Genomic DNA, 491880 nt, shown 5'->3' on the forward strand with positions numbered 1-491880 from the left:
CAGTAATTATTTAGTAGGTAAAATATAAAATATTGTATTTTTTGAGATATATCTTCTTAATAGTGTCTTTTACTTTTAATCTATAACTATTATTTGTTGGAAAAATGTCGAAATAAAAATGAAAAAAAAAAAAAAGATTTATGTCATACTTAGTATGTATATGAATGAATAAATAATAATTCTGAAAGATGTGTAATATAGTGAGTAAAAGTTTTGATGATAATTAACTCGATGATGATTGCGATGAAATAATTGGTAGGGAGTGGGGAGTGGGGACATGAACTTTAGTGACCCTTTTTCCGGTCCTCATTATATATATATATTTATGTATTGCCGAATAAATACTAATAATATATTATGTGTAGTGATGATGATGATGATATTTTGTACTATAAAACTAATTTCAATAAAACTCAAATTAAAAATGTTGATTATTCTCGCATTTCCGATGACATTGTCACGTTGATCTTTGACACAATCAGTTTAATGTTAAAGATTTAAATAACCAATTGTCGAGCACGAGACTGATATACACTGTTATATATATATATATGTGTGTGTATTAATTATTGCGTGTGAGTTTCCCTTGACGTATACTATATACATGTACACAATAATATGTACAGACTGACTGTTTGGTTGTTCTAATACCTACAAATATACATATATACATATTATATTAGAGTATTAGTTGTTCCGACGGCGGAAACTACCCGTCAAGACTGCTGCTTTGTATGCAGAAACATAATTGACTCTGACCTTGCTTCAAAAATTCCCAATAATTTATTACCCACAATTCACAATGTATACATTATTATAGCCTTAATTATTATTAAATATATTTATTCACTCTTTTTATTATCTTTATGATTGTGATAAAAAAGATTGATTTTTTATTATTTAGCATATAAAAATAAAATATCGCAAACTCTAATTGATCAATTACGCGATCATTAACGTCTCTGATGTAGAAATAATATTGAAGCGAGCAGTGATTAGATCATTTTATAACTTTTATTTTTTTAATTATTTTTTTTCTCGTTAAATAGATACTAGTAATAATATATGATTAACTGTTGGTATATATACACCATGACGAGCATAATGGACAATTTATATCTCAAAGCAACACAATAATTGTATCGGTGGGGAGATACATATTAGGATTGAAATAACCAAGTGTCGAAGTTGTCGAGGATCTGAAGAGCTCATGTAAAGACTCCACTAAGACTGCTGTATTAGATTAGCCATTTCTCTTTATTATTTAAAATACGTCTGACTCTTATTGATATTACTACTAGTGTAAATTTTATATCTATATTTTCTAGATTATATATTATATTACTACTACTACTATTACTACTAGCTGGGTCTCTAACAGATATTGCTATTACTACTCATGATTATGATAATGATGATGGTAAAGTTGTACATTTCTGTCTTACTTATTCTAAAATAATATATCTATAGGTATGTGTGTATGTATATATATATATATATAAAGAGTTGGTAGTTGGTAGTTGAATGTTGAATGTATAAAGTTAATGTGATGATGAAAGGGGCGTATACGAGATGAAAACACACCCCTAGAATCTGTTGGAACGCCTTATGGACGCAAATAATATATATCTTGTATTCTCTTTCCTTTACTGAGAGTTGAGAGCCGAGAGCCGAGAGCTGAGAGTCCCCTACTACGACTACTTGTCTGTATCCCAGTTCTATACGGTCAGATAGTGTGCTCTAGAGCTCGTGGTGGATCGAAGCATTAAAACCGACGGTGGTAGGAAAAAACCTTTTTTGTTTGGAGCCTGGTGCCTGGTGCCTGCTGCCTACTGCCTACTACCTACTGCCTACTGCCTACTGCCTACTGCCTACTGCCTACTGCCTACTACCTACTGTCTGCATCATCAGGATACTCGGTAGCTCGGTCAGTCTACTCTCAGAGCTTGTATCGTAAACATCTATCCCGCATTCCACATTATTTATTTTTAATTATCATAATCTTCAATAATGTTCTATCTATTCAACTGTGACTATTTTATTATTACTAATAATAGTGATGGATTATAATAAGTGATTACTATAATAAGTGATAGTGTCATTATAATAATTATTTTAAATATTAAATGTGTTAAATCTAAAAGAAATGATTAATTAAATAATAATATTTTTAAATGATATAAAGTGATTGTTGGAGTAAAAGTTATAAATAATAAAAAATAAAAAACATTGTTATAAATATAAGATAATGACAGTTTTAAGAATGACAAGCTCACCAATGACGTCTCCGTCAACGAGTCCGAGCTCACCTGAGCATGCTCAGGCACTTGAACAGGCATCATCTAGGTCATCCTCATCGTCGACACGACAACCATTGAGTTTTTCGGTAGCAGCCCTTCTCGCAGATACTAAAAAAACAAACAACAGACAACTACAATTAGTATTTGATGAAAAGGAAAAAGATAAAAAAGAAGGTACTTGTTCTTCCTCATCATTATCATATCCTCTAGTTGTGTCATCTAAAAAATTATCTGTTGTCTATCATCCGTCACCAAGTTCATCACCAATATCATCATCATCATCATCCATGGTGTCATACTCCAGTCCCACCAGTCAATTTCATCGACAGCCATTGTTTCCCCGAATATCATTATTATCCTCAAATAATCATAAATCATTCACTTCGACAGTTAATTCATATTACAATAATAATAATAATAATAATCGTATTACACATTCACCAACAGACGAAATAGACGGACAAGACGGAGTTATTAGTGACAGTAGCTGTAGTGATTCTATAATAAGAGTAAGAGTAACAGATAATTTATCGCCAGTTAATGAAAAACAATTGTGTTCAACGTCTCAAGTGTTAAACGTATCAACCGACGGTCGATTCCCTGCCTATCATCACAATTATCACAATCATCATCATCATCATCATAATAATATTTTTACCATCAATAGAATAAATAAAACTACCTCATCTCTATCACTATCGCTAAATATTAATAATAATAATAATAATAATAATAATGAATGCTCTTTAGGGGTAGTGGAAATGAACCAATCAACCCCTCAACAGCAATTGTCGGTGTCAGATATGTTTATGGTTGGTTCTCAGTCACCGATAAGCTCATCTCACGAGGAACGACAATCGAGATGTTCTGAATTGGATATGGAGGAGGATGATGATGATGAAGGGTGTTTGGTAGACGTTGAAGATTTGGAGCAGCAAAAATCTAAAAGCCCAACGCCGGTAAGACCGATGCCGGCTTACGTTACCGGGTTTTCGACACTCGGATCAATACTCGGATTACCAGCTAGTCTTCATCCATCTGTTTGGGGTACTACCGGACAAACTAGTCATCACAGATCTGTTGCTGCGACAGTTGCTGCTGCTGCTGCTGCTGCCAGCTATTTTCCATCACATTTTTCTCATCATGCACCTCTCAATGGTTTGTTTAAAAAAATTTTTTTTTTTTTTTTTTTTCTATATGTACTTTCAATTTAAATAATATATAACAAAGTAGAGTAAAGTTGAGAGAATAAGAGGAACCCTCTCTAAACTGAAAAGTCACTTAAAACTTTTATCGCCATTTATTTAACCGTTAAAGTCTTGCGATCTTGAGAAGATAAATAATGAGAATCATGTTCTTTCGTTCTTTCGTTCTTTGGAGTTTTCGCTAGCGTCTTTGGGTATATATTAGGTAGTTAGTTATATTCTACCAAAAAACTGGGGTCGCTGAATTTTATTCACGCGCAATATCTCAAGTATAAACTCTGTAACTTTTATTGGTGAGAAAGAATTTATAAAAGTTGTTCATTACATATTAAATAAGTTATTATCATATACGTGACTAGTGTATATAAATAAATAAATAAATAAATAAATAAATAAATAAATAAATATAAATAAAGTGAGGAGAATGAAAGAATATACGTTAAGACGGGTAGCCAAGGAGTTGGTTCGTGGAACTTGTACTATCTCCAAGAAATCAGCTAATTATTTCGAATGGGTTCGTCTGATCCTCTTTGTATATATGCTCTACACAGTATGTTGGTTGTTTGTTTGTTTGTTTATACATATATATATATATATATTTTGTTGGTCGTAGTAGTAGAAACGTTTTAGAGTAGACAGAGAGAGAAAGTAGTAGATATATAGAGGATGAATAAGGTTGATACTGAATGTTGTATATAGTTTGGTTTTGGGTTTGCCTTTGCTACGCGCGATTGCCAAGTTATATCTTAAATAATCGGATGAGCTGAAGCGGGGTCTCTGTGATGCCGGGACTCGGGACTCGGGACGTTTTTGGCTGGTGGCCCGCAGGAGGCTTCGAATGCCAGAGACTGCTGGAGACTAATTGGGCCCTTAGCGAGGCCGCCGTGGGTGCAACAGTCCCCATTCTATACTCTATATACACACAAATACACAAATACACAAACACACATACAATTAAAATTATTACCTGCCTTTACTTGTCTTTTCTATACTCTTATTATGATGATTCTCTTTTAAAGTTTAACGATCCAATGATATGGATCCAATCTTACCGTTTATCTTTTACCGGTTACTGGTTACTAGTTACTGGTTACAATCTTGGTTGACTGATGATCAATTGATCCTGCTGAATCAATCTTTATTGTCAATCGTGTATAACCACTCAAATAAATCAATAACACTATAATATTTACACACATGACAATATTTATATGCCTCCGATATTATATTTTTAAATAATTAACTACAGTATTAATGATTTTGATAAAAAGAATAAATACATACATTATGATTATGTTTTAAGTTATTATAAAAATTTTTAAAAAATTAAAAAGATGCAGTAGTTTCTCGCAGGACGTAGGAGTTTCACGGCCGGAATTTGTGGTCGTGGTTCGTGTGGAACAAAAAAGCTAATGGCTACGAGACGATCTCTGATGAGTAAACGTTTGCTGGGCCGTTGCTCCGGAAAATTATGAATTGCTTCTCAACTCTCGGCTATATTATATCGTTATATTAACCAGCAGCACAAGTATATAATAACTACAATATAGAATAAGTGTAAGCGGCTGACCAACCAACCAAACGATCAATAAATAAAAAAATTTTAAAATATTAAATATTAAAAAATCAACATTCCAGTTTAATATACAGATAACAACAACAACAATAATAATTTTTATACACCTTTCTTGTCACGTTCATTTTGGATCGTCTGATAAAAAATTATTATACTACTCATTTCCTCTTTAATTTTCTTTTATAATAATATTATAAAAATTTTTTATTGTTTTTATGTTGTTGCAGAGCATGGAGAACCAGCCAAAATAAAGTGTAATCTTAGAAAGCACAAACCTAACCGTAAACCACGGACACCGTTTACGACCCAACAATTGCTTGCTTTGGAAAAAAAATTTCGGGAAAGGCAGTATCTCAGTGTTGCTGAAAGGGCTGAATTTTCATCCTCTCTCCACCTAACTGAAACTCAGGTATTTATTGTTATTGTAACTATTTTTAGTTATTAATACTTTAGATATACTAATTATAATTTTTTTATTTAGGTAAAAATTTGGTTTCAAAATCGACGGGCCAAGGCAAAGCGATTACAAGAGGCTGAAATAGAAAAATTGCGTATGTCAGCAGTAAGACAACATCATAATTCTCTGTACGGTGGACATCACGGACTTCTTGGCCCAGCAGCAGCACTATATCCCGTCGGCATGTTGTCTCATCCTGCTGTTGGTATTTCACCTCACCATACTGTTTCGCCCCATTCGGCCAGAGAATAAACTATTTCATTATTTTAAATTATTATTATTATTATTATAAAAATAATAATAACAATAACAATAATAATAATAACCATAATAATAATAATAACACAAGACACATTCGTTCACACGATGCACTCTGTTTATCATTCAGACAATAAAATTCTATCCACTTTCAACTATATACCAATAACAACAACAACGTTAAATTTATATCACTAATTAGTTTTTTCAATAGTCGATCCAACTATTTTGAATCATTATTATTACCACAGATAAAATATTTATTAACATAACCATGTAAATAATAATTGTAAATAGTTAAAAAATTACTTAATTTTTCTGTATAAAATATTTAAATAATAATTGTGTAAATATATATAAATATTAAAATAAGTTATCATGTATAACATTGGCTCAGCTAATACAAAGTTTATAATTACATACACACTATATACATATATTATATATCATTAGTTATCATCATCATCATCATCATTATCCATTTTTATTTTTTTTTCTTTTATTGTATATACATTAATTACAACTGTACATCTTGATGATTATAATAATAATAGTAATAATTATAAAATAGATATGTGTAAGATAAAAATTATATAGTAATGATAATGAATATATATATATATATATAATAAATAAAAATTTTTTGTCAAAATAATGATAAAATTGAATGATATTTATAATTTAAGTATAATATGTGATATGCGGATACATAATTCATATATTTAATTAGTTGTTAACACTATGGTACTAACGTATGATATTTAAATATAGTATTAATTGGTGAGTAGTAAATGAACTGAAAGAGTCAACTAGAAGATAAATAGTTGAGATGTATTAATAATAAGTTAAAAGCGAGAACATCAGAGTTAAGGGTAAACGGGGAAATTTATAATATATATGTATATATGAGAGGCAGTAAAGATTATTTCTGTGATTCAAAGAGATTTTAAAAACTGATAAGGATTGATTGAGAGAGAGAAGGATAAAGATAAGAAGCAAGAAATACAAAAAAGAGAAGACGAAGATGAAGAAGAAGAAGAAGAAGAATGTTGGTGATGTATACATATATATTTATATATGTGTGTGTATTTGTGTTGGAGCATAAATTAGCCAAGGCAATTAGTTTAGGAATCGACCGCCCCAGGCGGTTTGGCGCCACCATCTTGATTATACAGGAGAAACGGAGAGACAGTAGCGAGCACTGTTTGCCGAAAGCCCGAAAGTCAACCGGGCAAGCGCTCGCGAGCTAATTAGCGATGCCCACTAAGATATCACCGACGCACGCTAATAATACCAAACATAAATATTCCGAATTTTTTATGTCTGCCGCCGCCTTACTGTTTCGCTCTTTCGTTTCGTTTCGTTTCGTTTCTTTCTTTCCGTACCGTTCATCTTACCCGTGTATCCTCAATTTAATACCATATACCATATACTATATAATAAACCAAACGCCAAAATCCTACACGAGTAGAACGCTACTCCTTTTTGCCTCATGTTATCTGTTTTCGGGTTTTTGTCTTTTACCAACCAATAACCCCACACACTCATGTTTACCTATATTATCCATTTTTATTTAAATCGCTAATCGGTCACCTTTATTATGAGACAACATAAATATGTCTCTTTCACTCGGGATAATCATTACATTATATACAATATCATCTTCCGTCTTTTCTAAACCATCATCATCATCATTATCATCATTAAATCTGTGTGGTGGATATCTGATTATTATGTTTGAAACTCATAGCTATCGTATTATTTATAATAAGCCAAGTAGTAGCAAAATAATAATAATAACAATAACAACTAATCCGCAGAATTTAATTGATACAAAAAAATATTAAAAAGAATAATCTTGTCTCTCGTGTGATGTTGGCTCATTAGTACAATCACTGGACTAACACCTCCATAAATTTTAAAAACAAAAATATATAATTTATCAATATATTAGTAAATATAATTATTTATTATTTTATGTATTTTATGTATTAATATTTATTTTAAATGTTAATTGAGGATAAGTGTTAATTGATAATTCTCGAGTTTATATTTATAGCTTATTGTAATTGGAAATAATAAAAATAATAAATGTTTAATATATTACTGATAAGTGATAAATCATCATAATATATAATAATATCGCATCTTATATTTTTTACACTTGACATATTCAAGGCGTCTTCTTAATTAATTAATCAAACGCAGTAATTAAATAAGATTAAACTCGATATTTTTTTAAACCCTCGGGGTCATACACGTCAGCGTCAATAATGAGTTTCATATATACATAATTATTATTATTATTATTATTATTATAAAAGTCTCGGTTATTACTCCTAATATATAACACATATTAAATAAATAAATAATAAAAGAACATGATGATGATGATAATGAATATAAGATGTAGAAAACATCAAATTTTATCATTACTTATTACTTGTAAATGTGTTGCATATGTTGGATATATTTATTCACTTGTGGTATAAGTAAAAAGTAAAAAGTAAAAAAAAAATAAAAATAAATAAAAAGAAAAAGAATAAGAATGAGTAAGAACCAAAAGAGAATTTAGTCTGGGTGCAAATAACTTGGGAATGAGTTGGAGCGTTGAAAGCAGACTCGGGAAGCTAATTACGCATTGATTATCATCTCCTCTCAAGACTTAAAATCACTCACTATATAACAATATAACTATATAATGTATATTACTTAAGAGTTTGTCAAAAATTGTTTTTATCATTATTATTTTATTTTTATTGTATCTACATAATAAAAAAAAAAAAAAAAAAAAACAGTTAATCCAAAAATTAGTTTAAATAAGATAGTATTATAATGTAATATTTTAAAAAATTAATTATTTAGGTGATTGGTCATACTACTTATTTGTATTCTGAATAATAATGCATCGTTGGTTTTGTCTGGTCTTATACACATACAATATTATCATCATCTTGGTCAGTATAATTTCAACATTCATTATCATATGCGGCTCATTAGCGATCTGAATTCAATTAACGTTTCATTTAAATAAACTACCATATATTCTATATTATATATCATACATATATTTCCTATACTGTAAACTGTATGATACACATACACTTGAAACATAATGATAAACTTGGCTGATGATACTAAATCGTAACAAACATACTTACATATATAATATATTATATAGTTTAAATACTGACCAAACACCGATACCATTTATATCCGTCAAGATATTTATTTATACATTTATTCATTCATTTATTTTTTTCCAAATGATCAATTATTGTTAACTAATTATTTTACTTAGAGTAATATTTCTTTTTGAAAATAACGACTCGGAAAAATGATGTACATTTCATCTTTTTTTTTTTTTTAATACATTGAAAAAAAAAAAAAAAATACAATGGTTTATAAATGTGAACTAAATTGAGTGAACAATGTTATATTCAGAGTGTGTATTAAAAAATGTTCACTATATGAATAAACCACCCGCATATATCTCAATATAAAATGTGGTTTAAAGTAATTAAGTTATATTATTATCGACAAACAAGTAAACAGTTGATTTGATGATTCAAGTAAACTTTTGCTAAAACTGAATTTTATTCTTCGAAAGACTCTATTTAAAGTAGTAACTCTTGAGAATATTATATACACGTGTCATATCGTGTATAGAATTTTCAAGAGCGATAAATCTTTTATTTTATTTTTCTTTTTTTATTGGAGTAATAGAATTAGAGTAATAGTAAAGTTGTCTGTATTTTGTAAGTATACCTAGATTTATGTAAAGTCAAAAATTGTCGCAGTCTCACGCATGGCACTCATTGAGGAGTTTATTGGATCTATATGTACAATGTATATAATATAAATCACTGTGTGAGGGCTGATATGCTCTTTAAAGGTTTTGTCATTTTATAAAAGACGACACAATACGATATAAGTGTATTATACGATATATAGTGTATAGTCTTTATGACCGAGAAACCCATTGAAAATACCTCACCAATTGATTTGAATCCTCTTGACCTGGTGAGTTATACATTTCTAAGGAAAAGAAAAAAATTAATAATAATAATAATAATAATAATAATAAAATAGTCAAGGAGCAACAGACAACATATGAAATAAAAAATATATATATATATATATATATATATATATAAATGACAGGAGCCTTTATATAATACGCCAGGATGATGATTGAGGATACAATAATAATAATAGTAATGATTATGATGTGATGTTACACCTACAAGAGATTTTTTACATGGAAATAATTATACTCAATTCAATTCATTTTCCATTACTAATTTTGATGAGTTTTATATTTAAAATTTATATTCGTTGAATGTATTAAATAATTTTAGGAATTTATATAATTCATCTATTTATTTATTAATTTAAAAAATATTAGCCTTGTATATGCTTGTTCCGGTCGCGGAAATATTTTTCAAGTGTTTCAAGTTCATCCAATCCTCGGCAAGAACAAAATAATATGTATATAATTAAAATGAAATGATGATGATGATGATGATGATGATGATGTGAAATATAATGTATAATTTCAGTAGCAAAAAGTTTTTGAGAGACAGCAGCCAACAGTACAGTAGTTGTATGATAATTAACACCATTATACCGTTTAATTGCTTTTCCCCCGAGTATCTCCGGTCTCTCATCTCTCATCTCTCATCTTTCATCGCTCGCTGAACGCTATTTCGTTACTAATATAATATCACGTTTTATAAATTATGGTCCATCTTATTTTTTTTTATTTTTTTTTATTCTCTCGTTTTCTGCTTAAACAAACAAAATCTACCAGCATTTTGCTTAGCAGTTCCTAATGGGGTGAATGGTATCGGGTGAGGTGAATTTAGTAAAAAAAAAGTGAGATAATAAAAATGGTGATTGGTCCCCCGCGGTTACTAAAATTATTTCTCAAGGTTGCTGCGTCGTGATGCATCGTTTGTTGAAACGTAACACTTTAACGATTATTGAAGCTGAAAAGGATACAAAATTGCATTAATAAGATTTATACTATGAGGATGAAAACATTAATAAATTGTCAGTTTAAAATATATACAGGCAATCACTTTTAGTTCTTATTTAAATATTATTATCAGTTGTCAATTGAACAAGTATTGAAGTATAATGAGTCAATATAGTCGAAATGGAGTTATAAGTTTTTATATAGTTATTGGATAGTGCATAAATGTTATATATGTTATAGATGGAAAAAAAGAGGAGGAGAGAGGAAAAAAGAGAGCAGATATATCGAACACGAATTCGTGCACGTTACCCCGCTGTGCGTCTGTTGGGTGGGCTGAACGCTTAACACTGAATGCGCCAAAGTAACCACCAGAGTATCAAAGAATATCAAAAAGAATCAAAGAGTACCCACGAGTACGAGATTGGTGTTCCAACTTTAGTCGCACTCGCTCTATTTCCACCAAACTCTCTTTCTATATATATATATATATATATATGTACTTGTTCCTTGCATAGTATGTCTTTGTCACTAAGATAATACAACAGGATATACATATTATAGATATATATTGTAATTTTTCCTGATACTGTTGGCTGGGCTGTTCCTGATCGGTTTTGCCTGATGCTGCTGATATACATATATATATATATATAAACAACAGTTTACTAGTAAAAGTTGCCGCCGTGGAAAGGCGTACCACTATATAAACACATCATACGTATATATATATATATATATATATATATATATATATATATATATATATTTGAATACATGGACATTTATCACGGTGTAGCCGCGCTTCATAACTCCCATGCAGCATTGAGCATTGAGCATGGAGCATGGAGCATATATTGTAACATATATACATATAATAATGGTATCCCATGCAGTACAGCAAGTATAACCACCAAGTATAAGAGCAGAGTGGGTCTGAGCACGAATGAAGTTGTCGTTGTCTCACTGGCAGGGAACCCAAGAGTAGAAAACGCCACGCCGTGAGACAATGTGCCGCATAAATATATCGTAAGAGGACCTCTCATATTATTATATGTATAGCTGCACAAACCGACAGCAACCACCATCACTACCACCATATAACTGAGTATATATCTGGCCGGTAGGGCTTAAACTCTCTTTTTCTATCCTCCTATTATATTTAACCAACAGAAACTAAAATATAATAATATATAACCTAATACTTGTAGTATAAGCTCAGATAAACTCCAGAATTATTGTGGTTCGATCAAACGAAATACGATACTGACAAGAGTTGTACTATAGACTTGCTTGCAGATATAGAACCATTCAAACGTCAATTTTTTTTTTTCTCATTCTAGTATAAACGCAAGAAAAAGAGCAAGATTGATATCATGCGGATAAATTCGTACTACATATTATTCATCATATAATATCGTTGGATTAACATTATTATTTATAATAATAAAGAATAAAGTAAGCTCAGCTGAGTGGAATGTATTAAAAGTGTAAATTACACAAAAGAATCGATCACACATACTGTCATTTGTCATCGAGATATTCGAGATATTGTTGGTTTATCGCTGATTGGAATCAATAGTTAACGATAAAGACGCACGTGTGATCGCAGTCGTTATAGCTCACACTTGATGGACTTTTATTTTTTTTTTTATTTATTGCACATCATTCTTGTTGATTACTTTTGGCTGATATGCGTACGGGCCGATATATGTATAAATTGTATAAGCATCTCCAGCAGTCTCCAGAACGGAAGGAAGTGTATGCCTACGCAAAGATGGGGATTCGGGAATTGAGATTGGGGATGAATGAGAACTAATATTACATATATTATAAATTGTATATCAGGGTGTGATTTTAATCGAGTGACACTTGTAGTTAGTTAAGAGAAAATAATTATCAAAGGATTTATATGTATATATAGGTGTAATATAAAAGTAATATCTATATGTATATAATGATTGTCAAAAAGAGAAAGATAAATATAGTATATAATCAGAGGAGTATCAGAGAAGGAGGATCTAAAATCATCCAACAATGAACGCTAACTGGATAACCGGGCTCGTTATCGTTCAAATAGATAAGGGCACCCTCTGACTACGACGACTACGACGACTACGACGACTACGACGGTTATTCTCGCTTACCCTCCTTCTACATTACATTAGTCCCCATAGAATAATGTATCGGCTTACAAGCAACCGCCCACCCCCATCTTTCCCCCGTCAGTCTGATGCGCGACCCTCTATATACGAGTATATTCACATGGTAATGCGTGTTACGATATCTTTAATATATATATATATACTCTCACTCAAAGTAGGGTCCAAGTGTTATTAACAATTTTGGGGACAACCTCTCTTTCACACCCTACAGGGTATCGTTTAATATCCTTTTATTACTATTATCATTTTATCATTTTATCATTTTATCACTTAATAACGATTTACAATTTTTTATTAAACCACGAAAAATTTATACATACTTCAATTAGATTAATTTAATGATAAATAAAAAAGAGTTAATAGTGTTAATAATGTGTTATTTATATGTGGGAATAGGATGAGTATAGTTGTACGGATTCTCTGGTTCTCTCGCTTGAGGTGTTAAACGGTAGCTGAGAGCTCGTTAGGATTTTTCCGCGGGTGCTAACTGCCCGGGGACAATGCTGGGGCTTGTTGGTTCGCGATCCGCGCTAACGAGACGACCGAACACCAAACACCAAACACCAAACAGCAACCGGCCCCGCCGTCAATTGTTTTTGCAAACACCGAGACAATGGACAGTAGCCGGGCAATACTAATGGTCGGTTTATTCGCTCCTTAACTCTTTCGTCTCTTTTGTCTCTTTTGTCTCTTTCTCTCTTTTTCTCTCTTTACTTCCTCTGTCTGCTGTTAAATTTTTTATTTATTTACTCGTTATTTTATTATTTTTAACCCGATTCCTCCTTATTACTCCCAACTACATATTAAAACTCATCTGCAGCAAATCCATCGATATAATACTAGTACTATAAATAAAATAAATTTAATAGCTAGTGTAGTAAGATTTGTGAAAGCTGATGGCATTTATATAGTAATGAAGATAATAAGAGAAGATTGTCATAGCCAGAGTATAAAAGTATATATATATACATATATATATGTGATAATGTTGAATTGAAGAGTGATGGAAAGACGGAAAGAGAATTATATTTAACAGTAGGGGTGCAATATAATAGTAATAATAATAATAATAATAATAATAATATTAAGTGAGTGAGTGAGTGTAGCGCATTGCGCGAGTAGGTTAGAAATAGGAGCTAACCGAGCGTGAGAGATTAACCCCTCTAACAGCGACCGCCCAGTATATCAAGGGACTGTGATAAAACGCCTGGTTCTGCCTGTGTTGCCACCCCTAACTGCCTCTATTGACTACCAGAATCCAATATATTCTACTCCGTCACTGGGGAAAACCAACTGGGAGGCACCGGAATTTCATACATCTTTCTCTCGTCGCGCATCGCATACACACATACACACATACACACAAAAATATAATATATGTCTACACCAAACGTAAATCCATTAAACGCCAATGATAATAATAAAGTTATTATATTACACTTTGATGATATATTATTTATAAACTAGATTAGATAACCAAATACAAGATGAATCAAGGCTAATGCTCATCATCATCATCATCATCATTTTCATCATTTTCATAATCTTATCTCATAGTCGTAACTGGAAGACTGACTGACAGAAAAGAGAATTTAAGTATTTAAATACGCATATGTATATGTGTGCTTATAAAATAAATAAAGAAAAAAAAAGAAAAAAAAGATGAGATAAATTTGTGAAATGGATGAGGTGAAAGCTGTTGGCGTTTCAAGAGAGCAGAGGCTCACACTGAAATCCGAAAACACCCTAATAGCTACGTAAACAACAACTCTTCAAACAGAAGAGTATATTCTATATGTTTTATATATTATTATATAGTACCGGTTAGGGGAAACTGTGCTGCTGCCGCTTCTTTGAAGTCGATGCGGATTTTTCAACGTTGGTTGTCTGAATTGGAAAATCCGAACGGAAACGCCGACGCGTTTGACTTGTAAGCGGATAACGTTGAGTCAACGGCTTATTGTTTCTAAAGGGGAAAACTCTCTACTATATATATAACCCCAAATAATACAGACAGACAAACAAACCGCTCTATATAAATATAAATATAACCATAGCCGTATGTTTATACATTTTCTCAGATTTAAATACAAATATCATCATCATCATCATCATATATACTAAATATATCACATCAATACAATAATCACTTTAAACTTGTTCAATATTTATTTCAATATATTAGTGTTTGTCCAGTTGAACTAATATAACCACTAAATATCTATACCTATATATATATATATAAATCCCTAGATAGCGGTATGTTTAAAGCCTCGACATTTAGTCTATTTTATTTGATATAATTGACCTGAAAAAAAAAAAAAAAAAAAAAAAAAAAAAAGTATATATATATCGCAGTTTATTGGTGATAAAACAAAGGATCGAAGAGTAAATTGGATAGAGTAGCTGGTATACAGATAGAGAACATTTTATCTTTATTTTCTTTTAGCGCTGACAACACCCGAAACCGAAAACCCGGCACCCGACCCGGACGACCGGATTGTCGTCGAAAGGTGCAGAGTTGCGGAGTTACGGAGAAAAAATGAGGGAGTATGCGCAATTTCTTTTTTTTTTTTAATTTTTTTACACACAAGCTAACGCCAGTTATCTTGCATCAAATCTTTCAATAAAAAATTTTGTAGCCCCTGAGCGGATTCAGCGCCATTTTGTGAGTTTAAATGGAAATCCGCACATGATAGGATAGGATAGGATAGAAAAGGGGGTTTGTTCATTGGTATAGGTCCACGCGCACCAATATGCGAATCCAGTGACTGGTACTGTTGCTGGTACTGCTGCCTAGCACTGTTGGTACAGATGGGGAGTGAGTGGGTGAGGTACTCTTAGCATGCAAATGAAAGTACCGCCATTTGAATGCGAATAAAATGTCCCGCGAGAGTCGACGAGTCGAGTACCCTACGACTGGAAAAACGACCAGTTAAAGAGAGAGAAAAAGATGGAGCTAAATATATATATACATATAGATCTATAGATATTTAAAGAAGGGGCGGTGAATAGCTCTACTACTGCTGGCAGTCACTTGACAGATCCCACACCACCATTTATTCTGTCTATTTTATTATTTATTCTCAAATCATTTTCTCTGTTATATATTCATTTACATACAAAACACTTTTAATTAATTCATATATTTCTCTGTATATATATATATACGTAGGTAAACTGTCTATGATAATTTTAAAAGAAAAAAAGATCTCAAGTACCCGGCATCAAATAAGTCTTGGTTATCATTTTTATTACCATTATTATTCAGTGCACATTGCAAAAAATTAAACCCCGAGGGTGCGAAATGAGAATCATCTTACCACCGGTTAGATTTATTCCGGCTGGTGGTTTTATAACATGATTCGTATTCTTATTCTTATTCTTCTTATTCCTCTTATTCTATGGGGTTTATTTTTTTCTTTCTCTTATAAAATATATTTATATCTATAATCTTATGTCATGAAAATTTTTTAATTGCAGTTGAATTGAAAAATTATACAGAATGAGGCGTAATTAAAAATTTCATTAAGTTAAATAGAGGAACCCTAATACTTACGCAAAATTACCCATTATATTTTTAAGAAAAAAATTAATATACAGTTTAACAATATATTTTCAAATAAAATTAAATTTAGCATATAAATTTACGTATGGTATGTTTGGATAAATTCAAAATACTGTTGATCGGCGGATATCAATGTGTATGTTTAAAAGTAAATTCTCTAGAGATTCGTTGGCGCAAAAATATTCCGTTAGAAAATGGATGCTAGGGTGGCTGCTAAAAGAAGAATCGTTTTATAAATTCTATTCAATTTGAATTTAGCATTTTCCTTTTGTACACACATGCTTATTTTCCACCAAACTCATTCTCTCATTTTCATTCACAGATTCAATGATTCTCACTATATATCCATGTTATTTTCTGATATGTCGTTGATTAAGTTCTTTTATGGAATATGCTAAATTCTGATCACACAACTACCTTATATCGTTCTTTATTGTTATTTAAATTTAATCTGTTTTTCGATACATGGATATCTTATTTACCCTAAACTGTAATAGTTTCCAATTTAATCGAATTTAAGTAGAGATATAATAAATTTTTATTTTTAAGAATCAAAGATTCAAAAACAATAATCACCATTTAAAGTTACTCTTTTTAATTTAATTTAATATTATATTATGTTAATTCATCATCATCAAGATTAAAAAATAAATATTATCGTTTAAAAGATATTGTAATGGAGTGATGTTTATTTTTGCACACCTCATAGCGCGAAGCGCGTGAGGTTGTGCTTTATACTCGACTCGTCAAGGTCAAGCAATTTTGTCATTTTTAAATGTCTCTATCACAACCATATTACACTTATACAATAATATAAGTAGATGTACACCGAGAAAACACTTAAATTAAACCATCTTTTACTTTCTAAAATCATTTCATGTAGCTATTTTGAAAAAAAAAAAAAAAAAAAAACGTTTTGAAAAAAATTTTACGTGGACGTCCGGATGTCACCCCATTTTGGATGTACCAACGATTACTCCCGAACAAATTGATAATTCAAGACCGGACTTTTTTTATTAGTTTAAGAATGCGATGAACTGGGTCCGTAATTCATATCAGTAGCCTAGTTTACGTATTTTTTTTTTAAATTGAATTTTTATTAAAATTCATTACGATACAATCGTACAATGACAAACAAATTTTTCTTATTTGTCACGTGAAAACTATGGCGCCACTTGATCAAGCTAGATTTTTTTAGATTGCGTGCGCATATGACAAAAAAAAAGGCGCTGATATTTAAAAAAAAAAAAAAAAATACTCTGTAAGAAATTACTTAATTATAATTTTTTTTTTTTTAATCAATTACACAATTTTTTTTTTTCTTAAAAAATGGATGAGCGTTATGAGGCGTGCACTTTTGGATTTTCCAAACTTTATTTTTTTTTTTTTTTTCATAGTGAATATAACATTTATAAGCTAACAATATAATAATAAAGTTTAGTAAAATAGGGGCGTGTGTATGAGGATATTTTATTTATATTTATTGAATAACATACAAGAAATAATGAATTATTGTAAAAAAAGATACGACTCGTCCATCATACGTTAAAAAGATCACTTGTATACGTCAATAACACCAATAGTTTATATATAGTGGATAAGTATATATATTTTGGCATTTGAAAATCAACCACTTGTTTTTTTTTTTTATGTGTACACGACAATGAGTGTTTTGTTCCTTAACATTTCTGCTGTAAAAAATAGATCAATCTTGTGTTAAATATGTACACATACACATTGTGAAAAAGTATTATAAATATAAAATTGGATGGAAAAGGGGGTGATGTGATGTATATGTATACAAAAAGTATTTTAGCGTAATTTTCGAATTTCTGTGCAATATCGAGAATCTGACATATTCGAATAATAAAGTCCTAGGATTTAGGTTTATATTCTCGGTCCAGTGGTGGATGTAGATGACCATTCAGGATTCAGAATTCAGAATTCAGAATTGACGTGAATTTTATTTAAACTTGAGAACTAAAATTTCAGATATCCAGATATTCGATATACATCATGTATATGTACGTCACTTGAATTTTATATCTGAAAGAAATAGTCATAAATCGTAAATATCGTTTTCGATAGCTGATGCTGCTACTGGAACTTGTTCAATCGCTCCATCCTACCACTATTATTCTCACCCGCTACTCGCTTTTAACGTTTAACTTTTTTATTTCATACCTTTTACCTTTTCATATATATTTATAGATGTCACGAACAAAAAAAGATAAACAAAAATATTGACTAGATAACCTGTCAACAATTCTGATAAATTTACATCCATATATATTTCACTGTACATATACAGTTAAATAATCTTATATATGTGTAAAAAAATAATAAATTTATGTTTAAAATAACGTTATTATGAAGAGCAATAGGGCGTTAATAAAATTATAAAGCATATTGTAATGTTGTGATTTTGTGATTTTGTGATTTTGTGATGGCGATATATATATATTTTATTTATATATGTGTATAAAGCTAAGAGTATCATAGTATCTTATGAATAAAAGATGACGAGAAAGACGTGGGAGAGTGTTCGCACGCTTATTCGTATAATGTATATTAGTTGTGTATATATAGATGGCAGGCGGGACGTTGATAATAATATTAAGCAAACCAAAAACCCAAGAAATCTAGTCTTGCATTCGTTATATTCATTATTATTCGTTTACCAGGGGTTCTAAATATTATTATACATATATCTATATATAAGTATAGTGGTTAAAGTCTGATGATTGATAGGGCTAATATTCTTCAGGGTAGTTATAATATCCACCCCTATATACAGTTTATACAGTTTATACGGTGGCTCCTGCAGTTATTTTATACTTAATATTATGTCTCATTTCTTTAGTGATTTTCATTATAAATAATGCCACTGCTACACTATACCCCGCAGAAGTCGTTCAATCACGAGTCGATAAACACAACCAAACGTTTAAGATGTAATAATAATAATAATAATAATAGATTTAAAAAGGCATAGATTTAATAGCTCTGTAAACAGCCGCAATGATTTCATTAATATTCATGACTAGTGTGAAATGCATCCCCCGTTCTTGTTTTCGTTTATTCTCATTCTCATTCTCATTGGCATGTAGTAGCTGTCGTATAGTCATATCAGGATTATATTGTCAAACTGCCTGTATTCTAAATTATCTGCACGTGTCGTGATTATTATATATCCCAACGATAAATAGTACCTTATAATAATAATAATACATATAAAAAATGATGTATAATAATTTTTATTAAAAATATAATCTATTGTATAAATATATATGTAATTAAATTAATATGGAGAAGCAGGAGCTAATGAAAATTGATTGGAGCCGGGTAAACGGGTGGGTGCATCATCGGGATCGGGATCGGGATCGGGATCGGGTGGGAGCCTGGATGCGTGATAACAATGTAACTGACGGCGATGGTGACGAAGATCGGAAATTCAAATATCGTCGAGTATTAAACAGAATAACGTGCTAGCAACAGAATAACGTTAACGGTTGATTCAAAATATGAACCCTGTCATGATTTGTGACCTCGTAAACCCGTTCATAACGAATAATAATGTCACCAACGGAGCCAGCTCCCAGTTCCCAGTTCTTCCCAGTTCCCTCGTTGGTAAATCGCAAAATGTCCTAGCTTCTACAACTACTACATTGAAATTTTCATTTTAGCTTTGGCATTTTCTTACCCGCCCACCAAGAAATGAAAATCCACCTACAATATCGTTCAACACTTTTTTTCATGTCTCATAATAACGCGACTTTTCTTATTTCTTCTTTAGTTATTTTTCCTTTTACCCGTACCGGTCTACCGGTCTACCGGTCTACCGGTCTACCAGTCTACCGGTTAAATTAAATAATAAAATATAAAACGCGATATTCAACACGACTCTCTTTTATTATTATTTCTATTATATACATACATATATACACGTTAACGCCTTTTTTATTTTCTTTATGAATTCATAAATACGGATTTTACATATTTTTCACCAATTTTTATTAATCAATAAATAAAATATTTTTCAGTGATATGATGATTATAATCTTAACCGCGGTATATACAGACGAATTTAATATTGTTGTATATATAAGCGCTACTGTCTTTTATATATCCCTCTTTGTTTGTATATACCGATGCACCATCAGCTTTTATATATATATATATATGTATATATGTATACGTTACACACCTCATAATGAAGATGTCGTTTTAATTGCTGGTTCGCGTGAGCATTTTACTAATTAACGCATTCGCCACCAACAGATACAGTCAACTCATCTCAACTACTTTTCATTTTATTTACTAATTATTTATTTATCTTCTACCTCTTGTTATTTCTTTTCATCCAATTACATATAGGTATCTTAAGTATGACAATAATATATGCATTATTTTTCAATTATTTTTAATTTATTTATTTAGCAGTTAACGCAATGATTGACATAGATGAAAATTTTTTAATTTATTTAGAGAAATATTTTTACACATTATGAGTAAATAATTTCAAAGTAAATTATACACAATAGATATATAAAAAAAAGTATATACATATATAAATGTATCTGGATGTTATATCTTAATTATAAGAAGATGAATTTATAATTAATAATTAGTGATTAAATTGTATATGTGCGAAAGTTATAGAGGCTACTCGTGTGCCGTCTCGTTTGGCGTTTATTAATTTTTCAATGAAATTAGGGAGCGGTCCAATTAAAGAGCTCGAGCGGAGGCGACCGTGGATGAGCATTAGCATCCCGCGGGTCTGTAATTTGTGCCTCTCTTAATTAAATCATCCGTTAACCGGCGAGCTCCAGTCCCCACTCCCCAGACCCGAGACCCCAACCAAACCCAAGTCCCATCGAAACTTGCTTTATTTTTTTTTCTTTTTTCTTTTTTCTTCTCAGTCTTCTTCCTTCTTTTATTTATACTATACATATATATATATATATATTCACTCTGCTCGCGGTAATTTTTTCAGTACCTTATCCTTTACTTAGGTGCCGCTGGTTAGTTTTCGACACAGAGCCAATAATAACTTAAACCCAAAAGTAACGCTCGTCCTAATTAAAATTTTATATATATATATATATTAAAGTTTATTTATTATTTTTACAGTAATTATGATTTTAGTTTTTATAGAAAGAGAGATAATTTTTGCCCTGCATATTATATTTAAGTGTCTCGTCGGTATGTCTTGATCCAATTGTGTTTGGTAACTTATAAAATATAAAATATATAACAGAGAATGAGATGAAGAAGAATTGTTGGATTATATATACATATATACTTAATCTTTTTATTTTTTTAATATTTTTTTTCGATTCGTTGACGAAGAAACAAAAGTTAAAAAGATGGCATTGGTTAAAAAAATAAAAATAATAATGATAATAATGATGATAATAAAAAATAAGAATAAAAATAAATAAATAAATAAATAAAGCGGCAACAATGCCACGGCCCCCCGTACTTCGAACTCTAATATATTGCCATTGGGCGCAGTGATGCAAAAGTATTGGACCTTGTTAGGCCTACCTGTATAAGGTATAAGGTATAAGGTATAAGGTATAAGGTATAAAGCTAAGGCGTCTCTCGCGGATAGCGTGGCTGAGAACGCTCCAGCATCCGTAACTACGTGCCTCTTTCTTTTTCTCTTCTTTTATCCGTTTCTTCGTTTCTTCGTTTCTCCGTTCTTACGTTTCTTTGTCTCTTCCTCTTTCTTTCTTACTCTCTTATATTATTATTATTATTATTATTATTATTATTTTGATACTGATATTCTACAACCCAAAGTATTTTTACTTGAGACACTTTTCTGACTGGGAGAATTTTAATGGGAAAAATTGCCAGCAGCTTCCACCAATCCTTTTTAATTCAATTTACATTGTATACCTCAATCAATTCAAATATGTAACTTTATTATCCGATAAATAATATTATGATAATAATAATAATACTGTCTTTTAAAATAAAAAATTTATTTGAGAGAGTAAATGAAATTTAATAAATTATTAAAAGCAATAATTATTTTAGGAGATTAGTGTGTGCTTAACTATTTATCTTTATGAGACTCACGTCCCTCAATTTCGGGGCTTATAACTTGCGATGGCAATAAAAATCTGACGCGGGTAATCTCCACGTAATTTAAGTCAGTGGTGGTTAAATAATGGTCTGATGGTCTGATGGTAAACTTCCGCCGGTTTTACTAACATCATTTTTTATTTTATTTATTGTATTTTTATTAAACAATTATACTTTGAGTCTGACTAGCTGATAGTTCAACACTACTTAAAAATTTTATCAATAAATGTATACAATAAAATAATAACAAGGGTACACGGAGATGAACGAGGGTTAACGTGGTCGCTGTTAAGTAGTACATGGATCAAAAACCGCCTATATAAATATACATATATATACAATAAATGGATCAGGCAGTTAGGCAGTAAGTCAAGCAGTCACACAAGACCCTACTTCCCGAGTTTTTTAATAATAAAAACTCTTGACATGTACTCTCACCCTAATTTTATCAACACTATTACTTTGATACGTTGGTTACTTGGGGATTCGGGGGTTACTTTGCTTATAGTTTACTTATTTCTGGTGGGAAACTAACAACCCCCGTCCAGTGTAATCACGTGTAATCTCACAGCTATTGTTACCCCGATATTAACTTATTTGCATATGGATTCTACTTGATAATACTCATTAACATATTCGCTATAACCATCAATATTTTATTAAATAAATTTATAATAAATTATTTTTCCAACCAAGTATTATTTTTTGTTTAAATAGAAGTTTAATTGCGATATTGATAATAAATATATAAGTTATTTGAGGTATTGATCAGGTATACATAATGTCAAATCAATGTCCAATAATTTGGTTTGTTATTATGTTTTTGAGAGAGAAAAATATCTGACTGGAAAAATAAACACCCTAGGAGCCTATAGACTCGGCAACAATAGAAGTCAATTGGCTTCAGGAATAAAGTTGAGCAGTCGCTTTTGCGATTCAGAAAGGGGACGAAAAACTTTGACCCTTGTATCTTCTATGTATACATATATATATATATATATGAGAATTGAGAAGATATGTAGGGAAGAATACAGGGATGCAGGGACACACGACGCCACTCGTTAAACCATATGTTATTTTTTATCTCTTTTTTACTTATAAGCGTTTTTTATAGCAATACGTAGAGAGATAGAGGCTTACAACATCTAATATCTAATATCTACTTAATTTTATCTGGTGCACGCGTATTCAATGAGATTTTCTCGGTAGAGTCTCATCTATATAATACTTTCTCACTCAATGAAAAATAGTCTGCTTATAAGCAATAGCTCCTGTATATGTACATTGGATTTAACTTTTCCATTTATCTGTTTACACTTTTCTCCAGTACACCGTTAAAAGTTAATCCGACACACGCTAACGCTATCAGTAAATATAATTATTATCATTGTATACACATAGCTTAACATCATGCTAAACTGAATAATTTTTTTTTTTTTTTTTTTTTTTTTTTTTTTTTTTTTTTTTTTAACGATTTTGTTGTTTGACTTTCACACACTAAAAATAATATTATGAGTAATGATGTTCAAGAGAAAGAAAAGAAAATAACTGGGGTCGTAAAAAATGAATAAATAAAACATTATCATTTAATTATAATTACCATCGGTCAACAAAAGTTTAAATAAGATATAGATGATGAGACGAAATAATAAAAAACAAAGAAAGTATAAAAAAAATCAAGATAATATATGAATTGGCATGCGCCCACAAAGCTTTTGTACTAATTACAAAGACGGCCGGTATATAGCTGTTGTTACTGTTGTTACTGTTGTTAGTGTATAGTTGTTGGGCCCTTAAAGAAAATTAAATAGCTTTAATTAAGTCGACCCAAAGATATACATACGTGTATATTTAAATTGGGTAAAAAACAATGCTCAAACTACTTCCCCTCACTGTTTCTTGCATCACAAGTATTCCCATGTGCACTTAGTGTGTATACATAATTACTTGTACGTCTTATTTATTTTTTTGTTAATAGTATTATTTATCTGTATCAATTAGTCGGCAAATGTGAGTAAAATATTTTATTACTAATTAATAAATTTTTATCATTTAAGTATTTAATTATTGTTTTAAAGATTTAATGATCAACTTTTACGTATATTAAACAAAAGGAGAAATAAAATATATGCTTATAGTCAGATAGTCTGTACAGCTTAATAGAGTCGTAGTCTGGAATAGCCGGGTGAGTGGTGCCCGGAGTAGGAGCACCAGATATACTCTCAGGTATAGTAGTATAGTAGTAGTAGTAGTTGTATTATATATGTTATAGGTATAGAGTAAAGAGGATAGGCCATAAGTAAATCGGTTCTCCGACGCCACAAATCATAAGATTAGAATTTTAAATTTTGGTTGGTGGTATAGACATTGGTATAACGTATAACCGTATAACCGATAGCCCTGTGTAGACAACACGCGTCGAGTACCACTGAAATTCACCGGAAATCTCGATTCGAGATCTCTCCCGTCGTGTCTTTTCGTGTTCAACTCTTTTGCGTTAGCATTCGCGTTAGAGTTTGCGTTTACGTTTGCGGTCTCTTGCTTTCTCAGCCACCAACCACCATCTACCGCTGTCCAGTTTCTTTTCTATATATTTATATGTATGTATATCATTTGCAAGTGGATACCAAAGACTGTCGTTGGATTGTCTACTCCCGTCACAATATCATCATTATTATTAAAATTATTTTAAATTGACACTATTGATTTAAATTCAGGTGCATTCAATTTAAATTTAGAAGCCCAAAGCAACCTACATACATATCTGTCAACGTAATTAACAATTATTACTTAATGATTTTTAAAGTTTTTAATAAACTGAATAGAAAAAAAAAAAAAAAAAAAATAATAAAATAATGAATGAGAATCAGTAGCAATGAATATACCCATCATTGAGAGTAAATATAATGATGAGAGAGCTAGAAATACGAATAAAGTGATCGGTGATGGTTGATAGTTGATGGTTGATGCTGGTTAAAACTGCACACGTGTCCAATTATCATGTTTGTTTGGCTGGGGCCACCACGAGGAAATCTAACCAGTAGAAAGCCAGAAGCCAATGCTAAAGCAAAACATCAACATTAATAGTAGGATAGGATATATAGGATAACTGTTAGGGTTGAATTGAGGATCGGGGATAGAAAGAATAGAGAGAATAGAGAGGATTGAGAGGATTGAACTGCTGAAGATGTTGATTGTGATCAGGCACAAACTGAGAGATCTCCCAGTGAGTATTGAAGAAAATAACCCTAATCAGCATGCATCCTGTCCAGCCAATTAGAAATACTTGGCTGTTTTACCAACTGTCACTGAGGATCGCGTATTGAGTTGTATCGCTCGAGTTATATGTTTGGTTCGTTAACTGGATTTAACTTTTATATCTGGATATATCGAAACATCGAGACATCAGGACACAGGACAACGAGAGACCGAGACATCGAGACTTGGATACACGGGGACATCGAGCCATCGGGAGGAGCTAACCAAGTAGTGGTGTCATCCTCCAAGTTCCAGCAACCAACCAACAGTACCCAAAGAGTAACCAGGCCTCTCTATACTCTCGATAAACTTATTTCACTGCTATACAGCATCCATGTATCCACTCGAGAGCATCTACATCCCAGTTAACTCTTTTATTATATTCTATTCTACTGTTAGTTGATACAACAGTATGGTGGAACCATCAATTGCTGCCTTGATTTATCATTCCCCAGAAGCATAATCTAAAGCTTAAAATCAAAAAGCTTAAATGAAGCTCTCAACAAACAATTATCCATATAATCTTCAATAATAAATAATAAAAGTAAATTAAAAAAAAATTTTATCGGAACTTTATTTTTAAAGTTAAAAATATGATGTTTTATTTATATTTATTTGGGTAGAGGGTTTCGCTCGTTTGCTATCTCAGTTGAGCACTAACGAGCCTGTTAGCAGCAATTATTCTAATTAATATATCTCTGCTCCTTTCTCTGTTAGCTCTCACTCTCTTTGTCTCGTTTTATTGACCATCAGCAGTAGCAGTAGCAGCAACTTGACTATCCACCATCTCTCATGGTTAATTTAATCTTATTCATGCTACCTACTACATACAACATACTAATGTGTAATATATACATATAGGTATATTAGTATAGTTTTAGTTGTTATTCTGTTTCTTAACAATAATAAATACTATTGGTGGTTTACGAGGATAGTAAACTCGTTAGTCTTTTAGTCCCTTAACTCTTAAGCTTTTTAAGTGTTCTCGGTTCAGTCAGCCCAATGACCGGTGTGTTTTTGTGTTCACCGCGTGATTGGCTATTACGTCTCTGTTGAATGTTAGTTACCATCCTGCTGCTGTCTCATTCAATTGAGTTCTCATTTAGCAGTAACAGTCAATCTTCTTTCGCTTCTTCATTTTCTTATACAATTTTTTTATCATTATCATAATTTTATTTAAATTTTTTTTTCGATAGCATAAGCAAAGACAATGAGCTTTTTCAGTATAATTATCAATATCATTTAAATAAGCATGTTACTTATTTTCAATTTTTTTTTCATTTTTTTTTTTTTTTTTTCAACTTTAGAATATCAATAAATTTTTATTTACCTTTGACAATTAAATAAATATCAAACAATGAAGAGACACATGAACTTGAAGGTTGTAAATATATTATTTTTAAGAAGAATGATATACAAAGGTGTATGAAAGGAGGTGGAGGTGGACAATATACAGGAACAGTAGATATAAAGTTCTTTAAATGAGAGAGAAAGAGAGGCTAGCTGGTTGGAGAGCTGGAGGAAGTAAACGAGTGGGTAGAGTATAGTTATATAGTTATATAGTTATATATGTATAAAAGTCGGGACGAACAGACTGAATTATCGTGATATTTAAATTAACAAATGACATCCACCTTTAGCATACAGCAGTCGGCGAGTTATATACGTTGCGGTACTTTTTAAAAGCAATCTTATTCCTCTTTCTTACTTATTTTTTTTATTATAAAAATAAGACAAGTATAAAGAGAAAAAGGACTAAAGAGGGCTGAAGGAACGCGATGTTTTTTTTATACACAAGTCCTTTATATATTTATATTTATACTATTTATTATATGTTATATGCTAGTTGAGTCAACAACGCACAAGGTGAATCTTTGTTAGTATTTTTAGTAATAATAGTAAATTCTATTTTGAATTTTAGTCGATGGTTGTGTCAGAATCGCCAGCATCAAAACACTTGTCTCGCAAAAAAATAAAAAACACGTATAGTCGTTAGCGAAAACAAATCTATTGAGTCTGTGAATTTAAATAAATAAAAAGGAAAAAAAAAAAAAGAATATAGATGTCGTCGATTCAATCGATTCACTCGATTCCAGGGATTGCGAACAAAGGGTGTTTAAAGAATATCCATGAATTTTCCGAACAGCGATCAAGAGAAAAAAAAAATAAGACGAGAACCAAGGACCAAGGACCAAGAACCAAGAACTAAAGACCAGAGCAGACTCGAAAAATAAAAAATAAAAAATAAAAAATTTAAAATATAAAATAAGAATATGGTTATGTATGTAGATATACTGCAAAATAAGTGTCCAGTGTCTTCTTTTGATACTGGAGCAGAGTGCTGCTGTTGTTTAAATAATAATAAGACCAGAGAGAGAGAGAGAGAGAGAAAAAGAGTAGGGCTATATTATGTTTTGAAAGAAGAGAGCAATGATATTATTCTTTCTTTCTGTTGTTTCTCTTGAGTCCAGGATAGTATAGAGAAGCAGAAAAGATCAGAGAGGAGCAGTGAGGAAAAGATCTGGGTGCTGAGATAGCCAAGTGATCTGTGAGGCCCGGTGTGTGGTACCCCTTTCGCGAGTAGTCTGCACGCTTTCGCTTAGCACCGATCGGTTCCCGGGAAGATCCAAGTCCCTAAGAATAATCCAAGGGCCCAACTATACAACAAAGGGTGCACGGTAGAAAGAACAAGAAGAAGAAGAAGAAGAAGACGGCTCAAGCCTCGCTCAACCACTAAGGAGTTCAACGATAGTCCCCTCACATTCACATTTACTTATATATTGTGTATTGTATATTGTATATTGTATATATAACCCAATAGACCCTCCAAGGCGAGTCTTGTCCCATCCAGGCAGTCCAACCAACGAACCAACGAACCAACCAACGAACCAACCAACCAACCAACCAACCAACGAATAACCGAGCGAGCAGCCAGGATTGAGACGTTGTGGCCTCTTTGTACACCATCAGCACCAGCACCACCAGCACCACCACCACCATCACTATTGCCACCATTACTACACAGCGACAAGAATAACCATGCACCTGAGATAAAGACAAAGACACTGAGAGAGGATTATTCCAAGAGAAAAGATCCAAGTTCCGCGTGATCCTTTCGAACCGCCGAGCGCCGTACGTGTATTTACGAGTAACGCTCTCAGGCGACGGCTTCAGAACAGCTTGGGGACCCAACCAACGAACCAACGAACCAACTAACCAACTAACCAACAAGTATTTGAATTTCAAGATAAAATGAAGAGACACGGTGGCCAAGAGACTACGGGGTAAAAAGACGATAAACAAAGCAACCAACGACTTCATGGAGCACTCTCCAACTATAATACATACTACATACAACTACATAACTGCAAGAACTTATCCAACATAACTAATATAACGAATAGAGAACAACGCGACTTCCTTATAAACTTCCCCACCTAACATATATACATATATTCATACTTTTAAATAATATTAATATCTTTACCACCAACATAAAAAAAATTCAAGTATAATAATAAAATTTATTTCAACATGATTGGACAAAAAATATACCTAATTTTGTTAGTCATGTTTACCTAAAATCAAAATATTTATTTGGAGTGATTTTTTGTATAGAATTTAAGTAAGAAAAATTTTCACAGTAATATATCTCTCCTAGTGTTGGCTGTTGTTGTAAATTTTACAACCTAACATTAGATAGAGATATACATTTATAATATATGTTAACTTGACATTATAATTGATAGTAATAACCTAGGTGGTGAGCGGTTTATAACAGCCAGATAACAATCAATCGTGTGTAATATATAATTCTTGTTGAGCTTAGCTGATAAACTAAAAGGGAAGAACCTCTATGATATAGAGACGGCAGCCTTTGACTCATAGATTCAGTGAGTGGACTTGTATTATATTACATTGATCCTTCTCAAATATATATAATATATAATATAATTGAATGATATAATATCAGAGCTAGATAAACAAATGACAATGAAGATCAGTATCACGCACGGGATAACGGAGAGAACCCTAACCGATTAGCTGTTTATTTCTCAGCACCCTCACTCTCTTTTATCTATCGTTGATAGCTGATAGTTGATCGTTTTTACTTTGGCTTTTGATTTTATTAAATCAATCTTTTTTATTTTCTTGTGCGCAATGCGCTATCATAATCCCACAGGTGGCTTTAATGATGTTGGTCTTTAGTATAAGTGAAATACACAAAATGTTAATTGGCAGTAAGCTGTAAGCCGCTTAAGCCTTCATATATACCGTCATAGAATATTGTCATTTGTCAACTAGCTATATATATATGTATATATATTTATTTATATATACCTAGTATTTATAATTAATCCCATAAAAATGATAAAAATATCATTGAGAAGAAAAAAAAAAAGAAGGTTATAATTAATATAATTGCCTCATCGCATAATCTCTTATTTTTATGTATTATAATAAAAAAAAAAATTGTCCGATGAGAGAGCAGACACAAATAATAAAGGTGATGGTTGTCCTTTTTTAGTCTTTTTGATTTTTTCCCGATTTTTTATCCCATCATTTAGTTAGGTGAAGCAGCTCCATATTATACATATATGTATAGATGTGTGCTGTTAAGATGAGATGATGATGATGATTCGAGTTAAAAAACGATTTTTCTTGGGGATTTTTTCTTTCTATCTCTCTCATTTCTTTGGTTAAGGGATCCGCCTTCTGGTCTATTATGTATCTGAATATATATACCTGTTTCTTTTACAACCAACATTTTTTTTTCCTTTCTTCCTTTTTGACTTTTATATTTTTTAAGTACATAACACGTATAAATATCCGTGTTATTAACTTTCATCGGGCTTTTAATTCCACTTAACCGATTTTAAAAAAAAAAAAAAAAACCTCTACAATAGTATCCCAAAGATTATTCTACTTTTTGCTCGCGAGTCGAGAATAGTAGGACCTATTTGTTAAACTCCCACTGCGTATATATTTCAAATTCAATGATAAATATTATTAATGGTAATATAATTTCAAATTTCATTGAGTTGTTTGGTGTGTATTTTGCAGCTGGATGAAATTCCCATGTGCTCACGCATGCATGTGTATTAGACATGTTTTTATCTGTTGTGAAATAATTTGTGTAAAAAATTTTTCGTTTAAATAATATAATTATTGAATTTTTCAACATTTAAAAATTGTTTAAGATTCTTTTTAATCCAGGCAATCAATAATCGGTTGTTAGTTGTTAGTATATATAAAATGTTGTCGAGTTAACCGCGTGGTCCCTCATACTTGTGAGGAACTCTCTGAAACTAGTCAGGTATATACACCTATAATAATATGCCAGGAATATTTACAGCTCGTATCTCTGTTACCTCGTATCTTGTACCTCGTACCTCGTAGAATAGTAATAGTAATATAAAATGGTGAAGCCGACAAAGGATCGAGTGTTGTATTCGGCATTTGTTCTCTATGCTTGTTGTATTGGATTGTAATCTTTCACTTTTTTTTTTTTTTTTTTTTTTTTTTTTTCTCTTTTCTTCCTTGTTTTCTCAACCATCCTCATATTTATAATATACACGGCAGCAATATTATCTTAACTAAACACTGGCCAGCACACATATCATCAGATCACCGGTCTTATTATCATTAGGTCAACTAACAAAAAGGAGAAAAGAATAAAATAATTATTTAAATCAGAGAATCATTGATTATTTCGATATGTAATTTTTATATTTTATACTTTTTTTTGTTGTATAATTAATTATAGGATAATAAAACTACAATACAATATTTAGTGTATTATTATTGAGTAAGGTAAAACAGCATTGTGTTGGTTCCAAATGAGTAGGTAATGTTGGCGCACGGCCCAAAAAGACATTCGTATCAATTATGTATATTCAAAACGATTTCAATGACTGAGAACTGAGAAGTTGACGGTGGAGACAGGATCGAACCTTTCAAAGCATTTGGCCCACTATATTTTACACAGCAGGGAGTTGACTCTTGGATTCTTTTTCTCTAGCTCATATTTGCTCTCTTGTTCTCATTCCTCTTATTTTTTTTTTTTTTTTACTTTTTCTTTACACAATTCCTTAACAACATCGCTTTTAAATTTGAACCTCTGATGCCTGTAAGACCATACGACTCATCTTATGTTAACTAATTTTTTATCAACTCTTAAATAATATAATTGTGCTTCTAAAAAATCAACAGCTAATTAATTGATTTATTATCACAAAAAAAAAAAAGGATATAAGTGGTTTGTTTGTAATTATTAATGTCACGATCAAGAGTATATAATAATGAAAATGAGGTTAAATAAATAAATTTTTAAATGCGTGCAGGTATGTCTAAATAATTTGCTGTAATCATTATAGTATGTTATATATGATTATCAATTAATTATCCTGTCAAATTAAAAGATCGAGTCATCATCATAATTATCCGCTGGCATATCGGGATGACTTATTATTTTTTTTTATTTTTTCTGTCATTTTTTATATTTTTTTATCTGCTGTGTGTACGATTATTCTTCTAGTCTGAGTAATTTTTACTTCATTATTGTTATTATTATTATTATTATTATAACGAATGACTTGTTGCAAGCCGTTAATAATGAGAGTTGTTAAGTAGCTCACACTGACGCACATACGCATGTACACACATATAACAGGTTGTTATTTTTTGGTAAAGTGATATACATTGATGAATCGCTGAATCACATTACACGTATTTTCACAAACAGCTCTTCAATAAAAGAATGAAAAAAAAAAAAAAAAAAAAAGCCAATAAGTAATTGGGTTAATTTGACATTCTGACAACATTCTTTTTCGGCTCCACTCGGGTAATAAATATGTATTTATAATAACAGTAGTAATTAATTCAATTATTATAATGAAATTGTGTATTTATTATTGTAATGATGTATTTAAAAATTAGCCTGTAACATACTATAAGAGTATATATTTAATGGAATTTAATCTCAATATGTAATAATTATGAGAAACATTTCCGTTTAATTAACATAAAAGATAAATAACTTTTTTACTATTTAAACGAATGGTAGTAGTAAATTTGCGTAATTAATCGACTGCGAGAAGACCCGTGATTGTACATATAATATATAAGAGATACAATTATAAATCACAGCTGCTGAAATCTGAGATTTAATAAGTGAAAGCCCAATTTAAAGTATAAAATAACTTTAAACTAACTACCATATGATACTATTTAATATTAAACTTTACCAATTAAATCATCATTATAATATTTCAATTCGTACGTCTCAATAAAATTAATTATTATTATTATAACTAAATAAATTGATGATGATAAAAATTTATTAAATTGGTTGTCTTGATGACTTTGCTGTTTTTTAAATTATATAATGGATGAGTTATTCCGGGGCAAGACTATTAAATTATTAAGAATGACCTCGTAATAATATATATCAACAAACACAGACAAATTGAACCACCCAAGATTTAACTTACCCCCCGCTGTACACGTTCAATCCTCATATCTTTTAAATATATATATATTTAATATAAATTCATATTATAAAGCTTTAGATTTTGATGTATAAATTTCATTTAAATAATACAGATATATGCTACTGTTTTTCTATTAAATACAATCAATTGATATATGTAATTTATTTTTGTACTTAATAATAATAGTTAAAACGATAAATGTGTAACAAGGCGAAATAGACGTCGCGCATCAATCCGTCGGCCCGTGAAGATATCATTGATACCTTTGATAAGTTTATAAAATTATCAGTACTATTGATATCATTAATTTTAAAAGATACTTATATTAACTAGCTCTTAAAATCAATTTATCAAAAGTGATAACCCTTAGTCTTAGTTGACTGAATATAGCTTTTTTATGAATTTGAGCATAATATTTGATTTGTAAATACAAAACTCAGAGGGAATGCCACTTAGATTTATAATTAATCACCGTTTTTTTACTTTCATTTTATCTTTCGGAGATTACACGTAAAGATATACATGTTATATGTTGTATGTTGACTCTAATAACGATAACCCTTGTTAAAAAATTATTTCCGTGACAGGCTGATAGAATTAGTAAAGATTTAATATAAGTTAGCATGTAAAGTTCGTAGATTCAGCCATCTACTGTGTAAAAAATTAACTAAGCTTCGATATTGAACATGTATTCTGGATGTGCTGAGCCCGCACATGTGCCTTTGCTTGTGATTTCTTCTGTATCTTCAGTAGCTCATTCTACAGACTGACAACTTTTGGGATTACCAAATTTTTAAATTCTGTTGAAATAAACTTCAATAATAATTATTTTTAATTTCTTCAATGAAAAAACAATTATTTTTAACAGACAAATAGAAAAAGGTATATTCAGGCATCTGCTTGGGGTGTCTTCAAGTGTACATACAGTGACATCTATACACGAAAAGTTACACGAAAATATCTAAAGTAAGATCCTTCAGATCCTTCAGATGATATTAATATTGTGTTTTTGTATCTATCGATTGAGGAACATATAGACTAACTAATGTTCTGAAGGACGATTAAAACATTTTATCCAAAAATTGAAAAAGTTGATGACCATGCTCAGAAAACATTTTTATTGGTGGTCAAACAAGACGACAAATATTATAATATATAGTTTTATATTTTTCCCTTCTTCTTGACGATTATTATTATTACTTGTAGAGGATAAGTATAAATTTATCATTTTTTTTTCTCAATAGGTTTTTAATAGGTATTGCAAATAAATAATTAGTTTAATATTTTAAGTGAAATATTTTGTTTATATTTTCATCAAAATACATCAAGATATAATTAAAATAAGAGAAAGAATTTAAAATAATGTTTAAACGAAAAAAAAAATACATATATCAATGTTCTTCCGTTAAATTATAACTAAAACGAAAAAAAAAATAGGAAAAGGAAAACAGTTCATGTACATAAATATATTGGTACAAAAAACGGAAACAAGCAATATATTGTCTTTTTTTATGTATCGTTTCAAATTACAATTTTCCGAAAGTCGACCGGACGTTTCTGGGAAATGTAACAAATTTTTGAGTTCTCTACAGGATAGCCGACGTCTAGACACCCAGATAAGTACTACATAGTAATTGTCTGGTACGAACTCGGCTCATGAGAACAACACCGGCGACATCGGCATCTATTAAGTCTGGCAATTTTTACTAGTTTTTTATTTATTTTTTTTTTTCCGTCCCTTACATATTTCAATATTTATAAATTTAGAAAAAAAATATTGTAAATTGGAGTACTTCGATTCAGATTAGGATGAAATTATAAGCTCACATCACTCCTCACATCCACTAACGTCGAATAAATGTAAAAGAAAATTTTCGTTGAAAATTATAAACATACAACACCACGTGTAGATTATGGTTGTATACTATATAAACCAAACGTCTGATTTAATACAAAAGACTCTTTTGTGCTCTACTGTTTATTCTAAATAATACAATAATATGATAGAGGCATCCTTACAACTTGATATACTTATATTTTTATATTTTTCTGTTATTTTACAAATAAATTTAGTTACTTTATATCTTTTTACTTTTTTACAAACATCGTTAAATATTTTATTTTACAATTTATTTTTCTATGAAAAGCAAAAATTATTGTTTATACAATTGAAAAATCTATTCGATTTAAAAAACAAAATTTTATATAAATGTCATTTGTCGAATTGATTTATTTATATAGGTATAAAATTTGAGATGACGATATGTTTCCCACAGTTGGAGAGCTGGAGAGACGCCTGGTATCTCTTGGCGCCTGCTATAACGTCCAGCATATGACACACCGATGAAACCTGCATCTCTATATGCACTCATCTTCTTTTCTTTTAGTAACTTAAACAAAAATTAAATATTTTAAACAATTATAGACACAGAATTTGGAGCCAGTGTGTGTAGAATGATTTTTTTTTTTTTTTTTTTTTTTTTTCATTACTCAAAAATATTCATAATAAACTAATAATCTAGACTTAAAAAAAATCAAATTCTGATAAATTGTAGCAGACTCGAAATAAATATAAGTTTTACATGTACAATATGAACAGATTTTGAAAAATAGAAAAAAAAAAAAAAAAAAAACGTTTGAACGGGTACGAAGTATATATTTCAAGGGTTCCTCGGATGTCTGATGAGCAACATTGGTGTCTGGATAATGTTATTAAAGAATAAAAGGGACTCTCGCGCGCGTGTTACTATATAATAATAATACATATATTATATAGATATGCCTCGTGTGACCTAACAACAAAAATTATATCATACATGATATTAAAAATAAAAAATTATTTATTAATTAAAATATTAATAAATTTACAATTAAATATTGAGCTAAACATGCTAATAAAAATAGTAAATATATTTTTGAATGATTTAAATTAATAACCTTGAAAGAAAATGGTTGTCGGTCAGTACTAAATTTATTTGATTATGTGATATTATTATATATTATTTTTTATTGGTTCAAGCCACAAAGATTGAAGATAGAGGCGGGCTTTTGCGCTTGACTCCTCCGCCCCAAGTTTATTAAAAACATTAGATGGCTGTCATAAAGTATATAAACATTACATTCCCTTAACTAATAATTATTAACTGTATTATTGTTTAAATAAATAGTTTGGTAGTTTGTAAAACGAAAATTGTTTTTATTTTTTTTTTTATAAGTATAGATGTATCGATAAATATTATTAGAAAAGTAGTGGGAGTTAATTCTATAGATGTATACATATCTAAAGATCGTTTAAGACATGAACAGAGGATGGCGCACGCACACTACACCCACGTATGAGTTTGAGTATGCTTACAGCTTACAGCTTACACATTCTTCTGTCTTGTATTTTTATATCCACCACTTGACTTTTAGTTGCCCCTGTCCCGATACGAGTAGTCACATTTGACGTTTGCTCTTGGACCTGATCACTCAACCACATAAACAGCATAACTACCCTATTAAATATTTTCCTACTCATTTATTGAAAATTAATTCGATTTATTAAAAGTTATCCTTATTAGTATCAGTGTCAGTGTCATTATTCGATTAAAAGTTTATAAAAGTATCCGTGTGTTAAAAATAAATAAATAAAAAAAAAGTGTTTTTAGCAATAACTATATTAATTGAAATAATAAACGCGATGCAATAAAATGATGCCATCTCTCATACCGTTCAGTGTTCGTGATATCTTGAATGAAAATCATATCGATACGATGGATTCGTACAATTCCCATGGCCAGACATCCCACAATTATAATTTGTCACAGGATTATTATGGATACAATTCAACACCGGACAATCATTGGGATATGATTGATAAGTACAAAGAGCAATTGCCCTCCTCCAATCACCAAATAAATAATCAAAACTATTCCGACTTGAGCGGGATGCAGCAGCAACAACCCTTGGGACATATTCAAACTTCTTATCAAGAAAATACTCACGTTGAAGATGGTAAATAATTATAATAATAATCTTTCATTGAATCATTAAATACATGTTGAAAATTTCATTAAATAATATTAAATATTTTATTAAATAGGAAATATCGTGACGTCTAGTAAAACAGAGTTGAGGAAAAATCAGTCTGGAAAAAGAACCAAAAGAAAACCCCGGGTTTTATTTTCTCAAGTAAGTTTAATAATAATATTGTTGAATTTATTTTTGTAAAAGTGATGAGACAATAATATTAACAATTGAATCTATTTTTCTACCAGGCTCAAGTTTATGAATTAGAGCAGCGTTTTAAACAGCAACGTTATCTGAGTGCCCCAGAACGCGAAGTTTTGGCGTCAACATTGAAGCTCACGAGTACTCAAGTCAAAATTTGGTTCCAAAATCGCCGGTACAAGAACAAACGAGCCCGGATCGAAGACGCCGAAAAACACGTACAATCTCATAACATAAAAAATCAAGCATCGGTTAAAAAAATAAACGTTCCTGTGTTGATAAAGGATGGAAAATTGAACACTCGTGATTCTGGAGGGGTAAATTACTGGAGCAGTGGATTCAGGCCTGATCACATAAGTTCCCAAGATATTCAACCCGATTTTGGTCACGTTAGATTGAGCCCTGACTATAGGCTAAATGACGTACGACAAGACTCGACGAGTATCTCCACTGAATTTAGAAATAATTTTAGCCCCAATCAAGATATTAATCGGCACAGTTTTTCCTCATCAATCGATTATAGAGCCAATAATTTTGGCTCTTCGGGAATGAAAAGCATTAAGACTGAATACAAAGACTTTAACGATATTTCTTCTAATTTTACAGAGTTTAAGCCTGTTTCATCTGATAATAATAAATCAGGCTCGATATTTAATAATGAAAATCGTTCTATTATGGATATATCGGGGAATGACTTTGGATTTTCAAACTATACTAATCCCTCTAATTATCAAATGAGTTACGTTAATTATATGGAACAATTACCTATGGATCAAAGTATTCAGCGGCTTTGGTAATTAATAAATTTATAGTTATATAAGAGTATATACCAAAACTTTAAATGTAAACCTTATTATTTAGTATGTAATTTATAATTATAATTATAACTTTTTTTTTTTTTTTAAGGAAAAAATAATGACTTTTTTTTTTATTTTTTAATCTAAAGCAGCCTGATGCTTTTACCAATGAGACCATAAAAAACGTACTAAAGATATGTATATATATATATATAATGATAAAGTAATAATTAAAAAATAAGAAGAAGAGAAAAAGGAAGAATAAGAAGAAGGGGTTGATGTTTAAAATAAAATTATAAGAATTATAATAAGTTACAATTTATAAATAGGTATGGATTCTGACAGGTTGAGTTAAACCATTGGTGCTTTTAGGGTTATCGCGAGAGTATGACGGGTCATCTGGCAGTCAAGTGGACGCGCATATAATAAACTCATATTGCCGTCGCTCTTCTCTTTTCTTTCTTTATTTCTTTATTTCTTTATTTTTATTCACTCTCACCAGCTCTGATTAATAACCCTATGGTGCTACTGATGCTATTATGGGCTAACGGGCTATGGGAACATTACTGATAACAAATAACAACTATATTTACAACATACAATAATGCCGGATTAATATACTCTTGTACTACTACTATTTTACAAATTAGCATTTAAATACACGTGATGATATAAAAAACAATATTATTTTTATTATACTCACTGTAATATCGATGTTTATTAAAGTATACCGTCGTATTATATAATGTTCTTACTACTCTTGAGAGTTGTTAAATACAAGGGATGATACTCTGGTCTTAATCGTAAGATCGTGGGAACAGCTTGATACAGTATATCTACATTATTGCCAGACATTTATTTTAAACTTTTAACTACATTAAAAAGATACGCGTGATAAAAATTTATACTATTAATAAAAATAATCATAATAATGTACTTAATTTTGTAATTATAACTAGTTGTTATATTTTATTTGTATTATAATAAATATAAAATACTACTTGATAATAATAATAATAATAATAATAATAATAATAATAATGTTGAATATATTTTATGATTATTCCATTAGACGATCATTTATTCATCCGATCAATCACTAAATGTTAAATATTGAAATATGATACTATTTGACTATAAAAAGAGAACAAACGTTTAATAAAAATAACAATAACTCAAGATTATACTCACTGCAAGGTATCGTATTATTTTCAGTAGCATAGATCCATTATTTATTAACTAAAAATTATATATCACGCAATTTGTACTTGCTAAATTTTTTTTATATTAAATAAATAAGTATACAGATATTATTTTCTTTAATTACTGTTTCACTTGAAATTGATACTGACAATTTAACTTTAATATAATAAATTGTTATACTGTAAAATTACATATTTTTTAAACTATTATTGGATGGTATATCCTTTAAGATTGTCAGTAGATAAGTTGCAGATCTCAATTCAAGGGTAAGAAGAAGATAAATTAGAAAATAGGGCGATTGGAAGAAAGAAGAAAGCACAGCTACCGACTGGAGCAAGATGATGACAACATATGTAACATATGTCTGTCTCGAGGAGAACCTAGCAACTGCGGTAAGCTACAACGGGTCCAAGCTTATCGATTCTAACCAGATGGTACGTTAAAGCTCTACTTTCTATTTTCAAAAGTTTCTTTTTCATTGTAAAATATTAATAAATAATATCTATGGTCTTTTCTTTTTTATCAACGTATCAATCAATCAATTATTCAAAAATTATAGAAACAAAGTGTAATATTGAAATGTTTAAAAGTATTTAAATGGATGATGTATGTATTATCCGTACAGTGAGTACTATAAATAAGTGAATCGTCTTTAAAGATAATAATAATTGTCATGTTAATGTATAGATGTTTATAAAAAAAGGTAGAAAAGTATATACAAAGTCAACGTCCAACAAGTAAGTTCGAAGAAGATGTACGAATAGGAATAAAGGACAGATGAAATAAAAGTGAATGAGCGTCATTACATGTAGAATGATAAAGTCAGTAGAGTAGAGAGTGTTGTATGTAGAGTTTAGCTGATGGTGATGCTCGCGTTGGCGGTTGCTGGTTCCATACACTGAGCACTAATATTACATCTCTGAACTGACAGACGTGCGGACTTTAAAACCTAAGACTAACAAACAGTTACCAGTCATCCGGTCTCCTTGTTTTTTATTACTCTCCTTTTTTTCTTTTTTTGTTATTTATTTATTTAAACAACATCATCATCAAATGTGTAATGGAATAATGAAATATATAATATATTGCTAAAAAATTTTTTTTTGATTTATATTAATTAATTAATTAATAATGAAAATAGACGGATAGAAAAAAGTTGTTCTCGAGTTATGTTTCTGTAACTGATAAACTGATAAACTGCTAAACTGCTAAACTGCTAAACCATTAAGTTATTTAAGTTGGGGTAGTAGAAATAAGGTATAATTTTACGCGCCAATTAAGGTCTTTAAGAATTGGGACCAATTGAACGGGATGAGGGTCAAAGACTTGGCTTAGGGGAGACTAGTACTGGTACACCACCCATTCCCACCCTCTTTCTTCTCTATCATTCTCCTTTTACTCTTATTCTTCACCCTGTAATTTGGTATCGATTGAATGAATCGGAAAAAATATCAGACCAATGATGGTCTGCTTATAAGTTACTTTATCAAGCCAGTTAAATTTTTTTTATTTTTATGTCGAGTCAAATAAAAGTATTGAAGAAAATTATAAAAAATGATAATAAATGTAAATATTAAGTAGTATTATTGATATAATGGGCATCATCCTATCAAGTGAGGCGTGATAATATTATCGCGCTTCTGTGGTTCACACTTAATTAACTCAGCATAGGAACTCGACAACTCAACGACTCAACAACTCGCACGTGACGGACAATGCAATCCTGGGAGTCTTTAGCGACAATTGTTATGTAAAGTACACCCTGTGTCGACATCACCCCCCTCCTCTTTCCCTTCGTACCATCTCGATACTATTTTATACTAGATCCAAGTAGTTACGAGCTAGCGCCCACAACTATCAAATATAAATTTGATTTCTATATCCTTTACAATGCTGAGAGATATATCAGCGATAAAGTACTTTTTTATTAAATTAACTGGCAATTCATCGAGGCGAAACGTGACTTTTCTTCAAACAAACTTGCTTTCATCTAAAATTTAACTCACCAATTTTAAAAATTTTATTAATCAACTATTTAATTACAATTAGATCCAATAGTGAAAGATTTATCATTGTTAGAAAAGTTAAAAAAGAATATTGGCTGGTGAATAACAAATTAATTTGTCTTGGTGGTAAAAAGCTCTTGGCGAATTTATTGAAAAAAAAAATAAAAGTGACAGCGGTGTTGGTGGTGGTGGTGGTGGTGGTGGTGGTAGCGATAGTCGGCCGGGTGTGTAGGTGGTACGATGAGTGGGATTACGGTAACTGGTGAGAGTGGCGCCTGATCGCCTGATCGACATCAACCCTACTACTACTAAAACTGGATTGGTTGTGGGGTAAAAACCGGCGTGTAGGAAAATCCGTTGATTGGTCGCTGGGCGAGGCAGCGGATTAAACAAGTGCAAGAGAGTATTCTACAGCTGGTTCGCAAGGTGTCTGACAAAAACGGATAACCGAGATAACCAATGAGACTCCACCTACACGATAACTTTCACTATAATACACAAGAAAATATATTATCATTACAATTACTACTTGGATCCTTTAAACGTGTGTGTTAAGGCTTTAGTACACTGTGTGTGACTGAAAAAAAAAAAAAAAAAAAAAAAAAAAAAAAATAAATTTATCCACTCCTAACATCTATTTCAAATGGTTCATTATTTAAAGTCATAGAGGGAGAAGTAGCATCATCCTCATTACTTTTTTACTCTTTTCACCAGTTCAAGAGCCAGCTCTCTGGTGGGAGTAAGCCGAGTGCACAGTTGAGTGTCACACTAATTCCAAAAACTAAGTTATCCCGACGAGCCACGCAAAAACGCGCAAACCACGTAAACCACACTTTACCTAAATATCTTTACAAACATTTAACAAGTTTTTTAAATAGTGCTGGGCACCAGTGACAGACGGTGTTTCAATAATTATTGTTTAAAAAATGTCTAAAAGTGATTATTTTTGCTCGGTGTTTAGGATAAATTATATCAAATAAATGTGATAATTGTTTTGGTTTAGTTTTGTTGTTGAGTGTCATCGAATGTATTTAATTACTGGGCAATGGCTACCGAGAAAAATGGAATAGACTCTCCTAAAAGTGCATTATCTATTCAACCAACACCCTTCAGTATTGAGCATATTCTCAGCAATAGCAATTCAACTCACCACGTGGGACAGCTAGAAATTCGTCCTGTTATTGTTGAAGAATCTTATGGAGAACGTGATTCTTTGGAACATCATTCAAAAAATAATAATAATAATAATAATACTGGAGGTGGTGGTGAATCAGTAATTGAACTAGATTCTCAATTGTCCAGCAGCAGTGGAGCGTCTTTTTTGGGAAAAACAATATCTCCGGATAGCAGGGTAAACGTCACTCGTGAGTTGAATATTTTAAGAAGAAATCTAGTCAATCAGGCAAGCTTGTCTAATTACAATAATCTTCCCCTGTCTGGGATAACGAGAGCGAGCTTTCAAAGTCTTGACGAGCTTGGTAACATTGGCAATTATCGTAAATTTAAAGATTCACGGGAGTCTAATCATCGTCAGCAGGACGAAGCTTTGGATATGAGTAAAACTAAATATCTCGGTTAGTATATATTATTTTAAAAGGATCAGACGATTTTTTTTTTTTGTTTTTTGTTGTTATTATTATAAACTGATGCACTCTTACATTATCCTCGATAGTTTTTTAAGTTAACCCGAGCTACGTAGATAACGTAATTGAATGTAATTTTAGTAGCATAAGTGCCACTCGACCAAGCAGACGTCACAAGTGGCTTGAACTACTCTAAATCTCTTACACTTGTTCATTTGCCGTCAGATCCTCAATATCTCTTTTTTTTTTTTTCTATTTCCTTTTCGGCACAACTACTTAATTCTCTCTTAAATATATATTATACATGTTTAGTCATCCCTTTTATTATGTCAAGCTAAAAAATTTTCCTCCCAAAATAAATATTAGTAAAGAATAATAGAATTAATATTGATGATAATCCTCTTTAGTATATAAAATATATAAGATGAAATAGATAGTATCAAGTTACAGAATAAACGTATCAAGCACTTTTATGTAGTAAATAACTACTTATATATCCATCATTTAACCCTCAATACAAGTCTTCTAACTATATAATTAAATGTAAGTAACAGCGGTTTAACTTTTATCCAACATTAAAATCAATCATTCGTCTAATAGTAGTGTAAATATAGACTAGACTATGATATATAGAGTATTATAATTTATTAATAGAGTAAATGATGATATGATGTGTTGTAATTATTGAAAAGTTGTTTAAGCTATTAAAAAGTTATTAAAAAAGCCATGTATCATAAGGTGTATGGCATTTGAGACTAAACAATTTGGGTGAGTTGGATGAGTTTGATGAGGTACCTGACTCTGGTTAAGCAAAGTTAAAGAGGAATTGCCGCGTACACCCAACCAGTCATATGAATAAGTAAACACAGCGGCATAGTATACTGGCACGTGTGTTGCTTGTACATTTAGCTTAACATCATTTAAAATATGATTTAAAAGGAGACTTCAAACACATCTCTTTAAACCCATCTGATCATCCCTGTTTATAATAATTATCTATTTATTCTTTCTACATATTTTTTTTTTTTTTTTTTTTTTTTTATTTTATTACAGATGAAATGGAGGATGATATTTATGATAATCAATCTCATGGGCAATTACTTCAGAACAGAAAAAAGCGAAGCAGAGCAGCATTTTCGCATGCTCAAGTGTACGAGCTTGAGAGAAGATTTGCTGCGCAAAAATATCTCTCCGGGCCAGAGAGAGCTGATCTTGCACGTGGGCTCAAATTAACAGAGACTCAAGTTAAAATTTGGTTTCAAAACCGAAGGTATACTATAAAACTGTAATGCTTCTATTGTCATTATTATCTATATTAAATTAATATTAATAAAAAAAATAAAAAAAAAAAAAAAAAGGTATAAAACCAAAAGACGACAGCAACAAGAATTGGGCGCGATTGTCAATTCAAATGCTGCAAGACGAGTAGCGGTCAGAGTGCTGGTGCATCCAGATGACCAATTGAGAGGATTACCTTCTCTACGTACTTCTAATTTACAACTACCGGGTCAAATTTCATGCCCACCACAAATTCACCCATCAAATAAACCGTTCAACACCTTCCCTTACTACTGTTTACCCTATCATCCTCTTCTCTGTCCTTCGCTCCACAGCACTCCTCCCCATTTACAGGTGCAACCCAATCTACCACCCGAGATTCAACATCAACTGCCACGTGAAACTCAATTATCAAAAATTATTCACAATAATGATAAATAAATAAAAATATTTAAATTGTCACTAAAAATAATAAATAAACTTAAACATTTATCTTAAATTGTCAAATTGTATTCTGTATTTATATTAGGACATTATAACTATAATTAATAGCTATAAATATTATAATATATTAGATTAAAAGTTGTGTATATTAGAGTATATGTAAATAAATGTATAAATAATAACAATAAAAAGTATTATATGTTGTGAAATGTATAAATAATATTATTTATTTTATTATAATATTGTAGTAAATTTAATATTAAATTCAACAGCTATTCACGTGTACTGTATAATTTTATTGGAGTTTGATTGTACGAGAAATTCATACACCATATACCATATACCATAAAGAGGATGGGTCCGGATGGATGTACTCAAGCGTAATCATATCATTGTAAATTATCATATGGTTGCATCAACCCCTTGAAACAGAATAACAGAGCTTATACTATACATACATACACACAATAAACACATATATAGATGAGCTTGAGAATCTAAAGCCTCATAATTTTTATACCATTAATGGGGTAAAGAAAAAAAAAAAGTAAAATAAATAAATTTAATTGAATGATTGACGCAGAATATATACAAGAATAAAAAATAGTGTAGCGCTTTAAAAAGTAAATGCCGCTTTATATAGAGATAAAAGTAAAAAATAATAATAAAATAAAATTTAACAACTCTCATGACCTTTCTTTTTATTAAACTCATCCCGAAAAAAGGGTGTACAACTGAGCTGCGACACAACTTTAATTTTTTCCCTATAAGTGTTTTAATAGTCGAACTGGGTGGCCTGGTTAGACATTGGATATGTTTATTCAGACGTGAAGATGGGACTACTGGATGAGACTTACTTGTCGAGCATCGAGCATCAAGCCTCGGTTCTGCACTCATGGAAATAACATCAGAATAAAAACCACTACGATCTGACACTCATCCGGTGTTAAATATATATCATATCGTTAATATAATCTTAAAGAGTTATTATATCAATCCAATTCATATTCTCTCTATCTGTATGATAGTTATAAGTTATAAGTTAGAAAATATTAGAATAGAATAGAAATAGGAAGTAAAGATGATAGTATATAATAGACTATTGCAATTCATTATCGCAGTATGTTTACACCTTAATATATAAACAATTCACAGCAAGTAGATCTGTTAAATATTACTGGATTGAATAATGCTGGCCATCAGTTGTGTTATTATTACTGTTATAGTTTATCACAACATAAAACATAATTATTATTATTATTATTATTATTATAGAGTTGACAAATAGTGCGTTGTCAGTAAACTTAGAGTGAATTGTAAAATTAAAAGAGGGATTTTGTGTAGGGTGAGATTGATATAGCTTTGGACTTGTACTCATTTCAACTGATTCCGACTTTCGAAACAAGAAAGGAACGATTTGACGCTCAATCAAGCGACTAAAGCTAATTTTCATTAACAGGGCGTCCGTCGGGAACTCTAAAGCTCACCCTCTGTGAGATCCTCATCACCTCATCAACTCATCACCTATCCAGACTCTTCTCACTCTTGCTTCTCTACTCTTTTTGAAAAGCTAAAAGCTCTCTTACTATTACAGCTGAGAACAGCATACTGCAGCATATTATCCAACCTACAACCCTTTCAGGAAACCGTTTAGCGAAAGATAAATCGAGCGAACTCGTCTCAATACACTTATTCCGTTAATTTACTTTTAAAATTAAAAACATCCCGGCAAATAATAATATTAAATAAATTAATGCCTATAAAAAATAAAAAAGTGAAAATATATTTATGAAATTTGACGGTTGAGTGATTATCGGATTTTTGACGAGTAATTTAAAGGTGGGAGGAATATAAAAAAAGCTTTTGATATATCTCTGTTCATCTCTGTTCGTCCATTTCTCTTACAATCATCGCAATTCGTGGGTTCTGTGTGCTGTATATTTGAAAGTATAATCGACGTCAATTTTACGCTTGTCTATATACCAGTACCAGGATAGTTACTTTTCAAAAGTTAAATGCTAATAAAAGTCCAATATATCATTCCGGAAATCGTAATAATATATTTAAGATATAATGTTAATGTCTATTTAAATCGACTATTTAGTCCATGTGTTTTGTTTATATATATAATTATTATTTTTCTGTGAATTAACCAATTTATAAGACGTTATTATTATCCATTGATTTTTTTCATTTTTAAAATATAAATTATATTATATTACATATATAGTTTCAAGCGAAGAAAAAAAATTTGAGCAAAATCTTTCGTCACCCTCACAACAATTTATCTATACATATATATATATACAATACATAAGGATGCGTAGTTTGGTCACGATACGAGACGAGGATAACTTTGAAGAAAATCTGAAACTTATGTAACCAGCAATTGAATTGGCACGAAGAGGAGGAGAAGGTGGAGAAGAAGAAAGAGGGTTCAAAAGGAGTATATAAGTTATATTTTCTTGGGTGGTAGTTTAAAGTAGAAAAGCGACAAGACGGCAAAAGCGGGTAAAGCGGGTAAAGCGGCGCAGTTTACCATAGTGGATGCCTAAAAGGACTTGTGAATAAATTCACAAGTAGTTTCGTAATGCAATTTACATCTGTATTCTATTGAAAGTAGCTAAAATAAAAAATACACAAGTTACATTTCTTAATTTACTTAATTTTTAGTATTATTATTACTTTTATAGAGGTATATAATATAATAATACAATATAACAGAACAAAGAAATAAAAAATAAATATAAATTGGAAATAAAAGAGAAAAGACAGGAATTGATAAAATTATCGGTGGTCGATTGGTTGAAGGATAAACGTTTTCTTATTGCTTCGTATTGCTTCTTACTGGTTCGTGTGAGCGAGTCTCAAAGAGGCAATTGAGCAATTTTTGTCGCGGCAAATTCAGCGCCAAAGAAAATTGTTAAACGACCAACCCAATCAACAGTGCTTCACGTTTGTTACGCTATATAATATACTGAAGCCAAGGAAGCTATTGAACGTTCGATGGGTGGAGAAACTAAAATAAATTACACATTTTTATTATTATTATTTGGATTTTTTTTTTTTTTTTTTTTTTTTTTTTTTTTTTAACCAATAGCATTTATTTTAATTGTATATTTAATCGATGAAAGTCATTGACAGTCGTTATTACATTATAATACTTGTGTAAATGTTTTATCAATAAAATGCAATGTATTACATTGAACTTTATATACTTTATAAACGATATTTATAATTAAAATAAAATCTGAAGAACAAGAGATGTGTTATTTATGGTAATGTTTAGAGTGGCGCTTATTTCTTCCCAGTGTATAACTGTATAACGGAGTATTTAACCAATAAGTTATACACAATGAGCAATGCGAACGATGGAAACCACTTGGATTATGGCCAATGCTTTCTGTCTTTCTGTTGTTAAGTTAATCCTTAAATATCTTTCCAAACAAACTTTAATGATAGTATTTCCCTCATTCAAAAAAAGATAAAAACTTTTGAGCATCAAATTTTTTATTTATAAAACCAAATTTAATTTACCAGAAATGTATATAATATTAGTAATAAGAGAGTTGTATAAGTTTGATAAAGTTCTTTTGAATGAATTATTAACTTGCCACAACACTCAATTATTATTTCTCTTAAAACATTAAAACGTTGTTTTTATCTATAAATAGTATATTTAAATTACTAGTGCAGGATATATGAGAGGGCCTGTAGCAACGCCTTGCCTTGTTTTAGCGGACATTTTAGAAAAATAAACTATCGCGTAGAAACAGATGACTGACTGTTAAACCAGTACACTAATTCACTAACTCAAGGTAGAGTGACAGCTGCTGTATTAATAATTGCTATTCAATTTACATTTCCTACCACTTTTCACTTTGTTTCTTTATTTTCAATGTTTCACAATCAAATGTCGTTGATATGTTCATTATATTATTATTATTTATTGATCTATTCTCTTTATCAAATCGTATACTTTTTAAATATATGATCAATAATTATAAAATGAATTAATAAAGATTAGATCCAGTTAATAAAAGACAAAAATGTAAATGATTTTTAATATTATGTGGGTTGAAAAACACCAAGTTGTTTCGAATAATTTTCTTTCTGCAATAGTAACAATCGATATATTAAATTTCAAATATATTCTTCTCTCGCGTGTTTTTTCTTTGTCTATTGTTGATACATACTAAACATATTGTAATATAATACATTATCTTAATACTATTTCGCTTGTGTCGACGATCTAGAATGATGAAACGCTTGACACGCTACTACCAGTGGATAATTTACCCACCAAGAGCTCTGACGATACAGCAGAAAACTAGAGCGTTCTGTACTGCCTTAAATATATCACCATATCATCTCATATAATACTGTGGTTAGTAACTTATCCATCGGAACAGGAACAAAATTTCTATACTTGTTTGTCGTAATAAATACTAGCATTTTGAAAAAAGAAAATGATAAATAATTTAAATCGTAGAAAATAATTTATAAAATTATTTTTATTATCTAATTATCCATAAGTAATCATGTAAGTGGTTGTTGTAGAAGTAATTTTTTCCTCTTTTTCAACCTTTTCTGCACGCAATAATAACAGACATGTTCCGGGAGTAATAAGTATGTATCATTACCAAGTAGCGACTGTCGACTGTCATACATGAAGGTTTAACGAGTTGTACATCATTTGCAACATTTATACTAAAAATTAGTGGCTGTAATGTACACTTAAATAAATATGACAATGATACAGAAAAAAAAGGGTATTATTGTTGAAACACAATAAAAAATATCTAATATAATGATGACAAGAAAAAGGATGTAATAATAATATATTAATATATGTGAATTGAGAAATATATATAAGATGCAGAGTGCAAAAATGTCAAAAATCTACCACTAAGATTAATATATAAGATATAATTATCCTGGTGAGAAAATGATAGCCCAAAATTCTCACCAAAGTAATTATTTAATTGGCTTGAACAGGTAGAGATCTTTGAAAGTGATTTGACTTTTTTTTTCAGCCGTTCGGTGTCAAAAGAAAAGAAAAGAAAATAAAAAAAATCAGTCAGCACTCTGGTATTATATGGACGTGACAGTGAGATAGTAGATAATCGGATAGCTTAAATGATCCTTAAAAAGTAGTAACTTGTCTGGTATGCTCTGACTCTGACTTGGGAGGAGAAACTTTGCACCTTTTAAAGATAAAGAGAAAAGTAAAAAGAGCAAAGAATAGAAAAGAAAAAAAAAATAAAAAAAACAATATAGTAATAAGTATCAAGACGTTAATTTTCCTAATAGGTTAAATAGCCTGAACTTTGTCATTGAGGAGTAAAGCTGCGTGCGTTAAGTAAAGACTTGGTACAACATATACACTTATACACAAACGCTCGCCATTGTTTCACAAACAAAAGACGACAGAGCGGCGAGTCATGGCGGCTCTCTTTGAACGCGCCCCTCGACCAATCATTGCTCGCGTTTAGAACCAGCTAATACAAAAGAAACCGGCCGTCGATGATTGAGATTTTCTACGTGTATACATCCCAGGTACACACCAAACTAGTCTCAGTCCGTCAGTCCGTCAGTTCGTCAGTTCGTCAGTTCGTCATCAGAGAACCAGAGAATCTCGTCCATCAACAACTTCTTATTCTGCAGATATCAACTCAGACTATTCTTGCTAATCTACCGCTTTCAATAATAATCAAACTTACTCAAATTTATCTACTCTCTATAATAGGTAATAAATGATAGATATTATACTGCAATTATAATTGACTTATTATATTTTTTCTTCTCTTTATTGAATATATAATAAAGCTGTATATATTTCACATCAAACGGGAAGAATATAAAATATAAAGGGCTTTAATTTATTTGCGTATATATATATAATAGTCGACAATAATCAATAATATACACATCAACTGAACGAGAAACCTTGATAGTGGATAGCGGATAATATTGTGTAGACAAAAGAGCTTTACATAAGTGCTACTCACCTAGGCGAACAGAAACATTGTCCGTACAAATTATATTATGTATTATATGTATTTATAGACATAGTCGTTGGATAACACAGAGGCCAAAACATATATCAAATATAATTTTAGTGTATCAGATATCCAAGTGTTTGGGCGCCATCTAACCCTGCACTTGACTTGTTAAATTTTAAAAATATACATATGTATACAAGAATAATTTTCCAAAAGTTTATATTCCAAAAAACGAAACTCAGCAACATTCACGAATCAATGAATTCCTAAGTAAATTAAAAATTTAGGAATTGAGGTATATTACACATATGTGATGAAGAAGAAATAAAGATAAAAGGCAGCCGACATGGTGCGTCAATAAGTTCCTCATAAAAGACTGTTTTAAGGAATTAAATAATGATGATAAAAATGACGAAAAAAAAAAAAAAAATTGCAACTCACATCTGTTAGTTGTCACTTCCTCGATTTTGTGTATAATTAATAGCGGTTGATCGTACAATGGAGACGTGAATTTGGTCTATAGATAACTACTCCCCGGGATTTCGCATCAGGGTCGTTATTCCATTATAAGCTCAACCTCATCAACAGATTTAAGTAATGGTCTGCAGGCTCCTCTCATCGCCGCTCTATACTCGCGGTACACGGCGGGCCTTTTTTTCTAAAACTCTCTGTTATATATATATATATCTATGTGTAGATATGAGTGTTAACATACATACCTTTTGATAGTATGTTCAAGGTATATTTACGTGTCTTAAAATTTTACGATCACGACAATCTTTCGGAATTCCCTTGGTTCAACAAGTTTGCTTAAACAGAAGAACAAGTAGTCACATAATACCGCAATTATTTGTCATCACCCATTAATATTATTTTGTTCAATTAGTTTATAAATTATTTAGTTCATTTTACCAGAAAGTCATTTTTCAGACCAACCAACGAGAATTGTCTGCGTTGATTCAATTTTCTTTTCTACTGATCAATTATTTTTTTCTTTTTCTTAGAAAAACGCTTACAATAGAGGAGGATGATGATGTTGGCTGCCGGTGTGAAATCATCCGCTTCCGAATTTCCGCTTTGGCTAAATACACCGACCAGAGGCTATAGCCTATACTTTTGAGCCACCTTGAGTGACGCAGCTCTTAGGCCCACTCAACCGTAATATGAATAGGAAGAAAGAAAAAAAATAATGTGCTCACGCACACATACACTCATCTTAATCATTGATGAGTAGTGATAAAATGAAGTTTTTTAGGATCTTTGCTGTCGTCTGATCATCGGATCATCATTACCACAGTATCGGTGTGGTATGATATTAGGAAAGAGTTGTCTTGGGTGATATCTGTGTGTGTCTATATCTATATAAAAAATATAAGAGCAACAAAACCAGAAAAATGGATAATGAATAAGCTAAAAGATGCCGACGTTGGTCGAACTACCGCGAGAGTAAAAACATGTTGTGATGATGAGTATAGTGATGTCTTAAATGAGGGTGCGTATATTACACGATGATATAGTAATAAAATAAAAAGCTTTCCCTTATAGTATTTTAAGAGATAAAACACAGTAACCTGTTTTATCCTCATTTAGTGCACACAATATAATAATATAATAATCAAAACGCATTAGAAAGTATATTTACCGAGTAAACCTTTATTTTTTTTATTCCAAACTGGTAAAATCCTACACATAATTACATTAAGTTAAAATTTTTATACATTTATCATGTATAGCTTATTTTGGTTTTTTTTTTTTATTATTCATTCTTTAGTATTTAACATACCTCTCAACGCTTTTATATATTTATAATAAGTATTTTAAATTTGTCTCATTATTTAAATAAAATATTATATGTTGATACTGAAAATACCTTGGTATTAAAATCACAAGATGATTATCATCGTATTATACCACATAATGTATATAAATACATCACTTATTTATTACAAGTAAACTATGCTGCTGTATTATACCAGTGATAGATGCTTAATATATTGCAGTATATATATTTTTAAAAATTCGTAATAAAAGGTATTTTTTTTTTTTTTTTTTTAATCCTATCCATTAAACAGGTAACATTCTTAATGCCTTAAGCTTTAATACCGTTCTACTCCCATTTTTTTTTTTTTTTTTATTATGTATACTATTTCTCGAGAGGTTCTGTTCTTTTTGCTGATGGAACGATGTGAACAAGACGAAGAGAAGATAAAACAGAAATGAGACAGTCTCACAATATTAGACAAGTGGAAGAAGAAAAAAAAAGAAACGTGAAGAATTTAAGAAAAAAAGTGACCGGATACATCTTTGACGAGCTGCTGAGGTGCTACCTTGATCTATCGAACCGTTTTTTCACATTCTAAACTAATTGAGACAGATCTATTTGAAATTCTACCGCGTGGTGTTACATAGCAATAAGTCAATCTGTATACATCCAAATTTTTATCTGTCACCATATATTTATTACAATAATAACAACTCTAATTATAATTCTCAACATTAACTTTTTTATAATTAAACAAATAATTATTAGAGTAAAAAAAAAAAAAAAAAAGAAAAGGAGATATCATGGAGTTGTACAGTTATTATAAGTTTGTCTGAACGATGGCGGCCTGTGAACTGCAGAACCGAGCAGTTTTGCGACGCTTTGTCGAGCGTATCGAGACCGACAGACGACAACAAGAACAGAATGACGAATGTATAATATGAAAGGGAGTTAGTTAGTAGTCTGATGGCGACGACACAATATTAACATTTCGTAAAAATTTTATAATACGTTATTATTATTCAATATGTTTAATTTTTTATGTAATATTATTATAATTTATCATTAATAAAAAAGAAATAAAGAATCAGATAAAAGTTTTGTGATGTTTGATAGTCTGATGATCATAGACAAGACTGTCAAAACGATTAAATACCTTATAGAAGCAATTCATACGCTAAATGAGACAGGGAACACGTATAATACGTTATCCGAACATCGGTTGGAACATCGGTAACCAAACTTGTCTGTCTTGTTCACACCAAGCCTGTCATGTCTCTAAGTGTGTGTGTGTGAGTATATAATAATAATAATAATAATGTATCCTTTTTTGTCTTTGGTCTTTTTTTATCGTTTCCTCTCGCTTTGCCGTCGTCAGTAGATGTAATCGCTGGCACACAGTGGTTCCTTTTCTTGATAACGACCTTAAGGCAGGTTGTATCTCTGTTTATTGGAGAAGAATCATCCAGGGTGTCTGGTGTGTCTGGTGTCTGATGCTTTCCTTGTCACACTAAAAGTGACACTGTCTTTGTTGTTCTCATTATATGCGCACGCGCGAGTACTGTTCTTGTATCTCTTTTGCAATAATAATATTGTATAGTCTTGTGGTTCTATTCCCCGTGTCAGTGCGCCTAGTATAATATATAGTATAGTGTAGTACCAGTATATGATATAGCATGAAGAAAAGGAGAGATAGCAACCAGTACAGATATATAAGAGGTAGAGGGCATTATTTTTCTTTAGTCTTGAGTCTTGAGTCTATAACGTTAAATCGAGGATATTTTCATCCTGTTTGCTCTTGGGGTTGAGATACTCCTCAGTGCTCTGTTGGCTCTCTTCATCTCTGCTCGTTTCAGGCAACTCTTTCAAGTTATTATAGACATGTTTCTTTCTCTTTTTGTTATTCCCACCATCAAGACCGCGCATGGCGCGTACAATTTTCAGAAGAGCAACCGTATCCTTGTCTTACCCATGTAGATTCCTCTTTAAGTTGGTTCTTTTATCTCACTCTTTGGTGTATGGCGGCTTGGATGAAGGCAAGCGGCGCCCTTTGAAGTCCAGTTGGGAGCCAATTACACGAGTCACACAGGGCCGCAGCTTGAAGTTGTGCACCGAAAATATAGCCACTCGTGTATCGATTAAAACCGAGAAATATGATGGTCAAAAGAGAAGGGATTCAGCTCCACTCTCTTCACTCTTATTCTTATTCTTATTCATTCTCACTCTTTGACTCTCTGACTTTGGGCCTGAGCTCTCAGCTATAAGCACAGATAACGGGCTCTTATACATATTAAAAATATACCTGATGGATACAATAGAGAGAGAAGGGATAAAAACGCACGAATTAATTAACTATACACTATTATAATATCGCGCAAGAGGCAGTACTCTGTCCCGCTTTAAGCGGAATTTGATTAACGAGTCGTCGACGTCTCCCTTATTTTCATTCTCACACACACACACACACACACACACACACACTCATCAGTTCCATAATAAACATATACATTCTATCTATTAACACCCATTACTGTGCTATACTGTATAGTAAACTCCAAAAAGTTTAAGTTTAACGTATAAAAGAATGATACGTATTTGTGCCACTAGATGGCCAACATACAAGTCTATTCCTTCTTTTTCTCGCAAGTATGTGTGACAATTTAAAAACTTTGACAGTCTAGAGCAGAATTCCTGTCAAGTATTTATAAAAATTTCTAAGTAGTTAAAACAATACCACTGTACAAACTTTAAAACTGTATATTAGAAAAGAAAATTTGAAATGATGGCTGTGTTGAATAGAAAACATATGCTCGGTACTGAATATTTATAATATATTGTAGTTGGTGGAGTAAGCCTCGCCCCCGTCTACCTTTTTCTTAGTTTACTACTCGCGTACTCGCGGGAGCGGTGGGCCCCTCATCGTCTTGTCGTCGTCATCGCGGTTGAGTTGGCCAACCCCCGGCGCCGGTATCGTGTCACGAACAATCGTGTCGCACACACCAGAGCACTGTTTCGTTTCTCGATCTAAATATATATACGCACACCCCCCCGATACAAGTGTGCTTACAAGCTACATGCATGTATATATTTTTTAAAAATGTAATATAAGAGGATAATAAATAAAGTTACTATGAAAAATTTATCAGATTATCTATCTGTAGAGTAATTGTATATCATAGTTTTTCAATAGTGATTAAGTATATAATATTATCTTTATTTGATATTATGTGTGTCGCGATTAAAAAGAGTGGATTTTATTTTTTTATTCATGTATATATGTATATATACTGTTAATCTTCTCAAGACTCAAGACTCTTCGAGCAAGAGCAAGACCACCCACCCAACCTATACTTAGCAAGGTGTCGGCAAATTGAGCTGTAGATGCCGAGAGTAATGTCCTGGTCCACCAGAAAATAGATATATATATATATATAAAATAACATAATCATGCTCTGAAGATGAAAAAAGTAGACACCAACAAACATCATCTAATCCAAAATCAATCTATATAATATAATGTTTGTATCACTGACATTGCGGTGGAGGATGATAATTTTATTTTAATTTCGAGTATGAAAAACTGATCGACCGATATCAGGATCATCTAAAGATGTATAGATGAAATATAATAAAGACGAAGATATCAAAATAAAAATCAAGAAATAAGAGAGAGAAATAACTCGACAGGGAAAGAGGGAGTTGAGATGGAGTTGAAGGTATAGTGGGATATAAAATAAGTTGAGAGAGATGGTAAAAGGACGGCCCGAGGGCGAAGGACGCGACGCGCTGCGTCGTTTCGAGCGGTTTCTTTTGAGGCCTTTGTCGGGTCTTGCGGCGCTTCGCGATTTGCAACTAAAATCATCCCCCGTGACCTCGCATGATTTGCTGCGAATTTATTAAAATCACGTCGTCACCCCACGTTCACCACACATTGCCGACACTCTAAATCCGCTATCCGCTATCTAATATTCACCATAAACTCTCAATATTATATTTATATAAATACATGATTATTTTAATATTGCGCAAACTAATAATGTCAACCGATTAAATATATAATATAATAATACTATTGAAAATAATCAGTAACTTTGTTGTTCCTGATAATGATGATGACGACGATGATGATGATGATGATGATGATGGTGCGTGTATATTATAAATTTATTTTGAAAAATGTGCATGTATATAAAGATATGCACATTACGCGCGCAGATGAACTGGGAGTGTGTTGAGGAGCATCAGAGGTCTAGAGTGCTCGCTGGCTCGCTGGCCGATGAGTGTATACCGCGGGTAGGTACAGCAGCTTGGCAATAACCACGCCAAGAAGAAGAAAGAGATGAAGAAAGATGAAGAAGGAACGCGAGTAGAAAGACCACCCCGTGGGTTGTCGGCTCGTTTGATCTTCTCCCACCTATCCCACTGTTTCTTACCCTCTCCTACTAACCATATAAATGCTTTTTATCTCGGTCTCGCTTCATCTTGGTTAGCTTGAGTTATTTGTCGTTTACGCGGTCTCGCTTTTTGGTGTGCGGCTAAAGAGCGACCAGTCCAACACGTAGAATCACACCTTCCGCGAGTAAACTCTCTCACTCTCTTACTTTACTCTGCTCTTTGCTTGCCATCCCATAGCGTTATAATTCTCCTTACTCTTTCATTCTTTCTAAGTATCCTGCGCTTTTCCAGAAACGCACACCATCATAAAATTATATATACATACAGTCACTTTTAATATCGGTATATACTGTTTTTGTTATTTTTAATTTTATATCACACATATATACACACTCACAGTACAATAATATAAAATATAAAATTCAAGACATATATATCTACTAATAGTGTGAGCGTTATTATTCGAGTAGTATAGGGTGCTACTTAATTATCTCGTGGTCTCTAATCTGGTGAGCGCGCCGACTTGCTATACTTGCTATACGGGTTACATGCTACTGCACACACAACCCTACTATAATATCTATATATTAGGTATAGAGCCGCGTGCTGCAACATCATCTAAACATCACAAATTTGCTCAATGTCTTTCTCAACTTATTTTTTTTTTATTTTAAAAGCCTGCTAGATCAAAAGAAGCTACATAATTGACATATAAAACACGAACATTAACCAATAAGTAAGTATATTACAACGAAATAAGATATGCACTGAATTCCTCAGCATCCTTGAATATAAAATATAATACACATATAAGAGACAAGTTGGTGTATTGTTGTATTGTTATTTTGACGATGATGATGATGATGATGATGATGATGATGGTACACACAATTGTTGTTGTTGTTGTTGTTATTATTATTGTATATTGGGTATATAAGGTGTATAAGGTGAGGAGTCAATTTGGGCTAATGGCGGTAAGCAATTATGGGTATTTTAGGTAGTATAGTGTTGAAGAAAGGAACCGACAAAGTCGATAGAAATAAAATAAAAAAATTTTCGACTCTGTTCAATCGGGTGCTGCTACCACGCCTGCAATTGACGCGGCAGACCACCGTAGATGAGATTTTCTCGTTCAGAAAAATAATAAATAATAAATAAAATAAAAATATTTATTATTACACTTTTTACACATACTTAATCATTTATTCATTCGAGCAACAAATTTTTTATAATTATTATAACATAAAAACAACAGATGTATCAAATGTATATGATGTATATTAAGGATATAGAGATATAGAGTATAAATGTTGTCGAGGAGGCATTACCAACCAAACCAGGATAAAACTTGATATACATATATACAACGAAAGGATATATAGAATCGTGAGGTGAGAGCGATTGAGAACAAGAGTATATAGTATATAGTATAGAGAGGATATATCTCTGATGGTCGAGGTCTGTAATCAGGAGCCGAGCCGCTGGCCCGTCTTGGACCGATACGAGTTGGAGCTCATCGCCATTAACCTATGCGCGGCTTTGCTTGTTGTATCACATATCTTAAGCCCTCTCTTTCTCTCTTTTTCTCTTTCTTTCGTTATACATGCACTTATTTACACTACTACAACTTATTTGCATTAAAACTGTATAGAGGTATTCCTTATTGCAGTGTGTGTGTGTGTGTGTTGGGATCAGTTAGTGTTGTAGAGTGTGACGTCATTTGATGTGATCGCGCTAGGTATACACGACAGGCAGACGTGGCACGCATACCAATTTGAAAATGCGAAATGAGCGGGTCCCGCCTTCCACGATTCATTATTGCCGCGACGACGACTCTCATTCTCATCCACATATTCAAACACATACCAACAAATCTCATTTATATATGTGTATATATTTTCGCGCGCGCGAGCTATCACTTAAATAATAAGACGCGCCTTATAAAATAACAACTGAGGACTATTTATTGACGTGGTATATATAAGTATTTAATTTCTAAAGAATGTCGATTATATTAAAAAAAAAAAAAAAGATATGGATGAACAAAAATAAAGATAGTAGCAGTAGGTAAATTACAAATTACACGATAAAAAGATAAAGAGATGATCAAGATATAATGATGTAAGGATATAAGGATAAAAGATTATAAGAGGGTATTTTGCAAAGATAAAATGTATCGCCTGTGGAGATTTTAGATCGCGAGTTCGTTAGCGACCTGGTTGTCGAATATCATGGGTTTTTAGCCTGTAGGTGTCATTAGGCCACGGATGGATGACTGTTGGGCAAACTGATGAACGGATGAATAAAGCAGTTGGGCGGCTGGGCGGCCGCAAATGTTGATTGGTCTACATGAACAGGATACTTGAGGACGATCGCCCGGAGGGACACAGACCCATCACCCATCAGCCCATCAGCCCATCAGCCCATCAGCTGTCCCATTTGCGCTAACGCCAAAAAGAAACAACAACCAAGAATCAAGAGAATAAGAACGCCGACGATTTAAGATAAAAAGACCCTGTTTCCCTGTTTAGCTTACTTATTTTAACTTTAACGTGTAAAAACTTATACCGCGTGTCTACCGGCTTGCATATATCGTGCGTCAACTGTTTAAGTGTAATTTTGTACAATAATCCTCATTTTCATTCCCATTCTCTTTCTTTATTCTTCATTCAGTATCTTATTACTCTTATTTTATCCATAAATACAACTCATTAATCTAATTATTTAAAAAAAGGGATACAACATTACTTAAATCAGACGTTAATTTGCGGATTGCGGATAGTTTGCTTAGAGTACTATTACAAGCTACAGCTATTACAGTAGTAGTGTTTTAACCTGTTGACCTCTTTTATCTCTCTTACATCTCCAACCTCGAGGTTATTTTTCAAATTATACCAGCGGTAAACTAATTAATAAAATATCTATATATTATTATTATTCTAATAGAAATAATTATTAAAATTAATTTTGCATGCGTACACTTAATGTATTTACAATTATTATGTAGAAAGTTATAATAATATTAATGATAAATATCGATAATATCGTTGGCTTATTACTTAACTGATGATACGCGTTCGACACCAGCATCGGAAATTGCAAACCATCAAACGATAAAAGCATTAAAGTATATAAGCAAGTAGATGTATAAGTGAAATACACACACCTTTTATCTTTTATATTATCCATCAACGTATCCAACAAGTCAACAGGTAAATTACTCTAAATTACTTAGGCATGCGTATTATACATTATATATTTCAACAGAAAAATGATAATATTGATTATTAGATATAATGTAATGTTGATATACATTGTGTTAATAAGAAATGTAATCCATTAAATATTCATTTTTATGCAACTTACCTTGTGCGTTATAAAATGTAAGTATATAGAATTTTATTGTGCATACACAAGTATAATTATGTAATGCGCATCCGAAGAATTTCCACACCCTCAAATTTAAATTATCCATCATCATCATCATCATCATCCTTATGACCGAATACTTTCTTCGATGTGTTTGCAAGTATACAGACTTGTTTTTTTTTTTTAAGTATTTATTCCATGAAGAGATAAAATTAATAATTACTTTACGTGTGACTAATATCGTAATATTAAAAATTAAATAAAATAAATTGAAATAAATGTGTAATGGTGGTATTGATTGGGAAATATTTACAGCATAAAGTATTAAGTATAATATATATAAGATTGGTTATTGATGTATAAGGATAAAATTGCCGGTGATGATGATCGCCATTAGGAATCCTTATCCTTTATTTGGATGAAGCGGCGTTTGAATTACAGGGCGGTGGAAGCTACCTTAGTTACTGGTTCATATATGGTATCATCTTCGGTTTTAGTGATGCTGCTTACAAACTACCATATCACCAACAAATATTTAATATACTAAAATAAATTATTTTTTATAAATATGAATTTATAATTTATAATTTATAACAACGAGTTATTTATAAAAACATAAATATTACTTACGAATATATTTACACGATGTAATAATGATTTTGCGTATTCGCGTTACGACCTTCCGGTGCATATGTTATGTCAGCGGCGTCGACATTTCGTTATGACATTATCCAGATCTCATAACTCTGTTTGAATGAGTAACGAGTTGAAAAGCATTTCGAATTGCTGTTTTAATTATTCAAAGAAAATTATCAGCACACGCGCTAAAATATCTTTCAAGAAAACTAATAATAGTAATATTAAATATAAATAAATAAATAAATATATAAACGTTTAATATCTTTTTAATAATATCACCATTTATTTTAAATCACTATACACTTCTAGATAAGTCTCTAGTCCTCAGCCTATATTTTATTTATAAGTATACAATAATCTTTTATTTATCTGAAAGCGTCTTTAGCGGATAATCCTCTAAACGCTTACTCTATAAATTATTATGAATATTATTTTTATTTTGAGTTTTTTAATTAATAATTCCTCCTAAATACTTGATTATAAAAAAATTCGTAAATCCTCCCTAATTATAATTATAAATACAATTATTATTATTATTATTATTATTAATAGAATATATTGCAGTGTCCCATAATTCAAATGTTTTTATTAAACTCATTTACAATCACTTGTCATTTTAATTATTTATATTTATATATTACACGACACATATATTATCTATTTAGTATTTATATATGTATATAGAGGAATCTTAACTCTGGATTTTACTAATCAATAAAATTATACAATAAATTTTTTTTAATTTTCATATTTAAATATTTTTAATAAGTAAATATGATATACTTTTTGTGACTTATTATATTTACAAAATATATACATATATCGCACGCATGAGACAAAACTACTCAACGTACAATAATAATGTTATTCTTAATATATATTTAAAAAGTATACATTATTATCATTTATGCTTGTTATATTATTATTAATATATATGAAAGCTAATAATTTATTATTATTATTATTATTATTATCATTATCTAAATTGTTGTTAAAATACCATAAATTTAAAAACAAAATTTCAGCAATAAATACATTATAATACAATAGATTGAATAAAAAAAAAAAAAAATTAATAGAATATAAGAGAGTCACTAATACTTATGTAGAGAGAGAGAGAATTAGCGTGACTGGTTTTAAATAATAATAACTAATGTATGTATATAGACTTTGTTCTCGTTAAAGGGAATATTATTATTTTATTGGTTATCATGAACACCACCAATTGAATATACAACGATATAATATGATTAATCGAAGGAATAAAATAAAAAAAATCACCGTGTATCGTATCTGTCACGCGGCTTATTGTGTATGTGTTGTGTGTTTGTGTGTCTATTCTATGACTTATCGTCGATGGAACTGGGTAATGGCCTTTTTTTAAGTATTCCAAGGTCCTGGGCATTCTCCAAAAATGTTTTATGTTGAGCGACAAGAAGAGGATTAACAGTTTGTACGTCTTTCTTCAATTCCTCGAGATCTCTTTTGAGTTTTGCTCGCCTGTTTTGGAACCACGTTATCACCTGAGCGTTGCTTAGACCCAATTGAGCGGCTATTTCATCCCGATCTGCCGGACTCAAGTACTTTTGATAGAGAAAACGTTTCTCCAGTTCAAAAATCTGCTGATTTGTAAAGGCCGTTCGACTTTTGCGCTTCTTCTTGGGCTGCTGTCTATTGTTGAACAGATTCAGGTGATTCGCTTGCTCTGAAATCATTAAAATAAATCAAATAAATATTTTACCGACAGCAGTTAATACTATAAATAATATTATTAACATCAGTAATAGTTGTTGTGCAATAAAAGTCACAAAATATATATTTATATTTATATATAATGCCCTTTCGTTCCACACCAAACGTATATATACAATAAAAATTTCAAAGACACATGCCGCGGCATCGGCATCATCAACCACCGACCATCAACTTTAACCAACTCTTTTCTACTCTCCTCTCATATAAATTGTACCGTTTAATTTTTAAAATATTTGCAAAACGCCAGTTACAACTATGTAATGTAATATACAACACTTTTGCAGTCATAATAATGACGATAATGATGATGAGGATGATGATGATGATGATGATGATTGGTATGCAACAACTTAACTTAACGTAACTCTGTTGGAGTTTTAAGTACGGAAGGTCAAAGCCATGAGCTTGGAGCTGCGAGTTTTACCAATTACTAGTTACCATGCAGTTGCGAGAAACAGTCTAGAAAAGTGTCTATTTCACCCGCGATTCAGCTATATGAACTGTGAGACGGATGAAAGGCCACCGCCGTCGGTCACACCTGCGCAACCCAAGTACAATCCTCTCCAAAAATTCAATCTAACATTAAGCTAATGTCCCACGAAATCAACCTTTCTCTCATCATCATCATCATCATCATCAGCCTCTTCACCATCTTTATCATAATGATAATAAATACAAATCCCGATGACGCAGCCTCATCTTAAACTAGTTTATTTCCCTTTTTTTGTTTTTTTTTTTTTTTTGTACTATCCCTCCTATACTGTTTTATCACATGATTTAATTCGACATAGAGCGGTAGTCATGGAAATTTTTTTAATAAAAAAAAAACAAATTTTTTGCAGTATTCGATAAAATTTTCATTGAATAAAATACAACTATAACTATCGAGAGATATATATGCATAAATAATTGGATGGTTTTTTTTTTATAATGCAGTATCATATTATTATACTAGTTAATAACGATGACCGGATAATGAGGTTATAATGAGTAAGCAGAAAAATGTCACCAGCAGCGTATACGCACCCTAGTAAAGGGATCGACAAAGTAAATGCATTGACAAATTAAGGACAGTGATACCGAACAAGGAAAAACTTAATCTCCATCACTGATTATAATCTATAATATCCAACATTAAATTTTTTTTTCTTAAGTTTTATTGAACTGTTGTTATAGATGAAAGCGCAATAGGATTAAATAACTATCAGCATCAGTTACAAGTTACAAAAGAAAATATAGTTAAAGTGTTATATTATTATTCTTTAATAAAAGTGGCAGGTATGTAGAGGAAAAAGAGGAGCTGAGGAGCGACTTATTGGCTACTACGGCTTACGGTGACGATTAATGTAAGAAATAATATGCAGCAAGTACAGCGCAGGACATCATTAAACACTATATTCTGTATTTTGAGCTCTATTCTGTATTTAAGAAAAGAGTAACCAGAATAAAGAGGTGAATAACAGATAGGAGATGAGAATATGAGGAGATGAGACAGAGAGGCGCTGAGATATTAGTTTCTGCGGTCGACTCTCTGTCGAGATTTAATTCGTTTGATGTTCACGAATTTACCGCTCTCTGCGCATCATTCCATAACTCCGTAGCACTACTCTTTTATTTCCTCTTTTTCTCATCCACACTTGTTAATCTTCTGTTCATCACGTTAAATACTAATTCCATTAAAATACTCTATACATTTTTTTCTCTAATGCTTTTCAACTTATTTTGATTAAAAAAAAAAAAAAAAACACTATAAAATAAAATTATTTACTAACTCAATTATTATTTTTGAAATACATACGATACCGTAGATGTAGTTTGTCCTCTAGCATATATCAATAATTATTATTTTTTTATTTCAATTGGTTAGTTGCATTATCACAATAATTTACTAACGGATTTCTCGTTAGTTTTCTTCGGTCTTTTGAGCTCGTGTAATCGCTCAATAGTGCGCGACCACAAGAAAATATAATCGGCCATAACTTATATTATCCATATATACGTTAAAGTAACGGACTAAACGTATTTAAGCCTCTCATCACCGATGCATAACTTTTACCACTGTAATATATATTTTTTTTTTTAGTGTACCGTGACAACCCAAAAAATGACTAACTAAATCTGTATTATTATACAAAGTTTAAATTAGATATAATGATTATCGTGGTATTTGTCAGTATGTCAGTCAGACAGCACATATGTTGATAAAAAATCCATGTAAGTGAGTTACTCTTGTGCTCGGAGGAAATAAAAGAGGAAAGGAAGAAGATCCATTTGTCTGTTTAAAACGACATGGACAGAAATTGTGATTATCCACTATAAAAGTATAATAACTATCTGGATCAGAGTCAAAATAATCCCAGCAAGAGACAAGAGATATTATGTCCCCTCTACTAATTTAAAGTTCGGAATCAACAAACGGGGTTTAGCCACATGTCAACGATATATTTTCTGCCGGGCCACAAATCGTTTAGCGGGTAATTTTGAAATTGGAACACTTATTTAGTCGTTTAGCCTTGCGGGCATACCAAGGCAGAGATTTATTGTCATGATTTGCGCCAGACGACGATTCTACTATAACGTCTTTATAATAACTTTATAACTTTATTATTCTATTATTCTATTATAATAATACAAATAAAAATAACGACAACAATTATTTAATCATCAACAAGTCTTGTTTAAACTTTATTTTATTATTATAGGTATATATCTTGGGTTATTTTAGTTTTTAAACAACTGACTAGAGTTGTTCTGACAATCAATACGTAGTAATAAACTAGACTATAATGTTATGGATACCTTTTTGCGTGTATAATAGAAAAGAACTTAACCCCTTGTATATTATCTCGGTCGATATATGTATATATATTTGTAATACTGTCGTCTACAGTGTAAATACCTTTACAGTATAAAGCAATAGGTTACTTCTATTTAAAACAAATTTATGTAAAACAACTCGCTGTTTGATTTTAAAAAGGATGAAAATAAAAATGGGCTTACAAGACCCACCACGTGTACGATTATGAAATAAATTGAAATAAATATGTTAATTGCATTAAATCATTGGAGAGTGTTAAAAAAAGTTAACAGAATGTCAGAGATAAATACAAGTTATTCTTATCGGTACGGTGAATTGAATTAAACTGGGGCGAGAGGCAGGAAGCGGATTTGGCGGCCATTTCGAACAAGATTCGTCTTCATTAAGAGTTGCCGTGACGCGCCAGAAAGAAGTTTGAGTGTACCACCTGGCTCATCGTATTATATTATATTATATTACATTATATGTGTATATAACTCTCAACACATACGAACAACTAACTGCTGGGTGCTGGGTGCTGGGTACTGGGTATAGAGTATAGATTATAAAGGTGCCGAGGCAACTGATGAAAAATATACCAAGACGATTACTACGAGCAGGTACTACCACTCAAATGGGTGGTCTTTGACGCTTACTTAGCACCAAAGAAATCTCTAAGTCTCTCACTCAACTCCTGAATATACACATATATTTCAAATGAATTTTCCCAAATACCTGGACCACAAAGATACATTGATTTAAAACCCAAAGAGGATAATATAATATAACACGACGTTTATCATACAAAACACACATATATACATATATATAATAACCCGCCTGACAGAAACATTCATTCACACCTCAGATTAACAACTTATATCCATAATATATAATAATAACGTTACTTTTTTTTACATTACTTATATTTCCGGGCTTTTTTTTTTTTTTTTTTCTTTTTTTGTTTATCTAGTTTAATTATCAATAAAATTTAAATTCAAGAATATAAGAATATTGTTATAATTTTTTATAGCTTTAATTTTAATTTAGTAGACAGATTTTTCTCATCGCCTCACATTTGTTGTGTCACACGTTTAGAGTAATACGAGATATTATATTTATAAGCCACCCGGAATCACATCAACGACAATATATATTTTTCTGCTCCATCTCAAGAGAGACCAAAAAATAAAGTGAAAAAATGACACAAAGATGGATTGTTTAGGACAAAGAAAAAGCGAGTCAACAAGTGAGTTGGCAAAACATAAATAAAATAACGAAACCCAAAATTTGGAAACTCCACTGCTACGGTAGTGTAAGCAGCGGGGGCTCTTCTCTAATAATAAGGCTACTACTGCTCTAATACCCGATGGAAACAAAAGGCGTCATAATAACTATCGATATTGGTAGAGAGATAAAAAGATAGTAAAAAATAATGGTTAAGATAATTCTTAAATTACACGGGATAACTTTAAGAACATTGAAAGGTGAAATATAAATGCACCTGTACAGGTATTCTTAATTTCTGATGCTCCACCGCCCATAGATAATAATAATTCCAGACCCTTACTTAACTAAATCTCTAAACAAAAGATACTCCTGGTAAAACCTTAAATTTTAAGATTAGTAATTGGAATTAGTGTGACGATATACGAATTAACGCAAGCTGTTACTTTTGTCTGCAGCCATACTATTTCTTTTTTTTTTTTTTTTTTTTTTTTTTTTTATTTCTTTAAACTGGGTGGAAGTTGGAAGCATCCAACATAGATAGACTTATTTAAATAGCAACTGACACAAGTGTGGATCTCTGAGCTGAGCGAGGTACACGTGCGTGTACCAATTTGTGCTTTAAATGAGGGACGTTTTGCATCCACCAACTAATTCTCGTACGCTTATTTCCTTTTACTCATTACAGCAGTTACAGAAGTAACAGCAGTAACAGCAGTAACAGACGCTCAATTGCTCTTTGAGGATCGTGTTATTTTTCAGTTAAAAAGACCAATAAATCCACTGTGCAGCTAACTGTTCTCTGCTGCTCTCTCTCCATATGAATGTCTGACTTATTCTTTCTAATTCTTCATCTTTATTTTATTATCATCATCATCAACGATGTGGATGACATTTTTAACTAATCACACCGATAAATTAATTATAATAAAAATAATATTTATTCACGCGTGATTTTAGGGTGCAGCTGCATAAACAATATCAGGTTTTAATGAAAATAGCCTGTACTAACAAAGTGACATGATTTTACGTTTGATTGAACGTCTATACGTCTATACTACCTTACTATATTTTCACACCTATTGTGTTTTGTTCAGCATAGGTATTTATGTTAGAATTTAACTTTGATGTGTGGATCGAGTGCATGCGGATATATACTGCTTTAATATAATATTTATTATTCGCATGCAGTTAGCTTGCCAAGGTGTATATATATATATCTATTAACAACGTTATAATAATAATAATAATAATACAATAAAGCTGTGGATCATTATTATATACCTAAAGCTATATATACAAAGTCCAATATCAATAAAATGTTTAAGTTTTATAAAACGATGATAACACCTGGTGTCGCTCATTTTACTCATCTATTATTTCTATTGGGTCTATTAATGCAATAGTAACCCTGCTGCCTGACTGACTGGCCAATCAGAGATACTCCGGCACCCGGTACCTCAACATTAATATTTTGATACAAGGAAAATTCAATGGCCGTGGAGGAATAATTAACAGAGAATTACCTTCGCCTTATTTATTATAGACAAACTATTCTCCAATGTATGATTTAGTTAAATATTATATTATAATAACGTACGGATAAAGTGTTTAACTATTGGCGGATGTCACTTGGTCGATGGTGGTAGCTGTCTATTATTTATTATTTTTATTTTTTAGGCACTTTTTATTGACTAATAAAATACACCTTGGTGTGAGTTAAGCTAGGTAAAGTGTAAAGAGAATTAATGAAAATAAATAAATCATCGAGGTGAGAGAGGATAGGCGAAGAAAAAAATATTTAAAAAATAATAATAGTAGAACAAATGATTGAGCTGGTAATAGGTATTGTTGCCACCTGTGATTCAAGCATGACGAAATAATTCCCGGTCTTCCGCAAGATTAATCTGTAGTCGCGCATATAATTGAAATTAGTGTATATATAGATAGATATCGGGTAGCGCAGATGCAGAGGAGAGAAAATCCATGACAAATAGAAAAATAAGGGAACGATATAAATCCCGGTGAAACAACTTATCACTTGATTGAACATCTCATTTTATTACACAATTACTAATAATGTATTTACTATTGTTAATTAGATTTGCTCACAAAAAACAACAACAATAAAAAACTATAATCTGTGATAATCAAGTATAAAATAGTGTAAACATCTCAATCGTTTTATATAATTAATTAATGTTGTTGTTTTTATTATTATTTTATTATTATGCCGTACACAGGATAGTTTTTTTAAGAGGGTGACTTTTAAACGTACATGTATTATTTTCGTCTGGAACAAATCGAGTAATCTTCCAAGGGAGATGCGCTCATCATCGATTAAGATACAATAATATCTATCAGGTGTCAATTTACAAATGACTGACCACCCTATACTCACACCCGCGTCTAATTCTTTACTTTTTTATTTTTTTTTTTATTTATTTTTTTTTTTTTTTTTTTTTTCGAATAATCACAAATTTGTTGATTCATACAATTTTTTATTTATTTATATTTGATTTAATACGACGAAAGAATAATTAATATAAATAACATAGTTTTATTTAAAGTTTACGAGGGGGCGACAGAATTTGAGATTACAAATCTTTCGTCAGACTGGAGAATGTGGCAAACAGTTTAATTTCAACGGGCTCGCAAGGAATTTTAGTTGAAATAGTCGCGAAAGGTCGTACGCGTATCACGCGTGTATAGTATTTACGCGTGCTCCCGTATTACAACGTGTATATTATTTACTATCATTATCATGAGAATAGCTCCTGTCAAACTTGTCCAATTTATGTTCTCTCGGTCATTAATTATATGTATATATATATACATATATGTTACTCACCGATAATTAACTGAAATACTATGCAAGTTATATATTTAATGACTTTATTACAAATAACAATAGTTGAATATGTTTTATTATTATTGGGACGATACACTAATATGTCATGTGGTATTTATATCTTTTTACACCGCGTTTAACAAAAAAAAAAAGTTAATTATAATTATGGTACTTGAAAATACTAACCAGATGGCGTACAAAAGATAAGTATAGTTCAAAAGTACCGCTCAAAGGACTGTCGCTTATGATTCAATGCAGAACACTTTCTTATTTACTTTTATTTTTTTCATCATACTATATACACTAAATATTGTTATTTTGATACAATGTACCGTAAATTTTATTAATTTATTTATCTCAATTGAGGAAATAATTAGTTATGCCGACAGTAATAAAAATAAATAAAAAAATACGTCGCGGGGGATGCAGGTGTCTGCTTTTTAAAATATTTTTTAGTTTTTATGTAATAAAAATAGGGCGGGTTATTGTATTCAAGCTGTTTAAAATTAAAAAGTAAATCGATTGTAAAGCAGAACCAACCAACGAATCATTCTGAATTATACAGACAGATAGATAGATAGATAGATCCTTAAACCCATATAATACATACATCCTCTATCCACTGAATTTACGAAGCTCGGTTAGTGTATGCTTTACACCCTTGGATAATATCTATTATCCCCTTCCTCTACCCTTACTTCGTATACAATACATATATAACACTGTGTATGTAACTCTTGACAATGGGGCGTGATTTTAGGGTGACAAAAACAATTTGTTCTGTTCTCTATAGACTCTAATGATATCAATCATTGACTAAAACTACAATTCATAGTAGTTAAAAGTTATTTCTACTGGGAATAAATAAATAAATAAATTAAAGACATAAAAAATTTTATTATTCAAAGTGTATTAAAAGTTTAAACGGGAAAAACTTAATAAAAACAATTATGATGATGATGATAATAACCGTAGACAAGAGCAAGAGAGTCTGTTTAATTATTTCTTGAGAATTTAGCAATTTTCCGTTTTATTGCATTTATATAGCGAACATAGACATGTTATAGCGGGAGTTTCGCGGTCGATAAACGGATAAGTCTCCTCAAGTATCAACGGAGCAACGCGCAAGGAGAAGAGATTGTTCGTTCTGGTGAAAATGTGCATCAGCGGTGGGTGAAATTCGTCTCTATATGCTGTGGGGGTTCAGATTTAACAATAAACTGCTATTACACTCTACACCCTTAACTGGTGAACCCTCTATTAGTCTTGCGCTGAATAAAAGCTCGACTGGTGAGAAAAGAGAAAACACAAACATGATGACAACAATGTGCCTTGGACACGGGATAGCCCGTTAAATAAATGGAGCAATTTATGAAGCCTAGGAAGAGCTAGCTTGGTTGGTAGATGTTAAAGTTTGGAGTAGTTGGGTTCCTTATTTTTCTCCGATCCTCCCTTTCAGCTTGGAATATTGCTTTTGCTACTCCTATTACGGATTTTATTCGCGGTAAATAAACTCCTAGGTATGTCGACACGTTTATACATTATTATATTTACCAAAGATATAACAGCTAACAGCAGCAGAGATTAGGGTGAGGGCAACATACTATCAAAAAGAACAAGGGTGTTGAACAGCGGAATTTAAATTTTGTTTTTATCCTCGATTAACTGATGCGATTACGTCAATTGACGCGAAAAAATAATTATCATAGTTTCAGTGTTAAATTTATTGTCACTCAAAAAGATTGCCACGGTTAGTAATGATTAAGGTTAATAAGACATACTGAGTAGAATTATTGTAGCATCAGATGATAAGGATGAAAAGTTGTTAAAATTTTAATTCTCTGTCTCATCTATCCAATTTAAAGTTTTACTGTTTAAAAGTTATTCCTCATTCCTCTTGGCTGTTACAGTGTTTTAGTCTATAGATTATACCCCTGCCTATTATATAACCTTAATACTGATGGTATAGTATAGTTATACAAGTACCAAGTACCAAGTGTATATGTGTTGTTATTTTTTCTTAGCATCACACACCCCCAGTTAAAAGCATCAGCAGGGATAGAGAAAGAGATGGTTGATCTTTGTCGTGGAGATCGTAAAGTCTCGGTGGGTCTTTTGGCGTTTATCATTTGTCACCTTGTAGCTCGCTCACCGCGTTTTCCCATTTTCCGACCGATTTGCCCTTCGGCATTCCCGAGTTAACTTTTCACCAGAAGCCAAGAGACCATGATGTGTCGTGTCGTGTATCAACGACTCATGCAAGGCTATGGGGTAGTATCACCTATATATAGAGCAAAGTAGCATGATGCTCATTTTCCACGCGCAGGTCTTTCACCCACGACCCAACAAACAACAAACAACCACCACCACTAGGTATATAGGATATACATATAATACTATTTAGTAGAGTAACCATTACTGAATATATATATGTAGATGTAAAATATATATACACACACACACACACACACGATAAATGGATCGATATACATTTGTATAGGTGGTATAGTGATAGGTTGTCAAGTTAGTAACAGAGTATATGGCCTGTTCTCTGTTGCTTGCTCGAGTAGTTGGCTTGCGTTGTCACGTTAACGAATAAGCCGGAAGTCTTTGGTCGTTTTCGACGTCAGGATTAATGGCAGTATACGGTGCATAGTGTCCCACCATAACCATTACAATCATTAAAATCATTACACCTATTTCAAAAACGTAAATCTTTTAACTAATATATGTCATATGTCGCATTACACTAATAAATATATTAACTATCATTGTCATTTGGCACTACCAGTGATAGTAATTGTTATTGAAGACCAAAATTATACTGAGTTCGATTGATTATCATACAAGTTGTATAATATAATATTAATGATAATAATAATGATGATAGAAATGCACCGCCAGAAAGAGCATAGTCTATGTATAATAATAAATATAATTTGAAAATGAATATCGAAAGAACACGCCAAGGGTAACTAACGATCGGATTTATAGATGGAGTGTGTATAATATACGTATATACTTGTTAGTATTGGTTTCTCTACGCTGTAGAGACTGCACGATGCTTTTGATATAATGAGGATCGTGTGTGCGGCGTATATAGTTGTATGCCAAACTAAGCTTTACTACTAAGCTCTCTTACTCTCTTATCGTGGTCTTCCTCTTCCTCACTCGTTCAGTTACGATAATCGAGGTATAATACTCAATAGCACATCCACCAGCAAGCTGTTTGTGTTTTTGGTCTTATTCCAATTCGAGAGATGGATAATATAGGGTGAAATATGATCCATACCCGTTACTGCTGATTACGGATTGCTCCATATCTCTCTATATCTCATCGTTAGATATTCATATAGACCTAAAATATCTACAAAGATTTTTATCGTTAACATGATACCACAATACCATGACGATGCTGACCTAATCTCGTTAACCCTCTCATTTTCTCATTAGTTTAATTATACATATAATATATTATCTATGGTTGACATTTAAAAATAAATAAATTAATTAATTAAATCTTTAAACGTAGATAGTTTGGGTAAATTATAGAATAACTGGTCGCCAGTCGCCAGTCGCCGGTCGTTTGCCAGTAGAATTATTATAAAATAATAATATAACCAGATAAACTAAGGAGAAGGGAAACTTGAGAGGTTGAGCAGTTAACGACGCGGGTTAACCAGCCTGCTCTCATCTGTTCAGCACAACATCAACAGCAATGGCAATAGCAAACCATCAGCATCATCATCATCATCATCATCATCGTCATCATCATCGTCATCATCATCATCGTCATCAGCCAAGCTAAGCCGGACTTGGCACGGGCCTCTTTCACTCACAATCACTCCTGTTCAACTCAAGCTCTACTCTCTCTCTATACTTTTTTTGTTTCATCATTATCGTTACGTTGTTATTGTCTCTTTACTGGCATTTCACATTTTGTTATTTGTTATTTATTGTTTGACACCTTTTCATTCGTTAATTTCAAGTATTTACACACAAAAACTATCTAAAAGTTTATATATATATTAATTCAGAGTATGATGATCCAATTAATTTTGATAAAATCAAATACTCATTGCCTTTTTATCGCTTCACCTAACACATATTATTTGACTAATTATATAATCATGAAATATCAAATGACGTTGGTACAAAAATAAAATTATTGTCGACAATAAAAATTATATTATACTTTCAAGAATCAAGAAATTGTTGAAAAATATTTAAATAACCGTAAAAAATGTTTACCCAAAGAAAATAATTAACAATAATTATAATGTAGTGTTTTACGGCTCTTTTAATATAATTATACCTACATTTACATTTAAATACTCCTAAAAATATTAATTAGCATATTTTTATTATAGTGATGATTAGAATTTGTGTGTTGATATGCCTGTTGTACTTGTAATTCAACTGTTTCATTACAATGTATATTTATATTAATATATAAAATATAATACACAACATTGACGAGAGATATAGAGAATATAAAAATGTGTGAATATATCCTGACGGTAATAACAAACAAAAAAAGAATAAAAAAATTAAAATTAAAATTAAAAAAAAAAAAAAAAAAAAAAGTGTTACAAGTGTCTTCATTTTTGTGAACACGCACACGTCGTGGTATTACTCACCAACCTAACACATATACATATATATATATATATGAATATATTGTGATGGGTATATTATATGCTTTAAGAGTTTTTCTTTTACTGTCAGCAATTAGCACCATCATAAAGCTCAGCCGGTGCTTATGTTGTTAGTTGTTACTGGCGATGGTGCCGGTGTGTGATGTCTGATGTCTGACGTGTATACATAGACACTCGTGGTGTGGCCTACTACTTAATTCTCAACATATACATCCATATATTATTATTGTTGATTTGCATGTAACAAGTCAGTGTCGGTGTGGTAAAAGAATAATCGGCATTATCCCTATACATACTATCCCTGATTCTCATCTGAATGCTTAATGCTTAATGCTTAATGTTCATTGAAATTTATGCGTTATGTTTAATTGTTATTTTATTTATTATTTCATTACTCTGGAAATTATTTTTAAAAAAATAATAAATAAGTATTATTTGAGATAAAAGTAAAGGCGACAAAGACGACCACCAAGAGAGCTATTACCAAATAATCCTTATCAAATTTATTTCTATTTGTCGTCAAGTCTTGGAAGGGCAAGAAAATGGAAACCCCTCCCGGAATTATTGCTCTTCGTCTGTTGATAACTTATTGCCGTCAAATAAAAGATCTAACATCGTTCCCTTTTATTTGGTTATGCACTACACGGGAGTTATTTCGAAACTGCCTGTGGTCGTCTTTTCAGCTACCACCACTGCCGATGATACTTTTCATCGTATCGTGTCGTCTCGTGTCGTGATCGAGAGAGGTATTAATGCCCAGTTAAACGGGAGAAGGAACAAGGACCGAGTTGTGCTGGAGCAAGAAAAATAACCATCCTGTATCCCGATTGGAGAGACACACAGACTACCATCGAGAAGCAGATCATGGACAAAGTGAGACCGATTGCTCCTATAAATCTTCCTTCACCATCCAATATAAATCCGACGGTCCGTGTTACTCAACATAAATACGACTTAGTGAGCTCTCCTAAGATTTACAACTAATTGAGAATTATTTTCCGCAATCGGTACACTTCTACCACCACCACCACCACCACCACCACTATCATCATCATCATTATCAGCCAATGCATTTCCATCACTCGCTTTTGGAATAAAACTCTTGGATTTATTACCTTTTGACAAATTATATCAATAAACTTTTTTTTTTTAAATTCGATTAAAGTAAGCTTGTTTAAAAGTTAAAGTTTTGCAATAAAACTGATCGCCGTCATCATTATTATTATTTAAAACTTGAAAAATGATTGCAAAAAGTTTTGATATATATATTTTTATGTATTGATGGGAGTTTATAACGATGATGAGTTGACGTAGCAATTATTGTTTTTACTTTAAAGGACATTAGGGATAATTTTTGGTGAAACGTATATAATAAATATAACAAGGGTCTTATTGACATGTGTCTACGGTTTATGTGTGTCTGTGTGTGAGTGGTATACGAATAAAAGTTTGAAACGGGTCACTTTTAAACAGCGGGAGCCCAAGTAGTATATATCGAGTAAAAACTCTGTTTTTTTTTTTTTCTCCTTTTTTTCCAGGTTTTTTTAAGGCCACTGGTACGTTATTTTACGAGTGGTGTTTTGTTTATATGGTAAAGTGTCACAACATCTCGAGCGAAGTGTGCCCAACTTAACTAGACCCGCCTTATATACTTATTTCCTCCTATCTCGGTATTAGTTGTAATATTTTGTTAAGTTTTTTTCTGCTGTCCCATTTCACAGAGTAGAATGTTTTTTTCAGATAAATACCGATACGAGTATCAGTTTAATACTGGTAATACTTGAAATATATATATATATATAAAAGGATACAAACCCGGAAAGTAAACTCGAGTTAAGTAGTTGTTTTTTGGTGAATGTTATGGAGCGAGAAGTGTGTCCGCTTTCATAAATTCCATCGGCAATTAGTCTTTTAAATATTTTTTGTTTTATTAAATTAAAAAATAATAAAATAAATGTTAAATGGTATTGTAATTTATCGATTGATTTTAATAGAATTTGTATCTATATGAAGGATAGGGATAATATTTTCTCAAATGAATATTATCATTATCAAAGAATAAAAGAAGATGCCGACAGTAGAGCTGCGGTATTAGGATATAGGGAGCACAGTAATCAAAAGTAAATTGCAAGTACGTGAAGCTACTGTGTGCCATAAGCTCAGCTACCTAATCTAATTTGAATCTCAATTCCCCTTCTACTTACAGATCAGATACCTAGCAGTCTCCACCGATAATCGAACACGTATTGAATAATATTTTGCGCATTATTCCATTCAATATTATTGACGGTAATTCGATTGCAATTCGATGGCATAATCGAAAATAAAAATATACATACAACAAATCAGTTGTATATTATCTTTTCTCATCGAGTAGCTTATACATATCCGTACCGTAATACATATACATTTATATATTTTTATACATCTCATTACCGCGTACATTATTTTATTTAAGTTAAGCAATAAATCTCAATGTTATAACTTTGACAATTACTTTTTTACAATAATGTTACATATAGTTTGAATTATTATTAAGAAAAAATTTATTATTTTTATAAATAAGAGACCTTTTAAAATCACGGTACAATAAACACGCGATTTTATTATTTTTTTATGTTTATGTGTGCAATTATATTATTTTGTCACGCAATTGATTAATTAATCCGAGGTTCATTATCACTCATTTATCTATGTACATCCTAAATTTATAAATAAATTGTACGACTGACTGACAATGTTGCGTTTTTGACGTTGTCAATTTCTTATATGTGAAGGACTTATTGTTGCACGCTTAACAACTGAATTTTTTTTTTTTCTGCATTTAATATTTTTGTTCGTTCATAAGACAGTATGTTTGATATGCCGTTTTACATACGGTACGTCTTGTGCAATCTTGATGCAAGCGTGGAGAACCGGATCCTCATGGTGGAGTGCAGCAGACGCCGTCGCCTCTCATTCACGCAATGTCGAACCAATACGTGTACGGAAGCCCTCGAATTTTCTTTTGTCGATATATATTCCTCGGAAGTTTTTAAAAAAATATTTAAAATACGCGTTTCTGTCGAATTTATATCACGCTATATGTTAAAATATCGAACATATGCAAAACGTACTGTTATATATGGGTAATAAATTATTCCAATAAATGTGTTATGTATATTGATGTTCTTTATGATTTTACCGTGGCTATTATCTACTTTTTCTCGAGTTTGAATTAATTTTTTCTTTTTTTCTAATTATTAATGTGAGTTGCTTTTCTCATATATAAGCTCATAAATGATGTACGTATTATAATTTTTTATTAGTTTAATAAATGGGTACAATGCACTGATATTAGTAGACTCTGCTTATATACCGGTATAAAATCGTTATAATTAACTCATCATACATAAACACATGTATATATATATACATATATATTTGTATAAAGCAAGAGATATTCTCGGTAAGTTTTATATTACCCGGTATCTCTTTCAGTGAATATTAATATATGTTGATTTAATATATATGTATTTATAAATATATAAAGTGTTGATATAGCAAATAATTAATTATATAAATAATAATAGTACATCAATCACACGTGGATGATTCGCTAACTTTTTATACTTAATTTTCTATTGAGTTATTTATTATTTAATTATTAATGTTCACATATATATGAATAATTACTTATCGATCTTGTTGTTTTTAAATAATTGATATCTTTAAGTATATATAATTTTGCCTAGACATACATGCATATTATACAACCATATATATCGCAAAAGATAAATATTTAATTAAGTTTAGTTATGAAAGTATATATATATATATGTATAAAAAGAATTATTGTTGTACATTACAATTGTGAAAGTTGACAAACTACGACCACGATTACTTTTGAAACAGAAAAGAATAACAAGTAAATAAAAAACAAGCAAATAAATGTATCACTCTGCTCTGAATAAAGTACAACAATAAAATCAATTACAATTGTACAGTGTCTAGCATATAGTGTAAATTATTAACTAAAATTTAAAGAATGTTTTTTTTCTTTTCTCAAGTAAAATTTTAGAGCGTTTATACCCCTTGTAAATACTGTTAAGTAATATCTATTGTCAATAACACAACTACAAAGTAGTTTGGGATGAGAATTATAATACTTGTAGGGCATATACCTAACGTAATACGGAAAAAATTTTTGTTTACCACCAAAAAGATAAAAATAAAGTGGAAACTAATGCTGAAGATATACTGTATAGTATACCAGAGAGGTATCTTAGGTTAAAAGGATAACCGAAAATATGAAATTTTACGAGCATCATTATCCCATTCCTTAAGCCCTTAGGTAATTTTTAGACGGATCAGTTAAATCCCGGGTAACACGATTGTGTATTTAACGCAATTATTTTAAAATGTTTGTCAAAAAAAAATCCATTTTTACGAGCAAGATAAACGTTGTTATCTTTTAGTTTAAATATTATTTATTCTCTCTTTAATGCTTTTAATATTTTTTTTCTTCTCAATATTCTCTAATATGTATATATATTTTATAATTTACAATCGTTAATGTTAACGAGGTAATAAATAAAGTATATTATTTATAAATAATAAAAATGCAGGCATATCTCATGCACTTTTGATGCATTATATATATATATATATATATATCTGTAATGTACAATCTCTAAAGGCCTTATTATTATTTTCCATTATTATCATATATTATAGAGATAGAAGGATTACTCTTTGGCGTCTAACTCTCTCACAATAATTTTCCACTATATCACACTTAATTAGCATTTTCATAAATTGTAAAACAGTGAATGATGTTTTAAACTGACAGGCTCTCTTTATCGCTTACGACATGCACCAACAACCAAGACTCATGTATACTTTATTCAGTAACAAGAGTTGTATTTGCATCAACTACTATCAACCAATACAACATTTCATATTTCTGCTAATATCAGTCGAAAGTATTGCTCCATTATTATTCAAATATTATTCCAACTATTTACAAACATAAGTGCATCATTATTCACACCTATGTTTATGTAGAATGATAATTTGTACAGTTGTTGATGTTGATAATATCAGGCAAAACAGCATGTAAAAATTATTTATAAAAAATAATAGAGTATTGTTCTTACCTTGACTGTGTTCTCCAGCATCAAAAGTTTTGCTGGTCATTTGAAAGAGAGCATCCAGGGGGCTACCCTGCCCAGTATTTCTCTTCCCGTGATGACTGCTCTGACTGGCCTGCTGCTGGTGCTGGTGCTGGTGCTGGTGCTGCTGCTGCTGCTGTTGGTGTTGATGGCTGGACTTCCTCTTGAGCTGATGCTGGATTCCAGGATGGTGAATCCCCGGATGATGTAACCCGTGGTGTATCGACGAGTGATGCTGGTGATGGTGATGGTGCAGATGATGGTGAGCATGTGGATCAGGACTCCCTGAATCCGAAACAGAACTTCTCCCCGAAGATGATGAACTGCTGAGAGGTGGTTCGCTCATCGAACTCGACATGGAAGCCAGGGACATGGTCATCAGCGATAAGTCTCGCGGGGAAGAATGGGCCAACGCGTGGTGATGAGGATGGTGATGAAGATGTTGAAGCGATTGTTGTTGTTGTTGTTGTTGTTGTTGCTGCTGTTGGTGCTGTTCTTGAAGCTGTTGGTGTCTGTGATGATTATTTGAGGATTCAGTAGAGTCCCAAGGCCTCACAATTTTAGCTTTTGGCCGATGAGAGAGTATGTCAATAATACTGAAGGATTTGACACCGTGTTCATTGGTGTCCCGATCATCCTCGTCATCGGAGGGTTGAACAGGCTGAACCATTTTGAGTTTTTTTAACGGCTTAAAATAGTCATCGGTCGGAGCACTTTCCGGTCTCTCGCCGTTATTATCACCGTCCTCTTCTTCTTTAAAACTGGTCCGTCTGGATGAGGACGAAATCCTTCTGGTGAGTGACGTGGTAACACTCGTATTATTATAATCGTCTTCCTTCTTCAAGTACCTTTCATCGTCGTCGGTGTAACTCCTGGGTGATGACAATCTTTCACAATATTTTGGTTCCTCGGAGGAGATAGGTGTCAACCGTTCATTCTGCTCATCCTTTATTGGAGTCCCCGCAGAGATAACCAGAGGCATGGGGCTTGGACAACCAACCGATATTTCATCATCATCATCATCAAGATCATCGCGGGGCTCTCGCGCTCTTCCTGGTGAATTTCTCAAGGGTGTTATTCTGCTTAATGGTGATCCAATACACCCAGGATTAGTGCCACTTGAGGAAGCCGTTGATGGCGACATGCTGTAGCCTTCGGTCATTTCGGTTGTGCACATGCTCACTCCGAATAATCCCGCCGGCTGATGATATATGTCTACGTTTACAAGAGTCATATAGGTGCATTCAGGTTACGTTTACCGTCGCTTACCAAATTACGTTTTACCGCGTTATCATACAATATTTTATTGTAATAACTAAAACAATCTCACACTGATTTATATATTATTGATAAAACTTTTCAGCAACGTCACCAACAAACTTTATCATTCATTTTCTTCAATTTTTTATTAGTATATTCATTGTAACACAATTTAAATTAATAACAACAGTAACAATAAACCATTTTATAGATAGATTTCAAAGAAAAATAAGAAAAACCAATAAATAAATAGTCGAAATATTGTTTTATTCAAATTTAAATACAATACTATCAGGAAAAATGATAAATCAATAAACACAAATACACACACGTTACGTAATCAATAATGAATGTATCATATATCCACATATCACTTATAAAAAACAATAGAATAGAATAAATACTGTGTTGATATTGTAAGAGTGAATCACTTATCAGAGTATGAATAGATAGAGATTATTGAATGTGAATCCGAAAAAATAGTTTCAAGCCGGTTGTTGAAGCACACACGCCAGCTCAAGCCAGTGACTCAAAACGGTTTGAACCGGTACCGCTTCCAGTGGAGTGCTTACGCCTACCCCAGCTCAAAGTATCACCGCGAGATAGAGGGGCTAGCCGGCATACATCAAACGTTTTCGCAAAGGTAAGTTCTGCCTCCTCGAGGGCGTTACTACTTTAGTAACCTCCCCTTGGTAAATCCAAGACCCAACACTAACACAACTCCGACGGGAAAATGACGCTCTTTCAACCTGATACTCTTTTTGATATTCCTCCCTTAACTGCATCGTTCAATAGCATTTTTACGAGACACAGTTACTGTCTTAAAGACTACTAATCAAAATTCGACATATTGTAAATCCTTACCCAACAAATCGATCGGAATCGTTATAATGATGCGATTTAGCTATTCCATTATACATTTTAATTTACTTTTTATTTTCACTATTATCGTATTTATAAAATCATGTAGAACTATGAAAAACATATTTTTGAGTAATTTATTTCAAAAAAGGCATAATCAAATTATTGTGCAAATAAATCTATCGACGTTCTAATTAGCAAATTGCCTGACATCATTTCAGATAAAACAGTCAGTTAAAATTCGATTCAATACCTATTATACTAATTATTGCAATCTAAAAATGTCAAAAAGCCGCACTTTTAAAAAATATCAAGTTAGTTTTGCTATAAAATAAAAAAAAAGCAATATATAATTTAATGTTTTGAACAATGAAAGAAGGTGTCTGTTCAAACGATGAAAGAGTATTATATTATATACAGATACATAGATAAAGAGAGGGGAAAAATATAAAAAATATGTGTGTATTATATTTATATACAGATATAAGAGATCAGTAAAACGTTTTTAGAGTCCTTTTAGCTTCAATTTAGCGTCAGTGGCTGAGAAGACGAGTGATGGTCTTTTTAAGGCCGGCGGCTCCACTATCCTAATACAAAGAGGCGCGAGTCTCGGCAAATTATTATGATACCTTGGCCACCGGATTCCGTCGGTGTGCTTTGATGCTTTGATCTTGCCGGCATTTAGCATGTATCATCCACCGATATTATTTAACCAGGTCCTACAGCTTACAGCCTCAAAACTATAGGATAACCTCAGTGTTCAGATTTTTAAATCTACTTATTGTACCATAAATAAATCTTTTTACAATATATTTTAATGAAAAAGAAAAAATATTTATTGTCATACTCATCACTTAATGTCAAAATTTGAAACATCCATTTATTGTGTCAATTGTAAAAATTTGGCTAACTGTCTAAAGAGCTGTCACAAACACAAAAATAAAATTATCTTTCTAATTGTTCTTGGTAAATAATCTCATGTTTTTTTCCACGTCAAAAGTTATTTATATTTAAGAATTGTTATAAATAATAATATTTTTAATTTAAATACAATAATTCTGCAACAACATAATATAGAAAAGTATATTATTGAATTGAATATGAATGAAAAATATAATTTAAGGTTTAAATATTATAATAGTAATAATAGAAACTACTGCATAGTATATTTGTTACATATTGAGTGTATTACATTGAAAAAACTTTGTTTTGAGTTTTGATGAAAAACAACAAAGTATATTGTATAAGTTGGACATAATGATGAATGAATGAATGAATGAATGAATGAAGAGTATTTTTTAGTGCAGCTGCCCTACTGTACCACTGATTATCCTTTCTGGGGCGGGATTTCAAAAAATTTATAAGTATATAATATCGGCCACAAATTAAAACTTGAGCTATGTACTCTTATCCGTCATCGTCCATTGAAGAGGAAAAAAAAATTAACAATTTACAGGCAAAGCATGTGAGCTGGCGGATATGCATGGGGCAATGCTGAAAGGAGAGGATGTGCGGTGAAGTGTGTGTGTGTGTGTGTGTGTGCAACCGCACTTATTCCACCAATTCTGAGATTTCATCCCTTTTGTTGCCAATTGAAGTTAACGTATCGAGTGATTATATATATATATATTCACCAAAGTTTTTTATTTTATTCGAGTACTTATTGACATGGAACTCATGAGATTTAAATTATAAACCAAGAAAATATTTGTTCAAGAAAAACAAATTTCGTTTTTCCAACGTAAAGTTTTATTGAATCAAAAAAATTTTCTTCTTATTATTTTAAAAGTTTTAAATGTTTTATAAGAAAGGCTGAAGGATGAATTTCCCAGAGAAAAAATTAACAGGAATGAAAAATGACAGAGTGAAATGACCGGCGGTTTAATCGCTCTGCCACCGTCTTGTGAGTCATAATAATCTCAGGAACATAAATCGGATTTCTTAAACTCATTATAACGATAGGACGTAGGGTCTGAATTGTATTGTGTACAAGATAACGAGTATTCTCTGTTGACTCTCTAGTTATATAGGTATAGTTATATCGTTATATAGGACTGAGACCCTAATAATATAACTTTTCTCGAGGTAGACCACGCCTCTGAATGATTCCTATTGGCCAGACGGTTTCCCGCCTCCAGCCTAAACGTGGAACTGGTACTCGCGATTTATGCCTTGACTTTTATATTTTTCGTATATTTTCCGTGAGAAATCTCTCGTGAAAATTTTATCACCAGTCATGGGACTATTCTGTCGCAAATGGCCGATTAGCAAAATTTCAGAATTTAATATTGTACTTTATTTATTTTTTATACGATAAACAATATAGAAAAATAACATTATTACCATACATGATATATAACAAAGACAAATGGATCTTGTAAAATTAGCTTGTCATTTAATACCTGGATCCATGGGTAGATCTAAAACGATGCTGGAGGTCCCATTTATTCAAAATCAATTTGTTTTAATTTTAGGGTGTTAGAGCAGTGTTTAATAATGTGTTAATAATGAACCATCAGATGTAATTATTTCATCCTTGAAAGGTGCTAGCATTATTGATGGATAAATTTTCCAAAAGAGAAAAGCCGTTGAAAAATTAGTCGTAGTTTTTAATTTGTAGTTAGGTATATATATATATATACCTAATATATTATATTTTGTGGTCTATTGTTGAAAAAACGGTGTGCGCCTAGGCAGCATAATCTTTTATAAAGCTGTACGTCTACCTGGTCCTACAATTTTCCGCTCCCTCCTTCCGTATTAAAGTCTCGTTAACCTGCTATGTACCTACGGATTGTTGAAACATCTTTATATATTATAGAAACCTAAAAAAATTGATCAAGACGCTTGGAGGTTTGAGTGCATGGAAATAAGAGTCAAATGCGGCTTTCTTTGTGTTGGGAAAATATAATAAGCATCTGCCCGTAAACTCGCAAAAGTTTATGTGTCAGACAATATACTCTGATCATTTTGGGTATCTATTAGATTTTATAAAAACTCAAGTGATATACACATATATTCACTCTGACGGGCGCGACTAATTCAACAAACGACTCTTGATTGTTAGTTAATAGAGAATAAGTATATATATGCTTTTCTCAAAATGTATCAGTTCATTTAGAATTATATTACTAAAGTTTGCTAAGCTTCATGCACTGATTTTCAAAGCACCTTTTTTCAAGTATACCTTTTATGTATGTTATTATAACACAATTCAAACATCAATATTCTTTTTTTTAAATTAATTGACATGTAAAATTTATCATCAGACTGATTCATTTCGAAAAATTGGAATTTCATTTTATTTTTAAAAAAATATCTTATAGATAGCGAGAGAAAAGATGTATAGAATAGTATTAAAAATTAATAAAATTATAAATATCAATGTAGATGTCAAAGTATTAACCGATACGCTGTACGTAATTTTCTATAAACCCACTGACATTTGTTTCGTCTAAGCCAATGAGAAAATATATGTTACCGTACTACCAATAGCATTATTGATCGAGGTATCTTGATGAATTCCAAAAAAAAAAAACTTTTCTCTGATGGATTTGCAGCAAATCAATTGTTTAAAATATATAAAATTTTGAAAATAAAGTTAATGATGTTTGAATGGCGTGAAAAAAAGAAAAAAAGGATCGAAGGATGATATTTAGGGATAAATTTAGTGTACCGTTACGTGTGAAAAAATGCAGTGAATTGTAAATTGTGAATTGATCAAGTCTACCCAGCATAGCCGACGAAAAATGGATAATAAGTGTGATATAGCTCTATTGCCTTGATGTATTATATATATTTAATATAGTATATTATTGACACCTACCAGCCGTAGGATATATGTATATATTCTATAGACTGAACTACTTTGTGAGAATTAGGCACGCCCATTTCATTGTAATCTTGGATTATATATAAAGTTGTGCGAGGCAAGTTATACAGCTGCGATGAGTCGAAAACCCGATGGTGGTCCCGAAGATATGACCACCAACTACGTTACAGCCCCGCTTTTATATATCTAATAACTTTAAATAAGTCAGTGCCGATACTTTTATTTTTATTGCATCTAATCATACCTTCAGAGTTTCCGTTGCTCTATTATTTTGTCAAATACATATATTTTTCTTCAACTCCACTTTTTTCCACTAAAACTCTTCAATTGTTATGTAAAAAGTATTTATATACATGAAGGTTATTAAATTTACATTAAAAATGTGGATTTTAGCAACAAAGTGAAAACCTAATTGAGTTATTAGTTTTGTCTTTGAAGGGGGGTAATATTAATTCTTTGTTGACCCTTTACACTAAACCCTCTGCGTGTTTAATTCTCTTTACATATGTAGTTTATTTTATTATTTATGGAATACAAAATATGTAAACGCATATCAAAGATATAATATCTTATGTGCATATTATAATAAAAAGTAAACTAAAAAAATATTTGAGGATTATTAATTAATAAAAGTAAAATTCACCAAATAGTAAGCTTATGTAAATGCATATAGCAAAGAAGCTCTTATCTTATTCGCCTTTTTATTGTCATAAACTATTAAAAAGGTCTCTCTATATATGATAGCTTCTAATATAGTCATTATATGAGAGAGTACTTGGGTATACAGCAGCGTAATGATTGCATAAATGGATGTACATGTAAAAAAGTTTGTAACACAACGATCGCAATTGACCTCTGATCAACGACCGTATGCTGACAGGACAAACGTCCAATAACACAATTAAAAAACCTATTGAATATTCTTAAAAAAATTAACCAACAACTGGAGGGAAACAACCATATAAACTTCATTGAGTTTTGGTTATTTATTATTCACAACTGTAATTATAGCATCAGTGCTCAGTTTGAAATTTCCAAAAGTAAGGGTGTAGTTTTTCGTTTTTTAACATAATTGCAAACCTCTTAAACTTTGGTACAATTTAAATTTAATTACGAGTATGGAATTTTCCCCTTATTCAATCGAATATTATAATGATATGGTAAGAATCGAATACGGCTTATATCGCATCCTATCATTCCTGTCTATATATATACCATATTGCACTTTGATGGGTGTTCGCCCTGCACCCTTACACTTGCAATTTTTATTATACGTGGTGTGCTCCTGAAACATAAATAAAAACCAGTGTGGTACACACAATATAATCTTTATTGATATGAAAACATTTAAATAAAAAATTACAAGACATATTGATTAAAATATTTTTATTTCAATGTATAATATTTAAATGAAACTAACGAAAGAATTAATAAAAAATATTAAGTATTTCTGATTGATATAGTCTGCTGTCGCATGATGCGCAAAAAATAAGGGAGAGTTTTTATTGACTATTTTTCCATTGCATGTCTATGTATAATTCGATGAGTGAAACGAAAATTCATATCTTTTTTCCCGTTTACTTTTACCAAACAATGAATACATGTTATTTATCGAACAGCATGCATAGAAAATATTAGAACACTATATTCTTTGTCTCGTTGCTCATTGCACGTTATTATTACGCATAATATATTTCTTATAGGACTATTATTAACATTTATAATATGTATAATGTGCTTACAGTTTTTCATGATATCCTTCAATAATAATTGATTATCAAATTATTTATTTTATTCGTTATTATATTAAATTTTTAAATATAAAAAATAATAACGTTTGTCTAAATTACTCCAAGTCAAAAAAAAAAAAAAAAATTAAAATTTGTTGTTTGAATAAATTTTCATAAGCAATAATATATCGTCGGTCACGCAGGGATTATTTTCGTTGCATGCTTATGAGTGACACGACGAATTTATTAAATTCAATTTGTGTGTATCACATGTGATTCTTTAACTTTATATCGTTATAAATAATGAAACATGTCAACTTTTAAAATTCTTTTAGTCAAGCCAACAATAAATCAATGTATTTTTCAATTATTATTAATAGAAATTGAAATATAAAAATAAAAAAAAAATTAATTAAAGTTGTTATTTATATGAGAATGAGAATAAGTCTCCTATCCCAATCAGTTAAAGTTAAATTGATCCATATTTTGGGTTATAAATTACTTACACACAGACATTACAATATTTGCCATTATATCTCAGTAACTCTGTATATTTATTAGGGCCCAACATTTCACTTTGACAGCTATATAATAAAACTCCTGTTCATATTACAGTATATATACTCGTCATCATCATTCAGCCCTTGCAGTATCATGTTAATTTATATAAATACTATATCATGCCCTTTATACTCTTTCAATGGAGCATCATTACTCTACCGGACTTTGGATTTATAATTTTTTTTTTTTATTTATTCATTAACTCAACAATAAACAATTTATTTATTAATTTACAATACATAATATTATAATATATGACTAAACTTTTAACGATAAAAAAGAAGATTTTCCCGAGTCATCATTATTGCATCCTGTCGATATATTAAAAAAGTATAAAAACAGAATGACACACAAGCGTTAAAAATGTCCATCTCATCATATTAATATCTATTTATTCGAAAAGTCTCGCGCCTGCTCCGATTAGCCACACGCTGATGGAAATCTTGTATATAAAACGAGCCTCCACGTATTGTCAATGGGTAAGGATGCTTTGATGACACTCTATATGGTGAGAATAATATACAATGATTATTGTATTGGTGATAAACTGTACGGGTAAATTCATTTTTATTTGATGTGTATCATCTAAGATCGTAGATGGTAGATCGGGGCGGGGTGTGAAACATATATAATTTTTGAATAGTTATAAGTTGTTATAATAATATATAGACTGCTGGAAGGCCTTTCGACTTTCGACGGGTGTGCTGTACAACATTTTGTAAAATTCGTCACAGAATAAGTGAACACACAGATCCAATAGACTATCTCAAGGGCTCTCTGAATGGACTCTTGATGACTTGATATTGTTGTCAGATTCAACAAAGCAACAGGGCTTTGATGACAAAATCATCCTAGCTCATTCTTTATGTTATATAATAACAATAATAAAAATAATAATGTAAGCTAGTTCATATTTCAGAATCTAATTTATCGTTTATTAACGCACCATTATTATTTTTTTTTTTTTTTACACAACATTATCTTTGTACAAAAAATATATCTATATTACCAAATACAAGATATGTTTGATTAAATAATTAAATAATTATTTTGTTACGACACACGACGAAATACAAAATTTCACAATTCGGAAAACTTATAATAAAGTATACATATATTAATAATGGGTGTGAAAAAAAGGAGGGGTAGAATTTTGGCACATTAATAAATATAAAAAATGAAAAGTGGATGTATGTAGATAAAAATATGAGAGTGTGTGTGAATAAAAAGTGATTCGTGTGTGGTCTATAAGATGGTGGGTTCTTCACCTTGCGAACAAGCAGTCGGTTCCTTTGATGTTCTACCTAGAGGCATTGGTGGGAGTAACTTATTCCTTTCTTTATCGGTTTATCCTCCTCAGACTCACCTCGATCCATATATACTCATCCTACTTGGATTATTTTCTAATAATTTTTTCATTCTTTTCTTCTATTATTTCTACATACATTTGTATAAATACACCTGCTAATTTATGTTTTTTCATTTTTTCCTCAACAACTCCTTGACAAGTATGTATACAACAACAACAACAGCAAATAATTATAAATAAACTGACAGACTGTCTTAATCCATTAATAAAGAATAATCACAAATAAATGATAGACGTTAAAGTTAAATGTTGTATGTAATTATATTATATTCTATATGTTTTTGGTTTAAGTTTAAGTTTAAGTTTAGATACGAGGAGGATATGTCTATCGATTGTATATAGTATGTAGCTCAACCAAACAAAGTCGTCGTCGGCAAAGCGAGCGGATAATTGGAAGATGATACACCACGTGGCGTGAGGCAGACGCGCCACGCGGTAATTGCTTGTGTAATTCTTAATTTCACGTCACACCAGGGATTCCCTCAGGCAGATTTGCTTGTTTCGAAATATACCAAGTATCTGCTTAACTGATATCCTCAATCTCGTCATATACATGATACTTACGCCCTAAATATCGATAAAAAAAAATATACCGAGGCTCTCTTGATTGCAATTCTCGATTAAATTCTTAAAGAGTATTAAATCATTTTTAAAAATGAAATTATCTTTTAAAAAATTTATCTAAATAAATTCCAAGCTTATAAAAATAATTTGTCCTGCTCTTACGTATTAAATTTAGTAGAATATGCGGTTGATGAGACTTTAACGGTATAATAAAAAACAGTTGACTATGATGGTGATAATGCCGCCGACGCGAATATAAGTTTTGCCGGCATAGCAGTAGCCGCTCACTCTTTAATGACATTTTCTAATCTCGCGACACGTTCTTGGATTATTTTTCTTTTATTACCATTAGTTTGTTGTCATGGTGTATAGATATATATATATATATATATATATATATATACACAAATACAATAATAGCTAAAACTGAAGCTATTGTTGCCAGAGTTAGAGTAAGAATCTAAGAGTCTAAGAGTCGTTACAGAGTCAGAGTGAAAGATTGCGGTGAGAAAATTTGCATGTAATAGTAGACGAGATACTGAGCCTTAATTTTTTCGAGGGATTAATTGCCGAGTGCCGAGTGCCGAGCGCTGTTAAAGTGCCGCGGAATCAGCATCAACATAATAAACAGAAACACGGACGCGGACGAACTTTTTCATCATTATAGAACGATATTATGCGCCATCAGGTTTGATGTTGATGCTTTAGCTGTTGCACTTGGTACTCGCGGAAACCTCCGACAATTTACGTGCTGTGATGGTGAATAAAGTTCAGAAGGGGTGAGGGAGATATAATAGAGGGTATACTGAGTTAAAGCAGGTCGTCAAATAACAGAATAAACTTATAAGTCTCTCTGAATTACGGGATTTCGTTGATTGCTTACTTGAATAATCTCCATTGCTCCTTCATCCTGCTTCCATCTCTAAATAACTATACATGTACATTTATTATTATAAATGATAATATCACATGATGATTGTCCTCGTGTCTTTCATGGCCATGTCTTGCTTTGATCTTTTACCTAGCTTACATCAAAAAATAATAAACCATTATCTCTGTCCTAGTGTATAAAAATCCACGAACGATATTAAGAATAATACAATATTTAGTATTTAATTTATATTCTTGGTTATTTATATTTTTAAATAATCTTTCTCTTCAATCATTTTAATTATATTTCATATTCAAAATGTCTTCCTTAAACTTTCTTATTCATTATTATATAATATACGGAGTAGATTGTTTAGTAATTTCTGGTTGAGATATTTTCAAATAAATATAATTATTTATCGTTATTATAGTTATAATTGTTATAAAATAAAAATAATATTAAATGTTAAATGATTTCGTGTCAATGAACCATTACCAAAATTTTAAAATTCATCATGATTGTCGGTAATAATCGTAAATATATTTATATCACACATCGCGGATACCAGCGCAGTTAAGGTATACACTAAAACCACCAATTTGCCACGAGAATCACACCATTTTAGAATTCTATTTGCACTTAAAATTTTACTGTTTTACATCACGATATTCCAGAACAGACAAAAGACAAAAATGTTATTATTCAAAATCAAAATTAAACTCTCAACACGAACCAACTTTAAACTTGTAATAAATATATATATAAAAGAAAGCTTATTTTATATTTTATGATTTAATTTAATTCCAATAACATATATATTATATGAAATATTAAACATTAAATCAGAATTTAAATTCATTTTATTACAATTAAATTAATCTCATCAGACAAATTTTTATGAGAATAATTTTTAATCAAGTAGAAAAAGAATTAATGGTCAGACGTCAGTGGAATTCTTCAATCTCAGATATAGATTTATATCTATTGGGTGATTAAATTTTCACTGATGGTTTGTAATAATTTAATTAAAAAGACTTTTAATGTCAACATGTCTATCTACTATTTATCGATCCAAGTCAAAGATATCTATAATATAAAAAATATGGCTCCCCGTCTTTATTAATCCGCAAAAATTACCCACGTTAAAATTTCTTAAAACAATATCTCAAGTACAATAATTTCTCAAAACAAAATTTATCACAACATAAATTAATCTGACGAAAATTAATCATTTACGCGAAAATGCTTATATATCTTCAACATTAACATGGCCCTTTTATCATGGTTTTTGTGTGTATTTATCTAAAAATAGACCAACACATGATCAATAAATATTTAAATAAATTTTTGTATAAGAAAATTTTTGTATAATAGCTAATAAATTTTGATAATGAGAAATAAAAACAGTAAAAAATTTTGCGTCGATGCGTCAAAAAATTTTTATGTTAAATATTTAATACTTTTTTGTGTTAATTTAACACAATAAATATTAAATTTACATATAAAAAAAAGTGTTAAATATTTAACACAAAAATTTTTAACATAAAACTTTTTGATGGAATGACGCAAAATTTTTTACTGTGAAGCCTTTAAGAAAATATTGTACAAGAAATTATTGGTGAGAATTTTTGTCGCGAGAAATTTTTACATGAAAAAAAAGATACTGTCAGCAAAAAAAAACACAAGTGAAGAAGGGGATGGTGGATGATGATCTCTGGCTGTGGTTGGTGTTGGGTCCGGATGAGACACGAGAGATATCGTCTCCGGAGATCCCGCGCGAAATCGGGAGTGTATGTGTTAGAAGATAATGATGGGCGCGCGAGTGGTCCTTGTATACCGTGTACATCAGACACAGACATATATGTTTTATTACACACATAGAGTACAGCATGCATACTTTCGCGCGAGGTGCTCTCAGTTCTTGTCTCGCGTTTCGCGTCTCGCGTAGTAAACTCGATGTCGGATCTCTCTTTCTTACCAAGGGGTATCCAGGGACCGCGGCTCTCTTTGATCTCATCACCACGCCCCCTTTTTTCATTTTTTTCACTCCTTAAAAGGCAGATGGACAAAGTGTATTGTAAAGTGGGCAGCGAGACTACGCTGTAGGTGAAGCTGCCGAGCCGTGTCCAATTACAATTATTAAGGACTCCACGGGAAGGAAGAAAGCTTGAAGAAAGGAAGGAACAAGGAAGGAAGAAAGGAAGAAAGGAAGATCTACACACTGATGATCATCATCCTAAAGAAGAAAGGAGAAAGGCTCTTTGATATACATTCCAGATTATCTAATAATATATCTAATCAAAGTCATCGACTTATTAGATTTTTCGATGGAATAAATTTAATCGAGTGGTCTTATCGGTAATTATCCAATCGCTCGTTATCTTTAGTTATTCTCGGAGATTATTACTAATTGAGAAGTGGAATAACTTCCAACATTATTTGTCATGCACGACTGCCAGATTTAAACACTTTATTACCGCACGTCATCTTATATACATGTATATATATATATATGTTTTTGTAATTTTTTCTCAAGCCCTGACATCACTCTGATGGCCTGTCTTGGTGGTTAAAACGTTTTTTTTTTTTTTTTTTTTTTTTTTTTTTTTCCCCAACTATATACAGTAATATTATATAAATATCAGGCTGCTTTGTGTGACAAATTTTAAATTAATTAAATAATGATAAAGTAATGAGACTGGTGAGTGACGGTTTTTAAAATCAAATAAACGCCGTGTCTGTGTCTGTATTTCCATCAACTATCAACTCATTATTTTAATTTGTCTCGATACGCCTTTTTTATTTCTATTTAATATTAACAAAACATTTCAACATTTAAACATAAATAGTATTTTTAAATCCCAGTGACAATTATTCTCACATTTGTTTTCATTGTTTCAACTCACCTATATGTATACTATAATAATAATAATAATAATAATATGTCTAAAGGTGACGTAAAGAGAGGTGGAGATGAGAAATATAAATAAATAAATAAAAAATGAGTACAAAATGCTGATGGAAAGGATGATGATTCGGTTTTGAGATTGCAAAAGCCTATACGGTGATGCATCTTGGGCTGTTGCATTCATGGACTCATCTCTTGTAGTTTAAAGTTTGCAGTTTGCAGTTTGCAGACTTTAACGAACAGCAGTACAGCCATTGTGTGTAAGACTATCGTTTACGCTCGAAACTGTCTCCAACCTGTATTCGACTTTTATGACATATTGTGATTTACGATTTGTTTATGCCATCGACGATTCCCTTTGTCAAAAAATAACAACAATGGTACCTATAATACTGAGAAAACAATAACAACTTGTGAATATAAATAAGGGTGCAAAACCTAATGCTTTATTCCTGTATTATTTTTTTCAACATACATCGATGTATTATTACTCTCTATACACAAATGTTTTATCTTCTTTACTTTTATTACTTTATGTCAGCTCATGCACAAGTCCCCTATAAACTTTTACCAATTTAATATTTAGTAGTGAATACGTGTATAAATATTTACTGTAATATGTACTTTTTATAACCGAACAAAGTCCAAGTAACTCATAACTAATATGCTGGTACTAATAAAAAAAAAATTGAAAAAAAAAAGTATTGAAGATATTATAATAATATTTAAAAGTAGAGACAAAGTATTTATACTTATACATACAATATAGATAAATGTGTATGTATATATATATAGATATATCTATATATGGTTCAGTTAAAAAGCTGAGGACGATAAAATGAGCTACCTTTTTTACGATTATTACGTTGGCGAGCTGTCACTACCGTTTTAAGCTTCCCACAATATAATATGTTGTGGCCATCTTTCTACTAAATTCATAATATATCGTATATATTTTATTTTACACACCGTAATATTTTGCGGTAGTATACACCGCCATATTCATTATTTTAATTATCCTCTTAAAAATAATTTATTTATTTATTATTATTGATATTAACATTGAAAGTTAGAGCTGAATATAATAGATATATCTTTACATTTATATTAATTACTTATTTCATAATCAGCGATAAATCTTTTAACGATACTACGGTATTTAAAAACTAATTAATTAGGCATATATTTAAAAAAGAAAAAAAATATAATTCATATGTAATTAGTAATTACATGTATGATTGGCATCAGAGAGTAGAAAGAGGGTATGATTTACGACATAAAGTGAAGCATATCATTTATAATATCCAATCGGACAAGCTCCGTGATTGCTAAGTAAAAAATTAAACGTTTGACAATAATACACAAGGAGTATAAGTAGTATAAATATATAATATATAAGAAAGTTACATTGTTGAGAAAATTAGTGGAGTGAACCATTGATGCCATTTAACGGACTGTCTAGTCGTATATATATATATATATATATGTTACATATATGTTGCCTAGAATTAAGTATAACCATTATAAATTATGACTTTGTGTCGTCGTCGTGGTCATCAAGGAGCCGAATAAGATTTTACATTGCATTTATACGAATAAGGAGCTACGCTCTGCTGCCCCAACTAAGCGGTTGCTAAGTACCTACTTGCAGACGCTCATTTTTCCCTTTATACTTCTGATACGCGATATACGACAACCTTCCCCCTTTTACCGTAGTTCATACACACATATCACCGCCATTTTTACAATTAAACCTCAAAAATACTCTATACCGTGTACGTAGATTTATCTACCTCTATATACAATACTTATAGCTTGGAGTAAATTTACATATATTACCAATGGAAAATATTAATAACCGTATAATTATGTTATTGTAACTTTTTTCCCACTTTAAACAATAATTTATTTTTAGCTGAACAATAACAAGTACAAAGTGTCAAAAGACAACTTTAATGTAAGTGATGTAGAATAAAAACGGGGAATTTGAGTGTGTAGATGTATATCAAAGAAGACGATGATATGTGAATTAAAAAAAAAAGTTTAAATAATCGCAAAAGAGAGGCACCTGTCGTCTCTAAATCTGACTACTTAACTTAAGCCCGCACACACGTTCTGCTTTTGGGCAGGATATAAATGTGTGTTATGTGTAATATGATATGAAATAAGATATGGCAAGATGGCCGCAACTGAGTGAATGTGCGTAAAAGTGTGTCCCCAGTCTTTACCGCTCTATTATTTAACTAGTGAATCATTAATTAAATAAGATGTTTGTAATTGAGTATAAAAATATTTAGAACGTAGTGTGATATAAAATGGTGTTATAAATATTTTCTTTTCATACTAAATTTTCTTTTTTGTATGACTCTTGGAGATAACCCTCAATATTGAGGAGTAATATTATTATTATTATCAGTAACAAGATACTACTGGACAAATTTTTAGTGGTATGTGCTGACCCCTAGCGGCATAAATATATATTACAATGGATGAGTGTAATGCATCATTTACTGACTGTCAAGTGGATGTGTCGTGCAGGGCTTGTAATGTACCCATATTACACAAATCTGTCAACTGCCCTAAATGCCTGAGTTGTTTTCACACGGCGTGTGTCAACACTGAAGCACTAACCAAAAATGGCGGATTCACCCGATGCTGTGGCCCGGGACGCGGTAAATCAACGAATACCGGTGGAACGCATCAGTTCACGCTTGAAGATATCCAGCAGGCATTTAGAGATGAATCAACTCCACTAGCAAGACGGCTAGATAATGTAGAAATCAGACTGGATAATTTGGATACATATTTGAAAGATTTCTCCACCAGAGGAATTAGTGAGCACCGTGAAATTGTCAAGCTTAAAGAGAAGGTTAACAGTATTGTATCATCGGCTTCTGGGGCCCAGTCAGTAGCAGGGGCGTCTCATGATGTATTCAAGGAATTTGAGGATAGACTACGCAGGCGGTCGAATCTCATGGTTTATGAACTCCCGGAGGATGATTCTTCGGAATCAGAAAATGGTAATCTCCATGCGAGAATCACAGACTGTTTCTGTAAATTATTGAACAAAACAATAGCTACTCTAAAAATAAAATTTAAATGCATGCGTGTTGGTAAATTATTATTGAATAGTACATCTCCACGTCCGGTAAAAATTATTTTCAATAATTCTGAATCAGCTGATATCATCCTGCAGGCATATGTCAAATCCAAGACCCAGAAGAGACTACCAGTATCGCTCCAGCAGTTGATAATTGCTCGAGATCAAACACCGGCGCAGAGACGGGAGTACTTGGCCTTGAAAGAGGAGATGGAGCGGCGTACTTCAGCGGGGAGAAGAACTTGAAGATAGTGACCAGGGGAACGCGTCAACTTATAGTTCAGCATGCTCGAACTTCGGTTCTGAACAAGATGAACAAAGATCAATAACTCTTTATGAAAGTATCCTGCTAACGAACTATTCGGTGTACTATCAAAATGTGCGTGGTCTCAATACGAAGCTCAATCAGGTCTTCATTGAATCTTCTGTGGTTTTCTTCAGCATGGTTTTATGCCCAAACGCTCAACAGTAACTAATTTAATATATTTCACTCAGCTTGCTAATGAGACTCTTGCTGCTAGAGAACAACTTGATGTATTTTGTGCAGATTTTGCTAAAGCATTTGATAAAGTAGACAAAGGAATATTACTTGATAGACTGCGTGCGCTAGGACTAACTACTCACCTTATGTGCTTATTAACTTCATACCTAGTCAGCAGGAAAAATATTGTATACTATATGGGACATCGATCTAAGCCCTATATTTCTACCTCAGGAGTACCTCAAGGATCAAACCTTGGTCCTCTCTTGTTTCTTGTCTTTATCAATGATCTAGCACAACATACTTCTTGTTTCTTTGATTTATTTGCGGATGATTCAAAGCTTTATATGAGAATACGCAATGTATATGATTGCGCATTTCTACAGCGTAACATTGAATACTTGGTTCAGTGGTGTGGAGACAATAAGCTGAAACTCAATGCTGATAAATGCATCATTTTAACAATCACTCGAAATCAAAATCCTATTACTTTTAACTATAACATGTCTGGTAAAATTTTAAATAAAAGTACATCAGTCAAAATACTTGGAGTAACGTTTGACAGTAAACTTACTTTTGCTATGCACATCAACAACATTATATCAGAAGCATGGAAAACCCTAGGGTTCATTACTCGAATTTCAAAAAATTTTAATAATCTTTATGCCATTAGAATATTGTATAATACCTTTGTTAGACCGAAACTCGAGTATGCTTCATTGGTATGGTCTCCCACTCAGTCAGGACAGTCCACTAAAATTGAGAGAGTTCAAAGAAGATTTTAAAATTTTTAATTTGGAAAAAACTGGACATTATCCAGCTCGGGGAATCGCAAATCTAACGCTCTGTAATGAGTGCGAATATCTTACTCTTGAAGAAAGACGAGTATGTACAGAATTCTCCTTTGCAACTAAACTGTTCAATAACTTGGTAGACTGTCCTCAACTACTATCATTGTTTAAATTTAGGATACCAGTCTTAGGTATAAGAAGTCAAGTACCAATGTATATACCTATTGCTAAATCTAACTTATCTCAGGCAGCGCCGATCTATCGCATCTCTGGTGCAGTGAATCGTTTTGTCAATTAGAAGCTTCACTCGATCCGTTTGATTGTCCTCATGGATATATAACAGCATTACTTGGCAAATTAGTAATTAAGTGGAGTTGATGATGTGCAATTGTGTATTGGTAATAAGGAGTATTGTTATTTTATAAGGAGTATTGCTATTCTGTTTTATACTTTGTTTGTTTTTTTTTTTTGTTTTGTTTTTTCTTTCTTTCTTTTTGATTATTATTGTGAATGAATTGCAATAGCTAACTTATCGCTAGAGCATTCACTTAGTATTTTAGTATTTCAAAGTTTATATGTGAAATCACTATGCTAGTTATAAGTCATCTTGTCATACATCAAAAACTATCTTTGTATACTAACTACTGTACTATTAACCCTGTTAATGGCCTAGGCTGTTGGGTTTTGTTTTTTAAAAAATAAAAAAAAAAAAAAAAAAAAAAAAAAAAATATGTCCCCACGTATATATCCCATTTAATTGGCTAGCGTGCTACTGCTAAACTGCATAAGTACGTTATTTACTGTCTATTTATAGTTTTAAAATCATTAGTTCATTACTTTCCACTGGTTATTAATATTATTAATCACCCAAACTAATTTTATTCAATAATAATATAAATATGACTAATGATTGGTTTTTTTTATTTTTTAAATACAATGTCGCACAACTAAACTGGTGAAATACTTTGACAGCCCGTGTAATATTGCTCAATAATTATTTATCTTTTAAATAATTATTTCAAAAATAAACAAAATTGCAAAATGAAAAATACTAACAATAATAATAAATAATTGGACAGATTGAGAAATATTTAACGTGTGATGAATGATGAGAAGCTTATAAATAAAATAATGAAAATTGTATTTTAATATAATAATAAGTAAAGTAAAGTAAAGTAAAATAATGAATAATTCGTGTATTTAATCTTTATCGCAAGCTTCCGTTTCTTGTTTCCACGAGTAGACCACACTGGCTAATGTTGTTTTAATTAAGTAGGCGGTTAAAGGAAAGAGTAACAGTGTCTCTGTCTTTATCTGGATGTTTGAGTATCTCTTTCCTCTATTTAGAGCTTAAAAGAGAGAGAGAGAGAAAGAGAGAGAGAATGGTACATATGACGACATGTGTCTCTCGTATGTTCAGACGTGATGGACGATTTCGCGTGACTAATCGCTGTCCTCTCGGAGAATCTATTGAGATGATGAGAATGTGTTATTCCTGTTGTATAGCACTTGTAACTACTTCTTATCCTCTCCTCTCTTCTCTTTCTTCTTTCTTATTCTTATTCATCTGCTTGACGGCGCTAACTGCCGAGCTTTTCAGAATTAGATATACTTGTATACGTCTATACTTACTCCTTTTATACTTTTATTCTCTTTTTTTTACTTTGTTTGGCTTTCTTTGAATCGTGAATTGCTTAAAATCACTACTAATTATACTCCAACATTTTTTTATTCTCATTAAATACTTTGAAATAAATAAAACAACAAATCTGGAACTAATTATCCAATTATTATTTAATTTTTTAAATCCTCATTGGCAAATAATTAGCATAAATACTTAAAACTCATTTAAAAAATCTTAAAGATCAAATTTATCTGATAGTAAACGACTAATAAATTAATTTAATTTTTAATTTTTAATTTCCTTACCGTGGCTCGATAAAATCAATTTGTCGCTAAAAAAAATTTCTATAGAAAACATTTATATCCAAGAAATTGCTTTAATAAAAGTAGATGGCACCATTTCTTGCATTAATTGAGAAAGCTTTTAACAATTAGAGATTATGTCAACTCTGGTCCAGACGTCACGTACTGTAGATTTTTTTCTTAATAAATAAATAAATTTTACATCGTATATATTTTTTTGCAATTAAAAAATCAATCTTTTTATACCTCTATTGTTTTTAAATATAATTTATAAACCACAAAACTTTTTCTCTAATTTATCAGCTTGATACACTTCTTATCTTCTAATATATATTTAGATCGAAAAAAAAATGCTCCGATTAAGAAAAATCCGAACAAAAACAGTTTCACTGTGAAAAAAATCGCGCCAAGTCCCCACGTTCATAAGACTATTAAGAAAAAAAATTTTTATTTCTTTACAAAAAGATATAAAATAAAAAATTAAAAAATCCAACACTGATAGAAGGATTTATTTGTATTAAAAAATCTTTGTTAATAGTTAACAAATCATTTATTAGAGACCACTTTTTAGTATTAAACAAATATTTCTTAGTATTTAAAATGATTTGTTTGTATTTAATAAATCTGATATTCATTTATTAAATATTAATAAATCTTTTTAAATACTAAAAAATATTTGTTAAAGACTACAAAGCGGTCTCTAATAAATGATTTGTTAAATATTAACAAATATTTTTAACTATAAACAAATCCTTCTATCAGTGAAGTAACCGATATGGTTGTATATGATTTTTGGACATTAAAAAAAATTTTGTTGTAAATTTAAAAATTAAAAGAAACAATTTTGGAACGTATTTAGTGTGCGTGGTTACGAAATATTTCACTTTTTATGAAATTCCTTAAATCTATCTACTAGGACTTTAAAAAAAAATTGAAATACACAATGACGCACACCAACCCGGCCCTCAGATAGCAAAATGACGTATTAAGTTATTCCGAATGAGCTCAGATTTCTGATTTGGACGTCAGAGTCTACGTCTAAAAGACGTCTTTAAGACCTTCTGAAGAGGTCGAATGCGCCGCTTATTGTAGACTTTAAGAACTCATCAAAATGAGCTCTTAAAGAGCTCTTTTTTCTGAACTCGCACAAATGAATGATTTTTTATCTCTATACGCTATTATAATGATAACAATAATAAGAACACAACAAAAATAATATTAATAATAATAATAATAAAAGTAAATTATGAAAAACATTTCAGACTTTCATGAAGCACCGATGTTGATTTCGAATGTTTATTATTTTAGTTAGACCTAATATTGTCGGTTTAAAGAAAGAAAGTGAAAATCGCAATTGCCGTAACTAAGATTCGAACCCGAGTCGCGCGCGTGCTAGATCGATACCTAACCCGCTACGCTGTTCAAACAATATGTCGTTACACATCTCATTATTCTTATAAGCTAAGTTTATATAGTGATGAAATGTTGCGATCATTGTCTATATTATTTATTCTATTTGATACTGTGTATCGATAGAGAAAAAGTAACTTTTACGAATATTTATACACTAAAAAATATTCAAAAGTCTACCTGTAATATTTTTTTAAATAGTCTATATAAATTTTTTTTACTTTTCACAATATAAAATCTAATAAATAAATTAATGAATATTAAAAATTCAACAATAATTAATAAGTATATAGTGTTATAAGATATCGTTAAATTCGAATAAAATGTTTAAAATTGATACATGCAAAGTACTCCTTAAATGTAAAAAGTTCACATAATTTTTTCAGATTAGAATCCAATTTTATTATTTTATCTAAATTAGTTTGATTGTGAACCAGATTTTAACATTATTGCCTATTACTTCATAATATAATTTAAAATTTTTGAAAAATTTAATTAACCTGGATTAAGAGAAATGAGTTAACCTATGCCAAGTGTATATCTATATATTAATCTATTCAAATTGTTTTAAATCATTTAATTCAAATTATTTTTAATCATTTTCAATTTAATTTCTCAATCAGGAAAGTAATAAATGAAAAATGAATAAGATTTTGACAGCTTTATATTAAAAAGAAATTTTTATTTTTGTTTATAATGTCTATAAGCTCATTGTACGCAACTCAAAAAGAAGTCCAAAAAAGGGACTCAGTTAGATGTCAGAAAATTGACTCCAAACTTATGATTTCATTAAGAGCTCTTAGTTCTGACCTCGTAAAAAAGAGCTCCTTAAGACGTCACATTAGGACTTCTATAAGAAGTTTTTTAAAAGACTTTATACTGAAATCTTTCTGACTTGGATGCTGACTGGGATATAAGTACGTTCCAAAATTGTTTCTTTTAATTTTTAAATTTACAACAAAATTTTTTTTAATGTCCAAAAATCATATACAACCATATCGGTTACTTATGGATTTTTTAATTTTTTATTTTATATCTTTTTGTAAAGAAATAAAAATTTTTTTTCTTAATAGTCTTATGAACGTGGACTTGGCGCGATTTTTTTACAGTGAAACTGTTTTTGTTCGGATTTCACTATTTTTTGTAATTATAATAACAATTGACAATTTTAATTTAATACATTTCCGGTGGAAAACTATCCCCTTTAAGCTATAGTTCATGTAAAAGTTATTCTTGCGCCGCCTGGCGTGTGTAATTGCAAGCTGTCAAATATCTTTTTTTCACTGTAGTTTCTCATCTATTATAAGATTAGCATCCATCCTTATATTATTTAGTCTCTGGCCGTCCGCTTTTTACATAAGAAAAAAGTTAAAATCTAAAAATCTGGGTCGCTATAGTTTGTGCTGATTATTTTTAATAATTTTAAATAGAAATTATAAAGATAATTGATAATAATCAAGTAATACGCGTAATAAAAAGCATGAACTACTATTATAAAATATCATGTAAAAAAAAAAAATCAAAATAAATATGAAAAAAAATTTGTAACCTCAAAAAACCGTTCTGCTTACGGTATATACACACTCGGTAGTCTTATATGAGAACGGAACTTGGCGCCAGACTCTATCGAGTCTGTTGATAAGAATATAATTCTTATTAAAAAGATTACTTGGCGGCGGAATTGTTTTAAAACTACGTCAATAGAGTTATAATAATCATGATATATAAAAGGAATCCCTCGAGCTACCATTAAATTAGAGAATAACGTCATTAATAATGATAAATCGTGGGTAAAAGACCATTGGTGTAGATACTTATAAAAAATAATGACCCTCAGTCTGTTATCATTAAGCGCAACTGACGTACAACTGACTTATTAATTTATCGTGTCTAATATTCTTTATCGAAATTTGGTTCTATTTAGTATAAATTTTAGTCTGTAATATACATTGGACGGTGTAAGTGGTGAAAAAATGTTAAAGTTAAAAATTTTACTTGTTTCTGCCGTGTTAGCAGCAGTCGCAATTGCATCAAACAACAATGAATGTGTATCAAACATTTATTTCAATGGCAGAGCTTATAATTACGACGTAGTAAAAAATATCGATGGCAACAAAAGATTCAACGAGTTATCTTTTGTAGGAACTCATCATTCTGCTTCCTACGTAATTGATGATCCACTTCAAAAAACTCAAGATTGGACAATCCCGGAGCAATTGGAAGCTGGTGTTCGTGTTTTCCACTTTAAAGTTCAATCAGATTACAACGACTTGTCAATTTATTTACAAGATAGAAAACTATCGCTAAAATTCAACGCTAATATTCTGCCGATGATAAACGAATTTTTGGACGCTCATCCCGAGGAATCTGTTATTGTTTATTTTAATGAAGAGGGTGGCAACAGTGCCGTCAATGGTTCCAACTGCGATGCTATGGATAAAATAAAAAATTCAACGTCTGGTCACCGCGTCAATACTAAATGGACTCTTGACGACTTAGTCAGAGATTATCGAGGTGAAATTTTGATTGCGGCCGACAAATCATTCAAAAGTTGCTCTAATATGCTGGAAAATCAATGTATGAAAGATGGATACACTCCCGCTAACAATGTTGATGATGTTATTTACAAATGGAAAGCTATACTGGAACTTCAAGAGTTAATATATTTGAGAAAACATGATTGTTACATCTACGAGCTTTATCTTCCCAATGATCTTCAATCTAACTTGAGATTAATATCTGCAGACGGGGGATACAAAACTTCTGATGGCATGTGCGCTGAGCCACTTAATACGCTAATGATCCTTGAATCGATTCAAGGTTCCGAAGATTCACCATTCGGTCTGATCATTGTCATGACTGATTTTGTTAATCAAAAATTGATTAACGTGGTTCAGAACAATAATTAATAGACAGCAATCATATCAATTATTTTGAGCAAACAGCTGACTTTAAATTTCAATTTATCTTCAATTAATTACTAAGTCGTGCTTTTCAACAGAATTTATGTAATGAAAATTAAATAAAAATACATTCTAAATATATTTTAAATCTTAAAATAATTTTTTATCATCAATTCGACTTATTTTTAATTACCATAATAGTCCATTAAAGCAATGTACGTCATACTGATAACAGCATTTACAAAATGTGTCAAGTAATCGTCATTAATGTTAAAAGGTTATTAGATTTTTAATTGTTATCTTTTTACTATCGATGATTCATACTCTTAATAAATACTTTTAGTATTTTGTATTAATTAACTACTTGAAGAAATTTTTTTTTAAATTAATTAGCTAGCTCTTTTTTTATGTTTTTATTATTATTTGATTATTTTTTAAGTTCTCAGTAAAAAATATTCAGCAAACTTAAAACTTACCATTAAAAATTTAATGAAATTTAAATTAATCTAATATAAAAGTAAAGTTAGCCGACGTTTTTAATTGTTTAATTTTTTTTTTTTTTTTTTTTTTTTTAATAATTAAATTAGAACAAAAAAATATTTTTTAAAAATTGCACTTTCAGTTTTTAAAGTTTTTTACAAATGAAAATTTTTTTTTTATTTTTTTGTAATCATTTATTTAATAAAAAAAAAAAAATTTCTAAAAATTTTTAGATGTCGGCTAACTTAATTTTTATTAATCTAATTTATTTTAAATATTAATATTATTTAATTCAAATAATTAATTTAATTTTTTAGACTTTTTTACCGTAAATCGATAAAATTGATTTACTTGAATGTTGTTTAAAATTTTACTCTCAAGAGGGCAGTCAAGCTTTCACCGGCGTCCAAATAAACAGTTGGAGTTTTTAAATAAAATCAACGACTATGTTACTATTATTTTTATAGTAATAAATAATTGATTACTTTTAAAATTAATTACTCTTTAAAAATATTAAGTAATTAATTAAATAAATTTAAAAAATTGTAAGTGAATTTTGGATAGTAAAGTGCATAAGTTTGTGTAAATAAATACAATAATAATACTGTTAACCTTAAAATGGAGGAAACCAGCCTAGAGAGTGTTTTACGGAGTAAATTAATAAAAATATATAATTTAACAACAGCAACAAATTTTATTAAACGTAAGAAAGATTAAATTTATTTTTTATAATTTTTTTCAATTATATTTACAATAATTAAAAATGTTTTTAGATAAATCTGAACTGGATGTCGTTCGGAGCGAATTAAAACCTACAGTGGACTCAATAAAAATCCAAATCAGCTGTTTAAAACAAAAGTTTGAATACATGAAGGAACAGAATCGAGGAATTGAGGTAATAATTCAGTATTAATAATTACTTTTCTAACTTATTGTTTAACAGAAAAATTAATTATACATTTAATTCACAGAATCTCATTCAACTTTTGGACACTTATAATGAAAAAGTGTCACACATGCTAGGAAATTTTCCTCCAAGCTTAAACATCACAGCCAAAGATGATAAAAAAGTTGAACAAAAGAACAATGCAAACTCGGTTCTTGTGGAGCAAAAATTTACACCAGCTAAACCTAACACCGTCATTGATCCTACAGAGTTTCTTCCGTTTCAAAAGGACTGCAAAAAGACGCTTTTTAAAGACAATGAGGATTCTTATCAAATTGAGCTTCTTAATACAATAGAATTTTCAAAAATACCAAAGTACATGATTGGAAGGCACACTCTCACTCATATAAACGATTTTATTACGGCTATTAATCAAATTCTCAAGTCTAAATATTCTTTATTGAACTTGGGAAAAGTCGGAGCACGGAAAAAAGGTGAACTGGATTTGTATTTGCATTTTAAAAAAGAAGAGACCGACGTTTATCCAAACAAAGGTATAATATTTCTCTTTATTTTTTTAAAATATATAAAAATAATTTTATTTTAATTAATTATTGGTTTTTCAGAGCGAAAATATTTTTTTACCGGCGAAGATTACTACCGAGAAACAAAAACTAAGCTTGATAAAATGAAATTGAACAATCTAACTATTCTGAGGCATTGCAAGCGAATCAAAGAAGTTAGAATTGGAAAAGTTGTAATTTATGAAGTAATAACTAATTAGTGAAATATAATTCCTGGAAATATTTTTTACTATTTTTAAAAAATGAATTTAAACTATATATTTTATAAAGTAAAATTTTAATAAATAATAAGAAAATTATAAACTTTCTTTATTATTTTATTTATTTTCAGATCTGTTATTTATTCTTGATAATATTTCTTATCTCACTCAGCTATAACTTATCACTGATTTATTTTTACTGCAAAACACTAAGATACTGAAATTATAAGACACATGATAGTAAATAAATAATCAGAAACAAAATTAAAAAAAAAAAATCCTCATGTAGAAATTAATTTTTCAAATAATTTATGAAAATTAAGTTAGCCGACACTAAAAAATTTTTGATTTTTTTTTATTAATTATAAAGTAAGAACTAAAAAACTATTTTTAAAAAATTCCACGTATTATTTTCAAAATTTTCTACATGTGAAAATTTTTGTTTTAATTTTTTAAAAATTATTTTTCGATAAAATAAATTATAAAAATTTTTAAATGTCGGCTAGTCTAATTTTCATAATAATTTCAGTATTATATAATTTTAATCCTAAAAAAAATTCAAATTTCGCGCTCTCAACTATCGATACTCCAAGAAAACAACAATCGATAGTACACGTGACATATTAATTATATTTTTACATAATTCTTTGTTTTAAATACTTACAAATGTCTCAGTACTTAAATTTAAGTCTTCTAATTTTTAAATTAATTATCATGAAACTGTTAATTTTGGAGTGACGTTTATTTTGACACGTGACAATAAGTGACAGCTGCTGCGCAAGTTGCCAGTCAGTCTTGAGAGGTAGAAAGCAAGTACATAAAGCAAAGAGTTAGTGTTATTAATTTGTGTAGGTATAGGTATGTAGATCTGGAGTAGACTAAAGTATACCTCACATATATATACATATATATATCTGTAACTAGTAACTAGTATAACGATGATGGCCGTAAAATAAGAACAGGTGATATCATGGACAACAGTGATCACTGGATGTGATTCTTTTATATAAAATAGTATCTTGTAATTTGTCAAATAAAACCACCTCTACTGCAACCATATTAGTGTATACGTATACATTTTAAAATACCTGGAAGTATCTTATGTTAAATTAATATATTATTTATCAGCGAGTGTGGAAATAATTATCACAAATACATGGTTCAGTCACGATAATTTTATTTAAAAGCTTTATATATACCACGACAATTGTCTGCACACAGACAGTGATAGTGATAATAATATGCCAGGTACGAGCAGATAAAAAACAACTGGAGGTAACACAAGTACCATCGACAACGACAATACACCAAACTACTAAAAACAGGTTTGTTAATTATTTTATATCATAAATATCCCACAAGTAAGTTTGTTATTGTTTAAATAAATACTGATTTATAATTATAACCTATAACTCGGTGAAAAAAATTTTTATAATTGTTAACAAAGAAAATTATAAACGCAAATCAATGATTTTTATTTATTATTGGTATAACCTTGGACATTATTAATTGAATTTCAATAAATAATCAATACCTGTTGATATTAATTTATTTATTCAATTGCATAGAAGTAAATTTAAGATTTTAACAGTGATTTATTAATATATTGATAAAAAAAAATTAGTAAAATTACAAAATGTGTCCTTGTGTGAATAGAAAGTTACTCAATGAATCATTTTGTATTGTCCAAAGTCTACAGGTTGCCAAATCACTTTAATTGTTTATTAATTTGTTAGATTGTGAGGATGGCGTTTCCACCGCTGGTCAGTTCGACGCCTCCACCTCTCGATAATTGTCGGGAAAGTGATGATGATGAATTTGGTGACTATGCAGCTGGTGGAATTGATGGTAAATAATTTAATATTTTAAACTTTAAATTAATAATCACTGAAAATTAAGTTAACCGACATCTAAAAATTTTTAAGATTTTTTTTCATTAAAAAAAATGATTACAAAAAAAAATAAAAAAAAAAATGTCATTTGAAAAAAACTTTAAAAACTGTAAGTGTAATTTTTTTTAAATATTTTTTTTGTTCTAATTTAATTATTAAAAAAAAAAAAAAAAAAAAATTAAAAAATTAAAAACGTCGGCTAACTTTAGTATCATTACTAATCAATGTTTTTATAATTGAAAAAATTTTTCAGGATCATCAACGACCTCAGAGTCTCCACAAAAAATACTTACTCCGATTCAGACTCCAACTTTATCAATTACAGCTTCTCCGAGGATTAACGGAACCAGTGACTATTCTCCAGCTGTTGATGTGTCGACGCGTGGTGATAATGGTGATGATATTCTCAGGCTTAGTAACGAGGATATTATAACTGTGGAAAAAATAGACGACACTGTGAGCAGTATAAAGTTAGATATTAGGACGTGTAGTGGTAGTTTAAAAAATAATAGCAACAAAGTTAATAATGATAATAATTTGGATTTTATAAAGAAAAGAGATTTAAATATTGATGAAATTTCAAGTGATAAAAAGTCTGTTTATGAGATCAATAGAAGTAGCACCAATGATATTTGTAATCGTAATTTAGATAAGAATAATTTATCTATCAATGGTGATGTAGCATGTAGTAACAATAGTAGTTTAGCTGAAAGTTTAAAGACTGTAAGTGATCGAGACGATTCGCTTAACAATATCGAAGCTAATGATGAGCATGAACCCTTGAGTTTGATACTTGATGATCCCACAGTTGTCAGTGAATTAAATCCTGATTTGGATAATGATTTTTATGATTATGACAATTACAATAATTCACTGGAGTGCGACAGTCCTGGTTCAAATGACAATCCTGACTCTGAATTGAATTCACCTAAGCATGAGATCTTTGAAACTTTTCAAAGCAAAGATATTGAGGTTGATGTGATGACAACAGAGAACAAAAAGACAGAAATTTCTAATAAGTTTGATGAAAATGAGTCAATTAGAATAGTTGATAATCAAGAAGAAAAGGTTGATGAATTTTTTCAAGATATCTCCTCAGACTTTTCGAGTTTTCTTATCGCTCACGGCAATAACAAAGACTATGTCAATAATTTTACGATATCAGACATCGACCATGATATCGAAGAATCTGAAAATAATGATTCTGAAAAGAAAATAAAGAGTACTGATGGTTTTGTTGATTTTAATTTTGATTTTGATAAAAATATTTTACCGCATAATAATTCCTGTGTTAATAAAGTACAAGATAATGGTATTGACGTTGACATTCCACCGTTGGAGGATCTTGATAATAATATAAATAGTATTCAAGATGATGATGATTTTGGTGAATTTAGTGATTTTAATAATACTGTAGTCAATGTGGAAAATAATCAAAATGATAAAAATTCAATAAAAAATGATTTAGCTCCAACTTTAGAAAAATTAAAAATTAATGATTGTGATTTTAAAAATTTCATAGATTATCAGTGTACAGAAACAAAATCAACCAGTGAATTAAATGTATTAGAGCCAACAGAAATTTTCCCAGATAAAATTGCTGAAATAAATTCACTGCCAGAAGAAATATCGTCGAGTGATCAAATAAATAATGATTACGATCATTTTTCGACTTACCAACCATTTGAAAGTGCCACCACACCAGCAACAACAATCATTCCCAGTAGCAGTAAACAACCAGAATTGAAAATACAACAAACCTCAACAGTTACAGAATGGAAGGATCAAAGTGATGTTAATGATGACGATGATTTTGGAGACTTTGCTGATTTTTCCAGTGTACCAGCAGCTGCAAGTCAAGAATGGACGCCAAATATCCAAGCGCCAGTGGCTTCTAATCAAGATAACGATGATTTTGATGATTTTGATGACTTTGATGATTTTTGCACTAGTTCTGCAGTTGTAGAAACACCTCAAATAAATATTAAAGAGTCAATTAGTCGAATAGATAACAAGAATGTGAGTCTAGAGATATTTTTTAGCAACCAATTAATTTAAAAAAATTTTTTAATAGAATTATTATTATTATTATTATTATATTAATTTTGAATTAATAAATGTGTTGTACTTTGTAGGTTGCCAATAAAATAGAGGACATAATAAAATCAATGTTTCCTGAAACTCCAGTAATTTCAGAGGTTGACGTAAAGCCATTAATTAACGAAGCCGATGACTTGTGGGAGTCACTCAAACGCATTGAAGAGACAAATGCCTTGTCTTATCAGTGGACTAATAGCGTTAGTAACAATGTCCTCCTCGGAGCCCTCGGTATTGATTCTCGAAACATCGTAAGTTTATTTATTGAATTATTTATTAGCTCAACGATTCACTCTTTGGAATCTAATAAATATTTCCACAGCTATTTGGACCTCGATGGAATCCAAACATTCCAAGATTTGCGGCTAATTTGGGATTTGCGCCCTTAGAGCCCACCAAAGCTTCCTCCGAAACTCAGCAGCCATCAACATCGAGTTCTACTAAACAGCACACTTCAACCAACAGCGAGGTAAATATTTTTTTTATTAAATAAAACATCCACCATGAGGGTGGCGCAAAAAAACCGAGTGAAAAAATGTCAGTTTTTGATGTTTTAAGAGCCGTCGCTCTCCAAAGAACAGCTTAAAAAAAATTTTTTAAGAGGTCGCTCCAAATTTTTTTAAATTTCAGAAATCGTTTAAAATTGAAATTTTTTTTTTTAATTTAATTTTTTTTCTCGTTACGTCATAATTTTATAGACCAAAAAAAAAATAAGTTCCTGAAAGTTTAAATTCAAAATTTAAATTTCGAAAGGTCTCTCATAATTTTTTTTTTTAATTTCAGAGTCCAAAAATGCTAATCCAATTAAATAGTCACTAATAAATTAAAAAAAAAATTATGAGCGACCTTTTAAAATTCACATTTTGAACTGAAACTTTCAGGAAAACCTTTTTTTTTTTTGGTCTATAAAATTATGACGTATCGAGAAAAGAAATTAAAAAAAAAAAAATTAAAAAATTCGATTTTTGACGATTTTTGAAATTTAAAAAAATTTGGAGCGACCTCTTAAAACATCAAAAACTAACATTTTTTTTACTCAAGATTAAGAAAAAAAAAAAAAATAGTCTTTTTTTTTGGGCCACCCTAACATCCATCGTACAGTGAACATAAATTTTATTAAAAAAAAAAAAATATTTATAGGAAGTACCGGCAGCTCAATTCGATTGGAATAGTTCCGGTCTAGTTAATCCCCTTGATGCAAGTGAGTATAAATTTACAAATTTACAAAAGTTAAAATAATATCTAATGATAAATATTCTGTTATTGATTTATTACCTATTGTCCTACCACTCACTATTCCTCGCTTATCCTTGCTTTGTTTTTGTTTATTCTCACTTGTGTGATTGGGCACAAAAACACAAATGATTATCACGATTAAATGGTACTACCAGGTGGTGGTCTTTCGACTCTCCTATCTCTGGACTTGTTATATCCTTTTGATCCTCTGTTAACTCCACATTACTCCGCACATTCCGAATCCTATCACCATCACGCTGCTTGTAACAGGAGCTCCATATACTTCAGTAAGTGTTTAAGCTAATAATCCTTGCACCGATAAATTATTTCAAATATTTTTTTATCATCATATCATTAAATTAAACTCTATTATTTTTTATTAACTACTCTAATTAATTTTATTTTATGTATCAATTTAGGCAATACCCAAAATTCACACGAGCAAGAGCAAAACTATTCAAAGGCAAGCTCGTTAGAATTGATGGAAAGTGAATTAATGAACCCAGCAAAAGCATCATCACAGTTGTCTAAAATAATAGAACCTTTGCCAGGACCCAATACAGTTGATTGGAAGAAAAAAGGTGAAGCTGGTGATGCTGCTAAGAAAAGTGTCAATCAAAAATTAAAAACAGATAAAATAAATCAAGTACCAACGAGCAGTAAATCATATTCAACGAACGGTACCATCAGTAAAATTGACACAAAAGCTGAATCAATTAAAGCTGACTCTACGAAAGAGTACAGCCGTAAATCAGCGACTGTTAAACGTGAACATTTGCCAGAGCAGCACACAGTTATGGATCGTTATGGAAGACCAATGGTAGTTCAAGCTGAAACAGTACGAGTGCTGAAACAATTGCCCGATTTATCATTTCTCAGTGCAAGAACGCTACTATTTAATCCTGAACAAAAACAAATTGTTCAGGACCTAGGTGCTATGATAAATCGTAAAATGCCTGGTTGAGTTACGTCGGTCTGAATACGAGTTTTTATTTAATATATGATTATATTAAAAAAGTTGTCTTGAGTATTTTAAAAAAATATTAATAACAGTAATTGCTGCTATTATTATTGTTTTATTATTATTATTATAACTATGAATTAAGGGGAAAAAAAAGAAAGAAAAATTCCAAGTTGAATTAAAAGCTTGTGTTCAGACCAATCAAAAAAAAATTTTATGTATTTACTTAGTATTTTTATTATTATTTTTTTAAGGCAATTTAACAATTCATCACAGATATTTCAATCATGTATTATTATTTTTTTTTTTTCTAGAGACTCGGTATTAACATCACTGTAAATAAAGACTCGTTTTTTTTTTCTTTTCGTTTTTAATTGAACAACAGAAAATTTATTAGCTTATTGCCAAGGGATTTATTTAAAAAATAAAATTTTTAATATTAACCGTCATCTAGTCGACGTTCTGTTCCATGTAAAAAAAAAGTGTTTATAAAATATTCCATACTGATGTTGTGTTTATAATAATAATAATTAATAATTAGTAACGTAAATAATATATATTATTAAAAAAAAAAAAAAAAAAAAAAATCTAGAATTTGTACCATATATAACGTTAATTATTGCTATTGCTACTGAAAATTTTAATCAACTTACCTAAAAAATTTTCGATATCGATAATCATTAATTATACAATAATAACTCTTGAGTCAATGAATTAAATTCGCTGAAATAAATAATAAAAATCCATTATGTATATTTGCAATAAATAACAATGCAGAATGTATCCGTTAATATGTTAATAATAATTATTAATTAATTAATATAAAAATGATAATATTTTTTATGGTATAATTCATGTTCCTGACTGGTTCAAGAATTTAACTGTAATGTGTACTTAATTATTAAAACTCAAGTCGGGAATACCATGTATTCTAGATAATTAATAAATTTACTTAATCTGTATGTAGTTAGTGCTTAATTTATTTTATTTTACAATTTAAAAGTTGATTAAAAAATTTATAAAAATTAATTATAGGTAAGTATTAAATTATTTCAATTAATATTAATGAAAATAAAGTTAGCTGACATCTAAAAATTTTTATGATTTTTTTTATTAAAAAAAAAATTTTTTCATTTATTAAAAACTTGAAAAACTATAAGTGCAATTTTTATAAAATATTTTTTAGTTATAATTTAATAAATTAAGCAAAATAAAAAAATCAAAAATGTCGGATAACTTTATTATTATTGTTAAATTTGCCGCGCTTCTGTCTATACAATATAGGTTATTTGGCAAAATTTCTAAAATCAGCTGATGTAAATGAATTGTAGGTCAATCGGTCATTGCCACTCGTTAAAGAATCGTGCTCTTGAATGTTGAACCTCGTTATTAAAGGTTTTAACTAGTGTTTTTAATAATTAATAATATAAAAATGGCCAACGAATTATCGAAAGATGAATTATTATCATTAATTATAAAATGTACAAACTTTGCTGCTAAAAAACATAAAAATCAGCGACGACATGATTATGAAGCAACACCTTATATTAATCATCCCATAGGTAATTATATTAATTAAATTAAATAATTGAGGTTATTAAGTTTAATTTTATTTGTTTAGGAGTTGCTAATATTTTAACTGAAGAAGGCAAAGTGTATGATCCAAATGTTATTGTCGCAGCATTGTTGCACGACACTGTTGAAGACACTGACACGTCAATAGAAGAAATCGAGCGTGAGTTTGGTCCCAAAATAAAATCAATTGTCGCGGAAGTGACTGATGACAAGTCACTGCCGAGCCAAGAGCGAAAACGTTTGCAGGTGGTACACACACCTTATATAAGTCACGAGGCTAAGCTCGTTAAACTAGCAGACAAAATTTACAACCTGAGAGATCTTCAGAGATGTACGCCAGTCGGCTGGACAAGTACTCGTGTCCAAAATTATTTCCAGGTATTTATTTTATTTAATTAATTAAACAAGATCAGCTTGGCTGTTATTATTGTGAATTATTTATGATATTAGTTAACTGTCACTTGACAATTTTTTTATTTTATTTAACAAAAAGATTTGCTCCAAAAAATTATTTTTAAAAAATTGCATTTATTATTTATTAAATTTTCTAAATGTTTTTTTTTTTTTTTTTTTTTTTTTTTTCATTTTTTTATCCAGTAATTTATTTATTAAAAAAATTATTAAAAATCTGCTAAATTAATTTTCATTAATGAATGATATTAAAGTTAGCTGTCACTTGACCATTTTTTAATTTTATTTAACATTAAAAAATTTGTTCCAAAAAAATTTTTTTTTTTTTTATCCAGTAATTTATTTATTAGAAAAATTATTAAAACTTTGCTAAATTAATTTTCATTGATGATTTTAGTGGTCTAAAGATGTAATTCAAGGTTGCCGAGGTACCAATGATAAACTGGAGAATATATTTGACGGAATAGTATCTCAACAGCCGAAATCAAATGGTATTCAATGGGCAATAGAATATTTAAACTTTGTTTTTTTTAAACCATCTGCGAAGAGTTGATTATTTTTTTAACAATTTAAGGGTGATCCCGGTGATTGTCTCATTCTAATTACGATGATGAAAAATAAAGACTACTCCGAGATTATCTGGTAATAGATAATTAAACACAGAGAACAATTGTCTCAAACAGGTATTTTTATAGTAAATTTTTTATTTATTTAAACTCTTTAAAAGTTGCCTGTATATAAAATAACATGCTCATTTTTTATTAATAAAATTATAAAAAATACAAGGAATGGAGTGTTGATATATATTTTAAAAATTATTGGATGTAATTTTATTATTGACCGTGAATTTTATGAAATTCTTTCATGTAGTTGGCAAGTGCTTGGGCTTCCTCAAAAGTAACTGCATTGTATAAAGAAGCTCTTATCCCTCCAACAGATCTAATATAACAATTTTTAATTAACAACATGTAAGTTAATATTTATATTAATATATTTAATTTACCTGTGGCCCTTTAATTGAATCATCCCAAGTTTGGAAGCACCTGCAAGGAATTCCTTTTCTAAATCTTCATTGTTATTGCCGATTCTGAATGGCAAGTTCATGCGACTTCTGGCTTTTGGTTCAATAGGACAAGAGTAAAACCCATTGGAGCCTTTAATAACATCATAAATAAGGCCACTTTTTTTTATAGCAAGCTCTTCCATGCCCTTGATTCCTCCATTTCTCTTGATCCATTCAAACACGTGTTCAATAAAATAAACTCTGATAAATAATTAATAATAAAATATTATCTTGTTTTGTTGGAAAAGAGTTATTGTGGTGAAATAAGGACAAAATAAAAATGTAATCAATGAGCGTCATATTTATCATTCGATAAAAGTCCACTGATGGGTATGATGGTATGACACTCATTGCGTAACTAATATAATCTTAAAAGCTATTGACATGAACGGTTAATTATTTAATTGAAGCCGACTTACTGGAAGGTCGGTGGTGTGTTGTAGATTGAATTATTTTGAGCAACCACTGTAAAATCAAGGACAGACGGACACACTGTCATTGGATTGCCCAGAAGATCTTCACGCACAATTACAACAGTCACTCCAGACGGCCCGAAATTTTTTTGAGCTCCCGCATAAATTACTCCAAACTAAAAATGACATTATTCTAATTTTATAGTTAATTTATTAAAATAAAAAAATTTATTACCTTAGAGACGTCGAATTTTCTAGTGAGAATATTTGAAGACATGTCTGCTACAATAGGAACTCCATTTGTTTCAGGTACAAAGTCAAATTCAACTCCTTAAAAAATATATTTAGTAATTAAGATGATAAAAAATTAAAAACAACAATTATATAACTGATATTAAAGTTACTAACCGTGAATTGTTTCGTTGGCACAGTAATACAAGTATGAAGCATTGGGATCAAGCTTCCACGTCGATACGTCTGGTATTCCAGTGTATTTACTCATCTTGGGATGAACAATATTTACTTTTCCATATTTTTCGGCCTCTTTTGCTGCCTTTGACGACCACGAACCTGACAGATAATTATTTAATATTAATATAATTAAAATTTTTAATTATATAAAATAAAATAATTACCAGTCACAACATAATCAGCCGTTCCAGTTTTACCCATGAGGTTGAGAGGCACTGCAGCAAAGAGACCAGTTCCTCCGCCTTGCATCAACAAAATTTTATAATTGCTCGGAATATCTCTATAAATTTCAATTGATCAAATTAAAAGACTCATCAACTCAACCCGAACAATTTAAAACTACATACAATAGCTCTCGCAGACGATCTTGGGCATTCTGGTTTACTTTAGCATAGTCTCCAGATCTGTGGCTCAATTCCAGGATACTTATTCCAGTATTACCAAAATCCATCAATTCATCCTGGACTTCTTTCAGAACCTACATTGATAAAATAATAAATAACTAATTTATTATAATACTGAAATTAGCCATCAGCTGTTAATTTTAAAAATTTTTTTAACAAATATAACAAAAAAGCTTCTAAAAATTTTTTACTTGTAATTTTTATCAATTTTCATGTGTGGAATTTTTTAATTAATTTTTTTTTAATAATAATTTAATTGCTATAAAATTATAAAAAAAATTTTTTTAAGTCTTCCAACTTCAGTGTCATAATTTATTTATAACATAAAAAAGTGTGTCTTAAAGTTCGACGGCCTTTTGCACCCGGAATAAAAATCCGAATAATTTATAACCAGCCACATGACGCGATATACTTTAAATATAAAAATAACCGATTATAAATAATTATTAATGACCAAGTATCCACTCATATTATCAAAAGATTTATTTAAATATTATAAAACATGATAAGGTTTAAATCATCTTGAACTATTTATATAATTTTAATTTTATCTAAGTATATTGAACCGGTTATAATTTTTTCTTTCAAGTATTTATTCACTGATAATTGGTAAAAAAAAAAAAAAAAAATTAAATTAATAAAATACCTCTGCAGGAAGCTTGCCAGGTCCAGCACCAAAATTCATGACAACTTTCTTCTGATTTTGTGTCATATTGAAATAAAATAATTTCTGTTGCTATCCAGAAGATGAGATCGAAAGTAAGAGACTGAAACAGATCCACAAGTGATTGGTGATAAATAGCTAGCCAGTTTCTGGATCTCCCACCTCCACGTCAGTTTAATCTTCAGTGATAATTATCATATTTTCTCAAACTCTTTTTATTTTATCATTATTTAAAGAGATCTCTGAGGTTGATAAAGCAGACAATTGAATAAAATGAATGATCCATCGATCAGAAGCAGCTGATTTTAGATCATTACACACAGATTGCGTTGTCATGTCAAAACCTGACAAGTTTGAAGTTCTCTCAGTATTGGGAAACTGAGCATTTAAATACGCTATCTGGTGGTCAAATTTTGTACTAACGATTGTAGGATACTTAACCAAATGATAACTGTCATTTCTATGACAACAATCTTTTTTTTATTTAAAATTTTATATTTTCAAGGGACATAAGCTTTAAATTAAATTTTAAATAAATAAATATTGAACTTGATTTAAAAAAAAATTATATACGTATATTATTATTTTCTTAAGTATGGAATTTTCTGCTCATAAAAATAAAAGTAATGTATACTGTTGTGTTTATGGGTGTAAAAGTCATGCTTCTAAGCATGAAACAGTTCGGTTTCATGTATTTCCTAAAAAAAATGACAGTTTTGTGCTCCAGTAAAGGCTTCATATCATATTTTTCAAGGGCTGATTTATGTGGAGCACTCCAAACACATTTTTTATCTGTGCAAGTGATATTTTTTAAACTCTCCAGATCATTTCTGAAAGAGCAAAAAGATAAAATTATTACTTAAATAATGTATAAGGTCATTATTTTAATAATCATCAAAGAACGTATTTTAATACTTAAAAATCAAATGTCATAATTATCGGTTACAGAACAAAAGTACTCCCACAATATGCTTGCAAGTACCTCCTAATCCAGCTTTACATGAACATTCCATACCAATTATTTTGCCATCTTTTGAAATTTGGCCATTTATTTCGTGAGGTTCATTTTTTAAACTTGTTGTTTGTAAACAAAATGCGAGAAGGTGGTAAACATCACTCTCACTATTATTATTTACGATACCACAATTTAATATATGACCACGATCAATTATATTTTCGCCACCAATAAAGTTTCTACTATTGGGGGTAGAAGAACCAAATTTACATATTTCTTGGATAGACACACGCATTTTTATTTCTCAATTAATTACTTTTTATTCACATCAACGTGTACTTTAACGGATCAGCTGATACTATAATCCTACAATCGCTAGTTAGGTTTTCTACCACCAGACGGTCAAATTTTAAGCCACGCCCCTCCCACGGATCCCAATAGCCGCGGATTAAATCCACGAGCATGCGTGTTGAAGTTGATGATAGTATACATTGTCATACTGTAGTATGGTTTCTATGAATGCGATTAATAAACGAATCGGGACATTAGAACAGCCAGAGAATTGACCGGTGTTCTGGTCTGGGCGTCTGAGTTCTATCGTGCGTTTTATAAGTTGACCTTCACCGCCCTCGAGTTTAACGTCAATCCCTGCTCCTCGGCTAGTTCATAAAAATCTTGTGAACCTACTGAACAAGTTTCAAGCAGTTCATTCATCCAGTAATTCACCGTTTAACACGTAATAACTTCCTTGCACTAGCTCCAATTCTGTAAATCAAGGTAAATTTATTATTTATAATTACTATCAGAAACTATTAATATAATTTCATCACTCTGAAACGCATTTATGTACTAATTTTTTTTTTATCTCTCTTTTAATAATGTTTAAAATAAGCTACCGGTTATCTCTCAATTAACAATATCTGTAATAATAATAATAATAATAATAATGATAAAAATTTCTTTTAGAACTTGTATAAAAATAGAGTTCACTGTGATATGAACTTGACAACCAAGCATGGATATATCATTGCGTAATCGTACGATTTTTACGCACATCCGGAAAGTAATAATTAATCGATAGTTTCAAGGTCATTCATTTTTAATTGATATTTTATAAGAATTCTTCTATCTTTATTATTAAATAAAATCCTTTTATAAAAAAGTATTATTTAAAATGACGTAACAAAAACTAAAATCAATATTCTAGAATAATTAGCGAAAAATTGTTATTAAATAGCTGAAAGATTTTTTTAAAAGATAAAAATTAATTAAAATCTGAGAATTTTAAACCAGATTATTTTCATTTGCACATTAATTTTTTTTTTACGTTAAAATTTAGTTTATAAAAAAAAGTATTCACAGCTTATGTACGAAAAACCAGCACGTGTATTCGCGCATGTCAGGAACATACTTCCATTTTTATTTTCTAGCGACCTAACTGTATAAAAAAATCAAGGTGTAACATGTAACACAGACAAAACTATTATTCTTACGACTTAAATATAATTGTTGTATTATCTAAATACGTACACAAATACTTGGAGACTCTTTTGCCTTAGTTGAGAACTAGACTTGTCAAAAGTCAGTGACTAGTCATAAGTACATTTATTCAAGTAAAAGTTCTCTTCCTCATTTTTCAGTCGCAAATAAAATAATTTAGCGTCTAAATAAAATTATCCGTTCGGTAATCAAAAATCGTAAGTAAATTAGAAAAAGTGTCTACGTGACAGTGAGCTCGTTTTATCAAAACTACGTACAATCATTATCTATTTACTTTGAACGGTGTAATATTCCTCGAGGTATTAATGATATTAAGTACTTAGCCGGAGAAAAAAAGTAACGGTCACCGGTCTTTGTCATTGAAATTTATTTGGTGGCCATTGTGTTTTTTTCTAGATGCTTCTAATCGTCTATATAAATGTTTAATTTTTTTGCAATTTTTATAATACTGAAGTTAGCCGTCAGCTGTTAATTTTAAATATTTTTTTAACAATAAAAAAATTCTTATAAAAATTTTCACTTGTAATTTTTATTAATTTAACCATGTGGAATTTTTTAATTATATTTTTTTTTTTATAATAATTTAATTGCTACAAAGTTCTAAAAAAATTTCTAATGTCTGTCAACTTCAGTGTTATAATTTTTTTGACACTGCAGATTATACGTCGCTGATAATAAATAATTGTCAATATTTGCATAATAAAATTTCAATTTTTTACAAGACATTATCACGCCACGTTTTACAATATTACTTGTCAATATTTAAACAATGCATAGAATGTTTTTTTAAATTCACCAATATATTTTTAACATAAATTATTGAATGTCATAGACACGCGCAGACGCCGGTATTACCGCATAATACTTACATAAAAAAATTATATCCAAAATAAAAATAAAATTTCTAAACAAAAAATCAATTAAATCACTGAAATGTCTTCTAGTAATTTTGTTATAAATAATATTTTAATGTGATGACAATCACAACAGTCTGTTGCTATAACAACGGTAGGTTTGTTAACTAAAAAAAAGTATTAATACACATTCTGGCTGGCGTGTGATGACATAGCTTAGGTGCAAATTCATCAGTTTAATTTTGCAGACGATTATCACTGTCATCTTAATGCGAATAAGCTCGTCGTGTCATAAAACCGCGTCCGTTATCTTTAATCGTTTTCTTAGTTGCCGCATTAGTCATATTTGTGATAATAATTATTTTTCCTTTGAAATACAACGAGCCCACTGCTCACAATCAGTTAGATTCTCACGACACTGTTTGTGTTTATTTACAAAAGTAAATCAACCGACTTTATTAATAAATTATTATTTTTACCCTTTATTCTCGCAGCCCGTCAAAATGGTCTGGATTACAGCTGATGATAAGGTATCCTTGTCTAAATTCAAGTGTATAATATCACAGTTTTTTTTCTTTTTATTATATTTTTCTCAATTATCTAATAAATAAATAAATACGTACTTAGTGCTTTTACTTTTATTTATTTATTTATTTCTAAAGTTTTAAATTAACAAGTAGAAATTTTTTGTGTGTAGTGCGCTTTGTTCCATTTTTTATATAACCTTAGAGATACCTTTAACTAATATTCTATTTTTGTTGTCCTCGACACTAGCCTTCACTATTTGTCTGCACTTTAATTTATAAATATTTTAACTTTGTTTATTTAATTATCGACAATCTCACTTTTGTATAAAATAATTTTTTGAGTTGACGCATGGCTGATTAAATTATAATAATAATAAATTAATGTAAATAAAAATTGATTAAGATAATAAATACACTAATTTAAAGTGTACACACAATTTTATCACCACTAATTGCTCTCGATAGCTTATTATATTTATTATGATGAAAGAATATTACAAAATGTTTGAGACACGCGCCAACTTTAATTAATCTGCTCAAAAGATTTAATTAACTTATTAAACAATAAATATTAAATTGAAAGATGCTGTAATAAGTATCAACTATGATTTAATAATTTAAACCATTTATCTCGTTAGCAGTACTCGAGGTCATGCTTTTTAACCACTAAAATTTTATTTCACAAGTAGTTGATGTTGCAAGACCTCCTGTTGTATTAATATATTTATTTGCATTGTGATTTTTTGCTATTGTACTTTCTACAAATTTTCCTTAGGTACTTTATTTATTTTTATTTTCAGTAATGTCCTGCTGGTTTTACTGTCTAGTTGTATTGGTAAAACAATAAACTGACTAACTAATAAAAAAAAAAAATAATTACAGATGGAAGGTGAATCTAGCTTACGAGTCCAGAACTCTGAAAATCATTTGGACCACATCTGCAAGCTGGACATTGGTGTCCCTGCGCCCTTTTACCGGCTCTCAGGAATCATATGTACCATCGGACCAGTCTCGCGATCAGTTGAGATGCTGGAGAAGATGATTGAGACCGGTATGAACATTGCGAGAATGAATTTCTCCCACGGTTCCCACGAGTACCATGCTGAGACAATTAAAAATGTAAGACAAGCGCAGAAAAATTTGTCCGAGCGCAACAAAATGAACGTTCCAGTCGCTATTGCTTTGGATACTAAGGGTCCAGAAATCCGAACTGGTCTCCTTGAAGGCGTATGTATTTTTAAATAAAATTCTTTCATGTATTTTCTTTGAATTATTATTTATTATTATTATTTATTTCAGGGTGGCTCAGCAGAAGTTGAATTGAAGAAAGGACAAACATTCAAACTTACCACAGACAAAGCTTTCGGTGAGAAAGGAAACGCTGATGTCGTGTGGGTTGACTACGTAAATATCTCAAAGGTATTGAAAGTCGGCAACCGTGTATTTGTCGACGATGGTCTCATTTCTTTGATAGTCACTGAAGTCGGTAAGTGTTTTTAATAAGTAAATTATAAAACAAGTTGATTAAATTATTTTTTTAAATTTAGTTGCCGATGGAATCGTTACCAAAGTAGAAAACGGTGGAATGCTAGGATCACGTAAGGGTGTTAACCTTCCTGGAGTGCCTGTTGATCTTCCAGCAGTATCAGAGAAAGACAAGGCTGACTTGCAGTTTGGTGTTGATCAGGAAGTAGACATGATCTTTGCTTCTTTCATTCGTAATGCTGCTGCGTTGACTGAAATTCGCGGTATTTTGGGTGAAAAAGGAAAAAACATCAAAATCATCTCCAAGATTGAGAATCAGCAGGGTATGAACAATCTGGATGAGATCATAGAGGCTTCCGATGGAATAATGGTCGCTCGTGGTGATTTGGGAATTGAAATTCCCCCGGAGAAAGTTTTCCTTGCCCAAAAGTGCATGATCAGTCGATGCAACAAGGTAGGAAAACCTGTTATCTGTGCCACGCAGATGTTGGAGTCGATGGTCAAGAAACCACGTGCAACACGAGCTGAGACATCAGATGTTGCCAACGCTATTCTTGATGGTGCTGATTGTGTCATGCTTTCAGGTATTTTTTTTTTTATAATAAAATATATGTAAGAACCAAAATCAGGATATAGTAGACCAAATAATTTATTTTTTTCTTTTTATTTATTTCAATTTACGTGAATTGAAATAAATAAAAAGAAAAACATAAATCATTTCGTCTACTATGTCCTGATTTTGGTTCTTAAAAATTTGTAATAGTTAGACCTGAAATAATGAAAATATATATAAATCATTTTTATAATTTTATAATTCATAAAAAAATAAACTATTTAGGAGAGACGGCTAAGGGAGATTATCCTCTGGAGTGTGTTCGCATAATGGCCAACATCTGCAAAGAAGCAGAGTCTGCCATTTGGCACAATCAGTTATTTGCCGACTTGTCATCCAAGGCAGTAGCGCCAATTGACGCTACCCATGCTGTAGCGATCGCCGCAGTTGAAGCTTCTGCCAAATGTTTGGCTACTGCAATTATTGTAATTACAACAAGCGGTCGCTCAGCTCATCTCATCTCCAAGTACCGACCACGGTGCCCAATAATTGCCGTCACTAGGTACCATCAAGTCGCACGACAAGCTCATTTGTACCGTGGAATTTTGCCTCTTCTTCACACTGGTATTTATTATTTTATTTATTTATTCATCAAAATTTTAGACCCTGAAGCCTTAGCTCCCTAAGAGCCTTACATAGAAATGAATACATAGTAATAATAAAAGTAGTTAAACAGTAATGGATATGATGATGATACAGTAAGAATAAGAAAAGTAACGTTGTCTCAAAGCAAAGTCTATCCAAATTACTATCTAATGACTTTAGTTCATAAAACAAAAGAAAAGAAAAAATATGAATTTGAACATTTAATAATTTGAATATTTTAGTAATTACAGTTATTTATCTAGCAGTATGATGTGTAGCACTAAATGGAACAATGCATAAATTATATAAATTACAAAAGTCAATTAATTTTTGATAAAGACATTTAAACTAGAGAGTCAATAGTAATAATAATAATAATAATAATAATAATAATAATAATAATAATAATAATAATAATAATAATAATAATAATAATAATAATAATAATAATTGTTTATTTACTTATATGATTTAAATTTTATTCAAAATACTTTCTAATTTTGTATTCAAAGAGTACTTACTCACTATGTAATACTATTAAATTTCTACGGCCCTTAAGGAACGTCAGTTCTAGGGCCGAATGTCTTCAATAAATAAATAAAATAAATTAAAATTTTTATAATAAGAAATGAATAAATATATTATATAATACGTATTAACGAATAATTAAAATTTTAGAAGCACCTGTGGCTGATTGGTTGAAGGACGTTGACGTTCGCGTCCAGTACGGTATGACCTTTGGAAAAAGCCGTGGATTCCTGAAGACCGGTGACACCGTTATTGTAGTAACTGGATGGCAACAAGGCTCCGGTTACACAAATACACTTCGTATTGTGTACGTAGATGAGGATTTAGCTTTTGACCATACTCCAAGTCCAATCGTCAGCGATGATGACTCCTATGAAAACCTTTACTAGTTATTTAGTGCATGATCCAGCAACGTATCTTACTAACAACTCTGTCGTATACTAAGTTTAACCGCATGTAATTCCTATTATTCTTATTCTTACTTTTTAGTAAACCACTTATAATTTTCCATATATTCTATTAATTATTTTTTATTAAATAAATAGTTTAACAGATTATTTTTATTTGCAGTAACGTTGATTGAGGAGAAAAGAAGATGATGAGTCAAGAAGAGAACACTTAAAGAGAAAAAATAACATAGAAAATAATTTATGATCTGCCAATTCAAATTAACTTTCTGATTATCAATTATTTTATTTAATTATTCAAAAGTATGTAATAAAATTGCATTAAAAGAAGAAATTTTTATCATATTTAATTGCTGTTCTTAGACCAGTATTATTTTACTGTTGAAATAGTGTTTATCAAAGCAGTGCACGAAGTTGTAACAATTTAATAAACATTGTATAGTGTTTTAATGATGAATATCAATAAATTATGAATCACTAATAAATTTATGTATTTTATTTTAAAATTACCTAAAAGACAATTTTTTTTTTTTTTTTTTCTACTTATAAAATATAATTATTTATATTAAATACTTAAATCATTAAGTTAATATCAATCGGTAAATTTAAAAATTGCATTAATTGGATCAAAGATGGCGTTACAATATTTAAAAAAAAAAAAAGGACAAATGCATTTATAACTAAGTTCAATTTATTTTAATAAATTTTGACCTGTCAAAATGATATTTTAATTGGATATATATTTTTAACTAAATTACTTAAAAATTATAAATTTGATAGTTTAATAAAATTATAAATAAAAAAATTGTAAAACTCCAAAATGTCAAAAATTACTTCAAATCTAAAGAAGCAATCGGTAAGACATAAAAAATAAATAACTTTTAATTAATTAAAAATATTTAAAAAAAATAAACTTTATTTATAAAACAATAATGACGTAATTAGCATACAGAGAAATATTTAAATTAAACAGATAATGAAATTAGAGTCGCAAGTTGTACCGGAGCGTCAATTGGATGCTGCATATCAATGTACTCGAATCGATCATGAAATTAAATTGAATATCAACTGCAAGCCCTCACCCGCACGACTCACCAGAATCATCATCACTCTCAGTATTTATAAACCCACCGCTAAACTATTATCGTGTTATTTCAATTGTTTAAACAATCCATTTATTGTGTTTATCTGACCAAAATTATTTCAGGCGATAATAATGTACAAATTGAGAATATTGCGAAAGTAATCAATAATGTAGACATAGTACGATTAAACGTGTCTCACGGCGATGAAAATTGGCATCGGAAAGCGGTTAACAATTTACTGGAAGCCTCTGAACAACTAAGTACTCAACTGGAAACCTTTAATCCTCCATCAGTGGCTCTTGATCTACGTGGGCCTGAAATACGAGCTAAAATATTTAAAGATACCTCCAATTCAACCGTAACTCTCTGTTTAATTGTTAATCGTTAATTTGATGCTTATTCTCCCTAAAATAATTAAATAATTTATCTAATGCCATTAATTTAGGGTAACACTAAACTTGTAAAGGGCAGTGACGTAAGTCTATTAGCCGACAGTAAAACTAAACCTAGTGGAAAATCTTTAAGCCTCTGGACATCTTGCCCAGAATTACCAAGAGCGTCACAAGTTGGTCACAGAATTATTTTAGATCGCGGAGCTGTTTCTTTAAGCGTCGACCAAACAGGTCAAGTATTTTATATGAAAATTAAATTAGCCGATATTTAAAAATTTTTAGAATTTTTTTTATTAAAAAAATTATCACAAAAAAACAAGAAAAAAAAATTTCATTCGTAAAAAACTTGAAAAAATGTAAGTGCAATTTTAAAAAAATTTTTTTTTTCTTCTAATTTAATGACTAAAAAAAAAATCAAAAAATTAAAAATGTCGACTAACTTTATTATTATGTATTTTATGAAAATGAAGTTAACCGATGATACTAAAGTTAGCTGACGTTTTTAATTTTTTGATTTTTTTTTTTAATAATTAAATTAGAACAAAAAAATATTTTTTAAAAATTGCACTTACAGTTTGTCAAGTTTTTAACAAATGACAATTTTTTTTTCTTTTTTTTTTTTTTTTTTTTTGTAGTCATTTTTTCAATAAAAAAAATTTTTTTAATTAACTTAATTTTCATAGTTAACCGACATTTTACAACTTTTAGAAATTTTTTATTGAAAAAATTTCAATTAAACAATTAAAAAAAAAATTTCACATTTAAAAAACTTGAAAAACTATAAGTGCAATTTTTAAAAATTATCTTTTTAGTTGTAATTTAATTAATAAAAAAAATCAAAAATTTTTAGACGTCTGCTAACTTACAGTATTTTAACAATCGATAATTAATATTTTTTTATACTTAATATAAATACAGGTGAAGATTACATTAAGTGTAAAGTGATGAATACGGGAAGATTATCAGGGAACAAAATAATTCAGGCGATTGACACATCACTGGAATTACCAGGAATATCTGAGAAAGACGATGCAGACATTGACCTTGCACTTGAACTCGAGTGTCATTTTTTAATAATCTCGCACGTGCGAACCAGTAAAACGATTTCTGCTGTGAAGAAGCGCATTGAAGAGTCGAGCACTACTCATCAAATTTGTACGCTCGCTAAAATATCTTCGTCTCAGGGTGTTGATAATTTTGACGACATTCTACGAGTGGCTGACGGCGTGGTGATTGACAGAGAGGGTCTTCAAGTGGACATTGGATCCGAGAAAATATTCCTAGCCCAAAAATCAATGATTGCCAAGTGTGTTCGAGTAAGTTATAATAATAATAACAATAATAAATATTTTATTTATTATGCTGTGTTAATAAAATAATTAACGAGATTAATTAACATAATTGTGTCCCAGAGGAGAAAAGACAGAAAGCAGGTCATATCTGTTTTATGCTGTATAACAAAGCTCAAATTAAATGAAAAGCATGATTAATATTTACATTTTTATTTATATGTAGATTTGTAGATATCCTGAAAGATCTAGCCATAAATATAAACGATAATTTTATTAATAACTAATGTGGATGTGTGCTTGTATTTATATTTGGTAACAGGTTGGTAAGCCGGCAATATTAACCCATCGCGTGTCAACAACCGACGGTAGAGTGAAACTGGACCTCGACCTTCTGGCAAATGCAATTCTCGAGGGTGTTGACGGTATTTTTTTAGCCACCGGTTCTGTTGTTGATATGAATGAACTTGTAAAAGTTATCGAGGACGTCGACCTTGTATGCCGAGAGGCGGAATCCGCGAGATGGCAAAGACAAATTTTTCACGAGCTCAGTTACAAGGTACTCAATATCTTTATTATATATTTTTTATGATGACATCTTGTACTTGGGCAAGTCAAAAAAAAATTAAATAACGACTCTAAGTAAATAAAAAGGATGATTAAAGTAAAACTTTGAGTGAAATGAATGTCACAGATCAAAAGAATGCCAACGAGGAAATGGAAAAATATTTTCCGAGTGTAGAGCTTGTCATTAGATATCCAACTTATCATTTTCCATTTTAGATTTGTTATATAACTGAAATGTTATTTATTACATAATAATAATAATAATAATAACAATAGTAATAATATATAATATAGGAGAGTTTGTTATTTAATTATTCATTGATGACGTTGTGAAAAAGAGCAAGTATTTATTATTAAATAAATATACGTCACTTTGAACAAATAATATGTTGGCTGAAAAATGATAGTAAGATATATTTAACAATCGATCATTAGACATATGAGCTTAATCCATTAGCTTGTATGTCAACAGGACTCGTGGTAATTCATTTTAAACTTCTCTATCTGTCAAGTAATAACGCTCGTCTGTCTTTAGTTATTTATTTATTTATTTATTTATTATTTATCCAATTTTAAAAAAGTTATTAATAAAATTTCTATAAATAAATTTTTATTTATTTGATTTAATTGTCGTAGATTACAATCCCAACTGACTCAACCCACGGGGTTGTTATTGCCGCAGTGGAGCTGTCAATGAAGCTAAATACATCGGGAATTATTGTTACCACAACTACCGGGAGAGCTGCAATTCTTCTGTCTATTTATCGACCACGGTGTCCTGTAGTTGCTGTAACGCGGCATCGAATTGTTTCTCAATGCCTGAAAATTTATTTTGCCATTCACTCTATTCACTACACCTGTAAGACTATCAAATAACAATTATTATTATTACTTATTAATTTTATCAATATACTGACGTTATACTGTCAGTACTTGCATCACGAGGATGATGTTGAAACTAGACACCAAAAAGAGGGATGATATTTATAAGTACAATATAATTTTTGTAATTGATCATGCACGGAAAAAAGTAAACTGTAATATTCACTCGGATTTTGGTTAATTTTTATAGTTTCAAACAGTAAAGCGGACATCGGGGTGGCAAAAATATTAATATTACAGAACTTAATTAATGTAGAAAGTATAAAAGCCACAATTTATAATTTAATATCCAAAGTAAGTGATTAGTAGCTGTCACTGTAGTAAATAACGACTTTTTCAAATTGCCATTTCAATATATAGTCCATATTATGAGGAGAAGGGAAACTCAGATGTAATAGAAGGGGGTCTCACTCTGGGAGAATTCAAAATTTCAAACAGTAAAAATTATACTTTTAAAATTATTTTACCAGTCCAAGCAAGTCAATAATTACAGTTTGATTTTAACCGTTGCGTTCAAAATTTACCATTTTTTTTTTTGTAAATATTGACGTTGCTTGTATTAGAAATTTACTAACTTTATTTTATACTTTTTACAGATCATAAGATCATTTTTTAGGTACGAAATGATAAATATCAAAGTCTGAATTGTTAATTATTATACTTAAACATTTTAGACATTTACATAGCGAATATTACTGTTTGAAATAGTATTTTCTTTCGTGTAAAGAGTAAATTGTAACGTTTAAATGGTAAATATTATATAGTGAATAGTAAAATCACGATTTTACTGTTTGAAATGGTAATTTTTAGCAGTTGATCATTACTATTATTATAAATCGACTGTTATTTATTATACAGTTTACTGTTTTACGTGTGGTATAATCGATCTTTGCAAACGTAAATAATAACAATTGACAAGATATTATATTGTAATTTGTTTGTTTGTTTGGTAAAAATATTAAATATATAATGGGTAAGATATTTGTATTAATCATTTGACTGTTTTATGTAAATACAGGTGAAGCAAATTCAAATTGGAGTGATGACATTGAGGCGAGAGTTAAATGCGGTATGAATTACCTTCGTCAGTCAAGTTTTGTTAAAGTGGGCGATCCAGTGGTGGTTGTAGGGGGATGGCGTACTCACGATCAAGGATTTACTAATTCCATTCGTGTAGTCTATGTTTCACTGCCATCAATTACGAGCATCGGTGATGATTTTGAGGAAGCTTGGTGACGTCATATGTTACTCTAATAATAAGTAACAAATGGAGGTAATTATTTATTATAATTATAAATTAAACAATGGCTCATTTTTATCTGAAAACAATCAAGAGGTTATTAATCAATTGATCCAACGATGTTGACGATGAGATATAAAATTGTTATCTCTAGAGTTACGCGTTACAATTTATGAAGCAGAGAACAAATATTCACTAAGCGTGAACAAAGTTGACAGATGTTTTAAATCATTTAAATACGTCACTAATTTTTTATTTTATCAAAATTTATCTTTTATTTCTAAGCTAAGGGGAATCTTTTCTATTGGAAATTAAAAATAGCAATTCATTGTCGAGGACGTTGAAAATTCTTTTGTAAAAAAGTAAAAAAAAAAAAAACAGAGATCGTGTGTGTGTGTATGGCCCACGTCTTCTTTATCCCATTGAAAACAGGGTATATAATAAATCAATACCGATGGAAACTGATTACTGATTAGATACTATTGGTCACTCAACAATTGATAAAAGCTTACATACCAATGACGAGGTCAAGCTGTTTAACAACAATAGAGAGATCGAAAATTCGTATCATTTGTTAGTTAAAGAATAATGAGTCTTCATTTTTCTTTTTGATTAATTGTTAGAGTTTCTGTATCAGTGAAAAAAAAGATAACAAACTTCTTCAACCAGTCAACCGTTTCATTTCTATAAATTAGATCGTACTGTAATAATAAACGAGGAAGGAAGAAGAAAAAAAAATTATTCACGATGATACTCAGCGGCGTATTCCGGTGAATATTCGTATATTCGATGGACCGTGAATAAATCTGAGGGTCGTAGTTTACTTTTCATCATCTCCCTAAATACTCGGATGTAATAGATATAATAGATGGTATTTTTATTCTATTATAAAATTAATTATATGATAAATAATAGTTATTCTAAAAAAAAAAATAATTTATTTATTAAAATGATCTTTCTATATAAAGATGTGTAAATATATGCTAGATATTTTTTACCCTCGTAGCGTTAAAGAAAGACAATAATTTCATGTGTTTATTTAGACATTAGCAGTACTTGTCACATCGTCACATGTATACTGTCATGTAAACGGTATGTCAGTTGTCAAGGGTAGACAAGCTCAAGAACCCGTGTTTTAGTAGTCTCAATATTGCTACTTAACTGTCTTTTGCTCTTTTGACGTTTCCCCAACCTATTATATTATTACTTTTTGTTTAATTTAATTTAATTAATAAAAATGCAAATATTTTTTTAAAAAGTTCCAATGCACTGATCAATAATTTTAATAAAATGAATATTTTACGCATATTAATTACTAGATTACGGATAATATTTCACGACGAGATAGATATAGTTGTAAAGAGTTAGAAAATTTTCTGACTAGCTCAACGTTAATTATCTTTGGAAACTTTGATCCTATACCCACTCTAGCTCCATAATAATGATCTCATTTATTGTAATAACCAAAGAGTGGATTAAATAATATTTTTTTATTTTATAATCACCTTTTCATTATCATTAACATTCATTGAAGTTACTTTTAATGTATATATTTTGGAGTACTTACGGAAGTAATATGTCTTATTGCCACACCTACGATGTCAATCGTAGGCGTCTGAAAAAAAAAAAAAAAAAAAAAAAAAAAAAAAAAAAAATTAATTCTAAAAAAATAAGCATTTTTTTTCCTGGTAAAAATGAAAATGTAGATAAATTTTAATCAGAGAATGTGTTTTAGGTTTCAACGCCAGGACTTGTATATTTCTCGTATTACGTCCACGGAATTTATTTAGAGTGTGGTCGTGCAAATGTTAAAAAAAAAGTTTTACACGAGAAGAAATAAAAAAATAAGGAAAATACGAGTACAAGAGAACGAAAATGAACAAGTCACGTAGGATTATATGTAGCCACGTGGGTAAAAAAAAAAAAGAAGAGGAAGAAGAAGAAGAAGAAGAAGAAGAAACTGTGAAGGAATGGAAAGTTGGGAAAAAAAAAGTAAATTGGTAAAATATGACGTATGCTGGTGCTGTCATTTGAATCAGGAGATTGAAGGAAATTAAAAGACATCCATATATTCAGCAGCCCTGCTGTTCGTAATGTTCCTCGTTAAGGTAAAATCTTGGCAAAGACTCGTTCATCTTGACAGTGTAGCTCTTGAAAGATTCCTTAATGAAGATAGCAGGTCGTAAATAATGTAGACCACATCGAGGGATGAGTAGACATACATATAACTAAAAAAGAAGAAAGAGAAAAGCAAGGTATAGGGTAAATTGTCGCGATAGACAGCGAGCTTGCGCGCTTACTTGCTCGGAAACTTTTCCCGCCCTTTTACCCTCTCCAGATTCACCCACCTGTCGTCCACCCTTGGCTGATATATATACAAAGCGCCCGGCAGAGTTTCGTCACTCTTGCGCTAACTTTACCGTCGTTGAAAATTACTCAGGGGTTGTATTATCTGATACTACCGCAACTAGTATCTTTTTTGTGCTAATCCAACAGGAAGACTGACTAAGTGAATCCTCTGGTTTCCGGGCTGCTAAACCTTTTTTTCCGGTGAGTAACCCAAAATAACTTTTTATTAGTCAAACCTTTTTTTATTTTATAAAAACATTTTTTTACTTAAAATAAAAATTTGAATTAAAAATTATTTTTTAAAATGTCAATAGTAATTAATTGCCGTGATGAAGAAAGATATTTTTTTAGTACAAAGGAAATTAACCTTCGTGGTGAATAAAATCGAATTCCAGCGAAGCAGGAAGATAGAATATAAAAAGTGATTTCGCTTTGAGTCTTTTGTGATAAAAACTACAGACTAGAGTTTCATTTTATTAGTAATACTATTCTTTTGTAATATTTTTAGTGGCGTCAAACGCGTTATACCGGGATAGGTAATATACTTAGATAGTCGCGTGCAAGTTGGTCTCATATACCAGAGAAGCTCGCACGTAAACACGTATAATCGACGGAATGTACGGGCAAGCGAGCACAAAAGGTAAAAAATACTTTACTCCTATCCCCAACTTTTAGAGGGCTCGTGGATATTGGAGCACACGCTTCACCAAGCAAATTACGAGCTCCCACAGGTGGAGCACACCAACAGATACATATACGGAATAGATGAGGTTACTCTCTTTCTTTTTTCTTTTCTATAATCATACGTTAACACACAAATTCACAAATTTTATACTTTATTATGACATCCTTTATTCATACTTTTATATATCTTGTTTTTCATCAATATGTAGATTTTAAACCACCAGTCGTAAATTTTACTATTCATATCAACAATAATTTTCGTTTATTATTCTAGATTAAACCAAGAAATTGATACCTCTATATTTGTTCAATCTATAATACGCCGCTTGTACTGTAATTATTGTATGATCAAATTCACCAAATCGTATTGGATTTAATGGTCTAAACTTTATACGCTCATATTATATCTAAAAACATGTGTGTTAATAATTTATCAGATAAATCTTTATTGGAAAAACGTGCGATAATTTTACCAAAATTATTATTTAAATAAGATAGTTTTTTTCTGAAAGTTTAAAAATAAATCACATTAATCTCAACCACTAATTATCCTACGGTCTGACCATTCGCGTACTATTTCTACTTTATATCACAGTTTAATCTGTATTGGTCTTTAAAAAATATTTTCAGTAGCAATTGAGCATTAATTTATATTTGCTGAATGTCAAATTATGGTATTAAATAAATTTTATTGATTCAATAAATAAATTAAACAGTATATTATTATTGTTGATAGTATGGTCATAAAATAATATTGATAATTTAAAGAGAATAATTAAAATATAATCCAGATGATTGAAAATTTAGAGAAATATTTGTTTATTAAATGAATAATTTAAAAACATTTAAAAATATCAATATTATATTTAGTAGATTTATCGTATGTTACCGGAAACATTTTATTAAACGAGATTAATTTATTGCCCGTTGAATTATTCAAGTCAAGTTTGCCGTAGATTTTTTGTTGGTTTTAGTTCTGTAAACGCGAGTGACGTGAACACCGACTATTTAAATGGTAATTACAAAAATAAAAACAGCAAAAGGTACATTGTTAGCACAAAAAGTGACCATGGGGTTGTTAGTCGACGTTGGATTAATTTTAATCTCGTAATCATTTTTCTCTATTTTGTAATTTCTTTTTACCCTCTAGCGTATCTAATCTCGATACTACTTTATAGATCAAAATAAATCTCATTTTGATTTTCTTTTCATACGCTAGTACAATCGCTGAATAATAAAACCATGTCAATAGTATAGCATATACATTAATAATTTAATTATTTTCGTTAGCATAATGGATACATTTTTTATACAGAAAGCTCTTGGCGTAATTACTATCTCTCTGACACTTTTTTATTATTCCATGTCAAGAATTTTTTTTAAATCTTCCGACGGAGAATTAGCAATTTCTATATTTACTTATTTAAAAATGCGACTAAATTAAAACTTTTGTAATTATTTTACTCGCTTCAAGAATTTCCAAGTACAATCACTTTATATTATTATGTATTAATATATTTTCTATCTTTTCTTTCTTCTTCTTCTTTTTAATAAATTTCATAAAACTTACATTAAATTAGCATTCTTAATTAAACTCTTGTTTAATTTTTAATCAATCTTTTCATCTAGTTCCTTTCAATTCTGAGAATAAAAAAAATAAATTCACATGACTTTTATTTTGCCTCAATAGGGAGCAAATGACGTGTGAAAATTTTTCCACAATTCAATCTAAAAAAATGCATGTCATAAATATTAACATATTATATTAATAGTGTTCTATTTATAGTTAAATAAAAATAATGTTTTTATACTTTTAAATTATTCAATAAAGTTACAAAAGTGTAAAGAAGAAATTAAGTATTTTTTTTTTTAAATAATAAACATTCGTACAGTTTCTTCATTGAGCAAGTATTTTTATTGTATTATATTATATTTTATTTCCATTGAAGCTCAGCGCAAGTTTAACCTGACGTAGGAAAATTTAAAGGCATTGTTCAATACTTTTATTCACAGATACGATATATTTATTCAACTCTATATCCGACATGCTATTTGAATGTCGTCATAATTTTTGTTTTCCTGGATTATTATTTAAAAAAATAAATAAAAAAACCGTATGTTAACGGAAATGTAAAACAACTAATGTATAATAAATTAATTAAAAGCTTAAAACAAAAATTTTGCTGTGGTTTCAGGTATAACAAAGGGAGCATAATGAGGAGTTACAGATGCGCTATTGTCTTGTTTTTCATCCTGGGGGCTGCACTTGCTGCAGAAAACTACCTGGATTACGGAGGTAAAGCTCATTCATTATTAATTCAAAATTTCTCTTGTCTCGCTACTATTGCTAAAAGTTTAACAAAAAAAAATTTAGAGATAAAAAAATATCAAACTCTTACAACCTACAACACGTATTGTGTGTTAAATATATTAATATGATACCTCTTTAATTTCCGGATTTTATTTTTATCCGCGTAAAACTTTCTTCCTGGATTTATTTTTGTAAATACATGTTGTTGTATTTAATCCAGGAAATTAATAATTAATTCCTATTGTTACTCTTATAAATAGCGAAAAGTTAAAGTCACAAAAATAATTGCAGTATTAATTATAAACTTTAATTTTAATTAAATATTTATAAAAAAATTAATACAGTAAAATTGGCGAAAAGTTTTAATTGAAGGGTTTTATTAATTTATTTTTTCTGATAAAACATTGGTATTTAATATAATTGCCATTACTTTTAACAGCTGACTGAATTGTAAATAAAAAAATAAATATTATATTGAATGTAATAATGTCACAACCTTTAACGACATCCGGGATAATGAATTTTATCATTTTAATTAATTTTATCTTATCAATGATCGCCGAAATAATAGAGAATAATACAGAGTGGATACAATAGGTGAGTGTTTATAAAAAATATATTGCAAAGATCGTATGTAATTGAAATAGAGTGTTATAAATAAAGGATAATAGGAGAATCTATTGCGTAAAAGTTAAACTCAACGGATTTTTTCTACTCATTATTTTTTCATTACTATGAACCTTAGTCAAGCGGCCGAAAGGCGATAGATTTCTTGGCACATTACATTTACCGTCGCTGGGAAGTGTTGGACACTAGAACTGTTATGTGAGATTTTTTTTCTTTTTTTTTTTTTTTTTTTTTTTTTCTCGATTCAACCGAGAAACTGAGAGCGAAAAAGCCGCATGGGAGTTGAGAAACTTTTTTAATTTAATCGATTATCGACAACCAAATAGCTATCACTGACGTTCACTGATACAAATTATAACATCTATCTATCTATTGTATTCAAACTTTTAAAACTCTATTTAAGTTTTAATTATTTATTACTTATTAATAATCATAAACTCTGACATTTTGCCAAAGAGCCAATAATAATAAATTAATAAATAATAAAAAATTGTGGCGACATTAATGAGTAATAAATATTTTGTCTCTTGCAATATTTCCAAGATTAAGAGCCTAATATCATTTTTTTTATATATACTTTCCCGAGTGATCATAATATTGTCGTAAAAATATTCTTATATTACCCATAACAAAGTATCTTCAGAAAGCTATTAAAAGTCTACGTTATATAAATATATTATTTTATTTTATCAGTGACAATTTAATTAAAGTAACTAAAGAAAAAAAAAATTAATAACTTTGATAACATAATTCAATATTTTAGTTTATGACCTTTTGCCTTTATTCTGAAATTAAACTCACCCGCAATCGATAATCCTCTAAAGTATAAAATGATAATAATTTTTTTAGAAGAAAATGCGGACCGCAATATCGAAAATCTGAAGGAATTCTACAGGTACTTGTTGCGACGCAATTCCCTGGAAGGGTTGAGATCATCAATGTCTCTTGATTCACCGTACGAACATCTGATGATACGAAAATCACAGCGGTCACCATCCCTGCGTCTTCGGTTTGGTCGTTCTGATCCAATGATACCCAAGGTAAATTATCTCCCTGTCGTCACATTTGTCCTTCTGCATGTACTTTATTACGCAATAGCCTGAAAGCCAAATAATCTCAGTTTTTTTTTCTTTCAAACGATTTAAAAGACATAGGTCAACGTTAATGCCCGGGAAATTTATCTGTGTATACATAGACTGTAATTTTTTGCAAGTAAATTCAACAAGACTGGAGGAAAAGACCTGCCAAGAAAGCTTTTTTTATCTTCTAGAATTAATCTCGGGAGAATGCTTCCCTTTTTTTACACTCTGATAAATTAATGAATGAATTTGTTACAATTTACTGGAGATACGGAAGTGTTTACTGTTCTCTAATTCGTCTATTGTAAACTCAAGATTCTTAAAAGTTATTTGCATAAATTAAATTTCCGTAACATTAAAATAATACTAAAGTTAGCCGACATTGTTAATTTTTTTTTTAATTTTTAAATTAGAACTAAATAATATTTTTTTTAAATTTCACTTGTAGTTTTTAAAGTTTTTTAAAAATGAATTTTTTTGTAATAATTTTTTTAATAAAAAAAATTCTAAAAATTTTTAGATGTCGGCTAACTTTATTTTCATAACATTAAAATGAAAATAAAGTTAGCCGACATTTCAAAATTTTTACAAATTCTTTATTGAAAAAATTTAAATTAAACAATTAAAAAAAAAAATTCCACATGTAAAAAACTATAAGTGCAATTTTTTATAAATATCTTTTTAGTTGTAATTTAATTAATAAAAAAAATCAAAAATTTTTAGACGTCTGCTAACTTTAGTGTCCGTAACATTAAAAACTTTTTGGAATAAAATTTTTTTTAAATAACGTGACTAGTTTGACAAAATAATGTAAAGTAAAATTAAAATTCAGATGACTAAAATTTAATTGACTCGTCGGTTGTCAAATTATCTGTCTATTAGCAATTTCCGGCAGATTATATTAAATAAAAAGTAAATTGAATTTATTTACAGGGAAATCTATTAACGAGATCGGCATCAAACCCAGCATCTTTTGAGGACAATTGAGACTACTGGCTACATTGCGTATTAAATATGAAATAATTTTCATACCTGAATAAAGGCTTTTCTTTCAATATAATTAATAATATTAAAATTTATGCTAAAATTCAAATAATAAGTATATTATCTTAAAAATATTATAATCCCATTTTCAATCTTACTATATATTTTATCTTTTTCCGCGCTTTTATTTTATTTTTTATAATTATGTCCTGAATTTTTAAAAAATTTATAACTATACTTTGAAAAAATTGTAAAAAAAAAACATATAAGTGTAAAAAATGGCAGAGTGTCGTTAGTTATTGGCTCTATCTGTGTCTCTGTCTCTCGTGCTCTCTCATATATATATATGTTAAACACACAGAAATATACAAATATATATATATATATATATACTTATTATAATTACATGTCAATATAAATATAAATATATTATAATTAATCAATTGTAGAAATATTTTTTACAAAGCTCTTTAGCTAATATTATTTGTTTATTTATTAATTTAAGTATTAAACTGATTAAAAATAAAATACTATAATTAATATGATTTATTAATTAATAAATGTGCCAAATATTTTGATCATTCTGCATCATAATAAATATTTATACTTATACTTACCTATGAAGCCTCTTAAATATTAAATATAAATATAATATGGCAATAACAATAATTATTTATTATTCAAAAGTAGTAAATTGTAATGCGGCGCATAACTGTTTCAAAGCAATCGCAACATCTTTATCGTCAAGAGATAGTTCTCCGATGTTTTTAAACTCGGGTCTCACGAGAATTTGACTCTGAATTCGATCTAGAGTCACTGATAACGGAACGTTCAGCATAACTTGCCAATTTGCTTCATCTAAATTTGTTAGCCACTAAAACAAAACTCCAATTTTTATTTTATAAAATTCCTTTGAATAAAAAATATTTTATCAAAGGTTTACCTGATCAAATGGATTATTATCGATATGAAACATGACATATGTAAGAGGTTTGGCAGGCACATAAGCGTCGGTAGTATTCAAAAAGTCTTTTTTCATTACATCCGGTCCTTCAATCAGATTATTTAAAGTCCAGTCCGAAGCGCATATCAAATATTCATAAGTAATCTAAAAAAAATTATAATTTTTATTCTTCGATCTATTCAAATAAAGTAAAATTTATTTTTTACTTTTAAAGATCGGCGTCCAATTGCACTGAATAATAATTCATCAGCGCAAGTTTCAATCCACAAAGAACTAGTATTTAACTTTTTCATTCTCGGACTATTTTCTTCTTCTTCTTTAATCCTACAAAAGAGTAATAAAAATGATCCTAAATTAAAGAGCCTTAAAGAGATTTAAAACAATATTAAAAGCGGTCTACAATTTAATAGTCCTTACCAAGCTTCAGCCCGTTTGATTACAGCATCTATTTGCGCAGTATGTTTGTTGTCTTCGTCTATACTACAAACGGCTTCTGCAAGTGCAGTTGCAGAGGCGGCTTTATCTTGAGGATCAAATGAGTAAGAATGAGCAATGCTTCTTGGAGTTTCTTGGATCTCTGATTTATCAAAAGTATCGATGTTTGCATTTGATTCTATTAATAATTCCGAGTAAAGAGCAGCGCAGAATATTTGGATGAATACCGAGCCGCCGATAGGATGACAGTGAGCGGGTATATTTTTATTGATCAAATTAATAATACGTAGCACGGTTATTGGAGTGCACATAAAAAGCTCAGAAAAGCAAGCCAATGCAAGGGACATTGTTTGATAAATACTTGCACCTGTCTATTGAATTGAAATTAAAATTATTTTCATTAATAATATTGAAATGGTCACCGTCTTTTATTTCTCATGCAATAATTACCTGGGACAAAATTTCTCATCAATAATTTCTTATGCAATATTTTTTCATGGCAAAAATATATTTTATCATACCAAAACTTCTCATACGCTTATAATATTAAAAAATGTGTCACAATGTTATAATTGATATTAAATAAATATTCATTTATTTTAAATAAAAGGGCACTACGGTGCCTATACGAAAATTAATCACTAATTATTTGTCTTAAATAATGATTAATTTTCGTCAGATTAATTTATATTATGATAAATTTATGACATTAAAGTTAGCAGTCACTTAACCATTTTTTAATTTTTTTTAACAAATAGATTTTTTCCAAAAAATTATTTTAAAAAAATTGAACTTTTCATTTTTTAAAAATTTCTAAATGTCAATTTTTTTTTCTACTTTTTTTTGCCATAATTTATTTGTTAAAAAAAATTCTTAAAATTATCAAATATCTGCTAAATTAATTTTCATAATTTTTTTTTTCTGAAAAATCATTTTAAAAAAATTGCATTTATAATTTTTTAAAATTTCTCCATGTCAATATTTTTTTCTCATTCTTTTTGCCATAATTTACTTGTTAAAAAAATTATTAAATATCTGCTAAATTATCATATATAAATTTTGTTTTGAGAAATTATTGTATTTGAGATATTGTTGTATGAGAAATTTTGACGTGGGTAATTTTTGCAGATTAATAAAGGCGAGGAGCCTATTAATTAAAAATACCTTTATAGCTTCAAGCAGAGTATCAACAATAGGCGTCATGATGGATTTAAATGGTGCTAAAAGAGCATTTAGCCAGGGAGCTCGACATTGATTCCATACCTATTAAAAGATTAAGCGGTAGAGTGCTAATTTATTTTATTGAATATTAAATAATAATCAATATCAGCGTATAGAGAGTATCAATTCAAATAGAATGAGTGTCATGAATATTTTAAAATGTCATCAACGAAACAGTTGTCCCGCATAGCGTAGTTTACATAATACCTGCTGTCTATCAAGATAATTGGACCAATTAATATCTTGCTTGAGCGCGGGGATGACAACGTCGAGTGGATCCATGGCCGTGTTGATCAATACGTACATCAGACTGTAGAGATACAAAGTAGGCGGCAAACTTGACAGATTTTGCTGACAGCCTGTGCACAAAAATCCACCGCAATCTCCCGAATTTTCTTTCAATCTCTCCATTGAAATTACGTCTTCGTTTTTGCCCACGCATTGACGAATTAGGGTACTCAGTAGCATTCGTGCGACCGCGCATTCATTCATTGATAACACCTAGTACATATTTTCATAAATTATATTGTTATCGCCGTTATTATAATTAAAACCCGTGTTACTTTTAATAATTGCGTCCATTTAGCCTGTGGTTGACATCTCAGGACATTTATCTCCAAGATAAGAGCTTGATCTTCTGGTAGTGATAAATTAACGCTCTTCAGTGTTGGAGATCCAAATAGCTTTGGGGCACTTATTATTAACCAAGGGGCTGGTCCTGATTGTTTTTTAAGAGTTGGCATGCATTCTAATCCATTTCGACAAGCCTGTTTCATTATTTTATTATTATTATTTAAAAATAAATGATATTAAATTTTTATTTTTTTTTTAATTTATTAAATTAGAACTAAAAAATATTTTTAAAAAATTACACTTATAATTCTTCAAGTTTTTTACAAATGAAAAATTTTTTTTTTTTTAATTTGTAATAATTTTTTCAATGAAAAAAAATTTATAAAAATTTTTAGATGTCGGCTAACTTAATTTTCATTAAAAATAATGAGTGTGAATTTAGCAGACATCTGATAATTTTTTAATAATTTATTTGTTACAGAAAAAATAGAGTATAAAAAAATGCACATGGAAATTTTCACAAGTTTTTTCTATGCAATTTTTTAGATTTTTTTTACAACCATTAAATTAAAATAAATCTAAAAATTCTAAAAAATTAGCTGTCTGCTGATTCACCCTCATTTAAAAGTAATATGATAGTTAATTAATGGACGCACTTGATAGAGAATTTTCAATGGTGTACCACGCAAAAGTAAACAAATTAGTAGTTCGCGGCATTTAGCGTGTATGTCTCTCATCACAATTGGTAATTTGTTGATTCGTAATCCTATAAGTTCATTGGCATCAGCGCAAGCAGCTAATGCGAGGTAACCAGTGCAGCTCAAAACATTAAATGCGTCCGACCAAAATTGTTGTGACCTCGTTAAACTTGGACGTCCCTATTATTTTAATATTAATTTAACAATAATTATCATTATTATTCCAATTATATCGGGTATTTATATTAAAATTTAATACGTGAATAAACCGGGAGACGATAATAGTTAATGATTCATTTAACATTCCAGCAAATATTCTTTGGGCCATTTTAGGTGATACAGTGTTCCATAAGTCTGTCTTTGTACCTGAATGAAAAATATTATTTTTATAAAAAATACTTATGAAATAAAAGGTTTGTATGGTAGTAAGTACCCTGCATATACAGCCACCACATCTGAATAATAAATGAAGATCTTTCTCGCTCGAAAAAAGGCTTATTGCTTTGCCAATTAAGTGAGTCGGCTTCGTTTAAAATGTAGAGAGAAATTAATCGACAATGGAGGTCGAGAAGCTTTTCAGCGACAGCTTCTGCCATTTCTTGATACGATTTGTAGCAGAGGTGGAGCTTTTCACTGATTATTATATTAATTAAAAATGATTATTATATTAATTTTAGGAGTTAATTGATAAATAATTCACAAGATGAATTTAAAATAAAAAAAAACCTTATTTGCTTGGGGATTTTATCTTTAGACTGCTGATTATAGCACCATAGACAATTTCTAATTAGTGCAGCAGCTCCAAGTGTCGCAGTCAGGACTGCTAAGTCCGCGTGGTCGAGTGATTCTTGGATTAAAGTGTGCAAATGCTCTAAAATATATTAGAAATAATTTTTAAAAAATCTATTAATAATGAGATAATGAAAGAAAATAAGAGGTGAGTACCAATTAATTGCTCGGATGTATCAACAACTAATAAAATAAAATCAGAGGGTTTCGTTTTTTTGATAACTTCATCAGCTGGGTCTGAAGAATTGTTTTGTGTCGAAATACAGAGTCCAGATGAAAATTTGAATGCAATAAGAAACTCAGCTTCCCACCACTTAACTATTTTGACGGCTGCGAATGATGCGTGCCGGGGAAAATCCAATTTCCCACCACTCACTCGGTTACACAATGACTCACGGAGGACTGTCTGCATTGCCTACGTTAATTTATAGCTCTAGTTATATACGTACATCTCCGTAAAATAATTTTATTTATTATTTTTTTGTTAATATAAATTTCAAAAAGATTATTTATTACCTGGTAATATTGCATGTCTCTTTGCAATAGAATTCTAACTCGATCAACGAGATTTCCATCTTCCATAATTTCGTCCATGATCTATCAAAAAAGATAAATCTAAAGAGCTTATTGTAAGCAAAAAAATGAATTGATGAAAAGATTTTTCCTCTTGACTTGCGTGTAGAAAATTCTTTTATATTAAACCCAAATTTCTTACCAGGTTAATCTTTATTATTATTACCGCTATAATATACTATTATTCACAAGTATATCAATCATATTTGTTTATAACATCAGAGTTTTCCAAATAAATAAGGGTAAAAAAGGTATAATTATTTATCCTTATCAATTATTATAAATCCTTAAACTTAAATTCTACTGAAAATTAATAATTTATTTATTTAGCAATAAGCAATTTTTATTTAATACGTTTGCTGCTGTATGAACAATTATCGTGAAATGATGTGCTTTTATTTATAATTTTCGGAATTTCAGTGTCTAGTAATTCATGAAGAGATTTACTATCGTGTTTATAAATCCAAGTACCGTCAATAAAATCATACCGTTTAGGTCCGGACGTCGGCGATGATAACCACAGTTGTTTATTTGGTGTTTGTCGATTTATAACGTACGTCCCGTATTCACCACCAAATTTAATTGTCAGCACACCATCCTAAATAGTTTCACCATTTAATTAGTACAATAATACCTTTTATTACACAAGTTATGATAATAATTAATCAATTGTAAATAATATAATTACCCCATAGGATACATCAGCATCATCTAGATGTGTTGCGTCCTCAATTAATTCATCAAAATACTCCGTTAATGAGTCAAGTGTCTCATTTGATATTTTTTCAAACTCCACATTATTCAATTCTCTGTAAAATATTTTTATTTAATTTATATAACATTAAATTTAGCATATAAATAAAGTTAGCCGACATTTTTGATTTTTTTATTTTACTTAATTTATTAAATTATAACTAAAAAATACTTTTAAAAGATTTCTTTTTTACTTTTTTGTAATAATATTTTAATAAAAAAATCATCAAAATTTTCAAATATCGGCTAACTTTATTTTCATAAATTTAGCTGTCACTTAACAATTTTTTTTATTTTCTTTAACAAACAAATTTGCCCCAAAAAATTATTTGTAAAAAATTGCATTTTTAATTTTTTCAAAATTTCTACAAGTCAATTTTATTTATAATTTATTTGTTAAAAAAAAATTTTTAAAATCATCAATTATTATCTGCTAAATGAATTTTTAATTTAGTGAAAAATAAAATAAATGAAATAATTGACAAAGTACTTACGAATGAGATACATTTGATGAATTATCAGAAAAATGATTAATTATTGTTCCGTGAAAGGTGTATTTATTGTTGTTGTTAAAAAATAAATGTTTGTATGAATTTACTGAACTATAACCTCTTGACAATCGTTGGTACAAATATTTGGGTGTATTATTAATATAATTATCGGTAATAATAAGTACAGAGTGTGACGATTTGATTCCTCTAGTGATTTTGGTTACTGATGACAACATTATTGACCTAATTTAGGGTTTATCGATCAAACAAACTTGATATTCTACTCTGTTACACACGAGATGTTATTCGAACATCAATCAGCTGATTTTTCTACCGCCGATAGTCACGCGCATGCGCGGTTAGTTTTATTTTATTTTGAAATTATTAGCGGAAAGTTATCAAAAAAAATAATATATGTGATAATGAATGTTTTTTATAATAAAGTGGGAATATTTATCAAGAGGAAATACCAGATATTATTTAAATAGTTACGATACGTCCTTATTGTGACATTTATTAATTACTTGAGTACAAATTTATAATGGAGTACAAAAAATTAGTAATTATTTATTTATTGGTATTATTTTGTGAAAATACTTTGGGAAAATGTGAAAACAGTTTCACAACGGTCAATGAAAATAAAATAAAATGTAAAAATGAATTAATATTTGAAGAAAACTTTAATCGGCTTTCAGTCGATAATGATTATGCAGAGGAAGATAATTACAACTATTTAAATTCTTCAGTATGGAAGAGAGAAATTAAAATTCCTTTGGATCCGGTAATTATTAATCCTAATCATTTTTATATTTTATTAATTAATTAATTAAGTAATAATAAAATTTTATTATTTTAATAGGATTATGAATTTTGTGTCTATCATAAATTGGAAAAAGGATTGAGGGTAGAAGATGGCTTGTTAAAAATAAAACCTCATTTACTTGAAGACTTTTATGGTGAAAATATTACATACTTTGGAAGACTCCAACTCGCTGAGTAATAAAACTTTTTTTTTTTTTTATTTTAATATTAATTACTATGACACTGAAGTTATAATAATAAAGTTAGCTGACGATTTTAATTTTTTTTCACTTACAGTTTTTAAAGTTTTTTACAAGTGGAAATTTTTTTTTAAATCATTTTTTCAATAAAAAAAAATTCTACAAATTTTTAAATGTCGGCTAACTTAATTTTCATAGTGAAGTTAGCAGACGTCTAAAAATTTTTTATTTTTTTTTATTAATTAAATTACAACTAAAAAAATATTTCTAAAAAATTACACTTATAATTTTTTAAGTTTTTTACAGGTGAAATTTTTTTTTAAATTTTTTAATTACAATTTTTCAATAAAAAATTTCTAAAAATTTTGAAACGTCGGCTAACTTCATTTTCATTAATTACTCGCTGAGAAAATAATAAATTTTTTGTAAAATAGTTGTACAGGAATATTGCCAGGAGAATGTAGCCGCAATGCAATAGGATTTCATATTCTGCCTCCAGTTTTGTCAAGACGATTGACGACCCGTGATAGCTTTTCATTCCGGTATGGAAAAATAGAAATACGGGCTAAATTTCCCGAGGGTGATTGGCTCTATCCAGGTAATTTAAATAATTCACTTAAATTAAAATCAATAAATAATAAGGGAATTAATTTTTGATATTTAGAATTGTGGCTTGCTCCAAAGTACACAACCTATGGAATCGGATACGCAAGCGGGCGTGTTATTTTAGGAATGGCCCGCGGGAATGAAGGACTAATAAAAAACGATGGCTCTTTAGAAGACTACAGCTCGAGAGTTGTTGAATTCGGATTGCGAACAGGTCCACTTGGAGCGTCGGGGAACATTACCGAAGAAAAAGTAACAAAGAGACATGACTCAGGATCTTGGACCGGCGATTTTCATGTCTACACAACTATTTGGAATTCCACAGGATTTATTTTTAAAATCGACGGGGAGGTTGTTGGTCAACTAAGAGGAGGTTCCAGACAAGCTGAAGACCAGAATCGCATGGCACCCTACGATTTAGAAGTAACAATATATTTATACAGCTATTATATTCATTTTTTGACATGACAAATATTAATAAAATTCATCTTTCAGTTTTACTTGATGCTAGGTGTAGGAGTAGGTGGAGTGAGAGTCTTTCCAGACGGTACACGCACCGGTAATTATGAGAAGCCTTGGAAAAACAACGGCGCCAAGGTCAGCTAATTATTAAATCATCCGAGATAAATATTGTAGTATTTAAACTACCTAACTTGACGTATCAAAGTGAAAAAATGATTGAGCGATTGTAGTTTATTATTTTTTAATTATGCAGGCAATGTTCCGCTTTTGGCAAGCCAAGGATCAGTGGCTGCCGAGCTGGAAGCGCGAAAACGCCAGGAAAACAGCGCTCGAGGTCGACTACATTAAAGTTTGGTCAGTGTGAGTAAATGAGCGAGCCTCTTTCTCTTTCTTGACATCAAAGACAACAATGATGCTGCATCTGCACAAGTGAGATGAACAGACGTCTTAATCTTACTGATTTTTTTCAATTTGCACGCCTCCTTAGTTTATTGGTATTAGTAAAAAGGTGTCTGGCTATACAATATACATGTATATTACTTTATTTGGGTGCTAATTTAGTGACGGAAAACCGGTTGTTCCCAAGGTGGTGGTTCCGTTATGATTTATCGTTTTGCGAGGGTCAAACCCAATCTTGAGTTTCATTAGTTGCCAAATATTCTCACGAGAAGAGTGAATCCCCAGTAGTAAATTTCATAAAAACTATTGTATCATTATTTCATTAATAGTTATTAATAGTAAAATATTTTTTAAATAATCTAAAATGACAATAAAATATTATTACTTTATGCCTTGGTGATTTTACGCATCCCCGTCAATTTGCAGTGATTGACAAGTTGCGAAGAGTGTACAAAACCTTCAGGCTCGACACAGTCTTCATTAGTTTCTCTGACTGTGCGCTCTTAGCAATACAACTCTCGCTATCGTTTTGTTATTGTTTACACAATTTTTCTTCAATCATGAAAAATTATTTTATTCTGTCAAGTATTTTTTTATCTTTGTTAATAACCGATATTTATCCTCAAAATATTTCATCAATCGTTGGTAAGTTTATTAATAATTATTCTTAGAATTAATGATAAATATATAAATTATTTTTATGGCTGTAGGTAATGACTATGTTCTCCGTAGCTGCGTATCAAGCGTTGAGTTGATAAGAAATCATCGGAAAACAGTACCACGTGTTGATACTCTTAAAAATACAGGAGGAAAAAGCATTACAGATAATAATCCGAATGTAAATCGAATAATGAACAGTAGGCAGCAATTAAATTATAATTCTCGGGTTGAGAGAGATCGTAAAAATCGCTTACGGGGAAAAATTACAACAGACAGCCCAGTCAAGACTGTTAATATTATGAGACAAAGAAAATCAGAGCCTTTGTTGTTCAGGAAAAAAAATGGATTTCCTGAAGTATTTCAACGGGCTGAGCAACGACGCACCAAGATGAAAAGTGAAATTATAACAATAAAACCTGTTAATTAGACAATACGAATATTTTTATTTTTATGTTTTTAATAAAAGTATCCTACTTATTTGAAAAAAATAATAACAAATTAATAATATTATTGTCTCACGACTGTTTTTCCGTTACTTCAGTAGACGGGGAGCTGGGCGCTGTATCTTGAGCTAGAGGTTCACGAACTGACTCAAAAAGTGGTTTAATTTCAGTCTAAATAAAGAAAAAAAATAAATTAAAATACTAATTCAATACGATCAAGTTAAATAAATAAATGCAAACCTTGGTGACTTTCATAGCAACTCCCTCGGGTAAATTTCTTTGTATATATTCTAAAAATGTATCAGTGGTTGATTCTGTGAGCTTTTCAAAATCCATATACCGATAATACGTTCTGAATTCATACTGTACTCGATGTTTCTTGTGAACAAATGCTGATTTTAAAACAGTGTAACGTTCATGGATTGCTTTTTTTGGCTGTGTACTAAGAAATAAATAAAAACAATTTTCATTCTACAATAAAGATTGATTAATTTAATAAATTTACTTACTTTCTAGTCATTTCAATTCCCAGATGTGAAGCTGCAGCGCTGACAAATGTCCCGTAGCTCGTCAACACTGCCGGTTCATTCCCTCGTACTTCAACTTGAACTTTCTTATACAATTTATCATATCTAGGCTAAAATTAAAATCATAATTATAAATAATCTCAACAATTATTAAAAAATAATAAAAAAAATAAATTACTGTATCATTCGTCGCCAGAGCGGTCGCTAAAAATCTTTGACAGGTCATTTGTTGAACAAGAGCTTTTATTTGTATTCCGGCGGATACATTTTGCGATTGACTGATATTCTAAAAAAATTACAATAAATATAATTAAATATTGTTATTGTTTTGAGAAAAAAAAAAATTTTAATAATAATATTAAATTAAAAAAAAAAAAAAAAAAAAAACATTAATTACCTTCAATAAAAACATGTTGATATTTTAACAATTATAATAATTAATTTTAAAAAATATTATTAAACTACTAACGCTGAATAATTTTATTTGTTCAAACAAAATATTTTAAGTGTTGATTGTTGTTATAGGTTATGGACTCTCTAATTATTTAAATGGCAGCTCTGATATTTTTTTTTTTCATAGATGGCAGTCTGGTTTATAATATTGAAGTTAGCCGTCAGCTGTCAATTTTAAAATTTTTTATAATAAAAAAATACTACTAAAAATTTTTACTTGTAATTTTTATTAATTTTTACATGTGGAACTTTTTAATTAAATTTTTTTTTTATAATAATTTAATTGCTATAAAATTCTAAAAAAATTTTTAATGTTTTAAGGCTACAATTTTCGATTAGTATCGAGAGTTTCGATACTAACCTAACTTCAATAATCAATTTAATACCATAGAATAAATTATGACGTCATATGAATGACTGATGACACTTGGCTACTCCAATTTCTTATGACACACAACTGTTGACAGTTCTAATCTAAATGAAATCTTCTCTTCCGTCTCTCATTATGGGAGATATAATTCACTTGAATGTCGGTGGAACTAGGTATGTATACATCCACTATTACTAATCAAACATATTTCTTTAAAAACTTGAATTTACTATGAACAATATTTTTGTTATTAAGATTTTCGACGTCTCGTCAAACACTCACTTGGATCCCAGATTCATTTTTCACCGCGTTACTAAGTAACAGAATAGCCAGTCGTCGGGATGAAACTGGTGCTCTGTTTATTGACAGAGACCCACAAATATTTTCAATTATTTTAAATTATTTACGTACCAGAGATATTGATTTGAAAAGTATTGACATCAGGACACTGAGACACGAGGCTGAGTACTATGGTATCACTCCATTAATTAGAAGACTGATGCTTTGTGAGGACCTAACGCATTCCTCCTGTGGTGATGTACTATTTTATGGATATTTACCGCCCCCCAGTAAGTTCTATTGAAAAAAAAAAAAAAAAAAAACAATTTAATTACAATTATTTTGCTTAAATCAATTATTATTATCCAGGTATTCCATTGCAAGAATCAGCTAGTGTGCCTGTCAGCACTACAGACGTTGGAGTTCACGGAAGAACGGTAGCATCTCTACGTCCGGAAACATCACAGCCCAGCACGTCTCAAGCTACTCCAAATCAAGCGTCTAATACAAATGGTAAGAATTTTTATAATACTAAAGTTAATGAAAATTAAATTAGCCGACGTTTTTAATTTTTTTTTTTTCATTAATTAAATTAGAACTAAAAAAATATTTTTAAAAAATTGCACGTATAATTTTTAAAATTTTCTGCATGTGAAATTTTTTAAAAATAATTTTTAAATAAAATAAATAAAAATTTTCAGATGTCGAGTAATTTAATTTTCATCTAAAGTTAGCCGACGTTTCAAATTTTTTAATTTTTTTTTCATTTATTAAATAATAAAAAAACATTTTTTAAAAATTGCACTTATAGTTTTCCAAGTTTTTTACAAGTAAATTTTTAAAAATTTTTTTATAATAATTTTTTCAATAAAAAAAAACTGTAAAAATTTTTAGATGTCGGCTAACTTAATTTTCATATAATTTTCTTTTAATTCTTACTATACATCGATGGTTTTCTGACGCAACTTCGTATCTCAAAAATGACAATTTTAAAGATGAGGTGAAAAATAACTTATAAAAAATTGATATTCATCTAAAAACAATATTCATCGTATTTATTATTATTCTGGTTAATATTTTTTTTCAGTACCGCGTTTATAATTAATTATTCATTTTTCAGTTGAACCCTTTCATCTTCAAAAATCGAGATACGTGGTTGCGTTAGAAAACCCTCGACATGTAATTATTTTTTTTAAATTAACAGGACCACAAAATCAAAAGCCACCAACGTCTAATCACACGAGAAATTCATCACTGGATTACAGATTGCCACAAAGAAGCTTACAACACTCACGAAATCCATCACTGGATCTCCGACACGCTCGCAACAGTTCCGCTGATATGAATAAATACTTCAGAAATGAGGTTGGTTTGGTATTCGGTCCTCATCAAGCATCAGGCTGGGTGGATCCTCTGAGAGTTCAGATGATTAAAGCTCATCACAATTGGATTGTGATAGCGTACGCACATTTTATAACATGTTACCGATTGAAAGACTCATCGGGATGGCAGCATGCATTCACTAGTCCTCATGTCGAAGCGATAATCGAAAGAGTAGCTATCAATGCTAAAATGGGCAGCGGTGCTGACGGAAAAATGGTTGCTATATCTTACGGCAGTCAAATACGTTTATGGAGCGTATCTGAAGATGGAATTAAGACTAATATTGGTACATTTAATTTAAATGTACGCGTAGAGTATTTATTTTTCATTGGCAGCCAATTGGTTGCTTTGTCACCAACCGGTAAAATTGGAGTCTGGCATGCAATGTCTCAGCACTGGCAAATTCAAGATGTCGTTTCAATATCATCTTTTGATACTGCTGGATCTTTTTTGTTGCTTGGATGTAACAACGGTTCTATTTACTACATCGGTAAGCTTTAAAATTTATTCTTTTAAAATATATTATTTTTTATACAATTGTAGCAACTAAAAGAATTTATTTGCAAATAGATATGCAAAAATTTCCACTAAGAATGAAAGACAATGACTTATTAGTAACAGAATTATACAGAGATCCTAATCTCGATCCAATAACTGCAATTTCAGTTTATCTTACACCAAAGACAAGTAAGTTACAGTTTTATAATTATTTTTAGTTTAATAATAATGAATATAACAATAATAATAATTATGATTGAGAGATGTTATGTATTTGTCGCTAAAAAGAAAAAAAATAATTTCTAATGAACTGATAATAAAATTTTTTGCCACATGATTTCGTACCGTACAACTGGATATGTAGCACAAGGCAAGTATGGGTTAATAAGTTTGAAATGAGAGTACACTACTTATAAATTAATTATTATCACAGAACTTATCAATCATTTCATAAATAATTATTCACATCACTATTAATTTATTTTTATTATTTAATTAATCTACCTTTCCTCTCTGGAGTTTATTTGTTAATTTAAATAAAGCCCTAAACCCTGCTACCTTTATGCATCCAGTTGTACTAAGCCGTGATTTATGATTCTCTTGTTATGTTTAAGTCTGCCAATTTAACCCATTTACTTTTATGGATTAATAGTTTATCTTCATCTGAGAGGGAAGGTAACGCCAAGATTAAAAACAATAGTAATAAACACGCAATCACATATCACGCATGATTTTTAAATTAAATATTATTATTATTAATAACAATTATTAATAACCATAATGTAACATGTCCAACACTATTGTTTGTTTATTTATTTAACTTACAAGAAAATAACCGCATAATAATAATCTTACTGGAAGATATTCTGTCCCTTTCTACAGGTCTTTGTGGAAATTGGATTGAGATTGCATATGGAACAAAGTCTGGAATAGTCAGAATTATAGTCCAGCATCCTGAGACTGTAGGTCATGGTCCTCAGCTTTTCCAAACTTTTACCGTACATCAGAGCAGCGTTACCAAAGTATATAATCAAATTTAAAATTATATTTCTTCTCAATTAAATAATTAATACTATTTTTATCATAATAGGTGAGATTGTCTGAGAAATATTTGGTGTCTGTTTGTTCGGAATATAATCACGGTAGAAGTTGGGCATTGACTCGATTCCGTGGTATGATTTCAACTCAACCAGGTTCAACACCAGTAGCTAGTTTCAAAATTGTTTCATTAGATTCTGTTGATTCTTTGCTGAGTAATGATGCTGGTAATGATTTTGGTAAGTTAAATAACTTTTAAAAAAATTATTTCTTGAATTTAATGCTAATAATAATAATAATTATTATTATTAAGCCAGTTTAACTTTATTTAATTTTCTTTTTTTTTTCTTTTTAAGTTAACCTTAGGGATGCACTGTGTATGATTAATCATAGTCTAACTATTTTAAATGAGCGTAATTATTGTATAAAATTTTAGACTTAATTCTTATTATTTTGTATAATATCTCCTTTTATTGATTAGCACTTTTAAGCTAAATTATGATACAGGAATAGCTATCTACAGCATTGTTAATTGTTAATTAATTAATTAATTAATCCGCATTTATTTTCTTTTGCTTTTACTCTACCCTATATAATATTTAATATACTACTGTTAATATGTAAAAATGTATGTATTAATGACCCTATTATTGGCCTTCTGGCTGTTGGGTCTGTATTAAATAAATAAATAATTGAATAATTGAATTTATTTTAGGGCCCTTTGGCGAACAAGATGATGAACAAGTGTTTGTTCAAAAAGTAGTACCCGAAACAGATCAATTGTATGTACGATTAGCTTCTAATGGAAAACGCGTGTGCGTAATACAATCGGTCGATGGAAGTTCCATAAGCTCGTTCTGTGTTCACGAATGCGAGGGATCAAGTCGTATGGGATCGCGACCAAGAAGATTTATATTTACTGGTCACTCTAATGGGGCTATACAAATGTGGGATTTAACTACGGCCCTTGATCCTTCTTTTGAATCTCATCAAGGTAATTAAATATATTTTAATAGTTTTTAATGTTATTTAAATTTTTTAAATTAATTTTTTAGCCAAAAATTTTGCTGGTGGACCATCGCCAGAAGAATTATGGAAACTATTAGACCAATGTGATTTAAGTAATAGTCATTGCTCTACACCCTGTCTGAGTCCTTGTCCAGCAATTGTTTCCTCTGGACCTAGAATAAAGGCAAGCAATGTACAGTTTCTTAATCAATTACAAAATTCAGAATCAAATTCTGGTCCTAGCCAAGTCTAAAAAAATTTTAGATAAATAATTTATTATAACTCTATTTACAATTTAAAATTTACAATATTATAGACTGTCTATTGCTAAGTATTATTGAATTTATATTATTAGACATATTTATATTTATAATAGTCTATATAAATGCATTTAATTAATTATTTAGGTTGAAAATGAATTTTATTCGTTGAATTTAAAAATATTTAATTACTAAATTTTCTGTATTGTATTTAAAGACATTACATTGAAAGTTGGGTATTTGTATCTTTGATTTTAAATTGTAATGTATAAAAAAAATAATTGTTACGTTTGTATATACAACAAACGAAATGAATCTCTTGATTTAGGCACTACTGATTTTTACTGTGATCTCAATAATAAAAAAAAAAAAAAAAAAAAAAAAAAAAAAAATGTGTTATTTGCTTAAATTCTTTTATTATAATTCACCAAACAAAATATTAATCAACATATTTAATATTTCAAACATAAAAAATAAGCGACTGATGATTGTTATATACACTTTACAAAACTCTTAATCTTTACTTAAATATAATAAGTAATTATTTAAAGACTTAATGCCCAGTATAATTAATATACTTGTAAAAAACTGATATCATGATATTAAATAATTAGCCATGGTTATCAATGAATCATCGTAAAAAAGTATTAAAACAATATTATTATAAAAGCTAAAAAATACTATTTAAGTAGTCAAACAAACATGAGGCACTATGGTGTATTTCATCTTAAAAGTCAATGAGATTTAAATGTTTGATAAACACTCTTTTTAATTAGAACACACTTGTAGTTATTATTACTGTTAATCAATGATAGTTTGTTTCAATTAAGCGTTGTTAAATTGTCAAGTTATTAATTGGAGGAAATTTTTATCCCAAAAAAGATTATTGTTAAACCAGGTGGGATTTGTGAGTGGTGTTAATAAAAAATACCAGGCAACGAGACCTATCACAAAGAGACTAAAAAATCCAGCTCTTTTTAGAAAATTATTATAGGCCAGCACTTCAGTTAGGTCTGGGAATCCCATATGATTACAGAACGAGTGTGCCGCAAAAGGAGCGACAAAGTGACCTGGAAAATAAGTAGAAACAGTAATAAAAATTGATTGAAAAATTTTGTTCTGATAAATGAATAAATAAATAATGAACCTGTTTTGGCAAATAAAAAAGCTGCATACGCTCCAAATATCGTGGTATATACAAATTGAAAGGCTGTAACAGTGAATAAGAAATTATACTGAGATTTAATAATAAATAAATAAATAAATAAAATAAGTTAACGTACTGGATAGTATGACAGCACTCTTGAGCTCCATGCCAACTTTTGTTCTTTCAACAACATGATGAAAGTGAGCGACTCCAAAGAATAACGGACATATAAAAATGGCAGTAGTCGGACTAAAGCATTGTAATAACAATGGTAACATACATGCCCTGAAGGTCCATTCTTCACTCAATGGAGCAACCACTAGATTTCTCCACCAAATCAAGGTTCTAGCATTTCCTATCCAATACATTGGCTCTAAAGTGTTGAGAAAAAAATAAGAAAAAAAAAATTACAAAATTACAAAATTTGTTATTTGCTTTTCGGAAGATTTGAGTGTACGTACATCTATACTGACCCACGTACAATTTCCATTGACCATTGAGTCCTTGAAGACAAAGTGGTCCTAAGAATAAGATCATTGTCAGAATTAGTGGTATAAAAATTGCCTGAAGTAATCCTGACCACTTAAGACCCAGCAATTCCCAAATTGTTACCTAGAAAATATTTATTATGTAATTTTTTAGAATATAATTATAAAAAAATAATATTTCTATCGACTGGATACCTTTTCAAGCACTTTATTACTCATTCCAAAGTATAAAAATACTGGAGATATCAGAGCCATGATGAACACACTAAAAAATCTTTTTTTTATTGTACTCGAGTGTTCTCTGTAATAAAATAAAATAAATAATCATTTTATATTTAATGGATAGAACATGAAATGTCCAGCATTGATTAAATTTTTTTTTTTAATATCAGAGCTTTGATTTTTAATTTCAAGTAGATAGAATAAAATCCGAAGTGCGTCGCTGCTGCCGCGGTATTTAACCGGAAAATTTTTAATTTATTAAGGGAGAATAAACGTGGGATCGGAGCTAAAAAAGATCCACACATTGGAGCTTGGAGCACACTCATCTCGTATTAGTTTCCGACATACCAAACATAAGTTAGTGTGTGTGTGTGTGTGTGTGTGTGTGACGATACACATGAAAAAGTAATGTAGTAGGATGGTGGATAGTAGATCTGATCTCTCTTTCTTTTTCTCTTTTTCTCTCTACTCCTCTCCAAGCTCCAAGTCATTCAATCATTCATGCCTCGGTTCTATTCAGTCATTACCGAACAAACTAAGCACTATTTTTCCTTGATACTCGAAACTCCATAGACGTATCTAGCACATAGTTTACCTCAACAATCTCCGGTGGGAATTAATTCCACCGACTTATCAAAAACACAACCACCACCCAATTTATATTTATAAGTTTATAAGGATATATTAATAAAAATAGTGACAGTTAAAAATAAATCTATGAGCATAAAGGAGGTTATTTTAAAAATATATAATAAATAATAAATAAATAAATAAATAAATAAAAAATTATGTACCTGGTGTGTGGTGAACTCCATACATATAAACTTGCGACATATGTAATTGATAGCAATAAACATGACAGTATAGCATAAATACAGCGATATTGGTTATTATTATTTAGTTCTTGTGTCTCCATAACGTTTATGCATTAATATACTCTCTTATTCTCTCTTTGGTCGTTAAAAACCCGTCGAGTTGGTAAACCTGAAAGACATTAGGATATTTTACTCACTACTAATTCTCCTCTCTCCTCTTTTAGTGTATATATGTGTATTAATATGTATTATCACAGAGAGGGTGAATTTTAAGTGTAAGGGTTAGATGTACTTACGTGTGTGTATATATGTTAAAGCGATTCGCGAGTCGCGACAGTAGTAGCTGGTATAGTAGTAGCAGCTTCAACCAGAGTAAGAGGCAGTAAGAGGCAGTAAGAGGGCTGTTGAACAAGAGCAAGGAGGACAGCTTGATTTAAAATTGTGTGTGAAAGAGTGTGTAGAAATTTAAACTACACTCTCAAGTCTGGACTAGTGTCTGCAACTCTGCAGTGTTGTGTATACATACAAGTGATGCATGGTTGATATATAATACTAATGCTGGTACAACAAGAGTAACAGTGACAGCAGAGAGTAGAGCGCCAGATGACAAGGACAGAAATCAGCTGGTAGTGGTTAAAGAACAAGGAGAAAAGGCAGCTGCGCTTGCGCATGAGTTATCCAGTCCGGCAGAACAGCGAACAGTGAACACCGTCAATGAGAAGATGGCCGCTGTGTTCGGTGGAAGTGTCGCCATTGTTTAGTGTTTTAATTTGTTGTTAATAACCGAGTGTGTGTTGAGGATCGTTTATTTATTTTGGGAACTTAAACCGACGGAGAAGATGCCGAGTGCACCGTTCAGTTCCTCACGTAATTACGTTAGACGTTCCAGAAGGAGGACTGCCAACAGGATTCCTCTGCCATCAAGAACATCATCGGGTAAGAGAGAAGAGAATACAATTCTCTGAGTGAGTTGATTCTGAGAGAGTGAGACGAGACCAGTTAAGAGTATCCTATCCGTGTCGAGTCAACTGTTGGTGTTCTTTCTGTACTGCTCCGTTGATCCGTTGCTTCGTTTCGTTCCCACAGAATTTATACAACACCAGCCAACCAATATTATACATTTATACATCTCGTATATTGCGCACCTGTCGTCATTATTAAAATACTTTTAATAATTTAATCCTTTTACTTTATTATTATTATTATTATTATTATTATTAATCAAGTTTAAAAAACTATTTGTCTTCATAGCATTAAAGAATAGTTTAAAAATCAGTCTGCAAGTTTTGACATACCAAATGTCAAGCCGCGATTTATTTTCTCTCTCCCACACACCCTCGTCCTTCACCCCCTTTACCCGTCCTTTGTCCATTGACCCACGACCCTTCTTAGGACGTGTACACCGTCAGCAGCCAGCCAGTCAGCCAGCGGTAAACCTTCTCATCCGACCAACGTCTGCTGGCTGCTGCTATTGCTGCTTTTCTCTTAACTTGTCCAGCCGATCGTATATACGCGTATGCTCAACCTAAGTCTGTGGCCTAAAAACGCCCTGATGATAGCCCCATGCCCGTTTCCTCTTTCATTTTTCGACGCCTTAGGCCTCATTTTTTAATAATTCACATTCTCACGTCTCTTTATCCTTCTCATACTAAATTTTATCTATTGATTTAACTGGAAATTTTTGTTTCTTCTTTTCCTTATTCTTTTTATGCTATGTATCGTTTATTTTAAGGTAGTAAATACTGGTTGGCTCCGAAACTCTGATGCTGGTATACTGTACGGTATTTTTTGTCGAATCATTCGTTGTGTGTATGTGTGTATAAATAAATTCTTGATGTGTATAACAATCTATTAATTTTATTAATGTAAAATTAATGTGACCGCCATGATGATCATTTAATTGATGATAATAATTGGATCAAGTCTACATTGATAATGACGTGAGATTACGTGAGAATAGTGCAATTTCTTTATTGATAAATGAATTAAAACATTTAGCAAGCATCGGACAACAACTGGTTCTTTAAATTGTCATTCAGTATATTTTAATGATGCATCAATGAATTAGCATAACATTATCCATATGTCATTTATTTTTAAACATTACAATAAAATTATTATTAAAAAAAAAAAAAAAAACAAAAAAATATTAATGAAACAAAATGTCAATAATTATTTTTTAAATTGTCATCAGTTGCTCTTTGACATAGTCGACGAGAGTTATCAGTCGATAATTTTTCAATATAGACCAAGAATTCAATTATGTTCTATCCACTTTTGCTTCATCCATCAGAGTTGAAAAAAAAAAAAAAAAAAAAAAAAAAAAATTAATATAAAAGGGTAAAAAAACCTGGAGTAAAAATAAAATGACAATAATTAATTTTCAGTTGAACCATGTGATCTTCTTTGTCCAGCGTCGAACCCAATGCCATTGAGCGGTGGAGGAGCCGGTGGAGCTCGTGGATCGTCACCAAGTGTTTCAGGCGTAGCAGCCCCCTCACCCTCGCCAAACCATTCACACTCATCGCCGTATGACCTGAGACGGAAAAGCCCACCACATCCGGATCCAGCACCAGGTTCCAGTTCGGCATTACCTCCTCAGGGTGGGAGTAGCATCGTTGCTGCACTTGGTTCCTTTTCTCTGCCAGCGAGAAAACGACCCAGACGAACATGCTCACTGTCAACCGATGGTAAGCTACTCATTAATTTATTATTTATTTTAATTCTTATCGTAATTATTATTGTCATCAATTATATGATAACTACATTACTTGAGGAAAAGTATTTATGGTATTTACTATCATTGTTTTTATTATTATCTTTAGTCAACATTAATTACCTAATAATTGTAGTTGATGATGATAGTAAATAAAGTAAAATAAAAACATAAATCAATATATATATATATATGGATGTATGTATGTATGTATGAATCATAGGTACCAACACGAACACAGCGGCACACTATCTCTTGTATGAACTCCCAGACGAGGTGTTGCTGACGATATTCAATTTCTTCCTGGAAATAGACCTATGCCGTATGTCACAAGTTTGCAAACGTTTTCAAGCAATCGCCAACGATACTGAACTTTGGAAATCACTCTATCAGCAAGTATATCAATATGACTTGCCGCTATTTAATCCAGCACCCTGTAAATTTGAATTTGTATCGCCGGATGACTCTGATTATCCAAATCCCTGGAAGGAAAGTTTTCGACAGCTGTATCGAGGAGTTCACGTAAGACCTGGTTTTCAAGATCTTAAATTTAAGGGTAGAAATTTGCCATACTTTAACACTGTACAAGGAGCTCTTGATTACGTTGATGAGTACAGAAGTAATAATGGAAATAACACGGCAAGTGGGAGCACCAGTAGCACTTCCAGTCAAAACAGTAATGCCTCATCTTCAACGTCAAATAGTCAAAATAATGGTTGCGCTAACATCGCTACACTATTTCCAGAGGATGCGCCTCAACATATTATTTTCTTACACGCTGGTACATATCGTGGCGAGTTTCTCGTTATTGACAGTGACGTTGCGCTTATTGGAGCTGCTCCTGGCAATGTTGCTGAGTCGGTAATTCTCGAACGTGAAAGTGAATCCACGATGATGTTTGTTGAGGGAGCTAAACGTGCATACGCTGGACATCTTACTTTAAAATTCACACCGGATGTAACCAGTACAGTGCCCCATCACAAACATTATTGTCTTGAAATAGGAGAAAATTGCAGTCCTACGATAGATCACTGTATAATTCGAAGTTCCAGTGCCGGTAAGTAAATACTTAAAAAAATTAAAAATTATTTTATTTTAATTTAATTTATTTGTTTAATCTGTCGAGCAGTGGGTGCAGCTGTCTGTGTATCCGGTGGCGGTGCAAATCCAATAGTTAAGAATTGCGACATTTCAGACTGTGAAAATGTCGGGCTTTATGTTACTGACCACGCACAAGGTACCTACGAGGATAATGAAATATCTCGGAATGCTCTTGCCGGTATTTGGGTAAAAAATTACGCAAATCCAATAATGCGACGGAATCACATACATCACGGTCGTGATGTTGGTATATTCACATTCGATAATGGACTTGGTTACTTTGAGGGTAATGACATTCACAACAATCGTATTGCCGGTTTTGAAGTTAAGGCAGGCGCAAATCCCACAGTTACCCAATGTGAAATTCATCATGGTCAAACTGGTGGTATTTATGTTCACGAGAATGGTCTTGGCCAATTTATTGACAACAAAATTCATTCGAATAATTTTGCTGGTGTTTGGATAACTTCTAATTCGAATCCAACTATACGTCGTAATGAAATTTACAACGGTCATCAAGGTGGTGTTTACATATTTGGTGAGGGTAGAGGTTTGATTGAGCATAACAATATTTACGGGAATGCTCTTGCTGGTATTCAAATACGAACCAATTCAGATCCAATTGTTAGACACAATAAAATTCATCACGGTCAACACGGTGGTATTTATGTTCATGAAAAAGGGCAAGGGCTTATAGAAGAAAATGAAGTTTATGCAAATACTTTGGCTGGTGTTTGGATCACTACTGGATCGACGCCGATATTAAGGAGAAATCGAATTCACAGCGGCAAACAAGTTGGTGTTTATTTTTATGATAATGGACATGGGAAACTTGAAGACAATGATATCTTTAATCACCTGTACTCAGGAGTACAAATAAGGTAATTTATTCAATCCTCATGATAGTACTTGTCTTGCTTAATTATTAACAATTTTACATTATAGTAGCAATAGTAGTAATAATTTTTATTTAAACGATACATATATATATATATATACATTGGTACGATTTCGATTAACAGGACTGGAAGTAATCCCGTTATTCGAGGAAACAAGATATGGGGTGGCCAAAATGGCGGTGTCCTCGTATACAACAGTGGTCTGGGGTTACTCGAGCAGAACGAAATATTCGATAACGCTATGGCTGGCGTTTGGATAAAGACAGACAGTAATCCAACCCTCAAGAGGAACAAAATATTCGATGGGCGGGATGGTGGGATATGTATATTCAACGGCGGTAAAGGTACGTCACTCGAATTTTAAATTTATTTATTCTTCTCTTCATCTCATATCATCGATTGCACTTTTAATTGCTTTTTTAATTAGTTACGAGTCTTTTTTTTTTTTTTTTTTTTTTTTTATTACCTATCCATCTTTATACATGGATAATAATGATTTCATTTTTTTTTTTTTTATTATTCTATCAGGAATTCTGGAGGAAAACGATATTTTCCGTAATGCTCAAGCCGGAGTACTTATATCAACGCAATCGTACCCAGTATTGAGGAGAAACCGTATATTCGATGGACTTGCTGCCGGTGTAGAAATAACTAATAATGCAACTGCAACTTTAGAGTTTAATCAAATTTTTAATAATCGATTTGGAGGATTATGTTTAGCAAGTGGAGTTCAGCCAACTTCAAGAGGTAACTTATAATTTTATAAAAGTTTATTCAGTTATTTAAATTTATTATAATAACTTTTATTTTATTTTAACATTATAGGTAATAAAATATTCAGTAATCAAGACGCTGTAGAAAAGGCCGTTGAAAACGGTCAATGCTTGTATAAAATATCATCATACACGTCGTTTCCGATGCACGACTTCTATCGCTGTCAAACGTGCAACACAACTGATAGAAATGCTATTTGTGTCAACTGCATAAAAACTTGTCATGCTGGCCACGATGTTGAGTTTATAAGACACGATAGGTAACATCACTAATAATGCTTTTAATTATTATACTTTTGTATTTATAAATTGATAAAATAAATCAATATTTAAATATAATATTAAACAATTTGTAGATTCTTTTGTGACTGTGGTGCAGGAACGTTAAGTAATCAATGCCAGCTTCAGGGTGAGCCTACGCAAGATACTGACACGTTGTACGATAGTGCTGCACCTATGGAGTCGCATACACTTATGGTCAACTAGGAATTAACTTAATAAATAATATTAAAAATAATAATTACGGTAATAAATAATTACAAGTAAAAGTATAACAGGAAAAAAAAAAAAAAAAAAAAGAATAAAAACAAAAAAAAAGGAAACAAAAGGATAAACAATCAAATCATCACGGAATTGTGCGTCTTGAACGTGATTGCAAACAACATCACGGTAATCAGTAACTGAATTTTTTATTAAGCGTAATTTTTTTTATTATTTTATGATATATTAATTATCATAATAATTATATAATAATAATTATAATAATTAATGCGTATCATTAAGATATTTTTCATTTTAATTCATCTCGATCATCTATTTTTTCGTCGTTATCGTCATTATAAGTATTTTTTCATCATCATTGTTATTATATATATCATTAATATTATTATTATAACGTGAAGGTAGTAGTTATTAATAATTATTATGTCATTTGTCCCATATTTCATAATAAATTATGAAAAATTGAAGAAAAAAAAAAAAAAAAAAAAATTTTAAAAAAGTTTAAAAACTAGGCAAAAATCTAATTAACAAAACAAAATATCAATCATAGTGCTATTTTATTTCTCACTTAACATCAATTGTATAATATTGAATTGAATCTCTCTCATTAAAATTTTTGGCACTACCCCAATTAAGTTAATGCGTGCCTGCGATTTATTTTGAATACCGAGAGAGAAATACACCGAGAATGCTGATAATAAATTAATATAAGGGATCGATCCCATAGTTGTGTCGATTTGTTTTATATATGTCCAATCGTTCTTGCGTGCTCATGCGATTGCGTCAGTGTCTGTGAGAACACCTAAACTAATTTAATTATAAATAATAATAATAATAATAATAATAATAATAATAATAATAATAATATCAACTTGCAATCTTTCGCGGTCGTTATATTGTTTTTAATAATTTTTTTGTTCATTGTTTTGTTTAAAAATGATTAATTAATTAATCATCAATAGTATTTGATGAGCTAGCAAAAACATCGTATTGAGCCAATATTATGTATAAATACACTGCCACAATTGTAAATTGGGTAAAAGATTTAAAGAAGAAACAAAAAATGACTAATCAATTGATTAAATCGGGAAGTGTTTAGTACATAAACTCTTTTAACGAAAGTTGTTCCCGGTTATTGATAATGATAAATGAGATTGAACGAGCGAGATTACGCGCACACTCGTGGATGTTTGGAGGAATGAATGATTGATTAATGAAAAAAGTCAATTTTAAATAGTCGTATTTAAAATTAAAAATGTATTTAATACATTACTTGTGATTATATATTGACGTTTTCAAAATAATTGGGACTATTTTTTAAATTCATTAAAATAAGTCATTTTTATCGAAAGTTTTTTTTATTGATATTTTTTTATTTACTTTCGATAAAAAATAAAAAAAAAAAAAAAATTATTTAATAAGCTACGATTGATATTAAATCGTAAATAAATTTTTTAATATTATAAGTTAGTCCCAGATATGTTTAATGTGTTTACTGTAATGCGGTTTATACATTTGGAGTAATCAAAATAAATGATAAAAATGTCAACGCGTGTGAAAAAAAATCTGCGGATGATGATGTATAATCGTACATGCGTTTAAAAAAGTCACGCAACAGTAAAAAAAAAAGCTAAACTAAGTCAGAAATTGAGCAAAATAAATACATTGATAGCAAATTGGATCTAATTTTCTTATTATAACGAAGATTTAAAATAATGTGATGGTCCTAAACTGCCTAGGGGTAAAGTGCATAATAAAATTAAAAAAAAAAAAAAAAAAAAAAATTAAGAATAAGTTTTTGATAAGAATAACGAAAGGAAAAAAAAAATAAACATACTCTTCGTACATTTATACACGGCATACTACTGTATATCAGTTATTAAAAAATAAATAATAATAATAATGACGCGAGCGAGATGAGACTGTGTGGCTTTTGAATTTTTACTTTTCCTATTAATTGTATTTTTTAAAAGTTATTTTTATCCACCGGAAGAACAAATGACAGGGTGGAACAAAAAAATTTAGTGAATACGAGAACTATCCTCGGGTAGAATACTTTTTTGCTTCTGTCAATTACGCTACATCTCGATTCTCGTTCGCGTTGAATAACTTTTTTTAAATAATTTCAACTTTATACCCAGTGTAATTCTATTATTAATATTTTTTAAATTATTACTTAGGTACATATAATAAATTTCATTTATATATATTATTTTTAAAAGCCTTCGGCATAACAATAACAAACTTTTTAAAATTTCACTGATGGTTAGCACTCAGATTTTGATATGTTTGTTATGAAACTAGTTAGTAAAAAATTATTATTATTATTTTATTATTAATATTACGTTTGTTTAAAATTATTATTACGTGACTCTGATGATTTTTTAGTGTGAATACTCTCGAGAGACAGACATGTTATCAGATGAAAAAAAGAAATGTTAATTTAAAATTATTAATCCGACATCAATCTGATTCACGTAACTGTAGGTGATTTTTAAATGGACTCAAGTTATTCCGTGTGGTTGGCTTGTTTTTATTCGTGTTTTATTATATTATTATTATTATTATTATTATTATTATTATTACTATTAAAATGTTGTCCCGATGCGACAAATCGATCGGGTGGTTATGTTTTTTTTTTTTTTTAATTTTTTTTGAGACCAGTCACTGATAAAAAAAAATTGTATAAAATGTGATAAGTGTGTCATCGCACGAAATGACTGTTATTAATTTGTTATTATCACGCAATTCAATACTACTATCATATTTTGTCATTTGTTCACCAATTGTGACGGCTCATGCGTATATACTCGTACCCTACTACTGTATATGCATATAAATATATAATACCATTATTAACGTTCTCGTTCTCACATTTATACCGACACAAATGTATGACGCGGTTAAATTTTATATACTCTGTATGAAATCACAGATATGTTTCGCTCAGTCTGACATAAAAAAAAAACTCGGTGATCTGCGGCATTTCCTTCGATTTTTTATTTTTATTTATTTTACGACTTAAATACCAACGCTGCAGTTGCTCTTATTATAATTATTGCATACTCTTTTTACCGTGATTTTGACATTATTGCGTTTTGAATAATGATACTGAAGTTGGCTAACAATTGTCAATTTTTTTTTATTTTTATAACAAATAAATTACAATAAAAAAATTCTTTAAAAAAATTTTCACTAATTTTTATTAATTTTTACATGTGCAATTTTTTAATTAAAATTTTTTTATAATAATTTAATTGCTATAAAATTATAAAAAAAATTCCTTATGTTTGTCAACTTGAGTGTCATTTTTAAGAGTGTTTATTATCATGCTACAGCCATTTTTAAAAGTATCACAGAGTTAATTAATAAAATCAGAATAACATTTACATTTTTTGATCTTCCTACATTATGATCTACTAATAATATACATTCCCATCAAACCATTTGCATTTTATTATTTCCTTTTATTTATTTATTTCATTTTTTTGGGCATTAAAATGCCATTAATCTAGAAATGAGACTCGTATGATTATAAACTTTAATTAATCTGAATATTAATGATAAAAAGAGAAAATGAAATTTTAAAAAATAAACTTCTATAAATAATACTTCAGTGGGTATGTACGAATATATAATATGACTGTAGCATGACTTAACACTGTTGTATGTATTTTAAAATTATTAGATTTTTTTCAATAGATTAGTTTTAATTAACGTGAGTCTGTTCGGTTTAAATTGTCCATTTTATTTAAATATTTGTTTTTAAGTTTTTTCCTATTTTTTTTATGTACCTCGCGAAAACTATTGGCTTTATACGAGGTCAACAGCAAACAAAAAAGCCTCTGAACTAACCAACCTGTTAATTGATAAAAATAAAGTTATAAAAAAAAAAAAAAAGAATAAAAAATAATCGATTAACTGCTGTAAAACTAAAATAAATAAAAACAATAATATTTTTTAATAATTAAATATTATTGCAAATGTATTAAGTCTAAAGAAACAATTAAGACTGTAATTATTAAATAGTATTCTCCGAAAAAAATATTTAACAAAATTAATAATAATAACAAAAACAAACTAACCGAATTATAAATTAATAATTGCTTTTAAACTGCCTTTTGTTTGACGCGTCGTACATCTTTTATCTCATCTCCCATCATCATCTTCATCATCATCATCATCATCATCATCATCATCCACATTATATTAATTAGATAATGTTTATCTTATATTTTCTATAATATTAATCGTACCTATTGTAAATGACGTTATTTAAGAAAAAAAAAAAAAACTTAGGAAAATTAAAATACAATTATATTAAATTTACGTCGATATCATGTCATTTGTAATTTTTTTTTCTTTTTTTTTTTTTTTACGTCAATTCATACTTGCCATTACTACCGTATAGTTGCCATAGTTTTTTTTTTGTCTATTCGTACTCTAATTTTACTATTATTATTATTATTATTTTATCGAATAATTTTTGTTTGTTTAATTGAATGAATAAACGATATGAAATACAGCAAAATATTGTGCATCATATTTATACACGCGTCCACGAGTAAATAAAAAATGGTTGAATAAATAATAACGTATGAAAGAACAATAGAAAGTGAAAGAAAATGACAAGGCATAAAATAAAATTTCATGTTCACTTTTATTCTGTACATAATTAATCTGTAGACACTATTTCTTCACGACATTTTAACTATTATATTATATATAATAAATATAAATATAATAGTAATCACACATGCGAGATCTATATATAAATAAATAACCATTACTTTAAGTACATATAACGTATCGATTATATTATTATTATTATTATTGAAAAATACAAAAAAATTCTATATTAATTAATATTTTTATTTTTTTATCCTTTAGATCATTTATTTTATTTTTATCCAAATAATTAGAAGAATAGTGAAGGTGTTGTATGACTTTGAAGTTAGCAGACACTTGACAATTTTTTATTTTATTATTTAACAAACAAATTTGTACAAAAAATTTTTTAAAAATTTATTTATTAAATATCTGGTAAATTAATTTTTATAGGTGTTATTTATAGAAGTGTACAGTGGATCGAGGAATCCAATCCAGCAATAATTAAAAGGCTATTCAAAATTTAGATAGTGACTCATGAGATGTTGGTGTCTATAGTGATGATATATAAATAAATAATTATTAATAGTTAGAGCCGTAAATAAAGGTATAACTAAATGAATAAATATTTAATATAAATTTTACGAAAGTTTGGTGAGTGCCGGCACGTGTACTACTCAATAATCCACGGGTGCTTTTATCAGCGCGGTGTGCGTGAACAGTTTAATGAAATTCAAACGATGAATTAATAATATTAAAGAATCAAAAAAGGTTACTTGAATGCTGATAATAAAACGCAAAATGTGTTAATCCACTGAAAAATCTCACATCGATTTATCGAGTAAAGTTTTAATTATTCATTTGTTTAAATATTAACTGCTTCATTTTATTTATAGATACAAAATATTTCCATTATCTGTCTTTTTTTGTTTGATAAATAATTCTTAAATATTTGGAAAACATTTTTTTACTTATCTTTTATAAATTTAATATTGGAATTAAAAATTTAAAACTATAAAAACAAATTTGGTGTTAAAGAAGACGATAAAACGTTTCTTAATAAATAATTCAAGTGAAGAAATAAAACCTATAAAACCTAGGGACAAAATGATTAATTTTTAAATAGCACAGTTCAGGCAGGCCTATATTAAGATACTTAAATAAACAATAATAATAATAATAATAATAATCAGCTTTGTAGTACATTTAACCATTTAATAATAAAGTCGTTTTGTTGAATTGTACAAAAAAATTTTTATTAATTAAGATAGTGTCTTAAAGGCGATTCAGGCAACATTTTTAATTGAATAGAAACAGTAAGAAGTAGATAAAGTAAAAAAGAAAAAAATGAATTGACTCTTGACTCTTCCACATAATTTAGATCGCATCGGAGATCCGTTAAAAAATCTAATTTAAAGTCTTCCGAAGTGTCAGCATAAAAAATATTAAAAAAAAAAAAAACTCAACACTGCCTATTGCAAACTCCAACAGCAAAATAATAATTATAATAATAACGATAATGATATGAATAGTTGTAGTGTAATAATAATTAAATGATTAAAAGCATATAATGTTAAATCTTGATGCGATCGTGTGCAAAAGTCGACGCATGTCAAATTAATTTTAATAAATAACTATTAAGCAGTTTAATAACAATGATAATACTGAAAATTTGCCTGTATTACCTTGTAATAAAATATATATGTACTATACATGACTTTTAAACGCACTGACTGTTAATTACTGTAAGAAAAATTTTATTTAATACTTTATTTATTAAAACTTTTATCTCGAGCAAATCTAAAACAAAAATAATAATAATAATCATGATGAAAATTAAATTAGCCGACATTTGAAAATTTTTATAATTTATTTTATTGAAAAATAATTTTTAAAAAATTTTCACATGTAGAAAATTTTAAAAAATATACGTGGAATTTTTTAAAAATAGTTTTTTAGTTCTAATTTTTAATTAATAAAAAAAAATCAAAAATTGTTGAATGTCGGCTAACTTAATTTTCATATAATCATGGGGGTAAAATAGTACACAAATTTAATGATTTAATGAAGATAAAAAGAAGCAAGAGTAAAATGTTAAATTAGTGCCATTATAGGTTTAGTAATAAATGAGCTGTGTGAGTGCGAGTGTTGAATTGACAAAGAGAAACAGATGAACGAGATGTGATGACTGGTAAAACAAAAAAAAAAAAAATAAAAAAATAAAAAAGTTAAAAGGAAAATGATGAAAAGAAGAAAAACCCAAAGGGGAGAGAAAGTGAAGACGATCAATAGAATGCTCAAGAGGTGAATTCTTAGGTAAGAGGGTACTATACGAGAATTGTGTCGAAATTTTTTTTTTCTTTTTCAGTAAACAATGTAGATGATGACATAATAACAAAAATAAATCCAGTAAAGGGAAAAACATGATTTGACAAAAAAAACAACCAAATGTAAAATCAATGACAATATACAATAAAAGGTGAATTGTTGATTAATACGCAATTTAATAATTTAATAATTAATAATTTGCCTGGAGATTGGTTTTATAAACGAATTTCTGTATGTTTGCTCTTAATTTTATTTCGAGCTTTGTTTATTCTTTTAATATTCTGAAAATAACAATAATAATAGTAATAAATAAAAAGGACTGTGGCCATGTCGATGTTGGCTGATAAATATACATACTTGAATGTATACGACGATCAAATAGAGTTTGATAAACAAAAAAAAAAAAATAAATAAAAAAAACGAAGGTAACAGAAAAGAAGAAAAAATAATAAATGATTGAGAGATTAAAATTTTTTCAGGTATATTGTGTGAACTGTATTGTATTTTTCCCTTGTATACACATTAACTCGTACTGAAAATCTAGTAAAAGAAAAGATGATGAAAAAAGAAAACAAAAACAACTAAAGTCGAGAATAAAAGTGGGGCAATTAATGAGAGAGATTCCTCATCTGTTAATAATCTTACGTGACACGTGTTTGTAATAGTAGTGAATGAGAGGGAGGGAGAAAAAGAAATGAAATTGATGAGAATAGTGTGAAGGAAGAAAGGAAAAATAAGATGTTATTATTTTTCATTCATTTCAATCATTATTATTAATGAATAAATTAATTGAATTGAATTGAATTTAATTAAATAAAATAAAATTAAACGATTATCAAAAGAAATAAAATGAAAAACCGTATATATTATTATTATTAAATGCCACAAAATAATATGTATGCTGTAAACGTCACTTAAAAATATAATTATCAAAAAATAAAAATACCAGGTCATGTTACTTACTTATTTATAGCCAAACTCGTAACTCGTGTCTAGTATTGCATTTCATGTTCATTAGTCATTACTGCCATTAGATATTAAATTAGATAAGTTATTGATATATCCTCTTCTGAGTACAAAGCATCGTATATCTTGTATAATATAATAATAATAATAATAATAATAATAATAGTGGTAGATCGCTAAACGATTCATATATATATATATATATAATGTAATATGTAACCAACTAAACCGATGGATTTAAAATTATAAAACGGTATTACCTCAGACAGAATATTTTACCGTGACACTTGAGCGATTTTTAATCTGGTTAATACAAGCAACCAACCAGACAAAAAATAACAAAAGCTCGGCCACAAAAAATATATAAAGAATAAAAGGTATATACGTCTGAGGAAAATAAAGCACAGTGACATCGAAAAGTAAAGCAGGGTAACGCGATCATCGTAAGTCACATCAAGAGTCTCGTACTCTGGCACTCTACTGTATGCTATATAGATAGATAGATCTATTGTGTATCAGCTAACTGGTTAGTATCGGTACCTACATGTCGCCTCATTTTTAATATATTTTTGTTCCTATTTTGTTTAGTTCTATATCCATCTATCTAGCTATCGTTTTATTTTTTCAGGTGAAACTTGCAACTGCAACACTTGAGAGTTCTTTCTGGGTTCCGGCTATCGATCTATCGTGGGTCACGCTAATTTATCGATACCACCCTACGCTCTCGACTTTGTTCGTGGTAATCGGCACATTTATCTCTCGTTACCGTGTACTGTGCACTCTGTACACTCTGTAGACTCTGTAGTGTACCTGTGCCTGACCCCATGTACATTGACTCCTTTCTCAACTCATCTACATGCTGATCGAGCATGCACAATACGTAACGAGTGTAACTAAACGTGCCCTACCACATATCACACATATATAACATCCAACATTCTCGGCATTATTCTACCATTCACAGCGACATTTTCCCATTTTTAATTTAGTTAAAATTAAAATAATAGAACGACGTTTATAGAGCTCCGCACTCTATTTCAATACCGTCTAAATATAAAAGGAGCTTGAAGGAAGAAGAAAAAAAAACCCTGAGCGGAAAAGTAGCAGAGGCTAGCTGGGTAATTCCATTACACAGAGATTCAAATAATATCGTCAAGTACGATACGCTTTTATACGTTTATCGATTCGTTAGCCCCTTTTCGCCTTTGGAACCTTCGCCACCCACTTTTCCTCTACTATACTTCACCCCTTTTTATCTTTCTCTCTTTCTCTTTGGTCTTGATCCTTCTCGTTTCTCGTTTCTCGCTTTTAACTTCTCACTTCTCGCTACCATACTCGGAACTCACAACTCGGAACTCGGAACTTGGAACTTGCTACTACTCTTCTCTCGAGCAGGTTGAAAGCTATATACTGATAGCTTCCATACACATGAGCCGACAGCCGCAAATAGAGGGTGAACATGGTGCATACGAATGTGGGTGGTGATATTTGTGTGTCTGACGAAGAAACAAAATAAGTTGTAGTAGTCTATAACCCACTCAACGGAACTCGATCGTGACTCCAATAAAATTATCGTCGCGATGCATCTGCAAAGTTTCCACCAAGTCAAGAGAGTCAGTCTACTTTCAACAACAACAACAACAACAACAACAACAATTCTACATAATCCGAGTTTTATATGTTATATATAAATATAAATTTATCCCGAATATATATTTATACTTGGTAGGAGTCCAGAACACCGACATGAAAGAATTTATAAAGTACAATTGGTAAATTGCTGGTAAAGAATTTCTCGGTTAAACTTTGTTGATTTTATTGTTGATACAAGGGTATATACCCTCTGATAAAAAATTAAAACAATTGTAAGGCTATTGATATAATAAATGTCTGTACATGTGTTTGACATTACACTCATTCCGTTTCCGATTCTTGACACATTTGTATGTAGGTGTGTGTACACTAATAAAATACCAGACGTAAATATAACCCAATTTAACATTTTCCGGAAATGACGCAAAGAGGTCACGATTTTATTTTAATCAAATTAAATTAAATATAGTATAATATTATCGATTTATAGATTTATATATTTAACTGTCGGAAAAAAATAATTGTCATGGATATGTCTTACTTTGAATCGATTTATTTTACATTGAATATATCCGAGGGAAATAATCTCAAAGGCTTTGTTTAATATTAAAAATTTAGTTATTAAACTCCCGTTTAATTTTATTGTTCTTGATAAAAATTTAAATCCTCGCGAAGAATTTCCAATGAAATATGCTGGATAAAATTCTTTAGACTGTAAAAAAGTAGATTCCTATTGGCTTATCAAAGTTAATCGGTCTTTATTTTTACATCAGTCACGCTGACTCGTAATTTTCATATAAATGTTACAAGATGAGTAGTCTTGTCGGAGACACTCAAGGATTTGCTTCAATTTTATCGGAAACTTTTTTTAAATCGTTCAAACTCTGTCTCATTTCTCCCCCGACGCTCGCAAGAGTTTTCTTTGCAAATCGCGCGTCGATCCCCTAAGGATACAAAAAAAATTTATATCAAGGAAGAAAGAATAAAAGAAATGAAAGGCTGTGTCTAAAAAGGGAGCGTGAAAGAAAATAATAATAATAATAATAATAATAATAATAATAATAAAAAGTAAAAAAAAAAAGAAATTTAGCTTAAAAGCCACCGCAAAACTATGCGGGAGAAAAATTCATCAAGGCTGGCAGAGCTATCGGCTGTACGTCACTTTTGATATGATGTTATAGCCGTTTGTTATATAAGATAAATTGATGTAAATTGACTATGATGCAATTTAAAAGTTCCGAGTCGGCTTCACTCAATAATAACAAAAAAATAATAAACTTTTATTACACTTTTAACTATTTTTTGATACATTCTTTTTTTTTTTTTTTTTTTTTTTATTGATAAAAAATGCAAGTATTGAAAAAAAGTAATAAAAAAAACTTTAAGCAGACTTTTTTTTTCTTCTAATCAATTGCATAAAAAAAAAGAGGTGAATTTAAAATAGTAATTATTAAATTCTCTCTCTTTTCTCGCAGAAAATTACTTTTTCATTTAAAAGCGGATATAATTATTTTATTACTATAAAAGTCGATTAATTTTTTCAATTTAATCCTATTATTGTAAAAGCCACAGCTATTGTCTGTAAAATTTTGATTGATTTCTGTATATTAACTAAAAATAAATTTTATCTGGATATAATCCATTAAATTATGTAATAAATTTTTGATGTACAATGTGGGGAAGCTATTATTAATTTTATAAAAATGAATCGTTAATTCTCAGCCTTTTTAATTTTATCAATAAAAAGAATAGATTTTACACGAATCTCTAGAATCAAACAGGACAATTAAAAAGCATTCGGTCTCTCAATTCCCATGGAGAATGATGGAAAAAAAAAGGATCCGATAACACCCCCCGTGTCCCATTGTTCAAAACCCGTAGGCGTCATTAAGAGCGGACAATGCAAAGCGAATGAAAATGCCACGCGAGGCCATTATCACCTTCACTCGATTTTACAACTCTTTCTCTAAATTATACACACATTAATTGTTGCCGCTACTGGAGAAAAATTTATCAATTTAAATCTTTTTATTCCATTATATTATTATTATTATTATTATTATTATTATTATTATTATTGCTAAATATCTACTATATCTTCTGTATGCTGTATAAATAAATCCCTGTACTTAAGATTTTTATTATAGAGGAGAGTAATAAAACCCTGGTGAAGCACCTGGGAGTTACTGAAGAAAATTAACATTTTTTTTTAACAAAATAAAAATAAAAAAGTAAATAATCCTCAAACGGTGTTTTCATACTATTGTATACTGAGTTAGTGAGTTTTCATTTTTACTATTATATAAAATACAATTCTGACAGGAGTAAAATATAAAGACAGGGAAAGATTAATTTATTTTTTAGTTGTCTTTTTTTTTGTCTAAACGTTCATACGTAGTTTCAACCCGAAAATTCGTTTTCCCAAGTGCCAGAGCACGTCTAACGAATGGATATCCGAGAGCAGTAGCTACAAAAAATCATCTCAAAAATAAACAATGAAAGTACATTGTATATAAGTAAGTATATATAAAAAGTACACACTAGTTATAATAGGATTTAGTAAAGGGTTGGCTTATCGCCGTGTACTAACTATCATAAAATAATATAATGTTTAAGACTATGACGATCCAGTGTAAGAATATGATAAGTGTAAGGATAACATTCGCGTGGCCACAACCCCCAGTGTGTCATCGTATACTTCTACACTTACAAACGGTTATGGCACCTATTCAAACATGCATATATTTAGCGTATATCGTATAAAAGCACGTTTAGTCAGAAAAGGAGCGAGGGGTTTAGTTCTTTGACGTGTGCGTATAATACAACTCCACTCGTGGAAAAAAAGACCCTCTAGTTCAGTCAGCTTAAAAAGAAGAACCTGAAGATAATTTCCAAAGATGAAGGTGAAGAAGAATAAGAAGAAGAAATAAAAGGAGGAGGCTGGTGGGAGTAATTTAGGGGGTTCGCTGGAGAAATTTCTGGTAGAGAGAAGCAGAGGTGAGGTAATAAGGAATAAGGTATGTACCTTGTTCTCTTCTGGTTCTGTTGAGCTTCTCCGGTGGTTCTCTTTACTTTTAGTGTGATATGTCTCTAAACAGGTAGACGAGTATGCGCTGTTTGTTATGGGAAGGCGCGCTCACCTAACGATCGCCCAGCGAAAAGACCCGAAATCACACGGAGTTTGATGCGTCGACGTACTATTCGACGGCGACGTCGTCGTGAGTTTGGTACGCGGGGGTCCCTATCTACTATCTACTATCCCACATCGCACAACATACAGAGTGTAGAGTACAGACCAATACTCACATTTACTTGGCACGTCGACGGCCGAGGAGATACAACAACGACGTCGTCGACAACCACCGTTAAACCACCACACTAGTGTTAACGTTACGTTAACGTGCTTTACCACTGACACTCATCAGACTCGGTGTATTTTACAGTTTCAGTTTCTGTTTCTCTTTCCGTTTTATTATGTCAGTGGTGTAGATCAGGATCGACACTGCCGGGGCTCCTTTACCTGAAAAATATTTATCATTTAGTAATAATCAAACCGGGGGTGAAGTTGTAAATTAAATAGTAATTAATAAAGCGGTAAGTCGGTTGGTTGGTGCAGTAAAAAGTTCAGTTGGGGGTATAAAGGGTTGAAAATCCCAGTGACACGTTACAGAGAAGACGTCTACTCTAGTTGTCTACTCGAACGGTGTACATAGAGTAGTATAAAGACAAAAAGCACTCTCGGGGTCTGGTGAATCGTCAGAGTAGTAAGTGTGAATTCAGTCAGCATACTGTCAATGTGTTAATGTGAGTTCCAAGTGCATTTTGCCGGCAGAACGGAAGTTCATTTGCCAAATAACAAAAAAACGAGAACGAGAGAAAGGAATAAAAGTAGAAAACGAAAAAAAAAGAAAAAAGAAACAGAGTAATGTGTATTATTGTGTGTCTGAGAGCTCAGAACTGAGTATAGAGTAGCAAGACAATAGCTGAGTGTCGTACCCATCATCATCGTTTTCCTCTCTCATGTGTCCAGTGATCTGTTGAAAAGAAAACCAAAATATATATTATTATTTTACAATAATTATTACCAAGCCATTTATCGTTACAGTACAAATCGATTCCATTCAATCAACCAGTCTTTTAACTTGACACAACTTGGTTTATTGAAACTTCCAAGACCGTGTAAAGGATTATTGAGTGTGTAACGTAATGTGGAGCTTCAAGACCCGTATTTCACACAATAACAATAATACCAAAAGTGATTAGAGAAGCACACGTGTGTGGGATTATTTAAGTGTGCTAGGAAAATTTATTTGCTGGTGGGTGGTGGTAGTAGTAGCGGCGAAGGGTCAGTCGTTTTATTGCTACTGACCAGCCGATGCGATATGATCCAGATAGATGAGGGAATGGATCCACCACCTAAATCCTTACCAACAACTGCTTTTAGATCACATCTCAATAATCACGAGACGTTTGACTTGAGGGACCCTGCTTCTGGACATTAAATTCAGCTTATTCATCTATTTCTTATCATCATCATCATCATCATCATCATCATCATCCATCCAGCCAGCATCGTCATCAGTTATTATCTTTGAGTGTTATATTATACCAGCAGAAGAAAAATAGGGAGATTGTAAGTCGCGATTTCGGGCAAGTCGAAAGTCTTAGTGTCTTGTAGAGGGTCAAGGGATCTAAATTCCCTTCCCGCGAGAGTCGTGGAATGACAATAAAGAGGCGACAACGACCCGGGCAGGAGTCGTTATTCGCCGGTACTTGTCACATCTGAGAGAGGAGAAAGAATTCTCCTCTGGTTTCTTTCTGTCTCTACTCTTGACTTTTCTTCTTATTTTTTATTATCATCGGTATAATTATTTTTATAAAGTTTAACCTGAATCTCAAGCTCAAGTTTATTTGTTGGTGCTGGTACTGATACTGTTGGTGCCTTAGACTAGGCGAAAAGATTGACCACGTTGGGATGGCATTTGGTGAGAGAGTAATCCTCAGGGGACTTTACTTCTTCGTTGTCCTCTTCTTTTGCGTTAACGCCGACGAAAACTGGGACAGAGATGACGATCCAAGTAAGTGTTATTATTATTTTTTAGTATCAACCATCAAAATGATAATAAACACTTAACTTTTTATAAATTTTATAGTAATATGGTTAATGGAATTTTTTAATAACTTTTACGATGCAATTATTTAGTATCGACTTCGGAAGTCACTGCAGTGCTGGGTAAAAGTGCTTCATTACCCTGTGACATCGAACCGTCCACGAGAGGCGACGGAGTCTACATGATCTTGTGGTTCCGCGACAATGCGGTCAAACCGATCTACAGGTGAGAATGACATTTTAATCAAGCCCCTACTTCCCCTAGCTTGTTCACTTTATAGCCTAAAACAAAACAATTGTAATAAAATAAAACAACCACAAACTTTATTGATGATATGATAATAATGATAATAAAATTGTTATTTTTATTATTAATAGCATTGATGCCCGTGGAAGGTCTTTTCACCGGGCACTGAATTGGTCGGACGAGGATGTACGACCTCGTGCAAACTTTGTGACAATATCTAAACCCGCTGCTCTCATTCTCGATAGCATTCAGCTCTCTGACGAGGGTATTTATCGATGTCGTGTCGATTTCCGAAAGTCACCTACCCGAAACTTTCAAGTTAATCTCACTGTCACTTGTAAGTAAAATACTGTACTTTTTAGCACTTATTAAATCAGTATTACCTTTTGCTTCTTTTATATATATATATATCAATCTCTTCTTAAAGTTAACCAGTATTAGCAGCTTAAGCCAGGATATACAAGGCTTAATTATTAGTTTATTAGTTTACCCAACTGGTATCAATCATTAATTATATCTCCAATTAATCTTGGTAGATCCACCACGTGAACTTTTGATGTATGACACTTCTGGGAGGAAAATAGACACTGTGGTTGGTCCTTATCAAGTTGGCAAAGAGTTTAAGTTATCTTGTGAAGTTAGAGGGGGTAAGTTAGCATAATCATGAAAATTAAGTTAGCCGACATCTAAAAATTTTTATAATTTTTTTTTCATTGAAAAAATTATTACAAATTCATAAAAAAAAAATTTCATTTGTAAAAAATTTGAAGAATTATAAGTGCAATTTGTTAAAAATATTCTTTAGTTCTAATTTAATAAATTAAAAAAAAAATCAAAAAGTCAAAAAAGACGGCTAACTTTAATATCATAAATTAAAGTAGCAGATATTTAATAATTTTTAGAATTTTTTTAAGAAATAAATTAGTGCAAAAAAAAAATTAGATAAAAAAATTGACATGTAAAAATTTTTAAAAATTAAAAATGCAATTTTTTAAAAACAATTTTTTGGAACAAATTTATTTGTTAGAAAAAACTAAAAAATAATCAAGTGACTGCTAACTTTAATGTCATGCATAATAACATTTATAATTATTTACCTATAAAATATATTTTAAATTTAATGTAACCTATAAAAATGATCATTTCTTCTTTCTGACAGGAAAACCACCTCCAGTTATCACGTGGTTTGCTAACGGAAAAGAGACTGATGGACACGTGGACACCAACGGGCAAAATGTCATCTTCAGCACGCTCATAGTGCCCAAGTTAACGAGAGAACACCTTAATACTACGTACAAGTGTCGAGCCACCAGTACCAAACTCGTCCCACCATTAGAGAAGACTGTCTTACTGGACGTCTATCGTAAGAACTTGACTCATTACTACAAAAACTTTTTTCCCGACAGTTTGATGCTTATTATTATTATTATTATTATTATTATTTTTAATTAAATTGTTTATTTTAGTAAATTTCACGTCAGTTACTTTTATCAACTCCAATTAGTTGCAATTATACCTAGTGTGTGTGTGTGTGTCAATTAAATTATTGTTTTATTGAGCATTGGGTGAAATAATGATTTATTGTTATTATTTATAGTAAAGCCCGAGAGCGTGACAATAGTGTCGAAGCCTTCGCAATTGGTGTCGGGTGAGCTGTACAACCTGAGCTGCGAAGTAACTGGATCTCATCCAAGGGCAAAAGTCCATTGGTTAGAGGGTAATGAAGAATTTAAAAGCGGAAGCATTATAGAGCGTAGTAATTCAACGGTAGTGTACAGTACATTGGAATTTTATCCAACACCCGAAGATCACCGTAAACAGTTGAGATGTCGAGGAGACAATCCAGCACTGAGCAATGCCTTTCTTGAAGATTCTTACCACTTGAATGTCGTCTGTGAGTTTAATTTCATTGAATTAATGGAGTGTGCGCCCCCTTGACCCCCATCTTCTATCCATTCGTTTGCTCTTTTTTTCTATGAATATAAATTGAGTATAAAAATTCTAATTTTAATCCTTCTGCAATTTACTTTTACTTTATTTTATTTTATATTATTCAACTTTTAAGAATTTTAGTTCTTAAATACTATTTCTTCCTTTAATTTTTAAAATTAAACTCCGGTAAATAAGATTAAATTTATTGATTAGTGTTGAATTATAAATTTAATTTTTAGTTCCACCGAAAGTCCAATTGGAAATTGGCAACACGCTTAATGCTCAAAATATCAAAGAAGAAGACGATGTTTATTTTGAATGTAAAGTCCGTGCCAATCCTGAGCATAATAGAATAACTTGGAAACACAATGTAAGTTATTATAATTATTATTTATCACTAAAATAATTATTATAAAATGAATATTTATCCATAGGGAATAACTTTGATGCAAAATGCGACCGCTGGGATTGTCATGAGCTCTCAGAATCTGGTGCTGCAAAAAATAAAACGGGAAAACGGTGGAAATTACACTTGCCTGGCGAGTAATGACAGGGGGGAAACAACTAGTTCAGTTGTACCTCTACGAGTTCAATGTAAGTATTAATTAAACCTCTTATTTAAATTGTTTTGTTTTTTTTGGACATTTGTGAATGAAAATTACGTTAACCGACATCTGAAAATTTTTATAATTTTTTTTATTGAAAAGATTATTAAAAAAAATTTTCATTTGTAAAAAACTTTTTTAAAAAAAATTTATTTGTTCTAATTTAATTAATAAAAAAAATTAAAAACGTCGGCTAACTATATGAAAATAAAGTTAGACGACATTTTTGATTTTTTTATTTTACTTAATTTATTAAATTATAACTAAAAAATATTTTTAAAAAATTGCACTTATAGTTTTTGAAGTTTTTAACAAATGAAAATTTTTTTTTTTAATTTTTTTGTAATAATTCTTTAATAAAAAAAATCATAAAAATTTTTAGATGTCAGCTAACTTTATTTTCATCGGCTAACTAATCTTTCTTACCAATAACAAACAAAATTTAAAGAAAATAATTTAAATAATAATAATATTATTTGTTTCAGTCGCTCCAGTTTGCAAAACGAAAGACGTAACAATAATAGGAGCGTCTATGGATGAATCTGTAAAGATTAGGTGCGAGGTAGACGCTGATCCAAATCAAGTTGACTTTACATGGGAATTTAACAATAGCGGTGAGAATTTTGAGCTTGCACCCGCCAAGTTTGACGGTAACAACGGCACATCCAGTGAATTCCTCTACACGCCCATGTCTGAGCGCGATTACGGTGCATTGACCTGCTGGGGAAGGAATGCGATTGGGAAGCAAAAGACGCCGTGCGTCTACCAAGTAATTCCAGCAGGTATGCGCGACCTATTGGCCCCTTTTGTTCCTATACCATCGATCATTTATATATTCTTATTCTCATTCTACTTGTCTTCTCCATCCACCAACCAAACTCTTGTATTTTTCCTCACTCTATAAATTTTAATCATTATTATTACTTTTTTTTCTTTTTTAATTTCAGTAAAACCAAGTCCAGTTAATAATTGCACTTTGAAGGCATTATTGAATCAAACTCTTGAGAGTCTGGACGTTGAATGTGCCGCTGGATACGACGGTGGCTTACGACAAGATTTTCGTCTCGAGGCCTATGAAGCCCAGACAAACTTACTGAGGGTAAACATCTCGAGTATCAGTCCCGAGGCACCAGTATTTCGTATCCCTGTGGCTGATCTTCTGCCAGCCAATCATTTTTATCTGATGGTATACGCGATTAATGCCAAAGGAAGAAGCGAAGTGTCCCTTCTGGAAGATATTATACTGAGAGATTCTGGGAAACAAACTGGTAATAATTTATCACTTGGCTATTTAGATTGATGAGAATGATTAGAAATCCCTTTACTTTACTTTACGAAATCTTTTTATTCTCACACTCTCATTAAAGTCATCTTAAATTTCTTTTTTTTTTTTTTTTTTTTTTTTTTTCATACTTTTTTCAGCTTTTGTAACTTAATACTTAAGTATTCTTTTTGAACATACACAGAGACCGGAGTCAGTTTCATCCCTCTTTTATTGCTGCTCATTGGATGTCTTATGACCCTTGGTATAACCGTTCTCTCGGTGATGCTCATGTTCTACAGAAGACGAGGTACTACATCGCCCGTACACGTAGAGCCTTACATGAAACAGCCAATCATAAGTCCTCCAGACTCAAGAAATAACTCGATGCTTGATGTCACACATGGTGATCATACGTATTTTGTAGAGTATACTTTAAAACAAGTGGGAGACTACGCGCTCAATCAACCTGATATCATTCAGTCTCCTCAAGGTATACTATTATAATCTGTAATATATCCATAAATACATATCATTATCATTATTCATAAAATCAACAAACAATACAACTTTGTCTCTATAAATTTTTTTAAAAGTACAAAAATTATTATACGGTTATCGGAAAAACTTTTCGAGCACACGTGCATTTTTAAATATTATGTTTGTTGCACTGCGCTCTATTCATTTTTTAATTTATTCAATTTTTTTTTTTAACACCGAAGAAAGAGAACATGAAAAAGTTTAATCGATAACTCATATAAATTTTAATATAAAATTTATAACTCACAAGATATTATTTTTAAAAAAGCAATCGCGTCAATATTAATAAACTATTTATCCATTTACATATTTATAACTTCGAGTTAACGTAGTTATAATTTAAAAAAACGGATAATTGAATATTAAACATTACTTATAGACCAAGAAAAAGTTAAACGAGAGCCACAGTTATTTTTACCGGTAAGGCCGGATACACTGTTTGCTCCGTACGACATTCACAAGCAAGGCCTTCAGACAAATAAATGTACTGTAAGTATTTCAGTACTTCAGGTATTGATTATTTATTTTTTAAGTAATTATTATTAAATGAAATAATTAAATTTCAGTTGAATCCATTTTCTACGAAGTCATGGGAGCCCATTAGTTTCAAAGCGGATCGCAATATGATGAAGGAAATAATAATAGCTAATTCTATACCCGGTCCAGAAAGTTGCGTGTAATGATTATTTAAATAAATTGCATCGTCGTTTTTTACCAATAAAACATATCAGAATTTCTGAGAGTGGAAAAAAAATCACTCACAACGCACACGTTAATCAAGAAAAGACCAATCGATGTGCTTGAAAGTCATCGCAACGACTTTTCATCAACTCCGTCGTTAAAAGTAGAGGAAATGCGACTGAAAAATCTCAAGTTATGATATAATTAAAATAATTATTCAGTCACATTACTCAAAATTACCGTACACACGAGGTACGGTACATGACTCCGAGTTTTAATATATTTTGTGTCAAGTCTTGATGATAATTTATTTCAATTATTACTTTGACACTAAAATCCTCGAGACTTGGAATTTTTAATTAAAATAAATAAATTTTACTTATTGTAATAATTTTTTACCATTGTCTATTAAATAATTCAATACACAATATATAATATATGTATAAAATATATATTCTAAGCCGTGAATTTTTTAAACGTCTTCAGTAAAATTTTAATTGAAAATCCCAAGTTCAGTCTTTTGTTTTACTGAGATATTGTATCACAAAAAATCGTAAGAGTAAAAAAAACTTTATATTACAACCAACTATTTTATCTTCACTAATACATTAATAATAATAATAATAATAATAATAATAACCATTATGATAATAACAACAATAATAATTAATTAATATAAAAAAAAACGTTATTATTAAAAATAAACAGGTCGAGCAGGTGGTAATGTTATTTGAAATAAAGGGTATCCACCGGCGCTGGTACAAATCGCTGCACCGAGTATTGCTCCGTAAATTACAGCTGCCCACAAGAGTAATCCGAGTAACACTATCATTAAAATTATTTTTTTAATTCGATATAAAAAGCTTAAAATACACATTACTCCATCTAAAATAATTCTGATAAATTTTGGAATAAATGATGTTGTAGTAGTAGTTGTTGTTGTTGTTGTTGTTGGAACCGAAGTGTCTGTTATTACATCTGTTTGAATTTTGGCAGTAGATGTTCCTCTGTCTGTTAAATCTGTAGCTTGAGTTGAAGTGGTCACTTGACTTGTTGCTTGAGTGGAAGAATCCATTGTCTTGCTCTCGGGCTGATCAAAATTTGATGGGGTGAATTCCGTATAGTCAAACATAGTTGGGAGTGTTTCGACAGCAACAGATTGAGTCTTGGTAGCTGTGACATCTGATACTGACACTTGTGGTAGGGTTGATGATGATTGTGATAACGGGGGTGGATGAATAGTGACAACATTGTAAGGAGCGTATGATTTTAATGCATTTGAACCATGACTCATTTTAAGTGGGACTTTTGATGAATTATCAGTATCAATTAAAGTTGAATTGCCAGCTGGGTGCATGCGAACTGGTGGTTGTTGATAACCACCAGCTGCTTTTGATCTCTCGAGCGTTGAATTCGAATAATTAGGTCTTGAAGATTCAGTGGTGTATTCTTGAGAAGATGCGGTTAATTGTCGACTACTCGTATGATCTATTAATTTACTTTCATGTGGATTTACAGACGACAAAGATGATAACTGAGTCGCTTTATTATTTACCGACTTTCCTGATGACTTACTGCTTCCAGAATAACTCGAGTAATTTCTCTCACGTAACTCCGACACACTCTGTAATTAAATAGTACGTTTAGTTTAATTCAACTTTTATTACTTTTCAACAACTAATTCTAAAATAATGATAATAAATTGTTTTATATACTTTGAATCAAGACCTTTCTCATTTGATTGCGAACCAGATGAGTTACCCGGCATTTTAAGTGTTTCATTTTTACAATAAAATCGTCATTGGATGCTGTGACTTCGTCGATACTGTAATCGACGCACGTACATCCATATTTTTCGCAACCACAATTGTCACTCATTATTACTTTTCATTTTTTAAATTAAAATACATATAAATTCATAGCTCACGATATAAATATTAATGTAGAATAAATTGTCAAAATTAACAACGTGAAAATAGTCAAAATTAAATCATTTACTTTTTTGTTTTTGATTTATTTCAATATATTATATTGTTAATTTATATAAATATGTAAAAGCGAATAATTAACTCCGTGGCTTTCTTTCTGGTGGTGGTTTCATATCTCGCTTTTCAGTTTTTATCTCTTTCAATGTTAAAATTTCTTGTTTAATTTCAACAGCTGAAACTAATAAATAACAATTTAAATATTACGTATAAAAGTAAGAAAAAAATAAAAAAAAACTCACCTGGTTGTTCAGCCGGCTGCTGTATGGGTTTAGGAGCAGGGGGCGGAAACTTGCGCGTAATTTCAGCAAGAAGCATATCGACCCTTTGTCTCTGGAACAATGAACTAGGCTCTTCCCTCAGGGGAGCTTCTTTCTTAGTCGATAGCGGTTTGCCATTTTTAAAGTCCCAAGAGTACCCTTTGCTCGGATGATACTTTGAATAAGAACTAGATTCTTCAAATGCCGATTGCAAATGATGAATCGTCGAAAGTAATCGAGAATTAACAACAGAAGCTAGATCAGGTGCTTGGTAGACGGTACCAGCGATTACATAATAGTCTGCCAGGGGAGTTACTTGGGTTGGTGAGTAACGATGCTGCTTCCGTATCACATATAAAATAGGATCTTGTACATGGAGCAACACATATTCACATCCTGTCATGTTTCTGCAATAAAATTGCTCATTAAAATTTTTTTTTATAATCAAATATACATAGAAGGATTTTCAATGCTTACTGAAGCTGCTCAGGACTAAGCCGCTGCATTTTAACGGTCTCATTGTTGCAAGTGCTGTCGTAAAACGGATTACTACGTTCCGAAAAGTAATCCATTATATTTGAAGGATTTAAAACAGGTATCCATGCACTGTCGTGCCATGATAAACCCAATGGATTATCTGCAATAGGTTAGAATTATTTATTATTAATTATTTAGATAAATTCTAACAAGTTTATTTGGAGAAAATTATTACCTGACACTGGATGACGTCCTGGCATCATTTTGGAGTAATTTTTATTTCAATAATTCAACAGCTGATGTAAACAATAATGTTTAAATTATTTTACGCTAAGCAACACTTGCCAATTATCAGAAACTATTTAAATGCAGTATTATTCCTATAACAATTTTTTAAGTAACTTATATTTCACAAAAAAATTATGATAATAAAAATTTAATTATTATTATATTAAATTAAATTAGAGTATTGTTGATTTTTCTCAAAATTAGCAAGTTTATAAAATTTTACAGTTTGTCTACAATAATAATAATAATAACAACTCAGTTTCAAGCTTTGTATGGTAGCGACGCCTAGTGACTTGAAGATAAACTAAAACTTAACCTCAAAAAATATGTGAAAAAATGTAAAGTTGTCAATTTATCATATGGCTTTGACATTATCCAAATAAGTAGATGGAATTTATTACATAAAATAAATAAAATAAATAGATAATAATTACAGACAATTAAAGTCTGAACTGGTCAATATGAGTAATAATAATAGAGAAACATAGTAATATAAAAACTAATTATAAAAATAAATTAATAATGTTGCCTTAATAATAAATAAATCTATTTATAAATATTTATTTTTGCGTTGGCAAAACAACGCCGTTGGCTTTAATAATTACTGATAAACAAATAAATCCTTCAAGATGATGCAACAGTACATGAAGGAGCTTGAGCAGGTAAATAAATATTTTATTTTATTTTAGATAAAAAACAAAACTTTTTTTTTTAATAATAAAATTATTACGTAGGAGCCATTTGACCCCGAAGAATTTGTCGAACGTTTGGCTTGGAGAACAGTCAATGACTCGATGGTAGATGGACCTGGTGTTTTTGATCCAGTTTCTGTCCACGAGACGTTCCTTCACGCCATTAAGGACCTGCAGATCTTGGAGGAACGTCAGCAGAAAAAGTGTGAGAAATTGGAGTTGGCTTTGAAGGATGATGAGACGAGGCATGCTTATGAAATTATAGAGTTACAAGGGAAAAATAAAAAAGCCATTGACTTATTTCATCAGCTTGATGAGAGGATAAATTTTGTAGCCACCAAAGTTATTCATCTAGGTGATCAACTTGAGAGTGTTAATACTCCAAGAGCACGGGCAGTTGAAGCACAAAAATTAATGAAACATTTTAGTGAATTTTTGAGTCCTGGTCCTTTAACTGACCCCATTTTTACAGACAAATCAACAGTAAGTATATTTTAATAGGAAATAATTCATAAAAATCAATAAATAATATGAATATAAAGTTAGCCGATATCTAAAAATTGTTATGATTTTTTTTATTAAAAAATTATTAAAAAAAAATTTTTTTCATTTGTTTAAAACTTGAAAAACTATAAGTGCAATTTTTTAAAAATATTTTTTAGTTATAATTTAATAAATTAAGCAAAATAAAAAAATCAAAAATGTCGGCTAACTTTATTATTATTAAATAATTATATTTTATGAAAATTAATTTAGCTGATATTTAATAGTTTTAAAACTTTATGTAACAAATAAATTATAGCAAAAAAAATTGACATAGAAATTAAAAAAAATTAAAATGCAATTTTTTTAAAATAACTTTTTTTTACAAATTTTTCTCGTTAACAAAAATTAAAAATTTTTCAAGTGACTGCTAACTTTAATATCGTTTATATTTTCATTATTAGTTAGACGTAGCTGCAGATGTAATTCAAAAATTGCACCTGATATCTCAAGAACTTCCGTCAGATAAATTTGACCAGGCAAAAGCTAAAATAGCAGCCAAGTATGATGAGATAGAACGAAGTTTGATTGAAGAATTCGTTCGTGCTCACAACAGTGACGACGCCGAGAGGATGAAAGAATTGGCATCTGTTTTAGAACACTTCAAAGGTTACTCACAGTGTGTCGATGCATTTATTGAGCAAAGCCAAATGGGTTCTTTTGGAGGAAAAGACGTTTTTCAGGATGTTATACCAATGTGTAAAAAAAATTACAAACTTATGCAGCAAGTATTTACTAATTCTCAACAAGTTATGGCAAAGTTTGTTCTCAATATCTATCATTTGAGATTACAAAAGTACACCGTAGCTAAGCTTGCTGATAGATCTGACAACGACAAGTATTTAAGTAACTTGTATGATTTGTACTCTAAGACTATTAAACTATCAACTGACTTGAAACAATTTGATATGGGTACTGATGAGGCCTATTTGACTAAACTAACGCGTAATATTTTTCAAAAACATCTCGATACTTATATCAGGTATTTAAAAAAAAAATTACCTTTTATCACTATTAATTTTATTGTTAATTAATAATAAAATTTTATTGATTTAGTCTCGAATTAAAAGCCCTGAGAGAAAAGTCGACGAGTCTGTTAGTCGAGTACTATGACTCTAAGAACCATCAGAAGAAGCAAATACAGACAGGAGGTTTCCAAGAGCTGAGACGTGATCTTCAAGCAGTAATTGGTACAAGGACAAACATAAATATCGCTCAAATAGAAGATTACGGTGGGGAAACTTTTCTGTCCGAAGAGCTGGCGATATCTCTACTCCAGCGGAGTAAATTAGCATTTCAACGATGTCAAGCGTTGTCTCAACCAGCAGAATTGCCAACAAACGCCCTTCAAATTCTTGAGATTCTCCTGCAACACTTGATGAATGAGCATGTTGACTATGCTCTTGAGCTGGGACTCCAGAGTGTACCGATACCTGAGAGTAGGACTCCTCCGGACATACATTTCTTTAACATTGTACGACAGTGTAATGTTATCGTACGATTGCTTGAAGAACAGTTTAATGATAGTCTCGTGCCTCTTGTCATGTAATTATTTTATTTATTTACTAATTTTTATTGAAGTGTATTAATTTACTACACAGTAAAAAATTTTGCGTCATTGCATCAATAAATTTTGTGTTAAAAATTTGCATGTTAATTATTTAACACTTTTTTGTGTTGTTTTAACAAAATAAATGTTAAATTTACACATAACGGTATTAAATATTTAACACTAAGTTTTTTGACGTAATGACGCAAAATTTTTTATTGTGTAATATTTAAATTCTTGTAGATCAACTCCGAAACACGGAGACTGCTTAGCTCGACAAAAATCAGTACTAATACAAATAGAATTAAAACTAGACACTGGATTGGACAGAAGTATTAATGCTATTGTCGGTTGGGTTAAATTATACCTACAAAGTGAACAGCGGAAGACGGATTTCAAGCCTGAAACTGATGATGTTGATACAATAAACACATCTGCGTGTTTAGCAGTGTGTCAATATGTCACTGGAATGATTCGTCATATCAGAGATACTCTTGATGGAAAGAATGCAGAGAATGTACTAACTGAACTGGGAATTAGATTCCATCGAGTAATTTATGAACACCTTCAGCAGTTCCAATTCAATTCAGCTGGTGCCATGTGTGCCATTTGCGATATGAATGAGTACAGAAAATGTGTTAAAGAATTGGGAGTTGGAATTGTTACCTCTTTGTTCGATACTTTGCACGCTTTGTGCAATCTTCTGCTTGTTAAGCCAGCAAACTTGAAGCAAGTTTGCACGGATGATCAATTGGTAATTAATTGCTTACTTAAAAAAAAATAAAAAAAAAAAAAAATTATATAGCTTATTTTTAATTACAGGCCATGTTGGATCGTTCAACCTTGATGAGTTTCATTCAGCTGCGATCGGATTACAAAACTCAAAAATTAGCAAACCTACTGAAAGGTCTTGCGACGACATAACACTTCTAAAATAGAATTATAATTTGAAATTTTTGGAAGGGATATATTATATATAAATATATGAGGGAAGTTGAAATATAAAATTGTTTATATAATAAACCAAAATGCCTTTTATAAGGAGAATAATAATGTCTGTAATAAAAAAAAATGATACACAATTTGTCGTAGCAAACTTATTTGACAATTATAAATTTTACATTTTTTCATAATTCATAATTGGTAAAAAAGCATTATTTCAATATAACATACATTTTTCATTATTAAACACAATCATTATACAGACAGAAAACTAATCGATTTTACTTAATTATTAGTTTGTTTTTTCCATTTAACGTTCACACGTTACATGTATAAAAATTGTTTTATTGTTACAGTGAAACTAAACAAAATATTATTCGTGGCGGAAGAAGAAGTATTATTTTATTATAGTTTGTCGTTACTTCAGAATCTAACTCGTTAATAAGAAAGATTATTTTCATTTTTTTAATTACGTACTCATTATATTAACCTTGTTGTACAAAATTAAGCAATATAAAATTTTCATTAGCATAAATTCACATTAATATTTAAAAAAGAATTTTACAAAATTACAATACCTACTCAAATGTACGAAAAAAAAAAAAATATGATAGTTATTTATAATTGTTGAATGAATATATAAACAAAAGTAAGATTTTCTCTCCATTTATATTTATTACAATTTGATAATATTTTTTATTTTGTAAAGACTGTCATTTTTATCACTATTAAATTTAAATAAAGATGGTGTGAGTCATTGAAAAGATTATAGAGCAATTGAGGACAAGTAAAATGAGAATTTATTAAATTAACGCATGCGATAGTGATTCGTTTCGTTAATTTGGCACAACTCACCCTTGAAATCTAACTCAATGCTAAAATCTAAGTCTCGATAATTCCTAGCGTTAGGTTTCATCGAGAATACACCGTAAATTTCTTCGCCACGCTTAACAGTCATGTAAGAGTCAAAATAAAATACCGTTTGCTTCCAGTGTGTGTACGGAACCTCGGGCGCTGTGCTGAATCCAACGCGTTTGTGGCACTTGGTGAATTCAATGTTGAAGAATGTGACTAGAGCTTGAACGTAGTCGTTGCGTCGTACTTGGAGGGTGAATGGTGAAGAAAAATCAAGATCCGCCTTTGTAACCGTGTAAAGATCAACCTCCTTGATAAGACAGGCATTTGTGACGACTTGTTTAGGGTCGACAACATCCACGAGAGGCTCACTTATCGCAACCTTACGAATGCTGCTCATATCAAAGCCGTAGACATCGTCCCACCAGTTTATTTTCTCGTCCTTGTACTGACGGTCCTCGATACCGCAAATAAATAGAGTTGCTTTGTCGGGGAAAAGCATGCCGTCGGGTTTCAGCCACTTGTCACGCGCATGGAGCACCGTGTCCAACATTGACTCGTAGAAAAGACAATAGCCCATCCATTCGGAAATAATAATGTCAACTTTTTCAATTCCGTCTGGAAGCACGACTTCTTCAACTTTTCCCTTAACAATGGTGATTATGTGAGACAGTTGATTGGCTTCAACGATTTTCTCAGCGTACTCGACAATGTTCGAGCACTCAATACCAATTACTCTAGCTGCACCGGCTTTAGCAGCAAACATTGACAAAATACCCGTACCACAACCAATGTCCAATACTATTTTGTCCTTAAATAAATGCTTATTGTGGTACATCGAGTTACGATAAGTTATTGTTCTTACTTCGTCTTTAAGCATCTCCTCGTGAATGCCATAGTGAGCATAAGAGTCAAAGTAGTAATCACGTGAGGTCATCTCGTCGACTGGCACCTTCTTGGTCGTGTCTCCAGACTCCTTGTCGTTGCTTGTCGTGTTGTTCTCCTCTACTTTAGTTGCCGTCACTGGCTCAGCTACTTCCATTGTCTCCATTTTTGACTGCTAAAATTTTTAATACAATTAATTATTTTATTGCATAAAATAATATTAATAACAATGATTTAGTAAAATAATCATGCAAGAAATATTAATTTAGATGTAAAATAAAGTAGAAGGATGAAAAATGAAAATTCGATTATTCTAATAATGGAATTATTGAATTTTAATTACAATGTCCTTCATAAGTGACCGGGTATTTGTGAATGGCTGCAAATCAAATTAATTAAAATAATAATGAAAAATCACGTTTGTTATACTAAAAAAATACACTATCGAAAACTAAAGATAAAAAAAATAAAAATAATCTTTATTTTGAGCAATAAATGGATTTAATATAAGCAGTTTATCATAATTAAATTTAGTAATAAAAACGTCGTCCACGTGCCCGCCAAAATGAATGGCGTCTATTCTATTGTAATCGAGCTTTGTGAATATCACTCACACGGTTATAAATTTTCACGTATCAATATTATAGCATTAACACAATAAAATACTTAAGATTACTGTTCAATAATTGAAAATTTAATTAATATTTACTGTTTTTTTTTTTTTTTATATATATAAGTTAAACGAAAAAATAAAGAGTGTGCAGAGAAAATGCATATAATAAAACCGGAGGAATGCCAAGGTTCAGCTAAACATGCTTTTTAATAAAAAAAAATCCACAAAAAAATAATCGACGGTACTTTTCAATGGTTGAATAATTAAAATGCAAGTAGACACCACCGAATTAACATTAAATAAATTATATAGCGTTTATTTACGAATTATTTAGTCACTCGGATGCCGTTGACGTTTGTTACTCACGAAATTCTCGGCGGATAATGAATTGTTCGCAGTGATGCCTCCCGGCACTTCATTACAAGTCGCCATCTTGAATCGCGGCACACACGCTACTCGTGTATTCTCTCAACTAAAATTTATAATTATTTTATTTATTCAATTATACTTAAAAACATCAACAAAATTCATTAAACGACTTATAATTTTATAAAACAATTTACAAAATATTTTTTTAGACTTATTAAAAATATATTTATTGACCGAAAAAATTGTTAGCAGTGAGTTTAATGTCGCCATTTAATTTTCCCGCTTAAAAAACACCGGCGGCCATATTTAATTTCTACTCCAATTAAAATGAGTTTTATGATTTTGAAGGCATTTCCGGTTCTGTATTAACCGTCGTAAAAACATCGGGTACCTGTAAGTATTTTATTTATATTAAAAAAAAAAAATACTCCAAAAATAATTAAATAATTATTTTTTCATAAACAATAAAATAAACCGTAATTAATTTTCAGTTTAAAGAAAGGCATAAATAATTAAATAAAAAAAAGTGATGAATATTTTAATTGATTTGACAAATATAAATTTACTTGTCAAGATTTGTCTAATAAATAGTGTACGCAAACTCGAACGAACTCAACCGCTGCCGTCACCTTTCCCCTTGTCGACGAGCTATTCTATATTGGTGTGGTATCTTTGTGTTAATAATTGGTATTGGTGTACATACAGTATATAGCTGGAATAGTTAGCAACAGAGAACTGAGTGAACCGAGAAGTAAGCGCAAAAGAGTGTAGATAGAGGATAAATTCGATTGTGCATGAAACTTGGAGCTCGGAGTGAGAATGCGCGGCAGAGGCAATGGCACCACCACCATCAGAAATATCAGCGAACTTGCTCGAGACATAATAGACGAAAAGAAGGAATACAACTAAACGTTGCAGAGAAAAATCCGCTGCAGCATGAGAATAAAAGACAAACTTTTGTGCATGAGTATGTGTAAATGATCAGTGTGCATTTATACTTATAGTTTGATTGTATATATTTATAAAAATATTATATGTATTGGTGGGTAGTGTCTGTCCAGGTCGCTGCTGCTGCTGCTGCTGCTGCTGCTGTTAGTCCATGTTGTTATTCACGTCAACACAAGTGAGCGAGTGAGACAAAGAAAAATAAAGAAAGAGAGAGAAAGATAAAGTTATATACGACATACGAGTCGCGAACGTCGTGAGCATTGCTGGAGAAATAAGCGGGCGAGCGAGTGAACAGCAAAGCAAGAAAGGCGGGGAAGGTAAAGCCTGTCTGCCTGGTTATAGTTGGGAGTTGTGATCAGTGTGACTGGCTCAGTGTAGTTACAACTCCAAAGCTGATTTTGGAAACGGGTCAACATCTTTTTATTAACTATCTGATAAATATCTTATTATTTTATTTTATTTATACAATAACTACGTCGAATTATTTGATAAAAAATAGTTTTTATTTTTGTGTTTCTAATAATTGGGCTTGCTGATTATTGTGGCTGCTCAGAACAAACGATTATCATTTTACATGCAGTGTTTTATTAATTGTCGTAAATTTGTGTACATGGAGCCCGAGGAACGATAGAAAATGTTGGTAAGTAAACGGGCGGGAGAGAGTTACTTATGCGTCTATTTTATTTCTTTATTATTTTTTATCATTTCGAAATAATCGTGGCTTCATTCTTTAACTACCATATTTTAAAGATTAAAATTATTAATTATATATTTTTACCGTCCATTATCATGCTGTTTATAAGTAATTTATTAGCGAATTCTAATTAATAATGTTTTAATTAGATATATAATTTTTTTTTTCTTTCGAGGTTACGGAATAGAGACGTTCAATATACGTAAATATGTCGTTGCTGTTTAGAACAATAGGAGGTAGTTTTTAAATTACATCGGTTGAAATTATTTTTACCTTAATTGGTTTATTATCACTTTAGACTATAAACGTGCACATAATATAGCTAAATAAATTATTTGTACCAGTGACGTAATTCATACAACTTAAATATTAAATTTACTATTTTTTTCTTCAACAGATAAGATTAATTAAATTGTCTATTTTCCAGGGAGACGATCCACCATACCTGTCGGTGGGCACGGAAGTCAGTGCCAAGTACAAGGGTGCATTTTGTGAAGCTAAAATCCGCAAAGTTGTACGTTCAGTTAAATGTAGAGTAACTTACAAGCAGGGTCTAGGTACTGCAACTGTTACGGATGACCAAATAAAAGGAACATTGAGAGTTGGAGCTTCTGTGGAGGCTCGTCATGTCGACAAAAAAGAGTTCGTTGAGGCGACCATCACCAAGATCCAGGATTGCAGTCAGTATACGGTGGTCTTCGATGATGGCGACATAACGACACTGAGACGCACGGCTTTGTGCTTGAAGAGTGGCCGACACTTTGCTGAGAGTGAGACGTTGGATCAGCTGCCGTTAACACATCCTGAGCACTTTGGTAATCCGGTGATTGGAGGTAGACGTGGCAGACGTTCGAGGCAAGCACAGTGAGTTTCTTATTTTTGCATGTTACGTCTGTACTTGACAGAGATTTTAATTCCGTGCCGTTTTTTTTTTTTTTTTTATTTTTTCTTGTAGAGATGACAGCAGTGAAGATGAAGGAAGTCCACCACGTGGAAGTCCCTCTGGTTCGGGTCTCGGCGGCAAAGAAGGAGCAGAAACAGAGCCTGAAATTGGACGAGTTGTTTGTGTTGAACTGGGTGACAAGAAGAAGAAAGACAATTGGTTTCCCGGATTAGTTGTTGCTCCAACTGCTCAAGACACTGTTAGAATACGTGTTCGTGATGATTATCTAGTTAGGTCCTTCAAGGATGCTAGATATTATACTGTCCCGAAGAAAGAAGCCACTGAATTTACCAAGGAATTGGGTACGAAAGTTGAAAATAGCGTTTTAAAAGACGCTGTTACTAAAGCGCTGAATTTTCTGGAGAAAAATGAATTACCACCTCACTGGGATCGTGATTCATTGTTTGGTAACAGCATGTCCAGTGGTAACAGTGATACAGATGGCGATTTAGATTCAGACAGCTCAGATGACGAACCACGTGAAGAAAAAGATCATTTTGTAGCTCAATTGTATAAATTTATGGATGATCGAGGTACTCCGATTAATAATTGTCCTATGATTGGCAATGAGGACATTGATTTGTATCGTTTATTTAGAGCTGTTGAAAAATTAGGTGGCTATAATCGTGTTACCAATCAAAATCAATGGAAGTCAATAACACGAAGGCTTGGAATTTCAATGCAACCAACCCAAGCTACGCACAATCTTGTTAAGCAGGCGTACAAAAAATTTTTACACTCTTTTGAAGATTTTTACAGAAAGCTTGGCTGTACTATGGTCAATCATCCGAGAGGTAGTACACGTAAACAAAGACCTGGAAGAAGTCTTATTAGAGACAAAGACCGTAACACACCGGTTCCAACAGCTCATCAAAATATTCCCAAAACAGAGAAAGAAAAGGCTGAAGGTGATGACGAGCAAAAGGAAAAGAAAATTTCTGTTGATGAAGAAAAGCCTGTCAGTAGTGAATCCAGTGCACCTCGAGACATTGTAAAAGAGGAAGAACCGAAACCTATTAAGAAAAAAGAAATTGTTGAGGAGCCTGTTAGCGGACAAGAGAGTGATATTAATGTAGAAATTGAGAGTACTGAATCTTCAAGCAGTGAAAAGTCACAAAAACCTCCTGCAAGATTCACTCCAGTGTCTCTGAGCCGGGCTAAATCATTAACAACTACACCGTCAACTACAGTAATAACTTCTGCAGTAACAACAGCAACTCCAACGTCTACTGCAGCAACAGGTAAAAATAAAGAAGAATCTAAGAAAAAGACTTATGAAAAGAAAAAACAAGAGGGAAATTCATCGTCATCTAGTTCCGGTGTTAGCGTGACAGGAAAGAAAGAAATTTCTAAAAAAGACGAGGAAACAACAAAGACCCGTTCAAAGTCTAAAGAAGACACTAAAGTAAAGGACTCGCGTGAAACACGTACGCCCTCGCGTGAGTCGGAAAAAACTCGTGCTAATTCTTTGAAACCACGACGTCTAACAGATGATGAGCTTAAAAAACAACAGCGAGGACGGAAAAAACGAGAAGACACGGAAAAATCTCGCGTTGATAAAGATGAAAGTAGTGGAGCTGAAAGCTCTTCAGCACCGTGTTATAAGGGTCCAGTGCAATTGGGTGACAGACTTAAAGTTTATTATGGACCAACGCATGAGTCTAAGGTAACTTATGAGGCAAAAGTTATTGGAGTTGAATCTCTTGATGGCTCTGAAGAAATGAACTATCTCGTTCATTATACAGGCTGGAATACGAGATACGATGAGTGGATCAAAGCTGCGAGAATAGCGCAAAATTTTACACAAAGTCAGGCAAGAGTTCGGAGAACCAAGGCAACACCTAGACCTCAAACTCCCAGTACAAGCTCAAGTAAATCTGTTAAAACACCAACCACTGGCTTGCAAGGTAGACGCAGAGCTCAAAGTGTTGCACCAACTACTTCGAAAACTTGTTCATCGACAACTTCTACAAGTAGTTCAGCTTCTTCTGTAAATAATAAGGACAATAAAGAATCATCTCAACCTGCAAGGTCTACTACGCCTTTGTCGGTTAACAGCTTTAGCTCTCGGACTAAAAGTCCAGCTACTCCAGCAGGCAGTCGACCGACTAGAAACACGAGGAATGCCGAACAGCTGGGCATTGAATTACGCAGACGTACCAGAAGAATGTCTGGACACACTGATTTGTCGGTGGTAACTGAAAGTGAAGACAGTGATGCTTATGAGACTGATACTACGGAACCTGAAAGAGCTAGAACGAGATCACGGGGCACTGAGGAACGTAGAAGACGAGAAGTAAGACGCAGAGTTGAAGATAGAATAAAACCAGACGAAAATAGCGAAGTTGAGGATGAAAAAGACGCAGTTAATGAACCAAGAAGGACCAGAAGGCTGAGGAGGACTTCTAATAAAATACAAAGTAAATCTGAAGTTGATAGCAGTGGTGCTGTGGCTGATGATGATGAGGATGATGTTGAGGATGAAGAGAATGATGAGAATGATGATGACGATGAGGAAGAAAACCAAGTTGCTGATACATTTGAGTGTGCACAACAAGGACACGATGAACAGCCAAAAGGCCGTGATTTTGATCTCAATCAAATAAGATCTGAGCTCAAAGGTTTTGACAAGGCTGTTAAAATGGATTTATTGAGAATGGAGCCGGAAAATTCTGGAGATGAAGACTCCAAACCACGTGTTGAAGATCTTCAAAAAGAAATTAAAGAGGAGAAGAAGAAAATTAAAGATATCAAAGTTGAAGAAACAGTTGATGTAAAACCAGCTGTTGAAACACTTGCTGTTAAAGCTGATCCGTCGCCTTCGCCTACTGAGGATGTTTATGAATTTAAAGAACCCGAACCATTTGAGTTTGAAGTAAGAAACAAACGTGACTCTTCGGGTGATAAAGATAAACCGAAAAAACGGGTCTTTGATGAAGAACCTAAGAGTCCGAAGAAGAAGCAAAAAACTTCTGCAACTAGTCCAAAAGAAACTAAATCAGAAATTGAGGTTGAATCCAAACGTAAGGCAAGAAGAACGCCTGTTAAACGTCCTGAAGATACTCCGGAAATTATTAAACCGATTGTTGTCCCCACGCCGAAAGAGTTTGAAAAAGTCATCGAACCTCCTACGTTGATACCATCAAAAGCAACGTCTGTTACTCTTTCACCGCCGACTTTAGTCTCGGCAGTTATTGAAGAACAAACTAAAAATAGTTCTAGCATTGAATTGTTTAATGATTCGACGAGCAATGATGATGGAACTGGAGATGTTGATGATCCAGAAGATCGTTTGATTATTTATGAAACAGAAGTGTCTGAGACTGAAAATGAAAATCCACCGTCGAATTATCAACAAGAAATATTACCAAGTACTGAAGCTCCCAATAAAAATGAGTTTAATAAAAAAGTTGAAGGTAATAAAGATAAAGAAGAGAAACATGTAGCTTCTAATGTTCCTAGTACCAGTGGTATGCCTACAATCACATCATCAGTAGATTCATTACCACTTTCGGATGATAGGGTAGGTTATGAGCCAAAACAATGGGTTATAAAGCCTATGAATTACAAAAATCCATGGGGCAATGAAATAAAACCACCACCACCGCTACCGTCTCCTGCAGTCATTGATAAAAAAGTTGTTGAGGTAAAGCCACCGGTGATTGAAAGAAAAATTGTTGATACAAAACCGCCGACTATTGAAAGGAAAGTTATTGACGCTAAGCCACCAACTTTGCCAGTAATTACACCTTCGGTGAGCTCAGTACCACCTAACAATACTGAGCAAGTTATTTTTGAACCAAAACAATGGATTATGAAGTATATTTTTAACCAAAAGCAACCTAGTGATGTTAAACCATCAGAGATTGAAAAGAAAATATCTGATAGGAAATCACCATCTAATGATAAATTTGCTGACATAAAACCATCATCTATTGCTTCTTTAACTACTACAACTTTAGGATCACCTATTGTACTTGCTCCAATCAGCGCCAGATTACCAGCTACTTCGACAATTGAAGAAAAATTATCGGCTGCAGCTATGGCGTTCAGACAATCAAAGCCCAGAGATTCTAAACGTGATGATGAGTCGGGTGAGTCAAAGAAAAATCCCAAAGATAGCTCTAAGAAAAGTGATACGCATGGTAAAAGAGCAAGAGTTATAAATGATGAGCAAGCTAAACTTAAGCAAGAATTGGAAAAAAAGAAAGAACAGGAGGCAGCTAAAATTCAGGAAGAACGCTCTAGAGAAGCTATAAGAGCTACTTTGAAACAAAAAGAAGACGAACTTGAGCAGTTGAAAATTCATAAAGAAGATTTAAAGAAAGTTGCGGATGTTAAAATTGATCAGAGAAAAATTGTTGATAAACGTGAAGACTTGTGGAAAAAGAAGGATAAAGGTGATATAATGGACGTCGAGGTTTCTAAAGAAATTCCTTCTGAGCCCAAGGAGAATGAAAAACAAAAACGTAGAAAAGTTTTAAGCCAAGAGTTTGTTGATTCAACCGATAGCAGTGATTCGGAGCAGAAACTGGTGATTGATAACTCTGATGTTAAAGAAGACAGGCATGAATCGTTTGATTTTGAGGGTAAAGTTAAATCTGAGATTGAACTATATCCAGAAGCACGTTCTGATCATCACCAACAAGTCTCCAGTATTGTCACACAGCAAGAGCAGTCAATTAATTCTTCAAAGAGTGTTATAAGTGCGAAAACCGAGGAGGAAGGTGAAAACATGAATTTACTTTGTGAAGAAGAAATTCCAGGCTCTCCTGCACCTGTGATTGATACTACGGAGCAGGAACGACCTGGAGATCATCACCATCATCACCATCACCACCACAATTTAATAAAAAATGAGTCAAATGAAAAGAAACTTGTGCTTTTAGAAATGCCGTTTGCCAGCGCCCCGGCTCTAGGTCCTCAGAGCAGTACCAGCCAAGGATCAATGTCAATGACCGTCACCACAACTTGCAATGTTCCTGTGCCTGTTTTGATACCAATGCAGCCGAATGTCGTGACTGCTCCACGTCAGCCGCTACCTCTCCAGCACCAGCAGCAACATCACCATCATCATCTTCACCATCAACAGCCGCTTCAACAGCAGCAGCAACCTCAGCCGCAGCTCCAACAACTTCAATCACAACAGCAGCAGTTGCAGCCGAAACAAGATCAGCTGCACCAACAGCAGCAACCGGTAATAATTCCGCAACCACCTCCAGAACAATTACCCCCGCCAGTAGTTCATCAGGTTATCCAACCACCAAGACGGGAAAGCAATGAAGCTGCTCCTGTGATGGACAACACACCACCCACTACACCAGACTCGACTATTTCTAACATATCTACTTCTCCGAGGGGTGACGAGAGAACTGGTGGATCTTCACCTCTGTCTGATGAAAATATTAAATTAAATCGCGACACCTCGGAAGCGGACAACGATAGTGCTGGCAAAGCTCCCTCGGGTTACAGCGAAGACGACGCTACTTTAAACACTGATGGGAATACTGCCGAAAGAGGCTCCTCAAAAGCAGTCAAGAGGTCCGCTGAAGATCCAGCGTCGCCCAAGAAGAAAAAACGGAGTCGTAAAAGCTCAGAGTGTGGAAGCAATGCTGGAAGAAAGACCAGTGGGAGACACTCGGCCAGACAAACCAGACAGAGCAGTGCTGCTGGGAGTGACAGTGATGACACCAGTGAGGGATCCAGTTCAGCTAATAATGTTAATAACAATGGTAATATTAATACGAATAGTAGTCACTCTTCGACGGGTGTTATTGAAAGTACCAACACTGCATCCACTACGACGACAACGGCAACTACTAATGGAATTACAGATCTCAATAGTATATCCTCTCGATCTCCCAAACCGATGAAGTACAACTTTTATGTAGAGCTAGGTTTGTATTATTATTTATTCTTTTTTTTTAATTGAAGAGTTTTTGATGTTTTAAGAGCTCTCTCCAAAGGACAGCTTAAAAAAAAATTTTTAAGAGGTCGCTTCAAATTATTTTGAAATCTCAAAAATAAAAATTTTTTTTTTTTTAATTTTTTTTCTCGTTACGTCATAATTTTATAATTAGATTATTTAATTGGATTAGCATTTTTTGACTCTGAAATTTAAAAAAAAATATGAGCGACCTTTCAAAATTTAAATTTTGAATTGAAACTTTCAGGAACTTATTTTTCTTTGGTCTATAAAATTATGAAGTAACGAAAAAAAAAAATTAAAAAAGAAAAAAATTTCGATTTTTGACGATTTTTGAAATTTAAAAAAATTTGCGGCGACTTCTTAAAAATTTTTTTTTGAGCTGTTCTTTGGAGAGGGCTCTTAAAACATCAAAAACTGACTTTTTTTCACTCAACACTCAAAAAAATAAAATAGTCGGTTTTTTTGCACAACTCTATTGAAGAGTGATAAAAATAATAATTTTTTTGTTTTTATTTAACAGATCCTCAACTGGATGGTAGCCAAAGGATAGCTTTACTTCAACAAAGGCTTACAGAGTTGAAGAATACTTATAATACAGTCAAGTTGGAATTAGCGGCCATTGAGAGGCGGAGAAAAAAATTACGGAGAAGAGAAAGAGAAGGTCAGTAGTTAAATTATTATTTTTTTTTTAATTTATTTATTGAATTTTAGTTAAAGGAATAAATATTTTTGTTATAGCAATGAAAGCTGCAAAAGCAGAAATGCAACAAGCGTGTTCTTGATGAGACCGCAATAATCACCATTAGCAGCATTAAATGTTATAAATAATTTTAAACTGACTAAAGGATTTAATAAATGAATTGTAAATACAGGCGACAAGGAGGACCGGCTATTTACTGAACGTAAAAACAATAACAGCCTCTCTGGACGCACTGTTTAAATTAAAAATACTTATTAATTATAAAAAATAAGTAACTCTTATAAAATCATTTTCTGGTATATCTTTTATCATTGTAAATTGTAGATATAGAGTAAGAAATTTGTTTTAAAGATAAAGTAATATTGATATTATTATTAATAAATTTATATATTGTATAAGTATACATACACACATATATATATTACATTATATTATATTATATATATATTTTAGTTGATGATACCGTTTATATAATTTTTTTTAGTCTGTGTCAAGTGCGAATGTTTAACAAAGTACAAAATATTGGCCGGATTTGTGTCTTGATGGTGAAAACAGCCAAATTCAGTGGTCCTGATTATTCCACGTTGAATATTCTATCGCTGGACCAATTTTAGACTTTGGCTTAATTTTTTCTTCAGCAATTTATTAAAAATATTTGATATTATATATTTTGTAAAAAATAATAAAAAATTAATGCCGATTAATTGTTTTACCTAGTGAACAATTCAACAGTTATTAATTGAGATAATTAATATATACAATTAAAAAAAAAATTACTAAAATTTTTATATAAAATGTATTTATTTGTTAGAATAATATAAGTATATAATCATCAACTTTATTATTTGTTATATTTTTATTTGCTGATTTTTTTTTTAAATAATTTTTCTACACTTGCACTACTTATTAGATGTACTTGTATTGCTGTGTCATATTCGAATGAAATACGTTGTAAATTACGCATGCGTAGAAATTAAAAGGAGGTTGTTATCACAGACATAAGCATTACGCGACATCTCAGGATTAAATTAAAAATAGGTTACCACCCAATTTTAATTTTGACATCAAACACTAGATGGTTTTTTATTTATTTAATAAAAAAAACTACCATGTGTAAAAGCTTAAAGACAATTTTTTTTTTTTTTTTACCTTGTATATATAATAAAAAATAAAAAAAAAAACAATAATAATAATAATAATGAAAGACTACAATTAAATACATGGCTGAGAATTTATTTTATAATAATGTATGAATTTTATAAACAATGTAACATCATGTCGAAGAATATATTTTACTCTTATAATTTATATTCAGTATGTATACAAAGAGTTATTATTATAAATAATCATAATAATATAATTGAAAATAAATGACTCTGTTATTGAACACAATAAATTTATAGATAAATAAATTGCTCGATATTAAGATCACTAATATGATTATAAAATGTTTTTTATAACTACAATAATAAATCAAATAAACAAAATAAATTTTTATTAATTTAATTTAATTATTTATAAAATGACATGATTAAATTTATTTTTAATGATTTTAATATTTAATTCGATCTAACTACGTTGATCTAGTTTCAAACGAAATTAGCGGATGATCATTTGAAAAAATACAAATCCCACTCTCTAAGGGAAGATATATCAAAGACAATTTGTCTATCAATTCATTTTTTAAATAAATTGATCAAAAAAAAAAAAAACAAGTAATAATCGTAAGTATCATAACTCAGTAATGAATTAATTATCATTCACACAACCACAAAATTAGTCCAGTACCTTTTCAAATAAGCCAATAACTAATTTACAAATACAAATAATTCAAAAAATATAAACAATAATAATAAATCGGAATACAAAGCTCAATAAACAATTTACAATTAATCATTTAATTTCATGGTCTAGAAAAAAAAATAAATTATTCTACGAATGAAAAAAAAAGTTGCACGTATCCTTGTCACAGTCTAACAAAAAAAAAAATATATATATATATATATATATATATATAATAAATAAAGACTTGCATTAATATAATATTTGTCAATATTGTGGAATAAATGTCTCATCGATAGTATCAATAATAATTACAATAATATCTAAATTGGCTTTTTCTTGGCACTCTCGAGGACATTTTAAAGTACAATAAAAATCAGAAATTAAAAAAAAAATTTCAGTATAAGTGCACTGAAAAAAAAAAATTAACTTGATTCAAGAGAACAATTCTTGAATTAAGTAAAATTTACTTTAAGAAAAATTTTTTATTTTAAGAATTTTTCTACTCAAATCAAGAAGATAAAATTCTTCAAAATTATTTACTTGATTCAAGTAAATTTTTTTTTCTGTATGTAGATGTGTTTGTGTATAAATAAACATCAAATTGTGTTAGTCTAATTGAAAATTAATTAATAAAATAATCAACAAAAGTAAAACAGGTGGATTAAGTTTGTTGACGTGAGATTGAGCGATTATTTGATTATTTGTTTTGTAAGTAACTACGACGATCGTCAACATGGAGGTGAATTTAACTGGGTTTGCTGTGTTGAGGTCGGAGGTGGAGGTGATGAATCCGTTGACGTTACTCCTAGAGGCTGGGATGATGCTGGGGATGATGTTGGAGCCTGGCTCGCATTATTATCCGGTTCTATTCCTAGTCTCTTCCTAGCAATCATTATCTTCTCCATGAGCTCGTGATGAGCTTCTAATCGCTCGATGCAGTGAAGACAAGCTGTCTTAGGCAATGGGTCATTAACTTTTACCTAAAAATAATTTTTAACAATTTAATTGCTGAAAGTTAAAAGGCGATAATGATTCAAAATGTGGTAATATAAGCAAGTGAATTATTGAATAATAATAACTTACAGTAATTGGAAGATAAGCATTTATTTTTTCAGCTAATTTCATCCTTTCGCCCTCCTCCCCGTAAATATGGATAACAAAACGATTCATTTTACTACAAAGTCTACAAATGAACCCAGTGATCACAGCTTTATCCATGCTACCCATTTTTGGGCCTCCCACGCAAATCTGTCAGGCACTCACAATTATTATTCACTTGCAATATATACAATTAAATATATCTATATGTAGATGTGTATATATAAGTCTGTATTTATATATATATATATATATATATATTAATTTTTTTGGAATTATTTTATCCTTCAAAAAGATTTATTAAAGGGATATGTCAAACTACTGACTTGCTGTCTCAACTTATAAATATATAAATTATTTTTTAACAACAACTACATAGACCCACTTGGAATAAAATTTCTAACTTGTACTTGCCTCTATGAACGTACATACAGATTTGTTTATTACCATTCTAGAAGGCTTATACGGTTGGCGCTGAGTATGTATACTCAAAGGGGCGAATAAGTCAGGGTATTCCCATTTTAAAAAAACTTTTTCTTTTTCTTTTTCACTCACAATTCACTCAACAATTATTCAAATAATTTTTTACTCTTCATTAATTGTTTATAAAAAAATCAATAAATTATTTTTTTTATTTATATTATTGTCGAAAATTAAATTGGAGTAAATTTATAAATTTTATTTCATAATTAGGAATTTGAAGTACGTTCCTGGATCATCTGTCTTGTCCTGTCAAACTCTGAACACTTTTTCAAAATTGTTTTTGAAATTTACTCCAAACTGATTAAAAATTTTATTTTAAATTAAACTCTAAAATAATTTTTTAAATAATTAATCTATAAATATTAAGAATAAAAATTGTTTATAAAAAAAAAAAATTAAACCTATCCAAAAATAGGATAAAATTATAAAATGGCGTTGATCATCAGCTGAAAACTGTCAATTTGACGTTGGTATTTTGCAAAATATTTTTTTTAAATAAAAATAATAAATAAAATGTCAATGACTGTAATTATAATTGCTGGATAAATGCGTAGAGTATTATTGCAAAATAAATAAAAGCATTTGGTTTGTTGCAACAGTTGTCGTAGGCAGAGAACATGATGCATATGTATATAAACAACAAATAGGTTAAAATAGAGATAAGCTTTGGAGAGTTTATAAACTGGGATAACATGAAGTACACAACAGAATAAACGCGCAGCCTATTGGATAATACTCTCGATTGAAATTGTAGATACAATATACTGTACAGTAAAAGAAAAAAAAAAAAAAAAAAAGAACGAGACAAAGACACTGTGAAAAGGAAAGAAAGAATATTATATACTTTGTGTATATGTATACATATATATATATTTATACAGGAGTAATACATAAAAATTGTGCACACCAATATGGTAACTGTGAGAGATTAATCAACTGTTGACGACCATAAAAAAAATATAAATATAAAATGTTTTAAAAATGTTGAAGTTATTGGTGTTTATAGTAATAATGGATGTGATTGTTGACTCGTGTAATGTACATTAGATGATCATTGGGTTATTGTTTATAAGGCACGATAAAGAGAATCATGTGCGATGTGTGTGTTGATTTCCACGACCTTTTGCTCTCATGTAAGCATTTAAACACATTTTTTTTCGTTGTTATTTTATTATTTGAGGTACTAATAAAATTAATCATCAACACGATTTGAGTATTGCTAGCTCGTGATGAATGATTTTATTTATTTATTTATATTAATTAAAAATAGTTGCTTTGTCTCACCTGTTTTTTGGTTATATTTCTCATGACATTATTGTCTTTGTTATTTTAATCTGTGATTAAAAATTGTCTAGTAGTCTTATCTAAGTTTAAATATTATTTAGTCATCATTTTTATTGCAGACGAGGAACGATCCTCGAAAGAGCCTGATGAAGTTGTCTCGCTTTGTGCCATAGATGTGGACATAATTCTCCACTATGTAAACCAATGGGTTCAAAGGTAATTTAAAAATTTTAATATTTTTTTTTTTTTTTATTATTATTAAATTAAATAATTATTTATAATTTATTTTCAGACAATGCATGTGCTGTTACCGTGATTCCAAGAACTTTGACAGATTTATACGTCTAACACACAGCGTAGTTTTGTGTACACTTCAGCAGCTGAAGGCTATTTTACAAACAAAAAAAGACGAAGGAGAGGACAAAGCAATTGGATGTGATAATGATGACAAGAATAAAGAAACAGAGAATGACAAAGAATCACGCGAGAAAGCGGACGCGAAAGAGGAAAAGGAAAAAGGAGGCGAGTCGTCAACAGCAGTAGCAGCCAGTGATTATAAAACAAAACATCGCTGGACGCAACAAGATCGTGAAAAATTATTCCATTTGCTATCAAAGATATTTCTTTTAAATTTTCCCTTGTACATTGCAATGAAGCACGGTGGTGCTTTAAATCCACTTGCGCCAGTTAAAGACGAGGGTGGATTTTGCGAACCTCAAGATCCAGAAGTACCAGCACCACTGATACGAGTCGTTTCATTATTTTGTCGTGAAAACGGTATAAATTTATTGTCTTCCTGTTTTGACATGGAGGAACCACTTCCAGTAAGTTTGGCTCACTCGATGGTCGCTATTATTTGTAACCTAAAGCTGTGGCTTAATTATCCCAGTGTATTGAAATTATTTGTCCCACTGAGGAGTCGAGTTATGAAGTACATGTGTCGTCTTGCTGATAAAGATTTACGAACACCAGCCGTTAGGACAATGGCTGATTTTATGTGGAGCGCTGTTAAAGACGCTGCTGATGCAGTACTCCCAACTTTTGATCGCGATGGTTTGGACTTGGCTTTTAAATATTTTACAAGCACAACTCTTACAATGAGACTAGCGGGAATCGCTCAGATAAATGTCCACATTACTGCATTCAATGAATTATGTAACAGTGAAACGGTTGCTGAAGTGGAGCAAGTTGGTCACGCGTTAGCAGCCTGGTTAACTGAAAACAACATAATATCACATATATTCGGTCCAAACTTACATGTCGAGGTGATAAAACAGAGTCACATTGTTTTGAGCTTCCTGGCGATGGAGGGAAGGATATCCTCCACAGACATGGACACTATGTGGCAAGCTGCCCAATTGAAACATTGTGCTCGTCCAGTTTACGATTTACTTGCACCTCTGGTTAAACATTTAGCAGCAACACCAGTCCTACATCTCTACTCATTGCTCGGGAAACTCGAGCCAAAAGATCACACTGAGCAGAGTCTTTTCTTAGCTTCGGCGTTGATTAAATTTATCTGGACGTCTGGAGCTCCAGGTTATCCTGGAGGATTATCAATTAAAAATCGCGACTTGTCGCGTGGTCCAGATGACATTGACAGCAGTAGCAGCGATCCAAGTGGGATGGACGGAAGCAGTCCAGAAGAAGAAGAAGATGAGCCCAGTCCAGCTCCATCAGACGGTCCTTCACCTAGAAAACAAGCCCGAGGTGACAGCAGTGACTGCGAGGGACATTGTAAAGGAAAACGTATTGACAGAATGCCAGTGGAGTCCAATTTGGAAGTCGATGAATTTACTGGTGATAAATTAGACCGCAATACACCGCCGATTACCACCAGCCCGATTGACGATGAAACAAATACCGAGGGCAGGTTGTACAGTAGGAAAAATAAAAATCAAAGTGGTTCGGATGCCGAAGCTGACACTGAAAAATCAGCAGCTGAGGAGCCAGTTGTGCATGAGAAAAAAAAAAGGAAAATATTGCGAAAACGTAAAACACCACAAAAACGTCTTGTAAATGTTGAAGATAATATACAGCAACAGGGTAGCAATATTGTTGTGTCTGAAGACAGAGAGTCACAGGATTTGCCTAGTGAGGGACCAGATTCGTTGGATATTGAGGATAAATCTAGGATAGAAACTTCGCTATTGGACTCATCGATTAAAGATCCTAAAATAGACACTCTGGACTGTGTGAAGCAGCAGCAGCAGAGGTCATTGCTGGAGCCAAACGATCAACAGGTTCCTACAACAGCCTTGTTGAGAAGTACCAGCAAAAATAGTGATAAATACATGTCTCTAGTTGAACACGGATCATTGACGAGAGATCCAGATTCTATTGACAGTTCACACGACGAAGACAGTGATCCTGTACCGGGAGGTGTTGTAGCTTCAGCTGGAGCTACAGGTGCCGTGATTTCAGAGCTCGCTGGCCTTGTTCATGCTACTGGGCAGTCATTTTTACCTTCTGGCCTCGATGACATGCTGTCCGATGAAGAAGGCTCTTACAGCAGCAGAATATCAAACAAGAGTGAAAAAAATATGGCTGATTTTGATGGAGAAGAGAGTGGATGCGAGGAAGAGTTGGCGCAATTAGCAGCTAGACACTTGAGTACAATTCAAATGCAAGCTTTTACACCGCATTCTCATCACCATAATCATCATCAGCATCATCATCACCATCACCATCATGGTCCTCTTGCTATGACCATTAGGAGATCAGTTTTTCGGCCGCCACAAGTTCGCAGAAGGGCCATAAGACAGTCAATGAGCTCTCGACTTGCCTCTCAATTTAATTTGGACACTGTGTGCAAGCCTGGCAACACATTGCTGTGGGATCTTCTTCAGGACGATAAAATCGGGCAATTAGGCGAAGGATTAGCCCTGGAAGCTGAAAAAGCCCTCTGTAATCTTTTATGTTTCAATGTTGACCGTTTAATTCCTATGAAATTCATCGAAGGTTGCTTGGAGAATCTCGCAGCAAACCATTCAGTTGTTGTCTCACTTAGATTACTGCCAAAATTACTCGCCAGTTTTCAACAATTTGGAGCTATGGACGCACACACTATCACCACTTGGGCCGACCGTGAGCGTGGTATGATGAAACATTTTTTCAATAATTTAAAAACATACACAAGTAATTACGCAAATAGTTCAAATAATTGTAGTATTACGAATTTATATTCACATCAAACAGAAGTACAAGTGAGATTGCAATTTTTATCTTCAATATTTTCACCTCTGGGATCACCAGATTGCTTTCGTTTAAGTTTAGAGCAAGTGGACATACTCTGGCAATGTTTGTCCCAAGATCCGACTTGTGCTGACGAACTATTTAGCTGGTTATTGAGCCAGGCTAAGTCAACAGAGCAACACGCACTGGGAATGGACACTCTTAAGCATCTGTGTATGCGCAAATTGCCGAGTTTACCACCAGAAACTATCAGCATGACCGGATTGAGTTTATTCCAACAACTGTGTAATTTAGCTCGTTTGGCAGCTGCTCACCTAGATCGTCCGCTTCGAGAAGTTGATACCGTGGGTATGGACTTTCTTTGGCGAATAGCACTGCGAGCCAAGTCGACAGACGTGAGTATGGCTGCTATTCAGTACCTAAACGGTTATTACATGTCCCGTCAATTGACTCAAGAAGCAGAATTTGTGTCTCAATGCATGACCCACCTGGAAGCAGCGAGTGGTGATTTGGAAACCAGCGAAGAAGCGAGTCTCCGTTGTATACAGCGAGCTCTTTTGCTTCTTCGCACTCACTTGGAGGCATTTAGAAAACGGTACGCGTATCATTTACGCCGATGGGCATTGGAGGGACGTGGAGCCGGCTCTCACGTCGCTATGAGCAATTCCGACAAAGGACAGCACCTGAAAATTTACGTACAACCCGCTGGAATCCCCGACAAAACAACATTTTCACTCCAAAGTACGGACTATGTTGCTGACCTGAGAGCGGAAGTAGCCAAGTGGTGGGACGACACGCAAAATAATAAAACAAATTCAGAATCTTCAGCGTCAGGGTCATCAAACACCAACTCATCGGTTCTTGGTACTCTTTTGACTGACGGTCCTATCAGAATGATTACTCAAGGCCAAGAATTGACTTTTGAGTACGATGAAAAAACCCTGCAAGAGATGGGCTTCAAAGACGGACAGCTGGTGTTTATTTCTCTCGGAGCGGCTGGAAATCGCGGTGGGAATGTCAGTGGCCGTGGAAAACGGGATGTTGACTCGGCTTCACTATTACCTCCGCCGCCCCGTGAATCACTGCCAACATTATTACTTTTAAAACCGCAGTACTTTGAGCAGCTGTTTACATTAATGAGGACCTTGAGTGCAATGAAATCAACGGTGAAAGGCGGACTTAAAATACCACATACCAAAGCACAAGTTTTATCTCGCAGAGTATGGGATACTCTTATGCTGCTGCCTACGAGCCCGACTTTACTTCGTGGCTTCCAGAAGCTCGGTGAGACATCTCTGCCCGAGCTGCTTGACCCAGCAAGCCCCCAGAAACTCATGTACTCGCTGTACATCGTCGAGTCGCTCAGCAGAAAGAATCCTTCATCCTCTCCAGTCTCATGCTCCACCACAGTGACAATAACTCCCGTCCACGAAGGTGGAGGTGACGCCTCCGAAGACACCCAGGACACCAAAGACCAGCCGGTCAGTGAAGACTCGGTACCTTGGGCTACTAATTTTGTCCAGCACGGCGGTCTGCGTCATCTCTTTGATATTTTCATGTCAGGCTGCCTAGAACGCGGCGACGGGAGCGAATGGCAGCAGGACTGCTTGGCGAGTCTTCTCAAGCAGCTCTGTCATCTTGGAGTTGTCCGTGAAGAGAAGAAACGACCTAAATCAGAAAAATTAATAGTCCCCCGACTGAGCGACGCAATGCTATCGATGATGACTGTCGACACGGTGATGACAAGGATCACCAGTATTTTAAACGCCGCTTCCATGCCCCGGGATCCCAATCACTACAAAACTGGGCTCTTTGGAAGGTCACAGGTCATTCACTACACCATGGCTCTGCTGGTGTGCTGGGTTCACAGCGACTCTCGAGTCAGACAGACTCTCTTCTCATCCTCTGAATTATTCGGCAAGACCTGGCTCCGGAGACTTATTCTAGAAGACCCTGAGCCAGCGGTACGGAGAGAAGTCTGCACTGCTCTTTACCGGCTCTGTTTGGGGACAACTTTCCACGAAGAAGACGAAGAAAAAAGCAACGAAAAATCTGACAATACTGGACTAATTGTCCCGATGTTGAACACTCTGTTGGATCACCTGGTAATTGCAGAAGCAATGCAGCCGTCTCACAGACGTCGTCCTGATCTTCCTCTGCATTTGCACTCCGCGATCCACGAGGACGGCAAAGAACCCTACGGTCCAGCATGCAGGGATTACTTCTGGCTGGTGTGTAGATTGGTTGATGCGTTACCAAGAGAAGCTATCAGAGAACCTGGAAGCGATGAGACCGAGCAAGCGACAATTGACTTAGAAGCTCTCGCCAGCAGTGTAATTGACTCGGTGCTAAATCGTCAGCACTTGGAAACTAGGCACAATACTGTTGAAGACGATGCGCTGGTTGGACTTTTAAATCTTACGTGTAATATTATGTCGCACAATCCACCGTGCAAACAGTCTAAGGTAGGACAAAATTTACTTGATCGTGTCTTTGATTTTTTGTTTGCTTTGCCGAATTCTAGAATGAAGCACGTTCCAAAATGCAAGAGCCAAGTATCAAGATCAGCTGCGTTTGATCTTTTAGCAGAGTTGGCCAAATCTGCGCCGGATAATTACAGAATCTTGCATGAAAAACTTCTCGCGCAACACAAACCGGGTCCACACTCGCCGTACCCTTGGGATTATTGGCCTCATGAAGACGGTCGCTCAGACTGTGGATACGTCGGCTTAACTAATTTAGGAGCAACTTGTTATATGGCCAGCTGCATGCAGCATCTGTACATGATGCCTCAAGCGAGACTGGCGATCCTAAACGCGGACTGCAATCGCGCTAACAAACATCAGCAGACATTGAGAGAGCTTCAGAGAATGTTTGCCTATCTTTTGGAGTCTGAAAGGAAAGCCTACAATCCACGGAGCTTCTGTCGTGTTTACACAATGAACCACGAGCCACTGAACACCGGAGAACAAAAAGACATGGCTGAATTTTTTATTGATCTCGTGTCAAAGCTAGAAGAAATGACCTCGGACTTGAAGACACTGGTGAAAACTCTGTTCTGTGGAGTTATTTCTAACAACGTTGTTTCGTTGGATTGTGAGCATGTAAGCAGAACTCTCGAGGAATTTTATACAGTCAGGTGTCAAGTTGCAGACATGAGAAATCTTTATGAGAGTCTTGATGAAGTCACGGTTAAAGACACTTTGGAGGGAGATAATATGTACACCTGTTCGCAGTGTGGTAAAAAAGCTAGAGCCGAAAAACGAGCTTGTTTCAAGAAGCTACCACACATTTTGTGCTTCAATACTATGCGTTACACGTTCAATATGGGCACAATGCTGAAAGAAAAAGTAAACACACACTTTAGCTTCCCATTGAGACTGGACATGTCGGGTTATGTCGAGAAGAAATTAATTCCACAGCATTATCGCGAGGACAAACGCAAAGGCGAGAACGAAAAAACAGAGTGTGAGAATGATGAAAAAGTAAATTATGACAAAGATGTCAACAGTGACAGAGCCGAGCATTATCAGTACGATTTAATAGGAGTTACTGTTCACACAGGAACAGCAGATGGAGGTCATTACTACAGCTTTATCCGAGATCGTACTTCTGCCAACAAAGACAAGTGGTTTTTGTTCAACGACGCGGAGGTAAAACCTTTTGATCCTAGTCAAATAGCTGCTGAGTGTTTCGGCGGAGAGATGACCAGCAAAACTTACGACTCTGTTACCGACAAATTTATGGACTTCAGTTTTGAAAAAACAAACTCTGCTTACATGTTGTTCTACGAGTGGTGTGCTGATCCGAATTCCGAGCAGCATAAAGAAGAAGAAGCCACCGGTTCGAGTCCGTCGGTAGTGGCGACCGTCCACGAAGATCAAAATCGTTTCAACGACAAGCTTTATTCTCATCTGGAGCTAAACAAAGAGCTGGAAGACTGGATTTGGCAGGACAATATGCATTTCCTTCAAGATAAAAATATATTCGAGCACACGTATTTTAGTTTTATGTGGCAAATATGCGGATATATACCCGGTACTATCCTCTCACTTTATCCAGAAGTAACGGAGATGTCTGCTGAATTGTCGACGTCCTTTTTTATGGAAACATTTATTCACGCTAAAGAGAAGCCGACAATGGTCCAGTGGGTTGAGTTGCTGACCAAACAGTTTAATGCTTCAGCTGGAGCTTGTGCGAGATTTCTCGAGCGCATGGCCAGTGATTCCTGGTGGCCTATACAGATTCTAGTCAAGTGTCCGAACCAGATGGTACGTCAAATGTTCCAGAGACTGTGTATTCACGTGATACAACGACTAAGATCCACTCAAGCGCCCTTGTACCTGTTGTGTGAGAACGAAGACGAGTCCTCGGACAACCAATTCAACGGAGTTGGCACCCAGTCCTGTGTAACGCGATTCGTCAGGATGTTACTGTCACTGATGGAGCACGCCAAGCAGCACCTGAAGCACCTCACAGAGTACTTCAGCTTTCTCTATGAGTTCTGCAAGATGGGAGAAGAGGAGACACTGTTTTTGATCCGAGTACAAGCAATATCCACGATGATAAACTTTTATCTAGGTCACAAAACCCACGAGATGGTCGACGCAGTCAGTGAAGAAGAAGAAGAGGAGGAGGAAGAAATAGTCGTGGCAGTACCGGCTGAAAAATTACGACCAGCTTCGTTGGACAAGATGATCACTCTGATAGCGACTCTTGTTGAAAGAAGCCGAGGTCCTGATCATCGATTAACTCTTTCTCCAGCAGACCGGAACGCAGTTGCCGGCGGTAAAGGGTTCCCCTTTTTGTACCAGCAAACTCGGGATGTAATTAATTTAAACCAAACGCGCAATCTAATCCAGTCACTGTGCCGGTGGAACGACAGGCTGGCTATCCACATTGTCACGATGATCTTTCAAGCAATTACCAAGCACACAGACATGTGTCAGCCATTTTTCAAGCTGCTTACTCTGCTGACAGAAGGCTCCGGACCCGCTGGGCTGCCCTCGATGACTCAGCTGATTCTGGGACGCGTTTGGGATGCTGCTAGGACAGCTCCGCATGCTGCACTCGAGTGGCTCGCTCTTGCTGTAACTAGGAGCAAATTGGCGCACACTTGGGTGCTCCAGGAGCTAGACACGTGGCTCCAGCACTTTTTGATCGAGCACTCTAACCAGAGAGTCCGTTCTGCAGCTGCGTTTCTCCTGGTGTCGCTGGTACCGTCAACCCACTTCCGTCAAGGCTACCGGAGCACTCACCGACTTGGACTCGGGTGCAATTCAACTCGGGAATTCCAGTTGCCTCCCGAAGCAACGATTATTCTTCATCAAATCTACACAGCGCTGCTGAGACTTCTTCAACCAGCCCGTCACTTTATAGACATTCAGACCCACGGTACCATGAAATTAACGGCATACTTTGCATTGATGACCTACTGCGTGGTATCTAAAACAGAAAAACTTATGTTTGGACAGTATTTAAATGAATTGTGGACGTTATTCCATCCGAAGCTTTCGGAGCCGAGTATTCCCGTTCACCACAACAAGCAAGCTGTATTATTATTTTGGCACCACGTTTGCGTCGATTGTCCAGAAAATGTTACAATGATACTCCATAATCCTCATATCACTAAAAATATTGCTTTTAATTATATTCTAGCCGACCACGACGACCAGGACGTTGTTTTATTCAACCGTGTGATGCTACCAGCATACTACGGACTTCTAAGACTGTGTTGTCAGCAGTCTCGGGCATTCACACGGCAACTAGCAGCTCACCAAAATATCCAGTGGGCTTTTAAAAATATAACTCCACATCCGACTCAGTATTCAACCGCCGTCGACGAGTTGTTTAAACTAATGCACTTGCTGGTGGGACGGCATCCCGATCAAACAGAACAAGAGGAAGCGGACATTGCGTCATTCAGACGTGGGACATTGTCCTCGTATCTCCAGGGCCTTGACGGAAGATCCTGCTGGGCTACACTTATTTCAGCCTTCAGAATTCTGATCGAGTCTGACGAGGATCGTCTCTATGTGGTCTACAACGGTGGCCTAGGAATGGCTCTCGAGGCATTCCACATGCTCCATATAATGTACCACGAAGCAACTGCATGCCACGTCGCTGGTGATCTTGCTGAGTTGATCGCCATAGTGACTGATCTCGTGAGAAGTATGAGGACTGCTCGGGACGGTCCGGACGCTAGGAGTATCCTAGCCAATTGTAAAGAATGGCCTGATATACTTCGAAAATTGGCAACACTACTCAACACTTATAATCCTCCTGAAATAAGAAATTTAGCTATTGAATTACTGAAAGAGTTGGTGATGCTGGTACCTACAGAGGCGATATTAATTCTCGCTCCGTTGCTTTCACACTGTCATGCAGCTCTGCAGGAGTCTCATCCAGCCGTCCCACCGGGTCCTTACTTACCACGCCGGTCAACGCCTTCAGGAAAAATAGCTGCAAGACCAGCCAGGCCTATGGTTCAAATGGCTGTGCCACATTCTCAGCTGGAAGCTACCAAAGGTTCAGACCCCGAGTACGACAGTGCTCTCCTGGAATTTTATCTTCCGTATCACGAATTGATAGACGTAATGTGTAGATTGGCAATAAATCACGACTGCATGACTGAAACTCTGGTGAATCTCAGTGCAATGTTAGGATTTGAAGGAGTACCACTGCACCTAGCGTTGTTCCCAAGGCTGTGGCTGGACGTCCATGCAGCTGCTCACATTGATCGCAAGCACATTTCAGCGCTTTTGTGCTCGTCTTACACGGTTGACTACGTAGACGCGGTGCTGCTAGATGAAAGATCTTCACTAGGAGTACCAGCAATTCACGCCTTCTTGAAGACTTTTTTTCCAAAGCTAGCAAACCACGTGCTGACTGAGCAAACTTGTTCGCTTATTGACAACCTGGTCAGCAGTCTGACGACAATGGTCGACGCAGTGGATGTCAAAAATGCAGCACACCGGCTTACTGGAGATCTCCGTGCTCTTGCATTGGTGTACAGCAGTGGCAGCCAAGTAGAACCGCCAAAATCACTTCACCAGGCCTTGGAGACTCTTCTCACGCGCACCAGGAACGCCAGGCTCAAAGAAACTAGTCCTCAGCAGCAGGACATCGAGGCCCCGGCCAAGAGACGTAAATTTACTGCCAGTGAAGAGCGTGAAGAAGAAACCTCTAGAAGGAGAAGCCAGTCGCCTGTCAGTGCTGATGATCCCAGTGAACCGGCGACTGTCAATCATCAAAAGCTTGAAACTGCTGCTGTGATGGATGTCGAGGAGAAGAGCAAGCCAGTCGGAGATCAACAGGAGACCAAGTCTTCGGATTCAGGTGATGAGCGCGCCAGCAATCCCGACAACAACAAGACAACTGCTAACTTGTCTTCAAGTGTCGATGGTACTTCTTTGTCACCCTCGAGTCTGATGTCTGCGTCGTCAACTGGCAGCCGAACTAACCAAATAATGTGTTCTATGACAAATGTATCGTGGTTAGAGATGCTTGAAAAAACAATTGTTAATCTTCAAGTGATTGTGACAATGCAAACTAAAAACAATTAAATGAATTTAATAACTAATATTACAACTATATTAATTATTATGATGATTACAACTATAATGATAATTATAATACAAGGTTTGTACGATAAACCTACGTTAGTTTGTTTTCTTCCTCGCTCAGGTGAAAATTAATAAAAATAAATAATTAATTAAAAATAATTAAGTGTGAGAGCAGAGTGAGGAAGAGTGTGAAAGAACTTGTAAGTTTATGAAAGTGAGAATTATTAAATTAAAATTAATAATAAAAATAATGAGTGCTCACGGATTAATCGTATGGCATTTTTATTATAACTGTATTACACGTACACTGTCTTGGAACTGAAAATTTGTGTATAGCTTTTTGCGAATTATTTGCCAGAATATATTAAAAAGAAAACAAAATTAATTAAACAATTGTTATTATTTTGTTCTACTTTTGGGTACGTAATTTTTGTCCTAAATAGGATTCGAATGATTGAACTTGATAGTTTTTTTATTATACAAAGAAAAAAATATTAATAAAATATTATTTAACCTGATAATTATTTAATTTACCTGTATATGTTTATTTATAGTACCTAATTTCAATAATTTATAATGAGAATTTATTTTGCAGATATTTAATAATTTTTAGAATTTTTTTAACCAATAAATTATGGCAAAAAAAAATTGACATGCAGAAATTTTTAAAAATTATTTTTCAGAAAAGATTTATTTGTTAAATAAAATTAAAAAATTATCAAGTGACTGCTAACTTTAATGTCATTAATTCATAAATAATTATAACTATTGTCAATTTTTAATTGTTATTTATTAAACAACATGCATGAATTATTCTTTTTTATTCAGAGTAATTGTTGATTTTTTTTTTTTTTTTTTTTTTTTTTCTCAGAAACTTATCATATTGGTAACTTAGCGCTTTGAAAAATTCCGAGCCTGCGCGGTTGGGCTGATTTTTTTATTTTAAGTTCTGCGCATGCGCCTCGCGCCCTGCGCCGCCATTACACGACGCTGTTCGGGTGATTCCGGCGAGGATCAGTTGCGACGGTTGAAATCGAGGGATTGTTGACATTTGTTTTGAGAAAGATCGAGAATTCAAAGTGGAAATTTAGTGTTTTTATTTGAATTGATGTTTTAATTACACAGAAAATTATTTTGGTGACTTACAGTGTGTTGATTGAAGAAAGCATGGCCGACTTTTGAAAAAATAAAAAAAAATACATTTACCAGTTTATGTTTCCGGAGTAATAAATTAAATCTTGTTCAAAAACATGGAAGACTCTGTTGAGAAAAAAAAAATTCAACAACTGAAAAGTTATTATCAGTTAGTGTTACCAGTAAATCAAATCTTCAAATGGCTATCATATGCGGAGAAATTCAGAATTTGTTATCGAGAATTTTCATTCGTGACTGTCAGAAGCGAATTTTCTCGGTATGAATCTTTTAACAATGCCAAAGATTTCAGAAACCGGTTGATAAATTTGGGTCCCGCTAGAATTGACGTCGGACCTACTTGGCCGAAAAGTCCTCTGTGGTCGTCCAAACAAGGCTCAGATCCTGTAAGAAAAGAATTAGTGTTCGATATTGACCTGACAGATTACGACGACGTGCGAATCTGCTGTCAGGAAAAAAGTATTTGCGTAAAATGTTGGAAATACATGGTGATAGCTTGCAAAATAATCCACAGGTCTCTCGTAGAAGACTGGGGATACAAGCACACCCTCTGGGTATTTTCCGGCCGTCGAGGTATCCACGCGTGGGTTTGCGAGCCAAGTGTCCTGAAGTTTGACGACGACGAACGTTATATGATATCGGAATTCTTCCAGGTATCCCTTACAAATTCGTTCGGTGAGAGCCAGTTCAGGCTGACGGAGATAACTAGCTTCATCAAGCACGCCCTCGATATTATCGACGAGGACTTTTTACGCTTCTGTGTCGTCGAGATGGACATGCTGGGTACTGACGAACGTGTTCAACAATTCATAAATCTGTTAAGGTGTCCCAAAATAATGAGGGGTGTTAAAAAAGAGTTCCTGGATCATGACAACAGTATTGATCGCTGGAACGCTTTTCTTGAATATTTTTATACTAGGCTAGTTAAAGGAGAAATTCCTGAAGACTGCAGGTACTTGGTTGAAGAACTGAAGTTGCAGTACTGCTACCCGAGAATTGACGGCAGTGTCACTGAAGGAATTAACCATCTTTTGAAGATGCCGTTCTCGGTCCATCCGGCGACTGACAAAATCTCTGTGCCGTTTGATCCTGAGAAGATCGAGTTCTTTGACCCGACAACGGTGCCTACTCTCACGCAAATTTTGTCTGAGGTCGCTGAGTTTAAGAGTTCTAAACAGCCTGGTCAAAGATGGAATCAGTGGAATCCTTTATACCTTTACAAGACGAGCTTGAGAGATTCGTTCAAAGTTTTTATTAAATTCTTGGTTAACTTGCACGTAGAGTTGCGTTAGTAAGGGTGAGAATAATGGCAATTAAGTGAAAAAAAAAATTAAAGAGAAATAAGAATATTAAATTAATTATTTTTATTTAAAATATAAAATTTTTTTTGTTTGATTTTAAATATTCTTTTTATTAAAAATAAATTTAAAATCTCAAGGCTATAAAAATTAATAATACTAAAGCTAGCAGACGTTTTTAATTTTTTGATTTTTTTTTTTTTTAATTATTAAATTAGAACTAAAAAATATTTTTAAGAAAATTCAGGTATTGTTTTTCAAGTTTTTTAGAAATGAAACTTTTTTTATTATTTTTTTAGTAAAATTTATTTAAAAATTCTTATAATTTGTTTTATTGAAAAATAATTTTTTAAAAATTAAAATAAAAATTTTCTCACGTAGAAAATTTTAAAAATTATACGTGGAATTTTTTAAAAATAGTTTTTTAGTTCTAATTTTTAATTAATAAAAAAAATCAAAAATTTTTCAATGTCGGCTAACTCAATTTTCATCTCAAAGCTTTCTCAGTTGATGAAACAAGAGCGCCACCTACAAATGAAAATTAATCGCCAACAGAAACAGTCGGAAGAACTTCGATAATCATCGGAATGTTTCGTGTTATCCAACCGCGCAAAGTAAAGTAAACGTAAGTAGAGTAGTTATATACACTTGTGGAACTTGTTATTTTGTATGCCCCAGACTTATAATTATTAATTATTATTGTGCCATTTATTACCGTATGACTTATGTAAAAAAACGGTATGAGAATGGAAATTATTGAGACATTTTTTGCGTAAAAAAATTTTATTACAATTGTGATTAAAATTATAATGTCAATTACCGCCAAGTGATTTAAGGTTAGTCTTTATTTATCCTCCGGTATTTATTATTTATAAAAAATATTCTTTATAAATTATTTAGAAAAAAATTATAGAAATTTAAGTAGCAAAAAGTTTTAAATAAAAATGCCGGATATAAAAGTCACACCTCTGGGAGCTGGACAAGATGTTGGAAGAAGTTGTATCCTCGTGTCAATGGGTGGAAAAAATATAATGCTCGACTGTGGAATGCACATGGGTTTCAATGACGAGAGGAGATTCCCAGATTTTTCGTACATCGTCCCAGAAGGACCGGTGACTAATTACATCGACTGTGTCATAATATCACATTTTCATCTGGACCACTGTGGAGCGCTTCCTTATTTCACCGAGATGGTAGGATACACTGGACCAATTTACATGACTCACCCCACAAAAGCGATAGCTCCGATTCTCCTGGAAGACATGAGAAAAGTAGCTGTCGAACGAAAGGGTGAGAGTAATTTTTTCACGTCTCAAATGATCAAGGACTGTATGAAAAAAGTTATTGCGGTGACGCTGCATCAGTCCGTGATGGTTGACCCAGAGTTGGAGATAAAAGCTTACTATGCTGGCCACGTGCTTGGAGCTGCTATGTTTCACGTCAAAGTCGGCTCGCAGTCGATAGTTTACACCGGGGATTACAACATGACCCCTGATCGTCACTTGGGAGCTGCTTGGATCGACAAGTGTCGGCCTGATTTGCTGATATCAGAGTCGACGTATGCGACCACCATCCGAGACTCGAAAAGATGTCGAGAACGTGATTTTCTAAAAAAGGTATTATGTTTTTTTAATTAACACGTTAATTTGTTAATCGAATAAAAAAATTTTATAACCGATAGTCAATTTATGATGATAAGTATTTAGACTGCATTCGAAAATTCTCTATCTCTAGATATGTAATTAAGAAATTACCTTGTATCTTGAGAACTATTGACATTTTTAAAAATATAAGCTCATTTTGAAGTTACACTCATCAAGACCTTTTATTTGAATACCCACATCAATTTTTCATATATTTTATATATCATATGTATGTATATATGAAAAATATATCAAAAATGCATGTGGGTACTCAAATGAAAACTCTTGATGAGTGTAACATCGGGTTGAGCTTATATTTTAAAAAATGTCATTAATTAAGAACTGACTTTGCTATCTTGTCAACTAATGATATTTTTGAAGATATAAGCTCATCTTGACATTACACTCATCGAGACCTTTCATTTGAGTACCCACATCAATTTTTCATTTATTTTATATATTCATATATATTATATGTATATATATATAAATATATGAAAAATATATCAAAAATGCATGTGGGTACTCAAATGAAAGCTCTTGATGAGTAACGGTAACATCGGGATGAGCTTATCTTTAAAAAAGTCAGTATTTAAGAAAGTACAGTGCAATTTAATAAAAATCATTATTTAATAAAGTAAAATTTTATTTATTTATAACATGGTGACTGCAAGGTTGCTAGTTAATGTTATTACAAAAATAACAATATTTTTTTTTTTGCAGGTTCATGAGTGTATAGATCACGGTGGTAAAGTTTTGATACCCGTGTTTGCTCTGGGTCGTGCTCAAGAGCTTTGTATTCTCTTAGAAACTTACTGGGAGCGAATGAATCTCAAAGTACCTGTTTATTTTGCCCTTGGGCTTACGGAAAAAGCGAACAATTATTACAAAATGTTCATCACCTGGACGAACCAAAAAATAAAAAAGACTTTTGTCCAGAGAAACATGTTTGACTTTAAGCATATTAAACCCTTTGACAAGGCTTACATTGACAATCCTGGAGCTATGGTAGTCTTCGCAACACCAGGGATGTTGCATGCGGGGCTATCTTTGCAAATTTTCAAAAAATGGGCTCCTAATGAGCAGAACATGGTCATTATGCCCGGTTTCTGTGTCCAGGGTACGGTAGGACACAAAGTACTTGCTGGAGCCAAGAAAATCGAGTTTGAAAATCGGCAAGTCGTTGAAGTTAAAATGGCTGTTGAGTACATGTCATTCTCAGCTCACGCTGACGCTAAAGGAATTATGCAGCTGATCCAGTACTGCGAACCGAAGAACGTCATGTTGGTACATGGCGAGTTCGCTAAAATGGAGTACTTGAAAGAGAAGATTAAGCAAGAGTTTGGGATCAATTGCTACAATCCAGCGAATGGAGAGACTTGTGTGATTACTACCATGTCTAAAGTACCCGTAGATGCTTCTTTGGAGCTACTCAAGGCTGAGGCTAAACGCTATTCGGCTTTGCCGCCAGATCCTAAACGCAGAAGACTTTTGCACAGTGTTCTGATGCTTAGGGAGGACAGTGTCAGCCTTGTTGACGCTGAAGAGGTAAATTTTTATTAAAATTATTTGGAGAAGTAATGAAAATTAAATTAGCCGAGATCTAAAAATTTTTAGAATTTTTTTTATTGAAAAAATTAATATAAAAAATTAAAAAAAAAATTTCATTTGTAAAAAACTTGAAAAACTGAAAGTGCAATTTTTTAAAAATATTTTTTTGTTCTAATTTAAACATTGAAAAAAAAATTAAAAACGTCGACTAACTTTATTATTATGAATACTAAATTAACCAACGCTCAAAAATGTTTGATTTTTTTATTAACTAAAAATTAGAACTAAAACTATTTTTAAAAAATTCCACGTGTAATTTTTTTAATTTTTTAACAATTATTTTTCAATAAAATAAATTATAAAAATTTTCAAATGTCGGCTAATTTAATTTTCATTGAAAAAATTATTACATAAAAATTTTTTTAAAATTTCATTTGTAAAAAACTTGAAAAACTGTCAGTGCAATTTAAAAAAAATTTTTTTTTGTTCTAATTTAATTATTAAAAAAAAAATTAAAAACGTCGGCAAACTTTAGTATTATATTTAATGGATTTATTTTATTGCAGGTGGGAAAAGCTGCGGGAATACCAAGACACGTTGTTAGATTCACTTCGACTGTTCAGATCAAAGATCCTGGGCCGGTTCAGTCGACGACAATGAAGCTGTTTCAGCCATTGAAAGAACGACTTAACGCGTGGAATGTCCAGCTGACTGACGGTGCCATTTCGGTGGAGTCTGTTTTAGTTAAGATTGAGGGAAGTGACGAGGACCAGAAGAATGTGTACGTTTCTTGGACTAACGAAGATGAAGATTTAGGGAGTTACATTCTCGGGTTTCTTCAAACAATGTTAATTTAAGATACTTTAATTTAATAAATTAAAAATTAAAACAGACCTGTGATACAATTGCAGAAAATTTTCCATAATTATTGGTTGGGTAAATTTAATAATCGTAGTGATAATAGTTAATAAATATATAAACTGCAGGGTACATATATTTTTTATTAGTATGTTTAATGCTATATAGCAACTGTTATGAGATACTACCAGGATTGATAAGGCTGACCAATGGTTTGGATATTACAATAACATTTACGAGTATTTTATTTGTTTTTTTTTTTTTTGTTCGTAATTTTCATTTTTTTCTACAATTTGACAACAGAGATTCGGTTAAAAAATAATAAAAGTAGTGGATTTATTATTAGCCTTTTTTAATTATCAATTGATTTTTAATTGGCTAATTATTATTGTTATAAACTATGTAAATTAATTATAATAATAATTTTACATTTTATAATTAATGTTGAGCTGATATTTGTGTCGATGAGAAAAAAATTAAATATAAAAGTAAAGTGTCGATTGGACGATGAGTTAGGGATTAAATACAAATATACGAATAAGTGGTTAGTTATAAATTTATTTAATTTTTTTTTTTTTAATCCAAACCATTAAACGTCCAATCGAGTTAATGTGCATTGTAATTTACCCCTTAATTATTCTGTAGTTGTATTATAAAATGTATATAAAATAAGTACGGTATCCAATGAAAAAATGTTTTACATATATACTTTATTTAATAAATGAACAGCAATTACTTTAGGCTGTATCAATCAGTTTGGTGAACATTATTTTAATAAAAAAAGCATTCAAAATTTCTAAAAACTATTAAAAAAAATTTGTTTTTTCTTTTTGTTAATTAAACTATACCCTAAGCATTTATATATTTTTTTTTTTATTTATTATTAACAAATTCATTAGTGTTCCATTCATCAAGTGTAAATAAATTTACAATTATTGGCTGTCGTTAACCATCATCAATCTGTTCGTTCTCAGCTCAATCAAATAAATTAATTATACAAATTGTAATTGTTATTATTCGCTTCAAAGTATAATTAAATAAATTTTTAATTTAATATAATCGTTCGTCGGTGTTTTTTATTGGCTTTCGATATAATTCCCTGAATAAAATGAAAAATATATAAACTACAATTGAAAAACATTTACTAAAGTTAATTTTATCTCCAAGCATGCTTGTCAATAATTAATATTTGTTAATATTATTGTTATTAGTAGTTATATTGGTATTATTATCATCAAGTTGTCGATTTCTGGACACATAAACTTGTATTTATAGGGCTTGAGCGACGATTTTGTTGCCCAAGCTCACTAGAATACTTATAATCATACATTTGTTCTTAATCGAATATTTTATTGCACGTACGACTGTGTATATAGTTAATTTAATATTTTTCTTTGTTATTTCTTCTCAATTAATTCAAATGCATCGATCGACTCGAGTAATATTTTTTATCATTTATATAATCAATATATTTATATACTTTGATTAATCATTAATTAATTAACTTCTAATTAGCCCAATTGATAGATTAATTTATTTAAATTGAGTGAAATTATTTTTTTAAAAATTTTATAATTTTTTTTTTTTAATTACAATTCATAATATAATATACTAGATTTATGTTGTCTTTTAAAACATATTGCATACTAAATCTCAAATGGAGTGAATCGTTGATTTAAAATAAAAATATCGTGTTTATTTTAAATTATTTAATTATTTTAAACCCTCTAATTCATCTCTCACGATTTTTCTGTTTTCAATCTATCTATGCATCGATTTATATTTTTTTATTCATTTAATATTTTTTTTTTCTTAATTCTTCATATAATAAAATATGATATATTTTTTATAATAAACATTATTAATAATTAATTATTATTATTATTATTTTAGTCTTCTCAGTAGCAAAGTCACTGTCTATCGACGTTTACAGTTAAACTTTATGTGCTAATAAAACTATCCATTTATTTATTTATTTTTATAATATTTTTTTTTTGCATTCTACGCAACTCCTTTGTAGTCATCACTAGCGCAGTTTAATTCTAGATGTTACTTTTTTCCTGAACCACCCTAAAAAAAATAAAATAAAATATTAAAATTCCCCTTGAATAAATAAAAAAATAAATAAAACAATTATTTTTTATTTATAAGTGCAAACGAGAACCCATAAATGTTCACAATGCAAAGAATCACTTTAACAAGACATTAAATTTATTAAATACGTATTAAAATTTTAGAATAACAAATAGTAGAATAAAAATGGAGTGCAAGCTTCTTAAATTAATAACTTGCCGTGCATTAGAACAAATTCAGGTAATAAAATAATTTTTTTTTACAATGGACTCAATAAAATAAAAAAATTTATCAGTGATTGTACTAACTAGTAAAAGCAAACATTTACACAGCTACGTTTAAAAATAAAATATAATCACATTGATAAATAAAAAATAAATTTAATATTTGTGTCAATATAAAATAATATGTCTTATATCTGAAATAAATAAATAAAATAAAAAATGATTTTATCTGTACAAATGAAAAATAAATGAGATTTAATATGATTAGCCTGTCTACGATGAAAATACCCTTTACTCCAGTGTTTGCACTCAAAATTAATCCCACTTATATTTATTTATTTATAAATATAATATATACATTAAACGGTATTACCAATTTATTTTAATAAATTAAATATATATTTATATTACTCGCGGAATTATTACTAAGGTTAATATTAATTAATTATTCAAAACGCCAGTCACCAGATCCAATTATTAATTCAAAAAAATGACTGTTAACACTTAAATATTATTTAATCAAATGGTATTGCTGAAATTCAATAATTGATCTATTTAATTTCTAATATTAAGAGTTAATAAAATTTAAATGATACGCCGCAAAATAATACCAAGCAGTGAAAGCCACTCTCTGTCTTAATCAATAATTATTAATTATTAAAATCAAATCTATTAAATCAGGTCATGGATTTACCGGTGAATTGATGATTAAATAAATTATTTAAGTGAGTAAACAAGATGCAGCACACTTAGTTATATATTATCATAACAAACATATTAAATGAGGATTAAACAAATAGGGGACTAAAATTGCAAATAAAAAGTGTCTATAAGCATAATTTAAAAACTAATCAGAATAAATATTTGTGCAAGTGCTATGCTAATTTTTTTATTTTTAATATATTCAATTTTATTGAGAGTGGCTTAAACCCAAGCTAAGTCGATCTATTAATCTTTAAGTGCTTTAAATGGTTAACTATCGATTATTATGACAAGTGACGATGATGATGATGAAATGAATTTTAATTAAAAAAAAAAACAATTAAATAAAACAATTAAATACATGAAAAAAATAAAATAAAAAAAAGCATTTTAAAAAACCGTACGACCCGCTATTGATAACTATATTCCCGGAAAAAACGACGATATAAAATAAAAATATATCGCGTTTTTCGCTTTTAATTTAGCATACCTGCGAATCTGCGCCGCTTTGAAGTGGCTTTCTTTGTGGACTGTCAGAACAATTAAAATCAAATTGTTATTCAACTATTACGTTAGTTTTAATACGCGACTTTTATTATTTTCTAATTTGTTTATTTATTTATTTGCCCGATAATAATTCCTAAAAATTGGTATTTAATTTTGGTGCAGACTTAAACACTGGGAGAAAGGCAACCTAGTAAAATATTATTTGTTCCTCTTGTTACATGCGTTGTGTGGCATCAGTATCATTTGTTTATCTCGCTACTGGCATTGTAATTGTAATAAAAAATAAATTTTCATATTTTTAAAACACAGCAGAAGTTGAAGAAAAAATATATAAATAGTCAAGAGCGTAGAAAAAAATCCTCTAGAATATTTAACTGAAGAATATTTATTTATTCAAGCATCTAGTTTAAATTTTGATAAATGAACAGTAAAAAATATAAAACCCACAGATATAGTGATGTTGAGGCACTTATCTAATCAACAATTAGAATTTCAACATCGTGAGAAAATAAAAAAAATATTTAAGTGAGTAAAGAAGAAAAATGGGACAACAGTCTGTTGTACTGGGACAATTCTAAATGCAGCTAGAGTCAGCTACAAAAAAAATCATACACTGATCCAAGAATGAAAAAAAAGAACTAGCACTTTAGAAAGATGGTTTTAGATATGTAAAAGGTAAACAAAAAAGATGAAAAAATAAAAAAGAAAGGAAAATAATCCTCATATCCATTTACCAAAAGTAAAGATGCACCAATTGTCATATTTTTAATAAATATTTAATCGAGCCAGTAATACTTTCCCGCAATACTTTGACCAATCAATAAGTTGGCCATGGTTGTTTTTATTTAAGCTTTACCTTCCTCTTTTTCTTGTGTTTTTTATGTTGTTGATCGTTAATAGGTTGTACGTCATAAGCAGCCGTATGACAATTATCGGAATTTAATTCGGAGGTAAACGAGTCACGGTTGTTATCTTGTTGTGACTCAACAACCAATTTGGAGCTGGTTATGGAACAGTTTTCAGATTCCGGGTTTCCGAAAAGGTTTTTTTCTATCGCAGCTAACAAAGACTGGGTCGCTCTCATCTGCTGCGTGTTATTTTTATATAGGTTGATTAGCTGGTTAGAGATCGGGCAAGTCTAACTAATCGATTTACGATAACGGCAATTTATTTATTTATTTATCAAACTATTAGCTTAGTCATTTTCATTATTAACGCTCTAAATTCATTTACTCCAAATAAATTGCCGCTTTCATATGTTAGTACTTTCATAGGAGAAACTAAACTTATTTATTTATACTAACCTCCGGCTTATTGCAGTCGGACGACGGAGGCCCGTTCACTGTTGAAGACTGATCCACACTACTGCAAGCACCGATAGCTTCATTCTGATTCAAAAATTTTTTTATTAACAATTTAATCCTTCTAACTCTTTTTATAATAATAAAAATAATTAATTACCTTCAATCGACAGACTTCTTCCTCTAGTTTTGAGACCGAGATTTTCTCTTGGCTTAGAATAGCTTCGCTTTTTTCAACCAGCGTCCGCAATTTACTCAATTCACCGTCTAAAGTTTCATTCTTTGCACGTTCAGTCTCTAAATCTTGCGATAATCTCTGATTTTCCTTTAAAAAAAAATATTACAATAAAAAAACAATTATTAACATAATACTGAAGTTAATAATAATAAAGTTAGCCGACGTTTTTAATTTTTTGATTTTTTTTCAATAATTAAATTAGAACAAAAAAATATTTTTAAAAAATTGCACTTTCAGTTTTTCAAGTTTTTTACAGATGAAATTTTTTTTTTAATTTTTTCAATAAAAAAAAAAATTCTAAAAATTTTTAAATGTCGGCTAACTTAATTTTCATCTGAAGTTAGCTGTCAGCTTTCAATTTTAAAAATTTCTTAACAATATCAATTACAGTAAAAAAATTCTAAAAATTTTCACTTGTAATTTTTATCAATTTTCACATGTGAAATTTTTGAATAAAATTTTTTTTTTATAATAATTTAATTGCCATAAAATTGTAAGAATATTTTTCATGTCTGTCAACTTCAGTGTCATTTATTAACATTAATTTTCTAATTGAAAATAAAAACCTCTTGTAGTTGTTCAACTTTGGCAAAATTAGCTTTTTGAATAGGTGACGTGTAAGTTGTTTTTACTGTTACTAAATTGGCTTTTTCTTTCTGTGCTTCCTCTCCCTTCAATCTTGATTCTAACTGTGAAATTTTTTCTTGAAGCTAAAAATAATTATCAAATTTTATTAAAAATAACATACATACAATTTTTAATTATTGCTATCGTTAATATTAGTGATAAAAAGTACTTATTTTAAACAAAAAGCCATGTATTAATAACTGTTACCCTTATTTGACGATTACAAGTTTGATCAAAAAGAATAATTATTAAAAAATTGAATTGTTATTTTAATAAATCCTTTTAAATATTTCGTACCTCTTTAGTGATGTTAGGTAGAGATTTTTCTATGCAACTAAATGCAAATTCAACTCCATCACTGTGATGACACGTTTCCCTTTGTTCGTGAATCTATGTACACCAATTACAACAACCATACATGCACGGATTTATTTAATAATTATAAAAGTTTATCTCCATAAAATTAATTAAGCATAAATAAAGTCGTTAGTTATAATTATATTGTAAAAAATAAAAAAAGTCATGCAAAACATTTACGAATAATAGATGCAGTTAAAAATATATAACCATTAACTATTGATTACCTTATCGTTAAGTGTTGTTTTATTATTAATTTCTTGTAATTCTAATCTTAGACTAATAACTTCGTTTTCTTTTTGTCGTAAGTCTGCTTTCCATCTTGATTCTTCAGACTCTACATTATTTTGAAGATTATTAAGCATTCCCTCCTAAAAATAGAATGAATTTTAATTCTTTAAATTAGTAATTAAATAAAAAAAAAATTAATTTAAATTTAAATTTAAATAAATAAAAAAAAAACGTACTGTATCGATAATAATTTGTTTGTAATGAGCAACCAAGCCCTGTAGAGTTTTATTTTGTTTTTCTAAATCAGAATTAATATCTTGTGTCTCAAGAGTATTTTTGTTATCTTGTAAAACAACTTGTACACGTTCCTCGAAAGTCTCCAGCCATTTATCAAAAGATTTTTCTGAAACGTTTATCTCGGGGAATATCCTTTGGAGCAGTGATTTTGTTATTTCCTGTTCTTTAGTTCTCACCATCTCAAAGCTGTCCTGTAAATTTAGAAAGAATTTTGTTTTTATTTATTTTTTTACTGATAGTTATCATATCACTATTGATGGATGATTTATGTTTTAACGTGATAAAACGGTGACTAATGCGAGTAATCGAAAAAACCCAACATTTAAAAAAAATGAATAGGATTAGCGGATGGACACTAATCTAAATTTTTATTATTTGTATAAACGACGTCCAAGACTTACGTCACTGGATTTCCTGGGATCAGATTTAACACGCGACTCGGCGGCTGAAAGAGCTTCCATCACTTTCCAGTTCTTAGTGCGTAATTCCTGTGACCAATCACGAAATAACAATAATAATGATAATAGTTTTGATGGAGAAGAATAAAGAAAAAAAAATACGAATAAATTAACAAGAATTATATAAAGCAATAAATTTACAAAAGAAAGTAAAATAATTTCTGACAACGATGTAAAATGATTTTTAGTAAATAAAATGCTCGAAAAGTGATGGAAGACATGAGGAATAAAAACTGCAAAGCATAAAATCAAATAATAAATGTATATAATTAATTAGCAAAACACTTACGTTGTTCTTTAATCGCTGGGCCTCCAAGTCTTCTTGCAATCGCTTAGCTGTACTCGAGTGATTATTAGCGTCGCGTTGCAGAGCCTCGACTTGAGCTTTAAGTTGATTAAATTCACCCTGTTTAATCTTCAACTCATTCTTTAAAGCGTCAATCTGGCTATTATCATCTTGATTCTGCTGTAAATGTTTAAGTCGCTCATTTTCTTCCTGCAGTTTAATTATTTCAAGATGAATGGCGCTTGATTTTTTGTCACCATTCTGCAGTTGTTCTATTTCGGCTTTCAATAATTTAATATCACCACTGGCTTCTTGGTTGTTCTCCAGTGATTTAACATTTTTCAATTCATCGGTAAGATTCTTAACTCTGTTCTTTTCCTGTTTCAAATCTTCGAGGGCTTTAGCCAGCTCAGTACGGGCTTTACTCAATTCGTTTCTAGCATCATTCAAAGCCGATTCTAAATTCTTAACAACGGCGCCAGTTTTTTGTGCTTCTAGTTGAAGTTTTTTAATTTCCTCCTCTTTATCACCCAATAAATTTTTCAAATTAGTTACTTCTATAGCTTCTGTTTTGGCTTCATTTTGGGACACAGATAAATCAGACTTAAGTTTATTCAATTCCGTTTGAACTTTGTTTAACTCTCCATTTAAAGCAGTAGCGTCGCCAGCCTCAGCTTTGACAATTTTCAATTCATTCTGGAGTGAGTGAACCTGCTTCTGCAACTCTTGCTCATGACGATGAATATTTTTCAGCCGATGATCAAGATCAGCATTGGCGCGATGTGATTCCTCGAGTTGCCGTGCCATATCTTGAATACGTATTTCAGCATCACGCAAATTCTGTAATTGTCCTTCCACGTGCATACACTGATCCTGCATCATACCAAGCTGTTGTCTAAGAATTTCAATCTCAGCTGTGCTACTCTCACAGGTCGCCTGGAGCTCTTGAGTAACACTCATGTTTACATTCTGCAATTGCTCAATCTCAACGTGTTTCTGGGCCAGCTGTGCCTTCAAGGCATTCTCATTGTCACGCATTTGAGCAAACTGCATGTCTAGCTGTTTACGCTGAGCTATTATTTCCTGCTGAAGATGTCCTTGTGTCTGGCCTTGATCTTCCTGCATTTTATGAATAATAGCGGCGTCTTCATTGACCTTAGCTTGTAGTTGTTCTATTTGACGGGCGAAACCCTGTTTTTCCGCGGCGTGAGTTTCAAGTATGTGTTGCATGCGAGTGTGGAGTGTTTGTGCCTCGGTTGTTTTGGCATTGAGGCTCTCTTCAAGTTGCTTAATGGTACCAGAGGACTTGGACCTTTCGGAGTTTAATTCAGCCCTCAGTTCTTTAACTTTATTCTGGTAAGTCAGGCTGGCTTCATGTTCTTCAGACAGAGCTTTTTCTTTTTCACTCAGTTGTTTCTTTAATTTTATTACCGGATCAGCACGGCCCTCAGTCCACTCAGCAACCTCTTGTGGATTGTCCAATTGCTTGTTTAACAGCAAATCAATGAGAATTTGGATTTCAGAGCGACTCAATTCGGCTTTTTGTACCAACGGCATCAATAAAGACACATGAATTCCATCTTTATCGCCGCCTATAACCAACAAACCATTTTTTTTTATTATTATGCATTTAAGGGGTTATTATATACAGTTAGAATTTTCAAAAAATCGATTTTTTTTTATTTTATTTTCTTAATGTAAATATATTTAAGAATACCCACAGAAAATTTCATATCGTTCCGGTGAATATTTTCGAAGTTACATGCAAATAAAAAAAAAAAAATTTGTATCCTATGTAAAGTGCTTTTCAAACTTTAAACACGTTTTTCTCAAAATGGTGTTTACAAAGTCGGTGACCAACATTACTCGAAAACGGCTAAACCGATTAGTTCCAAATTTTAACACGAGCTTCTTAAATATATTTTTTAGTAATTAATCGAAGATTTTTTTCTCACCGATAAATACTTTTTTTTTTTTATAAACAATTTAAGGCCGAAATTTTGGTCAAAACTCGATTTTTTTTTTTTTTTTGAGAAACCGCCATTTTGTCAAAAAAATTTATTTTGCTTATTCCTTCGATTAATTACTAGATTTAACATTACTTTAACAAAATCTGTTTGGTTTTTTAATTTCAGAGAATTCAGTTCAGAGATATAGTAGTCACCGCAAAACGTCTTTTTTAAGAGGAGCTCCCGGAGATCAGCTGTAGCTCCTTTCCAAATAAATATTTTTACTAATACTAAGTCTTAAAATACAGTTAAAAGATACCATGATATGTGTAAAAATTTTTAGGTCAATAAACTTAAAAGTTTTCTCAGAAAAAATTCTGGAAAATTCGCTTTTTTTCGGTCTTCTAACTGTATATAACCCCTTAAAGCTACCAAAAATGTTTAGATTTAAATTGAATGCTTACCTATTTGAGCCAGGATGTCATTTTTCTTTTTATTTTTTTTATTAGCCTCTTTATTAGACTGCTGAACTGAAATTGTATCTTTTGGTTGCATTTGCAGTTGCTGTTGTTGAATTTCTTTTTGTGGAGTTTCTTTAGATTCTTTTGCAATGTGGGCAGTTGCTGAAAGCACCACTAAAGCTTTAGTTGCCTGCTGCATGGCCGGAGTCAATTCTTGTTTTTCGTCTTTAGATTCGTCCTTTTTTTTAACGGGCTCCTTGACAACATTCTTCTTAGATTTAGTCGGTGTTTCTTTTGGGGATGATTTTCCTGTCATCGATTCTGACTGAATCGCTTGCTGGAGATTTTCCTTCTGTTAAAGAATAAATAATTTTAAAAAATTGTAGATAAAAATTTATTAAAAAATAAAAAAGATTAATAAAGAATCAAGCGATGAAAAATAATGAAGCAAAGTGTATCTATCTATTGAATTAGCAATATATTGTGCAGCAAGCAAGCGTTTCCGAATCCGTAACTTACACTTTGACTCCGAATTAATTCAAGGTCGTCCTTTGGGTGAATGACATCAAAATGATTGACATTTACCAAGGGAGGCTGCGAAGCTATTGACTCAGTCACAACAACCGGTGACTCATCCTTATTTACAAGGATTGGCTTTACCTTTTCAGGCTTGCTCTTCTTCTTATTCCCCTTGCTAACATCCTGCATTACAACACAATATACCCAAATATAAAAGCCCAAGTGTTTAATAAAAACCAATTATTATTATTATGAGTATGTATGTATGTATCAAAGTACGGATGTGTGCATGCATTTATCGGATTATTAATAACTCAATATTTCATTGTCTTATCTGTAATTTTTTTTCTCAAACTCTAATTTTCGACGAATAATCTCTCGTTTTTTAATAAAGTTTATCGAAGCGAAAAAGAAAAAAAAATAGCAAGTGAAACTTTGTCGAGATAATGACATCAGGTGTCTTATATAAAGAAAAAAAATTTATTTTATTAAATACCTCAAAAAAAATTACTATCTTTCGGAGAATCGGTGGCATTTAGAAATATATTTGGATCAATCAAATCATTCAATGCAAGGACGCGGTACACTAAATTAATTTAAATTAAATAAACATAAATGAAATGAATATTGGAGTTTTTTTTTGCTTTTAATTGACTGTGTATAAGAGTAAGCTGATAAATAATTGCCTATCGTGATTGGCAATTAAATTTTTACAGCTATATATATTTTATTCTAATAGCTGTTAGATAGAAATGTTTTTTTTTTTTCCTGTTGAAGCAACAAAAGAATGTAAGATGATATAAGTGTGTAATAATATATAAAAATAAATTTTGTTTAGCCAGGTATTTGTCATATTAAATGACCTACATGTGTTACATTTGATATGCAAACGAGTGTACTGTATTTCAGGCGTGAAATAGCCGGAGAACAGAAGATATTTAATGCTATGCAAAGTAATTAATTTATATATGAATAGTCCCCATCAGGTTAAACGATAGACAAATAAATATGTTCCAATATAAATATGTACATCCAAGTGGTACTTGTTACATTAAATGCATAAAAAAGTAATAAAATAAAATAATATTATGAGTATGTATAACTTACTTGAACATGAACATTAATTTCAGTTGGTAAAATTTGAGGATTTTCTTCAAACTGAACATGCTCCGATTTATCATCCGACTTATCATCTTTTTCATCTTTCTTCTCTTTAACTTTTTTACCCGTTTTACTTTTATGCTTTTTATCTTTACCCTTGTCTTTTTTACCTAAAAATAAGTTAAAAACCAGAAAATGATTATTTGTTAAATAAAACCGGGTTATACTATTATTTTTTATTCATTACTCTAGGTCTCACTGCCTCTTAATAATTTATCAAAATATATATTATATCTCCATCTATACTCATACAGTTGGTAAACTATACAAGGTCTAGAATACTAATAATAATAATAATAATAATCTTATGTACCTAGTAGTAAGTCATCAGGAAATTTACGTTGTTCGGCGATAGCTTCTTCGTAAGATTTTTCTTTAATACCAAAAATTGATACCAGCAAAATAACAGCCGCAGAAACAACCACCACACCAGCATAGATCAGTATCGTTTGTGAATCCATCGTATGTTATTAATCTGTCGAGAAAATAATTAAATAATCACAATATATCACCAGTATTACACAAATATAATCATGAAATAAGTTAAAAAATGTCTAATTATTTGGAAAAAGTGGAAAATAAGTGACCGGTATGTGTAACAGAGTTACACTGCACGGATACGAATAGAATGGAGTAGTGTGTCGTGGTAAAAAATCACAGCCGGCTAAAGTACTCCGAAAAGAGCGAAGCTCGGGTGTAACTTTTAAAAGGATATATTTATTAAATAATCAGATATTAAGAGCGTAAGATGTGCTAATATAATAATGTAAATGTTAAAAACTTACTTGTTAGTAAAAACTGTTAAATTGTTACAGTGTTGGTTGTCGTTGTCGTAGCCGTGGCCGTCGTTCTCGATCGTGGATGGTGGATATGATGATGAACTCTGTCCCACAGGGGGAATCACGACAGTAATTCACAAGCTAAGGTATGCCGTCGCGAGAAGTTATGGCTGCCGGAGAAAATACAACCGAGCTACACACCACTACATAAAAAACAACGGTACCCTATATATATAATATATATATGCAATGATAATCTGAGAATGTGTACATTTAACCACGCCTATCAAAATTACACTTATCCTCATTGGCAGACGCTGGTGCCACGTACGCAGTCTAAGTAGACACTTGAGGATTGTTAAATTCCTAACGCTATTTTCTTATCTATTTATTTTAACACCTTTACCGGCTTACTTTGTTATTATTATCACTCATGTATTTTATTGCAATTTCATACAATGTTACGTTTGCTTATCTACCTGACAATTCTTTTGATAAATTCTAAATATTTATAATTGTTACAGACGTCTTTTTTTTTCAATTTTGGTACCAACTGTGTCAGTTGCCATTTTTCCCGCGTGGCGGCGCTGGCAATTACTTATACCGCAAAATTTAATTTGAATTTTTTTGTTTATTAATTTTTATTATTAATGTTTAATAATTTTTTGTTTATTACTTATTTTATAATTCATAAATTGAAAAAAAAAAATTATAAATATCTAAAAGTATAAAACAAATTATTAATCAAGAAAAAAAAATTAATCTATGACATTTAATACAAGAAATTATTGTGATTAAAAAAATTTCATAATACTGGTTGCTTTCACCGTCAAGGTCTTTAAAAACATTAAAATGTTTCTATGACCAATTATTAGTTGTGATTATTGTTTGATTACTACTTAACCTTAATTAGTGTTTCTCTTTGCAGAATTTAATCCTCCATATTTAAAATAATTTTTTTCTCTAAATTAAAAAAAAATATTAATTTATAAGCAGATATTTATATTTTATCAAATATTTTCGAGTGAGCGCAATTGTAAGATATCCAAATAATCAAATGTGATGACGTGTATGTTAAATGTGTTGGAGCTCCACGTTTGTGAGCGTGGATGATGTAAATATGTAATCATTGCGCCGGCGTAAAAAATAATAACTCTTAAAAAATGATAGTATGAAATTTTATTATGATATAACAGACAATTGAACCCTTGAATAAAAAATAATAAAACTATCGCAACAATGTGTTGACGATAACCAGCTTTTATCATTATCACCATGTTGACGTTTTATCTTATCAAATAATGCTTGATAAAATTCGAGCTCTACAAGGTGTTGTTATTATTTTTATTACTAATTTGTCAATATTGATATTATTTAAGCATGAATATTAGTAGTTTATCATGATAATAATAATAATAATAATAATAATTTGTTTATCGTAAAATTGCCAGGCCAAAGCACCGATGAATCACAGAGGATGGTCAATTAGACACGGAGGACTATTCAGATCTGATAAGCCGACAGATAATTAAATGCCACGCGGAGTATTTCGAGCGTAGCGTAAATGAATAGAGTAAAAAATGTTTTGCTGGCGTATTAAAACAAGAGACTGGCAACAAAATAAAAAAAGTAATAATAATAAACGAAAAGCTGGATACGGAAATGCGAGTGGATCAGAGAAATCGTCGAGAGATTTTTCGAGCAATTGTGAAAGTGAACGGATGGGTCAACGATCTGATGTGAAAGATCAGTGTTGCAAGAGTGGTAGAACAAGACAGAACCAGAACCAGCAGCGCAACCACCACTACCACCAACGACAGCCTAGTACGATAATGAAATATTTTTTAAATGTCAAGTTCCTTATTCTCTTTGGCCTAGCGAGAGAGTTTCGTTCAGTTTATAACAATATTGTATGCCGATACCATAACTCGATTCCGATACTCCCACCATTTTAATATATACACCGCAACTTTTAAGACAACTCTCTTAACTACACTTACTTTTAACTCAGTTGTATTGGACCTTTTCAGGTATAAACTCGTTGCAATAACTCTATATACTCTGTACAGATCAGTACTCCTAAATCTTAAAGGTCTAACTTTTACACTTACTTAATATTTTTTTATTTCGTGTGATTGACAATAACTGAACATGGATGAAGAGACTATTCGTGCTCAGCTAAATAAATACAACCAAAGTCATCTGTTGAATTTTTGGAATGAGCTGACAGAAGATCAGCGTGCTCATTTGATGGACGATATTTTGGAATTTAATTTATCAGAGGTTACTTCCTACTTTAAAAGAGCTACCGAGTCTTCGGAAAATAATAATAAATTATTGGACGACCGAATCCAGCCGATAGAAGATGAAGCGATTGCCTCGGCTTCCAGTTGTGAAAGTGCTCTTCTGAAAAAATATCAAGACATCGGGCTTCGTGAAATAGCTGCCGGACGGGTTGGTGTTCTTGTTCTGGCTGGTGGTCAAGGCACCAGGCTGGGTGTCACTAGTCCTAAGGGAATGTACGATGTTGGACTCCCATCACACAAGAGCTTGTTTCAGTTGCAAGCTGAAAAAATTAAGCGATTAGAGAGTATGGCTGAAGAAAAGTACGGAAAATGTCAAGGGATCACTTTGTAAGTTATCACCATATGGTTAACGTTTTTTAATTTATTTTATTTGTTTAGCTGCACGAAAAGAACAAGATGACACTGGATATCACCCCAGATTATACTGAGTGAAAAAAAATTTCAGATAGCAACTAGTATAATCCAGATTACAATGAATATAATTCAGATATCACGCAGTATAATCTGGATTTTTCTAGCTACTACACGGAAAGAACAAGATGACACTGGATAATATAATCCCAGATTATACTCAGTGATATCTGTGGTGAAAAAAAATTTCAGATAGCTAAAAAAAATCCAGATTATACTGCATGATATCTGGATTATACAAAGTGTAATCTGGATTATACTCATTGTTATCTGGATTATACTAGTTACTATCTGAAAATTTTTTTCACTCAACATAATCTGGGATTATATCCAGTGTAATCTTGTTCTTTCCGTGTATCTGAAATTTTTTTTTACCACAGATATTACTGAGTATAATCTGGGATGATATTTAGTGTTATCTTGTTCTTTGCGTGTGTTGATTTATTTATTTATTTATTTATTGCAGGTATTTGATGACAAGCGAAGCCACTCACGAGTCAACGCTTGAATATTTCAAGGAGAACAATTATTTTGGATTGAATAAAAATAATGTCAAAGCTTTCAAGCAGGGAATGATACCTTGCTTTGGATTCGATGGAAAAATATTGTTGGATGAAAAGCACGCGCTGTCAAAAGCCCCCGATGGTAATGGCGGGCTTTATCGCGCGTTAAAAGTACAGGGAATACTCCAAGATATGGCTGAGCGCGGTATTAACAGTGTACACGCTCATTCTGTTGATAATATTTTGATAAAAGTCGCGGATCCTGTTTTCATTGGCTATTGCGTTGATAAAGAAGCCGACTGCGGAGTTAAAGTTGTTGACAAAGCTGACCCCAGTGAAGCTGTTGGAGTTGTTTGTCAGGTTTGCTATTAAGACACTTTATTTATCAGATTAATTAATTAATAAAATTTTATAATGTTACATAATGAATTAACAGGTTGATGGCAAGTATCAAGTGGTCGAGTACAGTGAAATTTCTAAAAAAACCTCAGAGTTAAGACGTCCTAATGGCAAGCTTGTTTTCAACGCTGGTAACATCTGTAATCATTACTTCACGCTCGATTTCTTCCGTAATATAGCGGATTATCATGAAGAGGAATTACCACTTCACGTTGCAAAGAAAAAAATTCCTTACACAGACAGTAATGGCGTGAGACATAAACCGAGCAGTCCTAATGGGATTAAGATTGAAAAATTCATTTTCGACGTGATCAGATTTTCTAAAAAGTTTGCAGCTTGGGAAGCGCCGCGAGAAGCTGAATTTAGTCCGTTGAAAAATGCTGATTCTGCTGGTCAGGATTGCCCGTCAACAGCACGTCGTCATTTACTAGCGCTTCACAAAACGTGGCTTTTAAATGCCGGAGCTAAGTCTGTACAAGGGGACGTTGAAATTTCACCGTTACTGTCTTACGCTGGTGAAAATTTAAAAGACATCCCCGAAATTATACAGGGGCCAAAAGTATTTGAATAGTTATATATACATATATTATTGTATAAATAAATTTATAAATATTATTTCGAGGTGTAGAATTTTTTATATGATATTATAGAGTAATTAATTGGTGATATTTACTTATTGACGAGATAATTTTACAAGTGTAGACTAATGTGCTAATCAATTTATATGCATACGTTGTTTTACATTAGAAAGATATTATATATATATATATATATATATTGTATTTAGAATATTTTTTTCTGTATTTTTTTTAATGATCAATGCAAAAATAAAAAATGACAAACTATGTTATAAAGACTTTTTTTATTTCACTTAAAATTAAACAAGGGAATAAAATAATTTAGCTCCTGGAATTTTTAGAGTTAAAAAAAATATTATGTAACTAAAAAAAAAACGATGACGATTTTTTTTTTTTTTTTTAAGTAATTTATAAATATTGTATTATTTAATCGTCAGTAGGAGCTTTTAATATATATTTATCAGTAATTCCGCCAATTTTTAATAATTCCTTAACGAGATCACTTGGTTCTAGCTTACGCGTTATCAAGAGCGTTCTCTGATGTTTAGGCCCGTGACTCTGTGATTTTAATCCCATTCTTCTTGCACAGCTGTGATACAAAATAACATTAAATTCTAAAATATTAATAAAATATTAATTTAATTAACAAAAAAATACTTACTCGTGCATTATTGAGCGTTCATCATTTGTAAAATCAGCAAATACTAAATAATTATGTGTATCACTCTCTCGAATATACTGAGACAGTGTTTGTTGGCATTTTCTCTTGAAAAGCCCCATATTATCCGAAGTTAATTTCAATCCAAATCCTGACCGGGAGATTTGTCGTTTGAGTCTACAAATAGATGAAAAAAAAAATGACATTAAAATTAGCAGTCACTTAACTATTTTTTACTTTTTTTTAACAAATAGATTTTTTCCAAAAAATTATTTTTAAAAAATTGCATTTTTTATTTTTTAAAATTTCTACATCTCAATTTTTTTGTATAGCTTCTCTCACTAAATTAACATAGAAAAAAAAATTTTTACTTGAACCAAGAATTTTTCGTCTTGATTCAAGACAGTTAAACTTTTCAAAATTATTTTCTTGGTTCAAGAATTTTTCTCTTGATTCAAATTTTTTTTTTTTGTATGACATTAAAGTTAGCAGTCACTTGACAATTTTTAAAATCTATTTAGCAAACAAATTTTTCCAAAAAACTATTTTTAAAAAATTGCATTTTTTATTTTTTACAATTTCTACATGTCAATTTTTTTTACTATAATTTATTTCTTAAAATTATCAAATATTTGCTAAATTAATTTTCATTAAAAAAATGAATATTTTGTTACAAAAAACATGGATTATAAATACTTACGTAACAGGTTCGGTGATGCCTTGCTCCGACTTGCCGAGACCACCACCAGCCCAACCCATCAGCTTCATTAGCTTAGCTCCAACACCATCCGACTGAAGCGAATTATCATTGGGGTCATCTGCCTTTAATTCAGACTGTTTACCACTCAGGTTAACTTTCCAATCGTCTTTTATCTGCAATTATAATAAAAGAGCCAGTCATTAATGATCTTCTTCCGTATTTAATAATAAATCACTGTTTACTAGCAATAAATACCTCAATAGTATAATAATATTTTTGAAGAATAGCTAGACCTTTCTTAGCAGCGTCTGCTTTCGATGCTTTTTTTGTGTTGCCAGCTCCTTCAGATACTTTCTTGCCATTTATAAAAAACTCACACCGACTGCAATTAAATTTAATTATCAGGCAAAGTAATAAAATTTAATGTTCAGCAATAATAATTAATAATTAATCATACCATTGAAGAATTTTTGCCATATGAAACTTCCATTCTATCCGTTGGCCACTCATCTTCACCGAAGAATCCAGCGTCATTTGCGGCGAACTGTTTGGATAATCCAGCAGAACTAAATTACCAAACGGCTGGCTTGTTATTTTCATCCTTTTGCTAGGATCATCTTCGGGGTCTTCATTGCATCTTTTACTCGTGGATGCTGTGTCAGTGTGAGTGGTATTATGTCCTAAAATATAATTCCCAATTGATTACTCCAAATTGTAATTTATAAATGAATATCAATGTAGTAATGATAATAATAATAATAAATAGTAAACTGATTTCTTCCAGGACTATATATTTTTTCAAGATAACTCACAATTTTTTGTACCTTTCGCCTTGGAGCTTGCAGCGTCGGAGGCTTTGACAAACGTCCTCTGCAATTTACTTTTTTGCTTGTCACGATACTCTTTAGCAACATCTTGCGATAATTCAGCCACCAAATCCATCGTTTCTTTTGGATACCTTTTTAATTAATAAACATAACATTAAAGTCACTTGACAATTTTTTAATTTTAATAACACTAAAGTTAGCCGACGTTTTTAATTTTTTTTCAACTATTAAATTAGAATTAAAAAATATTTTTTTAAAAATTGCACTTACAGTTTATCAAGTTTTTTACAAATAAAATTTGTTTTTTTATTATTTTGTAATAATTATTTCAAAAAAAAAAAAATTTTTAGATGTCGGTTAACTTAATTTTTATTTAATTTAATTATAAAAATTTATAAATTATTTAAAAAAAATTGAGTTTTTAATTATTTATGAAAATCAAGTTAGGAACATCTGAAAATTTTTAGAATTTTTTTTATTGAAAAAATTATTACAAAAAAAATTTTAAAAACTAGAAGTGCAATTTATAAAAAATATTTTTTTATTCTAATTTATTTATTAAAAAAAAATTAAAAACGTCAGCTAACTTTAGTATTATAAATTTTTTTGCAATAATTAATTTCTTAAAAAAATAATTAAATATCTGCTACTATTATTTTTATTAAATAGACAGGTTAAAATTTTATCAACTAAATTTAATTAAAATTTTTAAAAATAAAATAAATAAAAATACTTACTTGCATCCCAAAAGCTCAATATTAGTAAACACTTGAGCCAAACACACCAATTGGTCTTCAGGATATTTATCTTTGTGTGCTTCAAGGAAATTTTTCCTCAACTCCCAATGATCATCACACTCATACTCCAATTTATGTTTTTCAACATCCCAATCAGTATTAAAACTTGTCTCAGACATCTTTTATTTAATTTAAAATAAAATTTTAAATATTTCTAAAATTTATTAAGTTTATTTTATTTTTTTTAAATAAACACAACAGTTTATCTCAATAATTGATTATTTTGCACGTGAAATGCTCGTAAATCTTTAGTGTAAACTCAAGACACCATTGCAAACTATCGTTACAAAACAATATTACTTTTGCCACCTACACGCTGTCTGTTGTAGCTCAAACGAACAAAAAAAATAATAATGCGCTTCGCTCAGTTGGTAACTTCAGCTGCGATAAATTACATTCACAGCTTTTGAACATCGCTCTTGTTGAAATAATAAATTATAAATAAATATAATTATAGTTATGTAAATTTCACAATTAATCATTCTTTTATCAGAAACATGACATAAGAAACAAGATGTAATTTTTAATTTTTCAAGATAAAACAAATAATTTTAAATATTTATTAAAATTGTGAGTGTTGTGATTATTAAAATAATCTATGATAATTAATTGATAGTTTATCAAATACTCAAGAATATTTTTTCCGTAGTCTAAAAAATAAATTACTAATTTGTTACTGAATCGCTAGGTTATAAATTAAAAAGAGTGTTTTTGTGATACCTGAATGACAACATTGTGACAAACTGTCACGTTTTCACCTAAATAAACATAGTGGTTGAATAAAATAAATAAAATGGTTAAAAATCATGATAAATTCAGTATTGAAGATGCTAAAGCTGTGATCGAGAGTGGCAAAAACCAATCGCATATAAATTACTCCTTATTAATATTGGAACAATGTCTTGACACGTGAGTATTTTCTCAATTAGGTCAGGCTGATTTATTATGAGTGTTAGTTTAGCGGACATCTGATAATTTTTTAATAATTTATAAACAATTTATTTGTTACAGAAGAAATAGTATAAAAAAATGTATATGGAAATTTTCACAAGTTTTTTCTATACAATTTTTTATGAAAATTTAGTTAACCGACATTTCAAAATTTTTAGAAATTTTTTATTGAAAAAATTTCAATTAAACAATTAAAAAAAAATTGTCCCATGTAAAAAACTTAAAAAACTATAAGTGCAATTTTTTAGAAATATCTTTTTAGTTGTAATTTAATTAATAAAAAAAAATCAAAAATTTTTACACGTATGCTAAATTCAGTGTCATAATTTTTTAGATTTTTTTTACAACCATTAAGTTAAAATAAATCTACAAATTCTCAAAAATTAGCTATCTGCTGAATTCACCCTCATGATTTAATGAAAATTAAGTTAGCCAACATCTAAAAATTTTTAGAATTTTTTTTTTACTGAAAAAATGACGACAAAAAAATAAAAAAAAAAATTTTCATTTGTAAAAAACTTTAAAAACTGTCAGTGCAATTTTTAAAAAATATTTATTTTGCTTTAATTATATTCTTAAAGAAAAAAATAAAAAAAAAAAAAAAATTAAAAACGTCGGCTAACTTTAGTATTATCATGATTTATTATTACACTGAAGTTGACAGATATTAAAAATTTTTTTAGAATTTTACAGTAATTAAATTAATATAAAAAAAATTTAATTGAAAAATTTCACATGTAAAAATTAATAAAAATTACAAGTGAAAATTTTTAGAATTTTTTTATTGTAATTGATTTGTTAAAAAGATTTTTAAAGTTATCAGCTGACTGCTAACTTCAGTATTATAATTTATTAACAAATGTAACAAACTTTTTACAGTTATACCGTGGATGAATTATTCCTGAGTTTCAATGGAGGTAAAGATTGCACAGTTATACTTCATTTGACAGCTGCCTTATTAAAATTACGTGGTTTGTCGCCGTTAAAGTGTCTTTACGTCACGGAGGATCCGTTTCCTGAGGTTACTTTTCTTATTTAGTCACTTCTAAATAATAAAAAAATAAATATAAATATTTAATTTATTTTATTTTGTCCTCTAGATGGATGAGTTTGTCGACAAAGCTTCTCAATATTACGAAATAAAACTAATCAGAAAGAAGAAACCAATAAAAACAGCTGTAGCGAGTCTTTTGGAGGAAGATAAAAATTTGAAAGCTACCTTGATGGGAATTAGAAAAGACGATCCAGGTTCGCAGTCCTTGGAGCCGTTTAAATACACCGACGCAGACTGGCCGAAGATCATGAGAGTCAGTCCGATTCTTGACTGGTCTTACAGCCAAATTTGGGAGTTTATTCTGAAGCACCAGGTTCCGTATTGCTCGCTGTATGACCAAGGGTACACCAGTCTTGGCAACAAGACATCTACCAGTCCTAATCCTCTGTTGCGAGACCCCGATGATCCGGCTCGTTACCTTCCGGCGTACAAGCTCAAGGACAGTTCTACTGAAAGAAATGGAAGACAATGACGTCTCTATTTTTAATTGTTAAATAATTAAATTTATTTATTTATTTGATCGAATTTTTATCGGCAATTGCTTCAGAGATCTGATGTTTACTTATTTATCCAAAATAAAAGTGTATTTTCTACTTAATTAGAGATAATAAAAGGTTTTATTGTTCAATTCATTTGATTTTTTTATTTTCTTCTTATTAAATTAGGAAGTTTGTAATTGGCGCTTCAAGTTACGCCACCTGGGGTACAAGATGGTACTAGAATATTGGGAGTAATTTTTTGTTGCCAAGAATGTCAAGTTAATTGTCAGATTTTTAAATCTAATCCACTGGGGAATACCTATTTGTTATTTTTAGTGTAATAATGGCTTATTTACTTCAGCCAGATTATGTGCGATATGTTTGTGGTTGCGGATCATTGAAACCTATTTCTCGGATTTATTTTTGTAGACATTGTTTAAAGATTAGGTGTGGTTATTGTGTTTCTCATGAGGTAACCTGTCAATTAAAATTTAATCTTTAATTTTTTTTAACAATTAAATATGACATTAAAGTTAGCAATCACTTGAGTATTTTTTATGAAAATTAATTTAGCATGAGAGTGAATTCAGCAAACAGCTAATATTTTAGAATTTTAACTTAATGGTTGTAAAAAAAAATCTAAAAAATTGCATAGAAAAAACTTGTGAAAATTTCCATATGCATTTTTTTATTCTATTTCTTTTGTTACAAATAAATTGTTTGTAAATTATTAAAAAATTATCAGATCTCTGCTAAATTCACACTTATAATTTAGCAGATATTTTAGAATTTTTTTAACAATTAAATTATGTCAAAGAAAATGAGAAAAAAAAATTGACATTTAGAAAATTAAATAAATAAAAAATGCAATTTTTTAGAAATAATTTTTCGGAGCAAATTTACTTATTAAATAAAATTAAAAAATTATCAAGTGACTGCTAACTTTAATATCATGTATTTTTTAATTTTTTTTTTTAATAAATAAATTTGTTCCAAAAAAGTATTTATAAAAAATTGCATTTTTAATTTTTTTCAATTTCTACATGTCAACTTTTTTTTTCCAATTATTTTTTATCGTAATTTACTTATTAAAAAGATTCTTTAAATTATTAAATGTCTGCCAAATTAATTTTTATAATCAAATTTGTTTTGAAAAGTTATTTTAAAAAAATTAAATTTTTAATTTTTTTGCCATATTTTATTTTAAAAAAAAATTATTAAATATCTACTAAATTAATTTTACAATTAAATCGATTATTCTGACAATAAATTACTATTTTTTATTCAGGTCGACTCTCACTACTGTCCAAATTGTTTAGAAAATTTACCATCCTCCGAAGTGCGACTGAAGAAAAACAAGTAAGTGCTCCAACAATCGTCACAGCATTCGATATTGACAGTTTTAATTCTTACAGATGCTCTAATTGTTTCGACTGTCCTTGTTGTTTTCAAACACTGACTATTCGAGCTGGTCACCCGCCAATAAGACCAGCTGCGACTGCCGAAGATGCTAAAGTAACACCTAAAAAGGTTTATTATTTGTGCTGCTCGTTGTGTCGATGGAGTTCCCGAGATGCGGGGATTCCCGATCAGTTTGTTGGTACGTAGTCATTTATAATAACATTTTTTAATAAAAAAATATTAATTTTAATTTTATTTTAGCTACCGGGGGTTGGCCGGAGCAAGAAAATCCTCACGCGGCTAGAATAACTGCACTGATTGACTTTCACAAAATACTGGCTTCGCGTGAGCGTCAAAATCAGGAACGAAAAAAGTTTGATCCAAAAAGAACTTCTCTGCAATTTGTAATATTTTTTTTTATAATTTAATAAGCTAATCTTTATTATGAAAATTAAGTTAGCCAACATCTAAAAATTTTAATAATTTTTTTTATTGAAAAAAAATAAGAAAAAAAAATTTCATTCGTAAAAAACTTGGATAACTTTAAGTGCAATTTTTAAAAAATATTTTTTTGTTCCAATTTAATAAATGGAAAAAAATAAAAAATGTCGGCTAACTTTAGTATTATATATTTATTGCAAATATTTATAGTAATTTTATTTTACATAAAAAGTTTGGACTAACATCTGCAATGGCTCGAAAACGAGCTGGACTTCCAATAGTCTCGGAAGCTAAATGGCAGCAATCTAATTTCCCTCAACCTTCTGTTGCTTCTGAAGAAGTCGAAGAACTGCCTGCGTCTATCTTTTCTTCTCCAGTTGACATAACAAAAAGTATATTATTTATTTATTATAAATTTGTGAAAAGAATTTTTATAAATTAAATATTTTTGCTTGACAGTTACAACATTAGATCAACGATTGCAGCATCCAGAAGTTCAAGCTGAGAAAATTTACGAGCTAAGACCGCAGCATAAAAAATTTCCTGTAAAAAGATCCCAGAGATGTCGAGTTTGTGAGCACAATGTCAGCAAACCAGAGTTTTCTCCTCAATCTATCAAGTTTAAAATTCAATTGGCAGCTTTGTAAGTTTCTTCAACTCAATCCTTGAAATATTTTTATTAAATAAATTATTTTTTTTAGCTATCATGTACCAGAAGTACGGATCGTTACTTTTGAACCTCTGGAAGTCGGCAAGCCGAGTGAATTGCTGCTAAAATTCTGCAATCCAACCCAACATCAAACACAAATAATATTACTGCCTGAAGATACTCCGACGACATCCACTACGACATCAGCGACTGGCGAGAAGGAGGAACTCAAACGCGAGAATATGCAATTGGTAATTTAAATATTTATTGTCGAGTCTCTTGGCAAATTTATTAACCACCTGATTTCTAGGGCTGTGAGTCGCCGAATTTATTACCGTCTGTGGTGAGACAAGCGTCTGTACTGGAAGATCCAAAGCCAGTGAAGATTGTTTCTGGAGCAACCATTGAATTGCCAACTGGTCCAGTGATTCTAGCTCCGCGCGACGATGCAGCTGAGTACGACGATACTGGGGATACACAAACATTCCCAGACGATCCCAAGTAAATATCTCTTAGTACTAATAAAAATAATAATAATAATAATAATAGTAGTAAGAGTAATTTAAATATTTTACAAATTTGCAACCATGAATAACATGAATTATTAAATAACAGATTGGTAGTCTGGCGAAAGGGTAACAAAGCAGTACTGAAATTGCAAGTAACACCTCTTGTTCCTGAGGAAGGCAAAGAGAATGAACCGATTATTGTTGGATTAGTTATGCAGTACGGATACATAAATACAATCGCAACTCTGGAGCACAAGACGCCGCAAAAAGTCGATTTAAAAGTTAAATTATTTCTCACGCTTGATAAACTTAAGAAATGTTAATTTTAAATATTTATTATAAAAAAAAATAAAAATATATTCAGCTGCCCAATTTTAAAACAGAGTAACTGCAAAATTTTATAAGTATTGCTGCATTTCTTATAACTTTTAGATGACATTAAAGTTAGCAATCACCAGAGAATTTAAAAATTTTTTTTAATAAAAAAATTTGTTCCAAAAAATTAGTTTTAAAAAATTGCATTTTTAATTTTTTAAAATTTCTACATGTCAATTTTTTTACATTTTTTTTTGCCATAATTTTTTTGTTAAAAAAAATTCTAAAATCTATTAAATATCTGCTAAATTCATCATCATAACTTTTAGACCTTAATTTCAAGTATTTTTTCTTAACAGGCGAGACCATCTTTTTCTCGCTGTGCTCTCACGGAGTTCAATGGAACTATCTCTGTCGCACTCCCAACAGCAGAGCAATTGCAGTTTCAATTGGTTTTACGAAACGAATGAAATTTTTGAAAAAAAAAAAGCTTTGTGGTGAAATAGTTTATTAAGTTATCTATTACCTCTAAAAACGTTTTTTCAAAATTTCCATTCGTTTCGCTAAGCTGATTGAAACTGCAATTACTGGTCTCGGCTGTGAAAAATATTTTTTATTCATAAATCAAATTTTTTATCAATTAGGCGCGGAAACTTTCTTTTAATAAGAAAAATTTTAAAAAATCTTAAAATAGTTACTGTATTTTGAAATTGGGCAGCTGTATTAATTGATATTGTTTTTTTGTAACTAATCACCGCAAATAAACTGAATACGCAGGTCTTGATGTAATTTTTTTCAAAGATTTTATTTAAACCCAGAATAAGGAAATGGTAGAATAGTATAAATGGCTTAAAGACGTCTTCCACGACGACCTCCCTTCCTTCTGGTTGAGTCTGATGGTATCGGAGTAACGTCTTCGATTCTTCCGATTTTCATGTTGGATCTAGCCAAAGCACGAAGAGCTGACTGCGCACCGGGTCCTGGGGTCTTGGTTTTGTTGCCACCAGTAGCACGGAGCTTAATGTGAAGAGCAGTAATGCCAAGAGTTTTACATTTCTCGGCTACGTCCTAATTAAAAATTAAAAAAAAAAAAAATTGTCAACAAATTTGTTTGTTCCAATTGTGACAATTAAATGTAAACACTGATACGTACTTGAGCAGCCAACATAGCAGCGTAGGGTGAAGCTTCATCACGGTCAGCCTTAACTTTCATACCACCAGTGACACGAGCAATGGTTTCACTGAAAACAGTAATTAAAAAAGGTGTTATTGATTTTTTCTGAAGAATTAAAAGTAATAACTCAAGAATGGATAACTTACCGGCCTGAAAGGTCAGTAACGTGGACGAATGTGTCGTTGAAGCTGGCAAAAATGTGAGCGACTCCGAACACAATTTCACCTTCACGAACTTGGGGTCCAAGAGATACTTGGGCCTCTTCTTTAGGCGCCTTTGAGCGTTTGGGAGCCATTTTTTACTGCAATTAAACAATTAACTTATTAATAATTTATTATTCACTTATTCACTTGTTAGTTTATCTTGAAAAAATTTTTTAGGTTAGTGTACACTGGAATAAACACATTAAACCTCGATGTCAACTTTTTATCCAGCCACATCCACACCAGTGCGAAATTATACCCATCAATTGAAATTATTAATTCATTTTAAGAAGACAAAGAAATTATTTCAATAAATATTTAATAACACCAATAGTTATTTTAATTAATAACAAATAAATAAAATCTTACTTAATTCTCGACTTACAGCCTTGCTGCTGACGATATGGAAAAGACCGAGTATAGTCTTTATCCACTTCGAGCGCTGTTTAGTTCCTGGAAAGTGGCGCCGATGTTCAAACTACAGTTTGTTCAATCACTTCCTGTCATTAAAAAATACTTTATTATTCTATCTATCTATCTATATTAATTATATAGTTATCTAATTTCAAGGTGACATTTATTTTTTTGATGAATCAATCAATTTTTTAAATAATTTATTAATTTTTTTATTGTTGTTCACTTCAAAAAAAAATTAAAAATGCGCGCCAGTTTAAAATTGAGTGCCCCTAGCGGTCATTTTTGTAACTATTCATTTTCAAAATTTTTTATTTAACTGTCAATAGTTATTATTAATAATAATGACTTAATTAAAGTAAAAAAATAGCAACTAGTGAATCAGCTGACCAAAAAAAGTGTCAGAAATTTTAATTTTCCAAAAAATTCTCTTAGTGACATTAATTGTCAACTATTATATTTATCTAATTTATTTATAATTTTAAGTGATGAAAATTAAGTTAGCCGACATTTAAAAATTTTTAGAATTTTTTTAAATTGAAAAATTATTAAAAAAAAATAAAGAAAAATTTGCATTTGTAAAAAACTTGAAAAACTACAAGTGAAATTTTTAAAAACCATTTTTTAGTTATAGTTTAATAAATAAAAAAAAATGAAAAATGTCGGCTAACTTTAGTGTTATTTTAAATGAAAATTAAATTAGCCGACATCTGAAAATTTTTATAATTATTTTTATTGAAAAAATTGTTACTGTAAAATTAAAACAAAAAATTTCACATGTAGAAAATTTAAAAAATGAAACATGCAATTTTTTTTAAGTATTTTTTTACTAGCAATTCAATTGTTAAAAAAAATAGAAAAATTTTTGAACGTCGGCTAACTTTAGTATCATTATTTTAAAATTTTAAAGTGAGTCATAAAAAATTAAAAAAAAAATAAGCAACTACTTGAAGGATATATAAAAATAGTTGCAATAAAATGTAATGAACTATTATCATAGTGATTGTTATTATTATTTAGTGTGATGAGAACAATGGACTACAGAAAGCATGATGGAGCATGACTGATTTTGTTTTATTTTTTTTAGTTAAAATAATAATAATAATAATAATAATAATGATCGAGGGTGATGGTGGGAGAGAGAGCTGGTGCTGCCATCTGGTCTTGCTGGAGACTCTCCCTGTCGTTGGCCCGGAGATCAGCAGGCTCGGTGCAGGAGCTCGTAGTGCTCGCCATATTTGTTGTTGTCGTCGATGGGGTAGGCTAGAGCAGCAAGAGAAAACTGGACTGAAGTGAGACAGTGTGTGATCTCCCCGACACAAAGGAATTGATTCGCGAGCTAGTGATGAGTGAGCTGATTATTCATCGCGGATAACGACACTTAGTATGGATCCTCGGACATCGTAATCACTGTTGTGAATACGCTGGAAAGACGATTGCGAAAAATAATAAACTGGCGGTTTGTGTGCTAACTATCTCAGCTGGCTTTTGGATTCGTGCTCTTTTTTTGTTTCTTTATTGTGCTTTTTTCGCAAGTTTTTTATTTTATTTTCATTTTTCACAGACCTCTCACTGTGTTATTACTGTTTTAAAAACAAAAACAAAGAGTATATTTATTTTGTAATAAAAATAAATTACAACGAAACAGTGCTGAGTTTAATTGACAGTTGGAAATTGCAAAACGGTGTACGATAAAGGTAAGATATTTTTTTTTTTTTTTTTTTTTTTTTTTGTTTAAGTTAAAATGTTTATTTAAATTATTAGACAATTTTGAGTGTAGCCAACGGATTAAATGGGTTTAGTGAGAATGATGTGGGAGATAACAAAAACCCAGTAAATTTTAACAGAAATAAAGACAAAGAAGGATCGAGAAAAAGAGGAAGAGAGAAAGCTGGACTGGATGTTGTTTAAATGAAGATGAGAGTAAGAGAGAAAGAGAGATCGCGAAAACGAGAGAGAGAAAGAGTTTGTGATTGTATTGGGGTAGGATGACAGGAATAGGAATAGGAATAAGAAACGAGTGTATGTGACCACGACACCACGAGATTTAAGAGGGGTGGCTCCCCTGGAATTACTCGGGACTCGGGGTCGTCGTACGAGTTCCTCCCGCGATACCAGAGTCTGTCGACCCGTCAAGGTACTGCCTGACAAATACTATTCTTTCATGGCGTCCCATATGTTTCTGGCAGACTTCACGGTTGTCAAAACTCCTGTCATTTCCTCGGCTCTACACTCCTCCTCTGACTAGGACATAACTCCAACTACAAAACTTAACCGCTCTACCTATATAATATGTTTGTAGCCTTCATAGTCATACGCTCTCTTTATCCAGTTTCTAGTCTCCAGACAGCCATTTACTTTTTCCAATTTATTGCATTGCAGGTTTAGTTTCTCCTTTTTGATTTTTCTTCACACGATTCGACTTTAATTTATGATATAAATAACTAATTACACACATGTAGATAATTATCAAAAACATAGATCAGCTGTTTAGTCATTTGTCACAGATAAAATCTAAATTATTGATACTAATTTTTATTTTCCAGACATTTTAATAATTTATTTAAAGTTTTGTCCTGGTGAACTTGGATTGGGTTGTTCTAATTGTTACTATCGATTTTTAAAGATTTAATCAAACCGAGAGAATTTCACATTGATTGTATTACGGGTGCTCAGTTTTTAGTGAAAGTTCATATATAATATATAATAACATAGTAACTTATGAAAATAAGGATGCGAATTGCTTGTGATTTAAGTGAAAGGTCTCAGAGTTATTATAGACATAAAAATTATTACCAGTAGGATAATGATATTTTCAAGGTTCTACGACGTTGACCTGCTTTAGATTTTTATGCATTACTTCCTGTGAAAAAAAAATATTTCAAAACATTTTCACAACGTCAACAACAACAATAACAGCAACAGCAACTGCAATAATAATAGTAAATTAAAAAATTTATTATTGTAAATATTCTCGCAACAGTTATATCTATACACTGATAGAAGGATTTATTTGTATTAAAAAATATTTGTTAATAGTTAAAAAATCATTTATTAGAGACGACTTTTTAGTATTAAACAAATATTTCTTAGTATTTAAAATAATTTGTTTGTATTTAAAAAATCTAATATTCATTTATTAAATATTAATAAATTTTTTTAAATACTAAGAAATATTTGTTAAGGGCTAAAAAGTGGCCTTTAATAAATGATTTGTTAAATATTAACAAATATTTTTAACTATAAACAAATTCTTTTATCAGTGTACTTTTAACCGACATTAGTCATATTAATAATAAATTGATTTATAATACATAATTTGAATTGTCAATAATATTGTATTAGTAGTTGAAAATGGTTGTCAGTTACAGCGAAATTAATAGGCATTGTTGTATTAATATAATGAATGGTCGAATCCTATAATCAATTATTCGCTTCACCGTCGGAATTACATTGTCTCCGTTAGCCGTGACCTGACGTAGTCAAAAATGTTGATAGACTTTTATGTTAAGGATAATCGATAAACAAAAGCAATTCAAGGTGTGAATATTGATGCATCAAGTATATATTTGTGTGTGTGTGTGTGTGTGTGTGTGTGGAAATATGTTAAATATGTTAATACTAAGTATTTATTTATAGTATGTATATTGTTATTGTTTAGCCAGGAGGTTGCGGAAGGTCGCTAAAGTGGCGTCATCGGGGGGATCGAGGGGGGCCGGATCGTCCCGTGAATTAAACGCGTGTGATCCAGAAGTGCCCGTGGTGTCGCGCGATATTTCGTACGACAATTAAACTGGCGGGCAACCTGGCGAGATCCCCCGTGGTGGTGGGTGGAAGTGGACCAGGTGGAGAACGACCTGGACCCGGAGCGGGTTCTGGATCTGGTAACAACCACAACAACAACCATAATAACAACAATCATAACAACAGCAACAACAACAATAACAACAACCACGGGAATAACCATCACGCGGGTGGTGGAGCCGGAGGAAACACCACTACTGGAGTAGACGGTCCTCAGGCTCGGGCGATTCACGATTGGGAAGAGGCACTGGCTGAAGCAGATGGCTATTCCTTCGACGACTCAGATCGCTTTGAAGAGGACTCGCTCTGCAGCTGGAGCAGCGAAGCCGAGTCGCTCATCAACAACTGGCGCGGATGGAGGCGACCGCCCGCAGGCTTTGGCATCTCTAAGAAATCTGAAGGTCAGTTCTACTTTTTTTTTTCTACATCAAATTTTACATTTTTTTTCTTTTCGACTCATTCTATGTAATTATCCATTTTTTGTCCCTCTGTTCTACGGGCGCGCTGCGATAAATTGTACGTAACAAAAAATTCCCTATACAATTTTTTTCTCCAGCCAGTTAAAGCCAGGTAATTGTTGAGGTATATTTTTTTTCAACTCATAATGATAACGAATATCGTTAGGCGAATTAAAAAAAAATTAAATATTAAGAAAAGGTTATTTTTTTTGTTGAGAAAAAAATTTCTTTTGTCATGTTAACATTTTATTTTATTTTTTTTTTTTTATCGTTGATCCTTTCCAATACAATACTCCGCAGCTACGGCCACCGTTTTTTATTGAATTAAAAAAAAATAACATTTATTATCATTGAGTGATCGATGGTTACATTTTACGGGTCTCTGAGTACGAATATAAAAGGAGTTTTTTATTTGTATTTTTTATTATTTTTCTGTTCAATTTAATATTGCTGTGCACTCTCTGAGTCAGTGACTTAAAAATTTTTCTGATATTCACCGAGAGAGTGAACGAGTGAGCAGATAAAATCGTTTTTAAGAACCAAAGAAGGGAGAACTGTAACTGAGTAGATGAAACAGACAAAAGGAGCAAGAGAAAAAGATAAAAAGAGCTGAAAATAATTTAAGAAGTATAGGAGAAGTAAATAAGAAAATATCTTGTAGATGTTGTAAAATTGCCTCACAAGAGACCCAGAGACTCTTTGTCACTGCCACGTGAAGCTATTGTCCACCCTAGGAGCATTAACGATCGTCTCGAGGGCATGACGAGACTTGTCCCGCCTTAATTTTTCTTCCTTCCATCTTATTCTCTCTGTTTAATTCTCTTCAGCGTAACATATGTGTATTTATCATCTGATCATATGGATAAATAAATTTATACGAGTACATGTGCATCCTCACGGAACTCCGCGACGTAAACACGTTGGTCGCGTGTCTCTCCCATTTGAGACGACTTAACTGAGAGTATATTACCACCACGGTGTGCTGCTCTTTTTAACAAGCACGAGCGTCATCCTCAACTCAAAATAGCAATAGTCAGTATTATATCTGTACAGTTAAAAGCTGACTCATAAGAGCATTCGTCATCATCATCATCATCATCCTTGTCGTCATCGTCTTCATCATTATCCCAGCCGTCGTCATAAAATAATTCATTCAATCAATTGAACTTTCAGTGCTCGAGTTTAATTCGAAATTGAAGGACAATACATAAATAAAAAATATTAATAAAATTATTAACTTAAATTTTATCCTCGTTACGATTTAATCATCTCCCATTAATTCAAATCGGATTTTAAATTTTGTAACAAGCGAAAGAATAAATAAAAATAAATATAGCATAAGATAATAAAAATAAGAGTAAAATAAATGGGGATGAAATAATAACGGGGTTAAAGCCCTCGACGGTAATGTGAATGACGTTAGCAACGGCGGATGGAGTTTGTAGGGCGATGGGAAATGCTCAAGAAAAAGAAAAAATAATATAAGTATAGGTATATGTACTGGGATATAAATCACAGCGGGTGGGTTGAATATAAGGGTAGGTCGATGTTGACGACGACAACGACGACGTACTTTTCGACTCTCAAGCCGAGCAAAGGGAGTTGAGGGTAAATTTACGCGGGAATCGAACCAAGAGATTGCAATGGATACTGAAAACCATTTTTTACCTGTAATATATTTAATAATAAATAATAGGATTTATTGTGAGGAGTGACATAGACAAGGAGTTGACAGACAGAGAAAGCGAGTTTAAAAAATTTAATTGCACTGATAGAAGGATTTATTAACTATTAATAATTTAATTTATTTGAAGACAATTATTTGATTTATTAAATTTTAATAAATATTTTTTAACATTTAATAAATATTTATTTGGGAGGAAATTACATTTATTAATAGTTAATAAGTATTTATTAATAGTTAAAAAATCATTTATTAACAGTTAATAAAGCTTATTAAATATAAACAAATCCTTCTATCAGTGCACCCTCTAAAAAATAAGAAGTTAGACCAATTGCTAATTAGACCGTCGATATACTTAACTATTTTTCAATATTTAGTTTCAAGTTTGAGCGACTCCAATATACAATCCAAGTTGAGTAATTCAAACTCATTTTTTAGTAATTACTACTGCAATTTTTCCCCACGTAGAATTGTACGCGGGGGTGATTCAAATGTAAATCAAAAGCATTTCTTTCTCTGCTCTGCACTGTACTGAAGAAAAAATTACTCTCGGGAGCAGTAAGTACAATGAGTAAGAGCAGTAACACATCCTGATTCTCAAAGGATACATACAGAAGAAGCCTCTTTGTTTATTTTTTATATTTTGTTCGTTTCCTTCAAAGTTATATATTCTCTCGGTCTCGAACCCCTCGTCCCAGATCAAGGACTCTCTTGGACTTCTCTCATGTCGCCGATATACCGTACGGTCTCTTATTTTCCTCTCCTTATTCAGCCAATACTCGAAAGAACGAACCAACAATATCGTAGTATCGTTTCCAATCGCTTCAATCCCGATTGGAAAGTCGTATTCAGTCTCACGAGTACCGATACTTTTTATTTATTTACCGAGGAAGACAAAGGAGCCTCTGGTGTGTTCCAGTATAAAGAACTCAAATAAAAAGTAAACACTACATAAATGAATGATACGCTGGTGCTGACGCTGATTCATCACCCGATCACGTTTGCTGGATGCAAAAAAACTGTTACAAAAAAATCCTATTAACATAGGATTCATTTTGGAGCTTTTTTCTTTCAATATACATATAGCTACATGTAACTCCTCTTTTATTTTTTCATGTATAGCCTCCGGCGGATTGTATCTGTCTCATGTAGATAGACATGTACATGAGATATATGATTTGAGTTTTATTCCCAAGAGCCAGTAGGCTTTCGCGACTCCTTCACCATTCGCCAGACTACCGTCAGTAGTCGCAGTAGCACCAACAGAATCAACAACCAACCTTCCTTTGTTCTATAGTTCCAACGCAATCTTAGAGTTTTGTTTCTCCCGAGGTCTGTGTTTATCTATGTACTTTTATCCGTCTTGCCATCTTCCAGGTTCTATCTTTTTAAAAATTCCCTTACTCTTACCCTTACACTACCTACAATTTCATTTTTCTTGATACATTTACCGCGAAAAAATATGAATTGAAATATTTTAAAAATTTATATTTACGTAAATATATTTTACTAATATTAAAGTCGCCCATACCTAAAACTAAGTATTTAAAGGTAGTTAAGTATTTTTTATTATAATATGTTTTAGAATTTAAAAAATTAAGTCTTACTTAATAAATTTATTTATTTTATTTTATATATCAAAATATTATATTTCTATTAAATGTTAAATGGTTTTTTAGAATTATAATAAATTTCGAACTAATTGTATTTTCGTACAAATGGAAGATTCTCTAAAATGAAGTTAAACAATTTGCTAATTAGAACGTTGATATTTTATTATATTTCTTTAGAATATAGATTATTTGTCAGGAATTTTTAAAATTTTCTAGAGCGCATTAGTTGGCAGTAACACCTTACTTAAAATCGGTTGGTTACACACATGTCGATGTAACATGTAACATGTAACATGTCCATATCTTGGAAAAGTGTCACGCGAGTGTTCTCAGGGCGAACTGCCCGAGATAAGAGAAAAAATGACGATAGTAGAGTTGTTGCACGCGAGCGATGAGACCGGTAATGAGGTTGTGGAACTCGGGGGTGGAAAACTACGATGACGAGTTAGCAACGAATCTCAGGTAGAAATAGAGAGATAGAGATGGAAAAGATAGAAATAGTCAGGTGGGGGTGGTTAGCGGGGCTGACGAGGCTTTGGTACGGGTCGCGGAGGGTGACAAAGAGTCGACAGCGCCGGCTTGCTTTGGTTGCTGATGGGGATGGTGGTGGAGCTGGATGGAGGTAGCGGGTAGGATGTGAGGTAGTGGGCCTAGCAAGACTCCCGGGTCGATGTTACCGGTACTATAGACTCTGTACTCTGTACTGGTTAGGTTGTACACGTGCATGCGCTCGACCGCCATTTATGCACGCACATATATTTAAACGCTGTGTGAGTAGTTTTATCGTGCTTGCACGCGCGCACACCCAAACCTTTTCTAAATCTATATAATATAACTATATTTACTATTTTACAACACGTACATCTACATATATATATGTATAAAACCGTTGCCGTGTCGCTTTCATTTCGCGAATACGAACCCGAGCCACCAGCCGGGCTTTTCCATTCCGTTTCATCGGTATTTCTATATATATGTCCTACTATTTCCATGAGTACGTAATAGTAATGTCCTCACTGTATTTGTCATCCGCGGAAAAGTTAACCAACGCTATTACTCATACTATTAAACCCGATATTTTTCATCGGTAATTATTATTACGTAGGACATTACATTATATTCTCTTTATGCTCCTGTCATAATCAAAATAATATAATTAATTAATTACTAGCAACCTTGCAGTCACTATGTGACTGCCGTGACTTGTGAACTATAAATAAACAAAATTTTGCTCTATTAAATAATAACTTTTGTTAAATTGCTCTGTATTTTCTTAAATATTGAAGTTTTTAAATATAATAAGCTCATTTTGATGTTACACTCATCAAGAGCTTTCATTTGAGTACCCACATGCATTTTTATATATTTTTCATATATATACATATATATAATATATATTTTAAAGATATAAGCTCATCCCGATGTTACACACATCAAGAGCTTTCATTTGAGTACCCACGTACATTTTTGATATATTTTTCTTATATACATATATATATATATATATAAATATATGAAATATATGAAAAAATTGATGTGGGTACTCAAATGAAAGGTCTCGACGACTGTAACATGGAGATGAGCTTATGTCCTTAAAAATGTTAATAGTTCACAAGATACAAGGTCGTTTCTTAATTATGTTAAATTGCACTGTACTTTCTTAACTATTGATGTTTTTAATGATATAAGCTCATTTCGATGTTTCACTCATCAAGAGATTTCATTTGAATACCCACATGCATTTTTGATATATTTTTTTTATATACATATATGTAATATATATATAAATATATGAAAAAATTGATGTGGGTACTCAAATGAAAGGTCTCGATGAGTGTAACATGGAGATGAGCTTATATCTTTAAAAATGTCAATAGTTCACGAGATACAAGATCATTTCTTAATTGTGTATCTGAAGATAGAGCATTTTCGAATGCAGCCTAAATACTTATCATTATAAATTGACTATTGGTGAGAATGATATGAAACCATGAAAAGACACTACTCCAGGTCAAGATTTTTCCAACGATACCAAATTTAACCATAAAAACTCATTTTATCATTAAATACACTGTTGCTTATTCTCTTAATAATATAGATGATTAATAATTTATAAAAGAAAACAAAGAGAATAACGGGAATATATATATATATATATATATATAAATATAAATAGTTTATGAGATGAGGATTGATAGAAGTAAAAGAGTAAATTTAAGTTGATGGAGAAAAAAGAGAGCAGAGTTGAGTATAAAGTAGGATTGAGACTGATGTTGCGGTTTAAGATGCTGGGATTAGTTTGGTCGACCACACGTACCATCAGTAGCACATATATACATGTTCATATATGTGTTAGTTGGTCCGTGGGCTGTTCTATACATACTCATCACATCTTAGAAGCTGAACCCTGAACCCTCAGCTGCACAACTATTATTATCTTATTCTGTAGTAGTATGCAGTGTTGCTGAATATAATAGTACAGTGGGCCGGAGTTTAGTTTGCTCTAAAGGATCGGGCGGTTAACGAGCGGTCGTGCCGCCCGACGGATTTATGTCCTCTACATTATCATCGATCGCAATCGTTTACATTCTGATAATGACCCATAAATTCAATTAAACGCCCCTGTAGTGTCGTGGGAGGCGTGTTCACGCACTCATAGATTTTCTGTCAGCTTCTGATACATTTATGTTAACTAACATTTAGCATCGCTGTAATAATGTCTAACCGGCTAAATTAGCTGCAACACTCTCTATTGTACCTGGATAATTACGTATGTACGTTTAGCCGCAGGCCACTACTTACGACCTTGCTCATCGACCTTAATCCTCAACCCCAATATCACTGTCGCGTGCCTTTTATTTATTCCAATGTAAATCAAAAATACCTTTTTCTATTTTTTATTTGCATTCAATTTAATACGTTTGCTTATGCATGCAGAATAATTTTTTTTTTTTTTTTTTCCACTATTTACCTATAGAAATATATATTTACATATACCCAAAAAAGAAACATAAATAGATGATGGTTGTATTTGCGCTTTGAGGCAAAGTTGCCTGTTGAATTTACAAATTGATTGCTTACGTCAGCAGGTATAGTAAAGGAATTTCATGGATAAAATGCGTTTCGGTAGCGCTTGGATTTTATTCGCTCGATCGGTCATCGTGAAAGCGTTAAACGAAAAATCCAACACGATTCTTTGTGGTTCAGTACATCCTATATAGATCTACTACATACATAAATATATTTATATACATTGCATAGTTTGCCCTTTTATACCATTTACCATCGACTATCCTCTAGCGTTCGATAAACCGATACACTTAAGCCAAGGATCAGCTTAAATTTTAAGTCTGTGTCGTAACTTTTATTGAATAAATACATCAAAGTCCCAATTAAACAGGAACATTATTAATTGATGGAATTGCGTGCACTGTAATAATAATATAATGTAAATTATAAGTTATATACAACTGTGAATGTTGAAACCGTATCCTATCCCTCTTTGTCATTCTCAAGGCGAATTGCACACCTGGCCGGGAGTTGTTATAAGCCGAGAACAATGGATTTGCGCCCTCTGTACACGTAATAACCGGACAACTTTGCTCACTGTTACTTTCCTTTGCTTTTCCACGTTTATTCATACTATACGGGTACACTCATGTGTACACACTCATACATTCACATATATTTTATCGCAACTCCTGCAGAAACTCTAATATCAATGTATGTATATGTATATGTTTGTACTCTGAATTTCCGGCGGATCAACACACCACTTTATTCTTGACACAGAGTATAGCGTTACCTCAATTTCCCGTAGCGTTTAAGCTTTTACCATTACATTGGAATATCATCCAACTTCTCATTAACGTTTAAACGTTTTTTTTCTTTGACACCACTTGTTTCCGGTAGCGATTAATTAAAGCTCACTATCCAGGCTCCCAAGGCTCATCATCGGAGTTGTGTGCGTACATCAAACATTCATGTGCCCACTAATTCCACATTTGCAGAAAATTTCATCTCGTTATTTATTCTCTTTATTCTCCGCCTCTACTCCGAGTATTCGCTAAGTGCAGTAACGGAGCTTAATGCATCTATACTTATATCCATCTATGCACCTACTTCCGAAAGTATAAATCTCTCTACGGTGTATACTAGCTAAAATACTGCTTTATCATATCTATCATCAAATAAATTTTTTCATGCGTTACATTAATAAAAAAAATCCATTTTTTATAAAATATTATTAATTTTTCGTAATCCTGGTATGTTTTAAAATAATTATTTATCGGTTTATTTTTTATCCAAACAACTTTTTTTTTTTTGTTTTTATCTGTTGTATTGCAAGAAATAAATACCAGTTGTAAAAAAAAACAGGATCACTTTTTTCTATCTCTGATTAATCTGTTTTTACCGCGCACTGTATTGATGAAAAATTGACTAGACAAAATACAGAGAGTTGTTTTTAATATCAGTAAAATGCGAACAACCTCGCCAGCAATTCACGCACGGCATATGTATACGTAGCTAGTCAAATGTGTGCATACAATATTAATTTATTGTATACTTTATAGCTCTCAATTATTGATCCGGTCAATTATATATGCATAGGTGGATATATATGTACAAGAGAAGGGTTTTCCCGTGAAACATAATAGATATTACAGAGAGAGCCGTAACAGATGCATAAAATGATCGCAAATGTTACCTGTTATTTACGTGCTCCTCAATTACTTCAATGACTTCACTGGAAATACGTATACCGATATACCTATACGTGGATATGTGCTGATATCCATATCACACATGCCTACTAATATAGTGTATATTTACATCAATACACAACAGGAGTATAAGCAACACTTGGTATAGCAACACCCATGCTATGACGTGTGCAACTTCTCGAGTTTCCAGACGCCATTTGCAAATGTCATTGACGCTCCAGTTAACCGTTATGGATACTATGCTCCCGTCAACAATAAACAATGACACTGAGTTATTACTTCTGGACAAGAGTCGAGCATCTCACATTGCCCAACAAACAAACAACAACAGAAAATATCAACTATAAAAGATAAAGTTTATTATTTAAAGACAAAGTCGAGCATTGATAGCCGTTTAAAAGCGTACAATTAGCTTGATAACGTTTATTAGCAAAATTGACTGGTTAGCTTCGATCGGCTCCAGTTTGAATATAAACATATATATTAACGGTGTGAATAAGAGACCGATGAATACATAGACAACCCGCAGGTAGTAGACATCCGGTTTAGCCTGAGTCAATGCACCTGGTATACAAGTCCCGTCTACCGTCACTTAGTTATTTTTTCTTTTTTATTATTATTTTTATTCTTGAGCACTATAATCCCGTCCCTCCTGCCAGAACTAGCAGCAGCAGCAGCAACCAGGGTGAGTCTGCTGTTTCTCGTCCCCTATGCGTATCTATATTGGTGCTTTTAGTGTAGAGCAGTATTCTGTTTAGGTAATGTGTGTGTGTGTGTGTGTGTGTGTTGGTAGATAGGTAGGTTGGTGTTTTTTTTATGATTCCGTTTTATACCTCCTCCGACGTGGGTTCCTTCATTGAAAGGACCTTTTGGCGCCGCTCTATAGCTAAACTGGTATGAGTATAAAGGAAAAGGAAAAGGAAGAGGAGCAGGAGAAGGATATATAAGTATCAGCAGACGGTTTTAAAGTCGAGGAGAATGTCGGAGGTCAGTGCCGATTTCTTGCTAGTGGAGTTAAAGCTACACAGCACCTTGGATGGTCAGCAACCGAAATAAAATAACTTTTGGTGTCTGGAGGAGATTGCAAGTTGTCGGGGCTGACAACCAAGATAGTGGCATAAGTTGGGAGAGGGCCAGCTCGAGAAGTTGAAGTTGAGAATGACCAGGCGAGCTGGCTAAAAAGCAGAGAGCTGAAGGCAAAAAATATTGAGAATAAGAGAGAAACTGAAATGAGTTTCAAGGAACGAAGGATGCCTTCGCTGGATCGCTGGTTGGTTCGTTCGCTGGTATATATCAGAGAGATTCAATCTTGGCAAAAGGAACAGCGAGCTTGAATTCTCGGATTGGTTGTTTACAAACAACAGTCAAGGACCCTGCCGACGACCAACATTCATTCTTTGTTCTCAGATTCACGATTTAGCCTCTTTTGTGCCGCTCAACTTTTAGCTCTCTTCTCATCTCTTCTATTCTGTGTCCTAAAGACGGATAAGTCTTAAACTCCTTTTGCTCTATATAATACGTACATCTATCCATCTATCTATTTATTGTAGACACTCTGTCCATTGGGTTTTTTTGCTCCTCAAAAGTTGGTTTAATTTTTAGCCGTACACTGATAGAAGGATTTATTAATTATTAATAATTTGATTTATTTGAAGACAATTATTTAATTTATAAAATTAAAAAAAATATTTTTTAATATTCAATAAATATTTATTTGCGAGGAAAGTACATTTATTAATAGTTATTAAGTATTTATTAATAGTTAACAAATATATATTAACAGTTAAGAAATATTTTGTTGAGTGAATTTGTTTCGCTTGCAATGCCATATGATATGAAGATTGCTTATAAACAAAAAACATCTTTATAAATTATTTGTATTAATTATATTACGTTATAATAACGTTTATTGTAAAATACCAAATTCTATCACAGCTCATAATTATTTTTTATATTTTTAAATATTAAAAAGGTTAATTTATTTAGTGAATTTAATTATTATCATGTATTCCAGCCTTAGGGTTATAAAAAGTGTCAAAAGAAAATTGCTATTTTTGCTTTTTATTTTAAATAAATATTTATTAACAGTTAACAAATATTCATTAACCATTAATAAATATTTATTAACAGTTAATAAATCATGTTTAATAAACATTTTATTAACTGTTAATAAATATTTATTAAATTCTATGATATTAAAAAATCATTTATTAACAGTTAATAAAGCTTATTAAATATAAACAAATCCTTCTCTCAGTGTAGTTTAATTTTTAGCCGTAGTGTTTTATTGCTCTAAATCGAGACAACCTGGTCGTGAAACTTGAAATCCTTTGTTCCCTTTATTGCATGTCTGTTAAAAACAATTTATCGGGTATTAAAAATTCATACGTGCATACGACGTACGTAGAGCTACTACTTGGCCGTCTAGTTCTTTGTTAAAACTCTAATTATCTTGGCGAACTTTAGTAACTTGCTACCGTAACCTTAATAATATCTATGCTAGTAAAAATAAAATTTCATTATTATTTAATATTAAGTATTTGTGTGTAATAGTGATACGTGTTGGTAGGACGGTAGTTGCCAAGACGTACGACCGTTACAACGATACGCGACATGAATAAATAATAGGATGCGAAACGTCCACAACCATCGTTACCAGTCACAGGTGCAAAGGATCTCACGTCGGCCCTACACTGCACACTACTCTGTACAGTAGGTAGTTGTACTTGTCAATGTATGTATTAGCTCAAGTGTATAGTTCTCCCAAGTACTTACATATTATGTTTAGCGTCAATAATAAAAGTTCTGCGTGTAGCATTTCGTCGGCGTCGCCTCTTACAACCCGTCGATACGCCCCAGAGTGACGGGCGAAAAAAATAATATTAAACGGAGCAAGGAATTTATATTTTTCTCCACAATATTATTTTTCAATTTAGCTGGCTGCCGCTGGTGCTACCCAAGAACAAAAAGAACGAGAGACGGAAAAATTTTTAATCGATTAATGTTTGTAAAAGCTTTGCCCTAGGAAATCCAGGCCAGTTCTATGGAGTTTTTGTCTTCGTTATTCCTTTTTCTTCTTCATCTTCGTTAACCCTCTACTCACTCTACTTTCGTACCTCGAGTTCCTCCAGTTATTCCTACAGTTCCTCCATCTCCTGGTATATTTAACTTTGAATCGCGCCCCTTAACTTGCGTGCCTAGCAGCCATTACCATCGCGATGCCTGTATTCCAGACGAATCGTTCAACGCCTTACTGCTAATTCCTTCATCATTTTATTTATTGTTCAGCATACACACTGAGTACTGTGACATGTATATAAACTTTGGATCTGGTGATAGGTATGCTGAGAATTTGTTATTGTAAATCATCATCTGGGTTGTTATTCAGAGAAAAATATTATTTTGGAGAGTTTCTTAACAAAGTAACATTAAATATCTATCTTATTAATTTTAATAATGCATTCGCTCTCAAATCAAATTTTTCGTATATTAAATTCACAATACAGCTTCTAATTTTGTTATTTTTTTTGTTAAAAAAATTTTATTTGTATTTTTTATGGCCAAAAATAAATTGCAACAGGTTATGGGCCCAAACAAGGCGCTAGTAAAAAAATAAATATTAGCGCGTTTAAAAATATTATTGCAGACATTATAATTATATTTAAAGATAATCTTTTACTACAAACATGCTTGCACATTTTTAAAATTGTTTTATAAAGCTTATTAAAAATAAACAAATCCTTCTATCAGTATACTTTGGAATTTTATATCTTCTTCCAGAAAGTATGTAACGAAAAGTGTGATTTAGATTTTTGTAGGAAATTTAACGCTCTAAAAAAAAGGTATTACAATTTTTTGATAAATTTCTTTTTTAAAAAGTTATTTGAAGTTTAAAATGAGCATGTCTTAAATGATGAGTTTTTATTCAATTTTCGGTAAAATAATTATTTTTAAAAAAATTACTTTCAGCAAAAATTAGATATATAAATATTTTAGTAATCAAGAAGCAATGAACAAAGTGCATTTAAATCCGACGTGACCTTGGAGTGAGTTGACTTGGCTAGAATTGGTAGAAAGACAAACGACAAAGTGGAAAAGTGTAGGGTACAAGGCACGTACCAGGGATAAAAAATAAAAAATAAAAGTAAATTAAATAAGAACCTTGAGTTCTATTATGAAACCGCCCTCTAGTACTCGAGTGGTAGTAGTCTTATCTTCATTTGGTTATCTGTTGGACTCACCCGAGAACTCACTCTTCCACTTTTTATCATTTTATCTTTTCTTCTTACTCATTGCTCCTTACTTCTTGGTTCTTATTGCTACTCTATCGATCACGTATTTTCCTTTTCCAATCAAATACTCAGCTCTCTATATGTATATACCGCATTATCCACGAGCACACTTTAAAGTTAAGTGATGTTTAAAAATATATTTTTTTTGGTTTATTTTTTGGTAGACGATCAAAGACACGTCTCCGTCAATTTATTCCAGTCGATTAATTTGAATTTTTTTTCCCTTGCACTTTTTTTCATTCTTTTCCGTCTAGCACACCAAAGAAACCTGGACATTGATAAAGACGGGGTAATCATGCGGAAGATGACAAACGTAACGTCACGTTTTTAACTCTCTCATGTGTTAGTGTAATGTAGCAGCATACATATATCGATATAATGTTAAGTGTACCAACCCAGTTAAGTATAGTGGCATGTTATGTGAAAATGAAAAAACCAAAACTGCTGACTTAATGCTGCTGATGCATTTGATTCAACTTTCTATAGGTAATCAACGAGATTGCTCCGAAGACTAATAATCTATTTAATCCCGTTCTATGGGATAATAAATCAACCTTTTAAAAAACATCCAGTGATAAATGTCTTGTGATAAGATGTCTAAATAAATATAATATACACTAAGAAGAAAAATACTTCTATATATCAAGAGAATTTTCTTATAATTAATTTAAATTCTTTTTACTTGACTCAATTATACACTGATAGGATTTGTTTATATTTAATAACCTTTATTAACTGTTAATAAATATTTATTAATGGTTAATGAATATTTGTTAACTGTCAATAAATATTTATTTAAAATAAAAAGCAAAAATAGCAATTTTCTTTTAACACCTTTTATAATCCTATAGCTGGAATACATGATAATAATTCAATTCACTAAATAAATTAACCTTTTTAATATTTAAAAATATAAAAGATAATTATGAGTCGTGATAGAATTTGGTATTTTACAATAAACGTTATTATAATGTAATATAATTAATGCAAATAATTTATAAAGATGATTTTTGTTTATAAGCAATCTTCATATCATATGACATTGCAAGCGAAACAAATTCACTCAACAAAATATTTATTAACTGTTAATAAATATTTGTTAACTATTAATAAACATACTTTTCTCCCAAATAAACATTTATTGAATGTTAAAATAATTGTTTTCAAATTATTAATAGTTAATAAATCCTTCTATCAGTGTATAAAAATAATATTTTCCCATGAAATTTTAAGACAATTTGATAAAAAAATTTCTCATCATAAATTTTGGGTTTTCTAAACAGATTATTTTAGCGCGAGATAATTGGAGATGGCAAAAAAGTGTAATTATTTTACTGGTACATAAGATTTATCCTTATAGATATATAAAGGTTCTATCACAAAGGGCTGATTCACCCTTTGTATCGCAATGCTGTGTAGAACAAAGGCTCGCCGATTATATCGAAGAAATGGAGGCTGTGAGGGAGTTATTGTGGCCGATAATATTACACGAGAGTGAGAGAGAGAGAGAGAGAGAGTGAGGGAAGGAGGAAAGAGGAGTTAAAGAGTGAGGGAGTAAATCACACACAACACACAGACAACCTGGAAGCTTGGAACGACCAGTTGTTGAGAAAGGCAATGGAGATTATATTATTGTGCCGAAGTAAAGAATAAGATAAAGAATAAGACGAGAGTAAGAAGTAGTAAGGAGTAGAGGGAGTTGAGATAAAAGAAGTAAACACAAGAGGGAAAAAAGTATTTATTTTTGACGAGTTTGCGACAGAGGAAAAAGACGAGGGCAAGAGCTGAGTGTATAAGTGTACACAGAGAAGTGCAGGGAGGAAGCTAGAAAATATGGAATGGAACCTGGTTCAGCCAAGGGTAGGAGTCGCATTGAGATGTATCCTACTCGTACAATCCCTCCGTGTAGAAGCAGCCCAGCGTTGCTATGGGCGACCGTATCGATCCTCCGAGGCTGCTATGGGATGGATATATAAAACGATCCACTGTGAATTCTATCTAGGGCCATTAATGCTCGTGTGCTGCTCCGAGTTGTGTACTGATCAAGAAGCTGCTGCTGCTGCTACTGCTATTTCTATTGCTATCGGAGCTCCCGAACAGAGAAAGAGAATTTAGGTAAACAGAGACGGGAGTCATCAGCTACACTCTTTTTACTCCCCAGCGGAATATTCTCCACTATCCAGTTTAAATTCTAAATTACTTTCTTCTCTACTTTATTAAAGTATATATACTAATACTAATACATACATACAGTATATATTTTATGTAAACTCAGTCACCAATGTCTCCCTCTTTGGTTCTCTTCCCCAACCTACACCAAGTAATACAAGTGTATATACTTTCCGGCTATCAAGCAGTTTCGACGACCGAATTTTTAGCTGACGAAAGCTTCTTTTTCCTCTCTCTATTCTTTTTACTCTTTATTGTCTTCAATGAGACGACTTGACAGCGAAAATGTTTTTTTTTTTTTTTTTTAATTATTAACAATACTTGTAAGGCTCCCTAATAATAGCCAGTTCACGCACGCACAGAGAAAAAATTGAATTTAAACTTTAAATAATTAGAAATTTTTTAAAAAGTTTATAGCAATTAAATTATTATAAAAAAAAAATTAATAAAAAATTCAACATGTGAAAATTAATAAAAATTATTCGAAGCATTTTTTTTTATTATAAAATTTTTTTAAATTGACAGCTGACGGCTAACTAGTATTATAAATAATTTGACTATTTAATTAGTTTTCGAAAGAGTATTTTTGAGCAAATATCTTTTTTTTTAGTGGCCATACGTGTGTACATATTTTTTGGAGCACGTATCGTTGATGACAGATGGAACAGAGAAAGAGAAAGTAATAAAGTTGGCATGAAATTAAATAAAAGGAACGACAGGTGCACCGCTGAAATCAATCGTCGTCGTGACAAGGTCGTTTTCTTTCTCTGGCCCAGGTGTATCGTCATTGTACATAAACTTTTATCCACATCCATACATTTATAGGTAAAACACACACATGTAGTTGGAATAGTAGACAAAACAAAGCCAGCTTAGAAGAGTAACCGCGAGTTTACGTTCAGTTTTGTTCCCTCGATTTGTCCGGCAACTGGAAGAAAAAGAAATTGCATCGGTTGAGTAATCCACTCCTCTCGATGGCCTCGTGTCGAGGGAGAAATTCAATTTATCGAGGTGTATCGAAGCTACGTACGCCATATACTCCGTATATATATGTATATGTACTCTTGATGAATATATACATATAGATAGATAGATACGACCACATCCCTGTGCATCCTCCTCGACAATCCGAATCATGAATTGAGTATAACGTCGATCCTCATTGCTCTCGGGAATACTCACCAGTCGTTGCTCTTTCGAAATTCATGGAAATTACCGTCTTCTTCTCCCTCTTCCTTCTCCAGCGTCTTCTTTTTCTTAAACTTCTTTTGAAGAATTTTATTTGGTGATTAAAAAAAACCAGCAACCTTGCAGTCACTATGTGACTTCCGTGATTTGTGAACTAAAAAAAATTAAAATTTTGCTCTATTAAATAATGACTTTGATTAAATTGTACTGTACTGTCTTAACTATTGACGTTTTTAAGGATATAAGTTCATCCCGATGTTACACTCATCAAGAGCTTTCATTTGAGTACCCACATGCATTTTGATATATTTTTCATATATACATATATATAATATATATATAAATATATGAAAAATTGATGTGGGTACTCAAATGAAAGGTCTCGATGAGTGTAATATCGAGATGAGCTTATATCTTCAAAAATATCGTTAGTTGAAAAGATAGCAAAGTCAATTCTTAATTATTGACATTTTTTAAGATATAAGTTCATCCCGATGTTACACTCATCAAGAGCTTTCATTTGAGTACCCACATGCATTTTGATATATTTTTCATATATGCATATATATATATATATATATGAAAAATTGATGTGGGTACTTAAATGAAAGCTCTTGATGAGTGTAACATCGGGATGAGCTTATATCTTTAAAAATGTCAATAGTTCACAAGATACAAGGTCATTTCTTAATTATGTATCTAGAGATAGAGAATTTTCGAATGCAGCCTAAGTACTTATCACAATAAATTGACTGTTGGTGTGAATGATATGAAGCCTTGAAAAGGAACAACTCCAGGTCAAGCCCTTTTTAATGATACCAAATTTAACCATAAGAACCCATTTTAAATACACTGGCCACAAAATTTTGCTTATTCTCTCAATAACATAGATGAAATTATTGTTTGAAAAATTTTTTATTCATGGGGTTTGTTAAAAAATAAAATTTTTTATCTCCAGCAGCATTGCACAAAAAGTATTACATTAAATGTATTATTATTTATATAAACTTTCATTGTAGCTTGACGCCGTTACAATTTCTGGGAAGATAATTATCCCTCCTACTATATAATAGGTACCTACGAAGCAGCTCTGCGTTGAGTATCTGGGATCGTACCGGTTTGTTATTGTTATTGTGTTTATGTGAGTATGGTGATGCATCGAGTAGGATGTAATGATGATCCACCGTAAACTGTTTTTAAATTGCATACATGCATTAACTCATACATCCACTTATCCGTGTATTACCGAGCACATTCATTTCAGTATCATTCGTTCAAGCGGTTGTTTATCATTAATATTATTATTATCATTATATTATTATTGTTATTGGTAAATTTTGAGTAATGATCCATCGAGAATGCCAGGATCATTAATCCTTGTACATGTGCACCTGCTGATGCCAATAACACGCGTAAATGTCTCTCCAACGGATAAGGAGTCTCTGGAGGTTGCTCGTAACAGCCCAACCTCTTACATCTTACGCAGTTATGTGCTGGATATATGTATAAACGTTTAACCTCGTCGGAGTCCAAGGACCTCTCGCAAGGCGAGTTTACTCAAGGCAAATTTTCTAATATGACTTTCTATTAGATTTTCATACCTTTTTTATTAAAAATTCTGGCAAATAGATTTTTTTTAAACTTCTACTTCTTTGTATCTCCATATTTTAAATTCAATGTTGGTTTTTACTTTTAGAACAACGCTCTGTTATTTTAAAGGCTTGTATTTTTAAGGACCACGAGTTTTAAGATGAGAAGTTAAGTGACTCACAATGTGAGAAGCTAACTTGGTTCAGTGACCGACGGAGCAGAGGTTCGGTTTTATTTGAGCTGGTTTTTATTCATTTTATTCGGTGAAAATTAAGTGATGTTTGGCACGAGTCCTATTATACTGATAGGAGGATTTGTTTATGTTTAATAAGCTTCATTAACTGTGAACAAATGATTTTTTAACATCATAGGATTTAATAAATATTTATTAACAGTTAATAAATTGTTTATTAAATACGATTTATTAAAAATATTTGTTAACTGTTAACAAATATTTATTTCAAGTAAAAAGCAAAAATAGCAATTTTCTTTTGACACTTTTTATAACCCCAGAGCTGGAATAAATTATAATAATTCAATTCACTAAACAAATTAACCTTTTTAATATTTAAAAATATAAAAAATAATTATGAGCTGTGATAGAATTTGGTATTTTACAATAAACGTTATTATAATGTAATATAATTAATGCAAATAATTTATAAAGATGATTTTTGTTTACAATCCTGATATCATATGACATTGCAAGCGAAACAAATTCACTCAAAAAAATATTAATTAACTATTAATAAATACTTATTATTTATTAACCATTAATAAATGTACTTCCCTCCCAAATAAATATTTATTGAATGTTAAAAAATATTTATTAAAATTTAATAAATTAAATTATTAATAAATAATAAATCCTTCTATCAGTGTCCAACTTTTGTTGATTAGCGAGTTTCTAAGAAATTCGATGCTAATTTATTTATTTATATTATGTCATACTGATTTTCTTCATTAAAAAAATTAATATTAAAAATAATTTTTTTATGAAGAAATGTACACTTGATAAAATACTCTACAATACCTGCTGTTCTGTTCGCTTCGAATCCTCTTACAGAGTTGAGATATACCTTCGTAAATTAATTACCGTTTGCTTGTTAACGAATCAGTTATCTTGATCTGTCTAAAATAAATAAAATAAATAGCAATTTAGCATATAAACATATCTGATTTATACATTTATATTTTCTCGTCGTAATTTTACGGTTACATTTTACTCAACCGGAGCTTGGTTGTTAATTAACAAACAAATAAATAAATAGGAACTTTGAATAACCTTGATGGACACCGGGTCGTTATCCATCAAGCATGTGTAACAAATTACAGGGTCTCTGTGTGAAAATCATTGAGGCTGCTCTCAAAGACCGGTATTCATCGGCGAGCCATTCAGCTTTGCATATTTATTGTGGTATCAGAAAAAATAAAAAGTCTAAAACTGATGACGGCAGCACGAAATTTCATACCTTTTATATTTTTTTCCTACCTCTTGTTACTCGGATGATTTTTATTTTATTCCGTCAAATATTTCGGCACGAGCCACCATCAATAGAGCACAATATCTTTTACAATATATGTAATTTATTTTCCAAACCCTTTCATATACTCGCACATGTTTTTTCCCTCTTGCAATTGCACACAATATAAAAAATAAAAAAAAAATACTAATTTATTCACCGCGAGTTTAACAAGATTAAATTTTATAATAACATATTTTAATTTAATATCTGACGATCAGTAATTATTTTCTCTAATAAATAACATTCTTGGCATCGAAATTCTTTCCGTAAATATTTCATCAAATTTATCAAATAATTATTATCGTAATTAATGTACCGTTAATATTAATTTAAATTAATTTATCAGTTAATTGAATGGCATTGTATTGGAGATATTTTTGATAATAATAATGATTTAAATTCAGTGCAGAGCATAGCGCCTATTGTTGAGTTTTTGCACTCACAAATGAGTAGTGCATCGCATCCTTGAGAGTAAAACCGTTAAACAGTGGTGGATAAAAGATAGTAGATAGATAGTAGATAGGACAGAGCTTCTCCTCATTTGCGTAATGCCTCTTGTTTTTACAAACTCGCCCGGGCATTAAAATTTCTCGCCATCACATCTGAATACTACTATTCAAAATGGAGTAAATAAGCGAGTACTCGCTTAATATTTTTCCGAAATTGCTTTCAAGTCTTTTGTTGTCTACTTAAAAGAATTTTAAAAATTCCCAAATACTTTTTAATTTAAATAATTATCAAATGATGTTTATACACTGATAGAAGGATTTATTAACTATTAATAATTTGAAGACAATTATTTAATTTATTAAATATTTTTTAACATTCACTAAATATTTATTTGGGAAGAAATTTCATTTATTAATAGTTAATAAGTATTTATTAACAGTTAATAAATATTTTATTGAGTGAATTTGTTGATATGAAGATGATTGCTTATAAACAAAAATCATCTTTATAAATTATTTGTATTAATTATATTACATTATAATAACGTTTATTGTAAAATACCAAATTCTATTACAGCTCATAATTATCTTTTATATTTTTAAATATTAAAAAGGTTTATTTATTTAGTGAATTTAATTATTATCATGTATTCCAGCTTCAGGGTTATAAAAAGTGTCTTTGCTTTTTATTTTAAATAAATATTTATTAACAGTTAACAAATATTAATTAACCATTAATGAATATTTATTAATAATTAATAAATTTTACTTAATAAATTACTTATTAACTGTCAATAAATATTTGTTAACTGTTAACAAATATTTATTAACATTTAATAAAGCTTATTAAATATAAACAAATCCTTCTATCAGTGTATTTACATTAATTAAATAGTTTACGGTGAAGGTAAATGAAAATAGGAAATCCAAAGAGAATGACAAGCGCCAAGTAGGTCATTAAGACTTCCCTTGTCTCAATTACCGGGTTGGCATGTTCTAATCCGACATCCCCTCTTTTAAAACTCATCTCACATTTTTTTCCATTTTTTCCATCCCCCCTCGACTTTTCCAGTCGTCTCTCTTTCACTTATTTCCGGCTTAATCTAGACGCCAGCTAGCTTTCAGGAACTTTCAGGACTGCATCCTGGATTGTCCAAGAGTCCTATTACCCCTATTACTCCAGGTGCTGGCTCCATTTTCCGCGGCAACAATCATCCGGCGAGCTTAAGTGAGCAGTGAAAATCAAATAAAAAATATATTCTCAGCCCCGACGGGATGAGAGGTTATTTTGTTCGCCGGGTGTTCGGTTTTTAATGGACTTTCGCGATGTAATCTCTCTGGTGAGAGATGATGGAAAATTTTTTAACAAAACCGGGCAAGTTAAATAGAGGAGCGGATGAGTTATTCCGATAAAATCGAGGCTGTTGATTACATTGAATAATCGAGGAGCCATGCGCAGATTACCTAGTTATTGAATAATAAATCTTTTATTTTTTTAATCAATTATTGAATTATAATCATGCACTGATAAAAGGATTTGTTTATATTTAATAATTTTTATTAACTGTTAATAAATGATTTTTTAACATCATAGAATTTAATAAATATTTATATTTGTATACGGATTTCTAGTGTACAGGCGTAATAACGCCCTTTTACACCCTAAGCTTTATCATTCTGCTTAGTTAACAACTCTGCCTTATCATTGCGGCTGTGGACCGACTTGTGCCTTCTGTACCGCATTTGCCCTGATCCTCACCACTCGGCTATTGGAACAGTAACATGGGAAAACCACAGAGAAAACCCATGTTAGTACAGTCGGAGCTGGGTTAAGTCTACAGTGATTGATAAGAAACTCTTCTTTATCGACCACGGGAGCATTATTATAGGCCTCTTTCCTAGTGTGCAGAGATCCCTCGCGCTAGCCAACGCTGACTAGAGTGGTCACCCATTCAAGTTGTTGCTTAAAATGTGCGATCGCCCACAAGTCAGACGTGTGCCGCGAGGCTATCTCTGCCACTTTCAGAGGCTGGGCAACGTAACGTAACGCACATATTTTTAATTATAATCACTGAAAAATATTGGTGCGTGCTGGGATCGAACCCGGGTCCCACTCTTTCGAAAAGCGAGCACCGAGCCGACCAGGCCATTGCCAACCCTGAATTTAATAAATATTTATTAACAGTTAATAAATTATTTATTAAATACCTTGTTATTAAATGTTAATAAATATTTATTAATGGTTAATGAATTTAAATATATTAAAATATTTATTTAAAATAAAAAGCAAAAATAGCAATTTTCTTTTGACACTTTTGATAATCCTAGAGCTAGAATACACGATAATAATTAAATTCACTAAATAAATTAACCTTTTTAATATTTAAAAATATAAAAGATAATTATGAGCTGTGATAGAATTTGATATTTTACAATAAACAATATTATAATGTAATATAATTAATGCAAATAATTTATAAAGATGATTATTGTTTGCAAGCAATGTTCATATCATATGAAATCGCAAGTGAAACAAATTCACTCAACAAGATATTTATTAACTTTTAATAAATACTTATTGACTATTAATAAATATACTTTCCTCCCAAATAAATATTTATTAAATGTTAAAAAATATTTATTTAAATTTAATAAATCAAATTATTAATAGTTAATAAATCCTTCTGTAAGTGTCATAAGTCTTTTATTTTTAAATAATTTATTTTAATCAATTATTTAATAATAATCATGAATATTCGGTTGTTTATTTAAGAATGAAAGTACAAGAGCGGCATTAGCATTTTCCGATAATCATTTATCGAATTGTTTCATTGAATTTTATTAAATATTTTATATTTTCACGAGTCGATGGACTTTGTGTTAAACTCGGCGGTTCATATAAATGCTAATGCCAAGTAAATTTATTTCCCTGGATGTTATTCGAAGGTTCGAGGTAGAGCAGCAGCACCTGCATCACCTGCATCTAAAATACCAGATGCACATTTATTTCCGTAATAGTATTTCTCAGAGAAATATCATTTTCTCAAAAATATCTCTTGGCTTTTTAAATCTCACTTACTTCTGGCTGAATCTTCCCACGGCTCGCAATCTCACCCTACGCCCCCATCTTCATATATATTTATTCATTAATATATAGATATACCCCGAAGAAGTGAATTATACCCATTTCCAGTACATTGCTCTCGGAATTTTCTTCTTCTCTTCACCATAACTCCGGCTAGGAGTAGAGTGTAACAGTGAAAGTGCTGGTGATTAAATTTATTGAAGCCAATGAGTGTTAAATGTACGCGGGAGAATTACTATAAAAATCCACCGAATCAAGAGCTCTCCCTCTAATAAATATAAACATAAATAAAACCCATTTAATTATATGGTTATATTTAAAAGAGTTGTTTAGAAAAATCAACATCCAGCAGTTTCTATGTAAATTATTCCACTTCTAGGTTTTAAAGATTATATTATTGCTTTTATATTAATTTATAATACTGCTTTGATGTTGAAATTTTCTATAAACCGTACTAGCAATAAAATTAATACATTATTATTATAAAATAATTTATATTGCTGGAAGCAGTAATTTATTTACCGTCCAAGAGTATTTGTTATACAAATTATACGGTCGTTTTTAAAATTGATGAGATTATTAGTATAGAGCACATCGTGCTTTATTTTACGGCTCGCGGAAAAGGGAGCAATAATTGAATTATTACTTTGAGGGTGCTCCTTTTCTTCTCATACTCTTCCTCAACTTGTTCATAATATAATGTAATATTAAGAGTAACGATATTTATTGTTCTCGCTTTTAATTCAACTTCCACCGTCTTTAATAAGTACATCATTATAATTGCAATTTTATTTTAAACAAACAATAAGTGCTTACATTTTATTTTTAGGTAAAATTCATAAAAATCAATCTTTTGCATTGGTTTTCATGTTGGAATTTTGTCGTAATTTTTCTTAACTAGTCGAGTAAAGCTTAAAAATAACGTTAGTTAAAAAATTTATGTATGTATAACGTGGGATGTTGCCGCGATTGTGTCTACAATTCTTGACGGATCTAGATGAAATTTTTCACACATATTCTTTGGATAATAACCTTGAATGATTTTGAAGATGAGCGAAATCCATCGATAAATTTAGAAGTGACAGCTCTTCAAAATTATCAAAATAGTGAAAATCACGTTTTCGGTGACTTCATTGATGTATAAATTTTGATTGAAAAGAGATGGCTAATTTTTTATGAATTCATGTGAAAGTTCATAAAATTACCTTTAATTTGACGTTTATAACATTGACATTTTGACTATTTTTAGTTATTTTATCAAAGTTAAGAGATCTATTGAACCATTTTCAGGCAATGTGTAGTGCAACCGACTTATCAATGTTACTAATGAAATAAGCTTGCATGAGACTTACAATAAGCGAAATCTTTTGATTAGTTCAGAAATAGTAGCTCTTCAAAATGATCAAAATAATAAAAATTACGTTTTCGGTGACTTCATTTATGTATAACTTTTAATAGCAAAAAGATAGCTGATTTTTGAAAAATTCATGTGAAAGCTCACAAAATTACTTCTAATTTGACGTGTATAACGTTAACTTTTTGACAATTATTAGTTATTTTATCGAAGTTAAGAGCTCAATTTGAACTATTTTCAGGCAATGTGTATTACGACCTACTTATCTATGTTAAAATAAATTTCATTCCATGTCTTTTTTTAAATTAAAATACTTTCCATATCTTAATAAATTTTTTCAGTGCAAATTTTTTTCTTAAAAAAAAATTAAGCCATAAAACAAATATAAATAAATAAGCATTAAATGTTTATGTAGAATAATAATCCGTAGATTTAACGACATCGTCATAAAGTTAATATCTAGCATGTACATGATACCGGAAAGATATCAATGTTTAACAGCTTTTCACCTTTACTTTTTGTAGTCAGCATGTGATATTAAACAGAAAAAGAAAAAGAAAAAGAAACTATTGATTGTGAGCAGTTGTAGACTTTGAAGTTTGCCTAGTAATAGCAGAAAGCTCTTGACACTTTGACAATTCAAAAAAACTCACCGGTAATAAATGTTTCACCAGTGAAAATTCCTTTTCTGGAATGAAACTACCCAAAATACACAGGAGAAACTAACGAATATAACTAGCAGTAGTTCTATTGTATTTTGTAGCACACCCTCTTTCTCCTTTCGAATTTCTAGGGTGTACAGTGAAGTGGCTAGAGTGTTGGATCAGCTATCCGCAAAAGCACCCCTGGCTGGTTGGTTACTGTTGCTGGTATTGTAGAGCTTTCTCTATCGTTTGGGATTCCCCGTAGCTGGTTTGGAACGTTTTCCCGGGTGAACAGGCTGCGCGGCCATTATTTTCCGAGTGAGGTATGAGCTTTGACACTACGGCAATTCGTTTCCGTCCTACCGAATATTTCGTACGCTCTCTCGCCTTTAAAAGGAAAAAATCAAAGTTACAATTAATCTTACTTTTTTGTAAATAAAATACTGCTACGTAATTCCCGACTTGCTTTGCTATTTTTTCTTACAATCTTCCAACTGATAATAATTATAACAAATTAGCTAACGTACTGGCAGGTTAACTTTATTTTATCAATTTATAACTTGTATAATTTTATTTCCTAACGAAACTAAATTTATTTAACACGACAACCCTCGTAAAGAGAAAGAGAGTGAGGAGTTTGTCACGAAATGTGGTTTCTCTACCGACGTACTAGTAATTGCACTAGTGTGTTACTGTTATCGCTATAACAAATTACCTTCTCGACAAATATAAACAGAGTTGCCTTGACCAGTTTCCCTTTATCAGGTGCAAAAAAAAAATAAAATTATTTATTTGATAAGGTAATTTAAGGTTTCCGCAATTAGTTTCCGGAGTAACCTATTGCAGTGTAAATTTCAGAACCTTTGAGAATTTTTTTAATATAATTGCGAGCTTATAAAAAAATATTTGAATTTTAATTTAAAAAAAATTTAATTTAATCCTCATTAAAGTTCGAACAAAGTTAGTTAATGGATTGAATAATTTATTTTTCAGACAAACAACAGGTGCCGACTTTGTGTGAGCTCTCGGCGAGATGTGTCGCGTCGCACATACCCTTCGAGCTGGTGGAGCACGTTTACCCTCCAGTTCCCGAGCAGCTTCAGCTTCGAATAGCCTTCTGGAGTTTTCCGGACAACGAGGAAGACATCAGGCTTTACTCTTGCCTGGCTAACGGTAGCGCGGATGAATTTCAACGAGGCGAACATTTATTCCGTTCAAAAAGTGTCAAAGATCCCCTACAGATAGGTAATTAAAAAAAAAAAAAAAAATAGTGTGTGTACTTATTTACACGCGTCAGAAGTTATACTTCTTTGGCATGTAATAAAAAAAATTTTAAAGAAAAACAAATGCAAAAATAATCGAAGAAAAATGTTAAAAACAATCAATAAGGTTTTATTATAGTAAATATTTAGCTATACCGTATAAATATAAAATCATCAATTATCATATGAATTTAATTCAAGATTTTTCTGAATCAACTAATTTTGGAGTTGCAAAATATCAATAGTTTACAATCGATAATTATAAAATACTTTAATTATTTATTTAAAATATGTTTCTTATAAAATAGTTCATTATTTATTATTTAACCTAGTGAGAATATCTTTTTAATTAATGTTTATTCAAAAATAATATTAATTACATGAATTAAAAGACAAGTATTGTATTAGTACGAAACTAGATTTTGTTTCCAATAAAATTCCGAAAAATTATTAAAATGGTCTATAATATAAATTTTAAAAAATATGGATAGAATTACTAGATTCGACACAAAAACCAAATGATTAAGTCTGTATTGAAAAATTATGAACTCAATAAAAAGATACCTAAATATAATAGGTACTACAATGTTTATATTTTAATTAATGAAATTATTATTATTTTTGAAAAAATATTAATTAAAAAAAAAAAAATTATTACCAAGTTAAACAAAAACTAAAATATTTAATTGATCACTTTTTAAAATTAATTATTAATATGAATAATATATTTCATATTAAATGGTATTTTTATCGAATTTGAAAATAACAACGTTTCGTTGGATACTTTGCTACTAGTCTGTATACGAGTTAAGTTAGTCATTAAAAAAAAAAATATACTTTTAATTTTATTCTGTGGCCAACTTTAACCTGTTACTTTTGTGTTACACGGCTGCCCAATTTTAAAACACAGTAACTCCAAAATTTGTATACCTGATTTTTTTTAGTATTGCTGCATTTTTTATGACTTTTAGACCTTAATTTCAAGTATTTTTTCTTAAAAATATTTATATTCAAGTATTCTCTATTCATAAATCAAATTTTTTATCAATTTGGCGCGCAAACTTTTTTTTAATAAAAGAAATTTTAAAAAATCTTAAAATTGTTAGTTACTGTGTTTTGAAATTAGGCAGCCGTACAGTGATGCGCGCTTATCTTAAAATTTCACTCACTTCAATAATTATCAAACTCTCTTCAAAGAGAACAATTGTTAATTAAATGTCATTTCAGGGTTCCACCTAAGTGCCACCGTAAATACGCAAGTATGTACAGGGTCAATAAACAACAAGGAGCCCTTCAAAGTATCTGTAACATTCGACCGCCGAAGGATAACATCCTGCAACTGTACTTGTACTTCCGCCGCTTACTGGTGTTCTCACGTAGTAGCAGTTTGTCTCCACAGAATCCACTTACCAACTCAAGTATGTCTCCGTGCTCCGGTAAGCGAGTCACTGTCGCGGTTGCACCGCGAGCAGCTCCAGAAGTTCGCCCAATATCTGATAAGCGAGCTTCCGCAGCAGATTTTACCAACCGCCCAAAGGCTGTTGGACGAATTGCTGTCGACCCAGCCGAGCGCGATAAACAGCTACTGCGGGGCCCCAGATCCAACCGCTGGGGCTTCCGCCCACGACCAGACCTCCTGGTACTTGGATGAGAAGACGCTCCACGGGAATATTAAAAAAATTCTGATAAAATTTTGCGTTCCCTCGCCCATTGTCTTCAGTGACGTCAATTACTTGAGCACGACAGCGCCACCAGCCGCGACAGAATGGTCCTCGTTGCTGAGACCTCTGAGAGGCCGGGAGCCCGAGGGTATTTATATTTATTTATTTATTAGTAATATATGCCAAGGCACAGGCCAAATGGCAAGGTATTTAATACAATATTATTTGTAAGGACTGTATTATAAAATATAAATAATATAATATAGTAACTATAATACAAAGATTCAATGTAAATTTTTACAAGTTATAACATCATAGAATGGTATAGTGTGGCGCAAAAGATGATATAATGTGGTATAGAGTGGCGCAAAAAAACCGTTTTAAGAGCTCTCTCCAAAGGACAGCTTAAAAAAAAATTTTTAAGAGGTTGCTCCAAATTTTTTTAAATTTCAAAAATCGTCAAAAATCGAATTTTTTTTTTTTAATTTTTTTTTTCTCGTTATGTCATAATTTTATCGACCAAAAAAAAAAGGTTTTTCTAAAAGTTTCAGTTCAAAATATGAATTTCAAAAGGTCGCTCATAATTTTTTTTTAATTTATTAGTGACTATGTAATTGGATTAGCATTTTTGACTCTAAAATTTAAAAAAATTATGAATGACCTTTCAAAATTTTAATTTTCAACTGAAACTTTCAGGAACTTATTTTTTGGTCTACAAAATTATGACGTAACGAGAAAAAAAATTAAAAAAAAAAATTTCGATTTTTGAAATTTAAAAAAAACCAAAAACAAATTTTTTCACTCGAGACAAAAAAAAAGTCGGTTTTTTTTCCGCCACCCTAATTATTAATTTTACAATTTTTACAAGTCAGTAGAGATTAGATAATCATAAATTTTCTTAAATATTTCCAAGGTATGTGGAACTTGCTCTCGATAGTCCGGGAGATGTTCAAGCGCACAGACCGGAACGCGATCCCCCTACTGGAGATCATCACCGAGGAGTGTATGGCGTGCGAGCAGTTCCTCGTCTGGTGGTTCAACACCAAGATCGCCCTGCTAAATGGAACCGGCCACGGAGGCGGCAAGCACGGCAGCATGAACAACAACGCCCACGCGTCCCAGCACGCCTGTTCCTCTCTCTGCGACGAGATAGTCCTTTTGTGGCGGCTGGCGGCGTTGAACCCAGGTCTGTCTCCCTCCGAGCGCGAGATGCTCCACGGACAGTTCACAGCCTGGCACATGAAAGTCATCGACAAGGTGACCAAGAGCCGGGGGACTGTTTCTCATAATACCCAGAACCGTAATCACGGTGGCAGCCAGAAGGACTCTCTAAAAACCGACATCGAGGTCTTCACCGGATTCAAGCCGGCTCTCGAGGCCTGCTATCTCGATTGGGACGAGTACACTCTGCCGGGAATCACTTACACCGCTGGCAGCAATCCAATGTACCACTGTCCCTTCACTTGCTTCCGCCACGCCGGGGACACCCGAACTGAAGTTAATCAAGTTAACTCGAGCGCCGCGGTATTGAATTGCCAACCACCGAACTCTCACCACCACAGCAGGCGACCCCACTGCATGGGTCTAGTTGATTTCAGCTACATAGACCGCAAGCGACTTAACTCCCGAGATTTTCCCGGCTTCTGTTCCAGGAACAATCCCGGGAACAACGCCGCGAATGACGGGAACAGAAGCAGCGTGAGTTCCGAGGGATTCTGCGAGAACGACGGTGATATGTCGAACTTGCCGGCGTTTCCGCTGCCGTCCCAGGTGGACTTGGTGCGTCGGGAGTACGGCGAGCTGAACAATTGCGGCGGAGACACTGACTCGCAGGAGGGCGGAGGCAGCGAGTCCTCCTCCAACAGCAACGTCAGCTTGAAGAATGCTCAAGGCTCGGACAAGCACCGGTCAAACGCCTCCTCCGAGACACACAGTGACAGCAGCGACAGTTGCATTAATAAAGTCACCATAGATCCATCCAAGTGTCGCATCGCCCCGATAGCAGAGTACAGAGATCCTCAGCAAGCGAGCACCTCCACGGCTTCCACCAGCAAAGCCGTACCAGTTGGTTGTGGTGGTAACAAACGAGACACCAATGAGTGTAGTCTAGCTAAGGACCCTTTGAGAAGACCCTCCAAGGATGAGAGCTCGTCGTCCAGCAGCGACAGCCCCTCCGGGGACGAGTACAATTTTTATTATTACGACACTAAAGCCATGGCCAGTATGACCGCCACGGAGATTAAGGACTTGAAGAATGACAGCCACGGAGCCAGCGCCAGTGCCGTTCTCGGGAATCTAAAGAAAACCGAGGACCCTTGGGACATTTTGTTCGCACGAGCTGAGGGCCTCTACGCTCACGGGCACACACGCGAGGCTTGTATTCTCAGTGTTAAATTAGCGGAAGAATTGCTGTCGCATCCGCCGGATTTGATGATTGAAGTCCCGCCGGTGGTTTTAAAAGGCAAGCGGAAAAAACAGCCGGTTAATCCGGCGTCTCATCAGCTTACTTGTTTGGCCTCAGCGACTCTGGCTAAGTGCGCGTTTTTGTGCACAGTTTTAATGGAAAATTTCGAGCACCACAATCTGGCATTCAGAGTCGGTCTATTTGGGCTAGAAATGGCGCGACCTCCGGCGAGTACTAAGCCCCTGGAAGTTAAATTAGCACACCAAGAGAGCGAGCTCGTGGGACTGCTGAAGAGGATTCCACTGGGGCCGGCTGAATTAACAATGCTGCGTCAGCGCGCTGAGCAACTTCGTGATGGTATTTTGAGGTCACGTGGCCACGCGTTGTTGCCGATAATGCTGGCGAGTTTGATATTTGACGCGCTCAACACTTCGTTGAAAATGAAAGGCGAGTGGTCGACGCTGACCAACGAGGAGGACGAGAATCTCGGGTTCGACGCGGCTGTAGCTGCTCTGGGGCTCAAAGCTAATGTCAGCGAGGCTGATCATCCGCTTTTGTGCGAAGGCACTCGACGACAGAGAGGAGATCTCGCGATAACGCTGCTTTTGCACTACAAAGACGAGCCGGTTAAGGTCGCTAAGATAATGGACAAGCTTCTAGATCGGGAGATTCATCAGCTGATTAAGACGCCAATTGTCAGCAGCTATTACAGCTCGAACCCGCCGACCAAGAGCCAGCTGGCGAACTTCCGGCGGACTAAAATGTGCTCGTCGCCTTTGACGGGGACGGATGTCAGCGGCAGTGGCGACGGAATCGCCGGAACTAGCAGTCGACCTCACAGCAGCACCAGCGCTGAGCTCGAAGCTGGCATGAGTGCTCTCACGGTCCAGCCTCAGGCTTCCCAGCCTCCGGTTTCCACCAGGACCAAGGAAACGAGGTTAGGCAGGCAAGAGAAGAATCTAATTATTTATTATTGTTCTTTACATTTATTAGATTTAATTTAATTGTTGGTATTCCTTTTAGGTACAAGTGCAAGAAGGTCTACCCGTCGATCCCGAACCAGCCCTCGGAAGCCGGAGCTCACTTTATGTGCGAGTTGGCCAAGACAGTTCTGCTAAAAGCTGGGGGCACCAGCTCGACCTCGCTGTTCACCCAGGCGTCGACTAATCAAAACCACCATGGTCCTCATCGTGCGCTACACATGTGTGCCTTTCAAATTGGACTCTATGCACTTGGACTTCACAACTGCGTCAGTCCTAATTGGCTCAGTCGGACCTACTCGAGCCACGTATCATGGATCACCGGTCAGGCCATGGAAATCGGCGCTCCGGCAATTTGGTTCCTGATCGACAGCTGGGAAGGCCATCTCACGCCTCCCGAGGCTGTTAGCATTGCAGACAAATCTTCACGTGGTAGCGATCCTAATATGGTTCGTGCTGCTGCTGAGTTGGCTTTGTCTTGCTTGCCTCACGCTCACGCCCTCAATCCCAATGAGATTCAGCGAGCCATTTTACAGGTAGATAGATTGGTTAAAAATTTTATTTTACTCTGGAATTTGAGCTCCCTCAGAGCCAGCAGTATTTAAAATATATTGGCTTACATTTGTATGTGATATAACTCAGTATAAAATTAATTAATTAATACAATTTTAATTTTAATGAAATACAGATAAATTATTTAATAACAAAGAAATAATTCAATTAATAATTACCAGTAACCTTGCAGTCACTATGTGACTGCCGTGACTTGTGAATTATAAAAAATTAAAATTTTGCTTTATTAAAAAGTGAATTTTGTTAAATTACACTGTACTTTTTTAACTATTGATGTTTTTAAAGATATAAGCTCATCTCGATGTTACACTCATCAAGAGCTTTCATTTGAGTACCCACATGCATTTTTGACATATTTTTTATATATACATATATGTAATATATATAAATATATATTTTAAAGATATAAGCTCATCTCGATGTTACACTCATCAAGAGCTTTCATTTGAGTACCCACATGCATTTTTGACATATTTTTTATATATACATATATGTAATATATATAAATATATGAAATATATTAAAAATTGATGTGGGTACTCAAATGAAAGGTCTCAATGAGTGTATCATCGGGATGAGCTTATATCTTTAAAAATGTCAATAGTTCACAAGATACAAGGTCATTTCTTAATTATGTATCTAGAGTTTATCATATAAATACACTGGCCACAAAAATTTAAAGATATAACCTCATCCTGATGTTACACTCATCAAGACCTTTCATTTGAGTACCCACATGCATTTTTGATATATTTTTCATATATACATATATATATAATATATATAAATATATGAAAAATTGATGTGGGTACTCAAATGAAAGATCTCGATTAGTGTAACATCGAAATGAGCTTATATCTTTAAAAACTTCAATAGTTCACAAGATACTAGGTAATTTCTCAATTATGTATCTAGAGTTTATCATATAAATACACTGGCCACGAAATTTTGCTTATTCTCTTAATAATATAAATTACTAACTTTTATATTCTATAGTGATAATTTTATAATAATTTATTTTTAATTAAAATTTCAGTGCAAAGAACAAAGCGATCTTATGCTTGAAAAAGCGTGTATCATGGTGGAGAACACAGCAAAAGGCGGCGGAGTCTATCCAGAAGTACTCTTCCAAGTCGCGAAATACTGGTACGAGCTGTATCTCCGTCACACACCCGGTGGCGAGCAGCAAGATGATATTCCGCACGACCACCTCCAACTGGACCCGAACGGCGCTCTGATAGTAGAACCAGGACAAGGTCATCTGGACCTGAACATCGGACAAATGATGCCAGGACCAACGCAGACGGTGGTGGTGACGAGTACTCAGCCGCCACCGCAACCTTATCCTCCTCACCCGACGATGACGACTCTGGTGCCGGGTGTCGGGTTGCCCTACACCGTAGGACCCTACAGCTTCGTGCATCCTCACCACCCGATCCCGGCGTTCGGCGGACAGATGCCTCCGCACCGCGTGGCGCTGCCTCCTACGCCTCCGCACATGCAGATGTACCACGCGGCGATGCCTCCGCACCAGGTGCACCCTCAGCACCAGCGACACCCGCCGCCGGTGACCCAGCCGCCGCCTGTCCAGCAGTACTACCCTCAGCCGACGGTGACGACGGTTAACGTCCATCCGCTGCCTGGCGGCCACCACATGTTCGGAATGCAGCAGCCGATGCCGGTGAATGTCCCCCAGGAAGTCCCTGGCTCGATCCCCGGTCACAATGGCATGCAAGGACCGGCTATGGTCCAAGCCCAGCCGATTATTTCGACTGTTCGACCCCAACCGCAAGTACATCGACAGAGCCAGGCCTTCAGTCCTCAGCAGTTGCGTCCACTTGTTGCTGCCTATCGGGTCGGTATGCTTGCATTGGAAACTCTCGCCCGCAGGGTACATGACGACAGACCGCAAGCCAAGTACGCGAGGAATCCGCCCTACGGCGAGGATGTTAAATGGTTACTCAGAATTTCAAAGCGCCTCGGCACTCAGTGCTTTAACCAGCTCTGCATGTGCACTGTCAACAGCATCGTCAGTCCATTTGTACTTCATGATGTTGCTCTTGAGGCTGCTACTTTCCACTCGAGAAGCAATCCTACTATGTTTTTGCAGCATTTGAGGTCAGCGCTATTAGCACCTATCGTTCACAAGTGTCAGCAAATGTAAGATATTATTATTATTTTTATTACTAGCAATATTGCAGTCACTATGTGACTTGTAAACTATAAATAAGCATTATAAAATAATGACTTTAGTTAAATTGCACTGTATATTCTTAACTCTTGACATTTTTCAAGATATAAGCTCATCCTGATGTTACACTCATCAAGACCTTTCATTTGAGTACCCACATGCATTTTTGATATATTTTTCATATATACATATATCTATAATATATATATAAATATATAAAATATATGAAAAATTGATGTGGGTACTCAAATGAAAGGTCTCGATAAGTGTAACACCGGAATGAGCTTATATCTTCAAATATATCATTAGTTGACAAGATAGCGAAGTCAGTTCTTAAATATTGACCTTTTTTAAAATATAAGCTCATCTCGATGTTACGCTCATCAAGAGCTTTCATTTGAGTACCCACATGTATTTTTGATATATTTTTCATATATTTGTATATATAATATATATATATAAATATATAAAATATATGAAAAATTGATGTGGGTACTAAAATGAAAGGTCTCGATGAGTATAACATCTAGATGAGCTTATATCTTTAAAAATGTCAATATTCTACAAGATACAAGGTCATTATCCGTGAGATTGATATGAAACCTTGAAAAGGCACAAATTCAAGTTAAAACTTTTGTAATAAAATTAAATTTCACTAAAAAAATCGATTTAATCATATGATTATCCTGGAAACAAAATTTTTCTTATTCACTTAATAATTTAGATTATTATTTTTTTTAATCTTGAAATTTTATTATAGATAATAAAATAATTTTATAACTTTTGCTATGAATAATTTACATAAAATTTCATTTTATAACTATTGCATAATTTATATAAAAAAATAAGGTCAAGATTTGATAAGAAGAAAAACAAGCAATAGAAAATTTTACTTTTTAAAATACAAGTCAATAACTGGGTCAACAAAAGAAAAAATAATTAGATTAATTTATAGAAAGTTTAAATACATATATTATTTATTTAAGACTAATAAATAACAAATAATTGCAGGTACATTCAATGTATGCATCATAAATTGTATCACTTAATGTCAGGGGAGTATGAAGAATTTGCGAGCATAGTTTGCGCAGCGCGAGCTGCTTTCCATATTACACCGGAAGGTCACACGCAGTTTAAGGAGTGGCTCCAGTCTATGAAAAGGTCAGCGATTATTTTTCCTCATAGGAATTCTAGCGTACACACTTTAATCACTTAATCAATGTCTCTGTTTCTCGTGTTATAGATCTCCGGCTTGCAATAAAGAATTATGGGCTCAGATAAATGCCGCTCTGCAAAGTAATAATAAATGACACAGAGCGGAGCCAGGCGTGACGTGGCTCACATCTCACCTTCATGCTCCTCCCACACCTCCGGCCCAGCAGATTCACCCTCAACAACAACATCAACATCAACAACAGCAGCAGCAACCAGCCAGGACAGCTCTTGTACTTCAACATCAGCAGCAACAACATCAACAGCATCACCGGCATCCTCCGGAGAACCTCACCTACGTCAGAGGATTGGCCACTATAAACGAACTCGCGTGGGATAAAATAGCGATTCCTTGCATGTTCGACAGGTCACCGCAGTATCACCAGCACCGAACGATTCATTACGCAACTGGCCCGCCACTTTCTCTAATTCACAGAGACTCTATTGCGAGGCCTCGTAACATCCCTGACGCTAGGCTAGGACAACGTAGTTGATTATAATAAATTTTAATCGGTCTCATTTTCCGCGGGCTTGTTTATTTCTTAAGTATTAAATTTTTTTATAAATCACGAGATATTTAATTATTTTTTTGCGTCAAATTAATTTTAATAAATTAGATGAAATTATTTTTACAAAATTATTTTGGTAATTGTTGATATAAATAAATATTTTTTCAAATTTATTTTTAAGAACGATCGAAGATGCCCGCTTTTATAAAAAAAAATTTTATTGACTTGGCATAATTATTTTGTTTGCAATTGAGTGTGTGGTATTTTTTTTTTTTACGGTAAATATCTACAATCATGCATCCACCACTCGGTAATTTAAAAAGTGCGTGTTACTACACGGAAAGAATAAGATGACAGTGGATATCATCCCAGATTATACTAAGTGAAAAAAATTTCAGATAGCTAGTACAAGTCACTGCCGTGACTTGTGAACTATAAATAAATACAATTTTGTGTTATTAAATAATGACTTTTATGAAATTGCACTGTACTTTTTTAACTATTGTCGTTTTTAAAGATATAAGCTCATCCCGATGTTACATTCATCAAGAGCTTTCATTTGAGTACCCACATGCATTTTCATATATTTTTCATATATACATATATATATAATATATATAAATATATGAAAAAATGATGTGGGTACTCTAATGAAAGGTCTTGATGAGTGTAACATCGGGATGAGCTTATATCTTTAAAAATGTCAATAGTTCACAAAATACAAGTTCATTTCTTGATTATTGACATTTTTTAAGATATAAGCTCATCCTGATGTGACACTCATCAAGAGCTTTCATTTGAATACCCACATGCATTTATATATATTTTTCATATATACATATATATAATATATATAAATATATGAAAAATTGATGTGGGTACTTAAATGAAAGGTCTCGATGAGTGTAACATCGGGATGAGCTTATATCTTTAAAAATGTCAATATTTCACAAGATACAAGGTCATTTCTTAATTGGCCACAAAATTTTGCTTATTCTCTTGATAATATCGATTACAATGAGTATAATCCAGATATCACTCAGTATAATCTGGGATGATACCTAGTGTCATCTTGTTCTTTCCGAGAGTAATTAATGATTTTTTTCAATAAATAACACTTACCCAATATTTGATGGTAGATAAATAATTTACAAATAATCATTAAAAAATAAAAAAAAAATAATAAAATCAAAAGCCAAGGCTAACCGATCGTCATTTAGATGAATTATTAATTGATTGATTAATTCAATTATTTAATCCCATGACTATGTCATTAGTGTCAATTAGGTAGTAAATTTTATTTCGTCACTAGATAGATTGAATTTCATTGTCTTATTAATATAAATATTTTTTTATATTTCAATTAATCGATTTAAGCTGTCATAAACGATGACGATAAACTAAAAAGGGAAATATGAAAAAATATATTTATAGTGACGATACGGTAATTAAATAAATAAATATTTATACACAACCATACTATTTATTTAAATAAAAAAATTCAGTATGGAAATATTTACTTAACATCGAAATTATTTTATATTCAATTTTTTTTATAATTATATATTTAATAAAAAAATCTAGCATAATTAAATAATTTTCTTAATATTTTTTTTTTATGATCAAAATTATTTAAAAAAATTTATAAAATGCATACTTATATATTTAAAAAAAATGCGTTTAAAAAAAAAAAAATTGTCAGATTTGACAATCCGTAATTGAATGATCTCTGTAATTTAATTTAATTATAATTATTTGAATTAATAAAATAAATAAAATTAAACGTTGACATATCACCTAAAAAATTTTGCGACACCTGCCTCTTATTATTATTCGCTTACACATTTATTAATTATAATAATTGTCATTGTAATAATTTATCATAAATCCCAGAAGATAAATCAAATTAAACTAAGAGTTTAAATAATAATAGTAATTGTAAATTGATTATTACTGGATGGGTAAATCAATTCCATTGTCACTGCGTTCGCGATTGTTTTTCTTAAAGCAATTTAAAAATTTTTGAATAATAAATTTGTTTTTTAAAAAATAAATAATAAGCCGCTAAATAATAAATAAAAAATAAAAATTAATAAATAATATTTATTGTTATTGTTTTTCTAGTAACACTGAACAGTGCCTCGTCAAAATCAATGTGAAAAATCTCAGTCTGCAAGTTAATAACTACTAACCAGCGATGTTGATATCGTATAATTAATATTTAAGATTAATAATTAATATTAATAAGAGATATAAACATTGCTCTGTCTTGTAATCGTATATTCTCCAGTGTTAAATAATTCCATTGTTAATATAGTTATTTATCATAATTATTATTACCGTAACAATAACAATTACAACTATAATTATTGTCATATTAATATTATTATAAAAATAAAAAATCGATCGAAAAATCCAGTGTCGACGGGGAAAAATTTAATAATTAAAAAACTAGTAATTTATAATTAATAATTAAGATTTAAAAAAAAAAATAATTGTTTAAATCTGCAAGGCTAGATCCTTTTGTTTAAAAGACAAGGATTTGTCTCTGTTGGTGATATGTCACAGGATAAAATAATTTAGTTTAAAAAATTTGCGACAAATGAGGCTGGCTGGATCCGCGATCGCTTAAATATTTATTTGTCATCATAAAATTGCTCAATTGTAATAACTAATTAAATGACTTTGCACACTTTGTTTGTCTCGGTACGGAAAAAAACAAGATGACACTGGATATCATCTCAGATTATAATGATTATAATCTCAGATTATACTAATTATAATCCAGATAATAATGAGTATAATCCAGATGAGCTTATATCTTTAAAAATGTCAATAATTAAGAAATGACCTTGTATTTTGTGAACTATTGACATTTATAAAAATATAAGCTCATCCCGATGATACACTCATCAAGAGCTTTCATTTGAGTACCCACATGCATTTTCATATATTTTTTATATATACATATATATATATAATATATATAAATATATGAAAAAATGATGTGGGTACTCTAATGAAAGGTCTCGATAAGTGTAACATCGGGATGAGCTTATATTTTTATAAATGTCAATAGTTCACAAAATACAAGGTCATTTCTTAATTATTGACATTTTTAAAGATATAAGCTCATCCCGATGATACACTCATCAAGAGCTTTCATTTGAGTACCCACATGCATTTTCATATATTTTTCATATATACATATATATAATATATATAAATATATGAAAAATTGATGTGGGTACTCAAATGAAAGGTCTCGATGAGTGCAATGTCGGGGTGAGCTTATATCTTTAAAAATGTCAATAGTTCACAAGATACAAGGTTATTTCTTAATTATGTATCTAGAAATACATTTCTAGATACATAATTTTGCTTATTATCTTAATAATATAGATTACAATTATAATCCAGATATCACTTAGTATAATCTGGGATTATATCCAGTGTAATCTTGTTTTTTCCGTGTGGTGAATAGAATCCGTTTAAAAAAAAAAAATTAATATTATTGTAAAGATAATTAAATTTTAAAAATAGTTGTGATGGCGAGATTGCCGCCTGCTGTTTGTTTGCATCCGGGTTAGATTTAAATTTTTAGAATACCTCGACTAGTGTAGAATTAGTCAAAAAAAAAAAAAAAAAATAGATATTAACAGTAATAATTAATAAAAAAATTTTATGTATCCCCATTATATGATAATCTATGAAATTGTCATTAGTCGAATAGGTGTTTAGCCTAATTAGTGTGTGTAGGAAATGAAAAATGAAAAAATGAAAAAAAAAAATTAATTAATAAGTTTTAAAAAAAATGTGGTAGTAAAGTGCTAGCTGTTCATCAAATTTTTCTGCAAAAAAATTAATCATTCTCTTAAAAAAAATTTTTCTTTTTTTTTTTTTTTTTTCGATAGCTAATGTACTCGCGTTTCTACGAATAATTAAATTGTCCAGCAAAAGCTCATTACTAATTCAGTATATCTTTTTGCAATCTAATAAAACTAATCTAAATCCTGCCCGAGTTAGTCAGTAACGTGAGAAAGAATAAGTTTAAAAAATTTTAAAAATAAAATGAAAAAATCTAAGCAAGAGATTTAACGGAGATTGATAAATCTATTTTTACACTTGGTCAAGAATTAAATAAAAAAAAAAAAAAAAAAAAAACTGGTAAAAAAAAATTAAAACCAGAAAAGTCTATAGTAAATGATTTAGAGATTTATCTAGAGGTAATATTAAAAATTATAAGTAATTATTAATAGGGGTAGAAACGCGAGTTTTAATAAATTATTTTACAATAGATTAAAAAAAAAATTCAGGTTTTATTTTTATTTAAAAAAAAAAAGTAATGTTTAAAAAAAATTAAGAGTAATAAATAAAGAAAATATCTATTCCTTGATAAAAATTATATTGTGAGTAAATACGTCATATTTATTTTATACAGTGATATATATATACATACACAACATATTATATATATATTTACTAAGCAACTTTAAACATTTTCTACTTAACGATTAAGTACGTATAGAAATTATAAAACTATTATTATATATATTATACATTATAAATATATATATAAAAAGATAATAAAAAAAATATAACAGACATTACGTATTAATAAATATCTGGTGAAATTTACTTGGACGTTTAATAAATTACACCGAAATAATTAAAGTGAATTAAAAAAAGTAAACTTTAATTAAGTGAATTAGCTTATAAAATTAACGCTTATTTTTCCGATGAATTTATTATTACGACAATTAAAAATTTAAGTAATTAATGGATATAAATTAATCTCGGCTGTCTGCAGCGCTCACAATTAATCGTTTAATTTTGAATTATATAAATGTACACACTTGTTTAATTTAAACGCTTATTATTTACAGAACCGAGAGCAGAAATTAATTAGCTGGTTAAATAATAGCTGTTTTGGTGTTTGCTATTTTATTTGATTTTTATCGCTAAGGTATGTGTGGTTTTCACATATAAGATTTAAATAAATAAATAAATAAAAATATATAAATAAATATAAATATATATATTATATTATAATGAAGATAATTATATACATACATATAACAAATTATATTGTATTAAATATTATAAATCGATGTCATAATAAATATGATACTCGTCATATATTTGCATATCATCATTTATTCATCCTGCTTCTTTATTTATTTATTTTTTTTTTAGTAAGTTTATTATATATTTACAATTCTTCTCTTGGTAAATATTTTATTTATTCGAAAAAATATTTTAGTATTAAAATATACAATAGTTAATTATTTTTTTATTTAAAAAAATTTTTTTTTAAATCTAAATTATTTAAAATTGTAAACTTTCAAATAAAAATTTTTATTCTGAAAAAATTTTAGTTATTCTTACTGTAATTTTTTTTTAATAATTAAAAAAATTCAACAAATTTTTTTTTTATTTCTCTAAAATTATTTTAATTAAATTAATACGAAATTTTTTCAAAATAATTAGTTTTATTTTTTGTAAAACTACAAAAAAATTTCCATTAGATTTTAATGTAAAAAAATATATTTTTATAAAAATGTTTCTTTAATAATTTATTTAAAAAAAATTTTTTTTAATCTAAATTAATTATTCAATTATTTAAAATTGTAAAATTTTAAATAAAAATTATTATTCTGTAAAAATTTTAATTATTCTTTCCGTAATTTTTTTTTAATAATTAAAAAAATTCAGCAAAAATTTTTTTTATTTTTCTCAAATTATTCAAATTAAATTAATACTAAATTTTTTCAAAATAATTAGTTTTATTTTTTGTAAAAGTACAAAAAATTTTAATCTAAAAAAAGGTGAAATAAATTTTTATAAAAATGTTTCTTCAATAATTTATTTAAAAAAAGTCCAAATTTAATATTACTATCTTTAAAAATAAATTTTATTGTTCAAAAAAATTATTGTAAGGTAAAATATGGCCTTGGATGTAAGTGGAGAGAGCCAGCAGTCGTGGCCGAGTGGTTAAGGCGTCTGACTAGAATACAGTTATCACAGTTCTAGTTATCAGATTCCCTCTGGGAGCGTAGGTTCGAGTCCTACCGACTGCGATAATTTTTTTTTTATTATTTATTATCCTGTACTTATAAATTTTAAATAATAAATAAAATTAAATAATCACAACCATTAAAATATTTTTTAATATTAAATTTGTCTTAAAATTATAAATTAAAATTTACAAATTATTATTTTATATCGCTAATTTTCACATCAGAACATTTGTAATCACATAAAAAATTATAAATAAATATATTAAGCCATAAAAAATTTTTTTTATGGTCAATTTGATCTAAGCTTAATAAAATCTCTTTTTAAATAAATTTATTATCAAAATATCTTGAAAATTGACATAAAAATTAATATCAACTACTAGGACATTTGATAAAAAATTAACCATCTTATCTCAGCGCAAACACCGATGAATTTCTCTCGATTGCCGATGAGATAATTACAAATGACGTTATTTACGTAATCGCGTGGAAATTTTTAATGCCGATAACATATGAAGGTGTGTATTTTTATCAGCTTGAAAAGTACTGACCAATTAATTTTCATAACTTTTTTATCAATAATTTTTAACATATTATCGGTCGTTTAAATGAACATTCATTTATAAAAAAATGTAATTTTTTTGTTTAATATGAATTAATCACGCAGAAATCATTTATTTATCGTGATAATAATAATATTTCATTGTCAAGTGTCTTTAATTCTTTTATTATTTATTGCAACGTTTTATTAAATTTAAAAGTTACTCACGAATAATTATAATTAATTCTAGCGTAAATAAGATATATTATCGTGTAAAGAAAATTTTTGCCGACTTATGAACTTGGCTTTCGAATGCAATGACTTGATGAATTTGCAGAGTCTTATATCTAAATTTTTTTATACTTTTTTGTAGATAATTAAATTCTCTATAAAAAAAAAAGCTCGTTATCAATTTTATTGTATCTTTCATCTTTAAGCCGCAATCTTAATTTTTTATTATTAAAATGCAGTCTAATTATTTATGCCTATATTGCGGATTGCTAAAATAATAATTATTTTTTTTTAATTTAATATGATCTGGACATTAATATGTCGGTCAGATTATCACGTACTTAAACTACTATTATCTAATTCAGGATAATAATAATTACCTCACTGATAGAAAGATTTGTTTATAGTTAAAAATATTTGTTAATATTTAACAAATCATTTATTAGAGACGACTTTTTAGTCCTTAACAAATATTTCTTAGTATTTAAAAAGATTTATTAATATTTAATAAATAAAATATAATATTTAAAAAATGGTCTCTAATAAATGATTTGTTAACTATTAACAAATATTTTTAATACAAATAAATTCTATCAGTGTTTTATTAAAAAAATTTAATTATTTAAGATATTTTGTCGGAGGATCAAAAATCATAGAACCGTTAATTAGCTTATTATTTTTTTATAAATAGTCGATAAATTTATTTTTTATAATTACTATATACCAATTCAACTTGTTTTATGCTGATGATTTAGTTGTCTATTTAACATGTAAACCTTGTGATATAGAAAGCTCTGTAAGAATTCCGAATGAGGAAATTGCTATAATTCTGAAGTGGTGTATTATAAACGGTCTTAAATTAAATCCTAACAAAACAAAGGCAGTGATTTAAGGATCAGCACAAAAATTGGCTGATGTTCAATGTGAAGTGATTCCAAATATAGATAGATAGATAGATACATTATTTATTTGACCATGAGATCGTAATCCCTTGTGGCCATACATAAGAGAAAATTACATTTTTTACAGTGTAAACTCTATATAACGACAAACTCCTTAAATTAAAGCGTCAAAATCACTTGCACGCAGAAAAAAATTTTGTTAAAATAACCTAAGACATGTTCTGGTAACAAATGCATTTGTTAACATAGGGATAACAAATTATTCGCTGGGTGCGTGACCCCACCGCCACCTGACGATACAACTTACGGTGGCTTTTTTAAGAAAATTTACATGTATTAGATGCCAAATAGTTATTTAAACAATTAAATAAACTTGAAAAAAATTTGTTTTCTATGTAAAATGTGACATATTACACAGAATGTAGATTAAATTAATAGTATATTACACACCTAGGGAAGTAAAGTAAGAAATGTCTCAGATCACATGTAATTGTTGGCCGAGGCGAAGCCGAGGTCAACAAACATGTGATCTGAGGCTTTCTTATTTACTTCCCGAGGAGTGTAATATACTATTTTTGTCCGACGAAGGCGGAAAGCGGCAACTTAGTTTAGCGCAGCGGGACGAAAGTTGCCACTTTCCGCCCGGAGGGCAAAAAAATTTTTTTCTGCCCTCCAGGCGGAAAGTGGCAACTTTCGGCCCGCTGCGCTAAACGAAATTGCCGCTTTCCGCCTCTGTCGGACAGAAAAATAGTATACAAACCTATGGCAGGAAAATAATAAATATCTCAGACCACATATATGTCGACCTCGGCTTCGCCTCGGGCAACATATATGTGTTCTGAGACATTTCTCATTTTCTTGCCACAGGTGTGTAATATACTATTTCTGCCCTCCAGGCGGAAAGTGGCAACTTTCGGCCCGCTGCGCTAAACGAAATTGCCGCTTTCCGCCTCTGTCGGACAGAAAAATAGTATACAAACCTATGGCAGGAAAATAATAAATATCTCAGACCACATATATGTCGACCTCGGCTTCGCCTCGGGCAACATATATGTGTTCTGAGACATTTCTCATTTTCTTGCCACAGGTGTGTAATATACTATTCTTGGGTCAGTTGAAAATAGTAAGGAAAATAAACACAATAACTAAAACAAATCTCAAGTGAATTAGGTTAATCAGTGTTAAAATCTGTCAAGGTGTTTATTGTTAAATTAATATTAAATGAAAAATCAGTATTAATATTAAATATATAACAATCTGAAATTATATAAAAAATAACGAATAGCTCTATTTAACATAACTATATATTTACGAATGTATCTTAAATTTTTATATTCTTTATTTAATTTTGCAATCTATTACCCATAATATTATTTTTCAACCACAAACTTTAATAAAGGGTAAAAATTTAATCCTGGCTGAACATATGAGAGATGTTGAGCAGCAGCTATCCATTTTTTTCGCTGATTTAATTTCCAATTGGCAACCGGAAACTTATAAAATTTACAATCACTATTTCTACTAGTATTTTTACAATTAACTACACAACAATTTTGATGACCCATTTTATTTTATTTATTTAAATAAACTAACACACGTGTTATTTTCATAGCTTTTAGTAATAAAGAGCCACCCTTAGTTCTGTATTGTCCCGCAGCGGGCGCTGACATCAGTTTTGTGTCCCCCACTATGCCTTACGCACCCAGCGAATATGTTAAAATAACAAAATTTAGGTTATAGCAAGTTATTGATATGTTATAACAACAAAACAATTTAGTTACTATAGCAAAATCTTTAAGTAGATTCGACAAAATAATTTAGTTGGTATAACAAATTTTTTTTGTTGAAACAGCAAAATTATTCTATTAAAATAACAAATAAATTTACATTAAATGTTACATTAAATTTTATAAGAATCCATAATTTAAAAATATGCTATAATCAGTGATATTTGATTTGGAAAATATTTTAGCAACAAATTAGTTTTGTTATTGCAGGACAACAAATTGATTTGGTGATTTAACAGACTGGTTTGTTAGTACAACTTGAAACATTTTGTGAATGCGACTAATGAATTTGTTACTATAACAACACTCATTTGTTACCAGAACATATTTTTCAGTTATCCCGTCTTTTGTTATTTCAACAAAATCATTTTTATGCGTGTGTCTTTGGTTGGTTTAGCTTGTCTTCCATACAATGATACACTCTATATAGATAGATAGATAGATAGAAAAATTTATTTGATCCTAGAGTTCTAAGCTCCTTCAGGACCATCAACAATACATAAATTTTATCATTTACATGTATACATTTGATACAGTGTTTTTAATACAATTTAAATATTTGATATTAAATTATTAAAAGTAAGAACATATTAATTCTTAAAATAATAACATATTAACAGAGAAATAATAACATTAACATTTATTGTAAGAAGAAGTCATAGCAAGCCTGTTGAAATTGTTCGAAATTGTCAATTAATGTAATTTCGGCCGGTAACGAGTTCCAAACTTTTATACCATGAATTAGGAAAGAGTTTTCATAAATTGCACAATTACTTCTTGGCAGACGTAGATAATCATTCCTGACGTCACCTCTCCTTAGCACAATCGGCAGAAATTCTAAATTCGATTTAAATAATTGACAGTAATTTAACTTAATTTCTTTGTAAAATAAACAAGCTATGAAATAATCTCTTCTAACATCAAGTTTTAACCAGCCTAATTTTTTATAATACGGAGTAGTGTGCTCAAATCTCGAAATTTTAAAAATATATCTTATACATGAGTTTATTTTACGCTGCAATCTATGCTGTAATTTGCCTGAGATAGCATTATACTCACTCTCAATAACGACAAAAATTAAGTGGCATCATGCATTCCGAACTTTCTAAGAAATTCAGCTAAATTATTAGATAAATATCTCCTTTATGACCAAGATCCCTCAATATCGCAAGATTTGAAAAAAATATCGACGTTCTAATTAACAAATTGTCTAACTCCATTTTAGACAATCTTCCATTTGTTCGAAGAAACAATTTGTGAAAATTTTATTATCACTTAAAAAAACCATTTAATATCTGTAGGAAGTTATGAATAGGATTAATAATAAATAAAGTGAAAAACAATATCATTATCCACATAGAGTGATTCAAATAGAATCTTTATTTAAAAAGGAACTTGACATGTCGAGTTTAGTCGCAGACTGACTATAATGTTAAAAACTATTTTATTGTGAGGTCTAACCCTCTGTATTGTCCTTAGTAAAACACATGTTTTTCTTCTTAACTAAGACCGTAATATTTGGTTGTACTGTACAGTGTAAAATAGAGAGAGTCCTTTGTACAACTCAAGTACCTAAGGTCATAAAATCGAGCCTATACAGGCTTTTTTATTCTAGCTGCACAAATGTGCCTTAAATGTGTTTTTTACATTTAAAAACTAATAAAAGAAAATACGTTATTTTTCTAAAATTAATATTTCTAAGAACTAAATATCTAAAATATAAAACGAAAAGTTTGTAACTGGAATTTATTTTTGCTCAAAAATCCCAACAATATCTAATAGAGGTATAATATTTTGGTTTGGATCATTCAAATAATTTATAATTGGACTATTGCTAAATTAAAATTTTAAAAAGTTACCCTCTACAAAATAAGGAGTTAGACCAATTGCTAATTAGACCATCGATATGTAAAAAAATACAACAAAATTATTGGAGCAGCAAAAGACGTCAGACAAAAATAACAGAATATACGCAATAGGGCTGTTAATAAATAAATAAATAAAATTGCTTTCTATGCACATAACTACAATAAAAATACGGTCTAAAGTAAACTTTTTTTTTTGTTCTAATTTTAATTTTTCTTCTCTTTATTTAACGTCAACTCTCTATAACGTCATAAAATTCACGGTCCCTTCAGTGTCGTTATATAGAGTTTACACTGTAGTTGTAAATGATACTATAGTTGACTATTGTAAATCAGTAAAATATCTAGGAGTCATACTTCAAGATACTCTAACTTGGTCCTTACAAATTACTAAGGTTTGCAAAAGTAGCATGAGAGTACTTGCACAGTTAAAGATGAATGGAGATGTTTTCTCATTGCCTGTTAGGAAACGATTGGTCACTATTCTAATTTATCCTATTTTTGATTATTGCGCGGCTATTTATACTGATATTACAGGTCAACAACAGATTAGACTTTAGAGAAAATTAAATGCTTGTGTACGATACATTTTTAAAATATCAAAGTATCAACATGTAACTCAATATTATACTGAGCTTCGTTGGCTGACACTTAGTTCTAGGCGTAAATTTTTCTTATCGAGTCTTATTTATAAAGCATTGTATCTTAATCAAAAGCCTCTAATTAGGCGAGACTTAGAAATTCTTGAGCCTCGCCTACGCTGAGGAGATATTCGTCAATACTATCTTGAGTTACCGGTTTATCATTCAGCGAAATATGAAAAATCATTCTTGATATCTGCGATTAAAATCTAGAATCAATTACCAGCTGATTCTACGACGTTACCAACGTTTATGGAGTTTCGAATTGCTTGTTATAAATATTTTTTACAATCTGATAGATCATAATATGTATTCATTGTATTAGAATTTAGTGATGATTGAGTGATTGAGTGATTGAGTGACTGAGTGTTTAACACACTACTTTTTATATTAAATTAAGATTTTTTTTTTTGTATCAATTTTGGATGGCCGCAAAGAGTTTCGACTTCATGGCCAATTAAATAAATAAATAATAATAATAATAATTTTTTCCGCACCCTTCACAAAGTTTTTAAGCCAAAAAATTAACTCGTTAATTTTTCTTTCTTGAATTTTTGAATCAAATAAAATTTTTTTAAACCAAAAAAATGAATATCAGTTTTATTAAATACAAATAAATTATTTTAAATATTAAGAAATATTTGTTGAATACCAAAAAATGGTCTCTAATAAATGATTTGTTAACTAAGTATTAACAAATATTTTTAATACAAATAAATTCTATCAGTGCTATGAATAAATCACAACACAAGACCGATTGGTTATTTTTTGCGAATTACCATTCGATTTGAGGTCGTGGCAACAATGAATAAAATAAATGGAAGATGAATAAAAAAAAAAATAGAGTAGTCTGACTGGTGAAAGTACGAAACTACTTAATCAGTGCAGAGTGATAACAGTTGCAGTGGCATCGGTTATAGTCAGCAGAGTAGAGATTTAAATTGATTTTCGTTGACAGCAATTTGTTAACTCTCTTCTCACACTATTCGTAAATTAAACTTTTCGATAGGACCGAATATACCATACTCGTTCGTTCTATTCGACGAGCAGCACAAATATGTACATTCCACATCGGTTCGGCTCTCACATCACTAAATTAGTATCGCGCTACTGCGTTCAATTGACTTATCGTTTTCATTTTATCTTTTTTTTTTCTTCCACTCTTCTATCCACCTAATTTAGATTTCTTTTCAATTTTTTAAAAATTTTCTTCTTCATTGTTACTTAATTCTATTGCGAAATAGTTTTGTTAAGAAATTTCCACTAAGATAACGGGATTTCGTAATTTTAACCCAAGCGGAGAAAATAATTGATAAGTCAATCGTAAATTGAGCTTGTTGAGTTTGCTAAAGTATTTTCTCAGCGGAGAACTTTTTCCGCTGTGACTGCACCTGCATAAATACTCGGTTATTATATCTATATATAAAATTTATATCTTTATTTGTTCTATCGTATCGTAATATTATAACTGGGAGCACGTGTAGCCTCTTGGTCAGCACGTGAATTGTTTTTTTCCAATTTGATCTCTTATCTATTTATTTATTTATTATTTGTTCTTCCTATTATTTATTTTTGTAACTGAAAATATCATTAAAACTTTTTTTATTTAATAAATTTTTATATTTTATAATAAAAAATACTATTACGTATTTTTTAAAATTATTTTTTTTTAACTTATTATTATTTTAAAAATTAAAATTATTTTTAAACAAAATTGTAAAAAAAACTTTGTAATTTTTATTATTGTAAAAAAATTAATTTTTGTAAATAAAAAAATTAAAATTAACATTTAAAATTTTTAATTAAAATTGTAAAAAAACCTTTTAATTTTTATTATTGTAATAAAATTAATTAGTTATTAAAAAATAAATATTTATTTAATTTTTTTAAATAAAAAATTTTTATTTAATATGTCACAATTAATGTAAAATAAAAACTAAATGGAAAATAGCTAATAATAAAAGTAAAAGTGATTTATTTATTAAGATAACAATGTTTGCAGATCTACAATGTATATTTAAAAAAAAAATATATTTTTTTAATAATAATTATTATTATCACCAGAGACTTTTAACAAGTAGTTTAATTAGATCGATCGGGATAAAAATAATAAATAAAGTTTGATCACACTTGGAACGAGCCTCCTTCACGTGCCTGCAATCTTCCACTGCCGCAATGACCCTCGCTTGTTCATTCGATAACGCGGACTATTATTATTAGTTTTATCGTCAATTTTCATTGCAATTCCGCGCTGAAATAATTCAAACCGGCAAACAAATTAATGTATTCTTCAAGGTGACCCGTTTGGAGTTTTGAGGGTCACTGATTAACAAAATGATCATATAATCTGGTATTATGTGATTATCTAAATTGTTTAAAGTACCTATTAACATTGAATTGAATATAAAATATGTAATATTTCCTTGAACTTGAGGGTGGCTTAATTTACCTAATGTGAGAAGTGTAAATAGACACAGCTTGAGCAAACTCTCAATATATAATATTAACATACATATATTGACCATATATCATATATGTGTCTTCAATAAATATATGCTTCTATTTTGTGGGGATTTAGAGTTGTGTTGCTTAAATAATACAGCTACAAACAAAAATAATAATAATAATAATACTTAATGCGCGCGCAGATCCCCGCTTTTTCCCGCCAACTTCGAGTGCTATATATGACGTCACCATTATAGGTCGGGACACTCTCAACTCAAGCTGACAATTGCTTTCGGAAGCTGAGGAATCATCATCTTCATTTTTTCAGGTTTTTATTTCTTCTTTATTTTTTTATTTTTTTATTTATTTTAATTTTTAATTTTAAAATTATATAGTGCTTCATAAAAAATGACGCCTACTAATAAAACTTCGGATTCACTTGAGCAAATGTCTAAAAATGATACTTTAAAACTGCGAGAGCGACACATTGGGTAAGTTTTTATTTATTTATTAATTTTATAATTATCGTAAGAATTATTTAGAACTTTGAAAGGAAGAAAAATTAAAGAAAAGTTGTAATTTTTTAATTATTATTCATTTATAAAAAATTACATAACATAATTTTTATATTTTATTTATTAATTTTTATTTAGAAATATTTATTCTTTAATTTTAAAATAAATAAAAAAAATATGAACCGATTATCAGTAAAAAATAATCAAAATAGGATCAGAGATTTACGAAATTTATTGGATGCATTATTACGGTCGAGTTGATAACGTTGCGGATGACGCCGGTAGAATCGATCATCAGTATATGTATAGAGGAGAGAGGTCCCGCAAATTAGCATATTATCACTGGGATAAGTGAGAATTGGGTCGTATGTGATAAAATGTCACGAGCATATGATAATTCATAGGTAGAAACGGCGACAACGATATTCCATATCCCGTTCAGTTCCCGTCCATGTGTTCCTATGTATTCTCGCTCACCTCTACTCGCTCTCAAATATAATTCGCATATTACATAATGATCAATAGATGTGTAAGTGTGAGTGTCTATTCGCGCGGTATTAAATTGACGAGATAGCCGAGTCTAGGTATATATACAAATAAGTGTATGATATAGTGAGGGACTTATAAATCCCTCATTTAATATAAAGTTAACCCGTTAAACCGACGACGCATTAGCACTTTAGGTACTTAAATCTTCACTTGGACGTTGCCTTTCGTCTTTCGTCTGGTATGATATCACATGGGAAATCATTATCGTCGCTACGTGACCGAGCTTTAAACTACTGGGGAAATATTCCATCAATAAACTTGCAATCTATGGCTGACATAAAATGATACTTGCGAATTTTTATTTATGTATATTATTAAATTAAAAGAATAAGAAAAATTTTGTTTCCAGAATAGTCATATGATAAAATCGATTTTTTAAGTAAAATTTAGTGTCATTGTCAATTTATTATGATAAGTATTTAGGCTGCATTCGAAAATGCTCTATCTTTAGATACATAATTAAGAAATTACCTTGATCTTGTGAAATATTGACATTTTTAAAGATATAAGCTCATCCCGATGTTACACTACTCATCGAAACCTTTCATTTGAGTACCCACATCAATTTTTCATATATTTATATATATGTATACATGAAAAATATATGAAAATGCATGTGGTTACTCAAATGAAAGCTCTTTATGAGTGTATCATCGGGATGAGCTTATATCTTAAAAAATGTCAATAATTAAGAACTGACTTTGCTATCTTGTCAACTAATGATACTCTTGAAGATATAAGCTCATGCCGATGATACACTTATCGAGACCTTTCATTTGAGTACCCACATCAATTTTTCATATATTTATATATATTATATATATATATATATATATATATGTATATATATATATATATATATATATATATATATATATATATGTATATATGAAAAATATATGAAAATGCATTTGGGTACTCAAATGAAAGCTCTTGATGAGTGTATCATCAGAATGAACTTATATCTTAAAAAATGTCAATAATTAAGAAATGACCTTGTATTATGTGAAGTATTGACATATTTAAAGATATAAGCTCATTTCGATATTACACTCATCAAGACCTTTCATTTGAGTACCCACATCAATTTTTCATATATTTATATATATTATATATATATATATATATGATAAATATATATATATATATATATATATATATATATATATATATGTATATATGAAAAATATATGAAAATGCATGTGGGTACTCAAATGAAAGCTCTTGATGAGTGTATCATCAGAATGAGCTTATATCTTAAAAAATGTCAATAATTAAGAAATGACCTTGTATTATGTGAAGTATTGACATATTTAAAGATATAAGCTCATTTCGATATTACACTCATCAAGACCTTTCATTTGAGTACCCACATCAATTTTTCATATATTTATATATATTATATATATATGTATATATGATAAATATATGAAAATGCATGTGGGTACTCAAATGAAAGTTCTTGATGAGTGTAACATCGGGATGAGTCTATATCTTTAAAAATGTCAATAAAACAAAAGTCATTATTTAATAAAGCGAAATTTGATTTATTTATAGTTCATAAGTCACATAGTGAGTGCAAGGTTGCTAGTTATGTTTAATATAATTTTTTTTTATCGTATTTAAAATTTATAAAAATATTAAATTGATTTAAGAAAAAAAATTTTTTAATAATTTATTAAATAAAATTTTTTTTTAACATAAATTAAAAATAATGATTATTATTATAAAATAAACTTCAAGGTAATCAATATCAAGTACGGAAAAATTTCATTAGATAAAAAGAATTCGATAAAAACTTTGTATAAAGTAATCGCGATTAGACTTTTTGTTGGTAATTATTCAAAGTGGATTAATTAATTAAAAAAACAGAAAAAATAAATAAAATTGATTACAGGCAATCGTGTAAGCTTTTTTATCGATCAAATCCTTTGAAGATTGTGAAAGCATCCGGGCAGTACATGTACAATGAACGAGGAGAGCGTTATCTCGACTGCATCAACAACGTTGCGCATGGTAAAAATTATCTCTTATAAATAGAAAATATATAATATTAATTATTGATAAAAATAAAAAATTTTCAGTGGGACACTGTCATCCGGAAGTAGTTAAAGCCGGTCAGGAACAAATGGCTTTTCTGAGCACCAATAATCGGTTTCTGCATGACAATTTGGTAGTTTGCGCCCAGCGATTGACTTCGCTGCTGCCGGAGCCGTTGTCTGTTTGCTTTCTGGTGAATTCTGGAAGCGAGGCCAACGATTTGGCCCTCAGACTTGCTGAGGCTCATACTGGGAACAGAGACGTCATTGCTATTGACCAGTTAGTTAATTAATTAATTAAAATTCAAATTAAAGTCTACTGGGCCGGGGTAATTTTTATTTTTCACATTTAATATAAAATAATTTAAAATTAGAATTCTTATTAAACAAATAATAAGAATATTTTTTTGTTAAAAATTAAATTTTATAAAAAAATGCCTTATCAATTTTGTCGTATCTTGCGTCATTAAGCCTCAATGATTAATTTTTAATTATAATTTTTTTGACAATTCAATTTATAATTTAAATTATTAAATTGAGTTTTTTATTTTAAATTTAAATTTTGGTTTAAATTTCAGATACACAAAAATAAGAATACTTTTTTGTTAAAAATTTAATTTTCAGAAAAAAAATTCTTATCAATTTTATCATATCTTGCGTCATTAAGCCACAATAATTAATTTTTAATTATAATTTTTTCGACAATTTAATTTATAGCTTAAATTATTAAATAGAGTTTTTTGTTTATTAAATTAAAATTGTGGATTAAATTTTAGATACAAAAAAATAATAAGAATATTTTTTTGTTAAAAATTAAATTTTCTAAATAAAGTTCTTATCAATTTTATCATATCTCGCGTTTTTTAGCCAAAAATATTAATTTTAAATCTTTGATATTGCGCTGTTAGTTATCAACTTCTACACTGCGTACTTTTATTATTATTATTATTATTGGTCTGAACAAATCCGTGGGATGTGAAACAGATCTAAACAATACTAATACCAGGGTTATTTTATTTTAGTTGTTTACAGTATTGAGTTAACAGTCTAGGCACGAAAGCTCGAGGATTCAAGGTACACGTCTTGTAACTAAAAGCGTAGCAAGTGCGAGAGAAAGGAATCCCGGTATTACTTTTTCCGCGTTGCCGGAAGTCTATTATCCACATAATCCTCTTGTCATTTCAGGTGACACAAGATTACGTACGTGGGATGTATGGACAAGTATTAAAAGATCTGATGAAAATTGAAAATAAAAACAGCTAGTAAATTTATTTTAAAATTATCCCGGGCCAGTAGACTTTTATTAAGCTTAAAAATATTTACAATTGATGGATTAAATTAATATTAACAAGAAAAATGTCTGATTTTAGCGCTTATCACGGACACTTGACCTCGCTGATCGATATCTCGCCCTACAAGTTCAATCAACTGAAGAACGGAAAGAAGGAGTGGGTACACGTGGTAAGAATCCAAACTCCCCTCACTTATACAATTTAATCGGGCGTCTTTTAGATTCCATCCTTTTATCCTTGTCCTTGTTTTTTTATTTTATTTTTTTTTTTTTCCGAGCGCTTCACAGTTTCTCCAGTTGTTAAATTGCGATAGATGTAATAGAGACCAACTAAGTGGTGATTGTTAATCCCCTGCACGCACTAGAGTCCCAACACAGTCTCAGTCTCTAAAATAGTTATTTTTTGTTGAACTTTTTTCTGCTTCATCTTCCTCAGGCTCCCTGCCCGGATGTCTATCGCGGAAAATATCGAGACGCGGACTATCCGGAGGAGGATCTCGGTGAAAAGTACGCTGAGGACGTTAAGAGGATCTGCGATAATGTTAAGTCTCAAGGACGGGGTATTCGCGCTTTTATTGCTGAGAGTCTTATATCTGTTGGCGGGCAAATTATTCCGCCAGTTAATTATTTTAAAAATGTCTATCGGTGAGTTTTTATTATTAAAAGAAAAAAAAAATATTTATTCAACTCAGTATATTAAATTTTAAAAAATATTCTTTTTTATTTAATCTTTAACATTAAAAAAATAAGAAAATTTTTGTTTTGATAATAAGTATTTAGGCTGCATTCTAAAATGCTCGATCTCTAGATACATAATTAAGAAATGGCCTTGTATCTCGTGAACTATTGACATTTTTAAAGATATAAGCTCAACCTTATGTTACATTCATCGAGACCTTTCATTTGAGTACCCACATCAATTTTTCATATATTTATATATATTATATATATGTATATATGAAAAATATATCAAAAATGTATGTGGGTACTCAAATGAAAGCTCTTGATAAGTGTATCATCGGGATGAGCTTATATCTAAAAAAATGTCAATAATTAAGAAATGACCTTGTATCTTGTGAACTATTGACATTTTTAAAGATATAAGCTCAACCTTATGTTACATTCATCGAGACCTTTCATTTGAGTACCCACATCAATTTTTCATATATTTATATATTAAATATGTATACAGAGTATAGTACAGAGCGGACGTTATTTTTTCTATCTGATTGCTGGTGGCTTTTTGTCTACTATTTTGCTTATTGTCTGACTTTGGGTTGTTTATTGTTGAAGTGTGGATTATTGTGAGTATTTTGTGATATTAATCTCTACAGTGGAGAGTGTAGTTCTTTAGTTTTAATTAAAACATTTATTGCGTTTTTGGATTGAGGTTGTGTTTTCGGCGGGGCACGTTTTCTCTTGCTGCTTATTGACTGCATTGTGCTGCCATCTAGCGGTGTCTGTTGCAATGACTGCTTATTGTGTGATCTGTGTTCGCGGTATTACCGACGTGTCAGCTTTGATTCAAACTAAGGCTGAATGTAAGCATTATTATCATGACTCTTGTGTAAAAATTCGTTGTAATTTGCCGAGTAAGTCGCTAGCTGCTGCGAAGATTGTAAACAAGTGTCCGGTCTGTGTTCCGGATGTCTCTGACATCTTGAATAAGATTAATGAGCGACTGAGCAGTGTTGATAAGATTGACGTGATAAGCAAGAAGCTTGAGGGTATCAATGTTGATGAGATCAATGAGATCAGTGCTAAGCTCGAGCAAATTGGTAAGATTGGCGACATCGGCATGAAAGTGGATGGGATGGTGGCTAAGGTTGATGGTTTCGTGAAGTCCATCGCGTCAGTCGAGGGAAAGATTGATCACTTGAGTCTTGAGTGTAACTCGCTGAAGATTACAGTTAAAGAGCTTCAGGAGCGCTTGATTGAAGTTGAAAAGGGCCAGCCTGGTCTCTCTGCTGACCTTGCTGAAGAGATTAAGGGTGCTGCGCAGAGGGTGTGCGATGGTAGTCTCGAGTTGAGAACGCTGCAGCTTGAATCTCAATTGCTAGCTGATGAGATTACAATTGGTGGGCTTCCAGAGGGGCGCGGTGAAAGACTTATGGACACATTTACGTTATTTACCACTGCTATTGGAGTTCAGGTTGCTGAGAGAGATGTGGTTAAACTGGAGCGGCTTGGAAGGGCTGGTGCTATGAATCGCAATGTACGCGTTAAGTTCGGCAGTCAGAGGTTTGTTGATGAGGTTATGAAGAGTGTAAGGAGTAATCCTGTGAAGCTGGGTGCTGTAATGCCTAAAGCGCAAGTTCCTGATGCTCCTGTGTATGTTCATAGGCGTTATCCCTCTTCTCTTTACAAGCTTCGTGCTGATGTGCGTAAGGCTTATCCTAGGATCCAGGCTAGGAGTGTCTGGATTTCTTTTGCGTGTGTTAACGTCCGGTATGCGGAAGATAAGCCTCCAGTGAAGCTGTTACCTTCAACGGGAGTAGGTCCTTTGCGGGGTCTGCTTGATTAGCAGCGAGTTCCTCCCTCGGTATCATCATCATCATCACCTGGAGGCGTGTCTGACATTGTGGTTGGCACTCTGCGACCTCTGTTCAATAAAAAGTGTTTGAGAGTGTGTCATGTTAACGCTCAATCGTTAAGGAATGAGCGTCATTTAGAGATTTTTAAAGAATATTTTCGTGTGAATAAGTATGATGTCATTGCTGTGTCTGAGACTTGGTTAAATCATCTAATATCTGATGATATGGTGTACCTGCCGTCGTTTGTGCTTCATCGTCATGACCGGTGCCTGCGGAGCGGTGGTGGAGTTGCTCTCTATGTCAGGGATGACCTGATGTCTAAGTGTGTATTGTCCTCTACGAATCTAGTAGATAAGCATCCAGAGTATTTGTTTGTTGAAGTTTCAGGATCATCTAAGGAGCGAATCTTGGTAGGAGTTGTTTACAAGCCCCCTAATACTGGTCATCTTGATGATTTGGAGGATGATCTTGAAGCTGCTGTTGCGACCTACAGAAATATAATTATTATGGGCGACTTCAACTCTGATTTGAGCTCCAGGAACTTCTACGGTGATCAGCTGCGTAGACTATGTGTTAGTTTTAATCTGAATATCGTTCCATATGAGACGACGCATCACCTTCAGAACTCTGATACGTGGCTTGATGTCTGTGTTGTTGATGATGCTGCTAAGATCCTGTCTACTGAGCAATCTGCCCAGCCGTTTTTGTCTGATCATGATTTAATATCTATTGAGTATAACTATAAGGTAGAGCAGCAGAAATTGAGGAGCTTTACATATCGGAGCTGGCATAGTATTGATGATGAACTACTGGAACGGCTGTTTAATGAGGTTAACATTGAGGATATGGAACTGCAAGCGTCTGTTGAGGATATGAATTTATGGTTTCATCGGCAGCTTCGTGATATTATTGATGCTGTTGCTCCTGAGAGAATGATCAGCCCTCGTCGCCCCCCAGCGCCGTGGTTTACTAGCTACATCAGGGATCTTCAGGCTCGTCGTGACAAGCTGTATAGGATCTTCAGGAGAACTGGCTATGCCTATAAGGAGTATACTGATGTGCGGCGTTTGGTGAAGCAGCGAATAAGTGAAGCTAAAAAGCGCTATTTTGATAGTCAATTAAGTTCTGTGAAAAGTGCACAAGCCATGTGGAACGATCTGCGTAGGCTTGGTCTGATAAAGCGTAAGGGTGCTCGGTCTGCTATTGGAGTGGATTTGAATGAGTTAAATGACTATTTTGTACAGTCGTCTGGTTGTTCTGTGCTTAAGGTTGATGAGTCTGATATTACAACTCACTACGGTGGCAATGATAATGTATGTTTTAGTTTCTCGGAGCTTGATGATAATGTTGTTAAGAGGGCAATAATGCGGCTTACTTCCAACTCTGTTGGCCCCGATAATTTTCCAATTAAAGCCTATAAATGTTTGCTTTCATTTGTGTTGCCATTTGTGACACTACTTTTTAATAGTTCGTTAAATTCAGGCGTATTTCCGAAAGAGTGGAAGTTATCGCGTATTGTCCCGATACCAAAGAGGTTGAATGCGGAGGTGTGTGCAGATTTTCGGCCAATATCGCTGACAAGTAACTTGTCAAAGGCACTTGAGCGCTGTGTGCATGATCAAATTGTTAAGTATGTTACTGAGAATAATTATATAGATGAGTATCAGATGGCCTTTAGGAAGGGTTTGAATACGCAGACTGCGGTCATCAAGCTCTGCGATGACATTCGGTCGGCTATAAATGAGTCTAAAGTCACTGTGGCTGTTTTCTTTGATCTGAGTAAGGCTTTTGATTCTGTTAATCATATAAGACTACTACGTAAATTAATATCAATGAACTTTTCTGATGATGCAATTGTGTGGATCAGGTCTTACTTGACTCAGAGAAAGCAGCAGGTGTTCGCAGATGGGTGTGCGTCCTCTTGGAGGAATGTGCTTAATGGTGTGCCGCAAGGGAGTGTGCTAGGCCCTTTATTGTTCTCACTCTATATCTCGGATCTCTCTCAACGACTGCGCTGTCGATACTTGCTTTATGCGGATGATTTAGCGATATACTTGTCTTGTGATTTGGAACATGTTAATGATTGTGTTGCTGCGCTAAATGCAGAGATAGTTGACATTGTTGAGTGGTGCAATATTAATTATCTTAAGTTGAATGCGTCAAAGACCAAAGCTATAATTTTTGGTAGTAATTTTAAAATCAATAGTAATAGCTGTAAGTATGCTGATTGCATTCGAGTAGATAACTGTATTATTCGCTACGACACAGTTGTTAAGTATCTTGGCGTTTTGATTGATTGTACTCTTTCGTGGGATTGTCAGGTTACAGAAGTGTGCAATCGGGCGATGCGGGTGCTAGCGCAGTTGAAGGTAAATAATGAAGTCTTCAATGAGAAATTGCGTATAAAGCTTGTCACCACGCTGATATTTCCGGTGTTTGACTACTGTTGTGTAGGTTACTGTAACATTAGCAATAGTTTGCAGGTGCGGCTGCAGCGTAAAATGAACTCCTGTGTTCGCTATATTTTTAGGGTTTCAAGGGCTGAGCATATTACGCCGTACTTTAAGAGGCTGGGATGGTTGAAGTTGAGTGACAGGAGAAATTATTTCATGGCATGCCTTTTTTATAAAGAAATATGTATGGGCTACCGACAATTGTTCAGATGTAATTTGGAGTTTTTGCCGGTAGCTTTGCGGAGGGGTGATGTAAGGGAGGATTATTTACGCCTGCCTAGATCTAATTGTCGGATATTTGAGAACTCTTTTCTTATCCGCGGGATACGCATTTGGAATGCGCTACCCCCAGAAGTAACTAAAGCTGAAAATTATGAACTGTTCCGTAGTGCGTGCTATAATTATTATTTGCAAAAGTATTAATTTATGATATTGAGCTTTGATTGTCATTATTGTGTGCTGCTGTGCCTTGAGTGATATTGAATGATATTAGTTTTGCTTAACTGTGCTATTACCAGGTTTTCTGGCAACTTGTCTGACATCTACCACGATTATAATTTATAATTTATAATTCACGTTATTATTTCATTATAATATGTTTATATTTTATTATTTTCAATTTATGTAATTACATGCTCTGTATTTTACACTGATTATAATGTATAATTATGATGGTCCTGAGGGAGCTAAGGCTCTAGGGTCAATAAAAGTTTATTATCTATCTATCTATATATATGTATATATGAAAAATATATCAAAAATGCATGTGGGTATTCAAATGAAAGCTCTTGATGAGTGTAACATCGGGATGAGTTTATATCCTGAAAAAAGTCAATAATTAAGGACGAACTTTGCTATCTTGTCAACTAATGATATTTTTGAAGATATAAGCTCACCTTAATATTACATTCATCGAGACCTTTCATTTGAGTACCCACATCAATTTTTCATATATATCATATATTTATATATATTACATATTTGTATATATGAAAAATATATCAAAAATGCATGTGGGTACTTAAATGAAAGCTCTTGATGCGCGTAACATCGGGATGAGCTTATATCTTCAAAAATGTCAATAATTAAGAACTGACTGCTAACTAATGATATTTTTGAAGATATAAGCTTATCTTGATGTTATACTTGTCGAGACCTTTCATTTGAGTACCATCATCAATTTTTCATATATTTTATATATTTATATATATTATATATATGTATACATGAAAAATATATCATAAATGTATGTGAGTATTCAAATGAAAGCTCTTGATGCGTGTAACATCGGTATGAGCTTATATCTTTAAAAACTTCCATAGTTCAGAAAGTATAGTTCAATTTAACAAGAGTCATTATTTAATAAATGATTAAAAAATTATTTATTAAAAAACAAATATTTGATATTATTTAGACACGTCCGTGAAGCGGGGGGTGTATGTATCGCAGATGAAGTTCAAGTAGGATTCGGCAGAGTGGGATCACATATGTGGGCATTTGAACTTTACGGCGAGGAGGTAATACCGGACATTGTAACGATCGGTAAACCAATGGGAAATGGGCATCCTGTAGCAGCAGTAATAACAACTCAGGAGATTGCCGCCAGTTTTAAGAGTACTGGCCTCGAGTACTTTAATACCGTAAGTAAACTATAACAATATATATTTATATACACCTACTTATTTATACACTGTATTTTATCGGGATCGTTTATCCGCTTTCATTGGCATTTAAGACTGACACTATTCACTAGCTACATCCACAATAATAATAATAATAATAATAATACTAGCCTACTTTTCCATCGAGTTTATTGTCAATCCATAAACTCCGGCTTTACAGCCGATAATTCTATCAATTTATTCATTTATTTATTTATTTATCCTTCTTGGTAAATAATAATTGTTAATTCCAGTACGGCGGTAACCCGGTGTCGTGTGCGATAGCGAACGCAGTGATGGAAGTAATTGAAAAAGAGGGGCTTCAAAAGCACGCTGCTAAAGTCGGGGGTTACTTGTTGAGCGAATTAATTAAATTATCTCGAAGACGTACTATTATTGGAGATGTACGTGGTGTTGGATTATTTATTGGAATAGAGTTGGTACGTGATCGTGAAGAGCGAACTCCCGCGACGGCTGAGGCCAAGCACGTCGTATCCAGAATGAAGGACCAGAAAATTCTAGTGAGCAGCGACGGCCCCGATAATAATATTTTAAAATTAAAACCTCCGATGGTATTCTCGATTGAAAACGCGGATCACTTTGTTAGCACCCTCGACTACGTCTTGCAGGAGGTCCAGCTTGATATCGATCAGGTATACTACCCCACGCAGAAAAAAATTTTGTTAAGATAACCTAAGATATGTTGTGGTAACTAATGAATTTGTTAACATTCACGGAAAAAAGTAAACTGTAATATTCACTTGGATTCCGGTTAATTTTTATAGTTTCAAACAGTAAAGCGGACATCAGGGTGGCAAAAATATAAATATTACAGAGCTTAATGTAGAAAGTATAAAAGCCACAATTTATAATTTAATATCCAAAATAAGTGATTAGTAGCTGTCACTATAGTAAATAACGACTCTGTCATCTTAAAAAATTACAGTTTCAAACAGTAAAAATTGCCATTTCAATATATACTCCATACTATGAGGAGAAGGGGAACTCAGATGAAAGAGAAGGGGGTCTCACTCTGGGAGAATTTAACATTTGAAACAGTAAAAATTATACTTTTAAAATATACATTTTACCAGTCCAAGCAAGTCAATAATTACAGTTTGATTTTTAGCGTTGCGTTTAAAATTTACCATTTTACTTTGTAATTATTGACGTTGCTTGTATTAGAAATTTACTAACTTTATTTTATACTTTTTACATATCATAAGATCATTTTTTAGGTACCAAATGATAAATATCAAAGTCTGAATTGTTAATTATTATACTTTAACATTTTAGACATTGACATAGCGAATATTACTGTTTGAAATAGTATTTTTTTCCATGTAAAGAGCAAATTGTAACGTTTAAATGGTAAATATCATAAAGTGAATAGTAAAATCACAACTTTACTGCTTGAAATGGTAATTTTTAACAGTTAATCATTACTTATTATAAATCGACTGTTATTTATTACAGTTTACTTTTTTCCGTGTAGGGATAACAAATTATATGTTAAAATAACAAAATTTAGTTTTTAACAAGTTTATGATATGTTATAACAACAAAATAGTTTCGTTACTATAGCAAATACTTTAGTTGGTATAACAAATTTTTTTGTTGAAACAAAGACAATTTGTTGAAGTAATAAAGAGAGTTTGTAATAATAACAATGAGAAATTGTTGGAATAGCAAATAAATTTGTTACAGTAAATTTTATAAGAATACATAATTTATAAATATGCTATAATCAGTTATAGCTGATTTGAAAAATATTTTAGCAACAAATTAGTTTTGTTATTGCAACAAAATCATTTCGTTAGGGCAACACATTGATTTTGTGAATTAGCAAACTGGTTTGTTAGTACAACATGAAACATTTTGTTAATGCAACTAATGGATTTGTTGCTATAACTAGACTCATTTGTTACCAGAACATGTTTTTTTCTTTTTTCAGTCATCCCGTCTTTTGTTATTTCAACGAAATCGTTTTTATACGTGCCCTTACCTGTAATATTTATTTCAATTTAATCTCAGACTCGATATTTAATCCTTCTTATTATTTATTTACCAGGTAATCGAGCCGAGGACCGCGATATTGGAGGCAGTCATCTCTAAGGTGGATATCGATCCTGCGATACCGCGTCCGGCTAAATCCGTCGCTATTCGGGCGAGTTAAAAGACACTTTTTATAAATTTATATATTTTTTTTTATTGATTTAGTGTAAATAGGCTTGTAAATAATTAATAAATAATTTTAAAATAATTGATTTATTGAAAAAAAAATTTTTGGAGAGAAAATTTATTTATTAAATATCACTTGCAATATTTGTTTAATAATTTACAATGTCAATATTTTATCATCCATTATCATCAGTCTTCATTATTTATTTTGCTTGTCATCATTTTTCATGAAAAAATTATTAAATTACTTGATTTATTGAAATTTTTTTATGTATTCAAATTTAAGAGTTGTAAAAAATATAATTTCAATTGTTAATTTTTCTTCAAGGCTCCAAATAAATATTCATTAAGAATTATAAAATTTTTGTTGCTAGCGAATGAATATTTTATAAGCAATTAATATTAATATTAATCTATATTATTAAGAGAATGACGTTGTATCTCGTGAACTATTGACATTTTTTAAGATATAAGCTCATCTTGATGTTTCACTCATCAAGACCTTTCATTTGAGTACCCACATCAATTTTTCATATATTTCATATATTTATATATATGAATATATGAAAAATATATGAAAATGTATGTGGGTACTCAAATGAAAGCTCTTGATGAGTGTAACATCAGGATGAGCTTATATCTTAAAAAATGTCAATAATTAAGAAATGACCTTGTATCTTGTGAACTATTGACATTTTTAAAGATACAAGCTCACCCTGTCATTACACTCATCAAGACCTTTCATTTGAATACCCACATGATTTTTTTATATATTTATATATATTATATATATATGAATATATGAAAAATATATGAAAATGCATGTGGGTACTCAAATGAAAGGTCTTGATGAGTGTAACATCGGGATGAGCTTATATCTTAAAAAATGTCAATAATTAAGAAATGACCTTGTATCTTGTGAAGTATTGACATTTTTAAAGATATAAGCTCATCCTAATGCTACACTCATCAAGACCTTTCATTCGAATACCCACATCATTTTTTTATATATTTATATATATTATATATATGAATATATGAAAAATATATGAAAATTCATGTGGATACTCAAATGAAAGGTCTTGATGAGTGTAACATCGGGATGAGCTTATATCTTAAAAAATGACAATAATTAAGAAATGACCTTGTATCTTGTGAACTATTGACATTTTTAAAGATATAAGCTCATCCTGATGCTATACTCATCAAGACCTTTCATTCGAATACCCACATCATTTTTTTATATATTTTATATATATTATATATATGTATGTATGAGAAATATATGAAAATGCATGTGGGTACTCAAATAAAAGCTCTTGATGAATGTAACATCGAAATGAGCTTATATCTTTAAAAATATTTATAATTAAGAACGTAGAGTGCAATTTAACAAAAATCATTATTTAATAATGCAAAATTTTATTTATTTATAATTCACTAATCCCAGCAATCACATAGTGACTGCAAGGCTGCTAGTATTAATTAATATTAATAAATGAAACTATTAAAAAATAATATATTAATAAATAATAAATCTTATATAATTTTAATATCAAAGTTAATATTATAAAAAAATTAATATTTAATTTAAAAAACAAATTAATTATTAAAATCCATTAGTAAAGTGCAAAAAAGAGTAAGATTATCAAATTCTCACTTGTTCCACAAATTAATAATAATACAAACAATAAATCACTAGTATGTCTAGATTATTTATAAACCAGCTCATTACTTAACCGGATTTGAATAATAGACGCAAGCATTAAAGAAATATTGTACCATAGAATAATTTATTAACATATAAATTTAATATCTGAATCTTGATGTTAAAATTCACAGAATTTGGTTGATGAATTCCGAACAAGAAGACGAGAAGTAAAAGGTGAATGCAGAATTAAATGAAAGTCTGCGGAAAGTAGAAATTAATAAGAGAGTGATAGAAACAGCTGTCACGAAGGTACGTAGTCTCTAGAAGGTTAATCTTAATGTACAGAACGTTAACTAAATTCGGTGAAGGAAGAAGTGGGCTGTAATCCTTTCGGAAATTTAAATTATTAAGACAACTCATCATTCCCGGCTGAGATAGGAAATAGGAGATATCAGTGACTCTTACAATTATTTATCTTGCAGTCTGGTTCTGTTGGGAGCTTATGTTTCTCATATCAACATCAGCCGAGTCGGGCAATATAAATGCAGCTCTCCTCTGTTGAGCAAGAGATCCAAGACGCAAGACGTAAAACTGAGATTACATTTATAACAATAAACCCCTGGTGTACTAGCAGTTACCAGCATAAAATATAAAATTTCGCGCTTACCTCCAGGTGCTTAAGGGATTTCCGGTATTACTCAACTTGAGATAGCTTTGCTTTTCATAAATGGCCCTTTTCTTCCAAAATTACTCACACAACTTTTATTTTTTAAAGCCTCGCAAGAGGAAGAAGAAATAACTTCCAGGATTGAATTTTCTTCGAGAGACATAAAACATCTGGAGAACTTTCCCGAATGAATTTCAGTCAAACATTTGCGCAAGTAAAACTCCCGGAAAGTTTACCAGGACAATGAGAGAAGCTTATAATGTTGTAAGTACTGCCGGGTTGTTCTTGTTACAGACTCGAACAGATGGGCAAGCCGCGAGAGTGGCAAACACTGTAATCAACGATGAAAACGCAAACCTCTGTCGCCTATCAGCGATGAGAATACTCTTGTACTTGCTTACTAGCAAAAACTTTATCGAAAAAGTTTTTTTTTTTTTTTTTTTTTTTAATAAAATTGTTGATCATTTGGCTTGGGTATTTTGTTTATTTTATTGAATTATATTAAATTGGTAAATTATATTAAATTTAATGAAAAGTTCAGTGCCGTGATTTGTGAACTATAAATAAATAAAATTTGGCTTTGTTAAATTAATGACTTTTGTTAAATTACACTGTACTTTCTTAACTATCGACGTTTTTAAAGATATAAGCTCATCCCGATGTTACACTCATCAAGAGCTTTCATTTGAGTACCCACATGCATTTTTGATATATTTTTCATATATTCATATATATAATATATATAAACATATGAAATCCTAATATAAAATTGAGATGAAATGTATGTGGCATCAAACTATTCGTAACGTGATTGGTCGAATATATCATAAGCATGAAAATATATGCAAATGCTATAGTCAGGCGCGCGCTTGCGCGCGCAAATTCAAATTCTAGTCTCATAACAAAATTGAGATGAAATGTATGTGGCATCAAACTATTCGTAACATGATTGGTCGAATATATCATAAGCATGAAAATATAGACAAATGCTATACTCAAGCGCGCGCGTGCGCGCGCAAAATTCAATTCTAGTATATGAAAAATTGATGTGGGTACTCAAATGAAAGATCTCGAAGAGTGTAATATCAAAATGAGATTATATCTTCAAAAATATCAGTAATTGACAAGATAGCAAAGTCAATTTTTAATTATTGACATTTTTAAAGATATAAGCTCATCCTGATGTTACACTCATCAAGAGCTTTCATTTGAGTACTCACATCAATTTTGATATATTTTTCATATATACATATATATAATATATATAAATATATGAAAAATTGATGTGGGTATTCAAACGAAAGGTCTCGATGAGTGTAACATCAGGATGAGCTTATATTTTCAAAAATGTCAATATTTCACAAGATTTTAAAGTCAGTTTTCAATTATTGACATTTTTAAAGATATAAGCTCATCCTGATGTTACACTCATCAAGAGCTTTCATTTGAGTACCCACATGCATTTTTGATATATTTTTCATATATACATCTATATTATATATATACATATATATATAATATATATAAATATATGAAAAATTGATGTGGGTACTTAAATGAAAGGTCTCGATGAGTGTAATGTCGGGGTGAGCTTATATCTTCAAAAATGTCAATACTTCACAAGATACAAGGTCATTTCTTAATTATATATCTAGAGATAGTTTTCAGGTCAAGACTTTTCCAACGATACCAAATTTCATCATAAAAACTTATTTTATCATATAAATATACTAGCCACAAAATTGTTTTTTTTTGTTGATAAAAATTTTGTCAATTTTTATTTTATAAAAAGAATTTAAAAACGAAAAAAAATGTTTTAATCTGAAATTTTTAAATAATAAAAATTGCAAACTCGCTTATTAAGTTAACGTTTGGAATGTTCGGAATTTAATAGCCGATTTTTATTAAATAATTGCAAAGAAAATGATTAGATTTTGTTTTATATCTGAGTAATGTTAATTATTAACTGTTTCATAAAAATGCTGTAATTTTCGCTGCGGTTGGAAATAACATTCAAATTATTCAAGTTTAATTAACGTTTAATATTAAATATCAGCTCTAGCAATTCACGAACTGTACTCGACTTGCTTGCCGCTTGCGTTTAAATAAAATTACACTGTTAAAGTATCGACTACTGACCAATATTGCCCAAGAGCCTGATAATAATTCTTGTAATAATTTTTCCTTTCAATAATTTACCGACAGGTAAAATTGAAAGGTCGGGAAAAAATAATACTGGTATTAATAGTTTAATTTAAAATACTCGAGTTAATAAAAATGCTATTGAAATAAAAGAGGATAAATATAGAGTATACATTTGTCTGTTTTCATATCAATGTCCACGGGAATAGTCAATATATCGGTAAAATTACCTCAAATATATTGCTCTCCAGAGGGTCTATCGTTTTCATTCGCTCGATATATTTGATGAGTAACAATTTAAAATGCATTGGACATTTATTAATGCCGGCTCACCGTCAATATGTGTATTTTTATTTACTAAACTTTTAAATACTGTTTGTAAAGTTATTTTGGGAAAATAAAATATCAAAAGTGCTTTAAATTAATTTATCAATTAATTTATTAAATAATTAATTATTTAAAAGTAATATTTAATAAATTTACTTTTTAAAATTAAATTAATGAATTAAAATAAAATATCAAAAATGTTTTAAATTAATTTTTAATTTAATTAATAATTAATTTATTAAAAAATAATTTTATATTTAATAAATTATTTAAACATAACATTTAATAAATTTATTTATTAAAATTAAATTAATGAATTGAAATAAAATATCAAAAGTACTTTAAATTAATTTTTAATTTAATTTATCAATTAATTTATTAAATAATAATTTTTTATTTAATAAATTATTTAAAAATAATATTTAATAAATTTATTTTTGAAAATTAAATTAATGAATAAAAATTTTTAATTTAACTTTAAATGTCAATTATAAAATTTTAATATTAAATAATTTAAAATTCTGACAATAAAATCAACATAATCTAAAATATTCAACATCCTATTACATGCAATGACAATTTAGGACAACAAATGTCTGTAAAACGTCTTTGCTTTGTCACATATTGGAGATTGTGGCAAGTTTAATCTTGTACTTGACATATTGTAGCATTGTACTCTGTTTGTATGCACGCCTGAAATTTATTTCAAACCCACATGACAACTCATGTCCATGAATTCAGGTTCATATGTGTATAATATATCATTTTTTCAATTTCACATAAATATTAAATTTACATTTTTTTACCAAATAAATATTAAATTGAAAAAAACAGATTCAAATGAATAAATTCAATCAAATTAAAAGAGACACTTTTACATTTTATAATTAATATAAATATTTATAATAATAAACATAGTTATACGTTCGATTAAATTTGGTAATTGCCAAAATGTTAATATTTGCTCAGCGCCAGCAGTCTGGTTGGTTCATTATCGAAGTCATTGGTGCGTGATTTATCGCGATTGATCGCTGCTTCGTTTAAGCCAACAGGGACCAACCGTACCGATTATTCAGCAGCTTCGAAAACCTGATATGAGCTTTGATCCATTCCTATTACCTTCTACCTAGATCGCGAACCAATGGAAGATAGAAGACAGAAGATGGAAGAGGCTACCGTCCTAGGACCTCTAATATTACACGGATCATTGCGTGCAATAATACGCCTCGGTTTGGAATTTACTAGCCATTTTATATGCGGTTTTACATTAATGTAAAATTATATTCTAAGATATAATTTTCAATGCATTTTTATTCTAAAGACTTTTTTTTTTAAAATTCGACTTTAACTCAATATTTTGATTTTTAAAAAGTAAATATATTGATTATTTATTTTATGAAATAATATATAAATTTAAGTAGAAAATTTTCAATTTTCTTAAAACAATTTACCTGTAATTTTACAGAAAAAAATTTATTAGAATTTTGAAGAACTAAATTTAAAAATAAAAAAATTTTATTTGATTCAAGAATTCAAGAAAAAAATTAACAAATCAACTGTTTGGCTTAAAAACCTTGTAGAGGATGCGGAAAAAATTGAATACGTCTATAACAATTACTAGCAACCTTACAGTCACTAGTGAACTTTATTAAATAATGACTTTCGTTAAATTCCACTGTATTTTCGTAAATATTAACAATTTTAAAAATATAAGCTCATCCCAATGTGACACTTATCAAGAGCTTTCATTTGAGTACTCACATGCATTTTCATATATTTTTCATATATTCATATATATAAATATACAAAATATATGAAAAATTGATGTGGGTACTCAAATTAAAGGTCTCAACGAGTGTAACACCAGGATGAGCTTATATCTTTAAAAATGTCAATATTTTACAAGATATATATTAAATTGCACTGTACTTTCTTAACTATTGACGTTTTTAAAGATATAAGCTCATCCCGATGTTACACTCATCAAAAGCTTTCATTCGAGTACCCACATGCATTTTTGATATATTTTTCATATATACATATATATAATATATATATAAATATATGAAAAATTGATGTGGGTACTCAAATGAAAGGTCTCGATAAGTTTAACATCGGGATGAGCTTATATCTTTAAAAATGTCAATATTTCACAAGATACAAGGTCATTTCTTAATTATGTATCTAGAGATTGAGCACTTACGAATGCAGCCTAAATACTGGCCACAAAATTTTTCTTATTCTCTTAATATTATAGATAAAAAACAAATTTATCTACTGTATATAAAAAATAATAACCTAATCAACAGTTTGGCTTAAAAATCTTGTCCCAATCGACAAAATGGCCCTTGATTCTTTAATTGTATTGTAATTGGCGCATAAAGCGCGCAATTAAGATTTCTAGTGATTAAAATAATGCTCATGAGTAGCAAAACAATTGTCAAAGTGATAAACGGTGTTGGTAAATTCCCTGGCACTGGAAACGATACACAATTCCTCGGAGATTAGATCCATAACCGGTATGCGGTATACGGCGTACATGCTCATGAATTTACTTCACTTCATTCAAATCCCGGGTTCTGTAACGTCAGAATGATTTAACATCCCAGTTTATATATACATATATATATTACCGTTACCATGTATCACATACAGGCTTACGTGCCATTGAAATAATAAACCTCCTCGCTGAAAGTATCGACATCGGCACTAACATTTATTGCCATTTATTAAATTTCCAATAATTCTATGTGACTCAGTAATGTCTAGCTGGGTCTACCCAGCTTATTTATCCTCAATCGATTCTACCTGAAATGCCGGATAGCTGTAAATTAAAACCTGAGTTTTCAGGAACTTTTGGTGTACAGCGGAGTCAAAGAACAAGTAGAGGCGCTTTTCTTCCAAGGGTAGAACGGGAGAAAGCTTTACGTTAATTTTCACGAATCCGTTCAAGAGGCCGCTGCGCTCCAGCAGGATGAGGAAACGTTTTCCCAACAGAAAAGCGACTGGAAACAAAACTTGGAGTTTAATATTAAAGTGGAAAGTAGCGAGCCCGTGTAAATTTGTCAAATAAGTTTTTCCTCCACTGTCACCGTTAATAATTAAGAGTAACTTACAAATCTTCTTTAATGCTATTGTGGAAATCTCAATTTTATAATTATGCTTACTTTTTTTTTTTTTTATTAAAATATTTGGTTATTTTTTTGACATAAAAAATTTTTTATTTTATTCCTAAATAAAAAATATTTATAAATCTTAGCGAAGAATAAAAAAAACCCTCAATTTTATAATTATTCTTACTTTTTTTTTTTTTATTAAAATATTTGGTTATTTTTTTTTTAAAATAGGAAAACTTTTTTTTATTTTGTTCCTAAATAAAAAATATTATTTTTTTTATTCAGAATAAAAAAAAAACCCTCAATTTTATAATTATGCTTACTCTTTTTTTTTTATTAAAATATTTGATTATTTTTTTGACATAAAAAATTGGAAAACTTTTTTTATTTTATTCCTAAATAAAAAATATTATTTTTTTTATTCAGAATAAAAAAAAACCCTCAATTTTATAATTATGCTTACTTGTTTTTTTTTTTTATTAAAATATTTGGTTATTTTTCTGACATAAAAAGTAGAAAAAAACCCTAAATTTTATAATAAAAAGTAGCTTTTTAATATTTTGTATAAAAAGAAACAATTTAAAATTGAACGGTAAAACTTTTAACTAAAAGAAAAGTTAGTAAAATAATCTTCAATAAAATCTATAGGTTTTTCACTCGATTAAAGCTCAAAGTTGTTCCAATAATTTAAATACCAAATTAACAATTAACTTGAGAACTTTCACCAACCTACGCTCTAATAAACTTCTGGCAGTTATTTAACTATTTTTATTACACTGTAATGCATAATAGAGACTTAAAATAACTAAATGAATAATTATAATTACTAATGATTCGATGTGTAGAAAGTATTTAATCGATAATTAAAAATAAATAAATTCTAGCGATGAGTAAAACGGGAGATCGTAAATGTAATATTAATAGATGATTGCTAAATTAAACATGACCTCTTAATCCTTGTAGGCTTTATTATTATCTTGGGCCTGGGGCGAGCTGGTTGGCTTGTCACGTTCGGTCGAGTCGGGTTTGGTCGAAGATTCAGCCCGATCATACAGATAGCTGGTCCCTCTCATCCCGCCCGGCGGCACTGTGCTGTCGTAAAAATAATCTCGCGGTCGATAAGACCTGGAACATTGAACACACGACAGGATATAATACAGGATATAATACAGAGCCGGTCTCTGGCTAGATAGTTAAGCTTTAAACCTTAAACCTCAAACCCTAAGCCCTTCTTCCGGTTCATTAAAGTGTCGTTCACCTCCCACCCGGCTCTGTTGCGTCACTCCTCAAAATACCGAGGAAAAAAGTCAACCCGAGCTTCCTCGCAAGACAAGACCGACCGGGAAAGATAAATTAAACTGAACTAAACTAAGCTAGCACAGAGTTTTAGTTCACAGTGAACTAATAAAACGATGAGTGGATAAAATTTAGTACTAATATTTAATCCTCCAAATAAATATCAGCTATTAAAATTCATCGGAGCATATTTATCCGCCTGAGAAAATTTAGAGAGTTTAATAAATAAGCGCCGGTACTCAATGTAATTGAATTCTGATTCAAAATCTGATTCGAGAGAAACTACACGTCATCTCGAAATGCAATATAAATTTATTCATACAGTTGGCCGCTTGAAAATAATAAAAGAAACATAAATAATTACTCACCCTGGTTCTCGCTCTCGAGGGTTCAAGTCTTTCCAATTGTCTCTGGAATATATAACAGTGGAATTTTTTATTGTCATTTTTATATTGCAGATTTTAAGAGTTATACACGCTTGGGATTTTTAACAAATTTAGTTCATTTTTTAACTTTTCGCTGTGAAAATCAATTATCTATATTATCAAAAAAATAAGAAAAATTTTGTGTCATTGCAAAGATCTTAATTTGAATTCGTGATTTTTCAAGGTTTCATATTAGTCTCACTGATAGTCAATTTATTATCATAAGTATTTAGGCTGCATTCGAAAATGCTCTATCTCTAGATACATAATTAAGAAATTACCTTGTATCTCGTGAACTATTGATAATTTAAAGATATAAGCTCATCTTGATGTTACACTCATCGAGACCTTTCATTTGAGTACCCACATCAATTTTTCATATATTTTATATATCTATATATATATATATATATATATAAAATATATGAAAAATTGATGTGGGTACTCAAAAGAAAGCTTTTGATGAGTGTAACATTGGGATGAGCTTATATCTTCAAAAATGTCAATAATTAAGAACTGATTTTGCTATCTTGTTAACTAGTGACATTTTTAACGATATAAGCTCATCCCGATTTTACACTCATCAAGACCTTTCATTTGAGTACCCACATCAATTTTTCATATATTTTATTTATTTATATATATATATTAGATATATGTATATATGAAAAATATATAAAAATGCATGTGGGTACTCAAATGAAAGCTCTTGATGAGTGTAGTATCAGAATGAGCTTATATCTTAAAAAATTTCAATATTTAAGAAAGTACAGTGCAATTTAACAAAAGTCATTATTTAATAAAGCAAAATTTTAATTTTTTTTTAATTCATAAGTCACATAGTGACTACAAGGTTGCTAGTTTTTATTAAATTGGGAAGTTATTGTCTCTTTTATAATTTTTAAAAATTATATTTATAAATAATTATCTTAAATTATTTTTTAAATAAAGATTTAACAATTTAAAATGCCCAAAAAATTTTTTCTACCAACATAACATCTAGATAATAATTTATTAAATTAATTCAAGACCTTTTTTTCAAAGAAAACTTCTAAAGATCTTTTACGCAGAAGCTTAAAAAATAATTTTCTATAATAAATACATGTCTATTAATTATTAAAAAAGTCTCTTCAGAAAAAAACTCTTTTTTAAGCTTACGACCTCTAAAATAAAATAAAATTCTAATTACCCAGTGTCGCGATCTCGTCCAGGGGTCCTCCAAGTGTCTCTGTGTCCCATATAGTTCCAGGCACTGGCGTACCCTCTATCATATCCAGGTCCCCAAGTGCTCGACGAGTAGTGTCCTCGAGTGTCGAGACCACCTCGGCTAGGATATCTGTCGTACCAGTCGTATCGATCATCGTAGTACGGACGTCTGCGGTAGTTTCTTTCGTACGGGTCCGAGTTCTCATTTTCGTACCCGCTGCAATCGATAGATTAATTTAATGTCATTTCGTTTAAATTGCTCATAATCATAATGATTATCACCGAATAATATTTAACAGCTTGGCGTTAATTCAAAACAACCTACCGATTGGGCTGATAGCGGTTGTAGCGATCGTATCGAGGAGGCTCGTCACTGGGACGTCTGTCATACGGCTCGTATTGATAGCCAGTATGGCGTTGATCCAAGTTGTCATAGCCATTCCCGCGGTCCGCAAACCGATCGTAGTTGCGGTCGTATCTCATGTCGTAGGGTCGATCTCGTCCCATGAGCATATCGTACCTGTAACACACGATCGCTTCATTAAACGTCCCATCAAATAGTTTGTAGAGTTATGTACAGTTATTATTGAACAAGCTCCTAATTAAAAACTATCAACAATAATAATGATAATGATAATAATGAAGAGGCTCACCGGCTGTGGTAGGGCAGCGGTCGAGCGGGGTCAGGTCTGTAGGGCTCTCTGTCGTAATCATACGGCATTTTCGGTCTGTCGTAATCGTAAGCGGGCTTGCGATCGTAGTCCAGAGCCATTGCAGGAGCCCGCGGTCTCTCGTACTCATATCCGCGCTCGCGGTCGTAGTAGTCGTCATACCTGTCTCTGTATCTTCGGCTTTCTAAATCATCCTCGTAGTAATCGTGCCTCATTCGCGGTTTCCATCTGTTGAAAATTTTTTTTAATTAATTATGTTACTAATAATAAGAATAACTAGCAATTTTGACTTGTGAACTATAAAATAAATAAAATTTTGGTTTATTAAATAATGACTTTTGTTAAATTGCACTGTAATTTCTTAATGATGTTTTTAAAGATATAAGCTCATCCCGATGTTACACTCATCAAGAGCTTTCATTTGAATACCCACATGCATTTTCATATATTTTGCATATATACATACATATAAAATATATGAAAAATTGATGTGGGTACTCAAATGAAAGGTCTCAATGAGTGTTATATCAAGATGAGCTTATATTTTTAAAAATGTCATTAGTTGACAATATAGCAAAGTTAGTTCTTAATTATTAACATTTTTTAAGATATAAGCTCATCCTAATGTTACACTCATCAAGAGCTTTCATTTGAGTACCCACATGCATTTTCATATATTTTTCATATATTCATATATATAAATATATAAAATATATGAAAAATTGATGTGGGTACTTAAATGAAAGGTCTCGATGAGCGTAATATTAAGATGAGCTTATATCTTCAAAAATATCATTAGTTGACAAGATAGCAAAGTTAGTCAATTCTTAATTATTGACATTTTTTAAGATATAAGCTCATCCCGATGTTACACTCATTGAGAGCTTTCATTTGAGTACCCACATGCATTTTCATATATATATATATATATATATATATATATATATATATATATATATACATCTATATGATATATATAAATATATAAAATATATGAAAAATTGATGTGGGTGTTCAAATGAAAGGTCTCGATGAGTGTAATATCAAGATGAGCTTATATCTTCAAAAATATCAATAGTTGACAAGATAGCAAAGTTAGTCAGTTCTTAATTATTGACATTTTTTAAGATATAAGCTCATCCCGATGTAACACTCATCGAGAGCTTTCATTTGAGTACCCACATGCATTTTCATATATATACATATATATGATATATATAAATATATAAAATATATGAAAAATTGATGTGGGTATTCAAATGAAAGGTCTTGATAAGTGTAACATCGGGATGAGCTTATATCTTTAAAAACTTCAATAGTTCACAAGATACAAGGTCATTTCTTAATTAAGTATCTAGAGTTTATCATATAAATAACTCTGGCTACAAAATTTAGCTTAAAATTTTTTTTGTATCTTTGATATTTAACTCGCAATTTAAATTTTAAATAAAAAACTCAATTGAATATTTGATATTGAATTAAAATTGGATTGTAAAAATAATAATAATAATTACCCTCTGTAAGCAGGCGGTGATTTATTGGAATCACACGTAATGCAACGTTGCTCATAGTAAGCAGCATCTCGATGCTCTGGCCCAGCCCTGACTCCGATGGCACCAGAAGAAACTGAGGAACCATCAGAACCGTATCTCGCCGTGTAATAATGCTCAGAACGAGCTTGACGGAACAAATTACCGAGAGTTGTGGCCACTAAGGGACTGGGCGTCGAGGATGGGGATGAAGAGGCCGAGATTGAGGGCAAAGATGATTCCTCTGCTCGGACAAACTTTATCGAGGCACTTATCAACCCCAGAAACAGCTGCAAGCATGAGTAATAAAGTTGTGCAATAAAAATTACTCGGTGAAATGCGAAACATAAAATATAATAAACGAGCTTGTAGATTAATATGTATGTATGTTATGGGTGTAGGCGGTAGGGTAATTTTAATTTTTTTTCTTATGGCTCGAGTTAATGCCAAAGGGTTATTGAACGTGTCGGCATGAACACGCAATCAACCCGCACGAGCAGTAGAATGGCTCAATGGCGATACCTCCATATCCAGCGTATACCAGCAGCACAAGCAGCTACCTAACCGGTGTATGAAGCTTTGCGTGAGATGCACAAAAGCGCAATTATGCCGTTAACGTGGGAAAGTTCAAAGCTTCCGGGTGATACTGAAGTGGTCGGTATTAAAAAGGTGCTCGGGACCACCATGAACACTCTACAGTCCCGAGCTCCCCTTCGATTTGCTGTAAGTTCACTCTAATGGAATTTTAATTCTACTCATTATTTTTTTACGTTAATAGTCACATCAACTTACACTTTTACTTTACACCTTTCATTTATTTATCGCTCGTTCGTTTCTTTGTTGCGTTTTCCACCTGACAGTTATTTTTATTCATTTTTATAATCTTTAATTCATACACTGATAGAAAAATTTGTTAACTGCTTATGAATTTATTTATTTAAAAACAATTGATTCTTTTTTTAAGTAGAAAAAATTAGTTTTTAACTTTTAATAATTAATTTTTATTATTTTAATAATTTATTATTTATTTATTTTAATAATTTATCATTTATATATTTATTATTTTAATATCAAACGAAATATTTTATAATTCATTATAATCACTCTTTATTACTTTTTTTATTTGTTAATTTTTTTTCTCAAATAAAAATTATTAATTTAATTAATTTATTGAAATTTTTTTTATCTTTTTAAATTATTTAGAATAATAAAAAGTGTCTAAATAAAATTTAAACACTAATTTTCATCCAAGTCTTTAAATAAATGTTAAAAAATATTTATTAGCTATTAATGAAAAATATCAAAATAATTTTGGACTCAATAAAATTTATATAAAAAAATTTTTCTCAAGATAATTATGATTCTTAATAAAAATTTTTTTCTGCAAAATAATTTATTAAAATTAATAAAGCTTAAAAAATCTTTTTTTTCTTCTTAAATAGAATAACTTTAAAACTCGAAATAATTATTTAATATTATTCATAAACTACAAAATTAGAGATTAAATAAACCAAAGGGATTTATGAGTTATGAAAAAATTCTCGTCATCCAGAGCGTGCTAATGGACTAGTCACACTCATTAGCATTTTATAATTAAACACCCGTTACAAGCTTCAGTGGAGCGCATAAAAATCGTGTCAGATGTCAGCTAAAACAAACCGAGAAAACAATAAATGTAAGAGTAAATGAACCCTGGAAATTTTTTCTGACCTCCAAAATAATACCTCACACTCGATTTATCCGAAAAAGGTTCCAACAAACGCCCCTAAAAATGATAGCAAAATATTAAAATAGTATATTACACACCTAGGGAAGTAAAGTAAGAAATGTCTCAGATCACATGTAATTGTTGGCCGAGGCGAAGCCGAGGTCAACAAACATGTGATCTGAGGCTTTCTTATTTACTTCCCGAGGAGTGTATACTATTTTTGTCCGACGAAGGCGGAAAGCGGCAACTTAGTTTAGCGCAGCGGGACGAAAGTTGCCACTTTCCGCCCGGAGGGCAAAAATAAATAAATAAAATTCGGGGTGTCACGTGTAAGTGAATTAAATTATGCATTCAGCATACAATTATGACGGTGAGGACGTTTTCTCTTATTCAGGTTTTCCAGCCCCAGTGGTTTTGCCTCTCAGTTATGAGGATCGGCATTATATTCCATTCGTTTCTTGGGTAATTCCGAGTACGGCAAATTAATAAAACGTTTGCGCTCTACAGCGAACCTACGAGACTCAATTAACCTGACAAAAGTTACGGAAATTTCCATTTAAATCTTAAACATTGACATTAATCGCGCGTAGCTAGCTCTATTTTGTCCCAGTCCCTTGGTAATTTCATGACCAGCAAAACAAACGGGCCATTGTTGCTCAGTTTAAATATTTATTTATTTTAGGTAATGTAGTTTCATTTAACGAACAATGTTTTCAGACGAGTGGTTTATCTGAAAGAGTTTAAGGCCGAACGCACACTGTCCGGTTGTTCGTCCAGCTTTTACTTTTTCTAGCAACTGCCCCCATACAAACCGAACACACAACGTCGAAACGTGATTGTAGGCCTTTTGTGATGCTAAATCCTGCGGTTGATTAATGGGAGGACGCGCAAAACCCACTGTCATTACTTAGCATTTCAACATTTCAACAGCGCGTCGATCTCCGGGCAGACTTTCATGTTTTCACCGAAATTACGCGACTCGTGTTTCTCCAAACAGCTGGCAAAATAGTTATTTCCTAATAATTATTTTTAAAAAAAAAGCTGCTGTTTTTATTTCGTTAAAACCGTGGAAGCTTTTATTTCTGGAAAATCGATGACCTACATGCCGGTTGTCGCCGATACTGAGATTTTAATATAACTCGATGTCAATCTCCGGTACCTTTGTTGGGATTAACTTTTCGTCTATTCATTTTCATATTTTTAATATCAAACTATCGGGAAAGATTCATTTTTATGCAGCTCGCGGAAAGTGTTTTTCTTAATTAAAACTTTATTGATTAAGCATAATATCTTATTACAAATTAAAAATATTATTTTTTTAAATTTGATCTATTGAAAGGATTATTATTTTTTGTAATTAAATATTAGACAAAATTTTATAAAAATTGTAAAAAAAATTTTTCTCCACAGAATTTTCCAAAGGATCTATTAAAAGTTTTGAAGATTTTTTATAAATTAAAAACTTTTTTAGAATGAATAAATGCCCAGAAAAAAAAAGTAAAAAATTTGAGCTTTTTTTACAGAGATTTATTTTTAATTTTTTGTAATTAAATATTAGACAAAATTGTATTTTTAAAAGAAATTTTTCTCTAAAGAATTTTCTAAAGGATCTATTAAAAGGTTTGAAGATTTTTTTATAAATAAAAAACTTTTTCAGGATGAATAAATGTCAAAAAAAAATTTGAGCTTTTTTTTACCGAATTTGATTTTTAATTTTATATTTTTTTTATTATTTCAAAGTTTTGCATATGTCAGAAAATAGAACGCAGTATTTTTTAAGAAAAGAAAGAAATTATTTTACTTTTTGAAGTTAAAATAAAATAATATTAAAATTAAAAAAATGATAAAATAAAAACTGTCTAATTTAACGGCGTTATTCCGGTTTAAATTTTATCGATTAAATTGACCGAGTGAATAACTGTTAATGAGCAAATTTAACTAAGAAAATAACTTGCGCGTCAGCAAGAACAATGGGTAATTTTTTTTACTGCAATAAAATAAAAAGTATTGCACCGAAAAGTTTGATTCTAATAAATCCCGTGGAGCGCGAATTATTAAATGTAAAATAAAAGATATCAAACGTTGAAATAACAAAAGTAGATCGAGGAAAAAACGTTAACAAGAGCATAAAAATTTTTACTGCTCGTGAAGCTCGAATAGAGAAAATAAATCACTGTAGCAAATGAGTCCGTAGAATAAGAGAGGAAGTACCCGAGAGTTTCTTTCTTTTGTTATTTTTTTTTTTATATTATACAACTTTATATATATTATATTTTTTCCATTATCATTATTATTATTACTATTCTGTAGTAGGGTTTCTGGCGCTCAAAGGACTCGGACGGCCATTAATCGACAAAATCCGTGTATTCGCCGGCACAGGTGAAATAATAAGACCGGAAGTGATGTCATGCGAGTGAGTAGTCGGAAAAAGAGTAAAGTTACACGTGCGTACAATGAAATAGTTAATATATTGTCCCAAGCGCGGTATTTTGCTATTGCTCTTACACCTTTATAGCACATAGCGTTCCTGCTACGCTGTTCACCAACTGATAGTTGACCTGACCATTATTCTCACCACAATGTACTTCCTTTTATCAAAACACCACCACCACATTACAACACCAACGTAGTAAACACTCTCACCTTTATTCAATTCACACTTTTATTATTATTATTTTATTTATCATTATCATAAAAACCACTTCTAGTATTTTTACCCACTTCATTTCCTAAATCTCGGACCCGCGCTTCCTCTTTTACTATAATAATTTTTTTTTTTTTTTTTAATTTGTTTAAAGTCGCATAAACTACTAAGGTCATGAGTGACTACGGTAGGGGATAAACTATTGAGATTGGAACTCGTTTTATTTTTTTGGGCTGAGCAGAATAATATAGACTTAAATATTTAAAATATTCATTGGTGTACGCCGGACTTGAACCCGGTCCAATGCTTTGGTAAGCAAGGGCCGGATCCGATAGGGCTACTGCGCGCCTTTACACAATAATTCATTTCATTTATTATCTATATTATTAAGAGAATATGCAAAATTTTGTGGCTAGTGTATTAATATGATAAACTCTAGGTGCATAATTAAGAAATGACCTTGTATCTTGTGAACTATTGACATTTTTAAAGATATAAGCTCATCCCGATGTTATACTCATCAAGACCTTTCATTTGAGTACCCACATCAATTTTTCATATATTTTATATATTTATATATATGTATATATGAAAAATATATGAAAATGCATGTGGGTACTCAAATGGAAGCTCTTGATGAGTGTAACATCAGAATGAGCTTATATCTTAAAAAATGTCAATAATTAAGAACTGACTTTGCTATATCTTGTCAACTAATGATATTTTTGAAGATATAAGCTCATCCCGATGTTACACTCTTCAAGACCTTTCATTTGAGTACCCACATCAATTTTTCATATATTTTATATATATATATATATATATATATATATATATATATATATATATATATATATATATATGTATATATGAAAAATATATGAAAAATTGATGTGGGTACTCAAATGAAAGCTCTTGATAAGCGTAACATCGGGATGAGCTTATATCATTAAAAATGTCAATATTTTAGAGAGTGCAGTGTAATTTAACAAAATTCATTATTTAACAAACTAAAATTTTATTTATTTATTCTTCACAAGTCACAGCACTCACATAGTGACTGCAAGGTTGCTAGTTATTATTATTTTATATATCATAAAAATTATTTCTGGTCTTTTTACGTACTTCATTTCCTTAATCCCGCAACCGCGCTTCCTCTTTCACCCACACAATAATTAATTAAATATATTATTTATATTATTATTTTCTCTTGCATTAAACTCAACATTTATTCAAAGCTAATACAGTTTTCTCTAGTACTTTTCTCTTATTTTGTCCGACATTATACGTCGTTATGTGCTTGTTAGCAGAATAAAAAACTTTAAAAAAGGTTGTTAGTTTACTGAGCTTTTCATTTTTATTATTATTACTTATGGCATTTTTTTTTTTTTTTTTGTAAACACTACTCTTAAATTCACTAATGACAAAATAACATACATTATACATTGTACCGAAAATAATGGAGTAATGAAGACAAAAAATTTCAAATGAAATTTTAATCCTATTCTCGTTGAATAAAATGTTTGCGTTTCTTTCGCAGTCTGCACTTCAATAAAATATTATATAAAGAGTATGCTTTAATTACTGTATCATCCTTTAACATATTTTATTATAAAAATGAATGAAAAATGCATAAATTATTTTTGTGCGAGCAACCAGCCGCATACAAAGGACATAATATTTTTATATTTTTTTAGAATTCCTTTAATTAAATTAACTCGACATAAACAAAAATATTCCATGCATCGGTGGCTGAGTTCAACGAACAGTGTCGATCAACATTTTATATCCTTGTGGCTTACTGATATTACTATCATTAATTTTTGTTTGTTTTATTGAATTAAACAGAATGAGAAGTTTTTTCCGGTATTATAACATTATTTCTATAAATATTAATTATGATTATTATTATTATTAAAAAACAAAATAAATAAATTTCATCCGAAAAAATAATAAATTAAATTATTATTAGCAACCTTGCAGTCACTATATTACCTTATGAACCATAAATAAATAAGATTTTGCATTATTAAATAGTTACTTTTGTTAAATTGCACTGTACTTTCTTAAATATTGATATTTTTAAACATCTAAGCTCATTTCAATGTTACACTCATCTAGAGCTTTTATTTGAGTACCCACATGCATTTTTGATATATTTTTCATGTACACATCTATATCTACATACATATAATATATATATAAATATATGAAAAATTGATGTGGGTACTCAAATGAAACGTCTAGATGAGTGTATCAACAGGATGAGCTTATATCACTAAAAATGTCATTAGTTAACAAGATAGCAAAGTTAGTTCTTAATTATTGACATTTTTAAAAATATAAGCTCATCCTGATGTTACGCTCATCAAGAGCTTTCATTTGAGTACCCACATGCATTTTCATATATTTTTCATATATAGATATATAAAACATATGAAAAATTGATATGTGTAACATCAGGATAAGCTTATATCTTTAAAAATGTCAATAATTCACAAGATACAAGGTCATTTCTTAATTATGTATCTAATTTTCGAATGCAGACTGAATAAAAACCCAATTTAACTTATAAATACACTGTCCAAAAAATTTTGCTTACTCTCTCAATAATATTAATGATTATTATTATTTAACTACCAGTCAAAAATTAACTGATAAAAAAATAGAAATAAAAAGTGATTACTTCCCGGAAAAACTAAAGAGTTTAGATTGAAATAGTCTGATTGCATGATTGTTACAAACTGTAAATGCAAGAGCAATAAAAATAAAGCAAGAGGAAAAAAAAATAGTTAAAATGAAAATGAATAAAAATAGATAGCCGTAAAAGCTCGACGTGGGACTCGTTTTCGTTTAGTTTTCTCATCCTGATCCTGATCCGGGTCTCGCCTCTTCTACTCGGGTATGTCTCTTTCCTCTACAGCGGTACTCAGTACAACTCTGTACTCTAGTTTACCCTCGTTCAACGATCGATTAGTTTGCTTTGGAACGCGATACGGGCACTGCTAAAGCGGTAATGGCACCCCTTCTCGCGATCAGACCCGGAGAAACTCAGCTCCCACCCCCATTGAATCAGCCAGTGAATCTTCCTTCGCCTAGACTATTTCTTGCCTTCAATATATCCGGGGTAGGGTATTTTTTACATCTCTATAACTTTGAGCGCTAAACTGGCTCGATTAACTCCCCGGAAAGTTCATTCCTGTACAAACAATTCAACTCGACGGTGGTAAAAACCAAAACATAAATACAATCAAACCAAAAAGAGTAAATTAATGCAATAAATATATACTATATATAATACCCGAGAGCTGAATCGAGTAGTTATTGATTGTTAGCCGTTAGTCAATAGATATAGTTTATCACACAGCAAACACATGATTCGAGTTTTTCACAGTCTGTTCTATTTTCTGTTCGGCAACTGCTATTGACTTGCTCGCCTCGATTAATCTTACATCCAACGAATTACAGCCGTATAATGGAAAAGTTTTCTGCTACAAAGTAGTACACACTCGACGTCTAAACTTGTTCTCGATATTAATCCGGTTAAAAAAATTCCCTCCGTTAAAATATTTTCCGGTTTTACTTTTCGCGATAAAAGAGCACAAAAAATTCCCGAAATTGAAACTAATCCAAAGCCGGAGTGTATATATGTATCAGTTAATCCGTGGATCAACGGACGTAAGACAGCTTTGCTTCCTCCCTATGGTGGACAAGTCATTCTGTGGTTTTTCCTCGACCAAACACATTTAATATATAATATAAAAAATAACGTCTACATTCACACACGTTTCTTATATACTTTTTACCACTTGTACGTCTCAGTAGAATTTATCGCAGACCCAATTAGACCGAGCACTATATAATATACTATATAGCAGTGCCAGACAGACTCCTCTGGGTAGGTATTATATATAAATACATACTTCAGAAAAGTCATGAAAATTCTGTCAATATTTTTTCTACACGGATAAAAAAATCAACTTGACTCAAGAGAGTAAATTCTTGAGTCAAGAAATTATTTTTGATTTGAGTAAATTTTTCTTGTCTCAAGAATTTATTTTCTTGACTCAAGAAAATCATTTTCAAAATGGTATTCTTGGTTCAACATTTTGGCTCTTGAGTCAAGTTAATTTATTTATCAGTGTACCGACTGAAAATATTAAAAATATTAAAGACTTACCGCAGAGTAAAAAAAAATATAGTTAGTAGCACCACAAGCCATAATTGCACGTGTTCGCGTCCGCGACCTCCTACTGTTTGGACGAGTTAAAACACGCGGCTGGTCGTTTTATAGCTTCTGTTGACCTTGCTCGTGTGATCCCAGCAACAATCCTTCTGTTCGGATCCGCACCGCTTGGAACAACACTGAATAATAATAAAAATAATAATAGTAGGAGAATGTTGTGTGTAGAGATATCGGGATCGCACATCGCCCTTTTCACGCGCCAACCCACCCGTAAAAACTCGTTTCGGTGTCTCGATCACGACGGAAGAGACCTCGCACGTCACTTCCATCCCCCAAGAGTACATCAAGACGTCTGTGCTCTTTTTTCTGAGGATAAAATAATTGCTAGGAATTTTAAAGCTAATTTGGGAAGGAATAATTGAAATTTTCTAATTAAAGTCGCTTATTGCGAGATAAAAAATTTGAATTTTTATTCTTATCCTAAAATTAATTTTTTCTAAATAAAAAATAATAAATTATTAAAATTACGACGTAAAAAAAGATAAAATAAATTACTTAAATTAATTTTCATAATTTTTTAACAAAATTTTATTGAGAAAAATTTTCAATAAATAATTTTTGTAAAAATTAATTAAAAAAATTGAATATAATTTAAAAAAAAAATTAATTTTTATTCTTACTTTAAAAGTATTTTTTTTTTTTTTTTTTTAATAAAAAATAATAAATTATCAAAATTAAGACGTAAAATAAAATAAAATAAATTATTTAAATTAATTTGAATAATTTCTTGAAAAATAAAATTTTATAGAGAAAAATTTTCAATAAATAATTTTTGTAAAAATCAATTTAAAAAAATTTAATATAATTTTTTTAATTTAAAAAAAAAATAAAGACTATCTTTATTTTTATTCAACAAAAAAAAATAAATAAAAAATTCCCTCTGGAAATTTTTTGCATAGTGTCAAGTGCATCGAAGTTTTAAAACGGAAACGTCTGCCCGTGGTTTTGTTCCTATGCAATCTCGATGGAGAATGGAGGTTGGCATGAGCTAAGCAGGCTCCAAATTAGAATAGGATATTGGCAGGAAGTTGAGTAGAGCAGAGAGGCAACAACTAACTCCTGGGGATCGGTTTGGGAATTCAGAGTCGTTGGAGGGCGTCACGGTCCCCGCCTTCGCTGGATAATGCTCCAACTAACTTATTTGATAGTTCGAGTTAAATTAAGAGTGTAGCCGTGAGATTTTTCCATTTAAATAACATATTTTTGGTTATTATTCACGGGGTTTATTATTAGATATTCTATCGTAGATTCGTGACCCAAATCCATTGATACAAACTTTTACATGGTAGTAATAACAAAGCAAACAATAACTCGAATATAATAGAAAATAATAACATAAGTTTTTTATTTTTATTTTTATTTAAATATTAATTATTTGATTTTATGAAGCGATTGTTGGTTTTATAAACTATTGATTATTATCAAGAAAGTAATTAGTGGGCAACCGTGACGTTGCGCCATTTTCTCGGCTTTTTTTCTTTATTTGAAGTAGGAGCATTAGAGGTCAAAGGAAGTGAAGAAAACTAACTTCCTCCCACATCGATATCTAATAAATATCGACTTGAGATTATTATTCAAAAAATAAGAATTATGAATTTATTTTTTAAAAATAAAAAAAATTTTTTGGAGCTTAAAAAAAATATTAAAAATAAATACGATAGTAAAATTTTTTTAAGTTCATAAATTTAAAAGTTTATTTAATAAAAAAAAATTAATAAATTGTTCCAATTTTCTGATTTTTATTTTTCTTCTGAATTAAATATGTTTAAATTGATAAAAAAAATTAAAGCGAGAAAATCTTGTATTATAATTTTAAATAAATTGATTTTAAATCAAGCAGAAAAATTCCTGAAATAAAAAATTGCTCTTAAAATAAATTTAACTTGACTCAGAAATTTTTCTCTTGAATAAAATAAATTTTTTATCAATGTAGTTCTTAAACAATTATTTTTCTAAACAACGATTTAAATTATTTACACCAGCAATATAATACAAGATATAAGATGTGATAGCTCAGGAGCAGAGTTTTAAATTTATAATGCTCTTGAGATCGAGAGACGATTGCCGTGAAATTTGTACGCTTGTACACCTCCCAGCGGAGCTTACAAACTCGAGCCTTTCAGCGTTATTTTTATCCCATAATGTGTCGAGAGATAAAAAGCTATTGAATTATTTAATTGGATTCAATTATTCGCGTGATTTTGAATCGCGCAAATAAACAAAAAATAATTAGGAAAATGAGAAAAAAAAATTGACGTATAGAAATTTAAAAAAATTATAAATGCAATTTTTTAGAAAACATTTATTTGTTCAATTAAATTAAAAAACTGTTAACTTTAATGTCATAAAAACTCAACTGGCTCTCAATAATTATTAAAAAAAAAAAAAATTTTATACAACTTTGGATTTTTTACTTACCACATGATGGAAGTTGATGTACGTTGATTTCTTGAAGTGCTCCAAATAGAAGAATTAAAACACTTAATTACTTTTCAACTCTCAAGACACTTATTAAATATTTTAATTAAACTCTTGATTTCTTATAGTATTAACTACTCACTATTATTATTATTATTATTATTATTATTATTATTATTATTTGACTACACTAAAAATAAATATTTAACTTCATTTAATGTCATTTAAAAAAACAAGTGTGACGGACAATGTCCAGAGCAGCGAGGATGAAATTCGAGACTTCTTAGTGTTTATATTAAATATTTTCTGATTTTTCCTCGAACAATTTCATCAACACTCAGCTAAAATAACAGAAACAATAAATTTTAATATTTCTACTTTATTTATTTATTTATTAATGAAAATAAAGTTAGCCGACATTTAAAAATTTTTGATTTTTTTTATTAAAAAATTAAAAAAAAATTTTTATTTGTTAAAAATTTCAAAAATTACAAGTGCAATTTTTAAAAAATACTTTTTAGTTATAATTTAATAAATTAAGCAAAATAAAAAAATCAACAATGTCGGCTAACTTTATTATTATTATTTATTATTGCATAGAAAATTTATTACCTTTCATATTGCATTTTTTGTCCGCTGATTTACAAGCTCCGTGATCAATTATTCTATACAAACTTTATTTCTTCACTAAAAGTCATTCATTTGTTCAATCCATAAATAAACATCAATTATTTTTGCATATTATTATTATTTAACAATAATATTCATTTATTTGACCGAAATGTTAAAAAAAAACAACAATGACGCGGCAGTTTCCGAGCAATCTGCCTGAAGTTGGCGACAGAAGCTCTTCTAGTTGTTATTTCTGCCGATAGGGGACATGCGCGAGAGAATTCAAATTTATTGGTCAGTTGAGCGACGCTCTGATTGGTCGATTTTAAATTTTAACCGTTGACTCGAAGGAATAGTTCCCGGATTGCTCACCAGAGCCAACAATTGTAAAAATCGTAAGAATGTCGCGTCATTGTTCTCGGATCATCATCCGGACGGTTTTAATTGATTAAATAATTAAATACTCGATTAAAATTGAAAGTAATTTTATGAAAATGAGTAGTAGGATTGAATTATTAATAATATGTTAAAATTTTCATTAGCATTCTCAATAAAACTGCGAGACATTAAATTATATAATTTTGTTGACTCATTTTGGCAAGAGTAAAAAAAAATGAGAATAAAAGTAAAGCAAAAAATTAATTTAGAAATTTTTTAAAGCATAAAAATAATTTTTAAATAAATAAATTATTAAATGAAAATTAATTTAAGAAATAGTTGAGAATTTTTGTAATAAATAAATTGTGACAACAAAAAATATAGAAAAAATTGACTTAAAAATTTTAAAAAACTGTCAAGTGACTGCTAAATTTAATATCATAATTATTAATGTAATTTTTTGATAATATTTTGTATTTAGTAATTTTTTTTTAAGCCAAAAAAATTCTAGATGAACATAAAATGATCGTGATATTAATTGTTGATTAAAAATAGAAAAGTGAAGTGAAACCAAGTAAATATTTTCAAAGTGTGATTTAGTAGTTCAGTGTTATTGTTCTAATTGTAATTTAAGTACGTAATTATAGTGAGTAATTATTGCTAGTGTCAGTGAAGTGCTCAGAAGAAATTAACGTCATTGTTGGATTACATGAAGAAATAAATACATTTATTATCAGCATGTAATTATCATAAATAATATGCAACTGGTAAGTACTTTTTAGTTACCTTAAAATTTATTTGGTAATAAAAATTAATTCAATTTTTTTTTCACAGGTATTCTGCAAAATTGATTATTTTGGAGATCCAGGTATTTTGTGATACAAAAATAGTATATTACGAAGACAGACGACAAGTTTTGGTTTACTTTTTTAAAAATTAGAAGTTATAAAAATTCAGTGCAATTTAAAAAATTATTTTGGCTTTAGGTTATTTAATAATTTTTGCTAGTTTAAAAATCACAGAAATTTGATAATATTATTACTATTTTAATTCTTTCTATTTATAAAAATTTATTTTATTTAAAATAAAAAAAAAAATTAATATTTATGATAGTAAATTGAAAAGTTATTAATTAATTGATTATATATTTAAATAATTAAATAACTAGAGGAAAAATAAATCATAAAATTGCACATATGATTTTTTTTTTAATAGTTTAAAGAAAAAATTGTCGACTGTCTACTATTAATTTCACAAATACCTGCTTTCAATTGTATCAAGTATCATCGTCTCCATCAGCCAACAGTTGGTGAGTAATTAAAAAAATTATTAAAATTAAAATAAAATTCACAAAAACCAAAATAAAATGTTTTGGCATTTAGTATAAGTTTTTGGAAATTTTTTTGCAATGTTTGTTGACCGCGAGGTATGGACATCATCGCGGAAACATTCGGGGAAGCTTCCTAGGACCTCAAAACGTCAACATCCGTTGAAAACTCGAAGGGGTAAAACCAATAACTTGCCAACTTTTGAAAATTTTCAATTTTCTTAGCGGGAAGTTAAAAATAATAAAATGACAAAGAGACAAGGGATGTTTTTAAAATTAATTGGCGGGGATTAGTTCTGAATGGCTAACGAGCTCGGAGAAATAGAATAAGACGACAGGTGAGGACAATGTTCCATGCATGTCGCTAACGATATTCCTTCGCTGACAGAATAGCCAATCAGTGTTATTATATGTTATCCTGGTGCGAGCGAGTCCTCGGTGTTTAAGTTGGCCGAGGGTGCATCGGAGTGCGACCGATCGAAAGGTCGTTCAATGGAATAAAACCCTCAAATTCTCCTGTAGTGTTGTAGAACGTTGAACTAACTATATACCTAACTCTCGACAACGATAACTGGTAGAGGGAGATGAGAGAATGTGGTCACCGAACAATCTAGATCGGCAAAGTGATTGGCAAGCTACGAGCTTACTCTACTCCACACTACTTCCAAACGATTCTACCTATTCTGAATACACAATAAACTACTTGCTCCACGTGTACGGGGAATATAAGTCTTGTATAGTGGATAGTCTCTAGATATAGTGATACTTGGGCGGAAGTTAGCTGCTCGGTTAGACATAGAACCAAATTTAGATGCTCCTCGAATACGAGAATGCACAACAGCACAGTGTATCCTCTGTATAGTATAGCAGATCCGTGCTAGCCTGAACGGTGAGCACTTGGCGACGTTAATCAACCTAAACTGGCTTAATATATTACTGTTGCAGTGATTAATTTTCCTTTACTGGCTATCCGTCAATCTATTCATCAAACATCCCCTAGTTATGCCACCAATCAACGGGGTATTTGTATATCATATGGGATATCATTTACAACTGTTCCTTGGACAGTTAAATAGTTTATTTTTTTAAATATTTAAATTAAAATTTTTTTTTTAATTATGAATTCTGATTTTTGATAATTAATTTTAATTTCAATTTTTAATAATTAATTTTGATTTTAATTTTTGATAATAAAATTTTATTTCAATTTTGAATAATTAATTTTTTAATAATTAATTTTGATTTTAACTTTTTATAATAAATTTTAATATTAATTTTCAATAACTAATTTTGGATAATTAATTTTATTATTAATTTTTTAATAATTAACTTTGATTTTAACTTTTTATAGTAAATTTTAATCTTAATTTTCAATAACTAATTTTGAATAATTAATTTTATTATTAATTTTTATTTTAACTTTTTATAATAAATTTAAACTTTGACTTTTAATAACTAATTTTATTATTAATTTTTAATAATTAATTTTGATTGTAATTTTTGATAAATAATAAAATTACTTTTAGTTAATTTATTAAGACACATAACTTGATTGAGACTGCAATTATATTCAATTATTTTTTTATTATCTTCCTACAACGTTCTGTCCTTTCTAAGACTTTAGTACTTATCAAGTACTGTAACAAGAATGAAAAAAAGTATAAACATTTTTTAATCTTAAAGAATTGGTAATTTTAACTGAAAGATTAAATTTAAGTTGACTTTAAATAATTAAAAAATTTAATATAAAATTTTTTCTAGTCCACATTATTATTTTAAATTATAAAAATATTCTTACAGAATAATAATTGTTCTACGGAAATTGTACTGCGTATTTTTATTTAAAATAATTTCCATAGTAGTACAGCAAAACTTTTATCAAGCTCCTTGAATTTCAACGAGTTTTTAAACAAATTATTTAATGAGACAAGTTAACTCTACAATATATGATCGGTGTTTACTTAAAACGCTCGCTAAAGTGACTCTGAGGGTTTTATTGTAAGCAATAGCGTGCTTGACCTAAAAAATTTCATATCGTTCGCTTTTAGCTTGTTTTTGAATAAAAAACTTCTAAACTTGATAATCAATGATACAAAAATTGTTTGAAATTTTTTTAGCACAAGCTTTTAGCTTGAAACTAAATAACGCGATTATATTTGGAGTATCTGTTCGAAAAATCGATAGATTGAAACTATCGGGATGATAAAATATTTTTATCAGAATTATTGGATCACAAAAAGCCTTTCAGCAGGTTGGTGCGATTAAAATCAGACTATAAAAGAGAGAAAGTTTATTTATATATATTTATAAGCAACGAGCTCGCTGATATTACGGTTACTCAGCAAACATATCGGCAATTCGACACAGCAGATTGTCGAGGCTGAAATATAACTGCGGACACATGCTTGCATTTATAAAACCATTTGGTTAATTTTATGAAATATTTGAATTTGAATTGGGGCATATAAAAGCTTTTCCACTCGGCGAATACAACTGTATTTACCGGTGGATATTTTATGCCCAACTCTTTCACTTTATATTCCACTTTATGGCATCCTCTGTACTCTTTACTCTTTACTCTTCCATTATCACCTCCCTCCCCTGCTCTTATTCAACTGCACTCAGCTACATCCCTTCGACAAATGAGATTATCGTTGCATCAGAACCGCATCTACCATTTTAATTGACCCAACGTACAAATCAAAATTTAATTCAATTTGTGAAAGCTTCCAACATCCATCTGCCAGCAAGATTTCGTTTAAATAATTTAGTTTTAATTCTATATTGGGAGTTTGGATTGCAAGTTACAATAGAGCTTTAATGTTTATTAATGCGGAATTCGGGATTATACTTTTGATTATTTCGATACTAAATTAACTTTATAATTATTAATTTAGAAGTTAGAAGTGTTATAAAATTTTTTTAGATCCTAAAACATTTGATTAATACTCAAAAAATGTATTAAATTATTAAAACATTTTTTTAATACTTAAAAAAAATTTTTTTAATTATTTCAATGCTTAAGAAATTTTTTTTAATTTTGTTAACACTCAAAAAATTTATTAAAATGTTGAAACATTGATTAATACTCAAAAAAAATTTTTTTAATACTTAAAAAATTTATTAAAATGTTGAAACATTTTTTTAATACTCAAAAAATTTTTTTTCTAATTTTGTTAACACTCAAAAAATTTATTAAAATGTTAAAACATTTTTTTAATATTTTTAATAATTTATCTTGAAATTTAAGTATAACTTTTAAATAATAAATAAAACTTTATTTTAAACTTTCTCAAAAATTTATTTACATTCATATTTAATACAATTAATAACTCCCGAATATTGTAAATCAAATAAATTATATATTCCATAAAATTTTGACCACCCAGAGTTGTTCTCAAGATAGTTTTACCAATAATTACTTCCAACTATCCGCTGTATGTGGTTTCCAATTACTGTTTCTCTTTCCTCTCCTCGGCCAGAGATATTATGTGATCCACTCTCTACCGCAAAATTATAACTGACTCAGTTCTATCGAACGACTATTCAATTACACCGATCCAGTTTACCATTAAATACCGATTTAGATGTCGCTTATTTTCATCTAACTGAATCAAAGTAAACATCAAAGAAGTTTAACTAATAAAAATCTCAAAAAATTAAATTAAAATTTCCAAAAGAAACTGTTCAAAGTAAATATTCACGATAAATTATTTTTAATATAAATTTAGTTTACCTAGAGCCAAGTATTTGATAGTAAACCGTCTCGTAAAAAAAGGTAACAAAAATGCGTATTTTATTGACCCGAATAACATCGTGTGAGCAATTTCTGAAGACTCTAGAAGGAGTTTCATAAAGAAGACGAGCCAGCCTAGGGCTGTGCGGTTTTTTATAGCTATATAGATCCCGGGGTTAAGAGTACGCGATCCGGAAATTGTGACCACAAAGGGAAAAAGTAAGCTGACTCGTGAAAGCTGAATTCTGTAAAACTTTAAAGAAAATCTTATTCCGGGATAAGTATAGACCAAGGCGAGGTTTTACAGAGTAGAGTCTGGGTGACAGCTACTCGTTCTGGCACCTGACTCCAGTCTCTCGTCTCCCGGCTCTAGAATTAAAAATTAAAAATACATATATAAATCTCGTTGAGCTTTTCAGCTCAGATAAAACTGTGAAAGGCATTTGAGAAAGTTAATTATCTAATTTTAATTAAAACTTTTCATAACCCTATTTATCTTTGATACCTGGAATTTAAGCGTCGCTTTCAAGTGACATAATTTGACCAATACACTGATAGAAGGATTTGTTTATATTTAAAACGCTTTATTAACTGTTAATAAATTTTTTATTAAATGTGATTTATTAAATGATAATAAATATTTATTAACAATTAACAAATATTTATTAACAGTTATTAAGTAATTTATTAAGTACAATTTTTTAATTGTTAATACATATTTATTAATGGTTGATGAATATTTATTAACTGTTAACAAATATTTACTTAAAATAAAAAGCAAAAATAGAAATTTTCTTTTGACACTTTTTATAACTCTATAGCTGGAATACATGATAATAATTCAATTCACTAAATAAATTAACCTTTTTAATATTTAAAAATATAAAAGATAATTATGAACTGTGATAAAATTTGGTATTTTACAATAAACGTTATTGTAATGTAATATAATTAATGCAAATAATTTATAAAGATGATTTTTGTTTATAAGCAATCTTCATATCATATAAGATTGCAAGCAAAACAAATTAACTCTACAAAATATTTATTAACTGTTAATAAATATTTGTTAACTATTAATAAATACTTATTAACTATTAATAAATGTGCTTTCCTCCCAAATAAATATTTATTGGATGTTAAAAAATATTTATTAAAATTTAATAAATTAAATAATTGTCTTCAAATAAATTAAATTCTTAATAGTTAATAAATCCTTCTATCAGTGTGTTAATAAATATTTATTAATGGTTAATGAATATTTATTAACTGTTAATAAATATTTGCTAACAATTAATAAACATTTATTAACAACTAATAAATGTACTTTTCTCCCAAATAAATATTTATTAAATATTAGAAATTCTTATTAAAATTTAATAAATTAAATAATTATCTTTAAATAAATTAAATTATCAATAGTTACTAAATCCTTCTATCAGTATACAGGACGACTTGTATTAAACTCACCAATTTATTTCCTTCTTAGATACAACCTGCTACAAAAAATTGACTCGTTTTTTCCTTTTAGTCTTGCTTTTTTGGTAAATAAAAAACTCCAGTGGACAATAAAACTGTCATAACTGCTCGGGTTTAAAAGCTCAGGATGCTAGTGAGTGTAGAAGCTGCTGGTTTACGTCCTGGTATCTCAACAGAGTTTCAACAGGACGCTGAAAGCTAAACTAAAACTCCAAAAACTACACTTACAGTTCTATACACTTTAAAACTTTGTATTTTTCCGTCAACAAACTGTCGCTGTCCGCTCAACTTCTCCGATGATTTATCTCAGAGCAGAAGCTATCTCCACCCCGGAGAATTCGCCCATCAAATGTCTTGCTTCAGGATTAATTAATTATGATTAATTTCGACGGGGCTTCTGAGTTCGCAATATAAGCGGTTGACAAAATAATCAACTCGGAAAGATTTTCTTTATTTTATTTCAAATTTGACAATTTTTTTTCCTCTTTTAATACGGCACATACATAAAAATTAAGTTAATTATTTTTTAATGGAGATTTCCGCGCAGTTACTCGTGATATTTGTGCAATCTAATTGACATTGAGTGGATTAACGTTTATTCGTATTTACAAATTCAATTATTTTATTTTGTTTATTTATAGATTTATTCATATAAATAACTTAATATATAATGATGTAATATAATATAATTCAACATATAACAAATGACATTTACATTTACAAATAACGACAGTTTAGTTTCAATAAATTTCAACGATAAAAATTTACAAAAAAATTTTGTAAAGTTGTAAAAAAATTTGACACTTTATTTTTTATTTTAATAACTTTTTTAAATTATTTTAATTTTAAGTAACACCTCCATTGGCTAGTTATCCCCTCTATCGACCTTTTCTCTATTTAAAAAAATAAAAAAATAAATTATTTTATTTTTAATAATCATAAAAAAATTTTTAGCCAACAGAGAAATTTTTTTCTTAAAAAAATCAACAATAAATTTTAAAAATAAATTAAACCAATAACAAATAACAATAAATAAAATTTAATTAGTTAATCACATTTAAAAAAGGTACGATTAATTAATATTAACAAATAAATATCCTTATTAATAATCTTGCACACAGATTAAAAATTTATCTCGGATAAATTTCAGTACATTTCAATACTTTCATTAATATAAATTTATACACGATATTTACAGAGGATTGAGACTTAATTGAGTCTAGTGATGATATCAAGTCTGGTAAGCCGGCTTGTCTTGGCTCGGTGACTTCTCCTTGGGGTCGTCCTTGGGTCTGGAACCCGTGACTTTGTCCTTCTTGGGCTGAGGCTGCACAGGGCCTTTTTTCTTCTTCTTTTTCGTTTGAGTCCCCTTGAGGTTCATCGCTTGACTCGCGATGTCGTCACGGAACGCCAGGAACCCAAGTTGCGCGTGGGAGGCCTCGTTCAGTGCTCGGGATCTGATGCACGCGCGGTACTGGTCTGTTGATAGTTTTTGGCCCGGGCCTCCTGAGCAAACCTGGAACAATAAAACAAACACACAATTTTTTAACAAATTAAATTTATTTATCTCTTCAATTAAACTTTAAATTGACTAAATAATTATTCAATATAATAATAAATCATTTAATACATTTTTTACAGTCAAAAAATATTTATTTATAGTTAATAAAAATTTATTAAGACTTTTAAATCTAAAAAAAGCTTAAAAATTAAATTTTATAAAAAATTTTCTTGATTTAAATAAATTATATTTAATTTAGAAATTTTTGGTTTTATTTAAGACAATTAAATTCTTCAAAATAATTCTTTTGGTCCAAGAATTTTTTTCTTAAATCAAAATAATTTTTTTTTAATGTAAAAAATTTAATTAATAATTTTATTATAAAAAAATCAAGAAAAAAAATTAAAAATAAATTTTTATTTACTCCAAAAAAATTATTAAACTTTAATAAATATATTTTTATTATTTAATACAATAATAAATGATTTTACATTTTTGACAGTCAAAAAATATTTATTTATAGTTAATAAAAATTTATTAAGACTCTTGAATGTAAAAAAAGCTTAAAAATTCAATTTTATAAAAAATTTTCTTGATTTAAATAAATTGTATTTAATTTGAAAATTTTTGGTTTTATTTAAGACAATTAAATTCTTCAAAATAATTTTTTTGGTCCAAAAATTTTTTTTTTGAATCAAGTTAATTTTTTTTTAATGTAAAAAATTCAATTAATAATTTTATTATAAAAAAATCAAGAAAAAAATTAAAAATAAATTTTTATTTACTCCAAAAAATTTATTAAACTTTAATAAATATATTTTATGCAAAAAATATATTTATTAAAAGTATTTCTTTAAATTAAATAAATAAATAAATATAATAAATTCTATCAGAGTAAAAAGCAGTGTATGTTTATGTCGGGGCTGAGAATAAGACAGCTCTGTGGAATTAGGAGCCGGGAGGCTGGGAAACTACAAGTTTAGTCCACTTGGAGCCTTAATTGCCTGTACTGAGGCGAATCCGAAGAAGGACAGCTAATACTGTGGTGAGTGCTGTGATTTGGAGCGTCGTTTGCGACAAGTGGAACGAACCTTGACGGGCAGCCCTGTTTAGTGGCTCTATAGACTCCCACCTATTTACATTTCCATCATATGTATATATGTATATTCGCTTGTACATACGGAGGTATTCTCGGTTCTCGGCTCTTGGGTCTCCGGGTTCTCGGGATTGAGAACGCACGGTCACGTACCTCAACACCAACACAAACCCTTTATTCATTCTCTAATATTTGTCCAAGTCTGATTGCCCAACCCGCCGTTGTCCGACTACAGTTCCCATTCTCCTGGGTAAATATTATCCACCTTCTTATTATGAATTACAAAATAGAGAATTTATTTTACGGGTTTTTGATTTAAATATGTTTCCTCAAATTTTCTTTTGAAAATTAATAAATTTTTTTCAAAATATTATTTTTATTTTTTTAAATTAATAATTTTACACTTAATAATAAAATACACAGTAAAAAATTTTACGTCATTTCGTCAAAAAATTTTGTATTAAAAATTGTCAAAAAATTTTGTATAAAAAATTGTCAAAAAATTTTGTATTCAAAATTTTTGTGTTAAATATTTAACATAAAAATTTTTAACACAAAATTTTTTGACGCATTGACGCAAAATATTTTATTGTGTACAATTAATTTGCATTATATTTCTTATCGATAAATTTTTATTTAATTTTGCACTCTATTATCGTTAATTAAACCTTTCTTATAAATTTATATTTTTCTTTAGAATATTCAAAATTAATATGGAAATTAAAATGTGAAAACATTCTTTTAATACTCAAAAAAAATTTTTTTTATTTCTTTAATACTCAAAAAATTAAAAAAAAAATTTTTTTAATACTCAAAAAAATTTTTTTTGCGCAATGACGCAAAATTTTTTATTTTGTACAATTAATTTGCACTATATTTCTTATCAATAAATTTTGATTTAATTTTACAATTTAATGTCGTTAATAAAACCTCTCTTTTAAATTTATATTCTTCTTTAGAATATTCAAAATTAATATGGATAAAATAAAGTATTTAAAAATGATAAACTCGAGGATTTAGATAAAAAAAACTTCGGACATATGAAAAAGTCTTTTGAATAAAATTTCCTCATTTAATAGTTCGCTTAAACCTTTCACATTCATACAGAATTAAAATACATAATTTACGAGCTTAATTTGAATACATTGTTTTTTTTTTTTTTATTTTTTTTAAGAACTGTGAATTAATTATTTTAAAGAATGAATAACGCTGGAATTAAAAAGCAAATTTTAGCATAATTTAAAAACAAATTGAAAAATATCCATTCGCTTTACTCGAATAAAGATAAAATGAGGTACAAAGTAAAAATATTTAATAAAAACGTCAGCGTAATATTTAAGAGAGATAGATATATGTAAAAAATCCTCGGAGATTGATAAAAGGGCAGTGGACTAAGAAATAAAACTCGGTTGACCGATTGTGCTTCATACCACCTTGGTAAGCATTCATATAAGCCATCAAAATAATCGCAGCTCTCTATTGACTCGGTGGAATTTCATATAAGCAAGCGGTATGCCGGAGCTGGAGAGAAACTGCCGCTGTTGGTGCTCGAACGAGCGGACCGGCGGACGGAACTATTCGACCAGCTCGAAAATTGCTCGAGCAACCGGGAAGGGGTTTCAAACGGGAGCATGTCCGGGTGGAACTCGGACCCCTTTGTCGCATTACACACTCACCACCGCTTACATTTGCCACGTACACATTTCCCACATATACTACACACGTGCATTACTAACAAAGCTAATCCAGTAGTATGAGCAGAGTGCTCTCTCCAATGCTCGTCTGATCCATTAACCAACACCTCGCCAATTCGAGCTCTAGTTTGAGGTTCAACTTTGCTCTTTTACTTATTTTTAACTCACTTTATCTTAAGAGCGGTTGATAGTTGATTTTCAAACGAGTTTTGCTCATGAATAAGATAAAATTTTGAAAAAAACGCTTCGCTCTTCGATAGATAATTAAATTATCTATTGAAGAGCGAAGCGCTTTTTTAGAAAATTTTCATTTATTTATGCATAAAATGCGTTTTAAGATTCCATAAGTTGTACAAGTATGACAGAGATACTTTCGTTTGTCCAATAGAGGGCGAGAGAGAGAAAAAATGTAAACCCTTCTTAACAAAAGTTTTTTTCTAATATATAATTTAGAATTTATAGTGATTTAAATCTAGTAAAAAAATTTTAATCTATATTATTAACTAAGAGAATAAGCAAAATTTTGTTTCCAGGATAATCATATGATAAAATCGATTTTTTTAGTGAAATTTAGTGTCATTGCAAAGGTCTTGACTTGAATTTGTGCTTTTTCAAGGTTTCATATAATGCTCACCAATAGTCAATTTATTATGATAAATATTTAGGCTGCATTCGAAAATACTCTATTTCTAGATACATAATTAAGAAATTACTTTTTATCTTGTGAAATATTGACATTTTTAAAGATATAAGCTCATCCCGATGTTACACTCATCGAGACCTTTCATTTGAGTACCCACATCAATATTTCATATATTTTATATATTTATATATCTATATATGAAAAATATATAAAAAATGCATGTGGGTGCTCAAATGAAAGCTCTTGATGAGTGTAACATCGGGATGAGCTTATATCTTTAAAATATATATTATATATATGTATATATGAAAAATATATAAAAAATGCATGTGAGTACTCAAATGAAAGCTCTTGATGAGTTTAACCTCGGGATGAGCTTATATTTTTAAAAACGTCAATATTTAAGAAAGTACAGTGCAATTTAACAAGAGTCATTATTTAATAAAGCAAAATTTTCTTTATTTATAGTTCACATAGTGACTGCAAGGTTGCTAGTAATAAATTAATAAATTAAATCAATTATAGATTTATTATGTTTGAAATAAAATTTTAAGAAAAATTAAAGTTCAAAATTAAATGCAAAAAATTTGTTCCAAAAGATGATCTATAAAATAATTTTATTTCCAGCCTACTCCAAATGTATATTGATATAAACGATAAGTTAAATTATACGTAAATGACTTAGTAAGTTTTGAGGCAGAGTTTCTCGCCTGGTCCCTTAACTTAAGCCAACCACCCGAGTCCAACGACCCGTCGGCACACCAGACGCTTATACCACTTATACATTCTACACTCTACCTTTGCTCGGCGGAACATCGTACCCTCCTAATTCCGATCGATGCCCGGCTTATTAGCAACCAACTTTCGATAATCTCATTATCCAGGAGCGAGAGCACGCCGGGTTATCTCACGATTACTTAAGTAAACGAGATAACCCCCGGACACCTACTACGATCACGAGGTAACTACCCAAATTGTTATTGCCAGATTTCGGTTATTATATTCTCAGGAGCTTTCAGTTACTCACCCGTCTTATTATTTATTGCCTAATTATTTCTTCACGCTGAAAATCTCGTTTATTTTATAGACTAATACATTTTCAATTCATTTTTGGAGCAACCCAAAAGTTACAAAAATCGTTAAATTAATGCAGTTGTCGAGTTTTATCGAAGAGCTAAGTTAGTTAATAGTTCTTGGGATAGAAAAATATATCAATGTTGAAATAGGAGTTTATTTCAAGAGCTTTCACATAAAATTTATGGAAATTTAATAAAATTTTCGGTTCAAAAGTTATTTAAAAAAAAAGTGCAGAAAGTTTATGAATTAAAAAAAATTTTAACAATTTTATTAATACAAAATTCATTTTAAAAATTTTTTATAAGACATAAATTTGTAAAATTTTCTGCAAAAAAAAGTACAGACATTTATTTACAACATTGGAGTGAAAGAGCGAAAATTCAAGGGAATATTAAAGCAGTGATTTAAAATTTAAAAAAGTAAAGTATAGAGTATGGAATGTAGTCTAAAAAAGGGCAGTTAGAGGCAGGAAGAAGATATTTAAAACCAATAAAAACGGATGGTTCATTCAAACATACTATTGTGTATGTGAAACTGTAAGTTTAAACCCAGAAAAGAATTCAACGAGGAAACTGTACCGTTGCAAAGCTCGGCTGACTTTACGAGAATTGCTCTACTTTTTCCTCGGTTACGACTCGCCTGGGCTTTTATGCTGCTTGCTGCACGCCACGGGATCCCATATTCTTTGGGAAACGGCGTCGAGACTGCGGAAATGTACTCGCAACAATACTGCCCGCAAACGATATACACCATTACTCGTTATTATTGTATATCCTGCAATATTGTCAACCATATCAACGACGCTGATGCCGTACCGGCTTACGAACATTTTCCACCTGTCATTTTTTCATTTTCTTTATCCGACAGAGTTTTTAATAACTGTAACAATTAGCAGTTACTGGTAAATTCTAGTAAAACGTCAGATATATTAATATCAAAGAAATGAAATAGTATATTGAAATTTAAATCCTGCAAAATTTAATTAAAGACCAAATTACTCGATTGATCAATAAAAATCATAATCACTAAATTATTTAGTAAAATTTTATAAAAAAATTTAGATCTGACTTTTTATGTTTATTTTTTATCTAAATAAATTTTTTTTTAATAATCAATTCATTATGATAAGTATTTAGGCTGCATTTAAAAATGCTCTCTCTAGATACATAATTAAGAAATGACCTTGTATCTCGTGAACTATTGACATTTTTAAAGATATAAGCTCATCTCGATGTTACACTTATCAAGACCTTTCATTTGAGTACCCACATCAATTTTTTATATATTTCATATATTTATATATATGAATATATGAAAAATATATGAAAATGCATGTGGGTACTCAAATGAAAGCTCTTGATGAGTGTAACATCGGAATGAGCTTATATCTTAAAAAATGTCAATAATTAAGAACTGACTTTGCTATCTTGTTAAATAATGACATTTTTAAAGATATAATCTCATCCCGATGTTACACTCATCAAGACCTTTCATTTGAGTACGTACATCAATTTTTCATATATTTCATATATATTATATAAATGTATTTATGAAAAATATATCAAAAATGCATGTGGGTACTCAAATGAAAGCTCTTGATGAGTGTAACATCGGAATGAGCTTATATCTTTAAGAACGTCAATATTTAAGAAAGTACAGTGCAATTTAACAAAAGTCATTATTTAATAAAGCAAAATTGCTGTTTAACAGTAAATAAATAGTTTTTTAAACCTTTTGAAATTGTCAACCCCTAAAATGTAATTTTTTTAATAATTACTACAGATATAAAAAATACCTTGGGATGCCATATGTGAAAAATTCCAGGATCTGTTGCTCTGACGACTTTAATGTTGCTCCTGACGTATTTACGATAGAGAGTAACGTCTTCGCCGCCCCAGCCGACGATGTCTTCGTCGAAGCCCCGGACTCTGAGAAAATCCGACCTGAGATAGAAACAAAAAGCAAAAATATTTTTAGTCAATAAAATAGAATAAAACTCAAGACAAGAGGTGAAATAAACACAAAAGCTCTTAAGTGCATATTATTTTTTGGAGAGTAAGTTGTTGGAATAAACAGTCCAGTACCTGTACTGGCAGGTCATGCCGTATCCGAAGTCTCGCCAGAAGCCGGTGTCTCTAGAAATCACGAGTTGATCTCTCTCGGGTGGGACCTCGCGGCCCTGGAGCGTGTAGACAACGTGAGGATTGTAGAGACTGAAGACAATGGGATAATAGACTTTGCGCCCGGGGGCTGTATTCCACCGACACCTGCGACAGAATTCACCCAATTTCACTCACTACTTCTTGTTCTAATGTCTAGTTGTAGTTCTACTAGAAACTCGAACAGCCAACCAAAATATATATCTAATCCGGACTTTACTTTAGTTTCTTGCCAACAAGGATCTTTGTCCTTTGCCTTATTTCCATGTTAATCCGCTGTTTTGGTACCGCTATCATTATTATTCAAATTTAAAACTAATAGACTAACTGGTGTAGGACTTTGACTGTTCCAAGCGAGCTTTGTATTGATTTTTTAATTTTCATCCTGTCTAGAGCCCCGTTATTATTGTTATTACTATTACGAACTTAAATTATGCTGAGAGCTGGCTGGCATTAACGACCTTCTTTGGAATTGGATCGTTAGACTAGTGGGAAAATAATGAGCCAATTACCAGCGAGTTAATATTAGCACACCAACATCTGCGGGTGTGTCTAAGCTCTTTTAGACTTTGTTGGCATTAACTTTATTGTCTGTCTATCAATTAAATTTATATTTTAACAAATTAAACTTCGTTTAATTGATTTTCAAAAATAGGATTTAAATTTGATAATAAAGAAATTTATTTTAAATTTTAACTATTAAAAATTTCTTATAAGAATATTTAAAAAATTTTTTTTTCTAAATCATTGATGAAAAATTCGGATAATTTATATTATTAAGAAAATACGCAAAATTTTGTGGCCAGTGTATTTATATGACTGTACTTCGTAAACTATTGACATTTTTAATGATATAAGCTCATCCCGATGTTACACTCATCAAGACCATTCATTTGAGTACCCACATCAATTTTTCATATATATCATATATTTATATATATTACATATTTGTATATATGAAAAATATATCAAAAATACATGTGGGTATTCAAATGAAAGCTCTTGATGAGTGTATCATCGGGATGAGCTTATATCTTAAAAAATGTCAATAATTAAAAACTGACTTTGCAATCTTGTCAACTAATGACATTTTTAATGATATAAGCTCATCCCGATGTTACACTCATCAAGACCTTTCATTTGAGTACCCACATCAATTTTTCATATATTCCATATATTTAATATATATTATATAAATGTATAGATGAAAAATATATAAAAAATGCATGTGGGTACTCAAATGAAAGCTCTTGATAAGTGTAACATCGGGATGAGCTTATATCTTTAAAAATGTCAATAGTTAAAAAAGTACCGTGCAATTTAACAAAAGTCAATATTTAATGAAGCAAAATTATTCAATCAACTTTTAATAGCCTGATCGGAAAATTAGCAAGATTAAAAAATTATCCGACGGAAAAAATTAAATTACCATAAAAATCTATTAAAATTGAAACTTTTCTGCGAGTGAATAAAAAATTAGTTACCTGTCAAGAAACCTCGCGCTGAAAACGACATCGACATCACACATGAAGAGCAAGACATCATTATCCCCGGTCCAGGCCCTCTCAGCGCCGACTCTGAGGCCTTTTCCCCTCGAGAAAGTTTCATTGAGAGCAAGGAGCCGTAAATTCTGATTGGTACCTCCGGTGCCGCGTGTCATGAGCACCCTAGACATAATGGACCTCGCCTCAGAGAGCCCTTCTGTCCCGAAGTAGACCACCGTCAGATGGACCCGGCGGTCGTTTTTCAGCCCGATCTTAACGAACTTGTCCATGAAGCTCTGGAAGGTCCCGGTCCTTCCTGACAGAGGGAGAATAATGTGGATGAGCTCCTTGTCCCTAGCAGGCTGCCTCTGGAGGGACACGAAGTGGATCGGGGCGTAGGGTCTCATCATCACGATCTTGGTGTACCCGGAGTTTACATTGGTCTGCGTAACCTGGGAGCTCTTGTTTACCGTCTTCGACCTGAAGTACATCTCATACTGGGTCCCGGTGGTCGGCTCCACGCGGTACAGCCCCTCCAGGAAGTCTTCTTGGGTGTACTTTCCGGCGATCGAGGAGACATTCTTGTTAAGCGTGTCCACGGCTTTCGCCAAGGCTTCCAGTAGGTCTTTTCTTTTGAACCCGATCGGCTTTTCCACCACGCGCTTTCCAAGCCCCAGGTCCACCGGGTACAGCCGCGAGTAGGTGAAGTGGCTGAAGGCTATCAGCTCGTACTCGTTGTTCAGCGGCAGGCCCTGAGTTATTTCCGCGAACTCAACTTGCCGTCTCGCGGCCAGGCAGTCTCCAATTTCTGTTGAGTTTAGACCTGCTAGAGTTTCTCCGTGGCCAACTGGTCCACCTAGAAGTTTAATCATTATTTTATTTTTTAATATAAATATATATTTTATTAGATTTCATTAATGTTATTTGGTTCAGAAATTTTTTGTCTTGATTTAAAAGGATGAAACTCTTCAAAATTAAAATTAATTCATTAATCTATATTATTAAGAGAACAAGAAAAATTTGGTTTCCAGGTTAGTCATTTGATAAAATCGGTGTTTTAATAAAATTTAGTGTCATTGCAAAGGTCTTGACTTAAATTTGTGCCTTTGTGCTCTATCTCTAGATGCATAATTAATAAATAACCTTTTATCTTGTGAATTATTGAGATTTTTAAAGATATAAGCTTATCTCGATGTTACACTCATTGAGACCTTTCATTTGAGTACCTATATCAATTTTTCATATATATATATATATATATACTGATTGTCCCAAAAGTAACAGACGCCATTGTAGCATCTGATAAACAAAATGATTCTGAGATGAAAAGTCCTTAACCATTTTTTAATCAGCCGCATAGATAATTAATTATTAATTAAAATAACGTCCTTTTATGCGTTAGAGAGAGAGCACTAGTGTCCAGTCAAGTGCGTTCCAAACGAAGACGCTTGCACGTGTGAATGTGTAAGTAAATGTGTGTGACTACGTTAGCTATAGAAGCTAGTTAGTCATACAGTTAGTTGTGTCTTTGTTTGGCACATACTTTACTGGATATTGGCGCTCTCTCTCTAACAAATACAGAGACGTTATTTTAATTAATAATTAATTATCTATGCGGTTAATTAAAAAATGGCTAAGGACTTTTCGTCTCAGAATTATTTTTTTCATCAAATGTTACAATGGCGTCCGTTACTTTTGGGACACCCTATATATATGTATATATGAGAAATATATCAAAAATGCATGTGGGTACTAAAATGAAATCTTGTTAAATAGTGACATTTTTAATGATATAAGCTCATCCCGATGTTACACTCATCAAGACCTTTCATTTGAGTACCTACATAAATTTTTCATATATTTCATATATTTGATATATATTATATGAATGTATATATGAAAAATATATCAAAAATGCATGTGGGTACTCAAATGAAAGCTCTTGATGAGTGTAACATCGGGATGAGCTTATATCTTAAAAAATGTCAATAATTAAGAACTGACTTTGCTATCTTGTTAAATAATGAAATTTTTAATGATATAAGCTCATCCGATGATACACTCATCAAGACCTTTCATTTAAGTACCCACATCAATTTTTCATATATTTTATATATTTATATATATATGACATATATGAGAAATATATCAAAAATGCATGTGGGTACTCGAATAAAAGCTCTTGATGAGTGTAACATCGGGATAAGCTTATATCTTCCAAAATATTAATAATTAAGAACTGACTTTGAAATCTTGTCAATTTATAATATTTTTGAAGATATAAGCTTATCTCGACATTACACTCATCGAGATCTTTCATTTGAGTACCCACATCAATTTTTCATATATTTATATTAATGAAAAATATATCAAAATGCATGTAGGTACTTATATGAAAGCTTTTGATGAGTGTAATCATCGGGATGAGCTTATATCTTTAAAACCGTCAATATTTAAGATAGTACAGTGCAATTTAACAAAATTTATTATTTAATAAAGAAAAATTTTATTTATTTATAATTCACAAGTCACGGCAGTCGCATAGTGACTGCATGGTTGCTAGTTTATTAATTAATTAAAATTAATTTTATAAACTGTAAAAATTAAACTATTATTTTTCCGCAAAATTTTATATTTATTAATCATTTTTAAAACAACTTTGTTTTACGAATAGCCGCAAGAAATTCCTTTAAACTGAACTAAGTAATAAATAAATAAATGAATAAATGAAGTATAAGAGACTTGAGTACATTGTCAAGCTGACGTGCGTTACGTGCTCGATCCACGAAAGTATTTTATGGGGCATTAAATCAGGGTTTTAAGCCCGAAGCGGTAAAACTTGAACTCGAAAGAGAATCGAGAACGAGTATTGTAAAAAAATAGTGAGTTGAGTAGTCGGATAATAGCGACTACCATTACGGAAGTTCCCGAGAGTTAAGAAACTACGAATTGACTGACAAACTACAGCGGTAGCTACTAAAACAACTGTATTATCGAGGGAGATAAAAACGCCCCGCTCCAGAGCTTTTCACTCGAGAGTCGCATAAACTTAAATAAAAAGAAGGGGAATCTTCTATCAATTTCTCCTTCTATTGTGAGTTCTCGCCGCTAAAATTTTAAAGCTCGGGTCGTAAAGTCGTTACGACTTTACGACAAAACTAGTCGCGTTTTCCGGAAATTTACAGCCTTTACATCTTGAGAAGTACTTACAGTGATCTTTAAACTCGAAAAGTTTATATTCACATTGTCGCGATATACATAGTTCAATCTGCGATTTAATTAAAGCTTCAGCAAGAGTCGTTTATTATTTGCGTGAATATATCATAAAAGTCTTTTATTTTATTTAAACTTTAATTTAACATTGTCGTTTCGTAAAACCTTTTTACATTTGTAGTTAAAGCGGCAATTAAAATGGCAATGTTTAACTAGAAATTACGAGCGCTTTAAAGTCCTGACATTAAAATTTCTGCGGCAATAATATTTGATAAATTACTTTGGTAATCAAATAAAGCAATTCCTGTGTAAAATTTGACCTGATAATTATATCTCTATATCTTTCTCTCTTTTCGATGAATCACATTACTAATGTAATTGAATAAAGCTTTTAATGTACGCGAAAGACGTCCCAGATGATGAAAGGTTCATTGTTCCTCTCTACCTGGAGATATGTGCGCTTATTAATATACATTCACTCCGCCTATCTCCGTAATTCCACCGTAAGACTTTAATCCTCTGATTCGATTTAATCACATTATCTAATTAACTTCAGTAATTGAACTTTATGAAATAATTATCATCATAATACAATATAATAACAACAACAGTAATCTCTGGATGTCAGCACAGTGAAACTCGAGTGAATAATTAACCAATAATAAAAATTATATCAGAAAATAGACGAAAATCATCGAGCAAATATTATCATTCAATTAGCGGGTGAATCACATTGATTAAATTAGCTAATATACTGGAGACTCCTGCAATAGGGAGAGTTTAGAGCTGCATAAGCATAAGCTCGATGGACGTGCTGACCAGGGTTCGATGCTGCCTTATCTTCGGGCGCTATTGAAATCTGTAGAGGAAGATCTATCTGTATGTGAGGAGTCTATAGCTACGAACACAGACTGAAGGGTGTACCGAGTCTAGTCGACACTCAGCTTTATGGCTGAGCCAATTCAGATCAGCTTTAAACGTGTATTCAGTTACTAAAGCTCTGAGGACTGCTTCAGTAATAGAACATGAGATTCTAGACGCTCGTATCTTCATCGACCTATCTCGTTAACTTTTGCTTCTGATTGTGTGTCAAAAGATGAAAAAGAATTTTTAAAATGTGCAAATATGTTTTTTGTAAAAGATTATCTTCAAATATAATTATAATGTCTGCAATATTATTTTTAAATATGCTAATATTGATTTTTTTGCTAGTGTCTTGTTTGGGCCCATAACCTGTTGCAATTTATTTTTGGCCGTAAAAAATACAAATAAAATGTTTTAATCAATTGCTTCGTTAACTTTTGTTTCTGATTGTGTGTCAAAAGATGAAAAACAATTTTAAAAATGCGCAAACATGTTTGTGTAAATGATTATCTTCAAATATAATTATAATGTCTGCAATATTATTTTTAAATATGCTAATATTGATTTTTTTGCTAGTGTCTTGTTTGGGCCCATAACCTGTTGCAATTTATTTTTGGCCGTAAAAAATACAAATAAAATGTTTTCAGCAAAAACAATAACAGAATCAGAAGCTGTATTGTGGATTTAATATATGAAAAATTTGATTTGAAGCGAATGCAAAGTAAAGAATATAAAAGATGAAACGAACCTGTTAGTTGAAGTATCTGCAACTTGAGACTGCGAATTTCGGCGGTGAGTCTTTCGATTTCGAGTCTCGTTTCTTCTTCACGTTGATTCGCTTCGAGCAAACTCGGCGGGGTTATCGAATCTGAAATGCAGAAATAAATACAAACTTCAATATTCTGTAAGGATAACAATATATCTATTTACTTTTTCAATACGATGAAAATACTAGATATGTATCTGAGCATATTTTTCAATGCAGCAACAACTACAACGGGAAATGCATCGCCGGCGGGTTCAAAAATAGACTATTACATATTACATATCGAGAAAATGGAATATGTAGTGAGCTTACAATGGAGGATCGCATCGTGCTAAAGTAAATTCAAAAATATAACCCTCATACTGGAACTATTCCGTTGCCCTAGGCGTTTTTCTCAGCATAGTGTCTGCATAGGCAAGCGGAAGAAAATTTAGATGACGCGGGAAGTAGTTTTTATTCAACGGCGACTGTTTATGGATATATTCTCGACAGTTATCACCACCATTGGGCTTACTTTTTCTCCAGGGTGAGTTTAAACTTTAAGCTCAGCGGTTCGAGAGCCTAATTTCGCCTAGCAAGCTTCCCAGACATCCAGCAAAAAATATTTGTAAAAAAATAGGAGTCTAGTTTCATCAGCCCGACAACAACTGACTTATTTCTTCTTAAGTACCCGGAGTAACATCCCTACGAACTCTGGAGTATGCTTGTCTGCAGCTTAAGCTCTGAAGAAAAAGTTAAAACAAGGAAAGAAACTGTTGGAGCGAGGTAAAAAAACCGGGCCGGGTTTACGACCTGTAAAGGATCGAGCACAGAAAGTACAATAAATCGAGCCGGTTTTTTCTTCCTCGTACAGCGCTTCTCTTCACCAAGTGTAAGTGAAATAAATGTCTTTGTTCCAAGTTTAATGGGCCACCAGCTAGAGTTACTTACTACCGATATTCCTGTTCTTTTATTGTTAATTCTCTTACTTATACCCTATTAGAATTTTTTTTTCCTTCCTTATCCATAAATTCATTTCTTCTCGGCGCTGAATTCGCCCAACCGGTGATTTTATTATCAGGAGAATTTTAGATGTAATTTCTGTTCTAGTCCGTTTAATTATTAGCCGAACTCAAACTTTATATTTATATATTTCATTATTTTGAGCAACACATCCAGGAATACCAAGCAGAGATCTCCAGATATATATTAATGAATTCAGTTTTGTTATTCACGTGAAAAACAGAAGCAAGCACCTGCTGTTAAAAAACTGAAGAAACAATGTTGTTTTTTCTTCTCTCTCTTTCTTCTTGGCTCTCTTTTTTTAGATTTTTTTTTACTCTGGTGGTACTGCTGGTGCTGGAAGCAGCTTTGTATTCAGCGACCAGAAGTTGTTGGCCAGTAATTCAGACTTCTGGAAGCTAAGAGTGCCTTATAAATATATATATATATACACAGGAATCCTCGAGATCTAGCTGGTGGAATCTTGCCAGACATGCACTCCATAGCTGAATTATAATCCCCTCGTTTTATTAGTGTTTGTTTTTATTTCAAAGCCCCGTAAATCTTGATTAACAATTTGTCGGTCTACTCGAACGGCTTATCATTTATATTTTATCATTTGAAGGAAAAAAGGCTGCTAAATGTAAAGCGGTGAGGATCGATCTGATCAACAGAGGAATTTTATTAACCGGCACTTGTGCACTTGATATTAATCGATCCCAAAGCCCGCAGTGTAATTGGAAAACGGTTTGTAAGCGAGTGTAAATAAAGAGGTGTACCTGTAGGTGAAAATAGTAGCTTACTAACACTAATAAAATTCATCCGGATCCGCGTTCGCATTCGTGTGTGTGCGATACTCGGGATGAATATAATGGAATTGCGTAAATATCTGGGTAAAGTAAAGCCGTACGGCGCAGAGTGGATCGGGCGAGTCACGTGAGTTGAGGGAATGTATGCACAACCCCCGTGGTTTTATCCTTCTCTTTTCTTCTCTCTCTAACTTTCTATTTATCTGAATGCCAGTTACTTGGCCCGTGTACCTACGGTGTGTATACCGCCGAGTATGGCATGCTGGGCTCCACAACACAAGTATGAGTGAGCGATAGCTCCAACGCACGTACAATCACACGTGAGATAGCCAGCGGGAGCCGAGAGGGATCGAGAGTTGCATAGAGATGAGGATGCATCCATACTCTGCATAGATAGAAGATAGATAGATACTCCGGCTACTTCCGCTTCTACTACTTCTATTGCTGGTCCTGCTTTTGCTTCTGTTGAGAGATTACCGATGAAAAACTCGAGAAAATCTATTGATCTTGTTTATATACTCGATTTTTTATTTATTTTAATTTTTATCATCGAGGAAAAATGTTCCATGTCCATTTAAAATATTTGATCTGTTTAGATTGAGCTTGATGTGCTTTCAGATGTACAAATTAAATTAAAAAAAAAAATTAGTACTAAAAACTTCGAACAGATGGCGCATAGTCGCTAAATTTTCTCCTAACTACACTGATAGAAGGATTTCTTAGTATTAAAGAAGATTTCTTTGTATTTAAGAAATCATTTCTTAAACATCATTTTTTAGTATTTAAAAAATATTTCTTAATATTTAAGAAATATTTCGTAGTATTTAAAAAATATATATATTTCTTAGTATTTAAGAAAGATTTCTTAAATATAAAGAAATATTTTTTAAATGCTAAGAAATGATGTTTAAGAAATGATTTCTTAAATACAAAGAAATCTTCTTAAATGTTAAGAAATCCTTCTATCAGTGTAGAGATTTAAGTTTTAGCAGTCAAATATTAAAATAAAATTCCTTTAAACTTCTTAATAAAATATGTTATTAGGTTTATTAAAAAATAAATTGTTTTTCGAGAATTTTTATCAAATTTAGTATTGGAAACTTCCAACGGATGGCGCATGGTCGCTAAATTTTCTTCTAACCAGAGATTTAAATTTTATCAGTTAAGTATTGAAATAAAATTCCTTTAAAATTCTCAATAAAAATATATTAATAGGTTTTTTATAAAAATAAATTGTTTTTCGAGAATTTTTATCAAAGTTAGTATTGAAAACTTTCAACAGATGGCGCATGACCGCTGAATATTCTCCTAACTAGAGATTTGAGTTTTAGTAGATAAGTATTAAAATATAATTCCTTCAAACTTGTTAATAAAATATAATATTTAGGTTTTTTATAAAAATAAATTGTTTTTCGAGAATTTGTAGCTTTTATAAAGCAAAAAAATAATAAATACCGGCTATTGAGCTTTTAAATAATTTTTTATAGTTTTTTTAGTATCTTTTTACTAACATCGATACTTTTTCAATTCTTGGTTTGTTTTTAATTCCATTTTTATACTATACACTTCCTTTTATCTGCAGTCGGGGTCGATAAGTGAAAACAAAATAAAAAAAGTTATCCAATAAAATTAACTGCTTGATTTATTTGTTTCCTATCAAGAATAATAGCTGGTAATCCATCGAGCGTTATAAGTCCGTGGATGGGCTGGCCGGTGGGCAATTCCGCGTTTCATTTTCTCGCTTCTCCGATCCGTGAGCTGGGAGAATAAAAACAGCGCAAGACACCGGATGCGAATGCGAAAATAATTGGAAAGTTTATCGAGAAAATAGGAGAAAAACAAAATATCTGTATGATCAGACGAAATGAAAGAGCGGAAATGAAACTAATGGAATGGTTCCTTAGTCCAATCCGAGTTTGGAAGTTTTTCAGTATCTGTAACCGCTACACATACACAGCGGTTCTTTGGTGACTCGCCGGGTGTAAGGGATGGAAATAAAGGAGTCGAATAAAGGATGCTATCAATAGATACGACGCAGTGACTGGAAAGCGATAACGTCTTTTAACGAAACTCGGAAAAGCATTGGATACCGTTTTCGGTTTATCTTGGGTCGAACTGGCTGGAGCCCGATGGCGATTTCGGACCCCGAAATTTACAACACTTACTCTTATTCAACTTATTTATATCCAATCCTTTCTTCGCACACTGAGTTGTTATCTTTCACGATCTTTCTTTACGAGCCCTCCTTATTCTTCTTCTTTTTGCTTCCTCTCATTTGCGTAATCCAATATACACTCTAACTCTCCGAATCTCTGAATATAAGATAACGCCGTCAGCTAGGTCAGAGACTTTTCTCACCCTCAACTTTTCGGGTCATAAATTCTTACAAGAAATATACAACTTCCTCTTATTCTTCAGTTATATTTCAATCCTTTCTTTTTCAAATGCTGTAATTATGTCGTACTTTAATTTAATGATGACTTTATTTATTTATTTATTTATTAAATTTTGATCCTAGAGCAAGTGCTCCCTAAGGACCATCATAATAATTTATTAATCTATATTATTAGGAGAATAAGCAAAATTTTGTGGCCAGTGTATTTATATAATAAAATGGGTTTTTATGGTTAAATTTTGGATTTTTGGAAAAGTCTTGACTTAAAGTTGTACTTTTTTAAGGTTTTATATCATTTTTACCAATAGTCAATTTATGATTATAAGTATTTAGGCTGCATTCGAAAATACTCTATCTCTAGATACATAATTAAGAAATGACCTTGTATCTCGTGAACTATTGACATTTTTAAAGATATAAGCTCATCCCGACGTTACATTTATCGAGACCTTTCATTTGAGTACCCACATCAATTTTTCATATATTTATATATATTATATATATGTATATATGAAAAATATATCAAAAATGCATGTGGGTAATCAAATGAAAGCTCTTGATGAGTGTAACATCAGGATGAACTTATATCTTAAAAAATGTCCATAATTAAGAACTGACTTTGCTATCTTGTCAACTAATGACATTTTTAAAGATATAAGCTCATCCCGATGATACACTCATCAAGACCTTTCATTTGAATACCCACATCAATTTTTCATATATTTATATATATATTATATATATGTATACATGAAAAATATATCAAAAATGCATGTGGGTAATCAAACGAAAGCTCTTGATAAGTGTAACATCGGGATGAGCTTATATCTTTAAAAACGTCAATAGTTCAACAAACACAGTGCAATTTAACAAAAGTCATTATTTAATGAAGCAAAATTATATTTATTTATAGTTTACAAGTCACGGCAGTCACGTAGTGACTGAAAAGTTGCTAGTAAAATAATAAAAAAATTTTTGATATCACCCAAAACATATCAGATTTTATATGGCCATATGAAAAAATTATAATTGACAGCTAAATGTTTACGAAAAAAAATCAAAAACAAAATTTTTGAATTTTTCAGTATGAAAATTTAAATTATATTTAAATAAGGATCATTTTTGTCAGCAGAACGATAAAAATCTCAGGAGCACAAGAAAACTCACTTCATGGTTCAAATAATTTTCATCGTAATTTTGGTGAGTTTACGTCGCAAGGAGCAAGTGCGAGGCTTTCTACCGTGAAAATCCGTGTACTTGCTCGATGAGTGTAATCTCGAAGGACCCCATGCTCTCCATACTCCGTAGTAGTACAATGTAGTTTACTCAACCCATACTTTTTGCTCTGTTTCTTGGATCGCCCTCAGTACAATTGAAATCTTCAAGCGACTTACGAGGCTCCGAATTATACTGGCTCATAATTGCCCTGCAATATAGCAACTAAAGATATTGACCGGGAAAAACCATCAAATAGACGCTCGTTAACGAAGTTAGTTTTTAATTAATCGAACAAACTCAGTGGATTTGAGGAAGATTCGATGATGTATTTAATAAAGACACACCTCTGTACAAGTGAGTAAAGACCTCAAAGGTAATTGCTACCGAAGAAGTATTGATTGAAACTCAGTGAACAATGTAAGTCACTGATTAAACTTTGATTGCGTCTTATGTCTTATGTAAGGTTCAATTGAGATCGTAATAACTCTTACTTGTTGCGCTTAATTGGAAACTCTATCAATTAATAATTTAATCTCCCTCCATGTCAATCAGTCAAGGTACTAGCTACAAGTGCCGGACAAAACTTTTTAATTACGCCGACAAAGGACCTTGGAAAAATTTTTTTAAATTTAATCTCAGTGTTTTAAAATGCAAAACACACCTTATAAGTTATTTCAACAAGTTTCATTTCAGTGATACTAAAAGTTACACTGTCTTTCACATTTATATTTATAATATTCACCCGTTACGTATTTTCTTATTTTCTCGCTTTCGACATCACTCCGATAGTCTGATATAAATATAAATATAAATATACACCGAGATTTCACAATTCGCATTTTCCATTTGCCTTGTAAGAAATGAAATCATAAAGAAAAAAAAAAGCACATTCGTGACTGGAATATTAAGACCGCTGATAGAAATATCATGTCCAATAATTTATTCCTCCTTTCAATTTTTGTTATTATTTATCATATATTTACACTTTTATAACTGCAAAAATTTTTTTATATTTTTTTTAAACGAATGAATTATTAAAGAAGTACTGAAGAATAATTTCCAACTTTGAGCTTTGAAATTAAGTATACGTATAAATAAATATGTCATTAATCTAATCCCAAAATTTAGATATTAAATTTCAAAAATTATATTTTTTATCTCCTTATATACGGGCTTTTATAGCGGACAAATTTTAGTCGAGACTTTAATTATTTAATTTTTTAATAATTATTTAATTTAATTATTTTATAAAAAAATTAAATAATAGGGCTTTTATAGCGGACAAATTTTAGTCGAGACTTTAATTATTTAATTTTTTAATAATTATTTAATTTTTTAATAAAAAAATTAAATAATTAGGACTTTTATAGCGGACAAATTTTAGTCGAGACTTTAATTATTTAATTTTTTAATAATTATTTAATTTTATTATTTTAATTATTTAATTTTTTAATAAAAAAATTAAATAATAATACATTACCGATATAATTTCTGAAATATTTAAAGTTTAATTATATGTTTTTGACTCATTTATCGTCACCTATTTATTCGAATAAAAATTTGGCAACATTGTGTCAACAGCTGAGAAAAAAGAAAAGGATAGAAATATACTCTTGCCAAATCTGTTTATTTAATTCAGCGAGGAATAAATACACAAGTAATTTTATTACTTTACTTTATTAAAGAAGTAAAAATGATCAATTATTAAATTATTCAAATTATTTAAAATTAAAATAAAGAATTTTGACGAATATTGGGAAAACTTAAAGAAAAAAATTTATATTTTGGGTGTAATTACATAGCGACATTTGAAAGATCGAAGAAAGTTACTGTAAAAAGTAACCATAGAAAAAAGGTAAGTACTGATGTGATGTGCGATATTGAGTACCAGAGAAAACTCGACAAGAAGACGTAAGATGCGCAAAACTTTTTCTAATTTCAAAGTTGGACAAGTTTAACGAAACAGATGCTTGGTCCGCAGCCATCCACTAGACCCCCCCCCCACACACACACACACACACTAGATACCCAGATACACAGTACACAGTATTGATAGTACTTGGGATTCTTTCCCATTGTTGCTATCACAATATAACGACAGGAGCCAAGTGCCCGGACCGAAAAAAAGTTAAAAGAGCAAGAGTCAGTAGTGAGTAGTGAGTAGTCAGAACCTCGTAAAAAGTACCGAGAATTTACAAGTTAAAACTTTAGCGCTCTGATAAAATGCTAAATGACGAGCGGAAAGCAAAAAGAGTCTATTGTAAATCAAACTGTAGAGTAAATTAAAAAAAATCAAACTTTTTATTTAAAGTTAGTTAAAGTTTATTTTCCGAATAAAGTGGTGGAATGACGCATGACGTATTGATTGAGGTGAACATGTTGGTGTGAGGACAAACGGATGTCAATGCGCTGATTGAATTCAAGTTTGAGTGCACTTTAAAACATGTATTTTCGGGTAGACAAGACCTTGATAGTTGCACTAGCTGCGTAACCAACGACAGCAGTTGCCAAAGCAACTGCCGAGGGCTCGTAATAGCTGCTCTCTGTGTTCATCAAGGACCAGCACACATCACTGTTTCCTGTCACTCGATCAAACATTTCGACGTGGCTCCCTTCCGTTCGTTCCGGGCCAAACTAACTCTCTGTACGTTAACATCCACCCGACGTCATTTGCATACTAGTTACACTTTTATAAGCAAATAATATAAATTTACAATCAAGTGTACGGAGCTTGATGCTTACGTTAAAGCATCATCGGGCTCATCAAAGTTCGATCTCATCAAACTTTGTCCGACTATTTGTTTGCTTGTTTACCTATTTGGTTCTTTTATGCGAAAGGGCTCCAGAATGGCAAAAGACCAATGGCAAGGCCCGACAATTTCTGTGGGGGTGTTTGCTAAATAGTCAAGTAATTCGGTAACGGCAAAGTTGGTTAGCTCTGGACAGGAATGAATATTCAGGCGCCAAATGCCGAATGGTAACTTATATTATTCAGTAGTACAAATGTACGCTGGCTTTTCAAGATATATGTCGAGGTATGGGTGTATATATGTGTATGTTGCTCTACATAGGTATAATACCGAGCAGAAAGCTTGGGCGTGCACGTTACGGACTTGAAACTAGGGTGAGCGAACACACCACAATGTAATTATGTCATCGGTTCTCTCTACCCCATTCAACTCCTGATGCCATATATATTCCGTTCGTGTCGATACTCTTGCTCTTCGTCAACAACAATTATTAATTGCATTTGCTTCTTAATCAATTACGACGATAAATATTCATTATTATTTTATAGGTATTTTTTTATATTTTTCCGCTGATAGAAGGATTTATTAACTATTAATTTAATTTAATTTATTTGAAGACAATCATTTAATTTATTAAATTTTAATAAATATTTTTTAACATTCAATAAATATTTATTTGGGAGGAAAGTACATTTATTCATAGTTAATAAGTATTTATTAACACACTGATAGAAGGATTTATTAACTATTAATAATTTAATATATTTGAAAACAATTATTTAATTTATTAAATTTTAATAAGTATTTTTTAATATTCAATAAATATTTATTTGGGAGAAAAATACATTTATTAATAGTTAATAAGTATTTATTAATAGTTAACAAATATTTATTAACAGTTAATAAATATTTTGTTGAGTGAATTTGTTTCGCTTGCAATATATGATAAGATTGCTTACAAACAAAAATCATCTTTATAAATTATTTGCATTATTTATATTACATTATAAAAACGTTTATTGTAAAATACCAAATTCTATCACAGTTCATAATTACTTTTTATATTTTTAAATATTAAAAAGGTTAATTTATTTAGAGAATTTAATTATTATCATGTATTCCAGCTATATGGTTATAAAAAGTGTCAAAATAAAATTGATATTTTTTCTTTTTATTTTAAATAAATATTTGTTAACAGTTAACAGATATTTATTAACACTTAATAAATTGTACTTAATAAATTAATTATTTACTGTTAATAAATATTTGTTAACTGTTAACAAATATTTATTAACATTTAATAATTAATTTATTAAGTACAATTTATTAACTGTTAATAGATATTTATTAAATCCTATTATGTTAAAAAATCATTTATTAACAGTTAATAAAGCTTATTAAATATAAAAAAATCCTTTTATCAGTGTATACAGATATAATTTTTTTTTTTGAGTTATTAAATTAGCCTGTTATTCACAAGGTATGTTACTTGGAAATATTTCGGGGCAAATATATATCTTTCTCTGAGAGAAAATAAAAATAAAAAATTTATTGAAGGTATTTTCAATAATTAAAAATAATTGTAACATTCGGTAAAAATTAATTTCCAATATTCACTTTGGAATTTGTTTTATTAAATTTTCGTTGACCATTAAATTGTAATTGAATATTTTTTTATGGTTAATTAAATATTTAAAAATTAAAATTCAACAATACGCTTGAAATTATTTGTAATTAAATTAAATCATTAAATATATTGACGAAGGATAAAAAATTTGAAGAGTTAATTAAATTGTTTGAATAATAAATAAAAATAAAACTCCGATAAAAAAATAAATTCTCAATTAGCCTGTAGGGGAAAAAAGGTGATAATTGTAAGTAAATTTATCAAAGTTGATTATGACCGCAAACAGTTTATTATTCTCCTAAATTACTTGGTATAAGTCATTAGGGGGACATTGAGAAAATTTATTCGCGCGTTTAATTGCTTTCTCGGTTTTTCCATTGGCCCGGGCAGCCCGCTATTTAAATTAATTTATTTATTTTATTTAACTCACAGTTTCCTCGAGTTTATACAACTGGCAAAAAAGTGTTAATTAAAGTTGAGAGAATCTAAACACAAAACCATTTCCCCCTCCCTCCCTCCCTACTATTACTTTTACTATTTTCTTTTCTGGTTTTTATTTTTACCGATAAACTTTTAATGATGACCCGGCTCAAAGTAAAACAATCCCGAGCCAACTACCAGAATAATAAAGCTACGAAAAATTTATAACACCATTATCATTATAATGATAATGACTATAAAAAAACCAGTCTATTTACGTTGATGAGTACGACACGAAAGGTAAATCGAGAAATCCCGGCGATATAATTTCCACCCTCGGAAACTCTCGAACTTTGCGCAAATAAAATAAAACCTTTTAACTTTTTTTTTTTTTCATATTTTCATTTTTTATTTGGTTTTATTTAAGCTCAATAATCTTCTTCACCTCTTTAAAGCCTCATTGTCATAAATAAATTTATCTGCTCGTTGATTACGATTACCCAGAGCAATTCCATTATTTACTCTGTACTATTACTGCTACATATTCGCTTAAATAAATCAATATCGGCATGCCACACTTTTATTGTTTTTAGATAAATTTACCCCAGGGCATTTTATTAAAATTAGCAAACACAAATTATTTTTTACCGACAAACTAAAGCAAACAAATTTATAATAAATAACGCCGTGTAGTATTGATTATTTACTATAGCAACTTTGCAGTCACTATGTGACTGCCGTGACATGTGAACTATAAAAAATTAAAACTTTGCTCTATTAAATAATTACTTTTGTAAAATTGCACTGTACTTTCTTAAATATTAACGTTTTTAAAGATATGAGCTCATCCTGATATTACACTCATCAAGAGCTTTCATTTGAGTACCCACATCAATTTTTCATATATTTTTCATCTATACATATATGTATAAATATATAAAATATATGAAAAATTGATGTGGGTACTCAAATGAAAGGTCTTGAAGAGTGTAACATCGGGATGAGCTTATATCTTCAAAAATATCATTAGTTGACAAGATATAGCAAAGTCAGTTCTTAATTATTGACATTTTTTAAGATATAAGCTCATTCTGATGTTACACTCATCAAGAGCTTCCATTTGAGTACCCACATGCATTTTCATATATTTTTCATATATACATATATATAAATATATAAAATATATGAAAAATTGAAGTGGGTACTCAAATGAAAGGTCTCGATGAGTGTAACATCGAGATGAGCTTATAACTTCAAAATTATCATTAGTTGACAAGGTAGCAAAGTCAGTTCTTAATTATTGACATTTTTAAAGATATAAGCTCATCCCGATGTTACACACATCAAGAGCTTTCATTTGAGTACCCACGTACATTTTTGATTTATTTTTCTTATATACATATATGTAATATATATATAAATGTATGAAATATATTAAAAATTGATGTGGGTACTCAAATGAAAGGTCTCGATGAGTGTAACATCGGGATGAGCTTATACCTTTAAAAATGTCAATAGTTCTCGAGATACAAGGTTATTTCTTAATTATGGATTTAAAGATAGAGCATTTTCGAATGCAGCCTAAATACTTAACATAATAAATTGACTATCCTGGAAACAAAATTTTTCTTATTCTTTAAATAATACAGATTATTATTATTTATTTATTCTAGATATTTACCGAATAAATGTGAGGAAAAATAAAAATGTTTATCTCTGACGTTACACCAAACAATTATAACAAAAGTCGTATAATCTTGTTTTGTAGCTACTTAGTGTCAGTGTGTTGTATCCGGGTGTGTCGTCGGGGACACAATTTACGAGTTAACTCGGTTAAAGTAAAAGGCTTTTGCACATCACTGCCGAGAACCCCAAAACATTTGTCCTTTGAGTTTGTGCAAACAACCTAATGCAAACATAACTTATTAAGTCGTAATTTTGGTAAGAGGGTTGTTTATTTATTTTTAAAATAATTATTATCGAAAATGAGGATGTAATAGTCAAGAGAATGTAGTAATATAATAATAGACTCACCAGTAGTGTCAATGAGGTCAGTGTCCAAGTTATTGAAGCCACATCGATTGAGGAAGAGCAGTGACAGTAGTGATAGCGAGCACACGAGGACGAGAAGCCTCGACAACAGTCTAACTCCCAGAACGCGTAACATCGTGTCTCTGCGTCGCCTGTAATCACACGCGTTCCACTGTAACACGATTCAATTTGCCTCGTTGGCAAACTATCTCATGCATTACTCCAATATACATGTACATATAGATTCGCACACGGTACGCCGACCAATACACCGATCTCAGCCGCGGTGGAACCTATTACTTCTCGTACTACTGTGTACACACGAAATTTACTTTGCCTCGTGTAATTTACCAGTAGATTATTGCTTCACCACCTATTTATTACTCCGTTCTGAATAAAGTAGATACTCAATTTTCATCCGTTTAATATTATTGTTATTATTAATTATATCATAACCACAGGCTATAACGTAATATTTGTGTGCAATTCGGGGATCTAGCGTGTTTACTTTTAAATTTATGTTTGTGTGTTTGTATTTGTTTTGTTATTTTTTTACAATTTGGTAGGAAATAAAAATATTGAAACAATATTTATTTTTGTACTTCCAATTTATTTAAAAAACAAAATTGTTCCGAATAAATAAATTAGGTACCAAAAAAAAATTGAATTTTTTTAATATTAATAATTATTACAATGATCTCAACTAGCAACTTTGCAGTCACAATGTGACTGCCGTGACTTGTGAATTATAAATAAATAAAATTTTGATTTATTAAATAATTACTTTTGTTAAACTGCACTGTACTTTCTTAAATATTGACTTTTTTTAAGATATAAGCTCATCCCGATGTTATACTCATCAAGAGCTTTCATTTGAGTACCCACATGCATTTTCATATATTTTTCATATATACATATATATAATATATATTAAATATATGAAATATTGATGTGGGTACTTAAATGAAAAGTCTTGATGAGTGTAATGTCGAGGTGAGCTTATATCTTCAAAAATATCAGTAGTTGACAAGATAGCGAAGTCAGTTCTTAATTGTTGACATTTTTGAAGATATAAGCTCATCACGATGTTGCACTCATCAAGAGCTTTCATTTGAGTACCCCCATGCATTTTCATATTTTTTTCATATATACATATATATATAATATATATAAATATATGAAAAATTGATGTGGGTACTCAAATGAAAGGTCTTGCTGAGTGTAACATCTGGATGAGCTTATATCTTTAAAAATGTCAATATTTCACAAGATAAAAGGCCATTTCTTAATTATGTATCTAGAGATAGAGCATTTTCTTGTTCTCTTAATAATATAGATTATATATTTTTTAAATAATAATTTTTATTAATTATTTAATATTTAATTATTTATTTTTAATTCTTAAAAAAAATTGCAACAATTAATTTCAAAGAAATTTTATTTATTAAAATAACTCACCCGATTTTTACTGACAAAAAAAATTTTTTTCTTTAGATAATTAATTCAACGTAATAATTAATTAAAATAATATCCAATTAACAATTTACGAATGAATAAAAAAGTAAGTCTCCTACGAAATGAAAGCTTAAAGATAAAATAATGAGAATAAATCGGAGGTCTGACGGAGAATAAAATAAAGAGGTCCAAGAGTCTCGGTCTAAAGTTATGCCTCGGTGGTGCAGCAATGAAATATCGTTTCTTGTCTTTCTTTCTTTTGGCTTCCTCAGTTGAGAAAAGCCTTTTTGCTATTTTTTCCTCGGTACAGTTGCGTAGCGCTGTTGCGCGAAAGGATACCAGTGCTCTGTACAGAACTACGTTCCATGCACTCTATAAGGGAGCAGAGGGATGAAGAGTGAGTAGGTGGGAAGGAGGAAGGAGGATAGAAGCCGAGTTTGGCCCACTGCCAGAAGTTGCCTGTCTGAATCAATCATTGCATTTCCCGGTCTAACTCGGGATCACGTTTTCTAGCATATAGTTTCTCTTGATCCTCTCGTACAGAGATCCCTCTTGATGAGCTTAACTCAACTCCTATCCCTACGAATCGACTAACGAATCCCTACGCCGGATCTGATAGACGATAGAGACTGGAGAACAGAGAATAAAGGACAGAGACTGAGCTAGTAAGTAGATAAGAATATTTTTGGTCAGACACGTAAATTCCATCCGCCCTTTATTTATATTTACTACTCACTTTTAGTTGTTAATGTTACGAGAGTTTTACCGTACTTTAATTTCAATTGCCCGTTTTATTTTTATTTAAAACATTCCGAGTCGGGGTTAAAAAAAATTAAACAACCGAATGGCTGAAAGTTTATCGTGAAAAAAGTTTGGATTATAATGAAAGCACTTTCTTATAGGAAAACTTCAGCTCGCAGCTGAATTAAATGTATCCACTGGTCCGTCATTTTCCAATATTTTTTTAGCAAAAAAATAATTTACGAAAAAAAAAGTACACTGTAATAAATAATAGTAGATTTATAACAAGTAATGATCAACTGCTAAAAGTTACCATTTCAAACAGTAAAATCGTGATTTTAATAATCACTATGTAATATTTATCATTCAAATGCTACAATTTATTCTTTACACGGAAGAAATTACTATTTCAAACAGTAATATTTGCTATGTGAATGTCTAAAATGTTAAAGTATAATAATTAAGAATTTAGGCTTTGATATTTATTATTTCGTACCTAAAAAATGATCGCATGGTATGTAAAAAGTATAAAATACAGTTAGTAAATTTCTAATACAAGCAACGTCAATATTTACAAAGTAAAATGGTAAATTTTAAACGCAACGCTAAAAATCAAACTATAATTATTGACTTGCTGGGACTGGTAAAATATATATTTTCAGAGTAGAACTTTTACTGTTTCAAATGTTAAATTCTCTCAGAGTAAGACCCCCTTCTCCTTATCTGAGTTCCTCTTCTCCTTATAGTATGGACTATATATTGAAATGGCAATTTTTAATGTTTGAAACTGTAATTTTTTAAGATGAGAGAGTCGTTATTTACTAAAGTGATAGCTATTAATCACTTATTTTCGATATTAAATTATAAATTGTGGATTTTACACTTTCTACATTAAATTCTGTAATAGTTATATTTTTGCCACCCCCGATGTCCGGTGTACTGTTTGAAACTATAAAAATTAACCGGAATCCGAGAGAATTTTACAGTTTACTTTTTTCCGTGTATAATGACTACAATATTGTTTTTAAACTCGCTAATATTTTATGGACTTTGTCTGGGCCCATAACCTGTTGCAATTTATTTTTAAAGGCCGTAAAAAAATACAAATAAAATTTTTTTAACAAAAACAATAACAAAATTAGAAGCGGTATTGTGGATTTAATATACGAAAAATTTGATTTGAAGCGAATACTTTTTTCCATGCACAGAAAGAAAAATTACTTGAATCAAGTAAATAATTTTGAAGAACTTCATCTTCTTGATTTGAGTAGAAATATTCTTAAACTAAGAAATTTTTCTTGGTTTCAGTAAAATTAACTTGATTCAAGAGTTTTTCGTCTTGATTCAAGACAATGAAACTCTTCAAAATTATTTTCTTGGTTCAAAAATTTTCGTCTTGATTCAAGTTAATTTTTTTTTCCGGGTAAATTGTTTAAAAATGTTTATTACACATTTTTGTTCCAGAGAGAATTTAGAAGCCATTCCAAATAATGCAACTCAGTGTATATATATCTGTATAGATAAAGTACGTGTCACGTCTGAGCCGAAGAAAAATTCGTCCGCATCGTTACTTTATATCCGGCGCACGTATAAAACGCCGTGACACATTTTTAAAGCTACTGGTAGAGTACCCGACGCCTTTTCGTCTTCGTCCTTCGTATTTTCGTCCTTCAAGTACTCACAGACCCCCCTAAGTTTGTGCTCATGCGTACATACCGTACCTACATCGAAAAGCTCTCCACGTACGGTACGTTATTACGATAAAACTCCCACACCACTCTCCGATCCCATTTCCACGGTCCAGATCGGCTTCAAAAACGTCCAATATTATATATATATGTAATATTGTATGTATATATATATATATATATATCCGATTACATTAGTACAAATTTAACCGGAGTTATGCTGTGAATTGACATTTAATTTACGGCGGTTTTAATCCGTGAATATATTCTATAGAACGGGAAAGAGATGATAAAGGTTAGGATAATCACAGACGGTAATGTCGTTGGAAGGAAGCCCATTCTGTCGAGACTTGCCATTCGTCATGTCTGCCACTCTGACAAAGATCCCTTTACTTAACTTTGGTTACCTTTTTATCTTTTTTACTTTTAAAAACGCGCAAACTCGGCAGTCTTCATTAGGGAGACGTTACACTGGTTAACTACAAACTCTGTGAAACCGAGCTCACGGATATCACGCTCATCTGGAGCAAGCTCGAGGGTCAAAGTACCAACTGAGAGCACGTAATGTCGGTCTCGTAAATTTCTAAAACAGCTCTTTAATACATACAACACACGCACGCCCTTTAATGTTTGCTACCTACAACTTAAACTACTCTGTCAACCGATAAGTGATAACCTTCACGAATAAATCTCTTCCTTACTGTCAGTCCCAACTTTCGGCTTCAATATTATTCTAATTACAAATTTATCCTTTATTTTATTTAATTTATTAACTTTTAATAAATCATTTTTAACATCAGATAATTTTATAAATATTTTTTTTTTTATTTATAATTAATTAATTAAATATTAAATGCAATTTTTTAAAAATAATTCAACATTATTCTCTGACATTGATTTAATTTTTTAATAAATTAATTAAAATTTTAATATTAGAAATAATAAAAATTATATTTTCTATAATAAAATTTATTCAGAGTTAATCACTATTTTTTAAATAATTAAAAAATATATATTTAGACCCTTGAATAAAAAGATTAATAATTTTTTTATTAAAAAAAAATTAAGACTGTTAATAAATATTGATTTATTAACAGTTAATAATAAAAATAAAATTTAATCTAATAAATAAAAAACAGTTTGTCACCGAGATATAAATTAATTACAATGATGGTTTGCCGTTTTTGTTAAACCAAGGTAAATATTAATTACTAGGAGGGTAATATGGATGACGCAATAAATGTTGCAAGGGAGTTTAATTAAATTGGAGGAAACTCTTCGGGAGGTCATTCAACAGAGGCTACTTTATTAAATTATGTTGTCATTGTGCTTACAAGGCGTGAATAACTTTCCGGATAAAATCACCTAAGCGATGTAATATAAATATAGATGGTTAGATATCTGTGTACTAAATATTAAGTGTACTGAGTACATGTGTATTTGTTTACACAGTAAATGAGTACATGAGTACTGAGTATGTGTTTGAGCTCCGGAGGTCGCGCACCAAATTGCGGTCAACAACTAACTTGGAGAAGAGTCAAGCGAGAGGAAAAAGTACACAGTATAAAGAGGCTCCTTTGTCGTAGCTGTCCCCGGAGTTTCAGCGGAGCAAGCTGTCGCGATTCTTTCTAAAAATTCACCAGCCCGAGCTAACTAAATAAATTATCATCATTATTATTATGACTGTTATTAGTGTGTTTAATGTGAGCTTTTTTTTTTTTATTTAAAACTGTATATTTGTCTTGATTCCGGGTCTTTGACTCCGCTCCGAGACCTTTGACTCTATCGCGGCGGTATTTATACAACCCGTACGTTATTAGGAAATGGAAATGTCGGTACTCACTTCAAAGGCGAAGAAGAGATCTGGGCTCTGGTCATATGAATTATTTTATCTGAAACAAATAAGAGTTTTTTTTGAGTAAATATTTGCAAAAAATTTTAAAAAGATTTTTTTTCTGTCAAAAAAAATTCTAATTTATCCATATATAATTTTTTTATGTCCTAATAAGCCTTCAAAAAATCTTTATAATCCCTAATATAGTCATATATGCCCGCAAATAATTTTTTTAAAATTAGTTGTGAAAGTTTCCAACAGGTGGCACATGGTCGCTAAATCTTCTCAATATTAGAGAGTTAACTTTCAGAAATTAAGTATTAAAATAAAAAAAAGTATATTTCTTCTCATATAGCTCAATGTGGCCACATATAACCAGATCAAGCCATAAAAAATATTATTCAGGGTTTTAAATAAATAAAAAACTTCTAATATATCCATATATAATTTTTCTATGTCCTAATAGTACTTCAGATGTCTTTACTATCCTTAATATGGTCATATATGCCCACGAATGATTTTTTTTAAAATTAGTGTTGAAAGTTCCCAACAGGTGGCGCATGGTTGCTAAATCTTTTCAATACTAGGGAGTTAACTTTCAGAAATTAAGTATTAAAATAAAAAAATGTATTTTTCTTCTCATATAGGTCAATTTGGTGACATATAACCAGATCAAGCCATAGAGAATATTTTCCGAGGTTTTAAATAAATAAAAAAGCTCCCTTCTGTTTGGTGCCGGTAAAGCAAAAGAGAGATTAAACTATCGGCATATTCATACCGTGGGAGTGAAGATATAGAGTTAATTCCGGTATACATAAAGCTAATCCAGATTTGGTAAGATTCACAATGTTTGAGAAACTTGTGTTATCTCGTCACCATAAACCGGACAAGTTTCTGGGGTTCAGTGACGTCATACACCCATTATATTATCCAACACATTGTATACTATAGACTATTGTATTAGCACATGACCCGTGTGTACGTGCCAGCCCAAGTGATGCAACTAATTAGCTCTTACCCGTGTAATAAATCAACAGACAAGAGGTTTACGTCAACGTAGAACGACCCGAGAGCCCTTGGGACTCGACAAAGGCACCAGCTACCGAAATAATAACCCTTCTATCTTTCTTTTCGCTCTCATCCATTCTCCTCCTCTTGCTCGGTAATTTTCCGCAGCCCCGCAGTCATTGAAGCAAGCTGGCAATTATTTCTTGAAGGCCGGCGGACCGGGAGGGCTATGTTATGGCAATTGACTTAATCGCGTGGATCCTCTTGAAGCAAACGGCACACAAGTGTCCTTGTCTGGTGATCATCCTCACATTATACACGATGAAATGGAATGGGCGATATCATATGAGGATGAGGATCATGCAGAGCGTACTGCGAATAAGCATCATGTCAAGTCAATTCTCAATACAGACCATCAGTTACTACCATCCGATCGTGCTTATCACCGGCGCTACCCTCATGCCTCCTTCCATCTATCCATCCATCCATCCCGCCTGATTGGTACCGCTCCGCTGGTGTTTCCTCGATGCCAGAGGTTAGGTACACGCAATCAGCCTCTGTTTGCTCAGGCTCCGGCTTGTTATCCCATTTGTATGCAAGCAGGTGGACGAGAGCTTCGGACATACGACGGGGAGACCTCGGAGATCCCACTGAGCTACCTACAATGGCGCCTGTCTCATTAATTTGGATTTACCCCCTAATCAAACTAATATTACAATTTAATTCATCATTCTTCATCATCAGACTCTGGATCTTCCTCCTTTCTATTCACGTCACTATAAATTACACATCAGCTTGTTCGATTCAAAAATATATTAAACCAATTTTTTAATTTGTTTTAGAGCACGGAAAAAAGTAAACTGTAAAATTCTCTCGGATTCCGGTTAATTTTTATAGTTTCAAACAGTACACCGGACATCGGGGGTGGCAAAAATATAACTATTACAGAATTTAATGTAGAAAGTGTAAAAGCCACAATTTATAAGTTAATATCGAAAATAAGTGATTAATAGATGTCACTATAGTAAATAACGACTCTCTTATCTTGAAAAATTACAGTTTCAAACAGTAAAAGTTGCCATTTCAATATATAGTCCATACTATAAGGAGAAGGGGAACTCAGATGAGGAGAAGGGGGTCTTACTCTGGGAGAATTTAACATTTGAAACAGTAAAAGTTCTACTCTTAAAATATATATTTTACCAGTCCAAGCAAGTCAATAATTATAGTTTGATTTTTAGCGTTGCGTTTAAAATTTACCATTTTACTTTGTAAATATTGACGTTGCTTGTATTAGAAATTTACTAACTGTATTTTATACTTTTTACATACCATGCGATCATTTTTTAGGTACGAAATGATAAATATCAAAGCCTAAATTCTTAATTATTATACTTTAACATTTTAGACATTCACATAGCAAATATTACTGTTTGAAATAGTAATTTCTTCCGTGTAAAGAATAAATTGTAGCATTTGAATGATAAATATTACATAGTGATTATTAAAATCACGATTTTACTGTTTGAAATGGTAACTTTTAGCAGTTGATCATTACTTATTATAAATCGACTATTATTTATTACTATTTCCATTTTTCCTTGAGGTTTTTAAAATAAATTTTTTTGATATTATTGATTTGATTTAAAAGTAACAAAATACAAAGTTGTGTTTATTTTTTGTTGGAATTTTTTAGACATCAATTTGTATTGTTCAAAAAAATTTTTGTATGGTTTGGAATATTGCAAGGAGTAAAACTGAATAATTACCAATAAAATAGTCGATCGGTAATATATCTCTAGGGATTTTCCATCCATCAGTGTTGTGTTCTCAGCTCTCAGACACACTTTTCATTTACTTAGAGGTTTTCCAGGGCCATAAACCCGGTGTTTGATGGAGAGTATACTTTTATTCTCACCTTTTATATATGTCTAGGTGGGAAAATAAATCCCAGGATGATATTATTTCAGTGACGTCAGTGAAATTTTTATGACACCGACGTAGGAGGTAATATCGGTCGGAAATTGGAAGTGGTAGATTGAAAAGAAGGCAGTGAAGCCGTAACACGTAATCAAGTTTGAATAAAGTACATATTCCGCGGGCGCTCGGAGATGGATGTAAGAAAAGCCAAAGAGAAAAGAATAAGAGGGATTCCCGATGTCGGGCTCAGAAGGAAGGACACAAACGGAGGACTCGGAGAGTTAAGACAGGAAAAAGGAAAAATCACCCAGGAAATTGGCTCCTAATATAAATCAAGATGGGCATCCTCTTCCTCTACCGACTCCTTATCACATATCATGTGTCCCGCCTCTGCTCTTTCCAACGTATTCTTCTTATACATTCGTTGCCAGTTTACTTTCTCGGGCTAAATGGAGGCTTCGAGGGAAGGTCAGGAGCTCCTTAAACTTGCCTCACTTCTGCTATTAACTCCCTCATCAACATCGAGCCTCTTCATCAACCCCAGTCACTTATTTTTGAATACTAACCCTTTCTGCAGGCTCTACTGCAAATCTTCTTAGAAAATTGGGATTATTATCTAGATCTAGGGGACCTTATTCATGTATCCCAGTTAGAAAATTTACTGTTAGTTTTTAGGTTGCTTTTTTTTTCAAGACTATTTGAAAAGTTAGACTTAACAAGTCTTAAAAAATTTTGCTTTATTGAATAATCAATTTTGTTAAATTGCACTGTACTTTCATAAATATTGATGTTTTTGAAGATATAAGCTCATTCCGATGTTACACCCACCAAGGGAATTCATTTGAGTACCCACATGCACTTTCATATATTTTTCATGTATACATATATATAATATACAGGGTGTCCCAAAAGTAACGGACGCCATTGTAGCATCTGATGAAAAAAATAATTCTGAGACGAAAAGTCCTTAGCCATTTTTTAATTAACCGCACAGGTAATTAATTATTAATTAAAATAACGTGTCTTTCTTTGTTAGAAAGAGAGCGCCAGTGTCCAGTAAAGTATGTGCCAAACAAAGACACAACTAACTGTATGACTAACTAGCTTCTATAGCTAACGTAGTCACACACATTTACTTACACATTCACACGTGCAAGCGTCTTCGTTTGGAACGCACTTGACTGGACACTAGTGCTCTCTTTCTAACGCATAAAAGGACGTTATTTTAATTAATAATTAATTATCTATGCGTCTGATTAAAAAATGGCTAAGGACTTTTCGTCTCAGAATTATTTTGTTTATCAGATGCTACAATGGCGTCCGTTACTTCTGGGACACTTTGTATATAAATATATGAAAAAATCATGTGGGTACTTAAATGAAAGGTGTTGATGAGTGTAACATCGGGATGAGCTTATATCTTGAAAAATATTATTAGTTGACAAGATAGCAAAGTCAGTTCTTAAATATTGACATTTTTAAACATATAAGCTCATCCTTATGTTATACTCATCAAGAGCTTTCATTTGAGTACCCACATGCATTTTCATATATTTTTCATACATTTATATATATAATATATATAAATATATAAAATATATGAAAAATTGATGTGGGTACTCAAATGAAAGGTCTTGATGAGTGTAACATCGGGATGAGATTATATCATCAAAAATATCATTAGTTTACAAGATAGCAAGGTCAGTTCTTAATTATTGACATTTTTGAAGATATAAGCTCATCCCGATGTTACACTCATCAAGAGCTTTCATTTGACTACCCACATGCATTTTCATATATTTTTCATTTATGCATATATATAAATATATAAAATATATGAAAAATTGATGTGGGTACTCAAATGAAAGGTCTTGATAAATGTATCATCATGATGAGCTTATATCTTTAAGAATGTCAATAGTTCACAAGATACAAGGTCATTTCTGAATAATGTATTTGGAGATAGAGCATTTTCGAATACAGTCTAAATACTTATCATCATAAATTGACCATTAGTTAGAATGATATGAAACCTTGAAAAGGCACAACTCTAGGTCGAGACCTTTCTAATGATACCAAATTCAATCATAAAAATCCATTTTATCATATAAATATACTGGCTACAAAATTTTTTTCATTCTCTTAATAATATAGATTACTGTCAGTGAATTTTTGATTAATTATCTCTGATATAATATGAATATAGAAAATAAAAAAAAAATCAGGTAATATCAAAAACTTTTCGATAGATCACTTCATCTCTATCCGCTTACAATTGATTAAATAATTCAAAAGCATCAATACCTCCAAGTACTATTGTTCTGTAATCCAGAAGCGAAATACCGTTTTGAATGTCGCCTATTGGCTTTTACATCCATAATTATGGTGTCATAATTTCGAATGTAATTAATTATAATTAATCAAAATTCCACTCTTATTAAATAATTATCAGTCGGAAAATATGCGCGTAAATATTTGATCCCTTATATTTTGTCGACCACCCAGCAACTGCGGACATATTTCTGTGACATGAAATTGTTTACCTTTGCAATCATAAATTTTATTTGAATTTTTCATTACCAGCAACAATCGAGTAAATATATTCTAGGGATGTTAGTAATTAAAAAAAAAAAAAAAAACATACGTCCAATTTGCAATGTGGCTTGGTAATCAATTTTATTTGATTAAAAATATTGATTATAGAATTACCACATGTGATCCGCTTTTAGTGAAACCATCAAGATGTCCTGTATTTATTTTATTTATTATTTGACAGTTGTTTTTAAATATTTAAACAGAATTTATCCTTGGATTTTATTTATAAAAATCGGTTATTTTTATCGTCACAAAGCATTTTTAATCAACGCTACCACGGAGCAGTTTCGAGGACATTGATGTGCAGACTGTCGACGCAACTGATATTACAGTCGTAAAAGTTTCATGAATCAAGCCCCGCGGGAGCTCGAACGAGGTCGCGTCACGGCCCCCCTTCCATTTCGTTCCGCGAAACGCTGTTGTGACATTTTACCGAGGTTTTTCACAAATTGGAAATTGAAAATTCAAAGGACTAAATTTTCATTTCTTTCTTCCCCTTCCCTTACCGTGAGCCAGCAGTCAGCCGCGATTCAGGCTCCGCAATTTAATTTTCGTCATCATTTATGTCACTATACTTTGAGCGTTCTTTATTGCTAGACAAAAGCTGTTATTTTGACTATTTTCAGGGAATAAATTTAACAGTTGCCCGAGCGAATCAATACTACACTGCAGATTGACAATAAATTTCAGATAAAATGGGATTAAATGAATGAAACGAAATGAAATAGACGGGAAGAATTGAGGAAATAAAAATCAGGCTACTGCCAGTGTGTCAAAATCCGCGAAATTGTCGTCAAGTTCCGTTTTGAGTGACTTAATAAATTGGATTTACATTTACGGGGATGGTAAAAGCTTCTCGCTTCTTTATATTCACTTCTCCGTTACTTAAGAGCGTGTATAGTGGGTGCTATTTGCCATGCATCTGTACGTATATTTCGGTTAATATACCAGCACAAAATAGAATATTGAATGCAGAGCGGTCTAAATGTAATATAGTGGGAAGAATACGCAGAAAACTTAGTAAATTGAAAAGCCTGAAAGCTGAGGCGATACGGGACGGAGGAAAAGGGAAAAAGCTTTCTCCACGTATTCACTCCACTTGCTATTTTATTAATATTCTGGTAAATGCAGCCTCACTAAAGTATAAATACAACAACAGAGAGAAAGAAGCCAAGGGAAGCCAACAACCCCGCATTTAGATTTTTTACACATGAAAAATTATAAACGAAAGAAAACATGAGTATCTTGTTTCTTGGGGAAGGATTCGAGAGCACACATCCATCCCTAAGGATCATAAATTTTGTTCCACTCAGTGGAGATACTATTTGTGTCGTCATTGGATATTTTTAAAAGGACCTGACGTTTCTATTCAAATGAAATATGTATTTGTATTCTTGAAATAGCTTTATTGCGAAGGAACTCTTCTGAGGATAGATAAGATGTTGACCTTTTTTAACTTCCCGCTAAGAAAATTGAAAATTTTCAAAAATCGGGAAGTTATTGCTTTTACCCCGTTTTGTGAAAATTGAGTTTTCATCAGATCTCGACGTTTTAAGGTCATAGGAAGCTTCCCTGACTATTCCCGCGATGGTGTCCGTACGGCTGTGTGTATGTGTGTGTGTGTGTGTGTGTGTGTGTGTGTGTGTGTATGTATGTAAACCTCTTATAACTATTGAACGGCTCGGCCGATCGGATCAAAATAGGTGGCGATCCAAAGAGTATCCTTGCCATTAAATTTCATGAAAATTTGAATCCATTCGGTTCGCTAGATTTTGAGAAATCTCAAAATTAAAATTTTCAAAAAATCGTTTTTTTTGGAATAACTTCTAAACGGCTTCACCGATCAATTCCAAAAACTAATCAGCTCTTGAGCTTGAATAACCACGTCGATTGCCACCAGTCCCATCAAAATCGGTTGATTGGTTCGAAAGTTATCGAAAACGAAAAATTTCGAAAAAAGTGTTTTTTTCACATAACTTCGAGATTTCTTTTCGGATCGTTTTTGACGAAATGAAATAATTATTAGAGCTCAAAACATCACGTCGACCGCCATCAAGAACGTGGAAATTGGTTGATTGGTTCGTGAGTTATCGTTGTCGAAAAAATTCGGAAAAAGTGAATTTTTTAAATTTCTCTAAGATTTTCAGTTCGATCAGTTTGTGTTCAAAAGTATATCATAGATTCTAAAAAACTGCGTGGAATTCTGCCAACCGCATGAAAATCGATTCATTCATTTAGAAATTATTGCAGTCTGAAAATTCAAAAAATAATGTTTTATTAAACTTCTATCAGACTTTTGAGCTCGAAGAGCTCAAAAGTATACAACAGCTATTTCTTTGAGCTCGGAGAGCTCAGAAGAACACACAAATAGTATTTTGAAGCTCGAAGAGCTCAGAAACGTCATAAGTGCAATTTCAAGCGTTTAGGTATGGAATTGGCGGGAAGTTGCAGGGATGGCCTTTAGGGTCAACCGTTTTCCAGATTTTTAAATCTTTTTTTTTTTCTATCTCTCATTTAGATTTAGTTGGGAGCATTTTCGAATGATTTACTAGTTTATTAATCATATTTACCTAACTATTCTTATTTTGAATCGAACTATTTATAATCACGTATACAAGTAAACTTGTCGCTATCCCGTAGAGTGTAATTTATACAAATCTCAATAACTTTGAAATTCAATAACTTCGAAACTATGTTGTTCACAAATTTCATTTTACTCCAATTGATCTGCCCAAATTTAAAAACAATACTCAGATAACCCATTTTAAGGGGGGGGGGGAATACCTGTAGAAGGACGTTTTTATGCTGATTTTCATTAATTTTTAACTTTCCGCTAAGAAAATTAAATTTTAAAAAATCGGAAATTTATAAAAAAGGATTCAAAAAAACTTTTCCATTAGGTTCACGATATCTTATTTTTTGTGTGCTAGAAAATTAAACTAATTACTATTTTTCTACTACACAACACATTAATTACTGTTTTGGAAGTTCAAAAAATTTTTGAATTCTTTTTTATACGCTTTTATAAAATTTTTGAATTCGCTTTTATACGTACAGATATAGTGTAGGAATTCTTTTAGTAGGGAAACTACTTATCTACTTTATTGAGTAGTGATACCAAAGATTTCTCTCGAAGCTCATAATCTTTTGAAACGGCGACGTGTATAAAGAGTAAATTCAAAAATTTATTTCCCAAAAATTAGTAACTTAACCAAGCTTATACATTTAGTGAGTTTTTAGTTTGCATTGATCATCAGTACAAATCGAAATCATTCATAGAATAAAATTTTCACAATGAATGAAAATAAAATATAAAATTTAAAGGGCCAGTAAAGCTCTGACCATCCATACAACCTTGAGTAAGTAACTATACAGTGTACACTGACGTGTACAGTGTCTAGGATGATTATAGTGTCTACCATTTATATACCAAAAACGTGAGTAATAACATTGTATGACTGGATGGTACGTGTGTTTGGTGACTAGCGAAGTATCTGGGAGACCCAGGTTCGAATCCTGGCGCCGGCAACGTGGCTTCGTATTTAATTTCATCTAAATTCCCCCGTTATTCATTTGTTAATATATTCATCATTCATTTCATTAGATTTAATATTTATTTATTTATTTATTAAATATCTAATTTATTAAATATCTTATTTATTCTATATTCTTCTACGTTTAAACATTTATAATTTTCTAAATAAATTTTAAAATTAACTCTTAATTCGATACTAAATGTAAATAGTTAGTATAGTCTAGTAGCTTTATTAACGAGTCCAATAGCTCAAATAATGCTGCCTCATCAATCAATCTGTGGTGCCAAAATTATAATGCTTTAACGAATATGCAATTAATTTGTGGCTTATTATCTGTGATTTCTCACGCTTTCTGTCGGCGTAGTTTAAAAGAGATAGAATACCCGGCTTGTGGATGTGAAAAGTCGCTGAACACATTAGCTGTTCGGTCAATTAATTTTTTAACTTCCCGTCAAGAAAATTGAAAATTTTCAAAAATTGGGAAGTTATTGGTTTTACCCCGATTTTTCAAAATCGAGTTTTCATCAGATCTCGACGTTTTAAGGTCTTAGGAAGCTTCCTTGACTATTCCCGCGAGGGTGTCACTATGTCTGTATGTATATATATATATGTGTGTGTATGTATGTAAGTCTCGCATAACTTTTGAACGGATCATCCGATTCGATCGAAAAATTTGAGTCGATCGATTTTGAGAAATCTCAAAAATAAAATTTCCAAAAATTCGTTTTTTTTAAATATCTTTTGAACGGCTTAACCGATCAATTCCAAAAACTAATCAGCTCTTAACCGCAAAAAACCACGTCGATTGCCACCAGCCCGGTCAAAATCGGTTGATTTGTTCGTGAGATATCATTGTCAAAAAAAATTAAAAAAAATGTTTTTTTCAGAATTTTTATGAAATTTTGAGTCTGACCAGTTTACGCTTAAAGATTTTTTAAAGAACTTAAAAAACTGCGTTGAATGCCGTAAACCGCGAGAAAATCGGTTAATTTATCCAAAAGTTATTGCGGTTTGAAAATTCAAAAAATAGTGTTCTATAAAACTTCCATTAGCCTTTTGAGCTCAAAAGCACAGAACAGCGATTTATTTGAGCTCGGAGAGCTCAAACATACGAAAATTATATTTTTGAGCTCGAAGAGCTTAAAAAATAAGTGAATCGTTAAGCTCTTAGGTATGGATGTAGCGGGAAGTTGCAGGGATGGCCTTTAAGGTCAACCGTTTTCCTAATTTTTTACTATCTCTCATTTAGTTTTAGTTGGGAGCATTTTCGAATGCTTTACTAGTTTATTAATCATATTTACCAAACTATTCTTATTTTGAATCGAACTATTCTTAAAAAATTTATTATTTGTGATTAATTTTAGTTTAGTTTTTTAAAACAATATTAAGAAGGGTTTCTCTGTTATAATCACGTATACAACTAAACTTGTCGATATCCCGTAGAGTGTAATTTATACAAACCTCAAAAACTTTAACTTTGAAATTCAATAACTCCGAAACTATGTTGTTCATAAATTTTATTTTACACCAATCGATCTGCCCAAATTTAAAAATAATACTTAGAAAACCTACTTTAAGGGGGGGGGGGGGGAATACGTGTAGAAGGACGTTTTTATGCTGATTTTCATTAATTTTTAACTTTCCGCTAAGAAAATTAAAAATTTTTAAAAATCGGAGTTATAAAAAAGGATTCAAAAAAACTTTTCCATTAGGTTCACGATATCTTATTTTTTGTGTACTAGAAAATTAAACTATTTACTATTTTTCTACTATACAACACAGTAATTACTGTTTTGGAAATTTTTGAATTCTTTTTTATACGCTTTTATGAAATTTTTGAATTCGCTTTTATACGTACAGATATAGTATAGGAATTCTTTTAGTAGGGAATCTACTTATCTACTTTATTGAGTAGTGATACCAAAGATTTCTCTCGAAGCTCATAACCTTTTGAAACCGCGACGCGTATAAAGAGTAAACTCAAAAATTTATTTCCCAAAAATTAGTAACTTAACCAAGCTTATACATTTAGTGAGTTTTTAGTTTGCATTAATCATCAGTACAAATCGAAATCATTCATAGAATAAAATTTTCACAATGAATGAAAATAAAATATAAAATTTAAAGGGCCAGTAAAGCTCTGACCATCCATACAACCTTGAGTAAGTAACTATACAGTGTACACTGACGTGTACAGTGTCTAGGATGATTATAGTGTCTACCATTTATATACCAAAAACGTGAGTAATAACATTGTATGACTGGATGGTACGTGTGTTTGGTGACTAGCGAAGTATCTGGGAGACCCAGGTTCGAATCCTGGCGCCGGCAACGTGGCTTCTTATTTAATTTCATCTAAATTCCCCCGTTATTCATTTGTTAATATTTTCATCATTCATTTCATTAGATTTAATATTTATTTATTTATTTATTAAATATCTAATTTATTAAATATCTAATTTATTAAATATCTTATTTATTCTATATTCTTCTACGTTTAAACATTTATAATTTTCTAAATAAATTTTAAAATTAACTCTTAATTCGATAGTAAATGTAAATAGTTAGTATAGTCTAGTAGCTTTATTAACGAGTCTAATAGCTCAAATAATGCTGCCTCATCAATCAATCTGTGGTGCCAAAATTATAATGCTTTAAAGATTATGCAATTAATTTGTGGCTTATTATCTGTGATTTCTCACGCTTTCTGTCGGCGTAGTTTAAAAGAGATAGAATACCCGGCTTGTGGATGTGAAAAGTCGCTCAACACATTAGCTGTTCGGTCAATTAATTTTTTAACTTCCCGTCAAGAAAATTGAAAATTTTCAAAAATTGGGAAGTTATTGGTTTTACCCCGATTTTTCAAAATCGAGTTTTCATCAGATCTCGACGTTTTAAGGTCCTAGGAAGCTTCCCTGACTATTCCCGCGAGAGTGTCACTATGTCTGTATGTATGGATGTGTGTCTGTGTATGTGTATGTGTGTATATAAATCTCTCGTAACTTTTGAACGGCTTATCTGATTCGATCGAAATAAGTGTCGTTCTAAAGAGTTTCATTACCCTGGGGTATCTGATACTAGTTCGAAAAATTCGAGTGAATCAGTTTTGAGAAATCTCAAAAATTAAATATCCAAAAATTCGTTTTTTTGGAATAACTTTTAAACCGCTCTACCGATCAATTCCAAAAACTAATCAGCTCTTAACCTTAAAAGACTACGTCGATCGCCACCAGTCTGATCAAAATCGGTTGATTCGTTCGTGAGATATCGTTGTCGATAAAAATTGAAAAAAATTTTTTTTTTCAGAATTTCTATGAAATTCTCGTTTTGACTAGTTCGCGCTCTAAGACTTCTTAAAGAGCTCAAAAAACTGCGTTGAATGCCGTAAGCGGCGAGTAAATCGGTTTATTCATTCCTTCAGAAGTTATTACGGTTTAAAAATTCAAAAAATAGTGTCATATGAAACGTCTATCAGGCTTTTGAGCTCGAAGACCTCAAAATAAACCGAAAATAAAATAAGTGAAATGTTGCGCTTAGGTATAAAGTCAGCGGAAAGCTGCAGGGATGGCCTTTAGGGTCAATCGTTATACTAATTTTTTTTTTGTATATTTAACCACTGATAAAAAAATTTTTAACAATTTAATAAATAAAATTTTTTTTATTAAATAATTAATTTTGTTAAATTTCATTGCAATTTCTTAACTATTGACATTTTTTAAGATATAAGCTCATCCTGATGTTATACTAATCAAAAGCTTTCATTTAAGTACCCACATGCATTTTTTATATATTTTTCATATATACATATATATAATATATGTATAAATATATGAAAAATTGATGTGGGTACTCTAATGAAAGGTCTCAATGAGTGTAATATCGGGATGAGCTTATATCTTCAAAAATATCATTAGTTGACAAGATAGCAAAGTCAGTTATTAATTGTTGACATTTTTTAAGATATAAGCTCATCCTAATGTTATACTCATCAAAAGCTTTCATTCGAGTACCCACATGCATATTTAATATATTTTTCATATATACATATATATAAATACATAAATATATGAAATATATGAAAAATTGATGTGGGTACTTAAATGAAAGGTCTTGATGAGTGTAACATTAAGATGAGCTTATATCTTTAAAAATGTCAATAGTTCACAAGATACAAGGTCATTTCTTAATTATGTATCTAGAGATAGAGTATTTTCGAATGCAGCCTAAATACTTATCATAATAAATTGACTATTGGTTAGAATGATATGAAACTTTGAAAAAGCACAAATTTAAGTCCAAATTGTTCTTATCCTCCGAATAATATAGATTTATCCATTGGTAATAAATAATTTAAAAAATAAAAAAAAACAGTTATATTAAATAAATATATTCCGATCAGTATATCGTCATTGAAGTTTCTTTAAATATCTGATGTGCACTAGCTACTTCAGTCTCACGAAGAGTGGATAAAATTAACTAAAGCATTATCTTAAAGATCGATCAATCAAAAAGACTTGTCAAACTCGGTTTCAGTTACGTCGAAAATATTTATCGAGGTAGTAGTAGTAGCAGTTTCCGAGCACTTAGCTCCTTTCGACGTGAGATATATCGAGTAACTCTCAGCAGAAACAGAACCGCAGCCAGCACATTCGTCACATTCTATATAAAAGGACACTCACGCGGACATATTTCATTGAATTTAATGTATATAGTTCGCTTTTTGCGACAATTTCGTTCTAGCAAGTAACTCTTTTATTCACTCACTATCGCCGTCTGTTTACGTGTCTCAGTTTCTCTAGCTAAAGCGGCTTTTGTATCGTGACGTAAGCACCCAGATCGGATCCGCCATCAGAATTTCTGGTTGAAAAAATAAAAAAAAATATATAAAAGTCTTTTTATAAAAACACTTCGATCTATAAAAAAAAAAAAAAAAAAAAAAAAATAGTAAACAAGATATGAAATATCGTTAGTGGCTGAAATTTATCTCGGGAAGTATTTTTTATTTTTTTACATTTATTTTGATAATGAAAAATGCTGGCGAATGAAAAATAATAGTTTAAAATTTGTTTTAAAAAATAATGAAATATATTTATATGTATTGTGTATTTATTATTAAAGAGAAGCTTTTTTTTATTCAAATTCTGGCGAATGGGGAATATTGCCGGTACAGATAATATACATGGTGTCATTTTCTCGCCAATTTAAATATATTTTCCAAACAGACATTTATACGAGGGTGAAAATGTGTGTGTGCTCATATGTGGCGACACGTACGAAAAATTGTGAAAGAAAAATGGCAAGTGGAAAAGGCGCTGAAAATAAAGGAGTTTCAAATACTAGAAGTAGAAGCAGAGTTTGAGGGTAGAGAAGAGGCAAACATCTCGCGGGTACTCCTTGAGTGTTTGTATCTACACGTGACTCGGTGTGGGAGTATACAGAGGAAGAAAGAGGGTGGGACAAAATAGAGAAAATGAGACGAGAGCTAGGTGAACCGATATAGAAAGCTAACATCAGAAACGGGTTGTACCTTATGAACTTTTCCTTTTCTCTTTTCCGAGTTTTCCTCCGCTCCGAGCGGAGCTTCTGTAATTTTTGGCCGGCTTCCAACTTTACCCTCTACCTACACCCTCCTTTCTCAGAAACGACAGAGACAAAACTCATATTCTTGCTGATGGAGTGAATAAATGAGTACACGAAAAATCTAAACGCGCTTTTTTTGAATTTTTCAATTTTTTTATGGAAATTTTGATTTTTGATAATTGTTTGGATATTGAGCTTCATTATTTTTGGCTCTAAATTACCCTTAATGTCTTTTTTTACACTTTTAAGTTGTGTTAGAGATTAAAATTTGAGAATTAATATCAAAAATTCAAATATCCTCATGAAAAAAAAATATATGTCGAATTACATAAAAAATATATTTTAGGTATTAAAAATCTATAAAAAATATATAAATATATATATATATATAAATTATGTATAGTAAATATATTTTTAATAATTAACTTTTGGCCGATTGACATATATATTTTATATATTTTAAATATATTGTAGATATATTCAAAATATATTTTTTTTATATTTTTAGCTATGTATTTTTTATGTATTTTAAGATATATCTTGAACATTTCTAAAATATATAAAATATATATGAAAATCGGCCAAAAGTTAGTTATTAAAAATATATTTACTATACATATTTTTTTATATATTTATATATTTTTTATAGATTTTTAATATATTTAAAATATATTTTGACATATTTTTTTTTATATTTTTTGTTCGTGGGGGTAAAAATATTATTTTAATATCTTTGCACAAAAAAAAAATTAAATTAAATCTACTAAATAATTTCGAAGAATTTCAGCTCTTAATTTAAAAAGAAAAATTCTTTGAGAAATTTTTTTTGGATTAAGTAAATTTTATTTAATTCAAAAATTTTTTGCCTTTATCTAAAATATTAAAACTCTTCAATATTATTTTCTAAGAAATAAATAAATATAAATAATTTATTTGAAAGAAATAAATAAATAAATAAATAATTTACAAATTTTTCAATCATTAAAAAAAAATTTTTGAATTAATTTATGATAAAATAATAAAAAAAAAAATATTATTACTCTTTAAATTGATGTAAAAATAATTTAAATTAAAAAATAATTATCTGACACTTGCAATAGAGTTATTATTGAGTCGATGTTTTGACCTGTTGGTCACCGAGGCCAGTAATCCGTGAGTCGGATTAGCCCTCTGGAGATTTTGGATAGAATCTCATTAGGTCAACTGAACTGTTGTATAACAAAAGATAAGAGCCTAAGAGAGCTCCCGGGATTACGTTAAATCTTGGTGTAATCCTCGGAGTCTGAGGACTGACATTTCCCTCGGAAAAACACACTCGCCCTTTGTTATACTTCTCAGCCGTGTTTTTGTTATTCATACCGTTTTAACATCAAGCTCGCTTACTTACTTTTGGCATGTTAAGGTGACGAGCAGTAGGGGGCAGTTATTCATATAGAAAAAGAGAAAGCTCAAGCACGCTCATAATACAGGAATTTTGAATGGTTTTTGCTGTAGCTGAGAAATATACACAGAAAGAAAGATTTCTTGACTGAAGAACAAAATTCTTGGCTCAAGTAAATTTTCGGTCGCCCAAAGGAAGACCGAAGTTGTCTTGGCCGAAGTAAAAATTTTTCTTGAAATTCTATTCTTGCTGGAAGTCATTTTTTCTTAATTCAAATTATTATAAATACTTGATACCCATTTTAGATTATTTTAGCGCGCAATTATACAGATTGAATGAAAAAAAATGATTCAATATTATTTGATCTTCACATTTGACATGTTAGTCAATAGAAATATTAATGAAAATTTACTATCAAGATATTTAATCTTTTGGAGCAAGAGAAAAATTTTCTCAAGACAAGAAAATTTACTTCTGTCAAGAACTTAATTTTTTGGAGCAAGAGAGAAATTTTCTCAAAACAAAAAAATTTTCTTGACTTAAATAAATTGTCTTGGATCAAGAAACGTATTTCTTGAAGCAAGGAAATTGATTTGTTGGACTAAGTGAAATTTCTTGTGTCAAAAAAAAATTTTTTTTTCGCCCAAGTAAATAATTATGAAGAAAAATATTTTCTTGGCTCAAGTGAACCTTTCTTTCTGTGTAGTAGAAAAATGATAAACGGTAAATTTTTTGCCTCGATACCTGGACGTAATAAAGCATGACGGAGCCGGGGACAGGGGCAGGAGTTTTAGTTTGAGTTTGGATGGAGTTGGGAGCGATGTAGCGAGCGAGCTTTGGGTTATGAATCCCGGTGAGAAATGAAGGTAACTTTGGATCGTTTTTCAAGATTTTCCTGGCTCACATTTCCTGGCATTCTGATGATCGAGACGTAGCTCGCTCAAGCTCAAGCGGCCGCGTGTCAGTTTACCACTCAGACACCTCCAGAAGCAAATGAAAGAGAGGAATCCTTCTTCTTATTATTATTATTGATATTACTCTCTTAAAATATATAGATATAAATATTTCAATGAGAAATGAACTAGTTGGCTGAGCTTTCGCTTTTAGAACGAGCACTGATCGCTTCCGGAGCTCGGGGCTCGGGTCACACTGCGGGGCTCCAGATCGATTTCTCTTCCCTGAAAAATGACTCGGGATATTACCAAGTCGCGGCGAGGCAAGCGTAAAAACTTGCTCCAGAAAACGAATAATAATAAAGCCAAAAAAACCAAAAAAAGTGTAAGAAATGTTATATGATATCTCGATATATATTTCGGATAAAAAGTGTAAAGTCTTGAGCCAGAGCTTGAGGTTTTACTCGGTTCAATTCATCAAATGTTAAAACTAAAGCTCTTTTGCTTGCTCACTTTGATAACTCGGACTTTGCCTCTCAAAGCTCTGCTCTTCTACTTCCACTTTTACCCCTTCGATTATTACTATCCGTTTTCCTTTTTATTCCCCCGATCTGTACATCAAAGCGCTCAAACTCCTGAAAGTATCACATTTATTCAAATCTTTTTAATAATTTTTCTTTTAACCTTCGACAAAATAATTTATATTAAAATGACTTATTAAATTTATTTTAAATAGCTTTATAAATTTTTTAATATTTTTTTTTAACCTCGACTATACAATTAAAATAAATTTTTTTTATAAAAATATTAAAATAAATTATTTTTATTAAATTAAAAATATTAAAATTCTTTAAAATAATTTTTTTAGCTAAAAAATATTTTATATATTTTTATTAAAATAATAATATGATATAAAAATATTAAAATAAATTTTTTTTATTAAATTAAAAATATTAAAATTCTTTAAAATAATTTTTTTAGCTAAAAAATATTTTATTTTTTTTTAATTCAAGACATTTTTATTAAAATAATCACATGATATAAAAATATTAAAATTCATCAAAATAATTTTTTTAGTTAAAAAATATTTAATATATTTTTAATTTAAGATATTTTAATGAAAATAATCATATGATACCTCGTGTAGCTTAAGTAATAACTCTACACGAAGAGTTTGTAAATTCTCTCTGGCATTTTCCTTCTTCTGGCAAGATTTAACCGACACTTTGAGCTGACGTGCCATGTAAATGAGCTACGAGCTTACCTACGTAGAGTGTAGTATGAATATTTGTTACAAATGCGGTGAGCAGAGGTGGAAGTACCACAGTGACAATGACAGCTACAAAGATGAGACACACATGTTTTTATGTATTATGTATATAAAGACACAGTACGGAATAGCGTGAATACTCCCTACTCGTTGTAAAGCCACATTTAAACAGGCAACTTCCTGAATGCACATCCAATGTAACAAACCACCCCTCCTCCTTCTACTGCTCCTCGGGTATGTTAACTGCATTAATTCTATTTCCAATTACAAGTCACTCGTCTTCATTGTCCCGTCTCTGTAGAAACGCTGTTAATTGACACAGTCTAATTAGAAATAGCTCCAAAAAATAAACTCCAATTTGTTGAATATTTATGCAGAAGAAAATTTGAAACCCTGGAAAAAGGGTATCGATTTTAGTCGGTGTTTTATGGCATTAAAGTACGGCGATCGGTTCTTTTGTGTTTTGCTTTTTATTTTACACGCCGTTGTCTCTTTTTCCGCTCACGATCCCACTAGATTGATTTTCCCTTACGACCAATAGTCGCCAAGAAAATGATAAAATAATAAAACTAAAAATTATCTCTCCAGAAATTTATTTTCTTTCATTATTTATTATTTATGACAATACCGTGAAATTCATCTGCTTTCAATTCCATTATTTTTCATTTATTTATTTATTATTCCATTTTTTTTTCTCGAGAAAAATAGGAAGGAAATATTAATAATTCATGACATAGACTACATCTCTTTCTGTTAGTATAATTCACGGCTTTTTAGATAAATACATACACAAGAAATATCTTCTTTGCAAAATATTCAGCTCACATTTATGTAGACCTTAATACTTATCTACATATCGCAGTCTTTTATTTAGTAATGTGTACAGCAAGTCTAAGTCTACTCGAGTTTTCTCTATAGAGCATACTGTTGACTGTCAAGCTTGCTCCATATATAAATATAAATATAAAAATTAAAACAAAGAAACACGCCGTCAAAGTGAAAGCCAATAGCTTATGCACAAAAACACATGTGCTGCTTAGAAATAGCAGCTTCTGCAGGCACATTAAAATTTTTTATTCAAAGCTCTTCTTACTTTGTTCTTGTTGTTTATTTTTCCGGCTTAATTCCAGTTAGAATAAAAAACCTGTATATTTGCGAGATCGTTTTTTCCTGCGGAGGCATAATGGGGCAATGATAGTGTGACACGAGCATTATACAGTCTTGATATCACGAGTGCTTTTACAGGGAACAGCGACTCAAGTGATTGCACGGGAAAAAGCATTTTCATTTCCACGGCTCAACTAACTTTAAATCCTTTGACGTTATGCAACTACTGCTTTCAATGGGTTACGTGTCAACGCAAATTCCATTTACTCTACTTTTTTTTTTTTCTTCATTTTTTCCACCTCTTATTTACTATTTTTCCAAGTGCTTTCAACTTTGCCCTTTCTATAAACGAAAAACCATTCATTTCATTTACCTCGACTTACATTTACTCAAATTTAAATTAATACTGTTTAAATTAACCTCTTTTATTTTTTTTTAAGCTTTCAATCAAAAGTTAAACGTCAAAACTTATAATTGGAAATGTCAAGGATTTTTAATTTTATTTTTCGGATAAAGAAAATTTTGATAAAATTATTCAATTAAAAAAAACTCTAATCTATATTATTAAGAGAATAAAAACAATTTTGTTTTCAGGATAGTCTTATGATAAAATCATAAGATTTTTTTAGTGAAATTTAGTATCATTGCAAAGGTCTTGAATTGAATTTGTGCCTTCTCAAGGATTCATATCAATTCCTGCGATAGTTAATTTATAATGATAATTATTCAGGCTGCATTCAAAAATGCTTTATCTCAAATTACACAATCAAGAAATGACTTTCTACTTTGTGAACTATTGACATTTTTAAAAATATAAGCTCATCCCGACATTACACTCATCGAGACCTTTCATTTGAGTACCCACATCAATTTTTCATATATTTCATATATTTATGTATATGTATGTATGAAAAATATATCAAAATGCATGTGGGTACTCAAATGAGAGCTCTTGATGAGTGTAACATCGGGATGAGCTTATATCTTAAAAAATGTCAATAATTAAGAACTGACTTTGCTATCTTGTCAACTAATGACATTTTTAAAGATAATAAGCTCATTCCGATGTTACACTCATCAAGAGCTTTCATTTGAGTACCCACATCAATTTTTCATATATTTCATATATTTGATATATATTATATAATTGTATACATGAAAAATATATAAAAAATGCATGTGGGTACTCAAATGAAAGGTCTTGATGAGTGTAACATCAGGATGAGCTTATATCTTTAAAAATGTCAATAGTTAAGAAAGTACAGTGCAATTTAACAAAAGTCATTGTTGAATTAAGCAAAATTTAACATAGTGACTGCGGATTGCTAGTAATTACTTATAATATGAAATTTAGCCGACGTTCTTAATTTTTTTATTTATTAAATTAGACCTACAAAATATTTTTTTTTTAATAATTTTTTTAATAAATAAAAATTTTTAGATGTCGGCTAACTTAATTTTCACCACTTACATTTATCTATTTATTTCTATTAGAAAAATTTATTAGTTTAAAAATCATTCTACTTAAATTAAAAAGATAAAATTTTTAAAAATTATTTCGTGCACGCATTTTAAGCTCAAAAACAGTGAAAAATCCCCGAGGTGTCCTGCAGAGCTGACTGTTTTAAAAATTTTTCAATTAAAACTTCTGTCCTATTCTCCCACGCACCGGATTAATTAAAAAAAAACTCGGTAAAATCATTGTAATTATAATTTTTCTCCCTACTTAGAGTGAGTTAATGCAGTAAATAAAGGAGGTGAATGAAATAAAGTTAGTTCTAATTTAATAAAACGGAGCTCTTATGTGGTTTATTTTAACTACAGTGTAACAACATTTAGACGAAAGCTTTCATCCAATTTTCCAGCAACTCCAAAGTTTTCGCCAAGACCTCACTAGCTCACCGCGGAGTGTAACAAGATTAAGATCCTCCGGAGGGCTTTGGCTTCGGATACTTAAAGAGTAATAATTCAATGCATTCGCCCCTCTTATTACTCTCACATAATGAATAATGAATAATGATAAGTGATAATAATAAATTCATTAGCATAATAATAACAACAAGAAGACAACAAGAATATCTGGTTACCTCTATCGCAGTTTGCGCGGATCTCGGAATTTCATTGTCGTCCTAGTCAATCGCATTTCTGAAATCAAACAGAATTATAATTATTATTATTATATTAATAGGTGCGATTGTGTAAATTTAGTGAGATTTAGTGAGACAAAGAGACATGTCCCATTGAAATGTTGATATTTATCGCGCTTAAATGGGAATTATTAGCGCAGCAGGCGTTGCCGAGACGTCTGGTGATTCGAGTGGCTGGTGGCTGGAAACAAGAGTGGTTGTACTCGTGGCTCTTTACTGCATATTGCCGCAGTTTCATATTTCAGCGGGAGTCTCTGGAGCTGCCTATATATATATATATATATATATATATATATATATATATAGCATATATATATATATAGCATACATGCGCCATATATATATATATATATATATATATATATTATATTCTATACCGGTAGAATCTGCTGGGAAATCATTTCAGTTGGTTAAACGAGCAAGACTCGGATGGTACGGTTGCCTCCAATGTCTAAACTATTTCTCTTACTCAGATTTAACTCAAAATTAAAGCCCCCGGCGACTGACTGAGGGTAGAAAAAAAAAGATAAGCTCAAATAATCTTAATAGACCGTTTTAAAAAAATTATTTTCCAGCCCTTCAATATTTTATTGTAAGAATAATAAATTCCATCAGTGTAATCTATATTATTAAGAGAATAAGCTAAATTTTGTGGCTAGTGTATTTATATGATAAAATGGGTTTTTATGGTTAAATTTGGTATCAATAGTCAATTTATGATGATAAATATTTAGGCTACATTCGAAAATGCTCTATATTTAGGTACATAATTAAGAAATGACCTTGTATCTTGTGAATTACTGACATTTTTAAAGATATAAGCTCACCCCGATGTTACACTCATCAAGACCTTTCTTTCGAGTACCCACATCAATTTTTCATATATTTATATATATTTGATATATATTATATGAATGTATATATGAAAAATATATCAAATATGCATGTGGGTACTCAAATGAAAGCTCTTAAAAAGTGTAACATCAGGATGAGCTTATATCTTTAAAAATGTCAATAATTAAGAACTGAGTTTGCTATCTTGTCAACTAATGATATTTTTGAAGATATAAGCTCATCCCGATGTTACACTCATCAAGACCTTTCCTTCGAGTATCCACATCAATTTTTCATATATTTTATATATTTATATATATCATATATATGTATATATGAAAAATATATCAAATATGCATGTGGGTACTCAAACAATAGCTCTTGATGAGTCTAACATCGGGATGAGCTTATATTTTAAAAAATGTCAATAATTAAGAACGGACTTCGCTATCTTGTCAACTAATGATATTTTTAAAGATATAAGCTCATCTTAATATTACACCCATCGAGACCTTTCATTTGAGTACCCACATCAATTTTTCATATATTATATATATGTATATATGAAAAATATATGAAAATGCATGTGGATACTCAAATGAAAGTTCTTATTGAGTGTAACCTCGGGATGAGCTTATATCTTTAAAATTGTCAATAGTTAAAAAAGTACAGTGCAATTTAACAAAAATCATTATTCAATAAAGCAAAATTTTATTTATTTATAATTCACAAGTCACGGCAGTCACGTAGTGACTGCAAGGATGCTAGTAATTTTTTTATTTAAATTACCGTCAATTATTGTGTGAAGAGGAAATTGTTCAGCTCGTTTAAGTGCTCAGTAAATTGCAAACGACCCAAAGAACCAAATTAACCGATATTGAAAAAGTAAAGGGAAAATAAGAAGCAATAAATTGAAATAAAATTATTTAGCGCTGTACTTTGTTGGTATTATATTAGTTTTTTACTTTTTTTCGGGCTGCATGAGCGATAATGGAGAAAAAGGAAAGGAAGTAACGAGGTTTGTGAGTCAATAGACTTTTTATTTCCACGTAAGCATAATCAGAATAAGGGAAGTCGAGCGCCAAAGCCGGAAAGCTGCCACGATGAGGAAAAAGAGAAGGAGGAAGAAACTCGCGTGTAATGGAGAGAAAAAAATCCGAGTTAAATTGAAATTTAGTAATCTCATCACTGAAATAACCGTAAAGAAAATGATCAGGAGACTTGGGCGGTAATGAAAATAAATTTCTGCATAATATTTAAATGAGGAAAAATCAGAGATTATTATTTCGAGTGACGGAGTGAAAATTGGATGATAGAGTGAAAATGAAACTCGATTCGTCGAAACAGTTGGAATAAATCGTTAAGAATGTCAACACTATTTTGGAATAGGAAGTAGACATTGAATCGATCAACGTCGTCTGGGGTTTACGAATAACGAGTGTTCATTCTAGAACAGCCATTGGTATTATATCGTCTTCGCTCTTCGCTGATAGATTTAAAACGAATCCGCCGCATTATTCTTTCCTGCTGGGCAAAACCTTTACGAGCCATTTTCATCCCGTCATCCATACTATCTTCGCTATCCACTGGTGGAGCTCTCCTACGCCCCATCTCCGATCCTATCAATATCTCTGTATCTGGGAGAGTCTAGTTTGATAGAGTTTCCTCTACAGAGACACACATCTACCTACATACACGTCCTCTAACATGACATTTCATTCTGGACACTTTTTCCTTGCTCAGCAACACAATTCCGGAATATTTAATTTTTTTATTTATTATTTTACACAAAATAAATCATTGGAATTTTTTTAATCATCTTTTTTTTTTTTATTTTTTACAATTAATTTTATTTTAATTATACATTTTCTCAAAAATTGATTATTTAAAAAATTTAATTAAAGCAATATTATTAAAAAATTAGTTTTGAAATCACAAATAAATTACCAAAAAAAAATATTTTTATTACAAACCTACTCAGCAGATTTTAATTATTCATTTTCTCAAAAATTGATCATTTGAAAAATTTAATTAAAGCATTATTTTAAAAATAATTCATAAAGAAATCAAATAGCTTTATTATTTAAAAAATTAATATTAAAATCAAAAATAAATTACCAAAAAAAAAACATTTTCATTGCAACCCTAATTTATTCATTTTTTTTAATTAAAATTGACTATTTAAAAAATTTTATTAAAGCATTATTTTAAAAATAATTCATAGAAAAATTAAATAGCTTTATTATTAAAAAAATTAATATTAAAATCAAAAATAAAGTACCAAAAAAACATTTTTATTGCAACCCTACTCAGCAGATTGGAGAAACAAAAACAAAAATACATGTGTAGGATACTATTCTTTAAACTAGGAACTAGATATCAGTCCAGTCTCCAGTTAGACCCGTATTTCCATCCGTATTCGTATTGATTGGTCCAATAGCACATTGATCTTTACGATGATCCGAAATCGTCGATCTCGAATCTGCAATACTGATTCTGCTTTACAACTTTCACCTGATTTCCAGCGCAAACTTTTCCACACCCAGTGAACCACATTTTCTCATTCGATCGAAATAGCTTTCTGACGAAAACTGGGAAAAGTAATTCTCAAAGCAAAGCATGCAAATCCCGTCCTACTTTTATGACAACTCGAAATATTACAATTTACACCTTGAATCCTGTAAATCCTCAGACTTTATAGCAGTTTCTATCAGTAATCTCTGATATTTTTCTTTTAAATTTCCAGGATGAAAACTAGAAATTGAAAAATATAAATTGGATGTGAAGCGTAGGTTTTTTTTTTATCAGCCCCGTGCATAGATTGACAAGGTGAACTTTTCAAGTACTGTCAACAAATATCAAAATACAAATTTAATATACACTATTGTTTACTGAGTTGAAAAATAAATATTCGAGGAAAAAATGTATATTATTTTCTCCAGTGTACCTTTTTATTTGGTTCTCTCTCTCTATTTTCCGTTCTAGATTTCATTTCATATTTTCCATTTAGTATATTCTGTTTTTTCTAGCTTTAATTTCATTCACTCGGAAGTTTTATTTATAAACACGATTGCTTTTATTTTCATCAGCGACGTATGGACAGTTTCCGTTTGAGAAAGACGGGTGGTCTCTAGTCTCCAGCTAGCAGTATTCATGACACCTCCCCAGCTCAGCATTTGTACATCGAACCATTACCGCAGAGACTTGTGAAATGCATATTCATTTTATTTCCAGCCAGTTTCTTCCTCTTGCCTTTTAAACTCGTTCTCTTTTCTCTTTTCCTTCCTCACAGACACCTCTCACTATTCTCCAAAGACAAACACTACGCCGGGGCTTTCACGAGTGGCTACATTCGCACCGGCTCTTCTTTTATGTTCTCCGGGTTTTCCTTTTTTTAATTTGTCCTGGCACTCCCTGTTCTTGTTCCCGTTATTTTTTGTTCCCTTTTGAGCTGAACAGCTTCCTTGTTCTTGTTCTTGAGTAACTTTCGGTGAGTGGCGCCCCGGAGTTTAAACTTTTCTCGACGGACCACCGTCGCGATCAGATACGTTAGACGACTTAACACTCGAGAATTAACAAATATTCAAGGCCATCATTAATTAACTCTTATAACTTTTCATAAACTCTCTTTTCCTGCTGCTTCATTACAGCTCTCCCATCATTAATATTTAATATTAATAAATTAAGTCCCCATCTAAATCCTCCGGTTCAATAATTCATGACTACTCCAGTCAAGAATTTATCCGAGCTCTTGACTCATGGATTTTAATTTTCTACCGGCAAAATTATTTCTCGGGGTACTAAACTTTAGAAAAAATTGCGCGTCGTCAATTTCAATGGTCATTAAGTTTCAAGAGTTCAGCGGGAGCCACTCGATTATTCTTTCCTTTGACTTTGATCGTTACTAATTAAATTTAAAATTAAGACAACATATTGCTTATTAGCATTGAAAATTTTTTTTAATGTTTGTTATTCCATAAAAATAATATAAAAATAACTAGTGAAAATTTAAACAGTTAAAGGATTAAATAAATATTTTTAATCTTAATTTCTGCAATAAAAATTATTTTTAAATTTCTAAAAAATTTAATATTATGTAAACTTAAAATTGTTAAATTGTCTCGTAAAAATATAAAAAATAAACGACACAAATCAATGTTTGGATTTTTAACGGGGATGAAAATAAACAATCGGTTTATTAACACAATAAAAGAGGTATTATAAAACTTGAATTGAATAGCGAGGATAGAAATGAATAATTTGGCATTGTTGGTACAAGCGGATTATTTTTTATGAATGAAAATGTAGACTTTTTATTGTATTCTCTTGCGAGGTGAGAGTAGAATAATTCACCGAAATTTATAAAGGATTGAAGGTGTATTAAATCTCAATAGGTTTGATATAATTTCATGGTTTATGATGCAAAAGCTCGGATGTATGAAAGAGGTGTATGGTATATGATATATATTTGCTTATGATACGAGTCTATGAGCCTCGTCGACAGAATAATACTTGGTAGGTTTGCGGGTGTATAACAAGGCGCGTTTGCCGCCTCCAAGTATACAGTGAATACAAGCGTATAGTGTATTATCCAAGTTAGTCACAATTATGAGCGAGCAACCCATGCATCTACGGATATACAGATATACCTATAACTTCATATGTGTATCTATGTTCCTATATATGCGCTTTTCAACTCGTACATTATATAGTTGTTTCAGTAGCTGAACATCCACCCGTGTAGTTTTATAATCCTCTACAACATTTCAAAGTTATAACTGCATGGATAAATTTATATTTTGTTAGAGTTATATACCCCGGTGCTAGCCCCGAGCATTTATTGTGCAAAACTCATACGTACGCTGCATCAAAGACAATCTAAATTTTTATCTTTTTTTATTGTACAATATACATTATTTTTCTACAACTTTACTATTTGCTTATCAACTTTTTCGAAGCGTATCAGGTCTCACAGGCTTTAAAGTTAAAATATTGATCGATTGGAGAGTTAATTCTTCAACAACAAGGCTCCTAATTTTCAATTTTAAATTTTAAAAACAATTTTTATTAAAGTATTTACTAGCAATTTTGCAGTCACTATGTGACTGCCGTGACTTGTGAACTATAAATAAATAAAATTTTGCTTTATTAAATAATGAATATTGTTAAATTGCAGTATACTTTCTTAGCTAATGACGTTTTTAAAGATATAAGCTCATCACGATTTTACACTCATCAAGAGCTTTCATTTGAGTACCCACATGCATTTTCATATATTTTTCATATATACATATATATAAATATATAAAATATATTAAAAATTGATGTGGATACTTAAATGAAAGGTCTTGATGTGTGTAACAACGGGGTGAGCTTATATCTTCAAAAATATCACTAGTTGACAAGATAGCAAAGCCAGTTCTTAATTATTGATATTTTTTAAGATATAAGCTCATCTCGATGTTACACTCATTAAGAGCTTTCATTTGAGTACCCACATGCATTTTCATATATATTTCATGTATACATATATATATATATAATATATATAAATATATGAAAAATTGATGTGGGTACTCAAATGAAAGCTCTTGATGAGTGTAACATCAAGATGAGCTTATATCTTTAAAAACGTCAATACTTAAAAAAGTACAGTGCAATTTAAGGAAAATCATTATTTAATAAAACAAAATTTTATTTATTTATAGGTTGCTAGTATTTTTTATTTTATTTATTACAAATTATATTTAAATTTTTATCTCACACGTTTAATTTAATTTATAATTATAAATTATCAGCCGCTTTTTTTATTGAGGTCACCTACAAAAGTTTTTTTTTATTTTTATGCTGGACTAAATTTTATTTATTTATATTTTTATTATTGATTTTTTTTTATGTTTGAACAAATATGTATTTTTATATTATTCTAGAGCTCGATAAATAAAATGAAAATGTAGCAAGTCAATGAGGTTGCAATTGTAGCTTTTTCAAATTACCGTAATTATATTCTCTATAAATATTAAGCACGTATGAATAATAAAACACTACGCTTTTATCTCCATTATGAGTATTATAAATCAATAATCTAATTTTTAATCTTACATTAGAAGAATAATGAAACTTTGATGACCAAAAGTGGCTGATTGTAAATCCCTAATGAGATTATAATTATGATTACCTGATTAAAATTTCCACAATGAGTACAACATTATCATATCCAATAGCAAGACATCAGCTGCAAATTTTAGTAGCCGTTGTTCTAATATTGATAAAGCTTTGACCAAAAGCCGGCCTGGCTATTCTGCCCGTCAATATTGCGGTACTTCCGATGGAAAATGACCTGAATTTATAATAATAAATAAAAAATGGAATTTAAGTAACTATTATTATTAAATTATTGGGAACAAAATGTCGAGTGACGCGATACTAAGTAAAGCGAGTTGGTGTTAGGTCTGGGTTATTAGCTCGCCCCGGGGACTCTGTCATCTTAGACGAAGACTTTAGACGTAGCCGGGGTCCATTAACGCGATTGCCTGAAAGCCAGTGATGCCAAAATGTGGCAAAGACGTCAGAGTAGCATCTCCGGGGTCGAGCAGACCAAACAAGAGAGACCCTTATCTCTTTCTCTCTCCGTCTTTGGGAGATTGTTGTTACTTCCGTGGCTTATCCTTGAGATCGATTGCCCGACGACACCTCTATTCACTCTAACGCCCTCGACCTCAATGGGAATTTACTTTTGTGTAAAATAACACCTCCTAAATCATTTATACACAATGTGGGAGGTTACTTTTCACTTACAACTCGGCTTTTTTGGTGTAAAATGCAAATTTTTTTAAATTCTAGCCTTAATTTATTTTAATAAAATAAATCTATATTAAGAGGATAAGAAAAATTTTGTGTCCAGGATAGTCTTATGATATCGGTTTTTTTTTGTAAAATTCTCTATCTCTAGATATATAATTAAGAAATGACCTTGTATCTCGTGAACTATTGACATTTTTAAAGATATAAGCTAATCCCGATGTTACACTCATCAAGACCTTTCATTTAAGTACCCACATCAATTTTTCATATATTTATATATATTATATATATGTACATATGAAAAATATATGAAAATGCATGTGGGTACTCAAATGAAAGCTCTTGATGAGTGTAATATCGGAATAAGCTTATATCTTAAAAAATATCTATAATTAAGAAATGACCTTGTATCTCGTGAACTATTGGCATTTTTAAAGATATAAGCTCATCCCGATATTACACTCATCGAGATCTTTCATTTGAGTACCCACATCAATTTTTCATATATTTTATATATTTATATATTTTACAAATATTATATATATATAAAATATATAAAAAATGCCATGTCGGTACTCAAATAAAAGGTCTCGATGAGTGTAACATCGGGATGAGCTTATATCTTTAAAAATGTCAATAATTAAGAAATGACCTTGTATCTCGTAAACTATTGACATTATTAAAGGTATAAGCTCACTCTGATATTACACTCATCGAGACCTTTCATTTGAGTACCCACATCAATATTTCATATATTTATATATATATGAATATATGAAAAATATATCAAAATGCATGTGGGTACTCAAATAAAAGCTCTCGATGAGTGTAACATCAGGATGAGCTTATATCTTTGAAAACGTCAATATTTAAGAAAGTACAGAGCAATTTAACAAGATTCATTATTTAATAAAGCAAAATTTTATTTATTTATAGTTTACAAGTCACGACAGCCCCATAGTGACTGCAAGGTTGTTAGTATTTATTAAATAAATAAATATTTAAGGGATTTAAGTGCAAAAAGTTTTATTAAAAATTAAAAATATTATTACAAAAATTTTTTAGATGAAAAATTAATTTTTGTTACTTTAATTAATTTTTTTCTCTATAAAAAAATTATGTAGCTATTTATTTAAGACTCAATTAACTAAAAAAAAAAAATATTTTTTTATCATTAAGGCAAAAATTGAAAAACGCTTTAGTTATTCAAATTTTCGACGCATTATTGTACAACTTATTTAAGCGCAAAAAATAAATCATCAAAAAAAAAATGACAAAAAAAGGAAAAAAAAATGGTCAGTGATAGTGAAAGAACCGGTAACGATAGGGTGATTGTGCCTCGATATTAATGGCAGTGGTCTAGCGGTTTTTCCGGAAGCTATTTCGGTCTCTCTTTTATACTCTGTCCATCTCGACTGTGGAGTGTAGTCAATATACGGGGATGTGTGGGTGTGTATTAAAGTCCATCGACTCGATAGTTTACAAGCGTATTATCTATACACTAGAGTGCTCTTTCCATCTGGAAAGTTGGCCGCATTGCGGAGTTAATTCCCAATAATTTATTAATGGAATCTCGAAAATTTTCTCCAGACCGTTATTATGCAGGAAAGTGTACTCTGGGAAAGAAACTCTCAAGTGTACATGAATGTATAATAGCTCCTCCGGAAGCGCCAAGCTGAAAGAACTCAAGCATAAAAACTACCTTGTATTATTAATAGCGTTAATATATAGACACAAAAACGAAGCAAACATAGTGCCGCATTTGGTTTAATTTTTGGACGTAAGTGCAGAAATAGTGTAGAATAACAGAAACTCCATCCAGCAAAAATGATGCAATGATATTCCAGTCACGATTAGCAGTTAAACTCGCGGTACTCGGACACGAATGAAAAGTACAAGTTTAACGCATCGATCAAAACTCCGCTGGCGTATGTTGGGGAGGTTGTTGCCGATGGTGTGCATAGTTGTGCAGACTAGACCGGAGAGATGCACCGAGTTTATATATATTCGTATAAATATGTACTTTTGCGCGTTGGGCGCCGGTAAAAGAGCGAGAGAGAACGAGAGAAATAGTGAGTGGAGAGGAAGCCCATTATTCCTGGAGCGAAATTCCACGGCGAGAAATATTTCACTTGGGCCGCCGACAAAGGTCGTTTCGCTGAAAATGGCCATAGTAATTTCGACGCGAGCGTGCCGTACCCTAATATTTCTAAACCTTTTTCCCTTTTTATTCTCTCTTTATTATTATTATTATCATCATTATTATTATTATTATTGTTATAATGTTCTTTTTTGCTCTCTAGCATCACCGTGAGTCTATCCCACGACTCTCTCTATAAGCTTTTTTATCACGAATGTGAGAAAAAAGTTAGCTAAAAAATATATATATTTAAAAAAAAAACTAACTAAAACTCGCAAGTGTTTCTCTTTGGAGTATTTTTGTGTGCACCACATTGTTACGCGTGTCAGAAAATGTTTGTCGAATTGCCAAATAAAATTCCAGTGTACAGGTGCTCGCATTCCTCGAATACAACTCTCAAAAGGATCTTTTTTTTAATGCTTTTTTTTTGATTGACGGAAATATGAATTCACTGTCATCGAATACCAAGAGTTTTAAAAAGGAAGATCGTTTATCTGATTCGAATTTTTATGTGTGTATATTTTTGCACTGCATTGGTGTACAAAAAGAGGCTGGAGAAGAGAGACCATACCTCGGATAATTGCAATAAAACCACACGCCATTTCTAAAACCATACAAACGGCATAACGTCGCGGCTATTGAAAAATATTTTCTATTAAAAACATTTTTTAAAAACGTTATTCAAAGCTATAAGCTCTGCTTTATACAGATTTCTATATCTATATTGTAGAATCCAAGATTTAAAGCTTTATTTTTTACCCAAACATTTTTATTCACCGCACTATTTTTCGCTCAATGTGAGATTCTGTGAATTCCAGGTACTCGGTAATCCAAGCTAAATTATCGCTTTTATTTTCAGATCGAAATGAAATTTTTGTAATATAAAGACTTTTACTAGATATACATACCGAGAAATAAATTCTAAAATCGTTTTAAAAAACATTACGCTGTAATTTTAGAAATTACACCGATAATTTAAGAAATTTAACATCGAGTTAACGCAGAGCCGTAAACTTAAAGACCGTAATGTTATACCCGGGCTTAGAGACAAAACTGTAAGCTTACCGCGAGCTTAAAGGATTACAATCCCAAAAAAGTCCCTCCTTTTGATCAATTTTACTATTTAACCGTTTAGTAACAAAACGACGTCCTAATTGCTCTCATTACACAACATGTGTGAATTTTTGGGAAGAATAAAATTTGAGCGCATAAAGCAAGTGCTTAAGCATTAAGCAGACAGGGAGAATATCTAATCGGAAGCCCGTGAATCACGTACTCGTGGTTACATTACGAAGCAGCCTTGCATCCTTTCGGTTCATTTAATCTTAGTTTCTGGATTACCCCCACCAGTGGTAAGATACAGTGACGCGGATGGTTGGTTTGGGGGCTGTGGTTCGTCTCCGCTGTTACAATGTCAGCCCCTCGACTATGTCGCTCAAACAACATCAAAATGTACAAAGTTTATGCTCGTTAGATACGTAAACATCAATGTCTCTTACTATTTTTATTTTTAGCAGACTGTCACAGAAAATGTCAAGCGGATGCTTTTAAATTCACTGTAACATTTATTTTAATGAGCAATATCAAGCACTAAATTGCTCAACGCAATACATTATTTCTCAAAAAAACTTTTTTATCTTTATCAAACTTAAAAATTAAAATATCTTCCCGGGAATTGAGAAATAAATTCTGTGTATGAAAATATAACGCCATCTGTTGACGGAAAACTTAAATATGTAACTAGGTGGGGCTTTTAGATATGCGTAAGGTATTGGCGCAACGAGCAAAGTGTGTTTGCCAATATACGAATCTCAGAAACCTTATCCATTAAATTGATAAATAAATAAATGTAATTAATTGTAACTTTTTAAATGTAATAAGTATTTTTTTTGGAAAAATTTTTTATAAAATAAATAATAGTGATATTTTATTTATTTATTTTAATTACTTTGTTGCCAAGGCATTAGCCGAATGGCAAACATATACAATGGTAGTTTATTTAAAGTATAAGTAAGAGATTCAGTATTTAATTTATGTAGTAATTATAATTTTAACAAGAAGAACAAAAGAAAAAATTATAAGTGAATTAATAGTAGCACTAGCCCTTATTTAATACAAATAGATAATTCAACATTAAAGTATAAATATTTTGACGAAATAGCTCAGAATATAAATCATAATCTATATTATCAAGAGAATAAGCAAAATTTTGTGGCCGTGTATTTATATGATAAAATGGGTTTTTATGGTTAAATTTAGTATCATTAGAAAGTTCTTGACCTGGAGTTGTGCCTTTTTATGATTTTATATCATTTTCACCAATAATCAATTTACTATGATAAGTATTTAGGCTGCATTTGAAAATGCTCTATCTCTAGATACATAATTAAGAAATGACCTTGTATCTCGTAAACTATTGACATTATTAAAGGTATAAGCTCATCCCGATGTTACACTCATCAAGACCTTTCATTTAAGTACCCACATCAAATTTTCATATATTTATATGTATTATATATATATATATATGTATATATGAAAAATATATCAAAATGCATGTGGATACTCAAATGAAAGCTCTTAATGAGTGTAACATCGGTATGAGCTTATATCTTTAAAAACGTCAATAGTTAAGAAAGTACAGTGCAATTTAACAAAAGTCATTGTTTAATAAAGCAAAATTCTATTTATTATATAAATTGTATAAATTTTATAAATCATATAAATCAGCTCGTGTTACATTTCTATGTATAGCAAATTTTAAATCAGAAATAAGTGGATGCAAATATTTATTCATAAAAGATATTTTGTTTACAATTGTAATCAATATTAATTTTATTGCCAGGTTAAAAAATAAACATTCGTTATTCGATAACCGCTGGTGGTCTATAAACTGAATAAAAATCCGCATCGCACGTCTGTAGCTAAAATTCTGAGGCATTTCAAATGCAAAGCCAGTGCATTAGTGGTCTGTAATACCCGGCGAACAACCAAATCAACAATAATAGCATCGCAATAACAATAATAATAACAATAATGATGATAATGCTAACAACAAGAGATGCAATCGGCGAGCGTTAATGGAAACGTGAGTCTCTTTTATGTCACGTCATTATCCTCAATGAAATCGGTATATATTCCTCCGGATCGTGATGATGCTGGATAATCAATCATACATCATTCTATTCACGCGGACCAGTCTGATTGTTTCCGTGACAAATCACTCGTTATATCTACGATCCGGGTACACGGCGCGTTAAGTTAATACCAGCTCACTTCCAGCTCCACTAATGATTCACTATTTCATCACGTGTCTCGTCCGTGATATATATCGTATCATCGGCATAGACGTCGACAGCGGCACATAAATCCACTCAGCTCGTTATTATTTTCATTTTTTCTGTTTAGCACCAATTGATAAAGCAATTCTGTCAAAAAATGGACTGTTTGTCAACCAATTCTGTTGCAATTAAACTTCGATGGTGAATTTTATTGAGTAAAATAGATCGAATTAAATTCGCCGGACGAATGGCTTCAGTATCTTGATTCAAGCGATCATTCACTTCAGCGTTTCTCTCTTTTCAACTCATATCAGGTCAATTGATGCACAATATAAGTGGAATTCCGATGTGAATCGTGGTCACTGTGCAATTCTGTCCTATACAGAGAGCAGTCGACTTTATTTTGCAGCACTTAATTTCCGGTTGTCGCTCTACGTTTCTCCTGTGTTCTATTTGTGTAGGAGCCCTGGATATTGCTCTTATATCAGAAAACGAATAAAATCTATCTCTGCTTTAATTTTTAGGTAGATTTTGTTAGAGATCTAACTATTGCATTAGTCCTCATGGTGGAATTTTCACCTGATTTTGCTATTACCTATACTAATAAATGGAGAGCCAGTTTTTTTGTCAGGTTATACTGCGAAAGCTACTGAACCGATCGGAATCATACTTATACCACAAGATGTAGCGTGTTTCGAAGAAGATTTTAGTATATCGACGTTCTAATTAGCACATTGTCTAACTCCATTTTAGAATCTTCTATTTGTACGAAAAAAACAATTAGTTTAAAATTCATTATCACTTTAAAAAACCATTTAATATTATTATTATCTAATAGAGATATAATATTTAGGTTTAGATCATTCCAATAATTTATAATTCGATTATGGCTACATCAAAATGTTAAAAAATCACCCTCTAAAAAATAAGGAGATCATCGATATGATATGGTGGTGATTACTTATCCGGAACCTATATTTTTTTGACTAAGTAATAATGAATTTTTATTGTAACTAAATTTATTCTATTCGATTGTCATTTGTTTAAAATAAATTTTTTAATTCTATTGATTATGTTTATATACTAGGCAGATTTCTTCACTTATAAGACCTGCAATTTCTTTAACTGAAACTTTCAATGCTCAAAATTTCTTTCAAAATTTTTTTTTTCATATCAATTATTGTTCACTTTTGTAAGAAAAACACGGGAGTGTTATAATGATTGCACATTGAAAGTTACAATGAATATTAGCTAGAATAATTACATGGATCAAAGGTGCATGCCAATTCGATAGAATTGGAAATCTGTGCAAGTCAAAACAATACTCTAACTAAATTTCAAGTCTAGATCTAAAAATGCAATTTTATAAAGCTGATATGTCATAATTAGTCAAGTAAGTTCCCAAAATACCAATGGCTAAAATAATTTATGTTTATATATAATATAACCGACCTTGTAAACAGGATATCTGCACAAGTCTTCAGCCGATCTTGATGAAACTTGGTACACATATTCTTTGGGTAATCACCTTGAACGAGTTCGAAGATGAGCAAAATCGCTCAATTAGTTTAGAAATGGCGACTATTTAAAATTTTCAAAATAGTGAAAATCACGCTTTCGGTTACTTCATTATAACTTTTGATTGAAAAGAGATAGCTAATTTTTGAAAAGTTCATGTGATAGCTCATGAAATTTCCTTCAGTTTCACGCATATAACATTGACCTTTTGTCCATTTTTAGTTATTTTATGAAAGTTAAGATGTCTATTGAACCATTTTTAGGCAATGTGAAGTACAACTGACCTATGAATGTTATTATATCAAGAATTGTCAACAGATCCTTATGAAATTTGGTACACAGTTTCCTTGGACAATTAGCTTGCATGAGTCCTAGGATAGACGATATCAATTAATTATTTTTGAAGTAGTAGCACTTAAAAATTGACCAAATAGTGAAAATCACGTTTTTTGGGGCTTTATTGATGAATAACTTTCGATTGAAATAAGATAGCTATTCTTAGAAAAATTCATGTGAAAGCTCATAACATTGCCTTTGATTTGATGCACATAACATATATCGACGTTCTAATTAGCAAATTGTCTAACTCCATTATAGAAAATCTTCCATTTGTACAAAAAAACAATTAGTTCAAAATTTATTATCACTCTAAAAAACAATTTAATATCTAATAGAGGTATAATATTTTGGTTTGGATCATTCAAATTATTTATAATTAGACTATTGCTACATCAAAATATTAAAAATCACTCTCTAAAAAATAAATAATTAGACCAATTGCTAATTAGACCGTCGATATCACATATACATTTTTTAAATTTGACGCAATTTTAGAGACATCTAAAAATTTAGAATAAAATTAATTGGAATGTTTGTTTGTAAGCTTGTTAAGTTTTATTGTCGGGATTTAAAAGGGCAGAAGTATTTGCAATATTATTCACTAACTGATGAAAATAATGAGAATAAAATCGTATTGCATAATAGAATAAATACTCTTATCTGCGTAATAAATTTTGAAGCTGGTAAGACTTTAGCAAATATAATGGAAGTTTACGGCAAAGTAATAGACTAGTCGAGTGACTTTAACAACTCACGCAGACAATTCAAATAGTGGATGCTCCTTGCCACTCAACATCAGCCATTTCTCGCTCGCTTATCGTTTTCCGTTTGCAAATATCAATAGCTAACGCTCACAATGCCTGTCTTTGACAAAAGAACTTCTACAAACACTAACTGTACTAGATATATTATATATATGTTATTATAAAGTCTCAAGTCTCAAGGCAAACAATCTAAGCAACAAATAGAACGTTAGCTGTGAAATAATTAAAATTATTTTTTAAAAAAGCTGCTAAGTAAACTTTAGTGCGGTGATTGTTATTGTTGATATTTAATCGTAATAAATCCGGGAGAATATTATCCTTGGAAAAAAACGAGGGTGGGTTTTTTGCATTACAGCTTCCATTAACGCGATGAGAGGGAATTTAATCTACAAGCCGATACACGCTCGCTGGATAAATCGATGAATATTTTTATACTCGATAAAGTTAAAAGTCAATAAACTCATAATTTATATGCAGAGAAAAAAGTTCATTTAATTTTTTTTATAATCTACAGGGTGCAAAAAATCAGATCTTATATATTTTATTCGGAAAAAAAGCCCGACGTTTTATCGTAGGGTAAAAAATAAAACGTACTGATATAGATATTTTTTATGGGCACATGTGGTAGAAAAGACAAAAAGTGATTGCTCCGAGGCGTCTTTTTTAACTGGAAAGCTCTAGCTTCAGAAAATTCAAAGGTAAGAAGACACTGAGGAAAAAGAACAAAATAAAAAGATTTTATATTTAGAACAGTTGCGATGAAAGAAGCTATATATAATCAAAAAAATAAAAAATAATTTATTTTTTTACTGAATATTTTATTTAATAATTATATTTTTAATTCAAAAATTAATTGTAATAAATTCTTTTGGTTTTGCTATATTAAATAATGAATTTTGTTAAATTGCACTGTACTTTCTTAAATATTGACATTTTCGGAGATATAAGCTCATCTTGATGTTACACTCATCAAAAGCTTTCATTTGAGTATCCACATGCATTTTCATATATTTTTCATATTTACATATATATATATATATATATATATATATATATATATATATATATATATATATATATATATATATATATAAATATATAAAATATATGAAAAATTGATGTGGGTATTCAAATAAAAAGTCTTGATGGATGTAACATCGGGATGAGCTTATATCTTCAAAAATATCATTAGTTAGCAAAATAGCAAAGTTAGTTCTTAATTATTAACATTTCTTAAGATATAAGCTCATCCCGATGTTACATTCATCAAGAGCTTTCATTTGAGTACCCACATGCATTTTCATATATTTTTCATATATACAAATATATAAATATATGAAAAATTGATGTGGGTACTCAAATGAAAGGTCTTGATGAGTGTAACATCGGGATGAGCTCATATCTTCGAAAACATCATTAGTTGGCAAGATAGCAAAGTCAGTTCTTAATTATTGACATTTTTTAATTTAAGATATAAGCTCATTTTGATGTTACACTTATCAAGACGTTTTATTTGAGTACCCACATGCATTTTTCTATATTTTTCATATATACATATATATAATATATATATAAATATATGAAAAATTGATGTGGGTACTCAAATGAAAGGTCTCGATGAATGTAACATCAGGATGAGCTTATATCTTTAAAAATGTCAATAGTTCACAAGAAACAAGGTCATTTGTTAATTATGTATCTAGAGATAATACAGATAATTCAATCAATTATTTAAAACTCATGTCAAGTTTTTATTTCTTATTTAAAATATGGATTTTCTATCGTAAAATTGAACCACTCCTCACAACAGAGAGTCTAATGTCTTCAGATTATCAAGTAAAGGTGGGGCCGAGAGTTTAAATCTCGTGAAAAGTTCTTGGGGATCTTGACCCTATCCCTTTAGACTCTCTACATTGAACCTTGCCTTTAATCTTTCGCCTTTTTATTTATTTTTGGTCTTTATCTGCGATTCCCCCAGCTTTGCTCTCGGTGAGCTTAACTCAACTGCTTGCATGTAATATTAAAATTGATGGGAAGGGCCTGGAGATCGTTAAGGGTGCTCCTCTACACATGCCGGCGAGCTTTCCGCTCATTCACTCCTCCCTATCTGCAGCCTTTCCAGAGGAAATACCGACGAACACGAAAGAGTAAAAGAACAAGCCCAAGTAGAAGTAAAAGCCACCACCAGAAAAGAGCTCACGGCACTTCCGCTTTCTGCTTACCACGCGAATTTTCCATTTCTCCAAACTCCAGGCTACGAGCTGCAAGCTTCAACCGACCCCGTGTAAATACTTATATATATATATTTTATACAGATAGAGATGAACATTAAGTAGTTGTGTGCAGCTAAAGTACCGGGTATACTTCCACAGCAACGTTTCCAGTTATATCTTCACGCTCGACGAGACAAAACGAATCTCGCCGGTGGTTTCTGTTGTACACAACGCCTCCAGATGTTGGTACTCTTGTATTGTTCGGTCCTTCACATGTGAAGCCCAAAAAAAAATAATAAATATACTTGGAAAAAGCCAACAGAGTTAAAAAAAAAAAAAAAAAAAGCTTCACCAGTATATTCATTTTAGTTTTTAAAATTTCACTTTAAACTTTCAGAGCTTATTTTTTATTAATTTATTAACTTGCAACCAGTGAAGTTTGCTATTCTGCTCGCGAATACGCTCTTCATCTTGATCAGATTTAGATTAACGATCTCGCTGGAAAAGACTTTAAGGAATTATTATAAGGATTTATGGGATAAATTCTTTTTTTTTTTTCACGTTATTAAAAATAATAAACATTCCTGGAAAAGTTTTCTTGGGAAAAAATTAATATATCTTCGTGTAATATCAAACTTAATCATTTATTTTGTTGTAGAAATTTTATATTATTACCCAAAGCCAAGATTTTTGGCTTTTTTTGTAATGAATGGTTTAAATTTTGATATTATGGCCAAAATATTGGTCTTAAATAAATATTTTTCAACAAAAATTATAGACAATTTAATTTTCTACAAAAAATGTCTCATATATTTTTTCACGCCCAATATTTTCGCTGTAATTCCAAAATTAAGATTAATAAATTAACAATTCAAATTTTTGCTAATTATAAGAAGCTTAATTTTGAAATTACGGCCAAAACTTTAGTCTTAAATAAATATTATTAAACAAAAATTGTTAAAAATTTAATTTTCTACAAAAAATGTCGAATATTTTTTTTACACCCAATATTTTGCTGTAATTCCAAAATTAAGATTAATAAATGAATGATTCAAATTTTTGCTAATTATATGAAGCTTAATTTTGAAATTAAGGCTTTTTAATTGATTTTAAGAGAAAATTATGACATTTTTTTTGTAAAATTAAATTTTGAACAAGTTTTATTTAAAAACATTAATTATTAATCGTATTACATAAATTTTTTCTCCATTAAAAAGCTAAAATAAACCTCAATAAGTAAGAATGAGTAATGAAGACGATAACGAAAGTTGGCTTGTAGTCAATCAGAGAACCAAAGGGAAGAAAATGTAGTTTAATCGAGTACCTGTCGTAGCTGGTTAGCTAGCAGAAGACAGAAAAGCTTGTTAAAATAATAAAAAATCAGGTTTGAGATGAACAATCTCTGGCATTGGTGCACACAACTCACCCGTGATTTATAGGACTTTTTTACTCGCTCCTGATTAAAGAAGTTGTCCAACTTTTCTTATACTTTTCTGGGCAATCGTCTGCCGCCTAAGGCGCTACCTCAACTAAGCTCAACTGATGCCGGGTGGAAGTAGTTGTAAGATCCGATTTTCGATCTGAAAGCCCGAGACCAAAAGTCAATGAGCTTACCTCGGTAAAATACCCTGAGATTCCCTTTTATATCAGGCTCAACACACCATAAATACCCAAACTCTATTATCATTATCTCATTTTAATTTACCTCCAGTGAGAAATATATTGTGCCAGCTCTTACTCTAATATCCCGAGATAAACAAAAAGCGCCAGCTAATTTACATCCACATAAATTTCGATAGCGAATCTCTATCTCCATAGTGAATGCTAAAACCCTTTTAATAACACTACTTTTTCTTTAAATCCATCAAAGACAAATCCAAAAAATAAAAATCAAGCCTTCTTAATAGAAAGTTTAAATATTAAAACCTTTCAACCTAAATTGAGTCTCAACCCGCAATTTATCTTCATATTTCTATATAAATCGCGTAATGCTGTAACAGCTTATCATTTTTTAGTAAAATTTATTGCATTAAGAAGATGCTCAACCAGAAGATGCTTCTTTAGGATATATACAATGTTCAGTTTAAAAAATATTTTATAAATATTTTTCTGTTAAATATTATGCTTCTTTGATAAATAAAAAATTGCAAACAAAGAATTAAAAAAAAAAAGACAAAGCTTTCCATTATTGTCCACGAAATTTTTTTTCGAATAAATATTAAGCTTTGATGAATAAAAAATTCCAGGTTTTTATAGAAAGAATTTTAAAATTCAAATTATTTCCGAGTCTCTTTATAACGCAAATATATACACTGATAGAAGGATTTTTCTAACTATTAACAATTTAATTTATTTGAAGACAATTATTTGATTTATTAAATATTTTTTAATATTCAATAAATATTTATTTGGGAGAAAAGTACATTTATTGATAGTTAATAAGTACTTATTAATAGTTAACAAATATTTATTAACAGTTAATAAATATTTTGTTGAGTGAATTTGTTTCGCTTGCAATGTCATATAATATTAAGATTGCTTATAAACTACAACTTACTTGTAAAATACCAAATTCTATCACAGCTCATAATTATTTTTTATATTTCTAAATATTAAAAAGGTTAATTTATTTAGTGAATTGAATTATTATCATGTATTCCAGCTGTAGGGTTATAAAAAGTGTCAAAAGAAAATTGCTATTTTTGTTTTTTATCTTAAATAAATATTTGTTAACAGTTAACAAATATTCATTAACCATTAATAAATATTTATTAACAATTAATAAAGTGTACTTAATAAATTAATTATTAACTGTTAATAAATCGTATTTAATAAACAATTTATTAACTGTTAATAAATATTTATTAAATCCTATGATGATAAAAAATCCTTTATTAACAGTTAATAAAGCTTATTAAATATAAAAAAATCCTTCTATCAGTGTACAATGTTCAGTTTAAAGAAGATTTTTCACAATGACATATTCCCGATTTTTTAAATATTTTTCATGTTTTTTGGTTAAATGTTAAGCGTCTTTGATAAATAAAAATTTGCAAACAATGAATTTAAAAAAGCACAAAGCTTTGCATTATTTCCATGAAATTTTTTTCAGAAAAATATTGAGCATTGACGAATAAAAAATTTCAAGCTTTTATAAAAAGAATGTTAAAATTCAAATTATTTCCGAGTCTCTGACTTTTAAAGAAAATCGATGCGTACTTTCTCCTATCAATAAACATATAACGCCAATAAATACATAAAAAGTATCAAATTACCTCCAAAAAAACGAAAATAAATATCCAAAATAAAAAATCACGATCAAGAAGAACAAACCTTGATAGACTGGTTATTACAAAGATAATAATCTATCGCACGCACACATGGCTGAAATTTTCTCGAGTTTTTCTTGAACCGAGCGGATGGCTCGTTATCTTGACTCGTATCTCTTGCACTCGAGCTGGCGTAGTATCTTGGCGTGTTAATTTATCCAGTTACTGTAGTAGACGTGAGGAGTATCACATAGAAGAAGCAGATAGGCGAACAGACTAGACCAAGACAGAATAAGGAGAGCAGAGCATACACTTTGACTAGTAAGTACACATGGATACGCGAACATAAACCACCGTTGCGGTGGACGCAGACGAGTAACCTAATAGCGGGAGCGATAAATTAGTGGCACAGTCCTTGGCCGCGACACATGACACCGCATCTGCGCTCCTGCTTTGCATTCTCTCATCCTCTCATTGAGATTCTACTGTCTAAGTCTTCCTCGGTATCCAACACTGCACGTGTTGGATATTAAACAAACTATTGCGCTGTATAAATATTTATTCAATATTAAATATTAAATAAAAAAGAGGTAGCGTGTGGGTGATCGTTCGATTATTATCGCTCCAATAAACAATTTCACTCTCGATTCAATGGGTTTGTTTTCACGTCAACGATTTCAGCTTATATTTTTTCCTCACATTTTTTAAATATTTTTCACTTTTATTTTAGCTTTTTAATTAATTATTTTTTAATAAATTTTATAAGAATAATCACGTTTGACAGCACACACGCACGCTAATCGTAAATATAAATTTATTGGGTGTCATTGAGGGTTTATTGTTATTAATATAACTTACGAGCAAGCGAATTGAATTGACAATGAGGATAATGAGGATGATAATTGATAATACGAGCGAAACACATGGCTTAGAGGAGATAAAGAGCCGAGTTAGAGTCTGGAGATGGTGACGGTAGCGCGTCCCGTGATAACCTGTCGAGTGAACGCTCGTTCCAACGTTCTGTTCCCGTGCATTAAGTCTATATAGGTATAGAAGAAGTACAACGTCGACGACGGCGCCCAACGTCCTCTGAGTGTGCGCATTATTTCGCTGCTCTTGCCCAGCTGCTTCTTCGAGTTAATAACTACAGACAGACAGACAGACGGACAGACAGAGCATCAACGATCGTCAATTATGTCGTTTCATTAATTATCAGCCCGTTTAATTAAATTTTATTCTTCAGTCCGAGCGAAAAGTAAAAATGTTTGCTTTGAATTTATCTTTTAGTTTATTTTGACGGGAGATAAAATACTTGTGATAATACAACATTATTGGAGCTGATAATATTACTGAGAGGAGAATGCAAGTGAGCGGGTTCACGCATCACAAGCTTAATTGCTCTCTCACAGTGAGCGACGACGAGGAGCAGACCGGAATACTGGGGACAGAATAGAGCCAGTGGTGTAAGAGCCAACGTCGGGGGAGGACGTGCGCAATTTAGTTACGACAGCGATTGCGTTTCTGTTATCTGTTATCTGTTACGTCGTATAGATACTCGAGGACTGGCCAGTGTTGGTAACTAGCTACAAGGGATACCGTGCAGGGTGCAGTCCATGTAATTGCTCGTACTATACTTCCTACCGAGAGTACTGCTTTCGCGATTTCTATCACGTACTTTTTTATTCCAAGAAACAGTCGTGAATGGTAGAGTTTGTTTAATTTTGAATCGATTGATCTTTATGGAACGAAGCTATAAATTTTTTAAAATTTTAAGCAAAAAATAATCCAAGATTTATTTAAACTTGAAAGCAATCATAGTTAAGCTCTTTAAAATAGTCAAAAAAATTATTTTGATTTTATTACTTATATTTTGAAAGTTAACTCTCTAGTTGGGAGATAATTTATTGATCATGCGCCACCTGTCGGGAGTTTTTGGCACTATCGGGGACCAAAAAGCTAGATATGTCTTAACATGGTACCTTTTTATTCCAAGAAACAGTCACGCACGGTAGAGTTTGTCTAAATTTGAATCGATAGATTTTTATGGAACAAAGCTATAAATTTTTTAAAATTTTAAGCAAAAAATCATCCAAGATTTAATTAAACTTAAAAGCAATCATAGTTCAGCCCTTTAAAATACTCAAAAAAATTATTTTGATTTTATTACTTATATTATTAAAGTTAACTCTCTAGTTGGGAGAGAATTTAGTGACCATGCGCCATCTTCCGGGAGTTTTTGGTACTATCGGGGAGAAAAACGCTATTTATGACCTAATATAGCCGGAAAAGATACTTATTGAAAGCCGAGCTCTTAATATTAATATTTAGTAGCTTATTACTGAATTTTATTTGTAATTTATAAAGAATTTTTGGAACTTTAGAATTTTGTAAGTCTAACGGCTCATCGGGTTAATGTAAAAAAAAAATATATTTTGTTAGAGAATTGAAAGCTCTATAAAAAAAATTGTCTTATGATTTTTTGGTAAATTGAATCCAAACAATTTTTATGCAAATTCCAAAATTTGACTTGTAAAAAATATTTTTTCAAGTTCTGAAAAAAGTTCAGTAAATATTTATGTAAAGTTAAGACTTGGCCATAAATTGGTACAAAACTTTAACCGACCATTATTGGGCTGATAAATGATAAAAAAAAAATTTAATCCGTAAATGAATTAGCTTTATTTATCGAAGGTATATTAACCACAGTTTTCCGAAAACTCTGCGATTGGTTTACTCTCCCTGCTGTTAAATATACGCCAGATTATAATAATAACAGCAACAATTAATATAACTGTAAATGCTTTAACATCGATAAATCGCGTGGGGATAAAATACCCGAGCATTTATCCCAATAATGTTTCACCGAGGCGAAAAAAAAAATGAAAAAATTGACTAAAAGCTTGTAATGCGCTGTGACATTTAATATTCAGCATTAATTTGAATAAGCTAATTGTCGAATGTTATTTAAAAGTAATCAAAGAACAGGGCGGATGGGTGTCGGGGTTAAATTGGAGCAGACTCCAGGGGGAATGACAAGCTCTCGGAAGCTCGGCGAGGGAAAAACACACGCGCAATACAATCGTATGGTTAGAATGTCAGTATCGGCTGGTACACTCAATTTGTTATGCAACAGCTTGAAAGCAGCAATTATTTTCCACTACATGTTATATAATTTCTCGTATACATCATCAGGTTATTCAATTTTCCCAGTGCTTTTAATGTCTAAAATTTCGCTTTGTTGTCACCCAATATATCAATAACCTAAATTACATAATATTTCATTGAAAACAATCCAAAGATGACTGATATAAAATTTGCCCTTTGAGTCACTTTGTTAATTAACAATTATTATTGTTATTGTTTAATTGCTAACAGATGGAATTGAATGAATCGATTTTTTGAACTAGCGGAGCCTTTTGTGCTCAGCCCGGCTTTGTATATACAAGCTAAAGACGATTAGGACAATGGAATTGTGAGAATTTAAAGAGCTTGCCCAACAAAAGAACGATGAGATCAAGGAAACGATTGTACCTCTGATGATAGAGTATAAGATGTATAAGATGAAGATGAAAGATAAAACTCACACAAACTCATCAAATATACTCTGTGTTTATATCTATGAAACATTCTATAAGAAGCTTTGAATGATTCTTCCAGATTTCCAATTGTTTCAGTTATTACTCGGCATTTGTTAGACTTTTACTTCGTCAGATAACTTCTTTTGTTGTATTTTATATTTTTTAAAGTCATTTTAATATTGCAACCTGGAAAATAAAAATACTTATAGAAAAATTAACTTCATTTATAAAACTTACATATTAAAGTCTTTTTGACGAATAATTGTTTTGATCAAGATAAAAAAATCTTTATTGAAGTAAAATATTTTAATTAAAGCACTTTTTAATTTGATTAAAAATTATCAGACTGTTTTGCTTTGAAAATAAGCAATGAAAAAATTTTATAAAATGTCTAAAGACAATTTTTAATTATTTTAATTTTTAAGTTTTAAGAATCTCCAATAGATGGCGCATGGTCGCTTAATTATTTCCTTACAAGAGAGTTTAAACATAAATCTTACAATAGAATTTTTAAAAAAATTTTTCTCAACATTGTGAACATTATTTTTGGTTAAATTTAAATGAAAAATTTTTTGATATGTCTATTGACAATTTTTAATCATTTTAATTTTTAAATGTTAAGAATTTCCGACAGATGGCGCATGGTCGTTTAATTATCTCTTTACAAGAGAATTTAAATATAAATCTTACAATAGAATTTATTAAAAAATTTTTCTCGGAGTTCTGAACATTATTTTTGGTAAAATTTAAATTAAATAAAATTTTCTAAAATGTCTATTGACAATTTTTAATAATTTTAATTTTTAAGTGTTAAGAATCTCCGATAGATGGCGCATGGTCGTTTAATTATCTCCTTACAAGAGAGTTTAAACATAAATTATACAATAAGACTTTTTAAAAAATTTTTTTCGAAGATCTCAACATTATTTTTGATAAAATTTAAATTAAATAAAATTTTCTAATTTATAATTATTGTATTTAATTTAAAAACCACAAAAAAAATAGAGTTACAAAAATTTCAAAAGTATATTAAAGTTAAAAATTGTGTCTAAAATTTATTATTTATCTTTATATGCAGCCCAATATAATGAAAAAATTAATTTCAACTCGTTAGAAACTTTAAATTTTATTCAATCGTTAAAAATAAAATTAACAAACTCTTAAATAAAAAACACAATGACAATTACTCAATAATAAACTGAAAATGTTCTCCAATGGCAGAATAATTAAATAGACTGTTATATAAACAAAATTCGATTACAAACTAACTAAGAATAAATTCTGTAATTCAAGGGAGAGCTTAACGCAGATGTACAATAAAAAAACTAAAGTATATTATATTATATTGTAGCAGCTTTAGTGCTTACTCGAAAGCTAGCCACGGTGACAGGCTAAATGTTTAAAGTTTTCATAGAGCCGCAATCGCACAGAGAAACAACCATCCAAGTTTGGAACAACCGTGTTCCCAGTTCAGTCGCTCCTTCCTCTGCCTACCCAGCTTCTTAGCTCGACTACTTGCAATTCCTTAGCAACCAACTGGGACACACTTACAAAAACCAGAGCTGAGTGTCTAATGTGAATTGTTACCCCGAACTTTTACTTAAATTAAACGTCAAAACACCACAATTAAATAACTTTCTCATTTCGCGCTTCGCCACTAATAACTCTTTTTCAATTAATTACAGCCCGCAAGTAATTAATCAAGCCCATTGATCAGCCATCCGCTAAAGGGGATTATCATCCACATATATCTGCATGCAAATGTAGGAGAGGACTTTTTTATGTAGTTCCGTAAAAGCTCCGGCAGTACACCTGTCACACAATCAACCTACGCAGCTGAGAGTCCAGTCCGACTTGATCGAACATATAACTCTGGAATTTTCCCGCGAGCGACAGTTCTACCTCATACATATATATTCCATTCCATCGGATCCACGGGGGTTAATGAATCAAGCTCGCTAATCAACTCTCTCTCTGATTCCAAGCTGACGAGATTTCATACACATCCTCTCGTTTGATTACTCTTTCTCGTCCTTTTACAGGGGACTGATTGATACCACCCCTCCCCTTTCTCCTTTTTTCTTTTGTTCTGGTTCTAATAATCCCTAGGTCGCGGAAAAGTCAACTTAACACGGAAAAAAGTAAACTGTAAAATTCACTCGGATTCCGGTTGATTTTTATGGTTTCAAACAGTAAAGCGGACATCGGGGTGGCAAAAATATAAATATTACAGAACTTAATGTAGAAAGTGTAAAAGCCACAATTTATAATTTAAGGTTGCACGGACAATACCCCGTAAGTCATACTAGAATCTAAATTTTTTTTTCATTAAAATTAAAAATTTGAATACGAAAATTCATTACTATAATTTAATCGTTACCTTACATTATTATTAATTAAAATAATTTAATAATTTAATTAACAAAAACAATAAATAGTAAACGTTTGACTCAAGTATTTTTTCACAAAACTCAGACCTGACAACACCTCGCTTAACAGCTGTTCATATTTATCTCACTGTGTAATGTTGAGTTGAAAAACATAACCCATAAAAATACACAGGAATTATTAAAATTCAAAATTCGCGCGTTCTATTCTGTGCAACTTTGCCACACTGCGCTGAATCGCGTGGTTTATTTATTTTTAAATATGTCGGCCTGAAATGTTCGTGAATTTCTCATCTTTTGCATTAAAATATCTTTAAAAGCCTTCGCGAGAAAATTTTTATTTTATTTTTAACGATTCTACGAAAGTTGATTGACTGAAATACAAGTTTTTTGTTTTTTAATCTTCCTATGAGGTAGTCACATAAATCGATATATGTGCAATCCGCCAATAGTCTATAGGCCACATGTTAAATTTCAATTTTTTAATAATTTATTAAAGGATAACCCTTCGTCAAATCAATTCAAAAAAATTAATTTAGACGTATGAGATAGCAATTCATAACATATCAAAAAATTAGCTTCTGATCTTCAAAAGTGCATTAGTGTTCGTACAACCTTAATATCGAAAATAAGTGATTAATAGCTGTGACTATAGTAAATAACGACTTTCTCACCTTAAAAAATTACAGTTTCAAACAGTGAAAATTGCCATTTCAATACATAGTCCATACTATGAGGAAAAGGGGAATTCAGAATAAGAAATCTACAATTATTTTATTTTGGTAAAATAAATAAATATTTTGTAGCGTAATAATGGTAGGTGAGATCGAAATACTAAAAAGTATATGAAATGTTTTTATCTTTTTAATTAGCCAAAAAAGGACAAGCCAAAAATTTTGGGACAAAATTCACTGAAGCTTACATTTGAAACAAGTTTTAATGATCAAAGTAACATTTTTGTTTATAATTGGAGAATATGAGGATGTCAATATAGAAACTCATAATTTTTAATATAAATTCTATACAGTAAAGTTTCAGAAGAGCTTAAATTGTTGAAAAGAGCTACATTAATGATGTTGATCATAAATTCATTTGAAAACAAGTTTTGACGCCAGGTTTTGATTTAATGAGCTTTACATAAGGAAAAAAAATAATAAGCAGCTTCAGTTCGCACCTGTATTAAAAAATTTTATATTTTCAAAGCTTCGTTTTATAATTTATCGATTTTATCGTTAGACTCTTGAACATGTCGAATAGCAATGTCCTTAATTATTAAATATGAATGAACAATAGGTGATGGATTACGCGGAGGAATGTTTCTTACACCGTTATTGGCTTTCTAGTGAAGTGATTTGGAAACTGGAGTCTTGGGCCGTAGCGGCAAAGCTCTGTCGAGCATGAAAATTAATTATTGAGGGAGGAAGAAACCCTCGGAATTTAGCAATTAATTTTCCATCAAGTTAATTACAATCTTTAACAATTTTCTCCAGCAAAATTTAATATTCTCGGTACATTCTGCCCCAAAAAATAAACATCTACAAAGGCTTTGAAGCCAAGTGGATAAAGTCTAAAAAAAGCAACTGAAATATTTTCATTTTGACGCGACTGAAGGCGAAGGCGTAAAAAAGACGAACCAATACTACAAATATGGGTTACGTTTGTCGTAAAAAGGAGCACACCTTACCTTTCTGGTTCTATTCCCAAGGCAAGAGATTGAAATTCCTGATCCCCAAGATTCCAGATTACACGACCCCATTTTTAGTTTATGTGTACGTGCCGAACAACGGCAAGTATTTATATTATAATATCCGAGGATTGAACTCTTAAAAGTTTAGCGGACTTTTCGGCATTCCGAATTCCGAGTGCCTTCTCCTGTTTCGACAAATAGAAACCCGGGAACGCGAATAGGATAGAGTGAATCTCATGTATGATTACACGAAATTGAACTCCAAATCAAAGGAGGAGGATCTCTGTTTGCGAAACTTGTGCTGCGGTTTGAGCTTACCTTGTGGTGGTAGTTCAAGCTCATCCGCCACGGAATTGATAGTATTCATTTAGTTAACAGAACTGATAGGTTTCAACATTAATCAGCCTTTCGTTCCAACGTGCTGGTCGTAAAAACAGAGATTCATTAACTGATCCACTGGAATCAGGAAAAACTTTGAATTTTATTATCGAATCAATCGCCAGTGGCTTTTCACGGAAAAAAGTAAATAATAGTCGATTTATAATAAGTAATGATCAACTGCTGAAAATTACCATTTCAAACAGTAAAATTGTGATTTTAATAATCACTATGTAATATTTATCATTTAAATGCTACAATTTATTCTTTACATGGAAGAAATTACTATTTCAAACAGTAATATTCGCTACGTGAATGTCTGAAATGTTAAAGTATAATAATTAAGAATTTTGACTTTGATATTTATTATTTCTTACCTAAAAAATGATCTTATATGTAAAAAGTATAAATTTCTAATACAAGCAACGTCAATATTTACAAAGTAAAATGGTAAATTTTAAACGCAACGCTAAAAATCAAATTATAATTATTGACTTGCTTGGACTGGTAAAATATATATTTTAAGAGTAGAATTTTTACTGTTTCAAATGTTAAATTATCTCAGAATGAGACCCCCTTCTCCTCATCTGAATTTTTGATGCATATAAATAAATCTTGACCTGTACACTGATAGCAGGATTTATTAAATATTAATAATTTGATTTATTTGAAGACAATTATTTGATTTAATGAATTTTAGATATTTTTAACATTTAATAAATATTTATTTGGGAGAAAAGTACATTTATTAATAATAAATAAGTATTTATTTATAGTTAATAAATATTTATTAACAGTTGATAAATATTTTTTTAACTGAACTTGCTTCACTTGCAATGTCATATAATATTAAGATTGCTTATAAACAAAAATCATCTTTATAAATTATTTGCATTAATTATATTACATTATAAAAACGTTTATTGTAAAATACAAAATTCTATCACAGCTCATAGTTATTTTTTATATTTTTAAATATTAAAAAGGTTAATTTATTTAGTGAATTTAATTATTATCATGTATTACAGCTTTAGGGTTATAAAAAGTGTCAAAAGAAAATGGCTATTTTTGCTTTTTATTTTAAATAAATATTTGTTAACAGTTAACAAATATTCATTAACCATTGATAAATATTTATCAACAGTTAATAAATTGTACTTAATGAGTTACTCATTAACTGTTAATAAATATTTGTTAACTGTTAACAAATATTTATTAACATTTAATAAATCGTATTAAATAATTTATTGACTGTTAATAAATATTTATTAAATCCTGATGCTGAAAAATCATTTATTAACAGTTAATAAAGCTTATTAAATATAAACAAATCCTTCTATCAGTGCAGTCATTTTTAATAATTAAATCAACAATCGAATTAATTGTCCAAAAAATTCTTTACAATTTAAATCACTGTTTGAAAATAACTAAATTACATATTTTTACTGATAATTTACCCTTATAGACACATAAAGGGGTTTCTATTTTTATCATAGTGTACATTTGTTGTCCAGTAGAGTGTATAGAGAACACAAGAGCAATTGGCAACGTCGTTATTTTGGATTTAACGTCACGATGGATGTACCGATCTGGCACCCCGATTCTCGTAAAGATTAAACCGAACATAACTATCGCGATGCCTTATCGTATTTATAGACGGAACGATACCGATTTCACGGATTTTTATGGCCCATATGTATTCGTTTTTATATCTATTATATACGCACAGATATTATTGCGCGGGGCTGCTCTATACTAACGAATAACAAATAGTAAAATTAATGCCCTCCATTATATCATACAGTATTAATGGTTAATAAAGCACGTATGCATTAGCGCCAGCTAGAATTAATTAATTAATTTATTAATCAATTAAAGTGCATACTTACCTACGGTAAATATGTCCTACGTTATTTTACTAATTATAATGAGGTAATTGAATATTATTATTAATCAAGCCGCGGTCTCGCGCATTAAATTAGCAAATTAACTCCACCACCGTGAAAGGAAATTATTTTGCAATTAGAGGACATATTTGTTGTTTATACTGTCTCTTCCGAACAAAATTTCCGGGGCTGATGATGATTCCACTGCTCCGGGGACTAAAAATCATCCTTCAAAATCAATTAACCCAATTAGTCGTTCAACCGTGTTGGTTATATCAATTAAACTTTTTAAATTTTCGTTAATTAATTTTTTTTATTTCTATTTGATACAAAAAATAAAATGTTTCGTAAAAGTTTATAAACAAACGAAACATTTTAATTAGCTGGTGGAAGTTTGATTGTATTTAACGGCCTTTGATCATCGGACCACATAATAAATGCAAGTTTCGTCTAAATACTGTCTTTGTCACAAAATAATTGAAATATTTCATTTGAAAGTTTAATTCAATTTACGGAAAATTAAAATAAAATAGTTAAATTTTGAAAAATAGATTTTAATAAAAAATATTAGTCTTATTTTTACAATAAATTTAATCTATATTATTATGAGAATAAGAAAAATTTTATTTCCAGGATAGTCATATGATAAAATCGGTTTTTTTTTAGTGAAATTTAGTGTTATTGCAAAGGTCTCGACTTGAATTTGTGCCTTTTCAAGGTTTCATATCATTTTCACCGATAGTCAATTTATGATGATAAGTATTTAGGCTGCATTCGAAAATTCTCTATCTTAAGATACATAATTAAGAAATGATCTTGTATCTTGTGAACTATTGACATTTTTAAAGATATAACCTCAACCTGATGTTACACTCATTGAGACCTTTCATTTGAGTACCCACATCAATTTTTCATATATTTATATATATTATCTATATATGTATATGTGAAAAATATATCAAAAATGCATGTGGGTACTCAAATGAAAGCTCTTGATAAGTGTAACATCAAGATGAGCTTATATCTTTAAAAATGTCAATAATTGAGAACTGACTTTGTTATCTTGTCAACTAATGATATTCTTGAAGATATAAGCTCATCTCGATGTTACGCGCATTGAGACCTTTCATTTGAGTACCCACATGCATTTTGATATATTTATTATATATACATATATGTTATATATATAAATATATGAAAAGTTGATGTGGGTACTCAAATGAAAGCTCTTGATGAGAGTAATAACGGGATGAGCTTATATCTTTAACAATGACAATAATTAAGAATTGACTTTGCTATCTTGTCCACTAATGATATTTTTGAAGATATAAGCTCATTCCGATGTTACACTCACTTAGACCTTTCATTTGAGTACCCACATCAATTTTTCATATATTTGATTTATTTTATATATATGTATATTAGGATGGCCCAAAAAAACCGACTACTTTTTTTTTTTAGTCTCGAGTGAAAAAATGTTAGTTTTTGATGTTTTAAGAGCCCTTTTCAAAAAAAAGCTTAAAAAAAAATTTTTAAGAGGTCACTCTAAATTTTTTAAAATTTCAAAAATCTTCAAAAATCGAACTTTTTTTTTTTTTTTAATTTTTTTTCTCGTTACGGTATAATTTTATAGACTAAAAAAAAATAAGTTTCTGAAAATTTGAGTTCAAAATTTAAATTTTGAAAGGTTGCTCATAATTTTTTTCAATTTATTAGTGGATTAGTTTAGATTTTTTCGAGCGACCTTTTACAATTCGAATTAAAATTCCATGCATTTTTTTTTTTATTTAGTACCATAATCGATAAAAATACATCACGAGATGAACTAAAAATTAAGCACAACACAGAAAAAATAATTTTTTTTAATTTAATAATTTTAGTTAATAAACTTACAAGCGTGGGTTCGAATCCCAAGCTGGTCTTAGAAACCAGCTTGGTTGAGATTTGACCTTGCCGCGTAGTTTAAGATTCTTACAAACCCAAAAGACCCCAACGTACCACTCCCAACAGTTAAAGTCGGCGATATGACTAATTAAAAAAAAAAAAAAAAAATTATGAGCGACCTTTTAAAATTTAAATTTTGAACTGAAACTTTCAGAAACTTATTTTTTTTGGTCTATAAAATTATACCGTAACGAGAAAAAAAATTAAAAAAAAAAAAAGTTCGATTATTGACGATTTTTGAAATTTTAAAAAATTTGGAGTGACCTCTTAAAAATTTTTTTTTGAGCTGTCTTTTCGAGAGGGCTCTTAAAAGATCAAAAACTAACATTTTTTCACTCGAGACTCAAAAAAAAAAAATAGTCAGTTTTTTTGGGCCACCCTAATGTACAGTACTTTTTTTTTCCTATAAATTAATTTAATATTTACTTTTAAATAACTTATATAATGAGTCAAATACTTGCATACTATAATATACCTTTATAATTTTTTATAATGAATGTGTCTATTCAAAAGCGTAAATTTTATCAAGTATGAATATTAGGGTGTGCCAAAATGTAATTCCCGTGAACCTTTTAAAATTGTAATATTGAGTTCCGCTTTTAACAGGGGCTGCGTTTAGGCGTTTCCTGAGATATTTTCGTGTGAGACGATGCATTTGATTTTTTATAAAATTCATATATACATTGTATATATGAAAAATATATCAAAAATGCATGTGGGTACTCAAGTGAAAGCTCTTGATGAGTGTAACATCGGGATGAGCTTATATCTTCAAAAATGTCAATAGTTAAAAAAGTACAGTGCTATCTAACAAAATTCATTATTCAATAAAGCAAAATTTTATTTATTTATAGTTAACAATTCATGGCAGTCACATAGTGACTGCAAGATTAGTAGTAATAAATTATTGCGCAAAATATTTACATAGGTCAGCCAGTCATTAATAATTATAATAATCTTTCTTGAATAAAACTTATAGTAAAATTACTATAGTTAATATTTCAACTCTCAGACTGTCCCGAATCAATTAATATTTCACATTTCTTAATATTTTATTGAACAAATCTGTGTCACGCTACAGTTTACTAAATGAGATGTTTTTCTTAATTCATAAATCGATTAAATATTTCTCGTAATTTCCCTTAAGCACTTGAATTATTGATAAATCCCTAGGAATGAAATTTCAATAAAAAACAATAATGTCTGAGCGAACTGGAAACAAGTGAAGGAAACCTCGAACGGGCCAGACAATAAAACAGTCGGTAGATAAAATTTGTTTTGGGTAGGAGGGTCGTAAAACAACTTTGTACTCAGCCAAAATAGGGTGATCTAAATGCTAATGTTTCGGCGTTGAAGATGCACAAGCTCGGGGTATTTCCGTACAAAGCGGCTCAATCAAACCCAAACTCAATTTAAATCGCGATTCTTGAGAAGCTACGCAGCTCCTCTTCTCCTTCCCTGGCCCTCTTTCTCTTGAACTCCTTAATATATAGTATAGTAAGTACTCGGGAGCATCCTTTCTCGGTGCTTACTCTCTATGCGCCTTGATTGCGTTCATAGGCAAAGCGCCGGATTTACTTTGCCTTAGAAATTATATGCATCGTTGAACTTTGATTTTTAAAAGTTTTATGACAGCTTGAGCCCTTCAAACTCGGCTTAATTACTTTCTTATAAAGTTACTGGCTGTTCTATATGAGGCCTAAACCACAAAAGACGTTTATTAAAATAAACATCTAATTTAATTAACAAACTTTCATGTTTATCATAATTCAATTTTTTTTTATTTGACGAAAAATCCAAAATTTTACCTAAAAAATAAAGCAAAAAAATTTTTTTGATACAATTGGATTCAAAAATTAGCTTTATTAAGAGATATCTGACTTAATATGATTATAAATGGCCATATATAATTTTTTGAGAAAATATAGTTCTTAAAATTTCCAACAGGTGGCGCACGGTCACTTTATTTTCTCATAAGAAGAGAGTTGAATTTTATAAATTAAGTAATAAAATCAAAATAATTTTTTGACTCTCTAAAAAAGCTTTTTGACACTTTTTTTTATGATTTTATCAACTATAAATTATTTTTTGACCTTCTTGTAGCTCCATTAAACGGTATGTAACCATTAGAAAATTTTTCACAGGTAATTAAATAGTTAAAACATCTTTAGTATTAAATATTACTAATGACTTTTATAGTTTTTTGTTAATATTTTATATAAAATATCTTTGAGCAATAATTAAAATTAAATTGTAATAGATACTTTTCTTATCCTTGCAATACCTGTCTCATCATAATTGAATTTAATAATCTATATTACTAAGAGAATAAGAAAAATTTTTTGTCCAGGACAGTCAAATGACAAAATCGGTTTTTTTAGTGAAGTTTAGTGTCATTGCAAAGGTCTTGACTTGAATTTATGCCTTTTCAAGGTTTCATATCATTCTCAGCGATAGTCAATTGATTATAATAAGTATTTAGGCTGCATCTGAAAATACTCTATCTCTAGATAAATAATTGAAAAATGACCTTGTATCTTGTGATCTATTGACATTTTTAAAGATATAAGCTCATCCCGATGTTACACTCATCAAGACCTTTCATTTAAGTACTCACATCAATTTTTCATATATTTATATATATTATATATATATGTATATATGAAAAATATATCAAAAATGCATGTGGGTACTCAAATGAAAGCTCTTGATGAGTGTAACATCAGGATGAGCTTATATCTTAAAAAATGTCAATAATTAAGAACTGACTTTGCCATCTTGTCAACTAATGACATTTTTAAAGATATAAGCTCACCCTGACATTATACTCACCGAGACCTTTCATTTGAGTACCCACATCAATTTTTCATATATTTCATATATTTGATATATATTATATATATGTATATATGAGAAATATATCAAAAATGCATGTGGGTATTCAAATGAAAGCTCTTGATGAGGGTAACATCAGGATGAGTTTATATCTTAAAAAATGTCAATAATTAAGAACTGACTTTGCTATCTTGTCAACTAATGACATTTTTAAAGATATAAGTAATGAATGGAATAATCAACAATATCATTCATGTCTAGAGGCAATATTAAAAAATATTAATAATTTAAATGAAACTGAACTAGAATACAAAGGAACAAAAGTTGGAGCTTGCAAACTAAGCTCGAGTAATCAAGATAAGAGATGTGATAGTTATATTAATAATCCAAAATACAATATAAAGATATCAAATGCCCGAGGCAGTGATGGTTATACTTATCATGTACAGCAGCGATATAATATAATATTGAATAACTTTTAAAGTATAAAGCGCAATCAAAAGCTCTTACCGAGACACAACAAAGACACGGTACGGGATTCTGAGCGTAGAATCAAGTACATCAACTTTCAAGCTCTATAATATATAATATATCACTCGGAGTATATTATTATGCTATATACATCTGAGATGTGAGGGCGAGGGCGAAGATAAGTTGGGAGTAGACACGGATAAAAGATAGTATATACAAGTAAGAGGGTTGTGGAAGCCCCAATAGAGTAAGAGTGGGAGTAACTCGAGCAGTTATAGTTACAGTTACAGGAGATACAGTTATAAGGATTACTGTCCCTATATCTGGTGCAGGAATGGTCGGTGCATTCATCGCCGATAAGATCGTCCCCGCTGGTTCGCGTCTTCCTTTATCCCGAGCACTGCCCCATTTCTGTCGCTTTGCTAGCTTTTGTAGCACGTCGTTGGTGAGTTTCACCGTTATATTCGTATTTCACTTTTGAAACTCGCTCATCCGGGCGCGCGCTGAGAACCGTCGACGTATATACCATATAACACCAAGAGGTAGAATGAAACTTGCTTGGTATTGGAGAACTTCCACGGAAAATATGAAGCGTCGCTCTCTTCTGTCGATTCTCCGTTTGCTTTTTTCGTTTTTTAGTTCTGTCATTTTCGATTTATTTCTGAGTTATTCTTTTAAGAATTGTATGTTCCAGGGGTCTTTAATCCAGGGAATGAGACTGGGGTGCTGCGGTTGCTAATGGGGTTTTATTTGTTTGAAATTCGGGGAAGAATTGAGAAAATTCTAATAAAGTAGACAAAATTTGGGTTGTAAATAAATCAATAATAAATCAAACTATCTAAAATATTTATAAAAATATAGAAAAATTATTATTAATTTTAATAATAATATTAGATAGTAATTTGCAGTTACTACACTGAAAAAAAATAAAAAGTTATTAAGTTAAAAAAATCATTTTGAAGAACTTTAAAGTCTATTCAAGCAGAAAAACTTTTAAAATAAAAAATTTTTCTTGATTAAAGAATTTTTTGTTTGAAATAAATTTTATCTAACTTAAATTTTAATTTAATTAGAATTATTTAAAAAATTTATTGTAATAAATTAACTACACGGAGAGAAAAATATGGAAATTATTCCTATAATTTTAATGAAATATTTTTCTAAACCATTTTAGAAGCAATTACTTAAATTATGGAAATTGTACCCATAATTTTTGGGAAATGTTACTATAATTATGGGAATGGTTCCTATAATTATCGGAACGATACCTATAATTATAACTGTAATATCGGCATGATTCCCATAATATTATACTAATGATGCCTAATAATATTGAGATATTTATCATTACAACTCAAGTTATTTGTGACTTCCATGACCACTTTGAAGCATTTGAAATTATTAGTAATTTCGATAATTTCACTTGCTTCCCAATAACATCATTTGAAATATGTGAAATAAATAATATTGCTTATATAAATAATAAAATTTACATACCCAAAAGGTAGATTTAATAAATATTCAACGTATGTATTGTAAATAAATAATTTGTTTTAAAAATAAAATGAAATTGTAAAAATAAACAATGAATTTCCATATCTACTTTGCTCCTCTAATTGTATAGTGAGAAAATATCCTTTTTATTAGAGAAACTTTAGAATTGCTACAATATTTTTCTATATTATCTAACACAATGATAACTGAGTTGGAATAAACAATTTAAGATTAAGTACAAACGTGAATAAAAATTATGAAAAAGAAATTTTTTCACTCTAGTGAAAGATCAATTTTTATTTACGAAAAAAAATTTATGAGCAAAATAATATATAATAATTACTTTATATTTTTAATGCACTGATAGAAGGATTTATTTGTATTAAATAATATTTGTTAATAGTTAACAAATCATTTATTAGAGACCACTTTTTAGTATTAAACAAATATTTCTTAGTATTTAAAATGATTTGTTTGTATTTAATAAATCTGATATTCATTTATTAAATATTAATAAATCTTTTTAAATACTAAGAAATATTTGTTAAGAACTAACAAATGGCTTCTAATAAATGATTTGTTAAATATTAAAAATCTTTTTAACTATAAACAAATCCTTCTATCAGTGTGATATTGCTTCATTATTATGAACATAAACATTTTTCTATTATTATGTGCGTCATTCCCATAATATTATAGGAACTATTCCTATAATATTATAGGAACTATTCCTTTAATAATATAGGGACCATTCCTATAATATTATAGGAATCATTCCTATAACATTATAGGAACCATTCCCATAATATTATAGGAACTATTCCTATAATATTATAGGAACTATTCCTTTAATAATATAGGGACCATTCCTATAATATTATAGGAATCATTCCCATAATATATTGAAGCTATTCCCTAGTAGAAATAATCGAGTTTTTACTCGATATAAACCAGTAATTGGCCAGTGATATCGAGTAAAACGTCGAAATCACGCCACCTACAAATAAATCATAAACATTGGTCACACTGACACTGTACCTTTACGAGTGTGTGTGTGTGTCTGATTATTTTTCTCTATTAACCTGTACGCATTATTATTGTAAAAATATTAAAAAACAGTCTAAATAAATGAAAATTTGTATATAATTATGTATAAATAATCTTCAATATATATTACAAAATAGATGCAGTAAAAAAAGTTGACACAATAAATGAATTGCGAATGTGGGCAATAAGAACAAATATTGCAGATTGTTATTTAGACGAGTTGTTGAAAATTTTAGAAGCTGTAGTTCTTCCAGAGTTACCAATAACTGCAAAAACATTTTTAAATAAACGTAGTGTATCTTTTAAAATTGAAAAAATGTCAAATGCTAATGAAGTTACAATGAGTGAATTTGTTTACTTCGGCATTGAAGATCATCTTACAGCAATAATTAATCCAAGTGTTCATAAACAAAACTTAAAATTTTTACAATTTAATATGGATGGAATAAATTTATTTAAATTGAAAAACTAAATGAATATTTTTTTAATTATCTCCAATTAAAAATAATTATTTTATTATTTTATTGTTAGATTTATTATTATTAGTCTATTAGTCTAATGATGTTATCTATTATATAATATAAATATAAATAAAACTTTTGAATCATTTCGTTTATTAAACATCATTTTTATTTTATCTGACAATTTTAATAACCCCTGAATGTCAAAATTCTAAATTGACAGTTTTACTGAAGCCGCCATGTTTTTTTTAGATCTCTTGTAAAACTAGCCAGTTACTTGACAGAAACTCGATATTACACTGGCCAGTTACTGGTTTAAGTCTAGTCAAACTGACCAGTTACTGGCTAAAAACTCGATTTAATTTCTACTAGGATTCCATTATTGTATATAGGAATGTATAGGAATGAGCATAGGATTGATACCTATAATGATCATTTTATTATAGGAACCATTCCTATAATTTTTGGAAAGGTTCTTATAAATTTCTCTCCGTGTATTATAAAAAATAATGCGAAACTTTGAAAAAACAAAAATTTAAGTCAAAACCTTTCAATTTTATTGAACTAAATTAAAATAATTTATTTTATAATATAAAAATAAAATTGTTTAAATTTTCTCAAAAATATGACCTGTACTTTCATTATAAATATTTCTAGAGAAGGTTATCAGTATTGAGTTTTTGTTTGTCGGCGAGTGAGTTTATTTATAAATATGAATTTATAGATTTTTCACAGTGAGTATATTTATTTTGGACGATAAAAAATATATTGTGAAGCGAGAGCTGTAGAATAAAGCGAAAATACAACGTATGGGTGATAAAGAAGAATTCTCTTCCTCTTAGGTACTTTATTTTCTAAGAGGCAATAACGTCTACTTTTGAGAGGTTTCGAGATAAGACTGACGGGGAGTAGAAGATATTGCGTTTGGTTTCTCACTAAAAGCTCAAACTCTTTTTATTCTAGCTCTAGCTTTTGTCCCTCTTCTTTTTGCTCTATCCGTTGACGACACGCGAATCGTGACCATCCTTTGAGACGCTCTTAAATTTTCTTTAAAATTCCAGGTGTTTGTTTAATTATTTGAGATGCGCTTGGCGAATAAGAACAAGAAGTAGAAGTAGAAGAAGCAGCTCCAGTTGTTGGTAATTAAATGTTATATAACTTAAGTAATACATAAACTCGCTGGGTGGAAAGGAAGGAGTGGAACAATTAAAATGAAAAACGGCGAGAAGTTATCCTAGGTAATGGGTAATGGGGCCGCGAGAATCCGCAGTAGGATGTGATATGATGAAACTCTCGACTGAACTCGAGTCGATTCCGAGGGGAGCTATCAGAATTATTTCTACCGAGCTGGTCATGTGGTACAAAGCGCATCGCTAAACGAATCCTTCCCGAGCTCCTGGGAGCCAAGATCATCTTCTGAGCTGCCAGCTTCTTGCTTCTTGCTTCCAGCTACCAAATTGTCTGCACCAGTTCGTGCTCAAGAGGATAATATATTTATTTATAAATTTTCTCGGTGAAATTTTAGCACAAAAAATTTTAGACGCTTAGAAATAAGAGTTTTTATTTTGAATTAAATGAAAAAGAGATTTCTTTTACATAGAAAAAAAAAATTTGCACCAAAAAAATTTTAAGGAAGACAAAAGTTATTTTGGAGCAAGAGAAATTTTATTGGCTCAAAAAACTTTAACTTTATTAAAAAAATGTTCAATCTTTCTTAGTATTTTGGTAATTCTTTACAAGTGGGGTGCATCATTTCAATTTTCATTTTTTTAAATGAAATTTTTTTTTTTTAATTTTGATAGATTTTTTTTTTGAAAAATAGATAACAAAATGAACAATTAAAAAGGAAATAAAAATTGATTACCACAATTTTAACAAATTTTCTAAAAAATTTATAAATTTTTTTTAAATTGTTTGTTTTTTTTTTATAAACTTAAAAAAAAAAATATATCAAAAACATTAAAAAAAGGTAAAATAAAAATTTTATCCAAAAACATGAAAGCCGAAATTTTTTCCAACTTTTGAAAGCAAAAAAGCTATCGAAATCTTTATTTTTTTCTTTTACGATAATTTTTATCATAAATGCGCCGTAAAAACAATCAGAATAAAAAGAAAATTAAAAAATGTTAATTGTTCACCTAGATATGGCCAAAAATAGTGTGTACCCCACTTGTAAATAATTACCAATATTTTCTCGAGCCAAAAAAGTTTACCCTCCACACTGATAAAAATTTATCTTGAATCAAGTAGAAAAGTTCTTAAATCAAGTAAAATATACTTAAATCAAGAATGATTTCTAGGATCAAGAATTTTTCAATTTGAATCAAATTAATTTTTTTTATCAGTGCAGTCAAGAACTTTTTTTTGCAGTGTAGGAATTATATAATTAAAATCTTTATGAAAAAAATCTCAGAATTAATAAAAACTGAACTTGTAAGTAAAAAAGATAACAAATCGTCGACATTCGTACGCTCTACGTGAGATTTTTCCATCTTAGTACCAAAAAAGATTATCTCAGGGATTCTAACCCCAACACATGTTGTAAGAGTAACAAAAAATCAATTATCTGTGAATAATGCCTCGAAAGATGGAATAGCAGCTCTGGCAGGATGCTTCTGTCTCGCAAGTAGAGATTTTTTCAATAAAAAGTATGAAATATCTAGTGGAAGTACTCGGAATGACAAAGAAGCCTATCAGAAGATTTGATATACTAAAGTGTGTCAGTTTCCTGGGAATTGTTATTTTTATCCATTGGATTGCTGTATCATATGGCGTTCTCTGATAAAGCCGGAGTTATTTGTCCCTGACAAGAATAAAAACTTCAACTAGATAATATATAAAGTATGAAATATATAAAATATATAGAGCTTAACAGTGTGTAGCGTCAGACTAAGTCGATCTATTTGTGCCATCAGCACTCGGTTGTCGCTGTTGAATTTAACAAGCCGTCGTTTAGCGGGTACTCGTCATCCAGCTCTAGCTGCAGCTCCAGCTCCGACTGCAGCACACACCACTCAGTCTTTCATTTCAGCACGAACAAGAAAACGATGTTATCGATAATCTTGAGCAGCTCACGCCACTCACCCAAATATCAGCTCCCATTGTGCCGTCTTAAGATCGTTAAATTCATCGCTCGCCACGAGCACCGTCGTCGCCCCAGGCAACATCTCATGTTCCTCGTGAGTTACATTCTCTACACCGAATCCTCCGGGTGGTACTCTTCCTCCTCCTCCTTCTTCACAACTCCTGGTTGTCATGTTCAAGTGATTTGTGCGCTCGTTAATTCGAGCTCTCAATAATTCAACATATTTTTACTTATTAATTATTTCATTTATTATCTTTAATAAATTAATTATACCGTTAAAAATTTTTTGGTCTAGTCTTATAGGGCCATATTAGTAGGCTACATATCAAAATTAAAAAATAACTAGCAACCTTGCAGTCACTACGTGGTTGCCGTGACTTTTGAACGATAAATAAATAAAATTTTGCTTTATTAAATAATGACTTTTGTTAAATTGCACTGTACTTTTTTAACTATTGACGTTTTTAAAGATATAAGCTCATACCGATGTTACACTCATCGAGAGCTTTCATTTGAGTACCCACATGTATTTTCATATATTTTTCATATATACATATATATAAATATATAAAATATATGAGAAATTGATGTGGGTACTCAAATGAAAGGTATCGATGAGTCTAATATCAGGGTGAGATTATATTTTTTAAAATGTCAATAGTTCACAAGATACGTCATTTCTTAATTTTGTGAAATTGCACTGTACTTTCTTAACTATTAAAATTTTTAAAGATATAAGCTCATCCTGATGTTACACTTATCAAGACCTTTCATTTGAGTACCCACATGCATTTTCATATATTTTTCATATATTCATATATATAAATATATCAAATATATAAAAAAATGATGTGGCTACTTAAATGAAAGGTCTTGATGAGTGTAACATCGGGATGAGCTTATATCTTTAAAAATGTCAATATTTCCCAAGATTCAAGGTCATTTTCTAATTATGTATCTAGAGATAGAGCATTTTCGAATGCAGCCTAAATACTTATCATTATAAATTGACTATTGGTGAGATTGATATGGAACCTTGAAAAGGGACAACTCTAAGTCCAGACTTTTCTAACGATACCAAATTTAACCATAAAAACCCATTTTATCATATAAATACACTAGCCACAAAATTTTGCTTATTCTCTTTATAATATAGATTATATAATTACATTTTTTATTTTTTATATAAATATGTTCAACATTTAACGTGTAAATTTTAAGAGAAATTGATTAAACTCAAAAACAATTTTAGATAAGCTCTTCAGAGGAATCAAAAAAAGTTATTTTTATTTTATAAATTAATACTTAAAATATTTTAAACAAAATTCCATGAAAAAAATTTCTTATATGGCCAATTAAAAATTTCTTAGTCTATATATGACTTTATATAGCCTAAAATTCGTCTAAATAATTTTTTGATTTGTCCTGAAATAAAAATTGACCATATTAGACCATATATGGTCTACTATGGGTATAAATAATTTTTTTATTTTTCCATATACGATCTAATACACATTGATTCCATTAATATTCATAAAAGAGCATATATGGTCGCATAAAAAATTATATAAGACCATATTAAGCTTCATATGGATATATCAAGCTTAATATGGCAATATCAGGCCATATGTGGACGTACAAAAATTAATATGGACATATTTGGCCCATAGATAAAAATTTTTGCATAAAACAAGTTTTTTGATTAATTTATTTCTAAGAAATTAGTTATTGGAATTTGCGAGATCTACTTGAGCTTTAAATGTGTGGCTGATAATACATATATCGGTGGAAGACGACAGAATGGAATAGAATAGAATAGTGCTAGGGCGGTACGTACATAACACGAGCCGCACGATCGTTTTAATGATTCATTGCGGCTGGTTCGCCGGCGGTCCATAGAGCGCAACTCGCGAGCGGACACCTGCGTACAGTTTGACCGCAAGCCCGACTATACACGGGTGCGGTCGGCTCCTGCTATAAATTCAAACCAACTACTTGTACGGCAACTTTAAGCTTAATATTCCTCTGTATATATTTATCCGCATATACATATGTGTATCTATCTGGAGGCTAGAGGGTCTACTCTTCTGCTAAAGCTCCGAGCTTTCGAAGTAACTTGCCCCGTGGGCTCCACGCTCCAAGCTCGACAAACTTTCTACTGTACGAGCTGTCCAAAAATTAGTTAACCAGTTTTTCTCAATTACCTTTCTTGCTTTGCAGCTCTTGCTATTAAATCTAGGGCGCAAGGGCAACAGGTTTATTTGCAAATTGATTAGAACACTAATTAAATAAAGGATTTGTTATTATTTTATCTGCTTTATTTAATAGGTATTCATTTTTTTTTAAATAAATCATTTTTTTTTCTCGAAAATTAATAAATATTCTTTAAGACTCTTCAATAAAAAATGAGAATAGAATTTTATCTTGACAATTTTTGTATTAAATAAATTATAAAATTTTTTTATGAAAATTTAAAAAAAAAATTGTGAAGTTTTTTAGAAAAATATCTTAAGAATCTGTTTAGAAATTTTGCAAATTTATGCGTTAAAAAATTCACAATAATTTTTTTTTTAATGATAATTTTTGTATCAAGGAAATTAATTAAATAATAAGTTATAAAATTTTTTTATGAAAATTCAGAAAAAAATCGTGAAGTTTTTTAGAAAAATATTTTAAGAATCTGTTTAGAAATTTTGCAAATTTATGCGTTGAAAAATTCACAATAATATTTTTTTAATTTATACAAATAAAAAAGTACTTTGTTTATAATTATTAGTTTATTTCGAAATAAATTAATTTATCAGCAGTATATAAATTCTTGTATCGTAGTAAACACTCGCGAGAAGAATAATGTAATTACAAATAGTAATTAGCTGCCGATAGTAATTTAAAATGAAATTGATAGTCAATATAACTCAAACAACAACTTTAATCATCACTTCAATTATCCTGCCAAAAGATTAATAATTGATAATTATTGACACCCGTCCGTAAAATTGATTTAGTTATTAATTATTTATTAATCGAGTTAAGTACAGTTGATAATAAATATAATATTGACTGTAAAAAGTGTAAAAATGAAGTTATTTAGCCGTGAAATGAACAAGGGTGAATCAAAACTTGACACAACTTGTCAAGAAGTAGTGTTTGTGTGGCCAAGGGAGTTATAGCAATCAGAGTCCGAGTTTACAACCAAAGCAAAGTAGAAGCGGAGGTGGAAGCTGAGGAACCAGAAACAGGAAGGAGTCTCTACTTTGGTATAACTTGGGCAATTTCCGCGGGTGAGTTTCGGGTGGTCATGCTTTTTCGGCGAATCTAATGATTAGTTTCTGCAAGACGACTGAAAGACTGAGACCCTTACTGGAGTACGGATGACGTGTGACAGGCATGTAAAGCCAAACCGCCGGGAATAGACGCATATTTAATACAAATCGAGTACGAAATACTTGTTCCTGCTCCTTGCCTGTCAATATAAATAAATAGAGGCACAAGTAAAACTATAAGCAGAATATTTTTGAAGTGAAATTTCTTTATCGACGTATGAGAGAAATTTTATAGCAATGTAAAAAAAAATCGTCACGATTTTCGATTACGCGCCATGTTTTTTTTTTTTTTTTTTATCAAAATTTAGTATAGCGACGTAAAGAATAAATCTAGTAAACATTATTAATTTTAAAAACAATTAAAAAAAAAAATTAAATAATAATTTAAAAATAAAACAAAACACAATTAGAAAATAAAAATATGTATACGTACGGTTACGTGCGTTAATATCCCCGGACAAAATATCCCCGCGACAAAATATCTCCGGACAAAATTCTTAAAAATATAAAAATTCATCAATAATAATTTGAAAATTAATCTCAACATTATTTTTTTAGTGTGTTTGTGTGTTTATTCAAAATTAAACCAACAAAAACGCGGGAATATTTTGTCGGGGATATTTTGTCCGGGGATATTAACGCGTGTCACCCTACGAGATTAACTGTCATCATATAATTGTATTACTTTGAATAAATAATTCCAATTATTTACTTATAACTTGTGTAATTAAGTAAGTTATTAAATATCTGCTTTGAATTACTTTTACTAAGTTATGACATGAAATATAAATATTAAAGTTCGTTATATAATTTTTGTAAACTGATTAACTAATTTTTAAATAAAATTATGGCAGAGTCTAAATAATGACAACAATGGTAATTACGATGCGATCATAATTGATGAAATAGAATAATTGTAATAAGATCAATGATAAAATGAATTACCCATATTATTTGTATGCATGGCTATGATACTAAAATAGCTTCAATTTAATACAGGAAAAATTTTTTTTCTTAAGCCTTATCGACCCAATTTCTGTTAAGTTGTAAAAAAGTTTGGAAAATCCAAAAGTGCACGACTCATAATGCTCATTTAATTATGAAATATAAAAAAAAAAAAAGAACTTAAGTCGTTCAAAATTAATTGCCGAAAAAACAGCTGTAGTAGGAAGGTACTGCACAAGCGCCCCTGGTGGAATAAAATGTACATAATATCTATAGATATAGATATATCACCATCCATGTTAATTTTACATGGATATATATAGATATACAGTCTTTTAGTTTTCGTTTTTTATTAATTGTAATTAAACGACACTGAATTAATTAACCATTCGCATTCAGTGACCTACAATCGTCGATTAGAATTAAAAAAAAAAAATTTAACTCAAATAATTGATTTTTTCACAAGTTACAGTGTTTCCGGGGTTTCATACATGACGGACAGGAAAATTTTTTGACCTATTTTGATGTTTTTTTCCGTTTCTATTGCAGTAAATCAATTTTTAGAAAGTATGGAATTAATCTCCATTAAATTATCTCGACAATAGTATGCAAAATATCTTGATTCTGTGAACTAACAAGGCTATAATACTAAAAATAGTTGCTAAAATGAGGCGAAAAAAATTTTTCGATCGTAAAGCACTCTCTGATGCTTCGCATCATGAGTCGTACAATAGTAAAAAAATGATAGTTCATAATGAAGTTTCACTTCTTACCTGTGTACTCTGGTACACACATATATTTTTTTAATTTTATACGCTTTGACATCTTCCGAATCAATTTTATTTCTTCTGTCTGTCTGAAAAAAAATGTTTTATCGAACGTATAAATTAATTTTAATATCATCAGAATAATTTTAGTTCTACTTTCTGGTTTACGGTCCCAATTTTTTCTGGCGTTTATCGCGTTAATAAAACAAGGTTTCATTCACACTGTATGGGCCAGTAGTTTTTATCCTTTTGTTATTTTATTTTTCGGGTGTAGCGCAAATTGCATTTCTGGCTGTGATCGCACTCTACAGACCGCGTCATAAAAGAAAACCGCGGATTTATGAACCATCAATGCCCGATGGACAATTCGCACCCATCGCCATCTTTCTGCCATCTCTGTTATTAATTGACGGCATTCAACTCCGGTCGGTATTTCTGTTTTACTGCTCTTCTTTGTTTTTTTTTTCTGTACACGTCGTTGAAATATTTTAGTTTATTTTTATAGAAAATTTAATTATCTACAAAAAAGTACTCATCATTTTTTTTTATCTTCAATATTTAACTCGCAACTTAAATTTAAAATTATTTTTTTTATACACGTCGTTGAAATATTTTAGTTGATTTTTTTTTCAGGTCAGAAATATAACAAACTATTTTTTATTCAATTAAACAATTTTTTTTCAATTATTTGTAACTATAAAAAAATAATAATTGATAATTAGGCCAAATATCAATACTTAAAAATTAATATTGTGCCTAAAAAACACAAAAATTGATAAGGACTATTTTTATAGAGAAATTAATTATCTACAAAAAAGTACTCATCATTTTTTTTTATCTTCAATATTTAACTCGCAATTTAAATTTTAAATTATTTTACAATAATAAAGTCTCAAATATAAAAATGAATAATTTTTTAAATAAAAATGAATAATTTTTTAAATAAAAATTTTGCTATAATTTTTATAAATATATTTTAATAAATTAATTAAAAATTTTTATTATTGTTTTTTGAAGATTAATTGTCGGTATTTATATAAAAAAAGCGATGGAAAGACAAATGTATCGACTGATGATTCTAAAAGCTGAAAAATGAGAGTCTTAACGAAAAAATATAAAGGAAGAGAAATGAGAGCTGTCATAAATACAGAGGAATTATTGCCGAAGACACTCTAGATCCAGTAGCTATCCTAGTGAAGATATAAGATGTAATATGTAAGACAGAAGAAGTGTAGGCGTGACATATGGCCTCGTTACAGCATCTACTCTCTCTACAAATAGTGAACTCGTAATCCGCGAAAGTTGTAGCTCGCGGAATAAGAAAATTTAATAGTTTTCCTATTGGTACTTTAATTAAAGGGTTCAACCGAGTACGAAGTTAAGATAACCGAGAAAATTGGTATATATATATACATATTTGTGGGATATGTAGGGAGCATATATAGACAGAGGAAGGGATATAAGGATCGTACCACGTTGAGTTCGCTCGTTTAATACTCGAACGTCAGCACTCGTTTATTTTATAGCCAGTCAGCAGCTAAATTTCGGAGCTGCTGATCTGTCTCTCGTTAATATTCTCCCGTCTTTATTTTTATTATTTTTTACAAATATTTTAAATCAACTATCGTAAGATGACCTCTGGAAAATTTTCTAAAAAAATTAATTTTATTTGATAAAAAAAATTATTTTTGTTTGATATAAAAAATTAATTTTATTTGATAAAAAAAATTAATTTTATTTTATAAAAAAAATTAATTTTATTTGATATAAAAAATTAATTTTATTTGATAAAAAAATTAATTTTATTTGATAAAAAAAATTAATTTTATTTAATAAAAAAAATTAATTTTATTTATTTTGGGATTCTAGGGGATGAATTATGAATTTTTGATAAGAGAGGAGAGAAAGAGAGGATATCGTTAAGCAGGTCGAGGTTTTAGTTCATATGGACGATGAGCATAGTCGCTCTCAGCTGGGAGTGTGGCGGCTCCTGTAATCCGGCTACTCGGAGGCTAGTTGTTGTGGAGGATCTGAGGTCGGGGGTCACTGTGGGTGCGGGATCCACGTTGACTGGGCGTCCGCACTAAGCTCGCCATCAATATGGGCACCCTGGAGGAGTCCGGGGTGGCCAGGTTGGCTAAGGAGAGGCGAACCGGGCCAGAGGGGAAACCCAGCAGCCAAAAGTCTCCGTGGCGGGCAGTAGTGGGATCGCGCCCGGGAGTGGGACCGCATCCGCAGCCTGGTCGATATGATTCGACCAATAACTTTTTGCTTTTTTTTTTTGCAGTCTCAAATTCTTTAGAATTTTCCGGATTTTTTGATATAAATTTTGAAATTTTAGAGCAAGGTTTAAATTTCTCTAGTTTTTAGTTTTTATTGAATTTTTTTGTGACTGCAGCACTTTCTAGCGGTCGTATGTAAAACTTTGTCTTTTATAATTTTAAATAAGTTTTCATAAGAATTTTTTTTTTAATTAAATTGAATTATTATAAAATAAAAAATTATTATTTTTTGTGTATTAATGAAAAAAATTTTTTGTAATTTAATTATAAAGAATTATCATAATTATTATTATTAGTAAAATGTTCTTACTTGATTATAAAAATAAATAATTATTTTTAATTTATATTTACTTTGATTATATTGTAAAAAAATATATTTTTTTAATTTATTTTAATATAAAACTTTATCTTTTACAATATTAAATAATATGTTATTATTAGAAGAATTTTTTTTTCTTATTAAATTTAAATTTAATTAAAACAATAATTTAAAAAAAAACAATTAATTGTTTTTTTTTAATTTGTATAAAATTAAAAATTATTTAAAAAAAATTTTTTTATATTAAATTATAGAGAACTATTATAATTATTATTGTCAGTAAAATGTTCTAACTTGATTATAAAAATAAATAATTATTTTTAGTTCATATTTACTTTAATAATATTAAAAAAAATTTTTTTAATAAAATCGTATCAAGTTTTTTATTTTTGATTATCTGTAAAAAATTATGTTAAATATTTATTTAAAATTTTATAAAAATACTGACATAGTGTTTGTTTTATGTTATAAAAATTAATATAAATTTTTTTTCAAATTAATATTATATTTTTTAAAATAATAATTGATGTACTCGATGAATAATTAGTAGAAGGCAATTTAAATGATGAAATCTAGCAGGAAGGACGAAACTGTCGACATGGACCGCAGTAGAACATCGGTGGTAATAGTAGTGTCCACCCGCATAAATTAGTTTGAGCTATTTGCCGATTCTCTACTCTTCTGTAGGCTCAGTGCTCTCTAGTCTCTACTCTATGAGCTGTTCATAGCCTACTTGATCGTTAATGTCGATTACTATGCCGGGCACCAGAATTTCATCCAGCAGCCAGAATTTCTGTGCAAGTGAACCATCAACAGCACCCACCACCAATTATCACTAGTAATTAATAATAATAATAATTCTGAGCACGTAGAGCTTTGTTCTATTATCTTCCACTTTACATTTTGCCTTATTAACAACAATTAATAATTAAAAATAAATAAGCTTAATTCAAAACAAATTGATCAGTATTGAAAGTTTTTAAAAGCTATTATTAATTTTATTTATTTATTAAATTATCTTTTTTCTGAAAGATAAATCGGTGGTATTTATTTTTAAAAATTTAAGTTGATCATGTTTTGGGAGCGAACACGGTGTGGTGGTACACGTACATGCCGGATAATTGGCGAACATTCGCACTAAACCAAATGGTAACATCAATCAATGTCATGAACAGCAGACACGCAAGTACTCCGGCTATGTACTCCCTTTGCCGCTGTTAATTCTACCAATAAGGTTTTCCCTGCATGCGTGAGTGTAATAGTAATTAGAGTTGTAATTACGTATTCCCAAATATTTAACGTGTGTTTGATTAAAAAATTTTATTTACACTCATTTGTAATTCATTTTGGATAATGAGTATAAATTCCATTATTGTTCATTATTTATTTCCACAAAAATCCTCAAAAGTTCCTGAAGAAATTAAAAGTCTACTAGCAACCTTGCAGTCACTATGTGACTGCCGTGACTTGTCAATTATAAATAAATAAAATTTTGCTTTATTAAATAATGACTTTTGCTAAATTGCACTATACTTTTTTAACTATTAATATTTTTAAAGATATAAGCTCATCCCGATGTTATCTTCATCAAGAGCTTTCATTTGAGTACCCACATACATTTTTTATATATTTTTCATATATACACATATATATGAAATATATGAAATATATGAAAAATTGATGTGGATACTCAAATAAAAGGTCTTGATGAGTGTAACATCGGGATGAGCTTATATCTTCAAAAATATCATTACTTGACAAAATAGCAAAGGCAATTCTTAATTATTGACATTTTTGAAGATATAAGCTCATCCCGATGTTACACTTATCAAAAGCTTTCATTTGAGTACCCGCATGCATTTTCATATATTTTTAATATATACATATATATATAAATATATAAAATATATAAAAAATTGATGTGGGTACTCAAATGAAAGGTCTCGATGAGTGTATCATCGAGATGAGCCTATATCTTTGAAAATTTCAATATTTCACAAAATACAAGGTCATTTCTTAATTATTGACATTTTTTAAAATATAAGCTCATCCCGATGTTACACTCATCATGAGCTTTCATTTGAGTACCCGCATGCATTTTCATATATTTTTCATATATTCATATATATAAATATATGAAATATATGAAAAATTGATATGGGTACTCAAATAAAAGGTCTTGATGAGTGTAACATTGGGATGAGCTTATATCTTCAAAAATATCATTACTTGACAAAATAGCAAAGGCAATTCTTAATTATTGACATTTTTGAAGATATAAGCTCATCCCGATGTTACACTTATCAAAAGCTTTCATTTGAGTACCCGCATGCATTTTCATATATTTTTCATATATTCATATATATAAATATATGAAATATATGAAAAATTGATATGGGTACTCAAATAAAAGGTCTCGATGAGTGTAATGTCGAGATGAGCTTATATCTTCAAAAATGTCAATAGTTAACGAGATACAGGGTCTTTTTTTAATTAAGTACTTAGAGATAGAGCATTTTCGAATGCAGCCTGAATAATAAATTGACTATTGGTGAGAATGATATAAAACCTTGAAAAGGCACAAATTCAAGTCAAAACTTTTCCAATGATACCAAATTTAACCATAAAAACTAATTTTATTATATAAATACACTGGCTACAAAATTTTGCTTACTTTCTTAATAATATAGATTAATTCACCTGTATTTAGAATGAAAAAAAAAACTTGATATTCAAGAGAAAAATTCTTAAACCAAGAAATTTATTTTAAAGAAAATTTATTTATTAAAAATTATTTACATTCTTAATTTTAATAATTTTATTCACACAGAATAAATCTGTAGTTCATTCTGAAGAGACTTGTAAATAATTGATACATGTTTGAGTGATTTGTCGAGATGTTTTTGAACTTGCCACCGCAGTACTTGTCCGACAGTGCTCTGTAACAATAAAAAAAAAACCAAAGAAAAAGATTGAAAACTTTTTTTTGGTTTTGAAATAGTTGTGAGTTTTCTGGGTGAAAAATGGTCAGAACTAAAACTCAAACTCAAACTACAGAGAAAGAAAAAGTTTAAAGTGGTGTGGTGACACGTGTCAAACGACAATGATTTCTTTCACGAGCAGTTATCGTGCCGGCAACAGCTGTTGGCTGAATAAAGTGATTTTATTTCGGTGACAAAAAATAGTTTTAGAGACGACTGGTCACCAGGTCATGGATTGCTGCATTTTTCCAAACTCTGTTATTTATTTGCGAAAACATCGGTTTAAACTTTTCTCAAAAAAATATAACAAAAGTTAGTAGTTTGTTACTTTGAGGACAAGAATAAAAAATTCCCGCGAAAAGCGGGCAGATGGATGGTGCCTTTATTTATGTAACAGCGTTACTTAACTAGCGGGACAGGACAGAGAAGAAAAGTATCACCGAGGGTCGTGATTCTTTGTGAGGGTCTGATCGACTTAGGGCACGTGCCGCTCCAAAGATCCAAAGAGAAGAGAGAATAAGAGGACCGTTGGCGCTCGGATCATCCGTTGGTTATTTTTTTAAAGAATAACGGTCGGAAGATCCTCCAGTCTTTCTTCTTGTCTGCGTCCTTTGTAATGTATAATATATAATAATATTCCTTAATTTCGGTACGCTCGAGCAAATCTCCAGGTAAGGGTGCAAAGCCTCTACGTACACTTTAGTCTACATAAGCATTGTTACGCTCAAGTCTGCGTCAGCCAGGTTCTTTTGAATATTGCGTTGGACTGAGGACAAAAAGAATTTATCGGAATTTGGAAGATGAGTTATTGATTTTATGGAAAGATTCAATGGAATGTTGTCAGTCATTAAATCTTAATTGAACTGGATGATAAATTTTTACTTTCAAGAAAAAACTAATAACCTGCAGAAAATTGTGAACTATAAATAAATAAAATTTTGCTTTATTAAATAATGAATTTTGTTAAATTGCACTGTACTTTTTTAGATATTGATGTTTTTAAAGATATAAGCTCATCCCGACATTACACTCGTCAAAAGCTTTCATTAGAGTACCCACATGCATTATGATATATTTTCCATATATATATAAATATATGAAATATATAAAATATATGAAAAATGATGTTGGTACTCAAATGAAAGCTCTTGATAAGTGTAACATCGGGATGAGCTTATATCTTCAAAAATTTAATTACTTCACAAGATAAAAGGTCATTTTTTAATTATTGACATTTTTTGAGATATAAGCTCATCCCGACGTTACACTCATCAAGAGCTTTCATTTGAGTACCCACTTGCATTTTCATATATTTCTCATATATACATATATATAATATATATGAAATATATGAAAAATTAATGTGGGTACTCAAATGAAAGGTCTCGATGAGTGTAACATTGGGATGAGTTTATATCTTTAAAAATGTCAATATTTCATAAGATACAAGGTCATTTCTAAATTATTGAAATTTTTTGAGATATAAGCTCTTTATGACGTTACACTCATCAAGAGCTTTTATTTGAGTACCTACATGCATTTTCATATATTTTTCATTTATATACATATATATATATATAAATAAATAAAATATATGAAAAATTAATGTAGGTACTCAAATAAAAGGTCTCGATGAGTGTAACATCGGGATGAGCTTATATCTTTAAAAATGTCAATAGTTTACAAGATGCAAGATCATTTCTCAATTATGTAGCTAGAGATAGAACATTATTGAATGCAGTTTCAATATTTATTATTATAAATTAACTATCACTGGGAATAATATGAAACCTTGTAAAAGACACAAGTTTTAAGTCAAGACACTAAATTTCACAAAAAAAATCGATTCTATCATATGACTATCCACGACACAAAATTGTTCTTATTTTCTTAATAATATAGAAGATAATTTAATAATTTAGGTCTAAAAAGTGTAATCAAAATTATTAAATTAAAAAAAAAAAATCTTTAATTTTAGAGCTCAAATATAAATTATAGATAAAATTAATCTATTTTTTATTTAATCAAATAAAATTTTTTGGCTTTAATTGAATAAAAAAATATTGAAATAAATTATTGTTTTAATTTTATAAAAATAAAAAATGATTTGAATGTTTAAATTAACAAGCGATTAATCAAAAAATTCATTTTGTTTAAAAAAATGCAGGAAGCTTTTTGAGATTTTATTTTTTAAAAATAAATAAAATATATCGCAATAAAATTTTATTAAAAATGATTCTAAACTTTTCAATTGCTGTTAAATTATAAGGTGTTTTGTAGTTTTTAAAACTATTATTTATTTGAAGTCGATTGAAAAAAGGTTAGAGCCAGAAGTTGGTAAAAGAGAGTTAAAAAAGAAGTTAATAAAGAAGAGAAATACAAGACAAATAGAATAAAATGTAATAATAAAAGTTACATGAAAGAGTAGAGAAGTTTTACGTGAGTACACTGTAGTTGAAAGAATAGTTAGATCGTGATAAAATTTTGTTTTTATTTCAATCCGTTGTCTATAAAACTGATCTTCCGTTTCGAGAGCTAAATATTTTCCTGCTTTGTATTCTGTGATCATCAGATGAATTTTACCCTCGTCTGAAAATATATTTTTATCTTTATTTTTATTGTGATTACAAGCTACTGAAAAATACTATTTTATTTGTTTTTGTTTGATACCGAGGATGAGCTTTGAAAAAGCCCGGTAGAATTTTCCAACTCCGACATTTCTGGCATCGGCGTCCGCGAGTCTCGTTAGCCAGGGCGCCAGCTGAAAAAACGAGAGCTGTTTTAATTAGAGAAAATTTTCAGAGCGTGTAATATGTAATAATGAAGACAGGAGCCGGGAGACGGGCAGGTATTTGATACTGGGCATGCAATCGGTGTTAATATTTAAATAATTGCGCCGGACAATTAGAGAACAGGGAGCTGATAAAGTCGGAATGACGAGACCCTCCGACAATGACGGTGTGATCTGAACCGAGTACCTATAATTGGAATTGCGAAGCTTCACGCCGACTACAGGGCTCGCGGCCCGTAATGACCTACCCGTATTCGCCACCAGGAGTGAATCAAGCCCGCATTATCCCGCTCTACCTATATCTATACTACATCAACCGATTCACACGATTGCGCTCCCTTTCCCAAGCCCTTCAACTCCGGCTGCAGACTTTTACTGCACAGTTTGTAACTATTTTGTTTGAATCTTTGTTTTATTTTATTTTTTTATTATTACTCAAATTGTTTGCTTAATTTTTTCAATGAAAAAAAATAACTTTTAATTATTACAAAAATGTGGAGAATTTAAAATTGTAAAGAATTCAGTAAATTTTTCAATTTTTATTTAAATTCTTCATGGAAAAATTTTTTATTAATTAATTGAATAATTTTTTTTAATAAAATGAAATATTTATAAATTTTTTTAAATAAAAAAAATTAAAAATTTTAATTATTATAAAAATTTTTTGGATTTAAAATTGTAAACATTAAAATAATTCAATTAATTAATCAATTTTTGTGGTACTTTCTCAATGAAAAATAATTTTATTAATTTTTAGAATAAATAAATTTATTTTTTTATTATTACTTAAATTATTTGTTTAATTTTTTTAATGAAAAAAAAAAATAACTTTTAATTATTACAAAAATGTGGAAAATTTAAAATTGTAAATAATTCATTAAATTTTTTAATTTTTATTGAAATTCTTAGTGGAAAAATTTTTTATTAACTATTTGAATAATTTTTTAAATAAAATGAAATAGATTTTTTAGTATTACTCGATTTTTTAATAAAAAAAGTTAAAAACTTGAATTGTTATAAACATTTTTTGGATTTAAAATTGTAAACATTAAAATAAATTATTCAATTTTTATTTAAATTCTTCATGGAAAAATTTTTTATTAATTAATTAAATAATTTTTTTTAATAAAATGAAATATTTATAAATTTTTTTAAATAAAAAAAATTAAAAATTTTAATTATTATAAAAATTTTTTGGATTTAAAATTGTAAACATTAAAATAATTCAATTATTTAATCAATTTTTGTGGTACCTTCTCAGTGAAAAATTATTTTATTAATTTTTAGAATAAATAAATTTATTTTTTATTCTTTTATTATTACTCAAATTATTTGAATAATTTTTTTAATAAAATGAAATAGATTTTTTATTATTACTCGATTTTTAAATAAAAAAAAAATTAAAAATTTGAATTGTTATAAAAATTTTTAGGATTTAAAATTGTAAAGATTAAAATAAATTATTCAATTAATTAATCAATTTTTGTAAAATAATTTTATTCATTTTTAGAATAAATAAATTTATTTTTTAGATGAAAAATATTTTTATCAAAGAATTGAATTGAATTATTATTATTATTGCATGAAAAATTTAAAACTTTTGATTGTAAAAAATAAAATAAAAAAAGAAAGTCAATAATAAAACTTCTGTCAAAAATATTAAAACTAATAGTGATTCTATTCAAAGTTGAAATTTAACTGTCATCGGAAGTTATTTAATTTATTTATTTTATTTTATTTCATTTAAAATTTTTTTTCTAGCGTATTTTTCTATATATTTCGGGTTATCAAGTCGGGTTATATTGGAAATAGGAGTGTATCGATGTAGCGTGATAGAGTAAATTTGTCAGAACATTTGCACATATACAGCTATATTGACAACAGAGCACGGAAATCCCAAAAGCTCGTGTAACTAATTGCCGACATTGAATGTCGCAACCGCGATAAAATAACGCAATAATGTTATCATTGGCATCGTTCCTGCAATAAAGTTTAGATAGGCGTATAGAGTACCACAAAATATATCCGCATATATGTGAATTTGTGTATTTAGTATTTTGTATTTTCCATTGTGCAAAGCCGGCTCGTTGGCTTCAAAACTACCTCCATTTATTTTATTTCAAAGTTTTATACACTGAGAATTTTTCCTCATTTAACGATCAACAACAAAACTAATCTCCAGAGGCCGTGGATTATTTTATTTATTTATTCAAAAATTTAGACCCTGAAGCCAAAGCTCCCTAAGGGCCTTATTATATTATACCTTACACTAATTATACAAATATTCTTAACATTTATATGATTCACAAGGCGCGAAGATATTTAATAATAATAAAGATTATTTCAAAATGATAATAACAATTAAAATTATACTGTAGAATAAAATATGTGACGTTGACTCAAAGCAAGTAATTAAAGAAAAGTTTTGTAAGATTAATTAATTAATTAATTAAATATTATTCATATATCGTCTCTAGATAAGAAGAATGTATAACATTTTGATACTATAAATACATTTGAACTATAAATAAATAAAAAATGATTAAATAAGTAAATAAAAAAATAAATAAATAAATAAGCAAAAAGATATTTCACAAAAAATCTAATTGATAATTATAATAAAATTATTCTCCTAGCTTAAGTATATAATTTTATTGTATTTTACACTTTTGTGCTGCAACCATGAACGTCAATCAACGCCTGATCGTAAACAGTTCATGGTTAATGCTTTCGGGGTGTAATTAATTCGCTGTAACAGCAGTCTAACAATAATGTGATCAAAATTAAACGGGGATGATAAAGTTTGGGGTTTATCGGTGGCATTAAAATGTTTAGTAGTTGTTTGGCGGCAGCAAACTGTGAAGAGGAGATTAAATTTGTTAAATAAATGTGTTTAACCTTTTCCAGGACGGCTGTTTGAGTGACAAAGCCAAACAATGCTGAAGGATTCGCGTCAATCCTCAGACTGCAAGACGCCACTGAGAATTCCTCTGGGTTCACTTCAATAAGATAAACTTTGTAAATTATGCACGACAGTATTAATACTAATAGTGTGTATACTACTCGCGAATTCATCATCTACCGAGATTAATTATTACTTGCGATAATTTATAAACACCCTTTTCGTGATTAATCATTTATTTATGATAATACTGTCACGATTATTTTGAATTACAAGTTATTGTTTGCGTGATACATGTTTCTCACTGATATCGCGCTATTCGCTAAGTGGAATCCGTATATGTGCTACATTATATTATTATACCTTATCTTAATGTCATTTTATAAATCGCTTTGGCTTCTGTGTAATTTAAATTCTTCATTTTTTCATAAGAGCTATTATTATTATTAAAAGCGCAAAATATAAGTATAAATTATTGTACAACAAACAATAATAAAAAAAAAAATTTGTGACCAAAAAACACAAGATAAAAAAAATTGATAAGGACTTTTTTTTTTAGGAAATTAAATTTTCTATAAAAAAGTATTATTATAATTAATTCAATGTAAAATAATTGAATATAATTAATTTAAGATTTAAAAAATTAAGATCGAGTTGCTAAAATAAATTATCTATATTATTAAGAGAATAAGCAAAAATTTGTGGCCAGTGTATTTATATGATAAAACGGGTTTTTATGGTTAAATTTGGTATCTCTAGATACATAATTAAGAAATGACCTTGTTTCGTGTGAACTATTGACATTTTTAAAGTTATAAGCTCATCCCGATATTACACTCATCAAGACCTTTCATTTAAGTACCCACATCAATTTTTCATATATTTTATATATTTATATATATGAATATATGAAAAATATATCAAAATGCATGTGGGTACTCAAATGAAAGCTCTTGATGAGTGTAACATCGGGATGGGCTTATATCTTAAAAAAAAATCAATAATTAAGAATTGACTTTGCTATCTTGTTAACTAATGATATTTATTAAGATATAAGCTCATCCTGTTGTTACACTCATCAAGACCTTTCATTTGAGTACCCACATCAATTTTTCATTTATTTCATATATTTGATATATATTATATATGTGTATATATGAGAAATATATGAAAATGCATGTGGGTACTTAAATGAAAGCTCTTGATGAGTGTAACATCGGGATGAGCTTATATCTTAAAAAATGTCATTAATTAAGAACTGACTTTGTTATCTTGTTAACTAATGACATTTTTAAAGATATAAGCTCATCCTGGTATTACACTCATCAAGACCTTTCATTTGAGTACCCACATCAATTTTTCATATATTTGATATATATTATATATGTGTATATATGAAAAATATATGAAAATGCATGTGGGTACTCAAATGAAAGCTCTTGATGAGTGTAACATCGGGATGAGCTTATATCTTCAAAAATGTCAATAGTTAAAAAATTACAGTATAATTTAACAAAAGTAATTATTTAATAAAGCAGAATTTTATTTATTTATAGTCCACAAGTAAGGTTACTAGTAATTAAAAATCAATATTGTACCTAAAAGACTAAATAAAGAGTTTTTTAGTATCTCTAATATTTACTCCACAATTAAAATTTTAAATAATTCTCCCGAGTAATTAAGAATCTTAATTGTAATAAACTTAAAAAAAATTTCAAATGATTGATATTAAATTAAAATGTTAGATCGCCGAAAGTATAATAATAATAATAATAAAAATAACTTGCCTATACTATAAATTTTAATTAAAAATCCCCAGGAGTTGAAAAGCTCAATGATCGATAAATTAAACCCATAAAAACTTAATTTATCCCTGGAACATGCCAGGGACGTGTATAACATAACAGTAAATCGAGAAGCTCTTGGAAAGAGTGTAAGCGTAAGCGTAGGAAATAGGTGTCCCATGTAACAAGTGCATCAACCCTCTTCACTCTCTCCGAGCCCCCGATGTCGGCCCCTCGGTCTATTCACCGGCTCGAACATAACAGTCCTTGACGTATCCAGAGCCGGAGAGCGGAACAGGTACCTGCTGAGCCCTCTTCCTCAGTCCTTTTTAAAACGGTCACTGTTAGCCGAGCACTCAAAATATTCAATGGACATTTAAATTTCCTTATCGTCCCTCCCAAGCTATTATGTATATATCTGGACCCCGACAAGCATCTAGTCTAGTCAAAAGTTAAAGGAACCTCTGAATTTTCTTTATTTAAAAATTTATCACCGATTTAATGTCCGATGCTATCAGATTCTTTTCATTTGATCTTCTACGTAGATATTTTTTAATTTAAAAAAAAACTAGAAATAAAAATCTCATACCATCAGGGTAGAAAAATTTTCTCACATTATTGAATAAAGACCCGGTTGATTTTGATTGTATCCCCGTTAAACGACACGGTTCATGCTTTAATTTGTATATTACTTTTTTTTTGTCACGCTCACATCCTTGATATGACCCGCGTGGAATATGTTCCGCCTCGTTTAGTTGTTTTAATTCATTCGGAAACAATCAACCCCCTTCTCCTGCCCCTTTTCTGTTCCACTTAGTCACTCGACATTCGACGGTGTTATTTCAACTCTATTTCAATATTTATCAATCTCAGCATAAATATGTATTTAAATCGCGGTTCTCATAATATGATACTAACATGAACGCAGCATGTCAAGCATTAAATTAAACAAACCCCTGTGAACAAATATTGCTATGGACATGAATTTTTTTTCAAATTTTCCACTATCCGGTATCTGAATATTCAAATTATAATTGTGTATACTCCAGTCAATATTTATTCAAATTAATCCTTTACAACAAATAAACTCAATTAACAACTTTAAAAGTTAATTATTGCAACGACGGTAGGATTAAATTTTATAAAAGTTTTAATGAAAATATCTAAAGATAGAAGGTGTAATTTGTATCCTGGACATCAAATTTAACCGGTATAATTTTTGTTGGGGAGTAAAGATTAAAGTTTGTTTCTTTAGTTTTATTATTATTTTTATTGGGTGTATGACGCTTCTTTGCTTGGATATGGTATGGGGGTGGCCTGACAGTTCTTATTCTCGGATACGGGCATGAGAAATTTAGCTAAAGTCGCTGAAGGGGCTGGATGGTTAAATGGACAGTAGACTACAAACTCTTGCTGACAACATATGCCGGGTACACGTTATGTGGGCACATTAAACTTTAGTTTAGTGGTCGCGTGCCAGATACTCGGTGTTGACAAGTACCATCTGATTTAAAGCGACTATGTAGGTAGGAATGATGGTAATAGTTTTGCTCTTCAGATCAAATGATCCTTGATTAACGTGAGAATTAATTTAGTCAGTTATTAATTATTTCTTACGCTGTTAGAAAAATTTGTTTATATTTAATAAGCTTTATTAACTGTAAATAAATGATATTTTAACATTATAGAATTTAATAAATATTTATTAACAGTTAATAAATTGTTTATTAAATACGATTTATTGAATATTAATAAATATTTGTTAACAGTTAACAGATATTTATTAGCAGTTAATAATTAATTTATTAAGTACAATTTATCAACTGTTAATAAATATTTATTAATGGTTAATGAATATTTGTTAACTATTAATAAATAATTATTAACTATTAATAAATGTATTTTTTTCCCAAATAAATATTGAATGTTAAAAAATATTTATTAAATTTTAATAAATTAAATTATTAATAATTAATAAATCTTTCTAACAGTGTAACTTTAACAAAATTTATTTCAATACTTAATTTATAAAAGTTAACTCTCTTGTAGCGAGAAGATTCAGCGACCATGCGCCACCTATTGGAATTTTCCAAAACTACACTGATAGAAGGATTTTTTTATATTTAATAAGCTTTATTAACTTTTAATAAATGATTTTTTAACACCATAGGTTTTAATAAATATTTATTAACTGTTAATAAATATTTGATAACTATTAATAAATACTTATTAATTATTAATAAATCAAATAATTGTCTTCAAATAAATAAAATTATTAATAGTTAATAAATCCCTCTATCAGTGTAGATCGATTATTGAAAGTTATTACACTGTTAAAAAAAAATTAATTATTGAATTAAAAATGGTTAAAAAAATTATTATGTAAAAAATTATTCTTAATTTAATTTAAATAATTTTTTTTTGGTCCAAAAAATTTTTTTTTCAGCTAAAATAATTTTTATTCGTCAGTGTACTTACAAATTACTGTTTATTGCTTGTAACAATAGAATTAGTTCGAGAAATTATCCCTATCGACATTCATAAACATGAGAGTAAACTGGAAGAAGGGGGAGGAAGTGCAGAGAGATGAAATTACAGTGACGTGCCTCTGGCAGTTTTCGACGTACCGTGTCCTCGCAAATTCACATCTCTGATATCATAAATACATATATGTAGAGTTATCATCGCGATATCATAGCAACTGCTTTCCACACCGCAAATTCTCATTCACATACATATATATAATACTATATACGCTATAAACTCGCTCGCGTATTTGCTCAACCCGAAAACCCGAACCTAAACTATTATATTATATTACGTAGCACCAGTGAAACAGAGTTTTATGATGCCCGCACTCTAAATCACAAAAAACACCCCCGTGAATTTCACCGAGTAAGTAAACCGCGAATAATTATTTTGGAAACACGAAACTCGAAACATCACGCAGAGCTGCTCGGGAAATCTTGAGAGCGTGTACCAGCTCGGCTGGAAGCGAATTTATGTTCATATCTAATTAGCAACGCGAAAATCACATTAGCTGTCTGACGGTAAACAGCATTTATCATTTATCACTCCCGACATCCGACATCCTTTATACTTATCCCAGAAAAAATGGTCTAATATGATCATATAAGGTTACATCAACATTTCTGATGTTTATATATGGCCTTATATGGCATAACAGAAAAATTATTTAGATCTAGACACATATAGCCATATCAAAAAATTATATATTCATACATCAGGCCATATATCGATATATATATGGCCATATCAAGCCATATATTGCCATATTTATTTAGATAAAGACATATTAAATCATATATGGATATTAAAAAAAATTATATATATACATGAGGCCATATATGGCCATATCAAGCCATATATGGCCATATTTATTTAAATGAAAACATATTTGATCATATATGGACATTAAAAAAACGATAGATACCCATACGAGGCCATATAAAGCCATATATTGCCATATTTATTGAGATAAAGCCATATCAGGTCACATATGGCCATCAAAAATTATACATACACATGTCAGGCCATATCAGCTCACATATGGCCATTAAAAAATTATATATACACATGCGAGGTCATATAAAGCCATATATTGCCATATTTATTTAGACGAGGCCATATCAAATCATATATGGCCATTAAAAAAATCATATATGCATATATCAGGCTATATATAGCTTCTAAGAAGATATCAAGCCTAATATGGCTTGATATGGGTTTATATAGTTCATTGATATGGCAACATGTGTCTTAATTTGAAAATCATTTAGATTAAGACATAGTTGGCTATATCAAAAAATTTTTTTCACAGATTTATACTTTATTAAATTGGATGAAGATGAAGAAAAAGATAGAGATAAAAATAATTATTAATTAATAAAATTGAATAGAAGAATTAGAGGATTTTTCCGCGAACGAGACAAAAGCTAGTCAATCCTACTTTGCGTATGAGTATGAGGATTTAAAATAGGTATAGATAGATATGGTGATGGGAAAGCGACAGAAACCCTGGCACACATATCCGGATATCAAATTCATGGCTCGCTGAATAATTCATCGAATCCGGAACGCGTCCAATGCTTATTTACATAGCCAAGTTCATGCAACTATTTGAAATCGTCACGGGAGACTTGCGAGCTCACGGTCAATCCTCGCGTATTCCTGCGCCCTACACCCCCTACCCCTCACCCGGTTATTTATTATAATTTACAATGTACGCAACCGGAAACTTTATTCAACTCTCAATAGTAAATGGTAACCTCTTGCACTCAATTCGGTTATTGTCCGCGAGCTTACTGTAACACTAATACTAATATTCAAATCTACTTACAATTCAACAAGAGTATTCTAATTTAAATACCTTTTTTTAACCTTTCTTTTATGTCAACTTATCCTCGAAATTTATTACCATCCTTCTGAAGTCCAGTTATAAATATTCCAGTGGTCGCTTCTGAGAGGAAAAATTTGTAAATATGTCCTAGGAAAATATAATATAACTCACGTAATGTTATTTTATCTTGTTTCAACAATTGTCAAAGCTTTTCTGGCGGTGCAATTTTTAAATTTTTATTTAAGATGAGAATTTTTTTTTCTTATTGAAATAAAAATTTTAATTTGAAACTTTTGATTAATTTCAAACCAATAATATCTTAATAATTATTATTAGCTCAACTTTGGTAATTAATTGCGGTGAAATTTAATTAGAATAATTGTTATATAATCTCAAAGTTTGTCAATATAATTCCTACCGCAAATATTAAACCAAACTAGTCTTCATTGTTACCAAGAGTTTATAATTGGAGCTGTTCAGATCAATCAATTAAAAGGCAATTCGTTAATTCCCGAGCATAAAATCAAATTAACAGTCATCAACCGGAAAGACTCTCTATTCCAGATTGAATTTGAGGTAAAACAGCTCGGGTTCTTTGATAATAATTGATCGCGGAAATGATAATTAGCGTTTGCATTTCCAATTATCATGTTAAAAGGCTCGGACGTAATCGGATTGGCTAAGTGGATCCCAAACTTGGACAAAGTTCAGACGTACGTCGGAGGTCTCCATCACGTGAAAACCCTACCAGAGTTCCAGACAACCAGGTAAGAGTGTCTCCAGTCCCGAGTGAAAAGTTCCCCCGGTTGCACCAAATATTTAGCAACTTCATGCATAATCATATGCTTCTTACTTCGTATTAATTACTTAATTCCTCAGATTTTAGTTTTTTAATTCTTCAAAACGAAAAATTATTTTATTAAGTAAAATTTACTTAAATCAAGAAAAATTTCTTAGTTTAAAAATTTTTCTACATAAGAATATGTATAACAGGGAATATTTAAATTTTAAACAAAATATTGGCACACTTTTTGACCAAGTAATTAATGAATAATAAAATTTGCAGTACGTAAATAATAGTCCTTGATAAATTGATTCTTTTATTTTTAAATTTAATCATTGAAAAAAAATAAAAAAATTATAAATAAATAGGCGGTGTTAACATAAAGAAATTACTGATAATCGTACAATTAATATAATCTTTGAGATTGGTTTAATTTTTTATTTTAATTTAGATTACTTATAAGACAGAACTATTAAAATGCAGCTAGATTTGGGTAGAAAACTAATTATCAAAAAAAAAATCTCATTTATTATGCTTTGATGTAGACCGCAAAAGAATGCCAAAAGTAAATTATCTTTTTCTAATTTTTGAATTTTTAACAAATGCTTAACATATTATTATTTATTATTTAAATAATTAAATACTACAAAAAGGATAGAAGTACCGTTTATGGGCATTTATTGTTCAAATAAATGATATAAATGAATTTATATTAATAAACCATTACAAACTCAATTTATTTTAATATAAATTTTTTAAAATTCAACAAAAATATGGTTATAATATTATAATTTCTTATAAATTAATTCAAATGTTAACTGGCCAAAAACGGTGCTAAGTTATCCAAAAACGGTACTTCTATCCTAGTTAATTTTAATTAATATTATTAAGAATAAATATTTTTTTTCAGTTACTGTTTTTTATAGAGAGCATCATATGATGACAATATAAAAATTTTAAAAATTTTATTAGCGAATAAGTTATTGTAAGGACATTAATACTTAAGAATGTACAAAGAGAATATTTATAAAATAAAGTTCTTTTTCAAAACCAGAAAAAAAAAATTAAATTATCTAGTTTAATTTTTTGAAACAGTGTTTAGAGTATTTACAGTCAGCCTGATAGTTTCCTTCAATGTATTTTACATATGTTTCAAATAAATAAAGCGATATATTCAATTGACATTTGTTGTCACAGGTCCAGACTGAATTATCGACATCAGACTGTATCACATGTTCTTAAATCAAGAAGAAGTTCTTTAAAATAATTTACTTGATTGAAGTTAATTTTTTTAAAAAATTCCTAATATTAATCATAATCACAATAATTATTTTAAGAGCTAGAAATAAATGGAAGAGGATATTCGTGGTAGTGTTCTCATTTAAAAGTCCCAACACGTGTGTGAATGTGTGGATGCCGATGGACCCACGTAATAGCATTACCCAGCAGAGATTATATAATTTTATGTGTACTGTGCACCAGTAAGGTAATGTACAAGGCCGGGTGCCAAGTTGGAGGCGAAGAGCGTGAGAAAGCAGGCAGATGCAGAGGACCGAGCCGAAAAATACCGCAAGGCGTATGTGTATGAGCATGAGCATGGGGTAAGTTAATATTAAGGACAAGGAGTGAACTTTTATTTGTAGAAAGGAAGAAAGGGAGCGTCGAGTTTTAACAGGGGAGAAGTTAAACCCCAACCGAAGAAGCTCGAACTTTCGACAAAGAAATTTTCCTCTTTTTCTTCAAACTTTATCGCGGTTTTATTTAATTAAAAACAATGGGGGTTTCGTTTTAATGGGGTTTATTAAAACTAATGCTCAGGATTAATGACTCGGACTCGGGTAATTATAATACGGTTATTAAGCAGCGGAGTTTGCGCCAAAGAAAGCCAGCATATTAACAACTGCCATTAAATAATTATCTCCCCTCGTAGTATGCTATGAAGTATGGAGTTTATAATGTACCCGCATGAAAAATCTTCCGACTGATGAACCCTTCACGCAATAGTGATTCACGGGAATTGCCGTTTTATCGAAAAATCAATTTCGATTAACTGCCACGTGACGCCGTCATCACGTTCCACCTCGTAAAAAGTAATAATTCACTTTTTTTTTTATTTATAAAAATCAAGTTACTTTTTTATGGCTGTTTTTTTATTTTTCGCCTCGAGAATTTATCGTAATAACGCTTACGCGACGCGACATTAAATCTTTCTGGATAATTCGGTGGCCAGGTGTAAGATTTCGGAGAGAAAAAGAGTGTAACTGGTAAATATGCTATTTCTATTCTACATACACATTCGAGAAATACATTTAATTTAAGGTTGTATGTAGTTATTCTTGCCAAGGATATGTGTGGTTGAGTAAGTGCTCAAAGTCCGTTGTGATTTTTTAAAACTCGACCAACTAGTATTACAGCCAGTATGGACAAGCATTATGGATTATGTATACTGGCTCAATTACCGTAACAACCCTGCCGCATTTTAAGGGTGGAAAAACTTTTCGCGTAACATTTTATTATCAACACAACCATAACTGTATTTAAGGAAAAACCGTTTTTATGCATTAAAAAACTTAGATTTTTAAAAACTTTTATCATCATTATTTTCAGCATTGACTGTTGAAACTTTTTTTTTTTTCAGCAGGTTAATTTTTTTACGAGAATCGGTTTTCTCGAGACGGCTATAAATCACCAGTCCAGACACAGAACCCACTCGGAAAACCGTTACCTCAAATCCGATGTAGACTCATCGGGTATTTTCTTGCTCGCCGCCTCTCTTTTGTGGCTATGGGAATTCCTATTAATTTTTTTAAAGCACTGCATTCCGCCTGCGATTTATTATCGATAAATTTTTTTTATGGAGGAAAATTAAATTAAATTCAAGAAAATAAAGTTTGGAAAATATTTTTAATACAATTCAATTTATTAATTTTTTTACTAAAATAATGTTTATAATTATTCAAGTTAGCTGTCACTTGCATTTTTTATTTTTTTAAATTTCTAGATGTCAATTTTTTTTTTTTTATATTTTTTGTCATAATTTGTTATAAAATTTTTAAAATTATTAAATATGTGCTAGATTAATTTTCATTTATAATTTGATCACAAAATTTACCAAAAAAAAATTTTTTTATCAATTTCTAACCATCAAAAAATATTTTCTCAAAAAAAAAAAAAAAAAAAAAAAAAATAAAAAAAATATTTTCAAAACTAAATCCGACAAAAATCAAAGTCCCTAAATTATTTTCCACATCAAAAATAATATTTATAATTTTTTCTCCCCTTAAAAAAATGCTCTAAATTCTGATAGATTATTTACCGCGTTAGATATTGAAGAAGTGGGCGAGATTAGGGAGCACCTGGTTGAGATTCCCATAGACTACCTGGGCAAACTCATATGAACCCTCCTGAGCCAGCAGTAACGTTCATCCAGCTCATCCAAAGCTCAATAACAAGATCACACAAAGAAACGGCGTTAACACAAACACAAAGCTCGAAAACAGGTAACGTATGATTGCACTGTCTGTGTCTTGTCCCCGACAATCAAACCCGTGGACCCTCCTTGTAACGGCACTCGGCTATGCTAGCTGCACATGTACGTTATCCGTCTTGATATCCCCGAGAAGGGACGAGTATAAGGTTGTAGGGCGAGTTCCGATACACTCCTCTTTGTGCCAGATATTTTCCCAGGATCTCCCCTTCGTGCTCGCTCCAAGTGCAGCACAAGGGCCCGCTTGCGCCCAAACTGGTGGTAGCAAGAAGTGGGGGCAGACCCAGGCCGTATATAAGGCCCGCATATCCTCGATTAAACCACAGAAGCAAACAGTCATCCATCGAGCTAACATCAGCTCGAGCAGCACTTCCTCACCGGCAGGTCCGGTGAGGTCGTGTTTACATCCATCACGTGCTTTTTATTTACCATTGGATTCAAATATCCACCAGTTGTCAGTTATCAGTTGTCTGTTATCGTTAAATAGTCCAGTCAGTGATTAATTACATCTCCAATCTTCAATTTGCAATGGACACCATTCAGCATTCAACTTCTGGTGGATCAAATCAATATTCAATCATCAATCAATAACGGACACCATCCAATAATCCAATCCAACCTTTCTGGGTATTCAAAACCTGCAATGGACACCATCCAATCATTCAAGGACGATTTTTGGACCAGCAGTAGACAAAAGCAGAAAAAAACGTGAGTATTTTTGGCTTTTCTAAATTAAAACGGTTTTGGTGCTTCGATAGACTACTTAAATTGACAAAAATCACTCAATTTCGGTGTGCAATATTTCGGTTTCGAGTCATTAAATCATGCACTGATATAAAATTTATGTTGACTCAAGAGATATTTTCTTGATCTAAGAATTTATTTTGGAAGACAAATGATTATTTTGCTTTAAGAATTTCTTGTCTTGATATAGATTTTCTTGGCTCAAGAGCTATGTTATCTTCAATCGATACATTTGTTTTTCAATCAAAATAAGATTATTGTTTAAGAAACTTAAAATAATTCACCAAAGTATATTTCAAAAACTAAATAGTCTTTAATTGTTATACCAAAAAAAAATTATTTCTTGGAAATAAGTAAATTAATGACTCAAAAAAAAGCCATTTTTATGAAATATATCTATATCTAGTTTAAAGAGTTCAAGTTTTGAAGAAAAAAAGTTTCTTGAATCAAGATTGTTTTTCTATCAGTGTGGTATTTTTGAAAAAAGTTAACGAAATAATAAAGCTTTTGATTAGCCTGGACATCAAATCAAAAACGGTTTTTGTTCGGGATATATATTTGCAGCTTCTGTACGAGCCATATAAAAAATGATAGAAAAAAAAAACAGTAAAGTCCACTTGAATTTCCGCTGCACTGGTATTCTGTATACTGTATTACGTTTCGTATGTTATGTGTCTGTGTCTGTATATGTACAAAAGAAAGAGTTAAAATTACCATTTTATTTCGACTTGAAAGCACGGTATCGGCAAGTTTCGAAGCGGTCGATACTATTTAAATCGAGTTTGAAATCGCACGGGACATTCCACGGTCATGTTTTTATTAATTAAAACGGCTATACTTTTTGTTAATCGACTTTTCATCTACTAATTCAACGCCAATACTCATTTTAAGACTAATTAACACTCGATCCGATCTATTGCGTTTTTGTCAAAATTTATATTTTTGGAATTAATCATTTTTTTTTTTTTTATTCGGACCACTCTATCCAGGCACTAAAACCCATTTTTGTAAAATTTTGTGTGCAGTGTTTGAAAAGTTATTGTTCTTTTGATACTGTATATAAATTTAAAATTGAAATTGATCTTACTGATTGTTTTTTAATAATTTTTGGCAACTAAATTTGTTATTAAATTGTAGAAATTAATTACTTATATAGTATCACTAACAAATTCATTATTTGTCGGTTTAAAAATGAAAAATCTGTAAATTTTGTACATACAAAAAAAAATTAATTATTTTAGTTGTAAATAGTTGGTTGTTTTGCTCTCTGTTGATTCATTGGTCATGTTGATAATAATTAATTGCATTGGTAATAAACTCGTACTATTATTGTCGAAAAAAAAAAGTAAAAATAGACAGAAATTCGCTTGTTAAATCAAAAATTGAATCATAGAAAAATTCAATAGCATTGAGCAAAAATATATAACAGTGTGATTGATTGTTTTAGTTACTGAAATTCAAAATAAAATAATAATAAATGGTTGCCGTTTGAATCATAAAAATTAACAATACTAACATGAATCGAAATGTTTGAAATAAAAATAAACTTTTAGTTTTTTGATGTTCACTGTTTGTATTTACTGAAGCATTGAAAAACAAGGCACCAGTAGTCACACTTGTTATTTTATTTACAAATCGATAAATTTGTGTGTGCATGCGTACAATAGATGTGTGATTAGAAAAGATCCGTTTTAAATTATTTATTTAACCAACAAATGATTACAATAAAAAAGGGCATTATCCGAACGAAGGTTTTAATTATCCAAATTCACTCAAAACAAATCAAATTCTGATTGAAATTTTATTTTTGTTTATTCATTCGGATTCCGGATCTTTTCTAACAGAATGTTTTGCCAACAGAATCTAGGCACGTTTTAAGTATTTAGTTTTTTTGAACCTCTTAGATTTGAACCTCATCCAAAAACACTCTCTCTTAATTTGAATACTTCAATTTGGCTATTCAAAATTCAGTTTTGCATACACAAAATTAATACTATTAAATTGATTAAAATTAATTTTCTGAACAATTACCTTTTGGAGTCGATTAAATTTTGAACAAAGAAAAAATTGGATGCTTTTACACAAGAGAATTTAATTAAAATAAAAATTGGCCCCTCATTATTCTGCTTCCGTTTGGTAATGATAATTTTTCAGTCTGACAAGTGCCTCGTTTGGTTCCTGCTGACTACCCAGAGACCGGAAACTGCTTCCCTTCTGTATAGATATACATATCCATATCTAAATGCGTATAAAAGTTATACCAAAACACGGTGTCAATAATATGCACCCCTCGTTGACATAAAAACCAGTCGACCAAGCAAACAAAGCAACAAGTCCCGAATCTGGTTCTAATCGCATCAGTTATACGGCCACATGACTAACATCTACTTTATTTAGTGTACTCAAAATCAATTCAGCCGACAGATACCACCATACACTTTGACTAATCTTTAGACCTCACCAGCTCAAATTCATGCTCTAAAATTAACAGCAGTCATCAATTCTCTTGTTTAACTGTAATCAAAAATTAATATATTCTACCAAAATCATTGAACCAGGTTTTCTTTACAGGAATGACATTTTTTTTTTTTTTTACTTATGCTCGGGCATAGAAAATAGTCATCCTAAATTATAAATCCCAAAAATACTGAACAAAAAAAATTTACTTTACTCAAAACTAAATTTTTTTGAACTCTAAATCCACTTTGAATAAAAAAAAACATTTGTTTAATTTACCAAAAATTGGATATTCAAAATTGTGAAATCATAAAATAGCTTCAAAATTTTTTTTTATCATCAAAAATCAGGATTTTGATCAAATTACACCACAAAATTAATGTTTTAATCAAAAATTAACAATTTTACAAAACAAAAATCCGGCTATTGATACAAATATTGACGCACCTTTTGAAAAACCAAAATTACATCTTTGACTGATAATAAAGTTAAAATCCAAATATTCAAAAATAATATTTTAAACCTTCACTCAAAATCACAAACAACAAATGAATAAAGAATCATTATTTTTTGAACGGACTAATTATAGATCTGTATTCAAAATCTCAAAATTACATCGCATTATAAAAATTAAAATAGAAAATTCAACCATTTGAGCAATCAAAAACGCAACTCTGACAAACGAAATTATAAATAAACACCATATAATATAAAGAAAATAGAAAATTATACCGTTTGATTAATCAAAATTACAATTTTACAAAATTTTTGTTTCTTTTTTTTCGAAACTCGAACAATAGAAATTGACAGTATAAAATTTATTTTTTGTTATTAATATTTCAAATTATAAAAACTCAATTTATTTCACCATTTAATTAATTCAAAATACAAAATTTTCGTTTCTTTGTTTTTCGATAATTCAATCACCAAGCTTACAATAAAAATTATAACAAAATTGTAAATCAAGAAACCAAAATTAATTTTGATTCACAAGAAAATTAAGAAAATTTTTGTTTCATTACAAATTTGTTTTCATTACGTCAAAAATTACTCTCAAAAAATACCAAGTTTTATTTTCGATCAATTTACAAAGTTTTCATTTGATTGCATAAAAGCAAATCAAGGAAAAAGTAATCAAAATAGACTCAAAAACATAACCAAAAGATAAAAATATAAAATTATGATTCAGTTTTAATTTTTTACCATCAAAATTCTCGAACCATACATTTAAAAGTATATAAATCCAAAATTTCAATCTGGACAGCTCCGAAATTCCGTTTCTCCTCCAAATTATTCAGTTTATTTTTTTTTTATTTTATTTTTTGATATTAAAATTTTTTTTTTTTAGTTTTTTACAAAAAACCCAGGCTTTATTTCTTTACACCACTACCAAATTACTAATTTGGAAATAGGAAAATTTTTATTTTGCCCATAAAAAATTTAAGTTTAATTTAAAAAAAATATGTACTTTAAAAAGAAAAGTATTACACTTAACAAATTAAATTAACCGACCGAACAAAATTAGATATTTTATCATGAATAAAATTTTACACTTCTGAAAATAATATCATTCAAAATTTAATAACATTAAACCATAAATCTAATAGATAAAAAAATGTACAAAAAACCGTTCAAAATTCCAAATCCGAAATTTCAAATCTGGACAGCTCTAAAATTTGTTTTCTGCCAAGTAATCAAATTTTTTTTCGATATTTAAATTGGAATTCTTTACAAAATTGCTGGCTTTATTTAATAAAAAATACATACCGCTACAAAATTACAAATTTCGAAATAGTAAAATTCAATTTCATCCAGCTATAGAAAAATGATTATAGTTTGGTTAAAGAAATTATAACTTTTATCAGCAAATTCTACTTGATAATAATAGCAGTTCCACCAAAATTGAATACTTGAATCTAAATAAAATCTTTCACTACGCAAAAAAGCTCATTCAAAATTTCATAGTTTCAATCACCAAAATCCAATAACCATAAGATCAAATTCATTCAAAAACACTTCAAAATTATTATCTTAAATTGCAGTTCTGAACAATTTCAAAAATATTGTTTATTTTTGCAAAATTAAATAATCACAATATTGGATTAATTTAAAAATAGTTCAAAATTATCATCATAAATGACAGTTCTGAACAATCCCAAAAATATTTTTTATTTTTTCAAAATTAAATAATCATAATATCAGATCAATTCAAAATTTTCGTTGTAAATTACAGTTTTGAAAAGATTTAAAATTATTATTTACTCTCCAAAACAAAATACTCGTAATATTAGATCAATTCAAAAACAGTTTAAAATTATTATTATAAATTACAGTTCTGAACACTTCCAAAAACATTATTTTTCTTTTTTTCAAAATTAAATACTTATATTATTCGACCAATTCAAAAACAGTCAAAAAATTATCTTTATTAATTGCAGTTCCGGAAAATTTCAAAATTATTATTTATTTTCTAAAAAATAATAGTTTCGAAGATTACACTTGACGCACCATTCTAAAATATCGACAAAATTCAACTAAATTTTTATTTTTACAACATTCAAATTTTTTTTTAATCGAAATTCAAACCTGACAAAATTCAACTAAATTTTTATATTTACAACAATCAAATTTTTTTTTAAATCTGAATTCAAACCCGATCGAACCATTAAAAAAAAAAAAACAGAATCTGAAAATCAATCCATCGAAATAAAAGTCTGTTTAATTCAAAGGAAATATCGCGCCTCCAAATAAAGCAGTTTCCGTGGCTCTTCAAAACCACGAATCTAAAATTCAAAACATTCTCAAAAAAAAAATTATCGCAGTTTTCAACACTTGGCCTTCAAAATTTGAAATTTTTCATATCCAAAAAAGATAAAAACCGATCATTAAAATTATTTACAGTTTCTGAAAATATATTCATCAAAATTCAAAATCTAAATAGATAAAATGTTCAAAATCTCACTCATAATTCCAATATTGATATTCAAAAAACAAAATTGTTTCAAAAATCATATTGCATCCTTCTTTAAATTATAAAAATTGTCATCAATATTCCAAATCAATATTAATCAAAAATTACACTAAATTCTCATCAGAAAAGAGTATTAAAATTCATTTTTTATCAAAAAAAAAATTCAATAAATTCTAAAAGACATTTTCAAAAATAGTAATATCCAAATCAACCATCAAAATTCTAACTCTCGCAGTATTAAATCACAAAAAAAAATATCCAAAGTCTTCCATAAGTAAATTAAAGCTTCAAAATCCAAAAAGAAACAGTCTTTGAAACTAAAATCCGCGAAAATGAAATTATTAAATCCTTCCGGTTATTAAAATATAAATCCATCTATTCACACCAAAACTAAAGAATCGAAATCTCCTGTAATACCATCCAACACGACAGTTCGGTCTGAAAAAAAAAATCAATTAAACATTTCCACAAAAGAAGAAAAATAAATTTTACTAACAAATCCAGCCTAGACAAAAAAAAACCTCAAAAAGAAAAAACTCTGATGAAATTTCAATAGCCAAATGGAAAATAGAAAGATTAAAACAAGCCCGAGAAACCCTGAAAACAGTTGATTAGCAGAAACACAATAAAAAACCTGCTTGGACGTCCCATCACAAAAGAATAAAGACCGAAAGCGGATAAGCCAAATTAAAAGTACGTCTACTCGAAGATAAAGAGACCGGAAATTCTTATGAATAACATTGGTAGTCAGACTAATAACGGTGTTACAAACTAAGCCCCCCGAGGGCGACTTAATCCCCTCTTGCTCTAGCTCCTAACTGGAATTCTCATTGAGGTCCCCGGGGACTGAAAATCACAACAAAAGAGCTCGAAATCCAAATCGGAAAATTTTTCTTTGATTTAATTACACTTTGTCCGTCTAAATTCACATTAACATGTCCTCTCCCGGTTAAAAACAAACAATTGCTCGGTACACGACGTTCAAGTAATATAACCGAAGTTGACCCCACGGCTGACGTAATTCAAGCCCAAAGGAATTCAAGACCTATTGGCACTCAACCTTAACTCTCACCCTTTGCTTGTTGTTCACAATTACGCATCCGCTGTTATTACATACGAATGACCCAGGAGTAATTTAAGCATCTGAGAAATCTACTATATTAAAAATAAGAATAAGAATAAACTATATAATATACGAATGCTATTTATTCAGGCACACAATAATAGTACGCTCGTATTTCTCGGCTCAAATTCACTCTCAACTCCTTTTTGTTCATTGTAAAAAAAAAAACGTTGCTTGACGCTGAGTTAAGTCTTTGGAGAACATTTGTATGACTCATTCATCATTAATCACCACCCAGCCTTTGTGTGTTCACCAACACCACCAAATAAACACCAAAAACGTAAAGTAAAACTCGTAGGAATAGATTTATAATCAAAAGTAAATTATTGATTGTTTCTTGTTGTGTAAAAAAGTATATTTTGTGTTTTATGCTGGCATAGACTCTTGTTAACGCCTATTGTTCATTATTAGTGCTTTGTAGCTAACGCTCACACCTTTCCAGGTACCCTGCTTGTTCTCAAATTCACCAACGGCCGCCGGTCCATTCAACAACCGCTCAAATTCCAAGGCTCAAAAATAAAATAGCAGGAAAATACAATTGTGGCTCAAGATTTGGTCAGCCAACCAACGTCTTTCATTACCGACACCAAAACAACAGCTTGTGATCAAGTTAATATTGGATTTTGGATGTTACCCAACAAGTTCGATGGTAATCTTGTTCAATGGCGATAAATTATCTCAGAATTATCTGATTTGGGCATTCTTGCGAGACGTTACACTCTCGCACAGGGAAGACAGCTGTGATCACACCGGAAATATATAACAATAATTATAATTATAATAGTTATAGAAGAGGAGACATAACAAGGCATTTTAATCAAGAGACTGCTTGAAATTCTAAACAAGTGAACACATTATTTTACTAAGTACACACTCTCTGGCAAGTACAACAACAACTTTATTATTGCATCATCTTGCTACCTTATTACCTCGTCCGGAATCAACCTCTTCGTTCAGTTCTGCTTGGAAGTAATCTGCTTAAATAAATACACAGATAAACTCCATACGAATTTAATTCAACAAATAAATTCAAGCATTTCTGGGTTTGAATTAATAACGAAATTATACCGGTGATCAAAGCCGTTTTTATTTTTTTTTTTTTTAATTATTTTTTTTTAGTTTTTTGAGTTCCTTTTTTTAAGTTTTATTTTATTTTTTTACCACAAAAAAAATACAAAGAAAAAATCAAAAAAAAAAAAAGAAAGAAAAAAAAAGGCGAAAGAGCAAAACATCAGAATTTAAAATATAAAAATCCGAATCGGATTTAAAAATATATGTAAATATATATAAAGTATCGTAACATTATCCCGGTTGTTAAATTTTTAATGTTTATTTAATTTTAAGTTTTTATTTTCTTTTTTTGTTATTGTTATTTAGTTTTACAGTTCAATTTTCGGCTTGCTCGCACGAGTCGCGAGGTCCTCAGGGTGTGCATCTTGCCTTGCAAAAATGTGCGAAGCAAAACACACATTTTTACAAGATATTTTGTCATCTCACAGCTCGTGCGCCCACAAGTCGCGTTAAATTCTTTATAATTTGTTATGTTTTATTTTTTGACTATTAATTTTTACAAGCCCGTATTTTTGTTTTTGTTTTTGTTTTAATTACTCCGTTCATTCGTAAAATGGCGTGTTGTTTCTTAGTCTTATTTTTTTTCGTTACTCCGCGATTAACGAGACGCCGAAAGATAAACAGAGTCCTTGAACAGAATTCCGCAAAGCACTTCAGACACAATAAAAAAAAAAAAAAAAAAATGCTGCAGGCAGCTGAAAAAGATCCTCCAAATATTTACAAACATTTTAAACCTTTGACAAAAAAAATTTACAAAAAATCAATGCTCTGTTTCTTCCGCGTCTAGTTTCATAATTTTTTTACTTTTAATTTTCTTATTACTTATATTAATTATTTGCGCGACGCCGCGACCCAGAGACAAACCCCGGTGAATTAGTTATGATACTTGAAGCTCCGACGGAAAAACCTTTCCTCGAGCTTCAACGTAAAAAAAATTAGTAATAAGTTTTTAGATTAGTTTGTGTTTAGCTTCGCTTAGATAAAACCGTGTAATTAGGCTTCGCTATTTAATTTTGTAATCGTGTGTGTTCGATAAATATTTGCGTGAAAAAATATCTATATAAATTAGCAGCTATCGCGTCTAAATATATTAACCCGAGTGTTTTTTTTCGTGTGTTTTTATTTTATCGTTTTATGTTTAGTTTTCCGCGTTTTATTTTTGAACAAATTTACGTTCAAAGTAATCCATTGTTTTCCAGCCTTGTATGCATAATCGTGTAGGCCAGTTTATTTTTTATCGCTTAAAAATTCGTGTGTCTAGTAATAAAAAAATTAATAAATAACCTCGCTATAATTAGTTCTTAATTCGATCGCGAAAAGTTTCCAATCGTTACTTTTAATTGTTGATTTTAATTTTTTATTTTCCGTTCTATTAAGTTTCGTGTTTAATTAAGAAATTCGTTTTTTCATTAGTTTTATCAATAAAGTTGACGTTGTTCTGTTTGAATTACAAAAAAAATTTTAATTAATTTCGGACGATCTGTTATTCCGATTCGAATTAACGCCGGTTGGTTAAATGCGTTACGTTTTTAAAAGTTTCTCGTTAATTTTTCATTTTGGTCATCGGTCAGTTATTGTTTTTTTTTTTTTTCCCCGTGGCATTTATTATTATTATTTTTATTTGTATTTGGTTAAAGTTTTTATTTGAATGTGATTTATTAAACTGCGTGTTGACGTTACCATTTTTTTTTCCTTTGTTATCCTTTTAAATCGTGTGTTCTGTTTCTGTTAAATATTGTTACTGTTAAAATTGTTACCTGTTAATTTGTTCTGTTATCGTTGACGTTGTCTGTTACTTTATTGTTACCCTTTGTCTGTTTATTAAGTTTTAATTACATCTGTTATTTCAATAACGTTGAGCAAATTTAATCAACAAATTTGTCAAAATTACAACGCTCTATTTATTATTTAAATTACCGCTGTAAACTTGTAATTGATCGATAAAATAATTTCTCCGATAGAAACAATTAAATTTCGCAGCGTACAGCCCCAAAAAAGTTCAATAGAAACATTAAAAAAAAATAGATATTATATTTCAATTAGAATTCTGTAAAACAACTTTGTTTGTCATGTTACTATTGTTATTTCGACAATTGATTGTTATTTACCTTTTGTTGTTATTTTAAATATTATTATTATTACTTGTAATTTAAGGTTTCAAAATATGAGCCTTATTGTTACTAATTTGTTATTTAAAACTGCGTTTATTGTTGAAATATCTGTTTGCTGTTACCTTGTTGCCTCAGGCACTGAATAATGCGTTCATTTTATAATTTATCAAAAAGAAAAAAATCAACAAACTAGCCTGTGTTAATTAAATTGAAATACAAAGTTCAATGTTTTAATTAAAATATTCCGACAGATAAAATTGTAATGGACGCTCGAGTAAGTTAATTATCGACATTGTTAACGTTATAATCGATCATTATCTCGCTCGCTCGTCCAATCTTAAATTAATTGTAATTGACAGAATGTGTTTTATTTATTTTTAAGAAAATCAGCTCACCGTAGGTGCCTTTTAGTTAAGTCTCGCCTCTTGGAGCTTTTCTGATCGAATTAATTAGTTTTAATTAGAGTTATGACGTAGGATTAACGATATGTAAGATTTTGAATAGACAAGCTATTTTATTGAGTGAACATCGCGTGTATTTTTTTGTAAAAAACAAAGAAAATAAATAAAAAAATTAATAAATTTTATATAATCCATACATTTGTTTTTTATTTTTATTATCCTTAATTTTAATTTAATATCCATAATTTAAGTTTTTTATTTAAAATTTAAATTGCGAGTTAAATACTGGATACGAAAAAATTGTAAGGATACTTTTTTATAGAAATTAAAGTTCCTATAAAAAAAAATCTTCATCAACTTTATTGTATTTTGCATTTTTTAGACATACTATTTATTTTAAATTTTTAAAATGTGGCCTAGTTATCAATTTCTATTTTTTTAAATAAAAATACGCAACAAATTATTTAAAAAAATAAAATTATCCTTCGATTCCTTCAAGCTATTTTATTGAGTGAACATCGCGTATATTTTTTATAAAAAACAAAAAAAAATAATAAATTTTATATAATCCATCCATTTGTTTTTTATTTTTATTATCCTTATTGTTATACTACTTTAAACAATTTAATTTTAATTTAATATTCATAGTTTAGGTTTTTTATTTAAAATTTAAGTTACGAGTTAACTATTAAAGATACGAAAAAATTGTAACAATACTTTTTTTGTCGGAAATTAAATTAAAGTTAGGAAAATAAATAAATAAATAAATAAAATTTCATATAAAAAAATCCTTTCCTTAATTAAAAATAATGTTAATTTTAAATCATTAATATGTGGCCTAGTAACCAATTTCAATTTTTTTTAATCAAAATACGGAATAAATTACTTACAAATTATTTAAAAAAATAAAATTATCCTTCGAATCCTTCTCTACCGACGCTTAATTAAAATACTTCCTTCCTTAGCATTTGCCAGTAAATTTTTTCCTACCTTACCAACAATTTCCCGCCTAGAAATAATTCCCTTCTTTGTCAGAGCTTACTAAAAGCTCTCCTACATTGTCTCCAACGAATTCAGATCACAATGACACCGATGGCGGATTATCCGAGACCTTGGATCCGAAATTAAAGGGAGCTTTGGATGATCGACAGCCGAAAATACTCTATTGACCTTCTATAAATAAATATCTAAACTATCTCGACTTTATTAATAAATACAATTAAAATTCCAAAGTGCTTGGAATGTGAAGCACTTGTAGACCAAGGTCACCTCTTCAAAAAATAAAGTACTTGTGAGGAAAAAATGTGATATCACTTAATAGAAAAACAACCCGAGTTATCATTAAAAGACGCAGTTGTGGCGTCGTTAAAAGCACAATGTAAACATAAAATAGTTTAACAGACGAAAACAATCATATGGAGTCTCATTGCCTAGACCTTCACCGTCTATCGTCAATCGCCTATCGTCTATATCAACTCGAGTTAACGAATAGAATATAAATAACAGCGATAAATCTATACCCACACTCGTACGGAAAACAAACATACTTATATAATCCAAATAGGGAGATATATTATGTTTACAAGTTTACAAGGCATACACGCTCAATGTAGGTGTAGGTGAAGTAGGAAACCCGACTTAAAAGACTAACAGTCCTCGTGCCACTACTAAAGTTCACTGTGTCAGCGAAACCGGTAAGATATCTCGATATCTAGTTTCCCTTATAGCCTTAAAGCCTTAAAGCCTTGTAGCTTTCTTATAAGAGTACGATATAAATGCTTATACACGTTCTCAAATTTATTGTAATCATTAGAATTACTATCGTTTATTTTTTATGATTACTACTTTAGATAAAAATTTAATTATTCTTTACAATTTTATTTACTAGAATTGGGGATGATAATTATTACAATCTTTGAATAATATTTATTAATTTTTTAAATAGTACTCTATACTACAAAAAATTGTGATGCATGTTATAACTATCACCGGCAATATTTATCATCAAGAAATAGATTAATCTTATTTTTTATTATTCAGAAAAAAATTCAAATTAAAAAAAAATTTTTTTTCAGTATAAAAAAAATTGATGATTATTATTCATAATTTTTTGACGTGATAACGTCTTATAAATCGATGAACACCGTAGAGCAAGCGTAAAACTATCGTCCGTAAACCGACTTTACAGATAAACAACTTTTTTTTTATTCCTTTTATTAGAACGAACTCATAATTAAAAATTTCTGATACTATTTATCAATAAAAATTATTCAATATCAATTTTGTCCTACTGGTCAGTGTTGAATAATTAAAACAATGGATTCAAAGCAACATTATATATTGTCACGTAAAAATTATCTTCGTGGAAATGATCATAAAAAAATAGTAGATCACCACTATGAGGGTAAATGTGCGCGATGTAACATGTTTACTATACTCATGGTTCTTTTAATAATGGCTTGGGTTTTCGAGTGTCTCGATATAATAATGTGGATGATAATGGTGTGTTGGGCTTTATGGGGATTCACAAAATTTATACTTGAAACAGAAAGATGTAACGAATGTTCTACCGACAAAAATATATAATGATATACATTTAAATATGAAATTTCTTATTTAAAATCTACTACCTTATTTACCAAAAAAAGTAGTTCAGATAATTTATTATGAATCACGATAAAAAATGTCCATAAAAAAATAAATCATTTAAGTACTAAGACTCTGAAAACAAAGCAAAGAATTTTACAGAATTTAATGATTAATTATTTTTTGCATACTTAATAAGCAATTTATACCTTGACTTAACAATACATTTAATATTCGACGGTTAATTATAAAAGACAAGTTATGGATTTTTGAAGTAAACTATTAAATCGGTCGAATTAGTCATTAAAAAAATTAGGAAAACGGTTGACCCTGAAGGCCATCCTGCAACTTCCCGCTAATTCCATACTTAGGCGCTTAAAATTGCACCAATGACGTTTTTGAGCTCTTCGAGCTCAAAAATACAATTTATGGGTTATTTTGAGCTCTCCGAGCTCAAAGAGATTGCTTTCCTATGCTTAAAAGCTCTTCGAGCTCAAAAGTCTGATAGAGATTTGATAAGACACTAATATTTTTTGAATTTTTAAACCGCAATAACTTTTGAATAAATAAACCGATTTTTACGCGGTTAGAAGCATTCGACGCAGTTTTTTAAGCCTCACAAAGAACCTTAAATTTTGAATTGATCGCGCTAGGAATTTTGGAGTTATTCCGAAAAAACACTTTTTTCGGTTTTCTTTCGTTCACGATATCTCTCGAACTAATCAACCGATTTTGACCGGACTGGTGGCGATCGACGTGGTTTTTTGAGGTTAAGAGATGATTAATTTTTGTAATTGAACGTTTAAGCCGTTTAAAAGTTATTCCAAAAAAACCACATTTGAAAAAAAATTTTTTTTCAGTTTTTTTAAGATTTCTCCAAATTTATTGATCTGAATCGGTCCAAATAATTTTTAAAATCTAAGTTTGGTCAAGCCCTTTCGAATGGCACCAACCGCGATGAAATCGGTCAAGCCGTTCAAAAGTTATAAGCGGTTCACATACTTTCACACACACATACATACATACAGACACCGTGACAACCTCGCGGGGATAGTCAGGGAAGCTTCCTGTGACCTTCAAACGTCGAAATCTGATGAAAACTCGGTTTTTGCAAAACGGGGTGAAAACAATAACTTCCCGATTTTTGAAAATCTTCGATTTTCTTAGCGGGAAGTTAAAAAAAAAAAAAATTATGCCGGCGTCTTAGGATCAGAATTTAACGATCTGACGCTATCGGTTCACCCACGAAATTTATTTTATTATTTTTATAATAATATAAGGCGCTTAAATAGTTGCATTTTGCTATTTTGTTTGGTTTTATTAAATGCTAATACTCCCACTGAAACTCGTCCGTTATTTACCGGTTGGAATAAAAATATTTATAAAAAATACAAACCGGGTGTTACATAATTGCCCGGCGAGACATAAAAGTGAAGGCTGGTTCCATCTCGGGCGATAAAAAAAAAACATTAACGGTATATTTGCTCTTCGCGGCCTTGATTAATTAAATCTAAACAGGAAATTTTATTATCTTTATCAGGTTTAAATATTTATCATAATAATCCGTGATTTTTCATTCAATAAATTATAAAATTTTTCTGATGATAATTCTTTTGTAAAAATGAATAATTTTGTTTAATATAAAAATATTAAATGAAAAATAGTGATAATAATGTAAATTATGAAGCATCAAAATCGGGAATGTAAATAAAAATAATCTGGTGTCATATATTACGACACACGTTGTTTTAAAATTCGTTATCTGGTACACACATAATATGAAATTTAGTCGATGCAAATGTCCATAATAAAACGGTTTCATTTTTCAAGATTCGTTGTTTCCATTATTATTATACATAACGTGAAATAAAACATGACATATCTCTTTTCAGTCGTGCAAATTTCATGTACGCGAACAATGATATGCTTACCTAATGTATATTTATATTATTCTCCCAGAGAAAAACCAGCTTTGTAATACAATAATCATATTTTTTAAAAATAATAACAAAAACAGCGACGTAATGTATTTTGACGGATAAAGTTAAAATAAGGTATTAATTAATAATAAATAATAGAGAGACAAGTCGTTAATTTAAAACAAAATTAACACCGAGTACAAAGTTATCAGCAAGTTATAAATTGATTATTAAACTTCCACGGCTAATCGCCTCGTCCTTGTTTGACTGCACACTCACGTGCTTATGAGTACTTGAAATGCAATTAGACCGCATGATATTCTCTCTTTCTCTCTTATTTCCACTATTCTACAGCTCTATAACATATTCCTCCACTTTCAAAGGCGCCCAATCATCTTATTCGTTTTTTAGAAATTATTACACAGAAAAAAAAATTTTTTTCAATTAAGATAATTTTTATAATTATTATTGACGTCCTTTTTTACTAAAAACAAGTCAAAATAATTTTTAATAAGTTCAAATAAAATTTTAAAACGTTCAAAAATAAAATTTGATCATTTTAAATCGAGTAAAAAAATTCTTGAATTTAGAAATTCTTTTTCTTACAGAAAAAAAATATTTCAATTAAAATAATTTTTATAATTATTATTAACATACTTTTTAACTTAAAACAAGTCAAAATAATTTTTAACAAGCTTAAATAAAATTTTGAAAGGTTCAAAAAAAAAAATTTGATCATTTTAAATCGAGTAAACAAATTCTTGAATTTAAAAATTGTTTTTTTTTTTTACAGAAAAAAAATATTTCAATTAAGATAATTATTATTAACATACTTTTTAACTAAAAACAAGTCAAAATAATTTTTAATAAGTTCAAATAAATTTTTAAAAGGCTTAAAAACAAAATTTGATCATTTTAAATCGAGTAAAAAAATTCTTGAATTTGGAGATTGTTTTTTTTTTTTTTTTTTTACAGAAAAAAAATATTTTAATTAAGATAATTTATATGATTATTATTAACGTCCTTTTTAATTAAAAACAAGTCAAAATAATTTTTATCAAGGTCAAATAAAATTTTAAAACGTTCAAAAACAAAATTTGAGCATTTTAAATTGAATAAAAAAATTCTTGAATTCAAAAATTTTTTTTAATAATTTAAAATGATTTAATTCTTTAAAATAATTTTTTTTTATTAATAAATATTTATTATAATAAAAACAGATATTAAAATTCTTTCGAAAAAAATAAAAGAGTTAAAATAGTTGTTAAAAAAAATTAAGTCAAGAAATTGAAGCTTAAACGATAATTTTTTCTTTTTCCGATAGTATATTACGCGTAAAAACTCTTGAGCATCTACCATTTCCGCAATAACGGGCATAACTCGATAATAAAGATCCAAGTAATTTATAAATTCGCAAATAAAAACTAAAAGTGGACTGTAATTATATGAAACCGCATTACCGCACGCATGAATAGCTGAAACAGTACAAATACAAATGCTACCGCAAGTGGAGGCAAAATTGAGCATTAATTACTACCAGAGTTATTTCCAGACGCTTTATCATCATGATGATCATCATCATTGTTGTTATTATCGTTATACAGTGATTATTTTTATTTAGAAGCGATAATGGTTTTATTCCCGGGCGATCGAACGAGATTAACGACAAGGCTACGATCGTAAGGACAGAATTATCCAGCCCGTAAATCACGACAGAAGTTCGCCTGCAAGCGTTTTAATTTCCGTTAATAATTTACCCACACCCTTTAACTCTGCGGTAGTGTCTTCCTTTGCCTGGCTGCCTCAAAAAGGATAAATTAAAAAAGTAACCCACTATCCGCTATCCACTATCCCACCAGATCTTCCTCCAACTACACTCTATACTCTATATTTTATTGGACAAAACGGACAAAACCAATCGGCTTACCGTTTAAGACGCCGGTTAGGTCACCCGCAAACCCTTTTTAGATATTTATTTAAGACTTTATTGTTATTATTATCATTATCCGAGTCTTTTTTACGTGTTAAGCTTAACTTTCTTTCATTTTTATAGGCAAAATTTATTTATTTGTTTTTAAATCAACAGCATTTATTAAAGATATTTAAATACTTTAAGTGTGACATTTATTTTGAAATAAAATTGTGCCAAGAAATTCACCGTCTAAATAATAATTTCTATGGCGGTTTACCGATCTGTGCTGAGAGTTATGAATAGAGCAAATGAAATTTAAAATTAATTTCGGAAATGTAATGAATAAATTAAGAAAATTGTCTGACCTCTTTAAAGTCCTTATTATAACTTTGATTCATAATTTTTTTAACATTAAAAAATAATTGGTGTCTTAAAAAAAACTTTGTCCTAATTATTAATTTCATTTTTTTAATCTTCTGTCCTTCTTTATTAAATTGAGAAATCAAAGTCATAATTATTTTATATAATTGTAAGCAGAGTGCTTATAATAACTGTAAAATTGTTGTTATTAATATTTTTAAATTTGTAATTAATTGTATTTTTTATTTTTACTTGCCATTTGGTCAGTAAGCTTTGGCATAAATAAATAAATAATCTAATCTAATCTAATTTATTAATTATTACCTAAAATTTCATGAATATAATGGACAATAATTGTATCTACCCCTATGAAAAAAAAAATATGTATAGTAAATATATTTTTAATAACTAATTTTTGCCCGATTTTCATATATATTTTAAATATATTTTAAAATAGTTAAAAAGTACATGCTACACAAGCTAAAAATATGTATTTTGAATAAATCTAAACTATATTTGAAATATATAAAATATATATAAAAATCGGCCAAAAGTTAGTTATTAAAAATATATTTACTATACATAATTCATATATATTTTATAGATTTTTAATATATTTTTTTAATATTTTTTCATGGGGGTATTGATTTAGTATTATGTTCGTCCAACATCTCTTTCAGAACTTAATAAAATACTGAAATAAAAAACTACATAAAGTTTTATAAAAAGCATCTAAAAAAAAATTAAACTAGGAGATTAAATTTAAAATAATGTTAAACATGTAAACTATAAAAATTATGAAAATATTTTACCTCAACAAAAGAATATTTAATCATAATATTCAGTAAAACTTTTTATCAAAAAATAACTAAAATATTTCTACAGAGATAATAAAATCACCTGCGCTCGGTGTTACAATAATTAAATACATCAATGGCCTTATTTTTGTATTACGAAATTTGAGATAATCTTTAATTTCGTAACCAAAATTTATAACATTGACGTCTTTACTCGAATAGTATCTATTAAATATTTAATATTCAATTATAACAAAAGTAAATTTGAATGATAACTCGGAATAATAATTATACACTAATGAAAGGATTTGTTTATATTTAATAAGCTTTATTAATTGTTAATAAATATTTGTTAACAGTTAATAAGTAATTATTAAATACAGTTTAATAACTGTTAATAAATATTTATTAATGGTTAATGAATATTTGTTAACTGTTAGCAAATATTTATTTAAAATAAAAAGCAAAAATAGCAATTTTTTTTGACACTTTTTATAACTCTATAGCTCAAATACATGATAATAATTAAATTCACTAAATAAATTAACGTTTTTAATATTTAAAATAATAAAAAATAATTATGAGCAATAGAATTTGGTATTTTACAATAAACGTTATTATAATGTAATGTAATTAATACAAATAATTTATAAAGATGATTTTTGTTTATAAGCAATCTTCATATCATATTTTACAAGCAGAACAAATTCACTCAACAAAATATTTATTAACTGATAATAAATATTTGTTAACTATTAATAAATACTTATTAACTATCAATAAATGTATTTTTCTTCCAAATAAATATTTATTGAATGTTAAAAAATATTTATTAAATTAAATAATTGTCTTCAAATAAATTAAATTATTAATAGTTAATAAATCCTTCTATCAGTGTTTTAATAAATATTTATTAATGGTTAATAAATATTTATTAAAATTTAATAAATTAAATAATTGTCTTCAAATAAATTAAATTATTAATAGTTAATAAATCCTTCTATCAGTGTAATATCTCCAAGGATTTTTGGAGAAATAAAACGAGTGAATTTAGGTCGGAGATAAAATCAGGCATCAATCATACGTGGTTGTTATCAGATAGTCCCTTAACTAAACTAAACTAGAGTACAGAATACCAAGGCGAGGAATCTTTCGCCGAAAGCCCTGAAATTCATGACACCCAGAGTCGCGGGCATTGAGTTAATCGTTGTTTAGTTTAATCGAGGTGAATGTCGGGCATTCCACTCAGCTGGTAGCTCTGCTCTGGCATTCTACTACTCAGTCTCAGTGTAACTTGCTCACAACAGAGGAGAACGGAACAGAGCAGCGACAACTAAGCAGCCTGTGTACAATGTACATATCCCTCGCCCTGCTATGAGTTGAGTGGCTGTCCCTTTCTACCCTCACAAACACACGTAGTGATACCGCATTGCTCGAGTAATTACGCCGCTGGAGTACCAATCAGTGTAACACGAGCGTATCCTCTGTAGAGCACACAATGGAGCACAATCCGAGAGCTAAACTG

General features: G+C 30.6%; 39 protein-coding genes, 2 long non-coding RNA genes and 1 other non-coding gene across 87 annotated transcripts; 26 read left to right on the forward strand and 16 right to left on the reverse strand.

Moving 5' to 3' along the window:
- Nucleotides 1–2123: 2123 nt before the first annotated feature.
- LOC123269172 (homeobox protein vab-15-like) lies at nucleotides 2124–5948 on the forward strand. The gene is made up of 4 exons (XM_044734759.1): nucleotides 2124–2474; nucleotides 3051–3458; nucleotides 5309–5490; nucleotides 5563–5948. Exons 1-4 carry the CDS (start codon nucleotides 2249–2251, stop codon nucleotides 5788–5790), a joined length of 1044 nt encoding a protein of 347 aa, XP_044590694.1. The 5' UTR covers nucleotides 2124–2248; the 3' UTR covers nucleotides 5791–5948.
- Nucleotides 5949–36682: 30734 nt separating this feature from the next.
- Nucleotides 36683–38402, forward strand: LOC123265388 (homeobox protein Nkx-2.3-like). The gene is made up of 3 exons (XM_044729111.1): nucleotides 36683–37350; nucleotides 37439–37527; nucleotides 37614–38402. Exons 1-3 carry the CDS (start codon nucleotides 37047–37049, stop codon nucleotides 38361–38363), a joined length of 1143 nt encoding a protein of 380 aa, XP_044585046.1. The 5' UTR covers nucleotides 36683–37046; the 3' UTR covers nucleotides 38364–38402.
- A 3354-nt stretch (nucleotides 38403–41756) lies between these two features.
- On the forward strand, nucleotides 41757–44890 carry LOC123262654 (homeobox protein lin-39-like). Its single transcript, XM_044724966.1, has 3 exons — nucleotides 41757–43146; nucleotides 44209–44425; nucleotides 44514–44890. Exons 1-3 carry the CDS (start codon nucleotides 42618–42620, stop codon nucleotides 44872–44874), a joined length of 1107 nt encoding a protein of 368 aa, XP_044580901.1. The 5' UTR covers nucleotides 41757–42617; the 3' UTR covers nucleotides 44875–44890.
- Nucleotides 44891–62037: 17147 nt separating this feature from the next.
- On the reverse strand, nucleotides 62038–80947 carry LOC123264852 (probable serine/threonine-protein kinase yakA). The gene is made up of 3 exons (XM_044728376.1): nucleotides 79637–80947; nucleotides 79474–79597; nucleotides 62038–62752 (listed from the first exon to the last, which is right to left on the reverse strand). Exons 1-3 carry the CDS (start codon nucleotides 80720–80722, stop codon nucleotides 62388–62390), a joined length of 1575 nt encoding a protein of 524 aa, XP_044584311.1. The 5' UTR covers nucleotides 80723–80947; the 3' UTR covers nucleotides 62038–62387.
- A 24089-nt stretch (nucleotides 80948–105036) lies between these two features.
- On the forward strand, nucleotides 105037–106257 carry LOC123261360 (spindle and kinetochore-associated protein 1-like). Its single transcript, XM_044722953.1, has 4 exons — nucleotides 105037–105238; nucleotides 105309–105430; nucleotides 105507–105975; nucleotides 106048–106257. Exons 1-4 carry the CDS (start codon nucleotides 105154–105156, stop codon nucleotides 106203–106205), a joined length of 834 nt encoding a protein of 277 aa, XP_044578888.1. The 5' UTR covers nucleotides 105037–105153; the 3' UTR covers nucleotides 106206–106257.
- Nucleotides 106258–107947: 1690 nt separating this feature from the next.
- On the forward strand, nucleotides 107948–113353 carry LOC123262496 (aftiphilin). Of its 2 annotated transcripts, XM_044724744.1 has the most exons (7): nucleotides 107948–108053; nucleotides 108351–110116; nucleotides 110233–110445; nucleotides 110517–110663; nucleotides 111335–111395; nucleotides 111586–111717; nucleotides 111850–113353. In XM_044724744.1, the coding sequence occupies exons 1-7, from the start codon at nucleotides 107951–107953 to the stop codon at nucleotides 112392–112394; spliced, it is 2967 nt and encodes a 988-aa protein (XP_044580679.1). In that variant the 5' UTR covers nucleotides 107948–107950; the 3' UTR covers nucleotides 112395–113353. The 2 variants fall into 2 exon arrangements, with proteins under 2 accessions (XP_044580679.1, XP_044580687.1); XM_044724752.1 differs by lacking the exon at nucleotides 111586–111717.
- A 348-nt stretch (nucleotides 113354–113701) lies between these two features.
- LOC123275154 (guanosine-3',5'-bis(diphosphate) 3'-pyrophosphohydrolase MESH1) lies at nucleotides 113702–115143 on the forward strand. Of its 3 annotated transcripts, none has more exons than XM_044743086.1 (4): nucleotides 113702–113953; nucleotides 114013–114344; nucleotides 114775–114868; nucleotides 115001–115143. In XM_044743086.1, exons 1-4 carry the CDS (start codon nucleotides 113824–113826, stop codon nucleotides 115021–115023), a joined length of 579 nt encoding a protein of 192 aa, XP_044599021.1. In that variant the 5' UTR covers nucleotides 113702–113823; the 3' UTR covers nucleotides 115024–115143. The 3 variants fall into 3 exon arrangements, with proteins under 3 accessions (XP_044599021.1, XP_044599020.1, XP_044599022.1); XM_044743087.1 differs by having other exon boundaries at nucleotides 113703–113953; nucleotides 114952–115012; XM_044743085.1 differs by having other exon boundaries at nucleotides 114775–115012.
- A 49-nt stretch (nucleotides 115144–115192) lies between these two features.
- Nucleotides 115193–117580, reverse strand: LOC123275153 (probable phosphoserine aminotransferase). Its single transcript, XM_044743084.1, has 8 exons — nucleotides 117375–117580; nucleotides 116672–116802; nucleotides 116489–116604; nucleotides 116262–116423; nucleotides 116089–116183; nucleotides 115860–116029; nucleotides 115381–115641; nucleotides 115193–115316 (listed from the first exon to the last, which is right to left on the reverse strand). Exons 1-8 carry the CDS (start codon nucleotides 117438–117440, stop codon nucleotides 115211–115213), a joined length of 1107 nt encoding a protein of 368 aa, XP_044599019.1. The 5' UTR covers nucleotides 117441–117580; the 3' UTR covers nucleotides 115193–115210.
- Nucleotides 117581–118886: 1306 nt separating this feature from the next.
- LOC123275152 (pyruvate kinase-like) lies at nucleotides 118887–125144 on the forward strand. 4 transcript variants are annotated; one of them, XR_006511640.1, is made up of 8 exons: nucleotides 118897–119124; nucleotides 121196–121231; nucleotides 122111–122455; nucleotides 122528–122714; nucleotides 122776–123297; nucleotides 123552–123890; nucleotides 124590–124895; nucleotides 125010–125144. XR_006511640.1 is itself a non-coding variant. In XM_044743083.1 (8 exons), exons 2-8 carry the CDS (start codon nucleotides 121205–121207, stop codon nucleotides 125020–125022), a joined length of 1590 nt encoding a protein of 529 aa, XP_044599018.1. In that variant the 5' UTR covers nucleotides 118899–119124; nucleotides 121196–121204; the 3' UTR covers nucleotides 125023–125144. The 4 variants fall into 4 exon arrangements, 1 of the variants encoding a protein (XP_044599018.1); XM_044743083.1 differs by having other exon boundaries at nucleotides 118899–119124; nucleotides 124590–124746; XR_006511641.1 differs by lacking the exon at nucleotides 118897–119124 and adding an exon at nucleotides 119890–120044.
- A 518-nt stretch (nucleotides 125145–125662) lies between these two features.
- On the forward strand, nucleotides 125663–132852 carry LOC123275151 (pyruvate kinase PKM-like). Its single transcript, XM_044743082.1, has 9 exons — nucleotides 125663–125702; nucleotides 125820–125961; nucleotides 126054–126289; nucleotides 126377–126554; nucleotides 127242–127639; nucleotides 127935–128171; nucleotides 128816–129038; nucleotides 130080–130334; nucleotides 132037–132852. The coding sequence occupies exons 1-8, from the start codon at nucleotides 125667–125669 to the stop codon at nucleotides 130295–130297; spliced, it is 1668 nt and encodes a 555-aa protein (XP_044599017.1). The 5' UTR covers nucleotides 125663–125666; the 3' UTR covers nucleotides 130298–130334; nucleotides 132037–132852.
- On the forward strand, nucleotides 132697–138442 carry LOC123275156 (short neuropeptide F-like). Its single transcript, XM_044743088.1, has 4 exons — nucleotides 132697–132851; nucleotides 135530–135630; nucleotides 137122–137312; nucleotides 138285–138442. The coding sequence occupies exons 2-4, from the start codon at nucleotides 135549–135551 to the stop codon at nucleotides 138336–138338; spliced, it is 327 nt and encodes a 108-aa protein (XP_044599023.1). The 5' UTR covers nucleotides 132697–132851; nucleotides 135530–135548; the 3' UTR covers nucleotides 138339–138442.
- A 549-nt stretch (nucleotides 138443–138991) lies between these two features.
- On the reverse strand, nucleotides 138992–144186 carry LOC123275158. The gene is made up of 14 exons (XM_044743093.1): nucleotides 144077–144186; nucleotides 143532–143612; nucleotides 143172–143430; nucleotides 142953–143097; nucleotides 142660–142859; nucleotides 142486–142592; nucleotides 142185–142406; nucleotides 141519–141722; nucleotides 141163–141456; nucleotides 140899–140997; nucleotides 139717–140105; nucleotides 139506–139623; nucleotides 139279–139443; nucleotides 138992–139209 (listed from the first exon to the last, which is right to left on the reverse strand). Exons 2-14 carry the CDS (start codon nucleotides 143607–143609, stop codon nucleotides 139012–139014), a joined length of 2478 nt encoding a protein of 825 aa, XP_044599028.1. The 5' UTR covers nucleotides 143610–143612; nucleotides 144077–144186; the 3' UTR covers nucleotides 138992–139011.
- LOC123275166 (frataxin homolog, mitochondrial) lies at nucleotides 143910–161708 on the reverse strand. The gene is made up of 4 exons (XM_044743104.1): nucleotides 161690–161708; nucleotides 144836–145117; nucleotides 144277–144397; nucleotides 143910–144186 (listed from the first exon to the last, which is right to left on the reverse strand). The coding sequence occupies exons 2-4, from the start codon at nucleotides 145066–145068 to the stop codon at nucleotides 143932–143934; spliced, it is 609 nt and encodes a 202-aa protein (XP_044599039.1). The 5' UTR covers nucleotides 145069–145117; nucleotides 161690–161708; the 3' UTR covers nucleotides 143910–143931.
- LOC123275162 (beta-1,3-glucan-binding protein-like) lies at nucleotides 145302–148577 on the forward strand. Of its 2 annotated transcripts, none has more exons than XM_044743098.1 (7): nucleotides 145302–145613; nucleotides 145692–145828; nucleotides 146268–146431; nucleotides 146498–146862; nucleotides 146935–147036; nucleotides 147155–147945; nucleotides 148011–148577. In XM_044743098.1, the coding sequence occupies exons 1-6, from the start codon at nucleotides 145374–145376 to the stop codon at nucleotides 147263–147265; spliced, it is 1119 nt and encodes a 372-aa protein (XP_044599033.1). In that variant the 5' UTR covers nucleotides 145302–145373; the 3' UTR covers nucleotides 147266–147945; nucleotides 148011–148577. The 2 variants fall into 2 exon arrangements, with proteins under 2 accessions (XP_044599033.1, XP_044599034.1); XM_044743099.1 differs by having other exon boundaries at nucleotides 148033–148577.
- On the reverse strand, nucleotides 147656–149483 carry LOC123275167 (28S ribosomal protein S10, mitochondrial). The gene is made up of 6 exons (XM_044743105.1): nucleotides 149328–149483; nucleotides 149109–149216; nucleotides 148913–149040; nucleotides 148644–148845; nucleotides 148456–148574; nucleotides 147656–148376 (listed from the first exon to the last, which is right to left on the reverse strand). The coding sequence occupies exons 1-5, from the start codon at nucleotides 149340–149342 to the stop codon at nucleotides 148476–148478; spliced, it is 552 nt and encodes a 183-aa protein (XP_044599040.1). The 5' UTR covers nucleotides 149343–149483; the 3' UTR covers nucleotides 147656–148376; nucleotides 148456–148475.
- LOC123275160 (BTB/POZ domain-containing protein KCTD3) lies at nucleotides 149773–154293 on the forward strand. 3 transcript variants are annotated; one of them, XM_044743096.1, is made up of 10 exons: nucleotides 149773–149926; nucleotides 150009–150322; nucleotides 150402–150545; nucleotides 151237–151905; nucleotides 151986–152102; nucleotides 152278–152283; nucleotides 152796–152935; nucleotides 153004–153190; nucleotides 153667–153945; nucleotides 154007–154293. In XM_044743096.1, the coding sequence occupies exons 1-10, from the start codon at nucleotides 149862–149864 to the stop codon at nucleotides 154210–154212; spliced, it is 2127 nt and encodes a 708-aa protein (XP_044599031.1). In that variant the 5' UTR covers nucleotides 149773–149861; the 3' UTR covers nucleotides 154213–154293. The 3 variants fall into 3 exon arrangements, with proteins under 3 accessions (XP_044599031.1, XP_044599030.1, XP_044599032.1); XM_044743095.1 differs by lacking the exon at nucleotides 152278–152283 and having other exon boundaries at nucleotides 152775–152935; XM_044743097.1 differs by lacking the exon at nucleotides 152278–152283.
- LOC123275164 (CAAX prenyl protease 2) lies at nucleotides 154693–157281 on the reverse strand. The gene is made up of 7 exons (XM_044743102.1): nucleotides 157188–157281; nucleotides 156871–157060; nucleotides 156050–156155; nucleotides 155840–155978; nucleotides 155503–155739; nucleotides 155367–155429; nucleotides 154693–155289 (listed from the first exon to the last, which is right to left on the reverse strand). Exons 2-7 carry the CDS (start codon nucleotides 156990–156992, stop codon nucleotides 155063–155065), a joined length of 894 nt encoding a protein of 297 aa, XP_044599037.1. The 5' UTR covers nucleotides 156993–157060; nucleotides 157188–157281; the 3' UTR covers nucleotides 154693–155062.
- LOC123275157 (F-box only protein 11) lies at nucleotides 156426–171856 on the forward strand. 5 transcript variants are annotated; one of them, XR_006511644.1, is made up of 10 exons: nucleotides 157593–157827; nucleotides 159279–159581; nucleotides 159831–160664; nucleotides 160737–161589; nucleotides 161731–161951; nucleotides 162136–162354; nucleotides 162433–162640; nucleotides 162737–163049; nucleotides 171049–171309; nucleotides 171412–171856. XR_006511644.1 is itself a non-coding variant. In XM_044743091.1 (9 exons), exons 2-9 carry the CDS (start codon nucleotides 157731–157733, stop codon nucleotides 162864–162866), a joined length of 2865 nt encoding a protein of 954 aa, XP_044599026.1. In that variant the 5' UTR covers nucleotides 156426–156463; nucleotides 157679–157730; the 3' UTR covers nucleotides 162867–163934. The 5 variants fall into 5 exon arrangements, 3 of the variants coding, with proteins under 3 accessions (XP_044599026.1, XP_044599025.1, XP_044599027.1); XM_044743091.1 differs by lacking the exons at nucleotides 171049–171309; nucleotides 171412–171856 and adding an exon at nucleotides 156426–156463 and having other exon boundaries at nucleotides 157679–157827; nucleotides 162737–163934; XR_006511643.1 differs by lacking the exon at nucleotides 171049–171309.
- A 2625-nt stretch (nucleotides 171857–174481) lies between these two features.
- LOC123275159 (hemicentin-1) lies at nucleotides 174482–183050 on the forward strand. The gene is made up of 13 exons (XM_044743094.1): nucleotides 174482–177454; nucleotides 177580–177712; nucleotides 177865–178070; nucleotides 178270–178380; nucleotides 178893–179096; nucleotides 179331–179627; nucleotides 179905–180035; nucleotides 180100–180259; nucleotides 180756–181052; nucleotides 181218–181538; nucleotides 181737–182024; nucleotides 182451–182560; nucleotides 182638–183050. Exons 1-13 carry the CDS (start codon nucleotides 177352–177354, stop codon nucleotides 182749–182751), a joined length of 2475 nt encoding a protein of 824 aa, XP_044599029.1. The 5' UTR covers nucleotides 174482–177351; the 3' UTR covers nucleotides 182752–183050.
- Nucleotides 182897–184710, reverse strand: LOC123275163 (uncharacterized protein DDB_G0271670-like). The gene is made up of 2 exons (XM_044743100.1): nucleotides 184481–184710; nucleotides 182897–184376 (listed from the first exon to the last, which is right to left on the reverse strand). The coding sequence occupies exons 1-2, from the start codon at nucleotides 184628–184630 to the stop codon at nucleotides 183447–183449; spliced, it is 1080 nt and encodes a 359-aa protein (XP_044599035.1). The 5' UTR covers nucleotides 184631–184710; the 3' UTR covers nucleotides 182897–183446.
- An 18-nt stretch (nucleotides 184711–184728) lies between these two features.
- LOC123275165 (mediator of RNA polymerase II transcription subunit 6) lies at nucleotides 184729–185877 on the reverse strand. Its single transcript, XM_044743103.1, has 4 exons — nucleotides 185710–185877; nucleotides 185475–185634; nucleotides 184980–185404; nucleotides 184729–184918 (listed from the first exon to the last, which is right to left on the reverse strand). The coding sequence occupies exons 1-4, from the start codon at nucleotides 185735–185737 to the stop codon at nucleotides 184818–184820; spliced, it is 714 nt and encodes a 237-aa protein (XP_044599038.1). The 5' UTR covers nucleotides 185738–185877; the 3' UTR covers nucleotides 184729–184817.
- Nucleotides 185878–186081: 204 nt separating this feature from the next.
- Nucleotides 186082–189600, forward strand: LOC123275168 (exocyst complex component 5). The gene is made up of 6 exons (XM_044743106.1): nucleotides 186082–186424; nucleotides 186497–186937; nucleotides 187402–187979; nucleotides 188054–188542; nucleotides 188790–189300; nucleotides 189369–189600. The coding sequence occupies exons 1-6, from the start codon at nucleotides 186392–186394 to the stop codon at nucleotides 189468–189470; spliced, it is 2154 nt and encodes a 717-aa protein (XP_044599041.1). The 5' UTR covers nucleotides 186082–186391; the 3' UTR covers nucleotides 189471–189600.
- Nucleotides 189601–190210: 610 nt separating this feature from the next.
- On the reverse strand, nucleotides 190211–192325 carry LOC123275171 (protein arginine N-methyltransferase 1). Of its 9 annotated transcripts, none has more exons than XM_044743110.1 (3): nucleotides 192208–192288; nucleotides 191572–191607; nucleotides 190211–191403 (listed from the first exon to the last, which is right to left on the reverse strand). In XM_044743110.1, exons 1-3 carry the CDS (start codon nucleotides 192271–192273, stop codon nucleotides 190297–190299), a joined length of 1209 nt encoding a protein of 402 aa, XP_044599045.1. In that variant the 5' UTR covers nucleotides 192274–192288; the 3' UTR covers nucleotides 190211–190296. The 9 variants fall into 9 exon arrangements, with proteins under 9 accessions (XP_044599045.1, XP_044599048.1, XP_044599047.1 ...); XM_044743113.1 differs by having other exon boundaries at nucleotides 192165–192265; XM_044743112.1 differs by having other exon boundaries at nucleotides 192087–192256.
- Nucleotides 192326–192786: 461 nt separating this feature from the next.
- Nucleotides 192787–201971, forward strand: LOC123275169 (AT-rich interactive domain-containing protein 4A). 3 transcript variants are annotated; one of them, XM_044743108.1, is made up of 6 exons: nucleotides 192788–193177; nucleotides 193261–193798; nucleotides 194280–194716; nucleotides 194808–200692; nucleotides 201245–201385; nucleotides 201463–201971. In XM_044743108.1, exons 2-6 carry the CDS (start codon nucleotides 193793–193795, stop codon nucleotides 201504–201506), a joined length of 6513 nt encoding a protein of 2170 aa, XP_044599043.1. In that variant the 5' UTR covers nucleotides 192788–193177; nucleotides 193261–193792; the 3' UTR covers nucleotides 201507–201971. The 3 variants fall into 3 exon arrangements, with proteins under 3 accessions (XP_044599044.1, XP_044599043.1, XP_044599042.1); XM_044743109.1 differs by having other exon boundaries at nucleotides 192787–193798; nucleotides 194280–194707; XM_044743107.1 differs by having other exon boundaries at nucleotides 192788–193798.
- Nucleotides 201972–203779: 1808 nt separating this feature from the next.
- Nucleotides 203780–204859, reverse strand: LOC123275172. Its single transcript, XM_044743120.1, has 2 exons — nucleotides 204293–204859; nucleotides 203780–204189 (listed from the first exon to the last, which is right to left on the reverse strand). Exons 1-2 carry the CDS (start codon nucleotides 204434–204436, stop codon nucleotides 203938–203940), a joined length of 396 nt encoding a protein of 131 aa, XP_044599055.1. The 5' UTR covers nucleotides 204437–204859; the 3' UTR covers nucleotides 203780–203937.
- Nucleotides 204860–205585: 726 nt separating this feature from the next.
- On the forward strand, nucleotides 205586–217355 carry LOC123275173 (ubiquitin carboxyl-terminal hydrolase 34). Its single transcript, XM_044743121.1, has 3 exons — nucleotides 205586–205923; nucleotides 206194–206290; nucleotides 206367–217355. Exons 1-3 carry the CDS (start codon nucleotides 205881–205883, stop codon nucleotides 216832–216834), a joined length of 10608 nt encoding a protein of 3535 aa, XP_044599056.1. The 5' UTR covers nucleotides 205586–205880; the 3' UTR covers nucleotides 216835–217355.
- Nucleotides 217356–217744: 389 nt separating this feature from the next.
- Nucleotides 217745–220120, forward strand: LOC123265727 (DNA primase small subunit-like). The gene is made up of 2 exons (XM_044729606.1): nucleotides 217745–219283; nucleotides 219783–220120. Exon 1 carries the CDS (start codon nucleotides 218085–218087, stop codon nucleotides 219276–219278), a length of 1194 nt encoding a protein of 397 aa, XP_044585541.1. The 5' UTR covers nucleotides 217745–218084; the 3' UTR covers nucleotides 219279–219283; nucleotides 219783–220120.
- LOC123265710 (integrator complex subunit 11) lies at nucleotides 219933–223636 on the forward strand. The gene is made up of 4 exons (XM_044729583.1): nucleotides 219933–220120; nucleotides 220198–220900; nucleotides 221651–222475; nucleotides 223045–223636. Exons 2-4 carry the CDS (start codon nucleotides 220229–220231, stop codon nucleotides 223333–223335), a joined length of 1788 nt encoding a protein of 595 aa, XP_044585518.1. The 5' UTR covers nucleotides 219933–220120; nucleotides 220198–220228; the 3' UTR covers nucleotides 223336–223636.
- Nucleotides 223637–225203: 1567 nt separating this feature from the next.
- LOC123265649 (kinectin) lies at nucleotides 225204–235712 on the reverse strand. Of its 13 annotated transcripts, none has more exons than XM_044729481.1 (16): nucleotides 235513–235712; nucleotides 235041–235202; nucleotides 234674–234837; nucleotides 233567–233749; nucleotides 233051–233399; nucleotides 230641–232229; nucleotides 230295–230381; nucleotides 229833–230084; nucleotides 229593–229736; nucleotides 229306–229398; nucleotides 228948–229091; nucleotides 228304–228468; nucleotides 228147–228230; nucleotides 227699–227929; nucleotides 226826–226865; nucleotides 225204–225406 (listed from the first exon to the last, which is right to left on the reverse strand). In XM_044729481.1, exons 2-16 carry the CDS (start codon nucleotides 235186–235188, stop codon nucleotides 225363–225365), a joined length of 3717 nt encoding a protein of 1238 aa, XP_044585416.1. In that variant the 5' UTR covers nucleotides 235189–235202; nucleotides 235513–235712; the 3' UTR covers nucleotides 225204–225362. The 13 variants fall into 13 exon arrangements, 12 of the variants coding, with proteins under 12 accessions (XP_044585416.1, XP_044585428.1, XP_044585419.1 ...); XM_044729493.1 differs by having other exon boundaries at nucleotides 234680–234837; nucleotides 235513–235709; XM_044729484.1 differs by having other exon boundaries at nucleotides 227699–227926; nucleotides 235513–235709.
- A 767-nt stretch (nucleotides 235713–236479) lies between these two features.
- LOC123265719 (UDP-N-acetylhexosamine pyrophosphorylase) lies at nucleotides 236480–239848 on the forward strand. The gene is made up of 4 exons (XM_044729594.1): nucleotides 236480–236835; nucleotides 236958–238139; nucleotides 238690–239086; nucleotides 239163–239848. The coding sequence occupies exons 2-4, from the start codon at nucleotides 237658–237660 to the stop codon at nucleotides 239694–239696; spliced, it is 1413 nt and encodes a 470-aa protein (XP_044585529.1). The 5' UTR covers nucleotides 236480–236835; nucleotides 236958–237657; the 3' UTR covers nucleotides 239697–239848.
- A 249-nt stretch (nucleotides 239849–240097) lies between these two features.
- Nucleotides 240098–242966, reverse strand: LOC123265746 (NF-kappa-B-repressing factor). Its single transcript, XM_044729627.1, has 7 exons — nucleotides 242626–242966; nucleotides 241886–242019; nucleotides 241519–241741; nucleotides 241317–241443; nucleotides 241062–241234; nucleotides 240365–240538; nucleotides 240098–240292 (listed from the first exon to the last, which is right to left on the reverse strand). The coding sequence occupies exons 1-7, from the start codon at nucleotides 242802–242804 to the stop codon at nucleotides 240130–240132; spliced, it is 1173 nt and encodes a 390-aa protein (XP_044585562.1). The 5' UTR covers nucleotides 242805–242966; the 3' UTR covers nucleotides 240098–240129.
- Nucleotides 242967–243299: 333 nt separating this feature from the next.
- On the forward strand, nucleotides 243300–245318 carry LOC123265754 (probable FAD synthase). The gene is made up of 3 exons (XM_044729634.1): nucleotides 243300–243594; nucleotides 244516–244657; nucleotides 244737–245318. Exons 1-3 carry the CDS (start codon nucleotides 243479–243481, stop codon nucleotides 245160–245162), a joined length of 684 nt encoding a protein of 227 aa, XP_044585569.1. The 5' UTR covers nucleotides 243300–243478; the 3' UTR covers nucleotides 245163–245318.
- Nucleotides 245319–245414: 96 nt separating this feature from the next.
- Nucleotides 245415–248504, forward strand: LOC123265735 (dynactin subunit 4). The gene is made up of 9 exons (XM_044729618.1): nucleotides 245415–245641; nucleotides 246458–246528; nucleotides 246585–246769; nucleotides 246832–246974; nucleotides 247244–247403; nucleotides 247471–247654; nucleotides 247713–247911; nucleotides 247971–248161; nucleotides 248276–248504. The coding sequence occupies exons 1-9, from the start codon at nucleotides 245513–245515 to the stop codon at nucleotides 248490–248492; spliced, it is 1479 nt and encodes a 492-aa protein (XP_044585553.1). The 5' UTR covers nucleotides 245415–245512; the 3' UTR covers nucleotides 248493–248504.
- A 766-nt stretch (nucleotides 248505–249270) lies between these two features.
- LOC123265769 (40S ribosomal protein S14a) lies at nucleotides 249271–250378 on the reverse strand. Of its 2 annotated transcripts, none has more exons than XM_044729657.1 (4): nucleotides 250231–250378; nucleotides 249805–249959; nucleotides 249638–249725; nucleotides 249271–249552 (listed from the first exon to the last, which is right to left on the reverse strand). In XM_044729657.1, the coding sequence occupies exons 2-4, from the start codon at nucleotides 249951–249953 to the stop codon at nucleotides 249334–249336; spliced, it is 456 nt and encodes a 151-aa protein (XP_044585592.1). In that variant the 5' UTR covers nucleotides 249954–249959; nucleotides 250231–250378; the 3' UTR covers nucleotides 249271–249333. The 2 variants fall into 2 exon arrangements, with proteins under 2 accessions (XP_044585592.1, XP_044585601.1); XM_044729666.1 differs by having other exon boundaries at nucleotides 250247–250346.
- A 3633-nt stretch (nucleotides 250379–254011) lies between these two features.
- LOC123265760 (zinc finger SWIM domain-containing protein 8 homolog) lies at nucleotides 254012–289662 on the forward strand (the record flags this gene model as incomplete). Its single annotated transcript, XM_044729647.1, has 8 exons — nucleotides 254012–254480; nucleotides 279849–280100; nucleotides 281345–281926; nucleotides 282692–285119; nucleotides 285206–285698; nucleotides 286772–287895; nucleotides 288938–289087; nucleotides 289170–289662. Coding segments are annotated over 8 exons (5565 nt in total), but the record flags the coding sequence as incomplete, so codon positions are not given.
- Nucleotides 289663–295623: 5961 nt separating this feature from the next.
- Nucleotides 295624–295727, forward strand: Trnas-aga. The gene is made up of 2 exons: nucleotides 295624–295660; nucleotides 295683–295727. It is a non-coding gene; the product is annotated as a tRNA-Ser (tRNA).
- An 8570-nt stretch (nucleotides 295728–304297) lies between these two features.
- LOC123259643 (alanine--glyoxylate aminotransferase 2-like) lies at nucleotides 304298–317380 on the forward strand. Its single transcript, XM_044720273.1, has 9 exons — nucleotides 304298–304407; nucleotides 304475–304570; nucleotides 307041–307159; nucleotides 307228–307462; nucleotides 308553–308643; nucleotides 308910–309118; nucleotides 314875–315100; nucleotides 315376–315774; nucleotides 317193–317380. The coding sequence occupies exons 2-9, from the start codon at nucleotides 304488–304490 to the stop codon at nucleotides 317295–317297; spliced, it is 1467 nt and encodes a 488-aa protein (XP_044576208.1). The 5' UTR covers nucleotides 304298–304407; nucleotides 304475–304487; the 3' UTR covers nucleotides 317298–317380.
- A 1529-nt stretch (nucleotides 317381–318909) lies between these two features.
- On the forward strand, nucleotides 318910–320090 carry LOC123263186. Its single transcript, XR_006509118.1, has 3 exons — nucleotides 318910–319262; nucleotides 319436–319644; nucleotides 319729–320090. It is a non-coding gene; the product is annotated as an uncharacterized LOC123263186 (long non-coding RNA).
- A 5695-nt stretch (nucleotides 320091–325785) lies between these two features.
- LOC123269712 lies at nucleotides 325786–342134 on the reverse strand. 3 transcript variants are annotated; one of them, XM_044735549.1, is made up of 9 exons: nucleotides 341961–342134; nucleotides 339139–339236; nucleotides 338865–339049; nucleotides 330318–330622; nucleotides 328786–329031; nucleotides 328458–328652; nucleotides 328116–328349; nucleotides 326870–326911; nucleotides 325786–326330 (listed from the first exon to the last, which is right to left on the reverse strand). In XM_044735549.1, the coding sequence occupies exons 3-9, from the start codon at nucleotides 338904–338906 to the stop codon at nucleotides 326156–326158; spliced, it is 1239 nt and encodes a 412-aa protein (XP_044591484.1). In that variant the 5' UTR covers nucleotides 338907–339049; nucleotides 339139–339236; nucleotides 341961–342134; the 3' UTR covers nucleotides 325786–326155. The 3 variants fall into 3 exon arrangements, with proteins under 3 accessions (XP_044591484.1, XP_044591489.1, XP_044591494.1); XM_044735554.1 differs by lacking the exon at nucleotides 339139–339236; XM_044735559.1 differs by lacking the exons at nucleotides 339139–339236; nucleotides 341961–342134 and adding an exon at nucleotides 341349–341433.
- A 726-nt stretch (nucleotides 342135–342860) lies between these two features.
- LOC123271315 lies at nucleotides 342861–343647 on the forward strand. 2 transcript variants are annotated; one of them, XR_006510833.1, is made up of 3 exons: nucleotides 342861–343105; nucleotides 343173–343257; nucleotides 343561–343647. It is a non-coding gene; the product is annotated as an uncharacterized LOC123271315 (long non-coding RNA). The 2 variants fall into 2 exon arrangements; XR_006510836.1 differs by having other exon boundaries at nucleotides 343620–343647.
- A 6278-nt stretch (nucleotides 343648–349925) lies between these two features.
- Nucleotides 349926–424978, reverse strand: LOC123262930 (chondroitin sulfate N-acetylgalactosaminyltransferase 1). 6 transcript variants are annotated; one of them, XM_044725468.1, is made up of 10 exons: nucleotides 424784–424978; nucleotides 409776–409937; nucleotides 402704–402761; nucleotides 381336–381384; nucleotides 375612–375760; nucleotides 363360–363479; nucleotides 358535–359390; nucleotides 356976–357158; nucleotides 356687–356834; nucleotides 349926–350396 (listed from the first exon to the last, which is right to left on the reverse strand). In XM_044725468.1, the coding sequence occupies exons 4-10, from the start codon at nucleotides 381368–381370 to the stop codon at nucleotides 350112–350114; spliced, it is 1776 nt and encodes a 591-aa protein (XP_044581403.1). In that variant the 5' UTR covers nucleotides 381371–381384; nucleotides 402704–402761; nucleotides 409776–409937; nucleotides 424784–424978; the 3' UTR covers nucleotides 349926–350111. The 6 variants fall into 6 exon arrangements, with proteins under 6 accessions (XP_044581403.1, XP_044581372.1, XP_044581387.1 ...); XM_044725437.1 differs by having other exon boundaries at nucleotides 423990–424978; XM_044725452.1 differs by lacking the exon at nucleotides 409776–409937 and adding an exon at nucleotides 422083–422236 and having other exon boundaries at nucleotides 423990–424978.
- Nucleotides 424979–455574: 30596 nt separating this feature from the next.
- Nucleotides 455575–461822, reverse strand: LOC123261895. 2 transcript variants are annotated; one of them, XM_044723764.1, is made up of 4 exons: nucleotides 461485–461822; nucleotides 458466–458556; nucleotides 458212–458402; nucleotides 455575–455753 (listed from the first exon to the last, which is right to left on the reverse strand). In XM_044723764.1, the coding sequence occupies exons 1-4, from the start codon at nucleotides 461662–461664 to the stop codon at nucleotides 455637–455639; spliced, it is 579 nt and encodes a 192-aa protein (XP_044579699.1). In that variant the 5' UTR covers nucleotides 461665–461822; the 3' UTR covers nucleotides 455575–455636. The 2 variants fall into 2 exon arrangements, with proteins under 2 accessions (XP_044579699.1, XP_044579708.1); XM_044723773.1 differs by having other exon boundaries at nucleotides 455614–455753; nucleotides 458212–458384; nucleotides 461485–461819.
- Nucleotides 461823–491880: the final 30058 nt, after the last annotated feature.

Source organism: Cotesia glomerata, linkage group LG1 (genome assembly GCF_020080835.1).
Source record: "Cotesia glomerata isolate CgM1 linkage group LG1, MPM_Cglom_v2.3, whole genome shotgun sequence".
NCBI classification, from domain to species: Eukaryota; Metazoa; Arthropoda; class Insecta; order Hymenoptera; family Braconidae; genus Cotesia; species Cotesia glomerata.

Bases quoted from the DNA above. Each gene is read 5' to 3' on its own strand.
- LOC123269172 (XM_044734759.1), top strand. From the start codon at position 2,249: ATGACAGTTTTAAGAATGACAAGCTCACCAATGACGTCTCCGTCAACG. The intron at 2,475-3,050 runs GTACTTGTTCTT...AATGCTCTTTAG, and splicing joins GGAAAAAGATAAAAAAGAAG to GGGTAGTGGAAATGAACCAA. The intron at 5,491-5,562 runs GTATTTATTGTT...TTTTTTATTTAG, and splicing joins TCCACCTAACTGAAACTCAG to GTAAAAATTTGGTTTCAAAA.
- LOC123265388 (XM_044729111.1), top strand. From the start codon at position 37,047: ATGATGCCATCTCTCATACCGTTCAGTGTTCGTGATATCTTGAATGAA. The intron at 37,351-37,438 runs GTAAATAATTAT...TTTATTAAATAG, and splicing joins AAATACTCACGTTGAAGATG to GAAATATCGTGACGTCTAGT. The intron at 37,528-37,613 runs GTAAGTTTAATA...TTTTTCTACCAG, and splicing joins CCCGGGTTTTATTTTCTCAA to GCTCAAGTTTATGAATTAGA.
- LOC123262654 (XM_044724966.1), top strand. From the start codon at position 42,618: ATGGCTACCGAGAAAAATGGAATAGACTCTCCTAAAAGTGCATTATCT. The intron at 43,147-44,208 runs GTTAGTATATAT...ATTTTATTACAG, and splicing joins GAGTAAAACTAAATATCTCG to ATGAAATGGAGGATGATATT. The intron at 44,426-44,513 runs GTATACTATAAA...AAAAAAAAAAAG, and splicing joins ATTTGGTTTCAAAACCGAAG to GTATAAAACCAAAAGACGAC.
- LOC123264852 (XM_044728376.1), bottom strand. From the start codon at position 80,722: ATGACTCTTGTAAACGTAGACATATATCATCAGCCGGCGGGATTATTC. The intron at 79,598-79,636 runs CAACACCAACAG...CAGCACCAGCAC, and splicing joins TCAAGAGGAAGTCCAGCCAT to CAGCACCAGCAGCAGGCCAG. The intron at 62,753-79,473 runs GTAAGAACAATA...TAATGATTTCAG, and splicing joins TGCTGGAGAACACAGTCAAG to AGCAAGCGAATCACCTGAAT.
- LOC123261360 (XM_044722953.1), top strand. From the start codon at position 105,154: ATGGAGGAAACCAGCCTAGAGAGTGTTTTACGGAGTAAATTAATAAAA. The intron at 105,239-105,308 runs GTAAGAAAGATT...AAATGTTTTTAG, and splicing joins AGCAACAAATTTTATTAAAC to ATAAATCTGAACTGGATGTC. The intron at 105,976-106,047 runs GTATAATATTTC...TTGGTTTTTCAG, and splicing joins CGACGTTTATCCAAACAAAG to AGCGAAAATATTTTTTTACC.
- LOC123262496 (XM_044724744.1), top strand. From the start codon at position 107,951: ATGGCGTTTCCACCGCTGGTCAGTTCGACGCCTCCACCTCTCGATAAT. The intron at 110,446-110,516 runs GTAAGTTTATTT...ATATTTCCACAG, and splicing joins GTATTGATTCTCGAAACATC to CTATTTGGACCTCGATGGAA. The intron at 111,718-111,849 runs GTAAGTGTTTAA...GTATCAATTTAG, and splicing joins CAGGAGCTCCATATACTTCA to GCAATACCCAAAATTCACAC.
- LOC123275154 (XM_044743085.1), top strand. From the start codon at position 113,824: ATGGCCAACGAATTATCGAAAGATGAATTATTATCATTAATTATAAAA. The intron at 113,954-114,012 runs GTAATTATATTA...TTATTTGTTTAG, and splicing joins TTATATTAATCATCCCATAG to GAGTTGCTAATATTTTAACT. The intron at 114,345-114,774 runs GTATTTATTTTA...TGATGATTTTAG, and splicing joins GTGTCCAAAATTATTTCCAG to TGGTCTAAAGATGTAATTCA.
- LOC123275153 (XM_044743084.1), bottom strand. From the start codon at position 117,440: ATGACACAAAATCAGAAGAAAGTTGTCATGAATTTTGGTGCTGGACCT. The intron at 116,803-117,374 runs GTATTTTATTAA...TTATCAATGTAG, and splicing joins CTGGCAAGCTTCCTGCAGAG to GTTCTGAAAGAAGTCCAGGA. The intron at 116,424-116,488 runs GTAATTATTTTA...ATTATCTGTCAG, and splicing joins GGCTGATTATGTTGTGACTG to GTTCGTGGTCGTCAAAGGCA.
- LOC123275152 (XM_044743083.1), top strand. From the start codon at position 121,205: ATGGTCTGGATTACAGCTGATGATAAG. The intron at 123,298-123,551 runs GTATTTTTTTTT...TAAACTATTTAG, and splicing joins TGATTGTGTCATGCTTTCAG to GAGAGACGGCTAAGGGAGAT. The intron at 123,891-124,589 runs GTATTTATTATT...TTAAAATTTTAG, and splicing joins TTTGCCTCTTCTTCACACTG to AAGCACCTGTGGCTGATTGG.
- LOC123275151 (XM_044743082.1), top strand. From the start codon at position 125,667: ATGTCAAAAATTACTTCAAATCTAAAGAAGCAATCG. The intron at 125,703-125,819 runs GTAAGACATAAA...TAAATTAAACAG, and splicing joins CAAATCTAAAGAAGCAATCG to ATAATGAAATTAGAGTCGCA. The intron at 125,962-126,053 runs GTATTTATAAAC...AAATTATTTCAG, and splicing joins CAGAATCATCATCACTCTCA to GCGATAATAATGTACAAATT.
- LOC123275156 (XM_044743088.1), top strand. From the start codon at position 135,549: ATGAGGAGTTACAGATGCGCTATTGTCTTGTTTTTCATCCTGGGGGCT. The intron at 135,631-137,121 runs GTAAAGCTCATT...TAATTTTTTTAG, and splicing joins AAACTACCTGGATTACGGAG to AAGAAAATGCGGACCGCAAT. The intron at 137,313-138,284 runs GTAAATTATCTC...ATTTATTTACAG, and splicing joins CTGATCCAATGATACCCAAG to GGAAATCTATTAACGAGATC.
- LOC123275158 (XM_044743093.1), bottom strand. From the start codon at position 143,609: ATGGACGAAATTATGGAAGATGGAAATCTCGTTGATCGAGTTAGAATT. The intron at 143,098-143,171 runs GTACTCACCTCT...AATATATTTTAG, and splicing joins TACATCCGAGCAATTAATTG to AGCATTTGCACACTTTAATC. The intron at 139,444-139,505 runs GTAAAAAATAAA...AATTTTTTTTAG, and splicing joins TTGGACGCCGATCTTTAAAA to ATTACTTATGAATATTTGAT.
- LOC123275166 (XM_044743104.1), bottom strand. From the start codon at position 145,068: ATGTTGTCATCAGTAACCAAAATCACTAGAGGAATCAAATCGTCACAC. The intron at 144,398-144,835 runs GTAAGTACTTTG...AATATTTTACAG, and splicing joins TCATCAAATGTATCTCATTC to AGAATTGAATAATGTGGAGT. The intron at 144,187-144,276 runs GTAATTATATTA...GAAACTATTTAG, and splicing joins ATGCTGATGTATCCTATGGG to GATGGTGTGCTGACAATTAA.
- LOC123275162 (XM_044743098.1), top strand. From the start codon at position 145,374: ATGGAGTACAAAAAATTAGTAATTATTTATTTATTGGTATTATTTTGT. The intron at 145,829-146,267 runs GTAATAAAACTT...TTTGTAAAATAG, and splicing joins GGAAGACTCCAACTCGCTGA to TTGTACAGGAATATTGCCAG. The intron at 146,432-146,497 runs GTAATTTAAATA...TTTGATATTTAG, and splicing joins GGGTGATTGGCTCTATCCAG to AATTGTGGCTTGCTCCAAAG.
- LOC123275167 (XM_044743105.1), bottom strand. The intron at 149,041-149,108 runs GTAATTTATTTT...TTTTAATTTTAG, and splicing joins CTCTGGCGACGAATGATACA to CCTAGATATGATAAATTGTA. The intron at 148,575-148,643 runs GTTTGCATTTAT...TTCTTTATTTAG, and splicing joins TTGCTATGAAAGTCACCAAG to ACTGAAATTAAACCACTTTT.
- LOC123275160 (XM_044743095.1), top strand. From the start codon at position 149,862: ATGAAATCTTCTCTTCCGTCTCTCATTATGGGAGATATAATTCACTTG. The intron at 150,323-150,401 runs GTAAGTTCTATT...ATTATTATCCAG, and splicing joins TGGATATTTACCGCCCCCCA to GTATTCCATTGCAAGAATCA. The intron at 152,936-153,003 runs GTATATAATCAA...TTATCATAATAG, and splicing joins ATCAGAGCAGCGTTACCAAA to GTGAGATTGTCTGAGAAATA.
- LOC123275164 (XM_044743102.1), bottom strand. From the start codon at position 156,992: ATGGAGACACAAGAACTAAATAATAATAACCAATATCGCTGTATTTAT. The intron at 155,979-156,049 runs GTATCCAGTCGA...AATATTTTCTAG, and splicing joins GTAATAAAGTGCTTGAAAAG to GTAACAATTTGGGAATTGCT. The intron at 155,740-155,839 runs GTCAGTATAGAT...TCAACACTTTAG, and splicing joins TCAATGGAAATTGTACGTGG to AGCCAATGTATTGGATAGGA.
- LOC123275157 (XM_044743091.1), top strand. From the start codon at position 157,731: ATGCCGAGTGCACCGTTCAGTTCCTCACGTAATTACGTTAGACGTTCC. The intron at 157,828-159,278 runs GTAAGAGAGAAG...ATTAATTTTCAG, and splicing joins GCCATCAAGAACATCATCGG to TTGAACCATGTGATCTTCTT. The intron at 161,590-161,730 runs GTAATTTATTCA...TTCGATTAACAG, and splicing joins TACTCAGGAGTACAAATAAG to GACTGGAAGTAATCCCGTTA.
- LOC123275159 (XM_044743094.1), top strand. From the start codon at position 177,352: ATGGCATTTGGTGAGAGAGTAATCCTCAGGGGACTTTACTTCTTCGTT. The intron at 179,097-179,330 runs GTAAGAACTTGA...TATTATTTATAG, and splicing joins TGTCTTACTGGACGTCTATC to TAAAGCCCGAGAGCGTGACA. The intron at 181,539-181,736 runs GTAATAATTTAT...GAACATACACAG, and splicing joins AGATTCTGGGAAACAAACTG to AGACCGGAGTCAGTTTCATC.
- LOC123275163 (XM_044743100.1), bottom strand. From the start codon at position 184,630: ATGAGTGACAATTGTGGTTGCGAAAAATATGGATGTACGTGCGTCGAT. The intron at 184,377-184,480 runs GTCTTGATTCAA...ATTTAATTACAG, and splicing joins TTCGCAATCAAATGAGAAAG to AGTGTGTCGGAGTTACGTGA.
- LOC123275165 (XM_044743103.1), bottom strand. From the start codon at position 185,737: ATGATGCCAGGACGTCATCCAGTGTCAG. The intron at 185,635-185,709 runs GTAATAATTTTC...AACCTATTGCAG, and splicing joins AGGACGTCATCCAGTGTCAG to ATAATCCATTGGGTTTATCA. The intron at 184,919-184,979 runs GTGAGTTTTTTT...GTTATTTATTAG, and splicing joins GCAGCCGGCTGAACAACCAG to TTTCAGCTGTTGAAATTAAA.
- LOC123275168 (XM_044743106.1), top strand. From the start codon at position 186,392: ATGATGCAACAGTACATGAAGGAGCTTGAGCAG. The intron at 186,938-187,401 runs GTAAGTATATTT...TTTCATTATTAG, and splicing joins TTTTTACAGACAAATCAACA to TTAGACGTAGCTGCAGATGT. The intron at 187,980-188,053 runs GTATTTAAAAAA...TTATTGATTTAG, and splicing joins CATCTCGATACTTATATCAG to TCTCGAATTAAAAGCCCTGA.
- LOC123275171 (XM_044743110.1), bottom strand. From the start codon at position 192,273: ATGGCGACTTGTAATGAAGTGCCGGGAGGCATCACTGCGAACAATTCA. The intron at 191,608-192,207 runs GTGAGTAACAAA...TTTGATTTGCAG, and splicing joins CATTATCCGCCGAGAATTTC to CCATTCACAAATACCCGGTC. The intron at 191,404-191,571 runs GTAATTAAAATT...TAAAAATTTTAG, and splicing joins GGTCACTTATGAAGGACATT to CAGTCAAAAATGGAGACAAT.
- LOC123275169 (XM_044743107.1), top strand. The intron at 194,717-194,807 runs GTGAGTTTCTTA...TTTTTCTTGTAG, and splicing joins AGACGTTCGAGGCAAGCACA to AGATGACAGCAGTGAAGATG. The intron at 201,386-201,462 runs GTCAGTAGTTAA...TTTTTGTTATAG, and splicing joins ACGGAGAAGAGAAAGAGAAG to CAATGAAAGCTGCAAAAGCA.
- LOC123275172 (XM_044743120.1), bottom strand. From the start codon at position 204,436: ATGGGTAGCATGGATAAAGCTGTGATCACTGGGTTCATTTGTAGACTT. The intron at 204,190-204,292 runs GTAAGTTATTAT...AATTATTTTTAG, and splicing joins ATGCTTATCTTCCAATTACT to GTAAAAGTTAATGACCCATT.
- LOC123275173 (XM_044743121.1), top strand. From the start codon at position 205,881: ATGTGCGATGTGTGTGTTGATTTCCACGACCTTTTGCTCTCAT. The intron at 205,924-206,193 runs GTAAGCATTTAA...TTTTTATTGCAG, and splicing joins CCACGACCTTTTGCTCTCAT to ACGAGGAACGATCCTCGAAA. The intron at 206,291-206,366 runs GTAATTTAAAAA...ATTTATTTTCAG, and splicing joins GTAAACCAATGGGTTCAAAG to ACAATGCATGTGCTGTTACC.
- LOC123265727 (XM_044729606.1), top strand. From the start codon at position 218,085: ATGGAAGACTCTGTTGAGAAAAAAAAAATTCAACAACTGAAAAGTTAT.
- LOC123265710 (XM_044729583.1), top strand. From the start codon at position 220,229: ATGCCGGATATAAAAGTCACACCTCTGGGAGCTGGACAAGATGTTGGA. The intron at 220,901-221,650 runs GTATTATGTTTT...TTTTTTTTGCAG, and splicing joins AACGTGATTTTCTAAAAAAG to GTTCATGAGTGTATAGATCA. The intron at 222,476-223,044 runs GTAAATTTTTAT...ATTTTATTGCAG, and splicing joins GCCTTGTTGACGCTGAAGAG to GTGGGAAAAGCTGCGGGAAT.
- LOC123265649 (XM_044729481.1), bottom strand. From the start codon at position 235,188: ATGGATTCACAAACGATACTGATCTATGCTGGTGTGGTGGTTGTTTCT. The intron at 226,866-227,698 runs GTAAAGCTTAAA...TTGTTCTGACAG, and splicing joins AACACAAGAAAAAGAGGAAG to TCCACAAAGAAAGCCACTTC. The intron at 225,407-226,825 runs GTATGCTAAATT...TATTTTTTTTAG, and splicing joins AAAGCGGCGCAGATTCGCAG to GGTGGTTCAGGAAAAAAGTA.
- LOC123265719 (XM_044729594.1), top strand. From the start codon at position 237,658: ATGGATGAAGAGACTATTCGTGCTCAGCTAAATAAATACAACCAAAGT. The intron at 238,140-238,689 runs GTAAGTTATCAC...TATTTATTGCAG, and splicing joins AAATGTCAAGGGATCACTTT to GTATTTGATGACAAGCGAAG. The intron at 239,087-239,162 runs GTTTGCTATTAA...ATGAATTAACAG, and splicing joins CTGTTGGAGTTGTTTGTCAG to GTTGATGGCAAGTATCAAGT.
- LOC123265746 (XM_044729627.1), bottom strand. From the start codon at position 242,804: ATGTCTGAGACAAGTTTTAATACTGATTGGGATGTTGAAAAACATAAA. The intron at 241,444-241,518 runs GTATGATTAATT...ATTTAATTGCAG, and splicing joins ATGGCAAAAATTCTTCAATG to TCGGTGTGAGTTTTTTATAA. The intron at 241,235-241,316 runs GTATTTATTGCT...TTATAATTGCAG, and splicing joins AATATTATTATACTATTGAG to ATAAAAGACGATTGGAAAGT.
- LOC123265754 (XM_044729634.1), top strand. From the start codon at position 243,479: ATGGTTAAAAATCATGATAAATTCAGTATTGAAGATGCTAAAGCTGTG. The intron at 243,595-244,515 runs GTGAGTATTTTC...AACTTTTTACAG, and splicing joins TTGGAACAATGTCTTGACAC to TTATACCGTGGATGAATTAT. The intron at 244,658-244,736 runs GTTACTTTTCTT...TTTGTCCTCTAG, and splicing joins CGGAGGATCCGTTTCCTGAG to ATGGATGAGTTTGTCGACAA.
- LOC123265735 (XM_044729618.1), top strand. From the start codon at position 245,513: ATGGCTTATTTACTTCAGCCAGATTATGTGCGATATGTTTGTGGTTGC. The intron at 246,770-246,831 runs GTACGTAGTCAT...ATTTTATTTTAG, and splicing joins GATTCCCGATCAGTTTGTTG to CTACCGGGGGTTGGCCGGAG. The intron at 248,162-248,275 runs GTAAATATCTCT...ATTAAATAACAG, and splicing joins ACATTCCCAGACGATCCCAA to ATTGGTAGTCTGGCGAAAGG.
- LOC123265769 (XM_044729657.1), bottom strand. From the start codon at position 249,953: ATGGCTCCCAAACGCTCAAAGGCGCCTAAAGAAGAGGCCCAAGTATCT. The intron at 249,726-249,804 runs GTAAGTTATCCA...TACTGTTTTCAG, and splicing joins GTTACTGACCTTTCAGGCCG to TGAAACCATTGCTCGTGTCA. The intron at 249,553-249,637 runs GTACGTATCAGT...ATTTTTAATTAG, and splicing joins CTGCTATGTTGGCTGCTCAA to GACGTAGCCGAGAAATGTAA.
- LOC123259643 (XM_044720273.1), top strand. From the start codon at position 304,488: ATGACGCCTACTAATAAAACTTCGGATTCACTTGAGCAAATGTCTAAA. The intron at 307,160-307,227 runs GTAAAAATTATC...AAAAATTTTCAG, and splicing joins CATCAACAACGTTGCGCATG to TGGGACACTGTCATCCGGAA. The intron at 307,463-308,552 runs GTTAGTTAATTA...GTCTGATTTTAG, and splicing joins GACGTCATTGCTATTGACCA to CGCTTATCACGGACACTTGA.
- LOC123269712 (XM_044735554.1), bottom strand. From the start codon at position 338,906: ATGGCTTGTGGTGCTACTAACTATATTTTTTTTTACTCTGCG. The intron at 328,653-328,785 runs GTGAGCCTCTTC...CGTGTGTTACAG, and splicing joins CCGCTGCCCTACCACAGCCG to GTACGATATGCTCATGGGAC. The intron at 326,331-326,869 runs GTGAGTAATTAT...TCAATGTTCCAG, and splicing joins CCTCGAGAGCGAGAACCAGG to GTCTTATCGACCGCGAGATT.
- LOC123262930 (XM_044725468.1), bottom strand. From the start codon at position 381,370: ATGACCAGAGCCCAGATCTCTTCTTCGCCTTTGAA. The intron at 359,391-363,359 runs GTTCGTTTCATC...TTAAACTTCTAG, and splicing joins GCAGATACTTCAACTAACAG to GTGGACCAGTTGGCCACGGA. The intron at 356,835-356,975 runs GTACTGGACTGT...TTTCTATCTCAG, and splicing joins GGCATGACCTGCCAGTACAG to GTCGGATTTTCTCAGAGTCC.
- LOC123261895 (XM_044723764.1), bottom strand. From the start codon at position 461,664: ATGATGAATTCGCGAGTAGTATACACACTATTAGTATTAATACTGTCG. The intron at 458,403-458,465 runs GTATCAAACAAA...ATAAAAATAAAG, and splicing joins TTTTTCAAAGCTCATCCTCG to ATAAAAATATATTTTCAGAC. The intron at 455,754-458,211 runs GTAACTTTTATT...TTATTGTTACAG, and splicing joins AAACTTCTCTACTCTTTCAT to AGCACTGTCGGACAAGTACT.